Source organism: Anomalospiza imberbis, chromosome 1 (assembly GCF_031753505.1).
Source record: "Anomalospiza imberbis isolate Cuckoo-Finch-1a 21T00152 chromosome 1, ASM3175350v1, whole genome shotgun sequence".
Taxonomy (NCBI): Eukaryota; Metazoa; Chordata; class Aves; order Passeriformes; family Viduidae; genus Anomalospiza; species Anomalospiza imberbis.
In genome coordinates, this window is record NC_089681.1 from 27,456,338 (window position 1) to 28,033,053 (window position 576,716).

Consider the following 576,716-nt stretch of genomic DNA (forward strand, 5'->3'; position numbering starts at 1 on the left):
GAAGATTAACTTAGACACTGCTTTGGTTTTATTTTAGTAATGGTCACACAGACAGCACCCATATTTTGATGACAAAAAGGCATCAGGATCAGTGCTTGACACAAAATATACATAACCTCTGAGTGCAGTTTAGCTGGCCTGAAGTACCTGTGAAATACTCTTTAGTCAAGTGTTTATATGTTCTACTTTAGATGCTTTAAAAACAAAAATCTGTTTAGAAATTGGGACTCATTTGTGCTTAATTAAAACTCATAATCCAAGCTGGTGAAAATGTTACTTAAACTATTTATAATCTTGGTCTACCTTAGTAAAAAAGAGACAATTTACATGACTATAAAGCATGCCATGTAGCCCATGCTTTCTGCATCTCAGTGTTGCTACTTCAATGACTGAATCTTTCAACTTGCAGGACTTCATTGTTTTTAACATAGCTTTCAAAAGCTGAAATTTTTATCTTTCCAAGTCAGGCTCTTCTTTCCAGACTGTCTTGCATTTCCATGGGAAACACAGACCAAATCCAGCTCAGAAATGGTCTGCCCTGCCTTGGAGTGAGGCTTGTCATGGACTCTGTTTCCTTCCCAAGGAACACTTTCAGGAGTTTCAACTGCATGGATTAGGTTTTTTGGGGGGTTTTCTTTATCCATCAGTTTCAAAACTACTGAACTAAGAAAGAAGAAATCCTCAGGGTGGTAGATTGATGTTTTTTGGGTTTTCTTTCCTTGTAAAGGATTGTGGAATCTGCTTTAAAATTGCTGTTTTGCTTTTACAATCTAAGCCATGAGCAGGCAGTGACAATTTCTTTTGGAGAATGCCTTCTGAAATGTTCACTGTCCTTCATCACTTCCTCAAAGCAAGATTGGGGTGCAGGGCTTACTCCTTCCCCTTGGTGGCTTCTACTGGATAGCCCTTACCCTGCACCCCTCCCCTAATGCCTTCCTGTTGGTAAAAGGTTGTGTCCTTCCCTTATTCCCGCCCCTCCTTTTTGCCCCCAGTTATCGTGATTTGTTCCTGTCTCCTTGGGGGAAATAAACCTTCCTGGGACTCAAACAAGCGACCCCTCTCTATTCCTTTGCCTTGGTCCCTTGTACTGTGCTGCTGCTGTGTTCCCCACACCACAGCCGTCTGCTGCAGGGAGCTGTGAGCCCCAGCATGCACCGCCACCCGGGGGGACTCAGCAGAGATCTGGGGGTGGCTGCTCTCGTGACTGCACACCGGGCTCGGGGAGTGAGCTGTCTGGGGAACATCTTCCCTGTGACCGCAGCGCACAGATACACTTCTTCACACTTCTGTCATCTACATTACTGACTTATGTCTCAGTAGCATTACCATGGAGAAGTAGGAGAATCTACTCTGGTTTCTGCCACTTTCAGCATGAGATTTAGTTTGGTGTACTTGTTATGAAACTTTGGATTCTAAACTGAACAAGACCTATCCCATGGCCATCAGAGATTTCCTCACATAGTAAATGTGAATAGTATCATCCTCCTTGCAGAAACACTGATATGAACAAGATCAACAGCCACGAAGAAGTCTATCTTCAGTTCCCTTTGGGTTTCTGTGGGTAAATACCATCCTTCTGAAAGAAATCTTTTATTGTCCCTCTCAATGCTGTTATAAATGGAAGAGATACAGGAGAAAAACTCTCCTAATTAGACTTTACTCCTAGGAATAAAGGTGTTTTTCTGCTGCATAAAGAGTTTAGAAGTTTGGCAGAACACAGACACCCTTGTGTCCCAGCTGGTCCTCAGAGGGGCTGGGTATGGCTGGACTTAAATTTTGATTAGCCAATATACATTGTTCACATATATATGCTCTTGCTTCTTTTCCTAGGAATTTTTCTCTGACAACATTGAATTTTTCAGTGAACAATGAAAAAAACATGGCATCTGTTTTAGACTCTAGCTTTGACAAAGCATGGAAATACTAAGGGAAAATGTCAGTTAGCGTTTTATGCAGTATTCTATTTCTATGTGTTCAGTTCCTGTTCAATTTATGCAATGAAAAGAGAAAGCATGCATAATGAGTCATGTCATGGCAAATCTACAGCTAAAAGTCTGCAGGGGAATATGGGTATGTTAATGTCAGTACCAGTGTCTTAAAACCAGAATCACTCTTCTTAGTAAAACACTGCTTGCATGAAACCTATGTATTTTTTCACAGCTCCTTTGATATCTCCCCTCCTATTTTGTTACTGAGATACTAGTTACCCTATGGAGCATCAAGGTTATGGTTAGGAAATGTCTGTCCTTTGAGAACTGTGTGTGTATGGTATGCAGCAGACTCAGAGTCTGGGTCCTCCTTGGCGTCCACAAGCTTTTCTTTGCATGATGTAGAGCACCAGATTATAAACCTGGTAACTTGGGGAAGTGTACAAGGCAATGCAATATAAGATTTGTGTACAATACTTTTATTTCAGCAATTCTTTTCTCCTTTCCTCTGTCCTCTTCCTTACTGTAGCCAGTTGGCAAAATCAAAATTGGATCTAAAAAAGGAAGACTAGAAAGGTCAATATTAGTAATCCCTTAGCTGTCCCTTTTAGCCTGGTTTCTGAGAAGGATTGCATTTGGTCACTTTGTCTATTTAACTTGGCTCCAAAAACTTCTGGGCTTATCAGTCCAATTCCTCAGTTTTGAGGATACCACAAACATAATGAATTTCCTTGGAGTTTTATGAAAAGATGTCGGTGCAAACAGGAGGGGTGCTATTGATCCCTTTAGTGGCTGGGAACAATGCAGTGTGAATTCCTGCCTGCTCTTAGGCACTAGAGAATCTGTTCTTTAGCTCAGGTTTCTTTGTGACTTGGATTTTTTGGAGTCAGGACAAAGATTAATTGTAAATCATTCTTGAAGAATGAGGAAATACTGCAGTATTGTAACATGTGTGAAAATTAATTTGGTCATAAGAGGCACAAACCCACAGATGTGGGGAAGTTGAACATATTACCCTGGAACCAAATTGCTGTGCTGAGTACACAAGCAGGCTTGGTGCCATGAGGCTGCTTGCTGGAAGCTGGGAAAATCCAGTAGCTCCAGGCAGCATCCTGCCAATCATGGGCATAAAAGCCTGAAATGCCCTTTATGTGTAGTAACTCAAACTCTGCTTGTGCAATATAATTAGCTATTTACTGAGCTCACAATTAGTTTTGTATTTGGGATTATGACATCAAAGCCTAACTGCACTTAAACTAACACGGTGATGTGTCTATTACTTTGTTGTTTCCACTTTTCCTAAGAGAAGTAACTGGAATAAATTTGACCCTACATGGAACAGAAGTTGGGTGTTTGTTGTCATCAGATTGGCTTTCCAGTCTATTAAAAAGTTGCTGGACAAGTTAGGCTTTTAAATAGGTAGTTTAAGTTTAATACTTTAAGTTGAATGCTGTGGTCATGACAATGACTTTCAATTCAGTATTTAAAGAAAAAAACTCCATCCACTGTAGATATTTTTACATTTTGCTAGTGCAACACTCAAATAAAGGGAATAACATACTTTCTATCTCAAAGACTTTATACAGCATTATACTTTAGTTACCAGAACACTGAAGACCAGAGCTATCACAAAAGCTACAGGAAAAGATATATTCACAAAACAGGAGAATAACTTATTTCTTCCATTTTTCCTTATTCCCTTTTTGCAGCAAGTAAATTGCAGACTTTGACATTCTTCCCAACAGAAATTTTTGTTGAAGCTGTTTCTGTTGATGTTTAGACCTTTCTCCAATTTTTTTCCCTGAATTGTCTAATAATATAAATTTGCGGCCTTCAGCTCATTCTAAGAGGGGAAACAAAATTATGGCATTGTTTTGAATTGACTTTCAGAAGCTGTTGAGGGAAAAACACAACATCTGCCAAAATGTGAGATTTATAATTTCAGTCTTTCCTCATCTGCAGTTTATCCTTGTTGCAGTCAGTGGCTGGACTAATTCAGCAAAATTGCTGCAGTAAGTACAGCACTTGGGTCAAAATGTCACCCAAATGTGAAAACATTCAGGACATTGAATTATGGTCTTCAGCTTTATCTCCAGTATAAGTTTTCAAATTTGCTGTCAGAAATGGCATCTCCTTTATGTGTTCATTGCCATGCTTGCTATCTTATACTTGCTGCTTGTTTGTTGTTCCACTTACAGACAGGCCTTGGTATGTGTTCTGATGTCTAAAAATGCATTTCTAAAAGTATTTCCTCTCTGAATTAATCTCCCTTCACTTTCTGGATTGATTCTGTCTTTTTCTTTATTTTCTGATATTTAATTTCTGTTCACCATATATATTTTATTAGACCGACCAAGACGTTTCAAAACCTGCCCTGGTCGCAAGGGAAATCTTCACTAAAATTAAGGGGTTTTAAAGTGTGTTTAATGTGATTCTTTCTTAAGTGACCTCTATCAAAATTCTCTGAGGACACTGAAACTGGACTTAATATCTGAAATGCAAATACACAAAAGAAGTAATGCAGATTTCTTATATGGTGAAATGAGGAATTTTCATTTGGACCACATAAATTATATTCCAAGTTAGGCCACAGTGTCACTCTAAGGAGTTATTCTCAGCCTCTTGTTTGCCAAGGCTTCTAGCACCTGTTCCAAAGCAGTAATTGCCAGACTTCTAAGTCCTGAAGATGACTTGCATTTCTTGTTTTGGATGGCTGATACAAAAATTCATATTTCATTGTTTGAGTCCAGAGTATTTAATGTGCCTTGTAGCAGCTGATATCAGGTTCATAACCTTAACTGGGACCTCGCTGAAGTGCATCCAGCCATTGATCATGTCACAATATTTCTTCTAAAAATATTGATCATGTAACGCAGACATAAGAGTGAGTTTTTGGAAAGGTGTCTCAGCATCATATGGAGATGCCTGAAAAAATTTTAAATTTCCTGTCATAATGATTTCTGCATGGTCAATGGTGCCATTTAGCCATCTTCCACTGAAAGCCACACAAACCAGTACTTCAGGTAGGGGGTGTGAGCAGCAAACCTCGAAGGCAAGGGTATGTCTCAGATCACAGTTCCTTTGTTGTCTGGTCTAGTAGAAGCATCTCCCTTCACCCATGGTTAACAAAACAGTTTTTGATTAAATGCTGAAAGTCTGTCATCAGAGAAATCCTTTAAACATCTAGGTGAGGGTAGAAGAGAAAGTCACTTTTAAGCTGTACTGGGAGCAGAGAAGCCTCTCTTCCTCTCTGGTATCTCTCTTCACCAGTACAAAAGACCACTGATTTATGTATTAGTCTTGCAGCATTTAGCTGTGCTTTAGTCTAAGTGCTCTAGACACTTAATACACAGGTAAAATACAGAGTTACTATTTCTTCAACCTCCCCATGCCTTTCCAGCCCCTTCAGCTGAAATCTGTGTGGGTACTGGTACTTGCATCTTCCTTAGCAGTGACTCTGAGGGCCAGGCAGCATTCACCTGTACCAAGATGGTAGTGAAGCCCTCTGAGAGGGGTTTTCCTCACACCAGTGAAAGGGTCAGGAACCAGCAGCTCGAGGTAAATCACTGCAATCACCGTGGCTGTTCCCATCCCCTGTGCATTTATCATAAGAAATATTTTCCTGTTTGTGCTATATCAGCTGAGGTGCTCTAACAGGCTAACAAATGAAAGGTTAATTCCTTCAGTGGCAGAAGGCTTTTATGCTCCAGACCCAAGCTGGAGTAAGGTGAGTTATATACTGTATGTGGTGAATTATATACTGTATTATGAACTGTGTACTAGCAGTACAAAACAGAGATCAGTGATCTGGCAGAGGAACAGGCAGAAACAAACCTGCAGGTAGCTGCAGAGTGATGTTGATCAGTGAATAGCTGTCTGTGAGATGATCTGAAGCACATGAAAATTGAGAAACTGGGAGATGAGAATGAAAGCAGCATTCATCTTTGCTGAATTTCAATACAGCTTAAGAAATCTTCCTCAAATAAAAAGTACTAATTTGAGTTTGCAAATCAAACTTTAAATTAAAGTAGGACTAAAATGAGGCTTGCTGCAATCCCAGTGGAAGCAATGGCTCCCATTAACATAGCAGGGTTTTATTTCTCTATTGGCTTGAATCATATATAAGATTAAAGGGTCTTGTTTGAACTTTCATTTCACATAAATGTTAATGCCTTTAAGAACAGCCTGCCTACATTTTAACTCCTTGAAGATCCTTTGAGTGTGTTTTTCTTAAGTTTCCCACACATTCTTATTAAATTTATTAAAATGCATCTCTTAGAACATTTTTACATGTAAAAAAGAAAACACTTGTCCCTTTACACTGTATTGATCCAAATGACATTGTTTAAAATTAATCTATTGCTGTAGTCTTTTTAACACCAAAACTGATCCCTTGAAAATTTCCCTTAATGTATTTTTTTGAGATTTTTCAGCTTTTTCTTTCTTACTGTACTTGCATGTAACATCTCTTCTTTACAGTCTCTCATTGTCCGCTGAAAACCCTCAGTAACTGCTGCAGTATTTAGTACTCTGCCACTGCTCTTGCACATCCTCATGCTATCAGTAACTGCAGTCATCTGCTCTTCTGGATAAAAAATGGGAGTTTCCAAGCATCCTGCAAGTGTTCCCAAAACAAGGCAACTGTGCAACAGCATAGGAGTCTCAGGACGAGCTCAAAGTCTGTGATAAAACACATCAATCAATACAACTAGGAAGTGGGAATGAGTTTTTTTTTTCCTCCCATGGCCTCTCTTACTGTATCAGCAGCCTGAGTTGGAATTGGAGGAGCAGATTTATCTGAGTTTTCCTTTGTCCCAGAATTTGGTACCTTTCAGTCCCTTAAGTGTCCATTGCAGGTGCATCACACTGCTTCATTGCTGTAGAGCAGATGGAAGTTTGCTGCTAAGGGAGCTGACACTTCTTCCATACAGGGCACAACCTCTAGCTAAAAAGCTGAATGCACTAGTTTTGCATCATCCACTCCCTGTGTCTGCATACATTTTGGAGAAGAGAGTGAAACAGAAGATTTGGTGTGGTACTGATGGCCCTATACATGCTTGTAGGTCAGTCCTAAGGCATCTTCCCTGAGTATGCCTGACACTGGAGATCTCCCTTTACAGTGGCTCAGCCTGCAGACTGCACCTGCTTTTCTCCAGAAACAATTGCAAAGGCTGGCTCCTAGCTTTTGTTTTAATCTCCATCTCTGTCACCATTGAAGATGTGATGCTGTCCTGTGAAAGGGGCCAGGCTTGACTTTGTATTGCTGGTAACTGATGCCTCCAACAGGAATTATTTTTTTAGGGAGTGGTGGAAGTGGAGAAATGACCTCTCCAAGACACTGGGTGAGATGGCTGGTCTGTTACAACTGCACAATTTTGGCCTTTCTACTTGACAAGAGACAAAGAAGGGAGTCACTCTTCTCTTTCAATGTCTCCTCTTTCAATGTGATATTTAGCAATATCAATTTCTCCTCCTTAATTGTATCACTGGCTACCAATGTATGCTGGCGTGGGCTTTCACATCATCTCACTGCTGTCTGAGATATTGCAGCTAGTTTAAAGCTTAAACAAGTGAAAATTATGTTAAGGGCCTGTCACAACCCAGAAGCAGCAGTGGTGTTCATGGTAAATTCTTGTCAGCTGAACAAAAGACACCAATCTGCATGTCAGGAAACTCTTATGCCTTATTACTGTCTTAATTCTGGCATCTAGCCCACTATTTTTTCTCAGAAGTGTTGGTTTGCCTGTGGCTCAGCTAAGGGCTTCTGCTTGGATTAGTCCAGACACAACTTCCACACCTACTAAAATATATTTTTTGCCTTCAGATTTGTTAAAAGGACTAGTATAATTAATTTGCCATATTTCCCCAAACCCTCTCTTGTTCTTCAGGTTAAGGGGTGGATCACGCAAGGGGTGGTGGTCCAGGCACAAGTGGCACTGACTGCACTCTGAAATGGTTGTAGTACTGAGTTCTCAGCTCACTGACCTTCCCTGAACAAATCTTTTGTTCTGGAGTACCTTGCTTCATATGGAACATCTCCAGTAGTGTCTCCCATTTGGCTCTGTTGACAAGGGAGATTATCCTTTCTGTCTTTGTCTAGGGTAATTGCCACTGCAAGACAAGTAAGAGAGTCATCTTGATTATTGAGGAGTAGACTGCATTATCCTCATTTTGATATGCAGCAACCCACTCCACATATTGGTCTTTTTTTCAGGCAAGATTTCCTCTCACTTATTTTTGCCATGTTAGAAGTCAATTCACTTCCTATTCATTTTGCTTTCAGAAAGGGAGCCATTCTGTGCATCCCTTAAACACTGCACGTAAATCAATATAGACGTACTGGGGGTCAATGTTTTCGGCTTCATTCTTTATACAACTCGACACTGCTATGGATTTGCCTACCTGGGTAGTCCCTTCCCACTCTGTGGTTAACCTATCCCATGCAGAGCAACTGCTCACTATTTCTGTATCTTGCCTTCTCTTTTGGAGGAGCCATCAGTAAACCATAGGTTTTTCATCTGGGAGCTAAATAGGGGAACTGTTTCTGTGGGGGAACTTACACTGAGCCCATCAGGGTCAGTTTAGTACTCCCTGCATTGGAAGGTCTTTTGGTGGACTTTTTTTAACATCAGGGTCATGACAGTGGAGTTTTATCTGCACATACCACTTTCTGAGAGTTTCACATTAGGCCACCACTGGAGTGGGTGGAGTACCTGCTGTCACTGCTTTTAACACCTGAAAGGGGCTGCTTAACACAGTGGGTTGGCATTTAAATATTTTGTCTGCATCCTGTAAAGCTATGCTTACTACAGATAGCCCTGAGGTGAATATAATTTTTTCTACATTTTTGAAGCTTTTGGAATAGAATTCAGTAGGTTGTCTAGGCCTTTTGTGTCCTTACTGCTACATATGAATTGATAACCCATGGATGCCAAAACTCCATTCAATATGCAAGGGGTCTGTGGGATATTTGGGACCTAGAGCTTGGTATATCCCAGTTTCAAAGTCTCTTCATGGACTTGTGTCCAATCTCAAACAGCCTTTTCTTTGTCAGGTCATATAGGGACTAATTCCATGAATTATGGAACAGTCAAGAATGTGTTTTCTCCAAAATAGTAGTAGTTGTATGGCATGTTGCAATTTTTTCTTATTTCCTAGCATCTTGATCTAGCATTCCAATCATTCCTAGCATCTTGATCCAGAGTGCTAATGTCTCAGGGTGAATGCCTATTGTTCGGCCTTTACACCAGATTCCTAAGAATTTTACCTCACAGGAAGGGAGATGAATCTTCTCTGTCAGGATATGGAGTCCCAAACCCTCCAAATGAGCAATTATCTTTGTCTAAGTCTGGTCCACTGCCTCCACCTCTGGACAACCAATTAGCATATCATCAGTATATTGGCAAATCTTGACCTGCTCTCCTGGGTCAATTTGGGCCAGTTCTTGAGCTGGAGCATAAAAGGCAAGGGTGGCTGAATGCCAGTATCCCTGGGGAAGTTGAGTAAAGGTGTACTGCTCTCCTTCCCATGTCAATGCAAATTGTTCTTGACTGATTCTTGCAGTAGGACTATAAAAAAAATACATATTTCATGTTGATAGTTCCCAGAAACAGGGTGATCCTGCTCCTGGATAGCCAAAGTAGACCATATTAGGAGCTGCAGCAGTTAAAGGGTCTGTGTTTGCATTCGGATGCTGGTAGCCAGTGGTCAGCTGCCACTTCCTGTTAGATTTACACCCACTGGCAAGAGGAGTCTGACTAGGGCTAATTATCCCCCTAAGTCACTAAAGACAGGGTTAATCCTTTCCTTTGCTCCGGAGGGTAAGATACAAGGTTTCACATTTGTTATCTTAGAGGGAGGTGAGAATGATGCTGCTTGTAGTAGTTGGACTGCAGCAGGGGCAAGTCCAAACACCCATCTCCTTCCCCTCGAATCAGTCCGTGCCTTCCCCTTTAGTAAATCATGTCCAAAAATAGTCATAGGTATATCCCCTGTTAATTCCTGTGGGGAAATTTTCTCTTGGAATCTCCTGGAAGCCAGCACTTCACCTTGAATGCCCAAATTTGCCATGAATTTCCAAAAAACTTCAATCATTTGAATTTGTTTAGGGTTGGGTTTAATGGCACATCTTGTGGTTTCTTTATTGTGGAGAGTGGACACCTGTCCATGTCAGTGTCACTGAACTCTTACACTTTATTTTTTAGTCATCTTAACTCTGCAAACTAGCCCACTATTTAGTCTCAGAAGTATTGGCTAACCAGGTAGTAACTTTTACAACTAACTTTAATAAGCCCCCAACTCCCACAACAAGCTGCAGGTGTGGAGTAAGTGGTAGAATAAGATTTCTGCATTTGCCAGGATAAAGCAAGAGAGGAGAGAAGTAAAGGAGGAAGATAGAAAGGTAAGAGGAAAAAGAACCAGCTGTTAGATCCTGCATTGAGCCTGATGCTGGGGGTAGTCTGGATCTGGGGTCGACAAGGAGAGAGACAAAAAGAGAGCAGGAGCACAGATCATTTTACCATTTATCTGGTACACACCACTTATGTGAAATAGATTTTCCATGCCATTTGCCCCACACAGTCAGTCCTCTTGAGTCCTTCAGGAGATGATTTGGGGGGCTTGATGGAGGCCCATAGGGCACTGGTCTCAAGCCAGGAAAGGAGATTGGCTCAGAACAGCACTGCCCCACCTTAGCAGGACTCTCTCTTCCAGTCACCACTTCCTGTCACAACAGTAAGAGTGTCTGAGACAAAACATGCTCAAGTGCCTGTGCCTGGTCTTCCACAGGGCCATTGCAGCCTCTGTTACTTGAGAAATGGTAGAATTTGTCATTGAGATGCATCAGTTTGCAACAGCTTTCCTCCATTTTGCAGAAGTATAAAAGCATAACAAGTCAGTAAAGTTTTTACTTTTGCCAGTGCCCTTTACTTTGTATTGTCGAAGTATTTATTTTTATCTAAAAGAAGTCCATGAATTCAAGGTTACAGAGGAATTGCATCATATGTTTCATTTTTGTGTAAATAATTTATTGTCTTGTTTCTATCTGAACTGGTTTTGCATTTCCTTTGTATATCTGGCAAGTGAACTGGGTGGTAAACAACTAATTTTAAGCAAAGGTTGTAGTGTTTAATAAATTCATTTAGTAAATGAATTTTGAATTTTCTACTACTTCTGTTGATACCACAAACCTAATTTTAAAGGTTATCATAATCAAGTTGGGTAATGAAATATACTGTGGTCAGTCAAAAGCCTTTTTATCTCTTTTGGAAAAGCAGTTTTAAGTTTGTTAAAACTTTTGAAATCAGTGTGGAAAAAGAAACCAAGAAAGGAGGAGAAAAACTTCAGACAGTAAGAAAACAAAAGTTATTTAATGCATTATTGACAATAAGTTATGGTTCTAGCAGTGAAATGCTATTCAATGCAAACAGGCACATGGCCTATATAGTGATTATTTTTCTTGGAAAATATTTACCTGTTCTGGTCAATACAATACATTATGTTGTGTTGTGCACTAGTACAATATTTTTTTTTCCCTAACATAATATGAACACTTTTACACTTACAAAAAAAAAAATCATTGCATATTAAATGTGTATCACAAACTTAAATGTAATTATTTTTGATCATATACTTTACACTATTTTCTGTAAAATTTTATTTCTTCATACCAATATTTAGAGTAGTTGTTTTTGCACTAATATAAACCAGAACTAAGATTGGTTGCCTTCACACTTGAATTCATGTTAGAAATGCTTTTCTAGTAATTTCTTTACTGCATTAGGAATTAGAATAGAAGCAGTAAGGACAAGACAGAAAAATAAATTTTATACTGTGAGTAAGACAAAAGAAAACCAATTGAAAAGTCTGATTACTGGGAATAAACCTAATATATTACTCTCTCTTTTCTTCAGTTCTGACAGGAAATAGTTCTTTTTAAATTATGAGTTCATGGACCTTAGTAAATGCAATATAAACTCTTGGGAAAGAGTTGATGGAAAAATATTTGAATATTTAAAAATTTGAGACCTACTTACTCCTGTTTCATCTCTTTCTGAAGGTTTTCAGCATCTCCTATGCTTGTAGCACACTGAATCAGCCAGCAAAGGGGATCAGGATCCCTTGATCTGCCTTGCTGCTTGAGTCACATTGTATGAACTATCCTCATCAATCCCAGTGGCCAAGTGCTAGAGACATGTTTGCTTTTAAGGGCTCTCATTTTTGAAGATGCAAAGAAACAAATGATGTTAGATGAGTATTTTTAAAATATGTAAAATCTTAGGGATAAATAATTGTCAATTCAAACAAATTTTTACTGCAACTATGAAAGCTCTATGTCCATAGATTAGGGATTTATCTTTTTAAAGCCACTGTCAAAACTACAGACATCTAATTAAGCTGAATACTCATTAAGGTAGTCAGATAGCTTTTCTACACCATTGACTCAAGAAACAGATCAGCAAGTATCATACATCAGAGTAAAAATGAAGTCATTCATTCACAGACTCACAGCCTTGTTGGCTGGGAGAGCCTCAGGCAATCACTGGGTCCCATCTGCTGTTCAGAGTGGGACCATCCCCAACACTAGACCAGGTCAGCTGTGTCGATGTCTAGGCATAAATCTCAAAAGCTTACAAGCATGCAGATTTCACAGGATTTTTTTGAAAGCTGCACTATATCCCCATTGAAAAAAAACTTTCTACTGTCCAACCTCAGTCCCACTTAGTCCTACTTACTAGTGTTTGGCCCCTTGTTGTATCATTTACCAGTGCCGAGAACCTGTGGGCTTTGTCCCCTTTGCAACCACCGTTCAAGCAACTGCTGGTTGCTCTTGCAGCTTCTTCTCTTCACCCAGCTCCTGCAGACCCTTCTCATGGTGCTCTTGGCCACTTGGGAGGTCTCTCCTACCTTACCACTTTCTTGGAGCTCTTTAGCTGGGGAGTCACAAAGTAGACCCAAACAAGAGCACAGCAACTTTCCTGGGTGCACTGGCCACAGACTGTAGTCCAGAATGTAATTTGCTTTACATATGAGAAGAATAATAAAATGGAAAAAAATTACCCTTATTTTAAAATGTTGGGAAATAATGGGATATGAGCAGGCTTCAGAAAGTGACCTTGGGGTTAAAGCAAGTCCTTTTGATGAAACTACCATATCTGAGACCAGTATCAGTGATGTAGTGAAGCGAGTACCATGCCAGAGGATGATCAGGAAAGGAGCAGAGAACAACAGAGCACAGCACCATGCCCTTTTGCAAGTTAAAACTAGTTTGTATGGTTTCAGTCCTGTTTCAGAAGGACTTAGTAAAAGCAGAAAAGATAAAACAGTTGCAAAGGTAAAGAAAGACTGACTCTTTACTAGTCATAGATACATTAAGTAATTTAGAATTCATCAGCCTGATGTTCAATCAACTGGGTGAAGGCAAAATGAAGTTTGTAAAATTGTGAATGGCATGGATGAAAGAGGATTTTTCAAGACAATTACTAGTAGATATCACATTAAAAATTGGCAGCAAAAGCAAAAATGAAAGCATTTTTAAGAAAATGAGTAGTTAGTATGGAATTTCTTTCTTACCACTGGATGCTTTGAAGGCTGGAATTCTACCATGAATCAAAACCAAAACCTGGAAAAATAAAGAAAAATCCATTGTGGATTATTGGAAGTCATATCTCTAGCTTGGTAAGTGCTAGTGCTACATATTGCTAGAGGTTGAGAAAGTACCCTGAGAACATATTCACCCCATGCCTGCTGTCCTAAATATCCTTTTATTAAGCATTTTCCACTGGCCAGTATTGGAAGTAGGACACTGGAAGCTAGAATTTGCTTGGTAATCCCCTGCAGCTGCTTGACATGGATGTTTTTCTGTTGTTCTGAAAATCATTATAATATTTTTTTTTTTCCTCCACAGAAAGAGCACTTGTGTCCTGTTAGTGCCAGACCGCTTCCTCAGTCCAGTGGTGTGAATGGAAAGATGTGAGCTGACTTTATTATGAAGTCCAGTGGGAATATAGTAACTGAGAAACAGGCAATTTGGAAGTGAATTTACTACCCTGTCAAACATTTGTCATATCTTAATCCCCCTGACACCTCTCCTACAGGGAAGTAAAATAACAAAAAAGCTCTCTAGCCTTTTTGTTATTTTATGTGTATTGTTCCCAATTAGCAAGTTTCCCCTTCCATCTCTAGATGTCTAGCTTATGAGCTTTATTAAGTTAGAGACAAGGCTTCACAGTAGCTGGTGACAGCTTTTGCTGGGGCTGGAAAAGATTTCTTTGGGGACACTGTTTCTAATACTGAAAAAGAATGTGTTCTTCCTAAGATTAGTACATACTTCAGTTTTTTAGAACTGCTACAGTCCTCTTCAAAACTATGAGAGTGATTTTTTTTTGCTATCAATACAACAGTGAGGTATTTCCCCCCTTGATTTTCAGGGAAACCTAAATAAAAGTAGCAGAGCCAAGTTCAAAAAGCCACTTGAAGACATTTGGTAAACACTGTGCTTTAAATTAACTTCAGTATATGCAACCCTACTCTTAGAGCATAATAAACAAAAGCTGACTCAGTATCTAGAGTGTCCCACTGCTTTTTCCTCTCTGCAGCCAGGATCGGAAGCCATTGAAGTTTTTGAGGAACTTTCTATTTGACGTCAAAGGGCTTTGTATCCAAACTATTTGGGGGATGTTGTTAATCTCTGTAGCAACTCTGATATGGAGTTTGAGCCAGTTTTGCAGTTTCAGTTAGTGTGTGGCAGTGTTCAGGGCTCTTGTATTTCCATAGGCATTGCTGTCTTGCAGGTTTAACCCTTTTGCTATTGTAAGCATTTTAATTTCATGTACTTTGCTTCCAGTGCAGGCAGGAACTACCACGAGCTTCTGCCTTCCCTGGCTGGCCAGACCCATCCAAATGCAGCAGTTGATGTGTCTGGGACAACCTGTGCTGAGCATCATGGCTGAGATGCTGGGCTGCCAAGTCATGGGGTGAAATCCAGGCTGCCATGACTCTAGTGCTGGCATAGAGCATCACATCACATCAATCATCACATCACATCACACCACATCACATCTGACAGTGCTGCTGCATGGAGGTGTCTGTCCAGAGAGAGTGGCATGGCCCTCAATTTGCTTCTGTCCCTCCCCTGACAGGCTGGAGTTACAGCCATCTGTTAGGTCTTCAAGGGTTATTTGTGCAGATGGGTCAGTTCTCCTTGTATTGCTTTTGCTCCCCCATCCACAAGCAGTCCAGGTTATTCCCTCCCCACTGACCATGCCAGCACCTGTGCCTGCTCAGTGCTGCTACCATGCAGGAACACTGATAGAATTTAAAGAAAATAAGAGGTAACAACCTATCCCTAACTACTTCAGGAATAGGTGTTGTGTTTTAAGTGTAATCCCAGGCTCCTAAAACTATCACTTAAAAATAAAAAGAAAAATCTCAATGAAAAGAAAAGCTGAACCTGTCATATAGAAGGTCTGTAGTGTAGTAATAGTACTATATATTATTAGTATAGTATATATTGCTATTGGTACTTAAATATTGTTCATGTCTGCACATTTGACATCACTTTTTAAAGCTTTCCTTTAATACTTTGGATTGGAAGGAAGAAAGAAAATAAATTCCAGCTTTTTATACCTCTCTGGCAAAGGCTATAAATCACTTTTTCTTTGGGGACAAATATGTTATCTCCTATATAATCTCTGACCTTAATAAGGAGATAGAACAACCAAAAGCAATTTCTCCTGATATAAAACTATGCATACATAAACATTTTAGAGAACCTGGTGACTCTTGATAGGAGTATCTGAAGAAAAGCAGAATTCTCAGAGAGACAATGAATTTCTATTACCAGGCACAAGAGAAAACTACTTTGAGTGTTTACAGAGCTAAATTAGTAGGATGTGGAATTAGTATATTTGAAGTGCATTTCCCTACCAGTTATTGATTTCCTAAGAAGAAAAAGTATTTCTGTACCATTCAGATGGCAAATTTGTGGTAGTCCAAACCTTATTTCTGTCTAGGATGCCTCCTTCAAATAAGAAATGGAAGAGGAGAAAGTTTCTAAAACTGGCCATACATTAAAGGATCTGAGGAATGGTAGGTTCATACTCAGTGCAGAGCCCTGAGTTCAATGTGAGCACAAAAACTCAAAGTATGTCAGCTTCACCCTGCTCCTCTGAAATGTGCATTAATAAACTGTGTGGCACAGTGCCAGCAATGACAATGAAGGAAATAATTACTGTATCATTGGTAATGCCTTTTTTTTACCCCATGCAAATGGTAACTTTGAGCTTTGGTATATTTTGTAGTCTAAATCCATATTGCTGTAGTTCATGTTCAAAATACAGAGTTTCAGTAATTCAAGGTATATAATGGACACATGCCTTGATTTTTTTTTTTTTAACATTTTACTCTTATAATTCCTTTTCCTCCTTTGCTTTCTCTATTGGTAGTGAATTCTCAGGTCTGAGGCTTGCATAGGATACCATTTGCTATTCTTTTCTTAACACAATGACTCAATGAGTAAAACAGATTTGCCTCATGATCACAGAATATTCTGAGTTGCAAGAGACCCAGAAGGATCATCAAGTTCATGTCTTAAGTGAATGGCCCATACAAGGATCAAACCCACCACCTTGGTGTTACCAGCACTGTGCTCTGAGTAACTGAGCTAATCATGCCCTGTGAAACCTCTTCAGAAACATCTTCAAATAGGGATTCATTACATTTGATTGATCACTCACTTGTGTCAGTACAATTGAAGCAGGATTCATCTAAATTTAAGCAAGAGGAAAACCTGGCCAACATGGACCATTAAAGACCATGGACCAGGGTACTCGGCAGGATTTCGACTTCAAATCAGGCTTTCTCCCCAGAGCCAGCCCACAGTTTTGCAGTGACACAGACAGAATGAATGTTCTGCTCCAACATGATGGTGTTGGTGGCCTTGTCTTTCACCTCTGCAGACTGCACCGTTCAGGATGGGAAGCAGAGGCTGAGTCCCAGAAGGGATTACAGGAAAGAAGAGAGGATGGTAAGGGGAGGTTTTAGGGGGCAGAACGTTACAGCCATAAAATGGCAGAGCACGGAGATGGGCTGGAGTCACAGAGCTCTGGGGAGGCGGGAGGTCTGTGTGTCTCCCCTCACTCGTATGTGTTACCTTCTCTGTTGAGCAGGGCTGTTCTTCCAGCCCAGTATGCAGGTTGTTCTCCCTGCTGGAGTGAGGACAGGGCTGGAAGCTGCCCTCCTTCCTCTCCCAAAGCATGCACTGCCCCCAGGGTGAGGAGTAGCAGAGGTTGTTCAAGCAGCAGTGACCTTTCTGTCTCCAGGTTTTTGAATGCCTCAGCAGCCACCTACTCCATCTACTTCTTTTGCAATTACAAAGAGTTTTCTGCTCTCAAATTGTCTATTTCATACCTGAGTGGTTCTAATCTTTTTTTACAAGAATAACTTTAATTGCAATGCTTTTCTTCGTTTCATCTACAGTATCATTATGCAGTGCAAAAGATTGGATTCAGCAACCATAAGTGTTAAAAATACTGGAGGTTTGCAGTGGAATTCTGTGAAAATGTGAATATGATATAAGTAAGGGATTATTTGATTTTATTTTCATGAGTTTGGTTAGATTCTTATTTCACTTTTGATGATGTGGACTCCTGGACTCCAGATATTTCATGTTTGTAAGTCAAGGGAGTTTTTTCTCTATAGGATGACACCTAGAAAAAATGCATCTAGAAAAAATAAATACATTTGGTTTTTTAGAATCATAAACATCTGGTAAATTCAGCCTCAAACTTCTGAATAAATAAAAGCAATTATATTAACTGTTTTACATGGCAAGAAATCAAAGATACTGTATTTATAACTACATCAATCTAATCCCAAAAAATTGCTTAATATTCCTTAAAACTGTTCAAGTAAGGCCTCACATGTTAAAGCTGAAGATGATAAAGCAGTGACCATAATTTAAAAATCCAACATATGTTTACATTTCATTATTCATAACAGATAAATTCAGTTTTGCATCATATATCTAACTTATTTTTTCTAGGTAAGTCTTTCATAATATAAGATGATGATGTAAGTTTAAAGGTAACAAATATTTTAAAGCAGTTAGTGGAGAAAGAATGTATTTATTGTACATATTACCCTCCAAAAAATCACAGAATTGATCAAAGCAACAATGAGATGGGAAAAAAGGATGTTATTTTAATTTTTATTTTTTCTTTTGACTGTGGTAACCTCTCTTTTAACAGCTCTCAGCATGAAATTCATGCAAAACATAGTATAGGAAAACATTACACAGATCCTCCAGATGAAGCTCCTGGCTGGTATCTTAGAAAAACCCCCATGTTTTGTCTTTCAAATCTTACGCTACATTGCAGAAATATCCTGTATCTTTTCAAAAGATATTCCCCAGGGTGTTTTAGATGCCAGTCTGTTATGTCTAGAAAGCTCTTGGCTTGCTCTTATGTGGGTTGGCTCTCCAAGAGAATAGTGATTGTGTCAGACACAAAAACTTGTCCTTGGTTTGTGCAATGGTGTGGCTTGCCTTCAGTGTTTACAGACATTGTTACAATATTTTTGATATTTCGTAAAGGCTCACATCATCCAGACCAATGCTGAGCTGTCGCAACAGCCAGAAATATCTGTAATTAGAAACATGATCAGGTATTGAAAATTGAATATACTCTTCTCAATGTGTCAACTTCTTTAATATGAGCAATTCTGTTTGCATGCTTGGCAAGACTGAAAGTGTTCTTTTGGCTAGTACCCACTTTCTTGATATATAGCTTCATCTTAAATCTTGTACTTTAAATCTTTCTGTCATTTGATGTGAATCCAGAATACTTCAGTTCCCATTCTCTACTGCTGTTGTTGCTGTGCTCTGAGATTGATGCTATGTTCCAACAAAACTGTGGGTGTATTTAATTAGAAAATAATGTGACCAAAAATGAGTAAACATAGAGTTTGTAAAAGTGGTTTGGGATCATTGATGATAAAAGTGCTGTGCTGCAAGTCCATATTTGCTGGCCTGGATAAAGACTACTTGCTGATTTCACCACCTGAAAGATACAGCAAAGTTGACTAGAGGTTGTATGGAACAGAATAGATCTCTGGCGATTACCCAAACTGATATGAGACCAGATATTTAAATTTTAAATTTTTCATCACCTTAAATTAAAAAAAGGAATCAGGATACTTAAAATTCCTATCTAGACACAAGTGTAGAACCTCACATTCATCCTACTATTCAGTTTATTCAACAGTTCTTCAGACTAATGTGGCCTTTTCAGTATTCTTTAAACAAAAAAGATGGAAAGTTCATATTTTATTGCTTTAGCTTGAATTCCCATGTTTGAAGAGATTGATAACATAAGGCAAACAATCAGTGCTATACTGAAATTTAGAATGGCCTTTTCCTTTGCCAAAATGCTGATTAAGAGAGTTCTGACCTATATGATTTTTTACAACAGTGACCTTTCACATACACAAAAAAATGGAAGTGCTGATAATTAACCTCAATGAAATGTGACTTAAACAAGGTATCATATTTTTATAAGTTTCTAAGTAAAATATTCTTTTCTTCTTAAATGCGACTGATTCTGTGTGTGGCATAGTAGTTCAAAGGGTTCAGGCTAATGGCTAAACTTAGAGATGCAGTTTTCAGAGATAAAGCAGTTAACTGTCAGTATCTTACTGAGTAGATCCAGCTTTAAGTTTAAAAACAAGTGCTTCAAGACACTTCCAACTAAGCAATTCTATAGTTTTATGATTCTAAGTCCATGAGTTTTGCCTTTTTTGGATCATTAGTCTGTAAATGTAATGACTACAGAAGTGCTCAAATGAAGTCAATATAACTAATTACTTACAGGCCTGGGTGAGCCTGGAGTTTCACCTAGGAGCACAATTTGCAAATCATCGTTTATTACTAAAAAAAAAAAAACCACCTGCATCTGAACCCTATAAAATTTATCTCGGGGCATTAAAATTTGAAAATTACTTTTGTAGTATGGGTCGAACATCCAATATTTATGCTGGCTGATGAAACCACCAGCTGTGAACAATCAAATCCAAATAATAAATACCTGTTTTCTCTATTGTGTTTCTGGGTGAGAAGCAGTTTATTGTACTAGCTTTTGCAGCTGGCCTTTTGTAAGTTTATTTTATATTAAATGCTTGTGGGGAATGAATCAAGCAGTTTGTAGAGCTGGCTCTTGCAGAAAAAAGATACCCACTGAAAAGTATATTATAAAAATATTTGTCAATTTAGAACAGACAATTTTGTGTTTGTTGGATAAAGTAGAAAAAAATTCTAAAATTGACTTGGATATGAACTGATGATTTTGGATGTGTCAAAGTGACAGAAGATATTAGAACCATTAATATTGTGACCATTATCACAATTATGACTGTGCTGAAGTCTGCATTTCAAAAAGGTTCAACATTTGTAGCTAGATATGAATTAATATCCAACATCTGTGAAATAACAGTCTAATCCAGGAAGAAATCTTTTTTTCTGTCTAGTTGAGATGTCAAGTGTAAACAGTTAATTAAGTTTACGCAAAAGCCAAGGTATTTCTTTGTATATTGAAAATAGGAAATTTAAATACTGTCAGGAGGTTCTGTGTGAAATTTATAAAAATTATGGAAAGAATGGCTATCTTTTGGGGTGTTTTCCTTCCATGTTTAATTTTTCTTTTTTATTTCATCTTTCTAGAAGAAGTCCTTTTCCACTTGAAAAACAGACTAAAAAGTTTTATTGCATTAGATGGTGATCCCACAAACAATTTCAATAAAGCAAAATAACTGAGCTAGCAAAGATCAGTGAGAAGCAAGTGTAGCAAGACAGGAATAGGTCAGTGCTTTTGTTATTTTCTGTTTTTTTTTTTTTTTTAATTTTTGTTTAGTGTCAGAGCAAGTTGGAGAACTTCTTCTTGTATCTCCATAGTGAACATATTTTACTGAAATTAAATTCCGATTGTGATGATTTTAGAGTCTCTGCAAAGAGTATTAATTTTTAACTATTTTTGTATGTTTATTACTTGCATCAGATGCTGTTTCTCAGTAAGTCCTAAGAAAATTATTTCATAATAACATGTATATAAAAGTTATTATATATATGTTATTATATATGTATATATATACATATTTCATATATAACATAATCATTAATCCCAGTCATTGCCTATTAAGTTTGTATAGTAGTACCTACAGTTTCTTGTAGCTGAAGAATTGTTTCACCTGAAGCCAGCAGTCCTTTACTCTTTGCGCTTGTAGCTGCTGCCATCCAGTTTTATTGAAGTTGAAAAAGATTTAATTATGGTAAATTGCCTGTCTATATCTGTTGGCCCCTGTACATAGCAATCTGCATAAGTATGACATACTGTGGTGTTGTTTTTGCTTTAAGTTTGTGTTTGCCCACTATTCTCCTCCTAATCTCCTCCCCTCTTGAGTTGCCAATCTCCCCAAGCCCTTCCCTTCTTCCCTCCCAAGTTGTCAATCCTCCCTATCCCTACCCCTTTTTCCAGAGTGTTCCTTGTCTATCTTGTAGTATTCAATACCCCATTTGTTATTTTGTATTATCCCCCTCCCCTGCTCTCCGTGATAGGTTTATAGAATGTTAGTCCTGCCCTAGATCCCTCCCCTGCCATGCCCTCATTGGCTGGTTGCCCTATACCACTCCCCCTATAAAAACCTCTGCAGACGCCCTGGGCTTTGTCTTGGGGTCCCAGGTCGTGGACCTAATAAATCCATCCAGTTCTACCCCAAGTCCCCTGTCATTGTTATCTGTTCCTGCAGCGGAACAAGCGATAACTGGGAATAGCAGAGCTCACGGGGGGAAGGTCGCGCCCCTGCTGTCACTGCCCAGCTCGCCACAACAGCGCACTGCGGCAATGACAGTTTTACATGTGACAGAATGCCTCATACACATCATGTGGATTAACACATTTCCCTTTGTAGAAGGACATCTGCTACCCTCTGGTGCATGGTTTCAAAACCCAGATGGGCCAAAAAAGTTTCAGCTCTGATGCATGTCAGCACAATTCCCACTGCTCCGTACATCATCACTCTCTGTTGTTATAGGTGATTTTTCTAAGGTTTACTCATTTGAATACTACTGCAGTATCAAAAACCAAGTCCAAAAATTCTTCTCCATTTGCCCTCTCACATTTTTTTTTTTATTTCAGAGAGGAGCTGATGATACTGGTTCTACAAATCTAAGGACTTAGAACAACTTTCAGAAGGAGATACATTATTCAAAAAGGAAAATACCTTGATTCTCCTTAATTTAATTCCCTGGAAAAGATCTGAGTTGGGCTAGGTATTTCTGAACATAAAAAAATAGTAAGGGAACATGGATTCACATCTTCCAAGGAAAGTAGCCCTCTGTTCCACTTATTACTGACAGTGAGCTCTGAGCTCATCAAGCAGAATCTACCTTAAACAGATTTAGGAAAGAAAATCTGATTCATATCCAACAACATTTCATGATCATGTTATTAAGGCATGGTGTTTGATCAGTATCTGCTACTGCAAATGCTGATAGCAGAATGTTATTATTTTTGCCTGTAAGTTTTATTTGACTGGTCTTTAATCCAACACTTGATTGTATCCATTTCCAGCCACTGTGACATGTGTTGCATGTCATCTTTCAAATCAGTCTTACTATGCAGTAAAGTTTGAAAGTCAAGCAGCTTCTCTAAACAGTGGCATTAACAACCACTAAAACTTTCTTTAGACAGCCTCTTGACAAACACAAAGCATTAGCACGTTTCACAGATTCAAATAGTCACAAACTGTTAAGTCAGAAAAACACAGCTGCATTCATCTAATCTTACTTGGATGACATGAATTACAGTATGGACAGATATCTGGAATTATTCATACAATGTAAAAATCCATCCAAAGTATTAATTATTGTTGAATTTAGGGAAATTATTATGTTCTGTTATAAAAAAAACCTGCTCCTCAGTTTGGCACTGTATTTTCCAGTCGTGTAACCTGAAATTCTTTCATGTCTCATCCCAATGTAATGAGCCAAGTTTGCTGACAGCAACAGCGCAGGACAATGAACAAGCCTGTTAGACACTTTTTGAACTAAATTGAGCTATTGAACAGGCAAAATTAGCAGAATCTGAACAGTGAAGCCAGGAGAAATGAGTCATCCAGCTTAGAGGTGGGCAAGGTTTTATAAGGATTTGTTTTTTGGTTTCGTTATGCAAGGCCAAATGACACACCTAAATTAAAAGAAGTTATAGATAAAGAAGAAAAAAAAACTTATTTCCAAAAAAAGATACAGGTGGAACAGGAGAAGACTGTGAAAAGGGATAAACCTCTATCATAGGTAGGAGAAGGAAATTCTAGAAATTCTTTGAACAAAAATTTTGCTGCACTGAAAGAAGATGTTTTGTTGGCAGGTGAAGAGGTCTTTTAGGTTTCTTAAGAGGACACCAGTACACGGGTGAAGTAATGTTATATCAACATCATTAACTTTTTGATCCAAACTTGAAAAGTCGTTAAACTTCAAAGATTAGGTACACCAGATTTACTGTCTAAGAAGCATAAAAATAGTTGACACAGAAATAAAACTTAGGAATCAAAATAAAATTTTATCAGGTTCCCTCATTTCCCTAAGTCAAAACCAATATGTTTGTAAATGAATGCATTTTGAAATAACTATTTAATTTTAAATTAGACAAAGATCTATGCTCTCATGATCCACAGAATTCACTGAACTCCAAAATGCAGAATTTATTTCCTTGTTATCCAGTTAAAATACCAATTAAACACTTCACCTTGTTAATCTTTAATCAAGAAAATTAATGCTACTTTTAAACTCTTATTCAGGTCTCATATCATAGCATAACAACAGCAATTCCTCTCATTTATGAGGACTTTGATGTTGAATCCAGCTGTGCTGCTAATGTAACAGCCATGCAGTAGTCCCTGGTTATTTGCATTCTTGTTTATGGAATTTATATGGTAGTAGATGTTGACTGAAATATCTTGCTTAAATTATTAAAATAATTTAGTACATTTTGTCACCTATTTTCGATAAGCACCTAACATTGTCCGTCACTTTTCTTTGTAAGATTTTTTTTTGTTATGTGTATGTCAAGCTTCTATTGCTAATGGATCCTGAGAAGATTTTTGTTTGTTTCTTAGTTTGTCTTGTTTTGTGTTATTTTGTCTTTTATTTTTCTGAGGAGTGAGTGACTCAATCAGAAAACTACTGCCACATGTGCCACAAAGACCTGCAGGATAAATCAAGGTGTCTCTCAAAGACAGACCAGGTATTTGGCTTAGACTAAATATGTGCCTTGAAGTTGCTTGTTTGCGTTTGATGTGAGATGGAGGCACATGGTGACAATCATTTAGGGATTGGCTCTTGAGAATTTGCCAAAGTTTGGTCTCAGTTTTAAGACTTTAAACAGTAAGTTTCCACCTAAGTTGTACCTATACCAGTGTCACACAGTCTTTAATCTTTTAAGTCTCCTCTCGATCTCACTACTCACACCCCGCCACAGGTAGTTCTAGCTCCAAGACCAGGATTTAAAGGACCTGGGAATGGTTTGCATCATCAGAGTAGTAACACAGTAGTGGCTGTAGGAAAAATAGACTAAATAATAATTGGATTTTCTCTAGTAGAAATAATTTACAAATAGAAAAGTTAATGTAAGCTATACTCTACACTAAAGAGCAAATTCAGGCATGTAACCAAGGATATGGTTTTCTTCTACAGCTAGATGTCACAGCTGTAAATTATAATTTTACACTGAAAAAGTGATCTGCAAGATGTGTGGTATATTCTTAATGATCAAGGTTTTGTTACCATGATATTCTGAGCATGTAACTGAGGAAGGATCTGAAATGAGGAGTAATTCCTTTTATCCAGTGAATAAAATGGCAATTAAGCTTTTGGACATAGGAGCCATCTTTCAGGTATACGTTTTGCCTTCATCTGTTAGAAGGAGAATGGTTTTCCTGTGAAAGTACAAAACTGTACCTTTCTGCTGAAAGGTATTTTTATTGAGAGTTGAATTTACTTTGGTAGGATGAAATGAATGTTCTAAAATTTGCTTCTGAGATAATAGTTTCTTTGTTTCTCAGTGGAGCAACAAAGAGGAAACAGTTGGCAGAAAACTGTATCAAGAACAACCTTAATAAGTTGGGTTTGTGAGGGTTTTTTTAACTGTTACTTTTTTAAATGATTTTTAAAAAATGTTACCACTTTACACTAGAGTTCTTCACTCATATCCAGTCTCCTGAAACCTTCATTAAGGATCCTGTGTTTTATGACACACTCTTGCTCTTTTAAATTGAAAATTCATTATTTTCATTTGTTGCTATAAGCTACAAAAAAGTCTGCCAAAAACTTTACCAGCAAAATAATTACTTCTTGTTTTGTGTTATCTAAATAACTGTGTAGAATATTTGCCATTAATTCATGAAACATTCACCGAAGTGCATGAAGCAGGATAGCGAATATGCAATGAAAATATGCCGTGGCATTTTTTCTAGGAGTTTTCTTCTGGTACCATAGATAATCTGGAATCTGGCAAGAGATGTTGCATTTTAATGTAGTTTGCTTCCTCTCATTTATATTTCCATCTCTGAAAAAGCTAGCACTATTCTCATTCCCATGTTATTAATGAACACTGAGGAAAATTTCTATTTATTATCTCTGACTAATGCTATTTTACAGCTTTAAAAGATCCTCTACATCCTGTCAATTTGGTGCATAGGAGAATGGAGTTTCTGTGTTATCAGACTTCACTGCTATCTAGCCAGGCATTCATGGCTGAGAAGTATGTCACATCAATTGATAAAGAAAAGATAATGAAGTGTAATCAGCTTTTGCAATAGATGACAAATCTTCCAATCACTGACAGGGTGTGTGTTTAGTACTGTTATATTTTTCATGAGCTCAGTTTGCAAAAGTTTCATGCAGCCTTTACTTCTAATCCTGCAGTATTCTTGCAGGCCATGTTCAGCCCTCTAGGCATGCACGCTCTCAGCCTTAGCTGACCTCTTCAGAATTTTAACTTCAATTACTCCTTGGTAAAAAAAAAAAACAAACAAAAAAACCAAACAAAAAAAAACCCTTCATATCCACTTTGCAGCACTTCTGTTTGTTTCCTCTTCTTCTGAAACTTGATTTTATCTTTGCCATTTAAGGACTCATTTTGCCAAGAATTGACTTTTTGTTTCAAGAGTGCTCAAATAAGACAGAGCAACATTTGGCTTTATAAAGAAAACAGAACTCTTCATAAGAAAAATAATAGGATTTTTCAGACTGCCTCTAAGAAATTGCAAATTTTCCTCTCCCATAGTTTATCTCTAGTGAACTCCCTTTTATTGATTTAGATAAGATGATTGTATCTGCAGTCCGAACTGTCAGAAAAAGCTGATTCCAGCAGCAATAGGCCAGGAAAGTGTGCCAGGCATGAATTCTATTGCTGTGCAGCTCATCAGTGTGTCCAGTAAGAGCTTTGTCACAAGTATACCAAGTCCCTTAACTTTCCCTAGCTCTTCCCTAACTCTCCCTAGCAATAATAAATGGCAAACGTCCCAATATTACCATAACGCAGTTTGGAATGGCCTATATGCAAGGGAACATACTGGCCCAATCCTGGCTCAGAATCAAGGCCAGACCCTGGCTGAGCATCAGGCCCTGCTCATGTGCCGTGCTGTGCCAGAGACAGATGCCTCAGTCCCAAGGACACAGAGAACATGTGCATTAGCTGGTGCTGTATGGTATCACACAATGGATGGGCGTCGGAATGAATATACTGCACTGTTTTAGGATACGTGACAAGAGTAGGAGACAAGACTTGTAACATTACCTAATTACAAGAACTCTTTTGGCACTCAAATTTTGATAAGGCATTCATTGGGATTCAGCTCTAACTTTAGGTACATTTTCTACTTTATTGCCTTGGATGCAGGAGGATTCTTCATTTGGACAAATATCATTTCATAATGGAGAAAATATCCAGTATATAATTTACGGTGGCAGAAGTAATTTTATTAACTCTTGACTTTAGAAGCCTACAAACCACTGAATAACTTCTCAACTATATTAACTGTAAACACCCAATATGACTCTAAAGCAAAAGGATCATCTTGCATTCTCCTAATTTCCCACATATTTTTACTGAACCTTGCTGTTATATTTTTAAAAGCATTGATAATCTGACTTATTAGCTAGGCATATTGTAATGACTAGTGTCTATTGATCATAAATCAGATTATAGATATTTAATATTTCATAAAAGTTTCACACTTTTAACAAAACCTTGTAGGTTTGTAAATGCCAGTAATTAATGAGGCAACACTGACTTCTCTTTGTCCAGGATTTTGACCCACATATGCCTCATGTCTTTTTTACTCTGTTTATAAGTAAACATAGATTAAATATTTTTGTGAATAAACCAGACTAGAATCTAGGCCTGAGGCATTATGCTACGAGCTTTCAACAAAATATGACTTCTCCAGAAATCTTTAGCTGCTGCTGAGTGAAAGAAGAATACAGAAGTATCAGTTTCTTTTTAAAGAGGTAATCTTGGGGCAAAATGTTTGTCTCACTAGCTTGTATTCCATAAATTTATTTTATGATATTCTGTTATAAATAACACAAGTGTGTGTTTGAACAACAGTTTCAAAAGTTTCAGCAGAAGAATTAAACAACCGATAGATGCTTTTGACACTAATCACTAAAATGAAGTTCTGTTGAAAAGAAAGGCTTATAAGTACTTAAAAGCAAACTTCACTATGATTTTCACAAAGAAAACCCATTCATTCTTTCAGAGATAATTATTTTAGGGTCTCCATCCTACAAGATTTTAATTGTTATGACTCCAACTGAATGCCTCAGTAAATGTAAAATAAAATACTGAAACAAGACTTTTGTCAGTTTCATACAGAAATTTTTTATGTTATTCCTTTCACTCATAAAGTTTCATGAAAACTGTTTAATTACTCAGACAGTATCTCTCTGGTCTTGTGTTGTAGTTCTTCTCATGCCATTCCGTGCAACATGAACAGCTAAGCAGGACTTTCCATGCTTTGTGCCTATGTGAATTACGAATGATTTATGAATTATTAATTAAATCTTACCAAAAGCACCCCTATGCTTCTACTATGCATCTACATCCCTATGCATCCCCATCTTCTACTCTATGGTGCACTTTTCAACTGAGGAGATGACTGAAGAGCAGGTGTATAAAAGGTGAGAAACAGATTGGCCAGTTGTTTCCTTAGAGTTGCTCATGTCATGGGAATGAGTGCGGTTAGGAGAAGCTTTATAAAGAAAGGAATTTATATTTCTAATTTTCATGCTGAGTTCCTCACTCTGGGTTGCACAGTGTCCATGAGGTCGCTGCTGAGGCTGCGCAGACCAGGAGGGGAGCAGAGCTCACCCAGTGTGTGTCTGTGAATTTGAGCTAGTGTCTCCAGAAATGTGCTACTCCTGGTAGGGAAGGTCTCTCTCCCTTTCATTCTTATTCAGAGCCAACAACTGATAAGAGCTTCTACAGATTAAGACTTATCTACAGAAAAGTAGATCTGCACACTCTGGTGTCAACACAACTGAATACTTCACTGTCTGCCAGCCCCTGGGCATGTCTTCAGCTTGGAGGTCTCATAAAATCACAGAATCACAGAATGGTTTGGGTTGGAAAGGAACTTAAAAAAGATCATTTGGTTCCAAACCTGCTGCCATGGGCAGTGACAGCTTTCACTCGACCAGGTTGCTCAAAGCCCCATCCAGCCTGGCCTTAAACACTTTCAGGGATGGGACACCCAAAACTTCTCTGGGCTATCAGTTCCAAGTGCCTCACCACTTGGACTTTCCTGCTATAGAGTAGGCATTTTGATGTATTTCAAGAATTTTATCTGGGCATCACTTTTGTTTTGGTACAAAGAAGAACTTGCTTTGTCCTTGCTAGGTGGAGACTGCTCACATGCATTTATGTGATTTGAGTTGTCCATTTCTTTATTACTTTATGGATCATTAAGATGTGGTGATAAAATTGAAAATAGTAAGAGCTGATTTTTTAAAATGAATTTCAGTTGCCTCAGATTTCTTACTGACCTTTTGTGCTAACCCATTTCTAAAGACTACCCATAGATGTGATAATTTAGAGAAACAAAGCAATAAGCTAAGAACCGTGACAATGTAACTGTATTTAATCTCAATGATGCAGCACTCTCATCTTAAGGGAAAAATGAATCTGTCATTTTACAAGTTCTTCATGTATATTCAGCACTTGAAAACATTTTACAACCTGTTTTTAAAGTATATTTCAAAAGAATGCTTTCACTATCCTTAAAGAGAAAACTGCCTTGGCAAAATGTTCTGGAAACCCCAAGCACTGACATTGTGAAATGATAGATTAAATTATTTCAGTGAAGGCTGGGGACATTACAGTCTTGGGCCTGTTTTATAGTGAATCTATAGTGAAACTATTTTTCATCATTGCCAACTACCAGCCAGTTAGTTGGCCTGAACCAGTTGTGTAATTCTTTAAATTGGACATGGGTTATTCATCAAAATATTAAACCAAAATATTTCCAAAATAACTCAAGATTTTTTGTGGTATTTTTTAAACATATCTATAAGGCTTATTTGATGGCATAGCGATGTGTAAAGCTAGTGCTTTTTGCCCAGTGTGCCTTGAAACACTCAAACCAGAATTGTTCCCTGTAGTTAAGAAACATATTGAGGAAATTTGTAACTGGCAATTGTTTTAATTAAGAGCTCTATATAGAGTTCTAGTTTGCTTTTTAGAAAGAAAATCATTATACTTGGGAACTTTGACAGACAGAAGGTTGCTATTTGAAATACAAGAGATATTAATAAATTCTGTCATATTTACTACCTCATTGAACTTAATTTATTGTTATTTAAAATTTTACTTCAGTGCAGGATTCTGCACTGAATAAGACAATATGAAAAGTGCTATATGAAATGGGCACAGAAATAAACTTCCAAAGGGAGGGATTTTTTAAATGCGCTACATATTCTCCATTTGAAAACATACTGCATGCTAAAGAACAAGAACAAGCACTGGGTTTTGTTTGTCTGTTAAAACATTTCTCAAATTTGGAAACAGAAGTAGTATAGCCTGGCTTATATGGTCCTTCATACACATGCAGAACAAATAGATGCTAACAAAACTGTATGTCATTTGTAGAAAGTATTTGGCAAATACTCAAGTTTGTGTAATATGTACAATCAAGGCCTGTTTATGACTAATGTATACAGAAAAGAAAGTTTGTCAGTGTATTAATAGTTAGACCTGTTGTACTCTATAGTTACTTGTTTTACAATTTCTTGTTAACTGCAGTCAAGTGTGACACACAATTTGCTGAAAATACTGCTGATTCTGGAAGAATATGTCACTCAGCCTAATAAAGCATAAAATAACTTTTTCTTCTATTGTTGTGTACAGAAAAACATTACATAGAAAGATTAGAAAAAAAAAGAAGCACCTAAATTTAAACCCCAAGTAAAAGTAAATTTTCTCTTGTTGTATAGGGAAAAGAATTTAAAAGAAATGTAAGAACCCAAATGTTAACAAATTTACGAACACAGTTATTATAAACTATTGCAAAACTAAAAGGAAAGTTTCAGAGAAAGTTAGAAAAACTTTTGATAATGTGTGAAGTGAAACAGAATAAATACATCTGCCTAAGCACATAATTCCATTAAGCTTAAGTATACATATGAATACATTATTAATTTTAATGAATACATTATTAATTTTTTTTTTTGTGGGAATCGTGGCATGACTTTGTTCCTTCAGAAAATCCAAATCTCCCTCAGCTTTTTCTAATGAGCACAGGAAATGTTCAGTACATTATAGATGCAGATCTTCAAAGTTTAAATTGCACCAAATTATTGAATAAAGGAGGAACCCCTGTGACATTTTCCCAGAGAAATTGCAGCATGTCTGTGAATGCTTGTTAATTCAACAGCTACATTCTCTAATTCAGTTATGCAATACCCCATTAGTTTTCTTCTATCAATTATATCAAAAACCATATAAGTGGTTTCATTTAGTGCAGAACAGAATTTTTTAGCACACACAGTGTGGTGTTGTGCAAAGTAGCAGACAACCCCACAGTATCAGTGAACTTGGCAAACAGAATTAGGCAGTATTTGGTTAAAATTTCAGACAATTTGACACTATCTGTCCATTCCTCTCATCTTCTCTTTCCTAATGGTCCCTGTTTCATTTTGCATTATTGACAACATTCCACAGAAATTAAAGTGTCAACTGCAAGTCCATAAATACAGGAATAAATGCTTTCTACGATTCTTCTGTTCCTATAAACATGTGCCTTGTGAGCATACTTACGGGAACAAAGCTTGTGTTAGTAAATACTTTGTAACATTTGCAAGCATTGTGATAGCACACATTTGTCATCAAAGGGGAAAACTGACATACTCATTTAAAGGAAGAATATTATCTCTATAAATAAGAATGTGTCCTGGTAAATATCCTGGGTCATCTCCAGGATGCACCTATTTGTCTCTCTTGGCTATATGAGAAGTCTGGACAGGTTTTTTTTTTTTTTTTTCTGCTGTGAGTTATATGCTTTGACAAAGTGCTGAAGTTCAGGTCCCTTTTTCATACTAGGGAAGAGGAACAAATTAGCAACTGTGTCAAACCTTAAGGTCCAGTCAGCCCAGGTAATTGCTACTCTGAATGCTATAAAGATTTGCTTAATCTCAAGGAAAGCAGAGGTGAAGTCCCTGGCACTCAGAGTCTTCTGCAAAACCTTTTCTTGATTGCATTAGAATGTGGAACAAAAATGTTCTTTACCCCACAATATTTGTGTTTGTTTACATGATTAATATTCATGAAACTTGAAATGCAGCCTAAAGGGAAGGCCAAGGCACATCTTCTACTGTCTGGATTGTTTGCATAACAAAAAATGCTACAGACAGAGGGCAGTGAGCTGTCATTTCAGAGTTTGGCCAATAGATTCTGTTCAATTCTAATATAATTTCCTAAAAGTTACTTTTAATAGTCTGATCAAAATTGTGGAATTTTCTCTACATTATGTGTGTGCCATGTATGATACAATTTAGCATTGTCACCTCAATATCCTTATGTGAGTACAAAGTTTAAGTGAAGCTGTGTAACTATCCACTCAAAAGTTTCTCCAATAATTCAGTATCTTCCTCAGATATAAATATACTGTGGTCAATAGCTGGCTGAATAATGCAAGAAGTTATTAATGGGTAATTATTCTATGAGAAATGGTCAAATTTACAACAGGCTTTATTCACAATAGATTATTTGACCAGTTTCACTGTTGTGAATCAAATTTACTAGGCCGCCAGGCTATCTCTTGTATGAAATACACAACTCAATGGTATTAAATGAAATTAAGTATTTCTGCAATATTATTCATGGTTCACTGTACCCAAGGAAATACCTTATACTCTGCAAAAGTTTTTATGGTGATATAAAACACTTCAAATACCTTTAAAACGATCAGAGTTTTGTCTTGGGGTTTGTCTGCAGTTAAATACCTTCTTTTCTGCATCACCATTTCTGTGTCATTTCAGTATTTGTATTTTACTATGCCTGCATGTTGGCAGTCAATACACTGGGCTTCATGAATAAATCATTTATTTGCAGACTGCTCTCTGCAGTCTGCAGATTAAATACCTGCAAAATCCAAGGGGCTTATTGGACTTCAGTAGTGTATAGTATATTTCATTATTATTTATTTTTATCTTCTAACATCTTACAGTACGAAAAATACAGTGATGATAAGAAACAGAGATTGCAGCTGATAAAACACATGCATTTTTTTTCAAGGGCAGGTGAGGGACCTGAAAAGTGTCAGGGCTTGCCTGAACTGCAAAAAACCCTGCCCTGTGCCCCCAGAGAGCTCATGGAGAAATCTGAGGAAGGGTGTGGTGAAAGTTGTACACAAAGGCAGAAACCGCATATTTTAAAGAAAATTAAATTGAATCTATCTACCGATGTGGAATGATTCCTTGAACAGCAGCTTAAGTTGAAAGACGAAAGATTACTCTCCAATCTTATTATTACGATTTTAAAGCTAATGAAAGTCATTAATAATCTTTCCCAGATTGAAGGAAAATACATAATACTATGACTGAATAGGTTTTTACCTGGTATCTGTTGGAAAAAAATACATTCAAAACACTAATTGCAAAAAACACCTACGTATCAACCAAGAAGAAAGTTAGTGTTACTCTAAGTTGGAAAGAGTTTACATAAAATAAAAATAAACCTCTGAAAATCCAAGAAACACAAATCTCTGTTCCTTCTTTTTAATTTGATTTCCAGTTTCATAATCATAGTCTTTGTGTAAATGAGAACATTGGCTTAATTTCTGTAATTAACTATATTTTGATTTTCCGTCTTGGACTTTATCACAGAGCAGTCTTTAGTTAGTCCTTATTGGTGCTCTGTTTTACTTAGGAGTTACTATGTTTCCAATGTTAAAAAAAAAATCCCTTTTTTTAGTTTCTGTCTTTGTAAAGGCCAAGGTAGTAAAATTCCTAGATTACTGGTGATTCCTTACTTGTCCTTTACCTTCCATCATTTCCTGAAGCATCAGAACATTGAAAGTATAAAACAGAAAAGTATTATATATGCACTTTTCCCTCTCAACAGCCAAAGAAATGTCTTATCTGTTTATTATGAATATAACACAGACAATTTCTATTTGCAGGATCTTAAAACAGATGCATGGCAATATTTTGGTATTTGATTTTAGGGTTTTTTTGTATGAAATGCCTTTGCTAGCTCACTGCACTTCACAGATTCTGTTGTACTTTACAGGACTGTGGTTCAGCAGAAGTTTTTCAGAGCACTACTGTGAAACCATCACATCTTATAGCCAAATATTTAATACCATTCTTGTGGGCTGTGGGAAAAAATGGGCCAAGAGCTTCCAACCGGTGCCTTGCTGAATTTTCTGACTGTCCTCTGCAATCAAGACTACCTGAGCTTTAACCCCATCTCCTAAAATTGTAGAGCTCATGAATTCAGGCACTCTCCTGAGTGTCAAGGGCCTTGGTCTGTGTCCTCAAGTAGAAGAACAGGTCATCTGTGAAAAATTAGGTGGGAAATTAACCACAGTATGTTTAGAGAAAAAAGCAGTTTTGCTTTTGTGTGTGCTGACTGGGACCCACTTACCCCAGATATCTCTTTTTCTTTCTGCCTCTACGTTACTTTCTTAAAAGCCTGAAATGGAAATTGCAGAGACTGTCAATGACTACTAAAAAGATTAGGCAGAAATATTGTCCTTCCTCCAAATGCTGCTTTATATTTACCATAGTTTTGAAATGCTTTCTTTTGCATCTGCAGGGAAAGTAAAAAAGAAACTACCTCACTATTTTAATAAATTTACCAAGGCTTAGATGGTCTAATTTTGTCTCAAGGCAAAAATAAGCAGATTGAAATGTAGCACCTTATTTATTTCAACGTGTGAAGGAAAGCTTACTCCTGCAGCGGTGATTTTATGGATGTCCACTAATGAGAAAAATAGATGTCAAAATGTAGCTTAATCAAATCGAATTTTTGGCTATTCTCAGAGAAGGTTTTCAGTCCAATTTCAGGAAAGAAGGAAAAAAACCACACTTTTTATTGTAGGAAATTAAAGACCATTGTTATATGGGCTGTTATTTTCTTGTTTTAGACATTTATGTATGTTTAGTTCATTTAACTGAATTACCTCAGTGCTGGTTAAAAATATTTGACAGTGAAATGGAGAAAGAATTAACTAGAGCATAATAGGAAACAAAATCATTATTGCTGCTGTTTTCCCAAAACTCATTGGGATGCAGAAACTACGTCAAATGCATATGGAAGTGGATTTTTACTGTCCCAAAAGGTGTCTTGTGATAATGAAGGTAACAAATGAGAAACAAAGTGGAACAAATGAGTTCTGATCAATCACTGGTGATCAGCACAGATCAATTTATAGTGAAGACTGACTTATTTCTCCTATATCTCCTTCTCAGTGGGATCTACAATAATTCCAGGGAAAATGTTATATAAAAGATGTGGAAGAACGTGAGAGTGAAGCAGATGGATGTGCTTCGTAGGGGGCTCTGCCATTTTAAACTTTTTAATGGGACCATTCAATGAAAGTAAGAAGTATCGCTGTGAGTGGAGTCATACATAGACAGCCACTACACTTCTCTTCTGTAAATCTGGTCCTTCCTCTTACTGTGTAATTTATGAATAAAAAGACAGACTCAGAAACCTCAAAAGACCCCTCCAGGCTGTGGAAATGAGGATGTATGATTTGCTATATGACTTGTAATGAGTGAGCAGCCAGTCAGACACAACAGCTACTCCACAGAACAGAACTTAAGCTTGATATTTCATGCCATTCACTGAAGAAATGTGTCAAATAGTATATTAAAAACTCCCAAAATGAACCAGAAGCCCAGTTATGGATGTTTGATTGAAGAGTGTAAGTTGTAGCTTCATTTGCACCCTCCCTGAAGCATTGCTGAAAATAAGGCTCCATGAGTGTTACTGTGTCACATAATGCCTCTGGATGCAGCTGGACACCTTTTTCTGGCATGTTGATCATGCTTCCAAATAAATGGTTATTTAAACCATGCTCTGAGAGGCTAAAGGGGGTAACTGGGAAAAATAACTTTTTTTCTGATTCATGAAAAACAGGAGGGAGGGAACTCAAAGGATGGTAGAGGCATGAAGGTTTCAGACAATGGCTGTGATTTGCAAGGGAATAAGCAAGGATTCTCCTCTTCACCAGACTGCATTTTTGAAAGCTGTATTTTGGCCTATAGTATCGGACTTCAGTAAATCTTTCATGCTTGCGCTGGCAAGAGAGATGGATCTTGGATTTCCTGTATGTTTTTCAGTTTCTTGCACATTGGGAAATGTAGGCAAACTGAAGAGTATGTGTTGTAGCCTGGATTAACACTTTTCCTTTTAGGGCATTTTCTAGAGAAATTATGATTCTGTGAGTAAAACTAGTTGTAGATGAGTTAAATTACTCATAGATTTGCTGCAGTAGTATCATATTGACTCTTGCCTGGAAGCCATCTGGTCTTCTTAGTAATATCTAGTAAAGCACTTTATGAAAAGGGTAACACACTCAGTATTCACATACAAAGCATGTTTTAAAATTAAACTCTTAGCTCTTTCATGTACAGGTATGTCCTAGGTTGACTGTATGATGCTTTTATCCCCAGTCGTCTGTTCTGTTTATGCTGAATAATAAATTTTGCACCTTTAAGACTTGTTCCAGGAGTGAAGGGGGGGAGAAGAAGTGCAGAGTTTGTTTTCAGAAACTGCACTCACTTCAATCCTCCTCATTCCTGCTCCCGGACTGCGTTGTCTGTGGAGGGACAGACAGCGGGACAGAGCTCTCCTTTGCCTTTTAGTTAGTTTTAGCAAGCTGAGGCAAAGAAGTTCCCTGGACTGTGGCTTTTCATTTTCCTTGGGCCTGCTCAAACCTGCTCTGGACTGAACACCCAGAAGAGCGCCGGCAGCTCGCACCTGTGGCCCAGCGGGGCAGGCCTGGGTCGCGGCATTTCCAGCGCCGGAGGGACTGAGAAGAGACTGAGCGAGCCGAGCCGCAGCCCTGGGGCGGGGGGGATTTTTTCTGTGTTTGTCCCTCTTTTGGAGCGGCAAGAAGTTTCATTGTTTGATATTGTTTAGGTTTTCTTGTTTAATAAATGTTTTTTTCCACTTTGCTCCAAGGCAGTATTTTTTTCCCAAACCGGTTGTGGGGAAGGACCAATTGATTCTGCCTTCTAGAGGAACACCTTTGAGGGTTCTCTGCCAAATTTGCCCTAAACCAGGATGAAATGCATGCAGTCCTGGTAAATTATGGGACAGATTCTCAGGAAATGAATTCTTCTGAATTTTTCTGATGCATACACTATATTGAAAGTGTCATTATAATGCATATAATTTCAACAAAATTATAGCTAATCATAGTGAAGTGATGGGGTTTTTTTGTTCGCTTTCTTCAGTAATTGGAATAATTATCAGAGGCTTCAATTGTCAGCCTTGTGTCTGCTGTGTTTAATATTATCCATGCCATGATCCATGAGTTGTAAGTAAAATTCCTTTACAAATCTGGTGACAACTCTTGCTGAGATAAAAGATAAAGGTAGCAATATTGACACTAAAGGGATCGGTTTTGCTGTCAAAATAATACCACAGAAATGAGAGAAAGACACTTAAATATTATTGTTTTGAATGCAGGACTTGAAAAAGAAGAAGTTATACGATTTTGATGTTTTAAAGACCAAAAGAAGCAAAATTTGGAAAGGTTCAATAAGCATTTGAAATCTATTTTTTTTTAGTAGCTATTTTGCTCTGATTTACTCATGAAGCTTTGTGAATGTTCATGAACCTTACCAGAAAGTGTCTTATGAAGTTTCTTATTAAGTGCAAGATGTGAAAACTGGAAGAGGGATTACTAAGCAGGACCTTAGTTTTGCAAAATTCTTGCATACATATGTAAGCATATGTATACATATTCAGCCTGACATCCTTGATACCAAAGTGACTACTCAGGATAATGGTGTTGACCTTAGAGTTGGGGGCAGGAGAATTGTGTTTTGGGGTTGTGGGCCATTGGTCTGGAGCACAGGGGCATTTCATATAGAATACATATAATTAATATTTATATATTAAGCAGAATAGTGTATAATTTGGAATCTTTACTTGTCTAATCAATGTTCCTAATCTACTTCAAATAAACCAAGCTAGTGCAATATTTCCTGTCAAAACTGATGTTAAGATTTCTATCTTCATATTATGCTGAAGAAAATGGATTTCTTTATGTTAATAGACATAGAACCATTTTCAGAGCATGTGTTATTACACTTTTCCCTAAAAAGTAATAGTAGCTTTCATCGGATCTCAAGTATATCCCAAGATAAGAGAACACAGGTAATGCAATAGTCATTTATTTGTTATCTCTCCTGTAACAATCCTTCTCTTCAAGCCGTGTTAGAGATTTAGCACTGGGAAAAGATAAAAATATAAAAAAGTAGTAGTTTTCAGAATTACGGAGGCAGTGACATATAGTATAAACTCAGAACATAAAAATATGAGAAAAATAGGTGCATTCATGTCCTGTCTAAAGTAACTTCACCTACTTTCCTCTCAGCTTTACTGGCCTAATGATCCATAAATTTTGCTGCTTCTCCTGGTATAGTAGAAATACGAGTACTGCCTTAAAAACTAATTGGAAGTTCTGCTAGGTAAAGTGTGATAAAATCCTATTTTAAATCTCTCAGCCACAGTTAAGACTATGGAGGATTTAGAGGAAGAAGAATTATAATAGAGAGTTTTTTTCCTTTAAAGTGTACTATGCAGGAAGGCTGTATCACTGTGTCTTTTTAAAGTTAAATGTGGGAGTCAGTGTCACTTGAAAAGAGTTCTTTGTGAATCAGGACCTTCATTTCTTGATAAAGCAGACTATTTCATGTCAGGATATGCAAAAACCTAAGCCATAAGCCTTTTGTTTACACACAATGTAAATATTATGATCTGTAGCTTCAACTGATGTAAATCCACACACATCTTGATCCCAGTGATTCCAGGTCAGTCTGTATCTGATGGGAATGGTCTGGTTGCATTCCCTGCTTCTAGGTCTGTATACATGTATTAAAGAACAACAGTAAATTTTTCTGACCTACTGTTTGAATCACAGCTAAAACACCATGAAATTCAAGAGTGTCTATCAACCTGTCATGCTATCCAAGAAGGAAACTAACATTATTTTATTCCTTACGTTTTCAGTGTCACAAGTACCTCTGACATTTTAAATAGACAGGAAGAAGACATCTCTGTGAATGGACATATGCTACTGATCTTTATTTTGTCCCAGAAGAAAAATTAAAATGCTTGAGGTGTTTAGTCTACATAGGAGAAAATAATGGACTGCAGTAACTTCACGTCAATAATTTAAGTTATTGTGTAATAATTGTTAATTCCAATAACTTATATTATTGTGAAGCTTAGCAGGAGCTCACAAAAGATTAGAGAATTGCAGCAGAGAAATTATGTTTCAAAGCATGAACCAGCCACTGGCAGGTGAGACTTCAGGTGGACTGTCTCCATGAGGAGTTTATTCCAGAGACAACTGCCCTGAAGCTTTCTGAGGTTGTCTTGGAACACTGAAGTGTTCACTTAAGGGTGCATCTGTTCCTAAAAATATATGTCTGTGTTGCTGCCTTTGAGGAAGAAGCATCAGTTTGTCACAAGATGTATTTCTGCTAGACCTGAAGATTTTTCACAGTTTAGTTTCTCCACTGGAAAATATTAAAAATCAGAAACATGGACTGTGATGTGTGATTCACCCCAAAATAGCCTTAAAAAAAAATCTCTTCTACAGTGCTAGATTTCAGAGATGCCCAGCACAGACCCTCACAGTAGGACATCAGCTCATTAGCTTTTCCTCTCTCTGCAGGCACAGTTGGATGGCATTTCACCTCCAAAAATCAGGTCCTACACAATTGATGCTCTCTCTTTCTCTGTGAGGTTAGACTTACACTGCAGAATTTCAACTGCATTTGTTTCTACACATCTCCTTCTTCTGTGTCCTTCACAGCTGGAAGAGCATTCTGTTTCACAAATAATTGAAGAGAAGGGGAAATTATGGTAGACCAAAGATTTTAGGTATGCAGGTAAGTCAGCTAGTCTGACTTCCCATCTGCACAAGCCAGGTGTTCTATTCACATTGCACATATGTGTTCCTGGGGGCTGCAGTCCAGACAAAAATAAAATGAGAACATAAAAAGAACTCTGTTACTTCATGCTTTCCTTCTGTGAATTAAAACAAGTAAAACAATACTAGCCAAGAAATGAACAGCCTTTCTGTGAGTAATGACAAATGAGGCATTGATAGAGGCTTCAAGAGATTCTGCCCACTTCAAGGGTCTCTGTTGGGTAGCAGACACCCTGAGGGTGGGAAGGCGATGGTGGAGCAGCAAGAGGGCATCCATCCAGCAGGGTGTAAGTCTGTGACTTCTGGCAGTGGGAGGAGGGCTCCATTTCAGCCTGCAGCTATTTAATCTTAAATATACTCCAGTGCCCTGGCAGCAGAGGAGAAACAAGTCCTGTTGGGGAAGGATCCTAGGTCAGCTATCTCAGGTTTTACAGCTAGGATCAGTGCTACAAAGAGAGAAGTGCAAGTGGAAGAGGTGGCATGAAAAAAGAGTACTGGCATGGATGAAACAGGATAGTCAGCATAGAAATGAGGGCAGAAAAGGGAGGAATAATTGCAACTTCTGTTGAGGAGACCTTTGAATATTGAAAAACTACAGGAAGAAACAAAGTGAGATGGGACATATTTGGATGTGGTGTGGTGGAGGTCAGTAACAGTTTGCCTGGGCAGAGAAGGATGGTATGGGCCTTAAGTAACTATTTCTTATCCTCATGGGGGGCTTTCATACATCTGGAGGGAGGGCATCATAGCATTGAGCAAATCAGGAAACTGATATATTCAAGGTATTCTTTTGTGTCCGTTCTTACAGACAGAGCCCTTTTGTGGGACCACTGCTTCTATCAGTGTGGTTAGGAAAGAGAGAAATAGATAACTTATGAGGAGCAAAAGCTTCAGGGACTATTTAGAGCAGCTGAGTGTTTTCAGATCTGTGGGACTGAATGGGGTATATCTGGAGGTATACTGAAGGAGTTTGCTGAAATGATGGTGAGACTAATCTAAGAAAATTCATGTTGCTATGAGGAGATCCCTGCTGACTGGAAAAAAGCCAGCACTGCATCCTTCTTTGAGATAGGCAAGGAGGAGGTGGAGAATTGCAACATTCTCACTGTAAACTCAATGGAGTCCAGGCTGGATAAATGACAAATTTTCAACTCAGATAGCAGTCTAGTGTTTTCTGCCAAAATGGGATGTTGAGAAACAGGAAAGAGACAGTGAGAGCAATATCGCTAACAGGGGCTTTATCAGCTCTGCCAGTGCCCACAGGTATATTGTATATCTTTTATGTTGATTATAGATTCAGCCAACCAGAGATACACAGCATATAGAAACACCTGTTCCTGGCTGCTTTGGATGAGCTCCATGCAGCTATGGCTATAGTTCATCTGATGTAGTTGTGGATGGAGCAGGATGGTGTACTAGACAACTTTCAGAGGCCCCTCCCTCCAACATTTCTAAGGGTCTGTGACCACCACAATAGAAAGGCAAAAACTGGCAGTGTAATTTTGCATGGACTAGCAGAACAGCTTACACTTATGTTTTCTAAAACCTTCTGCCATGTAGGTTTGGTATCTGACTAAATGTATGGATTCCATTGTCTTTTTTGTATAGAGACAGTATTTTCACCAAGAACATCCATGTCTAATAGCACTTGAAACTATCTTACTGCTAATGCCTTGGAGTCTGTTGGATGAAACTGAAAATGTGGTTTTCTGTAATATAGTAGAAGATAGTGAGTTCTAAGAAATGCCCATTGATACAACCAGCTACACTGGAGAGCATTAGCTAATATTAATTGTAAAATAAGTTGTCTGGCTATGATTGTTCTGTTTGGTTTATGCAGCTTTATACATCTTGAAGACTGTGTTTAAATTTATCTTTCAGACTGAGAAAAATATTTACCTTTTAAATGTTCCTGGGGAACAAAATAACTTTACTTCATTAAAGACCTTATTTGGTTTTATAACAATAGCTCTTTATTCTTGCAGATCTGAATTATGGCTATATCTGTAGCCTACAACAGTAAATTAAGTCAGTCCTTCAGATAATGATGTTGACTACAGAGGAAAACATATAAATTGCTCAAATGCTCCCTTTAAAAAAGCAAACTTTACAATATAATTAGGTCAATAACAACATGTTGATTATACTTATTAGAAAAGAAGTAGCAATAGGCTTTTAAAATTATTTGTTGTAAAGTTCCTGGAGTCATATGTACAGTTAAAGAAGTAGACTTCAGGGAAATGGAAGCATTTCTCTAACTTAGAGAAATTTGTAATTTTGGTATATATCAGTATGTTTAAATAAAATTTTAGGCAACTATTCATAAATCAAATAACTGCTTTTGCAAGATCAAGCATTATGGTTGAATTTTATATGTAATTTTACTCTATTTATTTTATACTTTATTTAATTTAGAAAAAGATGGGTATAATGTTATACAGCACCAAATGATATTGTTATAGGAAAAGAATTTGGAGTAGGGTCAACATTGTGCTTCAAATATACCTTTCCAGGAATGGGCATATTGCCATGCAGCAGCAAATCAACTACTACTTTTGCTATATTCTTTCCTTTCTCAGGTGGGTAATAAGAAATGAAATTTGGATTCTACAAACCTGTGTAGATAACAATTTGGTGGTGGTGGAGGACAAACACATATGATTAACCTTGCCAAGGTCAGAACAATTCCTTCCCTCCACTTTCTCTGGGACTCAGATTCTATCCCCAAAATATCATGAGTTAAAGAAAAGCAACCCCTTTATTTCAGACTGATATAAACATTTTTTATTTTTTTCAAAGCGTATCTGTAGTGTGATTTGGCACTCCACTCAAATCCCTCAAAGACAAAGTAAAATATCAGTGTTATAGTAGAGGTTTATCTTCAATCACTGTCTCTTTCTTCCTGTGAGATCTGTAGGGATAGTGTAAAGCAATAGAAGAACCAATATATCTAAGGGTCTGGCTCGAAGCCAAGACTAAAAATAAGTGCAACAAAATTCTCTCTGAAGCAATGCCATGGATCAAAATGAATTTCTAGAGAAAATGTCTTCCTATTTGAAGGCCAACTGGGTCCTGGGATGCATCAGGCACAGCATTAAGCTAGTCAAGGGAGGGAATTGTACTGCTCTGCTCTGCACTGGGATGGTCTCATCTTGAGTCCTGTGTGCAGTTTTGGGCACCACAATATAAGAAAGATATTAAACTATTAGAGGTTGTCCAAGGAGGACTGTGAGGATGAAAGAACTGGAGGGGAAGCCATATGAGGAGCAGCTGAGGTCACTTGGTCCATTCAGCCTGGAGGAGAGTGAGGGGAGACACCACGGCAGTCTGCAACTTCCTTATGAGGGAAAGAGGAGGGGCAGACACTGATCTCTTCACAATTGTGACCAGTGGCAGATCTCAAGGAAACGTCATGAAGCTGAGTTGGGAAGCTCATGTTGGATATCAGGAAAAGTTTTTTCACCCAGAGGGTGGTTGGGCTGGAAAAGCTCCCCAGGAAAGAGCTTGCAGCATCAAGCCTGGCAGAGTTCAAGAAGTATTTGGAGAATGCTCTCAGGCACATGGTACATTTGATTTTGGGGGTGATTTGATTTTTGGGGTGTCTTGTGCAGGGCCAGGAGTTGGAATTGGTGATCCTGATAGGTTGCTTCCCACTCAGCATATTCTGTGATTCTATAATTCTAGTTGTTTAAAATATATGTCAGGGCCACCAACATGCCAGGCAAATTTGGAAGCATTTTTCTGCACTGCGTTGCATAGTAGAATTCTGATGTTGATGCAAGTGATTTCTAAAATGGCATGAGATATTGGCATGAGATCTGCATACACATTTTGCAGGCTGAAGACTATATTGTAGAACACAGTAGAGTGCAAACTGCCCAAGGTGGCACCACTGTTGTATTTCACCAACTGTGCCAATGCTGCAACATCTCTGCCAACCCAGCCCTTGGCTCTTCTTTCAAAGGAAAGATGAACTCTCAGAAATTATCTGGGTGTATACTGAGACAAAAGAAGATGATGAAAATCAATCAGACTTCACTTCCAAAATGTATCAAACCCCAGTAATCTATTCTTACCCACCACCCACATCCTCTTTTCTTTTGTTTTTTTTTTTGTCTCATTACAGTCATAAATTGCAGCAAAGCTAAATAATTTTCATTCTATGCTGTATTCCTCACACAAAGAAATTTGAGGTTCATGGGTCTTAAGATTCTTTTTTAAGGATATATAATTAATCTGTCTCAGAGCAAATTTGTTCTATGAACAAATATTTAAAAATAAGTAAACTAGTACCTGTACTTCAGCGTGTCCTGTATATTCGCCTATCTGACAGGAATACCTTCCTGTTAAGCCAAAGATTTTAGTAAGAGAGATCCATTATTTTGAAAGAAGCAAAATGCAGTACAAGCAAATACTGTGTTTAGATGAATGTTAGTGTCTTGTGAAGGTCAAGAGGTAGCAATTGTTCAACAAGATAGCTAGTTTTAAAATACAACTAAATACCTATCTATTGCTAGTCACACTTTGGGTTTTATCTTCATCATTATGTAATTTTTCAAAATCTTATACATAGTAGGAGGCTATTACTACATTGAAAAGGTCTGATTGCTTTATACTCTGCTATGACATGGTTTTGCAAGAGAAAGACACTTTCTATAGCTCCTCCTAGCTTAAAATGCTTCACTATTTGCAGCTTCTTAAAGCAACATGAAAATATTCCTAGACATATCTCTCAGCAGGGTGTGGCATTGTCAGAAACTGGCCAATTTCAGGTACATCACTGAATATCTATTATTGTCCACTTTTTACCTATGGTCACCGTAGAACTTTTGCAAAGCCTAACAACTGATCCTCAGTTGTAATGCTCCAGATTCCCCAGCTCCAGATGTTCTAGAGATCCTTAAGAATAGTTTCCTGTGTCAAGGGCAATTCAAAGATCTTGTCACACCTTTACAGGTAGCTTGCTCAGCAGTGATACCTCTGCCTGGGCAAAAGGAGAAGTTGAAGGCACAAGCAGCTTTTCTGGAATCTCCAGGGCTGATCACTCTTAGAGACTAGATGCTAAATAAACAGGCTGTTGGTGAACCTTAGTACAGTGACCTCTATTTGCAGATCCACCTTTGCAGCTATCAGTGAGGATTCAGCATCACCTTGTTTTGAACTCTTTGCTCCACCTGCATAGAGCACACCAGCTGATGTAACACTCTTGGAAAAATTCACTTAAAATGGACTGATAGATAATGAAAGAAAAAAAAACCACTTTCTCTAGCATAAAACCATATTCACACATTTAATTTCATCAGCTAAGGTCTAGGAGTATTTTCCTGTCTTTTCAAGGCTGGTCAAAATCCTGGTAGCCGAGACAACAGTCAGGTATAAATACACAATGAGTCAATCAGTCCCCATCTTTATATTTTTGTGGTTGAAGTTCAAGTTTTTTACTCTGTGAAGGAATAACACTGCAGTAGAAAAGAGGCGCTGAAGTTTCTGTCTGACTGGAAACTCAAGATCAATTGGTTCACTCAGCCACCTGACTGAGAAGCTACTTTATTTATGTTTTAATCTGAGAAGCAACCTTCTTATGGCCTCTAGTGAATGCCTAATAAGTAAAAAAACCAACCCATTCTTGTTCTCCTGGTAATTGAAGCAAGGCCACTGAACTTTAAAGATCTATACTAATGAATAGGAGCAAAGGAGTTTATACTGGTACAATTAATTGATCTACATGTCTGAGGACTGGTTCACAGATGAGCTGTGTAACTCACTAAAAAGCAGTCAGGTAGCTTTTTAGGTACTGAAGCTGCTAAGCTGATTTTGGGTAACAGCAACATTTTGCAGTGTATTCATTTGTCAAAATATTACAATGAAACTTCATTAAAACTTTAAAGAATAAAAGAGCTGCAGGCATCTCTCCCTTGAGAAAACTGTCTCCACTTTCTAGACGTTCTCATGCACAGACTGATAAGAAATAATTCAAGTTTGTGTCACCTACAAGGCAATCCTTAGGAAACAAAGAATATTCTGTATTTTCAGATGCTATTTCAGATGGTGCAGTTGTAAAGTTGCTTAAATTTGATCTAGATCCAAAGAGAAAACCAGTGAACAAACCATCTCTCCCTATTATTTGGCATAACTGGCATAGTCTAACTCTGTTTTCTTACTCCTGAAATCACACAAGCAAACTGAATCTCATTTTCAGTTCTTGGTCTTAGACATATTTTTCTATTTCATGAAAGTTGAAAAATTAAAAGTTAAATATATCACTACTGGCATGATTTTCATTCCTTTTGCTGTGGTGTGAATTTTGTCTATCACTTATGTTTGATTTTTTTCTTTCTCCTTTTTTTTTCCTTTAAATGAATTGGTAAAGGTAATTTTGTAGCTTTTCACACTTTCTTAGGTCTGAAGAACAAGAACACATTTGCATATACAGAGAAAAATGCATGAAAAAGTATCCTGGTTATCAGGATAGATATATATCTTTTGTATAATTTGGATTTACCACAAAATGCTAGGAAAGAAGAAACAGCAGTGAAGTGCCACAGAAGAGCAATTATTACGTTATAAATATACATTCAACATGGTTATAATATTATGTGTGTAACAATAGCATTTTCTTCTCTCATTGTTCAGAAGACAGTATAACAACATTTTTGGTACTGGATAGCATGTGGGTCACAAAGAGATCTGCAAAAGATATGCAGCAAATGCAAATATCAATTCACTGACTTCAGAGACTGTTAAAATATTTCTAGGTTTAATTCAGATGCATATGCTGAAAGAGAAGATAATAGTGCACAAAGCAGCACTTCAATGTATTATTTTGCCTGGAACCATAGCTTTGACTTTATGCTACTTTCTCCTTGGGAAACTCATTTCACCCTTCTTTGTGGAATTAGTACTTAAAAGCTCCTGGAAAGAGCAGCTATTTATTATGCTGACAACAAAAAGAAGAAACACACAGGAAGGGAAGAAGAAAAACCTATTTACGTTGTCCTTGCTTCCTTTTGTTGTTACAAACTGAAGAGACAATGTTTTCAGTTCCATCAATTCACATGTGCATTGTACAGGCTAGGGAATCAAATCTGATATTTTTACTTGCAATCTGTGTTCATACCTATGTATAAAGTAATGACACATTCACAGCTCCAGTGTCTCTTCAAATCCTGTGTCCAGTTCTAAGCCCCTCTATTCAGGAGGCACACTCAGGTGCTAGAGCATGCCCAGGAAAGGCTGATGAAGGGTCTGGTGCACAAGTCCTATGAGGAGCAACTGAAGGAGCTGGGGCTGTTTAGCCTGAGAAAAGAAGGCTGAAGGGAGATCTTATTGCTTTGTACAAGTCCCTGAAAGGAGGGTGTAGCCAGGTGGGGGTTGATCTCTTTTCCCAGCCAATCAGCAAAAGAACAGAAGGACATAATCTTATGGGCAGATACTCCAGGGCAGATTTAGGTTAGGCATTAGGAGGAAATACTTCACAGAAAAGGTGATTAGACATTGGAATGGATTGCCCAGGGTGGTGGTGGAGTCACTGTCCCTGGAGTTTAAGGAAAAACTGGATGTGGCACTCAGTGCCATAGTCTAGTTGACATGGTGGTGTTTGGTCATTGGTTGGGCTCAATGGTCTCAGTGGTCTTTTACAACCTGATTGATTCTGTGACTACATGAGTACAGTGGAATGATCCCTGCCCTAGTCCAGCTGCCACACTATTGCTGTCACAGGCCAGGATGCCCCTGGCTTTCTGGTCGCTTTGCTGGCTCGTGTTCAGCTGCTGTTGACCAGCACTCTCAGGTCCTTTTCCATTAAGGAGCTTTCCAGACACTCTGCCCAGCCTGTGGCACTGCCTGGGGTTGTTGTGACCCGAGTGCAGGACCTGGCACTTGGCCTTACTGAACCTCAAACAACTGGCCTTGGCCCATTTATCCAGCCTGCCCAGATCCCTCTGCAGAACCTTCCTGCTCTCCAGCAGATCAACACTCCCACCCAACTTGGTGTCATCTGCAGAATGCCTGAGGGGGCACTCGATTCCCTCATCCAGATCATTGATAAATATATTAAACAGGAGCTGCCCCAATACTGAGCCCTGGGAAACACCACTTGCAACCTACATGTAATCTATATGTATAAATTCTCAGAAAACCCAGCAATGCTGCTGCTCTCTCTAAATATAATTTTAATAATTTAGTGTTGCAACATTATATCACAGTACAAGCTGGCTTTTACTGGGCAATTAATTCAACTGCTGAGCCAGGTACATAAAACCAGCCTCTGGGTCGAAAGACAGGAACCTCAGCCAATTATGTTCCATACTAAGCTGCAGGCATATCACTGGTCCAGGATCTGGGGGGCATAAAAGATCAGACCAATGACCTGTCTAGACCCAGGAGTTCTGAACTCCCTATAAAAGAAACAATAAAACATGCTGTTTGACCCACTGGTGTTGTGTCACTGTCTCCGACCCCACGCAATCAATTTAGAAATTCTCCTCTGGGATTATCAGGCTTGTTTTACAGATGCTGTCAGATCCTCGAGAGCAGCAGAAGATAGCAATGCAGAAAACCTACCTAGAGGTAAAACGTGACCTCTCAATTTTCAAGTATATGCAATGTTATGTGGAGGACAGAAGAAGAAGGAATATATTTTTCTTTATAGCACTTTTGAGAAGCAGATTTTGCTGTCTGCTTTTTCCAAGTGAAGTCAACACTTTTCCTAGCCAAACAGCTATCATAATGTGGATAAGATTTGTTAAGATATTATATACTGACATGATATTATTCAAATAAATTAGTTGTGTCTTGAGGACTGCATATCAGCAGTAAAAGCAGAATAGTTGCAAATATGACTTCCATTATGACTGAATAAATAATCTTACCACTCCTTCAGTGCTGGGATTTAGGCAATGCTTTTACCACACTGGTCTAAGTGCACAGTGAGGGGTCTCAATGTATTTTTTCCTTCAGCACACCAGAGAAAAAGAGAAGTACTATTGTGCCTGTGCTTTTTGCTATAAATTACATACTTCAAAGACAGCTTCAGACTTTAAATTGAAAACTGGATATGAAGTGGAAAGTATCCTGCACATAGGAAAGTGACTGAGACTGAGAGGAGAAATCCAAATATGTTAGAAAATTATTACACATAACTACTTCTCATTATTTAATACTTCCTTTCAAATTGCTTCACTTTGGTCTAAACAGACTGAAATTTTCAAAGGCATGATATTGAACTTCCACTTGCTATAAGTCTTTGCTTAGATAAAAAAGACTTTTTTATATTGGAAAGAAATAATTTTTCTGCTTTCCCAGTTATAAACTCAACAGATATTTTGGTGATTTCTTTCCAAATAAATTGATGCTCATAAATTCCATTTAATAGTGTGTTTATATTTGGTGTATTCAAAGACTGTCAAATTTACTATAATGGAAAATATGCAAAATCAAGAAGAATTAAAAAGGGTGAGAGAAAATGAGGTTGTGTATTGAAAAATCAAGCTGTTCATAAACAACATTCAGTCCTCAGAAATGCCTTGCAATACCAGAGTAAAAATTAAGGCAATTGTGATGATTGCATCAGATTTTTTTATTGTTTGTTTATTAAATGGAGAAGAGATTGAACTCATTTTAGCAAGTAAACAGGTATCTGAAAGTTTGATTTTTTTCTTTTTTAAGAGTAGCCCATACCTACCTCAGACATGATATTTTTCTAAAGGGAGCTAAAAGAATTAGATGCTGATTTGCTCCAATATGTCAGGAAGAATCAAACTTTTATGGGCTTCTCTAAAAATCTGAGCTTGGAGTTGGAGGTAGAAGATGTGCGTGATTTCCTTCCTTTGAGTGATGCTTTGTTTATGGAAGTATTAGATTTTAGTATACTGAATTACAAATAGCAAGAAAGGACAGGACCTGGGAAGATTCAGGTTTAAAAATTAAGTATATCTCCCTGGATGGTTAGCGAGGTGTTATAATCAAAAGTCATCCAAAAGGTCTCAAATATATTTTTATGTATATTTTTTGAACATTAAAATTTTGTAAACAGTCAATACTGTGGCAAAACTTTCACATTTAAGTATGAAAATACAGCCTTTTGAACACTAAACAGAGGGGATGTATATGTAAAGCATGTAATTGAAATTGCAAATAAAGAATATGAACACAATTAAAAAAATTGCTTGGCTGTTGGCTCTCTGGTGGCATCATCTTTGTAGTAAGCCCAGGAAAACCTGATAACTTAACCTCTGGTCCGTGCTGTTTTGCACTACTAATTACTGAATAGCTGTTGCATCTGATTGAAGTAACTTATTTGAATTAAGCTTGAAGGGAAATAAAAAGCTCTGGCAGATTATTTTCACCTGATGCCAGATCAGAAAAATTCCAAAAGATCTTTTCTGCTCTTCCCTTTCCTGGCCTCTCATTCCTGCTTTCTATGAGTCATCTGTTGTGACTGTGCGCTTAAACTGGGAGCAAGCTGGAAGTCTGACCTTGCAAAAACCCCAAAATATGTCGTGCTTATCCTCTCCTAAAATTAGAAGATTCTTTCCATTAACTCAGTCAGTTAATTTAACACACTCCTCAAGCTCAAATGTGGTGGATGCAAAGCACTGGACAACACTGCTGCTGCCTGGGATAGTCCTCAGCTGGGGAACCTCCTCTCATTTGCAGGTATCAGATTGACCTAGTTTGAGCTTATGAGTTTTATTTTACCCTAAAAAAAACCTCGAGGACTGGGAGTTGACACTAATAGTCCTAGCTGTAAGTCTTATCCCTTCCTGTACTCCTCACTCAGTGATGGTCACCAGATTAAGTGAACTGCCTTAAACAAAAATATCATGTAGCCTCAGTGTTGTGGTTCAACAGGTTTCTCTTAAGAATAATATAAGTTTAAAGACTTCCTTTGGACAAAACCCTTCAGTTGTATTGAATTGGTGACATACAGTCCTCAACTCAACACTAAACAAGACAGAGAAGAAATCTAGCTGGAATTTCTTGGCTTCCCTTCCTTTGCCAGGGCTTCTGAATGCAGGACTTGCCAATGGGCAGATAATTGGGAACAGAGCAAAGGTCTGATAAGTTGCCTTTCCTTTAGTTTAATCACTAAATAAATGCAACAAATGAAATTATTAACACCTTCTTTTAAAACTGCTCAGAAAAGTAACTTTTAGTTCAGAGTAAGTACAGTAATTCCACTTATGATTTAGTGCATTCTTTATACATAAAAATAGGACAAAACACTACAAAACTGAGTGCAAACCTATGCAGTTTCGACCAGAAAACTCTAATTTTCATGCTGATAATAAGAGCTGTATCATATTATTCCTAATCACAGCAGGCCAGAAGCCTCTGGTGTACCCATTCTAATAGCAATATGCAGAACAGCTAGGAATTATCACTAGATTAATTGTAAGTGTAAGAAACTAGACTGCAGTGCTGTGGGCTGGGCAACAGTCTTTTAGCTAAGCCTGAGCATATGAGATACTCTTGTGCCTTTTTGTTTTCCAAAGAAGCAGGAAATGCTGGTGTAGTTTCACCTCCTGAGTTACCAGCAGTGTATTTGTATTTCTCGGAAGCATAGGAAGTTCAATGTAGGCTGAAACACAATAGCATTCTCTTGCTTATGCTGGGAGGGAGTCATTACAGAACAATTTTGCTCAGTAACACTAAAAATATACAGTTGTAACATGTCTATCTTCATGTCTTTTAAGCTTCATGTCTTCATGTCTTTTAAGCTTCAACTTGCCTTTATCAAGTCCTATTATACAGTCTCTGATCATGTTGCACTTCAAGGGTGCAGAGAGAGGTGTTCAAAATCCCCAGGTAAATATTAATGGAATAACCTGTTTTTACATTCCCTTTGAGCTGTCAGTGTTTAGTTTATGCAATTGAGAAAAAAAAGTGTATGCCTTTCTTAAAAGGCGAACTCTTGCTGCTCATATATTCTTGGAGTTTTCATTATCCACAGAATAGCTAATACTTTTCTGAATACTATTCCAGCTCTTGGTTTTATGTTACCTATCTCACAAAGAAACAAAGAACTTTATAATTATAATTCAGTGAAAGTAGTTCAGATACTGCAGTTCTAACCCTCAGTTTTGGACAAGAAGGACTCTGTGAAACTCAGAGCTGAAGAATAGATTTTAAAGAAATGCAAAGCCTCTGCATTTGTATTTTTGCCTTTTTATACTCAAATTATGTAGCTGGATGTGCTTCTAAATCTGTTATATCATTCTCAAAACTGGTCTCCCTAATGCTGTTTTAGCTGATGATGGTCTCAAAAGAAACTTTGCAGTAGATATATGAGTATATAAGCATGAATATACCGTGCAACAAAAGTTTGACAAGGCAATATACAAAACAAGAACACTACTGGTCAGTAATTATCAATGTAGCACTAATAAAAGAATAGGTGGGTCTTTGGAAAAAAAAAAAAAAAAAGACCAGTATCTTACAGAAAACCTTGTACCTTTCTCCTACCTGCTTCTTTTCATGTTCTTCCACATGGATGTCCCTGTGTCAGCCAGAGAAAGACAGAGTATTACTTTGCAACAGAAAGGATGCACAAGATGTCTATATATTAAAAAAGAAACTAATTAGATTTCATACACAAGTTTGTATAAAACCATATTTATCTCCTTTATATTATTTTGCTGCTATTAAAACAGAAAGACAAAGAAATGTGTTTGTAAGGATGCCACAGCCCTCGTGGTTGAATTGCCCCTGGGATTCAGCCCTCCCATCCCTGAAAATGACTGTGTTGGCCAGGGCTGAGTGCTTTTCAGCCAGGTTTGCACCTGGGTTGCAGGGCTGCTTTGGTGTAACTACTGAGCTAACTTTGAACCAGAGGTGAACCTGTAATTCATACGGGGAAAAAATGAAGTCTACAGCACTTTTATGTTCATTTCACAGTTCATGGTGAGAAATTATTCTTATTTTTCAAGTTCCTGCAGTGCTAAACTGAGAAAATGGGCTTTCAGTAGTTTTCTTTTAATTGGAAGCCCAGCAGTAAGACAGCTAGGCTGGGATATATTATGAAATCACCTGCTGCAGCTTGCACTGTGGCAATAATTGAGGCTAGGTGTGACTGAGGTATAGTTCATCTAATGGCAATGATAGGTGCCACAGTCTGGTGTTCTTTCATAAGTGATAAAAGGATAATTTAGCATATGTGTCATCTAATTATTTTTGTTCAGTGGGACTGGGGGTTCAGTTCCTACTTAACTATTATAGGATTTACCAATAACTTTGATTAATTTTTGCTGCCAACTTACTTTTTTGTAAGCTTTGTCCAACCTGGTTTCTAGCTTTCAATGAATTCGCACAAGAAATTCTCTGTTGTATGAGCAGATTTTTGGACACTGTTGTTGACATGAATCTGAATTATGCAGCTACAGATTCTAGTTTGAAAATGTATTCAAAACATTACTTCACCTACCTTGGCCCTTTTTTACTGGCATCTTCCCCCAGTTATCCTATCAAAACATCACAGTTAAAATTGGAAGTCTCATTCAGCAACATAAATATCTATAAATATTGAAATGGTTCCAAAACCATTTTCAAAACTGAAGTTTTGAGACTCTGAGTAAGTCCATAGTAACTGAAACATCCTTCTGGAAGTGGCAGGTATGGTCAGGACTATGTGAGCCTTATTTCTTTGTGGAGAATCTAAAGGAGGGTCTAAGATGGCACTAGACATCTGTGTTTAAGCATCTAAATTGCTTCCTTGGTGTCTCTGTTTTGAGATACTAAGGAAGACTTCCTGAGGACTTGAGTGTGTGGTATTGCCATTGACTCCAGTAGGACTCATGATCTCTCAGTTTTTCTCTAAGCCATGAAGACTACAACCACTGGAAAGTTTGTATATAGATGTCTTGTATATAGGGTTCAATCTCACAGTCCTTGGAGCCTGCCCTCAGCTGCTGTCCTGCCCATACTGCTTTGGTTTAGAAAGCAAAAACATGCTCAGTCTGGATCTGGGCTAAATTGCCATAGACTTAGTAACTCTGTGTGCCCTGGTCACACAACTCATGCCCACCTGTATGCACACAGGAGCTCTCCCCACCTTATACTTGGTATGATTATTTCATGTATCTATTTAGATATGCTTGTTTGGATCCTGTACAAAACCTAGGTTTTCATCCAGTGGCATTTTGGCAACAGGATAGACTGTCACTCTGCCTTTCAACAGCTCTACTGTCCTTCCTAATGCACTTCTATATTGTGTTCCTTGGCAATTGTAGCCACAGGCCCCCAGCTGGGTAATAATTAGCATTGACTCCATGCTTCTCAGAAGGCTGATCAATCACTTTATTATACTATACTTATTAAGAAGCCCATCGCCCTTGCGACAGCCACGATAAAGGTGGACCCAATTGGTCCTTGAATCTAAACACCATCACCATTGGCCAATTAAGAAATCACTCTTTGGTAAACAAATCTCCATAACACATTCCACATGTTCACAACAGGTGCAGCAAGTGAAGATAAGAATTGTTTCTCATTCTTTTCTCTGATCTTCTCATAGCCTTCCCCAGGACAATGCCTGGGAAAGTTGTGCATTGCTCTCTGTGGCCAGAGAGCTGCTGCCACAGGCAATGTCTTGCTGGTTTCCTCTCTCTGGGTCTTCCCTTTGTTCATCTTTCTTCAGTGCTCTTCAGTCACTACCATTTGCTGTTTCTTTCCCTGAAGCAATGTATGGCCTGTCTTCTTGGGATTCATCTGGCAGTGGATCTCAGGAATATTTTTCTTCAGTGGGAACAGCTGGGATCAGTGTTTACCCAATTCCACCCTTCTTGTACCTCTTTATCCAGCAGCTCATTACGTAGCACAGGCAGTTCAGAGATGGAATAGACAGGACCAGCTCCCCTCACCACCTCAGAGACCTTGAGTCTACAACTACAAACTCTCTGATACAGGGCTGCAGAATTTTCTGAGATAGCCCTTTCTTATTCTTTCCAGCTGAAACTGTTCCTCTTTCTGTGAACTAAGTGTTCAATGGCTATGAATGAATGTTCATCCTGAATAGGATGAGGGGAAGCAAGCTGAGCATGACTTCAGCAACCGCAGGACTCTACTTGGATAAAAGGTTCCTGCTTCAATAAGTGATCATGACATATTTTAAATATAGGCAAGAGATTCTTGTGATGGAGAATATAGATAACATGGGTGTTACATGCTGATTCTGGCGCTCTCCTTATGCATCTTCAGCGCTTTATTAGTGTAGACTTTATGTATGTCACTTTACGATAACATGGAATCACAGCATCACAGAATTTCTGCGGTAGGAAGGGACCTCCGGAGATCCTCCTGTCCAGCTGTGTCATGTGCAGCTGAGGCACATCTCCATCAGTAGATGCAGAGAAAGTCTTTGCCCTACTTGGAATTGTGGATAGGCTGAAAAACCTCAGCTGGTAGCACATGTGCTCGTGTAAGCCAACAAGTTCGGTAGGAGTGTTGATCTGCTGGAGGCAAGAAGGCTCTACAGAGAGATTTTTACAGACTGGGTCAATGTTCTGAGGACAATTGCATGAGGTTCAATAAGGCAAAATGCCACAACAACTCCCTGCACTGTTTCAGGGAGGGAGAACAGCACTGGAAAGCTGCTCAGCAGAAAGGGAGCTGGGAGTGCTGGTCAACAGCAGCTGAACATGAGCCAGCATGTACCCAGGTGGCCAAGAAGGCCAATGGCATCCTGGCCTGTGTCAAAAATAGTGGCAGCAGGACTAGGGAAGTGATTGTCCCGCTACACTTGACACTGGTGAGACCACATCTCAAGTGCTATGTCCAGTTCTGGGCCACTCACTTCCAAAAGGACATTGAAGTGCTGGAGCATGGCCAGAGGAGGGCAACAGAGTTGGTGAAGGGTCCTATAAGGAGTAACTGAGGTGACTGGGGTTGTTTAGTCTGAAGAAGAGGAGACTCAGGGTGGCACCTCATTGTTCTCTACAACCAGCTGAAAGGAGGTTGCAATGAGGTAGGGGTTGGTCTGTTCTGCTGTATCAAAAGAGGAAATGGCCTTAAAGTGCACCAGGGGAGGTTCAGATTAGATATTAGGAAAAAAAAATCACTGGAAGAGTGGTCAGGCATTGCAATAAGCTGCCCAGGAAGGTGGTGGGGTCTCATCTCTGAAAGTGTCCAAGAGGCACTTGGATGTGGCACTTGGGGATAGAGGGGTGATTATGATGGTGCTGTATTGACATTGGACAGATGATCTTTCCAACCTTGTTGTTTCTGTGATTCTATAGGCTTCAGTTTTAGATTCATTGGCTCAGATCTTTACTAGTTTATGTGTCTCCCTCATAGTCTCTGTTATTCTGTGTAAATGAGCTTAATCTTTCAGCCAGGTGATTTTGAGATTTTTATGTATTAAAGCATACAGTGTTGCCTAAACTAAAAGAATGTACTAAAATTAATACCTCAGTAATTTTTATGTTTTTTAAACCAAAAATATCTGTAAAAATATGGAAGTAGAAATATTGTTCTTGAGAGGCAACATGCTACAATAGCAGAATCCTTGCTTAATTGTAGTGATTCATGGTAAATAAAGTCTATACTTTTCAATCGCAAATGTGAGCATAACTTTCTCAGCATCCCTGCAAACCAATCCTCAATGGGGTGCATTTATAATTTTATGAATTTCTGTATTTGCTGCTGAATGTTTTTCTAAATTTTCACCTGCATTGCTATGGAGACCACTAAAATCTGATTATCATTGCTGAAGGCACCATCTTAGCTTGAAGAGATTAAATAATTTTGTTTTTGCACAATATTTGCTCCAAAACCTGGTTTACATGGTCAACTTAGAACCACCCTACTGGGGAATTTGCTGGAAAGGAAAATGTGACTTAAGATTTAAACTCCATTACTATGCTGATTATTCACAGCAGTGCAAATTTATACCCAGCTTGATGTGAAATATTTAGTTTAAGAATTTTGCCCATAATGAAACACAAAGATATGATGAACTGTAACATCAGTGTCTTTCAATTTGTAATGATTTTACTAGGCCATGGTCCTATGTAGTCTTCTGAGCTTCTTGCTGTTACCAATAGAGAATAGGAGAAGTCTGTGAGAGCTAAATGACCTCTCCATGTCCTATATCCCTCCTCTGTAGCTAAGAAATGATTCAAACTTCTTCTGTGACTACTTGAGATTTGCTCATGAAAAGCAGTCTCTAAAACCATATTTAAAGAGGAGCTCATAAACTCTCTGAGAGTTTTAGTCCTCTGAGCTCAGTCTTTTGCAACTTCAGCCCTCAAGGCATTAGCCCTAAACATGGAGATGGGATGTGCTCCATTTGCAGGTCCATGGGTTGTGTGTGTGTAGGTGTGCACATAGCCATTCTGTCATGCTCTTCACTCCTGGGAGGAGACCACTTAACTGCTTTTGTCCTCTCTGAAAAAACTCAGTTTAACATATAAGACCACATAACGGTGGGTTAAGATGTTGGGAAGAGTTTGAACTTGTCCCCTGTAAAGACATCTTTGAAAAGTGCTGTCTGAGGAAGCTGCTGGAAATCTGATATCTGTTTGGATTATTCACTCCCTTGATTAACCAGGAGCAGCAGAAGTGTTCTCTTTGTAGCTCTGCACTGAATGGAATTTCACAGAGCTTCTCTTGAACCTCAAGTTTACATCTGATAGAAAATTCAGTAATGTCATTTGTCTACATGGATGCCCATATGCGATTCCCTGGGCATTGATTTCTGTTATTTTTCTTGTTGCTGTTATTAATTTTCTGCTTCCATCACGTTATCTTGTGACATGACTTGAATCATCCAAATCCAGTGTGGAAAAAATTGACCAAAATGAGACCCATAAAGGCTGGTAGCACTCCTGGATTACTGTTTCCCCACCTTGTTAGCTTAACAAAAAAATAACTTGGAACTTACAATTCACTTACAAATGATCCTCATGTAATTTTAGAAGAATCCAAATTTCAAAGGTCACTCATGCTTGAAATCAGTACAATTGATTTTTTTTATAGCTTGCTGTCGAAAAACATATTTATGTTTCTGAGACAGGACGTAATAAAGTTTCTCTCTGAAACAATATTAAATAATAGTGCTCATTGAATAGATTTACAAAACACAATTTCAGACACTGGCACATTGATTGCAGGTAATGCAGCATGTCATCACAAACACAGTAAAACTCCTGACATGTATCACTGAAAGTTGTCTTGTATAGAACTAAGAACTGTTTCGATGCTGATTTGCTCGATATCACATATTACATAAAAATGTGTCCTCTTTTTAATGTAGATTACTGATGGAGACCAGAATATAAAACAGTCTGGTGAAAAAAAAAAAAAAAGGAAAGGAAAAAAAAATCTAGATATTAGGAAGAAGTTCTTTAATGTGAGGGTGGTGAGACAGTGGGACAGGTTTCACAGAGAAGTTGTGGATGTCTCATCCCTGGAAGTGTTCAAGGTCAGCTTGGATGGTCTCATGAAAAGTCTGCCCAGGGCAGGGAGCTTGGAATTAGGTGATCATTAAGGTCGCTTCCAACCAAAACCATTCTGTGGTTCTATGACCTATAGCTTTTCTATCAAAGGAATGATAGAAAAACTATAGAATGATAAAAATAGGATGATAGAATGAAAAAAAAAGGAATGATATTGTAAGTGTATTTACAATTAATGTGACCACTCAAGTAAACAGATATTTATGAAATCCGTCCCTTGCCTTGTGGATTAAACACCAAGGCCAAACCTCTGAAGAAGGGGTAAATGATTAATGTGATTGATTATTTATTGCTAAGTGTCGAATCCTCACTAAGTTTGACCAAAATCACGTACAAATTTTGAAGCTTACCACTTGAAAGAATCATCAAAATCATGGCATGCTGGCAGACATGTGAAAATAATTAAGTATATAGGGGAGGTTTCTTGAAATGTAAATTGAGTACGAGTGCAAAACATCCCCTTTCAATAATTTCCTCAGTCATTCTGACTGAGGTCAGAATGCTCATTCAGATCTCAGCACCAGATTCAAGCTGCAGCTCTGCCATGCTGTAAATCCTCTGCTCCTCCACCATGTTCCACAGTGGTCCTGCTGCAGCAGCAATTTTATCAGGAGCAATATAATTTCTTTTTCTTTAAATAATTTGTTAAATGCTGCTATAACTACTCATAGAATGAACACTGACCACTGTTTCTGCTTAAGAATCCAGTTGGAGTAGACCCTGAAGGTACTCATTTAATGACTGTCAGTAGGGATGAGTTTGATTCTTATTTTACACAACTTTAGTTGTCTCTAGTTCTAATTATCTAAAGCACAAAGCAATGGAAGAATATTTTTTGCACATATGCATAGCTACATACCATAGATATATTCATATATCTGTATATAGTAATACACCACTAGAGTGGTTATGCAAAGTTTTTTCTCCATTTCCTTAGGCTGCTAAGTCATGTAGCCAGGACAGTATCTGAAAGACTTAAATGTAACCTTTAGAAACATTTTTGTTTGGTTAGTGGGATTTATATGGGATGGATGCTCTGCAAACTAGTTTTCTGTTAAAATAGTATGATACTTGTGGATTAATTCTGTTTGTGTAAATGTGGAACAACAATCTTTCTTTGAGGGGTTAATCAGGAAAAAAGTACTTATTATAGCAGCTACAAAACTTCAAGCCATTTTTGTTTCAAATGAGTTACTATTCCACCACCCAAATCCCAGCAACTCTGTATTCCCTGTAGCACTCTGTGTTTTACCTAAGCAGTCTCTCAGAGGATTTTCTTACCAGTTTTCCATAGCTGAATATTGTAAGGGCATGGACAGTTAACACAGGGCTGTAACTGCTGTACACAAGTGCCTTTATTTTCTCTTTCTCTTTCATTCTTGTGGCCAGAACATTTCATTGCTGAGAAATGCTCAGAGCTACTGTACTCACTTGTCAAGTTGTGCTGGTTTTACCTTATATTTCAAAATAGTCTTGCTTCCCAACAATACCAATATAATTTAAAATCATTCTCATAGACTTTGTGGACCAATTTTCTTTAGCTTGCCTGCATAGCAACACCTTGTGAATGGAATAGGGAACTATGAGAGAAAAATGGATTTGGATACTGAGCAGAAAATGATAACTATTTTTTGCATGGTTTTCATAAATTATGTTCATAATGCTTTTGTTACACATGAAACAGAAGCTTCCAAGATTATGAAAATGCATTTCTTAAGTTCAATCAAATATCCCCACTGTGCCTTCCTCTTTCTCACTCCACTGAAGAATTTCCTCTTTCCAGGAAGTTGGTCACATTTCTTGTCAGTCATTTTTTAATACAGTACTGGTGTTTAAATTTCTCAAACTATTAAAATGATAGCAGGTTTAACATTTTATCCATTTTACTGAAGTTTAGTACTTAATATTATGAATGCCTGCTTCTGTTTGGTCTGCTTTGAAAATTTGTGAAGGATGCTTGTACTACAGAGATTTAAATGCCATTTTTCCATGAGAGAAATACATTTTTCCTGGAAAGTGTCTTAGAGTCACATTTTAAGAGAAGAAATTCCAAAACTGAATTAGTGCATAAATCAGAGAAAATATTTATTTACAGACATGTAAAAATTATGTTACAACATTTTAAAGAAAACTGTAATGAACCATCAATCTGCTTTAATGGGCAAACTCTGAATGTTTCAAATCTAAATTGCAGTGGCACCAATTAAAAATAGGACTGCTAACAAGATTATAGTTATCTACATAGTTTAAATACAGTGATTTTTTAGAACTAAAAATGGATCTACAGAGAAAATGAATAGGAACTGCAACAATATGTAATACAAGAGTTTACAAAAGTAAAAATATTTTTCTTGATCCAAACTTTAAAGCTTTTTAGTAAATATTTTCCATTCATGCAGCTGCCCATGTTTGAAACAAATATCTGAAATACACAGAGCATATAGATCTGTGTAGAAAATGAATTGGTTTGATTCAGGACTGTCTGTAAAGGATTTTATGACCATTGACTGTCCAAACTGATTGACACGATCTTTTATGTTTCCTATTCTTCCATATTGCAAGGGATGAGCAATGTTGAAAAATCCCACAATTGACAAAACTTATGGCAAACAAGTAACAGGTGATGGCAAACAACACTGAGCATACTGCATACATGGACAGCAGAGAACTATTAAGCTCTGTCAAAGCTACCAGCATCCTCTGGAGCGATTTTAAGCAAACATGCCATTGAGAAACCTTACTAGTAATAGGCTGCACGGGGTAACAATCTTCTGGCTTGCAAATGAAATAGTGCCTCATGGTGTTACCAGAGGTGACTTTTGTGTTCAAAATATACTCAGGACTTAAACTGTGGTGTCAAACAGTGTCAACATTATGAGTGTGCAATTATTTCTGTGAGTTCATACTGTAAGGGTAATGATTGTAAAGAATGTGTAAAAATCTCAGAGTGCTTTCTGTGAGTGTTAGCTCATTTGGAATGGAGGTGGTGAAGAGACAATATACCTAGATGTTTCTCATATCTAGTTTATTAACATCAATATCAGAACTGATCTTCTTGAATGATTTTCTGCATCTTTTAAGTCAGCCAACAGTTTAAGTGATTTAAATGGTACAAATGCTCCTGGACCTTCTGAGTTTGGAGTTCTTTTTTTTTTTTTTTTTAACTATCAGCCAAAGACAGAAATCCCAAAATGACAATTATTTTTGCATTTTTACAGTTAAAAATGTTCATAACCCATATTAAGAGATAGAAAGTGGAGTATTTCATTCTCTGATTTGACCTAATATTTCACTTACACTGGAGTTATATTTTTTTGCTGCAATTTTCTAGGAGAGTCAGCCCTGATAAATTCTGAAGCTGCAGTTCTTTATGCTCAGGTGTAACTGCTTATACTAGTCTTTCCTTATTTAAGGAGCTGGGTACTACTCAGCACTTATGTAAACCATGTAACTCCACACACAGTAGACAAGCTAAATATAAGGTACACAAACGTAACTGAGAGTGCAATGTCACATAGCTACCTAGTGAAAAAAGTTCTCACTCATTAATAGATAATTAAGTTAAAATGTATGCTTTTCTTCCAAATTTTTTAAAAATATCAGTCCTTCTTTATTGATGGTCCCCATGCCCAAAACCTGACCAGAGACCTTGAGCTCCCACCCACTTACACCCGCACTACTTGAGGTGAACCTGTCATCTCAGAAACTACTTTTTAAAACAGAAATTTAAAGTTATATCTTTTAAAAAGTCTCTCTGGTACCTTTTGTTTTCTCTCGTTTTCAGCCTACAGAGAATGTTTGAAAGGGCAAGGCACGAGTTCAACTTTGTAGTGCTGGATGATCTGAAATAGCAAGTAGCCTGGTCATGGAGCTCAGTGGTTAGGGCTCAATGCTGCAGACTGGGTCTGTGCTCCATTTGACTGTGTAAGACACTTCCTTAATTAATGCCTCTCTCTCTTGGGAGGCTGTAGCTAGTAAATAATTTGTTTACCCTGCAATCTCTTTAAAGTCATGTCTCTTTCTATATGAGTATCACTTGCATAAAAGTGTAAATGAATAAATACATATTCCTTGTTTCATGTCATCTGCAATGCTAAAGAGGTCTGACTTTGGGATGGTGAACAAGTTGGTACTTTTCTAGGGCAAGAAGTCCTTGTGCCCATGATTTTTTTTTACCTTTAATGTCTCAGTCACTCAAGAGAAATAATGCATCCATTCTGTTTGAAAGGAAATGTGATTTATTATGAAATTCTATACTGAGATTCCCCCTACAACATCTGTAGTAATTAATTATTCCAATTTCAGGCTTTCAGGAGGGCCTTAGGAGTTTGTGAGTTGAAAGACTACTGCCAGAAAATAAAAAATAACCCAAAAAGCAATAAGTAGGCTAACTCAGGCTGTCAGATATTGGCAGGCTATGGGTAATTTTCCTGGCTAGACAGGAGGCTGACTGACTTTCCATACGGTAGGAACAAACTGCCTTTCGAGATTTGCAAGAACAGCTGTAACAACTGTCTGATGAATAGCATCACAGAGAGGGCTTATCTGAAAAAGGGGATTTACAGTAGGATGCAATTTACAGTTTGTCAAGGATTGCTCTCTTATTTTGACATTTTCACTTTTTAGAAGCTATTCTATTACCAAATGTAATTATTTCCAATGACAAATAAATTGAATAAAATAATGGGAAATACCATACAATGTATTTCATTGTGGCACTGATGAAAATGGTCTTGTTTGAATTAAGCGGTAAACAAAGAAGTGCAATATCACCTGACTCTAAATATGGTAAAACAGTAAAATGTGCTAATCATAAAAATAGCTTTTAGAAATATACATTTGTATACAGTGTTTTCCACATCTGTTAAATACGTCCTTCATATTATTATGATACAGTACATTGGCCTTTAAGACATCAAAATTAAAAAAATAATACCAATAATTAGCCAGAGAAAACCACATTTACAATCTAAACCATAAAAATCTGACAATTGTACAGCTTAGAACATATAAGAAATGGAGTTTCTAATATCTGAACAATAATGTCCATTTTAATAAGTAAATTGAGTTTCATACAAATTGAATCAAACGTGTTGTCAGCCAGTAAGAAACTGCAGTTCACAATTTTCTGTGAGGAAGTCAGAGTTTCTCTTCTCAGCCTTCAGGGGGTTCACACATGACATTTCATCACTTGATCTGTAGAAACTGAGAAATGAAATGTTTGCTTTAGTATGAAAGCATAGAATTTCATCCAGGAGAACATCAAAAAGAAGCCAAGACAGCTGGGGAAAAGAGCCAAGAGGACTATGACTTGAGTTTTTCACAAATCAAACAGATATAAATGTCTATAATGCTTTCCCACCTTAAACCATTGAAGGTTAAAAGAAGAATAGTGTTCCTGCAGCAGTGGACAATCAGGACTGTGCAACAGTATTTACTCAACTGTACGGCCCAAAATAATAACAGCAAATCAAGCAAGAGCTATTGAAGCTGAAGTATACCTCCCCTCGATAATGCTAATGCAAAAAAACTGCTAAATAATTTCTATTTTAGCAACAGGAAATAGAATAATGTATCTTGGCTGCTTTGCAATGAAATGCTTTATTTGCATAATAGCATTCAATCTAAATAAATTGCATGTATAGTTCTTTGCTTCAGCCCCATCACACTATTTTTATACCTTACTCCATTTCCATTGGCTTTGTGCTTTCAGCAATGCCTATAGTAACCAGATTGATGGATTTTTCCTCAGTTGCTTCCCTTTTACTTTGCCTATTTTGCTAGTGTTTTTGTGTACTTGCCATAGGATATAACAGTATATCCTTTGATTTCTTTTGTTGCTTTATCAGCCACACTGTGAAAATGCAAAAATCCACTGTTAGCCAACACTTTTGAGGTTCATTATTCCAGCAGAGGCTGGAGGCAGTTTGCATCTAAATATCTGAACCTTGCTATGTGACCCATTAATGCTACCAGCTTCAAGTAGGCAGGAGGCAGTTTGCATCTAAATATATGAGTCTTGCTATGTGACCCATTAATGCTACCAGCTTCAAGTAGGCATTGAGTGATGCTGCAGGGGGCATAAGGCACACCAGCTCCACCTACCCACAGAGAAACTGACAACACTTTCCTAATCGCATCTGTTTGGAAAACTGTCAGAAAATGTTAGCAGAAGTACATGGTTTCTTTTTTTAAAGTGAAAATTTCAAGGTTTTTTTCTTAATTTTGACAGGAAAAATGTCTTTCAGCCAATCTTTTCTGCACTCTTTTTTTGTTGGGGTTGGGGAGTGGGGTGGAGTCTGTCTTGTTTTATAACTGAAAAAGGAAAAGCTGATGAAACCTGGTGCACTTCTGAGCAAAGGCTGAAAAGCTTCCAGATGTTCTTTTTAGCTACTTTCCACATCCTTCAATGAAAAAAAACAAAAACAAAAAAAAAGAAAACAAAAAAAAAAAAAAAAAAAAAAAGAAAAGTGCAAAAAAAAAAAAACTGTTAAAATTTCCATTTACTGAAAACCTGGTTTTCCAAGTCACTGCAGGACTGTGCTCCTGACCTTTGAAGAAGTCAGGCATCAGATTTGCCCTGTACTGCAAATAGGGCACCAGGTCTGTGGTTGTTGTCTTCACAGGTAACCAGGATTAGGGAGAAAAGCTCATGTGACAGATCCCAGAATTTTCTTCTTTAAGTTAAATCATCCAGAAACTATTATTCTCTACTTGCACAGAGAAAATCTTCACCTCTTATGTTTTAGGTTTGATCCCTAGAGAGACTAGCTATAATGAAAAAGGCCTTTAAACTCACCCCTTAAGTCTGAGAGAAGCTTAATGGTTTTTAACTAGCTATTCATCTTAGAAGGAGTGAAAAAAAATCCCACTGTACATCCTATTAGCTCCAAAGAGAGTTCCTCTTTTCTGGCCTTAAGAAGCAACAATTATGAAATCAATAAGAGGCACATTTTGAAGTTATTTATCAAAGCTTTTTTCCCTTGCCATAAATCTTTCAAGCCTTTACCTGTTGTGAAACATTAATGTTTCACATTGTGAAACATTAGTGTTGCTAACCATCTGGACCCAAGTCATCAAAGCTGATGGTTGGAAACAGTGATAAAAATTTAGCAACCCCACTAGTCCAAAATATTCCTGTGTTCTTCCTTCAGTACATGGATTTCTTATTTCCCTCTCACTACAAATAATGGTAAAGTTTGAGAGGAAATAGTAAAATCTGAAAGAGCCAAACATTTATTTTCCCTGTAATGACAGGAATCCAGAGCTATGATTAATATAGAATAATTCAATGCTAATTTCATTCTATTTCTTTCTTCTGAATAGTGTGCAGTTTATCATCTGCCTTTATGGTAGTGCTGATGATATTAAAAAACCCTTATGATGACTAGTGGGTTTTTAAAATTTTTTTCATTTCTTTCCCCTTATATATAAAAACATCTCCTGACACAACAAGGATGAACTGAATTACGTTAAAGCCATCAATAAGCCTTTCATTTGATGTAGTTCTAACAGAAAACCACTTTAGAAAGTATGATTTGAACATAATGCATTTTAAAAATTGAATAACTCAACTGGGCATATAGACTGGGCATCCATAGACAATATCAAAGAAACTCTATACACTGTCCTAATTGCCATCATAATCTCTGAAAAAAAAAAAAAAAGATGGAGAGAGTTTATGGAATATTTATTGGTTCATTTTCCACCTGAAATTATTTCTGCTTTTTTCACTATCTGGATGTCTTTTTGAGCATGAGTTATTGGACAGACTCTTCTTAGGCATAAGAGTGCATTTCAGTCTTCCAAAAATGCTATTGCTACCGTTATTATAGTTCCAGTATAATCCTTCTGGCAATTTTTTCCAAATGCAAATTCTACTAGATTAATTTTAACCATATACTATTATCTTGTATATAATATTGGAAAGCCAACATTAAATAGTTTCCTTCTCACAGGGTTTATGGGAAGAGTTTTCTGGACTTTACCATGCTTATCTTCCAGACCTAAATGTACAGGAATAATTCTTACTGTATGAGAGTGTAGATTCTGCATATGTTTTTTGGAGGGAGTTTTAGGAATGTGCTATGACTAAATGATACAAAAGATGTACATGATTAACATCTTACCTTGTTTAAGCAAATGCTTAAAGAAAAGTCTCACAGAATATAGTTGTTACATACTTTACCGTATAATTTACCCCACAATAATTATAAGCAATAAGAGCATCCAAAATACATGAAAGACATTCACCTGACAAAATGCATCTGTTTTTAAAAATTCTTTGCTCTGAATGGCTTTTATGATAACATTAATCCTAGAAACTCTCAGAAAATGCAGCTAAAAAGAGGATGGATAGATGATGGTTCACATATACATATGAACTTGAAACCCAAAGCCTCAAGTATCCTTCCTCTTTCTCTCCTGTCTCTTTTTTCTTGCCAGACAAACCCATTCTCAGGACTGGAATTCTCATTTTAATAACTGTAATGGAGGCATCTGAAGCTACTGCTGACCACTGCTTGGTAAAATTGTACATCTGTCTCTTGCAGGCTCCTCTTGAGTAGGAGACTTGATGCTTGACACCTTTCTAGGTTTCTGCTGGTGCCTGACTATACTTTGACAGAAGGTTATGTGACCGCCATACATCACTTTCTGCAAAACAACAGCAAGCCCCATTAAAATGCAGCAGGTACACTGTCCTTTCACTCCCAACACTGGCCCTCATACTTGTGCTACCTCAAACTGCAATTGTAGCACAACTGCTTTCACTACCTCTGATGCTCACTCCTGTTATCTGTACAACTGAGAATTCTGAATCCAGGTCTGCAGATGCTGCTCTTATGTCCTCGAGGATAGCATACTCTGTTTCATCTCAAATAATTTCTATTGATTATGAAATGCACTTTCTGGACCACCAAAGAGATGAAAAATGGAATCTGTCTGCAGAGTAGGCATTAAAAAAAAAAGGCAAAACAAACACAAAAATATAATCAGAACTTAGTGGGCCACTTTTGATCTAGATATTTACATAAAATGAGAAAAATCGTTATGCAGTACAGAAAGTAGTAATGCAAATTGCCATTCTGTTTATTTGCTATGTTTGACTCAAGATAATATCCTCCTTTTCTCTTAAGCAGGCACTCACACTGAGTGCAAAACACTGTAATTTATATTTGTAAGGTACCATGGGGACATGCACTTTTGTTGGCTTTTACACAACATGATGATGAAGACATCATCAGTGGAAAACCACAAGGAAGAAGCAGAGCTTACCAAGGAACATTCAATTTGTATTAGCTGTCAAATTGACTTCACAGCTGTGTTCATTTGAAGTACACCTTGCACTTTGTCCCTTGATTTAAAGTCTCAAATCTCTAACTCAGTAACAGTCATAAAAGTGGCTTAGTTTAATGCCCTCATATGAAATGTAAATGCTCAGTTCAGTAGGTGCGAGCAGGGGAACCTGAATGTGTATCACACTTTTGCTGTTTTCAGTTGTAACCCTTGTAAAAGATGAAAAACAAAATGATGGCAGTAATGCAAATTTTTTTTGTAATGAACTAGTGATAGAATATTCACTGCATTTAACAAATAAAGGTATTGTACAGTTTGATAAATATTAATAAAGGATAAAAGAACCACTTGCACCTTCTTTAAACCTTACTTCAAATGATGAAAACTAGTCATTATGTTTTGGACTCTGCCAATCATACTTTAATTGCTAAAAACATTACAGAATCGTTTTTCTGTTCAGTGAACAGCTTAATTGCTTTGAAGTGCTAGTATTTATGTGAGTCCATGTGAGAATGATTGGTTTAGTCATCAGTGAAAACAAACTTCTATCTTCTCTATATTAAAATGCTCTGTTTCACTTGTTTGTCCAATAAAAATCTGCAGGAAGAATAAGATAGCCCTATCAGATACTGATTTTTTTCCCCTAGACCATCATATCTTCTTTTTCAGAGTCCAGGCAGAATTGTGGTAAATGCTTTTTGGTGTAGTGGTGGAGAGAGGATCCAATATTTGCAGAGTGCTAGCGAGGGCACACTGCAGTTGAGAAGATGGTCCGGTATGAGACTGAAGGAATGACTTTGGGAATAGAGTCACCATGATCATTTGAGGGCTTGAGTAGGGCCATGAAGGAAAGAAGTGAATCTATACACTTTATTTAGACTGTGTGTTTTTCTCCTGCTAGGCTGCTTTTGCAGCAAAATCTTCCTCTGCAAGGTCCTTTATAGTAGTAGAAAAAGACTTAGCACTAGTAGTATAGTTTCTGGTGACAGTGGGAGGGATCTGAAGCTGGAGGCACTGGGCCTTCTGCAGAGTGTGGGGTGGGCCAGGATCTCCAAGCAGATGTGGAAGAGGTTGGATGGTGGGGAAGTGGTGCTTTAGCAGAACTCACTGCCCTGAAGTCTTTACCAGAATGCACCCACATTGCTACACCATGGTGAAACTGTGTTCCCACCAAAATCTCTTTCCTGTTCTCTTTTGGCTGATAAAGCCAATCCAAATGCAGTAATGCATCACTCCCTGATGCTGTCCACAGAGTTCCCTCAGCCCATACCAGTGTGCCTTGAGGGACACTCAACACCTCCTTGGGATCCAGTGCCAAATAAAGTAGAGGAAAAAAATGTTACACCTTTGTTTATCCCTGCATATGAGTGGATATTCATAGCAAATTCTCAGGGGTATGGCTCTTATTGGAGATCCCTGGGTGTTTTCTGTTTCTTGGGATGCTCCATGGAAAAGCAGGCCCAACTGAGTCCTATCATGAATCACAGTAAGTACTGTACTTTATCATCCTGAATGCTACAGAGGAGATGCTTTTAAGGTACAGGGTGGTGTAAAAAAGCTGTAGACTAAAATTCCTACTGAATTAATCTCTGCTTAATGTGAGGAGTAGGAATTCTCTAGTGTGAGATTAGGTGGTCAAATTAGTATTAATGCTCAAGGCAAAAGTTCCTGTCCTACTAATGCCAAGGGTGCAGTTTTGAGCACACAGTTTAATGCATAAAGAAACTACTAAAACTTGTACCCTGCAGTAATTTAATATGTCTACATTTTAAGAGTGTGCTTTTAAAATAAAAGAAAGTAGGTGCTTAAAAGAAGAATTGCCTCAAAGTAATTCTGCAGAAAGGACCTAATAAACTTTCTCACTATTGCCAAATTAGAGTTTAGATAGGTATCAAAACCCAAAAAGCACTCATTCCAGGCAAAATAATTGTAGGCAATGATGTATTGAGATGAGAAGTGTTCTGTCTAATCAATCTGAGATTTTTCAGATACTTGGAGGCAGAAGTTTTACTCAACAATCAGGTGAAGTGACATTAAAAAAAATAAAATAAATGGGAAGGAGTGAGTACTGGAAGAAGATGTTGGAAGCATATAGCATGAGACAGAGATAGTGGGAAAGCCCAGAATAAACCATAGGAAGCAGTAGTGGAACGAGACAAAAAATGCAAAATGAATATTTAAATGGTGACAGAATAATGAATTAAGACAGTCAATTGAATATACAGGATATAGAGTTAGCTGTTTAAAACTGTCATCTGTGAAAGTCTTGCTATGGCAATGTGATCCAGGTGGAAAGAGCAATAAAAGATGGTCCTATTTCAAACAGTTTTTAATTTGTATTTTCCTGCCTAAAGCTTATTTGAATTCACAGTGCACAGTAGAGTATAATATTTTGGTTTTATGAGGATTCCAAGAGACATTAATTTTAAAATAAAAGTTACAAAGCAAAATGTTGGACTTGGGGTCAAATTATGGTCTGCAAATGGTGCAGAATTGTTGCATCCCGAGTTAGTACAGTTAGGGAATTTAATAAATGTTAGCTAGATCGGTTCTATGTACCCCCATTTCCCCTCATAATGGTTTGCTCCAAGCTGTATCACAGGAGCTCAGTCATGTCAATCTTGTAACCACTCCCCTTCCCCTCGGAAAGCTCTGTATCAATCACCCCATCTCTGTAATCCCATTCATCCCAGAACCCTGTACACACCCCTGTTATGTTCCCATAGGTTGTCGTGTTCCACGTCACTCCCCTGTCCTCTGTCCCCAATAGGCAAGGGGAGCTTCCTCCCCTGTTGGCCTGCCCCCTATTTAACCCCCTGCTCCTGGTACCCCGACACCATTTCTGCCCATGCTGGCTTGGGAACAGCTGCATTATCCACTGCTGCTCCCATGCGGGAATAAAGAGTTCTCAACCACGTGAGCAGGGTGTGCTATCTTCCCTCATCCTTTGTCTCAGCTCAGCGTCTGGCTATGGTGCGGCAGACGCTGCCACGCCCTAGAGCTCTGTACCCACGCGGTGGCCCCGGTCTGGCCCAGAAGCAGCACGCTAGCCAGACACCCCCGCTGCCCGGGACCGGGGGGAAGAAAAGCGCAGCGTCGCACAGAATCTCATAATAGCTGAGAAAGGATTATTATAACCTTGCAAAGAGGGAGCAGAGAAGAATTTAGCCTTTTCATTCTTTATTTATTTGGTCTGGAAAACACTTTGTTAATTTTGAAAGACTACAGAATAGTGTAATTTTAGAAATCAATAGCGACAACAATTTGGAAACTTCAGACACACATAGCAGCATTACAAGCTAGCTAAGTTGGTATTTGATTAACTTCCAAATCTTCATTTTGGCAGACTGAGCTTGTCTTATTCTCAGTGATTGCTTTTTTTTTTTTTTTTATTTTGTTGAAATTGCAGTTAAAGTTCTATCACCTTCTAAATAACTTCCCTTTTCTGAGGTGTGTAAATGCCCACGTATGGATAAATTCAATGTGCCTTTCATATTTTTATATAAATCATGCAGAAAATCTTCTTAGTAACACATTTGTATCTTCTAAAAAATGGAGACCTTTTGGAATAATTGGGTCACTAGCTGTATTGGCTCTGCAATTTGTATTGAAAAAAAACCAAAACATTTACAATTTCTGCCTTTTAGTATGGAAAAATAACAATCTTTTGGCTTTTCAATGTTTGCAACTCTTTACTTGAGTGAAGGATTTCAACAGAAAAATGTTTCCTTTGAGGGTTTTCCATTCAGCATTTTTGATGCTCAAGGTTACTGATAAAGCCTGTGGAAAGAAAGTTTTCTAGGGGAACTAAAGCTATTTATTTTCAAAGACTAACACACCAGGAAAAATGTGTGATGCATGACAATTGCTCAATTTCAGTTAAACCTTAGAATTTGATGATTAAGCCAATAGACTCAAATCCATAACACAGACCCAATGGTTGTCCTGAGTTTTTCCAGAGGATTTTTCTGCACCAATGAATGCCTAGAAGTTACCAGTGTCCCCCTTCCCATCGACCACTTTCCCAACATACCTCATACTGCTTCTTTGGTATCTATACTAGGTTACTGTTCTGATGCTTATTCCCGCTATACACAGATGGGGACGGTTGGTTGTAAGTGACGGATGGACAAAACCCAGTGCAGCAGTTGAACAAGTCACCCAGATTTTCCTGGAGTCAGCCAAAGTACAGGGAAGTAAAAGAAGGGCCGCTCCACCAGAATTAATTAAAATTATATTGGCAAAAATATTCATGGGTGGAAACTACAATCGGTCTTATTTAAAGTGTTGAGTTACTTCAATTAAATTCTGGTGTTTCTTTTTTAGCCATAAGGAACAGCAAACAGCTTGGGATATTTTTTAGAAGTCATCATTGTCCTCACCTGAAAAGGGATCCAGGTTTGCTTTTAAGAGGTTGGTGTTTGGCTGTCCTTGTTTCTGCACTTCACTCAGAGGTTGACTATGCTCATAAATTTTGGGCCAGCAAGACCTGTGGAGCTAATTTGGATCTACTTAGCCTAAATAAAAATAATGAGGCTATTAATACTGAATATTAAGGTCAACTACATTATATCAGAGAAGAGTTAATCTCATTTAGGCAAGTATTTTGTTTACATGTCTAAGAGAATTTTTGGCCTGATCTGTCAGCATTGTTTACCTCTGATTAAATTCACTAATTGGTGTGTGGTTTTGTTTTGCTTTAAGTTGGAAGCAAAGCAGTTGTTTTTAGTAGAACCTGAGCCATTAAAATTAAATATTTGCTGTCTCAAAATTATCAGGCACCATGACTATATTATTAAATGATGACTGAGACTTCAGGCAGGTCAAGAGAGATAGCAGGGTGCAATGAAAAAAGTAAAATAGATTCATTGAAGAATATATTGCCTGTTGTTCCACAGATATTTTTCTTTACTGGAAAGCAGATAATTTTTTATAAGCTTAAATAATTGGGAATGCTCCTTTCTGACATGCCAAAGAAAGGCATTTGTTGGTCTGATCTCTGAAAGAGGTGCTACTTCTACCTGCACATTCAATCTTCTGAGACATATTGCCTACCACATGGGCTCATTGTCAAATCTGAGAACAGAACCCAAAATTCCTGATCCTTCCTCCTTCCTGATACTTTGCTTAAAAATGACATAAACATAAGAGAAAACCCATTATTTTCAAGCTCTTTTTCATCAAATCCATAATATTTTAATTTCTGTAAATCAATTACATTTTTTACATTACAATGTTTTAAAAGTTTTATGATTTTAAGTTTTGAGGATTTTTTAACTGGGAGCTAAATGATATAGAGCAGATTTGGAGGAATAGATCTGAATTCAATAAAATTAGTCTGCATATTTCTTTTACAAGAATGTGATTACAGACAGGAAAATCTAGTAGAAACAGACACAAAATGCATGATAACATTGCCTGCATTTTCTGCAGGTTCCCGTGTGATGTGCACAGGATAGGATTTAAATAATAATTAGAAAAACATTATGTAGTCAGTCATAAACCAGTAACCTAGTTAAAATGCTGAACACCACTTAGGAAATCTTCCTCTGATAAATTGACTGCCAGGAAAAATGGGGAGGAGGGGCAATGGCAAGGTCCTTCCAATGACTCATGTAACAGTGGGTGAACAACAAACACCTCTACTGTGCTACTGCATATATTAAATATAACAAAAGGGCATATCAGGAAGTTTCTTACAATTTTTGGTTTCATGGCATGCTTTTATTACTTTCTCCATTTTTTCAGTCACAGGTTATTAGATTTACTGCAGCTTTGGAAGGTACAAGGAATTAGTATCTGTCGGGTATGGTGCCCCTAATGACTTTCTTAGGTTGCTCAAGTACAAACATCTCACACTGATATTTATCAAGTGAACACTATCTTTTACCTATTCATTTGTCTTAGGAATGAAGAACATCGTGTTCCCCCGACATTGAATGTAAGATTTCAATGAATGGTAAGTGCAATAGAAAAGACAAAATTTTGCATGATCTTAGTGATTTTTAAAGTAAGCTGAATAAAATTTCTGGCACAACATTGCTTCAGCCATTGCCATTAATTATAAGGTTTGTCCTTTATTTTCTAAGTAGTCCTGTACAAGCACATTCAGAAAGCTGTAAGTTGTCAGAATAGCTACTGATCTTTTTGATAAGCCTAATTAGCCAATTTGGCTGATAATAGTCAGTCTTGTCTGTCCTGATGATATGGACTGAAAAAACAGACATCTAAATGGACAGTCACATATTTGATTAATCTTGCTACTTGAAATATGCAAAACTGGGTTTAAACTAGATGAAATTAATCAGACAGATTTTAGTTCTTTTTCTGTAGATTTTATTTTGCTTTCTGCTGAGTATTTTCATAGTTCAATTTCATTCAAAATAAAACAAGGAAAGTTTAAAAGTTTCATACAGATTTGCTAATAAATTAATTTCCCTTTAGCTGCTAATAGGAGGGGTGTGATGCATACAATCAACCCCTTAACCAACCTCTAGTGGTAATTTGGTTCAGACTCTGAAGGAGGTAAAGGCCTGAGTTATAGCCCAGACAGCCAAGAACTCCTCTAGTTGCAGTGTGTTCTCTGAAGACCCACAAGGAGTGGCACAGGAAGCACTGATGTGAATGATGTTGGAACACCCATCATGCAATTAACACATGAAAAGCAGGTAGCTTTTCAAAGTCTCACTTATCAAGGAACAAAGAAAGTTAAGGTAAAGGGAATCTCATACATTCTTTTCCCATTGCATATAATTTGACTACATTCCGGCCACTTTATTCCACAAATCTGACAGCCTAAGTGGGCCTTCTTTGAGCAACCTGGCTGCTGGGTGGTGGTTTCCCCTTGAGCTGTGACGCCTCTTAAGGTTACTTCTTGAAGCAGACAGACCATTTACCAATGGCAGATGTTTGGGAAGTGACTGATACTATACAAAACCTTTTAGTATGGCAACTATGATTTGTGCCTTGGTAACTCTGATTTGTGCCTTGGTGGTTTTGAGTCATTGTTCAAATGATTGTGCTATACAGTACTACAGTGAACCTTGCCACTGAACCTTGGCTAGTTACTCTTCTACAACATCATATCAAAACCACTTTTGCTAATACATTTGACAGTATACCTGCCAGCAATCTAAATCACACATTTGTGACAAGAGGGAAATGTTTTTTTATGAGCTTTGGCCACTGCACTAGTTGGTTCCATTGATTTAAATGGTAATGGCATCAATTCCTACAAGAAATATAGCTATTATTATATCATAATGGTTTTACTTTTGCATAATGAAAATCAGTGCAGCGAGAGGATTATCCTGAGTTTAATGTCTGTGGCAGTTTCTGGTATTAATATTTGAAACATTATTCTCTATCAGATATTAGAAACAAATTTGATAGACTGAAAACATGCAGTGTGGAGGTGGAGAACAGGGCAAGAGAAAGAAATCAAATACGCTTGAGAGGTAAATACAATGGAAATATACTTAATAAAAAGGGAACTATAATTGTTGAAATAACTGCTGTAAATCTACATTGTAACCAGAACAGGGCCTTTTATAGTCTCTGTATCTTTGGTTCTAAAATAATTTAATAAAAATACCTCTTAAGACATCTCATTAAAGTTGACTCATTATTGTGGAACTCCCATCTAATAATGCTTGTCTGGCTTCATTACTTTTAGCACAACTACACCAGCATAAAAATAATACTGTGATTGTGAATATATCCTTCAAATTCCAGCCAAGCACTAACCAGTGTCTGATCTGAGTTATGACACCATAAATCTACTGCATTTGCATCACATACTCTACCAGAAAACAGTTTGCTGTACTGAATGCTCAACTACTGAACCACTACCATGCTATTACTATTATAGTTATTTACTATGAAAGGCTGACAGTTTGATAGGCACTATTACTCTTAGGCAATGTAATACATATATGAGTGCTTTTGTATAATTCATTACAGTTAATTATTTTGTTGGCATTTTATTAACCATTGGCTAAAAGTGTTTTGTGTTTTTTTTCCCCAAATATATAATACTTCAGGCTTTCAGTGAAATAACTTGTAGCTACCTGTTTTATTTATAAGGGAGTTGCAATGACTTGATCAGTGCTTCCTCAATGATTGATTAACACCCTTTGAGACAAATTCAGAGAACCTTTATACCTTAGGTTTTAAGTTTTTTTGTTCTGTTTTGGTGTGCAGTTTTTAGCTTTATATTAACTGTTACTAGGATCTTTTCACAAGGTGGTGAAGACAAAACAATCCTATTCTAGCTGGAGACTCAAGGACAATCTCTTCAAACTTCAGCCCCGAGGCATAAACAACGTGAAAAGAGGAGGACAGGCAAGCAAGCAAGGAGGATGAAACTTCATAATTTGAAGCTGTTAATTGGACAGTTAACTCCTATATGCAAGTGGACTAAAACATATAAAAGTGTGAGATCTTGTGACCAAGCCCTCTTTTGCTTTCATCTTGGAGCCATCTGGGCAGAGCCACTGCTGGCTTTGGTACTGCCAGTGTGTGGTCTTTGAAGTCACTTCAATAAATATCCACTTTATTCCTCTTAACTCCATCTAGCCTCTGTTCCAGCTCCTTAAGGCATCAAGATATATGAAATGTTCTGGTTCTGCACCGGGTTGTCCATGTATTAAATCAGCAGAATTAGGGAACCACCAAGGTTGCTAATTCAGAAATGTTCTTCCTTCAATCTTTCCACCAGTCTGCACAATATTAATGATATTTCTGATAAAAAGGGACTTGTTATAGAGGGTCTGAGGACAAGCTGCTTCTCAAATATTGTAATGTGTTGGACTGTGTTGCAAAGAGCACTTTTCTGTTCTCTCCTTTGCAGACACAGGGGTAAGAAAAGGTTATTTGTTTTCCTTCCCACTACTTACAGTTTAAAGCCATGGCAGACACACAAGACCTGGTTGATATCACTGGAGATTTGTGTTTGGGTAATTTGTGACCTGTTTGTGATTTGTGTGTGAACTTAATTTAGTGAATGTAAAGATCTTTCTTCATGAGAGCCTGTTTTCCATAAAATGGGATGAATGTGTTGTCTTTGTCACAACACTGTTGAGGGACAGTTTAAATTAAAAGGAATGCACTAGGAAGGAACACAGAAATTATAAGTTCACTGCTACTAGAAACTGTTCAGTGTTAGGAACGGAATGAAAGCCTGAATTATGGGTCCTGTAAAATCTGGGATAACCAACTACTTGCTTTTTTACCTAAAAGGAGCAAAGGAAGTAGAACTAAGTTTTCAATCCCTATCACTACCTCTGATAATCAGTTAAGTGATTCAGTTAAGTAAAGTAAGCTCAGGAGCTACATAATAAACCAGTGACTATTGTATATATATAAAACTACAAAGTGTGCATAGTCCTTGTACAGGCAAGAGTGAGAGGCTGTGTGAGAGTACGTGGATGAAAGCTTATGGCATACTTCACTGAGCAAGTAGAAGCCAACTCTTTAACATATTCATACATAGATGGATCATGTTTCTGAGATCACCTTTTAAAGAACTCTTCAGTATAAAAATGCAGCAAAATTCTTTGGGAATTTTTATAAGGAGATCCTTTAAGCCGGAGTGTCTGAAACACTGGAGACATTTACTGAGACACTTTTGTGCAAATAGAACAAAAGAGACTTTCTCAAGAAGTGGTGTTTGATGACTGCAGTAGGTGCCTCAAACGCATCATGTCTCAAATTGGAGTTCAGATGGGCAATCAAGTTATTGCTGCGGAAAACTTTTTCACACTTTAGCTGAGCCATAATGACTGTTTGTGGACATGTCTTTAGTTATAGGAAATTACAATCTAAGGTTGAACAACATCCTATTCTATATGGGGGATGAAGAAGGTGTGCAGATGTTGAGTAAAATGTTGTTTTGTGGGTGCAGCCAGGCAGACAACTGAAGGGTTCTGAAATCCATGCCTGAATTAATTCAGACTACATCTTTCTTTACAGTTGATCTGGGCTGCAAGCAGGCATGAGGACAGCTGCCATCACTCAGTTAATGTGCAGTAACCTGTTCCCTCAAATAGACGGCATGTGAATTTAGAGAACTGATCCGACCAGCTAAACCCACAGCATGCATCCTGCATAGCCACTTCCTTTGCAAGTTATAATTAGATATAAAGAAATATATTTTTGAGTCCTCTGCTGCAAAGATGGAGACCCACATATATGGATTCAGAGGCTCCGTTGTATCAGCACCTGGATTCTGGCAGTGGGTATGACCTTTTTGAATACCCCCTTTATTAACAGCCTTAGGAAAACAGAATTCTGTTCTGCAATCCTGCAGCAGGTTTTAGGAAATGACCTGGCAGAAGATTTAGAGATAAATCTGAAGAACTCACTAAAGGTTAAGATCTAAATTTAAGTAATTTCCCTCTTTCCCTCTGTTAATATTTTTCATACTAGTGGGTTCACAATTAAATTTTTCAGTTGAAATGACTTCAGGGCATTAACTTTGCCCATTTAAATATTTTTCTGTTTCCTCTGCTGGTCTTAATGGTGAAAGAAAATATTTTCTTAATCATTGTCTTAAATTCCTTTAGCTCTATATTTGGAAAACATTATAGATTTCAATTTAAAAAAGCCTTTTGGAGGATTTTTTTAAAAATTCTAAGTCCAATGTTACTATTTTACACAAAATAGTAACGTTTTCTTACGTGTAAAGTTTTTCTTACTGTTGTCACACTTAACATGTTTAATTCTTAACCTTTTTTTTCTCAAAAGATTTGTAACTGCCTCCATTCCAAAATTACATGTTTGGTCTTAGTCCGCTTTCTTTCCTAAAAAAGTTAGCTTTTATAAAAAAGAATAACAACATCTGTTAGGACTTACTATATAACAAGCTTATATATCTACTTTACTTTTCAAAAGACAGTGGGTAATTTCAGATAAGAGGACACAGAATAGGTAGAAGCAGACTGAATTCCCAAGTATTTTGACAGGGATATTCACTATATATTTAGTAGTATTCTTAATATCTTTCCCTTTAGAGAGCTATCAATGATTGATTGAAGTAGGAATTAAATCTTACATGAATTGGCTAGTATATCTACATAAATATATGTCAGCACAAAACAGTCTAAATTATAATATGCATCAAAAACTACCATCTTTATAAGTACGGGACTGCTGACTGTTTGGGTAAAAACTATAGAGGAAATATACATAATTCAATTTATAATTGCCGTTCTGTGGAAAACACCCATACCCTGAGATCTCTTTGAAGCAATCCTTTGCTGAGCAATCTTTTATCCTATCCATTGCAGTCTTGCATTCACTAATCTCCCTAGGCTTTGCAAAAGGAAGACAGCATTATTATCACATTGCAGCAGGCAGGAAAGCTAAGGTGAAGTAGCCTCTTCCAAAACTTGATAGAAATGGCAAGGGAGGATGAAAAGGACAGGGGTTTTACATCAGTGACATTCTTAGTTGTAAGTGTTAAAGTCTATAGTACTGCCAGCTTCTCAGCTAGAGGGTCCCAGCCTTTGGAAAGGTGGAAGGCATGAAGCTGACTGGCTCCACTGCCCTGGCATTGCACCAGGCTGCACCTGACTGAGAGGATGCACAGAAGTCTTCTTCCTTGCTACTATCATGTTGGGATGAAGGGAATGCCACTCATGCCAGGACGCAATACAGAGGACACCACTCTCCACATGCAGTGAGCCACCTCCTCCCAGCACTCATGCACTTAGTGATGACATGCAGAGAAACTGGAGCTGGTTCCCCACCCCGCCTTAGATGTGTGTGTCAGACCTCTGAGCTGTCTTTGGAGCTGTGTCTGCAATGCACTGTGCTTCAACTGATTCCATAACATGAATCTTGGAAAGGCCTTTTAACTTGGAAGCAGCGGTGTACAAATGTGGCTGTGCCAGTTCCAGACTTTCACTGCTAATGAATTCTGCCTGTGCTGCTTGCTTCATAGAGCCTTTCCTACTAAGGCTTTTGATAGATGAAAAAATTATTCTACTTTTTGTGTCATATAGTGTGGATATATGCTAAGTATGTCAAATCCACGGGGTGAAATGACAGCATTGATCAATCAGAGTCTAATGCACTGTATGTTAACATCCCCACTTAGCTGTCTGTAATGGGGAGCCCGGTGCCTAATTAGTGCAAAACCCACCATTCTTGTTTAACTCTGGTCACCCCTGTTGATAAAATCACTTCAGCTGGTCAGGTATTAGCCATAGTGGGAAATTATATTTACAAGTATTTCTTTATTACAAAATTTCAACTCCCTACAAATTCAGAGTGATAGCTTTTTATAGACATGCCTCATTTCTCAAGAGGAGAAGCTGTCTCTTTAAGAAAAAGGGATAATGTTATCTGTTCTCCATTGCATGTAATAAGATAAGGGAATTCAGGTTTTAGTAGCTTCTTCTGGCAATAATGCTATTCAGGATATAGAAGTTTAGGTCTTGGGCTGGCTAACAGGACACAAACCTGAAAAATTACAAGCAGGTTTCAGTTGCTTTTGCAGTAAGCAGTGCAAACCACTGGTTATTCACATGCCCTGTTACTCCAGACTTGGTGATGATTCTGCTTGCTAACTGACTTCAGCTGCTTCACTAAAAGATTTTTACTATACACACATGATTAAATTTTTTTTAAATGCAAGCAAATGAGCAACAAAAGTTCTTTCAGCTCAAAGCAGAATAAGAAAACCAGGAAGGAAGGGAGAGTATTATAGAAGTTAAACCACTTTGACTGTTCCATTCTTATTAGGAATGCATAGAAAGGTATAAATCTGACTTCTCAAATATTTCTTAATGTTGCTCTAGAAGAACTTAGGAGTTTAGCGTCATAATGGTGCTAAATGAAATGCTTTTATTTCATGAAAGGTACAGCCTCAGGCTGAAAACCCAAACATTTCTTAAGGAAAAATCCTTCCATCAAAAAAATCTGTATCTGCCAATACAGCCCGCAGAGTATACACATGGAAGATAGAGACTTGGGACTGTGGAAAGCATGTGTTTAATAATAAATAACTTCACCATATTAGAATCTCATTGAATTTTGAAAAATAGCAGTTAATAAAAAGAAAAAAAATAAAAAATAGCACTCTACACTTTTACATATGCAAAATAATAAATGTAAATCAATTTAAACTACATTTTATTTCCTGTCTAAAATCACCAAATGTAGTAAAATATTTTTTTCTTGTTTCTTCTCAAACATTCCTATGCTTAATTGATATTACAGTGTATGAGGAGTATAGGTCCAGGCACTAGAACATCACAATGCTGCTCTGAGCTTATTTTGTTAATCCAGACTGTTGGTTCTCTGTGGTTACTTGTAGGAACCATATAGACAGACAGGTCTTGATTATTCCTTACCAGCTCATTGCTGCCATCCTCATCAAAATCCTCCTCTATCCCATCAGTCATATCTTCTCCATCCCCATCTGCATCTGGCCCTCCTTCAATTGGCTCTTCCGTAGAGTTATCTGCATTCTCTGATATGCATTCCTCTTGAATCAAATCAGCATTATCTTCCATTTGTTTCTTTTGGGCTTCTGTAAGGAAAACATACTCTATGGAGATTCAGTAACCTTTCCTATTGGTGGCAAAGGAAAGGGGTCTGCAGAGGAAACCTAAGCTTCCATCTCCAGATGTGCTAGATTTGTAATATTCTCTGTGATAATGTCTACCAGGCAAATATGATTGAAAACTTTTCTTTCAAAAACTAGTGCAAAAATAAATCACAATATCAATATGATCATCTACCCCATCTATGCCATGCAGTGGATGAAGATTTGATTTGCCAATTGATCCAGCTTTTTGATTTTCTGTACTTTGCCTTGGAAACCAATTGGCATAGTCACCAGATATTTATTCATGTGCAGCCAATGAGAAGTACATAAATATCTATTCTCTGAGAAGCAGAAGGCTGTTAATTGCCAATAAATGAATAAGAGTTTGTATTAATTTACTATTAATATATCCTAACAGTAATACAGGTAATCAACAAATACTTTTAGACAGGTAAACATGTTTTTGTGAAGTATCTATTACTCCTCGTTGGTATAATGTGCTGAAGTAACTGGAGAATGTCCCCCTCCAATCAACCAAATATTGGCTTCCTATATTTTCTGCAAAGTGGTAAAAAGAAAGACCATTTCCATGCCCGAAGCCTGAAGAATCTGTTCTGGTTGACTTCATGAGGATAGCTGCATTGTTGTGACTAGGTATTGGGAAACTCCTGGATATGCTGAGGAACTTCATCCAAACAGCAGAAATTCAGAGGAAGATTGATGGAAGAATGACAAGAGACAGACTGGCTAGAACAATGTTTGGAGGGATCAGAGTCTTATTTCTATGCATGTCAGGAACTTGGATGAAACACTTTATGTACTCAGAGTGAATCAGGCCAGATAACTGGTTGCGTATAGCTAGAAAAATAATGTCTTTTTAGTCTGAGGATGATTAATGACAGAATTTCTAGAACAAAATATTTCTTCCTTTGTAAGACTGACTGCTCTGTAACACTAGTAGTTCATTACCTATCTTGTTGGACAACCAATGAATTAAGTGTTGCTGTGAAACTCTATACTTTTGGAGCTCTATTATTATTTTACCATAAGTTATTACCAGCTACACATACTATTCAATTCTGATGGCATTTTTCTTTTCCATAGTCTTAAACTAAGATATTTGTGTCACCTTTTGACTTTGCAGATTTATTTTGCCACTTACATTAATCTCTGTAGTCTTCATTAGTCTTTAGTCTCTCATTTTCAACTTCGCTTACTGAAGAAACAGAAAAAATAAGCTTTCCTCCCTCAGTCACCTAATGTCTTCAGAAAGATTCTTAGATTCAAAGAAAACAAAGTCATCTTAGACAGCTGCTCTGACAGTACTGTAGTCCTATATTTGTGACCCTTGACAAATACCCACCGTGGGCGAGACGGCAAACCCGAAGCGCAGGCCAAAGTGTCGCTACCTGGTCATAACATCGGTGGACGGGCCACCGTCACTTAACCCGGAAAAGGTGTGGATCGCGTGATCCACTCGAAAAATAGCAGAAGATTCAGCCCATGGAGCCTTATCTTCTGTTGTTAAGGTGCTCCATACAATGCCATGCTAGTTATAAGAGATTGTGTTACTTGCCTTATGCACGAGGAAAAATGGATTGAATCACCTATGCCTTCTATGTCTGGCCCTACCTCTTCCTGTCTTAAGCCACTTCTGAGATCACTCAGCTCTGACAATGACAACTGAATCAGTTTTGGTTAAGGCTTTTAAAAACAAGGTTTCTGAATTGATAGACAATATATTTAAATGAGAAACCTTCTAAGATACAGCTGTTAAATATTAGGTCAGTTACTTAAGTATTAATGAGAACATAAACTGCGTTCTTCAGAGGAGGCTAAAATACCATCTCAGTACCTATCTCTTTTGGGCTCTTCTGAGAAGCTAAACTCCAGTGCCTAACTTTGAGCCGAATTTAAGCCTAATCTATAATATTACAGGAAGAATATTCTCTAAATTTTTTTTTTTTGCATGTCAGAACGGCTTATTCCCAGCTTCCTGGTTCATATTTTTGCAAACAAAGGAGCTATTTCTACAGTTTTTCTATGTACAGGAAATCCTATTTTCCATATTCTCCCTATTAGAAAGGTTAGGAGTTGATAATACAAAAAGCTAGAACATCAGCTTTTACTGCAAGGAGAGTTTTCTTGCAGCTGTAGAGTAGTAACCAATGTATGCATTGAGCTTGTCCAGCCTGTAATATCACATTCCTCCAGATGTAACAGCTTTTAGGATTAAAAATTAAATATTCTTCAGGAGAGTGAATCAAACTTAGAAAACCAAAAGAGCAAGATGATGGCTTGATTTTTGCTTTATACAAATGAGAAACAGATGCTCTCTCTGATTCCAGTCTTAGTGAGGCCACACCTTCTGGCAGAGGAAAATGAAAAATAACATTGCCAAACCATAGAGAAGTAACAAAATCATTTCATCATCCCCCATCGGACAATCTAAATCAAACAGTTCAGCTACTGATGTAGCTTACACAAATCTTTTTGGATCTGCAGACTAATCACCCAGGCTGCATAACCCTCTTCATCAGCTCAGGAAACTTAAATGGGTTTCCATGCTTACTGGTATCTTTGAGGTGTTTTTCTCCTCACACCCTCCAATGAGGGGCAAAGAATGAGGGATGGGTTCTGCACTGGATGTTTTAAAACATCAATATTTTGAAAACATCTTTAATATCTGAGGATATTCATTGCTTGTCTTCAGAAGCCATAAGACTATGACTCAATATGAATCAATATTTTCCTCTTTGATGTGATTTCTATTTAAATGACATCACTACAGTCCTTTAGCAAAAGTGAAATTTGGACATCAAAGTACAATGATCTGCAGATTGTTTTGCATAGTAATGGATTTTTTATAAAAGCTTTCCAAGGCAGGGATGTATAGTCAGAGTGTTTCAGTGCCCAAATGATTCAGTGGAGTGCCTTGCAATTACATCTTCACCAATTATGCCAACTTTTATCCAAACTACATAAAGTACAAAATAGAATCTAATGAATACATATTGTGCACAGATCTCCTGAAAGAGATAATCACACTCTCTACTAATGGTTTACCTTAGATTTGAAAAAAGCCCTCAACTTTATGAGATAAACTGTAACAGCTGGGGGACTGGTCCTTGTCTGTCAACTTAGAAAATTATTGTAAAGAAAAGGTAGGTTATTTTTCAAGCAATTTTTTTAAGTTACTTGGGAACAGGTGACATCCATATCTAAATTCCTATTTTGTCTGTGCCAAGTTTGTAACCCTCAACTGCTAATTCCCAGTAATGTTTTAGACAGTCTTGCTAGAATTCTCTTATGTGTCCTGATGGGTTTTCGACTTCATATAACTGACTTCTCTCCAGACACCCAGGCAGTTGTGGGTTCTGAGGCAGAATTTCTTTCACACATTTCACACAAAATTCAGAAAAAGTTTTTATCACAGAATGGAGGGGTAAAAAAAAAAAAATTGAGTTTTTCATGAGATAAGGCATCCATTTCCCTGATGACTCTCACAAAATCAACTCACTAATATAAAGCTCCTGTAAAAAGGTATATGTGGTCTATAAGGAAATAGCAAAGAAAATGCCATAGACAGGCATAAGAACTGAGTTTGTTTTTTATATATACCATGGTGAGAATACAACCTTACAATTCTCAGGATGACTTTAAAGTGCTACCAGGTGAGATCATCCATCTAACAAAATGAGCAATGCACTGACTTGATGAAATTATGAAGTAGTATTGGATTTTATCATTCCTAAGGTTTTACTAAAACCAGAACTTTTTAAGCCAGATAAAAGCTAAACTGGAGCTGTCACCAGTTTTATGAAGAGGCCCAAACTTCACTCAATAACTGAAGTTGGAAAGTAACTCTGGGCTCTCCAAGTTCAATCCTTCTTCAAATCAGGGACAAACTCAAATTGTAACCCAGGTCCATGGGTCCTGAGCCCAGTGAGTTTTGAATGTTTCCAAGGATGGAGCCAGTATGGTCTCTCTGGTCAACTCACTATACTGCTTAGTTGCATCTCTTTTCCTTATATCAAACAGAATTTTATTCCTTGCTTCAGCTTGTGACTATTACCTACTGCTTATTGCCCAGCCAATAATTCTTGATATACACTATCTTTTAATACATAATGTGCCTAGCACAAGCATCACCATGGTCAAAAACTTCTAGCTTAATTCTGTTCACTCAGTTTTTTAGTGTTGTTTTTTATCCGGAACAACTAGAGTGATTATTTTTTCCTACTACACAATAAAAAACGATTCTTAAATGATGATGCATGTTCTGTGAAGAATATTAATCTATTCTCCCAGTAGTTTTACCTAAGAGTTGATTTACCTTGCTTCAGGCCTCCATTAAGTACCAAAATTTTAGAAAGCTGCCATTCTCTTTGGTCTGTCTGCTTGACTGGTAACAAGGTTCTAATTTAATTCATTTCACTAAAAATGGCTTTTACCCACCTGCTTCAGCTTTTTGCTGCTTTTCAATCTTTTCCAGTCTCCCTAGCAAGGAGTCAATTTTTGTTTTGATTTGAGTTAATTCTTTCTTGATTGTTTGCAACTCATCTGATTTCACTGTGGAAGAGAGCAAAATGCAAAATATGAAATAAACTATATTTGTGGTAACATTCCCCCCCCAAAGCAAAACATTTTCTTTTCTTTTCTGTCTAGTAGAAATTCTACTCTCTCATTTTTGTCAATATTTCCAGAGATTTACCTTTTAAAATTAACATTGTTAGTTAAAGATGTAGAATCCTAGAAAACCACAGGATTCTAAGCCTTAATAGCAAAAGTCCATGTAAAGTGTGTTGCTCAATAATAGTCATTTCAGGAAAAAAACATCTCAAAAACATCTTCATAAATCCAAGTAACTTTTGCTTAAAGACAGCCTATAGTGAAAGAATAATTCAAATATGATAAACATGTTGCAGTATTGAAATGTTATTTTGCTGGACTCTTTTGTAATAATATTGACAATAATAAAAATATCCCTTACAGTATGTATTTCTCAGAAAGACTGAATGGTAATATAAGTGCTAGGCAGCCAGGAATGCAAGGTTATGTTCCAGTCAAAAACTTATTGCAAGAAGTGTCACGTTTTGTTGCTACAAAAGCTTTTTCAGTTTCAGTTGGCAATTTCTTGTACTTTTCCCAGCTATGGATAATATATAAAAAATATTTCATTTTATGATCACATCCAAGGACATGGAGGCATCAGCTATAACTATTAGCTGAAGTTTCCAAATCTTTATTGCACTGCTTTACTCTTCATTTTTGTTTATTAATGTGCTCCCATTGTCTAACCTAAGAAGGAGTAACTGCTTTGGAGATGTTTTGGCTTCAAAGGAAACAGTGTTGCAGCCCTCATAAATTACCTCATTATTTTGGCATTATCAGAACATGTGTTTTATGCTCAGAAGGTGGCCCAAACAAATACACTTGCCCTGTTTGTGCTAGGATATCATGTGGAAAAGTTCAAGAGGAGAAAATGGCGACTCTGTGCTAGCATGGGAGAATAAAGCCATTTATAAAGGACCAGAGTAGGAAACAGAGCTGTCACTCTTATAACTCTTCTAGGAAGAAATGGACCATCCCCATGAGGGACTGATTGTGGAAGAGCACTGAGCTCTGTTACTTCTCCACCACTGCTGTAGGAGGATGTGCATTGACTTTGGTGTGCGTATCAAGAACATGGATGCACACAACAGGAGGGTCCTTATTGAGCCTGGGAAAAGGGATGCTCTGCTATGAAGAAGAACATGTTCCCTTTCTGTCAAAAGGGTCTTCTGGCTGCATCTTGCTGCATCAGTCCTGTTCATTGATCCTTGGCCATGTCTGTTATCATGGTGTCTCAGGTAATTTGTATTGGACAGTCAGTCTGATGATGAAGTGTGAAGACAAGCTATTGCCTGCTTCAGTGATAGTTAATGAATAGGTGTTTGCTCAAATGAGCCTTATTCCAAACTTGCAGCATATTCACTGAGGTTGAAACCAAAGATTTTTATCTTAGAGTTTGGGTCATGTGCATTATAGTATAACATGTCAGCTAAAGGCAGTAGGTTGCTAAATGTGGTAATGCACTTGTTTAATCGTGCTCATATTGAGAAATTGCATCATCTCACAGTATAGGCTAAAACCTCTGATCTCACATTGAATGAACAAAAGGACTTAAAGAAAAACGCATATTTTTCTATAAAACTATAAAGCTAAAATTTTTCTATAAAACTAACCTTTGTGCTAAACTCTTATATGCTAAACAGTATTTGATGGAATTATTTTGTGTATTTAAAGAATGAGGGTTTAAAATGTTCTTAGAGAAATAATGGGTCATTCTCCAATCCCACAGATCTGAAACAAAATGTTAAGATTCTGATAACTATATATTTAGAAGGTTACTGATACCCCAGGGGCAGTGTCTGGTCCATCTTGGAGTAGCAAGGTAGCTCAGAATCCAGAATGAAATGGTGTGAACTGCTCCAATGGGGAATGCTAAGTGCTGGCAGCAACCCACCATGAAGCCTGTTGGCAACACATTCCGTGCAGTCAAACTGTTGTGTCAGGGATGCTCCCTTGACTGGCAAACTGCAGGCTGGCCAGGCCCGAAAGGTCAGACCCAGAAGTGACACTGCAAGGACCTAATGGTATTTGTCTCCACTCTACTAAGCAAAGCAGAAAGTGTTTGCACTTCTGAGTTTGACAAGGAAACATGCTTATGCCTAGCGCTGCTGCTCAACTCAGGTCTGCTGCACAGGGGCTTCCATGTGGTATCTCTGGAAAAACTACGTCGGGAAGAAGATGGCACCAGAGGTAACAAGACAACAATGAGGATTCAAGGAACAAACCCCAGGGGAAAAGGACAAGGGGGTGCTGGGTAACAGATGACTGAAGATGAGCCAGTGTGTGCCCAGGCAGCCAAGATGGCTAATAGCATCCTGGCCTGTATCAGCCACAGTGTGGCCAGCATGACCAGGGTAGTCACTGTCCCTCTGTACTCAGCACTGGTGAGACACCTTGAGGGCTGTGTCCAGTTCTAAGCACCTCAATTGAAGAAAGACTGAGGTGCTAGAAAGTCTCCAGAGAAGGGCAGTGAAGGCAATGAGGCTGGTGAAAAATCTAGGAGGTAATTAATATGAGAAGAGTTTGAGGGAGTTGAGGTTGTTTGGCCTGGAGAAAAGGAGGCTTGGGGGAGACCTTATCACTCTCTACAACAAAGTGAAAGGAGGCTGTACGTAGGTGGGAGGTGTCCACTTCTCCCAGATAACTGGTGATAGGGCAAGAGGGCATAGCCTCAAGCTGCATCTGGGGAGAGGTTCAGGTTGGATGTTAGAAGTAATTTCTTTATGGAAATGGTTGTTAAACATTGGAAATGACTGCTTAGGGAGTCACCATCCCTGGAGGTGTTCAAGAAATCACTGTCTGACATTATTGCTATGGTCTAGTTGACAAGGTGGTGAGCAGGTAAAGTCTGAACTGGACAATCTGGAGGTCTTTTCCAGTCTAAATTATTCTATGATTCTGTGATCATAGAGTAATTTGCTTCAAATTAACACTAAAAAGGTAACCTGTAATTTGAAAGGTAATTTGTAATTTGAAAAAAAAAAATCTCAACCAGTCTGCACAAGTGCCAAACTTTCACTCTGTTTCCAACATTATGATGGTGTAATTATTTGAATTGCTTATTGTTTTACATTGCAGAGTATTGTACAAGTCTTCAAAATTATTCTCCTAGATAAATTCTACTCTCAATTATACTGTAGTGGGTATTTCTGTAGTAAGCAGCAACTAGCAAAGACAAATTATGAGGGACCCTGATAAAAAATAAGTTGAGCATGAGCCAGATCTTTTCCTCATCACAGTTTAACTACATCAAACAACTGAGCACCACACAGTTGCTCACTTCCCTCCAACACCCAGAAGGATGGGGGGAAGAAAATAAGGAGGGTAAAAGTGAGAAAACTCATTGGTTGAGATAAGAACAGTTTAATAATTGAAATACAATATAATGATGATGATAATGATAATGATAATAACAATAATAATAATAATAATAATGAGAAGGAAAACAACAGAGAAAGAAATAAAGTCCAAGAAATAAAAGCAATGCAAATAAAAACACCAACTGACAGATGCCCTGAAGAAGCCCTGGCCAACCTCCCACTTAATTTATTGTTGAAGATGATACCATGGTCTGGAACATCCCATTGGCCCTCTGGGGTCACCTGTCCCAGGTGTGTCCCCTCCCAGTTCCTTGTGCATCCCCATCCTGCTCATTGGTGGGGTGGGGTGAAACAGAGAAGGACTTGACTCTGTGTAAGCTCAGTAGTAACTGAAAATCCCTGTGTCATCAACGCTGTTTCCAGCACAAATTCACAACACAGACCTACAGTAGCTACTGAAAAGAAAATTGACTCTGCCCCAGCCAAACCCAGCACACCACTCTAGCCAGCACTTGTGAGGCCACATCTGGAGCACTGTGCCCACCTCTGGGCTCCCCAGTATGGCAGGGAATGAAGAAGACAAAGCCAGACTCTTCTCAGTAGACCCCACTGACACACCAAAGACCTTTGGCATAAATTAAAGCACGTTAAATTTCATCTAAACACCAGAATTTTATTTTTTCTTCCCATGGGTGTAGTCAGACACGGTCCTAGGAAATTTGCTTTGCAGGGCATTTGCACCAATGCAGCTCCAGAGGTCCCTTCCAAACTAAATTCTGTGAATCTGTGATAGTACTTGGCAAGAACTTCAGGCTTTTAAAGCAGTGTTACAACAAAGATAAAATGTAAAAATTATAAATTCTGTCCTCTAGGTGTCCTGCTTTGAGTATATAAATTTTCCTTTAAAACATCATGTATTTTTTTAAAATTGATCTCAGCAAGAAATAAAGCTGTTGGTAAACATGATACCAGAACTGCCTGCATCCAAAATATCTGTTCATCTGCTTTTGAGAAATAGAGTAAGAAAATAAAGTAACTTACTCTTTGGGATTTTTTTCCCAATTAACAGATAAAATAAAGGATGGCAGATAACAGAAATGCACATATTGAAAGGGGAATAATTATTAATGAAACTAGTAATGGCTAAATATCTTCAACAACTCTGATGCAAAAATGTAAATAAACTTGGTGATGACATGAAAAGGTGAAATTTGCTGATGACATGAAAGATATCACTTATTCAGAGTAAACTGGAATGGAAGAAAAGGTCAGGTGATTTTAAGGAATGTTACATTAGAAACAAAATTATGAGATTTCACTGAAAAAACACCTACACTAAACAACAGAAGTCCTACTCTTAACACCAAGGCTCATCAGCAGAAGAAGACAGTGACAGAATTATGCTGGGGTTGATAACAGACTACTACTATTTGCAACCATGAGAAGGAAAATGCAGTGCTAGAGTGTGTCAAATGATGTATTGCTAAGGATGGAGAAGTGTTTTGTCTCTGTATGAGGACCTGGTGAGTACAGGTTGAACCACTGATTCTAGCAGGCACATGTGGAGAACAGCTCTGAAGATGGCCATAAAAAATGGAAAGCCTTTAGTGTGGCAGAAGTGTTTTACTTGTTTGCTGAAGACAAAAAAGGTAAAAAGAAATAACACTTTTATCCTAAAACAGTGTTGGAGCAACAACAACAACAACAACAACAACAACAACAAACAAGAAACAAAACTAAGCTGGAAATCACAAGGAACAGAAAAAAAACCAACAAACAAACCCCAACTACTTTTAAGAATGTATGTTAAAGGATTTGATGATGCTGCTACTTGCAAGAGTAAGGAATTTGATTCAGTGACCCTTTTAGCCCTTTGTGGCCTTCCAGAATGCATCATTCATTGAAGCATCTAACACCAAAGGAGACAGTTGCATCAACAGCATTATAAGAGGAATAAAATTACGGTGAATTGCATTTTTAAAAATGCAAGTGGTACTGTTGAATTATAGCTTTTTGTGAAACATATATTTTTCTGTAACTGCAAATTGATTCATCCTCAAAGCGTGATTCAGATTTCTTTGGGAAGAAATGTCATGTATTTTTAACTAAGCCCTTCATGTTTAATATAAAATATTTTATCATATTTTATTACTGTAGATATCACTGAAAAATGGATCAGCTTAGGAAGCTAAATATAAACTCTATGAGTCAAAATTAATTCATTTAAAGACATAATTCAATGCATATTTTAACATGTGAAGTGTCTACTCCTTAATTTCAAGCACACAGAGTATAAAAGATTTGATTAATATTTTCCTCCTGATTTCATATGTATAAAATGAAAGTGCACACTCTGAGCGCTTCAATTTCTACATTGTAATAAAAAGTGAGCTTTTCCCAGTTCTAAATAGCAATGTGAATGTACTACTTCATACCATTAACATGAAGAACTACTATGTGTGATTTGCCTACCAACATGTTTAATTTTGTGAGTTACTTTTGTTAATTTGGAAATGCTGATTTATGTTCTTTAGTCTTTGGAGTTAAAAAGAAAACAAAATATTGATAACCATTCCTGGAAAAATTATGGATTTAGGAAAGAAATAAAATCTTTCTTATGTTTTGGAAGCAGATTTAAAACTTTTAAATTTTGTCACTTTTTGGTCAAACAGGAGTTTACTGTGCTGGCAGGTATTAATTTTGCAGATATGCTTATCAGTGAGCAAGGCATTTTTGATACTATGATTTTTTTAATATCTTTGTGCAACAATAAACATCTGCCTTTGGATTTCTGTTTTTCTGAAGTGAGTCCTTTTGATTCTGGTGATTTCACTTAGGCGTCTCCTGTGTTCTGACCTTTAATATGACAAGTATGGGTTCATTTTCTGGATCCAGTCTGAGTGTTAATCTCATATCTATGAGATTTCTACTTACATCTGAAAGGCCTCTTAAGGAAAGTGATCTCATGAGAGTTTTGCTATATGGGAGTTAAATTTTCCAAGCATAGTCAATACCATTTTGACATTGCTAATTCTAAATTTGCAATTAAGGTGTTTTATAGTCTTATATTTCATTAAACTCAAAATGGCTTCCTTCCCATGAACTACATTTCTCCTTACTGAAGAAATCCTTTATTTACCTAACAATAAATTAATGTTAGAATCGATAGTGCATAAGTTCAAGGGGTTCAGATTAGCAGTGTAGAGTAAGGGGCTACAAAATATTGAATTGCTTTCTCCCACAATTCAGTATAACCAACTTTTCCAAGAAAATGGCAAAGGAAGTTGCAAAATATACCTTCTCTACTTAAAAAAATTGAACTTCTAAGGGAATGGCTCTGCTATTTCTCTGATAAAGGTCTTACAATAAGCTGATTACATTCCTGTTTAAGTCAACAAAATCATGTTTCTACATTTATAATGGGTTGACTAGAATTGGCAAAAAGGGAAGTAATTCTATGGGAAAATTAGCCATGAAAATCTGTGTATTGTGTGTCTGACTCCTCTTAAAGATGTGCTGCATGCAGAAAGTAGATTTTGTGCAATTTATTTTATCACAATAAAAAGAATTGCATTTTTTTTCCAATTGTCATTGCAATGAATTGAGGATAGAAACTAACATAGGTCAAAAAGCCAATGTTTTAAGTGATGCATGTTGCAGCTCTCCTTTCAGTTAAGAGCTGGATCCAAGGATGATCTTGTCCAAATACCTGGACCTCTAAGACTGACACTTTTAGAATACAGATCACACCTAAATACATTGAAGGATACCTCAACTTGGGAACAACACTGTCTGTTTGGGTCTGGATACTCATGATTGTACTTCCATTAAATTATTTATAGTTTCTGCAGTATTTGCCGTATTTTGCAGGCAGTGGTTTGGAAATCTTATAGTGCCTGTGGATACTTGGACTAGGGTTGAATCCTATAATCTATGCTATGCATTATTTAAGTCCTAACACAGTATTACAAAGATTTTTTTGAAATGCAGATGAAATAAAGCAAAATTTTCAGTAATTCTGAGGAAAAAAATATCTGTATATTAAATAAATAGCTGTATATTAATGTAATATTCTCTCCCTCCTTCATTACAATAGAAATTAAGGTTTCTGGGTAAAAGCTTTTTTTGACATCTGTTGGGATACAAAAACTAAGATCCGCAGCTCTCTAGATTAATTTTATAGTTATTCTTGTTCTGAACAATGAGAAAAATATATAAAAAAAACTTATCTGAAAATAAACTCTCTTTTCATGGCAATGTGCATCAAAAAAGCCCATTGTTAATTAATGCATACTTTAGGAAAATTATTAATTTGAATGCACTGATACTGCTAAGTATTCATATAGAAAAGACAACAGAAAATGATGAAAAAATGAGATCTAACTAAAGATTTAGTTCACTGTGAGAAACCCCAAAGATCCAAGGACTGAAAAGGACTGACAAAGTAATTTAAGTTCTAAGTTTCCTAAAGTGAAGATCTTGAGCTGCTTCATGTCTTTTAAAATAATAGAAGAAAACATAATTTATTACTTAAAATATTGAGGAAAGGCTTACTTCAGGGCGAGTATGAAAATGTCTAGGCTCATGTTCATCCTCCAGAGAACAAAGAAAATATTGCTACTCCTAGACATCCTCTTAGGGTCTGAGTGAGCTTCATAATATGACACCTAAATTTGGATGTCTTCCTGTGTGTGAGGCATCAAAGCTCTTGTTACTGGTAATGGACATCCAGCCCATTCATTCCCTGGAGTCTTGGAAGTGATTTATTGTACATGCAACAGAGCCTGTCTGTCTAACATCATCCTTTCCAAGGAATGTTTCGAGATCCTTGCTCCTGAGTGCACAACATTATCTTTAGCTGTGTTTACTACATGTCCATTATTTCAGTCACATGCATTTACATGTTTATTACATGTTTTCCTTCAAGTTCTCTGATATCATCTGGTCATACAATAGGATCAAGAATGGATCCTAATGGGCTCACGAGGTCCATCGTCTTTGTTTGATACTAGCATGTAAGATTTGAATATGTTATTCAAAGAGAGTATATGACTGGGTCCTGTTGATGCCATAATTAACTCCTCTGGCAATACGATGTACTGTTGATGGGTTCACCTATTTCATTGTAAGACAGCATGATGTTTTCCTGGCCAGTCTAGTACTGCAAAAGACTTATTGAAGTTCCTTCATTCTTTCTAATATCTGATCCCTACCTGATCTTTCTCTTCCTCTTCCAGTGACGCTTCCAAGGACAGTATCACTCCACATAAGGGGCAGGGGAAGACGGGTGGGTGCTGAAAGATGCACGAAGAGGAAGATGAAGTTCCCAGGACATACTAGGAAGTGGGGAGCTTGGTGAGCTTGGAGGAGGGAATGCTATTGTTCATCTAGCTCTTCTTTTAACCCTTCTAATTCACTAAAGAAGTGTTAAATAAGCCCAAGCTGCCAATCCTGTTTTGAACTTCCTTTAAAACAAAGACATTTTGCCTCTTTCTACACTCAAAGGAATCTGGTAAAAAACAGTATACATAACACAACCTCCCCTGCCCCCCCTGCCCAGTCCACCCCTACCAGCTTACATACAACCCTGAGGTCTCCACAGAAATCAAGGTGCCTCTGACTGACTATAACAAGATTATTATCTTTTTTTATTACCAGCAGTTCATGAGATCTCATGATGTATGAGCAGTCAGGTTGAGAGGAGATTTTAAAAAGCCTTTTTCTGAGGCCAAGGGAGCAGGTCAAATGTAGTAAGAATTTCCTTCAAAAATGTCATCAATGTGCTCCTTTACTTGCAGGAGAGGCCTGGAAGCTTTTGGTACTCAAACCAGTTTTTCAAGCTAGAGATTTAGGCTAGGAAATGACTGCGATAGGGCTATCTATATAGTGGAAGCTGTTTGCAGAAATTGCTAGGATCATTGTTTCAATAATATTCAACTGATATGAGCAACTCACATTTGGATCCTGAGGAAGAAGCCCCACTTGAAGTGGACCGTGATGCTCCCTTCATGGAGAAAACCCCTTTGCCTCTACGAGTTGTTGTCACAGCCACACGAGGACGTTTGAGTGGAATCACTGCACGGGGCGGTGGGGGGACACGGCCATGGTAATCAAACAACCTAGAAAAGATTAAGTCAGCTGGACTCCATAAAACCCTCTGTGATTTCATGTCATGGGAGCTCTGTCAACTAAATTTGCATGTTATCTGAGAAAATTACCCTTTGAAACTGTAATCACTTTATATCAAGTCAAATTATATTTCAAGGACCTATGCACATTAAATGCCTTATTCAGATCTCAGTCACACACTGGTGCACAGACCAGCTCAGATTTTTTGTGTGTCATTTAAATGAAGGCTGTATTATGGGACTCTCCTATTTGCCGTATGGATAATCTATAACTTGCTTTCCACAGGTCCACATCATTTCATTCTTCACAGACAAGAGCAGTGCATTTTGTTGTGACATTTCAGCTCCTTTATTACATGCATGGCTTAAATTCTAGCTTTTTATCTGCTATTCTTAAAGATGTAAAAGTAAAGTAGAAAAGAGAACTTTCCTGAAGACAACCATCACTATAAAGAAATATTCTGCAGTTTCTGAAATAACAAGAGTCTTTGCATATGGTCTCTTTATTGCAGAATGAATTGGTGTAGAAATACTAAAATATCCAAGCATGCTTAATTAAAAAAAAGAAAATTGTTCAAACCAAAACCACTGTAGCAGGCAGATATTCAGACTTTTACCGCTACAGTCAATAAAAGATACTCTGTGACAAAAATGAACTTTTGTTCCCAAACAGAATAGCCTAATCCTAAAGATACAGTTATCAATAGCAGGTAACTAACCTGTGTAGAGGGGAAATAAAGGTAATAAAAAAGATAATCAAAGCTACATATATATTTAGAACATAAAATATATGGATTCTGGATACAATAGGTCAGGAGAAGAAAGTTCAGAAAACAAAGATTTTCAGTTCAGAGTCTGAAGCAGAGGGATAAGCAACATCCTCAAAAAATATTCTCAAATTTTCTTATAACTAGTAATTATGGAAATTTATAACCACATGTTTTAATTTTCACAGTTGTGAGTACTGTCACCCAGCTGGGCAGATAGATACACATTTGAAAAAAGACACACAAGAAACAGTAATTCACTCACCACAGCATCTAACAGTATGATGAACAGAATGCAGAGTCAAATTTAAATCTTCTAACCTATTTTCTGCTAAGTATATACCTAGTACTTAAATCAAACCGCACTTCTGTCTGTACTGTAATCCTACAGACAGTGTAATCATCTCACTCCTTTTCCATAGCTGCCTACAAAATGTGACACAGAGGTCCTGTCACACTCAATGACTGAAATCCGTGGCCTCAAATATTCCCACAAATGAGCAGCTTCTAGCCATTGTTAGCATAACTGAAGAATTGTGTGTGAAGATGGACACTAAACCAATTTTTACTTTTAATACAAATAATAGTGTTTATTGTCACCCATCATTTATCATATTAAATGATCTGCAGGTTGATCATAAACTCCTTTATGATAAAATGTTTCTGAAGTGCTACAAGCTGTCATGCAAAAGTTCATAATATGACTTTTATTCTGAAGGTGACATTTTTTTAGCTTCCAATAGTTTGTGTTTAGATAATATAGTGAAATGTGAAACTATGCTTCCTTTTCTCAAAATATAAAAAAGAATGTTTATCTAAATTACTGTAATCAATCTATTCCTACTTTTGTTTGTGAAATTATGCAAAGATTTTGGGCTTGGTATTTCATTTTGTTCTGTTCTGTACATTCCAATAATATGCTTTCTTTTAAAAAACAGTGCTTCCATTTATGGTTTTGAAGCACTGTGCCTGTTTTTCTTGCGCCTGTAATGTGAGAAATGATAAAGAGAAATGCTTAGTTCCAAAGAAATTCTTTGCTCCAATAATCACTAGTGTGCACACAACTATGCCTTTTTTTTTCAGTCACCCTTCTAAATTTACAGTTCTGATCTTGCCAATCTGTCTTCATATAGATTTTATTTTAAAGAACTATCCATTCCTGACACCCTTTTTTGCCCCATCACTGCTTTAGTCAAGGGAAGAAAGACATATTCTTCCTTTAAGGACTCAGAAAAGTTAATAACATTAATTGGTTGAAATATTAGAAAAGAAGATTTATGGTTTGGGATAAAACATAGAAATTCAGAAAGTTCAGAAGTTCAAAAATGCGAAAAATCCTGACTATATTTCTTAATTTATATTTCCTATAAGTAGTTTGTACACCAAATTCTCCATGGGATTTTCTCTTCCATGATTACTATATTGAGATTTTCATTTTTCCCTTCCATCAACTTGTATATAAAGACTGTTCGCCTTGTACAGTTTTTATTTTCAGAAGATCAGCATGTCCAGCCTTATGAGGCCAACCTCATATGCAGGTTTTCTACCACAGAAGTTCTGCTGTCTTAATTCTGAAAGACTTCTAAATTTAAAAAAAAATATTATATTGAATAGATCTATGGATACATTACACTGTCAGTGGTTTTTCATAACAACACAGTTATCAAGAGAGACACCAAGAAGCAACTCTTAATGCCCTATAAGGTTTTTAAAAAATTTTTTTGTTGGGTTTTTTTGGGGGGGGTTTTGGTGAAAATTAACCATTACAGTTTATCATTTCTGCTACCCATAAAATACAGAATTGAGGAAAAAGCTAGACATATACCTTTAATATTCGTGTGGCATAGATGAGAAACACTATTCTGTTTAAAAACATACTATTCCATAGATGAAATTCAGAGCTGCAACCTTGGAAAAAAATAAATAAAAGCCTATAGAAATCAACTTTTTACAGGACGTGCTACTCCTACTGCAAAGGCTGGGCTGAGCAGGATTAAACTTCTTTGATAGCTTTTACTTCATATGTTCATAATCTATTTTATATCTCACTATTTCTAGCTTTGTCCAAAGGGGGCATGGTGGTTTATATGAAAAGCTAAAACTAGTGGCTCAAATTGAACCCACATTAGGAGAAAACAAACAGGAAAATATTGTTTCTACATTTTTCCTACCGTGTTCCTAAGCAGAAAGGTATATAGCACATGCTAACTTAACTTCTGGGTGTAAACTGTTCCCCTGCTACTGTCCATTGCTTTACATAGAAGAATTATCAAATTAGAACAGGTTGGTGGAGCAATGCTTTGGTCCACTCTGGCTCACTTGTCCTGTGCCAAACCAAGCTGCTCTAATGCAAAGACACAACACTGCTGGATAACAAGTTGGTTATCTGTGACCATTCTTACTACTCCTGTGTTGTGGGGATTCTGCTATGTCTGAATAAATACACTTTCACAGTGCTGAGCTCGGCTGTGTGTAACTACTCAAGGCAGAATCTTCAATTGCTCATGCATCCAAATTATTTTTGTCCTACAGGAACACACTGTTCAGCTTGCGCTTTTGCTTCTCTCAAAGTTCTTCTGGATTTCTAAACATTTTTGGAACATTCTTGAGGAGACATTGTGTCTTTTCGTACACACGGATGAAAATACAAAGTCAGGAACATCATAGTGAAGAATTTTGCAGCCACTATACATCCCAGTGAAAGTAAGCCTGGAAGAACTCTATTAAACTACCATTAAACTGTTCAGCACAGCAAATACCCCAAAAGCTCTTAGAGAAGGATAAAATCTAAAGATCTGTTTAGTAAGCATACATTTGATGGTGGTGATTTCTCTGCAAGATATTAAAAATAGTCTTCTGATACATGATAGAAATAATGCAATGAATAATCGATAAAATCAGAATTAGCCTGTTTAACCAAACAGTGGGATTATATTATCAACAAACATGAGAAATTATGTAAGAGGTACAAAAATACAGGCACACATACCGATTGTAGAAATCATCTCTGTAGTAATCATAATCAAAGACATAACCACTGTGGAAAAACACAGAAAAACAAGAATGAACTGGTTAATAGGAAAATACATATTGATTAAAACTTCTGTAGTAATATGGGCTTACTCTCAAATTTCTATCCCTTCTTCAACGTCCTTCCACTTCTTTTGTACTGTGTACAATGTACATTATATTTGTCAATGCTGTTGTCAGCTATCACTGTATATTTGGAAATGTGAAGTCTGGGGCATGCAGAACTCTGTAAACAGTTGACAGCACACACAGATAAGATTTAACACAGTGAGACAGCTCTGTAATTAGAGGATCATTATAGTGTAATTCTCAGAGTGATCAAATGAAGTTAGCATTCAAAACTGACACCCTCTTCTTTTCTGGTCTAATATAGCATCATCAGTGGAGTAGGAAGACAGTTACATACATGAAAGAGAGGGAAATGAGTGAGAAGGTGAGCTAAGACAGTTACTTTGATTTAGAGAAACATGAAATGATTGGACTTCTTGCTGGTCCTTCAGTCCACCTAATTATTTTCATCAAAGAGAGAAAAAGTAAAAAGTTAAAAAAATAAATGCTAAATAGGTGTTAAAGGGATGCATTTCCTCTCAGGTCCAGGAAGGAATATACATACCAATCTAAGAAAAGACAGGCACCATCAAGGGAAACGAACAAATGTGAAATTGCACAGGTCCATGAGAAAAGTACTTTTGAGCTGTCAGTAGCAAAGTCAATCCCAGATTCCTGAGCAACTTTCTACTTTTATGGTGAAGAAATAACAAAGAAGTCCTATCTATCTCATACACCCAAACACCACCCCCCTCCCAAACCAACAGACCAATGAGCCAATAAAGGCTCTGCAAGAAAAAGTCACAAGGGATTATTTATACTCTGCCTAGTAACGTGCTCTTTTACTGTTTTGAGAAGTACAATAATGAATAGTAAAAGTAAGAAACATCAAGAAACTATCACAAAAGCAGAAGTTCTAAGTGAAAAAGGAAAAAGGTAGAAAAGACAGAGGCAGATATGACAAAGCACAGAAGAAAACTTTCCATGAAAATAAAGGGACACTATAGAATGATAGTGTGATTTGATGATAGTGTGAATGGTAGCTCTTGAACATTGAGCAAAGTGGGGTTTTAGTGCATACTTTGAAAAATGTGTTAAGAATTCTACCAAAGCAGGTCAGGGCCCAATTTCCATCTCTAGCACACTTCTTTCACATGCAAGTGCCCAATTGCAAATAATAGAATTCTAAGTTGTACTGACTGCCTGCACAATATTTCAGTAGAAGATCATGAGAGCTGCAGATGACCATGGCCTTTTTTGTAATTTCTTCGAGAAAAGAAATCCTAATATGCATTTCATGTGAAACACTGAATTGAACAACCCTGAGAGACTAGAACCCAGCAGCAGGTAAGCTTGTGTGGCAGAGGATGCAAAATGTCTTTAAATAATAGTAGGCTGTGTATAGTGGTCATGTGTCAGTATCTTATTGTAAAACTAGCAATTTTTTTCCTAAACTATATGACAGCTCCTATTTTGTCTTTCACTTCAGTCTGTATGAAACTGAGAAGTAGCAGGTATCAAAGCTATTATTTTATTTACAGTTCTTCACAGCTTCCTAGTGGTTTTATTTAGCTGAATGATTAATAGCTTCAGTAAGCCCATACTTAATATTCAATGTGTGTTTCTAAGTGGAAGATAACAGACAATTTGAAGAAAAAATATTAAATTTAAAAGCCCTGTCACATGAAACCTTTTGCCTGGAGTTGACATTCATTTGATTTGCATAAAGACCGGACAAATTCACTTTTTCAAGGTTGAAGACCATTAAGCTGGTGAAGAATAATTCACTGGCATAAGTTAGAGTAAAGCTGAAGGATGACTATATTTTTCTGTAGTAACTGAGCTCTGGCATGGAGAACAGAATAAGGACTGCTGGCCCCTCAACGGGTATGAAAATTTTATGTTGAATGATGATGTTTCATCTGTAATAACATGTTGAAGAGATTATAGTGTAAAAGCAACCAGTACATCTCTCCATCTACAGCCATAATTGTTCCTATTTCTGCATGTCAAGGGACAGACATAAGACTTGGTGAGTGCTGCAGTATAACACCAAGCAGAAAATTAGCACAGATAATCACTGGCACTGAGATCAAGATGACTACAAGGCTCTTAACCTCTTGAGAGTTATTCCTTAGCAACCCAACAGCCTGTGTAATGGAGGCCACAGGTGATCACTCATACAGTGTTGAATAGCAAATACTCAGCAGGTCAGAAGCAGAGAAAGGTTTAAACAAGCCTGTGAACTGGTGGAGTCAGCAGTTTCCTAATGGCACTGTAAACAAGCAGATTACTTACCCACAAACATGTGCCTATTCAACAATATTAACAGTAGAACTGCCTGCATGATGCTGATATTAATGCAGTAGACAGTAAAAGAGACTACTTTACATGTGTCTCAGAATGAGGCAAAGAAAACTCATCAATAAAATGTGCTTCTACTAAGCAAAAGTCATGGTTCCTTTTCCTAACTTAGTATCACCAAGACAAGCTGTCCCTTTTGTTTTCACTAAACATTATGCATATCTTTAAAACTCTGTATGCCTGAAGAATAAACGTTTCCCCCAGACCATATCTTCAGAGCTATGATGCTCTATGTATTCAAAGTTCCTGTGCATATCAGCAGTTGCACATGTGCCAAGTGGGCAAATACAGTTATCCTTCTGCATCTTTGAAATAAATGTATGGATGTTATTATGTATTTATATACCTGATGTTGAAATCATATTACTACAAAAGTACAATCTTTTTTCCATCCTCTATGCTATGCCCTCAAAAGATGTTTATAAAGTAATGATCACATCCTGTTTTAACTTAGCTCCAAACATCAGTGGTATAACTGACTTCTGTGGGGTTATTCTAACTTTAGGAGAATTAATGCAGAACAGAGCAGAAATACCTTTTTTTATTTTCCTGTCAACAAGACTTTTGTGTTCCATTTAAATCAGACTTAGCTAATATTGCTTTTTCTTTCCACAGGTACCAAGATATTTAAATCATAAATGTTGACAAACAAGGGATAATGTATCTTAATTTAATTGATGGTGCTATTGCCATTTATATTGTCAGTTTCTTCTCTGTTGTGAGGCCTGAATAAAAGTATTAAATATAAAAGCAATATTTGTTCAGTCAAATTCTTTTTGGGAAGCCTATATCAACCTAATGGTTGAAACTGGTATTCTAGTCATTTGTGAAATAATTTCTCATGTCATGGGAAAAGAGTATTAGAAATTGTCCTTCTTGAGAGCAAAAGAGAATCAGTCTAAACTGGTATGATGTTAAAAAGGAAGTTGATGAGGGTAGCTAGAGGATTTAGAGAAGAAGCATCGAGAGATGGAAACTTTCCCCATTAGAAAATTAATCAGATGGAAGTTACTCCCGTAAGCTGTTGAAAAAAATGCCAGAGATTTCAGGCCACTTTTAAGTGGATGGTTACCTACACTCTCAGACATGAATCAAATTGGTGGGCTGAATCCCACCTTTACTTTAAAGAAAATTCAATTTCAGAAAAGCATGAGAATGCTGATAGAAGTGGAGGGACACTGCTGTTTTGCAGTTCAGGCTGTGTGTTCTGCAGAAAAGAGAACATTCTCCAGAACATGCTTTTTTGCTGACAAACTTACTGTCAAAAGACAAATTGTTTCAGTGATTCTTTCAACTAATATATTAGATGCTTGCAGAAAAAAAGAGGGGGTTGGAAGAGGAAAAATAATTGCAGAGAAGTATTTTACATTCATGTCCATAAAGAAGTTATGAGGGCAAATAGGTACAGTTAAAAAGAAAAGCTTAACACCAAAATCCCCAGTCACTTGTCCCAAAATGCCAAACAACTGAACATAATCTACTATTTGTATATTTCAATTGAGGATTGAATTGCATAGTAATTTTGTAACCATAAGCTAATAAAAGCTTTTTTGATTTTTTCCTAATTCTGCATATTTATTCAATTAATAAGAGCAAGATGTATTTTTGCCTGAGTGGGGACAAAATAAGGAGTTAAGTTTCAAAAATGTAATATTTTAAATGGATGGGTATTTTTCTGCAAAACTGAAAAATTTTTTTCTGTTCTAATCTGAAGAGGTGCATTTTGTCCAAGGAGGACATGTATACATAAGAAAGATGACATACAATACTCAATTTTCCATTAAAGTATCTTTCTACAGGCACTAGGCAGAATTTATTTGCAATGTGATCAGGCTGTATTTTTTCTGTCTCTAGATATGTTCCTTCTCTACTTTCATTCTGTCTTCCAAGAGCTCTTATCCCAGTGAAATGCATTTTGGGAAAACTGTTGAACTTATTGTGCAACCTGAATTTTAGGCAAAGTTTGGGCAAATGTTCAAAGTTGCATATACACAATCAGGTAATTAAAACACTAAGACATTTTCCTGTAGAGGATTAGGCAAAGCTTGTGAAAAAGACATTGAACAAGAACAAAGACATTGAGATCAATACTCAGACTCTGGGGATCAGCTGGTTTCAGAGCTGTTTATGGAAGCAAGACAGACAATAGTGATGCAGGCAAAACTGAACCCCAACAATTTTCTGTATGGCTAAGTATTAGTGTTCCTTCAAACTAAAACTACTTACGGTGGCTGCAGGCACAGCCTGTGCTTAACAATGTTATCCTGATGTTCTTTAGAAACAAAAGAGTAGCTTTTAAATATAAATATACCTGTTTAAATCTACTTAATCTCTCCCCAATCTTTCTCCTCCTGTTGCAAAACTATTTTTCTGTCATCTAAAGTAATGTTCAATTATTTATGTTTTCTGTGAGAACATTTCATAGTAATGCAAAAAAAAAATGATTTCAAAGGCTCAACCATTTTCTAAGGTGTCCTTTAACTGTATAGTCTGACTGGGCAGTTCATAATGTCCCTATGGTACTTTTTCTTCCTTAGTACAAGAGAGATGAGTCCTGCCTGTTAAAAATCTGTTTTAAATTCAGTGTGTTCACAGTACTACTGTCAAACCATACACATGTGATTGATTATCCAATTTGCTAATAATATTGTGTACATTGAAGGAGTGTCATTTGACTTGGTGTGACAACTACAGCAGACTCTTGTTGACAGGTGTAGGATTAAGTGATAAGTTTAGTGTTTCCACAGCATTTCACTGAACAGCAGTTTAAATTAAAATCATAGTGGTAGCACTGAAGTTGAAAGACTATTTAAGATTACAAAAACAGAACTCTGAAACTTTATGTGCTTTTCAGAGAAGCTGTCTTAGAAGCACTGAATGAAACAAAAAAGCACGGTTTACGAATAATTAATTAAGTGCAATGTGACAATGTCAGAGTTCATGTTAAAGAAAAAAAATCTAGAAAATTGCATCATGTGCTTTCCTTTCCATTTTTCAAAATGTCAAAAGGCTTAAGTTTAATTTGTGTTCTCATTTACACTAAGTTTATTGATTAAATTACTAGGTAATTTGGATATTTTGGATTGAGCAACTCAAGATTTAAAGCAGCAAAATGGAGATGTGAAGGAGACAGAACTTTCAGTGTCCTGAGTACAGCTTGTGAAGTGAAGCCATAGTGACTGTTTATCCAAGATGATTTGCAAGTGCAGTTACAATAGAAATGAAGATACCAGATTCTGTGAATCTGCAAAAGCATTCTTTTATTCCTGACCTACTGTGTAATAATTTCCATGGCAAGTGCATCTGATAAGGAGATTCTTCTATAACCAAGCACAAAACTGGATTCAATTCCAGTCTGGTCAGAGATAAGTGGAAAGGCCAGCTGTGCATCACACAAACAACAGCTGTGTATTCTCTAGACCAGTGCTAGGTTGACTACTGTTGCACTTAGGTAGAAAAATTGTAAAAGAAAGGCCTCCTAAAATCAGGTCTGCTTCGTTAGATCGGTGGTTGGCCTGTAATGTCTTCCAAGTGCAGCTAGTACTTTGCAAGTTCCCATGTGAAAACAATCCTGGTATGAATAGTTTGTTAACATAACAATCGATTCCTGGGTGAAAAACAACTAGTACATGCATAAACATTAAATCTATCCCATGAGAATCAGTGAAGAAAATATGTAAACAATTTAAGAATGGAGAGATTTGATGTCCAAGTCAAATACCTTTTACTAACCAATACAGTAATTGGACAGAAAGCTATTAACCAATTGAAGTTGCACATGAGGTATAAAATGAGTTTTGTGAATAAAGAATTGGCTTTTCCTGCATGAAGAAAGTGGAGTCTCACTTGATTTATTCTGATAGACTACACTTTCCTTGATTTCAGGCAAATATTCCTAATACTTCAGTGCTTTGGAAGGCCTTGTGTTCATTCACTTTCTGTATACACTGTGAAGAAAACAAGATTTATTTTGTGTAAGGGAACAAAAAGTCACAAACCAAAGGAATTCCTAGAATATTGGTTGAAAGACCTTTTGATTTACAGAAGGATATTCAAGTGTCACCACTCCAAATTACCTCAATGTAAATCTAGAATAAAGCTGTTGAATCAAGGGATCATATTTTTTTGTCTTAAACATGTCTGTATTTTTTCATTATATTTATTCTCATAAGTGAAAGTTTTTTTGTCCCAGATGACTCACCTGAGTGCAGTATGTGGCAAAAGGGTCTGGTCGCTTGTCATGACAGTGGTATTGCAGTTTCCCTATACAATGCTGGACATATGGAAGAGCTGCTGATTTCTTGTCATGCAGGTATGAGGCAAGTATGAATCATCTAGCTGAAAATTTTCTGTACATCTTTTCTAATTTACAAGAAGCAGTGTTTGACACTAAGAGACCTTTTTCCCCTTAGGGAACCCTCATACTGTTTCTTTTTAACATACTTTTCTAATGTCTCATCCAATTCAAGAACTGAGGTTCTGTGCCTGTCTCGTTTGGGTAATGTCTTTTTTGATTAGAATGGGGTCTTTCTCAGGTTTCCTCATTCACTTGTGCTCCTACCTTCCATAGCATGGAAGACTGCAGTTTGGATACTCCTGCTTTATTCGGCCTGGTATATTTTTTATGGTTACCTCCAAATTTGAATGGCATCTAACAACATGGGGTATTAATAATATTCTCTCTCCCTCCGTGATGATTTTTTAGGACCATATTCAATCTAGAGTTTAATCTGGTTACATTTTTGTCTTCAAGTTTTACCTGATTTTCCCATGTCTAAGCTCTTTTAAAATACAAAAGTCACATTTTTTTAAATCACACGTTGTATACTCTGTCAAATATTTTGGTAGCAGAATTGATTGTAAACTGATGTTCCACTCTGGCTGCTATATTTTAAGAAGAAAAGAAAGAAAAGAGCCAACTCACAATAAATTTGGGAAATTCAGTATGTATTTTATGTGATTTCCCTTTACCTTCTCCCTTGCAGTTGCTGAATGATACAGTACTTCTCCTGGAGACTCATTCATACTACTCTTTCAAGCTACCAGGAGCAGTTGCACAATTTGAAATTTTTGACAACTTGCTTGCAGCAGATGGGTAAATTTCATTGGCTGATTGTTATTGTCCATTAAGAACATAATACTAATACTTGAGCAACCTGATCTACTGGAAGTTGCCCCTGTCTGTGGCAGGGGAGATTGGAACTACATGATCTTTAAGGTCCCTACCAAGACAAACCATTCTGTGATTCTATGATTTGCACAAAATAGGGCTTGTGGAACTTTATGCTTCCATTATTGCCATTTTCTGTAATATTCTTCCCTGGATTATGTGATCACATTCCCTGACAGATGAGGGCTCTGCTTCCACTTTTATGCACCATGTCTAGTAAACATTTAAAGAAGGTTTCTTTTCAAGTGGTTTACCACTGTGGGAAATGTACATTAGAATTTAACAATACAAGTACACCTTAGACTAAATTTCATTTTATATAGTCTATAGAATTAAGCTACCAAAACAATTTAGTTCTGAGAATTGCTTCCAGCATCTCTTCCCAAACCACAAGACTGTGAAGGAATGATGACTGTAAAGATCTCTCTCTCTGACTCCTCCTTCCCACTCTGTTACCTTCTTGCTGAACTCCCCTTGCATAAGTTTTGCCTTTTCGCAGCAAAACCACATTACCATTACTCATCCTTATACAATTACATGGCTGGAATTCTACTTTTCTGTGAATGCTTTACCCAGTAAGACAGTTTTAGTTTTATAGCCTATAAAGAGTCATCCAGAACATGAAATACCCCTAATTACTGACACCTAGACAAGGTTGTCTTGAAACCAAATCATACTTGATTCCAGATATAAAGTATAACCATGATTAATTTGTGTATGTGTATACAAGCAAAAAAATTCATTTTGCAAGGAGACAAACCCTTATTCAATAACTCTCAGGGTCCTCCATCTCTGCTAAAGTAATGGCAACACTTTGGCACAATACTGCTATATAAGCCACAATAACGAGCTCCAGTTTCGTTTCAATATCTTCACTGTCTCAGAAGATGTAGCTTCCATTTCCATCCCATATCCATTTGTACATCGAGAAAGGATAGATCTGCAGTATGAATTAGATTATTTGAGAAACTCTCCAGTTTTCCTCCTTTGTATATTGATCTTGATTTCTGTGAAGGAGTTAGCTACTTTCAAATAGTTCAGAACAAACAGTTCATGTGAAAAATGTAGTCTGAAAGTTGGTAATTTTTCATTTTGACTATTTGTTGTTCATAGTTTGTGTGGAAAAATCTCTTTACTTTGTGTCCCTTGATTTAGATGGCAAGACAGAAAGGCCATTTCCAGTAGGTACTTTTGGCAAATAACTGCTTCTGGCAAAAGACGTCTAGAATGCTGATTGAAAAGAAACTCTGTATAAGTCAGCAGTGTTTACTCAGAGCCCACAAAGCCAATTGTATTCACGGCTTCATCACAAGGAACATGACCATCAGGTGAGGGAGGTGATTCTCCCCCTCTATTCTGCTCTCATGAGACTCCATGTGGAGCACTGCATCCAGTTCTGGTGTTCTCAACACAAGAAGGATATGACTTGTTGGAGCAAGTACAGAGAAGAGCCATGAAGATGATCACAGGGCTGGAACACCTTTCTCATGAAGACAGGATGAGAGTTGGGGGCTGCTGCACCTGGAGATGAAAAGACTGGGAAAATCTTGTAGCAGCCTTCCACTACCAAAAGGTGCCTACAAGAAAGATAGGAGAGGGACTTTTGGCAAAGGCGTGCCACCACATGATAGGACAAGAGGGAATGGCTTTCAACTGAAAAAAGGCAGATTAAAATTAGATATTAGGAAGAAATTTGCTGTGAGGATGGTGAGACACTGGAATGGGTTGCCAGAGAAGTTGTGGATGCTTCATCTCTGCAAGTGTTCAAGGCTGGATTGGATTGGGCTTTGAGCAGCCTGGTCTAGTGGGTGGCACTAGTTGTAAACAAATGATATCTAAGGTCCCTTCTAAGCCACAGCTTTCTGTCATCCTACAAAAAGTTATAACTGTTGGTACTTACAACTACTTTCTAATGTCTGTGTGGTTATCAAAATCTTTGATAAAAGTAGCTGGTTACAGGATGGCAGCTGATTCAACTGTCCATCCTTCCTCTTTAGAATAAAGGCTACAGGATTCAATTATGGAGAGCTCAGAATGTCGGTTTCTTTTTGGATTTTTTTTTTAAATACAGGATTAGAGGCAACTGAAAAGAAAAAACAACCCTCTATATTTGCTGAAAATCAGTTTATACCTTTCAAATTAAACTAATGCTTTGGCACTAGCAACAGTAACTACCATAACAATGTCAACTGTCAACTGTGGCTGGTCATGCGTGACAGATTCACTCTGTTATTTTTAATTCACATTTAAGGCTTATTCTCCAACTTCTAATTATGTTCTAATATGTTGTGAAGGATTTAATTTTATTGAATAAAACTGGTCCTTAAATTATTTGAGAACCAAAGCTGAAGACTTCAGAAATTAAAGAAATTGAAGGACAGTAATTAAAGTCTTAGCAATAAAGCTCTTATACTACTATTGATAAGGCAGGGCATGACCTAATTCCCATTTTTTTAAGTTACATCAGCATTGAAGTTGTTATAACCTGTTAAACTTGTGCATACACTTCCTCCTGTGTATGGTTGATGTAGAAGTTGAACTTTGGCTTGAGGAATGGTGAGAATTATAAGAATCTGGCCTGAACCTGAGATTAAAAAAAAAATCCCTGAGCTCAGTGGATATCTACATAGTGCTTTTGAACTGCAGTTCATAAATGAAACTAAGCAAAAATTTCCCCCAAAGAAACTGAAACCAAAACAGCCAAAATCAAGACCTTTGAAATCAACACCAGTTTGGGCCAAACAGAGACTATCGAATATGATAATAAATACCCCTGACCCAGTCATGATTCTTGTCAAGTTATGGTGTGCAAGTCATTATTCCAAGGTAGTCGGAAAGTGGTTTGTAAATAAGGTCAAATCTCAGACCAAGATAAATTTGTAGAAAACAATCTATGATCCAATTAATTTTACTAGTTGAAAGCTTGCCTAATATCAGGATATATTGTGATTTTATTTCAATTAGGTTTATACCACAGTATGTGAATACACAGCTGAATGACCCAGTAAAGCAAGATGTGAGTAGTTGTTCCTTGGTATTGCACAAAAAGCTATTAACAGAGCAACTCTAACGACAATAACTCCTAGCCTGAAGCTCTTTATCCTTTTAAAAATCTTTAACAAACATGAGAGAGACATTGGAAAGTTCCAATTGGCTGTGCAGAAGCAATATTTCTCTCTGATATGCCTCTTTCTTCACTGCCTCCTCTCTTTCTCCTGACTTTACTGTTTAGAAAGTCAGTGAATGCACACACTGGTGTGGAGAAATAACTTCTGAAGCAAGTCCACTGACTGATTGCTATTATCACAGTTGGTTGAACTCCGAAGAAGAAATCTCTTAATCAAGGAGCTGCCAGTTATATTGCAACAGAAGGGTGAGAAGCAGATTGTCAAGTAAAAGTTCACATAGCAGTACTGGCTGTCTTTCTGGCATTTACTCTTTTAATCAAATCTTTCTCTTGTAGCTCAAGTGCAAGTAATGTCGGAACCCAGAATGTCCCTTGGACACTCTTGGATGTTCTGGGCCCAGGTCAAAAGCATCTGAGATCCTGGAATGCAGCCACAGACCCCTGTGGCTTTGAACCTGATCCATGGAACAATTTACCAACTTTGCAGGAAGAACAAGAAATCACAAAAGTTTAGATAATATAGTAGAAGTAGTCACAAAGTGAAAGGAAGAATTTTTGAGTGCTGTACAGGGGGGTTTTAGGCCTTGTACAGAGGGGTCTGATGTTTGTACATGGAGGCCAGAAGTTCTAAGATGGAGGGACTTGGGCGTGCCCTGTCCTCTTTCCTTCTTCTTCCTAACCTCCATGTTCTTGGTGATGTTGGCAGTTACAGATTGGTTTAGAGTAGAAAGTCACTGTTCAATATAGGTGATGGACATTGGGGAAAAACTGTAAACATCTAATACGTAATGTATGATATAAAAGAAGGCATCAGCCCCCTGGGCATCGGAGTGTGCCCTTGCCTGACTGCTGAACGGACCGCAGCAGCTCAGGGAGAAAATATTTTAGATAACATACAATAAACTACCTTGAGACCGGACGGCTGAAGAATGCTGAGTCTTTCTTTGGAGACACAGGTTGGAGGAGAGACTTTTCCACCTTTCCAGCTCACCCCAACCAGGGGTGAGGCCTGACAACACAACAACGTTCCTACAACTGGCCTCCCTGGGAGGGCGGTGGCGAGAAGCCAATTAGCCAGACAACCTCCACCTTTCCGGCTCACCCCAACCAGGGGTGAGTTCCTACTAGTAAGATATTAGGTTAGATGAATCAAATTTCAGTTTCTGGTGAAAAAGATCAGATTTATTTCAAGCATGGAATCAGAGGGATCAGCCATCAGATCCCCTTCAAATATTTGTTTAAGGCCGAGTGTGCTAAGAACTTAATATTAAGAAGAGTTTCATTTGTTATAATTGTACAAAAGTAGTTAGATAAACACAGGCAGAAGAGCAAGGCTGACTGATTTGTACAGCATTATAGGGAATTTGAAAATCAAAATATAAAATTTCAGAATTATATCTTTCAATATCTATCAGGAGGAAAAAAATTAGATAAAACTTCTTTTTAAGGATCTGGAATTTTTTTAAGAATAAATAAAGTGTTTCATATGCAACAGCCATAAGAAAAATGAAAAACTGTCTCAATTTTCAGATGTGTTTTGAGTGGGGAGCTATGTCTCATGATATTTCTGCACGTGACTGCCTCAGTAAGCTTATTCATACTGAATACTCGCAGAAGCTCAGATGGTGGTGGCCAGATGCTATGTTGATACCTCAGAAACAGGAAATAGGAATACTGCTAGCATAGACCTTTTCAAACACTATTTTCTATAAGCTGTAGGTCAGTCAATGCTGTTTGGAGAAAAAAAAAAAAAGCAAATTAGACATAAATTGTCTTGTTCCACAGTGAGAATACATGCCCAACAAATATTGTTCTTCCTTCTCCCTCTATCCTCTATTATAAGACATTGTCTCCCTTTTTTTCCCTTTGAGTTGTCCTTTTCCCTTGACTTTCCTAGTATGTTCCAAGATTTCAGTCCTACACTCCCTGAATATTTCAGCCTCCTGAACTTCATTCAGAAACATTCTCTTGCGAATAGTTTTCCATCCTCTAGAAAACCTCCTGGCTATCTGGTACATAAGTGAGAGTACAAATATTCATTGCTAAGGAATTGTTCACAATTAAAACAACCATAAATTATATGGAAATGTATTGTGTTTCTAGAATTGCTAGGGAAAGGGAAATCTTGGAAGACAGAAATAGTAGACAGTAAAAAAAAAAAAAAAAGAGAAATGGAAATAGAATAACCAGAAGAGAAAAAGAGTACTCTCATGCTCTTGCCTTTCTCAATTATGAAGAACATTGCTACTGCTATTATTAAGGTAAGAGAGGGGAAAAATAATTTATTAAGATGAATGTCTCTTGAGTTTGTTGCAAATGAAAGTTAATTTAGGAATTACAAATTAGGAAAATAACTTTTTTTTACTGAATTCATTAGTCTTTTTAATGTAATATATATATTGCTCTGTGTGTGAAAGTGGAAGTGATGTAGAATGACAAAATCAGGCAAATAGGGAAACCATAAAATTTTTATATTTAGATGGCAGATCAGTAGGAAAAGTACATAATCTAGGATCTTTAACCATTGAGTAATGTCACAAAACCACTGAAAAATTCAGTCAAAGTAATGAACCAAAATTATTATTGCTGTAGCCTTATTATTACTGTAGCTTTGTAACCACTTGTAGGAGAGCTTCAACCAAAAAACCAATATTTTGAATTCACTAAATAGCTGTTTTTTGAGAGTCTTAAAATAATAGTAAGTAGGCAGTTATAGGAAAGCTTAAGCCTTGTGGGATTTGGAAAATTGGAAGAGAAGGATGTCAGTATTACTACCTGAAATTAAATGGTAAAGATAGATTCTCAGTGTCTTCCACAGGTATCCATATGTGCTGTCAAATCCCAAATCCCTGCTGTCTGTGACTATCCTGAAAGTCTCATCCACTAAAGAGCCTTTGCAGAACCCTGACATGTACCTCTTGGCTCCAAGCTAAACCTCACACATAATCAAAGAGTTGGTTGTTTCAAAGGGTATTCTCTGCAAAAGCAGATGATCTGCTACTGCCTGCCTAAATCAGAAAGCCCAAGTGGTCTTAAGCAAGAGAGATTACTGCCTGGGTTCAAACAATTAGTTTAAATAATTGTAGGTGTGTTCACTCCTCCTGTGATTTTCATGAAAACAGCTCCTGAATACCTGGCCTGAATATAAATGAGAGTAGCAAGATTATGTTCTGGTTGGTAATTTTATTAGGGTCATAACAAAAGAGCAAAATGAGTCTGGTGTCTCCTCTATTTGTATTTTTCCTCTGCTGAAGAAAAATAATTTTCTTAGCCCTCTCTCATCAGAAGTTGGGTAGGAACAGTAGGAACAGTGTTTGCTCCTTCCACCCGTGCTGCCTGACAACCAGGATGAGGAAGAAGAGTGATGGAATTTGTTACAGATGATGCTCCATGGCTATATTCTATTTTGTGCCTTACAACCTCTTGGCCATTGAAAAATCAACAACTAACCAAACCCCCACAAGAACTGTGAATTGAAAAACTTGCATATTTTGGAAGTGGACTGAGTATTATCATGACAGACCCTGAAAGGACTAGGCTTTTATTTAATCTCACTTCTGCAGAATGGGATCCCTCAAACCAATGTATAAGAGCAGAATTTCCTATCGATCTGCAAAATGGCCTTGCAGGAAAGAAAATACTATTAAGCAAAAGGAAGAAATGTGAGTAACTATTTCAAGCTATTTGATGTATCTTAGAACTATTCTTCTGCAAGAAAATTAATTAAATTTGCTTTTTGTACTTTAGAAGCATTTCCAAGTTTTTCCAAGAATCTGAGCCCACCAAAATGTCTCTTGCAGAAGTAAATACCTATGTTTGAAAGTTACTGTGGTCAAGGTATTATTTTAAAAAAGCATGAATTTTCAGTATTTTCTACTGTCATATGCTTTCTAGAAAGAGGACCTTGGTGACCAAAGTAGTAGTTTATACTACTACTCTAGTAGTAGAGTAGACCTCTAGTGTTTTCACTAAGAATGTAAAAAAACGCATTAACTGGTGCTAATTTTGCTTATACCTCTTCTTTCTTCCATGACAGGCAACTATTCATCATTCAATAAATATATACAATGCATTAATTTTCACTTATGTTTCCTTCTGGGCTTTCCACCTAAAATTATACTGCTTATAGGAGTATAATTATTTTCACTTTTTTTAATTAAAAAAAAAAGTGAAAAAATCAGAGAATAAATTGAATCTCAGCTGATAACCAGATGTGCATAACACATACATTTTCAAAGACCATCTCAGTGAAGCACTATTGCCTGCTTATCCAGAAATAAGCCCATTCTCTGCAGCTGGCAGTAAATTAATCTGTTTTCAGGAGACTCCAAAAAAATCAGTTGTTTCTCTCTCTCTTCCTGTCTCTTCTGAATTCAGCAATATGGGACATATAATTAAATTATGTCTGACAGAGGAGAGAAATAATTTTACATGTTTGACAAAATTATTACTTGCTATGATGGAATTTTCTGCCTCTGCATGTGTTGAAGTTATATTGACTGCATGTTATTATGGAAGTTACATACAATTATAGTAAGAAACCAAAAATAATTAATTCAAAGAATTTGCTGATCAACACAGTTACAAAATAATTATGGTCTCTATTCACCATATAATACTGTTACGGGCCTTAAAAGATGCTGCATTGGCTGTGTCTTACAAAATGAGATTTTAATTTTAAGGCTCAGACCAATGACCGATTACAATTCTGCATTGAGTATTAGCTGAAATTTATCAGGTGCTAAACTCTTAAATGCAGATAGCTATGATAAATCAGCTGCCAAGAAATATCTGGTGGTTAATAATTGGATAACCAATCTAATTATCTAGAGAGAATGCTGACTGTTTTGTTGAGGTGATAATTATGCATCTTTACTATTAGGAAATTTCCAGTTGTGGAGAGCTGATGTGGATAATTAAAAGATGTTGGTATTTTAAATATTTATTCCTTTTAAAATACAATACATCCTTTGCACAAAGCAGGATGAACTTAATATGAGATGGCACTCAGTTTTTTTTTTTTTGCAGTATCCCTATATTTTTTTATCAAGATTCTCGACTTGCTTTGTTTTTTTAGGTCTGAACCTTTCAAACTTTTCTGCATGAAGTTAATTTGGTACATTTTCAGTGGTGGATATTCACCATAACTCTTGCCTCTGGTATTAAAGTCTTCCAGGCACTCTGAGCATTTGCATGACTTCTTTTTTGTACTAAACCTACATGAACATGAATGCTATATAACACGAAAAGGAAAGAAAGTACAAACACCCCTTGGTCTTGCTTATGTTGAATATGAACACAAACCTCCAAAAGCATGGAAACAACATTTCTGGAGAGGAGTATCCTGTGCCCTTACAGGCTGTCACTCAGCATTCTGCACTAACAAATATCTCAGCCTTTGATAAGGATTTTATCTTCATCACTGAGAGGCAAAGAAAGACAACACAAATATCAAATGCAATTTTGTATTTTAGCCCAAAATCACAATATTGCATTCAGTTACTCTTATCTGAATAGGCTGTATTCTTGATGAATTTTTGCTCCTGAATGCTACCATTAGAGATGGTAGTATTTCATTAAAGATGTTACTATGGCTTCAGTGCCAAATTATGCCCCTGCCTTGCACATGGAGTAAAGGAGAGTGGGTATTTCTTCTTTGCTATGCACTTTGCATAGAAAGAATGATAAATGGAATTGTCCTTACCAAGGGAGTACAGGAGGTGTTCTCTCCCTACATTTGAGACATGAAGGACAACAGCAAGAGCTGGGGTCTGCTTCTCTCTGGCTGCTTTCTGAGCGTGGGGAAAAAAGGCAACATTTTATCAACCACTTTTCCTTTGCGGGATCTCTTATGGGACAATTGCAGCCCTGCACATACACACAGAGCTCAAAAACCTGTGGCAGTCTTGATGTCTTAGGTTGCTACACTTCATGTTCCCTTCCCCTGCCAAAACAATTAGCAATGGAAAAGCACCAAGAAGTCACATGCTTAGGCACAGCAAAATGAAAAAGCTTAATTAGGTCCTGCAGGCAGCATAATGAGAATGTGGAAACAAATCTCTGTTACAGAAGTTAGACGAATGGAAGGCTGGTGTGCAGGATCAAGCCATCTGGAGACAGCCAAAAGTAATTTAGATTGGTGTTTTGACAAACTCTGGCAGCAAGAGCTATTAAGGGCACCCATGTGTTTGTTTAATAGTGGTTGTCAGCATTTCTTCTGCAAACATTACTGTATTTTAAAAGCCTGGTAGTTGCAGCTGTCTGGGCTAAAACTTCAGATACAGATCCTGGCACAAGAACTCATTCTCTGTAAAAAAGAACTCCCCAGTTTTTGTGGGACTAGGAGGAACATTTCTATGTGGTACCAAGGAGGTGGATGTTGGCTTGGGCTCCTCCTTAGAACACGGTGGTCTAACCCTCTGATGACCTCCTTGGGGGTGGAGGAAATACAGAAGTAAAAGGCAAAAGTAGCACATGGAATAATTTTGGGAGGTTTTATCTATTTTCCTTATTATGAACTTGCATAAAAGAATTTGAGTACATTACAGAGAAACTTCTGAAAGGTCTGGAAAAAAGAAAAATATATTTGTGCGGATTAGAATTCCCAAGAAGTATCAATTTTAAGGGCAAAGTCGTATACAATAACTACGTGGACATAATGTGGATTACAGAGTGGCCACCAATTTTCTCATATGGAAACAAATCCAAAGCCAAAACATAATACTTCCTCCTAGGCAAATAAGCTAAAATTGCCAGCATGCTTCTTAAGATCATGATAAGAAATAGGATTTACTATTTTGTGGCAAATAATATAACCGCTAGCAGTGAATTTTTATTTGGTTTCTGGATTTCTGTACTTAGAACTTTGCTTCTCGACCAAAATGGCATGCAAGTTCTTTTTTTAATCTTAAAGTTGATATTTTCAAATAATCACTTCATTATGAGAGTTGAGGCCCCAAAAAGCCAACTTAATAGGATAAGTTACAAATTGTAGTAATGAAAGTTATTAATAGAAGGGACTGAATTTGATCATAGACTTGGACATTTCAAAGCATGCAAAACAAGAGCAATGTACCCTCCACAATGTCTCCAAATATTTTCCAATATTTTTGATTTGGTGGAAAGTAGAAACAACAAGCAAATAATCCAAAATATACTCAAACAAACCAGAGTTATTTTATGCTACAGAAACCAAGACAAATCTCAGTACTGATTAAGCTAATTTGTTGAGTTCTTTTGATCATAAATTACATGCTTTACTTCACACTTCAGAGTTTGAAGTTGACTTCTAGTTCTGCAGTTAGTACAACAATTCGGAAGTTACTGATAATTACATGGTGGAGCTAATCCTTAAAAAGATATTTTGTATGGGACCTTTTGTCTTCAGTTTATATTCTTGATAGTACAAAGTATGGTGTGAACAAAGGAAGATGAGAGTAAAGACACATAAAAAAAGACACTTCTGACGGAAAACAGGGAGACAGAATGTTAGGACACTTTGGAAAGTTTTAAAGAAAGAAGCTGAAAGGAAAACTGTGCATGAAAAGTGAAGTTCAGACTCAGAAGTAAAATACAGATAATTACCACTAATACATATATTAGTCTACATTTTATAGAAGAATGATATTTTTTTAGAATATGACACATTTATAAATAATTATTTAAGTATGATGAGTTATCATTTTAATATATAGAACATATAACTGTTTAAGTGACTGTGACACTATGAAGGCTATGGCTGAAATATGCAAATCAGTGCAGTGATTTATGATCAGGCTAAAATGTGATTTTTGTTCTATTTCATAAATTTGACTTTATTTCTGCTATTGAAGTATCGCAATTTTTTAAAGGGCATTATCAATTACTTTTTCGTGGTATAGACAAGTGGTATAGATGATATTTAGAATGGTTTCTGCATAAAGTCAGTGAAAATAAATTAAAAAACCAGCTACCTTATAATGCAACTTTTAACTCCTATATGTAGTTTAGTGTCAGTTTTGTTTAGTCAATAAAGTCAAAACATACTTAGTTTCTTTTTGAGAAGGAAAATATCCATAGCTGCTAACTTTATTGACCAAAAAGCTGCATTTGGTATGCCTAAGTATAATAAATAACCATAATGTTGAAATAGGATGTTTATGCTCAACATAATCTCATAAATTATACTTTATGGTTGTTAAATATATAAATATCCATGAAAATATACATAGTCTGACTTACCCAACGGATAGGAAAGGCTCCTTTGATTCAAGTCTGCCAAGTAAATAAAAAAAAGTTTTAAATATAGGTATTTATTGTGTTTAAAAACTATTGTGCAATGAATTTAAAACAGTCATTCTCAGTGTCAAGTTTATTTAATGACACAATTTAGCATGAATAGAAGGGCCCGATTCATTTTAGAAGGTACTTTTAGTATTCCGCTTTAGTTTCTTCTTAACTTGGAAAAAATTCAATTTTCCAGTGGAACTTTGATCTAGAGATCAAATATTTACAAAGCAGCACATCTAGGCCCTTTGAGTTTCACAGATTCAGATGACTTGTGTAGATATTTGAATGGAATGTCTAGAGTGAACAAGAAATACTTTGTTCTTTTTGTTCCCTTTTTTGTTTGGTTGGTTTCCAGCATCCTATGCTCATATGACATGATCATTTCATCATTATGAGAACTTCTATCCCATTTGCCAGAACTGGCCTTGTGCTAGATCTGGGTGTCACTGTTTTGGTAGATCCAGAATCATGTTCAGTTATAAACCCAGTGGTTCAAAGTGCTCTCCCACTCCTTGCTGCAGCTGCTGTGGCTGTGAGGAGGTGCAGAATCTGCACACTGGCAGAAGCCTCTTCTACTGGGAGTTTCCATCCAGCCAGGACAGATACAAGAGTCCTCATCTGTGTTATCAGGCAGTGTTCCTGCTCTTGTATCTGCAAATAACTGCCCTTATTTTTTTAGTATGTTCTGACTTCAATGAGTTTAGTGATATCAGCTGCTTGATAGGACCGTTAGTATGTGATTTTAGGATCACTTATAAACATGTTTAAAGCATATTTGCAGATGAGTAATTTTGAGTGGTTATGTGATGTACAAAAATGTTCTGTTGTGATGATTCCCAAGGAGCATAGTGTGTTAGGAAGAGCAGAAAATAAACACCCTGGTCATTAATATCTCTTTGTAGCCTCTTTGTAACCTTCTATTGCAGCAAAGCATATCATATGTGGAAATGACTATTTAACTTATGAATCTGAAGCCAATTTAGGCCCACAATAAAATATTTGAAATATAATTAATTTTGAACAATTACCATCAGTTGTAAACAGAAATACTTTAAATAAATTTTTTAGGGAAGAATTTTCATGAAAGTCCTCTTTGTAAAAAAGCTGAGTACTGTTGCAGTTATTATTCATTCAGCAAAGGTTTTGTGCAAAAACTCACAAACAAATAGACCAGTTTAATTATTACCATCATCTAAAATCCAAAACATTGAAAACACAGTCCCTTTTCTGTTGTCCTAATGACTATAGCTCACCATTCCATTTCTTTCTGGGGTTGAAACCCATGTGGAACTTGAAGAATAGAAGAGGAAGCACTGATGGCTTTGCATATACCTGGAAGCACAATAGAAGCCCAAAGCTGCATGTCCTTGTGGTCGGGGCAGTCCCAAGAAAATCTGAACTTGGCATTCTCTGGGCTCAAGCAGTGATGCCAGAGATCAATAAAGTGACAGGGCCCTTCATGGGGGGGTTCACCCTTCTCCTGCAGGTTCTTTGCACTAGTGTCACATTTTGGTTTCCTCTTTTTCTGCTTAGTGAAATGAATCACTCAGGGGAAGCACTCAGTGTTTGGCTGGAGAGATTAACTATAAGCAAGTTGACCAAACAATGAAAGCTCTAGAACATAAATACTTCATAATACATAAATTTTGTAATCCAGAGAAACCTAGCACTCCCCTGATAGAGGAAATTCTGGTGGATTTTATTTGAAGACAGAGTGTGTGATAGAATGCCCTGCGGACAAAATACTGCATTTAAAAATCTATTTGAAGTCCGTTCTCAAGCTGGAATTCAATTTGATTTAAATAGTGCTGCCCTAGGTTTGACCTCTCTCTATATTTGACTAAATGGTTTTAGATAATTTGCTGAATTACTTTTAATTAGTTCAAGTGTTCCTCATAGTAAAGGATCACAATTATCTATTGGCCTTTTATTTGGTAATTCAGTATATGGCAAATTAATATAAAGGTTTAAAACTGCAACACAATATGAAATAACATCCTATATAATCTTTACTGGTGACAGTTGTCAATAAAAAACACTTCTTACCTTTCTTTTCAACTCAATGTACACTGACTTTTCCAGAGTTTTGAAGAATTCTTGAAAAATTAAATATGATATTGCAAAAAGACTAGTTCTGATGAGTTTTGAGAAAAGCTGTCATATACCTCCAGGAAAAATCTTAAAGCAGATGTCTTCTTTGCAAAAATATATTTTTGTGTCCAAGAAATACTAAGCTAGACAGTAAACAAAGGGAATCATGTTTTAATGATGTAGGAGTGGTAGTGAAGCAGGACAGATTGAGATTTTTTTCTTTCTTTCCTGAAATGGTTTTCCCATCAGAAAAGATCAGTTTGTCAATATGGCAAGGCAATATATCAGTTTGAATGGGAGGGAGGGAGGCTAATCAATAGCAGGACTGGGACATGGCAGACTGAGGTGGTGTTCCTCTGATTCTCAGCTAAGATTTTCTGGGCTAAGATTTTCCTTATCTACATGTGATAGATAAGTTTTGCAGGAGGAAAAAGAATTTTTACACTATGTCAGTTGCTCAATTAAAACCAGTCACTGTAAACTGGTTTCAGTCACTGGTTACAGTTTCAGTCACTGTAAACTGAGCAGGCATAGGCAATTGATTACTACCCGTTGATATGCTACAGTCCTGTTACACTGTGTTTACAACAAGGACCCTACAAATTTCCCATTTAGTGTTATTCCCCTTGCAACCTGTCTTGGAGAGATACTTTACAAGGTCTGATTAACCCAATTGTGCATTTTGTTATTTTCATTGCTGCTAAACTTTCTTATATAAATGGCAATTATCTAAATTCCATCTTTGAAATGGACTGAACATCCAGATGGACAAATTTTCAAGGTTTGCAAACAAACATACAGGGAAATGTGACTAGACTAAGAATGTGTGAATTCCTCTTTGTCTTGTAAACAAATCATGGAATGACAGCAAGATCCCAAAGTAAATTCTACTTTCTTGCACAATTGTTCTATTAAGATTACAGGCAAGATTTTTCTGGATTTGAGGCCTGACCCAAGATACATAAATCTATATAATAACTTGTTAAAGAATCCTCTCCTCTCCTTCCCAAAACTTGTTAAAGAATCCTCTCCTCTCCTTCCCAAAAGTGTGTATAGGAAAAAGTCAATAACATTTCTAACAATATCAATGCAGTACACAAGCAAATGGATTTTAGCCAAGGATTCTCCAAGGTAATTAATTATGAATCAATATATTCTTCCTCTTGGTGATAATATAATTTCATCTTTAAGCACTTGGTAGGAAAAACACATGGTATTTAATGAATTTGTTGGGATTCTTATTCTGACTTGTTGAAAAAACAAAACCATCTGCCCTGAATCAGAGAAAGGGGTCAGGAACAAATATTTTTTCAGATGAGTCATCATTTTAGGTTACAACCTTCATATCAGAATTCCTGAGGAGGATTAGCTGACTGTGTAGCTGACATCACACATTTTCTGTTTGACTATAAAATGCATGAATAGTGACTGCACTTTTCAAGGGGGTTGGGAACATTTTTATTCAAGCCAGCTAGGAAAGTCAGGACAACTATAAAGCATTTTGAACTTCAGCATAGTGTTAATGTGTATTTAGAGTAACTGATGTGGCTGACTTATCTACCTGTCAATATGTCTTTTTTGCATTGTGCAGCTTTAGGAACCAGAGAATTAGTAGGACCAAAGATTAAGCAGAAATACGTGTATGGAAAGAATATTAAGATTTATGGCTTACCCTGTTTATCAATGCATTAAATTTTAAAATGACAAGAACAACCCAAGAGACCTTTCAGAAGAAACTTATGTTTCCATTCATAGTAATCAAACATGGATGCATTTTTCTCTGAATGTTGAGTTTGTGGTTTGAAGTGATTAAAAACTGTCTTCCTTCAGAACTTTTTAAGCACTGTTATATATTGTCATCTAATTTCTTTTTAATGCATTTGCATTGTAAATTTGGCTACTTCCCAATATTTCCATTCAATGCAAGCAAGTCTAATACAAGCATGTCTTAATTTACAGAAGAAATATAATTTCATATAACTTCCACTCTCTATTGTGTCAAAGAACAATTGCTGGTGTAAACTAGGTAATCTTTCCTTTCTGCTTTCTGTGACTTAATTTCAATCCAAGATCATTTTCCTGGACATTGTCAGTAACCACTGTCAAATAGAATAGGGTAAGAAACTCATTTTGTCTTCTGAATCTTCCATAAATATCTTTATAAATGTTGACAAGTTTTATCAAGAAACTCTGTCATATGCTGGAACAAATAAATGGTAGAATGACTGTATAGAAGATCTAATCTATCAGAAGTGTTTCAGAAGCAGAGGGAGTGGAAGACTAATTTACATGTTTATGTCAATTTTTACAATTGTCTCTAACAGCTTTAATAAGTTCCGCTCCCATCTGGTGGTTGACATTGCAATTGATAACTCAGATTAGGAAAACAACAACAACCAACTGTTGTTTTCATGAATATTGCACAATGTCACATACTATTTATTAGTTTTTGCAGTACCTCAAAAAGTTGTATTCAACAGACCTAAGTGCTTCTGTTATTTATTGAATTATAAAGATTCTAGTACAAAATAAAGTGCATCACTTAAGCCATGGGTGGAAACTAACATACCGCGAGCTCAAACTCTCATTTCTCAGTGCAAACGTAGTCCTTTGATGCGGTAACTGACTTGGTGGATAAATGATAAGACAGATGATATGTAAGACTTAGTCTCATTTTTAAAGCTCTTGATATTGCCTGATATGAAAGTCTCATAATCAAGCTGAGAAAATAAAATCTATCCCGAGCATGACCATGAACAAAGAATTTTGCCAATGGGAAAGAGAGCCACATTAAATAATAGGAATGCTCAGTGTTATGATTCATTTAATATTGGTGTACATAAAATATTTTAACAAAAAAGTTACTGCATGTAAAATAGGTACCAAAAAGCTGGTTTTTAATCATTCAGTGAAGAGAGGTAAAATATAATTTTTTTTAATAAGTTGAAGAATTAGTCTGAATTCAGTGTGATGAAATCTAAAAAAGCAAAGCAGAGTGAGAATTTTAGAACAAGAACTATTTTATACATATACAAAATGAAGGACAAATGGCTGGGTGTTGCAAAAAAAGCTTTTCAAAAGAGGAAGAACTGAGTAAGAAGAGACTGCTAGTTATGGGGACATATTAAAACATCTTTCCTCAGAGCTGATTGATAAATGTCCTTTAATCAGCACATGCTTCCTCTCTTCTAGTCTCAGATCATAGTTAATCAAAGTTCACAACTGAAATATTCAAGTGTACTAAAACTAAATTTTACTAATTACTGAAGAATTTATTCAATAAGAAAGCTACTACACTACTAAGCACTCTAGGGATAAACAGATTATCAAACAAGATTATCCCTTTGGCTACCAGCCTCACTCTATGCAGATCTATACATAATCCTTAATAGATGTATAATACATATTTAGTCCCTTATGAAAGTATCACAACACATTACACATTCTGACTGATTAAAAAAGATACTTTTTTATATTATTTTGTGGCTTTTTTGATTCAGATAATTATTTAAGATCGAGAATAACTTAGATCACTTCTTGAAGCACCAGCTTTTCTCCAGGTCCATGAGGAAAAAGTTATACCCAGAAGAAGCTAACTTCCCAAGACATTTGTAGGTGATATGGATCTTACACAGCTTAATTTTTTGTGATAGAGAAAACTGAAATTATAGTTTGTCCCCATAGGACAGCTTGATTTTCTGTCTAGGAATGCTTCTGCTCACCTTTGGGTTTAGTTTGCATTCATGCACTTACTCTGCATTTAATATGCTGCAGGATGGAGGTGCCTTTAGTCTTTTCAGTGTTTTGAAGTGAAAGAAATGGAATTTTGGCCCAGTATATACACATACATACATACACACACACACACACATATATATATATATATATATATATATATATATATATATATACATACATAAAAACATGATTTTTAAACATTTTACATGTCTGGACAACAGAAAATATGTGCAAGGTTTTTTAATTAATTAAATTAAATTTTATTCTATTTTTAAACAATGCTGCAAAAAACACTGACTATTGATACAGTGCATGTTATGTAGCCAGTTCTACTTAACACCTAACTCCAGGAGAGGGTAGTGCCACAGCACTATCTGTAGGAAAAGATTGTGGGGGAACACAGCAGAGGATGCTGTTGATAATACCTGATGTCAACCTGTACTGATGTGTAGCACATGTACCAGATGTACATAGCAGATGACCAAATTTAGCTAGTTTCCTAGCAAAATGTGTATCCTACATAATTTATAAACATGAAAATCTTATCATAAATACAAGTTTCCGGAGCCTCTAGGATTTTTTTACTCCATGGGTAGCTAGGATAGATGACCTTTTCACCATTAGGTAGAAGAATGGAATTAATAATCTGTTTGGGATTATGTTTGAAGTTTGACAGTTGAAAAACTGAATAAAAGGTATCTTAATGTATAGGGAGGAAGTGTTTTAGAGAGACTGCCTCTTCCCTGGGCTAACTTTCACAGCAGCAAGAGGCTAGGATGAGACTTAAACCAGCATATGCAAAAGTTGGTTTTGATATACCAGTAGAAATGTACATTGTCATAGTGGATACTGAATGCATTGCTGTTATAACATAGGATGGAAGTGTTTTGGGGATGTGGTAGGAAAGGGTGACATGGAGAACTCAGGGGAACTAAAGGAAAAAAGGAAGTAGTTTTCAATAATATTCTTAAATGGGTACCCTAAATTTTAGGCAGCTAGAAGAGAGGGAAACCTAAAAGCTCTAAGTAATTTAAAAGCTGTATCCTATCTGATTTTACAGGTTAGGTCTTGCTGCATCTTTCTTTATGAATCCAAAACTTGCAAAGATAACATGAACAGTGACATGGATTCTCACATTTGACTAAATCCTGGTAGCATGTCTGAGAAAAACTAAATTGTAATCTGGAGTGAAATTGATTCAGACTCTACATTTGAAAACCTTCTTAGATAGTAATGAATTCCAGTTTCCTCCCATGCCACCCAAGAGAAGTCTTCTGTTGCCAAAGCTAAAGCTAAACTCTGTTTAATCCATACATCACTGCGTGATGTTTCCAGTCATGAAGAAATTCACACTCAGATTCATAGTGAGATTCTTGCAAGTTTCCCAAACTCAAAACATGCTCAATTTGGTATCTTTGTTAAAGAAAGCAAAGGAAACAAAACCTGAAGAATGAAAATAACTCCATGCTGCTGTCAATTGTTCTTTGCTTTTTCCCATGATTTTTAATAGTTGCTGAATTTTGCAAGAAGCTATGGTCTAAACAAAAGACAGGATTTTGAGAAAAATATAACTTTCTAAGTAGTGTGCCTTAGAGATCTCTTCCTTACAGGTTTAATCATTCTTTACATGAAGTTGATTTCACCTGACCTCCTTCTGCTGTAAAGTAGAGTAAGAACAGTCAGGTCAATATGTACTGATCTAAAACCGTCTAGACTGCCTTCTTCAGGGTGGGTTGAACAAAACAGTGTTGACTGATCTAATGCACACAATCAATACTACTTTGCTGCATGGCTATTTGCAGTCACAAAGAGATGAAGGTTAATGCAGGCATTGCCTTTGAGGATCCCAAGGGTAGAGGCTTAATATCCTTTTTCCTTCAATGACACGACTAACACTTTAAAGCAGTTACAGGAGGGTCACTTCTCTAGCAACGTAAGATTCATGTTTGTCATGCTGTTTCCTAGAATAATCTCACTCATGAAAACTGAAAAGCGCAATATACATTTTAAGCTAATAAGTATTAGAAAATATTCAATTTTTAGGACTCAAATCACATATGATTATGAATATATTTTTTACTTTTCAATAAAATAGCCAATACTTTTGCCAGAAGTTTTGGGAATACTGGCATGTAGTACCAAAAAGGCATGCAATTCGTAACCTATGCTTTAAAAAATAAAATTGCATTTGACATTATGAATCAACAGCACTAAGTATCAGTTCTGGTAGGGTGGATAACATATTTTCAGACAGTATGATCCAAGACTAACAGAATTCACCAAGAAATAAAGCTTCATGGCAATTTTTTTTATAATTCACTGCATAATAATATGTTGCTATCGACCCTTTGTGTTTCACACAGCCTTCCATGCTATTTGTAATTTTACTTAACAATCCATTTTCTTTCAAATTAGGTATACTTTAAATTTCTTCTTCTAATATAATTCATAAGACTTTAAAATATGTTACAGTTTCTCACTTATCCAAACTTCCTTATTTATTCACAGAGTACTAGATTTATAACCCAGCATCATATTTCTGTTGTTCTCTGTAAGCTCTCTGTAAGCCACTTAAATGGTTCCCTTGCACCAGCAGCTCCCAGACCAAATTACAGCCTTCTATATATAATTAGAGGTTTTACATTATGTGAGAACCAATGCCTAATTGCATGTCCACTAAGTGGTTCTCTGAAGCACAGCGTTCTGCATCTCTGATTACTGCAGCAATTAAGGGTTGACTAAATTCCTGAAAATGAAGAATTCCTCTGTTCATTTGCAATGCCAAGACAGGCCCTTCTCTGTTCTCTGTCATAAACCCGAGACTTAATACGACAGTTTCTGAACAGCAGTGTCTGCAGCTCTTGATACTGTTTCCATGCTGCCTTCTTCACTAAAACTCAAAAGTAGAAAAATACCATGTTGTCAGTTTCTGATTTTTTTAATATGTTGAAGCACTAGTCTTTTTAGCCTAAGTGAAATACAGCAGAATACCTACAGAAGACATCACCTTCATATGGAAAACAACATCGAATCCAAAGTGATTATTACTTAAATTAAATGCAAGAATCCATGCAGTAATAAAGGGTAGAAATCTCACATGTAATAAGGGATAGGAATATGCCTCAAGCTGTCAAGATTTAAAGCAAATGCATGACTAAAACTACTATTTCTGTTTGCCTGCAGGCAAATCCATCAATACTCTGGATCTTTTTGGAATTAACTTTTTGATTTATAAGCCAAAGTTTTCTCATTTATATTAGCAGCCAAAATTCTTGGATAAGAAAGGAGTCGTAATTATTTCAATTGGCTAAGAAAGGAGTTGTAATAATTTCAATGTCATCAGAAAATTGTGGATATGTTTTCTGTTCTACTGTGGTATAACAGTGATTAAAAATCATGAAAAAGAAGAGATAAGTTTACAGCTAGATATTTTATATATAGTATATTGTTTCACAGCAGAAGGAAAAAGTAAGAAAGAAAATTAAACACCAGGAAAAAACCCCAACAATAATTAGTGAACAGCCTATTCTCCAAATTTGCTAATCTCTGAGCATGGATGTGATTATGGCATCTGGGCTTTTGTGGAAGAAGACAACATCATTCATGTGATACCATATATAACCTTATGCAAGAGGAAGAGTACTGAGATAGGAAGAGGGATGCAGCTCCTGTGCAGATGTGTATAAGCTGGAGTCACATCCTATTAACAAAGGAACAAAAAACTGAGGAAATACTGTATAAGTCTAAGGGATAACTTGAGGGAAGATTGTTACAAAGATAAGTGCTAGTCTTTACATAGCACCTACTTCTAAATGGATCTGTGTCAAGGCCATCATTTAAAAACTCATGGTGAAGAAAAGCAAACAAACATGAGAAAAATGTAAGATTTATCATATAGTGATGATCTGAGAGGAAAACCTGCCCTACTCCCCTTCTTAAGGGGAGTTAGCAGTGTTTTTAAAATAGTGAATAAGAAGATTAAAAAAAAAAAGTTTTGTTGTCCTAGCTGTTGTTGCAGTTACTTCACAGGTTAGGAATAATATGACTGAATGAAGAAATCAAGATGCCCATTGCATTTTATGTCTTTTGGTCTTTATCTGTTATTTATTTCAAAATAAACAAACGCAAAAGATTTTCCTGGATGTTGCTAAGGACCTGAGATATCTTTCTCTCCCTCACTTCCCCCCTCTCTAAAGCTATGAAGTGCTGCACAATCATAATCGGAATCATGTGAAAGGGCAGACTTAAACCTTTGTCTGCCTTTCCCTGCCCCTCTGAGCATGTGTACTGTTTTAAACGTCTATGGGATCAAAACGATTGCAATTACAGCACCATAATTTAGAAATGAAGACCTGCATGTACTACCTCCCATCAGCAGATTTAAAAAATATATTCCTGTGATATTAGTTATTTGACATGGGGGTCTTTTATTGAAAACAAACAAACAAACAAAAGGTTCAAACTGAATCACTGGGTATGCTGTAGCTTTGTATTTGTACCTTTTAAGATTTTAATGTAATTGAGAATACTATTTAAATTTTCAACACAAGCAAAATTTGTACTGTTCATGTAAGAATTTGAAACTAAATTATATTCTTTCTGTACAGTAATTGCTGTTTCAAATGTGACCACTGGCAACATTCTTTGAAAAAATGAATGTAAATAATATCCTGCTGGACTTAAAACCTCTCTATTTAAACATATCTAGAAATGTGGGGATTTTCTATGAAAGCTAAATGTTTTGTCAGGAGAAGAGCTGCAGAACAACATTTATATTAGGCCCATTCCACTGTACTGAAATAAAATAGCTTTACTCAAAAAGAAGGATAATCAAAAGCATCAGGAGGATACATTTCTGTAGAAAAAGAATCACTTTGATTCATAAGAAATATCACATATAGTCTTAATATGACATAGTCATAGAAAAATTATTTTCCATAGGCATATTTTTTTCATTCAGTGGATAGAATAAAGTAGGAATTTACACAATTTAATGTAAAATAAAGAATCAGAAAATACTTGAACAGGTTTGTTTTCTGTTTTCTCTTGTAGGTCAGTAATATGGATGGACACACAAGTTCATTAAGAAAAAAATATAAAGAAAAACATTGTTGGAAATCTAGGACAGTATTCAATTAAGAAAGATACTTATACCTGCAGTTACTATCATTATATGACAGGTTTAAAAAGACTGATAATACACTATCAGTGGCACACTATTACAGTAATGATGCAAAACCCTGCAGTATTCTAATGGAATAGTAATGTTTGTTTGGCAAAGAACTTGTTGAGTTTATGTCAACGCTTTCAAGTGGGAGGAATGATCTCAAGAGGATTCTTCCTATACTAGAAAACAAAATCAAATTGCTCATCAGTGTCCTTTTCACACTTTTTCCTAAAATGAAGGGTGCTCAGGAGTGCTCAGAAAAGCAACTCAAAATAATGGATGGCTCTGAGGCAAACCAGACCACACCAAACTCTAGAAACGATATTTACAATAAATGTAAGAAGCAGAGGGCAAGTAGAAAATGACTGCAAGCAATTCTTGCAGAATTGGCTTACAGAGAATGACTGCAAGCAATAGCCTCTGCTATAACACTGAAAAACCAAAGGAAATGCAAGATGTGCAATATAATTCAATCAGTTTTGTGACAGAGATTATAAAAGTAAAATGTACTGAGTAAATTGATAAAATATTTGTGTCAAAAAAACCACATTGGCATAAAAAATAACCATACCATGTAAATAAAAGAATATCCCTTTCCAGTATACTAATATTAGACATTTAAATAAAATTAGTTCTAGAGGCCATGGGAGTTATGAAATTGTAAAGTAAAGGCTGTTCAATGTAGGCAATTACTAGCAAGTTAAATCAGGTGTTAAAGACACATTTCAATTGCATTACATGGCAAAGTGATTGGTAATGGGAAACCACTGTGCTATCCAATGGCACTCAGAGAGTGCTGAACTGTACACCTGAAATTTCAGAGAATAGCTGGGAAAAATTTGTTCTGGAGGGAAGCCTTTGCAGGATCACCATGTGCTACAGCTGAGCAGTGCTGTGGGAACTCAACACCAGTGGCTGGTTCTGGTTACAGCCAAGCCAACACAGTGTGAGACTACTTCACTTAGTTTTTCCTGGCTTTCTTAATCTATTAACTAAATCCATTCTGTTAATTTTCTCACTCCAGGATGTGCCTCGGCAGGATGGATCTTAGGCTAGCCAGCTTCATTCCCAGACAACAATAGGAATAGTGGAGGACTGGGGATAATAACTCCTTACTGAGTCTTCAAGATGTGACACTGGGGCCAGCCAATTTTGCTTGTGGCACTCCAAAGAAGCTGGAAGTCTGGCAAGGATGAAAATAATCCATGTAGGGATTATTTTTCTTGGATAAAGCAATCTTGAAAAAGTTTATAGGTCAATTATAACGTTAAATTGTGTAGAGCAAAGAGATTGACTAGATACCCTGGCAGTGCCCAGTAACTTGCCTTTCCATTTTTCTTCCAAATCCTAGTCCCCTGCTTTGCCACATTGTACAAATATCACTTTGACCCTGGAGATTTGTCAAGTAACTAGGTTTCTCAGAAAGCACATTTGGATGTGATATGGGACACTGTACTTCTCAGTTGTACCAGTACCATCAGACTGGTTTTGACTCCTCATTCCCCATGTGATCTCCAGCAGATCCCCACCACCACCTCATGCAGCAGAGCCTGCAGTAATTGTGCTCATTTTATGGCAATAAAATGGCAAACATTATGCCAGCCTGTAGCACACTGTTTTTGTTTTTTCAAAAGATTCAAAAGTAGGTGCCTTTGTCATCCTTCTGAAACCCTCTCAACATTGTTACTACCAGAGGGGTGCCAGATAAGACTTTTAGCCAGCTCCCAAGCTGTCAGCCATAGAGAAAGGACATGCTGCATGTCCTGAGGGAAAGCCAGCCACAGGCAGCATGTGCATGGTGGCTCTGCTCCACCTGTCCTGGGGCTTGGGTCCACTCCTTGAGCAGCTGGGAATGGTTGCACACCATCAACAGCCTCCAGACTCAGCAACTGAAACAAAGAGTTCCAAAATGGAGAAAATGCTTTCAGGCATATATTTAATATGCCATATAACATGACAGTGGATTGAAATGAACAACAAATAATGAAAGCATTTTATGATGAAGAGATGCAGAATAACAGTCCATCAGACTACTTATGGTTGATTCTACTTTGATATGTTGGAGAGTAAACACAGGAAAAAAACAGTAAATGGGCTTTCATATGGTGACACAGAGTTGCTTTAGTGAAATACTGATCAAAACACCACTAAATTAAAAAGACAAAGTGTGATGTTTTATTTTACCAAAACATTGCTCCCAAAGAGTGCTTTAACACATTTGTGTCAGCACCTTTAATCTTCACCTTGTGTTTCAAAGATACTAAGATGTGCTGCTGGTACAATTAATTTTTGCTGGAGGCTAGACCAATACAACAAGATGCAAAACAATTGTAAGATGAAGTTTTTTTAAGTGTGTGATTTTCTGCAGAAGTGTTGTGCTAAAAAGAAAATTCAAAACAATTTTGAATCTTCTGGGGTTTAGGTCCCCCCTCACATACTGAACAGCAATGCAAATTAGGTTGGATGCTGATGGAGTTTATAGCTTTTCTAGAATTTAGCTGATTCCTGAGCACTACTCTAAGTACATTTTCAGATATTCAATGAACATGCTTAAAATTAATAATGCATTTAACAGCTTTCTGAAGCAAAGACTAAATGTTCTCAAAATAGTTTTAAGACCTAAACAAAAAATGGAAGTCCTTTTATTATTTAGTTATGTCTTGCACCTAAAAAAGTTATGTGTCTCACATTTAGGCTTATGCTAAATTTCACACAGGTAAGATTAAATGAGATTATTTTCACACAGATCAAAAAACTAGAAAAGTTAACATAACAAAATGTAGATCCTGAACTGAGCTATTAAAGAGTATTATACCATTACAGGAAAAAATGAACGTAATGACTTGGACACACAAGCAAATTATGAGGATATAACACATCATAAACATCAGTTGCTCTGTATTAGTGACTTAATTAATTTGTGATTTAAGTTTAATTAAATTTAAGTTTTTGATACAAACTTCTTTTCAGAAATGCAAAGTTCTTCGAACACTTTTGAAGACTCAAGTACTTCAAAGTAAATAAAATCCTACAAGTCTGTGCAGCACTCCTGCTTGCTTATCTTAAAATTGTTCTTTATATTGTCTCACATATGAAAAATACCATTTAAAAATCTGTAACAAAGGAAACTGAAAAGTTAATAATTGTTATCCTTAGTACTATGTTGTACACAGTCGCTGTTTTTCTACTGGATGTCTACCTTAAGACAGCTTCTTCTAGAAAACTTTCCTGAACATGCTTATGAAAACTGAAAAGTAAGTGTCAAAGCTTGTTTAAATGACTGTCCTAGTTTCGTCCAGAACAGAGTTATTTTTTTTACAGCAGCCAGGAGTAGTGGTGTGTGCCTGTGGTCCCAGTTACTGGGAGACTGAGCCCACTGGATCGGACTGCTTGGACCCAGGAGTTGTGGGCTGCTGTGTGCTCTGCTGAGTGGGCCTGGCTGCCACCCCAATATTGTTGAATACCATTTTACATCACTGCCAGGGACAGGAGAAAAGGACTTTTACTCTGGTTTCTGGAAAGAAAGGCATTCCTTTTCCAGTTGGAAGAAAGTGTGGTGTGGAAAAGCTTTGGAATTGATCATGGGCTTTCTGTGTAAATAGTTTTTGTCTTATACCTTTTGTTATTAATATTTTTGCTGTTACTGTTACCTTTTTTTTAAATCTCATTCTCTTTCCAGTAAATTGTCCTTGTCTCAAAGTGTAATTTTCACCCCTTTGTGCCTCCAATTCTCAACTCTATCCCTGGGGCAGGAAGGGGGAAGGAAAGGGATGTATGTGAGTGAGCAAGTGGAATCTTGTTTGGGAGAGTCTCAGAGAGTACTAAATTGGGAGTGTCATTGCTAAACCATGACAATGAATTTATAGCACATCTCTTCATTAAGTTTACAGTCTTTTCAAAGAAGGAAATTATATTGCTTCAGCATAATATGCTCCTTATTTTTTAACTAATTTATTAACGTCTTGATCTTGATAAATTGATTTCTAATAATGTGTTTTAGTACATTTCTTAGAATCACAGCTAGTCTCATCTAAAAATTTTCTGGATGTCTCCTTCTTAAAAATAGGTATAATACCTTCCCATACCCACTGTTTCTTTACCTTACAAGACCTCCATAAGTTTTTAGAAAGAATCACTAATAGTCCACACACAGGTTCAGCTAGTCATTTGAACACACTACAGTGAACGTTATCAGATCATTTCCATCAAATTCACTTAGTGAAACACTGGTTAGCCAATTTTTTTATTGCATACCCTCTGGTAAAAATTGATTTTCTTTAATAGCTGGTCAGCTAACTACTTTTGATGAAGTAAAAGAAATCTTTTCTGTATCATCTGCTCTTTTTTCCTCCTAACTAAAAATCGGAGGATGTTACTCTAATGACAATTCTTTTGTTACCTTTTATACTATTATGTGCTTTAACCTTTCTGACTTCCTGTAGGATGACTCTGCTCTTCTTTTCTACTTCCAGTCATGGCATTTTGATTCCACATTTTGTACAATTCTGTTTCAATTTTTAGAATATTAGAGAAAGTTGATGCTGTCATATTATTTCTTTGATTTTTTTCTGCTTCAGGAGAATTTTCTGTTCTACCTTAAGCACACTCAGTGCAAGATTTTCTGCACTTCTTTTGTCCCTCAAATTTCTTTCCAAGAATCTTTCTACTCACCACATCTCTGAGCTCATTTAATTCTGTCCTTTCTGAAATCCCTTATCCTCTTTCTACTTACAGTCCTTCCTTTTAACAGTGACTATTTTGTGACCACTAAATTTTTGACCAATGGCTGTCTTAGTGCAAATCAAATCTAATGTAACCACTTCCCTCTTGTCTGTTTCAGTTTTGTGGGTGGAACTGGGCAGCAGCTAAGCACCCACATAGTCACTGTCTCACTCCCCTACCATTGTTCCCTATCAGGATGAATGAGATCAAAAGTTTAAAAGCCTCACAGATTGAGATATTTGCAGTGTAATAGGGGAAGGGAGAAGGGAAAATAGTCCAAGTGATGCAAAGGCAATTACTTTTCAACTCCCATAAGCAGTCCAGGCAATCCCCAAGCAACAGCTGCTTTGGAATAAAAGCCTTCCCAATTTTTATTTATGCCTATATGAGAGAATATCTCTCTGGCCAGGTTGGGTCATCTGTCTCAGATATATTTCTTCATAACTTCTTGCCCACACCATGCTTATTAATTACAAAGGCAGAATAGGAAAATGAGAAAATCATGAGGCTGTGCAAGCACTGTTCAGCAACAGCCAAAACATTGGTGTGTTTTAGCAACAAATCCAAAACACTTACAGGATCCTATGAAGAAAGTTGGCTCCATCCCAGTCAGACCCAGTTACAGAGTTCTGAAATAAGTAAATATTCTCAGTGTTGCCAAAACTTTATTAGTCACCAGTCTTCTCACATATTAGGTTAAGCGACACTGAGACAATAAAAGTTCCTTGTTATCATACAATCATAGAATGGTTTGGGTTGGAAGGGACCATACCACAGAACAATAGTGTGGGTTGGAAGGAACCTTAAAGGTCATCTAGTTACAACCATTTCACCATGGGCAGGGATGCTATCCACCAAACAAGATTGCTCAGGATCCCATCCAACCTGGCCCTGAATATTTACAATGGGACACCCACAACTACCCTGGCAATCTGTTCCCGTGCCTCACTATCCTCTGAGTGTAGAATTCCTTCCTAATATCTAATCTACATCCCTACTTTTTTGGTTGAAAATTGATCCCCCTTTATCCTATCGCTGCCCATGTAAAAAGGAGTTCTATTTTATAAGCCCCCTGTAAGTCCTTTCTTGTGCTTAGTACTCCAGATCAGGACACTGTACTCCAGGTGGAGTCTTAAAAGGTTAGAGCAGAGGGAAAACTGAGATGAAGGGAGAAATGGAAGGATTCTCTTAGTTGCTCATAAAAGCCTCATGATCTTCTAGAGAAATAGTTTGCACTACGTCCATGAAAGGACACAATCTAAGATATTTTTCCTCTTTAAAATTATTTTAGAACTTTCCACAGGTCTCTCTTATTCCCATCTTTTCTGTAGAACAAGTATCTATGAGAAAGCCTTCAAAAGCTCAGAGGTAGAAATGAATATAAATGCCAAAAATCACAGAACATCTTTCAAAATCTTTTGAAATACTGGAACAGGGTAGACCAAGGTTACCAGGAACACCTACAGAGTTTAGTAGTTTGCAGTTGAGAGTAATGATGAAACAGGGAGTCTCTTCTCCAAAAATTATATTTCTATCACTTCAGCTAAGGACAGCTATATGATAAAACTTCAAATCTCTTCTATGTAGCATGGAGGTGGATACCTAAAATGCTTCTGGTTGTCTTTTTATGAGATGCCACCCTTGAATTTTCATCTGAAGCTTTCAGACCAGACAAGGCATGAAACGGAACTGCTCAAGTGTGTCTGATTTCACTCCTGAGGTGTTTGTCTCAGAGCCAATCTACCTACATTTCAGCTACAGTAGAAATCAGCCCTATTTTCTTCCATGGATCTGGAGCATAAATTCTGTAGTACTTTTATGAGATGTAAGGTTTATTGAGCAGAAATACATGTGGGCATGGTAGCCCTAACAGTCTGTAATGCTTCACTAAACATAATTGATTTTGAAAAAAAAAAAGTGGATGTTTCCTCAAGTTTTTTTTGTCTATGTTTGTTTTTGTCTATGACAAAAGGCACCTGGTAATAGGAGAAAGACACCATCAATGCCCTCCTGAACAGCCAAGGAAGAAATCCAGTTTTTGTCAGAACTTGGTTCTCATCCCTGACAGAAAAATCCATGAGAAACCAATTTTCTTCCTCCAAAATCTTTAGTTATTTCACTGATCATTGCAAATAAAAGTCACAAAAAATGAGGCCATAGCCAAGAACTGAATCATAAGGACTAAAAGTTGAAATAACACTCAATTAAGAAAAAAAAAATTCTGATAATATTACTAGGAGTGGGAGCATTAATAAGTACTTAGATTTCATTATAATTTTGGTAAACATTGAACAGTGCCATTGGTAGATACATTTTAGGTCACCATAATTTTTCTGATAAAAATTGTATTGCGGTAAGATAAAGTGAAATCTCAATTACCTGTAAAGTGCTGAAAGTGGCCGCTTGTTGCCAGGTTTTGGTCTGTATGGTTTTGGTTCTCCTGCCATGTTGATATCTGAAAGCAAACATTTGATATCAATAAGTCAAACATCTGGAAGTTTGCAAAGGCACCTTCAAGTCGCTGAAAATGAGTAACAGGCAGTGAAAATGGACAGCATACCTAAAACACCTGTCTAGTTTTTACCTCTTCTGAACTGATGCCAGAAGCCAATAATGTATTTCTAATACAGAAGATTTGGATGGTAACTTAGATGGTGAAATAAACTATGATCTCAAGTCGAATTCTGTTGAGGAGGACTACAATTGTTCTGAAGATTTCCCTTTAGGATCTAAAGAAATGCACACTGATCTTTATCTGCTACTCTATCATCCACTCAGAAAGTATCTATTTTCCATCCCAAATGCGTCACTCCTTGGAGAATGAGAAAATCTGGGTTTGAAAATGTTTTCTCTTAAGCAGATACTTATTTTTCTCAACAAGATCAGAAATCTTGTGAATGCTTTGAAAGTTCACTTATATTCTACCTGTAAATTTATGCTTGAAATATAAAATTCAACCTTATATAGCTATGTAGCTTCTATAGAGATTATTTTTGTTCTCAAATTTGTCTCTTCATTTGAATCGTACTTGAAGACATACCAGGAGAGAGATGTTTCATTATGATTGCTAGAACAGTTATACGTGGAGAAAGAAGCAGAGACCCTTCTGTGGAGAATACCTTCTAGAGCTTAGGAAGCTGTCTTTATAAAAACAAATCTATATCAAAAAGCCCCTCCATTATGATTAAATGTTGCAAAATTGACTTTACACGGAATCACATGGATAAAGTGAAACTTTTGTTTAGGAAACAAATTTCATGCAGTTTGAGGGATGCTGCAGCTAAATCTCTTCTCAGCTTCAATAATGTAAAAAAAAAGAGTAACAGTCAACAAAATCACCAGAATTATTTCAGTGTAAAATTGCTGTGACAGAACATCATATCCTATTAAATGTGGAATCATGTGGTGGTTGAGACTTGCAAGAAAACACATGTTTTCAGTAAAGTCTATTTTAACCTGAAAAGTCTATTTTAACCTGAAATTGACTGTGGTGGAGGGAGATGTAGAAAGATAGGTGTAGGAGTAGGGATAAACACTGTCCAATGCAGTGGTGCTAAAAGATCAAAAATTTTTATTTATTATTTTTCACCTCAAAAGATGCAGTAAAAGCCTGAGACTTATTGACTGGGTACTTTTATTTCACACAAAATTAATAAAAAACTCCCAATTTGACCTTTTTTAACAATCAGGATTATTGAAAATGCATGTCCCTTAGACTTCCTTTTGATAGAAAATATTTTGCCAATGGAAATTGGCCAAACTTCACATATTTAGAAGAATTTAAAAAAATTTTACACTTGTTTTTGGTATTTTGAGCTCAGTCAACATGTATTTAAAATTATACAAGGACCTGATATAATTTTTTTTTTTATGTAGAACTATATAAAATTCTTAAGTAACATTTTCCTTATATAAAGTACTTTGGTATTAAATCTGACTGCAGTTTCTTCTGTAGGAGCTTTATTACTATTAAATCATAATTTTTCATAAAATAATAATTTTCTTGTTTTATCTACCTCTCTGAAATGCTTTCCTTGCCTTAATTTTAGCAAGTGTTTTATTAAATATATTATTTTTGTCTTCCATTTTTGTTATAAGTTCATGTATGATGCCCTTATTTCAAGATCTATAAATTCTAATATGTTGAATCAACAAAGTAAACACCAAACACTTCTTACAGCCACTGAGGAATTTTGATAGCTCTGTTGCATTTCCATTGATTCCTGGAAAGAGAATTGGAACAAAATTTTTATCCTGTGACCTTTGTGATAATTAGATCTTTTCATACTATTTTTATATGTCAGTTTAAGGTCATTGACTGTGTTGGCTTGCACCATCTCCTACTACAAGCTGGACAGATTTTAAGGAAAAAAAAATGGTAGAATTATATCCTGCTCTTGGGAAATACATGAGGCTGTGGTATCCTCTTCACAATACCATAATTTTCACATATTTTTTGTCTCTCATCTGCTACTGTTTCAGAGTTACATCTTAAATGTTCTTCTCCTTAAAAACTTATTTATAGGTTTGAAAAACTTTTTCATATCCTCCTGGGACATATCAATACTATCTTGATGGCTGTTCTTATAGACCTGCATTTGCAGCTCTACAAGACCCACTTTTAAAAAAGGTGAGTAGTGTAGAAGGCTAAGGGCTGTTAGTTATGTGTTCTCTTTATTTCAATCAAAAATGTCAGAAAGGTGACACTGTAAGAGGTACAGTGGCAAAGCTGTTCAGAATCAGTTAAGATTCCCTCCCATTTAAATAAATCTCTAAACAGTGAACTACTTTATACAGATAGTAATAGCCCAAAATTCTCTTTAGCACAGGAAATAGTTCATACAAAAGCTGTGCACATGGGGCTTTTCTGTTAATATGAAAGTGATTGAATAGCTCTGCAAATCCCTAAGCACTTTGCAGCAAGTTAAGAATGGATGTAGGAAATGCTTTGAAAAGTTAGAAAAGATTTTCACCCCATTATTTTTTCAGCACTATCTCTTCCAGCCTCAATTTTCTAACTAAGATTAGAAGTGAACTTGTCAACATTTCGCAAGATAGATTATTTCTATCCCAACTGGAAATCTTGTGAGATAAGCTGTTCTCTTCCTTCATCCATCATTTGTTTCACAGCAGACATTTACATCTACTAGATCATAAACTCTGTGTCAAATAAATTTGCTGTCAGCAGCACAGAGATTTACCTGTGCTAATGATTCCACCCCAAGGAATGCAGAAACATATCACTCCTTAAATTGTCAAATTAGCTACTACACTTGTACATGAATATGTACCAGACAACTTCCTTCACAAGGGACACCGACATTCACATTTCTTCTGGAGAGGCATGGATTTGATGAATTGGCACCTGATGGATAAAGAAATGGCTTGTGGTCACACTCAAAAATGTATTAAATAGGTAGATTTTCTAGTGAAGACCACTGACAAGTGGCATTCCTTGGAGATCAGTACTGAGACTGGTGCAGTTTATATTTCAGTGCATATTTCTTGGCAACATAGACAGTGGCATTGAGTGCACCCTCAGCAGGTTTGCCAATGACACCAAGCTGTGTGGACACTGGAGGCAAGGGATGCCATCTAGAGAGACCTTATATAGGTATGAGAAGTGAACCTGTGCAAACCTTATGAAGTTCAACAAGGCCAAGTTCAAGATCCTGAACCTGGGTCTGAACGATCCCAAGCACTAACACAGGCTGGGTGAAGAATAGATTGGGAACAGGATAAGGGGGTGAAGATGAGAAGCTTGATGTGACCTGGTAATGTGTGCTTGCAGCCCAGAAAGTTAACTGTAACCTGGGCTTCATCAAAAGCAGTGTGGCCAGTAGGGCAAGGGAGAGGATTCTGCCTGTCTGCTCTGCTCTCAAAGTACTATGTCCAGCTCTGGGGCTCCCAGCATAAGGATGTGGGCCTTTTTAAGCAAGTCTAAGGGAGGACCACCAAGATGATCAGAGGGATGGAGCACCTCCCCTATGAAGGCAGGCTGAGAGAGTTGGGGTTGTTCAGCCTGGAAAAGAGTGGGCTTCAGAGACACCTTGTAGGAGCCTTCTAATTCCTGCAGGGGGCCTACAGGAAAACTGGAGAGGGACTTTTTACAAGGGCCTGTAATGATGGGACAAGGTACAATGGCTTAAAATTGAGAGAAAGTTTAGATTAGACATTAGGAAGAGATTCTTTGCTGTGAAGGTGGTGAAACAGTGCAACAGGTTGCCCAGGGAATATGTGAATGCCTCATCTCTGCAAGTGTTCAAGACCAGGTAGGACGGGGCTCTGAGCAACCTGGTCTGGTGCAAGGTGTCCCTGCCCATGTCAGGGAGGTTTGAACTAGATGGTCTTTAAGGTCCATTCCAACCCAAACCATTCTATGATTCCATGATTGTATAATTGTATAATTCTATGTGGGAATGGAGCAGCTCAGAGACATTATTTTCTCAGCTTGCATACTAGAAATGTTCACTTAGATCTCAATGCCAAGATAAATTCATCACTGAAATTCAAAATACTATGGTAACACTACGAATGTCAAAGTGAATATGCAGAAAACAACACATTGTAATGCAGCATCCTGGTTTTATGTGCTTTCAGAATCAAAAGAAATTATATTCTTTATCAAAAGAAATCCATTTTTAGTTCTATACTTTCCTGTTATCATGGCAGAGCTTAGTCAAAGAATGAAATTTAGATTTCAATCAAGGTTGTGTGTCATCAGACGAATAGATCTGATTTTGAGCATGGTATTTTTATTTGTAATTGTACTGAAAATGCCTGGTGATTAATGACAAAACAAAAAATTAATTTAAAAAAGATCATGATTACCATTTTAGAAGGGCACTCATTGTAATGAGTGGCTACATAAAATTGTCTGAAAAGACAACTCAATATAGCATAATCTACATTTCTCCTATCACCATTTCCTACCATTGACAGCCTACCTCCTCCAGACATAAACATTTCACTTTTGGAGAAGCAGTATCTGCTAGTCCTTCTGCTTTTCTCCCAGATTCCTTGGCAAAGTAATCTGAAAATCTGGTCCTGAAGACAACAGCTGACTTCAAACAGGCTTTGTAAGGGCAAGCAATGATACCTAAAGAGCATTCATACTCTAGAAGTATTTCGGTATTTCTTGGTATCCTTGCCCTTTAGATTCTTTAAAAGATTCTTTAAAAGAAACAAAACCAAAATATTTTTGGTTCACAAAAACAAATGCCATAAACAAGAAGCTTCAACAGGCACTAACTCAATAATTCATGAAAACTGGGATTTTGAGGCTTTCTGCTGCCAATCCAGAGCCCATGTCTCAGGCTACATTTAACCTACAAAATTAAATGGAGCCCTTTCAAGGCACTAGTACTCTTTTATCTGTTGTATTAAATTGTTTATTTCCATGACTTTTAACCACAGTTTACAAGTACTGTAAATGCAATTTCTAGATATAGGTAGAGAATGGACATGACCTAAAGATCACTGCAGGCATTTCGCCCAGTGAAAGAGAACAGATCCATGTACCTATAATTAGTGCCTATAATTTAATATTAAGGATGTGACCTCTGAGTGTGGGCTCCACATCAGAAAGACTGAAAACCAAAACCCGGAGCTGAGAAAACTCCGAGTACCATTAAAGCTCAAGAGATGATTTTCTAAGACATGTTTCCTCAGGTGTTCTTCCACATATTTTTGTAAATGGTTACAGAAATGGAGACATTCCTTGAACAATTCCACACTTATTTGACTTAAATTTTCGATAAAAAACTGTATCATTGTGTATTTCCAGATAGGTTGGAAGTCAACCAACATTTACTGGAAGAGATGGTAATTTAAATTAGGATATAGGAAGGAATTCACACAGTGAATGGACAATCTATATACAGAGTTAGGTATTGATAGCAAGAGATCAGGATGCATTTCCTTCTCTTTCAGATGACAAAAAGTATTTGTGATAGAAGACAAAGACCGAGAAGTAGATGCAATCTAGAGAAAGCCTGTAGCCATATGGTTTATAGCATACACCAGAAAAGCTAAGGCTAATCTATCTTTCTTTTATACTCTTCCATCTACTAGTCTTATAAATTTCCCTGCTGCCTGATAAAGTAATTTTAAAGTCATATGACATTTTTTTATATCATGAGCTTACTTTTCTCTTTATATGTTCCATTGATTATATGTCATCTCCTCCCTTACCCCCATCTCTAGCATGTGAAAAAAGCAGAGAGGAAAGGACAGCTCTCTGTTCTCTTCCATTATGTGCCCAAATTGTGCAGCTGTAAAGATGAAACTTTCCAGAAAATTGAACACAAGCTCAAATTGATTCTCAAGGCTAGTAAAATATTAAATGGAGTTCAGAGTCACACCTTTTCCTTTTCCATAATGGTATTAAAAATTATTGTGGGACTCTCATTATTTGGATTTTCTCTTAGCATTGAAGTAATTGGAAGCCTTTTTTTGTACAAAGATGACAGGTATTGTTAATGCTTCATACAGAAAGAGCTGCTTGTTGAATAGTAGATGAAATTGCTTTGTTCAACCATTTCTTCTTTCATTAAATACTACTAAAATGAAATGAGGCTATAGGATTATATAAACTATCATTCTTAAGACCATTCAGTAGCAAATGTGTCAGGAGTTGTCTTGCAGGAAATTTTTTCTGTTCCCCAGGGAACTGGGTTGGTGTGAGGACAGGCAACAGCTAAAAGAGGAAATCCTGTCCTGTCTGTATGCCCATCACACATCATTCCTTCAGAGCCCTGGAGACAGCAGTCTCTCAGCTCCAGAACGGATGCCAATGTACTTCACAGCTGAGGGGGCATTGGTATGCCTTGGGTTTTGTCTGCTGCACCTCCCATCCCAGTAACACCACAGTCTGGGCCAAAATTCCTGGCCCTACTAGTTGTGCCATCAGCAGTGATCCATGTCCATGCCTAGGGAGAAACATCACTTTTGCCAGGGGAAGAGGAGAATGCTTATTTGTGCCCTTGGACTGACTGTGATTACAGATTTTGTGGCCAAGACCCTAAAGACTGTTTCTCTTCTGGCGCTTGAATCTCTGCAGAGGAATTACTGTGATGTGGCAGGATTCTTTCTGGGGTACTGAGCTGCAAGGAAAGGAACACCACAGAGAATATGGCATGCCTTGTGAAGGAATTCTTATGGGAAGGAGAGCAGCCCTGTTGCTGGCAATCCTGCCCACTCCTCCTCCTCAGCACAGGGCTGCATTTCTCTGCAGGAAGTTCAACACTTGCAGATACAAGAGAATCAGATTCAGCTTCAAAGGGACTATGTGGCTGTGGCCATAGCCACTTATCTGCAGACCAGCTCTGTAAGAGCTGTGGGGGTTTGGGTGTTTACTGTAGAAATACAGCCTGGTTTGTGCCATGGCAGCCATGAAGCTGACTGTCACATGTGTGTTTCACCCCACCAGAGCCAAATTATAGATGCAGGCAAGTACAGTCTTCCTGTAAGATCTTTTTAATTTAATCAGGCTTGCAGCTTCTGTTTCTAACCCAGAGAACAAGATTTCTATGTACCAGGTACTCTTTTAACACGTGGACTAGTAAATTATGCACATGCAGGAAATTAATGTTGCCATGAGGGTAAAAGAAAGCAACAGAAAAGTACATCAGGAACTTTCTTCTCTCTTCAGGAAAAAAGAAACAGTTTTAATGTAAGCTTAGCCAACAAGAAAATGAACCAACAAAAAGAGTTCAAACAAGGAGTCTCATATGATTGCAAACCCTGTTTGCACTTCTACCTTCTCACTGATGCTGTTAATGGGAAACAGAATAGGTCCTTGATTTATAGCTTTTTTTTCCCAGACAGCGAGGAGTGCAAGGATTACCTTTGCTTTCTCTTGATCACAGTAAAGGTGCTGTTTGCTAATTAAAAATAGAGCATCTGTCTTCTTTCAGATCAAGTGTAATCATTACAAGACAGCAGGCAACAAACTCTCTGCTGCTCTTCTCTGATAACAAAAGATAGTTATTACCATGAGATTCAGACAAAGCTTCGTGTTGACTGATGTCTGAGTTTCTCAGCACTGCAATTAGCCCCAAGCAGAAACATTAAACAGTGTAGTGGGGATAGAGTATGAAAGTCCCTCATCTACTTCTTTCAGATTTCAATATGATTTATTCTAGGGAACATGCCCTGAACTTGGTAATTTTCAATTTGTCCTCAGACTACATTTTTTCTCTCTCTCTCTTCTAATACTTGGCTACTTTTTCTGCCCTATGGCCATTCATCTGACTCTCTTACTGATGTTAACTTCATGCTCCTAGCAATAGTTTTTCATGACAATTGAAATCTGTAGTATACAAAAGAGTTCAAAATCCTCATTGCCCCAATCCTTTTGTCTTACTCACTATTTCTCCTGCAGATGGTCAACTTTATTAACTCAAACATGAGGAATTTTTTTTTCCTAAAATAGACATCACAATAACAACACTTTGCAAAAAATTACCAACATTATCTGCACTTGCTAATCATATTTATTGAACATTAAAACAAAATTTGCTCACATGGGAAGTGCATTTTCTCATAATCTTGCAAAGTGAATGTAGCCAAGGCTCTCTGGGTGTCACAGGCAGAGTGGCTTCCAGAGAAATACTTTGCAATGCACATGTCATTCTGCATGTTTCAGCCTGGGACCTTTCTTGGTTTTGGTAGGAGGATGCAGCAACCCCAGAGCCAGGGAGCAGAGGCAGTAGGTGATGGTTTGGGGTAGAAAACGTTGATGGACACCTTCAAAGTGCTGTTAGGTGTGAGGGCACTGTGTCTCGCTGAAAGGCTGGCTGGGTTCGACATTACAGTCATCACTGAGGGGTTGGTATATTTGACACCCTGAACATTGCTGTCAAAACCTTCAAGCTGAGGTCTGATCTTGAAGGTATTCCCACAGGCTAGAGGCTTTCATCCAGGCTCACAACAGATCAGAGACGATCAGAGAGGAATCATGCTGTGGATTTCACTGAATCTTGAACAATGGTGTTCACTGATCAGGGTAGCTGGTGAGGGTGACAGAAATGGACCTCTGCAGCCTCAAATGCACTTTCAACACTTTCCAATAATATTACTCTCCAAAATGTCTGGTTTTACCCTCATTCTCTGACCTGAAATCTTTCCTTTAATCTTCACTGTTCTTGGCTTCTCAGATGATCTAAGATTCAGGCTTTCCTGTTGGTCCCATGTTACTTGAAAAAACACACTGACCCAAACCAATTACTTTCAACTAATTTGAGCTATTCAATTCTCCTTTCCATATACTCTCTTTCTGCTCATGATTCTCATGTTCCAGGTTTTGTGGATATAGAGATCTATAGAGAAGGATCTTTTCAAGCTCCAAGTTTACGTTGGAATTGCACAGTCTTCTAGCCTTTTCTTTGAGATACAATAGTTTTTCCAGTGTCAGCTTTATGAAAACCTGTGCCCCATATTACAGACTCATAGAATTATAGAATAATATATGTTGGAAAGGGAACTTTAAACATCAAATTGTCCAACTCTCCTGCCATGGGAAGGGACATCTTTCACTAGATCGGGTTGCTCAAAATCTTGTCCAAGCTAGCCTTGAACACTTCCAGTAGTGGGACATCCACAGCCTCACTGGGCAACCTGTGCAGTGCTTCACCACTATCACTGAGAAAAAAAAAATTCCTTACATCCAATATATTACATAATACAGTCCTGAAAATTTTTGTCTTTGTAACAGAAACATTGTAAAATCATATGATTGACAGCTACAGAATTAGCTCATACCTTACCATGGAAAAACTATAAATATTACCTTGCTGCTTTTATAGTTTTAGTATTATACAATTTTATATATATATATATATATGTGTGTGTGTATATATATGTATATGTGTATATATATATATATATGTATGTATATATAATAGTTTTAATATTAGAAAATAATATAGCAGTGACATAAAGAAGATAAAGTGGAGATAATTCCATGGAAATTTGGCACATGGAATTAAATTTTACTGTGGAGGTGATATGCCAAATAAGCTATGCCTAATCCAAAATTTCCTGAACAGCAGTGCTTAGGTTCTAACCATCTTCTAACTCTCTTTCATTGGCAGCTTTTGAAGTTGCCCACTGGATTCCACTTGGTGACCAGACAGCAAAAACATAGAAGTCTATTGCAAAAGCAAGGGATTTTAAAATTGCAAATACCAAAAATCTTCAAAATTAATGATATGCACTGTTGTTTTATTTCTATCTTTGTGGCATTCCTGCAAGGAAAATAGAAAACTTGATAGGTATAGAGAAAATGCTATATGTTATCTGATTGATAGTTGATATACTGTAATTTTCTGCCTTCAGCAGCCCCAGATACTTTGGAAGAAGATACAAGAACCACGAACTAGGTAGAAATAAGATTATTTTCCCTCCATTCTCTTATCATCTCAGCATGATTCTCCTCCTAAAATGCTTAGCAGTTTAGGATTACTTTAAGTCCTAAAGCATGATGTTTTATCTTTCTTCCCTTACTGATTTTGTCAGTACCTAACTGTTAGGAACTGGAACTGGAAATCACGACAATTTCAAATAGCCTTGCTGAGTACATAAATGTCCCATTACTCTGTTCTTGCTGATATATCATATTGGTGCATTTTTAATGAAAAAATATTTCTTGACAAAAAGTGAGCTTTGTTTTTGCCTTATAATTCCCCTATTCTTCACTGCCTCAAATCCTCTTTCAAACACTATTTCACTCATCAGTAATAACAAAAATCATAAAAGTAATGTCAGAAACCCTTTCTTGAAATATAAAACATTATCCTTCTCCATGCAATTTATTGGACTTCTGATGTTTACTTTTGTATTTCTACATTTGATTTTGCATGCAAATATACTTTACATGCTGCTTCAGAGGTTCACTCACAAATGGTTTAAGGTACTATGTATTATCAATGACATAAATTTGCATATATAAAGAATCAATAACAGGAAAAATGTAATAGCTTACTAAAAATGCTATAATGAAATAAAATAATTATTTTGAGCCTCATTAAATCAAGTCTAAATATCAAAAGTATTACCAAAAGGTCCACATGACATATTTCAGTCGAATTTCAAAGAAGAAAAGGTATAATTACCATGCACATTAGTACAGTGCTAGTGAAGCTCTCACTGAACATTTGCTACCATTTATGTTAATTAGGTTCTTTTTCTTCTATGCTTCCTAGTAACATTTTCTGCCTAAGCCAGCTTTGCCATGAAACTGTCTATTTTTATAACCCAAAAAGCAAATATGTAATTTGGCTCAGAAATCATAGGAACCAAGAACTACCTGACTCTGAGTTAATTCTTCTCCCCAGAAATCTGTGGGACCATGAGACTTCCAATTTTTTTTCAGAATGTGATTATTTTGAGTCAGCTGCACATAAACACACATCACAAATGTTTGTAAAAAGGCTTTGGAAACTAATCTTTACTGCAGTTGGGATAAGACATACATAAAGCTACACAAGATAGTGAACACCATTTGGACATTCGCTTCCTCGAAGGCATTTTGGACTTATATCAGATTCCTGTAAGGAGTTCAGAATCCTTATTTTTGCTTTGGGTCTCATTGGAAGCTATAGCATTTTTTCTGCAATTTCATCATGAAGTTAAAACAGGCACAACCCTCACCCCAATCAAATTTTCACCCACTTTGCCAACCCCTACCCAAAGTTCTTGCATTTTCCTTTTCCTTTATATATTTGTGTGTGTATACTTGTGTGTGAAAACATTTGCAATAGGAGCATGTATTTTTTCACCTGGAAAATTGTCAAGTTTTGCATTTCACCTTTATCACACAGGTCCTGAAAATTGACGATTACATAGGAACACAAAAGAATATTGAATTCCTGAATCTAGCATTAAATTATTGTATTGAAGTGGGTGCTGAAACCAATTGCTTTAAATAGAAAACAAAACACTCCTTAGTCTTAGAAATACCAAATCTGAAATTCTTATCTAGCATTATTACTAAAGGAAGGTGCCAAGAATCTATCTTAAATCTCAGTACCTGCAGCATTTAGATGGTTAGATTATTTGTTTCTTTTTTTTTTTTTTTCCTACTCTATGCAATAAAAAGTTCTGGTGGCTGTTCAAATGAAACAGCTCTCTAAGATCACCTGGAAACATTAATCTTCTGGACATACTGCATAAACCACTAATCTCATGCTTGTCATTTAAAATGAGGAAGGGAGTACAATGAGAGATGAAAGATGCAGGCGGATTTTTAAAGCTTTAGCATTGCTATTTTGTTTCATTTTAAGAATAAATAAGATTCCTAAATCTTACATTGCAACAAACAGAATGGCCAGAGGAAAACAATGGGCTGAATGATCCCTCTGAATAAAAATGAGTGTGATTCAACATAATGCTTCAGCATACTGTCCACTAATCTCTTGCTTCCTCATGTTCAACTCCTTATCAGACACTGCTGTTAACATAGTGGGGTTTTTTTTTGTTTGTTTTGTTTTTTTTTGTTTTTTTTTTTTTTAGTTTCAAGCAAAGCCAAAGATACAACTAAACCTTTAAAGTATATATGCTAGTCTGATATATATTGACCCAACAACCTGCAACCAGCTGTGCTAACCTGTGCTTTGCTGTAATCTCAACCTTACCATTTTTTCATGTTGCCAGACACAACTTATGAATCTTAAAAGAATTTAGAATTCCATACTTAAAAATATTTTAACCTATTTTCCAAGAAATTAGGTCAGTATGGAAAAGCAGTGCTGATAAAAGAGAGGATACAACTTTGGATGAGAGCTTAAGCTCTTATTGTTAGTGTAAACTTCCCCTATAGTCTTTGATAAAATCAGGTTTAGGTCAGGATTCATACAGTGATCCATAAAGACATAAAATAACATTGGAAAACAATAAATTGTAGTACATTTCTTCCTTCGTTGCTTCATTTTAGGCCATTCACTAGCATACTGAGTCACTAGCATAGAAGCTCCAGGATCAATGGAAAATTAACCCTTTAATGACAATTAAACATTTTTTGATGCAAATTATGCTATTTTGGTTTTTTCCCTCAAAAGCCTTTCCCCCCACACACTTTAGAGAGTTCAAAAGGCTGAGCTAATTAAAAAAAAAAATCATGAATTAGAACACTGAAATGCTTCTTAGCTTCAGCTCATACAAGAGGATTGGGCCAAGATCAAGTATCAGTTACCTACCAGAAACCTAGTGCTCACCTCAAGGTATCCCCAAGTTCTGATGTGTGAGGGATGCAATACAGTTTGGAATCTATTAATGTTTTCTTAGTTTTTCATTTAAGTTGATCTGTAAATAGAGTCTGTTCTAACTCTTGGTCTGTTTGCAGTAAGTAACAGAGAAAGGTCCATATTTGCTTTGCTTACATTCAAATAATTAGTTCAATATTTGACACCTCTCTTAAATTAAAACAGTACCCAAACCTACTTCATTTAAGAGATCACAGGTCCTCAGATCCTGTTCGGATATTGGAAGTCTGTAAATCCCTCATTCCAAGATGTGTAAAAATAACATGCCAACAGAATAATTGCTATCTGGCTGTACTTCTAAATTAAAATTTCTGTGTTTTGTTTCTCTGATACATGCATGGTTTGGGGAGGTGAGTGATACTGCTGAGCTATGAAGGTCTATCCTCAAAGGAAGACAAAACCCATTTGCAGATAACAGTGGCTCAGTTTTAGGTTCAGCAGGTTTTTCAGGATATGCTACCCCCTACTTGCTCACAAGGACAGTCAAGATGGATGGTGCACAGCGCATTTTTGTCTGCTAGGATGCCAACCAAAAGTGAAATGGCATTGCTGCCATGTCAGAACGAGTGAGGGCAGGTGTGGCAGGGATTAGTGCTGTCGCTGACACAGGCTTCAGCTGTCACACAGGGTACAGCCTATTGCAGAGTAGATGGGGAACAGGAGGGTAAGTGAAATAAGAGCATCCCATTAAGAATATAAATATTCCACTCAGGTCTGATAATGTTCATAAACTGGGTACATCCTGCCTTACTTCTGCCTTTCTCCATGCCTCTGGGTGCTTCTCAGGCAGCTCACATACGAGTCTGGGAAAAAATCTCTGGCATGTGTGACAGAGTATCACAGCAGCGTGGATGCAGAAATTATCTAGCCTGGCACAGGCATCCCCTAGGACTCTGAGGACGAAACTGAGGTCTTGATTTTCACAGAGCATTGTAACAAAGTTTTATGGTGTGTGCACGCAATCTTGCATTTCCAAATACCTGAATGTATTTTTCATGCATTATCAAGAGAGTTAACTGCTAGAGCATTTGCATATGGAAAGCCTTCCACTTATGCAGACTACCAGGTTCCAAGTTTCTTCAACTGAGGAAAGGTTCTAGCTATCACAAAGAATTAAATTTTATTTAATTATTTTTAAAATGAAAGAAATAGTAAAAATGAAATCAGGGTACAAAAAGCAGAAGACACTGGGGAAGCTACAATTTTAGAGGTGTAAACATGCTTAATATACTAATATAGCTTAAACATTAATATTTTAAATTTTATATCTGCATTTGGCAAAATTTTGCAGTTTTACAGAATGCAGTCTCTGCAGAATAGTGTGGGAGATTTTATTAATGTTTGCTTTTGCTGGTCTTCTAAAAGTATGAACCTCTATTTTGATATAGGATGATATTGGGAGAGAGGTGAATCACAGATCTTTTGCTCATGTAGTCACTTCTGTAGTTCAGTCACTGACAACACAGCAATGAAAGGAATCTGTTCAAAGGTCAGATCCAATTTTCATTTACATATCTTAGAAAATACACCTCAGCACCAATTTTTAAAGTTTAATATTAGTTAAATATACAATAATTTTTATAAAAATAATAAAATATTTTATTCGACTTTTTTATTAGGTATATATATGTTTGTTTACTCAATAAATTACTTCACTGTTTCATAAAAAAGACCCCCACACATAAAAATTTCAATTTTAAATCCCTGTACTGTCAACAGAGGTAGGAAGTAAAAGATCCACAGTTCTGTCAAACACGCAATGGGGAAGACATAGCCCTGCTAACTAGTGAGTAGCATAGCCTGAAGACTGAGTTTTGGAAAAAATTCTTTCAGTCATTAATCTGGGTATCAATTTATATGACAATATTAAAAAAAAAAAAACAACCCAACATAGCAACAAATAACAAAACAGAACTACAGAACTATTTGTATTAGGAAGAACACAGTTTTATTTACTTTCAAAATTAATCTTTTTCTCCCCTACTTTCTCCTACAGACATACCTGCAAATGTCAGCACCCTTTATTTCCTTTTTTATTCCCAAGAACAGGACTCATTGTATGCAATCACTCCTGAAAAGTTGTCTTTTCTTAGTGAGCTACATAAAAGCTAAGCATTCATGAAGGCAATCCATATTGTGAAGACCAAACATGTTTGACAGACTTCCCTGGAAATAGTTGTATCCATGACTGTCAGAAACAAGGTCATATTGGGCCACGAGATTACATATTTATTATGCCACCTTGAAGCACATGGTGCCTCCTTGTCATGCTTGGGACTCTCGTACCCCACGGCCCCTTTGGCATGCAGGCACTGGAACCACATGGACCTCTGGCAGCCCCATCCAGGAGTCACCCATCCCTTGGGCTCACAGACCTGCCATGGCTGGTGTCTGCTTTATCCAGCAGAAACACGTGTTGGCACAGTGGCAGTGAAGCACTGGGGAAGTGCTGGTGAATCTGCAAAGCCAGGAATATTTCATACAGGTGTCTCCAATGCTAATTGAAATATTGACTTATCGACATTGTCACTGCTCACTGCATGACAGGGTTCAGTGGAAAACCCAGCAAATCAACAACAGCAGCAGCTTCCTTGAACTGACATGGCCATACCTGAGTTACAATCCAAAACCAAGAGATGAAAAAATCAGCTGATTTAAAATATAACACCAGAGCTATCTCTCTACAGCTAGGTTGTAGCTTTGTCAAAACTAAAAATACTTTTAGCAGTGTAATAGTTTCCATTTGCTCCAATGGCTTCACCTGCTGAACAATGAAAGACAAAGACATATTCTTTAATTTTTCAAGTATGCATATTTCTATACTGATTACTCTAAAAGACAAATTGCCAAGCCATTAAAAAATAATCAGGCCCTCAACAAAGCCCCCCCCACCATTCCATCTTTTTCTTTATTCTCTCCTATATCGCTCCACATGAAACTGAAAAAAAAATTTGGCAAAAATTTGTATATTACAAATAAAATTGATTCCTGTGCTCATTGCTGTATGATAACACAGATATAATCGACAACAGTTTGTGAAAGACTCAAGGTGACTTTTATCCCTGGGGTGGGTGTATCTGCAGTGAGCTTGTACTACCATGTGGGGGCTGGATAATCAAATTCTGGGTAGGGAATACAGATGACTAACCAAAAGTGCTGGATTAGTGCAACTTGCAGTCCACAGTTGGAGTGAAAAGGTCATACACAGAGTTGCTCCTGCTGTCCATTTCTGAACCTCATGGTTCAGATTTCTGGGATATGTGAAAGGTGTCATATGGCTTTATTCCCACAAAAATGCATTTGACTCTATTCACATATTTAGTGCTTTTGGATTTAGGTTCTCCCACAGTAATTGAGAAAAAGAGAGCAGCTTTTCTTTCTTTAACTATCTCCAGTGAGATGAAATAGATTATTGCTGCTATTTGAATTTTATTTTTTTTAAAATGATGATTGAACCAAGAATATAGTTTAGGAAAAAAGTCAAATCTGTAAACACTTTGGAAAGAAAATGGCCACTGGGATAAGGGCTTTAATAATTAACATTAAAGAGTTTCTCTTTTTACATAGTTTCTTTAAATTTGCCATATAGTTATAATTTCTTGAAACTGCATTTTGCACTCTTTGCCATTTTAACTAGGACATAAAGTAAGGGTTTGTTAACTTTCTTCTGTGAAAGTACTGAAAAAAAGCCCACTGCAGTTCAGGAATCTTAACCTATGACATACATATAAGTCTTCCTGACATTTTGAAAAAGATAAGAACAAGATATTAAACTGAAGGCCTTGTGAACAGGTGATTAAAAAAGGAAAAGCAGGGAACCACTAGCTTACTCGTTCTTTTCTAATCATGAGCCTGTTGCTGACAGAAGTTATTTTCTTCTTCTTAACACCATTAAATTCCCTCCTGAACATACTTGTATTTCATCTGTAACCTTAGATAATAATTTTTAGCATGGTGACCAAAAGAAAAGGACAGAGTCTTCCCAAATGGCACCCTGAAAGCAAAAAAGAAACCAAATTATAGGTGTGCATTTGAGAAATCACAGATATTAAGACTATAAAAGATGAAGAGAAAATCCATTTGGCATGGGAAGCGTGGGCCGTGGAGCATGTCATTTAGTTATACTAGAAACAGAATTAGTTCAAAAGAAGAGAACTAGTTCTTCATTTATTCCTAATATCTAAAATGCTTCTACCTGTGAAATTGAAATTTAGCTAAGAGAGTTTTGCTGTTCCTTGCTTTATCAAGCTTAGGGATTTATTCTTGTGTTAGTACTTCTGTTCAAAGGAACAGTAATCAACTAAAGGATTCAACTAAAAGAATCAACTTTCTGCCATCTCAGCAGCGAAGTCAAGAAAAAAGAAAAATAGAATAAGTTATCATTTATGCTCTAGAAACTCCATGAAAGTAAACAAGAAGGAGCTGTTAGCAATTACAGATAATGAGAAGTTCCATAGGAACAAAGACAGGAATAAAATATAAATATTTTTCTTACTGAGCTGTACCCAACTGCTCTAGTAAAGGAGCTATGAACAGCCAATGCAAAGTCATGCTGTGATAAATTGCCTCAGAAACACAGATACACAAAAAAGTTTTAATTTGTCAAGTGTTAAAGCATGGATTTTGCAGCTTAGTGATCAGTAATACACTGCATTTGACTCATGTCACTTTTTTCTAAACATCGCCCCTTCACACTCTGACTCTGCACCCAGTCCTGTCAGTCCCACTCACATCATGCTTAGGCTGAGCTCTGGGCATGTTCCTCCTGACTGCATGGGTGCTCCTTGTGCTATGACTTAGCATACTTACCACTTGATCTTCTTTTAGTATCCTGCAAGATAGAGCCACTGACATGAAAAAACAAACATAATTTATGTTCTCACATGAGAAGTGTCAGGGATTATGTATTGCCCTGTAATTTTCTTCCAATAAAAGAATAATTACTTATAGCAATCTTGAACATATTTCTACTGAAGATATTAAGATTTCAAAATGCTTGCATACTTATATTCAAAAATTGCATGTTTTACTTTGTGCATGACAACAATGGTGTTTAAATAGTTATCTAGGCCTTGTTTATATTTTTTTCCAATTTTGCTCTAAAAATGTTTACATGTGAATTACTTTTTTCATGCTTAGCAGCTGCTGTTGTGCATATTTCTCTAGCTATGAGTGCAGCAGTATAATGTTAATCTCTGATTCCTATTCAGTATAAAGAAAACAAAATTCCTGTAGGAAGATAATGTCTCTTGTCTCTCTAAAAGCAGGTTTATCAGGGTGAACACTTTCTTCCACATATTACCAATAAAATCATCAGCAAAGTACGTAAATTTGGATTAATTAAATGCTCTGATGATTTTCGCAGGGAATTATTATTGATATTTTTGAGCATATTGCCCAACAAGTATCTCTTGGTAAAGAAGAAGCCAACAGATTCGGACTGTTGAGATTGTCTGTATAAAAGGCTTTGAACAGTGAGTTCTCTTTTGTAATTATTGCTTACATATTCAGGTGATCCCCATTAACAGCAGCAATTAATGACAGAGTATAAATATCATGTTTGGAGGATCTGATCTGTCATTTGTTGCTATAACATTAAAAACCATAATAGCTAGGTATTCAGGGTAATCCAAAACTAGCTATAGTGATGGGAGAAGTTGTAATGTGGCCAGAGTTCAGTCATTGTATTGAACAAGGCTCTGTTGCTACTGTAGATCAGTTGCATTAGTTCCCAAAAGGTAAAAAAATGAAATATTTTTTTTAATGAAAAATATAAGCTTGTTATGCATATATATTAAAAACATACTGCAAACCTTTAAGAGTCACTTAGTATATTCCTGGTCTAGTACCTTTCTTCAGTACTTCCATTTGCAAAGAACATCATAAAAGTAAATTTCAGTATTTTTTTATTGTTCTGATATGATGTTAAAGCAAGAAATAAAATGTGGTAAGAATTCATCATAGTTGCAAAATAATACTCCTGAGAAAAAGCAGAATCAATCTACTGGATGAAATGTTAACTGGGAATAATTTCTCCCAGCATGGGAAAGTATTCTATTGATAGATTCTGCCCTTAGGAAAACTTGATTTTGTAACGTTATTGTAACTGGAAAGGATGGCAAAAAATTGGCAGTACACCAGCACTCTCTTTTAAAGAAAATAACTTGAAGAAAGACACATCACGGTAAATTTCTTAGTCAAAGCTGTTTATATCTGATTTCAAATGTTTAGCATTTAAAGTAATTAAAAATGTTGCACTTTTATCTCTCAACACAAGTTGTTATTATAAATGAGATATGTGCATTCTGATGACAGAAATAACAATTGTATGGCACAGACAGGAAAAAGCCTTTGCACAGTTTAATTCCCATGCTGGTGTCAAACTCTAAGACTAATGTAATTATGGTGTTATTTCTAAGCAGTTTGGATCTGTTGGTAGGATTAAGGAAGCCAGAGGGACCTTCTGAGGCCATCAACAAAGCATTGACTAAAGGCAGAGCTCACTGGAAAAGGAAAGCTGTGATGTGTGGGATACATGTGAGCCTCTGCCAACTCCCACCTGGGAACTGAGAACAACAATTCCCCCTCTCCCACCTGAGTCATGGAGTGATGCATAGGTCTTACTTTCTCATCCTTCTCCTTCCTCTTATACATTTCTAATACTTCCTAATAGTGTAATGAGGTTCTCAAAGGAGGAATGAAATAGTCTTCTGAACCCAAGCATGCATTGAAATTTCCTTGCCTCTGCTGCTACACCGTCTCTGATTAAATTCACAGCTGACCAAGATCACTCGTCAATAAACACTGGAGAATTGGTAAACAGTTTTCTCCTTACATGGAGGCTCCTTTAGCTCAAATGAACTCCCCATAGAAGCTATCAGCTTGCCCCAGGAAAACTTTTGTTCTCAGAGTTACAGTGGAACTCCAGACAAGGAGAATGTTTGTTCAGAAGGAGAAGCTGAGCATATCTGCTTGGAGATCTGCTAGAGGATTTTTTTTTCCTTCTGTATGGGGTGTGTTTATCACAGGTGGCTATGGGAAAAATTGCATTAGTCTGGAAGCACAGGGCCCACAATAAACACCTTCTATGGGGATTCTGATGATAAATACCGGCAGCACATATCTGCTACAATGGGACTATCTTCTTAAGCCTCAACTAGAAATCAGCTTAGTTCTGATACAGAGGGATTAATACATTCACAGGATTTTGTATCAGCCAGAGTGATGAGAAATGGCACAAACTGGAAAAGAAATCAGCCACAAAACATGGACATATATAGGTATATGCAGCTTCACTTATTTAAAGATGTATAAAACCAAAAGAATATTTCTGATCTTATTTTGAATTAATAAAACCCAGGCATTTTGCTTTTAAAATCATCTAAAAATGCATAAAAATCTTTGTAAATCTGGAAAAATTATTTTTAGTAACCTACTGTGTTTTTTCTCAAACTTCGTTTGCATCTAACCTCTGAGGTGCCAGTTTGTTAAGCAGCCTCAATGCTGACCAATTTAGCACTGCATCCAGGCTAAGAGAATTGGGATTGTTCAGCCTGAATAATAGATGGCTTAGGGGTGATCTAATTGTGGCCTTCCAGTATCTGAAGGGAGCCTGCTAGAAAGCTGGAGAGGGATTTTTTATAAGGGCCTGTAGAGATGGGAAAAAGTATAATGGCTTCAAAATGAGAGTAGGTTTAGATTAGATATTATGAAGAAATTCTTTACTGTGAGGGTTGTGAGGCACTGTAACAAGGTGTCCAGAAAAGTTGTGGATGCCTCATCTCTGCAAGTGCTCAAGGCTAGATAGGATGGAGCTCTGAGCAGCCTGGTCTAGTGGAAGGTGTCCCTGCCCATGGCAGGTGTTTGGAACTAGATGATCTTAAATGTCCCTTCTAACCCAAACCATTCTAAGATTCTGTGATTTCAGGGTGCACCTACAATAAGCTGCAGAGATTTCATGATTAATAATTTTTAAAGGAATTTAAAAATTTTGAACAAACATATTTCTTCCACGTACATGAGCATAAGTGGCATCTGGCTAAGGCCACATTGCATTTAGTTTTCAGTAAAACATGCATCAAGCTAATTACTCTTTCACAGAGTAACATCTAAAGTTTATTAATGTCTTCTAATCTTTGCTTTCCTGACTAGAATGAATCAATGATCAAACTAATCATCTTTGTGACAAATACATTTCTACAGCTGTGGAAATGAAACAGGTGTGACTGGCATGTATTCTTCTTTGTTCTTTTGTCATGGAACTGTCGACTCACTTTTTGGGTAAGGATTTTGCCAGTAGTTATATATTACAAGATAAGGCTTGAATTTGTGTGTCAAAGAAAAATAAAAAAGCTTGATATGTACCAATGTCGTGGTTTGACATGGAAGTGATTTTTTTTTTTTCAGGAAGTTGGGTCAAACCAATCAGTGGTCAAGTTTGGATATTGGCGCCTGAAGTGACCACTGAAGATAGGGATACGCCTCTGAGAACACAGGGGGTTAAAAGCAAGAACTCCCAAGAGCTCACTCTCTTTTTGGTTCCAGTCAAGGTGCTGTGCGGACCTCCCCTGCCCAGCCATGGGGCTGGGTGGGGGAGGGGAAGCCATGCGGCCTGGTCGAGGTGAGCTGAGGGGTAGAAGGACTGGAACCGAGCCAGCTCCTGTGGACAGAAGGGTGGAGAGAAGCGGAGATGTCTTTGTCATCCCCCCCCAGAGGGAAGAGATAGAGAGTCCGGACGGCACCTGTAACTTTGCCGGCGCGGAGGAGAAGGGGGGGGGGAAGGCGCCCAGCCTTGGCCTTGGGAGTCGGCTGCTGGGCAGAGATATCAGCCGTCCAGGGAGTCTGAGCTTTTAACCCTTTCCTGAGAAATGAAGGCTTTGTAAAATATTGCTCCTCCTTGATTTGAAGTAGAAGAGAGACAGTCTGGGATCCGAGATGATAGAAAAAGAAATTCTCGAGTTGGAAGGAGATGATGGAGTGGCTTGTGGCTGGACTTCTCTTGTTAGCCATAGACTGAACCAAATTCTCCTAACAGAAGCTGCACTTAGGGTGGTGCGTTGGTGTGCCAGGAGACCTGTTTCAGTGATCACCAGCAGAGGAGTAAAGAGAAGGTGTGGAGAAGCCCTCTATCTTCAAAGAAGAAGAAGAGGAGAAGAGGACCTCTGTTCTTAGACCCTCAGCCCCAGGGGAAAATGGGGGGGACTGTAGTCCCAAAATGAGAAACTGAACTGTTGTCTCTTTTGGTCCACGGCAAAGCATCCTTAAAGGAGCCCTATGAGCAGTCTGTCCATGCACGGTGGTGAGAGCACTGTGACATGGAAAGGAGAGTGTCACCATGGCAAATTTTCTTCGGGCGATTGCAATGTGTGACATGGAAACACAAGGGTGGCAATTGTGTTTCCTGGGGGGGGGGGTCTGTGGCACAGGAGAGACTCCTGTCTCCCTTGAAAGACTGAGCATTCGAATATCTGAAGGGTGGCAACTTGATCAGGATCCTGGGTGGTGTCTCACTGTTGAGTTTGTTTAGAATTAGGTGGGAGGAGGAGGGGTGTTTTAGAAAGTCTTCATCCAGGATTTAGTGTTTGTAGTTTTTATAGTAGTAGTAGTTTAATAAAGTTCTTTCCTTAGTTACTAAGTTTGGGCCTGCTCTGCTCTGTTCCTGATCACATCTCACAGCAATTATTTTAAAAAGTATATTTTCATGGAGGCACTGGCATCGTGCCAGTGTCAAACCATGACAACCAAACTGAGACAATATTATTGCACCCATAAAAAAGAAAGGTGCCAGAAGGAGTAGCTCATGTGTTGATGAAATAAAGGAATATTTATTAGACACACATTATTTAAAACTATGTATCAGCTTAACATGCCATTAATTTAAGGGCATGACAAATAGCAGGTTGATTGCACATCAGGAAAAAAAAACAGATGAAGTTATGGTCCATAATTAACAAATTCCTTCAGAATACAACTTCCTTAGGCCTTGTAAATATCACAAATATCACCTGAATTACTGACATAGCTTTCAAATTGTTCCACTGGGGAAATTAATTAAATTAATCTCAAATCCTCTCAGGGAGGACATTGATAGTGCTTGAAGTGTGTAATCTTCTTCCAAGGGAAAAAACCGTGATGCTGTTTCTTTTTCCAAGACTGAATTCAGCTTTGTTTTTACAGAGTCAAGAAGGGAACTGTTACTTCTCCAGAATGCAAACTTCTAGCCACAGTAGCACAATGCTTTCAATACAGCATGGAACTGAGCTCCATTTTCTACCTTTTTCTCCATTCTCTCCTTTTCCTTACAAATGCTTGCTTATTGCACGAAACAGATTATGAAACATAAATGAATGCATAAAAGTTCAAATGACATTTAACTATGCAGGGTAGTTTTGAAGAAGTAAGTGACAAATTGTTGCTTTCAAGTGACAAATGGTTGGTGTCTAATATAAATAGAAACAGGTTGTTACAAAGAGAGTAAAATAAAAGCATATTTGAGATAGGTGCCTTAAATCTTACTGGAGGTATAGAAAAGTTGTGAATGATGCAATTGAAAGGGAGGGATCTGAGATTCTGAGTCTTCAATCATCTTTTTCTACCACGAACTTTTATCATTAAGAGTTTATATTCAAACACAGAGGTCACAGCATCAGACAATATTTTGTTTATATAGCCTACAACCGTGTGCCTCTCTACAGACCCTTTCAGTGAGCTTTATTATTTTTGTTGGTGTTATTTTTAGCCAGTTAGCAAGAACATCACAAGAATTTCTCTAGTTTCTATAACTTTCGTTCATCATTGGTCAAATCCTTCAAAAACTGACTCTATCATGACAGCATTAAATGGAAAGATCACTAGTAACATTTTTCTCTCCATCAAAAGGCCATTAAATATTATTTTTTAAAACTTTCACCTTGATTGGATGGTATTAAATCCTTTGAACTTCAGTGCAGACACAAACTATATCATAAACCATTTTTTCTTATCTCATATTTTCTACAGCCCAGAGCATCATGTTAATGCACTGGCATATGAAGTGTTAAAAAACATTAATGTTCTAATATTTCTGAGTAATTTATGACTAGAAAAATTATTAATATAATAGTAAGCAGTGTGAGTGTATTCTAAATGCATTGTAGCTTTCCTTAAAAAAAACCCACTTATGGCAGTGTTTATAAATTGACTGCTTAATTTGCATTTGCTTGAAGCACAGCCAAATATGTCATTGTTAAAAACAGAACCCAACATTTCTTTTTCCTGTACTAAACATATTTTAAACTGGTTCAGCTGGTGGTTTTTCAGAAAGGAGAGACTGAAAATAGATACACAGGTTTTACTGCTGCCTGTCTCATACAAGACATACAAAACTATCTTGCAGTTTCTTTTCTTCTAGAGAGACCAAAGTGGCAGACAGATCTCTGAAGATACAGTTATTGCCCACCAACAATCTATGCCTGTTAAAAAGCGTCAATCTCACATAGAGTCCATTCTTAAGGTCTGACTAAATAATTTTCCAAGGGTTGCATAAAATGGTGTGTCTCATAATATACTAATTCAATAATTCTCTTTTGTAATTAAAGTTGACTGCAAACTATATCAATGCAACTTGTCTTCTGCTGCTGTGCATGACAAGATAGTTACATGGCCTAAATTAAAGGATCCAGGTGTGCTTTTGAGCACAAGACATATTTGTTTTCTTTCCAGTATCCCAAATCCTTGATTGACAGAACTCCAGTGACATCGTCACTTTTATCCATTACTAAACTCTGCACTCCACAGAGGAGGACTTAAGTATGGAGTTGGGTGAGACAATTATGTGCTTAGCTAACCAAGAGTCTATGGAGAAATTACTTCAGAAATGAGTTTAAATTCTGGCTCAATGTGTATTTGTATTTGTATGCACATATATGAACAATAATAAGCTGGAAGATTGTTTACATACAAAGCAGACCTGCACTTAAAAAAGTCACAGGTAGGAAAATGAGATTCCTTGCAAGACTAAAGTACATTTTGAAGGTGCAACATTTATGTTTCTAATAACTCCAAACTTCAATAGCTTTGTGTTTGTATTAATTTTTCTCAGCCAAAAACTACAGGAAATTTTGGTAGAATGAACACTTTAATGGCACTTTCAACAGATGCTCCAACAAAGTAGCTAATGGAACAGCATAAAAAGACATTCAGTTGTAAGACATTCTTTCAAATCAGAGTTAAATCCCAGAAGAAAGGCTCCTAGGGCACGTTATATGGCTGTCTTCTGTGACTGCAGTAAGAAGGACAACATAATTGTCACTCTTTTCTAAGCAATAAAGCCTTGATTCAATGCTATGTCAGTCAATGTGAAGGTTGCCATTGATTTCAGTATTGCATGACCAAAACTTTCATTAAAAATAAAACAAAGAATGCTTGGAGGAGATGCTCAGAGGTAAAAAAATGCTGGTAGAAGTCCAATTGCTGAATGGACTTTTAACAGGAATTAGTTGGAAAATGTTCACTGAACATTCCTCTCTTCTGGTCTCTGATACATGTCCCAAGTTGCACAGGCAGCCATGGCTTTTAATGCATGTCACTTACATGTAACCTGACTATTCACAGAATAGCTTTTTTTTCAGAAAATAAGGACAAAGTATATGTGTGGTTTTTTTCTCCGCCCCAGCCATAGGTCTGCATTTCTATTTATATACCTACAACTTCTTTAGCAAGCAAAAAATTTTATTAGACACTTTACATGCTTCAGGATGCCTATTTGAGCTAATGGGATCTCTGGAGAGTAACTGACCAGTTAGCAAAATATAGATAATTCTGTAGCAGATCTCTTTTGTTTGAATAGGTACAGTACATTCTGTGGAAGCAGGTTTTAAGTTTAAATGCAAACATGTTCTCCAACATAACTAGTAGCACATTTTATGTAGGGCTTTCAAATATTTTGAAACTGAATTATAATAAGCAGTCTTGGTTAATGTAAAAATGTGTATATATATTCAGGAAAAGGTGAAAAAAAATGTAAATGTACATGCACATGTATTTTTAGGAAGAGGAAGAATGAAATCAGATTTCACAGTGACTGCACAAACATTTGCAGTAAAGAAATTCAAGCAGTATTTATAGGCAAGTCCATCCAAATGACCCGGCATTTCATGAGATATTGTCCTTCTAATATTTCTTAATATACGCTGCTTAAAACATATCTAATAAAAAGGAAATTTAAATGGTTTTGTGTTTACTTTCAAAATGTTCCTAGCATTGCTACAGCAATATCAATCTGGACAAAAAAGAGTTTTCAATTAATCACAGAAGGGATTATTCTCACATATAGGACATACATCATAAAACCACATATAGTAATATTTTTAAAACTAGAAATAATTAATTTTCCACTTTTTGGGGGGTTGTTTCATAAGTATAAGCAAAATATGTGTGAATAGCAGCAAAATATTTTCTTTTTGACAGATATTAGAGAGAACACTATGAGGGTCATTTCGAAGAGGAGTGTTAACAGCTTTTGTGTGATAGTCAAGATTTGCTAAAAATTCACTCGAAATATCTCTGAAATATACAATAATTTCTGCAAAGATTCTCAGAAATGTTTATATCTGAGATCATATAAAAAAGACTCCAGTAATTTCATGATTGGTCTCAAACTGTTAGAGAGGGCACTGGTAGCTATAGGTAATCTACTCATTGCCTGCCTCTGGCTACTCACTAATGAACCTAGTTCAGAAAAATGCATCATTTCCTTCTTGTGGAAAATCTATTGGCTGATCACTGTCAAGTGCAATGCAGCATGTGTGGCACATCCCAGACTACTTTTATATATATTGTATATTAATATACATATATACATATACATATATATATATATATATATATATATACACACACACACACACACACACACACACACACACACACACACATATATATATATATATATATATATATATACATACATTACTGGTACTGTAGAAGCATCTTTCTAAAAATCTGATCTCGGAGTACCAAGAACATAAGGACAATGCTAAAAGTTCAACAGATTTTCTGCTCTCACGAAAGTGAGTTGTAGACAAACATTTCTTAATGATTGAAAAAAATTAATTTTAAGAAGTATTGGAGTTAGGAAAAGTGTGTTAAAACTAGACCCATACCAGCATGAGTCCTTCTTTTTAAGGCTTAATCCTTAACAAATATCCTCAATTGAAAATATAAAATAATACTCTATGGAAAGGCTCATCAAATCAAGTATCTGAAATGAAATCATAGCATATATTTCTATTTCTCAGGTCAGGTATCCTATTTTACAAGTGACCAGCACTAAGCCACTGAGATTTTCTTTGGTTTTTAGTTCAGCCACTGAGGGCAAGCAGGATGGTACCTCCCTTACCCTATCACTCTCTATCAAAATCTTTTTTTTTTTTTAATTATAGACTGCATGTTTAAAAAGAACATTTTTCTTTCAAGAAAGATGGTTCAAAGCTAGGTTGGATGGGTCTCTGTGCAACCTGATCTGGTGGAACGCGTCCCTGACTGTGGGAAGGATGGGTCAGAACCAGATGATTTTAAAGGTTCTGTCCAATCCAAATCATTCTGTGATTCCATGAAAATTGAAAGATCATTTTCAAAATAATAAACAAGACTTAACTTTTTTGAGACTTTCTTGCATTAGTTTTCAGCCCTCTGCTGATAGCACATGTTGCCCTTCCGGTACACAATAAAAATATGGCAAAATCAAAGTGTTGTAAATAGCTGTGCTAAACCTTCAGTGAGTCCTAAGTAAATAATATCTGAATGTGAGCAGTAAAACAAGGCTCGAATGTCATCCTTAGATCAAGCTTTATGACAGACCTGGAGGTAAACCATAATAAGCAATAGAATTGTCTTCAGACACTATTAATAAGACAGATACCAGCAATTTGGAGGACAATGGGTGTTGTATTTGAAGAATTACACTGGGATGATTTTGTAAGGCAGTTTCTAACTCACCAGGGTCAAAAGAAGGCTTAAAATACAATATGTATTCCTTATTTCTCTATTTATTGTGAAAAGTAGCCCTTGGCAGACTTTATTTTGCGGGAAATTAAAATAGATTCTAGATTGCTGCTGTCTTCTGGAAAGGGCAATGTGAAGGAAATGCTATCTTATTTACAGGGAAAGAGACAGGGACAGAAAAATCTATAACCATAATCTATGACACAAACTGACAATGCAGCCTACTTTTCAGAATGTTTAACAAACTAAAAATTGAAAAAATTTAAAAGAAGAAATTAGCTGGAACAGAGAAAAATAAAAATTTATGGCCAAAACTATAATTTTTCAAAAATAAAGATGAGACACGTAATGCTTACATAGGAGCTAGAGGCTAAATATTGGTCTTTTGAGCTCACAGTCTTCATTGTAAAGTCATTTTAATGTATCTGAGGTCTCTGTCCCTTTGGGGAAGTGCAAAGAGGAAGGAGGGGGAATGTTTCAAAAGTACCTCCAGAAATGTATCTGGGTTTTACTGTTGAAAAATCTCAAAGATATAACTGCTAAAAAATGATTGACTTTCTGCATCATTTAGGTCTTGGCTGATACTTTACAACCAGTAAATATACCTTTAATAATTGATCAGATTTTGGTTAATATTTTGAGATATTTGAAAGATGTTTATTGAAACTTTATGTTTTTTTTCCTTCTGTGGGTGTCACCAGACACGTACTGTGCTTCGTCTTATGACTGGTAAAAGCTGGAGGTATGTCACTGATATAAGAAGTTGTTTTTTTTCATTTTCATATTTAATTTGTACTAAAACTTTAATTCATTTATTGAAAAAAGGTTGAATCTCTCAGAAAGATTGGGATTTTCATCATGTCAATAGTTTTGATTATGAAAAGCAGCAGAGACACAGGTTTTGTCTGATGATAAGACCTGTACTGGAGGTCAGATGGAGGTTTTCTTTCCTGTGCTGCTCCTACAGAGAAAGTAAATTAAATGCAATATGAAAAAAATGGATCAGCTATGAAAACAGAAAAAAAGATATGTTCTTAAAATCAGGACTTCTACTGCTCAAATACACAGTCGAGAAATTCTTTTGTTTTTAAAAAAAATTCAGAACTTTATACTAAAATAAGCAGCAGCAGATTTTCCCTTAGGAGAACAGATTCTCTATGTTCTGAACTTCTCAAGGATTTTTCCCCTTTTTCTGAGTAGGCAGGTAGGTGGCAATGCTACAGCAGTCTACAGAGTTCTTAATAGAGGAAGGCTGTAGTTCCTTTGAGATTTCCAGAGTTTTGTAGGTTTTAGACATTCTATTACAATAATACTCTTTTCAACTGCATACAAACTCTAGGATTTGAGTAAGTACTTTGCAATCAAGTTGACAGTAATTCTTTAAAAGAGACTTTAGAAAATAGATGAGCAATCTGTATTCAAAATCTAAATGATGGAGAGGACAAATTGCAAATTCCTTTAGTATTTTATGACTGATTACGCTCCGAAAATTTATATCATAAATCAGCCTGCAGCATTATAAATTTAGGTTCTAACAACCAGACTTCTATTTGCTCAAGTTAACAACCAGAATTGTCTTTCAATATAGATTACTTCAGACAATGATTATCTTCCACCTAATGTTTCTTATTTTAATACAGCTCAATTTTTAAAAAAATACCCTTTTTATTGGTTTTCCCAGATGTCTGGTCTTTACTAGAGTGCAGTCTTAAAAATTTTAAAATTTGACTCCTTGTAGAAGACCCACCAACACAGAGTAAGTGCTGTTTTAGTAATAAGAAATTGTATAGCAGCATTTAATTCCAGTCAGTGCAGGCTGGAATTTTATTTGTTCATGAAAACCAGTAGTACACTTATATTTCTGATACCTTCTTAGTTTTCAATGAGCTTTCAAACATAAACATTCAATGGTGTGGCACATTCATTGCTAATTCCCCTAATGCAATTCAAATCACGTAATCCAAATTACATGATTTGTATATGTTCATACTTTTTAATAAGCATCTTTTTATCATCCTTAATAATACATATGCATTTCTATGAGATGTCCCTAACTTTCCAATTTTTCCTTTTTATTGAATTGTTGTATATTGTCCACTATTCTACTAAATTATGCAAAAGAAAGAAACCCCCCCAAACATTTAAACCATAATATTTTAATGAAGTCAAAGCTGTTATTAAGCTTTTTTACTGCCCCAGATTCCTCCTCCGTAATATTGAAGTGGCTGGCTGAATTTCTCCACTTGCATTTCTGCTGTTCTGACTTCTGCTCTCAGACAATTCTTTTAAAGCACTTCTGGATCTGTACCTACACTGGCTATTCCTTTCACTCCCCTTTTCAAGGCAGATTGTAAGCTTTTGATTTGTAAAGGTTTTCTTCACAGTTTCAGCATTTCCTCTACTGAGACAAAAATTCTACTCTTCCTGAGGCAGACTCCTGCCAAGTAGTTGGAAGCATCATGTAAGTTGTGTGTGTTGAGTTTGGTCAGACTACTAATCTCTCAAAAGATGCATTTTGAAACAGTTCTCTTTCAATATTTTTGATTTGTTTGTACTGTCTAGAAGGAGAAAAAAACCATGTCTGCCTTAGAAGTCTATACAAATACTTGAAAAAGTGTCAAAGAAAAACATGCAGCTCATTTAGACAACATGCTTCAATCAGGGACATATGTCTTCAGTTTTACTCCTTAGTAACATAGGAATAATGAGCATGGATAATTTCAAATAAGCCAACCCTCTCAGCTCTCCATGAGCTCCCTTCAAAGCTACAAGAAGAATTATTCTAACCCTGAAGCCCTTGACTTATTGAGTCACAATTGTATTTTTTATTTGTATAAAGATTTTATCCATGTGATGTGGATATTCAAAGATATTTGTATTCCTGCAGATCATGTGTTTCTTCTTGCTCAGCCTTATTACTGATACACTTAATTGTGTTGAACTCTACTTCCTCAAAAGGTATGCAGCAGCAGGAATATCCTGGGGCTATTCCAGGATAGCATTACATGAAGAAAGCTGTCTCAATACCATGCTGAAGAGATATTCCCTTGTTGTCTAGGTCTCTGATGTTTTAAGGAGAGAGGCAGAGTTTTCTTATATGTATCTGGGTCAGTAACTACACTTGTTTTCCCCAATGAGATTTGGTTTTCCAGTCACTTTACCTCCTAGCACACACTATATTAAAGGCTGCTGTTTTCTTTGAGCAGCAACAGCCTCAGTACTGAGGCCTCCTTCCTGCCCTAAGAGGCAAAAAGAAGATGGGAGTAATCATGGGCTGATCAAACTGTAATATAACATGACTCAACAGATGCCAACTCAGTTCTTTAAGCCTGAAAGTGATTATTCTGTCTGTAAGGGGTGACAAAGAAGATAAGAACAGTAAATCCATGATAAAAAGATTTGCAAGTGGGACCTTCTCAATGAAAGAAAATATACTGGACAATGTAATAGACCAAAGAATTCAGATAAGACAAAATATTCCTTCAAACTGGAATTTCACAGAATTTCTCATCTTTATCAGTATACACAAAACTCTTTCTTCAGCAAGACAAGTTTTCTTCAAAAACATACATCAGATAGCAGCTGTGGACACTACATGGTCATCAAGCCATGGCAGAAGTCATTAATGCATTTGGAGCACAATTTCTGGGACATTTGATGTTGCCAGGATTCTTCATATTGGAATGGACAAATTTGGGAATTCAATTTCCAGCACCCTGGAAAGGGACAGTATCTGTGGCTGCATGTATGGTAGCTGTTGACTTTATCAAGGGTTCTCAATATTCAAAAATAACTGATCTTTGCCTCAGCTGCCATTGTGCTCTGACTGTTATTGCTGATGTGTGTGAGAGGCCCCATGATACACTGAAAACAAGAAGCTGAAGAAACCAAGAGATAAGTTCTATTTTTCCCCCTTAATTTCTCCATCCTTGCTTTACCTTTCCAATCCCCAGTTCAGCACTCTGGCAGCACTGGCATCTCTCTGGCAGCACTCTGCCATTTCCTCCCAGGTGCTGCTCCTGTGGTGCACACCTTCCCCAAAACACATCTGCCTGACACACTAGCCACTACTCTCTTTTTCTCCACTTACATTTCTTCTGAGTCAAATTTACGGACCAAAGAAATATTAAGGATCATCTTTTCATGCAGAGCCCTTCACAAGGTTGTGGTGATTTATCCTGTCAAGCTACACAAACCACCAATAAATAAGAATAATGAGAATTTCTTAATAGGTAAGTAAGTTTTTTCCAATATTATTTTCTTCAGGGATAGTAGCCTTCCTTGATTCATGTAATAGCCTTCCTGTGAAGGCTACAAGAAAGATTGTAGTGAAAAATGGAATGTCTGCTGCTCATTTTGTGAGAGGAAGCCTGGAGGTATGGCATCTCCACAAGGTGTGACTGTGGATGGCTACCATGCAGAAAACCCACACCTGCACTCCAGCCTACTGCAATACTTTTCCTGACCATCCTCCCCAGCAGCCCCAAAGTAAGACAGTCTAAGATTCCAAGATTTTATTTCAGAAAAGTTCTACCACCACACATTTTCCAGTGCCCAGTAACAAGACTGTGTTGACTATGATAGTTTCCCCTCACTCAGCCATTGTGCCCATGCAATGAAATGAGAAACCAGCCTGTCACCTAGATAACACCCTGAATCAAGCACCCTGAAGGATCAAGCATATTATCATCTGCTTGTGCAGAGAAATGTAGGCATGGAGGATGTGTATTTGTTTGTAGGTAGATGCACACAATCATACAGAAATAGCCTTAATCTGAATTTTGTTTAATTAGTGAGACAAGTTTTACCATTAGTTGTTATAGTTAATTTTAATCCTCACAAGTTACAATGTTTATGGAATAAATCAAATATGCTAAGTGTTTAATATAAGGGCCACTTTTCTACAATCTAACTCAAACTTACAAGGAAAGAAAAACATTAAGATTAGCTTAGAATTTAGAAGATTTATGTATTACATTGTAGCTGAAAACATGTATAGGAAACCTTCATCCCATTCTTACAGACAGGTAGGTAAACATTTTTTTTCTGCATGTATTCCTCTAGCAACAGTTTTTTACCTGACACAGAAATTGGATATGGAGATTACTTCTATTTTGCATTAGAAAAATGTCATCATGTCTCTATGTTTTCTATCCTCCTCTCTAATTTGACGTGCTTTTGAATTAAATACAGAATGCATTTATACCTTTTTTAAAACATTAAAAAAAGGGGATTAGAAAGCAATGGTTATAATGCTCTGAGGAGTATATGAAATCCAGAAACAGATTTCAGTGAATAGGAAAAAGCCACAAAGTTCACTTTCATTTTATGCCACAAGTTCAAGTGTGGTAATGAGAGGTAGTGACGAGGTACAGATCCCAAGGTTTACCCCACATATATTGGAAGTTATACACTCAACTTCTTTTCTTATGTCTTATTAAGGGGCACCAGAAATGCACAGAAAATGTAGTACCTACTTACTGTTTAATTCAGCTGCTACCATGATCCCTTATACTTCAGAATAAAAATTGCTTAGATGAAATCTATCCTTCAAAAAGCCTTTGAATGATATAAACAGGAGCATTATCAAAATTACTCAATATTTTTTGTATGTTAGGGTTATTTCAGTTACTAATTAGCTAAAGTATTAATGAAGCATCCATGTATACAGTACTGGTACCTATGTATGTATAATATATATGCCTATATATGTAATTTATATCATATGTATAAAATATTGACATATTTTCTAGATTTGAATCTTAAAATTGAAGAGAGCTTTAAAACAGAAAACATTGCAACATCCACCCTCATGATTACAGTATGAATTCTGATCATGTTTCATTGGGGGTTTTTTTTGCCTCTGGACAAATCACAGATTTTTCTTGGGGTCAGCAGGGGTGAAAGCAAGGTTCTCTTCAAAAAAGCATTCTTAGAAGCATCCTGTTCCATTTTAATGAATTACTGTATTCTTGCAACAAAAACCCCTTGAAACTTATCTACCCCGGCAAAAATTTTTTTATTGTACACTATAAACAGGCTTGGACAGGAGAAATTTCAAGAATGCAGCTGGTTATAGAAAGAGCTCCTGGTTTACATAATAATGGTGACAGTAATTAATACATTAAAAAGATTAATCATAATTTGCCTGTATATAAATAATTTTCTTCTATTGCTGCTATGGGAACAAAATTGATGATATTTTATTTTGTTGAATGTGATGCAGATGATTGATTTCTGTTGCGGAGATTTTAGCAGAGATCTATCCTGCTAAACTTTCTGCATTCAGTACATCCATTTCTTTTCAGCAAGACAAACTGAAGGACAGCTACACTGATTAATCTACAAGGACCAGAAACTGAGGTCAGCGATACAGCTGTATATATCCCCCTGAACCCTAACAATGCTCCTATCCAAATGAAGTCCAAACTTACCTGGTTTTGAATTCAGTATTCCTCCCCTCCTGCCCTCTCCCCAAAACCACAGTGTATATAAGGCATTTTTCTTAGAGGAATGTCTTTTTTTCACAGCTTCTGACATGCTCTCTATTCATAACTCAGCCTTTTACTAGATTTTGTTAGAGCAGCAAATACTTCATGACCTGATCCACAGCACATTTTCACTTGCCTTAGTCACCTGTTCCATAAGCTTCCAGAGGAGGCAATATTGATACTGAAATTCCCCCATCTGATGCCGTAGCAATTTAAAAAGTCAAAGAGGTGCTTGACTGGAAAGTCATGCATTTAGAAGCCAGTGAATCTTCAGGGCTGGAGTGTTGTAAATGCACAGCAGAGACACATGCAAGCTTCTCTGCCCCCCTGCTAGCAAACTAGTTAATTCTGAAAGTTGTGACATAGGAAAATAAAATAACTCCCCTTAAAGTTCTGCTATCACTAGCTTCTTAAAGCAAACCACACAAAAAAGTCCACCAGGGAAAACGTGTCAGCCTCATCAAATCAAAGGTTACAGCTAGCCACTTATTAAGCCCTGAATAAAGGATGCTCTTCTGAACTAAACTTATATTTGATCTTTGTTTCTTTGTTGATGCCATCAAGCAATCACTTTCTGAGGGTTTCCATAGTAACAAGGGAGATTTTTTTTTTTTTTTTTTTTTCCATTTTAAAGCTCTTTCCTGCACCTAATAGAGAGAAACAGTGAGATAATTGGCATGGAATACTGTTCCTGTTTTCCTGGTATAATTCAAGCAAAGCAGGGTAAAGTAAAACATGGTTTTCTATGCAACTGGAGATTTATTTTCCATTCTCTGTAAGAATATTAAAAAAACTATAATTTACTTACATCTTTGGTTTCTGCGTTTGCTCTTGTACATAGTCATTGTGAAGAAATTCCACTTTCTAAGAAATAATTGCCTTGATCACAGACAAAAGAAATCGTGCTCCTGCTTTGCAGTGAGACAGTTGCTCACTGACAGAAGGTAACCAGCAATCTCTCAGAGAAAGGCAGGGTAATACCATTCTCCTAAAATCCAGGGGAGCTGCTACTGGCTCTAGCTATTTTCTCTATTACAAGGCTCAGAGACAAAGCATATTTATATTCATACTTTTTTTCAAATGTTTTTGATACTAACTAATAAAAATCCAGAACACAGATAGAATCATGTCATCAGACAAAGTAGGGTAATATGCTATGCAATGGTCTGAAATCAAGATTCCTTGAGAAAGCTCTGACATAACCACAATTGTATAAATGACCTCAAACTAACAAAAACTAACTTTCCATTCAGAGGTCTTAGAATTATGCATATGAGTATATTAAAATATTTTGGGTTACATTTTCAAATTTCAATTACATTTTCAAATTACTATTAAAAGAAAATAAACATATCTTGATCAATTAAATCCTGACTGGATGTTTGAGCTCATGAATAGATTATTCTATAAATACATAATTTATATATTATTCATATATAAAATGAAATTAATTTTTTCACGCCTATGTTTACTTCTGCATAACCTTTCAATGATTTAATCTGGGGAAAGCTATTAAAATAACATTTTGCTGATGGCTCATTTTTATAGCTACTTCACTGTTCTCTAGTCTTTTGAGTCACAAGGTCATGGGGATAAAGTGACAGCATTTTATTATCATCCACATATATGTATATCACCCTTTCAAAGAATCCAAATATATTCCTAAAGGGAACAGAGGAAGGAAGAAGAAATTTTTGTCATATTGAGGAGATAGGAGTTGGTATTTGCCATGCTGGGTAGGTGACAGTCAAGAAGATGCCAGTGGCAATAATGGAGTTGAAAAGAAGTAGAAATTCCAGGTCATTCAGCAATAAGTTTGCCTTTAATAAAACTGCATGAAAATATTTTTCAAGTTTTAAGAAATTCATATGTTGAGCTGCCTGCCATCTTAAACCCAGATACCACAAACACAGAAGCATCAAAGAAAAAAAAAAAAGTAGAATGGCTGAAATGTCTTGAAAACTGGTGATAGTACCCTTGTTTCTGCTTAAAATACATATTTAGACAGCAGGTCTCTAAACTACTCAAATAAATAAAAAAAGAATGGCTTACTTAAAAAACAACATCTGGTGTTCATGGATCATTCATGTTTCAGTCAAAGAGGAGCAATTTGGTAGCATTCATGTAAAACATTGACCTACAGTTACTTTACTAATGAAAAACAAAAGAAATTAAAATAAATGTCTCTCTCAACTTGCCTACCCTAAATTTAAATATTTTCATCATTTTTTCACCTCTCAGATATATCAGATATATTTTTATATCTCCAGTATAACTATGTTTATCTTTGTGCACCATTTAATTCTCCTTTCAGTTGTTCAGTAGTAACAAATCCTCATATTTACACACCTCTAGTTACTGAAGTGAAATCTTTATTTTATATTGCTCTATTAATCTAATTTCCTACTTCTGTCAAAATCTGACCGCATACTTTTTCATTTGCTTTGGATTTGTATCAGCAAAGCTGAGGATAAAGTGTAGCCTGAAGAAAGTAAAAGCAATGGATAGTTTTTTTCAGATTTCTTTAGTATTTCATGTACAGTTGTATCAAAATACCACACTTGAGATAACACCATATCTATTGTTGAGGTCAGCAGAAACGTGGGAGAATGCAAAATGAGTCAAAAGTAAAAGGAAGGAAAAAATTAGGATAATTGCGAAGCATAGCATCAGACAAAATATCTGTACCATAGAGAAAGACCCTGGAGGCCTTATACTCAAATAGCATTGTGTGGTTAATATCCATGGGGGTCAATATTTTTGTACCAATTTATATGAACTGAGGATAATTCCACAGTTGCCCTGCTCTACTTTCCCTCTGAGTAAATTTGCAGCTGAATCAGATCTGTGATCTGACTTAGACTACAGAGATCTGTGGTCTCCCTTTAAATTTATTGCTTCATGTAGCAATCTTTTCTTTTCCTGCTCTCTTCCATCTTCTACCTGAATGCTCTCAACCATATTATTCAGTTCAAATTTTCCTTATTTCATTGATTTGGCAAGATGTCTTCAATTTTTTTTCCTCAGCCCACATTAGATTGTAATTAAAAAGCTCATTTCTTTTCCTTGTCATGAATGTCTATTTTTTTTCTGCCATTTTTTATCCTGTGTTAAACCTAGTCACATATTTCTAACTCTCCATGTCATATTATGTACAGCACCTACAACAACATGCTTATTTCTTCCACTGGTCTTTCATGCATTATTGTATTACAACACGTATTTATATGGAAATATTTTGGCAATGGTACAATATAAAAAATTAAACTAAGTGGAAATTTCATGGTATAGGGATTAATCTATTTTAAATCAAGGATCCCTGAGAGCACAGCCTTTATTGGTTTTTCTTTGTGTTAATTGGAACTCTGATTCTTCAGTGCAGTGAAAGGCATTTGCTAAAAATAATATAAATATAATTTGTCTGGCAAATCATTGTAGGTCTCTTCATGAGAAAATATTGCAAAAAAAACCAGAAATCCACACCTTGAATGTGCTGGCTAGCTTTGAGTGGGCACAGCATCCTCCTGTTTTTCTGTATTACTGTTTTCTGTTAGGAGAGTTTAAAATTCACTTTCACAGTGTTACACCTTGAAAAAAGTCAGAATCTGGCATATGGCTGGTTAAATGTTACCAGTTTAGTGAGGTGGGAAGAAATGAATGAAACACATGAGCAATAAAAAAATCACCTGGTCACATTAAACTTATTGCTTTTCTACAAGGATGCTTCAATCTTACATGATTGAAGCAGTTTAAAATGTTATTAAAAGAGTATGTTGGAATGAATTTTGTCAGTCATTGTTGCTGGTGGTGAAGGAATTGATAATGTCCACATCTGCACATCTCACAACACCGCTTGCCTCTCTCCTCTCCCCACCCTATAGGTCCCAATAATAAGGTCCAAATATTTCCTTTGAATCCTGCAATACATTTCTCAAACTCTCTTTTTTTTAGAAGAAGAAAAGAAACAAAATGCAGATATTTTAAAAATATAACTGCCGACATGAATTTCACATATTACTCATCAATAAACACTTTGCCTGGGTGGTATGCTCAATTTTACTTTTACTGAACAGATCTTAGGCAGAAAAGGAAGGTGGAGGAAGCTTCTCTCCTTTCATTGTCTAATTTAATGCACCCAAAGAGTCTTCTCAGATAGTAATCTTTTATAGCTTCCACTACAGTTCTTTTTATGAGGTCATCTAAGAAAATATTACATCTATGAATATGAATTATTTTTTTCTTTGAATAAAGGATATGTGTAAGCATTAATGTTTAACTTCCTCCAGGTAATAACCCCTCCTTGATAAAATTATTGGTGTATTAAAATCATGTATGTGCACCTTTTACTGATCAATATTTATACAGATATCTGATAATGTTGCTTTATAACATGTTGAAATATTAGATAAATAAAATTTACTTTAGCAAGACATGTCACTTAGCTAATAAGGCAGATTTATGATAAGATAGTCTTTTTATGATGTAATGAGGACAGAGCTTAAAATATTGGCCAAACCAACCATGCCTAACACTGGTAAAATACTGCACAAACAGTGTCAAGTTGGATGAGAAAAAGTAAAGTTTGTACATCTCATGCCTGCAACTGTAAGTTAAAATCAAGGAGTTATAAAAATGTTTTCAGGACACAGCAAAGCTGTCTAGCATTCCAGAAACATATCAGAAATAAAGACCATTGACAGTGTCAAAGAAGGAAAAGGTTTATTAATAGGTTAGCTGTAGATGAAAGGGCCAAATTCCTCTGCCTAAACATCATGTCTAGCATTACTTCGATGTTCTACAGCATCTGAGACATTCACACAGTGGCAGAAAATATGGCACAGCACCTGTGGGAAACCTAAAACCTTCTGGAGCACCCTACTGAAGCCAAGACTGTCTTATGTGGTTCTAGGCAAATATCTAGACAAGTAAACCCTGCCCAAAGTCTTTATTTTCAGATCTCTCTCTGATGACTGCCATTATTCTCTAGAATTTTTATATTTGAGGTCATTGTTTCTAAGTGTTCCCAACTTTAACTCTCAGGTCTTCACCCTGCAAGACAGTGAATTGACTGTAGGAGGAATTATATGGAGAGAGAAAATGATGTGTGACTGAATTTGTAAATATACTCAAAGAGGCCTCTTTTTGTTAGTACATAATCACAGCTGTGTGTACTAAGAAATTGTCTGGATAAAAGAGAAACAATTTATCATAACACTTTAAAATCAGCAATCCTTCTCTTTGCTAAAGACAAAATGCAGTTAAAGTGTTTCATAAGTCTTCCATTATTTCTGTTGCTTTTTACTTTGCTCCAGTGTTTGTATCCAGAAGAATATACAGTTTGCAAGATTTCACGAGGACCTCATGTATTTATCAAATGCTGCATTAGAATAAAATTTGCTACATTCACAGCATTTGCATAATCCAGTAATTTAGGAAAAATAATCAGAAGATTTTTTTTTCTGGAGCTGTTTGATTGTAAGAAAACTTTGGCTGCTTTTTTTCTCTATTATCTTCTGCATTTTTGCTGACCCATTTTACTTTTCTTCAGCACCATCAGACAGTAATGACACTTCACCACAAAAGATTCCTTTTTAGATAGCAGGAGAAAGCTCCTATAATACTGGTCCTACTTTCACCATGGGTATTTTTTTCTTATTCAATGAAGCTTTTTCACTAGAATTTCATTTGTCTCATTGTTATAGTAGCATTTATCTTTAGTCTTTAAGGAATTCACTGTCAAGCTTCCCTCATTAGATTGTGCTCTTTTTATCAGATGTCACTATAAGAATTTAACAATATGATCACAGAGGTATTAAACAAAGGCTGACACCTTCTTTCTCAGGTAGGAGCTCAAACTGGCTGTTTCTCATGGCCCTTGCCCAGTTCCCAGCATGTTCTCATTCCTCCAACAAGAACACTAGAAATACATTTGGATATTTTTCTGTGACTCATAATTTCCCAAGGTTTAATGTGCCACTTCCTACAAATATAACATCGGAATCAACATGTGCTTGTCTAAAAGTAATATTGGCATCTATTATTAAACAGAGGAGTTTCAAAACATGAAAAATGTTTAGAGGAAAAAACCCTAAATCAACCAAGTAGAGTTTATAACTGTCCTTGAACAAAAATTTGATGGAAAAAATCCATGAATAAGCCATTTTCTCTGTCTAGATATTAATAGAGTCATGGACATACACTGTAACAACAGAGATTTAAATCAGTTTTTTTGGAAATCAAGTTTGTTAAAGGTAAGCATAACCTTAAGGATTAATAACCTAAAGGATTTATAACAGATTAGGTATCTCAGAGGAACCTTAATAGGCGATGGATAAGATGACAACTTGTAGTTTTTTCCAAGCATTATTTGTGGTCACATATGCCCAGATTAAATATCAATTGTCATAAGATTCAGCACTGGCCAAGATTTGGTCCATGTTAGTCCTTCAGCCTCCCAAATTTTAACAGATTATTTCAGTCAGGGGAGACTGGTATGTCATGGGGTGCTTAATACCAGCAAATGTGAAGCATGTAATGTCTTGTATCTACTTTTAAGGAATCCTGAAAAATGAACTAGTGCTCTTAATGCTGGAGCAGCTTTTTCAGCTGGGAATGAATGAGATCACCAGTGGTTGAGCCCTGCTCTGTGTAGGAAATGAAAAGATAGAAAATTCCACAGATACTGAAGGGTTTGATTTGCAGCCTTGGAAAACACTTGGATTGATGTAAAAATAAAAGTACAGAGACATTAAGCAGAAAAAAAATAAATTTAAGTTTCTATAGTTGTAAGTAAGAATATGCCTTAAGTAAGTAAGAAACTGTATTGAGAAAGATAGTGAAGTTTTATGGTGTAGTAATAGAGTAATAGAGTTTTATAGTGTTGTATAGAGTAAGCTAAGGGTTTAGATGTTATAATTGAAGCATATATGTGTATGTGTAATAGCAGCCTATTGTTGCTGCAGGCCCCCAGCCAGGGAATAATTAGCATTGACTCCATGATTGCAGAAGGCTGATGAATTGTTTTATTATATCATCTTATAATACATTATACTATATTTATTAAGAAACTCAGTAATCCTTACAGCCAGTCCGATACAGCTTGGACCTAATTGGTCAATCAATCCAAACACCATCCAGTGTCCAATTAAGAAATCACCCTTTGGTAAAAAAAATCTCCACGATACATTCCACATTTGCACAACAGCAGGTGCAACAAGTGTAGATAAGATTTTTTTTTCATTCTTTTCTCTGATCTTCTCACAGCCTTCCCCAGGAAAATGCCTGGAAAGTCTGTGCCTGTTCTCTGTGGCCAGAGAGCTTCTGCCACAGCCCATTGCATAAAAGTATACACAGTGCAGCAGAATCAAGTAAAGGTGATAGGTTTCAAAAACAAAATAAACTTTGTGGAAACTTTCCATTGGATTAGAATGTTATGTATTGTCTTGTAACTACCTTGTGACTACCTTGAGCTATGGCCAACTTCTAGCTCCTCTAAAATCCCACAGCCTTTGAAGCTGATGTTTATCTGAGTAATAAATCATTTTTAGCCTGACAGTAGTCCCATCCCTTCATTAAGGAGTCAATACTCTGTACCTTTTGAGCTATAGACTCTGGTTTGATTACTCAGGCACCTACAGATACACATTATGAACATCGTTCAGAATTACAGTGTGTCCTCAATTATATTTGAGTAACTTCCACAAATTCACAGCAGCTACAATGCGTCTATATGCTGTAAGCCTGAACCTTCACTTTACAATTCAGAATGATGGTTTTGCACCAAGAGTTGCCCCACAGCATTCTCACCAGTTCCAAAGATTGACAGGAGCTCTAGAGCTTGATACTTTCACAGCTTTAACCCACTCCTTATTGTCCACATTATCCTTATATAACCCTTAAGTGAAACTTGGCTAATTCTATCATTTCCTCTATTCCAAAAGCAAGTAATACAGTTATGAATGCCTGATAGTTCTTCCTTTTCTCAAAAAAGTACTGTACACAGTAAGTACAGGTCCCTTTAGACTGGTAACAATAGCATTAAGCTTTCTGTTCTTTCATCTGAGGAATATTTAGCTGTTATTTTAAACCAGGTGCAATAAGATAGTCCTCTCTGAAATGTCTGAAAAAATCAATTAAACTTCAGGCTCAGAGTTAGGTATTCTGTAAGGTAGTTTCTACAGTGGAAAAACATATTCCCTTCTGCTTTGGCAAGTGAAAAAGAAAGTAAATCAATCTCAGGTGAATGGTGTTCTAACTCGTTTCACTTACATTACACATTCCTTAGATACAAGTGTGTTCCTCCCATCTTAGAGTAGTTTCTTTCCTAATCCATTTAAGTTCTTGACAGGTTTGTTCTTGGCCAGTTTCCTTTTGGTTTTGAGCAGTTTTAATGTTTTGTTTTGTTTTTTCTAAGTCCAAGATTTTTTTCATTTTAGCTTTATTTTGTCCACATTATTTTTATTTTTTCCATTTTAACTAGACCTGATAAGTTTCAATTTGTTCTTCTAAACAAAGAAGCTTTGCTTGTTAGTTTGGCTGGGACTTTCATTATCTTGTATTTGATCTTGATGAGGTTTTCACCATCCAGTAACAATACTGAGTTACTTTTACGTTATTTCTAAACCTCTGTTTAGCAATTGAGACAGTCTCAAGCGGTGGTCTGCTTCAAATTTTACAGATTATGGACTAAGCACACCTCCTTTCCATTAAAAAGAGTTAGGTTTGTATTCCAAATTTTTGCCAAATATAAGGGATTCCACACAAAACCATATTGTCTTTAGAATTTACATTATTATAATAAAGAATGCAAATGATGCATAAAGAAGTGATGTTCAATTTTTCTGATCATTAAACTATGTCTTAGAAATTCAATTTATGAGCATAATACTATTAAATATTCCTTATATTTTACCTCACAGTAATTCTTTAAATGATCATAATCTTTAATATTCTACAACAACATGCCAAAGTTAGAGTTCATGGAATTTCCTAAGTAGAGAACAAACATAATCCTATAGTTGGAGTCATATTAATTAAATATCGCATTTTAGAAAAATGTCTATTGGATATAAGAGAAAAAATTTTATCAATTGTTAATTGACAATTAACAATTTTATCAGTTTAATTACGAGCATGCTAATAATTTAAGTAGGTCTTTGAAACAATGCTAATGTGTGTAGAATTAGCATTTCAAAATGTAATACTTTTTATTCACTTGGTAATTTTTTAATTATTGTGAAAAACTATCAGAAAGACACTGTGTTAGAAATTTTTCTTCCTTGTTAAATCTGAAATAAGTCATGGTGTCTCTAACAGGGACCAGTTTCTATCATCTCAGGATACTGAAAATATAGAACAGTAGACAAACACCAGATATGGGGCCAAAGCAGCTGTACTCAATTAAAAAAAATATTAGGCTTTTAACAGACTACCAGACTACCAAGTGCTTAATTGTGTATCAAGTGCTTAATTGTGGATTTATTACAAAACATTCATACATATAATTTCTAAAGAAATAAAGTGCTGAATATTGGTTAGTTTTCATGAAAAATTTAAGAAAGTTCTGACTATCAATCTGTCTTGATTCTGCTTAAATTACAAAATCATTCCACCTTAAAATAAAAAGTTGTTTTTAATGGGAATTACACCCACAGTGTCATATTCTCCAAACAGATGATATCTGCTTCAATTTTTGATTCTAATGCCATGCAATGAAATGCTGCCCAGTTTTCCTTTTCTGCACTGATGAAACACTTCACCATACTAAATTCAATGGGACAAACTTTCAGAACAGAATCCACTCTTGAATAAGCCAAGAATATTTCAAAATTCTCCTCAAATTCATGTCCCTTGATTCTGTTCAAGCACTAAGTACTTGCATACTTCAAACAGGTTTTTCAGGAATAATCATTTGAAGAAACCATTTGCTGTCATCACCATTGCACTATGGCATCCTATTTTAAAGTTTCTATATGCTCATTGAAACAGATTTAACTCACATTCAGAATGCATTTTCAGTTCTTCAGTGCAGTGAATGTTGTCTCCTGTGTCCAAAACAGAACAGGGAGAGCTTGAGAAAGAGCCTCTTGTGAATAAATGAGGCCCTTAAAATGTCAATTTAGGGCTCACAGCAATGCAAACTGATGATGCTTTATGGCACAGCCAATAAACAGTTGCTGCTTCAACCTTTCATTTCAGACTAATGCTTTTTTTACAGCAATCAAGAGAAAGATGAAAATGTTCTGCTTTCTTTTCTTTGTATGACATCTTCTCAGTGTGGGGGACTCAGGACAATTTTAGTCGTAATCAATCACTTCAATCGCTGGCTTGAGAGGGTGAATGAGGCCTTTAAAAGAGATGAGAAGAAGATTGATTTTTGGAGTGATGGAAAAAGCTGTATTGTAGCAATTCACCACCAGACCATGCTAAAGGATGCACTATTGGTACACATAACAAAACATCCTTTGAATTAGAGGGAATTGCGAAATACCAGAATGACTCCAACTCCACAACTACTCAAACATTTTGTTGTGTTTTCTTTTAAGGGTTCACCTGCATGTGTCTGTGTGGGGTGGCAATGTGGGGAAAGGGCTAACAAGGGGTTGTTAAATTAAAATTATTAATGCATCTTATTTAATGTCTTCATTAGATTGGTGAATGATGTGGGAGCAGACACATTTTTCATAGTCTAAATTAGACTGCATGTATTTAGTGGGATTATGTACATTTTGAGCGTGCTGTATTCATTAATTCAGATTTTAGAATATGCCAGATATATGTCAACTTCTTTAAAAATTACAGCTGATTCAAAGACAATTTGAGATAATTCAAAGACAATTGTGGTGTTATATTTTAGTTAAATTGTATGCCCTGTCTCACCCCTTGAAAATGTATGGTTTATTCCCAGCCTGTGATCCTCCCCTGCAGTATCCTGTGTGTGTAATCCCATTGGCCCAATCTGTTCCGCGCCCATTTTGAATCTCCCTGTTCAGTGTGCCTGGGGGATGGTTCGCTCTCTCTTCCCCAGCTCTCCTGGCCGGTGCTCTCTCAGCCCCTCTCTCCCCCTCCCCTTCCCCCGTCACTCCCCTTTCCCCCCCTCTCCCTCAGAAACCATGCTGCCTCCCGGGGGTAGGACCCCCAATAAACCCTTATCTAATGAGCACCCTCAGAAGCCGTGTGGAGTCTCCTTGCCTGCCTGCTGCAACCAGCCAACTCACAGCTTAGGGGAGCTCCCCGGGGACACCCCTGGGGGGTCCCCCCCCGAAACGCGCTACTACAGACAATGAGATAATTGAATCCTATATGGAAACACAATTTTTTCCACTATGCTTATAGCAAGCCAAATTTTTGGGTTTTGTTTTAAGCTCAAATCAAGGCTGGCATAATAAAATGATAGTGCTATATAGCATTAACATTTTTCCCTGTAATGCTTTAAATAGGTTCACCTGTTTTTGGTAAGGGTATTAAACATTTGAAACACATTTTGCATTAAAAAGAAGAAAAAAAGATCTGGCTAATACCTACAATACCTACAAAATTTTACAGAAAAAGAATCATGGTTAGTTGTAGAGGGCATCAGAATATGCCTTTGCATGATAAGGTACTGCCAGATGAAACACATTGTTTAGTTAGGAATGTTTCAAAATCATAAGAAGAGGAAATTGGAAAGATTGCTACTTCTCATCTTGAGGTTTTACTACTAAATATCTCATAATATTTTGAATTAACTGCAAATGCACATAACAACTCTGTTCAATGCTCAAGCCCACAAAACAGAATTGAGTTCTCAATGACCTGAAAACTAATTAAAAAGAGATGTCTGTACAGTAGAGGAGATAAAGAATGCTTGTATTCCCTTGTGGATTTAGCAGGAAAAATGCTTTCTCATCCAGGTAAAGAGTTAAGAAGCTAAGTGAAAATGTGAAGCTAAGGTATACACGATGTTTTATTAAACTGTACTCTAAAATCATAGGCAATGAAAAATTTAGGTACAAGTTTTCTATTCCCTGTTCTATAACACCTTGGAAAGGTAAAACCATTTCTGATACTATGAAAATAGAAGCTTCTGTAGATAGTCTGTTCAGAGAAGATATCAAAACTATTGGGATATCTAGAGTAATTTTTGACAAATCTGTCCCCAGATCACTATCGTTCTTGAAATTTTTGTTCTTGGTTCAGCTATACCAGATGAAATATGCTGATATTTTTAAATGAAGTTTAATTTTACAGATAAGAAAAAAACCCTTTGTGGTTCTGCAGCAAAATAAGAGAGGGATTTAAGAAAGGCAGTGTTACTACTCACCTTTAATCTCTAAACTGAAATTCCTGCTCACATCTTAGCATATGAAAGTTGTAGTGGATTATTTTGAAACTAATATTCATAGGATTCAGTTTAACTGATGCTGCACTGAGCATGTATGTCCTTCCTGCCATTGCTGAAAGAGTAAGGTGCCTTTAGCAGCTTGCTCAAGGCTGGTCATGAGTGTTGTCTATACTGACTGTTGTCTAAACAATAAAGGTGAGAAATGTTCCAAGTCCTTTCAAAAAGTGTTTCCTCCCTCCTGTTGATTGCAACATCAGGGCCAAGGACAAGCCGAAGGTGAGCGCTTTGTCTAGGGTACTTCATTCCTCTCACCCCAATTAGGGTTGATGTGGGGCTGATTGTGGGTCAATTACTAGAACATTAATTACTTCTAATAATAGAGACATCAGCTCCAGTATCAACAAGCCCTTTAATTTTTTTGTCATCTATACTGCATGTTAAGGTTGGCTGAGCTGTCGTGATAGAGCTAGTCCAGAAAACCTCTGGTTGACCTGTGCTACCAAAGTTATTTGTGCCACGTTTACACTTGCCACTAAGGGTTTTGTTGGCAAAAGAAATACATTGTGCTATACATTGACCTGCAGGTATAAAAGCAGGGTGGCACAGGAGTCCATAGCATAATTTGTATTTGGCCTTCATAATCCGAATCAATAACTCCAGGTAGTACAGGAAGTCCCAATTTAGTTGCAGAGGAATGCCCTATTAGCAAAGCATGGATGTCATTACCAAGGGGTCCCCACACTCCAATAGGAGCTAAATGTACTGAGAATGTCATAAGAGTTACTGATTCCCTGGAGGCAAGGTTCGGCCCTGCACTGCCTGTGGTTTTCGGCATTTCAGCTAATTTATAGAAAGGAAAATTACAAATAGAATACCTTAAAATGAGAACCTTTGCTCTGTAGTATGACAGGAACATTAAACTTTGTGGGAAGCTAATTAATATCAGACAAAACATTAATCCACCAGGTTTTTTGCACGTCATAAAAAATGCTATGATTAGTCCACATTTTACATTGAGTCCACATCTCTCATTTAAGGCCACTTACACATTATTGTTTGGAACCAACCCCAACCAGTCCAGATTCAATTTACTTTACCAGTACCATGCAATTTTAAAATCTTTTAAATCCAACATCTGGAATATTCCACTAAGAAAATTAAAGTGATGAGTCCAGATTATTATTTATTGTGGAAGGACACAATAATCATGGCTGAAATATTTTAAAATATGAGGTTTGAAGAGTAAACATCCTGCTGTACTTGGAATCAAATGCTACTAAAAAGAGAAAAAGAGAATATTTTGATTTTATTTGCTGATGACATTGAATTTTGCCCCACTCACATGTGGTAGTTGCTTGACATTTTCACTGTGGTTTTACTGGCTTCATCTGGGTGAAGGACTTGGCAGTGTTAAATTTATAGTTGACCTTGATGATGTTAAAGGTCTTTTTCAAACTAAATTATTTTGTGATTCTATGGTTTTTTGATTAAATGAAAAATAGTGATGCTTTCACATTTTCCCAGGAAGCCAGCAGATTTATTGAACCTGACAAAGATTCACAGGTGCTTGCAAAACGCAAAACAGAAAAACACCAAGATCATATCGAACATATGATGAAATAAACTTGTTCCAACTTTAATGTAAAACACACACTATGAAAATTATAATTGATGTTTTCAACAACTTCCAGTAAATACAAAAATAAAACCATGTGAAAAACTGAGGCAGGTTTAACTGATATTACAGTTAAAGTTATTGCAGAAAGCATTGCACTTTCTCTGAGCTGTACTGTGAAGAAAGTTTTCTCTTCTGAGAGTTTCATGTGGCTTCTGCCAACACTACAGCTGAATATTTTGAACAGCAGTCAAAATACGCCAGATTTTACTAAATGGGAAGAGAAAGTGTTGGAAATCAATACACTGGGTGGAAGCATCCAGTGTAGAAATATAGTCCTGCCAAGAGGATTATTTAGGAAATTTCCTAAGTTATATACCCCCCACTGTAGAACAGTGCCACAAGCCCCTCAAAGTTCTGACAGCAGCAGAATATGTGATGATTGTTATTAAAAAGATTAGGAATTTTAAAGAGTCTAACAGGACACAGATCTGTTCAGTAACCCTCATTCAGGATAATAAATGTTAGTGAAATACTTCTTCAAATGTTAATGGAAGCACTGAAGCATTTCTTCTGAATAATACCAAATTAATAACATTTAAAACACCTGACCTCAGGGAAAGAGAAATAGGATTATGTTTCTTCTAATTTCTCATGCAGAGAACATACAGTGAAGTTCAAGAATGCAGTATTTTTATCACTGAGTTCAATATGAAAAAAAAAATTAGGTGTTGTAAATTAGAAGTTATTATACAGCTTAGTTGCCTGGATTAATGGATGACTGAGTTTCGTGATGTGGGAGGTTCTATGTGATGCAAAAAATAAATCTAGGGAAATAAATCATCAAGATTATTTTAATTTAAATTAACTGAATATTTGGCTCACAATTCTTAACTTTCCAATTCAGTGAACTTGATAACCTAATCTTTCCAATAGAAGTAGGAATTTGATCTCTAAATGGTATCTCTGGCTGAACATATGACTAATCATGCCATTTCACTGCCCAATTTCATCTCTTTTGGTAAGTTTGTCATACTGGAAGTAGTCTTGAAATTTTCAATGGCCTCAATATTTCTAAGGATAACTGAACTAGAATATACTAATGCAGGCCTTCAGGAAAATGATGGAAATTCGTGTCTAACTTTAAATAAAGAAGCTTTTAGGAATTTATTTAGCAATTGCACCTAAAAAGTGATCTACCCTTAAACCTCCATCTAGGATCTGTCCTGAGATACTAGCAAATATGGGCATCATGAGTTAAGCAAATAAAATACTGCAAAAGAAAGCAGAATTAACTTGTCTTAATGATTAATACATTTTTAAAAGTTCAATTCACAATACAGGCATATTTTCTTGCAATCTAAAGTCACAGATAATGAAAATAATGGCTTTAGCTTTCAAAAATAAATCACATGTATTGAAATATCATTATCACAGCCTATTATACACTGAGATTACTCCATTACACCAGAACAAAATTTTCATTGCATTTTAAAGGCTCACCTCACTAGAAGTCTTGGCAGCATTTCATAGCAATCCAATTTAAAAATACAGTAATTTAAAACAAATACATGAATTTGTCTACTAAGGCACCATTAAAAAGCAAAATAATTCCAACAAGCTGAACAGATAAAGTTCATCTCTTCTATTAATTGTTAAGTAATTGAAATAAATGGATAGTTTATTATTTTAAAATTATCCTTTTTTTAATAACAAAGTTACTTGTAACAGACAAGTATCAAAACCAGATGCTGCATAAAAAAAACATGCTTCTTCCAATCTCCAAGCTTCCCTTGCAAACCTAATTCTGCATATCAGTAGACCTAGTCTGTAAAAAACTGGAAGACACAGAGAGCTAGCCTATGCTAAACTATCCTGTGTATAACTGATCTGATTTAGACAAAGAAACCAGAAGAACGTAAGTGGGATAGGCCCATTTATTATAACCTGATCTTTGTGAGTGAATGAACAAATTCCTTTACACAATTGGATGTAAGATTCAAAAGGTAATTCAACATTTATATGAAAATAGAACTGCATTTGAAATGGAGACATGAATTGCAAATTAAAACCCAGTCATGGCCAAGACGATAATGTTCTTCCCTTAAATTTTAAGTTTTGTACAATGACAGATTGCAGACAAGTATAGAGCCTTATCACCAACATATTCATAATTTCCTACCCAAATTAGTGATTAACTGCACTCCAGCGAGCCTCAAAATTTGGAATATGAGAAATCTGTGCTCTGATCATGGTAAAAGCAACCTGAAACAAATCAGCCAAAAGGAAAGTAAGGATGAAAGGTGATTTTCCTTCAGATAATAGGCTGCTGACCGTTGGCATTTTATTTGGACTTGATTTTTAATGTCTTTTTTATGCTGTGGCTCATGGCCAGTTGTACAAAACCACCTAAGTATTTTCAACAATAAGTGTTCTGCAGCAGATTCTTTTCCACAGTATTTGGCCCCTCTTCCCAGAAATAATATATTGTGTTCATTCTTCTGCAAGTTGAGTCTTTTTTTCCACTCTAACACCAAAGAAATATCTTTCTTCTTCACATTAAGGTGTCATTTCTACCCATTACACCAATTCGCCAGAATGGGCAAGATAGATGGTTCCATTTGTGTTCAGTAAGTGAGCTTATTTTTCCCAATTTTTACATGGAACTCTCATTCAAACCTGTACTTTTTTTCTCAGTGATCCAATTTCACTTTTTTCCCTATATAATTTTCAAAATTATCTTTTTTACCCTCTACTTGTTTCTATTATCAAAGTGAAAATTGATACAAAAGCCTATTTTGTCAGTTTGCTCATCATAGAAAATTTGTCTTACATAACTCTAAGTATTAGTCTAGTAACTGTACATTTGATCTTTTTTCTTTTTTTTTCTCTCAGTAATGTTACAGATCTAAATCTTTTAGCATAAATGTCATGTTTTCATCATTATAGTTTTCAATAACGATTTCCTAGTCCATCATATACTTCTAATATTACTGATCACTAGTTGCCTATTGATCCCTTTTTTTGGTAAGAATTTTGGGAAAAATTTTCATGTAGCCATATATGTAAAACTTTAATTCCTGATTTCTCTTGCTGCCCACCTCATCAAAGAACCTCTCCTTTCTTTAAAGGAAATGTCTCTATTTCCCATCGAGCACACTTAAACAGATCAAAATGTGACAAAGCAGTTTGCTTTTGAACCTGCCTAAACTGAGTGTATGGAAAAGAGATCATGGGGTTGCATCAGTGACTTTTAGACGAGCGATGGCACAGACTTAGTAAAAAGATTTATAACACAAAGCAGAGGGGGTGCCCTTGAGTTATGGCACTTTTATCAAAGGAAAAAAAAAAAAAAAAAAAAAAAAAAGAAAAAATATTTAAGTCTCTGGACCTTGTTCAGAGGACCCGGTTAGTCTCACAGCTTTGTCTCCAGTGCCATCTGCTGACAGGAGCTTCCATTGCAACTCCCGAAGAAAAAGGCTCCTCGAGAAGAGAATTCTGTTGTTTTGTGCCTGCAGTAGTTGATGTTACCAGAAATTTATTTTTGAAGTCATTAATTTCACTTACTTTTAAGATGTTCTATCATTTGTGGACATGTGGAGGTTTTCAGCAGAGCTACTTGTCTGTATCGCCATCACACATTACAAATGCAGATGTTTGGAAGATTCTGATTCTTAATGCGTTCAAATGAGGAAAAAGAGGAGCTATGTGAAAATCTTAAAACTACTCCAAACACAGATCAATCAGGTTGCTTAAATTCAAATTAATATGACCAAATTATGCCCTGAAGTTCAAATTTGACATTATAATTGTTTGATCTGCTGGTTTTTAGTTAAGATACTTGTCTCTCTGAAAACCCTTTACACCCAAGAACGATCTTGGTTTTTAATCCCACTGCAGTTAAGTGGTTTATCTTCTTAAGGTGGCACCTCGAAGGGGAAGAGCAAAAAAGGCAAACACTAAACTTTTCAGTATGAAAAAATGGACAACACTTACTGGAAAAAGAAAGTGTCTGGCAAGCATCAGGAAAAAACTAGCAAATATATTACTTTTGTTCAAACTCTAAGGCATCTCACCAGAATTTTAACACTGATCTGATTTTTATGTGTTTATTTGTGAAATTGGAAGTGCCGGTGTAAGAGAAATCAGAGTCCTTATGTGTGTTTCTTCCTTTGACCTTCTTTCCACATTGTTGCACCCCTCCCTCTTTTCCTTTTGCCGTCTACTTGTCACAGAAAAGTGAAGAAACCTTGCCATCTTGTGGTCAATGATTGTTACTAGCCTAACAAAAACACAGACTGCAAATACTATAGTGGTCACCGTGTGGAGAGTTGCAAATTCAGTGAATTAAAGGAAAAAAAAATGCAGAAATTAACAAAATTGTTACATTTAAAGAAAGTGTAATACACTTTTGCCATTTTTTAGAGACTACAAAAATAGAAATAGCTCAGAGGAATAAAGAATGCAATAGGTTGTTTGTTTTTTTTTTTTAATTCAGCTGACATGCTTTTTTAACCAGTGGAGACACAATGAATATTTTCCTTTGATAAATAACTGAAATTTGCTAAGAAATCCTATGATCAAATTCAAAAGCTTTCATCAAATGTTTAACCTTAGATGAGCTACAAAAACCTCTTTATTCTGCTATGGATCAGCAAAATATCTGTTTTTCATTTTGCCTGAAAACCCAAACATGAAATATTTAAAAGTTGCAGCTTCCATGGGGAACACAGAAGACACAGGCAGCAGATTTTGCTTGCACAGGTGCTTCCCACAAGATATAGTCAAGGTGTGGTGGCCACATCCCTGCCTTAAGAGTGGTCCCAAGGAGAGAAAATGTCCAGGTGGTGTACACTTGATCAAAGGGATCCTCTCTCTGCCTTCCCACTTATCACAGTGAACAGATAAAAAGGCCATATCTGTGCAGTGGTGATTTGAGTCTGCTAGAAAAGTTAGTCAAAATCTTATATCTAATTTATGCAAGCAGCCAGTCTTATATTTCCCTGGCCAATACAATAAAGACAGAGACATAAATTCAGAGTCACATGCCTTATACATAGTTCTTTTTTTGCTTGAAGAAGTTCAAGTTTTCTCCACTGCTATGATCTTGTAATTTTTTCCCCAAGGCTTGCAACAAATTTCTGTGGAGTTTTGCATACAAACCCATGCAGTCATTGTCACTGTTCTGTTAAGACAGAGAAAGGTCTCAAAAAAAATTTCCTATCTTTTTGTGCTCTTCAAATGACAAGATCTCATCTAAGCCCCTGGAATACTGAGGTTTATTGGCAGTGATATGTAATTGAGAATTTCTGGATGTTGAAGACTCCTTAAAAACCCATAAAGGGTACCTGAAAATGAACTTAGGAATTTTCTCTTTCATCAAAGACTGTTGTGGAATAGCCCTTGTCAATACAATTAAACACTTTTATACCAACACAAGGTAGCTGCAACCAGAGTACCTATAAAAATGGTCCCTGACTCAAAATTTTTTCAAAATATGCCTTTGTGTTGCTAGATAAGTGATAAGCCTTAACCATCCCAGGATGATTCCAAAAACTTGTTCTCTGGATGATTTAGATCCTGAACTTGGGAATATTCCCTGTTTCAGCTTAATTACTATTAGATATGGCCAAATATTTTTAGCTCCATTTTATAAAAGTGGATTTTGCTCTGAATCCTGAAGGCAAAGACTGAGTTATGAATTATTCTCTTATTCCTTAAAAGCACATTATGCCCATTAATTGTGATGAAGTTTCTGTCTAAAACAACAACGAAAAAATTCTACTTGTTCTCTGTTACCTACTTGAAGAAGAGAGAAAATGACTGAGGAGAATTTCTTGAGGAGAATTCAAGAGAATTGAAATTTTATTGAATTAGGAAAAGAAACATATACATGGCATGGCTCAAAAGGTTCTGGAAAGGTTTTTTATGCTTCCATTATTTCTATTTCTGTTTTTTCTACTTGTATTTCCATTTCTGTTTCTATTTCTATTATTTCTATTTCTATTTCTATTTCTATTTCTATTTCTATTTCTATTATTTCTATTTCTATTTCTATTATTTCTATTTCTATTTCCCTTGCTCTAGTGTTTATCATAGCACTGTAGCTAAAATTAGGACATGAAAGCCTAAACTCGATATGCAACATTTGAGTTCTGCTCAGGTGAGATAGAAAAAAAAAGATTAAAACTCTGTGTTTGCTAGCAATAGAAAAAAGAAGAAAATAAAAAAAGACACAATGTCAGTAAAATGTTAAAATACTTCACAATAAAACCAATATCCATTCTACTCTACCTGGAGGCAATGGTATAAAGGGCAAGACAGCAGATTTATTTCTAGGATATGTACATGATTCATGAAAATTCTCTTATTTAAAAGCACAGTGTTGAAACTGAAGCATAGACAATTTGTTTGCAATCAGGTGAAGCAATCATTATAATTATGCAAGTCATAAGTAAGGATGACAAGGATTATATTTGAATTGAAGGTTTAATTTAATGTCCATCCTAACAATTAGCTTCTCTTAATGAATAATAAGACTTAGGTAAACTGAACCTAGGCAGTAATAGTCAAGCTTCAAAACCTGTCTTAGCTGCTTCATGAGTGACATATCTGAAGAGTTCTTAATTTCTTAGGGAAAAAAAAAAGTGAAGATAGCAACAACCATGAACAGAAATATAAATAGAAGTACATTTGTTTATGACTCCTTTATAGCCATTTTTTGCTGCATATAAAAAGCAGCCTGAGTAGTTCAAACAGTGTCTCCCAGCCATGTCCCTGTGGTCTTGGCTGTTGAAAAAGAACTTTATCATGGGAAGTATTGAACAAGATGATGGCAGGTTCTTGCCAGGCTTCTGCATGCCTGGAACAGAGCAGGGTAGGTGGAGTAGAAAAGAACGCAGTATGGATCTGGACTCCTCCTCTGCCTTACTTCACTGGGTTCCCAGGGACTCCATAGAGCATCAGACATGTACTAATTTTAATTTATTCTGTCCCTAGGGACCTGCTTAGTGTCCATTTATTGTGGAAGCTAAAGGATTTACAGCAGTGTATGCCAGAAGTATGGATCCAAAATGTCTGTTCAAGGCATGTGTTGTAACAGGTTCTTAACCATAGGAAAATATTAGGTCCCCAAGTTTTCATACAAAAAAAATCTAATTGTAGTACAGAAATATTTCCTGACACATTCCATCAGGTTTGCTATTTCAACGATCAGGATCATCGTGAAATAACAAGCAAGCCATGGAACTTGCCTGGACCATGTACAGACTCACAGTCTAGCCCGAAGATGGCTTTTGATTATCTACCTATGCACAATTACTCCTGCCAAGAAATTGAGAAAAATTCTCTATTTCCCCTAGTCTCAACATATTTTAAGAAGTTTTTATTAAAAGACCATTTTCAATAACTAAAAAACTATGCTGCCAAATGAATAACTTATAGTTCTTGAAACAGAATCATTATGTCTGTCTGTTAGGCTAGAAAGAATTTTGTTTGCTGCTAAGAGGGAAAGTGCCCTAAAAGAAATGCATTTAATGAAAGCTCAGAAAATTTTCATGAATATTACATAGGACAAAGTTGCTTGAGCACAAGGAAAGTAAAATCTGAACTCTAATGGGCTAAAAATTGCCATGTTACTGTTAAACATATGTGGAAAAATAATTTACTCCCTGTTTTATAGTATATGCTGCAAAATACTAGCAGTATCTTAAGATGGTTACAATCTTGGAGTAAAGCATGGAATTTGAGCAAAACACTACTAATAGAAACTCTTGATTAAGTCTATGTGCTTTCTGGAGAGTAACCTTAGAATGCAGTTAAGATACTTGATCACCAGGAGGAAGTCACTTGGGTAATATACAGTGAAGAAATCTAAAATACAGTCACCAGAATGAACAACATTCCTCATTCAAGAGTTTCTTCATAACAACCTTAAGTATTTTGCTTTTACATATATCTCTGTACATTTCAGGGTTCTCCTGTACCTAGATTTCCAAAATGCTTGCCCAGTCCCTTGCTGCAATGATGCAGGGTGAACATCTATAGAGCTTAATTTTATGTATGGGAGTGCATAAAGATAGACCAAACACAGACAGCTGCAAGACTCTGTACAAAATAACTAAGTTTGTGGCTAACAGGAGAGTAAAACTGAGTTACTGAGATTCAGCCATGAGGCAGATCTTCATGCTTCCACCCATTCCATTCTCTGTAAACTTTGCCTCAGCGTGGTAACACATAAACAACAAAAAGAGCTGAAAGATTTCAATTCTAGGGCACCATCTTCTGGGTTTTTATGTTGCTAAGGCTTTTCTCAATTAAATGTCCATTTAATGTCCTCTGAAAGAGGTAAAGCTTCAGAACAGAGGGAAAGGATTGTCTGTTCTATAAAGTTTTGAAAGATGAAATCAGAGCATTACATAGATTCATAGCATGGTTTTGGTAGATGACCTTAAAGATCGAGTAGTTCCAACTCCCTTGCCATGGGCAGGGACACCTTCCACTAAACCAGGTTGCTCAAAGCTTCATCCAACCTGGCCTTGAACACTTGCAGGGATAGGAAATTGAACACTCCTCTGGACAACTTATTCCAGTGCCTCATCACCTTCACAGTATAAAATTTCCTCCTAACATCTAATTTAAATCTACCCTCTTTTAATTTAAAGCCATTGCATGTGGGCAGACAGTGTCAAAATTTTAAATTCTGCTGACCTGATGGAAATGAAGTCATGTGTTCTGCCTTTTAGACAATATCCTATATACATTTTGAGTATCATTGTTAAAGAACCTGTGAAAAGAATGCAAAAGATCCTTAGCACAGTTAATGGGTGTCACTGTGGATCACCAAACCTGTCACAATGAGAGCAATGGAGGAAAAGACGGCAAGAAAACTGGAGAGGGTGGTCAGCAATGCATAAAATTAATCCAATAAATAATAGAAAAAAAAAACCTGTACTTTTCCTCCTCTCCCAGCTTTGTAAATATCATAATTATGAGCTTACACATACCGTGGCTGGAATTTGCTACTGAATTCACCCTGTCACATACAAGTGCTCTGGAATGTCAACTTTATTTTTAAAAAGAAGTTGTCTGGCTCATCTAACTGCAGAGGGCTAGCTAATAATACTCAGTTGACTTTTCAGAGAGCCTGAAACAATGGTTCTGATAGGGGCTAATTGCCTCGATCACCACATTCATGGCTCTCTGAACCTGCTGCTCTACAAGTTAATTATTTGTCAGTGTAAGACAAACACAGAATTCAGTGTGGAGAGAGTTCATTCCACTATGGCCAGATGCCAAACATCTGCTTCACAGCTCTGTTTCATCCTGTTATTTTCTCTGTTCCTTTTCTTCCCCCCCCCCTCTAGAATTTTATTTCCTCTTTTACTTTAGACCATTACAACCAAAAAGCATGGTTCAAAAAACAGTTGGGCCAAATACCCATTTTTTAAGCAGAATGTAAGTAGAACCAGAACTTCAGATTTAGCCCTTACACAGCCCAGGAAATAGAGGAGATGCAAGAAAGGGTTTGGCTGAGATGCTGAGACAGGAAAGATCAATATAAATGTCTCCTTTCATGTCACACAGAGTATAAGGAAAGGATACATGACTTATGGGTAAAGTCATCTGTCCTATAATAGTAATATTGTGTTAATGCTTTAAAGTGACAAACTATTCTTATTTGGAATTAAAAAAAGCAAAATCTACTGTGGAATGCATGACGATCTTTGGCTGCTATATTGGATTGCTGAAGACTTAGCTCCGAGGATTACTGTTTCCTACCATGGAATTTCTTATGTGCCCAATACACCTGAAAAATTCTATGCATACCTAGACAATAAATCAAGAGCTTATTTTTAGCCCTGACTTGTAACGATCACAGGCCATATTAAAAGATGTGACTTGAAGAGGTGGTGAAGTACCTGAAGCTAGTCCCTGAAGATTTAACAAAAAATATGTAAATTGCTTCGACCATTGCAATCAAGTTCTTGCTGCAATTGGCTCATGAAAGACTAATTTTCTCCTGACAACTTCAGGACAAAAAGTCCATTTCTGTATGTTGTCCCAGGTTCCCTTTTTAGTTGTAACAGAATCTAACTTGGGAATTAATTTATTACAAATTTTATTATATACAAATCATCCATAAATTCCTTCGCAAATCCAGGCTTTCTTACCCCCGAAGTTCTTCATACAGATACATGAGCAAATGCAGTTGAAGGTTGTATCAGATGGTGGCAGCAAAGCACCTTGCAAGGTTTGGGCTTCAGCATTCCTGCAAGGTGTGTGTGCATCCTGCATTCTCGCTGCTCACCCTGCCTTTTGATTTCAAGTACCACCTATGCTTAGGAGTAAATATTGCACTGCATTTGTTACAGCAAGAGGAAAAATAGAAAGCACATGGTTTATAGCTCGTTTCTCAGACAAAAAAAAACCCCTTGTTGGTATCGGGTGTAACTCATAACAGTAAAATAAAACAGAAGGGGAAAAAGGGTAAATAAAAGCAAACAAAACACACGTAAATAAAAGAGTGGTAAAATAAGATAGTGAGAAATTTCTTAGGTATTTTTGTCTAGGTGTTAGAATAAATTGTAACATAAACTGAGTTAATAAGTATTATTTTCATAACTAACATTTTCTCAGTATCATTGACATAAAAATGATTGCACTGACAAAAGAGGCAGGTCTCTTTCTGTGCACTTGCTAGGGCTCAGCTGCAAGTCAAGAATCAAATATGAATCTTGAACCTGTAGGGCATAGAAGATTTTCATTATTTGTAGATGAGATTTCATAGTTTAAGAGGCTGAAGATGGATGGCCCTATTCAGTACTGTTGCTCTGCATTATGCTACAGCTCCACAACTGTGGGCAAATAATTAACAGCAAGGTCAGATATTGCCTAGGCAAGACTTGAAAATGGATTCAGGAGGAAAGCAAAGCAAAGGAAAAGTAGTATTAAATTATAGTCAAAAATAAATAGAGAAAATAAGAAAAAAAAATTACAAATAAAAGAAAATTAAACAAAAAAGAGGGGGAGGGGGAAGGAAAACAACAGAGAAAGCTATTAGATGGCCTGAAAACTGAATGCAGTTCATAATATATTGCACTAACATGGACTGAACAAGTTTTTAGTGTTTTTTTCCTGTTACTATGCAGATAATTGGTTTACCAGTAGCTGAGATTATTTGAATTTCTATTGGGTATGAGAGTGAAGTTTAGATTTGAACTTCAGAAAAAAGCTCTGTTTCTGCAAACAAATTTCCTGTGACTGCGCACATGTGTTGGCACAAAGTTTTTAGGAGTTCAGGGGGACAGTGTGAGATCCTCACTGCTCATGAAGAAGAAATTGGATGTCTTAGACAGCCTATACTAATTAATTAGGAAAGTGTATATATAACACTGTCTGTTCACCTGCACTCAGTAAATTTCACTACATCAAAAAAGGATCAAAAGGCCTTGTCACCTCCATGGAGTGAACTCATTGAATCCACCAGGGGTTGCCTGTATCCTGCTGTCTCCTAATTTTTCACACCAAGCACACACACTCTCTCCTTCCTGACTCTCATCCTCTGCATTTTAAGGATGCATTGACAATCTCCACATACACTTTTGATGAAGGGTCTGTGCCATCTCCCTTTCAAGACATCTGATGATCTAATAATACCAGTACCCATTTCTAGGATCACCGTTTATCTTGCTTTCCCTTCTCTACCTCATGAATATTTCTGCTGATTAGTTTTTAACATAATATTGTCCCTACCTCTTCCAGCATACTGTATCCCAGGCTCTGACAGGATTTTAGTGGGTTTCTGCAATTCTTTTAGGGTTTGGGTTTTTTAAAGTATTTTCTTCTCCAATGGAAAAAGTCATATAAAGTACCATTACAGACAACTTTTCTGAGACCACTGATATGATGGGAAGTGCGAATTATCTTGGATATGCAGAACTGCACCAGTACATTCCTTGGTCTATGGGCAATGACATCAAACCAGCTATTTACAATAGCCACAAGGTCTAGCCAATTCAAGCCAATTCAAGACAAAAAAAAAATGGTTCCTTGTGGTCTTCTGCTCTGTGTTTCAGACTCTTTTCCAGACGAGCAAGGTTCTTCTGAGTCTGCCTGTGTGGGGTTACTGAGGCATACAAATATGCATAAATGGCATACAAACAGAATGATGCATTCAAAATCACAAAAATTGACTTTGGTTGTCTAGTGATTAAACTCCCCTATATATATGAAAATCTGCTAGAGGTGTTTGAATAGATCCATTCAATTAAATAGAACTAAGTATTATGTCTCTGTAGGTGGCCATTTTAAACTGTCATCATGCAGTTCCCTCCATCAAAAAGGCTGCCTTGAGTTGTGACTCAGACACTGTATTTTCTTTGAGCTCTTAACAGTCTATCCAAAGAAATTTGTTCTTCCATTTAAGCTACTGTGGCTTTGATACCCTCTGCACCATGACTTAAATATCCAACATGTCAAGAGAAAATATCCCCATCCTCTATTTCCCCACTGCTTCTGCACCTGCACAGGTAGCAGCCATGATCCTGCACAGCCACCTCTGATAGGCTATGGCATATGGGGTAGCTGTCACCTAAGCTTAGTATAAGTCAGCTCTGCTGAAAAATCAATAAACTAGTGAAGAAAAAAGCTACTCTGAGCACAAATAGTAAGTTTAAAAGCAGTGGAGTAAAACATGCCAATCTTTCTTTCATCATTATTACGCCTAACTAAAAAAATAGCATTTGAAAATCAAGCAAAAAGCATACTCTTCTACCCTACTGATTTACCAAAGACCTCAAGAAAACCAAGAAATTTTCCAAAATGATAGTAGCAAAGGGCATTTCATGGGATTTTATCAAGAACATGATTTCATACACAAGGTACAATTTTATCATACACAAGGTACAATTTTATCATACACAAGGTACAATTTTATCTAGGATGATATTAAATTCAATCTCAACGAAAATCCATAAACACCAAAGACAATTTGCTTTAAACCTTAGTGTTCCTTATTTTATTATTTTATCTTGTTTTATTTTGTATACATTAATAATTTATTTTGTGCAAGGGATTGCAACTTTTCTTAAATTTTAAATGTAGGATATGTATATATAGTTCATATCATGAAAAAAACAAGATTAAAATAAATTGTAAAGTAGCAATGAAGAAATTATAATGACACTAAAACAACATATGCATCTATTTTTAAATAGAGTTGGCAGATAATAATTCTAAAGTATAGTAAAAAGAAACCAGAATTGGACACTAGTAATGCACTCAGTCAGTACCTGGAACAACTCAGACAGAAAAGAACCAAAGTATTTCAGATAGCTACAGTTAAAACACTCCAGATACCCTGGAGAAATCCCAGAACACAGCCACAACTAATGAAGCCCAATGATGCAATTTTACATGGTTCAAAAAAATGTCACATTTGGGGATCTCTGAAGTCTTGCACCTGGATAATGCAGTGTAACCTATTACCGTATTGACTCTTTCATGTGCCGCAGGGAGGAAGCTTAAAATCTGATAGATACCTAAAAATAGAAATAATCTTGAGTCCTTAATTAGGCCATATAGCTTTAGAAATATTTAGGCTAATTATTGTCTAAAACATCATGCAAAATATACAGGTCTTCATGTCACTTAAAACTGTCAACAGAAATTGGTAAAGATTTACAAGGTAACAATTAAAATCCAAACCAAGAATGGCTTGAGAGTCATTAAATTCTCCACAGTGATAGGCACTGCTGAGAACCTTTGCAGATAGTGACTAATAGGGATGAAAAATATTTGCAAGAATCTAGGGCAAATTCAAGCTGCCCTCAACAGAAAAGAAAACAAGGAAGGAAGAGAACAGCATTCATTTTTTTTTCTCTTTGAAAGCTGTCATGCTCTCAGTAAACATAGCCGCTTTTTTTTTTTTTTTTCTTGGTACTGGATGTTCCATCTTCTTAAATCGTAGCATCATTGTGGAGACAATTCACACACAGAAAACATTTTCCACACAGAAAGAAAAGACTTGTTTTCTATGGGCAAAGACAAGCAACTCAGTGGTGTGGCATAATTATAAGCAGCCTATTTTTGAAGATTTGAAGGAAATGACAGATTATTTTCTTATTTAAGGAGCAGAGTCTGCTATAGGACTGTGACAAATTTCCCACAGCTGCAATAAGGAAAATATGCATCGCTCTGAAGTATTACAGACCAAATGTTGTGAATGATTTCAAGGTCATATATTCTGAGTGATACTTAGCCTTTGACATAGTGTATGCGAATGTACAGAAACTAAGCAAGGGAGTTCTAGGCTGCATTACCGTGGTGACAAATATAAAATATTTCTGTTCTACAAACTTTAAAATTGTTAAAGGAGGTATCAATAAAATTATCATAGCAGTGAGAAACTTATATGGTGCTTTCTGTCAGGAGACTGAAACACTCAGTACTTCTTTCAAACTTTGCTATTAGCTCTTACCAGAAAGATATCATCTCAAGGTCTCCTTATTTTGTTAACAAAGTCTTAACACTAGTTGCTTGAATTTCATAGGGCAAGATTATTTATGTATTTAATTAACTATTTTTTAAGCCCCAGCTTCAGGAGCCCTGTGGTTATAGGCAAGGTAAACTTAAAATGTAATAAGGAAGATTTGACCTTCAGTGGAAATCCTGAAGACTCTGAAACAGAACACATTACTGTGTGTTGTTTTCAGATCAAAGCAGCACCTTATGATTCCCAGAGCTGTATTAGTGATATTTATTCCTTTGAGACTGGAGAATTGGAGGATTTTTCTGCCTACTCCCTGAAACACTACCAAATACAGACTTGGTGGCCATGAGTAGGACATACATGAAACATTATTATCATCAATAAGTGTAAATAATACTCCATGTAATAGCAGCATGCCAAGATTTACATAAAAGAATTTTCTGTTAGCTACAAAATACACTGTTAATTCTATTATACCTTTATAAATCTGAAAAGGTTTCCGTAGAGGCTTTCATGATTTTAAACTTGATTCAATCCTGCACAGGCAAATAATGTGTTCTATGTTCTCATGAAAATAACAAAAAGCACAGGGTGGCACTGGAAATTATTATCCCTACATAGCATGGATATTGCTACCTTGATCTGGTAGATAAGGGTGAAGAAAGGACATTCCTTCCTCTAAAAATGCTCCAAGAAGGACCCTGACCTTTGTTTGAAACAGAAACGACCAGGGTGCAGAAGGACAGAGTTCCTCCTGGAGGAAATGCCTTTGGTAACTCTGAACAAAGTTCCAAATCTTCTGTGAAGGGCAGATTTAAAACCTGTACTTCTTCTTGGTATTTTTGAAGGTAGTTGCATTCCTGTTTCCCCAAATAAGAAACTAAATGCATTAAAGTTTGCAGAATTTTTGAGTGCCAGAGTACTGCAAGGTTATATAAGTGGTTTTTTCTAGGGAAAAAAAAAAAGGAAAGGTAGGGAAAAGCTATCAGTTCCTGATGCAAAGAGTACCCATTAAAATGTGGTAAGATATGAAGTGTTTTATGCTAAACAATTCAGCAGGAGAATGTGTGGGGCAAGAAAGCTTCCTCTAATTAGTGAGTAATTAATTCAGAGTGTAATTTTCTCCCACTGAGAACAATGTACTTGTCTCAGTAGGACTTTTAGGAAAATAGGAAATAATAGGCTCTCATAATTGCAATAGGTAGGTATCCACTTTGGTGCTCAAATGCTTAATTACTTTCTTGCTTTCCTGATGTTAAATCTATTCCTAGGCAGCTCCAAAATTTCTCCATTCTGAAACCATTACTGCAAGTGTCAGTACTCAATAGGCAGTTGTGGCATGAGGAGGTCTGCCTTGCATCATGAAGGAGGCTATCTTTCAAGACAAAATTTGTTTTAATGTGAAGAGAGAAACTTATAAAGGTTTTGTCATTGAGGGAGAGAAAGAATAGCCAGCAGCTGTGGTAGGAATCAATGCTTCTCTACCTGCCTTTTTTTTCAGAGAGTAGAAATGATAGGGAAGGATGACTGTTTGCAACTGGATGGAAAATAAATAGTCTGGGAAATATACATACATATTTTGGACATCTTTGGACAAAAAAATATTTAGATGTTTACTACTGTGAGACAACTGTAGCAACTGGACTCACACACAAACACATTGAAATCATGTTATCAGTAAGACTTAGCCAATTATTCTGCAGTTTTCTAGTGCTATCATAAGTAGGTCCTAGGCTTATCAGTTTGTTTCCTTCCAGAACTTAACATTACCAGGAAGTTCTCACAGGTTTGGAGGGATGTCGGTATGGCTATGAACCATAATATGAAAAAATTTTCCTGTAAAAACTGGTGATAATTTACATTGATCAATGATGGTGAAACTATACATTTGGAGGTAATTTTTTCGCATGATATGATAGAACTACACAAGCTGCCTGTGAGCTGTCCCACCTTGCATCTCAGTTCTCCCCAGGAGTACACCGTAGTGATAGAACTGCAATATTTTCACAGGAACAAAAATTCCATCTGGAATTATTACACATCCATTAAAAATATTTGAGCCTGTATTTAGTAGGGTTATGGAGTGAGCTTCCCACTGCATGGGAGGCTTTGCATATAGCTGCTATACAGCAACTCTCAGAATATTCATATGAAGAAAAAGTATCTCCTTGGAAACACAAGTGTACATATGAACGTGATACTGAGCAAAACAAATTATCTGATACAAAGGGTATGAACAACTGGGAAACTCCAAAAAGGAGTTTTTCTGGTGGGAAAGATCATTGGTTAAATGGTAGCCTAGTTTGATAGCTCTTCTGAAGTAGTCTACAATTTCTCCGGTTGTATCCATATGCGTCACAGAGCTGTTTGAGAAGCACTTAACTGGAATCCTGCTGAGTTGTGGCTTTGAATACCCTAAATGTGAAAGCTCTTTATGAATCACCAAAACACCTTCATGAGAAAGGAGGTCAGGCTGAGGCAACCTAGCAATAGGTTTCGTCAGACTTAGCTGAAATACGTTATTGCACATTTAACAGTCTGTGTTTTATTTCTGCCCTTCTGGTTTAGGTTAAGTGTGAATGCCTCTCTAATAAAGTCAGCAAAGGTCATCTTGAAGCTATTATTGTCACAGGAAAAGTACAAGAAGCAACAATGTGCCTGAACTTGCTAAAGATAAAGTCCGCTTCTGGTGAATCTTGGTATTTGGGCGTATCCAGTATTTCCAAGTATTAATCCATAGGTGTTTTATTTAGATCACTGAGAATTGTTTTTTTCCTTGTTATTGTAGTACTTGTCAGAGTTAAACTAATTTGTAATATATTATTCCATGTAGGTGTCTGACTTGTAACATGTATCATAAATAAAGATCTCTGATAATTATCTCTTAAGGATACTATTGGGAAAGACTGGCCGCTGTAAGGAACAGATATTTTCTGTTGTAAAGTACTCATATTGCACTGAAAGCACTGATCATGTGGAATCTGCACATAAGAAGGTAAATTCTAGGCAATAATATTAATTTTGAGGGGTTCATAGAATCATAGAATACTAAGGTGGAAGGGATCTCAAGGATTATCTGGTCCAAACTGTCTTGGCAAAAGCACAGTCTGGAAAGGAGGGTCCATTATCTTGTGTTAAGAAACACATATTAAAAATTTTTCCAAGTACATTTAATGTTGTATCTTTAAATTTCATATATGAAGACAAAAATTTTTAGCAAGTTAGAACATTATTAATTTGTAGTTACTCAGTAGTCTGGCATCCATTAAGATAACATTGTGTTTTGCAGTGCTATAAGAAAACAACATGGACAAGGACATAAAAATGATGCAAAGTTTAAAAAACTTGGTATACTGAGGAATACTGAAATATCTAATGTCTAGAAAAGAGAGAAAGGAAAGGACATTAAAACATCCAAATATTAAAAAATAAAATTATCAATTGTTATTTAAGTCTGGATAGAATATAAAAAAAGGTAATAATTTTAATGAGCATAAAGAGATTCTTCCATTACATTTTTAGGCTTGTTTTTTTGTTAAATGCTTTTCCTAGGAAGATGATGGAATTCCTTTTATGGGAAGTTTGAGACCTGAACCAGATGTCTGCCAAGAATGAACCAAAAGCACTGAGGCAGACTCAAAGTAGGGAAATGGACCTTCTGAGGGTCTTTTCAGGGCCAAATTCACAAACAGAATAGTTAGGGGAATGCATCTAAACTGGAAGACGTCTCCTTTTTCTGTGGTCTGGAATTCCCTCTGGGACCAACCCGTCCTTAACACATTACTGTTGTGGTCTGCTTCTGCCTTTTTCTTGGGAAAGGTACTAAAAACTTCAGCAATTAGTAGAAAAATTAAGAGTCCTTCATTAAGCCTGCTTCCATCCCAGAAATCTCTCACCTGCTAGAAACTGGACAGGTAGAATCAGACTGTATTGTGAATTTTGTAAAGCAAGGCACCAAATAAGAATATGTGATATTGCTGTAATCAGGCAATGTATAATTTCTTAGCCAAGTTATTTATACAACATTTCATCTTTGAATGCTCTTTCACATTTAATAAATATACCTACTCTGATAATCTTTGAATTTAAAGTGATGTGATGCAGTATATGGAGAAGCACTGTTAACCAGAGGTCATCTTGAAAGTCTCCTCCTTCTGGGGACAAGGAGAATCATTCTCACATTCATACTGAATCGCTTGGAACAGGAGCAGCTGAATGATTGTCTATAACACCAGCATAGGGACTTGGAGTTTTAGACCAATTTTCAGTTTTGGATACTGAAGCTCGTTATTATAAATGGAAGATTGATTTGTGTAAAAGACAGGTTTCTCTTTCTCCAGAGAAAATGCCCATAAGGACTCGGGATAATCAGAAATTTCAAGGATTTCTATTCCAAGTATAAAAATGTTTTATTTTCAGTAATAGCAAAATATGGCAGTGTGTTTATAAAGAAACTACCAGCTCTCAAAGCATGGTACCATGCTTGCATATTCAGTTTTCTTCTAAGGCAAGATTGGAAAAAGGGGACCACAAGGAACACAAGTTAGCCAAAGTACTTTCTGCTGTACTGGAAGGTGCTTTAACAGTACATTGGTGGTCTCTTAAATGTAAGTGCTAAAATTTAATTATTTTCAATAAGCCCAAACTTTGAAGTGACAGGAACTGACAGTTGTTACAGATTCAGCTGCAATTATTGGACTAACTGCTTACTAGAAAAGGTTGACTTCTGTAAAGCAGGAAAGTATAAATTAAAATAAAATACTAATTTGAAAAGAAATTACTTTTTCTACTAAGAACTACAATCTCATAGCCAAATCAGCAAGGAAATAATGGCATCCTCGGTATGCTGAAATGTACAAGAGCTTCAGAAAAAATAATGAAAGGTCATGAGGTCTCTTTCACATACTCGTTAACACAGTCTTATCATCAGGATGTTATTGCCTTGAGCACACAAGAACTGAATTTGACTGGTTTTGACCCTGCAAGTAAATGCAATGGTTATGCTATTACAGTATCCTTCAACTCATTGTGGAGTTCTAAGTGAGCATTATTATTGTTCTTCATGAACAGGCTTTTTTTTTCCTCTGAAATAATTAAGTTGTTTTCAAACACAGGGAGACTGATAAAATTTTCAGTCTCTCTCTTACTGTAATGAATGTTGACATACAGAAGCCAGAAACATAATGATTATTGCTTACTATTTCAGCTGTGTCATCTACTTATAAATATTTGGGTTAATAAAAACACCTGCATGTAAGGTCATGTTCCAAACAAAGACACTTAATCCTATTTGGAAAGCTAGTTTTAATGATTTACTTCTGTGTGAATGAAATACATTGGTTAGAGTCTGTAGTTTTGGATCTGGAGTCAAATAGACTGGAAAGTTACATGAAAACGTTTGTAGGAGTAACTAAAAGACAAAATTCTCAATGCTGCAGTGTTAGCTGCAGTGAAGCCCTATCAACGTCACATTCTTTTGATTAAATTGTTATCTGTGACAGGCCTATAGATGTGTGGTTTTGGGGTTTTGTCACAGTAATTTTATTGTCTTCACTTTCAAACTCTGTTCCATTTTGCCAATTGATTGCTGCTGCTAATGTACATAGCCATGCAGCAAACAGGCATAAAAATATATCTTGAAGGCACTAAGTAACTCAATATTAAATAAAAATTAGTGCTCTGAAAAGCTGAGGTTTCATATATAGATTAATGCAAACCCTCAGCAATTTGGTTTATGGTATGGCTAAAATATATCAATCTGTTGACTGCATTCAAATCCATGTACAGCCTTGCTTGCACATTATGCAAGGCTGTATTTATGAAGTATATAATAGAGTATTATATGATGCACTTATTTTGGTTAACCTTGGATAGATGTATACTAAAAGTAATACAGTTCCAGATTAGAAGACTGCATCAGAGAAATAAATGTTAGCTAATGTTGCACATTTTTTCATAATTACAATGCAAACAGGTTTAAGTATTCATTACATTATAATAGTACACTGCTATAGCTGAGCTCTTTGTTACTCTTCCAAAAGAAAAAAACATTCCTATTTTATAACCAACAATTGTTATTCAGCCATGGTCAAACTGCTGAAATGAAATGCTTTCTTGTCTTTTTTTATTCTTTTTTTTTTGTCCCTTTGAACAAAACATCTATTTGAGATGCACTGACCAATTCAGCAGAGATCATTATAGGCTTAAATAACACACATTTTGTGCAAGCAGTATTAGAAAGTCACAACTTAACTGAAAAGGTTTCAGATCGTGTTCTAAATTCCCAGTTGTTTGTATCAAAATGCTTCTAATGCTCCAGGTTTGCTGTAATTTAAAGATTCGTGTTTCATACATAGAAACACTTCTGTATGCACTTGGAGAGATCTGTTCCATGAAAAAGGTCCCTTCCTACACTGTGTGGTGGCATCACCTAAGCCCTTTTGTAAAATAATCCAAGTATTGAAGATCTGTGTAACTGACCAGGGGTCAAAAAAATATGGGTTATATCCTAGATAAAGAAACCTCAGGACTGAAGCTTCTGCTTGAGTTGAAAGTAACAGGTTTATACAATTTCATTCTTTGGCACTTTTATTGTTTAGGTTTTTTTAATTTCAGTTTAAATTTCATACTCTTTCTATGAGAAGCCATGTAGGAAATCCTATGCAGATCCTCTGCATACAAAAAGGTATTTTAAGGCCAGGGTAAATTTATTTTATTTTCTTTTTGCAGACAGGATGTATTATACATGCATTATTGTCTTCCTGGCCTCCTCACTGAGTTCAAGTCAGCCAAAAAAAGTGTTCTCCTTTTAAATCCAAAGAGTAGTAGTACAAATTCGCTTTTTAAAAATAGGAAGCTATGCCAATTTTTTAATGATCTTTTGTTTAATTAGGAAAATTCATTGCAAAAGCAGATTTGTTTCTTGAATGGAAAAGCAAATAATTGCATTTCTTATTTCATGGGATAGCAGCTCATCTCTCCTTGTTCATCCTTGCACATACTTCCATATCAGAAAATGCATACTGTCTTAGAATAGATTTTATGGTGTAGGCATTCACTAGTTATAATCTTCTATATGTCTTTCAAGTGTCATGTAATACTTGAAAAATAACAATATACTTTATTAAAGACTCTGAACCACAAAAACCTTTAAAGTGTGTCAGGTAAAACTGTATTTGGGACTACAAAAACCAGAAGTGAGTGCTTTTGTAAAAACTCTGAATTGAATATTGCTGACCTTTGTGGTTGAAAGAGAAATGTTGTAAATACACTGCAACATCTTATATTTTCAAAGTAACACATCAGAAAAGCATCAGTATATTAATGAGTGTTTCACAGCTGCAGTATTATTACTGAAGAGCCAAGAAATACATTACAAAGATACATGGTTGAATAAAGATATCTTCTGTAAGGAGACATTTTTCTATGTGAGGATCCAGTTCTCCTATACTTAATATGTACAAATTTTGAGGAAGTTGTGTCAGAAATTAGGGCATATTCAAATTCTGGGTTTTTACTTATAATCTAAATATCTTTTGAAACATGCATGCATGAAAAAAATAGCTAAAAAATATTTCCCCCAAATTTAAAGGCAAATCTGTGTTAGTGGACGGATAACATCTGCTTACTTGATGTAAGTATCTTTTATTTTCCTCTCTCCTGAAAGTTATTTCTTTTTTTTTGCAGGTCAGGATCTAAGACACCAGATGACTTCACCCATATTGAATGACAGCTGTTTACTTTCATTTTTTTTTAATTTAAAATTTAGTACAGCCTTAAATAGATTGAGGAAACAAGGTAAAGTTGTGGTAGTCTGTTATTTTACAGTTGGTTCTTCTGTAGTAGGTTTTAATATTCCTTGTTATAAGTTTGTAACGGTTCAGTCTCTGTACCCCATTTGGCTTCCCTAATGGTTCAGTCAGGACTGAACCACTGATTGTTTACCACAGTTTTCCCTGCCAAAAGGTATGTCAATCCCCATGTCAATCCACCGGTAAACCTCCCTTGTTCCCTTGTCTCACCCCTGTCTGTCAAAGACAGCACACTCCTTTGGTTCTGGAGTGTTCCCTGTCTCTCATCCCTTCCTTGAAGCAGAATTGGATTGTAAGGTTTGCTCCCTCCCCATGCTGGCTTCTATAGGGGAGCCCTTACCCTGCACCCCTCCCCTAATGCCCTGCTATTGGTCAAAGGCTCCTCCTGTGTCCTCCCCGTGTTCCCCCCATCCCTATAAAAGTAGCCCCTTCAGGTTCAGATTTGGTTCACTTGCTCTGCCCCGACTTCAACATTAAATGTTTGGAGATTCAGACAAGTGTCCCTCCCTTATTCCTCTGCCTCGGTTTCCTCGTGCCCTGTGCCTCTGCTGTGCTACCCACGCCGCAGCAATCACCGCCACCCGCAGCAGTCTCAGCAGAGACTCGGAGGTGGCCACGCGCATGTCGGCCCTGCAGCCACAAGCGGGACAGCGACCGGCCAACCTCCATCCCGTGGCCACCAAGAGCCAGGCGCATAAAGTCAAAAATTAATTCTGAAAGTTAGATATAGAAATACTAATATTTTGTTAAATACCCTTTTGGTTTTTTTTCTTGATTACTCACTTGTGCAGCTTCTCAGTGTCCAAACATCTCTGTCACTCTGCTGTCTTCCTCTCCATTCTCACACAAGTGTCTGTGCCCATTGCATCCCATTAGAAAATTGTTCCTTTTCTTTTTCACCTTGTACTGGGTGATCTTACCTCCCTCCAACTGGACCATAAGAGAATTCCGAACAAAGTAATTGGCATTACTTTTAATGACTATAGTTATCTAGTAATAATTACTGCCATATGAAAGAGTTTATAATTTATAACATTTTTAGAAGTACCTCACTTCCTCATCCAGCAGGCAAGTAATATAGTGCAGAGTCACTTGCTACTGAGCTGTGTTAGATAGTTTACAAAAATACCTAAGTGGGAGGCTTCTACTTTCCTGTTCTTAACCTTGTCTCCTTTTCTCCTGCCACATTATCAGGGATGGAAAATAAATGGTCTGTCCTAGGTAATTTAGAGAAATTCACATAACCTGATACCAAGTTGCTTAATATTTTTAACCTTTTTCTGCTTTCACTGTCATTTTATTAAGAATAAAAAAAATTCTAACCTCTCAAAATCATGACTGTAGAAAGGCATGTGTACAAGTGCAGAAGTTTCCAAATCAGAGACAAATGTATAATATTAATAATAATCTATAGCTTTCGTATCCAAAGCATTTATGCTGTGTGCCCTCTTCATTTCTCCATGTGATTAGATTCTCTCATTAGAATGAAAGCCATTTATCATCCTCAATGTACAGATAATGTGATGATTGATGGCTTTGCAACCAGCTGTATAATATGCAAATATGTGACTTTTTAATATTTTACAAAATGCAGTGTGCATGCATGGTTGTTTTAATCTCTTTAACACTCACATTATGAGCATGCTGTGTAACATTATCACAGTAGGGCCACAGGACCCTCTCTTATCAAAGCAGACGTGATTCCAATAACAATCCAACATAAATATTTTTGTTTTTTTTTTTCTACTGGAATTTTTGTAGTACATTTTAGTAGATGTTCTATAAATGTGTCTCCAGCACAGATGCAAAAACACCATCATTACCATGAGTAGGTTCATTAAACATTCCATGTCATTAAGATCCTACATACTTACATTTACTAAAGGCTTGAATAATCCTGCTACCAGATAGGGGAGATGTTATATTTCCTTCTCACCTTGCTTTTGCTGCTGATTTTTATCTCCTATAGCAATGTGAGGAACAGATGTAAGGACTGAATAGAGGCAGTGAAGTGAAGTCTGTTGCCAGTGGGAGGCAGCCACTGCCCCCAGCACAGGGAAGGGCTCTAGATAAAGCTTCACTCTGAAAAGGGGAAGGAACAGGAAGATTGCTTTATGGACCCCAGACCTTAAGAAACTTGCACTTTTCATTTGGATTGGGAACTAGTACGAAAACAGAAAGGTAGAAATGCTGGAGAGGTCTTTTTCACATTTGTCACATCTCTGAGGTCCAGGAGAGGAGCCACAGAGACAAATTATCTAGTCACGAGGAAATGCCTCTTGTGATAGTCAAAAAACATGTGCCATACCCCAGCAGTCCTTCATCTTTGGAACAAGGATTCTGGATATTCATCCTAGTTTTGTCCCATTTTATCTTGCATGGTTCATTCAAGTAATTTCAAGACAAAATTAAGAAACAAATTAGCACCACAGACTAAATGTAATCATGGCTGCTAATGAATTATTCCCTTCCCCTCTTTCATCTCCTATCTTTTTTATTCAAACTCAGCAGCCCTCAAAACACACATTCAAAGCAGTTTTCTTTTATGGAAATAACAAAAATTTTATAATTTTTACTGAGCTTTACTATAGAACTTCCTATGAGATTTCAAGAATCTCTATGTATTTTAAGTATTTTAGACTCTCCTTTTTCTACAAGGAATTCTTCATGACTTCTAGCATTCTGTCAAAGATGGAAATATTAGTCTCTCTTACGAGATGATGAAACCTGCTTTTTATAGACATGGACATTTTGCCTTTGAATGATACTGCAAACTTTACTGTGACATTATTTCTTTTGATTTCTTTTGACATCCATTTCTTTTGATGGATAGAGACTTCCAGTTACAAGAGAATGGGGGAGTGGTGGGACTCCCATGTGACAGAGCACTCTCAAAGGCCTGTTCTCTCACTGCAGCAAGATCTACTTGAAATGATATTTTGACACAAACATATCCCCAAATGTATATGTTGTACAAGAACACCTTGAAATTCATTCTACTCAGTATGAATATGACTTTCAAAGCTGTCAGTTACGTTCTCAAAGAAGAATCTGCCTCACACACCCTGTTGTTCCTGTCAGAGCACAGCCAGGGTAGACAGGAAGATAGAAGTGCTTAAGACCATTTCACCCCTCAAGGCAGTGACTCAGGCACCTTGCTTTCCTATTCAGTGGCAATAGAGCTATATTCAACCAAAGCCTTGAAAAGATTTTGCCAAGATTCCTCCAGATAATGTCTGGCTGGAGCCTTCTCTTAAGGGAGGACTAAGCAGGGATCTGTCTGTCACCAGAGTTTGGGTTGAGATGGCTCTTGTCACCTCTGTCCACTGAGAAATCTTTAGTCCTTTCTTGTGTGCAATAATTGGATAGCTTTGATATTAAAGGATTATTCACTGGCGCTGGATACTTTGTGAAGCTTGTGGTGGATGGTTATCACATCTGTAACTTTACCAGCTGCCCTTCATCCTCAGAGTTTCGTGGAGGGACTGCACGCCTGAGCCTGTGACTTCCCACACTTACCCTGATTCCATATCACTTACCTCTCACCAACACTGTCTTTATCTGCTGCTTTCTGAAGAGGATGAAAAAAGTGAAGAGGGAAGAAAACAGAAATGGAAGAATCTAGTGTTCTCTTATTTTTCCCAGTAAATTGTCAATATTCACCATAAGGACAGTGACAGTGCAGGGCTGTCAGTCTTTCATGGTTTGCAGGGTCCCTTGCTTATGTGTGGTTTTACCTCCAGGTGGACAATGTGTAATATTCAATACTATGTCTTTTTCTTAAAAGGGTAACCTGGCCTTCACAAAAGAAAAAAAAAATAGGAAAGAAAAAAAAGACTAATGAATGGGCAAAATAACTTAGGGTTGAACACTTTAACTAATCATTTACTTTTCTGCAAGATATTCAGCAATTCTGATTTGTCTGTGTTGCAAGGAAACACAAGGAAACTTCCCTTTCACTTTCAAATTTAGCATGTTAAGTTGTACACTGCACTTACAGCCTGAGAATGACATCATGCAAGCCCTCATTCTTCTACAGTGATTCTGTACTAGATATGCCATTCTAAAACCAAGAACAGCAATGTGACGTCTTTATATATTTGCTGTTCCTCTCACTGACCTTGTGTGAGTGGTGATAAATTTGCAATCTTTTGTTTTGCTTAGCCCTACCTAGAAGTGCACTTAGCACTACCTATTTTACTTAACGATACCTATGAGACCTATAATCTTAACAGGTCATCATATATTTTATTTTTATTCTCCTTTTTTCTTACAAAATAAAATGACATATATGCTTATTAAGGAAATAAAACCCAAATCAAAAACAACCCAAAATGAACCCAAACAACAAAAAAACCCAAAACAAACCAACTCACATATGATGAAATAAGAAATGGGAAAAAAAAGAAAACCCAAATGAAACACAAACCAAGAAAACACCAACCCTCTAATATTTTTTGGTTTTTTTATTTTAATTGGAAGATTTATGAATAAACATGCAACTGTACCCTTATAATTTAGAAGGTACAGTATAATGCTTTCATCCTTTGATCAAGACTTAAAAGGTGAAACCATTATTTATTTATTTATTTATTCTATTTTATAATTCAGTGACTGTTGCCCAAGGGAAGGTACATTGAAATAATGCTGATTAGACTGTGACCTACTAAGCAGACTGACTAAGGGTAACAGATAAATGACCATGTACTTTCTCCTTTTTTCAGTATAAAACAGAGATGCAGCTTGTTTTTTTTTTTTGTAAAATACTCTGCATCATAAGGCAAATCAGCACATAAAACCCATTTTCTTATACAGGCCTCACTAGAGATGAAACTGATTTCAAAATGTTTTCCTAGTTAGGTTGTTTCACTTTTATGATATAAAATAATGTACAGCATTTACTCGCATTGCAGCAGCTTTCCATGCACTGAAAAAACAGAATTTCTTCCTTTCTGCAAAAAATATGTTTATAACACACATATACAAAATAGTGCTTTCCTAGAATAAAATTTTTAGAATACTGAGCATTAATTGGCATTACTGTTTTTGAAATGACAGCTCCAAGCTGATTAAAGTAGTTACAATGAGGGTGGCAGCACAATGTCAGGTATGAATTACTGAGATAAGATGAAACTACAGAACCTTCCATGAAGAGAGAAGAATACCAGAGATGGTGAGGAAAGGCTGGACTCCAAACTCACAGACCTGAAGCTCTTTCCTTTGGTTTCTGTACACAGGAGAGAAGACAGTGGTAGCACCAAGGTACAGAGAACAAGGCCAGGAGTTGAAAGAGGTAAACAAGACCAATGGGGGGACAACACTAAAGTTCTACAAATGCCATAACTTATTTGGAAGTCTTACAAAGATCAAAGACTCTCATATAGAAGATGTCTGAAAATTTTAATACAAATATTGATGAAAAAAATTGAACTCAAACCACATCATGACTTAAAGTATTGATTGCAAAGATAAATGCACAGATAACCTTCTTTACAATCCAAATTAATAATAATTAATTAGTTACATACTAACAGATTGTTTGTAATACCATAACCATTTAAAGCCTGATAAGAGAAGGATGAATTTGCCCTCCTAAGTCATGAACCTTACAGAACCCTGTCACCCTCCTGTATAATTTGCACGTTTCATCTTCTTGATCATAAATTAAACAACTACTTTTTTTAAACTAAAAAGAGAAGATAAAACATTCTGTGTTTTATGTGTGTAAAAATGCATTATGTGTTTTAAGTGTTTTATCTGTATTCAATGTGTGTCAATCTTAATAAAATCAGATTTTTATTAAGATAATCTTATTCTGTGAACTTTAGGTCATAAAATTGAAAAAGATTTAGATATTATGGCTCAAAGACCATTTTTTTACTAATATTATCTTGATAAATGTGTCTTTCTTAGTTGCCCTAAGTGGCAATTACAATAAATGCATTTACTTTTGACCATCATTTGAGATCATTCATTAACCTATATTGCCCATTGCCCATTTTAGGCTGAGATTAGATTTTAAATTCAACTATTGTTTTAGCATATGTAACATTTAAATTTCCTTCAGAATTCCTTTATTTAGTAACTATCAACACAAGATTTTTCCTCTGCTTGCGCTTCAGAATACCCAGAGTCTTAATTCAGTATTATTTCTAATTGGCACTAATAACAGAGTCTTAAATTCTCCCAAGATCTTCTGAACAATTTTTATATAAGTAGTCTAGAATGCTGTGACTTTCTTCATTTATCCATTGGTTTATATTGTAAAATATGATGATAAAGAGAACTCAAGCTAACTCAGAAATGTACATAACTTTAGGTTAAAATAAAATTCAGAACTTAAGATATGACATTCTTTCTTTTTAAACAGCTCCCACTCTTTCTCTCCTTCCTAAAGTGGATAAATTCACTTTCAGCCCCAACTGACCTGATGTCATCTATTATTAGTCAAAATATCCACATGGATATAGGGAGAGATCTTCAGGAAGCACATTCAACATCGTGGTGTTTGGGGCTCATTGAACATATATTTCAAATTCTTAGCTGTGTTTTTAAGCATATATTATTCTATTAGATTTGACTCGATTATCTCTATTAGTCTGTCACTCTGCATTAATGATGAGAAACCAGTATAACAATATGAAAACTGGCCTGCAAGGTACCTTGTTCAGATTGGATTAGGCTATCTGTAATCTTAAAATTAGGGACAAGCCAATAATTGAGTAATTCAAATCACTTCTATCTTTAGTTGGGCACAGCCATGATAGTATTTAGCATTATAATAAACCTTCACTATCTGTATACAGAATTTAAACTTTCTGTGAATTTAAAAAGATTTAGTTAATCCATAATTAAATAATGAAAGAGAGATACAAACATAGCTAATTTTTTTAGAAAAACACATCTTACAAAATCTAATGAATAGGTAAGGCTGTGCCTTCCCAGAAATTTAAAATTCTAATTGCAAAGTTATTTGGTCAAGGATGATAAACAGTGGAATTCCTCTCTCTTGTCTCAAAGTTCAAAAATTAGGTAATTGTTGGGTATTTACACTTTGTTAGGTGAAGTATTTCTGTTCTGCATCCTAGAAAGCAGACTACCAATTTGAAATTCTTCAGGTTGTGTCTTATTTCAAATTATAGGATTATACCATCTTTTCATCTATTCATCCTAATACTACCATCTTCCACTCCTAGTGAAAGTCACTGAAGTTCATGGGATTATAATAATGAGTAAGGTTTATTCTTTTAGGGTGAAAATCTCTAAATTATTAGTCCTACAAGTGTTAATTTCTTATTTTATTTTTTACTTCCTATCTTTTTCTGATGCTTTTGATGGTCTTTCAACTTAAAGGTCTTTAAGTAATGTCAGAATGTTTGAAGATAATACTACAGCAAAATCTATAAGAATGTAGATAAAAATTACACCCTGGAAACAAAATAAGAAATAAAGGGTGCTTGTGTTCATGTCACTAGAGTTGTTGGTATGGGCTCTGACAAGTCTGCTTAAGGCTTCTGAAAACCAGCCCAACAATTTCTGTTGTAATGTAACATAAAAACATTTACACTGGTGCCTTGTTCAGTCATGAGGCTTCTGCCAGGACATTGCTCCATGGTGCCCATGCCCATCAGAATATCAGCCCCAGCCTGCAGTGAGTCAGCCGTGCCAGATCAGCAGTTTTGTGCCACCTGCAGGCTTCTGAGAGGACACTCCACTCCATCTGTGTCAAAACTAAGAGTATGAACCTTATGGATTCCTGAGATACATCAATAGTAACCAAGCACCAGTTGAACTTTGTACCACTCTTCACCAGCCTTTGAGCCTAGCAGTTTAGGCAATTTTCCACCCACTTTATACCTCGTTTATGCAGATGTCACTGATTTGGATATATATAAGTATGTTGTGGGAGATCGTGCTTTAAGACTTGTGAATATATCACATCTCCTGTGCATTTTCCTGCATGTTACTATAAAATGTGGCCCACTCATGCACTCATATTTCTCCTAATACTGAACTGCTGTTGAAATCACCTTCCTTCAGTTTAGAAAGGCTGAAAATCATCCGGAGAGAGAACTAACTGTACAGGTCCTATTCTGTAAAAATTGCAAAAGTCCTTAATGCCTTTAATAAAATTCAACAATGTAAATAATATCACTTAATTTAATGGTTGATTTTAAAGTCTAAACTGATTCAAACTAGTATAAAAGTTTTTTAAAATAACCCTTTGCAGCACTACCGCCATCCTGCTTCCATCACTCTCTTGTCATTCTGCATTCTAGACTTACCTTCATCTGCCAGGATCTTACAGAGCTCCCACAAAGAGCCTGACATTTAGCCTTTTCTGCTCAGCTTTTGCCAGTCAACCCTATTCCTTGTCTGAACACTCTGAATGCACTTTGCAAATAGTTGGGTAGTGTCAGGCAGAGTGCAATCGTGAGATTGACTGTTTCCTCCCCTCCAGAAAAGCCTCCAATTGTGCCAAGTGTAACTGTTTGCCTACTTGTCTTTTAGCCCATCTATTACTCCCTTGGTGTGGGGCAGACTGAAAACTGTCAGATAATGACTGAGCCAGGGCATTTTTATCACCCTTGGGAAAACACCTGTCAGCTGTTATGTACATCCCAAAGTTCAGTAAGCAAGACGACAAGGAAGGCAAGAGAATCAAGAGAGGAAAGCTAGTTTGTGGCTGTCAGAAAGCAGGTTGGCCAGAAATCATTGCTAGCTGTGCCAATCAGTGTCTCAGTTGGCAGTTGTTTAGTGTTTGGACTGTTCAGATGCATCTTGCTGGTAGACTCGGATATGTTCAGTGAGTCGAGTGACTTCAATCACATTTTTTGTGCTGTACTGTCATTTGGAGGAGCACCATTTCCAAGAACTGGTGGGTGGGAAATGACAAAGCATTATTGGGCAGTTTGGAAATCCTAACAAGCAGATGGGTATTTTGCTACCTGCATAACTGAACACTCCATCTTTATTAAAAAGAGAAGAAAAGCTTTAAATGGAAACAAATTCCAGGTTAAATTGTAGGAAATAGAAATATGAAAAACTACATATTCAAAGAATTCAGAAAATTAAGATACCATTTTCCTGGCAACACAAAGAAATTTCTCATAATTTAAAGAATGTTTTTATCTCTTTTCCTTAAAATATATATAAAAATCAATGATGGAGAATTGATATTTAGCATTCTGCTAAAGTTTTTATCTAGAATTAAACTTTGAACATGGTCCTAATTCTGCAGAATATTTTCTACATGAGAAAGTTATTTGCTAGCAGTGGCATGCATGAAGAACACACATTGAATAAAACATTTCCAACTCATTACAAGACCATCCAAGGTACTACAGAACCACTTATGCAGAGACAATAGGACAACTGTATTGCTAGGCAATTGTCACCAAAATAATTTTCAGCTGAGGTTGACTACCCACTTAGCTAGGCCACGGGAACAAATAAAAGGATGGCCCTTGCTCAGAGCAGTTCAGGGTTGACTGAGGGCATGCAAAAGGTAGAAGTGACGCAGCCTCTTCCCCAGAATCACCCCACAGATAAGAGACAGAGGGAGAATTATAAGCATGACTTAAACAGGCTTTTAAGTCGCTAAAACTACTTCCCAGAACAGCCACAATCTGGAGTACAACACTTAGCCAGATGTTGGGGAAGCATGGATAATGACCGTAAAAATGGGCTGCTAATAAGCTGAGCATGAGCTTTTCTTGACAAATGAGCTGTTAGGAAGCAGAAAGCTTGCAGCAGGTGAAGTTTTTTGAACTGAAAGTTGAGGTAGCCAAAGTGCTCTCTGTCAGTACAGGATGCTGCCTGGGGAGCTGCAGACAGCACAAATGTCTCTCTTCCTAATGGCCTCTTCAAAACAAAACAAAAAAAAAATCAGATGACTAAACCTTAGGATGGTGAAACAAATATTTGTTTCTGCTCAAAATTTTAGGCTTTCTTATTTTCTACAATACAGAGGATTTCTGGCTCCAGCTATGTTTTGTACAGTGATATGTTTCAGAGTGATTGTCCTCACTTACCATGTAGTGGCTCAGTCCAGAGACTGTTTTTGTTCATGGTAACCAAGGCTCTGGGAGAAAGCTGAAACATGAGCTCTACTCCAATCATGCACCAAATGTTTCCCCATACCTAATGAGGACAGAGGCTGAACAAAAGAAGAGTACTTCAGATGGCTTCAATCATGTGTTGTCAGTAGCAAACTAAATTTTGGCTGGAGTAAATCCCCAAATTTCGGACACAGAAAATACAAGCATTATAGTGCCAACCGCTTTGATTAGTGGTCTATTTCTGTTTTGCCAAATGCTTCTTAGTATAGATGAAACTTTAATATATTTTAAAAAATCCCTTTTCTAAAGTCTGTTAAATTTTGAGCAATGGATAAGAGAGAGTGGCGTACAGAAGTATGTTGTGGAGAGACCTTTTGAAATCTGGGAAGTAATTTTCCTCCTGACTACCAAATAAGTTCTCCTTACAAATGCAGTTAGCAAAACTATAACAATTGGCACTTCCTTAAATATTACATTAAAGATTTAAAAATGGGGTTTATGTTTGGGACTTTACATGTATTAATAGACCCTCTTACTTGTTATCTTACATGTGCCTGCAAGAAGCCTTCTGTACTTGGTTTAGATTAATTTTAATACTTGTGCAGCAGCAATATAAAAACCCCAGCTGTTCACTCGGTAAAAAAAATGCATCCTCCATGCCTAAGGTTATTTTGGGGAAAATAACTTCCTGTGTCTGCCAACAGGGAGCTTGTTATTATGAAAAGTGAGTACATGATTAAATTCTTGGCAGTCTCCTTTGGAGCAACAGCAAACAGAAAGGTTACTTAAGTAGCACTTCTTTGAGGTTTGTTTTCCATGCACATATTTATGTTGTGGTTTATGCGGAGCCAGGCTCTGAAAGAGTTTTGTTTTAGGCATGGATATATCCCTCCTTCCATTTCGAATGCAGATTTTGTAAAAGAGTGAATAAAAGTCATCCCTGGAATCTTCTATTCTGATTCGGTAAGATCCAACTCCAGACAGGAATATAGGACAGAGTGAGTTACAATGCCCTCAACAGAGAAAGAGAAACACAGAAAGGTAATGTCTGTACACTCCCAAATTCTATGTGATGTGTAATAAAAACTTTAAGCTGAAGATAGAGTTTAATGGGCCTCTGAACTGGGGCTGTCAGGCTAACTCCCTGCAGTTGTCTCAACCTGCCTGCACTTTATTTCCATCTGTCTGAGCTCTAACATAATTTTGTATTTTATCTTTCTATTTTTTTACCTTTCTTTTTGACCCTCTTTTGTTTTACTTGTGTTTATTTTTGTACAGCCCAACCACTGTTTTATGCAGTTATATAAGAATGAAATAGTTACTGTGTGTAGAACAAGATACCTAGGATTAATGAAATGAAGCAGTATTGGTTAATGTAGGCTGCACAAGATAGAAGGGGCTTTGAGGAAGCTATGCAGAATATGCAGAAGACTGTAGGCATAGGATTATAAGAGATGGGACTCAACCTCAACAATGGCCAGATAAAGAAATGTACACCCGGAGCTGCACAAATCTGATTTTAGGAGGAACAAAGAGAGCAAAGAAATGGTGTTTAACATATTTGAAAGGTAGTCATGGGATACATTTGTATGTAACATGGAGGTACAACCCAATGAAGAAATAACAAAGGTGTGAAAAAGTTTTATCAAAAATGGTCCACAATGAAAACAAACAAATGATATTATGATACTACAATACTATGATGTTAAGCTCTTGAGATTTCTCTTCAGTTATACTAACAATAAGTTCTTGTCTTCATAAACAAGATGTGTAAGGATTTTTGCTCATAAACAAGGTTGAGCAAACAGTTAGACAATGGGAACCCTAAGTATTTGTAGGTCTCATGCTTTTCAGTCAAACATAATTTCCTTTTATGTGCTTTCTTAAAGAATAACAGCACTTAAGACTGTGTCCTGGCATCAACCAAGTTAAGAAACAACATTCCACCTACCCCTGGCAGGAATGTGGCCATAAATAGGAGAACACTCACAAATTGGTCAGGACAATAAATTTAGTAGGCTTCACTGGGATGACATTAGAAACCAGTCTATCACAAAACCCCAATGTATGTGATGATTGAGACAAACTAGAAAACTTCAAATCAAATACCACCACTCCTACATCTAACAGTGTATAAAGAGCAGTAAATTACACAACACTTCCCATGGGGTCATCCTTTTTACAGAACTGGAGAAAAATTAATAGTATCCTTTCTCTAGAAACCATTTCAGGTGAACAGATTCCACCTGAAGATGACATAAATGTGTATAACCTTTTGTGTGTTCAAATAAACCTATGGAGAATCCCCAAAAGGAGAGAAACTCACAGCCATCATTTCTTTGCTGTCTGAGGGCTCCTAGGAGCTGATACTTTACCATACTCCCCTTGAAATGATACCATATTCACATGCCACAATGCACTATTAAGAAAATTATGAGAAACTTCAGCAAGTAAGGAAAGTGAGATGGATATGACTGAGGAAACTCACATTATAAACTGGTGGGAAGAGATTCAAAACACTGTAGCCTAGACAGCACTGGTGTTTCCTTTCAGACTTATATCCAAACAGAGCTATTAGAAGTGGCTGAAAAGCCTTGAAACTGTTAATATTTTAACATATTCCTGTATTTTATTTTCCCTAATATATCAAATATTTTGGTGCATCTCTCTCTCTCTCTCTCCCTCTCTCTCTCTCTGAAACAGTCAGCATATTTCAGGCTGTAGAACTCACTTTCACCTCCCTCAATCATCAACTTGCACTGTCACAAACTTCCCTATCAGCCCCCATGACTGATTAATGGGAAGGAGCAGATGTCCAAGTCTGTATCTATCATGGAAAACAGCTCTCTCTGTTATTTACATGATAAGCATGACCCTTCCTCCTTCTGGAGAACCCAGTTCTGGAAGGAAAAGTCCGGTACTGACTGAGCCATCTCCCTACAACTGTGTGCACAAACAGCACATACATCCATTGCTGCAGCTGCAAGGAAGTAACTAATTATAGACTGGAGCTACTGCCTGGAACAGCACAGAAAATCTGCCACTGTGAAAAAGGATGATGGGTTCTTGTGGAAAGAAATTGAAGTTTCCCTTTCTTTTCAGAAATATTCTGTATCTTGTATACATATTTACATGTGTTTCAATCTAAATTGAGCAGAAAGTCCCTTGTACATAGTTTCCACAGACCTTTAAACATTCCAAATGTGAAAAAATACTGTAAATTGGTGAGTGATGATAATCAGAAAAAGGGGCAGTAGCAACCACTTACAGGTTGGGGAGAAGAAAGCAAAACCAAGAAAATGGTATGCTGGAAACAAATATGTAGGATTATCTTTCTATAAACTCTAATGGTTAATTTGCAGTGACAATTAACTTGGCAGAAACAGTTTTTGTCATTTGCTTTTCTGGCTATTCAGGACCAAGAGAGCTCAGAACCTTCACCACTGAAGACAAGATATTCATCTAGCTCTCACTGGCATGACATTAATCTAGTTCTAATAGAGATAAGTCCTCTTGTTCAACAATGTCTGGAACATGTCTTTACTTAACAACAGAAATATCTGCAGGGCTTGTTTTTAAGATCTATTAAATGAGTGAAGGCAACTCTTCCTAGTATGAAAACAAGTTAACCAAGTAACTGCTGCACCCTAATAAGATAAATACTCATATCTGAATTTTTCTTCAATCTAAATACAGTTTTGGTTGCAAATATTTTTTTAATTTATTTTAATGGAGATTTTATTTGCCTGCTTTCAGAAAAAGTGCACATGTACAGCTGAATGATTCAAGGACTAGTTTACAGTTTTCTCTGAGACTCATTTAAACTGATTAAGGATCAAAATTGAAGATCCTGTTCTTTGAAACAGTGGATGCAGAGATTTGAAATAGGATCTTCTAGTATTTTTTATAAACCTTTTTGTACTGAACTAGACATGTCCTTGTGATGCTTTCCCACCTTATGATACCTTTAAGCTAGTTAAAACTGTCTTCCTCTTCAGATTCTCTGTTTTGCTAATAACTATTGGCATATAGCTATTAATATAATCCAGTGGTGAAGATGAGGCCTGCTATGTGATTTAAGAGGAAACAGTTTGGCATGTGGAGATAAACCTGTAAGTTCACTAATTAGATACTTTCTCAAATCTGACCCAGTATAGTTAAAGATATTGTGTTACAGAAAACATAGTTCTAAGCTCGTGAATCTTTCTAAAAAAGTTCAAAAAATGCTGATTAGTTTATTTGGTTTTTTCTTCAAATTCAGGAAATTTTGCCCTAATCAGTGTTGAGTGTGTTTAGTGAGGAATTTCAGTTAACTAGAGGAGTTGGATAAGGCAAAGACGCAGCTTTGCTTGCTCTTAAACCCTTGACCAAAACACAGGACATATCAACTTGTGTAGAAGCCCCTTCTGTCAGTACTCTAAGCTTGACCTAGTGTCTTTTGCTGTACTTTCTCAGCATTAGCACTTCTCAGTGCTGGGTCACACTGTTCTGTAGCTCCTGTTGCACATCTCTGTGCAGACAGCTCAGTGCTGTTACAAGAGTAACAGCAGACTCAGTGATGGCAGAATCAAGAAGTTTCCTGGCTGCATCAGGAACAGTGAAATGAGCTGAACAGCAGACCTTCTCATCAGGAAAGGAAAGCATTCATCTAACTCTAATAAAGGGATATCCTGCATGTAAACTATTTAATACAACAGCTTAGCAGGACACCTATGATGTATAAGCTGTTGATGAGGTCTGAAAGCAGTAACTGAGTTTTTAAAGTGACCTTTCCCAATAAATTGACTTGCTGCTCATTTGGCCAGACATTTAATATCTAATTCATTTGGCTTTCAGTCATTTGCTAACGACCTTACCCTTCTTTAGAACTTAAAGTGTAATTCAGAATTAGTCAATAAGCACGATATTGCCTTAGTTTAGAAACATTCTTAAGTAGGTGGTCAGTCATTAATTCATGTGGTTTTCACTGTCATTAATCATGATAAATTAATTCACTTTACAGTTATATGTGATACATAACTTAATTTGTAAGGGTTGCTTGGTAATTTTGCAATTAAAATCAATTAACTTAAAATGTTACCTAGTTTCCAATATCTATTTTTTAGACGTTGTTGCAATATATTTTGCATAATAAAGAGATCAGCAAAATTCTTAGTTAAAAATGCCTTGTAAGCAAAAGCACTTATACTAGAGAATGTTAATCAAATTCTAAGAGCAGCAGCCATGGAAACACTTTAGCAAAGGCAAGTCAATATTCAAGCAAACATAAAAACATTTAAGGAAACTATTCCTTCATGCTCATGCCATGCACCATTAGCATATATTTTTCACCATACAGTTCTCCTATTCTGGGGTGCAGGAAGAAAGTGGGAAAACCATACAACTGAAGATGTAGAACATCATTTATTTGAAAATATTTTAGCTAAGATGAAGGTAAATATGAAGCTTTTGATTAAACTCAGGGGCTACTGAAGTTCTATCTATATCCATTTTTTATCAACCTAACATTTAATACTTAATAAAAATAAATTACAAACACCATTTGAAACATGCTCTAAATTAATATCCTATATACTACTAGGGTCTGGCTGGGTGATTTTTCTTATTTCCTGCCATAAATTTATATTTCATGAGTCTTACCTCTAGTCACCTAGGTTTACAATCTAAGTAATGGAATTTCAAGTAATAGAATTGTAAAAGTAATATATAAGCATAAAGAAATTGCATATGCTAGTTCTGCATTGTATATCTGTGTAAATTGGTTACCTTCATATCTAAACATAAATTTTAAGAAACACAAAGCAAAAATTTGAAAAGGAATTTTAGCACAACTAATTTAATGACAAGGAAAATTTATGATTTCCTCCTTGATTTGTTTTTTGTTTTGTTTTGCTCTTTCTTAAAGTGATGTCAGACTCTGCATCTGGCAACAAAGAAAACATGGCAGATAACATATTCATTGGTGAAATGAGTAAGAAGCCAGGATGAGACAGTCAATAAGACCTGTATTGCTGAATTTCCTGGTTAAAGCTATTGCTATCAGTGCCACAAGAGAACTTTTCTTCTCTTAAGGCTGCAGTTACTCTTCATAAAAAATGTAAAATGGTTGACTCATACATGCCTATACGTGAACGACAGAAGGAAATGCTGTCCATCCTCACCTGTCCAAGGAGTACTAAAAGACTTATGCTGTTTTTACCCTGAGTAGTAAACTTAGTTCAGATCCTCATAAAACCAAATTCCTCCCTACTAACTAAAACTAAACTAACTGAACTAAAAACTAAGGAAATCTCACTTAAAATTACTAATTCACTTTGAGCTACAATTTTTATAGTTCTATACCAATAGTACAGACTATGTGCTAATGAATTTTCAGAAGGTTAATAACAAAGGCAACGTGTTGGGTTAAAAACTAGGGTGGGGAAAGGAGACAGAGCAACTACCCTTGCAGTCCTAAGCATCAAACTCAATTTCTGATAGCTTCCTTTTGTTCATTAAAATACCCCAAACCAAAGCAAAACCAAACAAACCAAAACCAACCAATCCACCCTCACCCAACCCCCCACTACTCCTGAATCCCAAAGCTAGAAATCAGAATAAAAATATTAATAAAAGATTAAACAGGTATAAAGATTGTTCCCATGCAAAGAGATATATATAGTTCCTGACTAGAAAAGCAGGTAAGAAGATGGACTCACCAAAGTCAAATACATGATGAGTATTACAAATACTGTATACAAATACTAAGTAGCAAAATATTTCTGCTCCAAGCCTTTATAATCACAATTTTAGAAAGCTAAATAAACACTGAATCCTCCAAATAAAAGGCACAGGTCTTTAAGAATCTGTCCAGGCTCTCTTTTTCATCCTGTCCTCTCCCAGGATAAGTGTGAAGTTTTTTTGCATTCTTTTCCTCCTTATATCAGCTGACTATTTCTATTTCTGATACCCTACCTCTTCAAGATGATGTCAGTCTATTGCAAGAAATGGAAGTTCAAAACAGGATAGTATTTTAATGGTCTTTGATTCAAATGCTGAACTGTAAAACCAAACCAAGACATATACATAATAAAAGCAAACCAAAAAGGACTTAAAACCTTCCAATGAATGATACAAAATGAAATTAAAACCTTCCCATGGATTTTATGATAGAGAAGATAACAAGGGTTTTTTTTTTTTTTTACCTTTCTGTCATATTAGAAGTTGTGGTGTTTTGAAGTTGTTATTTTATTTCATTTTGGGTTTTTTTCCTATTGACTGAAAAATGTCATTCCTTTTCAAAATTGGAAAAAAACCTTTGCATTTCAAAATCCATAATGGCGACTCATCACTCATTTTCACTCCATAAAGAGGAGCAATTCTGACTGCAGAAAATCTTACAGCCTTGTAATTAGAGTATTCACTTAAAACCTGAGAAAGCCAGATTCAGGTCTCTCCTGTATCAGCCTGATGTGGGACTTAATCCAGGTCAGTGCTGTAAATAGTAGACTGACTCTGGTGCTTTCTAGTGTGAATATCTCTTTCCAAAAATATGTCTTTCCTATTTTAGAGAAAATAGGGTAAGGGGGTGCTAGAAAAGATCCTGTCTAGATCCAGGACGACCATTATGGGGAAGGTTTCATTGCAGTTCTTACAATTCTGCAGAAAAATCTCAAGTGAGTGGTTTACAATTAAAAACAAACAAATGAACAAACAAAAAATCCCAAACCCAAAGCCCAAAACAAACCCCTCCAAATATTTGTTATAGTAACTTGTCAGAGGAAACTCTCTGCAGTGTCTTTTGGGTTAATAACTGTGTGGAGGTATAACCTAAAAACAATAGGATATTTGAACTACAGATTTTGGTATAATGCACACTGAGCATATATATGCTATCTTTTTTTCAAGTGTGTTTCTTGTACAGGCAAAAAACTCTTCTCTGTAAACATGCAATAATATTTAAAAAATTCCTGATTTTCTTAAGCTTTAAATCTATGTTTAAATATCTAGAGAAAAAAAGGTTTTATTTATAAATCTGTTCTACTCCACAAATATGCAAGCAGGCTGTCTACTATAATATTTGGCAATTTCCAAATCAACTGCTATACTGAAAACAGTCAGTATGTACCTTGATTGGCAACTCTTCTTCCTGCTTCCTAACATATAGCTCTTTAGCATCTTTAAATATGAGTCCTGTGGAGTTATAGCTCTCAGTACAGAAAAAATATGTTGATCAGTAGTCAATTTTCATAACAAATTACATATAAAAGTCATAAAGAATGAAAAAAAGTATAAATCTGCTCTATCATAGTAAAGATCTGAATCAAATACAGTCAAATTAAACAGTTGGCAGTATAGGTACATTAAAATATTTTACCCAGAATTACTTTGGCAAATATTTATTTTAACTATTATGGATGATCTAATTACACTTATTTTTGTCTAATCTCTTCAAAATGCCTCTCCAAAGTTGAATTTCTCTATCTTTTTAAATCTCAGGAAACACTCTTACGTGGGCTACTAAAAAATTTCAAGCATCAGAAAAACATGTTTGCAACCTGCCTGACACAATTTTTTCATTATTCAGGAAAAGGAAAAGCCTTGTTTGCTGATAATAATGGGATAAATCCCACTCACTATTCCTAAAATACATCTCCCGAATTAAGGAATAGAGGCAATTATAATTTTTGCTGTAGATTTATAAACTTAATTGTATGTAAATAATAAATATCAACAATAAACCATATTTGTTGTACCTGCTGCAAAGGCAAAAAAAAAATTAATAAGTAAAAATTTACAGTAGGATTAAGAAAAAAAATCCAGTACTGAGTACTTACAATAAAAAAAAAAAAAAACAAAACTGTCCAATCCTATGCTTATTTAATGTGAAACCTTATCATCAAATTAAAAGTTTCATGAGATCCATACTTATTCTGTCAGGTGTCTGCAAGTTCAACTGGGCTACATTTATTCCTAGGAGAGAGCATATGTACTGAGTCTGATGAGTGTGGGATGCATCAGCCCACCTTTACTTGTGTTTTACAGATGGTCCTACAATAAACCCAGATGATTCAGTAATTCTTCCTTTCAGGCAGAATGCACCTTGCAGGCTTTATGTGTAAATCTGAATGTTCCCAGATGAGTTGGACTTTGTGCACTCTTGCTGTCAAATTCTGTCTTGACAATGCTTTGAGCAGGTAGGGAAAACAGCAACAGCAACCTTGACAAGAGCAAATACCACTAAGGCAATAATCTGAAGCAAAGCTAGCCAGTAAAGCGAATAACATCTATCATAAAAAGAGAAACCAAAATAAAATACGACTAGATTAGAGCATCTGGCCTGAACATCATGGTAATGCACTGTGTAACTGGTCAAATTTGACAGCCTAAGTAGATGGTCTTGCTTTAACTTATTTACTTATCTATTTATCTATCTTTAGAAATATTTGAAGCATTGTCTAATTTTTTTTTTCAAGTAACTCCAAATTCATAAAAATAAATTATTATTTTTAAGGTATTCTTGATCAGGGAAGTTGGTCTAAATGATGTCATAACAGTCTTGTGACCCTGTGATTCCATGAAATACTCTGATCAAGATGTGATATTTGAATTCTGCTCTGTAGGAGAGTCACTGTTAACCAGATCAGCTCTCCAACTAGTCTCCTCAGACAGTTTTTGAAACACCCACTTACTAAATATATATACACATCTTGAATTAATCATCCTGTTGCTTCAGTGAACTTTAATATTCTCAGAAGGAGAATGCAGTCACTCTAGAAGGAAATGGTGCTAAAGAAAGCCCTGACGAGGACAAGTCTTCCTCTCTTTGTGAGGAACATGCACAGAGAGCACAGCCCCACTGTGACGTGCTCTTTGTGAACTCTGAACTAGCCAGAACATTTATTTTTGCATAGTAATTTCATTCATAGGTGCTGCATATCATACCTGCAGGTCACAGAGGTGTGCATCACTGTGGACAGATTTAAATCTAATGTGACAAGGTAGAGCACCCTTCGAAGCTTAGTGGGAAATAAATTCTTTCTGGATCTTTGCCTACTTTAGTGTCTAAAACCAGCAGTAACTCTCAAAGCAGCAGAAGTTCAGTATAGAAGCAAGTCTGACAAATGTCCCTATCATCGAAGCACATGTGTTCAGTAGAGAATGAAATCTCAAGGTAATGAATTTTTAAAAATTTTCCTTTTTGCAGACATCAACCTTCTCTTCAACTTTTAAGAAGTTCATCTTCATTCATTCCCTGGTCTTTCATAAGACCTTGAACTGAAGAGAAAGACTATTTAGTGCACTATGAGAGAAACCTTGGGTGCAGTGACAATAGACATTTGCCATATATTTTTGGTAGTACTCTCATTCAGCAATGTTTCTGGACCTTTTATAAAGAATAAAGAAAAAAGACAGGTCCAGCTGTGAAAGCAGTTTTGGAAGAAGTTAACTTTGTTTTAATATGACAAAACATGTTTGGATGAGCCATAGGAACCTCATGAAACCTTAATATCTCTTTGAGACCAAAATATTCCTAGACTTAAAAGTTTTAAGTGTTACCTATCATCATTCAGCTTTATGTCTCCTGTCCTGGATCTTCTCAATTGCCTGAAACTCAGCAAGGAAGGGCAGATAACAACACTATTGAGACGTAGTTATTGCCTGCCAGCTGTTCAGTTATCTTTTCTAAAGAACATCATTCCAAAATTATATCCCCTTAATTTTCATCACAGAATGAGTATTCACTGTTTGATACCATGTTTTCAGAAATATCCTCTGGTTCCTTTAGCAGCTATCTTCCAGTGATCCATGCAATCCCACAGCTTCCTTTAGGATAGCCTTACTTTATTCCAATTCCCATTCCTGAAAGAAACCAAGGTTTGAGATCTGTGAACATTTGCCCCAGATGCATTCACATCTCCTTCTTAGTGCTCAGGTTCCCAATTTGCTCAGTTTTTCTTTGCTCCACTCTTCTCCAAGCATGAGTGCTCATCCACCCTAGCAGACGCACCTCACTCCCCTGTTCTAGCCACACAACTCTCACCTATATTCTTCACCTCCCAGGATGTCTGAGAGGCTGCTTTCCTGCTGACTTCACTCCAACTTTTCCAAGATGCCACTGCAGGAGGGAAAGGACCAATTTTCAGTTATAAACTTCCAGCAGCTCCCTGCATTTTATCTTATTGCTTTCCTTGGAAGCCACGTCTTGTTTCCCACACAAAGCACTGGTTTCAGGAAAGCCTCCAGAGCTCAACAAGACCTCCTCTGCTCCCAGCTTACATGACAAAAAATAGGCCTCTTGACCTAACAGTGCTATTCAACAATAGCATTGTCAGTGCTAACAATGTATATAGTTTCCTATACTACTGAAAATAGTAATTTACTTCAGCATCATGGACTAGATATGATCCAGAAGCCACATGCTGTACAAGTCAGGGTTTAAATTCTGTTCATGGGGAAAGATGCAATCTACAGAAATCTAGCACAATTAAGTGAAATAAGTTTTCTGGAGGGAAACCTAAGGGAAATAAAAGATCTGTTTATATTTTTAGGAGTCAAAGATAGTTATGACTTGAGTTATTTTTCCCTCTTAAAGGAAGGACCATCACTGATTCTGGAGTGGACAGAGAAAAAAAGAGGAAGCGGGATCTTAATACAGCTTTCAAGAATTCTGTCTAGTAGCAGCTCCTGAAACAGAATCAGGAAAAAAAATCTGAAAAAGAAAATAAGCAATCAATTTCCTATGAAGACTGCAGATTTAGCAAAATAAGTTACTGAAATGCACAGTATCGGTGGAGCTGAACATATACACATTTCAGGTCTCTGTTTTTATGACAGTGTGTAAGGAGTAAAGAGATAAAAAAGAGGCAGATCATCCAGCTAAGGCAAAAAAATGTCTGTTCTCTCTGATTCTCAACAAATTGTCTTGTCTATAGCATTCAACATACATTTTCATTGCTCTTTAAAAATAACTTCATGACCTATCCTGTCTGTAAAAGTCCTGGGCAAATACTGCCCTATTCCTGCCGTGCTTCTTTGGGACCCATCTCTCAGTGAGGGGCAGAGGAATGCTTTGAAATTGCTGATTCAGCCCTGGGGGCATAAAGGCAGAAGAACAGTAATAGGTAGCAGTTAATAAAAAAAAACTTAGCTAAGTTAGTTTGTTAAAGCTTGAGTTAATAGTCACAATGGGACCTTTGGCAGGCCTATACTTCTTGTGTCAGAACAAACACAAATGGGTATAAATATTCAACATGTAAGGAATGTTGCAGGGAGAAAGAAAGTATATCCCCCCTGCAAACTTAAAATCTGTAGTTATTTTATGGCATGCACATTTTAAATTTAATGAACAGAATTGAAGGATGATGTACAGTGCACCTAATGGAGCCTAGAAATGCCATAAAAGTAACAGATACCATGGAGAAGGATTTAAAGTTATTCTAGAAGCTAGAGTAAAAAGGAAGGAGAGAAGAAAGGTTTAATTTTTTCAGTCAGGTCAGAGTGCTCCTTCCTTGGTGTATTGGCCTTACTCAGCCAAGGGAGGTCTTGGGAAGAAGGCCATGTTTTAATTCCCCCCTACCCCTTTCCTGCAACCATGAATTCACCTTTGTACTGAAAGTAAAGGAAAAAGACAAACCTTTGGAAATCTCACCTTTCCTCACCTCTACCACTGAATAAGGTTGTTAGCTAAAATTTGTAATCTAATCCATGAACACTTAGATAGACATGGGACATTAATTTATCTTTTCATCCCAAGAGCAAAGGGTGTAGTTTCACACAGACTATGAATAATAAGGAAATGGTAAACAAATATACGAGTCAGTTCTGTAAAGAGGTTGATATAAAATAGTTTCTTATCCACCATTTTTCTCAAGCTACTACTTACATTCTGCATTTTCTCCAGCTTCTCTTATATGCCCCTTTAAAATTTTCATTCCCTATACTTCACTAATGTCTGGATAGTGGTTTATGTGGTTGGATCATTCCAGGCTGACTGCAGTACTTGCTTCCAAGTGTGGCTGCAGCAATAGGCAAACATTTCTATTCAGTTCACAAAAAAGGGATGGGGAAAAAAAGAAAGGGGACAAAAAATGAGTTGCACTCCTCTTCCAGTCCTTAGATATACAGTAGTATGGCTGCTGAGGTTTTACCCTACCAGTCCTAAAACTTCAGACCTTGACAGACAACAAGAAGGACAGAGAGCTCCTAGAGCTCTTTGCTGACTGGCAAAATTGCAGAAGGCCTCTTCATCTATGGAAAAAGAGGAGGGTGTGTTTCCAGCCAGATGTGGGGCTAGGAGAGGTGCAAAGCTGTCTGGAGGGCACATAATGATTGATGTGGGGCTAGGAAGCATATAATTAATTGCTGTTTCTATACTAAGAATGCATAATAAATTGTTTTAAGTCTGGAGGGACACAGATTAATTAATTGGGGTTTAGGGAGAAACTGGTGCTCTTAGTACCACTGGGCAATATTTTATGCAAATATGTGTAATGTTATGCAAATTAAAAATCTACTGGGTTTTTTGTGCCATAAGATATTGCTAGAGATGTGCCTGCATTATAAAACAAATTCCCTCTGTAGCTGCACCCTGACTAGAATTGGGTGAAGAAGGTAAAAAATATATATTTTCAAATATTATACTGTTTTTAAAATTTCATATTAAAAATTCATTTTATTTAGGTGCATACAAAAGCATATCATTTTCCATATATGCTTTTATAAACATTTATTGGGCTACATAAATAACTGTAAAAAATACAGTAGTGAAACTTTTCAGATTATTTTAAGACCTCTCTGTGGCTGAGCTCATATCTGGAAAGATGAGTTACTTGGGAAGAGAAACTGCAGAATGCCCATGAGGGGAACAGCATTTCAGGGTAATGTGAGAGGATGGTAATTTCTCCACCCTGATATAAGAGAAAGAATCATGGCTGCAACTACTGAAATAAGGATCTGAAATATGAGTGCAGTAAAATCTTAATCTTTTCTGAACTGCTGTCAGCCCAGACACAAAGAACCATCAGTGATTAATCATTTGAGGAAGGAATTTGAGAACTGTTAACATATTCTCTGCTAAATTTTGCAACATTTATCTGAAGAGAAAACATTCAGAAATTAGGTGGATGTGTGATCGTCATTTGGCATACAAAGTAGAACATAACTGCTACAGAAGAAGAATGAGATCACTAATCGAAGTTTCAAGAAGCAGTGATTCCAGCAAGAACAGTGCACTTTCTCCAAACAAATTTGATTGTAGCCCTTTGCACCAGTGTTAATTTCATTCTAAGGAAAAAAAAACACTTTAGACATTAGGATGGTATTAAGTTAATAGCATTATTATGTTGTCTGTCTTTTTTTTTCTTAAGGACAAATAACATTATGCCTGTGCTGGTCAGAAAGGTGGGTGCAAATACATCTCTGCTTGTCTGGAATAAAAAAAGTAGGTTGTGATAAAAAAAGAAGTTATGGACCTTATAGGGAAATCTTTTGCTTCTGTAGCACAGAAAGAGAAAAAAATATCATTTCACAGGTTCATTTTATTCTTACAGATTATTACCAGTTTTGTTAATATCTAGATAAATGTAAAGAAGACCTTGCAAGAAATATATCTAAAAACATTCAGTGGTTTAGAATGTTTTTAAGTCCCATTCTCTCTCTCTCTCTTTTATTTAATTGGAAACGAAATTGAAAAAACACTGCTTGTTTGTTGGCTAAATTAAGCCATGCTTGTCATTAGGTGGGTATTGCTCATCTAATTTCCAAAGGTGCTGACAAAACCTGATCATTTGTGTAATTTCTATAGAGTTATTACTAATATCAGACATAAATCTTTAGGGACCTTAATAAAATTAAAAGGCTTTATCTTTTTCTTGCTTTATTGTATTTATTCAAAAGTCTGCAAATCTCTGTCTTTGGAAGTTTCTGCAGCTGGTCCAGAAAAAAAATCCAGTCTGGTTTGTTATAACAGATCACACAATTTCTTGAATTAAGTCTATGCAGAGCTAGAACATATCCTTTATGATAACATCCAAAATTTACTTTAGAAATTTTGACTGAAACTTTTGGTACACTGTTCCTAATGGCTTCACTGTAGAAATTATTCTCTATTTTGAGGTTTGCTTTTTCTCACTTAAGCTTCCAGCCTTCAGATTTTGTTACACCTTTTTCTCCCATGCTGAAGAGCTGATTATCAATGTGTTAGTTTTTATAGCTAGAGGAGTCACATTTTGACTCCTATTTTGGTATTTGTTTTCTATTTTGATATCAATGTCTTGTTTTATTTTGCATTCGTCAGTTAAGGCATCTTTGTGCCATCTACAGAATTTATCAGTGGTTTTTGCTGTCTTTTCAACTGGGTAAAAGTATGATTAAAAAACTTATTCTACCAGGGACCACACAAAAGTCACACACCTGCTGCATGATTACTTCCCATTTACCAGTCTTTTGAGACTAGTTTTTAATCCATTTGGCATGTACCATAACTATGTCATACGACAGTTTCTTAATCGAATTTCCACTTGGAATGAATCAAGTGCCTTGCAGTACTATGTTCCATCAGTTCAGCCTTATTATATGGTGCTAAATTATAAAAGACAATACATGTTTAATTTCTCAAACTCTATTTTCTGTAAAGTCATGCTGACATTAGTAACGTTATCCCCATGTTAATTCTTGATTATTTAAGTCCCACACCAGCAATTTCATTATTTTTTCCTACAGTTTAAGATAATTACAACAGGATTCTTGTCACACAGCTTGGCCATTTTACCATTTAAAATTATTTATATTATGTCCTTTTTCTTTTTCTATTTTTTTTTTTTTTTTTTTTTCCTAGAGAGTGTTTTCACAGGATCCAGCCTTGGCAAATAGGCCAGGATAACAGCAGCCAACAAGACAGGAGAGAGTGTAAAACATGGTTGAGTGGGATGTCTGAACGGTCTGAGATGACATTTTCCAAAATCTGATGTAGGTAAAGAGGAAAACAACCATTTACCAAATTAAATAGTAATTACCAGAATTACCAGAAGACACTTAAAGAAAAAAAAGTCAGCTAAACAGAAATGCAGATGAAACATAGATTTGTGGTGAGCAGGAGAGGAGTGCAGCAGGGCAGCAGGTTGGAGACCCTTCTAGATACTGTTGTATGGCCTCGGGCCTCTGCTTCTCCATAGACACTCCCAGCTGCTTCATCCAGTTTGTGCAATACCAGCATGGGGACATCCCAGGACCCCCACCTCAGGGGGTCTCCATCACCTCCCTGGCTACCACCTGCCCTTTGAGAATGGAGGTGGGGGAAACCTGGGCATGCATCTCCCACAGCAGGGATGTGCTCTGCTGAGATTGATACCAGAGAGGGATTTAAACATTTTGGAATAATTTCACAGAAATTTGCAAGTATCTAGAATTGAGTATGATCTCTTGTTACAGATATGGGTCATGGGTTCAAATTAATTTTGTGATAATAAATCAATAAACCACTTTAATATTGGTTTGTTTTAAACTATACAAACTGAATAATTTCTCCCTGTAAAAATTCTACCCTTCTGAAACTCCTACTCCTGTTCAAGACTTACTGTTGGCAACTCTCCAAATATTAGCAGCTGAGAACCTCCCTGGAGAATAATCCTGCTAGTTCTTCAGAAATTCTGGGATTAATGTTAATTTTTAAGTATTTAAAGATCGTTTATTTTGTAGCCCTATAATGATTTCTGGAATGGATACCATGTCATCATTATTCTGTGATCTGGATGTATCTGTCATCTTCCAAATACAGGAGAAAAAATCTTTACAGATTTACCTATATTGAAACTAAAACAAAAAACATTCCATGTTTCTTCCTAGAAATGCATTGAAACTTTTTCCAAAATCTCTTTGCTCTTTATTCTTAAGGTACTTATAAATCTAATCTAATCCAATTTTTCTATATTTTCTATTTTTAGTTACCTTCATCTTTTTTTGATTATGACTTTTAAGATGTGTTTTTAAGCACACCATACTCTTTTCATGATCATTTATCTTTTTTTTTACAACAATTAAAATATTTTAATCTTTCCTGACCATATTTTTATTTGTCTACCTCAACTTTCTCCAAATAGAGCTTGCTCACATCTACTTTCAAGGTTTATCCAATTGGGCATTATAAGTAGCATCCATATTAAACAAGAGCAGCTTGTGACCATTTTTACCTAAGCAACCAGAGCATATTTGTTCCATAATTGGTTCTTCTTTATCTATCAGTAATGATTTCTTTTGCAACAGGTTTTTCAGTCCGAAAATTACATTTTTTAATAGATAGACATTTGATTTGAGTCCAAGTTAGGCACAAGATGCCCCAGTGAAATATCTATTTTCTGTCTTTTTACACAGATTTGGTACCCTTTCTCATTAACATATCTACTTTATTTAATAAAAATCCAAGTTAAATTTCTAGATTATTGAGGAACACTAGGACATTCTCATGAAGATTCAAGAGCATAATGGCATATAGAGTGAAGGAATCTTTACTGAAGGATAAAGTGGAATTGGGATGTCATGCTATAGAACTTGCTGTAGTTTTTTCTTTCTGTTCTCATTCTGGATATATTAGGATGGGTGCCAAGCAATCATTAGTAAGCACTTTTCATGTCTTTGTATTTCAGAAAATGCTGACTTGATGAAAGGTTAGGTGACTAGCCTTCATTTCTGTAGACATAAAAAAATCATATGCCAAAATGAGTACAATATATGGTAGCCATCAATTCCTTGGGATTTTCATTGTCTCAGCTCATGAATTTTATACCTTCTTATAAATTCTAAGAACAATTTGACATTTTCTGGTAGTATCATAGAGCCAGAAGATGTCTGTGAATACTAATGAACTTTTATTGGAGCAAATATATGGTGTACAGTGATGATGCAGTTCACTGTCAAAGTATCTCACTATAGATATACTGCATACCATCAGAATTTAAAACAGATGGCTTTGAAGTCTACTGGTAATTTTACATAACCACTAAAAATAAAAGATTACATTTCCTGTGAATTACTATCCCTGGATTGCCCTTTCACAGAATTTATGGAGCACATGGAGCAGGACAGGGAGAATGCGTAACCCTTGCAGGATTGATGTCATGCTCCTGAGACTGGGGTTGAATCTGTGAGTGCCTGGGACAGCAGGCCAGACTCTGAAACTATTTCTCTTCCAGGAACTGCAATCAAGGCAGCACACAATTACAGATAGAAAAGACATGAAATTACATGAAATTATAATGTTTCACCTTTCTGTTCTGTGCCATGTTCCAGTTAACTAAATATGAATCAACTGACGCCTTAAGTTTTAGCTTTTATATTTTTCAGATTCTGTACTGCTTTAATGTGTAGTTTTGAACTTCATATTAAGGGATAGTAAGCTCTCTTCACAGAGTAGGCAGACAAAACAATTCCTTCTCTAGCTGGGGACCAAGGACAAATGATCCAAGTTTCAGGCCCAAGAGCATAAACAATGCTGGACTGAATAGAGAAAACAAAAAGGATGGGACTTCATAAACTGAAGCTGTAATTGGATAACTAACTCCAATATGCAAATGGACCAAAACTTATAAAAAGTATGAGACCTCATGACTGGTCATCCCTTTTGTGACCATTTTGGGTTCATCTTGAGTATAGCCCTGGCCAGGCTCTTGTACTGCCCAAGGGGTATACATTAAGGCCTTTTGATAAATACCTACTTTATTCTTTAACTCTGCCTGGTCTCTGTTCTAGGTCAGCCTTTTCAAGCCATCACAATGGTGAGATAAACTTCTGTAGTTCAGCTTTTTATGAAATATTTCTGTCCAGTAGTTTATGCACTTTAGTCATGCTGTTTGAACACAATCAAACAAATCACATTTTTGTTTTTGCAAAATGATAGTACTTGTGACAATGCTACTCCAAGAAAATTGGATTTAATGGGGGTGTTTGTCATGCTTCAATTAAGGAAGTCAAAAATCAACTCCCAATCTTTTTGGTCCCTTGCCAAAACATGCCAAGGATTTCTGTATTAGAGCTTTTGCTAGACCTGGTATGACTATGCAGTTCTGCACCTCCATCCTTACCAGGATGCTGGTCTCTCACTGGGAACTGAAAGTGCACAGAATTACTAAAGCTTCCCATTAGACCCTGAAGGAAGCAGCTCTGAGGAGCAAGGCAAGTAGCAAGGCAACAAAAGCTGTTGGTTAGACAGGCACTTGCTATAAGAAAAAAGGTAAATAGAAACTAGAAATAGAGGAAATTTATTGAAAGGGTCAAAATATGACGGACTCTATGACAATGAACTCATATCAGTGTAAGGAGCAAATAAGTTATTCTTTCTAAGTGTGGTAAATGTTAGTAATAATCAAGAGTTTCAGGATAAAGACCGAAGGTAAAAGAGAAAAAGTGATATAATTGGAACACAGAAGCTTTGCTTCTATTAATTTATTTCTGTTCTATTATTAGTAGATTTTTTTTTTGTTATACACAAAAATTTTGTATAGGACCAAAATATTTTTGGAGTTACATCAGATTGGATTGAAATTGGTACCTCATTTTACACACTAGACCAAAAAAATCCCAACATAACCACTTTTATTACTCACATCAAAAATATTCAGGGTTTTTTTGCCTTTCCTTTCTTGTTTGCCTGTGGATTTAAATACATCAAAACCAAAGTTAAGACAAGGAAACAAATAAAGCAGCCATAAGCGCCAATTAACAGAAAATAAAGACCTCTAAAGTCAGGCTGTAAAAATTCACAACTGCTTTTCCAGATGCTGCAATGCTAGTATGAGCGTTGATTTTATCTCGTTGTAATTTGATCATTTACATTTAAATTTTCTCTAAAAGTTTTCAACAGTCTGGGTAAGTAACAAAATAAACCCTAGAAAGAAAAAAAATCCCTAGAACAACAGCCACCTTCTTACCCACAAAACTAGCCTGTGTTTCACAAGAGTGTTAGCATGGAACTGTTTCCATAAACTCAGTTTTCACACTCTTGAAAACATTATTAGAATTTACCTTTAACTAAGGTCAGAATGGCTGAAGCATCATCACAGTTCATTTTGAGGTATTCATACATGTACATGGATTAAATAGGAAAAGTACAATAAGTTACACTTTTTAGATTTTGCTAATACAATTTTAAAAATAATAATTCTTAAAATAATGTCCTCTTAATATTTGAGATAAAGTAAAAATAGTGGCTTTATTTACCCAAATAAAAAAACCCCAGAACAACCCAACACAATTTTATGAGCTCTGCAACTTTAAGAATTTGCCTAAGACATGGATCTGGTCTTATTTACACAGTTATCAAACATCATTCCTGTAAGTCAAAGAATAACTAGAACTTTTCAAACTTTGGCAATTGGAATTGCTAGGACTGCAGCAAGATCATTTATCAGGAAACATGATTTTCAAAGTTGGACAAAGGCAAATAGTAATTTTCACTCCAGAGATATCAATTAGGAGTGACTCTGTTAATCCAGGATGTAAATTTGTCCTATTTGTCACATGCATTGAAGTATATTAGGAAAAACTAAACAAAACAAAACTCCAGGGAATAATCAAAAAGCCCAAACAGAAAAAGAAGCCAATAAACCTTTTCCTATAATTCTGAATTTCTAAAACTGCATCTGTTTAAAGTACCATCTTAATTGTTCAAATCAATATAGTAATTTGGCCTTATAAGATGAAGGACTTCCAATTAAAAATAAATCTTTCACCTTACCTAAATATTCCTTTCCAAATCTATCTAGTTCTCTAACAAATGATTCTTTTTGCTACATGATGTTTAATTTCTTTTAGCCCAAATGTTTTACTAGTGCAGAAAATTAACATCCTACCTATTATCCTATGTCGGAACCCAGAATGTCCCTTGGACACTCTTGGATGTTCCGGGCCCAGGTCAAAAGCATCTGAGACCCTGGAATGCAGCCGCAGACCCCTGTGGCTTTGAACCTGATCCATGGAACAAGTTACCAGCCTTGCAGGAAGAACAAGAAATCACAAAAGTTTAGATATTATAGTAGAAGTAGTCACAAAGTGAAAGGAAGAATTTTTGAGTGCTATACAGGGGGGTTTTAGGCCTTGTACAGAGGGGTCTGAGTTTTGTACATGGGGGTCAGAAGTTCTAAGATGGAGGGATTTGGGCGTGCCCTGTCCTCTTTCCTTCTTCTTCCTAACCTCCATGTTCTTGGTAGTGTTGGCAGTCACAGATTGGTTTAGAGTAGAAAGTCACTGTTCAATATAGGTGATGGGCATTGGGGAAAAACTATAAACATCTAATACGCAATGTATGATATAAAAAAAGGGCACCAGCCCCCTGGGCGTCGGAGTGTGCCCTTGCCTGACTGCTGAACGGACCGCAGCAGCTCAGGGAGAAATCTTTTAGATAACATACAATAAACTACCTTGAGACCGGATGGCTGAAGACTACTGAGTCTTTTCTTTGGAGATGTGGGTTGGAGGAGAGACTTTTCCACCTTTCCAGCTCACCCCAACCAGGGGTGAGTTCCTACAACCCTATAGCCCAATTTCATAAGGTTTCAAAATACCAGCCTGTAACTTTGCACAGATTTTCAGAGCACTACTGCATTATTTCTTTCATACCTGTTCTACCATCATTTGCAGGAGAACTGCCACCTTTATGGATACCGTCTAGATCAGCTGTTGGAGTAACTATAAGCTGCATTTGCAAAACAAGAACCTTCTGAAATAAAATGTAAATTCACATTCCTGTTACTGATCTTGAGTAAAAAAAAAAAAAAAAGAAAGAGATATTCTTATTGTGGAAAAGAGAAACTGCCAAGAAATTGAATGATTTTGTTAGGAATTAAAGTAGTGTTTGCTTGTTACTGATCTTGAGTAAAAAAAAAAAAAAAGAAAGAGATATTCTTATTGTGGAAAAGAGAAACTGCCAAGAAATTGAATGATTTTGTTAGGAATTAAAGTAGTGTTTGCTTTTCTTTGAATGGTAAGCTTTCATAATGATATAATGTAATAAAAATTCTTAGTGTTAAAAATAAATAGGAAATTTGACAAAATGCATCCAGGGACAATAAAAGAGCTGGTTAATATTATTATGAGGTTGCTCTCTATCACCTTTGAATGGCTGGAGAAATCAGGAGAGCTCCCTGATGACTGGAAAAAGGCAAATGTCACACTCATCTTCAAAGAGAAGAAATAGGCTCTGAGGAGTTACAGGCATAATCAGTGTTATCTCACTCGATTGGAAACATTGAGGTTTGCATGCAGGTGTCTAATCCCAACCTCTGACATCACCAAAAAGTAGCAGCTTGAGTCTGGCAAAACACTACACATTTAAAATAATAAGGGCAGTGTGACTTGACAGAAGTCATGGATAAGAGAGACATTTCTGGGACAAGCTCTTATAAATACCAAATAAATTTGTAAAGTTAACAAAAACCAGGAAAATAGGCTAGGGGGAGACAGCAGTAGAATATTTTAAGATTAAATAATGTGGTAAATGGGCAGAACTCGGAAGAGGTTGAGCAGGGGGAAAAACAAATATAAGAAAAAGCAAATCATGTCCTCAAGCTTTTTGGGAACTCTCTGTGTAGGATCTGTGCAGCTTGGAGCAGGACAGTGAATCTGTTGCTGACCAACATGTATGTAAGGCCTGCTTCTGTGATCAGGACAAACTTTGGTATTGAAGGTGGACAATCCCAACAAAACAAACTGGACCACTACAAGCAAATCAATCTAGGAGCTGTGTCCAGATTCATTAAGGACATGATAATGTGGAGCAGTCAGTGCAATTAGTGAGGCAAACTGTGACCAGCCCAGTGAGTTTTCTGTGATGGGATGAATAACTTAGTGGATGGGGGAAGAGGTAGTTTAAGCACCCTTCATCTTCAGCAAGGTCTTTGACACAATGTCCTACGGCACCCTCACAGCCAAGACTGGAAGTATGGGTTGCATAGGTGACTTGGAAAGTGGTTGGAAAACCTTTTGGACTGTTCACTGCTTTGAGTCAGCCTTGCTTTGAGTAGGTTGTTGGACTAGATGAGGTCTCCCCTAACAAAAATTATGCTACAATTTAACAAAAACTGTGATAGTTTCAAATTAAGGGACAAAATTTACCTCAAGAAAACATCAAAAAGGAGAATTTTTAACTGTCCCTTTAAAATTTAAGATGTTGAATTATCATACAGCTGAGAAGTGAATCACAGCTTGAAATGGCTTCAGATTTTGCTAAGTGCAGGTTTTCCTGTGGTCTAGTGTCTATTTGTTTGTCTACTCTTTGTTTTACACTTGCTCTTTTCAGTAAAATATTGTGTTCCTCACATGAAACACTAACTAAATAGACATAGATTTCATTAATGAGTCAAGAAACCTTACAATTCTAGAACTAGAAGATATTTTACACTTTCCTCTTTATTTCAATGTCTGAAAGTTAATTCCACACTTCAAACACATTACATTCTGTTCCTCTTTTTCATGATTGCGTGAAGCATTAGGAGCAGAATGAAACAAAGCACAGGAGGATTAGAATTTGACATTTAACTTCAAACAGTAGGATAGGTGGGATAGATATCTACAACAAATTACCACAGCAGTCAATTAGATATGTTGTTTTTTTTATGAGGTTTTAACAGTGTATACGAATAAGTGTGCTTTTAATAAAAGTGTTTGGATAACATCAAGTCACTGCACACTTACATTGTGGAGACTAGGTAAACAAGCAACAGAGATGACTAAAAGAAAAATGTATTAAAATACTGAGACTGCCACAAAGGAAAACAGTTGTTCTTTAAGCACATCATTTCACACCTAAAAAAATTTAAAAAGAAATAATAATAATAATAATAATAAATAATAATAATAATAATAATAATAATAATAATAATAATAAATAAATAAAATCTTACTCATGGAAGCAAAGACTTTCAAGCAACTCCTGTCCACCTTTAGTCCTTAGTTGTGGAAATGATTGCACTTCTTTTGGCTCAAGTTAGTGTATATCCCCAGCTTTTAGCTACCTGACTGTTATGATTTAATGGGAGAAAGCCGACGAAACTCACATATCTGAACTTACATGTATATCAAATTAGAAATTCCATGCTGGGTTGGAACGGAGACAGTGTCTTCTTAAACATATATTATCATTTTGTAGGTAATATGATGTATTCTTTAAGGTAAACTAAAACCCAACCTAATAGTTTTTCAGTTGGCCTTTTGAAAATTGTAAGTCTTGCCATGAAAAATTGTCTGATTCAGTTCAGTTTCCATTAATTTTTAGGAGGTACTGAAGTCACTTAAAGGGTTATAACAATCAAGGATATAAATAGTGTTCAGTTCTGAGTAATTAAAATACCTAAAAATTTACTTTTACTTGAAATTTCATAAGCTTTTGGTGGAGGTCATTAATAGCAACATTTCTTCTGGAAAGGGGAGAAGTAGTATAAAATAAGAGCATCTAATTTGTTGAATTTCCTTTTTTATTTTGCCTGTGAATTTTGCTTTGCCAGTATGATGTGCTGAAAACTAACTGAATTATAAATAAGTTATAAACAACTAAGTTTGGGGTTTTTTTTTCCAATATACACGACTTACATAGTTTTTGCTGATGAGGCTGTCTGCTGTCGAAATAATTGTAGAATTAAGTGTGAAACCTGAGAAAGAAACATATTTCCTCCGCTGTATTTTCCTTAGGTGTGAAATGCAAGTAGGCTTAGGACATGAAATCAAACCTGAGACAGCAAATGTGCCCTCAAAACATTTCTTGTCTCAGTTAAGCTAAACAGAAAAAAGAACGCTTTCATTTTAGCTGAGCTTGCTGTTAAGAAGGGAAAGAAACAGGAAGAGTGAGCCTAAAAGTTCATAATGCTAAAGACCAGCTTCCATGAATTTAGACTATGATTAGGAGAAGAATTTTTCATGCTACATCAGTATTCTGGCAGGAAAAATATTTGCTATGCTTTCTCCTCCAAACAGCTGAGTGACATCTTGAGAGGCAAATCTATTTCAAGGCTTTAGCAGTCATAGTCCAAAGACTATGGGCTGGGACTTACTCAGGTTCTGTAGTACACTAAAATAGCATTATTCTGTCCTGTCACTATTCAGTGCTGAATATCTGTTGAAAACCCCCATACCTCAAATTGCAGATTAGAATGATAAAAACTGGCCTGTCAGATTTAGATGAGAAAGCTTCTGATTCTCTGCCCTTTCCATAAAACCCATAGCAGAAGTGAATTTTTCCACATACCTTTTGGACAGAGATCACCAATTAAATGTTTTAACAAAAGAATGAGAAAACAAGTATATATAGCAGGCACACATTAAAAAACAGCTGACAAGACATTAGCAACTCTAATGGCATCAGTATAAGTGTAATAGTGAAATACTGTCAAATGATCAAGAAGAAAATATCTGACTCATTCTTGCTGAGATTATATTTGAAGTGAGAGAAGCCAAATGCATAGAAAATAGTCTATCAAATTAAATCAAGCTAGATGAAGCAAAAAAAGTGAAGCTGTAGACTATAAGACCTCCTAGCATACCAAACCAAAAATTGCACAGCATCCTAAAGATAGTTCTTGGTTTTGTACAGTGCATTCCACATGAGACTTGGAGACAAATATTATGAGAGAACCTATCATAACAATGTTTTTGTCACTGCATAATGTTATGACAGTTCAGAATGTAACATTATAGATTCGCTATACAATTGTAGCGATCCCAGCAGTCACTAATCAAAGGAAGTATATTTAAGAAAAGGTACAGAATTTTGTCTGGCACAAAGGAAAACTCTTTTTTGTAGCTTCTTACAGACCTGCAACAGAAATAAAACAGCATTAAGTTCAAATCCAGAAGGACCTACTGGATATGGTTTGCCAAAAAAAAAACCCAAAACCAACAACAATCTCAAGATATAAACATAATAAATGCTTAGTACAGAGATCTTTGAGGTAATATCATCTAAATGTTTTGAAAAGTTCTTACAAAATACTATGGATATTTCAGACCCATTTTGAAAGAAGACTTAAAGTGTTTATGAAACCCAAGAAGGAAATGATGAAAAAAGTAACATTTTATGCAGATGGACCCTGTGCTATATACAGACATGTGAAACAGCAGAGACGGACCCAGAAAGATCCCATAATAACACCTTGTCTATGATTTTAAAGATGAGCTGGCCATGTAGAAGACTAAATGTATCTTTATATGCATCTTTATAAAGCCTTGAAGGAAAGGTTTTTTCAGTAACATCTGTTGATGGCAAGCAATCAGGTTATCATTTGTATGCTCAGGAGAGGATACTTAACATTTGCATGAGCTGACATCAGGCTGCTCAAAGTACAAAACCTTATTCCAGGAAGAACTTTGCAAACTTTCACTTTATGATAATATAAAGAATTTCACAGAAAGAGACACCAAGCAAGCACTAAGGATAACTTAATCCCCATAACTTCACCTCATAACTAAACTATTTTATTGATATATACTTTTCTGAACATGAAAAATAGATTTAAATTGTAGCTTCACTTGGAATTGACCAGGTCCCACTAAGAGAGAAATAGAAACTTTTGTGAAATATGAGGAACCTCACTCATTCTTATTCCAGGTATTCTCAATTTATGGAAACAGGTCATTCTATTAAAATATGGATTTTTCTTTCATAATGAAGAATTCCGCTTGCTCTTCTGGAACAAGCATACATCAACTGCACAACTGTGCCCTGCCCTGAACTGCTGAGGGGTGATTGTTAAAAATGACCCTTCCTTCCTACCTTTACATGAGTTTCTTTACATGCATGGATAGCACATGGAATGGTTCATGTCAATGTGACAATAGGATGAGGAAATATTGATTACAGAAATGCACAAGAAACAGGACTGTGGAGTGACAACAACATTTAATCATGTTTTTATGTTCAAGAGCATGAAACAACTGGTTTATAATCTGCTGCTATGGCTGCAGGATCTTACTGCAACAATAGAAGGTATAAAGTGTTGGGAGACACCAAAATGTGTAACAGTAAGGGACATAGGAAAATTATCCACTATTAGAAGAAAGATTGTTGTATCCAAGGTCCTCTACAGCAAGACTTGACACTCATGTGTGCTGTTGCACAGGCTTCACCAAGACCACAAGGGCATGGGTAGGAAAAGGTCTCAGCAAAAAAGGCTGAGACGTATGAGATAACTTAGGACAGGATCCCTTTTCCTCCACAGAGTAGGCTGAAACAGGATTACAATGGCTCCCAAATATAGAAACAGGTTGGAATAATGGAATAAAAGAGTCAGTTCTAGTGGGTAAAATTTAGCTCCTCTGAGCTATTGTGTGGAAATATAATAATGATTTTTCAGATGTTCTGTAACAAACTGTGTGTACCTGCGGGCTTGATGATGAAGACATTGACTAAGATGAGATTTAGTGGGAAAGACTTAGTAAAGACAGTGCAAGCCTGGGTTGATATCCCTAGTTTCACTCTAGGTTCCTGTGACACTAGGCATTATGTTCATATTGGCTACAAATGCACTATCTTTTGTGTTTTTGTTTCAGTTTGATTTTGGAAGAAGACCACTTGGTCTTTTTGCTTTATCATTACTTTATGTTTATTTCAACATAAAAAAATACTGGATCAAATAAACTTCCTCAAAACCTGGCCTGGATGTTGATTTTACAAAAAGTAATTGGTATCACTTTTTGAAATAATCAACAAATAATTATATGAGTTCAGCAAACGCAAAAGTCATCCCCACCATAAGCCAAGACTCACAACATCTCACAAGTTTTATAGGTTTATGGATAATTTATTCTACTGATTGAAGTACTTGTTTATTAAACTTTTTTATTCTCAAACTTACATGATAATGATAATTCCTTATATAGCATTTCGCAAGAGTGATTTTGCTTTTGCTTAAACACTATTCATTAAAAAGTGGATTATATTACCAGAAGAATATAATATTCTTTCAAGGCCAACATTCAAGTGTTGAAAACCGTATGCTATAAAGCTTTCATGGCTTATCAGAACTTTGCTTTCTAAATCTCACTTGGTTAGAAAATTACCTGCGTATTGCTGAGTTACTGTTTTCAGATTATTTACTCCATGGTGTAATGCTCCATGGTATAAAAGTACAATATATCAGAATGTGAGCCTGTAGAAGTTATAATGGACCAAAGAATTTTCTATGAAGTGCATTGCCCTCCCAGTAGTGTGAAGTGCAATATACAGTCTCTTAATGCTATATGACTTAAAATACACTTTGAATATATGATTAATCATTATATGTACATAATTCTTCTATTTTTAATATTTCATTCAAATATACATCAAAATATCAAAATATTCCCACTTTTTAGTTATATCAGTACAGTCTATGTGGTTTCTCTAGGATAGTCATTGCCCTTGCCCAGAATGTTTTGACTGACATTAAAACTCAAGTCTTTACAGATTTATAGAAGCAAAATAAGAAACCTTTTCAGTTGCTGCTCCACTATAGTCTTTAAAACGAGATAACATTGCTTTCCTGATAAAACCTGCCATTACATTAGTGGGAGGTAGCTGGGTAAGAGTACCAAGATTGCTCTAATAAATCATGAGTTATGTTTGTACAAATAAAATATTGGTATGCTTCCATGCCACTGACTGAAAACTGATGACTAAGTGGAAACGGAATAACCACTAATTCTGATTCGACTTTCTTATCTTAGCCTACCATTGGCTTAGGTAAAGATTAGTCATCCAGAAAATTTGGGTAAATCTGTCATTTCTTTAAGCCAAAGTGGTTTTTTCACAAATTAGTTCACTAAAACAGCAAAAGTATTTATTCTTTTTAAGACAGAAACTTTCATGACACAATTAATGTTTTCTGTAGCTCAGATTGAGGTGAAAAATTGTTTCAGTCTGGAGAGTCCTTGTTCTACAAATTCACGTGTAAGTCTCTCACTGTTGTTAGACATTACAAACATAAAATAGAAGAGATATGTTTTGAGTAGAGGCAAGGGAAACAAAAGATAAGACAGCTCTATAATCACATCAGTTCAATTTGCAGCAAAGGTATATGTTGAGTCTCTCTAAAACTTCCCTTTATTACCTGCTATTCTCCTTGGATATTTTCTACTGGATAGTTATAATTTAAAAAGCCCCTTCAGGGCTCTTGTGCTTCTCAAAAGGGTGTGTAAAAGAGTATGTCTCCCAGAATAAATATCTACAACCAGCATCTTACCTTAGACTACGTGTCAATACGCACTCACTTGGTATTCAGAGACTGCATCTAATTTAGACCAGAAGGCGACACAGATGAGTAATATTTGCAGCAACAAAACAGGATTCAAGCTACAGAGGAATTAATTTATTAGTTAAAAAGGGCATCAGCTGGAAAACTACAGCATCTCTTGTAGTCTGGGTATGGTAATATTTCCTTTTCTAAGGCTTAAAGAATGAAATTCCATGTGCCTTCTTTGAAAAAGAACAAAAGTACGAGCCTTACACCATTTAATTTCTTTTGATAAGATACCTGTGAGATGGCTTGGCTTATATGCACAAATGAAGAAAAATTCTCAAGTTAAAGAAATTTTCCTGGTATAAAATTGTGCATGAAAACAGATAAAAATTAGGCACAATAATTAAGGTATTACAAAAGAAAAGGCTATGAACTATTACCCAAGAATAATCAAAGAGACGTTATGATTTAGAAGTTGATATGATAGCTGTACCAGAATTTTAGACAGAAGCTGCTATGTATATCCTTATTTTAAAATCTTTATTTATGATTTGGGTGCGGGGATGGAGCACACCCTCAGCAAGTTTGCAGACAACACCAAGTTGGGTGGGAGGCACTACAGAGGGATCTGGACAGACTGGATCAATGGGCTAAGGCCGTTGATGTGGTTCAACAAGATCATGGGTTGGGTCCTGCACTTGGATCACAAGAACCCCATCCAGAGCTACAGAGTGGGGAAAGAATGGCTGGAAATCTGCCTGGAAGAAAAGAACATGGCAGTGCTGGTTAATAGCAGCTGAACATGAGCTGGAGTGCCCAAAGAAGGCCAATGGCATCCTGGCCTGTATGAGAACGTGTGGCCAGCAGGACCAGGGCAGTGACCATCCTGTTGAACTTGGCATCGGTGAGGCTGCACCTTGAATCCTGTGTTCAGGCTTGGGCTTCTCACTATGGGAAAGGTACAGCTCATTTCCTCAGCCCACAGCTGCAATGAGGGACTTGCACCACTCATTTTTGAGCAAGCAGGTGCCTAATCCTTCTCTCACCAGAGAAGGATGAAACCACCCTTGGTAAAATTCACAGACAGACTCACTATTTCTCAGAATACTTCCTATTCATCCTGTCTCTTTGTCCTGTTTGAAAAGGAAATGGATATGCACAAATATTCTGTAACTCACAGGTGTGCTTAAATAGGTGAAAAACTTTTGAGAAGAGTTAATAATGTGGATGTGTTCCTACAACGAAGAACATAACTTGTAGTTTTGTCCTAGAACAACTTCAGTATTTTCTCAACTCCAGCCTGAAGCAATTTACAAAATAATCATTGTGAAGCAGGCTCCTGTGCCCTATACTGACCTGTCTCTGTCCTATGGGCAGGAAAACATGCTATTCCCATGAAGACTTAATATTACTTCAAGAAACTACACTGAACTTCATAATAATAGCAATAAATTTCCCAAGCATATTTTTTTGTCTTCATTTATGATCTCTACCCCACAGCTTTTTCAAGTGTGTTGCACTTTATGTAACAGGAAGCTTGGAAATAATCACACAGCTCATGAAATCCTTTTCCATCAAGTTGAAGTATCCATGGCACCACCATTACATATCACTGACCACTAAACACATCAGTAGGAACTTCAGAGTTGATGGATGAGACCAACCGGCCAATAATAATGACCCACAGAAAGCTGGCAAGTCTGAGGGTAATACCAATGTTTTAGATTTGTACATCTAATTTGAGGAATTTTCTAAACAAAAAGCTTTGTTATATACCTGCTGAACCTAATCTTTTGTGGCTCCACCTCAGAGGAAACATTTAGACAGGTTACTCAGTGAGCTGTGTAGCACTCTAAAAAGCTATAAGAATTTACAGGTTCAATTTTAAATTTCAGATATATACGTGTGAATGGTTTCTGACTCATGGATAAAGCTGCATCATTTTGAGGGGCATTAGTCCATAAAAGGCAGGAGCTAATGTAAACGGTCCAGTTGACTATACCATGAAAGAGCTAATGTACATTATTAACACAACCTAAATGAAGTTATGCTTTCTTTGTGAGGTACTGAATAGTAGAAGGTATAGTTGTATCAGACATATACCGTGGGATAATCTTTTTCAAATATTCCTTTGTTCAAACAGCTTTCCTTATCTGGCTATCATCCAGCCCTCATATTACTAATTTATTTTAATTCAATTTAATAGAAAATTCAGCTATGTTAAACAAGTCTATTTGTACATCTGTAATGGGATTTTCTTGTTCTTTTCCATAACTTGACTGTTGACATAAATTCGTTAGTTCTATTTATTTCAGAATGTAAAGCTCCCAGGAGAGAGAAAAAAGTAATTTTCATCAAGAAGTTTCACAGTAATGAACTATTTGTGCCTAAGATGTTCTGGGTCAAAATCCAAGTAAATTTTCTAAGTCACCTACTCATTAATGTGTGGTAACTGTTAATGTCTACTGCCAATTCAAATAATTCATAGAAACAATTTCTTTAACGAGAAGTACCATTTTTACAAATTCATTATTTTTGTCAAACCATACTGATAGCAACTGCATTTCACATATAAAAAAGATCAGATTAGGAAGAGAAAAAAGAAAATCCCACCTTCCTTATTCTTTATATTCCTTATTATATTAGGAACTGAGGCATGAATATGCCATCAGGAGAATGTGCAGAAAAATCAAAGTATTTTAAGATTAAACAGTTGAAACTTAATATTGAGTAAAAAATGTTGGTTGTTATTAAAATATTCAAACAATTCAAGTTATTATTGGTCACTTAATTTCCTTTGCAACAACTTCACTTCTCTGCTACAGAAAATACAAAAGTACACAGAGTAGTGCAAGGGCATTTCCTTGTACAAAATGCTTGGCATATTACAGATGCCACAAGAAATACTTAAAGAGTCTAACAATAGTAATCATAGTAATAACAGATCTATTGCCTTAAGAAAACACAGTTTAAAAAATCTGGTCAGACCAGTGTGCAAGAAGCTGTAAGTAATGCACTGATGGCAATACATGGCCTATTGCTTAGAGAACACTGCTCCAGGAAACATCTTCTAATAATGCCATCCCACAGACTGACTTTGCTGCCTTGCTTTTGTCACTTGAGTTCTTTTATTTCACTCATCTATATGACTTTTCCTAATGAAGTTTGAAAGCAATCTCCCCTTGAATACAATTGAAGTGATTTAATCTGTTTTTCTCTTGAACCCAAAAGGTAGGAGCTATAAAACTTAAAATTACTGTTCAACAGCTATGATAAAAGAACAATCCATCTAACACAAATGCTTCAGTTTCTACAAACAATCAGACAAATAGATTTCCCCAGCCTGCAACACTGAAAATGAACAAGCCATATCCATTCTTTATGGCTTGTTACAGCAAAACACTAGCTACACTTCACCTTTTCCTGACACAGCCATTACACACTTGGGGTTAGATATGAGCAATACAGCTCAGAGCTGTAGTGAAAGACTTCTGAATCCTACCAAACATCTTGCTGTACTGCACATTACTACTGTATATACATAATGGGTAAGTCTAGTAATGGACTCCAGAGCTTATCATTGACAGCCTACATAGGTAATTAAAAATAGCTTCCAGAGGTAAAAGTTGCATTATATAACAATTAGATTTTACTTAAACATTCATGACAAAGCACTAGAAGAGCAAAATATTACTTTTTTTTCCTTTTATTTGCAATTCAGATGAACAATGTTTACAGTATTATGTGGGAAAAGTGCAATCTTAGTTTTTAATAATGGACTTTGCTAAATAACAGTGTTGCAGTTTGATTTGGTATGATTTCAAGGACAAATAAAAAAATTCTTTTGCTTCTGCATAAAATCTGACACATCATTGGCCTGGGTATCATTCTAGATTCATTACATGAAAGATAACCTCATCTATTAGATGAGCCCTGTTATACTAGACTAAATTTACTAACTGCACTCTACAAAAAAAATAGTCATTTTTTCTTCACAAGAGTAACCATATTCACTACAGTGGAATTTCAAATAAGTAATAAGTTTTCAGAAGTGATCTATTTGATAAATAAGCAGTTAGGTAGGTTAACTAGGCAACATACCATACGTTAAACACTCTGTCAGTTCCAAAATCCTGGAAATATGCTGAGGTGGAACATCAGCAAAACAAACTCACTAGTCCTGCAGGCACCAGCAGCAGATATTTCAAATAGAAAGGAAAGAGAAAGCAGTATTTTAATGGTATTAACAAATCCTTACCTAGTGGCTGCCCTGCGATGATCCTGGCATTCTCTCCTGCCACCGCGGCCCTGGCGTGCCTCTCGCTCATGTACTGTACGAAGGCATAACCTTTGTGCACCGAGCAGCCCACGATCTTCCCATACTTTGCAAAGATTGCTTCAATGTCACCTTTTTTGACAATAGCTGTGTTCAGATTACCAATGAAGACTCTGGAGTTAATGGACTTTGGGTCGTTCTTATTGGTGACATTGCTGGTCTGTGTTTTGCCAGTCATGGTTGGATCACTTGGCTTTAAACCTTAAATAAAGAACAAAGAGAATTATGTTTCTCAGCATACAGTTTCCCTGACTTTGGACAATTCTTTCAGCAATAATTCACTTTTAATTTTTCACTTTGGGTGAATCTCAACTCAGAAGAATCAAACTATCAATAAAATCAACATAGCATATTTTAAAATACTGCTCAAAAGTAAAATTTAAACTTATTATTTTTATAGATGTAAAATATACCAATACATCACTTAATATAATGCTGTGATAGTGGAGTTTTACTGTAATCATGTGTGGATTTCTGCTTAGAAATTCAGTATTGACTTTTTAAGTACTTAGCCATCTAGAAACTGCAAAGCAAGAGAATGAATCATTATCTACTGTCAAAGAAATGAACATTCAAGGCCATGTAGAGAGCAAACTCTTAAAATGAAAAACAACTCTGCTTTTCTTTGGCGTCAGTTAGAGCACATTTCTCACCAGTTAAATATCGCTGTGAGGTGTGCAAGGCAGGTAACATACAATTCTTTACTTCAATCAATATGTTTCTATCAGAACAATTTTCCCTGTAAATTCAGTACAAAAAAAGAAGTGAGAAAAGACAGCAGCTTATGTTCTGAGAATTAAAAAGTAGAAAAGCAAACCACTTTAACTCTAGGAACTCAGATTTTCTTGCTCCTTTGCTCTTTTATCTGAGGTCACAAGTAGAAATGCATGCTGGTAAATCTCTGATGGGAATAACCACATTATTTCTGGGAAAGATTTGGTAAAAGAAGAAAAAAACCCTAACACTCCTAGTGTTCATCTAGCCTCACCCCTCTGAAGTGCATGTGATTTTCATAATTTGTATGCAAATTCCACCTGCCAGCAGGTCTCTTTATTTACATCAATTTACTTAGATGGAAATGAAATAAAAGAAATTGTCCCACATCTGCACTGGGTTTTCTTTAGCTTTAGTAGACCACAGAAATGTTATAAATATGCATAGCTTTAAGCAGAGAAAATTATTTTGTAAGAAAAAGGTCATTTAGGCAGCAGACAAATATAGGCCATATCTTACAGCCAAGACCTGTGTTACTCTTTTTTAACGTGTTCATACTTTTGATTAGATCAGAGTAGCAATTCAGGCAAGAAGAAAATCCAGTTATATACTTTTCACAGTTAAAACTCAGTTCATTCCTCAGAATGACAAGGTATAATAACCTCTATTCTGAACATCTAAATCGGAAGTTTTGTATTTTAAATCAGTAGCTACCATTGTCACTGAACTCCACAGAATACCTGCTGAACAAAACAGCCACAGTTGCAGCCATCAGCACTTTGACTGCCTCCATCCCAGAGGATCCAAACCCCACCTTCCAGACAAGAACATACAACAGAGATATATGGGCAGTCCTCCTAAGTCTCAGCAAAGAGCCTGCTTTATTAAATGAATATATGCAGCAGAGCTTCCAGTCAAATAGCTTTCACTTGATTAACAACTCAGCATGGAAACTTTATGTTACAGCATTTAGAGAAAGCACTGAAGAAAAAAAGAAAAGGGTGTTTTCCTCTAAGTTTATGTATTTTTAAATACATTGTGGAAACATAACATATTGTATACATGCACAAATTTCATCCTGGAAAACCAGGAAAACTGCCTTGAACACAAACTTCTGACCTTTATCATAAGACAAATTCCATACCATATATTTCTAGGTTGCTGTGCAGATTGTGCATGTGTGAAGTCATGTCTGTATATAGCTAACCTGAATATTGGGAACATTCAAAGGAGTATGCTTAGTACTGTAATATTATCAAGGCAAACCATTTACAAAATGTAAATATAATGCATACTAAGATCCATTTTGGCATAAAGTAGACTGCTGATGTTTTCTGAGACCCAGTAATTTTGTGTTACACAGGAGTCAAAATGAAAACAACACAGCGATGTTGGCTTAAAGAGCCCTACGGACCCAAACGGAAGAGGTAACACAGCAGAGTAACAAGGTATGAGTAACAAAGTATAAGAATAACAAGGTTAGTGCAGTTGCTGATGGACAGGGAACAACCAGTATCCCCTGTGCTGCTGAGTTGCACAGCACTTCAAATACCACTCTATTGGGAAAACTTACCATGGAGAGTATAATCTTTGTGAAGTTCCAGGGGGAAAAAGCTATATCCGTTCTTATACAATTCTTAGCATCTTGTTGATACTATGTACATTTAATGAGCCGTTTAGCTGAAGTTATTTTACTAAACACTTCATAGTTTATCACAAGTATGACTGGTTTAGAAAGCAGTAGCCTGGACAGGTACACCCGTCTCTTCCACTAAACTGCTGCATGACTCTTCAGTAAGATGCTTTTAGTGCCTCTGTTTCCACTTTTTAATCTTCAGACCAGCATTTTTTGACTAAGTGCGATGCCTCAATGGTTTTTTATATAACTTCTAACACAACGATGTGACCTCAGTTGGAATGTTTAAGCATGACCTATATACCATTAAAAAAAATCCATGGAGAAAAAATCTACAGAAAATCTATCAGAAGTCAAGACTCCCATGAAAATTATATGCAAATAAACACTTTATTTATTACCACCAGTGTTTTCTACCACATGCATTGCCACCACAATATTTTCTAAACACTACTACACTCAGTATTTCCCCTGTTGTTTAGCCATTTAACATGGGATTTGGTGAACTATTGTTATTTCATAAAAATACTCAGTTTTGCCCAGTTTTTCTATGTACTAATTTAAAAAGACTTTGAATAGGACATTGAATATTTCTCTGTTGCAGTTGTTCTTTGCAATGCAAATTTACAATATTTTTATAACACAAAGAAAAGTAGTTGTCTGGTGAGTTCTCTCATATTCAAATGAGCAGTCAGGAAAACATGCTGCAGAAATTCAGAGGGTGCAAATAATACTAACATGAATGACTGAGATTTGATTGCCTTGCTGGTCACAATACAACTGTGAATATTTAATAAAATTTCAAAGATCTGTGGGATTTTCATTACAATGTGAAAGAATTTATGACAGCTTCTACACCTCACTTTCAATATACATCTGTGAATATTGAATTATACCCGTATTCTCTGAGCTATCAGTAAAATCACAAACATTGTATCTCATACAAATGCAGAAATAAATGAAATAGTGAGAGAAACATATCTGAAATAATCTCATTTCTTTGTAGCCGTTAATAAAGTGTCTTGCTAATTTCCTAATATTGAAGTGATCCTTTCTGGTAATAAATACCTCCTATATGCCAAGTATATCTTTTAAAAAATGGTTTACAAATAACATTTAGCTGTCAGTGCACTTCATATTTATTTATTCAATGCACTTCATTACATACAGCATTGTTCTATGCAGTAGCTGATTTAATTATTCTACCAACAAGTAACTAGTTTGTCTTGGTATAATTAAAAAAAAAAAAAAGTAATAAATTAGGCCATTTCATAGATCCCTAAAATTTTTTCATAAACATTGACATTTCTTAAATATTGACATTTCTATGTCAAACTGGAATGAAAACACATGTTGCTAAAATGAGATTCCTATCATCCAGGACATACAAGTGAAAAGTTTAAACCAGTCAATTTTATGTGCAAAAGAAGGGAGTAGAATTTAAGTCTTGGCTTCCTTCACTTTTCCAGCATTTTCTGACACAGTTTGGCTAAGCACCAGCAGGACAGTGTGTTGCTTTGTAGCTGTGAAGCTCATCATCTTTCCATAAGGTGTCACAGCTGCTTCCTTCTGGGGCTGTGCCTGGCACCAAGTGAAGACAACAATCCCTTTCTAGTTGTGCCATGGCCTAGTGCACGGAAAACACAAAACTTGAGAAAGGGAACAACTTGTCAAACTCTACATTCCAGTAACTCCCAAGCTTTTCTTTTAGGGAGTAGGGTCAAGGCACAATCATAAAAGTCCGGTTGGCCTTCTGCTCCCTGCGCTGCTTTATGCGCTTTTGCAATAGCTCCTCACACAGTAAAATGCAAAAATTGCCTTTGAACTGACAGTGATTTGGTTAAACTGCAACAAAAATGTAAAGATATATAAAAGTTTGAGGACATAAGTTAAAGGGATTTTGAAAGCAGTTAATTGCAGCATTTTCCCAATTGTACAACTGTTTCTTATTTTAAGATACTGAGAGGAGCTCGTGTCCTCTAAATAAAATTTCGACCAAGTACTGAAATATTGTCTCTGGAATTGTCCATATGCATTTTCCTATGCTGAATTAACCAACGAGGCTAAACTTTAACAACTCTGTTATAATTACCAAAATCAGATAAATCTCTACTAGGAAATATTTATATTGATGACTTGAGTTTTTTCTCTTATTTGTTTCTCTCACTTTTATTTTTACCTAAGATTTATACCTAATTTTGCTTTAAAAAAATTGTCTTCATTAAGTTTAGTAATACTTTCAGGAGTTTCTATGTATTTATGTTCTTTCATCTTGGAGCTGTTTCTTTCCTTTCAACAATTGAACTTTTAACTAAACAGAGAAAAGTCTACAGATTTGAATAAACTAAGTATTACTTGCAGTGTCTTTAGGAAAAAATAGGGTCTACTGAGGAAAAAATGAAATAACAAAATTGAAAATCTTTAAGGAATACCAATAGTCTCTGAAAATTAAAAAAAAAAAACTGTGTTGCTTTTATAAAGATTTAATAGCAAACTTTTAGGTATTTATATTTTTTAAAAAGGAAAAAGGAAAAAATAAAATTTACATTCATTTCCCTTCTCCAACCCCATCCCCCCACCAAAAAAAAAATCATTTTGTGATCGTGTTTAGAGCTGGGCCAGTAAGTAATCAACAGTCTGTATTAGATTTGTGTGATAGCAAAACAGTAATTCTCTGGAGAAAAAAATTTAAATATGAAAATTTCCATCACTGACAGGTTACTCTAAGCACCATTAAATTCCAAATCTTAATTTTTTGCTATTTTTTATAAGATGCTTGCACACTGAGATTCATAGTGCACATCTGATTATTGCAAATCCTTCTTAAAAAGATAAAGCCCTTAAGAAACACAGGGGTTGAACACTCATGTTTATTTCCACAATGAAATCCACAGTAATAAGTACAGACTGTGAGAAACGAATTGCTGGGATATTTGCAGGCCAAGCTGAACATTCTGGCAAAAAATCAAACATCACAGTATTGGTCAAAATGCAGCATTATGTGATGTGATCAGTCTCTGGCCCAAAACACCTTGGGTTTTGCTCTTTTCAGCATTTCTAAGCAATCTCTACCCTTCTACTACCCAGCCTCAGTTATAAGCTGAACTTTTGTCAATATCAAGGTTCAATTGTTGCTTTAATAGCTGAAATTTTCTGTGATGTGCTGTGTTTGAGCTTAAAGAATCAATAATAATTAAAATTTATAAAAAGGAAAAAAGATTAGGCCATAATATATTTTCTCTATTTTTCAATTGCCTTTTAGAAACAGTGATAACATTAATATTTTCATAGTGTTGCAGAAAATTTTAAGATATTTAAGCACTTGAAATATCCTTCTGTACATCAAATGTCATACAACATAGATTTATCTTGCATTGGTATTTTATTGGTATTTCATGGAGAAAATTCAATATTCATATTAATTGCTTTAATAAGCAGTCATTATAAGTATTTTATCTCTGTTAAATCACTACTTGACAAAACCCCTATAAAATTTTTCATAACTGTTCGGAACATGACTATTGGATATTTCATGATGGCAGTGAGAAATGAGAAGGAGGGAAGAGAGGACAGAAAGCTATCAGATAAAATGTATTTTGTCTTGGAGAAATTCTTTCTTCTTTATGATTTAGATTCATTTTTATTGAATTACTATATCTAGGTCACAGAAATAAAAAATTTATTCATAAGATGTTTAGTTAAATTTGCATCAAAATATTCTGGGTTTTTGCAGTCATTATTAAAGTCAAAGAATATGCTTCCTCTCTCTCTCTCTGTCTTAAAGAGATCCTGCCTTTTAATTAATTAAATTATTTTTATATGGTTTAGCTTTTTGCTCCCTTTCAATTACTTTAAAGAAGGGGTTGACACATTGTGTCTGTAACATGGGCAACGTTCCCTTCAAGCTGGTGTTTCTGGAGCTGCATAAATGACAATATGCATCAATATGCCACATCTTGTAAAAAATGAAAGACTGAAAGATAAAATGATATATCAGATCTCATTTCATCTTCTGCTGTCACTCTTCTCAAAGAGACAAATACTATCTTTTTGGAAGGTGAATAAAACCTATCTACTTATTAAAAAAATTAAAATAACTAGAGATTAATAGTAATATAGCAACAAAAATAAGCACTTTCAAGGATATATTATTTTACATTAGTTGTTTAAGCTTTTAGAACACTAAGGGGAAGAAGTGCACTCTGTCCCAAGAGTAGCATCACCCGCAAGGAGTGGAAGGAAAAAGGAAAAGGTCTGTACAGGTGGATGGAGCTGCAGTTTTTTATTGTCCTGCACCAACTCATGGTGCTGGAACCTTCTCCCACCCAAATGGGCTGGAGGAAATGGAACCTGTCAGCACAGAAAAATAGGGATTTTCCCTCCTATTCACATGCTCTTTGTTCTCAGGATGTAGAAAATAATCCTGTAAAGAAATACATTTCTCAAATAAAATATTTGATGAGCACTCAGGTATGGGCCTCTTTCCTGCATCATATTTAAACCTCATAAAATACAAGGATTTATTTATACACTGTCAAGATGCAAATCTGAGGCTAGGATAAAACGTAATCATGATAGCACACACCAGTATAATTGTGCAAACAATACAGTGAAATCAGGAGAAAAATAAATAAAAACCACAAGAATTATTTAGAATTTGAAGTGGAGTTTCAAATGGAGTAAAGGTAATGCATTTTTTAACTGTGTAATTTCTTACAGAGATACACACTTCAAGGGAATACTGAAGAGATTTGGACATGGAAGTCACTTAGCAGATTCCATAATGGGACCTTTGCTACTGTCCCGCAGATAATACTTCATGTTTCAAAATGTCTCTAGGAGAGAAAGCACAATTTGGACATTTTTGATACTAATTAGTAAATTAATTAATAATTTAAATTAGTAATTAAAATAATGTGTAACTTTTGTTACTTTTCTTTAACATGTCTTCTTTGGATCTATGTGCCAGACATAGATCTGGCAGGAAATGATAATGGAAAGTTTTCATATTGGGATGCATCACTTTGACGTGCTGTCAGACAGGTTCTTGTATAAGTAAATAAAAAATGTGGGGTATTTTGTTTGTTTTTTTAAGAAAAAGGTTAACTTCTCTTCACTTCCAATATTTTGACCAGATCTATTTGTAGCCAGCTATCTCATGTCTTTTAAGTCATCATTTATCATTTATACAGCAAGCTATTTTAATCTTCTCTAATCACTCATTCCTGCTGAATTTTTTATTTTTAAAGCATTCCTGACTTTCTATGGTGGTCTAAATCTGTTTTCTGTCTTCAGTTTTGAGTGCAGTGGCAGTAAAATCTTCAGGACTGCTGTCTTTCTCTTGACTTGGTGACTTTGTGATACTATGGATCACCTAAAAACATCTTAGCTATATTTGCTGTCCTATGTTATTTCCAGCTAATCTTGTGCTCAGTAGAAATGTTTGGTGTCATTTGGCACCATTCCTCCCTCCGCGTTTGCGCTTTTTCTTCAGCTTCATATCACAGTTAGGATTAAATGAGCCTTGGAAAGTAAGACAGTCTCCTACTATTATTTTTTATATTTCTAACCTTTCTAATAAACTCCACCAATTTTCTCTGCCCTCAAGGGAGTTTACAGTCACAATGTACAACATCTTCTGAAATTTTAATTGATGAATTTTTGTTTTAATGATTTAGAATCTGAAGCTATTATTTAAAACTAGCTGTAATAAGGATACCAATGTCATGGTTAGATGTTTCCCCAACACCACAGTTCTTATTTCAATCCTTCTCTGTTATGTTCTAAGCTGTTTTTGAGACGCATGACATTAAACATAGCAAGGCTGTTATGAATAAATTTTCCAAATTATTCTTAAGGGAAGAAGATTACTTTGGAAAGGTTTTCATGCATTTTTAAAGTAAAATCTGATGTTTATTTCTCATGGAAATGCTATAAACAGCTCATAGGTAGACTAATTTTGTGCTATCGAAGTCTCTGGCAAAACTTTCAGTATCATTATTTTGACTAGCATTTTGCTCCCTTATGGTTCCTCTATTATTTTAAAAGAGTTTGAAATTGGATTTGAGGAATGTCATGTCTAGGCTGTTGAATACCAAACAAAAAGTCAAGAGCTTCCAAATTGTAATCCTAGCTCTGGTACAGACTTGATAAGAGACCTTGTGCAAGTCACTTAATAGCTCCACCTCGTACTCTTTCTTCGGAAACTGGCAATAATACCGACGATATTCCAGCTCAGTGGGTTGTTGCATGAATGAAATTTAAAAATGCAAAACACCAGGAAAATGCTGCAGCTCTAGTAAGTGTAATAGAAAATATACCATTTAATTGAAAACATAAGAGTTTGTTTTGAGGATTAGTGGTATTCTTGTTTTTCTGATTTTTGTATGTTTCTAAGTATTTTCTATTAATGGGTATTTCTTATGTTTTATCCCCCATATTAGTAGATCAAAATAATCATTTGATCTTTCCTAATTGTGAGAGGTATTTAAGAATACTTGAATTTCACAATCAGAGTCAAATTGGAATCCCATTTTCTTTGTATTCACTCCATAATGGCCCTCTGACAACCATGTCTTGGGGATTTATGCCAGATGACCACACTGTGCATCTGACTTACAGGAAGATAAGCTATTATGGACAACAGAGTAATTCTGATATTTGACTCTGCCAGTAACTTTCCCAACATTATGCAGTAAATCACTGACATATTGCGCTTTTGGCTCTTCCATTTCATTCTTTTACCCTGTTTATTCAGCCTGGCTAGATTTTTGTAGTGGTCAGGTGTCAACTACATCTTTAAATAAAAGCACATCTGCAGACAACATCTGGAAGGCTGCCACATCCCTGTACAGCCTTGCTTTTATTCTTTAGCCTGTTCAGCATATCCTGAGTCAGGAACCCAAGGTAATATGATACCATTCACCACAAAATAGCTGAATGCTTTTTTAGTCTATCTACAAAGTCTGTTCTGTCTTTTCACACCCTAAATCTCACATGCATATATCAAAGTTTAAAATTACAAAGGTAGTCCAGAAACAAGAAATCTCTCTCCACTGAGGATATACAACAAGACATCTGGTATTTCTTTCCTTGATAAACTTTAGAGTTCATTGTGTGACATGAATGTGAAAATGTGATTTTGAAATGCAAAATATGAAAATGGGATTTTCCATGTGGGATAATGAGAATTTCCATCATCTATACATATAATATGCAGAAAGAAAAACTCATAGAAAATATGAATACGTATCCAGTTATGATTTTGTTAGAGTTTTAAGTCTTGTATTTAGATGTGATTCAGCTCTTTTTTCCATCACAATCATGCAACCATGTGCAAAGTTCTTATAAACTAGATCCATAGACACTCAGTATTTCATAAAAACAAATTCAAAGCTATCTGTGAAACAATTTTTCTTCTATCATCTGAACATGGTTTTTAATTTCACTTTGGTTTCTGAAACTTACAAGCAAACTAATGTTCTGAAGAAGTTTTTTAAAGATTTAATGGCTTGACATATATAGAATGTTTAAGCCTGCCCCAATGCATGCATTAACACATCTTGCCTACAAATTATTTCAGTAATTTTCCTCTGTTGTGAATATTAAGGACACAATATCCAATTGCAGTACCTTTTTCAGTGTTTTAACAGATAGTTCAATATTTAGGACTTTCTCTGGGACAGTGGAAAGTTTCTTTGGATTGTCTATTGCTGAAAATTAGAATTTGCAGTCTTGGTCTCCTGAGTCTTTGCCTTGGCTTTTTTTAGCAATCATGGTAGCATGGCTGCTTCAGGCTCTTAGCTCTGTATCTCCCTTCCTAGATTACCTTCAAGAACATTTGACATTAACTTTTTAATTAAATTTATGTGAATATTAATGCCAAAACCTTAGTAGGTACTTTTAATTAAAAAAAAATTGTCTGTTTGTTTTTCAGTTACATGCTAAGACATGGAAATTAAATGAAAATTAGTATAACAATATTTTCATTGCTACCGAGAGATCACAAAGCTTGCAGTTCCTACACTGTGCCCCACAGCATATAAAATTTCAGGTAGGTAACTGATGAAATGAGTTAGAAGCAATGTGTTCCAATACTGTGTATCATTGAGAATCCTTGAAATGCTATTTTAACTTTCTAAAATAAATTGTATATGCACACAAAAAGCCTAATCTGCTCCCTCTTCAACTTTTTGCAAAAAGCCATATAAAAATTGTATGAGAAGCTTTTTTTAGTATTTCTAGAGTTTTGTAGTCTCAGCAATAACTTTCTGCTGCAGCAAGTAGATACAAGTAAGATTTTAATTTAGTTTGGCATAATAGCAATTCTTAGTGGAGCTATGATTTTACTCTAGCATACATCTGATGCCCAAACACAATGATCATAGTCCCTACTCAGCTAATTTTATTTATTTTATACTCTTTTAGAGACTTGTTTAAGCAAACACCATAGAATAGGAATATGCCAAAGATGGTCCCCTAAAAAGCTTACCCAAATATCAATCAGCCAGATTAAGGTGGACTTTTTCATGTAAACTGTACAAACTCAGCTTTTGGTGTAGCTTTTCTAGTAAAATATTGAGCAAACTGTGATTTTCCAGGACAGTGTCTAATTATTTTATTTCAGCAGGTAACTCAGCTTCTGGGATCCAAATCTGTGTACATTTAAAGGTTCTATAATTTAGTGCTGGCTTCATATTCCTGGGCTAGGTTAATACTTGGCGAAGAGCTCAGAAAATAAATCAATTTCTATTTGGATATAAGTGGAAGTGTCACACTCTTTTCTTGTACTGAATTCTTGTATTATAAATGTCACCACCATACCTCTGTAACACCTGTCTCATATATTCTCTGCTTCTCCCCATGCTTCAGTCCATTTACTCTATTTCTTACTTGAGTCCACTTTATTTTTTCCATGCCACCCCATCCTTCCTGCTCATTTTCTTCCTCCTTGAACCTGAAGGAGGAACACTGGTATGTAGGTTGTCACACAGCTTTTATATCTGATTTTTTCTCTCTTAATGTGGTTCATAAAAAAGAATCTCAGGTCTTTCAGCTGCATAGCATTCTTAAAGATTACAAATGAATTATTCTAGTAACACTGAGCATGCAGGACATTGGTTTTATCCTTTGTTTTCACATTGTATGTACATATGGGAAGGACCATAAACAGGGAAAATATTTTCACTAAATTTTCAAATTACAAAGTGGATTAGGATTTATTTTTAAGGCAAAAAATGCAAGCCTGGAAGGAAAATTCTTAGAAACCTCAGTAGCAATCATAAAAATCCAAAATGTTTAACATAAATATAATTAATTTTATCTCTCCTGTATCACATGAGATTGGAAAAATTTGAGTATAAAGAAACATACCTATGAATCTTATATTTAAATAATTTATATTATTGATTATACTTGATCTCCAGCATCATGCTGTACAGCTGTAAAATATCTGATAGGAGTGCAGTAAAAGCTGGTTAGAGAAAATAACTTAGAATTAATAATTTATCTCTCAAATATTCTACCCGGTAAAGATTTTTCTATAGCTCATGCTGTCACAATACCTAGTCTCTGGTCTAATGGATTATATTATTAGAAGGATTCATTATAAAAGTAACTCTGCTTAAAACTACAGTATAGCTTTCATTGATTTAATTGGGACAGAAATAGGTATCAATTGAAATAAGATGTGTTTTGCTTATGTTTTTATAGTATCCCCTTGAAGTGAATCTGAACAGGTGCACATTCATTTTTGATATTCAACAGCTTACAATAAGTTAGGATTTTTTCTTGTAAATATAGATCAGTTGTGAACACCTATTTTGTAGTACTTGCATTTCAAAATTAAATATTTTAAATATTCTTTAATTGTATCTTGTTTACACAGATTTATTTTATCTAGTATGTTCAATGTTGTAATTTGCAATTTGTAATTGACTCTTAGTGTGTTTCTGCCACCAAATTTGCTCAGGGAGCTCGCAAATAAACACTCATACAGACTCACACCAATGAAACTTGTCTACTCAGAGCTGAAATATAAAAAGACCAAAGCAGCAGGCAAAGCTAATTATGAGTGTGCATGAAATCCATGGAAGAATGTTGCTTGTGTTTATTCACTTGGCTTAAGTGATCAGCTTTGGCAACTCAAATTGATTATTTTCAGTCTGTATTATCTTATCATCACACCTAATTAAAAGACATGTGATGCTGCATGCACTTAACCTGGTCTTGTCAACAAATATTAATTATTTTAGAACTAAAATATACCCAGCAGGGAATACACTTGTCTTTTAACATACAAGTCTCAGTTCCACAATCACTTTACATACAACAGTCCTGGATTTTCAATAGTATTTTTAGTTATTTAATGTGACTATTCATTCTTATAGTCAATTCGGAAAAAAAAAAAAAAAAGTAAAACAACAACAAAAAGATTCTTACTAAACAGCAGCTTATTGCTTTTCAAAAGTGGATAACTCCTTTGATAGCAACACAACATCATTTCATAGATATCTCATTTGTGCAACTGATGAGAACTGCCAAATAAGGAAGAGTGAGCTGGAGTAGAGTAACATAAATGTCATCATCTTTGTGTCATTTAAAACAGACTTTTCTTATTTTTTACCCATGCTTGCCAATTTATGTAAGAATTGCTTCTAGAATTATCTGAATTATCTGTGTGTTTACAGCAAAAAGGTATTGATTCAATGCTTTTTGCTATTCTACTATTATATTCTTCATTGTAGAAAGGAGCTAGAATCCTTAAGAGAAAGATGTTTGAGGAAATGATTGCTAGTCCCTTATTTCTTTCACTTGAATCAGTATGTGACTTTCACCCTTATCTTTGATATTTATATAAGGAAACTAAGTGCTATCATCTTCTATAAAAGAAAAAGTACCTTCACAATGGAAAAGTTTGTCATGATTAGGAGAAAGATCTAGATGAAATTTTGCCACAGAAGAATTTCTCTCTCAAAAGTGATTTCCTTAGATGTTTCTGGTAGTTTTTATTGAGCTATTTCTTTTCTGTCAACTCCTCTAAAGTGTATAATAAAAAAGAGTGTAAGGAAATGCATTTAAGAAAGAGTGGAAAATTGCAGTAATCTCTGGTTTTTATATATCGGTAATCTGCAGATAGCAATTTACTATTTGGTGCATTTTTCTCTTTTCCGAATATTTGGAAAGTCCTTGAAACAAGCCATCCATTCTGAAAGACTAAAGTTCTTTCAGAAACTGAGATCTTTGTCCAAGATGAATTAGAAGTTCTGTGTGCACACATCTTTGGAACAGCAACAAAATATGTAGATCTGCACTATTTGTTTCTTTCCTCCTGAAGCAGTATACTAGAGATCTGTGAAATACTTGACTAATTTCGAAGGTAAGGTGTTGCATAGCGGTTTGGGGTTTAGGTTAGAGATTCTGATCTGTTACCTAGCACAGTAAGGTGTAGACTGTAGCATCTAAGGACAGTAATGATATCTGACAGAATAAAAACCTTGTTCTCCTGCTGTTTGTTGCTGTATGATCTATAAATCCTGAGTCAGGTAACTTACATATTTGGACTGTTTGACATGAGTATGAAGGGGTACATTAGTCTACATGAAATTATGAGTAATACAAGCAGTCTTCTTGCAAAAGCAAATATTTGAAACTTGGCATGAGTAACATTTGCTTTGCAAAGCATAAATAATCAGACAGGTTTCTTCAGAGTTCTCTGTCTACCAAGACAATCCCTTCAAGGAGTTCCTTAGAAAAATGTGAAAATACCTAACATAACGTTGTTAATCTAGTAAAAATTTTGATGGTGGAATTTGTTATGAAATATAGAGTTAACTTCTTCATAAAGTATCAGTGACAAAAGTATGCCATATATGTAATAAAAGTCTTCTCCTGGTTCATGATGTTTCTGCTACCATAAATACTTTCACAGCTTTTGCCTTCATCCTACAATTCAGTAAGTAAAGAGTGAAGAAAGATATCCACAGAGGCATAATTTTCTGTAACCAAAGCTTTGTCCAAAAACAGAAAAGCATATTTCCATGCCATCTATCTAAACACCTATTTAGCTAACTTTTCAAAAAGATTTTGAGACTCTTTTTTTCTATCTCTGTGCTAGAAATTCACTAAATGTTTAAGGCGAATATCAGAAAAAATCTGCTGGGAATGTGAAAATATCAACACTCTCTCTGGCAACTTAGCTATAAGGATTACTAAGAAACTGCTACAAGCTCAGTTAATGATACCGATACACATTTCTCTCTTTATGTTTATGAAGTATGTACAATTTACAGGGTATACTATAAAATGTTGAAAGCCAAAGTGTTGTTTTAAATTTTTTTCCAGCTAGTAACATCTAAACAATCTTTAGACAATGACAATTTGCAAATAGAGGCATATTTTTAACTAATCTGAAATTACAGAATCATTAAATGACACAAAAGATGCTGTAGAATGCCTGTTCCACCTCTTAACAGAATGTGCTTGAGGAAAAAGCTGTGGAGAGTAGATTGCTGATTAAATTTAAAAAGGAAAATTTTCAGATCAATTTAAACCAAAAATACTTTCCTACTCTAAAGCTATAGCAACAACCAGAAGGATGTTTGGATACTGTTTTGTATAAAAGCTAGAAGACACAATAAGACAGGAAGACAGATATTTTAAAACATAAGTATATAGTAGAATTCAGCGCGATTTTGGAAGTGCCCATTTAAAGTGCTTTGAATTTTATTCTCTCTCCATTTTTCATGCTGAAAGAACATGATAAATTTGACATAAAATTAAGTGAATCTACTTGAAAATTTTTGCAGTTTTTCAATGATTATTCCTCATGTGCCAAACGGCATCTCCTCACAAACATTAACAAATTTGCTTTCACAATCTCTCCTGGTGGGATGGATGTTTTCTATCTCAGCATAATAACAAATTACCAAATTTCTTGTCTCAAAATACCTTTATAAACACATGGATTCAGCCTTAAGTCCCAATCAACTACTCATATATGCATGTAATTCCTTTTTAAATATAGTCAAAGTGGTTGACAGAAAAACTTTAATGAGAATAGAGGGCACCAATGACAGTGTTCCATTATATCTTCCCACAAACCCTCTCTTAAGATTATTTTGTTTTACTCGATTGTAGCATCTGCTAATGTTGTCATCAAGATTTTTTATTATTTAATCTCAAAGAACAACAATGTTCACAATGATAGGGTAATTTTAAAAGGATGCACACAATTTTACCTATACTTGGATGAATCTTATTCCATTCTTCCATTTCTGGCCTTGTTTCTGCACATTTCAACAACAGCAAAAAAAAAAAAAAAAAAAAAAAAAAAAAAAAGAGTCTGTTGAATCTTCCCTGACATTTATATAGTTTGTGGTCACACAGTGTGTGCTGAGGGTATTCCCAGATGCTGTGGGTTATATAGCATTTCAAAATAAATTCTGCAGGCACCATACCAATTGGAGGCTTACAGACAGCTGATTGTGAAAAGCCATTAGAAAGTCCGAGTCCATGCAGCAGTAATTTCTGACTGAAATAGTGCAGTGAATCGTATCCACTGCTTATTTCATTTTGGCTTTTTTCTCTTTTTAACAGCACTCAGTATAGCAAAACCCCTTTCTGTCCCTATCACAAACTTTCATGACAGACAAGAGGGAAAAAACCTAAAATGTAAAAAACATATCTACATGACTTTCCTCTTTATCCAGCTTCTCCTGAATTCCAAGTGAATTATTTTCCTGCCAATGTTTCCACTAATGTTTTTACAAAATTCTTGTGATTGCATGAGGCTGATATCACCAAATACTTCATTTAGCAGAAATAAGAAAGACAAAATCCTGAAAATGAGTCCACTACAGATTACACCTACAGTGCAGAAGAAAGCTCTAGCAAAATTGCTGCATTGTGTCTCACCTCTGACATTTTGAGCTCTCATTCCCTCTTTTTTTTTTTTTTTTTTTTTTTCTCAAGTGGAGCAGGAAATCTTTGTAAGTCCAAAACTACAGTGTTGCCCATGGGTACCAAGAGGAAAAACATTGCTTTTTATTTATGATTGGGCAGTCTTCCTATGCCCAAAGCTTGTACTGATTTCTGTGAGTGCTTAGGATGCTGCCTGGCAAGTATGAAAGAAACACAGACAGACATAATATATTTTAAAAAAATTGATTTAGCAGGATTTCTGGAAGTGACATAATATTAAAATTTTCATCTCCTGTGTCTGTTCCCCCATTGGAATCAGGCAGAATTTCTTTATCTACAGATGTTTTCCCCCTCAGACTGCCACCCTCAGACCCAAGCAAATGAGACCGTTAAGAAGCACTGCAAGGGAATTTGCTGCAGCCCAGCAATGCATCTTACTAAATTATAGAAATATGTCATTGTGTCATCCATGAAACTGTGAAGGCAGTCTGAGACTCAGTAGAACTCATCAAGAACTTCTCTGGTTTCTTTTGTATAAGGCCACCAGAAAAAGCTCTGGACTTAATGCAAGCAGCTGCAAAATCATGATATACTGAATCCAAGTTTTGAATCACCAGGGGTCTAATTTTGAATGTAAACAGGGTGCCTAATGTAGGAAAATCAAAATGGCTAAAAGTACTGTGGAAAAACAAGCTGAGTTTTTTTTGGGGAAAAAAAATTGGATGGAGCAATTTTATTCCAAAGTGTGTGGAAACAAGAAATGACTCTCACAATGAGTTTCTTGGGTGCTATTTCCCTAGCCAAGAAAAATTTATTTTAATAGACTCAAACTCTTCACTTTACATTTATGGTGAGAAATCGCACTCACTCATGAATGTTTATTATGCACAAACAAAATCCTAAATTAGAAAGGTAGTAAGGAAACACTGCTTCATTTACATGAAGAGCATTGTATGCATGTGTGGTTAAGTGAATCAAGTTTTATAAGTCACTGCTTCTATGATTTTTATCTTCCTTGCTGGAGACAGCAATGGAAATAAGAGTCTTCAGAATGAGTGCAGACACTAAGATAAGAAGTATATACCAATCCAGAAATCTTTCTCCCCTCTTCCAGTTCCAATGTGATGCAAGAATCATAAAATTACAGAATCACAGAATATCTCTAGTTGGAAGGTACCAAGAAGGATTATTGAGTCCAACTCCTGGCCCTGCAGAGGAGCATCCCCCCAGAGTAACACCATGGTTTATATTGTGGCCCCCAAAACTGGCCCCAGTCCTCAAGATGCAGAGGAGAGAGCAAAGGTGCAGAGCAGAGTGGGACAATCCCCTCCCTTGCCCAGCTGGTGATGCTGTGCCTAATGCCCCCAGGACAGGGCTGGCCCTCCTGACTGCCATGGCACTGCTGACTCACATTCAACTTGGCATGGACCAGAACCCCCAGGACCCTTTCCCCTGCACTGCTTTCCAGCATCTCATCCCCACTCTGTCTTGTAGGTCCTGGGTTTCCCCATCCCAGGTGCAGAATGTGGCACTTTTCCCTTGTTTAACTTCATGTGGCTGGTGATTGCCCAGTCCTCTGATTTACTGAGGTCTCTGCAGGGCCTCCCTGCCTTTGAGGGAGTCAACAGCCCCTCCCAGTTTTGTATCTGTAAACTTGCTCAGTGTCTCGTCCAGTCCTGCATTCAGGTCATTTATGAAGATCTTAAAGAGAATCCTGTGGAACCCCCCAGTGACAAGTCCCCAGTCTGATGTCACCCCATTCCCTGTAACCCTTTGTGCCTGACCTGTGAACCAGTTCCTCGCCCATCACAGGATCGGTTCATCCAGCTGTGAGCTGGATACTTTATCCAGAAGAATTCCATGAGACAGCATTGAAAGCTTTACTGAAATCCAAAAAGTTCAATTGGCTTCCCTTGAGAAACCAGGTGGGTTACCTTGTCATAAAAGGAAAAAAGGTTTGACAAGCAGGATTGTCCTCTCATGAAGCTGTGCTGGCTGTAATAAATAGCTGCATTGACTTTCAGGTGTATTTCAATATCTCCCAGAATAATCTTCTCCATAACTTTACCAGGCACTGAAGGGAGACTGCCAAGCCTGTAATATCTGGGTCTTCCTTCTTGCTCGTCTTGAAAACTTTTTGCCAGCTTACAGTCAGCTGGCACCTCTCCAGATTCCCAAGACCACACAAAATAATCAAGATGGGTTTTGCACTGACATCAGCCAGCTCTTTAAGGATTCTTGGATGAATGCCATGAGGACCCATTGATGGAGCAGCAGATTTCACACAATTTCAGGATTGACTGAGAGATGATCATTTTTGCAGTCCTGGTCCTCCAGCTCAGGTCACTGAGACACCCTTGGTCCATCATTCATGTTGAAGACAGAGGCAAAAAATGAGATAAACACCTCTGCCTTGTCTCTGTCCCCGTTTATGAGGTGACCATCCTCACCCTGTACTGGGCAGATATTATTTTTACACTGCCTTTTGACAATAGAATAAGATTATATAATTTATGGTACTTAGGCCAAATTTCTGTCTGAACATAATCTCCATTTATCTTCTTATTTAAAATACAGTAAAATTGAGGCTTATCCTAGTTTGCTGGTGAGTTGATAGACTTTTGTGTTGAAGTGTTTTTCCTCTTTGTCTAGGTCAAACACAATGACATCACTTTTTTTTGAATGTACGAAACTCTGGATAATATTATGTACCTTGAAAAATCTAGTCCTGAAGTACTTCAAATTTTGCCAGAAAATCAGCATATGATTCTGTTCTCTATTATTTCTGCAACTCTGTTTGTTTAGGAGAACAGCATAATATCTCCCCCAGCAATATGGCATAAGAATTCACCTAATATAGTGGTCCTTGCCAAGAAAACTCATGAAGAATTCTGTATGAAAAACATGTTTAAAATGCAGAAGAACTACTTTTTGAACAAATGAGAAAAATATATTGATTACTGATAATTAAATGAAGGCTGTCATCTATCCTGGGCAGTGAATGAAGAGTGATCCTGTGGAAAAATCGCTATATGTAATAGTTTAATCCAAACGCTGCCTGACGAGATGTTGCATCCCAGGTTTGGGTTCACATTATGGGTTTTTCCTTTGTTAGTTTTCCAGTTCTCTGTACCCTCGTGCATCCCCCGAGGTTTCCCCTACTCCTGTGGTTTCCGTGCCCGTGTCCCCGTTCTCGCGGTCCCACTCACCCCAGAGTCTCGTGCCTGCCCCTGCAGTGTTCCCATTGGTCGCTGTAGTACACGTCATCACCACGATGTCTGTACCCATTGGGCAGGAGGGCTCCCTGTCCACCCTGTCCCTTCCCTATTTGATCCCACTCCTCGGCATGCTCGAGGCCATTTGTGCGAAGCTGGGAGCGGCTGCAGCCTTTCCATCGCAGCTCTCGCAGCCAATAAAGCATCCAGCCGCCACGCGGATGGATTTGGACGAATTCCCTGCCTCTTTGTTTCTTCCCTTGCACCGACGGCATAGCGCGGCCAACAGCCCACCCCGGAGCGCGACAGCAAAAGCGCCCGGAAACTGCGGCGAGCCCTGGCCCCGACGAAAAGCTGAGACGCCCAAGCCGGGCATTCGGGAGCTGACCGGGGCAGACAAAAGTAAAGAGCAGCCGCGGAGACACAGCCCAAAAGAGGGTAAATTAGAAATCAAGAGTATAGTGAAAAGTTGTCATTTCCCTGATCTTGACCTTAAATTGTAACAAAAAAACCCAACCCTCTCAAAAAACCCAAAACAAAAACACAAGTAAACTTTTATTAGTAAACACACAGTAATAAAAAAAATCAATCCATGCCCCTGTGCCCTGTACCCTCTCAAAAAAAAAATCCAAAACCTTTTTGTCACCCACATGAATAAGTGTAAATCCAAGTATCCAACAAGTATAAATTCATCACACATGCCAGGAGAACATTTTGTGCCCTGGTCTTCTCCTGTGGTAGATCACTGAAGGCATATTTACTTCAAATATCATTGAAGCACGCATAGTAATTCCTTATGAAATAGTTGTGTTCTCAGAACTTCTCAGTGATGACTGTAATTAACAATTTGTTCTAGGTGTTTTCTATAGTCGTATATGGTTTGTAACTATAAAGATTTTTGTCAGCATAAAAAGATGTTTTGAATTTTTTCCTAAGACTGAAGTTGGGCAGATTTTCTTAAAAGTGATCATGTTTAAATCTTTACCAAGATACCACCATCTCTGGCACCCAACGATGAGTAACATGAACATGTCTGCAGACCCTGAGATTGGCTCAGTTGATTAGAGCATGGTACTAAGCCCAAGGTCATGGCTTTGGTCTTCATTTCTGGGTTGGACTTGATGATCCTTTCGGATTCCTTCCAACTCAAATACATGGATACTGATGAATATTTGCTGCATATCCTCTCTGAAAGAAGATTCTGTACTTCTGAAATCAATTTTTTTTTCTTTTTTATATTAATGGTTTTGGATAGACTGGCTTTTTTAACAGGATTTAAAAGCTATGAAAACTGAAAGAATCCAAGTTTTCTGAGTGGTTTGCTAAAAGGAATTTATTTCAATATGGAAGGGTCTTTAAATATTTTGGAATCTCTTGCATGTGCCCCCCCTCAAAGTTTGAAACTTTATAATTTGTAATTTAAATGTTGTTTGGTTTTGTGGTAGGACTTTGTTTCTTTATCTATTTATTTGTTTTCTCCATAATATGTAGGACTTAGAACATATTAAGGTGAAAAAAATTAAAAAGAATAAACAATATTTTCACATAGTAATATTGTAATTGAAATAAAAAGGAAAAAAATCTTTAAGAAAATATTATTACAATCTATATGAATTTTGTATTTCTCAGCCACAGGAGACATAGAAAGATCTAGAGTAATTAAATCTTTGATGTCTTGACCTGTGTATGCTAATAAGGGACAAAATGAACCTGACTTGTTTGAAAAAGCTATCTGATGTACTTTGAAGTGTCCCTGGTAATGAATATAAGCTGAGTAAATTTAGAGTTTATAATAGATGTCAAAAAAACTCTACAAATTTTATAGTAATTTCACAGGAGACAGAAGAGCTGCACTGTGGTTAGTTGCAGATTTGGGGAACCAACTCACAAAGTGAAAGAATTTATTTTAATCTTTACTCATCTGCCTAAATCTCCCTGAGATGCTTTTCAGAAGTTCAGTCTATAACTTCTTCTATCCTTCTCTTCCACCTCTTGTTCCACAAAGGAATAATGGAGCATCTGTCCAGCATTTAAAAACAGTGTTCATGAGATATTTTTAGTTAATAATTTTATTTTTAGTTTATATCTCTGGAAAATTAGTCAGATCTGGATGGCTACTCTTCAGAGATTGTATTTCAGCGTATTGGGAAGAAGAATGTATTCATTAAATGTCAGTGTATTTGGGAGAAGGATATGTTCAGGAAAGTATCAGACAAATTTTTGTATATAGGTTGAAGTTTTACAATCACCTGATTATAGATCTCAAATAAATGCCATCAAATCTTGATAGTACTCAAAATTAATTTCTCCTGAAAAAAGTAACATCGATTTTTTCTAGACTCCAGCTTATTTTTCTAGACTCACATCATTGAATGAGTAGAAAAATACAGAAATAATAAAAAGCTGCTCAAAAACCTCATATACTTCTAGAGCTTATTCTTCTAAAATGGCCAACAAAATCAAAGAACAATCAAAGATTACTCTGCAATATGCCTTCTACATATATGGCCTTCATAAATTATCAGACAGCTTCTGACATAAATAAATTCAAAATACTGAATAAAGCTGAATTAAGAGGACACTCCAGGCTGAAATGAGTGATTACATTTAAATGTGTATAGCAGAATGAAATATCCCTTGTTGATCTGCATCTCTTTGAAAAGGAAAGTGAAAAAAATTAAATATTCCACCTTCATAATTAATATTATTTATAAATTTACCCTGCAAGCAAGGGAAAGTGGAAATTAGGAAATAATAAAGTGCATACACTCTCTAAAGGATTTATAAGAATTCGTTAGAGCTACTAATCTGTAATTGGAAGAAATTCCAGGTCTTAATGCAGTTTCACCTCTGAAGTTAGGCTAGATTTGTTTACACATACCTTGATGATGAAAACAAGCCTGTGTAGGTATTCCCCAAAATTACAGAAGACATAACAGAAAGAACCTTGCATTTCATCTGTCCTAATTTTATACTCCAAAAAGGAAAAAATTAAATTCTTCTCTCTCAGTCTCATTGTTTATGTCAGAAAACTAGAAATAATTTTGTTTTTAGAGTGTCAAAAAATGAAATAGGGACAAGGACATATTTTTATGGTAATTACTATAGTGCCTGCAAATCTGTAGAAGAGCTATCAGAATGCTTTTATAAAAAATGAGTGAAGCAAAAGCTACAAAATCATAGCTGTGCCATTACAAAAAAAAAAAAAAAATCATCTAGACCTCCCAGTAGTGCCTGCTCTGGAGCAATGGGTGCCTGCTTCATTCTGTAGTCACTGGGAACCAACAGTGGGACAATGACTGAAACCAGATGATGTGATATTTTTGATGCCTCCATTTCTTTGAGCAACAGGGTGTGGGTTATGGCCCTCTTCCAAGAGATCCAGTTTATATTCTCTCCTCAGTCTGTGGACCAGAATAGTTGCACAGTGCCCTAATCACCGCTCTTGGGTGATGGTCATGTTACCCTGCCCTGCTTTAAACACAGACACAGGTTAAGTGTTGCAAATGGATATTGCAAGTACCAAATTATACCTGCAAGTAGCCAGGGGTAATAAAAACTTCTATGGGCTACCACTAAATCCAGGGCATCCATAGATGAATCTGTCTTTGTTAGAAAAAGTAGGAGATCAGTTCTGCTAAGTTCAGCTGAGTTGAATGAAAGCTCGCTGCACCAGTGATCCCTGCAATTTCAGTGGGACCATGGAGTATGGCAGTACTTAAAGTGAAAGCAGTGAGATCTAGCTAAATCACTAAAGTCTAAGAATTATGGCTGTGTAGTGGAGCATAAAAGGAAGGTGAAATATTTTTTTTATTAAAACATACAAGTTCCCATGTTGCTATGTGGAGGTATGGTAACAGAAAATACAGAATAGCCAAAACATAATGACAATTAATCCAGTCGTTCTTTCATAAAAAAGCATTAGTACAATTTCCTTTTTCAAAACTGAATGAAAACCAGCAGTCTTTTTGTAATCACTGTCCACAAGAAAGCGTTCATAAATATGTGTATGAGTGTGCACTGGTCTGAGGATCTGTGTTGGTACTCTGCTCAAATATTGCTCAGGGAACTTGAAGATACCATCAAACACAATATGATGTGACTGCAGTAGCCAGTTGAAAAAGCAAAGTCTGTTACAAACAGCAAACTTGAAGTTACATTCACAGACTGCAATAAAAATTTTGACAGCTCTGTATCATACATAAACATGGAGAACTAAGGAAAAACAGTACTTTTGACATGGATAATTTTAGAGATAAAGATAGAGATGGAATCATCACAATGGCATCTATAAATATAAAAATAAAAACTTGAAAGCCATAGCAATATGTGATTTTTTGCAAATGGGATACCTAGTCAGGACATGTAGTTTAGACATGAATCTGAAAAGAACTGGCAAATTGGTACAACGTTCTGTTCTGTGCTGCTTTTATTAGAAGAAGCCTTCTGTTGCTTACTTTTAAACAGGCATTCAAATCACATTGAATCATAATCATACAACTCGTAGGGCTTAGTATCCTGGATAATGTGTTTTAACTCATATTGCATAAGCTGCTCAAGTTTGTGGTTCCTGGGTCTTGCAACAAATGGAGAGAATTAGCTCACATATTAGAGCAGAAAGCCAATGTGTTTCAGCAGAAGAAAGACTAACTTGTTTCAGCTATGTCTACCTGAAAATATATAAATATGTTGACACTATAATGGAAATAATTTAAAATATCATCTCAATATCAAAGATCTGGCTAATATACTGAATTAGCATATTTTAAATTTCTCATAGTGTCAATTAAACAGTTATTGGATTACTACATTAAACTAAAATATGGCTATATATAATCTGAGACAGTTTATCAATTATCATCTGCTACATAGTAAGATGATATCACATAGAAGGGCATTTCAGTCCCAAAGTTTAGCATTGCACTGGCAACAGTTTCTGGTTTTGGATTTTATTTTTCTGTAAGCAATAATGAGTATAAGCAAGTTGGCACAGCCACACAAAAAAACATGAGACATATTGTGGTCTGTACAAGTGTCTTATGTTTATTTTCTAGCTGGCCAAATTTTCAATTACCAGTGGACAATATATTTCATATATTATTCCTGTTTTCTGATTTGTTCTGTGCATCACATTCTAATGCTTATTTGTAAGTCCTACTCAAAACAACACTTTGCTTTCAGCTTTTGGTTCAAAAACCTAATTCTCAGAAAACCCCATCCACTCTTTACTATACTATACTGTACTGTACTGTACTATACTATACTATACCTTCATTATTTTCCTACTGTTAAAATACTTAAATAAAATTTATACTTCAAATGCTAGAGCTATTGGTGCAGCTTGCTGCACTGCTCTCCAACCTACGTTTCAGATATCATCTTAAAATGAAAATGTTCTTGAAAAATCAGCATCCAAAAATTTGTATGACTTACAAAATTGCAATAAATTAAGTATCCCCAAAAAATGCACATAATAATTTTTCATCACTCTGACGCTTCCCCTAACACCATATAGTTCATCTTTCCATGCTTCAGCAATCCCGAATATGTGCACAATCAAACCAAGGAGCCCATGGGCCATGGCTACAGGCAGTCCTCTCACAGAGATCTATTTCTGCTTCTTAATTATGTCGTCATTAGAATATAACCAGTAGCATATCTTCCAGAGGATTAACCATTCATTAAGGCAGACAGATCAGACTGTGTTCCATTGAAAGTAATGAAGTGGAAACATCCACATTAGTTCTAAAGCCCTTGAGACCATTCCTGTGATATCCTCTGTAGTCCACAAAGCACTGTCAGGCACCTTCTATTGCAATTGTGCAAGTGAAACAATTATCCATACAGTTTATGTTTCTGTAGTTTTCTGGGTCAGAAGGAAAATCTCAGCATCTCATCTAGTGTCTTTATACTGCCCAGCCCTAACTTTAACTCTCAAGTCTTGGTTTTGAGTTTTTTTTTATAGCAACATGGGATTTTTGTTAACTATCTTTAATTAATTCACAGTCAAGGGAAAATCATGAAGTAGGAAGATGGCCAGACTTCAAATTAATAAAAGGTTTCTGCTGTAAAAAGAAATAATGTACTCTTCATATACATGATAGAAACAGAAAAAATGCTAAATTGAACTACAGAAAGTAGCAAAATATGTAAAGTAAATACAGTGTAAATGTACACTAAAACCCCTGAATATACATGTCTTATGAAGTTATGAGAACTCTATTTCTGGACCTCTTTAAAATTGGACATATATCAATATCATTCTTGACAGATATATTTAAATCTTGTTTTAGAGCAGGGAACAGATTATATAGTCCTAAAATGCCTTCTGGATCTGTTTTTCATACTTCAGTGATTATTTGCTATGTCAGGGAAAGATCAGAAAACACCATTAAAGTTCAGCAAGCCAAAATACTAATTTCTGTACAAGTCCTATTTTGAGAGATTAATCCTTCCTTGGAGAATTTAGGATCTCATTTCAGATAAGACACAAGGAGATGTTATAGCAATCAAATGAATGGTGGATGGCAGAACAGTGACAGACCATAACTTTAGAGTTTATTTTCAAAGAGCAATTTTTGCTTTCAATCACATAAAATATCTTAAAAGAGATTGTTTCATGAAATAGACAGGCATTGTTCTACCAACCATGCGCATCTGAGTGATGGCTACTCTGGAAGCAGCATCTATTTGAACAAATAGACATGTTAGCTTGTGGTGAACCAGAAGGGGACAATTCCCATTGCTGTAATATCACAACAGTCAGAAATGTGCCTGCTCTTCACACACATCTGCACCTTGCATATCTCATTGGTCTACCTAAGCTCCTTACCAAGTCCTGAGGGCAGCTTGGATCACAAGCTCAATTTTAATGTTCTGAATTGCTCTCTGAAGGGGACTCTCCCTCTCCATAGAATCCTGAAACTCTTTAGGTTGGAAAACACCTTTAAGATGATTATCAAGTCCAGCCAATATCATAAAACCTAAGTGTTATCAAATGGATTGACTAAAAGATTGACAATAGGACTTTCAACATTTGTTAAAGTTCAACATCTAGACTATAGTTTCATCCTGTGTTATAATTAAAATCAAGTGAACTTTGCCTTTTGTTAAAAAGTATATTTTTACCTATTAAAGGCTGTCCTTTGAAAAGTTGAAGTTATGTAAGACTTGCCACTGTGACTCACAAAGCTTGCGTAGAAAGAATTCTGCAGCAAGTACTGCATAAAAGGAGCCCAGTTTCAGAAAGTTTTGTCAAAACATTTTCCACTACCTAAATATCCACATAAAAACATATAATATGAGAGTAGTCTGATTATTTTGCTAAGCATTGAATTTTGTTTTCGAGAAGTTAAATCTAATAATTTTATCTGATTGGAAAAACCTTTTACCACAGATGTTCCTAAATCAAGATTAAAAAGAGCCTTTTGCAAGTTTATAGACTGTGATTTCCAACAATTTGGTATGACTAACCTTTTCCTCCTTCAATATCTTCACTTTCCTGACTCTAAAGATACAAATAATGTTAGCTGTCTTTTCCCAGCTGATTTAACCTTTCCTGCTGAAATTATCTTTGGATAGGAACCCACTTTATTGTGAAATCTCCACTTTTTAAAGTTCCAGTTCTTTTAATCATCTTTATGGTTGCACTGGTAGAATGGGCAATAATTCAGTTAGCCATGAAGCAAAACAGAACAGTCCTTCATGCTTCTAAAAACACCCACAATAAAACATTTTGATGATACAACCCATAATATAACAACCTTTAATTTCCCAAAATAGGTTAGTCCCCTGAGATGACAGTAACAAGAATTTCTTGTGACAAGATCCAATTCTTCTCTCATACTGTCTAACAACAAGCCTTTGCATTAAATTTTTCTTAATATAAAAAGCCTGAAAACTTTCCTGAGAAACAGAGTGGTTTGCATAATATGCAGATTATTTCAGTTGCTTGATTGCTGTTATAAATGCCAGAGAAGATAAACAAGCACCCCTTGCAAATGAAGCACTGCATACAAATATTGTTTTTATTGGAATGACACTTGGTGACCTATTCTGGGACCTTAAATTGATGATATTTTCCTAAACAGGCATGGTTTCTAATATTAAGTTAATGACTACAAAAAGGAAAAACCTCCACAATTCTTATTTAAAAAATACATACATAAGAAACCTCATTAAAAACTTGGGATGGAGAATTTAAAATGCTTGAATAGACAGAGATTATTACAAAGCCAGAAGAATAACATTTCATGAATAAATCAAAAGGTATTAAGATTAAACAAACATACAAAGTTTGAAAATCAAAGGAGGTCAATGAATGAAAGCAACAAATTAATTCAATTTTCATTTAAGCACTTGACATTAAACTTGCTGCTGTAAAAATAAACTCAATTTCAAGGTGTTTGATGCAGGAAAGCATGTTGCAAGGAGGTCAGAATTTGTCTCAAAGCTTCCTGATTGCTGAGGTAAGGCAAGCTATACATTTGTCCTGAGTGTTATAAGTGTGTTGGATTAAAGTCATACTATATTAAAATCACACCTAATTTCAAATCAAAGAAATCAAGTTGAACATCGAACACAGCAGGGAAATGATGGGTTTATTTGCAAGTGGACAAGCTGCAGTATATGACATGTACTATATTCTCTTTAGACACTAATGTGGGTACTCCACCTTATTTGAACTTGACTGGAGGTTTACTTCTGATAAATGATATAAAGAAAGATCTGAAAGCATATCAGCCCTGGGAAACAAGAGAAGGCTGTTTATATGCATTGATTAGTGCCACTGTATTGAGACAAAGAGCCTGAGTCACAGATCTAAAATGGCTGGATGTGCATTCCATTAGTAAGGTCCCTATGAAAACTTTTTAATATTTTCCACTGCCACTGAAGAATTATGTGATAGAGGACCAGGAGCCACAGCTCCTCACAGTAAATGTGATTTTTCCTGCACACGTAATTCTCCAAAACAAAAAGACAATAGGTTTATGTGTCTATGTAACAAATCTTAATAATTACACAATCACAGACCTGGCAAGTATTTGTTTCCAGTGCTTGTCCATACAAACTTCCTTATGGACAATCCACATTTAAATCTTAAAGATGAAAGACAAGTGGAAGATGGCATCTGATCTTGAAATCTTTGCAAAGAAATTACTTAAGCGCTTATAAAATACTTTAATTAAAACTTGATAAGGAATTTCATTGGTATTAATATCAATTCCATTGGTATTTTGAAGAATGGTTAAAAACACAGAAAAACTGCTTTGGAAATACAATTTACCTTAATCTTCACTGCTTTTTGTGCTAAGTAAATTATATCTCTGATATTTTAATTGCTAAAGGAGCTAATAAGGAGGATTAAATTTTCTGCCATTCTTGTAGCAGAGATGCCACCTACTAGAACACGTCTGGTCAGTGACAAAAGGATACTTCTCGCTCTCGATGCTGGTTTAAATCTTCTCTGCCTACTCAAACTAAGCAGTAGTCTTTAGGGAAACATACACGAAAAGATTTGGGTGGTAGAGAGAAAGCATGAGAAGAGACTGTTTACCTCTTATCTAACTATGTACCTACAGGAATACAGGAATCTTTTTTTTTTTTTTTTTTTTAATTTCTGATTTTATAAGCAAATATTTCATTATGGAATGGAATTTATGTAGGAAAAAATCATCAGGGTATAAGGTAAAGAGAAAAGCCTTATTAATTTCAAAAACAAAACATCTAATATGTGGCTGAGCCTTCAGGTAGGATTGTGTTCCTTGGTGAAGCCTACCCTGCTCACAGCACTCTGGGAGGTATAAAGGAAAATGCTCCTGCATTCTGGCAGCACTGGAACACTCACATCCAGATGTCTGAGCTTTTAACTTGGTACATACTAATGAAAAGTCATGCATGGTTAGTTCCAGTTAAATAATATATTTTTCTACTGAGAACTGTTTTTTTTTTTCCTATTCCCCAGAGTTAATCTAAAACAATAGTTTTTTTTCTTCAAAACAGACACTGAATTTCCAAAGGTATTTTCTGCATAGGGAACTTTTAATCTCTATTTTACTGACAGGGTAGCTTTTGAAAGGAGGCAGGGTGACAGACAAGCACATACTGAATTTGCAGTAGCAAAACCTTAGTTGATCTTCTGTTGCTCACAACACTGTACCCTAGCCTTTCAGAGGATTTTTTTCTACAGAGTAAAAATGAAACTTTTCTAGGTGTAGTTATTTTAAACCTTTTCAAAACACATGTTTTTGAAGAAACACAGCCTTTTATGAATTGTGTTGTCATATTGCATCAGGCATTTAATAATTCTTATTGAAAATCCTTGCTTGAGGCCTTGGAACTGATTATATTATTTGTTCTACTCCTAGATATACAGTATTTGAGCTATTGTGTCAGAAGCACTGGAAAATTAGTTACCTGTTTATTTCATGGCCTGCTGAAAATCACCAGACATTAGAACTCTCATGAGATCATGGGGCCCTCTCAATTACCATTACTGATCAAACTTACCAATGTTTTGTTAAGTCAAATATGCACATATTTTAAACTACTTCCTATTTTTAATCAAGATTACTTCCTATTTATATTGGGGGTTTTAATTCATAGAGCTTCTTTTTGTATTCATTCTGTGATGTATGGTTGAATTTTACATTTTGAGTAAAAAAAAAATTATGCATTTTTATTTGCATGAGATGCTACAGCTGTACAGTAATTCTGTGCTTCTTCTTAGTGTTTGAGAGAGTATCAAATCCAGCAGATACCGTTCAGCATCATGGAAGAGAAGCAGAACTTAAAAGCATAACAAAGTCCTCTCTGGGACTGTGAGTTGGGTGGCTTGAAACGCTGACAAGATGCCATCTGTGTTTCAGTGAGGGTTAGCTACTCAGGATTGTGATTTACAGTCAGAGCTTTATACACTAACAAGCCAAGTTTGATTGTAATTCTTTGGAAAGCAATCATCGCTCTACCCTGCAATTATACACAATGAGTGTTGAATTTGAAGCAAAGAAAAGGAACATGAAATAACTTTCAGACTTGGAAAAACAGGCTATTGAACACAAATCAGAGGTGAGATGATTGGTGAGATCTGTGATTCAGTGTAATATTGGTGGTATAAAATAAAAAGATCTAAAAAATGTCAATTTCAAGAGTTACTGGGAAAAAAAAAGGAATATGTCAAGAACATAACTTATGTCAAATAGTAGAAAAGCATCATATAAAGGAAAAAAATTAAAAGCCCATGAACAATGGATTTTGCAACAGAATTGTGAACTGTAGAAAAATTTTGACTTTCCTTCATGGTTTTTTTTTTTTTTTGCTAAAAGCTGAGTGCTGAAGCAACACTTTCACTTGTGCCCACTCACAAGAGGTGTGCTCTTGCTTTTACTTTCAACTTGACCTGAAACTGTAAAAAGCAAGGTTTACAAACTAGATAAAGTTCCATCAATATCTTTGAGCCAAGTGTAATTTTGTTGAGAAAGGAGGAAGACTACAAATGTCTAAGAGCAGGGTTACAGCAAGAAATGAGTCTTATTTAAAATGAAGACACAAGGGGATGCTTTTAAAAGGTGAGAGGTAACAAAAAGATTAATTATTTAATTACCAAATGATTCATCTGTTTTAAGCATGTTTAAGAAACAGATATCAGTATCTTAAAATTGTTAATAATTTCTATTCCTTTGTTACAAGCAGATTATTAGCTGATGTTACACCACACAGAAACTGGAAACCATACGTGTAACTCCTGGAGGTGGTATGGAATCATGAAAGGATTAGTAAAATATGTTTATCAATTCCCTTTGAAACTCTGGAAGCAAACAGTACAGTCAAAATTGTGTTTGAAGGATTTAGGGAAAGAGTGGAACATTTAGCTTAGAGAGTGAAAATATTTCCCTGAAGTGATCTCTTGTTCTCAGTCCCAAAGTAGGACTGTTGGGCATTTAACAATGATTACACCTTGAGTCTTACAGCTCCCTTTTCAACCCTTTCCTATTCTGTATCTTGCACCAAGCCTGGTTCTCACCCTCATCTTTTCATTCTGTATTTTTCTGCCTCAGGGACAGACCTTGCTGCCACTGGACTGAGAAAGAAAAGAGTATGACTATGCAGCACGACAGAAAAGAACGGTGCGAGACATGGAGTCTGGTTTGCTACACCCACTGGTAGCAGAGTAGGTGGGACAGGGGAGAATCTGCCTCCCAGATTTGCAACCTCCTCCATATTTCCTGCCTCTGAAAGGGAAAAACTGCCTCTGATGGCTTTGCTTCAGGCAAGCCAGATAGCTTGGCCAGAGTGGCTGCTTTTTGCAGAGTGCTATTCAAAGCAGCTCCCTGCTCCTCATAGGTCTGGAACGCCCCACACCTTCGCTCCTTCCAGCCCCACACCTTCGCTCCTTCCAGCCCCACACCTTCGCTCCTTCCAGCACCACACGGCTCCCTTCCCTCCCCCAACTCTTCTGTCTTCACACCATTGTGGCTCACTCTCCTATTCAGTGCACCTATAGTTTTGCTGCTTTTTGTCATACAGGAGGGTTAAAGAACTTGCCATTTGCAGGCCACATCTGCTCTCTAGCCCCCTTCTCCAGCAACAAATGCAGCTTTTGCCTCGGTCCCCAGTTATCTATAATCTTCTCCTTGCCTGATTAGCTTCTATTTTTCCAATTTGATGCTTTTCTTGAGTACCCACTCCATCACTCCCTGCTTCTATAAAAGCCTGTGGAGAAAGAAATACTTCTGCATTTATGTTTTAATTTCTTTTTACCTCCAATTTATTTTCTCTTGCTAGCTCAACATTCTCCTTTTCACACTCTTCACCCGAAAATACACATTATTATTTATGTGTTTATTCACTACCCCTGAGCTTTTTGGGTTAGCTTTAATTTAAAAATAAATAATTGGAAAAAATATTTACTCTGAAAGAGTAGAGTTTCCCATAACCACTGCATATAGAGATATACACACACATCAAGAGGAAAAAATATTCCAGTGTCATCTGAGATAACTATATCAGATCATCAGTGTCCCTTATCTTGGAATAACTACCTATCCAGTTCTGCTGATATCTCCAGGGATAGGACAGAGATTTTGCAACATTTGTGTCCTACGGATGCATAGTATTAACTAGAATTTAAATGTGGCAACTGTAATAAAGGCTGATTTTGAAATGCAAAGCAAAAGAAATCAGCTAATTTTACATATCTGTCAGCTAACAAATTTTTGAAGTCCAAATCTTTGCTCAATTGCTAAGTCCTTTTTTTTAATAGAATGAACACATCGGAACTAGAAAGCTATTTTTATCTCCTTGCATTCATTGGTATGAATATGAGATTTTTCTTACCATATGAAGGATATTGGCTTTTTTCACAATCTTTCTGGTAGCTGACAAGATGGTATCTCAGCAACTCTGATCCCTATAGAGGCTCTGAGGTGTCTGAGATGCATTGTTCATCTTCAGCAGGCTTTACTATGCATTCGTCTCTCTATTTAATATTATTATTTGCAAGAAGCATATGGGATATTCCAGAAATACCAACACACTTCAAATGTCACAGTACAAGCACATAAAAAAATAGGACGTTTATCTACTCTTTCATAAACAGGGATGAAACCCCCTTTTTTTATTAATGTTTTCTCTACTAATTTATTGCATGGCCACAGCAGCTCTGACTCTGAACTACAGACTAGGCTCCTATCAATTTCTACACATTTGGCAGAAGATCTAGGAAGCATCAGTGAGCCATGAAACATTCCTCAGTACTCTAGACAGTCCTGTCAGGGGACTTATGTCAGAGAGGTATTACCCTTGTCACTAGACTGGACATAGAAATGTCTTCCAAAATGGCCAGATGTTGATGTACACACTCAAAAAAAAAAAAAAAAAAAAAAAAAAAAAAAAAAAAAAAAAAAAGCATGGATAAGAATAAAAAAATCAATAGAAGATAACTCCAATTTTCCCAGCAGACAGAAAAACTCTGAGGAAAAATGCCTTTCTTTGAGCATAAGAATAATGGTGATATCATGGTGTTCCAGTTAATTCACTTGATTTGCTTAGAGAAATCACAGAGAAGCTGCTGAGAGGAGACAACTGTGAACTTGTTGCAAAGGAGGAGTATTTTGCCTGTTAACATCTTAGTCTCCCTTGAGAACAGCTGTATAGTGGAGCTTCACCTGGGTAACCAGACCAGGTGGGTAGACACAGACATTATATCCTATTTCCATAAAAATATGACAAAAATCTGATTTGTATTTAATTGTAGAGCATGGATTATGAGGTTTTTGGAGCTGCCATGCAAAAATATTAGCCTCTTGCAAAGGTATTTTCCAAAGTAAAAAAGCTTTCCTGAATTACTGCAACTGAAAACTATTACTAATGAAGTTTTATATATACATGTGTAATGTATATAATACATATATATGATGCATATACATTTGGTTATACATTTGTATATACACACTAAAATGCCATAACTTTCAAAGATTTTGCAACTGGTGTTTGCCAGATACCTTGACAGTTAGTTTCTCTTCTGTATAAAACATATTTTCTATAGACTGGTACAATTTCAGATATAGATATGTTACCTTTACTGTTTTGATCAAATTATTTAATTATTCTCAAATTCCATGAAAGACCACACTGCCCAGCAGCTACGAACACATTATTATTTTTAAGCCTAGGAAGTACAAATTGTAGCATGGAAATATGTCTTTGGTACATGTAATTTATAAATGTGGACGATTTAAATTTCCATTCCAAGATACTTGGGTTTGTTTGGCCCAGAACAGAAAAGATAGACTCAAAGTAGAGATGCATAAATGTATGAATAAACTGTGAATTTAATTTGAAAATAAGAATTTTAAAAATTATTTTTAAAAGCTTTATTTTCAAAGAGAGTTTTTCATAATCTCTTTAGACCAAAGACAATCCATGTTCATTTTCCAATTAAGGGTACAGAGTTGAGTGCACTGCATATAATTTTTCTTTAATTCATTCAGAACAATGCTTACACATGCAGTCAGCAGAATAAATTCCTTTTCCAGTGTAGGAAAGGGAGAAAATATTACAGATCTGTATCTCTGAAGTATAAAGCAATTAATCAGAATGTGTATTAGAAAAATAGATAATCTTGCCATTTTGGATATATAAACTGAAAGTGTTGACTCTTATAAAGTCTGAAATACTTTGGATGTATTATCCAAAGATTTTTATCCAAAAGAAATAAGAAGGGTAAATTCTGCCTGGAGTTCTGCATTAAGACTAAATCACAGAGTTAGAGGAGCTATGACTTAAAGCTCTCTTACGGGAAGAGGTGATGTAGGTTAAGAACTCTCAAATACCAGCTATAACTCTACTAGAAATTATCAATTGGCATTTTATTCCATGTATCTATTTTTGTACTGTGTTTATCTTAAAGCCATCAGTTAGATCCCAAACAGGCTTAAGTTTACATTGTAAACATCCCATTGTTATTGGCTTGGAAAAAGGCAGTTGAAGTGCAGTAATCAATGTCTGAAATAGACCCTTGCTACAAATAATATAATGTCTATATTTTACAAATATGTTTGTATCAATATTTTGAGATTAATAAAAGCGTGCAGATTTTTCCAAAAAGAAAGCTGTATTTATGTCTTTGCTCTGGGAATATATTTGTAGAAATGGAACTCTGCTTTTTTGTGAGCTTCAGAAATAAAATACGCATAAAATGAAATGCACCTACACAGGCAATATTCTGCATTCTCGCACAGAGATATTTTGTAAGTGAATCCATTTTCTGCATGTCACCTTTGAAGAGGACAGCAATTTCTTTTTTTTGTGTGAAGGAAAGAATAAAGCATGTAAAAATTTTCCCAGCCAGATTCTACCATTGTACTTTGCATCATTAATTGGATGCTAGTGGAAAGAAGTAACCATTCAAACTCCCTGCCTGAAGATGTTAGAAAGATATTAGCATTTAAAATCTAATTATGGTCTCAGGGCAATCCTCAGTCCTGTTTCAGAACCTTATGCCAATGGAGATTGGATGGGAGAAATACTGACCATCAATCAGATAAGATAAAAAAAAATCTCCATTCAAAGGAGTCTTCAGACATTAAATGAATTTGCTGATGATTAAATATAAAGTCTCTAACAACAATTTCCTAATATATTGCACAATGGAAATCCACTAGACTGGAAGTTGGCAACAGAAAATTCCCAGCTTTGACCTGCTTATCTTTGTGCAAGTTCAAGTGAAGGCATGGCTGGTATCCATAGTTCAGTATGTTGGCTTCTTCTGTATGGATCAGTAAATCACAGAGGTAAAACCATTTAATGCATAATGTATACTTTAAGTGGTTCCACATAGGGTCATTAAATCCCCCCAAAATGACAGAATGGGCACTGTGATTATTGTATAAAGATAAAATTAAAGCTAAGGTGGTACAGACCTCACTTCTGCGAACCACCACATTTAGAACTGCAGCAATTGAAACTGTTAAGGTGAGCATCCAGGGCATAGGATCCCACCCAGCACAGACATATCCACAGCAATGCTATGAAAACTGTACCCCAAATGCTCCCAGTCCTTCACAGAAGAACTCACATTACTGCAGCTAAGAGCACACCCTGCCCTTGGGATTTAGAGGACAGAATAATTTTAAATGCAATGTAAGCTCCCTAGCTTTTGTCCAGGTTTTCTCCATGTGACTGGCAACCAGACTAGATAATCTTTAACTTCTGATTTGAGTTTCTGTATATTAGTGTTTTCTTACAGAACCTTTGCAATGAAATCAAACAAATAGTGTCTCCTCTTCACTTTTTCTTTTTTTAAAAAATACTTTCTGTTTCTTTCCAGCTCTCTCCTTTTCCTTCCATCACTGATGTAGATGAAGAGGGAACAAACAGTTCTAATTCCCAACATCAAAGGTCAGACTAAAATGTGCTTCCAGACGAATTCACCCTAATTCTTAGTAATTTAAAATAATTCCAGTTTAGTTAAATTACAAACGATTTCTTCCTTTTTATAATGCATTAAACAAAATGTCACTGCACAGTAGTATCTCTCTCTCTCTCTCTCTCTCTCTCTCACACACACACAGAGACCCACACAAATATCACTGGCTATAAACAGTGTACAATAGAGATGCAATAAATATAAATATAGATTATTTTTGATGATACCTTTTCTTTTTCTAAAAGAGTGGTCTGCTGACAGACTGACTTACTAAGAGATTTTATTTGAAATCATAAATAACTTCTATCCACTGATCTAAATTAAATTAATATTGTAGAGATAGTGCTACAAGTAAATGTATAATGAGGAATAGTGCGGGTTGAACTAAAGCAAGTTTGAAATATTCATCATATAAGGGAATCATCATTCTATTTTACATTCTAAGAGTAATTGACACTGTAATACAAATGTCCTTCAGAGTTGTGCTGAGAAAAATAATCTTTGAAACAGTTATAAACCATCTGTGTTACCACTCAGAAATTACATGATATGCAGAAAGTGTATTCTGTTATGCATGTACCACCAGTTAATTTCAGCTGTTTATATTCATTCCTTTCACAAGACCCCGAAACACTCACAAAACCAGACCTGTATGATTCCTAAGATCTGAGACAGCATGAAAGGCTAGATACCATTACCGTACTATACCATTACCCACTGGTGAATTCAGAAATGCCTCACTAGTCCTGACCTCAGAAGTTTTCCATATTGTCAGCTCTTTCCAACGCTATTCAGCATACTGTGGAACAAAGATACTGCAAATGCAAACTGTCTTTTGAGATCATGAAGAGAGAAGTTTAGATCAACAAAAAGAACATACATATTAATTTAATTTTTGAAGAGATATATGTGGGCACTTTAGATAGACCTCTGAGGCTGAAGCCTCCCTCTTCTGCAGGTTACACAGATGACTGACATTTTTTCTTACATCTGTCTTTTATCTCTGGCATCATCAGGCCCTGATCCTTCAACCTAATTGGTTTTCCCAATTCCTGATTAGCCACAGGGATGAGAAATTCTCCATGTGCAGAGTAGAGCTATAGGAGCAGCCTCGATGCCGGTGGGCACTCAGCACAGAGAGTGAAGAAGAACAAGGCTCCAAACTGTAATCCTTTGAGAGCACCCTCCTCAGGGCTTGTTTATTATCCACAAAGTAACAGCAACTCAACTGCAAAACACATGGCAATGGTCCCCAGAGGCTCTCCAAGGTCCTGTCACACTGGACAGAAGATCACACTCTCCCCTTGGATTGCAATTTTGATTTTCCCTCTTGCTCCAGCAGCTATATGGCCAGCCAGAATGGCTTAAATGCTTTACTGGCTGTGTTTACTTCTCACTACAATGTTTACATCTAAACTAAACAGACAGAAATTGAAATTCAGTGGAATTTTTGATTGTGAAAAAAAAAAATTCTCAGCCCCAAATCTTCATGGCAAACAATGGCCATAAAATTAGGGCTTTTTTCCTACAGCTAAAAGACAGTAGAATAGAAATACTAAGAGTTTTCCCAAAACAATAACCAAAACCATTTTCAATCTAGGTATTCTGTGTGTCGGCTGATTTATTAGGGTACTTTTCTCAACCCCTAGCAATATTTATCTGATTGGGCTACTGCCAAAAAATGAAACAATTTGGAATTCAGAGCTCAGAACCACCTGTTTTTCTATCTGTTACTATACAGCCCTCTATTATTACCATGGCGAAAGAAATAACAAAAAATTTTAAAGCCTGTCAGCCTCAGAGTACTTTTCCCCTCCACTCTAGTTTGTATTTTTTTAAAAGCAGTAACAAATTGAGGACCACCTTTTGGATCTGGTCCAGAGTCAAATAACTTAGAAAATAGGATCTAAAATGCATATATGAGTTTTGATACAAAGCTGCAGTAGAAAAATCCCATCCTGCATTCTAAAAGCATTCTCTCTTTGGCTTAAAAGGCTATTGCTCATAGTAGCAGAGAAATAGTCTTGAGAAAGCTTTTTTTTACTTATGACTTCTCTAGAGTAAGCAGAAAAATTACCACACAACCAATTTTGGTGCTGCGGGGCCCCTATGGTAGCCCATCAGAAGGCACTGGGAGCACACAGGAAAGTGAGTGCTTAGCTGGAGAGACAGAGCTGGTGGTGCTTATTTCTACACCAGCCTTGCTGTAATGCAGAATTCACACGAATCTGGCACCATGAGGCAAGCCCACGCTGAGGGGGGTGTGCAAGGCAAGTATAACAGTGAAAAAACAGTCAAACATGCATCCAGATTATAGACAAGCCTCAAGGGCAGCATACTAAACCATACAATCATGTAACTTGCAGGCTGCAGAAATACCTTGCAGAGTAATGATTATTTCTTGCGAGCATAAAAGTACAGGTAAATCAAGGACTTTTTATTAGCCCAGTTACAGTGACTTCTAATCTAATTATTACAGTTTATTCTTCATAATGACAGAACTGAAGCTGATATTTACAGTTATCCATTTTTCTGGTGTTTAACTCTGGCTTTCTGTGTGTTGGTATGGTGACTCATCATCTCCTAAATTACTTTATGACTCAAAGTGTGGTGGCTGTCTGTGAAGTTTTGCCTTTGGTGCATGTGCAGAACTGCCCCCGCCTGTGTAGCTAAGTCACTCACCTCCAGCGGATCAGGAGCAGAGCTATCAAATCAGCTGGAGGACCAGTGGAACTAATAATCTAACTAACACTACCAGCCTAAAATCCAGATCAGAGCTTTTAATTAATTACATTACAGCACTCCTGAAATGAAGCTTAACCACCTGGCTATATAGCCACCATTACTGTGCAGGAAGTATCCAAGTTCATGAGTCATTGTAGGGATTATTAAATACCAAGAATGTTTTTTAGCTGATATACCAGCAAACACTTTATCATCATAGTAGAGTTACTAAGTGCATAGACATGACCAAAAATTAAGATTGTGGTCCTAGTCAAGGTTCACTATTTTCTCTGCTTTTCTTTAGTGGAATAAAACATTTGTATTGTGTTTTTTGCAGCAATGAGTCAACAATGTCCTAAAGTATGAGTCAGGAATATGGAAGATTCTTTTAAGGTTTTGGCATCTTACTACTTTTGATTTGCTCTGCACCACCTTGTCTTTACTTTTATGGACACTCTCAATTTCATTGCTCCTCAAAGGTACTACAATACTGGGAAGGAGTACCCCTATAGAATCACACAATACTTTAGATTAGAAGGGACCTTGAAAGAACACCTAGTCCAACCATCCCTGCCACACACAGGGTCATTAACCACTATATCAGGTTTCTCAAAGCCCCATCCCACCTGGTGTTGAACTATTCCAGTGATGTGTCATTCACAACTTCTCTGGGCATCCTGTTCCAGTGTCTCGCCACACACAGAGTAAAAAATGCCTTCTGTATGTTCAATCTAATCCATATTATGGCTTCGAGGCTGCTTTTTCCCACGACACTCTCAGAACACAGAACTGGCCCTAAATACATCATCATCTCCCTCCATATTGCAGAAACTAAACAGTGGATATAGTCTTGCAAGCACCTATTTGTGTGCTTTTATCTGGTAACATGGTACACAGCAATGAAAGTTCTGATTGGAATAATGATGTATACATTTATTCTCATGCAATAGTCATGTCTAGCAGCAGACAGCTAAGAGAAAGAACAGAAGGATAGGCTGTTTTGACTGTGGAGGTGGAAATCTCTGCCAGGTAGAAAAAACATAAAGCATTTCTCTAAACATTTCTCTAAACATGCTTTTAAAGCATTTCTCTAGTTGGAAAGGTCAGGCTAATGCTGAGACAGCTTGCCTTGCAGGGAACAACCCCTTATTTGTGTAACTGGTAATGGAGAAGAGTAACTATATTCAGTCTGCAGGAAAACCCTTATCAAATAGGTCAGAGATTTCATATTGCAGAAGTTAGACCATTGTCTATAATGGGAGTAGTTTCATTAATAAACAGGAGCTTGATGTTCAGAGAAATGCTGTCAGACTTGCCCTTTAGAACATTGATCCAGTACTGGTAAACAACAGAAAGAGGACAGAAAGCTTGCTGCAAGTACAAGCCATGGATATAATGCCATTGAATTGCAGTGAAAACAAAATAACAGCAATAAAACAAGCTTGATGAACCCATATTGCCAAATATTTTTTTTCAGTAATACAGCACCTGCAAACAATATGCATTGCTGCTCATAAGGAAAAACTCATTTTGATAATCTAAATATTTGCCTGCTAGTCCCAACTGATTTGTCAGTAACAGTGCTAATGTGCTAGGAATGGTAATGTAATGATTTTGAACACAGCTTTATACTTCCTTTGATATTCCAAGTGTCTCAGTTGCTCTCCCCGAACAAAAAATCACATAATTACTTCGGCAAAGAGGCTTGTCATAATCTAATCTAATAATAATAATAATCTAATGTTTAGTATGGACCTCTTCTTTCTTTAGAATGTGAACTCTGAAATGCTAAACTCAATATGGAACAACCAACAAATGCAGAGATTTTCAATAAAACTGGTCTTATTCTGATAAAATCATAGCCTGCTAGTGGTCCTCTTAGGTAGATAAATATGAATGTGGAGGCTGAACGGTGCATAACATTCCTACAGAGTTTTTCATTTGTGTTGGTTACGGCCAGTTCTCTATTCAAATTATTTGGTTTCTTATATGAAATCAACAAACATCTACTGCCCAATTTCTCAGCACCAGTTTTCAGTTGCTTCGCTACTTTCTTCTTTCGAGCTATTTACCTCCCACAAACTACTGAGCCTCAGGAGACCAAAATGTGAGACAGCAAGTGAACTTTCCTTTTATAAAGAAAAGGATTCACATAACAGATAAAATTCCAGAAAACAAAAAGCTTGAGATAAGATTCATTTCTTTATAACACTGAATTTTGCCCATGATTCAGCAGTTAGCAATAAGATAAAACCAGACACAAACCAGCACAGCTTCATGGAACACATGGGATATGGTAAAGCAGGACTGAGAAGCCCAAACTGATAGCGAACATCCCAAAATAGCAAAGATTACATTGTGTTCAAAAAAAAAAAAAAAAGAAAAAAAAAGAAAAAATTTATCAACAAATCCTGCACAGGCAGATGTTTTTGCCAGCTTTATCTCATGTTTGAAGAATTGCTGGATAGGGCTATATTAAAATTACAGTTTGCCAAGGCTCACATTCATACCTTGAAGGTGAGGGACACTGCACAGCTCTCATTCCTCTAGTTTAGCTCCTTCATTACCTTCCTTTCCTCCTTGGTTCAAACCATCCCTGCTTTGTGCTGCCTGCAGGCTGCACCCAGTGATGAGGTACAGGAGGACATGAGGTGCAGCACAGCAGGGCAGCTGACATGGACTAAGGATTCCTGATTTTTTGTGTCTGTGCTTGAGACTTAGGTGTTGTGGGGGAAAAATCCTCAAAAAGAAATGCTGTCTTTGAGAAGTAGGAACTTGCAAGTCAAGTTCAAGGATGTCTTTCCCAAACTCTGAAGCAGAGTGCTCCATAGAGAAAGCTATTCCTCTAAAGAAAAGAGATGGCACTCATATCTGCCTCTGAAGGATGACAAAATGGCATTGAAATATAGCACCACTGGAGACAAGAAAACCTCTGCTGATTTCTTCTGAGGGCAGAAGAAGCACACAAATTGTTGAGCTGTTTGAAAAGAGAAGAGGTGTGTCCTGCACAGTCATCTTTCATTTCTCTACCCACCCATTCCTTAGCTACCTCAGAGATTAATAGTAAATTTAGAAGCAAACTTGCTTGGTTCAATCTAGTTCTCCTGGAAGAGACAGAAAAATAGTCACTGTGAAAAGAGGGATATAGAAGAGAAAAGTGAAGCAGCATCAGTTTACTTAAAACTAAGGTGACTGCAATAAGAGAGGGAGCAACAGCAATCAAAAATTGCTGAGATCCCTGAAAAATAGAAGAGATTTCAGCCATGACAATTATTATGTGGTTTGGGTTGACTTTTTTTGCTCTGCTGGTTAAATGTTTACTCCCTCCCTCCTTTTAGTCTACACTCCCTGCTGCATACACAACCTTTGCTGCTGCTGTGCAGCAGGGAGCCAGACAAGCTAAACAGGTTACTGTGACCCAGTTGGTGCTCCTTTTACATATGAAAACAAATCCCATACTCATCTAGTGCATTCAGATCAAAAGTCTCTTGTGCAAATTGACTGTTACTTTGTGAAGTAGTTTGCACAGGCAGCCTCATTTTAGGTCATCGGCACTGCCAGAGTATGCTCCCCAAACTCCAGAGGCAAAAAGAATATAAAAATATATTAAAAAATTGAAAGTGATGGTGTGAATCAAACATAGATAGTCTGTTCATAAGGGAGGAAACAGTTACATGAATCACACAAAAAATCACTTAATGATGAAATAAAAGAATTTTCCTTAAACCAGATAAGTGAGATTGAGATTAAAAGCATTTTAGAAATAATTAAAATATGACTTTGATCCTCAGTGGTACTCAGATATTCATCTTCCATTAGCAGTCTAAATTACTATGTGGCAGCTTTATTAGAAAAACAACACAGATCACAAATTGCCAAACATATATATCTGAATACCTTTTAGAATTAGCTTTCATGCTTGAGTGAACTAAGTAGTAGTTGATTTTTTGAGAAATATAAATATACATGAGAACTAATGATTCTTTAAAATCCCACTAATCAATAAAATACAAGCAGCACTCTAAATGTCACCAGTTGCAGCTTGCATCTTCTTTGTGTAGAAGAATCAATGCCCGTAAGCAGAATAATCAGAGAGTGCAGAAATATCTGTGTAATTACCAAAAAAAAAAAAAAAGGCAGCTAAAAATAAATAATTTACTTCATCCCAAGGGTCTAATTCTAACAAGAGTAATACACAGGAGTAATTTTACTTTATTCTGAATAGAGACAATGAATAACTTTACTAGAGCAAATATTCCCAGGCAAGTGTTTCAAGGATTAATTCTCAAATCTATAAAGACACCATTTTAAAAGCTCAGGTAGAGTTGTTTTCTACATTTATATAATTTACATTTGAATACAATTACATAAAAATAAGCAATTTACCATTAAAGCTATGCTGGGAAATGGAAATAATTGCTAGGGTTTTTTTTTTCCTCCATCAGTTATCCAAAAAAGCAATTTGAAATTGAGTAAAAAGAGAGATATAATCTCAACTGTAGGTGTTGTGAAAACTGTTCAGTGAAAATTAAAATACTAGTTTGTGCTGCAGCCATAAATTACTAAACTAATTATCTAGTAGCAGGCATAACCGAATCATTCAAAGGGGTAATTAGCAATCAGACATAATGAGTACTGCTACTATTTCTTGTCATACTGTATTTAGCTTCTGTGCAGCCTAGAGGAACTGAATTATCTCCTACCCTTCTCGGAGGGCATTACTGCTATATTGAATGCATCAGCCCATATTATTACTCCCAATAGTTTAATTATTCACTGGACTGCACAATTCTGGTTTCTCCTGTCAAAGTTTTGCCTGATCTCCTGGGTCCTTTTAAACAGGCATCATCTTCAAAGTTTCTTCCTTGGGCTTAGTATACATGTAAACTGCAACGTAATCAAATTACATGGCTCTTTTATAATCTTTATTGTATTGCTTTCCCTGAACATATGCTGCATCTTATAGATCATGTTTTCTATAGTTATTGGATTTCATACACAGTTTAAAACACGAGAAAAACATGACATTTTTCATAAAAACTACATATCCAGAGACTATTGAGGGAAGTTAGACTGATGACTTTTAAGATAAGAAGGTGCAAACCCACATATTCTGTTGACCTAAGGTACATTTGGAGGCCCTTCATTTTTTTTCCTAGTGAGTTCAACACCCACATTTCACAACAAGTAATAAAAACTTCAAAAAACAAGTAAGTGTTGCTCTTATCTTGAAAAAATATAGCACAGACAATCAATATTCCTCACTTAATACATTCTGTTTGGGATCTGTTTTAACTTTGTCTTTGAATGTGAAAGTTTATTTTCAGACAGAGAATCACAGAATTATAGAATGTGCTGAGCTGGAGGGGACCCATCAGGATCACCAAGTCCAAATCCTGGCTGTGCACAGGAAACCCCAAGAATCACACCACGGTGTTGTAGAGTGTTGTCTAAACACTTGAACTCTGTCAGGCTTGGTGCTGTGAACACTTCCCTGGGGAGCCTGTTCCAGTGCTCAACCACCCTCTGGCTGAAAAACTTTCTCCTAATATCCAACTTAAACCTCCCCTGACTCAGCTTCAAGCCAGTTCCTTGAGCCCTGTCACTGATCAAGAGAGTGAAGAGATCAGTACTTCTCCTCCACTTCCCCTTGTGAGGATGTTGAAGACCACAATGAGGTCTCCCCTCAATCGCTTCTCTTAGCTGAACAAACAAAGTGATCTCATGTCATATTGTCACAAGCTTCACATTATTGTTGGCCTTTAATTTTGCTCAGTTTTTATACACGCACATATGCAAAAATATATCACAGAATATATCAGTCAGATTCTGCCAACATCCTTGCCTTTTTGCAGCACAAGTCGAGGACCATCTGGAGGTGCTGAACACTTATGAAAACTGGTGGAAGCAGAATTCTGTAGTGAAGGAAGTGTTACTCTGATATGAATATTCCAAAGCTTCAAATATTATAATTTAACGTATTATGTTAATATCAGATATAATGCTAAATAATATTGATAAATAATAAGTGACTAATTATCAATGATAAAGTTTTTTGTCATCATCTGAAGCTACAGGCAAAATTTTATGACACCCTGCAACAATTATCAAGGGTTCTACCTGGTTTTAAAGTTTTTATGGAGTGACCAAGTCCTTACTTGTAGGGATCTGGTCTAATACCAAGCTGCCAATGTTGAATTCCTTACTATGAGTTGAAAAGATGGCAGCATGCAGAAATCATTGGTACTATTTTCCAGAAGGTATTTCCACAAAAAATATAGTATAACTCCACTAAATATAGTATATCTCACTTATCAGCATGAGTAGACCCTGCTTCCTTACACAACATTTCTTTTGCTTTGTTTTGAAACTTGTTTGCTGCTGTGGTGGAAGGAAATGGAGAATTGCAAGGCAGGGTTAATGACCAGTCTGCCTGCAGATGGGCTCTTCATCACATCAGATGTTGCTTTCTTAATTTTGTGCTTCTGCAAAGGCCAGTATTTGGCAAATAATAATTTTGTCCACATTCATACAAACAGATTAACAAAATTTAGTGCCAAATTAGCATTCCTGGCTGAGCAAACACTGATTGCAACACTAGGGCTGCTTCCTTTAAAAAACAGACCAGGGATTTTATGAGTTGCATCTATTTTTCAATCAGTATTTATGTGGCAGTAGTATTCCGCTCTGAATAAAGTCTTCACTTGAACCGAATCTTAGTTCCTTCCATTTATTTCCAGAACATGTTACTTTTATTTAAAAAGAATCCCTCCCTTGAGAAACTGTTCAGCATGGAACATTTACATATGCATATTAGCTGGTAAGTTGAAAAGAGTTTTTTGTATTTTCTTTTTGGTCGAGAACTCCTGCAAATACATTGTGTTCAAACTAAAGACCTCTGGAGTTTTGACAGCAGCTTCCTTGCACTGTAACTATGGGTTACATGGCTTTTGACTGTAAATTTACATTGTTTTATTTGAATAGCATCTAAGATGTTAAGATACCCCAGTCCTGAAAACAGAATATGAAGATGCATAGATAGAGTTCAAAATAAACCAAATTATTAGTTTTGTTTATGAAACAAACACTGTTGTAGGTTGGGTTGGTTTAGTCAGGGATTTTATTAATGTTAGTTAGACAAGTTCCTTGTACCCCTATCTTTCCCTCACAGTGGTTTGATCCAGGTTGTTCCCACACAGATCCACAGTCATCTGGCAATCTTCTCACTCCTCTCAGGGTTTCTCCTTACATGGTTCTGTCAATCAGGGGTTGTCACTCCCTGTTTGGGTGTCAACCTTATCACCAGTCCCCACTTCTTCATGAAAGTTCTGTGTCAATCACCCTACCTTTGCATTTCTATTTGTCCCAGAACGCTGTACCCACCTCTGTTAAATCACCATTGATTGTAAAACCCTACTTTGGTTTAATCCCATAGGGTGAGGCAGATTTCCACCCTGTCCGCCCACCCCCTATTTAATCTGATGCAATCTATTGTTTGGGGCCATTTTGCCTCACACCGATCTGAGAGCGATTCTCTCAGACCACGCATGGGGGAATAAAAGTTCTCAGTTTCGCAGGCAAAGTGTCCTTCTCTTGTCCCTTCGCTTCCTCTCCACGTTGAGCCACCAAAGCTGCTAACCCATGCCAGGATACTCCACAACCCTGGAGGGCCCGTAAATGGAGTGGCTACAGCCTCACAAAGAAGTGCTAGCCGGCGCTTTAGCTGCTTGAGGTCATAACGAGCAGAAACACCGCAAAACACATTGCAATTCAGAAAATCCATAGTTTTGACTAGATTGGTATTAGTCATAAGAAGAAGGAACTTTGAATTCACATAATTTTCCTTCAATCAATTTTAAAAAAATGTGTTTTTCAGCAGGTTGCTGAAATTTCTCTTTAGCAAGACATTGCAATAAATAAACCAGCTTTAGAATTGCAAACTAATATTTTTTTATTTGGAATAATTATGAGTTCCATATTGCCATACGCATCTTTAAGGAACATTATGAATTTAACCTCACTTATATACTTTTGTTGTGTTTCCCAAGCATCCACATTTTGCTTGCTGTTTAAAAAATACAGCAGTAAGTAGAATTAGCAAATTATTAAGTTAAGGCTGATGCACAGAAGAAGTTTTAAATATATCACAGTTGAAATTTGTGATTATATCTTACTAGTTCTCCTCATGGGACAGTTTTTGGAATTTTTGCAACCATAAAAGCTAAGCCTTTATTCTCACCACAATTTCACTTTATGTAATTCTTCTGTGGAATAATTTATCATTCTTATTTGAAGTCAAACAGTCACTGTAAAAAATAATATTCTTTCAAGAAATGTGAAGCTCTCTATTTTCTATTTTATTCATCTGCTCACTTCATCCTGCCTTCTCTTTTTGTTATCAGAAGAGGAATTAGGGCATTTTTATTCAAAATGCACATCACACAGATGGGTTAAAGCTTTTACACTTTGATCTTATAAAAACCTCTGCAACTTCTTGATCAAAGAACTCCTTCCTAAGATCTGAGTTGTGCACCCGTGGGCTGTTTCACTGAAATTGGCGAGAATAGGACTCTTTCCAGGAGCATATCTTGCAAGGCTGGCCTTGAACAAATGGAGGTAGGGTACTGATGTTCACTAACTGCGTTCATATTTCCCCTTTCCTGGCAGTGGTTTCCTCATTATCAAGCTTTCCATATCTCAAACAACTGATGTTTTTACTATGCAATATCGACATGTTTTTACATTCTGCAAGTATGAAGATTTAATCAATCTTTATCTCAATTTATTCTCCACATTTGCAATTAAAATTAGTTTCATTTCAGTTAAGTGATAGTAGATTTCATACCTGACAGGTGCGTCACAACATATTTCTAATCAATAAATATTTTTTCCTACTTTTACTTATTTATTTACAAAAGTCAGATGCATTAAGAAACATTACTTGCAATATAATTCTGGACAAATAGTATCCTGAAAAAAGTTTAAAGATATCATAATTATACTTTACAAAATGTGTATACACAAAAATATGTAAAAGTTAAGATTTTTTAAAATGATCTTAACTACTTTAGCCAAAGCAAGTTAAATAAAGAAATAATCTAGAATGTGAAAATGCATGAGTTTCTCTTCTGGATCTACCTTTGTGATTTCAACAGTGCTGTTAGGCTTGACCTACGCCTCTGCATCCATTCTGGTCCTGCTGGCAAGATACCCTCCCTTAATTGTTCTTTTGCCTGTGGTGTCTCTTAATCCTGGAAATCATCAAATTGCTATGGTTTATTGCACTCTAGATACATCTTTGTGTAAAGCAAGCTGGGAGGGCATAAATGGAAGTAAATGTTTCTTCTTAAAAATTGTTCCTAAGTGTGAACTTCATTTTATACACTATTATTTCAAATGCAGCCATAACCTTTATTCAAATAACAAATGGAACTTAGAGATTCATTAAAGCTGAACAAGACAAATGCTTCTTCTTTTCCTTTTCCACAATGCCAGCACAGCAGTTGTTGGTTCTAACCAATGCTGTGCCGTGGATTCAGGCTAAATTTCATGTTAAAGCCACAGGATCTCTTTCCAGATCCTGTGCCACCACAATAATAGAAAAAAATCATTGTGCTAAAACCATCTGTCTCCATTTCCATGGTTATTGTCTAATAAGTCTTTAAATTTTGTTCCAACCACTGACCACACAGGTCAGTTGGTAACCATTTTCTCATGCCTTTCCGGGCATTTAACTGTGTTTTACATAAATATGTAAAACTCAGGTGGTAAGGTGCTCAGCCTTTCATTGAGAACAAATTGATCTTGGGTGTTTCAACACACGAGAGGTTTGGGTACATGAAACCTGCAATTACATTGCTCTAAAAGCAACATACAAAAACTTATAGGAGCAATCTTGGAAGTGTAATTCCTTCTAAGTTAAGTTTCCACTGGACACTTTTGTGGGGAAAAAAACAGAAGGCATAATTTGTGTCCTTTGGAATGCAACTAGTCCTGTCCTTTATTTCTGAGAGCAGGAAGCTCAGTGGAAGAAAACCATACTCCGAAGCAGATGGAAATGTTCTGGAGACCTTGTGCTATCCTATACTGGGTCTTGAAACCATATATTACATACACAGGAATGGTTTTATAGAACAGAAGTAAGATAAAAGAACCATAAATTATTTTTTTTAATTTAAATAACTGACATAAGATATATGTTGTTTTGGAAAAGTAATTTGACTACTTTGGTGGCAGATTTTAAGATGCATTTTCAAAACTTCTGTAGAAATCTTTTTCTAAATGTCATCAGGTTTTATTCTTTATTTAAATCTACAGGTCGCACCTAATGTATCTTCCAGCAAAGAAAGATAATGAAAAGAACAACAGAAGGTACTTTAAGAAGCAAACTTTTAAAAAGCATCTGTATTCCTAAAGTCCTCCCATGGACTAAACTTAGCCATATGATTGCAACTGAATGCAGTATTGCTCTCATGTTTTAAATATGTGGTTCTACTGACAAATACTGAAGGCAGAAATTATAACCACAGATATGCTTCAGCAGCTGGAGTCCAGTACATGTTTAAAGGTAGAATTTGCCTTTAGGAAGTGAAATAAAGGACAGTTTAATAACATTCAAGAGGGATACCCACCTAAATATTACACCAAGAGTGCACAGTAGCAAAACTGTATCTAACAAATTTGAATCCAGATTTTTAAAGTGAAATATTTTTAGTGTAAATATATATTGCATACTATGTAAAATCCAACAAAAGCTTGTTTCCAGTTGTTTAGATAAAGCTGATAAATTTTCTTTCCTATTTTGGAACTAAAGAATAGTTTTGCTATTCTGCAATGCGTATATTTTGAGCTAGTTAAGACAGATTATGGATGAACTTTTCAGCTGTGAATCAGAGTAGTTTTTGAATCTGCAGTTAGCCATTTTTCTTTGTGTTATTTTTACTCTGTAAAAGTATAAACAGCATGAAATATAATTCTTTTTTCCACAGTAATTTTTTTTGGAAAAAGTTCTCCCTAAGAGGTATAAAACTTCCATACCATCAAGTTTTTATGCTGTCAGCATCAGAATACTATGCTTATTATGCAAAAACTCTGAAGTTTCTATCTTTGCATCCCTTCAAGCCCTGTAAGTGTATTCTTTTCTAGGCTCCTTTTAAAATCTTAATAGTTTGAAATCTATTATATTTAGAAATGAAGAGTCACATTCCATAAGTAACCCTATTTCATTTCAAATGCTGCATAAACAAAAATACATATCTGCTATTTATATTCAATTTGCAGAAAGAAACAGAAAAACTCACATGAAGAGTCTAGTTACTGTCATTTTATGATTTTATGACACTGCATTTGCTCTAGAACACAGCTAAATCCAACTCCAGATACAACTATTATTATTATCTAAAACATCATGATGGCAGCATGGTGTCAAAGATTGACATCTACTTTCTCAAGTTCAACGTTTGACTGCACTTTCATTTGGCTGAACGAAAATATTGTAATGCATCCAATGTCTCATAATAACATGCAAGTACATCAGATACTGCAGGAAAGTGCACTTCATTCAACTGTTGTCTTTCAGCACCATTCCCGACTTTAGAATACTTCAAATAAAACATATTTGTGTAACTTTTCCATTTCAAAATGGATGATCACAATAAAAAAAAAAAACAAAAAAAAACAAAACACACAAATTCTTTAATCTCTTAGCTCTGATTATAGTCTTAGTCACAGCACTCTTCAGGTTATAAAAAGTAAATATTCCGTTCATATATATTTGTAATAAATACAGAGCGAACAGAGAAATTAAGTTAGTAAGGCTTCTAAATATAAATAGTGTATCCTTACTAATTAAAAACCTCAAATTCCCACTGTGCTAGTAGAAATATTATAGGGAAAACAATATGGTAAAACTAGAAAAAGTAAGGGATTTTTTTGTTGTTTGGAGCTTTTTCTCACTTATTCCATAAAAGAGAAGGCAAAATTACAGTTAAAGTCTTAGCACATAAAAAAGCACATGTCTCTAAAGGGAGAACTGTTCTCTCTTAACTTTGCTAGAAGTTTTCACTTACAAATGGGACCCAAAATATAAAGGTTTCTGTGCTAGGGAGTTCTGATTCCTTTTTCAAAGAACTAGACAAAATCAGAACAATATTCACAGAAAGAGCATTGAATAGCTTTGAGCTACTGACATGTACATCAATTTAGCAGTTCTTGCTGTAGCCACGCATTTCAGTGACTGCCAGCCTCCGTGAGATCTTGTCTTCCCTGGATAGGTTTAGCAAAAACGTGTCAGAATTTTGCTGCAACAACATCACCATTATACAGCTTCTTACCATAGCTTTGCCTTCTTTTTATACTGAGAGCATTCCAGAGAGGATCAAAGCTTGCACAAGTAAGCTATTTTCAGGGAAACCAGTTCGGCATAAATCAAGGAAGCAGTCTCCAAGACAGTAAGGCTTGCTGGCAGAGATAGCAGTCTTGTATCTAATATAACATGTCTAGCATGGGCAAACATCATGGTGTGAAAGCTTCTGGTGACAAGTGTTATAATAGCTGTCTGCAGCACTGACTGCTGACAGAAAAAAAAAACAATACAAAAAGAAGAAAAATCCAAATACTTTCCAAACTAAATAATCAAAGATGAACAGAGAGTAATTATGATTTTATTAATGGAGTTAGATTATCCTAAGAACACCAGACAACATCTCTCTTGGAAAGCTATATGTCTAGCTCAATTCTGATAAGAGGAAAAATGTTCAGTTTTTGTCCCCAAAGGAAAAAAACATTTGTATACAATTTGACCTACTGGAAGTTTTGAAAATTATGGATTGTCTACTTGTCCTTGACCATAACTTCAGAATCCTGTCTCCAGTGGACACTTCAAAGCTCATTATAATAACTCTTAGAGTAATTTTAGAAGAGAATATCTAAAGACTTGCTATTATTAGAACATGAGTTTAATTTTGCAGAACGTTCAAGTATTGGATACATTAACCGGAAACATTAATCTGAAAGAGATGCTACATTAAAAAGCCCAGATCATTGCCCCTGGCAGTACTAGAATTAAAAAAATCTTTATTAAAAAAATTATGTACCAATGTAATTTTGGTTTGTAAGAACTGAGAAATTAGTGAAAACTTCATATATATATGAACTTTAATTACAAAACTGGGAACTGATATGCATAAAACATATACAGACTTGCAGGACTTTTTTCTGAAGAAAAAATCATCTGCACTCCATCCCCACATACACAAACAAACAAACTTATGTATGTATGAACTTAATACTGCAGCCCTCTACAAGCTTTCAGTTTGGGTGATTTTTATTTTTAATTTTAACTTTTATTTACTTTTAATAACTAACTCTAAAATTTGTGGGAAATTTCAAAGGAATAAATAACATAACTAGGGCTGAGAATCTACTGAAAAATTCACCTCAAAATTGCTACTTTAATTTTCCATCTCTGAAAAAATTACTTCAGTTTAATTGAAATAAATGAAAAGATAGAAATTAGAGTAATGTCTATAAAAATGAATGCACTAACCACAATTGTCAGAAGTTTGTTACTCAATAATATTCAAATCACAGAACATTAGATATGCACAGTTTATTATAAACATATTACATTTGAAATATTGATATCTTTCTCCTTTCATGAACCGTTAACAATCACAAATTTTTTACTGAAAATCTAACTGGATTTTTAGGTCTCATGGCTGGAAGGAAATATTAGAAAGTTGAAACTTCAGAAAAAGTAGCAGTTGAAAGTTTTACAGTTTGAAAATACGTAGTATTTTGAGTGCTGAAATCAGGCAAAGTTGCAGTTTTCACTCACAGTGATTGATTTTTCTAGTCCTATATTCAATAAAGCACACACATCATTCATTAATGTGGCGGGCATTCAAGGTCTGAATCCTGTCTTGTATGACCTACAGGGATCTTTTTACTCCTTGATCTGTTTTATTCATAGCTTTACACAAAATATAGATGGTTCACCTCTCCTCATCTAAAATTTCCAGCCATATGCTAAAACCAGCAGATAACATTAGGGCACTAGATAATATTCCATTTAAAATCTGTTGCTGTCTCTAACTACTGGGAGAGTTAATCAGTTACTTTGAAAGGAAGAACCCACCAAGTTATATTTCTGATGAGGGCTTCATGTGACCTCTGTTTCTCACAGATTTTCCTCCAAGGCAACACTAGCAGAATGGCAATGGTTACTGCGTAAAGAACTTCAGTGACCAGAATTCCAGGGGATTGCTTATAGCTGAACCACAAGTATACCTACATTTTCAAGCCCTGAGTCAGCTAATTAGAACACAGGTTGGTTAAGAAACACCATATGTCAACTACAAAGTACAGTTTTGAAGAGTACTCATTATTACTAAAATTGTTGATACTAAGTATTAGTATTAGTATTTGTTAGTATTAGTATTAGTATTAGTATTAGTATTAGTATTAGTATTGAATTAATGCAATAGAAAAGCATGTAGATCAGTATCACAGTGCAGAAACTACCACAAGCTTTGAAGGAGTCAACCTGTTTACAAAGGAGTCAACCCTGAAATCACTTGTCACAGGCAGCACTAAAGGCACACATGGATTTCTCCACTCAGAGTATGCACAATATTTTGAGAAGTCCATAATGTGCATTTTGAGAAGGGTAAACTGTCACTCATTTAATACTTACAGAATCAAAAGGTAAGCAGGGAAATGTAAATATTACAGGATAAGTTTCAAGTTTGTTACCTTTTAACTGTTCTGTCAATGATCATTACTCCCAGGTTACTTAAGGAATTGAAATAGCTGCAATCTTTCAGAGGAAATTCAGTGAGTTAAATTTACCATTAAATAATAGACCAAGAACGAACATATTGTTCGTTGCATTATTTCACCTGACTCTCTTGCTCCCTTTTATATAAAAGCTGCTCCCCTACCCCAGCAGAATAAATACCAAATTGTCAGAACTGTAAAAATTCAGTCTCCCATCCTCAGTCCACACACGTATTGGTTTACACAGCTAGTAATTAATTTGGAGTGCAAATGCCTATTTGTAATTGATACAGTAGCTTGCTCTTCTAGAAAATTTGTGCAACCATGATACATACTGTCAGCTACTCACATGAGCCAGCCATGTGCCACTGAGTATTGCAGAAAAGTTGTTACAATTATTGGGGGATTAATATCAACCACAATTCCTAATGCCTGTGTGTAGATAAACTTACCCCCTGTTTTTTCTCCTCTTCCCAGCTCTGGATAACCTCAGCCACTACTTAATATTAAGCATAGAATATCAGAGTAATATTTGTTACTTGCATATATTAATATTTATTTCTTAACTTAACCATTTTTAATCATTACACAGACAGATTTTTTTTTTTTAGGGATTAATTAGAGATTGAGAAGGACAAGCTGAGTAAAGCACACTAATGATGATCCACAGAGCATTATTTTGGCATTATGCCCTAAATCTCTTTGCTGAAAGAGATAAAAACAATGAAGTAATGGTCTGAAAGCTTTACTCCCTTGAGAACAGAACAAAAGCCTCAGCTGAGACAGAAATGAATATTCAATAAAGCAAGAACCAAAATCTTAACTGCCGAAACTAATTATTAGGAAGTTTTTGCTATAGTTTATGACAGTTGGAGCCCATTATAGAAACATTAAAATACTCAATATTAATAAACTAAGCAATATTTTTTCCAAATTATAACGTTAGAAATTAGATTCTGATAATTTCATGACCTCTTCATGTCAGAAATAATATGACGTAAAACGTATAAAGACCAGAACAGGACCCACTGAAAATGAAATAAATCTGTAAACATAAAAAGACACAGATGAATACCTGTGTTCTCCTTAAATTAGGGTTTGAAAAGAAATTCTGAAAAAGTGTAGAAGTGTCAAGTATTTAAAAGTTTCAATGGGTTTGTGTTAGGGTTTTAATTTTAGAAAAAAGAAAATTTCTTATAATTTTAAAAAATTATGAAAGTATAAAATAGCTGTAAGAATGTTTCAGTATTGAAAGTACTTATTCAGTACTGGATAAGTTGCATAGAATAGGATTTCTGGATGCATTTTTGAATTTTGTATTAAAAGTTTATTTCAAGTGCATGTTTTACTTAATCAGAAATTTAGGGTATTTTTATATTTATTAATTTCAAGGCATGTGAAACAGTTTAGTAACACAATTCATTGGGCTGAATGGAACCAAGTTTCCAGAAGTGTAGTCTTAGAAACCCATTAATTTCAAACTATCCAAAGTTTTCTAAATCCCTGATAAAACACTACACATTGAATCATATTTGCACAGCTCCTTATGTAAGTAAATAAAAGCAAAACAAGAAATATCTGTGGAATCATGCTCATCAAACAACTAAGTGGCAAACTCATATAAAAACAATACTTTGAAGTTATTAACAATCTGTAATTGTCTTGATTTATGAAATCAGGGGCCATGTCCAAGTTCAATGAGCATCAGAAGGGCTGGGGTAAAAATTCAAACAATTGTCTCTTCCCCAGACATTCCCTTACTTCACAAGGGAAAAAAAAAGAAAACAGTACTTACAAACAAAATATTTTCCAGTGAACTTTAGCAGTTTTTAATAACACTTTGAAGAACTTATTGCTAATTTCTAATAACTCCATTTCATGAAACACTGTGTATAAATGATAGGTGAGGCTGTTCCTCAAGCTCTCCACCTTTCTGTATTCCTTGACATCATGTCAATGAACATTATTTTCAAGTCTGATAAACTATTGCAGTGGTATTAATGTCCCTGTTGTACTTTAAATATTCCAAAACTCTTTACAATAATGGCCTGCTATATTGCTGGCCCTTGTTCATGCATATGTGTTTCATCCTTTCACAGATCATGAAACAGAAAGAGTTTAAACACTGGGCTGAATCATTCTTGTTTGGACTTACAATACTTTTCCCCATCCCCAGTCCCTGAGCTGCAGGCTCAGATTTTGATCACCTGCTTGGAAGAGCACAGAGCACTTTGAAAGAAGAGTTTATCAGGTCATGATGGAGATAAATTTACTTTCCTTTAATTTACCAAAACTGAGTGGATACACTAAACATGCCAACCAAACAAAGCAAACTCTAGCCAACCAAGGAATTTCCATAGGGAGATTACTTTCTAATTATCAATAGCCTTTTAATCTAAGTAACTGAAATATTCTCAGAAATAATGTATTTCATTATCATAATTATGGCTTGTAGAAAAAACATTCAGTGACAGCACTGAGTTGATACTTGAAAAAAATTTATTACCATCTAGGCAATCAGCAACTAAACAAAGAAAATAAACACTGAAACCTGAAACAGAATTACCTAGGTGCATGATTTCCCAGATTTCTAATATGAGTCATAAACACCAAGAATTTACATTACAGGCACTCATATTTTTGAGAGCTGGTTGCTCCCACAACTCGTCAGGAGTACTTGCCACTTCATACTTTGCATCAGCTCATGCAGGAAAGGAAGTGTCAGGTTCCAAAGACCAACTAAGTAATGGAATTCTGCTCAAAACAGAGCAAATGCATGCTAAGTTATAAGTCTACTCTTTTTTTTAAGTATTATAATTTGAGAAGGAAGAAAAATAACTGTCAAGAAGTTAGTCCAGTATCTCAAGAATATTGAGAATGTTCCAATTACTGTTGTATCTGATATATGAACACATTATCCTCTGCTGCTGTGTCCCTGATCTGAAATACCCTATATGCTAACCCTCTTTAAAACTTAGCTGCTCATTAACTGATGCCATTTTTCACTTATTCAAGTCAACCTAAGATGCTACACTACAGCTGAAGCACAGCTGACCTTCAGACCTCCTCTTCAAATGCTAAACTCAACCACCACACTGTTCATAATCGCAGCAGATGGTTATAGGCTTAATATGCACATATGAACTTAATAAGGTCTGTTCTCTGCTCCAAAGGAAATGGAAATGGAAATGTATCAAGGTCATTTGCTCTCCAGTGTAAGCAGGTGTGGGGGGGTGAAGGCAGCAGCACTGGAGGGGACAAGGATGAGAGAAAAGCTGGAGGCAGAATAAGAAAAGACGTCCTTGCCATGGTGGCCCAGTCCTCCTGTAGTGCTGATTCTGCATTGGTAGCTATTGGAAACTGAGACATGCTTCTGATTCCAGTCTCTAATTTATTTTTTTAAAGCTACTCCACTTCTATGATAACTAGTTTCTTAATTTCATCATAATAATGTAATAATTGATAGTGATTCATAGTGTGGCAGATAATTGGTGTAGTTTAACCCCAGAAAGCAAGTAAGTATGACACAGATGCTCACTCACTGACCTCCTGCTGCAGTGATATGGGGAGGAGAATCAGGGAAAAAGGAAAGGCTCATGTGTTGAGATAAGAGCTGTTTAATAATTCAAACAAAGTAGAACATACTAATAATACTATTAATATTAATGATAATTGTGATTATCATGATAATGATAATAATAATAATAATTATAATAATAATAGTGATAGTAGTGATAGTAATGAATAAGAGACATGACTGATGCCAAGACAATCCCCATAGAATGATTGGCCCTTCCCGGACAACTCCTAGCAGTACATTTACTGAACATTCTATGGTATGGAATTCTTTGGTTAGTTCAGCTCAGCTGTCCTGGCCGTGCTCCCTCCCAGCTTCTTGTGCCCCTGTTCACTGGCAGAACATAGGAAACTGAAATGTCCTAGATTTAGAGTAAACACTTCTCAGCAAAACCTAAAACATCAGTGTGTTATCAACATAATTCTCATCCTAAATTCAAAATACAGCATTGTACCAGCTACTAAGAAGAAAATTAACTCTCTCCCAGCTAAAACCAGGATAATTGTTATCATAAGAACTGTCTCCATTCTACTAATAAATGCAAAGTCCTTTTAATTTAGCACATGTAATGCAGCAGCTGTCTCAAACAACTTTAAAACAAAATTAAATTTAAAATTAAATTTTAAATTAAATTAAATTGAAAAAAAAATTTAAAATTCATGCTACCTTTCCTCAAGTAATTTTTATTTCTCACCTAACGCTTTCTAAATATGTTTTTTATTGTTTCCTTTGTACATTAACTTTACCAGCTGATAAAGATACTGCAATATGAAGCAGCAGTTATATTAATGAATACAAATCACTCTCTACACTGGATAATGATCATAATACTGAATATTGCAGTATGTCTCATCATTATAACAAATAATTAAATACCCATTTAGTCAGTGTAAATGTTGCTTGATTTCAGACTTATGTCAAGAGAACCCCAGTTTATGCTTACTAGCATTTGGCAAATCTGAGAAATCAGAAGACAAGTTTGAAGCAGGTGGTTGTCTTAAATATCCTTAAAACACTTGTGTAAACGAAGACCTGTACAGCTGTGAAGTACAACAGCATAAGCTCAAGAAGCAGAGTCATGGAAGAGGGTATTAGTCATGTTGATTAAATTAATGGTATATGAAGTTTGGTAATCATCTTTCCAAGATTAGCTAATTAGCTACTTCCAGGCAAGATGTGAATTTCTGTATCACAGTTTTATGGATAAAACCCCCTTTTTAGATAAGTATATTCCTAATCCTTCAGAATCACCAAATTCCTGGAAGGATGAAAGTTTTTTTTTCTCTCTTGCTCTCGCTCTCTCTCTCTCATGCCTTTCCTTCCTTCCTTCCTTCCTTCCTTCCTTCCTTCCTTCCTTCCTTCCTTCCTTCCCTTCCCTTCCCTTCCCTTCCCTTCCCTTCCCTTCCCTTCCCTTCCCTTCCCTTCCCTTCCCTTCCCTTCCCTTCCCTTCCCTTCCCTTCCCTTCCCTTCCCTTCCCTTCCCTTCCCTTCCCTTCCCTTCCCTTCCCTTCCCTTCCCTTCCCTTCCCTTCCCTTCCCTTCCCTTCCCTTCCCTTCCCTTCCCTTCCCTTCCCTTCCCTTCCCTTCCCTTCCCTTCCCTTCCCTTCCCTTCCCTTCCCTTCCCTTCCCTTCCCTTCCCTTCCCTTCCCTTCCCTTCCCTTCCCTTCCCTTCCCTTCCCTTCCCTTCCCTTCCCTTCCCTCCCTCTCCCCCTCCCTCCCTCCCTCCCTCCCTCCCTCCCTCTCCCCCTTTCCCCCTTTCTCCCTTTCCCTTTCTCTTTCTTTTTCTAACTACAATTTGTAACACTTGAAATCTGTTTAATAAAAAAAATGCAGAAAAATTGTGTTAAATTTCAATGCAAACATCCTGTTAAAATAGTAAGTACAAAGGCAGGGAGGGAGAAAATTCTCACACAAACATCCAGCATGATAGAAGAAGTCTTAATACATAGGAAGAAAACAGGTTTTAAACCCCAGTAGGAGAGCAAATAAAAGCAACCAAAGAACTTTTGCCCACAGAAGAAAAATATAAATCAAAAGAACTGCATGTAGTTCCATACAAGCCTGTTCAAAACCTTGAAGCTGAAGAATAATTTTGTTTCTCTTCAGGTAAAGGGAAAAAAAATGGACAGATTCTCTCCTACACTGAAATTTGCAATGCAAAACATAGGCAACCAGAAACAAAAGAGGAAATAGGGAAGGAATAGCTTTGGAAGTTAAGTCAGATGAAACACAAGAATGGGCAAAATAACACCACTGTTTGCTCCTCTTTGGTCATTGACAGAGTCTGCCTCGTAACTCCACCTTTGATGGTGAACCAGGTTAACATATCTGATCCAAAGAATAAACATTTTCAAATCATAGAATCATTAAAGGTGTAAAAGACCTCCAGATCATTAAGTCAACATTTTAGTTCGGACTCAGCTACTCATCTAACTGGGATGGAAATAAAACTCTATACCAAAACCCTTTCATATTTCTAGTACCTTCGTAAAAATTAAAAGCTTGATGGCTTCATTAAACATTAAATTTAAATGACCCATCAGCCTAAATCAAGTTGGAGTGTTTCTGGTATTCTATTTTATGACTTTTTTTTTTTTTTCTGAAAATGCTTTTCTCTTATTCTAGTTATAATTTCTTGGATCAATATTTTGGTTTAGTGGCAAGTTTTTGTTAGTGGGAGTGGGCTGCCAAGGAGACTTCTGTGAGAGGGCACCAGATGCTTTCCCCACATTGGACAGACTCTGGAGCAGCTACTACCTCACAGTCTGAATACCATGTCAAACAGCAACATACGAGCTCATAAAGGAGCTTTGGTGATCTCCACATTAGTATTTACCAGATTACTGAAGAACCTAGAACAAAGTTGTCTGGAAATAGTTACATTAGAGAATGAAGGGAAGGATGGAAACACATGTTTTAGCTAGCTGATAAATTTGGGATTGGCTATTCCATGTCCTAGAGTAGAAATCTCCCAACAGGAAAGTGAGGGAAGAATTAGACTCTTATGCTCACTGGACTTGAAGCAGAAAATGCTTTGAGTAAAAAAAAAAAAAAAAACAAAACCAACCCACACAGATTTTTACTTTTTGTATTCCTGAAGAGGTGAACTCTAGATGAGCTGCCTACAAAGCTGGAATTCTGGCACTGCTTATATATTGGAAAAAATGTATCTGGGGGATGGAGGGGGTGGAAATCAGTGCTGGATGACTTGGACGGATGGGACCTGGGTTTATGAGACCATGAAATAGCAACAAAGATATTACTAGTGAGGTTTTACAGTGCTTAAGGTAAGATATACTGGGAGAATCACAGTACTGCCTCCCCAAATGTGCTTTCTTATCTCTTCCCTTGTGAAAGTCGTGATACTCATGTGATTGCATACAAGGATTTGAGAAGATAATTCAAGATTTCACCCTTTGGGGATTAGAGGTTTTGATCACATCTTTCTGAAACACCTCATTGCTTGGTGCTTCAAAGCTGCTGTCTGTAAAGGAAAAGCTAAGAAAAGTCTGAGACCAGTCAAAAGCACAGGACTATAGCAGCTCCTGCTTTGGTGAATTTGTGCTGATGGATAACCATACCTCACAGCCTGCATTTCACGCAGACCAAGGCATGGAAAAATTCTTTGTCGCTACTTTTTTTGTCATACAAAGTAAGTTTAAATGACTTAACCAGTCTGGACCTAGGTACCATAATTTGGCGTCTGGGTGAAAATTGGTCATCATTAGTGACACTGTGTGCTGGGTATTTTAAAATAGATCTATGATATAAGCAAGGTAAGATTTCTCCACAGTGTTGTCACTAATAGCTGTGACTCAGTGATATTTTTTAAACTCCTCAAGTGATATAGCTCCAATCCATTTAGAGACTTCATTTTTCATGAAGTCTAGCATCTTAGCACTTCAACAGGCCATAAAATATCTTTATGAAGTTTGGCAACAGTGTTATGCACAAACTGAAAGCTAGAGAGTTTCACTTTGTCAGATTCAGTGATGTGTCAGATTTATGGATAGAAGGGAAAAAAGGACAGCTGCTAGCTTCCTCTCCATATAATACTGTTTATTAAAAATTATAAACATGTGCATAAAGTCTCCTCAATAATCAGCTTGCGCTGTCCTCTGACTCAGAGGAAAATAAAATCTGTGTATATGCACTTCTCATACCCACAAGATTATCTTGATTCACTTCGTATCTTCTTGCTCCTTTGTCATACATGACAAAAGCTGGTAATTTAGGCAGGATATACCTTTATGAGTTCTACCCTCTCCCAATCTACTTGGTTTATTCCATTGTCATCTTTAAAACCTTTAAATAAGCATCTTTGTCCTATAACTTAGCACAGTCAGGAGATAGAGAAGACATTAAATACATACAAAAAATAACCTAATCTGAAGCACATGAGGTCTCACCTTGCTCCTATATTGCAAGGTCCAAATAAAATTGCTTTACTGATTTATACCAATGGTTTTTCTGTTCTGGTAGCCAAGAATAGCTAATAGCAGATATTTCTGAAAAAAATTAATGTCCATCATTATATCGGGCTACTCATATTTCCATTTAATTGATTCATTTCAGAAAATACACTAGTTAGACATAATTTTAATGTGTTCAAATGTGTGCTATGTCTTTAATCTGAAACGCTTATTGATCAGACCCCTATATCGTAAAGAAAAAATTCTGTTTAGAAGAAGTTTTTATAGAAATGAAAATTATGGGTCTCATTTTCTGTCCCTCACTTCCAAACAAAATGTCAGAGAATGGTTGAATGAGGAAGGGACCTTTGGAGGTCATCTTGTCCAAGACCCTAATATCAGCGAAATAGGAGGATTTTTTTCTTCCCTATATGAGTTTTCTTTCTCCTTTATATCTTTTCCCTATATATTTTCTTCCTCATCTCTCTTCCCTCCTCTGAAGAGAGAAAACACTCAAAAAATAATAACATTTCTTACCCTGTCTTAGATTAAGTGAAATACTTTCTCTAATAAATACCATGATGTCATGGTATTTTAAGATCAAGGACCTCTCTTGTTCCTCCACTTGTGCAGGCATTATTCATATTTATTATGACTGTTCCAGTAACCTCCATGCTGACTATGAATTACTAGTGGAAATGTAATATTTGTCGAAGAATGCCTTTCTAAAGCTTTTGATTATTTCAGCTTAATAGAATTCATCTTCCAAGTATAGAGAGCTTATTTAGGATCAATAAAATGAAGATAAAAATGTAAGAACAGGATTTGATATTAATTTCTGTCCTCCTGCTCTAGCTGGCTAATCCTAGAAATGGGAAATAAACAAAAATGCCTAAGGCCTAAGTTATACTCAGTCTGTGAAATTAAGCCATTTGTTAATACTATTTTATTGCATTGGTTTCTCTTTACTGCAGAGCAATGCTGAGAGTAGTCAAGTTTTTGTAGTCCTTTAGATAAATAAATATAGAACATATATAATTAAATTGTTGCATGGATAAGACTACACAATTTTATGAAAATATTTTAAGATCAGACTTTTATTCCACAGTAATTTGTTTTTTAGTTTAAGAGCAGAAGGTAGAAGTGCAAAAGGCCTGTGAAAAATAATTAATTCCTTACATCCATGATCCAGACATTACACAGAAGGCATGCAAGACAGATTTATGCTGAAATTTATCCTCTTTCTCATCACAGTCAGACATCTGACTGTTCACTTTTTAATAAGTTTTTTTTTTTTTTTTTTTTTTTTTCCCAAAAAGGCTTGGACCCATGAATTAGGAAACAATTTCCTAGAAATACTTTCTAGTAATAGATTTTCTAAATTATGTCTGATGAAGAGGAAGATGTTTCTTTTTAAATATAAAGCACTAAATTATCAGGAAATTAGTCATTTCAATGAGATAATATATTTTCTTTATTCTAGCTGAATAGTTTGCTAATTTGCTTTTCCATTAAGGGTCTGTGACAACATACAAATTTTCTTTTAAGTTATAGGAAACTATATATTTCCACCTTCTGATATTAGAGATTATACCAATAAAAAAGAGTAGATTTTTTATTTGAAAATTTGCCACAGACAAATGTTGCTCTACCAGTGATTTTAAGTTCTTACTGTTTGCAGGTTTCCCTCTTCTGTAATTTACATACAACCTTATTAGGCTGGTCTGGTTTAATAGACTTTAACATTTTCAAGGTTGCTTTTCCCTCATTAATGAGTTCAGCAAGGTCCAGTCAAAGACCTAAGAGAAGTCAATAAGGACATTTATATGTTTCTCATAATTTTTCATGGAAAATGTAGGATTTTTTGAATTATTCTAAGGAAATAAAAATGCACAAATAACGACAGGTATTCAGAATTGCTTTATTAGCATACTTGGAAAGCAAATCTTTAATTCAAATGTTCACCACTGTCTATTCATTTGGAGGAAGAAATTATGGCATTGACCTTAGTAAGTTATGCAATATGTTAAGACTCTTGAGCCAGCAAGCAGAACAGCAGACATAGCTGCTTGTTCTTCAGCCTATATTGTATTTTATGATAATCATCATGATTATTGGTTTTGCAGTGCATTATAGTTCTAAGAAAATACTTTGAGAACTGATTACAGAGGTAAAATCTTCCTAAAATATCTATTCTTAAAATACACATTCACATAGAAGATAGCTTGGTTTTAAAGGTACTAAAGTCTAGAGGACAAAAACCTGAACATCAGAAAAAGCAATCATTTCTAGTTGAACAGGATCCCATGATCTAAAAATGTGCAAACATGAGTTGTCACAAGCACAAATATAGAAATCAATAGAGGCTACCAGTCAATACACATCAAAATATCAGCCACAGTTTACTTCCTGACCCAGTTTGAAAGGTAAACATATCAAAGCATGGATGATGTCCTTCACAAGGATATCTGAACAAGAACTGCATTTTCAGCTGTGTAGAAATAGCGCCATGCCCTGGCCTAACTTCTCTCCACCTGCTCTGAAGTACTGCTTTGGCGCCACAGACACTGATTCTGGCAGGCAGCAAGCCTGAGGATCCCCTCCCTGGGAAAAAGGCTCTGCTCTCATGCTGGCTGTGCTGTCTTGCACCACACTATGACATTTGTGCTACTGACATCCACACAACAGTATGAGCAATTCTTTACTGTCCACAGCCTCCTAGATGCTCACTGCCTAAAAATCTGTGACTAATAGATGAGTAATTAAATTCTGTTTTCCTAATGATTATGTGTTCAGGTTATGGCTTGATTGATCGTGGTAGGATAGCCTGGGAGGGTTCATCCAAAAAAATGGCCACCAGTATAGCATTGGTAAAAATGTCATTAACCAGCAATATCTTATACGAATGTCTGTGGATGATATCTAATTTCATCTATCCTCTGTGGTTCCCAAAGCATGCAGGATTTATGGAACAACACTCATGTCGCACTTGATGAATTACTTCAGAAAAAAAACAGAAAGGTATAGTGTGTGACATTTTCCAGAATAACTGAAAATACCACTATTATAAAAAACACCAACTCTATTATTCCGGTGTATTTTCTTATTTAATTGGAATGTCCCACTTAAAAACTACATCCCAGCTTCTCTAGATGAGCCTAAAGATTTACTTCATTGAAACAATGAGCAGTCTGGGGAAAGAAATTTTTTGTCCAGAGCATCATGTTTCTGGAAGTTCGTGTTGTGACACAGGGAAAATTTGTTCATAGAGAACCAAAAAGGTCTGTTTCTATATAAGGAAGACCCTATAATAAAGATCAGGTATGATCTCATGGAGAAGCACTTGTTCTGCTGAAAAGCAATGCCTTCAGGCCTAGAGGTTTTTTCTGTAGCTGCAGCACTTCAGTCAGCTTTTATAGAAGACAGAGCATCTCCAATTCCCTTGTCAGAGAGCTCTCAGAAGTCATGAAGTCCAAGTGGCTTCCAGGGAGCAGAAAGAGATTTCTGCTAACAAATTCAGCTCAATGCATGTATGGTTGTTATAAAAGCGCAACAAGAACCTTACAGAGGCAGAAAAGCCTCAGGTACAAGTGACAGTATTCCCCAGTTATCATTTTACCTCCAAAAGTTGTTTGAATGAGTTGCTCTGAGATACCCAGCTGTAAGGCACATCTGGGATCATTTCTCAGCACCAAATTGATAGCTTTATCAATACTCACTATTACTATTTGTGGAGAGTTCTCTAAAAAACTCCCTGTGGGTAGAGAAGAAAAAAGATGGTCATAGAATCAGAACCAGGTTGTGTATGTAGACTTTTATATTTTGAATTGAAGAAAACCTGTGATTAATTTTTAAAGCTTATATATGCACAACTGAAATATACAAAGAAAGTTAGTCACACTGAACAAAGTGGAACATCTTCAATGCTGAAAGTTCTGAGAAAGTCACTGTACCAGTCAAAGGACTATTAATTTTAACAGCATACAAATTGATAGTCCAAGGTTATCTGACCTAAAATGAGAAATAGATATAGGTAGCTTTAAAACCAAGAAGGAAAATTATGACATATTGGAAGAAATACTCTACAGCTACAAGACCTTGGACTGTCACCTCATTAGATTTCAAAGTGTCAGAGGCAGCCAGGATCAATACCTGAGTGACAGACCAACATGGAAAATTATTTGGATGTTTCAAAAGTGTGCTGGAGCTTCAACAAGAGGTATAGAGTCTTCAGATTCTATTTTAAAACAACAGATTCTAAAGCAGAACATACCATAATTTAAAAAATTATTCGCATATTTAGCCCTCCTTAATAAGTGACTGCACCATTTTCTTCCATTCCAAAGTACACTAGCATAAATAGCTGTCTTTAGATAGATTGCAAATGCTATTTTATACTTAAACCTCAAGCACTAACAGAATTCAGATATAATGCTTCAATAAGACTGAAATGAGTTAATACCTCTGATGTGGGAAGGTTTAGATTTCCAATAGAAGTAACTTCTGTTTAAAAGTTTCCCAAAACCAATCAGTATTTTAAAAAATCACATAATCAAATATTCCTAAATTAAAGATAATAATATAAAAAAATTGCTTAAAGTCTTGTTTTAATTTCCAGAAGCTTGAACTTACAAGCCCTATGGGCTGCCCTAGACAGCCCATAGAGATAGAAAATATGCTATTTCTTCCACTTTTTAAATTTTGACATCTAAATACAGGACAACAAAGGAAAAACAGATTACTAATTAGGAACTTTCAGTCTTAAACAACAGCTTATGCTAAAGCAGGTGCAACTGCCACATAATAGGGGCCCTTTTGCTTGACTACGGCAGCTTAGGATTCACAAAGCTTTATCAAAAATCATAATGCAGCAAATTTATTGTTTGCCTTGAACCAATTAAAATTATGGGCTTAAATCCATAAATTTAAGACGAAGAAGTGTATCTTACCATCAATACATATGTAGGTTATTGCACACAAAATTTAAGATGCGAGCTGATACCCTTTTCCTGAAATGAATAAATTTTAGATTAATAAGTTTTGAGATAAAGACAGCTCTTATCTAGGGTACACAGTTTTCAATCCTGAGTTAAAACTTCATAAAATCTGTTAAAATTCATTCTGCAAAATGATGAAGAATGGCCATTACCTTGCAAGGACCTTGTAATGTTCTCCTACTTGTCTCCAGAAGCAATTGTGAAATGCAAGGGTCACAAGAGGCCACAAGTATTTGAATTTCTACATAAACCCAAGCAGTAGCCTTCAGTGTTGATTTCACTGTCTATATCCAAGACTACAGGAGCAGGTATATGGTAATCAAAGAAATATATAGGAGAAAGCTACAAGGAATTGGACATTTTTCATCTTTACTTGTGTATGACACTTATTCTTCTTAGTTTTAGCTTGATAATGAATAACATATGCCGTGCCTTTTTTTCTTGTACCGCATTGATCTGTTAAACCTCCATTGCATTACACACATTTGCATACTCACATCTACCATAAAATTTTTTTGATATATCTGCCATCCTAAAAGCATCAAAGCTGCCACTGGCTTGAACACAATTCATTAATTTCATTGTTCTACCAAACAGTAAGGAAGCAAATCAGATGCTTTGAGGTAACATAGCAATGCCACTTAACATGACAGTACTGCAGTTTCTTATGAACAACATGATATAGTGTAATACAAGTAGACAGAAAACACAAATTATAAAAACCCAATTACTTGCTGATAAAAATATGTAAATATTCTCTTCATGCTGACTGTCCATAGAACTGCGTTATAGCTAACAGCAAGATGAAGCTTAGGTCTCAGATATTTGACATATGAGAAAATGTCTTAAATTCTTCTGATCTGAGCTCCATAATGATTCCCTTAAGGTTGCAGGCTTTATACCTGACAGATCATTGTTTTATAGTTTAATATATTTTCTTTCAACAAAGCAGTGCATAAACAAGTGCTTTAGCAATTAAATAAATGTTGCAGGGGCATGTAATGGTACCCATACCTCATTTCTATGAGCTTGGTTATCTATATAATAGAGTTAATTGCTCCCACAGTGAGGGACAGCATGGACTTCTGCCAGCCCTATTTAAAGGAACCTTTTACTCTGTATGAGCAGCATGAAAAACAAACAAATTCACTGTGTAGCTACAGAAGCTCTTGGAAGTGCTCTGGCCCCTAGAAAGGGTGAAATAACAGTGGTGGCACATCTGGCCCTCACAACAGGTGGAGAGAGTAATTAAGTTTATGAAAGGCAGAGCCCTCAGTAAAATCTATGGGGTTTGTGACAAATTCATTGGACTAAGAAGCCCTCTTAAGCTCCTGCAGATATTTTTCTCTTCTTCTGTGAAGTGGAAACTAGCTGTAAACAGGAACAACTCCAAAAAACAGTACACATGGATAAGGGAAGTTTAATCTGGAATCCTGAATAAATCAAAACTCCTTGAGCATCAAACACTGATTTTAGCAGCTTTATTATATGGCTAAGAGAGTTATAAAAGCAGTAAGGAAATATACTTGAAAATTCTGGAAATTCTTCCATTTTGGTATTTCTAAGGTGTCAAACAGCAAAAGTTATTTTTATAATAAACTAGGGAAAAAAAAATTAAATAATCTAAGGTAAATTTCAAGCAAAAAAGGAACTGAGACCAGTATCAGGTACCCATGTTCTACAGCATCAAGCAAGGGGAACCCTCTGTAGATTTATGTGGGGATTTTTGAGGAATTTCATCAGGTTGATAAAGAAAATGAGGGGGGTGTTGGTATGTAAGTGAAGAGGTTTACTTGAAACAGAAACACAAGAATTTTCTATTGTTCCAGTGAAAAGAAATATAATTATTTCCAAGATATGAAATCCTTTTAACTATATACTTCAGGAAATTGGGAAAATTAACATTTAAACTCAATTACAGCATACTGGAGTACAAGTTCTTAGATTTAAATGCTTCAGTAGCAGAAGATAAAACTGTAGGAAAAAAAAAAAGAGAAGTGCCTAAATAAATGAATGGTGATATTAAACTGCTTCAGTAGAAGTCATTAGTGAACAGGCAGTTATCAAGGAATCTAAGTTTAGCTTATATAGTTATAGTTTATATTAGATGGTATGGAGCTAGCAATATAAAGCATCAGTGATTTCTTGAATTTCAGTAAGAAAACAGCAATAGTTTATGCAACAGCAAATTCCTCTTCTGCCTTACTCTGGGAAGTGTAACAGTGAATTTTGCTTCTCAGAAAACTTCTTCTGAAATTGCAATTCACTAACTACCACTTAACAGTGAGAAAGCAGCTCCAGGCTTCCAGTCAAATAGAAACTAGGCTGCTGAACATAAATTAAAAGGTACAAATAATATTTAAATGTCTGTTTATATGTGAATATATGCATTTCTTTATGCAAATATATACACATGCATACATTTCAGAGAGCATGTTAATATGCTGTTCCCTAATCTGGGTATATAATCAAAGAAACAATTTGAGGCTGACATTTTCTCTTCTGAGCTTGTAATATGTGAATAAGCCTGTTGATTCAAATGACTGTGGCCTAAGAGTTTCAGAGAAGGCTGGAGGGCTGCACTGGTGCAATAGTGTGATGCTTACATAAAACATTTTTTCATTATACCAATCGACTTTTATTACTGAAGAAAATCAGTTCAGCTGCAAAAAGCATTTAGTGTGTCAGCAAAATAATTTTCTGTTCAGCCTTTAAGTTTTTCAAAGAAAGGGCAGTCAACTTGTTTCTTGCCAACAAATCAAAATGAAAAGCCATAACAATTTTGTGGCAGTTTCAAAGGCAAATTGCCATAAAAGATTTTAAGCAAAGTTCCTGAAATCTGTTTTTGTGTTGTTAAAACAGGATGATATAATTTGGGAAGCATGAGCTTAGCAAACAGCAATATTCTTGTAGACTATAGAACACTGAGGACTCCAAAAGCATTAGTATATAAAGTCTACCAGTAACTTTTACATAAAATTCTAAAGGTTGTTACATGACAGCAAAATAATTTTTTTTTTGATCTCTAATTCCAGTAACAATATGCCATCAAGAATAAAAAGTAACCTCTTTTAAATAGTAGCAGTCTAAAACTTTTAGGAAGGAGAACAGTAGAGAGAAGGTTTGTGAACCTCATCATTAGCGTCATTCGCTATGCACTAGAGAAAGGCATAGCAGTGCTTTGCAAACTGCTGAGAAGCAGCATAGGCAGCACACATGCTGTCAAAGCGCAACTCAGCACAGGATCAGTCCATAATGTGCACTAAGGGATGGTACAGAGCAGCGCAGTGATGATAGGTGAGGTAGAATCTCTGGGGAGCCAGCCCTTCTTGTACAGTGATACTCACAAGCAGAGCAGCACAGCAGCCTCAGGAACATCCACAGCCAAATTAAAGGATGTTTTCTATTGGCAGAATTCATCTATAGAGCTTGGGCATGGTGGTGTGCTGAGGAAAAAAACACTCCCTAACCTGGGAGGTCTATCAACTGATGCTGGTCAAACCTGCACTCCACTGCAGAAAGTTCACTTTCTGATGATTTTCAAATTGGCTATATTTGAGCTTTCCCCTTTTGAGGACAGAGAACTACTGCAACAATGGCTGATGCAATTCCTCAATACAGAAAAAAGAAATTTTCAGGCAGGATGACTCTGTATACAACACTGAGAGAACAGTCTTTACTGCATCCAGTTTTTACACTTCAAAAATGGGAAAAATTAAATAGAGGAGCATTGACTTGCCATGCATAAGGACTTGCTTTTGACCTGACAAAAATCCAGTTGATATAAATATGGCACACAGTACCACATAGAAAAGTGCTGTGTGAAACTAGAAAATAGAATTTTTCTTATGTCTAAGAAACAGCTGTGAAAGTAATGAGTAGGAGTTGGATTCCCAGCTGAATAATTGATAAACATTTAATCAATGATGGTTAAAGGTTATGGAAAACTCTCAGTTGCTAGATGTATTGTTTCCCATAAATTGATCTAGGATGCCTTTTAATCAGAGCTTACTCAGGTGTATAGAGGGATGACTGGGGAAGTAATTCTGTGAGCTGTTATATAGGGCTGTACCAGAAACATTAATAGTCCCTCTGACATTCAGGTCCATGAATTTCTGGAATAGATCTTAAAATGTGAGAGTGGATCATGCTCAATTTTCTTTTCCATAGAGAAAGGTTGTCCTGGCCATGAAATCCACATAGTTTTGCTGCACTAGGAGCAGGGTTTATAATCCTCGCAGGGGAGGTAATGTTGGTAACAAGAATTGAAAGCACTGCATGGGATGAGATATAGCTGAAGAGACAATGCTCAGAAGAATGCAGGCTGACAGAAAGGAGCCAAGAGGAAAAACAGGATTTGATGAGGCTGATGTGGCACAAGGGAAACGTAAGCAGCCAGGAAAGCCTTGTGCACCAAATGAAATGAATGTCACCAAGCTAGCCTAGGTGCATAGCTCTCAGCATGCTGTATGGGGCTCAAAAAATAAAATTAAAAGGATGGGTGAATAGGAAAAGCAGCCTTTGCTTAAGTAGAATACTTTTAAAAGTAAAATGATATGCAGAAAAATAATAAGAGAAAAGCAAAGCTGCCTGGTTTTAGGCAATTCACATGGTCCACAATACAAATGAGCAAATTTCTGTCTCTGGACCACTGTAGTTATTCTCCAAGGCAGTAAAAGATTCAGTATCACTTGTGTGTTTCTCCAAAGAGACAGTCTGTGCACAGGCAGGGATTTGAATAATTTACAGTAGAATGTCATTAATCCTACCACTCCAGGACCCTATCAAAGTACAGATTAATGAAAGGTCATATAATTTCAATGTGCTACTACTAGCACAAGCAATCACTCTGCCACTGAACTATTATATTTCCTTACTGAGCATGAACATTTTAATGAAAATAACAACTTTGTGTGGCTGTACAAGAAAACAAGCGTTTTACCAGAGATCACAGCAACTTAACTTTTGGGCTAAACTAATTTCAATTAATTAGATCTGGAATATTTATGTTCCACTATATGAAAGTTAAGAAACAGAGGTAAATAAATAGAAAAATAAATTAGTCTGACAGCATTGTTCTCGATTATATCCTGCCTTTTAAGGATTCTCTGTTCCGCAGACTAAAGAATCAAAATATGGCCTGCATTTCTCTAAAGATAGTGGTAACACGTTAATCTGAGAGAATCTTTTCCCTTCACTCCAGCTGTCTTGCATGGCAGAGATTTCCTAGCATCAGGGCAGCAGAGGGGAGTTTCTAGCACAGCACCAGCACGTGTGCCTGAGCTGAGGTTGCTGTCAGTTCACGGGAGTCAGCGCCTGTTCCACAACACCAACTTGTCGCAGCAAGTGACGCATTGGCCAGAGCCTGCAGGCTCTGCTGCCTGCCAGGAGACAACGTGATTTTAATAGGCTTCATTAATGCTAACGACTCCACCTGTAAAAGCACTGTAAATTCAACTGAGTGCACAACGGTGCTCTCGGACTGAAGTCTATATAAGACTATATATAGCAATATTCAATCAGCAAAATGGTTGCTGATGGCTAAAATGTTTACTCAGTCACTGGAAGAGCAGAAATTGAGATTCAGTGAACTGACTCCATACAGTACATATAGTTTCTGAACTGACCCTTTATATGTACACTAGCTTCCCAGATGAAAGAAGATAATCAGCATTTAAAAGAGTTTGCTTTGCTGTGCCGAGCTAATATTAACTGGACTGCAGACATACAGTGAAAATAGCCTCAGGGAAACAACTACCCTTTCATTTCAGCTCTGTCCATGAGGTAACACTAATATGATACTACATAGAAGCGAGTGAAGGAGACAAGGTTCAGACATCATACTTTTTTGCAGCATCCAAATAATGCTGGCCTGCTAGTAGGATAAGGCAGTATTCCTCTTTACATGACCAGAATGAATAATATTAATTTTGCTGGAACTTCATCTCTACTAGATGTTTAAAACTAAAGCTCATTTCAGTGACATCACCACAAATTTGAAGCAAAACATTAAGAATTGTATCTGAAGAGGTATGTAAGATTCTAGAAAATAATGATGATTAATGACAAGAAGACAGGGTTAACTAAAAAGGCAAACTTTAAAGCTTGTAAAACCAAAAATGTTCTGTTAACTCAGAAGTGGATTAGAGTGTTCAAAGTGCTTCAGGACTCGACACCATGTAAAGGCTGATTTATACTCCAGGCATCATAATGCCTACCTACTTCAGAATGACAAATAGCACCGTGCTGAGATCTCAATGGCAGCCCCAGAGCACTAACAGCAAATGTCTTCCATCTTAATAGCTGAGCCTCTGCAATTCTCCTCACTTAAAATTCTGAGCATTTAACTCTTCTCGTTGCATCTAAATCCAGATACAAAAAACTTCAAATCAAACTATTTACCTCAAGTGAAATCTACTCTGAATAATTCATAAGCAGCAAGGAGTCAGAAAGCAAACAAGTTGAAGAGTGTGTTAATGAAGTCTAGAGTTTAAAATATAATGGTATACAAGCTATTATAGATCTTTTCTAACCTTATAAGAAAGAATATTGGTCTCTGTAACAATGAAAAATCCAAATGAACAGGGAAAGATACACAGTTCAGGTGTCTTGTTTCAGTGACTGATGCTGTTAACAGAATCACACAGATTACTGCAGAGAAAGAGCTGCTGTTTGAAGCAATTCCTGATGAAGGAGCTGAAGTGTTCAGATTGATTTGTATTCATCCCACCCCTATGAAGAAGTATTGATCCTTAAAATAGCTATAAGAAGCTGCAATTCAATTAAAATGAAGTATGAAAGTCAAGAAAATGCACAGAAATGCAGGACATGCTATGATGACACTTACCTAACAAGATTTTTTGACTTTTTAAGACCAGGCAAAAAAACCCACTTATTATGTCATTTCACTGTGAGGATCAAGGTTTTGTATTTTCCTGTTTCAGCAAATCCTCTTTATAAGAGATGCTACTAAAATGCATGGATGATTTGTCTGGGATATCGGTGACAAGCCAGCACTGTCATCAAATAGAATCTGCCTTCTAAGCTGGTTGCTGACTTATTTTGAATGGAGGTAATCTTAACCTCTTATCCACAAATGTGAATAGGGGACAGAGAGAAAGGTTCTGAACTAAAAAAGTCAGCAACAGCTTTACCTGTCACAAATTCAGGGAAAGTGGTGACTTCAGCCAAGTTTTTCTGCATTGCTGGTAAATAATGAGCGCATTCTTCTGTGCTACTGATTAGCAACATAGGTGCACAGACAGTCTGATTACTTTGAACTAATGGGAGTAATTAATTCAAGGGGGTTTTTTGTGTTGGATCAGATCATATACTTCAGATAGTATTTGCAGCAATTTTCTTTTTTTACACAATGGAAAAATAGCATTCTTTCATAAACTTGGCTGCTGAATAAAAGTACATTTCTACCTCAATAATGAGAGTATAAATCTTACTTTTGGAGAATAGTACACTTGTGATAAAAGTCTCTCAGAAGCAGGCATTTTCCAAAGTAATACTAGTGAAGGTGTAGATCTATAGTACTGTATACTACAAAGGTAAACTGGAGAAGAATTTTTTGAGTTTTTAAGTACTTATTATCTGAGTCTGACTCAACTGTAATAAAGCAAAGTAGTTAACACTTTTGTATACATTTAGAGAATTAATGTATGCAAACTTGTTGCTGATTAGTATATTTTGAAGATGAAGTACATGCAGTAGTCTGCTTAATTATGGAGAAAGAGGATGGATTTCTGCATAAGACATCTCAGTCTTGGGACATGCAAATTAGGTTTTCAGATCAAAGACTTTCAAAAGGCAAGCCATTTAGTTTTTTTTTAAGCCTTGTTTCCCCACTGTTGTATATATTTCTTGGAATCCTGAAAGGATAAGGAACCTTTCCATACATCTGTTAATAGAGACAACAGATACATATAAGCAAAATTTAAATAGCAGTCATTGTAAATAATGCTGTTCAGTGACAAATATTTTAAATGCAAAAAGACTAGTAAATGATTCAGGATCAGATACAAAATCACAATCATTTTACACAGCAGTTCTTTCTAGCATCAAGGTGATCTTTTGTGATAAATCTTACTAGAGCTATCTATGGATTAATATATTTATTTTTGAATGAACTTTTAGCCCCTACTTTTGAGACATTTGGGTAAAATTATCATTACAGACATAATATTGAAATGTGCCTCTTCTCCCTCTGCTTAGATAGTAGAAATTAGCTGGCAGTACTAGGGGCAAGGGAAAAGAGGGATATCCTTTCTCAGGACTCCAGTACAGAAAACATAGTTGAAATGGTCTTGACTGAGGAATAACCACATCATGGGGATTCACTGAAAATACATCCATCCCCCGCCTATCAAAATCTTCAAGTCTCATGTCTTTATATGCAATGTAGACAAATCATACATTGAAAGAGTAAGGTCCAAAAAGCCCCTCATTTATTTACAGAAAAGGCTTAATCTATGTTGTTGTAGGTCAAGAAAAATGAAAATCAGTGCTGATGGCAAGAAGTTTCATTTAAGCATGTGGTCTGTGCTTTGAAGTCTATGAAACAGAGAACTAAATGCAATTCTATGAGGTAGAAATAAGTTGGATGGCTGAGGAAGGACTGCTTCTCAAGTTTGTTTAGTCTGCTATCCTGAAAGAGTCATCATCTCCACCCTCCATGATTAACTCATGAGGTAAAGGGATTCCTAGTGGCAACCAAACCCAATGCAGAAAATGGTCTGAGTAACAAGAAGAGTATAGAGGATGAATGACATCATCCCTGGACTTTGTATGGGAGAATAGGGAGGGGAAAAACTGACTGACTTCTGGTAATTCTGACTTCTAACTGGACACGCTTACCTCTTGTCCAACACACACAACTTTTCTCCTTTTAAATAAAAATGCAGTCCCTCAAATTATCCCGCCTGCATTGGCGATTTCTGTCTCGTATCATAGGCTGGCAAAGGGATGCACTTGTGAACCTACCTTGCATTCTACGAGGACATGCTCACTAATGAACCCCTTATAGTCGAGTTCAGAGAATGGTCTCCTTGCTGCTACTTGGTACTTCCTGTCTGATTTGTGACATGGAAATTCTCTCATGTACTGGGCTGAACTCTTGCAAAGGAGACTCCTGCCAAGTCTGGCCAGAGGGGCAAACATAACTCACCAAGCAGCTGTGCTTTAAGGGCCAAGTGCCCCAAGTTATCTAAAAAGAGGGTGTTTGAAACTCTGCTTAACTACATAAAATGTCTTCAGAGAACAATCAGAGCAAGCCTAGGTGAACAAAAGCAGAGAAATGGTGCCATTCACTCTCCATTCTTAACTCTTTTTCTTCTGGGAAACTGCAGCATTAAAAAAATATGAAACAAAAAAAAAAAAAGGAAAAAGATTTCGCCTATCATGATCTGTGTTTATCTTGCAGTTTTGCTTTTGAAATAACCCATGCTAAAGAAAGTTTCAAAACTTTTCTTAGCCGTGTTTTATCAAAGTAGGAGACTTTTCTCATGATAGGTAAATAATCTTTCTGATTGTTAGGTTTTGTAGTATACTGGTTTTTTTCATACTTCTATTTCTGGAAATAACAGCATTAAAGATTACATGGTGGTCATATCTCACATTCACTGGTAATGCCCTAAGTTATCATTGAAGCACATTTCAAGATTTGGCTTCAGCATCCCCAGTCCACGTTATTAAACATATGAACAATATGGGCAAGAAACAACTTAAGAAAATTTTGATTAAGCAACCGTCATAAAAGAACTGATAGTTTCTGTGCAATAGGTACAAAATCCACTCTCTCACTGAATTATGGCATACCTTTCACAGCAGCAGCATAAGTAACAATCACCCTTTTGTGAATATCTTGTTTACCAGCCTGTTTTGCCTGGAATCAGTGTGAATAAGCCAAGAAGATAGTTTTCCCAACTTTACACCCTTTGTTTATGGAAACTTGTTCTCAAACTGCTCTTCCACATGGTGACACTTTTGTAACTGCAGCCACACTTTAAGCAAACTACAGAAGGCATCTGCTGTGCTTCACAGGAATGTGCAAGGAGCAGTATGGCAGGATAACAGTAGTTTTATGCCAAGTCACTGGCACAGACTGTTTTAATGGCTAGAAAAATCAAGAAAGCATGCAAAAATCCTATTCTAGGTTCAATAAGGCAAAGCAAACATCACTACCTGAAAGGATTAGAATACCAAATGAAATTACCTTAGAAACAAAGACCGCTTTCAAGCGGATAACAGTATAATCCCTTTATGAAAGTGCTTCTACACAAAGTACTGTCTCCTGAAACATTCCTTCTTCTCCTCCCCCCAAAGCTTCGCATGAGTGACTCATGTGCTGTAAAACCCTTCAGGGTGGAAAACTTCCATCTATACATATAGGTAAGTAATTCAAAGCAAGAGATGTTAATTTATTTGCTCTGATTTCCTGCAAATTTCTGGGGATTTAAAATAGAGCAAGGCCTGAACTCCCACTCTCTTGCTCTCAGGGCTGCCATTGTGAAACAAATTCCTGTAGTGACTGATATATATACCTCTGCATTCAAGTTTGATATTGCTCTTACTAAAATTTATTTCTAGAGTTTCTAAAAATTATTTCATCTTTTATTGATCCACAGTAAAACATAAGGTTTAAATATTATGGTTGGTGCATATTTAATGTTTTAGAAGATTTAAACCCATATATATATATATATATATATATATATATATATACACATAAAAGTTAAGTCTCATCAGCTGTAATTTTAGAAGATCCAAATATTTTTTTTTCCAATCATGTATTGGGAAAACATAGATTCACTGGGAAACCACTGATTTTGTGATGCAAACTGGTGATTCTATGAACTGGTAATTATTCTAATATAAATCTTTACATTCATTTTACTTTCTTTGATTTTATTATTCACTAAGGACTCAAATAAATTATGGATGATTCATGCAATAACTCTTAAACTCACTGAAAAATCTGAGCTTACAGGTGTTACCAATTATATCATTTTCAGGGTGATCTGCCTCATTAATGCATTCTACTTGTTCATCTCTATGCATGATGTTTGGGATTTGGCAAATGAAAAGCTTTCAATATGATAAATTGTGATAATAGTGGAAATAGTGTTTTCAGAAGGTGTTGTGAACATTCCTACTTTTTCAAAGTTTACCTAATACATGTTTTCCATAACAGCTTTATAGGTAATTTGTGTAAAGAAAAATTAAATAATTTTTGTTTATGCATTATTCAATGTTATTGAAAATTAGAATCTACCATATCAGGCTCAAAAGAAAGAATTCAAGAATTCAAGAATTGGAAAGTCTACATTTCATTCCTGCTGCTTAGTTATACTTTGGATCAGGACAAAAAAAATCCCATTGGTTCTTCAGTCCGTTGACTATAAATTCTTTAAAGTTTTTTTTTTTTTTAAATCCCTTGTAGTCATTTACCTTTTATATTCCAGGTGTACCCTTAGGTACTTCTTAGTCCTTGGTAGTCTCTTCAATCAACCTCAGTGACATGGAAATGTAGAAGTTTCCTACTTGGTGATTAGTAGCCATCATTTTTGGAGAAAATAGGGTTCAGTGGATGTGGAGAAGTTAGACAGACAAGAAATACAAGAATTCCCATTCATTTTTCTGCAGAATACATTATGTTTCCCAATTAAAATATGAGTATTGTAATCACAATTTTAGTGTTATGGTTGTGTAAAGAATACTTGTATATCCATTTTTATTTTTGCCATCTTGTGTTTGCTCGTTCATTGATCTTTCCAGTCTTTTATATCATAATTCAAATTATGAGTTAAAAAGGTTGTGTCTAGAACTACCAATACTGTTGATTCAATAACCTCTATTGAATTCTTTAAATCACTATCTGGGACTTCTTTCTTAATTCTAAAGTTCAAATAATTTATTTAGTTTTAATATTAAATGTTAAGTGACATTTATTATTGTATTACATATTATACAAAGAAACTCCTAAGTTTAATAGTTTAAAAAAAAAACCTGCTAGTTTAAGTAAATATCATCTTTCTCTCTTGTCTACAAATGATGTACATATTTTGTAAGCACGTCTTTGCATTGCAAATGGTTTCAGAGCTTCCTTTCTCTTTTCAAACACAGTGAATTTGCAACTGCATATTATCCAATGAGGCCATTTATAATGCTAGTCAGAATTTTTTGCCTAGCAAATATCAACACTTATTAAAACCCCATCCATGACATTTTATTGGAAAGAGGGAACATTTTCATGGCTATTATATGCCATCAGTTTCCCTGGCTTCAGAAATACTTGAAGAATGCTTCAGCATTGGTCTTGGTTGTTCTTTTTGGTGTGAGTTTTCTTTTTTTTTTTTTTTTTTTACTTCCTATTCCTCTTCTCATAGGTTTTATTTTTGATTGTTTGAAAGTAGCTGTTCTCAGACTTGTTGCCTAAATACATTGCAGATTTTTCTATGCCTCCAGCAAGAACACCAGCAAGTTAAGATGATAACACACGCTCCCCCTTCTGCCATAAGGAAGCTCACAGACAATCAATGACCAGCCATTGTTTGCAGTTAGACCATATCTGCTTTTCTGGAGAGGAAAGTTGGGGATGCAAATAACATTTGCAGAGCAAGATTTCACTTTCAGGAGAAAGATAAGAGAACAGTGGCTGAAAACTGTAAAACCAACATTGGAGGAAAAGAGAAGCCAGCAGATGTCTAGAAATTATAGTTCTGATTTGGGTTATTTACAGTATTCCAGGAAATAATTGAATCCTTGTTCACCTAAGCATAGAGGCTGACTGATGTGCACACTGAAGGTAAAAGGTATTTGTCTGAAGACCAAAATCCCAGCTACTTTTTATTTCACCAGTGCTGCAGCCATGAATTTTGGGTTCTTTTAGGCAGATCCCATACTCTAAGAGGGCACAGCTTGACCTCAGGAGACTTATTATAAAAGAGAGAAATAAACTTGTCAAAAAAGGCATGTTAATATACTGCTTGGAGTTCCAAAGACGAAAATGTCAAAGAATTTGTTTCAGTGGCTTATTTCTTTTTCAATATAGGCTAGAGAAATTAAAGCCTTTTCCTTCTGAATCAGTGGGAAACTACCCACCAAATGCAACAGTATTAGAATTTTTTCCAATAGTTTTTCTCCATTAATATATAAAAAGATGCATAGCACTGAAACATGCCTCACATCTAATGTGACAGGAAAAATTGCACACAAAAGAATAATTTACAAGCCTTAGGAAGCTTATAAGATATCCCTCCAATTTAAAACTCTGTACCTATAGAAGATTCTTAATTTAAAGTATGGATCTATGAAAATTTCTCTTTTATATAACTTAAAAATCCCCTTAGCCCTTTGTGACTGCCAGGTCCTAATAATTGAGGTACAGCAAGCAAGACTGCTTGATCACAAAGTTCTCCATGTGACCCATTCTACGTGTTTTGTGCAGCTTGAGAAAAGCATTTACCTATATAACTGTTAAGTCTTCCAGACAGCAATTAATTAGTTTATCCCTAAAATCAAAACAATGAAGGAGGTTATGGCTAAGTAGCGCTCCTAGTTACTACCTGGTCAATTCCTTAAACCTGTCCTATCACTCCTATCCTTCTACCCTCTGCATATCCATGAGGCAACTGCCACAGAAATAACAGGTATTGAAAAAAAATTATATACCTCTACACACATATGTGCATCTTTCCAAGCGGCTGACAGAGCACTCTTCCCTATGCAGACTTTCCCAAACAAAACTTTCCTCCTTCTAGCTGGGAATGTGGGAAGGAACGGAGTGACAGGATACAGTGCAGGGAAGTAAACCAGCATGGAGAATTTTGCAATGTAATGAGCTATATCACACCAAGAAAGGCTAAAAGTATGAGAATAAAACCATCAACATTTGCTACCCAAAGCACAAAATAAGGTGCATTTCTTTCTCACAATTCCTTACTGTATGAGCCCACATGAAGCTGGCCTCATTCCATTCTGGCCATGTAGCTCCCAGAGTTGCTTTTCAGCCCTCTTATTCAGGCTGCACATAAAAAAAAAAAAAAAAACAAAAAAAAAAAAACCAACACAACCAAAGCAAAGAAAAAACCAACCCAACCCCAAAACTCAAAAAAAAAAAAAAAAAACCCCAAAACCCCCCAAACCCCCTAAAAACCAACAAAAAGCCTCACAAAAAAAACACCAGAAAAAAAACAAATCAAACAAAAAAAACCCAACAACACCAAAACCAACAAAAAAGAAACCCACAAGATTTTTTTGTTATTTATTATGTGTCGTCTTAAAGCAAAACCCAAAACCCCTTGAATTCTTCAGAATACTGGTGTACTACTGGGATTACTGTAAAAATTATATTCCAGTAAACATTTCTGCCTCTTTAAAGAAGACAATTATCTTCCTCTAAACACTTCTGCCTCTTCTAGAGGCTAGAACTAATAAATGGAGATAATTATAACCTCACATGTCTCTATGTATTTTATATTTTCCCCTAATAAAGTCATTATTAATATCAGAGCAGACCAACATTTAATGCTGGATAATTTAAGGTAGATTTAAGTTCAAGAAGCTATATACCAGCTGATGGAAAAAGATAGGTACTTACAAGTGAAGATGATTTATGCTGTTTGTGCAGTACAAGTGTAATTTTTGACATGAACCACCTAACTTGATCTGTATAATATAACATATATGTAGCAATTAACAAGGAATTTTATGAACAGGGTGCTGGAATCCAGTCACCAAGTATGAATGAAATTGGAAAAGGCTGCCTGTGACATTGATACCTAGATTTTGATGTCTTTTGCATTGGTTAAAATGACATACACCCAAGAACAAACCTAACTAACAATTAGAGATACAAAAAGTATTAAGGAATTATAGCACCCTAGGGTTTAAAATATTCCAACACAGGTTTATCCTATAACCTAAACATTAATCATGTATCCTGAGCTCAATTTTGTGAAGACTAGCCAAAAAAAAAAAAAATTAAAAGAAAAATCAATTCACTTAATGAAAATTACATCCACTTTTTAAAAATCAGTTTGACTTTTTAAATATCAGAAAGCCATTTGAGTGAACCAAAATTAAGAGTTTTTATAATGTTATGAGACTGAAAGATACAGTAAAATAAAAAAGCTCATAATTTTTACCCTTTCACCAGCTGGAGTTACTGCTGTTCAATTTTCAAGAAAGAGATTCACGATACTGTGTTCTTTCACTTATACACACATATGTATATAAATGGGAAAATTTAGAAACCAATCCTTTGTTTCATGTCACTCAACTGCCCTCAAAATGTTGCTTTGGTTCTTTTGTCTTTTTCTTTGGAAAGAAAACCAAGCACTAAGACCACTATTTTATGTAACCCTTTAAAAAATACCTGTGCAGTGAAGTTCTTTACTAAACATTATAATTTCAGTGTATTTATTCAACATATTTCTGATTCAATTTAATTATGAGCTGTATTATTTGCTTTATGCGCATATACACGTTGTTACTCATGAAAGTACAGCCCAGCATCTCTTTCCTTACTATTCCATCTTTTCTGAATATCTGAGCTATTTTCATTAATCTCAATTTTTTCTCTGTGATGCACACCACAGGAAAATACATCAACAAATGAAAGGGAACTCTGATAATCTACAGTTATCAAAATTGAAATACCTGGCCTATTTTTGAGACAGGTAAAGTGTTTGATCCTCTCTGTAGCCCTATATTCAGCAAGAGGCTGAATCTGTATGTACTTAGCATAATGATTTGTGTTATTCAAGTGTTTCAAAAAGATGAAATAGTTTTTTCTAAGAATGAGTTTGATTCAGCAGCAGAATGATACATGTTAATATTCAACAAGAACATGGCTAGGTGGAATTGATTAAAATACATTGCCAACTCTACTTTAGATAAATCTTTTTAGAATAGATTTTATATTATAAAAGCAACTATATAATATTAAAAATGTCTTCAGAAATTCCACCTAAAGTAGTATAGGTCAAGTGCTTTTGCCCTAGTTACACATAAAAAAATATTTTTAAGTAGCTAAATACTGGAAATGCCTACATAGTATATTTTATATGTATCTAGACCATTGATGTTGAAGTAGGCATAGTGTTCTGGGAAAATATCAGTGTTGTCCAACAGGATTTAAGTTCTGGCCTTGATTCCCAAGCTAATTGCAACTCTTAAAACTTTCCATTTCTAGTGGAGTAAGTGATGATATTCTACATCTGATAAAAAGAATGCAATGTATGTATATGCATGTTTGTGCACACGTGTATATGTGTGGCAGCACATAAAATCTTCAGGCTATGTACTTTTAATTGGAATTTAGCTGGCATTTGATGAAAAAATAGATTCTTTAGGTAAAAGCCTTTTTTCAACTACAACATGTTATTATTTTGTGGTCATTTGAAAGCAGTGGTGTACCCAGTTCCAACACTGTATTGGCCTATGATACACTGTGTTTTAAAACAGCTTTTAAAAAAATATTGCTGCTAGAGAAAAATAATCAAGCCTATATAAAAAAAATATTAAGGTATATTGCATTGTGATTTAAATTATTACTTAACTTTGGGAATTTAAATCCACCCTATAAAATATACCCCTTAAGATGATGAAGACACCTAAGAAGTTAATCCTTGAGCACATGATGGTCCTGTGTCCCACTTTAGCAGCTGGCTAGAAAGGAAGCAGCTGAACTCCAAAGACAACTCCACTCAGAGCACCCTACAGACATGGGAGGGTACAGCTCTGAGCCTATGGACCCAGCTGACAGTGCCTACTACAGAGAGCATCCAGCACCATTCACACTGAGCTACCAGAAATACAGCAGAAAGTCAGAGAAACTCAGCATTACTGTGCTGCCCCAGAGGAGGGACCCACCAGAAATGCTTATTTCACAAACGCTGAGATTTCAGGCATTGGAATTTGCACATTTTAGACATTGGAATATGCTGCTCAGGGAAGTTGGGGATTCATCCTTGGGAACATTCAAAAGACATGAAAGTGGCACCTAGGGATATGGCTCAGTGGAGAGCACAGCAGTGTTGGGTTAACTGGTGGACTTGATGAAAACAGAGGCTTTTTCCAACTTAAATTATTCAAGGATTCTATGATTGCAGAAAGGTCAACCTCTTGGAAAGGAGTGGTGCATCTTGTACAAGTTCAGCTCAAAGCTTAATGTGAAAATCTTGTAAGTTCTGTTGTAATTACATAAAGCTATCTGAAGAGATTTGAAATTATAATAAGTCAAATGAGTGCTAAGTTGAAAATTGAGATATCTGTATTTCCTTGAACTAAGAGTCATAAAAGTATTTTAAGGTAAAATGGGACACTGATGTTATCATATTTTTCAGTTTAGCATAAGACTAGCTTATTGTGCTGACTCTAGATTTTGTATCCTTAAAGAATTTATGAATCAGAGCAGAGGGCTAGGCACAAAACCTTTAGTTAATTATGAATAAATTGTTATAAGATAATTGAATTTCTCTATCCTTCTGTTTGAAGTTCTTCTATTAGAATTTTACTCCAATTGATTGAATAATGTATCACTGAGGAAGGAAAAAACGAATTTGTAAGAACTGGAGAGAGGACCAGGGATTTCCTCTAGGCAACAACTTAATAGAACAGAATATAAGAGTCTTTACCTGGTAATATTTAAGACAGAGCTTTATTAAAACAAATTTCATTTTCTCAATGACAACATGCAGAACTGAATTTTTCCCAAATGAATGACACAGGTGCTTCTGTGGAAATAACTAATTGGAACACAATTATTAATGGTGCTACTGAAAGTCATGCAGAAACTGTCACTTCAAGTTTGTAAACTGCCAATCTACATCAAGTCTTTTAAAAATTGCAATAAAAAGATGAAGACTTTTTATAATTTAGATTTTTGAATCATCAGTGATCAGACCCTTGAAGAACATGGCTGCAGTAGCAGTCCATTAATAAAAGCAAGCTGTAGGAAGTAGTTTTTTTCCACAGAGAAAAACATGTTCATCACATGAACAGATTTTGCTCCGTTGTCTAGTTGTGAAAAACCCCTAAAATAATCCTTTGGGTTTTATTCTGGGGGAAAAAAAGTCTTAAGAATAATTTTTTTTATTTATTACCATCTCCCGAGGTGTCAGAGACATTTACCATACATGTAAATTTTACTAGTGAAAAATGTTTTGTCAGCTTCATGTAAACTATTCCTGTGAGTTACCTCTGTGTGCATTCTGTTAGTTGTTGCTTGTTTTGTTTTTTTTTTTCAGATTGAATTAAAGCTTTTTAAATTAGACAGTTATAGTAAGTGCTTCATCCCCAAAGGTTTAAATTTCGCTAATCTATGTGAAATAGCAGGTAGTGTATTTAGGGTAAGTAAAGATAATCATTCAAGGACAAATATAGTGCCCAAAAGTACAGATTCTTTCTTCAAGCTACCATGGTACAGTAAGATTAGACCTTCCATATAACTGTAGGATTAGGGTAGTTTTTGCTGTGTGTCCAGACAGTTTGTGTTTTCAAATACTAGTACAGATCCATGTTTGTGATTTGGAACTTGAACTAAGGAGAAAGGAGGAGAAGGAAAAATTCCTTTCCCCTGTCAGTCACTGGTTTATTATGACATCTTTTGCAAAAAGCCTTGGGGCAAATCAACTTCCTGTGTTCCTTGACTCCCCAAATCCAGACCAGGACTGTCCACACCTCAACTTTTGAACACTAAAGCACCTTCTCCTCAGTTAAAATATTGGCAAAGCTGTTGTGTGGGAAGTCAGACCAAGTATTACATACACTGAACAGTCATTTTTCCATCAAGTGTATCAAGTTTTTTTCATCTCCCCTTTAATCTATTCTTCACTAAAGAAAAAAAAAAGTATAGAATCAAATTCTACTTTTCTACTTTTAAAATATGAAAGTTTCATAGAAAAGTATTGCAAGATTGCAAGCGATTAGTAAACTGATATTGGTTTTTAGCTACAGTTTTGAAGATCTTCCTAAACCCCTGTTAATAAAACCACAGCAAGACTAGAGGCAAGACCACAGCATTTTTCCCCTAAATGAAAACTTTTTCATTATTACTGAATTGCTTTACTAGTCACACTCCTGAATATATTCTGAATACATAGTTATCTTGTGTAACAAAAAGTTACCCAACTGAAATCAATACAGGCCAGGAGCAGCAAAATGTACACTTTTAGAAGCTCCAAAGCTAAAAGGTTCCTAGGTATGAGGTCCAAGTAAAAAAAAATTATACCAGTTTTGGTAAGGCTACTTAATTATCTGTTAACATAATCTATAAGAGGCTCTTTATGCACAAGAAGTACATAAGCACAAACTTGAAACAAGTTAAAGCTGTTTGCATCAGTAAAGCAGCATTTAAATACCATCATGAGTCCAACAAAAGCAGAAAGAGACCAAGGCGTTGACAAAAATATTCATGAGAATGATAAATGTCAACAGAGAACAAATATTAATAATGTGAGGGTTTGGCACATCAGGAAGTCTAAAAGCAAATCTTTAGCCATGATACTATAACAAATCCTGCATCAGCTGGGGACCTGTTCAGATATGGAGCTTCAATGGAGCTGTCAGTCCTGAGACTGCAATGTTTTACCGCTGCCCTGATCTGTACATGGTCAGTAGGCCAGTTCTCCCAACATTTCTGCTCAGATGCTTCTGTGCCTTCCAAAATGCACCATTTCCCCTTGTTTTAAGGGGTTTTTTTCCACTCACAAGTGAGTGTGGAAGTGTGAGTGGAAATGTTTTCACTCACAGGAATACTTTCAGGAAGCCACAGTGGGCATTTGAAAGTGGGCATTTTTTTCCTGCCATGATCACCTTGAGAAGTTTCTCAAGTTCCCTTAAAATCCTGTTTTCCTAGGCATGTGTTTCCTCAGAAACAGCATTATTACAGAGCACAGCTGAATATAGACATTCAGAAACAAGCAGCCTGCTCTTTCATTCAGACATTGCAGATGATGCTCCTCAGTCTTACAGTAATACCATCTATATTATGCAAATAAGTATTGTATGGAAAATAATCTTAACAGTATATGCTTATGTCCTCAGCATGACTAATTTATCAAAAAATGTAACTTCTCATATTAATTAAATATGCAAGACCATCTGAAATATGACAGAACTCAATGGAAAAACTCAAATGGGTCTTGGCTGCCCTTAAAATCAAGTAAATCTTGTAGGATGCAACATTTGCTTGTAAGGAAAAAAGAAAATGTTAAATGGAAATTTGTTTAACATTTGAATTTTATAATGTCTTCTTATAAACCACTTCTGGAGATTATTGGTAAGTAACAGGAAAGAAGAGGAAAGTTTCTAGGGCTATCTCACCTCAGACAAGCACTGATTTGTTTTCTGAAGATTATGTACAGCTCCTTTTGTTTGAAAGAAAATCAAATACATTAACAGAGTTTTAAAACCTTGGTCTTAGTTTCATGTTTCCACATTCATGTGTGTCCAATAGCCCAAAACTTCATTTTTAAATCACCACAAAATATACAATAAAAGACGGGGTTGTTACTGATATTTCTAAGCACTACTGATAAACAGAACCTTTATTGACTATTTTATAGTCAATAGTTATTTGTGTATTTGCTAGGGGAAAACAATTAAAAAAGTGAGAGGGACTAAGTAGTAAAATAGTGTTAAAGGCTACTATTATGAACTGCTGAAGTTTCTGTTGCTAATTAAAGTGCAGAAGAGATAGGATGACGTGTAAGTAAGTATTCCCAAGGTGACAGTGAAATCACCTAAACACCAGGTTATTTTATTTCTTTAAAAATAACCTCTTGGTTCTACTTGTTCTGAGACAAGGACTGAGGGATGGGCAAGCAGGGACTATCTAAGAGTCTTTTTGCAAGTCACAATATGTGCTCTACTGACATTGCTTCTTTTACCACCTCAGTTTTAGAGAGACTTCTCTATTTTAAACTACTGACTTTAGTCAGTTATGTCTTTAACTCCAGTAATAGTTCATATTTAATAAGAATTCCTGCAAAGTTCTTATGTCTGTAGTCAGGCCTGTTCAGCTCTCCCTCTTGTTACTAGTGTTCTGATCTTCCTCCTAATACATGATTTTTCCCCAAAAGCCCTGCAACTAATAAGACAAACCTCTACATTCCACTGAAAAAAGGGATTGGAGAAGTCATTCAAAACTTGCTTTTATTTTAAGAGCTTGAAGTTTTCAAGTACCAACTATCATCACTTTTCTAAAATTTTATTTTGAAAAGGAACTGTGGACACCAGTACATCAGTATTGTCAATATTGCCTCCAGATTAAGGCAAAGGTCCACAACCCTACACACCACTGGGCTTTATTTCCCAGGCAGAATGCTCAGCTCTGTAAGGTACATTTTCTTGGCCCAGTTGAGTTGGAGGTTAGCACTGCAGAACTGCAAGTATTGTATAAGAGCCTTAACTATTATTATCTTTAATGATGCTGCCACCATATGCCACAAGATACTAATTGATAATAACACCAGTAGCAGAAAGATTAAGATTTCAGACTAATGATCTTAAAATAGATTCCTCTTATAATTCTTGCTAAGAAGGGTTACAGATTGAATTTACATAACTCTTCAATTGTCTAGATATTTTGTAATCTTTCTAGAGAGCATTTTTTTCTATTGTCTTGCTTAGCTCTCATTTGAAACAACTTGACTGCAGCTTCATTCCTACTTGAGAAAGTCATCACACCAGCATTAGAGTACCTCAGAATTATGCAAAAGGGAAAAAGTATCCTTATCCTCACCAGAGAAGACCAAGGATATTTAATTACACTCAAGTAATAAATTTGGGGGAGGAACTGTTGTGGGGAGTTTTGGTTAATTTTGTTTGTAAGTTTTGTTTAATCTAGGAATGAACAGTGATTTACTTTCTCCTGAAAACCCCAAAGCTATCTGTCTACAAAACTAGAAATTATTTGTTGTCCCCTATAAATCATAAAAATTCTATAAAAAGAATTTGGCTGATATTAGGTGAAATCACTCTGAAGGTCAAACACAATTTTCAAAAACAATTCTTCCTTTTCTAGAAACTAAATTAAATAAAAATTTCACAATATTTTCAAAACCTTATGAACAAAATATAATCCAAATGAATCTTTAGAAAGCCTTGAATCCAGGCCTCTGAAACTGAAATTCTCTAAACTCTGTCTATCCAAATTTAACTGCTTACATGATTAAGGGGAGAGTTGTATAAATTCTGTGGCTTTAAATATCTATTCCTCAACTCTTTAAAATAAATCCACATTGTATGGATATTAAATAGCTGCTTAGGACTCCTATTCACTGGTAAAAAATGCCTGAACACCTGACTTCCGAGAACATACAGGATTACTTTGTAGTCTGAAATTATAAGGCAATAAACACGACTAGTAAATGTTCACAGAGCAGACTCACTTAAGCTAAGATCACAGATAAGACATCCTGCCCATAACAGTAGATATTAAAATATCTCAGGTGATGTATAACCTTGCTGTTGTATCATCTATTTAATATTTGTTCTGTTTATAATTGTGCACAACTTTTTAAAATATAAACAATTTTGTTATGTTGCTGATTTAGTGAAATTATTAGAAACTATTTTTCAACACCAACACATTGTGTTGGTCTTTTCAATTTTTATTTGACGTTGCTAGCATTGATTTGAAAATGTCTGATTTCTATTTAATATATAGTGAAGTTGCATGTTCTTTTCACTTTGTGTGCTTTAATGTTATTTATCAGAAATTTAGAAGCAATTTAATGATAAGAAAAATATATTCCCTCCTGTTTTCTCCACCACTTACTAAATTTCAGATGACTGTCTCATAAAAGTTAGGTTTTCAAAGTTTTGTGAGAGTTACCTGAAGAGGGTCAAGTTCAGGATGGGACCATGACCATGGGGCAGGATCTCCACAAACACACGTAGGAAGGACAGCTGGTGAGCAGTGTCTGCTCTTGCAGCCAGGGCTAGAACTGTGCTGCACCCCAGGACCCAGAGAGGTCCCCCACGCTGAGCTGCCTGTGTCCCCATTAGCTAATGCCAAGTTACTTCAGCTCTCCTGCCGTTCCCCCACGACAGTGACAGGCACATAAGCACATCCTGAACACAAGAGGAGGGAGAACAGATGGATACAAACAGGGGAGAGCACGAAACTCTGGGACCATATTGGCTGGAGTCACAACACATCACCAGCTTAACTGTTGGCACCATCCCTGCAGGCATCCGAGCACAGGGGAGGGAAGGAGGGATTTGAAGGCATTCATAAAGCAGCCCAAAAGACACCTACAAAAATCTCTTCTCAAGCATAAGGGATGGTGCACAGCAAAGGAGGGCTTGCTGAAATATGTAGTGGGATGCTGACATCAGGAGACACCTGGGAGCAAGAGTGATGCATTTGACACCAATTGGGAAATAAACAGGGAGGAGTGACATTATGAAGGGCCTTGAAATTTAGCAATTTAACATCTGATGCAGCACAGAGAAAGTGATATTGTCAAAATGACTGGCTAGCAAAATGTTGTTTGAAGCGACAGTGTTTATGCATATCAACATGGAAATGACAACTGGGTAACACTGTTAAGACGGAAAGTTTTGATTTTTTCTTCTGTATTCAAATTAATTTCAAACCCCCCTGGATTTTTAATAAAACAGAAGCATTGAAATATAAACAAAAATAAGGTCATCTAATGAAAGAAAGAATTGGCATAATTTAACCAGTTGCATTTCACTGCATAATACCACTATTAATTCTAGCAGCATTACTGGTGGAACAGGCTGAAATTGCTATTTCCAACAGAAAGAATATTTTGGAAGACAACCAAACTTATGATGGATGTAGGCAGGCACAAATCCATTTAAGTCAGTGGTGCAGCACTTGTGTCTGTCAGCTGTAATAGTCTCCCTTGGTATTTCATGAAGTTTATGACAAACAAATTACAATATGGGAAGAAAGCAAAACCTGCTATGTACCATACTGAGATACAGATATGGCACAAGGGTTACTTATGAAAACACGCCTGTTCCACTTCGTACAACTTCAGTCAGAAAAGAGCTCACAGAAAAAGCTATACTGAGATAATACAGGCATAAAATACAAAGGTTCTGAAAAAAATAAATGCTAAAGAACACTTTAAAAAATTGATTATTTCACGCTATACTTAAAGTGCCACTCATAGCACTCATTTTAACCCTCAATTATCTCAGACTACGTATTTGCAATTCTGATACCTACAAGAAAGGTTAGATTAGTCTCTCAAAGACTATTAGATAATAATTAGGTGGCTCTAAAAATTATATTTTTCCTCATTAGTATCTAAAATAGTCTTAAGGTTTTTTTCCATCTACTTTCAGTAACTTACCTTCTATTTAATGTATCTAATTGCTAAATAAGAAAAAATTATTCTTTCCTTATATGAAAGATTTCTGTATATTGAGTAAGCTGTTCTGAAACATCATGTAATACAAAGAAGCTAAATTACTTAACCACTTTTCCTTGAATAAGGTTCCACCTGAACACAGGAGAAAAAAAACCTAATTGTCATAACGTTTTTTAGTTTTCTATAGAGTATAATTACCAGTAAGATCAGCTTGGCTTCCCAAACACTTTCATAGATGACCTCAACTTCTCATTTTCAGATCTTTTCCCAGATAGATACATTCAACATTGACAGGTTGTTTTTCTTCTTGATTTTTCAGAAGTCAAAGTAAGCAAAGTTTAATTTTAGAGGGCAAAAAGATTCCTAATGGAAATATAGTTTGCACCTCCAATGAATTTTCCCTATCACGCCACAGAAGATGGCAATTTTTATCCCTCTGGAAGATTTTAAGCCTATTTGCTATAGCATAACACTAAAAAATGTATGTAAGCCTCATGAGATACACAGTGTCATCTTTTGTTGATAAGTAATCTGGGATTCAAAATGGTTTATGATCTCTTTCTTGACTAAAGGGGAGGAGTCATAGCTCTATAGAATGAGTCAGGAACTGCCTCCTGTAGAAAGTAGTCACAAAATTTCCTTTGAAAAACCAAAGAGCTCCAATCTCACATTAAAAGTCTTTCTATGCCTATTCCAACAAAGAGGCTTTGGTTTCCACAGTGCTGACAAAGAAAAAAACCCAAGCCAGTAAATTATTTTATTTTTTTTTTTCACACTGAACTATTTGCTACACAGAAACTACAACTTTGTGATCAATATTGATAGAAAAAGATAGAAAAGAGGAAGACAACAAAAAAATGGCCATAACAGTAATGCACTACTGAATGTGTTCAAAGAAATACTCATAATGTTGGAATGTTATACTTTAGGAGGCTAAAAATCTGAATGACTTTATACAATTTTTCGCTGAAGAATAACTTTTTATTGAAGATATTAGTTTAAGGTGCCTGAACATCACAGAGAATCCCAATCAGCTGAGAAGCTCAATTCCCATTGCAAGGGACAGTTTACTTACCCTTGCTCAATACATATTAAGGTTTCATTCATTCTCAAACCCCAGCTCTTGCTATAAAATCTTCTATGATGCATATATTTTTAAATAAATACATAAATAAATACATCAAAATTTAATATTAGTTAAATTTAGTAACATGAATGAGGACAAAGCTCATATAGTATCAACTAAAGTAAAATATTTAATACACCATATTTATGCTAATATCCAGCTTTTAGGACTTAATGACTGTCAGGTAGCTTAATATATTTCAGCTCTGGTACAGCATCATAGGGACTGTAAAACATCAGTAGAGCTAAAGAGACAGATAACCTATTTACTGCTTTCTAACACTCCCATAGGCATGGAGGTCGATGTACAAACATATTCAGTTCCACAGATCTGTTGGATTAAGTGATCAGGCAAAATTCTGAAGCAAGCAGAAGTACTGCTACAATTAGAAACAAACAAATGTTAAAATTTGAGACCAAGAGAAATTCGAAGCCCCTGGCAGATGTAATTGCAGTAAGAATTTATAAGCTTTGGATGCACCTTACTGATATACGTTGTATTTAATTATAATCACAGTAAGTGTACTTTCAAAGTGCTCTTAATATAGTGTTATTTCAGTATTGAAGCATGCTTTTGCAAGAGAATAGCTAACATTTTAGTCCAGTATAGAGCATAATTTTGATACCTAGTTTTCATGTTAATACAGCAGATACTGGCAAGAAAGTGGTATAAATTATTATTATTTCAAATCATTATTTTCAGTGGTTTAGCACAATTCAAAAACCTCTTCTCTGATATTTAACACAAATAAAAATTATTATCTGGAAGTTAATTAAATAAAAATTTGGTTGTGAAAACAGCTAGAACAAAACATCACCACACTACCTTTTAAAATAAATACAAAATTATATTGTGAGAGCATGCATTGGAAAACTGGTGTAGAAAGTAGTGTCATAAGTCTGGAAATAGCAGAGCACATATTAACCATAGACTCTAATCACCCCACTCTGCCTTGTGATTGAGACAGGGCATGCCTTTAGTTGTCCCTCAAAAGCAGCATTCCCAAGGGAATGAATGTATCAGGCACTCAATATTTGTGCTTCATATTACCCAATGCATGCAAGGAAATGGATCCCTACCTTGTTTCAAACAAACTTTTCCACAACCGCATCCAGCTTTTTTTTCCACATTATTTTGCTCTGGAAGGCTCCTTAGATAATGAGCCTCTCAATTAAAAAGGACTAAGACAAATCTGACCTCTGAAGTTTTAGCAGAAGTCTGAGTCTTTCCACTCTAAGAAGTAACACACTTCTAAGAAGTTAGGACACTTCAGCACCATAAATGCCTCCAGACCAAGTTTCTGTTTCAGTATCCTGACAACCATGTGGAACTGGGGAAAAAATAGATACCTAAGGATCAAAGCTCTTCTAGCATACCTTTGCCTTCTTGTGGAAGAGATCATATGAAAGCCTTCCAGCAGATTTTCTCTCCCTGATCATTCAGCCTCTTGTTGCCCTCCAGGAGGGCATAAAATTTTTTTACAGTGGAACTCTTAATTTCTCTCAATGTGATGTAAAAATCCCCCAGGACATACCTCTGGTAGCAGATACATTTTCATGTTCTGTGGCATGAATTCTACCTGTTGTCAGCAGCTGCTAAACTGGCAGGACCCAGTTAGGAATGACAGCTTAGATGTTCTTACGCTCTGAATCTGTGACTATTAAAACTGAGCTCAACCCAGGTTTTTAGTTCCCCAGTAGGCTGATGCATTCAAAATAATTATTATACTGACCATGATTTGTACAAGCAAGTTCTTTAAATATGGAAGGCTGGAGATTTTATAGTAAGCAATGCACAATGATTATTTTAGGGGAGTGAACACAGCATAGGAGACCACTGTAAATACAGTAAAAAACCACACATTTTTTGATCATATAAGCCTAAATAATTAAATGTTGTCAAACTATTCTGAGCTTTGATAGAACCTGTATAGGAAACATATGTATGCATACAAAGATTTGTTATATGTGTTACAATAGTGCCCTTTCTCCCTAAATCCCTTCTCTTCCCAAACTGGTTCTAGCAGATCCCTGGGGGGAAAAATCCCAACCAAACCAACAAACCATTAACCAAAAAAAAACCCTATTTGTGTTTTTATATTTCTGCTGTTCTCTTCACCTTGAAAAAAAACAAAAGTCTTCCTCCAGTTAAGGGAACTTCCGAGCCATATGACCAGTTCTGTGGCATCTGGGCACCTCAGCCCGTCTGTTCATGCATATGGGTGTAGTACAGTGACAGCTTTGCTGCGCATTAGTCAAGCATCATGTAGCACATTTCTTGACAGAGGCAAAAGCGGTTTATGATTTGAAGCAAATAATTTTATCCCAGGGGCTTCTAAGAGCCAGGCAAAAGGCCAGGGCTTAGGTCAACAGCTTGGGAGTTTGGCAAATATTTCCTATCAACATTCCTTTGCAAGGATCTGTTCACCTGATTGAGTTGAAGAATGTGACCTTTTGTTATGAGAGAGAAGGCACTTAGAGACAACAAATATGTGGCCATGAGCATGGGTTATTCAAGGACAGAATCACAGAGTTTCTGAGGCTGGAAGTGACCTCTTAAGATTGTCATGTCCACACCACCCTCTGCTCATTCAGGGACAACTATAGCTGCCAGGTTCATGTCCAAATGGTTTATGTGTATCTCCAAGGATGGAGACTCCACAAAGCTTCTGGGCAACCTACCTGGGTAGTCCATCACTTGCCACTCAAGTTCCTGTGGGAACAGAGCTATCAGGAAAAGGAGACTTTACCTCAGTGTAAGCTCATGTCTACAAACTGACACAGGCAGCAGGTCAAGCAGCCGTTATGAAGTCAGCAAGCCACAAAACTCCCACCAGCTAAAGGTAAGGGTGGTGCCATGCAGTAACATAGACATTTTACCTGCCCTGAAATTGTGCATACAAAGCATGGTGCAGTGACCCCCAAGCTATCATTAAGCACTAAGCCCCAGGACTGCACCACCCTGCTGTTGTCCTGCAGGGAAAACATGCACACAAATTCAACACAGCTAGATAATGCTCTTTAAAGCTGCCCATAGAGAGCATTGCTTTAGTACCACAGAAATGATACCTTAAAGCATCAGTATTCATGACTTTGATTTTTCTGGACATTTTAAAGGGTAGCAAATTTAAAAAAATTAAGCACCTTAGAGATTGACTGATAAAGGCCAAACTTTCTGTAATAGATTCCACAGTGTATTAGAAGACTGTATAATTAATACAAGAGAGAAAAAAATAACCACAGAAAAAGAGATTCCAGCACACAGACAAGCAACTCAGATTTTGCAGTAAGAAACTCCATACCTATTCAGCTGCCTATTCACTGACAGGAATATTTTATATTCCACTACAATTATCCATCAAGTACAGGAATAATAAAAATATTTTACAAATACTTTGTTCTTCTAAGTCAAGCATTTCTTAGAGAAATAAAAAATCCTGCTTGTTGCACTCTAAAGGTCATGCCAGCTATAAAGTCTAATAAAAAATTTCCAGATGGCAGCAGCCAATTTCCAATAAGATTTAATTTGGTTAATTGACTGTCTTATTTACTAATTTATAGCAGTATGCAGTTCATTTAAATTAACCTCATTTGCTGTCATGATTTAAGCAAGGTTAAACAACCTGGGATTTATTTTTTAAAATTGTATGTAGAAATGACAGAGTCTACTATAAAATGACGTACTAATATAGACATGAGAGGCCTGGGTCTGGGGTTTTTTTTTGTTTGTTTGTTTGGGTTTTTTGTTTTTTTTTTTTTGGTTTGGTTTCTTTTTTAGAGAAAGAAAATATAAGAAATATTGGCTACATCAAATTAATGCAAGAACTATTTAAACACAGAACATTCTTGTTATAATTACATTAATCCTTAAAAAAAACTCCAAGCAACAAACCTCTGGGTGAAAAGGGAAAACAAATGAACCAACTAATGGGAATAAGGGACTGACCTCAGCTAAGAGAGCTTGTACAGAAAAAAAAATCTCTAACGGACATGATCATCAGTACTTCAACTGTAGCATCAAGTCCTCCCACCCCAATTCTGCAAAAGGTTAATCTACAAAATCAGCTTTAAAAACCTAATTTTTCTACCATTTTTCCAGACACAGTGGAAGGATAAAAGAAATTTATTTTTCAACCTAAACCCTGGTGACAATTACCTAGTTCTCAAAGGAAGTAAAAGAAAAAGGAAGTACTAGGTTGCAATAAGATATTTGTGGACTTGCTTATCAGATTCATCTGAGACAGTGCTTTGTTTAATCCTCAATTACCTTAGTAACCAAAATAAGTTCCCCTTGGAGAAAGAAGATGGCCTCTGAAGGTATATAAAACTTTTGGATTCCTACATACTCTTTTGATTGAACATTTGAACAGTCTGAAAACTAAAATTTCGTTCTGAGGAAGGAAGGAATTGCAGGCCTTAGTGAGATGCCTTGTCTTCTTTTCTTGGAAAAGTGAGAGTGGCAGCCTGAGAAGCCTGCAGAGATGGGGCTGGATGCATGTCAGCTCCTGCACCCCAGGAACTGTCCCACTCACACTTGTGGTGCTGATCAAAAGTTGTGGAGCACATGGGAGAGAAGTGGCTGGAGTATTTTCTAATTCTTGAATGGCACAAAGTCAGAAGAATAAACTTTTGTGTGTACTCACCATGTATTCATCGGTGCTCAGTGACAATGTCCGTGCTTGCAAGGTATTTTAATTTCAGAAAAGATTTGGGGGTTTAGTTTAGTTTTGCCACTGGATTTTAGGTTTCTCCTTTGCCTTTTCCAATTCTCCTGAGGAGGAAGTATTTTTTTGGTTCTAGTAGTGAAACCTACGAGTATGAAACAACATAAATGGCAGAATTTGAAGCTTGAAGAAAAAAACTCTACAAACTGCAAACCCTTTGCTTTTAAGTCCCTGACAATGACAACTCTCAGAAATATCTATTTTATAAAATACCACATTCTCCTATCTATCACATAAAACTCCATTAAAAAAATCTCATACACCTATAAACAGCACAGCTGGCTTCATTTTTAATGAAGCTTGATATATCTCCACACTAGGGGGCTGTTTTCAGACATAAGGGTTTTTGTGAAATGTTGGCAAGAAACACAAATAAACAGTGAAAATGTTGTGCAAGATGACTTATTGGAAGGTCAAGGATTGTGGTGACCATGCTCTCCTCACTACAGTTCTCAAGTTTTCCTGATATTCATCACAATTTCTACCCTTAAAAGGCAATCTTCCCCAAAAATCAAATCTAAAATCCCCTCAATATGTATATAAAGAAGACTGTGCATCAATGTAAAGCAGGAGAGACTATGTTCACATAGCCCCTGTAAAATCGGAGGACTATAAGTGTAGATATGACAAGATTGCTAAACTCATTTGTACCTGACACTGCAGAGATACCTGGTGCTCACAAACAGCAGAGCTGGTTTTGATGTTGAATGTCCTTTGCCTTCACCACCTGATAAGTTTGTTAAATGCATTGACAATTTCAAAAAGTAATTATTTACTTATTCTGTGCAGTGGGAAATCTTCCAGAGATTTCATAGAATCCTGAGCTAGGATGTCTTACTTAGAAGTGTTTTTAATGGGCAATTAGCAAAGCAATTTCCTGCACAGAATTTCGTAGAATATTTTTCTTCCAATTTCTTCTTGTTCTCAACTAATGTCCTATTACTGAGAAATAAGAAGTTCTAATTTCCAAACCACCACTTAGAAATGCTTCTGCAGTATGTTAATTCACAACTGGAGAGGAAACAGTGGCTTCTGCCAAAGAGGGCTACTTTGAATTCATCCTGTCTGAAGTGAACATTCCCCAGCTTTTGAATGAAACTTGACAATATAGTGAAAACAGCAAGGAAATATATTAAGAAAAAGTAGCACTTTTAGAGTAAATGTCATGCAGCTCTGCCTAAAACACATGCTCAGTACCATCTGTTGTGTACAACCTGTGCGTCTCAGCTGCTCTCTGAGCACATTACTGTTCCTTGGGGCATCACTGGGTGTTTTCTCACTCAGAAAATGTTGGATGTAGAATTGGCTTGGTGGTATATTGAGATAATTCAGGGTCTAACACATTCATCTGATGAACTTGAAAATAATATCTGCTTTGGAAACAAAAGAAAATTGATTCAGCACTCCACTAGATATATTTTCCACATATAGGTAGTTTTCGCTAGGCTCAGATTTCAGCCTGTGAGAAACTGGCACAGTAAGGCAGACAGGGCAGTGATTTTCTGCTCTCATTTTGCTTCCATTATTGCCAATAACAAGAGAGTAGGAGAAGCACAGCACTTCAGCAGATGATATAACTGAAGCTGTCTTTAGGAAAATAGTGCAGTAAGGAAAAGAGTATCTCTTGACTGGTAAGCTGCATTCTTAAATGACCCCACTAGTTCAACTATATGCTCTAAAATAGTAGTTCAAAATATATGCTCTAAAATATGTATTCTCAGGCAAAGTGATGCAGGATTAAGAATTGCTTTTTTTGTAAAAGATCCCCCTCTATTTCCTCCTTTTTTATACTTATCAGTCTTTTAAAATTTTAGGTTGGAAATTTTTCTCTTTACTTAAAACTGAACAAATACACAGATTTCAGTATTTCAGCTTCCATTTCCTTGAATTCCAGTGGTAATTTTCCTGCTAAGAAATACAAGCTAAAACTGTCAGAATGTATTTGGAAAATACAGTGACTTCAATTTTGAATAAGTAATCAGAAAGGGTGTTTAAAGTTGATGGTAATGACATGTATATATGTAGTGCTTACTATTATTAAGAAATTGTGGATGGGTATCCACTTGGACACCTCAAAATGGAACATCCTCAACTGTTTTAGCAGTACTCTGTCATATTTTCTTCACTGTTTTCTAATCTATACATATAAAACCTACAATATGTTATTTTGCCTCTATATGTATGGATTTTTTCCTACTATTCGCAGTGGTAAATTTTCCCATTTTTAATGTTTATTCTATTTCTGTCATTCATAATTGTTTTTTATATTTTGGATCAGTATGAGCTACAATCATCATATTACTTAAATATTTATTGTTTAATATGGAGAAACACATCTATAAAAATTAAAAACTGTGCCAATAAGCAATTAGTTTTAACGAAAATACTCCAAAGTCTTCTCATATTGTTAACAATAATTTCTCTGTTGGCTTGCTTAGTTTTCATCTATTCTATTTCTATGTGCACAGTCTCTTCCTACTGTCAGTATCTTCTTCACCTCATTTGTTTTCACATCCTATCTCACCTGTGCTCAGGTTAGGACCTCCACAGGTCCTAACTTCTTGACTAATGTTCCTGCTTCCATTCAGTCATAACACCTTACTTTTCTTTTAAATCAAGGTATGGAATTATAGGTTATCCCCAAGTATCTACCATTTGCTTATATCCTGTACTTCATTTTCTACATTCATAAAAATTCTGTGAGTGGAACACTTAACACAAAGTATTTATATTCAACATCTACTGGTGTCTCAGAAAAGTTTGCCAATAACAATGACTCCATGAACTGTCTTTAGGCTTCTTCTCTCAGTATCTTTTTTTTTCTTTTCTTCTTTTAATTTATTTTATTTTTACCTGTGTCAAATCATAAAGTTGAGGGAAACTGTCCCATAGAGTAATACCTGTAAGTGAATTATTTGCCTACTGTATTTCTGTGTAACTAAGGAAAACAGCAAAAAATTCTAACTTCACTTGTATCACAAATTCACACCTTAAGCCAAGAGTCAAATTAAACATTGGAGTTTTTTGTCTTTATCTCTAACTCCAACATTAGCTACTTGTGATCATTTTAACTTAAGTATATTACACAGATAGATCCATAAAAAGTGTTATTGAATGTCCTGCAACCCCCTTGAGAGGGTTTGATCTGATCAGGTGGGGTAAAGGATTTATTACACCTCTTCAGTGCAAGCACTACTTGATTTTTTTAAGAACAATTAAATCTGGAATTGTTTTTATTTGCTGTCTTAACTAAGACTCCTTATTTATTTTTACAGTACAAACATTTGGCATTATCTTGATCATAAACTTCCCTTTCAAATCTTTAGTATACTAGTCAAAATCTGACAGACCTTCCCACTACAAGGATTTATCTCCACTACACAGAATAGTGACTTCAGGTCTATTTTTGGTATGTTGTCATTTATTTGGCATTCTGAACCACCAGTCCTGTCTGTCCATTAAGTTATGTTAATATTGTCCTGACCCCCTATATGATTGTCATGACTCATGATGACAAAAGGTTCATGAAAAGTCTTGTAGTTCATTTAATTCTAAGACAAGTTTTGCCTGTTTCCACATTTCTGCTACATTTGGTCTTCTGCAACTTAATGCAAAGCATATAAAATCTGATAGTAATTTTACACTGACTTTCATTATTTTAGGATTCAATGTCAGTCTTTCTCATCATTATAAAATAATTATGCATAGACAAGGAGGCAAAACAATGCTGGGGATTAAATTACAATCTGGATCTTCTTTTTTGCATCTTCAGAATGAGAATATGCTAAATGCTCTGAATATATAACTTGACTGAAATACATATGTTATATGTAAGTGGGAATGCAACTTTCAAATGTCAATGCACATCCAGGATGTTTATTTCTACATAAACAGAACCAGAACATATGGCCAACCAATAATAGTATATCAGCACACATATTTTACTCTTGAGACCACACCATGCAGAGAATGTGCATATGATTTATGCTCCTTCTAGATATTGATTCTTGTCCTTATTCAGTTGTCTAGGTACAAAAAGAATGGGGTGCTTCTCAGAGAAACAGTAATGTTCTTGATTTGAATGTCAAACTACTAAGCCTTGAAATATGTACATTCTAATGTGATTGTGCTCAAAATAGGTAAAAAGTTATGTGCTAATAAAAAAGTTTGCTCTTTTCCACAGCTCCTCTAATTTGACTTCCATCCCTTAAGCTACTTAAGAATAGAGTTATGCCTTTCTAAACGTCTTAGAAAAGAGAAAAAATATGAGTACTGCACATCACCAGCACAGCTTTTTCAGTTAAAGGCAAAAGTCCAAGAGCAATAAGAGCATTATTCCCATCCTCTGAAAGACAAAGTTTTATTAGTTAAAAAAATCTTTTTTATTAGTAAACTTTGTCTGAAACATTTGAAATATTTAGTTATGGAAGAAGTTAGAGAAAAAAAAACCAATCCACCCCCACAACTGATCATTCTAGAAAAATAATTGTTCAGTCACATTCAAAATTAGGCTAGTAGTCCTAAAAATGAGTAATTAGGTGCACAAAAGATGGTAATGAGCAGAAAATTATGTAGATGCAATTAAAGTCCTAAGAATGTGAAAGAAAGTAAAATAATATTTCATAATTTTCAGATTCTATTGGAAAGAAAAAATATTTTGCAAGCAGTCATAGAAATTGCTACATTTTCAGTAGACTACTTAAAATATAAAACTCATTCTTATGGTATTTTATTTATAAGTCTCCCAAAAAAAATAAAGAAGAATGGACTCCTAGTTTTTATGGCAATGTGTGGGAAAAGCAAAAATGTTATAAAGACTGTTTAGTTTCTGTATCTGAAAATTCCTTTTCCAACACTTATTTGTGCCTGTCAGAAATGAGCTCTCTTGGATGGCAGTTCAATGGATTACCAGTCCATCTGGTTGGAAACCCTGAAGAGGAGCTACATTTTTGCAGATAAAACAGGCAGGACTGCAGTGAAGTTAATAGATGCAGGCAAAATGACATCATGAACTTTCATTTTAAAAGAATGGGCTATGACATTAAGATATAGAAAGTAGAACACATGTTCTACTTCTGTGTGTACACACACAGAAGGGGAAAAAAAGACTAAATGCTATTTAAATTCTATTTGAGGATGTCTAGTACAACTTGCATATAAATTAGAATACAAAGAAAGCAATTGTCATAGCATTTTAAGAGAGTATATCTTTGAAATAATAATATGGCCATAAGCAGCAACCCATACACTACTACCTGGTTGTTTCTATTACCCTATTGAAAGGTGAGTGCTAATATATCCAGAATAATGTATATTTTTATTTTCATCTGTTTAGTGATACAGAATTACTGACTAGGTTTTGGTGTTATATAGCATGTTGTTGTCAGTTTCACTGCATATTGTCTCCAGAAGAAAAAAATTGTGGAAGTGCAATATAGGCATATCAAATAACATTTTTAACATTCTGTAAATCATCTTTCATTGTTACACTTACAAAATTTGAGTCTGTGTATGTGCCTTCCTGATAGGACTCACAATTCTATGTTCTGAGACAGAAATTTTCTTTCTCTGTGTGTATTACTGTAACACTTCCATCTAAAATCATAAGAAATAGAGCAAGAGAGAGGACACAGGGATTGTTTTAGATTTTTCAGAGGAATATTATGTAATATATATGTTATGCACATAATTTTTCTGTAGGGATAAATGTTGTGTTTTACAGTTCCTACTAACTTCAACCAAAATATCAGGATCATAGCACTATACAGGGTTGAGATCACACAGTCATCCAGAACTGAGAGAAATTTTTTCAGCTAAATGATTTAAATTTCTAAGATTTTAGCAGCATAGCAGCAGGAAGTTTGAAATTTTCAGAGTTGAAATTTCAATACTTCCTTTTTCCTGGTTTTTATCTTTGCTTCATAAAGCACTAAATGCAAGTAGTACTAAAATCAGTATGTAGTTATTTGTGCATGCACAAGGTATTTTCCTACAGCACAGTTTCAATGAAGTACAAATGCGCCTCATCTGGAGTCTGCCAAACTCCTAAGGTAAAAAAATGTTCCCAAATAGTGCAGCACTGCCACAAGACTAAACTTTTATGAAGTCTTCTGATAGAATATTTTTCTTAAAATATGTAGCATAGAGATCTGACAATTACTGGAATATTTTTCTTTCAGTGTGAATGGATTAATGTTTGAAGTTTATGGTTAAAATTTATGGCTGAGCCATAAGCAAAATATATGTTGCAAACTCATATCAAGTGATCAATCCAAACATTCTTTATATACCCATTCAAAAAAATCATGAGTTTGGAAGGGTAATTTTTTACTTTATTTTAAAAAACACGGGTTCTGGAATTTTATTATAATTGAAGGAATGTTACAGCAGATTCTTGTGATTTACTAAAACTCATATATTTCACCTTTCAGTCTTTAACTGTGCTCTGTAATCTGATGAGGTCTTCAAAATCAATGTTCAGAAACAGAATAATTATTGCTACTGCTTATTTAACTACACACATTTGAGGTGCAGAATCAAATATTTATGCTCCTTAAAGCCTGTTAAAATAGAGTTATTGGTACAGAAATTAAAATTGCATTTCTATTTTTGGTCTCTTCTATAGTTATAATAGAAACCTGCAAAATCTTCATATCATTGCTATTTACTTGCAAACTGAATCTGGGTTCAACAAGCTGAATGCTTGAAGAGATGTTAGACTTAGAAAACAATTACTTGTACTCATCAACTCCTGTAGAGGTTTTCTAAAACCTAGGTGCATAGATTTACATCAGGCCTTCATGGGGTGGAACTGTGCCCATTAATAAGAACGTATTTTAAAAATGCAATGAGCTTTGGAACTGTGTCTCTGTTCCTTGGAAGGAAGGTCTTAGCCTTAGGAATTAAATTCTGTATTTTGGTATTAAAAAATCATTTTCAATGTTGTCGTCAAAAATAAGGAAAAGTCTCCAGTGCCTTTTTTTGTCCTTAACACCCTTGTGGAGATGTAAAAGCTGGAGAGAAATTTCACTTCAAGGAAACTGAGACTAAGATAATTAAACCAAATTGGGGTTTTTCCCCATTTTAGATGATAGTGAATATTAGTGAATGAATCAAGATTTCAGATTTGTAGCAATATAGACTGGTATCTAGTAAGTTTAAAGCAGATATGCTTTCCATTTAATGGGTCCTAAATTAGAAATGAGACCCTGAGAGCTTACATTCACCTAGCTATCACGTTATTATATTGTTGTGGTATGATTCAGAGACCTGATGACTGCTGAGGTACTATTCTGCTTTCAGCACTATTCAATTCTCTCCTATAATCTTTCAAGCTTCAGAATTTGTTTCCACTACTTATCTTAGAGATTCCTATTATGGTATTACTTAAATAAGGAAATTGCCTAAAATAACAAGTCCTATTTTGTTATATAGCATTGGATTTTTCCAGAAAGAAAAAAAGAATAAAGTTGTATGAGTGCAAAAAAATCTATTACCATTTGCCACACAGAGATATATTTGGTTTTTTTCCAGGATATTTTTTTTCTTTTCCAAAAGTTATTGATAAAAAATAAATACTACGGAATTACCAGGACTGGGCTTGATGAGCTGAATACACAAAAATTAGAAAACACAGTTGGAATGTCTACACCTAGAACTTAAATCAGTCAATAACATTAAATCCATCAATGCCAAATAAATTATTTTCTCCTTATTCTGTAACACATGGCTCCCTTTTTTTTTTTCTGTGCAAACATCCTTTAATGAAGAATATTTGAACCAAAGGGATTTTCTGGGTGGTAGAATACTGTATGCTCTGCTGTCACCAGCAGCCACTGATCCTTTCTGTAACATGTTCAGACTCCTCATAACTCATTTGAGGAAATTAATCCAAAACCTGATGACAATAATTTCCAGAAAATTCTTTCCAATGCTTATCTGAAATGATTATATTTTTATATGTGCCAGCACTGCTGTTAATGATCTTTTCAATTCCTTAATGTATATGCAGAGAACAGGATCAGATTGCGCTTAGGTTAAAATGCCCAAGATAATTCTGCTGTATATTTGCACTGTTTTGAATACCAACACTATAAACTTGAGTTTCAGGAACTGTCAACACTACAGTATTACCAATTCTTTATCTACATCAAAAATAATGTCCTAATAGATGTTAGCATAATGTTTTATATTTTTCATGTTTTGATAGTTGTAGTAAAATCAGATGCTGATAAGGTTAACTTCTGGTCTTCACTGTGGAATCCTTGGGGACAGGCTAACATCCTGTAAGGCTACATTCTGAACACAAAGGAAGGCAGAAGATACTTGGATTAAGCTTATGACCTGCAATAAAATAATGATCACAGACCTTTTAAAACAGGTGTTCTAAAAGAACATAGGAAAAAAAAAAAGAAAAAGGGATAAAACAAATTAAAGACAATAGAATAAAATATTTGGAGGTTTCGCTACAGAGATTTATCCAAATTCTTTTAATCCAGTGCTAAAGGACATCCAGCTTTTCCTGAGTTCCCCACATTTTTATAGTACATCCTATTTTTTTTTCAGCAAATGAATCCCTCTAACATAATTATTTTTTCTCACTTACAGTTCTAATAATTCCATTGTAAAGAAGTTCAGAGAACTACAGCAATTCCTTTTTCTAAGAAACTAAAGTAGATTCTTCAAAATGCCTCCATTTCACTCCATTGGAGTTTGGCACTACAGAGTTTCAAACCCAGCAGTTAGTTATTTTACCAATTTCCTATACTGTGACCATGACCCACCATACAAAACTCCCAATTTTACTTGATAGAATGTGCATACCTACAAATTATTATGCTTTTAGCTTTGGAAATTAAGAGCAATTCTATCAAATGTTTACTTTTTCAGTCTCCACCAGCAGTGTTGATTTATAAATCCCTACTCTGTTGTCCCACTTCTCCTACTGGGATTTTCCTTACTGTTTTTCAGGTTCACGACCAGAAGAAGAAATTCAAAGTCTTAGCCCCTTGATACAGGTAAGGATGGCAAGATTAATTTTACATGCTAGAGTGTGCACATTCCTCCAGTACTCACAATTAAAAAAAACATTAAAAACCCCCAAGAACTATCATGTTGAGACATGAAAGCTCACCCACTGACCTTATGCAGATCTATTCAAAGTCATATATGCATCTGACTGGGGAAATTGGGGATGTCTTTGTAATCATCTCCCTAGACTTGAGTATGAACAGTACTCTTTTCACAGTAACATCCAAGACAATAATATTGCTTATGTGGGTGAATAACTTGGAATATTTGAATAATCCCTTTAACTTCCCTCTGAAACTTCTAATGAGGCAACAGCTACTTTCATGTACCATCACAGGCTTTTTTTTTCAACAATACAGACACAATTAAAAAAACTCAGACTTTTTAAAAAAAGTCTTACAGAAGAGGAAATCCTAGTCATTCAATAAAGGAAAGTGTTTCTGAATTCTTTAATAGGTACTAGGTCTACCCACTCTTTTTTAAATGTCAAATTTATTTCCTGTTCCTTTAAATAAAAATGCTCACTTTTTCACTATTATTTTGAATATATTTTTCTACTTCTTTTTACACAAAGTTTTTCTATGTATTCCATTGACATGTTCCCATAAATTTGTTTGCACAGTTCTGCAATGCATGGCCAAAGTAGGTCACTAGCAGGTAATGAAACTAAGAATTTCCTCTTCTCTTCACAGGTAAATGTATCCATTATGCACTGTTCTGAGTAATGTATCATGTGCTCATCAAAAAAACCTGAGAACTGTCAATTTGATGAAGTATAACTCACATCTCATTAATGTTGAGCACAGAAGCAATATTCTGCATCAAAAATGACTGCTAAAATATTTGCAATTACCAGCTGTTCAGAATCCATTTTATATAGATAAAAAACATGTCAAATTTAATTTATTACATGCGTTCTTCTGTCATATTTCTTTTTCTTGCAATGTACTGAAAAGTTATCAAAACCCTCTCAGTCTTATCCCAGACTGCTATCATATAGACAAAAGGGAATTGCATAAATGATATGTTTCCAGGTATAATAGCTATGTAGACATAACCTTCAGAAAGCTTCTTCACTTTAAAAGTTGTATGAACTATTTTATCTTAAAGCATTTGTCTTTCCTGGAAGGATGGTCAAAATTGTGCTTGTTCTTTTTGGGTACTGCTGCCAGAGGTAAAATGAATAAATAAAATATATATTAATTGCTAGCTTTTCTGATAAAAAATATTCAAGATTACAGATTTCAAGTAAGGAGAAGACATTAAACACACACTTGTTTGAGAATGTGAGGCAATATAGGGCATGCTTAGATCTTCACTGATGTAGAGAGAACTTGTTTAGTATTGAACAGGTCACAGAGGAAGTGGGAGTCTGAAGCATTCTTAAGGCAAAAACTATTAATTAAAAAAAAAACCCAATTATTTAATATTTGGACAATGAGTATTTTTTTTAATATGTGGAAGACTTCTAGGGGTCTGGAAATGACTTAAGTTGCACGTCAGAGGCCAAGTGTCAGAAGACAGCAATAAATTTATAACAGAAAATGATTTTTGGGGAAGGTAAATGGAGCTGATTATTCCTATTTATTCTGTGCTTATGAAGCTGCAGCTGGAGTACTGTGCCCAAGCTGCAGTTCTCCAGTACAATCTAGAGCAATCAAAATGGAACAAGCCCGGTGGAGAGCTACAAGGATGGTTTGAGACTAAGAACCTGAATTTTTTCAGCCTGAAAAGATGTCTGTAATTTTGTGTCTCTGAAACAGATCCTGTTAAGGATCCCCAGACCCCCTTCACCTGTGCATCTAAAGGCATCTATGCCACAGTGGTATAGCTGAGATGACACTGCATCTGTAAAGGATGAATATTATTGAAACACACATTTCCAAAATCAGATGATTTTGGAAATGTGTGTTTCAATAATATTAAGCAACCTGCCTTGGAAAGCAAAATCTAACATGGCTTTTTCTTCTTTTTTTTTTTTTTTTTTTTTTTTTTTTAAGGGGTGGTGTGGGTCAATTTCATTTGAACTGAGACTGAATTAACAAAAATTCTAAATCAAAACCTATTTTTTCCAGTCAATTCACATGAAAGGTCTTTTATTATTTTGCCCTTTCTGACAAATGGGAATACAAAGAAAAAAAAAACCTACTGCTCAAGAAACTGCAAGGCTGTTAATAAATCTCTTTTATTTGTTAGTATATGCCGCTGTGCTCACTCTGAAGCCCCCTGGCTTCGCCTGCCCGGCAGAGGCACGGTCAGCAGTGAGGGACACTCCCCTGTCTCTCATGGCAGATTCGGGGAGCGGCTAAGACAGAGCGCTTCGCTGTCTGCCTTGTATGGAGGAGAGGCGGCATCCGAGAGGTAATGAGGGAGTCGACTCATGACCGGGGGAAAAGTCTCAGGTTTATTGTAAGCTCTGGGGAGCTCTGAATTCCATGTCCTTGCAGCCGAAAGTGAGTCACGTGGCTTTCGTAACCACCTTAAGTACCAGGGCGGAGACAAGGGGGAAGGACGCCCACTACCCAGTGGGGGAGTTCGGGGGAGTGGAAAGCAGAGGGACAGACAGAAAAACAAACCAATGGGAGAAGGTTAAGGGAGGGACCCCTGGCCTTTGTCCACTCACTCGATGCCCAAGGTGGAAAAATTTGGGAGGGTGGGATTAGGAGCTGTGTGATGGACAAGGCACCAGGAAGGGGTGGCATTGGTGGGTGGGCGGGAGAGCTCAGGGTGGAACCATTGGGAGAAAATGGTGGGTGAAGGGGCAAACCATCACAGAACTATTGCAAAGATATAAAAACACAGTACAACAAGTATACTTGGCTATTATTTCCAAAATCCATTTTCTTTTCCTTTTCCATCAATAAGGTTTTTTGTTCCAGACTGAGAGCTCACAAGAGGAGAAAACATGAGCTTTCATGACTACCCAGTAGAGATATTTAGTTTTTCCAGGTTTCCAAGTAAAGGTTGAAACACATTTATTGATCAAATTTATAGGGGATCCTCTAGCTATTCTCAACAGAGCCTTCTTTGTTACTGATTCCTAGCAGAAAGGTTATAGCTTTTTTTTTTATTTCATAATACAAGTCATGCATAAAACAGGATTCCCCACCCTTCTGTCATTTTAAAGCAATTCTGGTGGCATTGAAACGTTCAGTCCATGGCTAGTTATTTTTTTAAATACTAGGAAGAAGACTGGAGCAACTAAACCAAATATCAGCTCAGTAGCTCTCCAGCTAATTTGATAGCGGTCTGCTTGAAATTAAAAAAAAAAAAAAAAGAATGAGCTCACTTATTTTTAAAATGTCTCCACTTGACTATAAGCTAGACTTCAAAAAAAGTTTAGCATTTTCTCTTTGTTTTAGGCCCCATTGCAGTGTAAAGCTGGTGTATGTCTACAAATATCTCAGTACTATCACTTGTGACTTTAGACCCTCTCCTGTGGTTCAGCATTCATGTTTCACCATGAGGATTTCTCTTTCTGTAGCTAGACAAAATGTCATAATAAGATGTTTCTTTACCACTCTACAACTGACTTTGTCCCTCTTTGAGTTTTGATTATCATTATTTTTTTTTATTATTAACAGTGGTTCTATGTTTTTAATGTGAGGAAAACTTTTTGACCTAGAAAGGTCAATTTAAATATTTAAACATTAAATTTAAATATTTAAAAAAAAAACAAATCCCCACACCCCAAAAGAAAACAAACCCCAAAATTTGCAATAATATCCTTCCTTTTTGTCAATAAACCATAAAAAATATGTTGTGTGGTCATAGCAAGTATTCAGTAAATAAAAGAAAATATGTTGTTCTATGAGGTGTTTGAATGTCACTCAATTCAGCTATTTTGTTGGTCATTACATTATGTCTCCTTAGTCACATAGCATTGTTGGTGTCTTCACTGGATGATTAAAAATTTTTAAATATGAAGAATGACAAATGATGAACTATAGATAGTAAATATGCTTGTTCCCTCTAATGAAGGTGTTCGCATGTGCATGAAGTTACTGATTCAAACAGACCTTCCCAAGAAGCATCTGCAAGGCAAGTCACACTCACATGGATTCTCATAACTACAGAGCACACTGGTGGGTATTGATTTAGCTAGCATTTTCAATTGTAGCACATGCTTACAAACACTGTGCTAGCAATATCTCATACAATATCAGATTGAAGGATGTTTTCTTTCACTCGGATGTATCTACAAAATTACCTTCCTGTTATTTTCATTCTTGTAAGAAAACATACCTTGGCACAGTTTACCTTGAATGAAAAAATAAAAAGTTAAATATTCTTTTATCTGCTCCTGGTAATGGATTGTCTTGTCTTTTTTTTTTTAAGTAGTTAAAAAAATCTGCAGTATTCCATATACCATAATTTATTTCCTAATCATAATGAATTATTGCCCCATTTACCAGTTCCTTAATCAACAGCTACACCTAGCAGTCAGGGCAGATGTGGTTCATCAGCCATATTAATTTCTGATTGTTTATTTTTTTCTGGATGGAATGTGTATGCTTACAGCATACTGTAAGCTCCTTTTATTTGGTCTCCTTCCCTGCATTGTATCTGGGTTTTCTTCTCCTGAAATTCAAGGATATGAGCTCAGTACAAATATGGGTCCAACAGCCAATGCAAACTAGATGCCCACAAAATAGCATTTATGTGTTCAAAAATCACCACATAGACAGATAGCTGTGTAATGAAAGAATGAAGATTCTTTAAGAAAATGTCCACAGTCTTGACATTCTTTTATTTTAGATGCCAATCAGTTGCTTTATATGTCAGGACGTGCTTTTCTCTCTCTTTTTCTCCATGTGCTTCTAAACATAACCCCTCTGCATCACATTTCAATTAGATCATCCAGAAGTATGGAGTGTGTTCTTATCCTCTGGACCACCCTTCCAGAAAGATAAATGTGGTGGGTCACCATTATATCATTTAATTAGATGGATAGGCAGTTTTTTAATGAAGTAAAACTTGTTTAGAATTTGACAGGTTTTATTGTTCTCTGCACAGGTATTCCTCACATGAAAGATTATCTAACTCTTAATACCTCAGGCCTGATGGAATAAATATACTAGAAAAAAAATACATTATTTCGATTCAAGATGTCTGGTTTAATTGGTTTTGTTGCAGCTAGATTTCTGCTTATGTAAAATGTACTTTACAGCCCCCACTACCCTGCCCCCTCTTTATGACTAATAAACACAATATGCTAAAATTCTTCCATTCCTTAATATACTCTGCATATTGAAAATAACATTGAGAAAAATAGAGCCTCCAGGAGAAGATTATTCAAGGTCTCCAAATCAGAAAATCACACTGCATTTTCAGTAGCTGTCAGTCTTTAAAGTGAAAATAAGCAAGAAAACTAAGCTACAAGAAAAATCCTGGGTCATGGAGACTCTTAGTAAATATTTTATATAAGTTGTTACTGTCTAGACAGAAATTTGATGTAAGGGTTGCATACCATTAGCCAAAATAATAATCAATATGACAATTTTGGCACAGAAACATAAAGTTGACTGCAACAATATCAATAACAGCATGAATCATCATGTCCTACTATGCTAATTATTCTTCTAACTTTAACCATTAGTACCTGTATAAAATATAAAGTAAGAAAATATCCTTTACAGCTGTCATAAGCAGCTAAGTGCCAATAACTAATTATCAACTTTTCCTGAAAGTAGTAGATGTTTTATTAATGCCTTGCATTGGAAGATTACATGAGTAGATAAAAAGTCATTCTCTTTCTAAAAACTCTTTTCAAAAATTTAAATAGGATAAGGTCTTAATAATGAGCTTCCATATATTTATATGCTTTAAGCAGCTTACACGAGGAGGTTGCTATATATTTGAGCTCAGTGTTTGCTATCCATTTCAGCTTACTGTGTTCTTCAGTTCATTGTCAGCTTCAGATATCTCAATACAAGTAGAAACTTTTCAAACAGCCTTTTCCAGATGCCCCAAAAACACCACCAGTAGGGTGGAGGTACATGCAGACAGAAGAGTAATTTATAGCAATATATGTTCCTCTCTCTATAGTTAATATAAAATGTTATAGGAAAAAAAATACTTTGGAAATTCTATGTAATAGAAAACTTGTACTGGTGATGTATAATGTATTCACTTAGCTGCTGAAAGAGGTCTAATAATCTTAGAATTTTTTTTACTTTGAATATGTTACCATTCAAAAGTTGAAAAAATTTTGCCTATGTTTTTTCCAGGAATTTAGCCTAAACTCAGTGTATGCAAGAAAAAAATATTTTCTGCACTAACATAAGTATAATCACAAATGTTTAAAATGTAATAATTTACTTAGATTAAAAAAATATAATTATGGTTTCAGGCAGTTCTGATACTCTGAAGTAAACTTTTTCCCACAGACTTTATTTTCTTTTTTTTTCCCAATTAATTTAAATTAACCATTAACAGTTACCTGTTTTCCTCTATTTAAATAGCACTATGTTTGCTCTATAACTATTCATGCTTTCCTTTCCAGAGACCTACCATGTTGTACAAGTGGCTGAACTGAAAAAGAACAAAAAGTCTGCTCTAAGGATCAGATGATTAAATATTTGGAGAAATGTAGGTATGCAGCACTGCAGCAAAAAAAATACCTAGCAGTTATACTGACCCAGAAACTGCATATTGGCCCAAAAATAGTAAAATGCTATTGTTTCAAAATGAATCAATGGCACTCTGGCAGGTTTAAAGAAATGTTTTATAAGGAACAGGGAACGTTCTCCTAGACATTGATGAAGCTTCATCCAGGAGTTGGGTCTTGGACAAATCTAAGATCAAAGAGAAATTGGAAGGATCTAAGAGGTTAATAATAACCACAGGTGTGTGAAACTATTAGAAAATTAAAAAACATGATCTGAGAAGAAAAACTGAAGAAACTGGAAAAGTCCACTCTGAAGAAGATTAAGTGGTGATAGGAAAGCAGTCTTCCAGCCTGTAAAACTTTATTATCACTTGAAAATACTGATCAGTTCTCCATCATGTCCCTTAAGAATAGCTCAAGAAAATTTCTAATTTGCAAAAGTATAAGATATTTGGAGAGGCCTTCTGTCCATAAAGAAAATGAAATGCTGCATCAAAATAACACTTCTCATTTTTTACTCTATATATAAATCTGTCCTTGGTTACAAAGGCACACTTGATTTAACTTTTTAAGTAAGGGAAATTAAAAAAATAAGTATTTAAAAAAATAAGCCATGCAAAATTTGTGGATGAGGACATGCTTCTGGACCCTGGAAAATACATAGGATCCACAACTAACAGAATGCTGAACATTTACATGATGAAATACGTGAGCAATAGTATTGTTAGCAGAATTTTTTATCAAAATTACTGTAATTGAGACAGCCTGACAAAAAGTGTATCTACAAAAAGGCATACTACTAAGTAGTTAATTTAATATATTAGAATGGAATAAATTTCTATATCTTTATCTCTATAAATATCTAATATCTATATCTATAACTTTGTTCCAAATCACCAAAAAAATCTGTATGTCTTATTTGTTATGAAAAGATCCCCAAACAAATCTGTTAGTTATTGCAATAAGAATATACACAAAAAATTCTAATGGACAGTATATATTGTTAAATTTGTATCTATAGTTAAACTCAGAGGTGTCCAACAAATTCTTGAAGCTCTTGAAGTAAATAAAATCCTAATACTATAAAGACATTATCTTTCAAGTACTTATTTGCAAAGAGTAACCTTTTTCCACACCTGAAATTATCTTACTCTAAATTGATTGTTGTTGACATATGTAATTAATACTTAAAAAAGGAGAAACCTGGAGCTAGGGCAGGCAGCCATTATTTGAAGTGTAATGTCTGCCAGATTAATGTTGCTGTAATGAATGTTCATTGTGTACTTAAACTGCATGACAACTAGAATAAGAGCCCTTGAAAAGCTGGTTCAGTGGAAAAAAAAATTATTTATTTCTAATAAAAATCAGACTGAAGAGGCTAAAACCCACTAGTTTTAGTTCACAACTAAGGCCTGTATATCTACATGTCTCTTTTTACAACACATTCTTCCCTTTTTGTTTACATTGAGCTGTACCAGGTCATGACCTATGTCTACTAAAGTTGATATTAAGCCCCTTAAGATTTGAACTCCTCAATAATTTAAATTTTGCAATTTGGTTTTTTAGCAATTTGGTTTTTTAGCTGTTCATTAGTAGCTCTAACTGGACAGTTATGATTAAGCAACTGCATCATTAATGTTGCATGCTTGGCTAATCTTTTGTTTCAAGGAGAAGTGAAGACAATCCCAAGATGAATTGGTTGTCTGGACAAGAGCCACCAGGAGTGAGGTCAGCAGAACTGAGCAGAAACTGGGGCAAAGATAATTCCAGCAGTAGGAGGTTGGGACTCATTGCCCATCCACTCAAAACAGACCCCAGACTCAAATGAAGGGAAGAAAACTGCACAGCCACACTAATTAGAATGTGGAGCAGGAGATACAATTAGCAAATGGGGGTTGAATAGTAATTAATTAAAAAGTTACGTAAGCTGTAAGTAATGAAAGCTGATGCTTTTTTTTTGTTATAATGTATAAATGGTGTGAGGTTGTGATGATCAGGGAGCCAGTCTTCTGTGGGTTACCACTGAGCTTCCTATTTCATGCAAAGTAGAATAAAAAATAGAAATACCTCACCTTGGTGTGTGAATTGGCCCTGTGCACTGTTTAGGACAACAAAATCAGTGAAAGGGCTTTTTTTACTGAACAGGATTTAGACTCACACTCCTAGTACACTCTTGCTGGCTGCATAGAAAATTACTGTGTGCTTCATTATCTGATTTTTGCTTATTTTCAAATACTACCTCTTATTTCCAAGGCTTTTTTTTTCCTTGGCATGGAATTCTGAGAAGCTCAAAGAAGATTCTTTAAACAAACAACTAGTTCATTCCTACCTCTTCCTTTCTTTTGTGCTTCAAAATAATAATAGCAGTCATCATTATTAATAGGAATAATCATCATCATCGAAATAACTAACAAAGAAATAATTTTAAAGAGAAATGGGCTTCTCTTTAAAACTCTGTACATGCAATAGAACTGCCAGCTACCAAGAGGAAAAGTAAAAATTCCTTCATACTTTTAAAGGAGGAAAGAAAACTAATGAAAGGGATGAACATGTTGTATCAATGTTTGATAAATACTTTTGACTATAGGCATCAAACACAATTACAAAAATAATTGGTTTAATGAAAATTGCTTCAGATCCTTAGTACAATACAAATAATAAATAAAAGTGGCATCTACTGCTAGTATCTACCCCCTCTGCCCATGGGCACTGGGGTTTTGTTCAAGCTCAAGCCTGCAAATGAAGAGCTGTCTTAAGTTGTAGGTGTCCCTGAGCTCAGACCTGCCTCCTGCTGTCCTGCTATATGGGTTTCCTGGGTAAACTGTGCACCTACATTGTTAAGTTGTCTTTTCTTGCTTCCTGAGGGTTTCCTTGGGCTCACCTTGGACTTGACTTGCCACCCCGTCTTGTCTGGGGCAGTCTATGGATCCTGTCTCTCACCATTCTGCCCAGGTGCATCCTGAGGGAGGGCACTGCCCTGCCCATGCCACACCTACTCTTAATTCCCAGCTCATTCTGCCTCATGGATCACCTGGCCTCTTGGAGCTCCCTGGCACACACGCTATAGGTAACTTTCAAAAACTGTAAAGATCAGATTAATATTGCTTGCTATCACCTTGCACTCATGTTTGTATTTCATCACAAATACTGCTGTGTACCTCAGCTGCTTGTAAAATCCACAGAACGATGTGGCTTCACAAGAGAGCAAATTTTCAGATGTGAGTAGAATGGAAGTAAGATGGAATAGCTGCTGCATGATGGTTGTGGTGCAGGAACTCCAAGCAGTTACTCACTGAACTATTTCAGTATCTAGAAGCACAGCTCATAGCTGGTTTATCACAACATGGACTTAGAGATCCAACCACAGAGTTTTTGTGGTTGGAAGGGACCTCTTGATATCATCCAGTACACCCCTCTGCTCACACAGTGTCAGCAGATGATTTGCCCAGGTCCATGTCCAGATGGCTTTTGAATTTCTCCAAGGAAACTCCATAACCCCTCTGGACAAACCGTGACTATGTTTAAACACCTTCACAGCAAAAATTTTTTTTCTTGCGTTCAGATGGAATCCCTCATTTCTCAGCTTGTGCCCACTGCTCTTGTCTTGTCTCTTAGAAGAGTCTGGTATGACTGGAGCATGCCCCCTGTCATACAGGTAGTAGGAATGGGAGGATTTCTTTGAAAGAATCCCAGACAGAAGTGCCTGCAGCATGACAGGTGTGCATTTTCATAAGCAGAGATTAACAAAGGAACATTTTTTAACTTTACACTAATTGTTACTATGTTCCTGCTTGCACAAAACAAACCAACCCCCAAAAAACCCAAACCATCCCACCCAAAACAAATCAAATCAAACCAAACCAAAAAAAACCTAAACCAAACCCCAAACTCCCCAAACCCTAACATACTCTCAAGAAGCTCACGTTAGTTGGACTCCACAGAAACCAACAAGCTTTTCAAGAGCCATTGAGTATAACACATAGAAAAAAAGTTCTCTGACAAGTAAAAAAGATCAGATATGGCGTATTTATACTTTTGAATATCCTTATCAATGCTGGAACTTGATTTATCAAACTGTCTGTGAGTCAACACTAAAATACAATAACCAATAGAAATATTTCTCTAAGCTACTTACCTACTGTGAAACTAAAATTCTCCAAATGATACCTATTAAAGTGGAAACATTAATTATATCAGCCTCCCTTACTCACACTGTTTTTTCCTCACCATTTAAGACTGTGGTAATTTGTCATGTAACACTGATCTGATAGAGTATCTTTGATGCGACTGCAAGCTCCATGCTGTTTCTTCTTAATAGACCTCAGAAGCATCTCCATGGGTATTCAGCTGAGCTTTCTCAGCATAAAGGAGGAGAGGGTTTTAACAGCCAAAAATCAGTTTTTCTCTGCAGCATCATATTTTTAGCACAGCTCAATGCATGTTAACAGGGCTAAAGTTAATGCTGTTTAAGCAGCATCAGTGGTGTGCTGTGGAATCCTCTGAGCAGCAGCTGCTGAGTAGCCCTCAAGTTGGACTGGAACAGCCTCAGGACCACCTGTACACAGGCACTAATTCTGCTGACCCTGCATTGCTTGTTAAGCAGATTGAAGAAGGGAATGAGATTTTTCTTTTTCATTTTCTTTCCAGTGTCTTGCCTCTCACCTGGCAAGTATGGAATGGCATTAAATGCTGATCACTAAAACCTTTTAGAATCTATGAACAGTTTTCATTTTTCTCATTCCACATGTACAGAAACCAACATTTATGTTCATGACATTATGATAGGTGTCTTTCTGGAAAATAGCTGTTGAGCCATAGCAATAAAATGATGAAATGTTCATCTACATCCCAGTTACTAGTTTGAATTTTTTGAAGCTCCCCTTGTCTCTAGGTTTGCTTCATTCAGAGCTGGAACCTGAGTTTACTACAAGTAGAGTTATTAAATTCTTCTTTTAGACCCAGTGGTTTTTGGACAGCCTTGTGATAATATGTAGTCTCTTACTGTGTTGTGAAATCTCTTGGTGTTGGCAGTAAATGATGCTTCATATGCACTGTATAGTTGGGAGAACAAACGATTGCCACACATAATTTTTACTCTTTTTGTCTATAGTTAGGGTTTGCAAGAGGATTATAATGACCCTGCATTGACTATTGTATTATAAGCCCTCAAATTACTGCAAGACCTGGCTATGCAAGTCACACAAATACTAACAAACAAATCTTGCATTCTTCCAATTTTCTGATTCTATTAGTAGTTATTCTTAAGTTTCCACATTATTTCTTTTTCTCTGCCAGACTTCAATGCCATCATGTTTCTGTGTTCTCTGTGTTTTATCGACAAAATTTTTAGTAGATTACTGTGTGAAAAATCAACACATATTTTGCTTTTTTTCTAGAGATGCTTCATTTTCTGTTTCTTCAAAGATATGATTTTAAGAATATCTTCCTCTTCTTCTAGTTATTGGATAATGAATATTTTGATATGAAAAGAAACCAGGTAAAAAACCAGTGTAATGGTAGTATTTACTGAATTGCTTTTGCTCCGTGTTCCACATTCAGTTATATTTATTTGAATTAAAGTTCAATATTTATGAAATTATTATGCCTGTTCATTTTAAAGAAGGAGTAGATGAAGAAATCAAGCCACTAGAGGTTATCGCTGGAAGCAACGTGACTTCATTTTTGTTGCTGTAGGTAAATAAAAATGGCCAAACATTTTTATTCTAAGAGCTGCTGAATTCAGTCTAATAAGTTTCTCATATGAAATTTGATTTCAAATAATAAAATAACCCTTAGATTTGTTAAATTAAAAAATTAACCATATATAGGAGTTATCTATCCTGGTTATGTATTTTAATAGGAATACTATAAAAAATAAATTATTTTCATGCAAATACAAAGTCTGAATTAACTTACTGGTTTCAGCAGAAAAATAGTCCAGGAAAAGTCAGACTCATCAAAAAAATTTCATTACTCAACTTAAGAAATTTCAAAATTATTAATTCTATTGATATATTCTGATTTCAGAATATTAGGCAAAATACTAGTGAGTGGTAATTAGAAGGCAGAGCTTCTTTCAAGCACTAGATTGAGGCATGCTTTCTTCCAAGTTTGTTATTTTTTGGAATAGTGATTAACATAGGAATCAATATTTTAGTAGCAATCCATTATTACTAAATAATATATGGATGAGCTTGCAGGCTGCTTTAGAAAAAAATAGAAATCATATATCTGTGTAAGATACATAGGCTGGTATATTTGTTGAGAATAAATGTTATATATATATATTTTATTGCAAAAGTTAGAATATTCCTTATTTCAAAGTCTCACTTGTGCCAAATTATTTTTTGTAAAGATTTTAGGAAAAAAAATGTTCTTCTATTTTCCCCCACTTTTCCTCTCCACTGACTTCTTTTAGAGTTCTGGTTTTGTTTATTCTCCTTTGAGTTTAAGTGTGAGTTTGATTGCCAGGCAAAACTTATCATCTCTCTTGCCTGCAAGATACAATAGGAGTCTTGAGCACTGCTGCTCTGCTCTCATATGAAACAGCTGTGGGTATCATAGCAGAGCAGTTTCTCAGATAATAAAGACATACTCCTGAGTACTGGACTCTTCAGTCTATACTGGGAAAAGGGCTAAAAACATGTGTTAAGCTTGGACAGATCCCTGTTAATCTGCTGTGTTTTTCTGATCGTCTTTCAAAAATAATTGCAAAAAGTACATTGAACACCTGGTGAAACTGTCAGAGGCCACAGGAAGACATGAATTCAGGACCAGATTGGATGGGGCTCTGAGCAACCTGGTCTAGTGGGAGCTGTCCCTGTCCGTAGCAGGGAGGTTGGAAGTAGATGATCTTCAAGGTCCTCTTCCAACCCAAACTATTCTATGATTCTTTGAGTCTATGATGAATTCTGCATTAAAAGGTATGTAGCTGTAGCTGTTCTTTCTTGTATTAACATCAAATACCTCATTAAAACCTGAGAAAAATTGTTTTTTACACCAAGCCCTTTGCTTTATAAAGCAAATTCAATAAGCCCAAATAACATGAATCTGCATCAAGTATGCTGAACAATTAACTAAGGAACACAGTCTCTCAGAAAACTTATACATTTAACATCAAGTTTTTAAGTTAAAAAATATGAATTTTGTATTTTGAATATTTTCTGAAATTTTATTCAAGATAGACACTCAATACCACTTTAAAAGAGCAAATTACAGACAAATAATTTTGGGCTTGTCAAAACAAAACACTGTGAGAGCTTAAGCTCAGTGTTTAAATTTTTGAGACAGATACCACCCTCCACAGTCAATTACAGACAGTTTCAACTGTGATGTACAATGTTCGTTATTAAGAATGTTGACATTTGCTTGATTTTATTTCTGTGACAGAGAAATCCCTAGAGGTTGTTGTTGTGAGCAAAAGGCTTCTTATCCTGACTGTTAAAGGCTACATTTGGTAAACAACTGTGTGGAAGAAAAAGGAAAAATATTCTTTGCATTATCATTTGGGAAGCCGATAAAGCCTTCTTTCTCGTAAGTTTTTGGAGGATGAGATAGCATACCAGCTTCCCCCAAATTACTTTCATAATTTTGTACCAACTTTATCCTATATCATGATTTAAACTAGTTCAGTTCAATGGGGTTAATTTATTTCTCCAAGTAACAGAAGCTCCACCATTTTGTGCTGAAAGTGAGACACAGCAGGAGATGCTTAAACACTTGAATTTGTCCCTGATTAGCTATCTTGGAAACTAATTAAGTAATCAATAAACAGAACAAGTACAAGTCAATGGCATCTCTGATAAGCATGCATGATCTTAAATGTAAAGCAACATAGTTGTCAGCAATTACAAGGAAAGCTATACCATCCTAAGGTTCATTAAGATACCCTTGTACAGCTATTAAATGTCCATCTATTAATAGATTTTGTACAATATGTGAGATGGGGGGGGGGGTGTCTTTAGCTTCACTGGTATATAGAGTAAGTTCCACTTAATCAATAAGAAATACCAGATGTACTTGCATGTTTACACAGGTACCCACACACACACACACACACATGCACATATATATATTTATGAAGCAACCTTTTTTCATACAAATAGTTGAGAATCCATGTTAAACTAATGTCAGTACCTCTCAAGGCATGGACTTGAAATATTTAATGTGTTGCTATGGAAGCATTATATCTCTTTCCATTGCAAAAATGATATGCCTGAACATGAAACAGAATCTGACTGATTTCAATCTTTGAATAAGTCCTGACAAATGAGCTTGATTATGAGATTTTAAATTATCTGGTTATCTAAAAACACATACAGTTCCTATTTTCAGCTAAGCAAAAATGCAGAATTTATCACAGCACTTAATCTTATCAAGGCTGTTATATGTAATTACAGGGCAAAACAAGGAAAAAGCAATCCTGTCCTAATTGCAGCCCTATTACTAAAAAGGCAGTGATCTTGCTATACTTTGCCATTTCTCCTGCAGGATCCCACAGTGCTTTCATGAGACACTGTAGCTGCTGCTTCTTGAGCTCTGGGATTGCTGATTACAGTATCGTCTTGCACATACACATTATCTTTTCCACTGACATCCACCTTATTACTTGATAAGACTTAGGTTCTGTTTCAACATGACTGTCTTTAAAAAGAGTTAAGGATGCTCTAATCACTTCCCTTTGCAATTAAGGTATTTGTGAAAGGATTCAACATTATTTTAAATCTTCTCCAGCTTCAGTGTTGGCAGAAGACCAATCAAGTAATTTAAGCTTCCTTCCCCTTTATAAATAAAAAATGCAATTTGTATATCTGCAGCTTAGAGCTGATTAGGTTTTGCACATGACTAAAACTATGCAAGTACTCCACTGTTCAATGGAAGAGAGTCTGATTTTGTTTAAACGTGTTTCACAGCATACAAGAAATGTGCATTGAGACAGAGGACTAATTAACACAAGAAACCTAGAGTGTCATTTTCCTGAATGATTAGCTTTTAAAATTCTGGTCTGGATCTTATTTGTAATACTTTCCTGTATTTTATACAGAAGTCAAATTGCCATCACACTGATTAAAACCAGCACACTTCCTTAACAGAGTTAATAAATTATCAGGGTGACAATTCAGCAAGGTAGATAAGCATGTGATGGATTTAACAACATGTTCCAGGTTAGCCGCAAGTCTAATAACCAGGAGAGCAGGTAAAAAACAGGCCTTGATGTTTGAAATAGAAAAGGCAATTGTCAGTAAGCAGAATGTAATTTTCCGCACTGGAATTTGGCCAGCCCAATGGGTGCTTGACAGTGCAACGCTTTCAAAAACTCTCTTCTGCTGTTTAATGATTACAAACAGTTAGAAAGTTGAGCTTCTGTCTTCCGTAAGTCCATATGAATGCTCATAAATTTTCCTGAAAATTTCAAATTTCCCATATGTCCTTGAATGGAATAATATTTGCTAATTCAAAATTCAAGTGATGTGAATGGAATAACCCTGGTGGAAATTTAGAATAAAACTCAAAGATTTATGATAGCTGTATCACATGCCAAGATCTTACAATCTCACATGAGCTCTCAGAAAAGCTTGCAAATAAAAGCAACTACTCACATGGGCAGATAAATTTGCTTAATTTTGCCTGATGACATTTGTAAAGCTGTTCACCTGTGTAAATGATTGACTGACCAAGATTTCATACATGGCAAGATAACATGGTATATTGGCAGGTACTGAAAAAAAAAATAGAAAAGGATAGTGTAAATTATGAAAATTATTGCAAAACCAAGACTTGGTTTTGACATTCTGACTATTTTGACATTGAATTCCCATCTGTTCCCACCTTGGTGAACTGATTATTTTGCTTTTGACATTTAAACCCAGTACTCATGGTTGGCTTTTACATACGAAAAAAAACCCAAATACAAAACCAAAACCAAAATTAAAAAAAAAAAAAAGCACAAAAAAACAACACAAATAACCTACCAAATTTATAAAATTTTATTCCTCAAATTCTTTTGAATTTTATAAAAATCTGATTTTCTATATGGCTGTAACACCAGAATTAATTTGTCCACGAATGGGGAAGAGGTTCCTTAAAAATAAATTGTTTTGCTACCATCCTGGTAAACCCTAATACACAGATCCTGATTCCATAATCTGCAATGACTTAAATTAGGTACAAAAGACTTTAACTACAATAGAAAGTGAAGAGAGGCAGGACATGGACTCAAGCACCATCCTATGTTTGCCTGTGCTGCATGATCATTCATACACTTCCTGACATGGCAAATTGACACTTTCCCAGCAATGCCAAACACAGTATGGGATACAACATATTGAAGGAACTATTCAGTGTGGATAAACCTGTTTGAACACAAAGCTTAGACCTGTCCTGGGAGAAAAAGTAGCCCTAAAGAAGCAAAGCAATCTGTGCTGAGCACCTCTCGGGCTAGAGAGAGCTTTCCAGAAGTAAAATGGGAGAGTTTGGTTCCCAGCAGGAAGGCAACTGAATGCCAGGATGTTCACACACCCCAATGGCATAGGAAGTGAGAACAAGCATATTGTTTCATTCTGAACAATATTAAGGTGCAAAATGTTGATGGTTTTGGATCTCCTTTCAGGGCTGTAACTCTCTTTCAGGTAAAGAACTGCTCTTCCCCCCCTCTAAAGACTGAATCTTACAGAGCAACATCACTTGTAGCCATCCAGGAAGGAAAGGCCAGGATTACATTTTCTTTGCAACTGGGGAGAGACTGCAAGTCACGTCTATATTTTCATGGGAATGCCTCAGTAATAATCTATAGGTTGTTACAGAAGTGGAAAAGTGATGGTAAAGATTTCTTTGCCATTATGGATTCACTCTCCATGCTGTAATTCAAGATTTCTTGTGTCAGGAACAACAACAAAGGAGAAAAATTGTAAAATGCTGGTTAGGACTTTCACCTGCAGTAGGAAAAACAATAGCTGTAAATTATAATCCAAATCCAAGCTCCGTGTAAAACAGTCCTTAAACCAATAATTAATATTTCCCCTCCTGCACGTGCCTAGAGCACTGAGATAGAAAGTGTCACGGTCACAGGGAAAGATATTCCTTCTATATTTGGTTTTCTGCTTTTTGAACTGTAAGCACATTTTAGCATGTGTATTCACCATACAATCTGATATTAATTTTAATTATTTTCAGCATTAAAGGCCCATGACACTATTAGCTGACCATTAAAAGTCATCTATAGCTCATTATCAGTGATTAATCACCTGCTGTCTTATAATTAATGTTTATTAGGGGAACAGCAGTTTAATAGCTGTTCCATATTTTCTGTGCTAATCAAGGAAACTTAAAAGGCAGTTATAATGGACTCTTAAAAATTTCAAATGGCATTTTTTGATATTGACTTTTATGTCTGAGGAAGCAAACTGTCACTGAGAAGTAAATTTCCCAGTTAAAAGTGTAGAAAGTGTAAAAGTGTAGAAAGGAACAACTTTAGAGGCTTATTTTTCTGTAGTAGGCACTGAACTCTTAATGGACTATTTTCTTTTGTAAAGACTGCCTTAAATTTACCGACATTTCCAGATATTAGTCTGGCCATGCCAGGATCATCTTGCCACATTTGGCTAATAGGCCTGTAACCATCTTTCACTTTTGCTACAGTGCAGTATCTCCAACTTGCAAAACTTAATGAAAATATCTCATGTTTGATACCAGGAGGAAAGCAAATAAGAAGTTTAAGTCTTAACCTAATTGATCTCCACAGAAATTTCTTCTCAATCCTTATTAAAACATACAAGAAACTAACTCAAGTCATATGTACTATAATTAAATTTTTCACCTGTTGATCAAGTCCATACCTACTTGTCCTCACATTGAGATGAAAATATCTATCCCCCAAAGTACACCCAACTTCCTGCTGGTCACAAGAGGAAACAAGTGCCATCCCTTGCAGGTGTCAGCTGTAGCACTGTGGGAGCAGTTAGGTTTGTTTTTTTTCGTCCATCTCTTCTGTGAGTATTTCCTGAAACTCAGTGTTTTGATGATCCAGTATCCAAATTCCCATCAGAAATTATTCTGTGCCATTTTAAATGTACTTGTTGTACCGTCTAGACAGTATATAAGGTTTTGTTTCCTTTTTTTTCTTTTGTTTCTTTAGAGTTTACATATAGCCTTCTAATTATACAGAGCACTTCTCTCCCTTCACAGCCTCCGCTTTGTTTGGCTGAATGAAACAATGCCTTTCACACTCACTGGGTATCATAGTTTCTGTGTCTCTATAATCAGTTTTGCAGCCCTTCTCTGCCCTTATTCCCATTTGAAATAATATTTCCTAAGCAAAACTATTTTCTTTAAGAGGAGGCTTTGCTGGTCTGTGTAGTTATACCCTCACTCTGTTGAAAACATATCTGATAATTTCTGGTTATATACTTGTCTTTTCCATAGCTGCAAAATATTCATGTCTGATATCTGATATTATTTCTGGGATTGCCCCAAGGTCCCTCTCTTGCTCAGTAATCTATTACCTACTTTATGATTAGAGATTATATTAAGGAACCATTCATTCCTTTTTACACAATGATACTTCGGGCCGTTTCTATTACTCCAGTCTTCTATGTCATTCATTTCATTCATGATGTATTCCTTTGAGTTAAAATGATAAAGGACAGCATTATGCTATTAGCAATCTCTATCAGATCTCAGCTTTTGTACAAGGGTTGTGGACTGGAACATTAATTAAAGCTGATTCTGGAGAATTCCCTGTGGGCCACTCCCTGGCACAGCAGTTTCCCTTCCTGCTTTCTCTTACCACTGTTCTGTTAGTTTTACCTTGGAAGTCCTAGTCCCCTTCTTCTCTCACTAATCTTTCACTTTTCACGTTATACTGCTAACTTTGAACAAGCAACATTAAGCAAGCGCCTAAATTACTTAACATATAATCAACTTTATACAGGTGCAGTATGCACTCTTTGAAAGGAAGTCTCACATTTGAACCAGAGCCCAAATTGCTGCATAATGACAGAATTTCCATTGTTTCAGCAGTTCTGTGGATTAGTCTGGGGGAATTTGTGTTGCAGATTCCCCTAACCATCACGTGCATCATCTTAGCTGCCAAAAGTATACTCAACTACAGTCTGCTCTAATGGATTTTTTTTCAGTTAAAAGCTCTTTAAGTTAAAGCATTCACTGAGAGAATTCTTTTAGGTCAAAGAAAGGAGGAACGGTATTTCTTAACAAATATTAGCTGCTGATTAGTTATTACATGCATTTCAACAGATACACAGTTTAGGTAGCAATAGTATCACCTTGCACACAAAAAAAAACCCCTACTTGTGTCTTACAAATACACGCAGAAATAAAATTGAACACTTTTGGTCTGGATAGACAGTTTTGAAATCAGCAAGTAAGAATGAAATTCTAATGAATTTGTAAAGAATCTATAAAACTGCTCTTCTACTTTAAATATGAAGTCCTAAATTAATCTGATGAAGTGAATAATCTGAGACTTATGATTTCTGCTAATATGTACATAGAGAACTGTATGGAAGTTTGCCTGGAATATGGTCTAGAGGTTAAATTAGCGATACCCCTTAATGCAATACCATACATCTAATAATAGTCTTCATATCAGTGTGAAGGTCTGTCTCTTTCTACACACCTTGTTAGTAGGATTATTGTCTCTGGTCACCACCCTCATGGTCTCCCTTCCTTTCAATAGTTATCTGCAAGGTGAGAAGATAAATGAAGGTCTTTTCTGAATCAGAGAAGTGATTTCAGCTAGCATAGCACAAGAACATAGCATGTCAAGCACTTTTGGGGCTTCCCTGGCTGCTATCAAATGCAGTTTTAACCTTTCACAGGAAGGAGGCAAACTTAAAGCCCTGTTCTCCCACAAAGCAAAGAAACCTAAAAATAAAAGCTGAAAAAGTCTTGCAGATTTATTGTGATGCTTTTCATAATTTTTCCCCCGTTTTCTCTTTGCTTGCACAGAAAATGGTCAGCTGAATTCAGAAACCTTTCTAGGTATCTTAAGTCTTGAATTAGGAATAAAACTGGGAGACATCTGAGATTTCCAAGTTTTGCCCACTGATGTTTTTCTTTGAAGAAACCTCAAGGCAGGCTGAGAGAGGTCAAGTGATTGATGAAGGGTTTTTTGCTGTGAAATGCTAAACGTTGGTTTCTTTCTTCAAAAATGGTTTTTGCTTCTAAAGGGAGGTTTAATAACAGAAGTAATTAAAAACTGAGCAGATCTATCCATTTATATGAAGCTATAAACATACAAAAAAGCCAGCATTGCATTGTTTTGCCTGTGGTACTTATTGTGTTTGAATTTCATTTACCTCTAGATAAAAAGGAATTATTAGCCCCAGTAGAAAGGAGATTCTGATTAATCTCGAGCATAAAGGGAGGTCTAGGGGGTTAATAGAGAAAATGCTCTTACTTGGGAGCTAATGCTGCTCCCAAGACAGTGTTAACTTTATGAGTTAACCCCATGGGGGTTAACTTTATGAGTTAACCCCATGAAAGCTCTGTGCTGACAAACAGCCAGAAAGTTTAAGGGAAACTATGGCCCTCTTCCCTTTAATTAGAAAAAGAATTTGAATTTATCTTCCTAGGTGTATTTATGAAGCCAATAAGATACACTATTATGGCTTCTAATGTTATAAAAGCATGGATTAATGTCATAATACAAGGTGCATTTGATGGCAGCTTAATGGCAGGGAGGATGAGAGAACAATGCATTAGACAGCACAATAACAAGAAAAATAGTTAGTATTTACATAATCCTTTAGCTCTTCATAGTCATCTGTGATTACTAGTCAAGTCATAATTGTAAGAGTTTTGAGGAGGAATAAATAAAATTCATGACTTCCACTGCAAAAAATAGAGAAATGGAGGCAGAGGGATATTATGACCTCTGACTTTTATCAACACAAGTCTCATGCTACCTGAGTATCCCTCTTAGGATCCCTGTGCATATCTAAGAATAATTTTCTTTACTAATTTCGATACTAAAATAATGGTTAATGTATTTTGCCTGGCTGTCATACTAAAAGCAATGTCAAGATGAGGAACAGAATAAATTCTGTTGCTGTGTTCTGCTGCTCCTGAGGGCCAGTGAGCTGCCTGCAATTCACACAGTTCTGTTACTAACCTGAGGAGATTCTAGGAGTAAAAAGCCAGAGTTAGCTAAAATTTTCCTTGAGGATTTCTCCTTCTCTAATGCAACCTTTTTGTCCACTTTGAACAGCTCTTGAAAATGGTTATAATTAAGTTAGTGTCTACACCTTTTAAAAGTGATATTTTCAGAACTATTTTCATTTCATAACAGAATTACAAACAATTCCCAGTACTTCAAATAACCTGGTGGTAATTCTCCATGGTAAAATATGACTCTCTTTGTTCATAGAAGAGAACTCCTACTTCAGGAATGAAATTTCCAAAATAAGGCCATCAGGGTCATTTAAAAAAATTAAAAATCCATCACTTGTTGAAAAAGGCAGATTTTCTTTATTCATGTAATTACATTCAGGACCAACTCTGTGTTGAATAAAAAGCCAACAATGAAATTTCTACGCCTCTCATTAATCTTTGTATCAATCCATCCTTTATTTTGAATTGGGTTGAACACATTCTCTATTACAAATTCACATATTTTGCAGAATAGAAAGAATTCATATATGTAGAATTAATTTTTCATCCTCAACATGTAACTGCTAGTCATATTTTGTCACATCACACAGGTTTCTGCTATTTCTTTTCCGGACAACAAAAAACTTTAACACTAAAATACAACAAACATAAACTATCACAAATTTAGTAGCCACATTTATTCTGCCATATAAATTAGTTTGTTTGTTTTAAAGGATTTTGAGGATTTTTTTCATTTTTGTATATTTGTGACCTATGAAAATCAATGTTTACAATGCTAGGCAGGAAACTGGTGTCACCTAAACAGCTGCAACATACTGGAAAGAGAAGTTACTGCATAAATCTATAAATGTTGGTTAACATGGTGTCACTATTCCAGTCGGGGAATTTATCAGAAAGTGATTGCTTATATTTTTTACAAATATTTCTGGAAATTTCTATTTTATGTTTATAAATTTAAACTTTTTAAAATGTATATTATGTTTAAATTCTTTTTCTCTGGTGTAGGTTTTAAAAAAATTAAGAACAAGAGAGGGAAAGAATGGGATTGGTTGTTAATGGTAGTAATAAAAACAGCCTGTTAAATTCAATAATAAAAGTTATTTCAAAGCAAAATACCTAATCAGAATGAATTATCAAATAGAAAACCTTGGTCATTTTTTTACAGCACCAAGAGGCACTGTAGTATTCAAAGCAAAAGCGGTTATATAACAGTTGGTAGCCCTCGTACATCCATAGGTGAAATCCTGCTTTTCCATGTCCATGTTGTCCTAGAAATTTATGAATTTTTTAACTGACATGAGAAAGTATGTCTGCTGTATTTGCATAATTGGGCACCAAAATCCCATATATTATCTCATTCATATTTGTTTAATGAAATAATCTTTTGGAAATTTATGACTCAATATGCAAAATGATCCATTCAATATGTAAAATGATCCATTCAAATAATAACATTAAAAAGGAATCTGTAAAAAGACTTGCTCAGGTTTCTGTGAGTTGCCCTTGAGATTCATCCTCTTGTACTTAATAAATCTGCCACAGGGTGTGTGCGTAAGTCCCGTACCCAGCCTGAAGCCACGTTACCTAAGATTCACTGGGCCTGCACAGCATGAGAAATGATAATTGTTACTAAAGATAAGGCTAATGAGCAATGATTCAGTCGGGGGAACAAAGCAGCTCTGCTGCTGCAAATGTTGCCCTTTGGGTATGATTTAGAGGTTTGCCAGAGCAGTGGAAATAGGAAGAGTCCAGAAATTTTTTACCACTTTGCCACTTCAAACATCAGCTCCCATTTCAGGGGAACCTTGCTTTCAGTTCTGGTTTCCAGCACCAATGCCTGGAACCTGGGAAATAGGATGAGCTGAGGAAGCCCCTCAGATCAGGCACACTGCTGTTGCTCAGTGAAAAACCCAAACATGTCTGTTTGCACCCCAGTGTTTTATGGTAGACACAGGCATAAATATTGATTGGTGATACTCAGAGCTGCTACTCCACTTGCCCTGTGGCTAATGTCAGCCCCTCTCCCTTTCATCCAGTGAAAATTAAAGTAGTTTCATGAAATATAACTGCTTCCATAGGGAGAAAGGAAAAGTATATCCACAATGAAGATATTTTATTAATGCAAAATTTTGTTACTATATTAAATTGCACTTATTGACTGCAATTTTGCCTTTAAATTAAAAAAAAAAAAAAGTATAAGGGTTTTTGGTGCAATTCAGTTGCTTTTTTTTTTCTTGTACATGTGTATTCATCATGCTGGATCATGCTTTATCCTTCATACTGACTAGACCAAAAATATGTGGCATAGTTGAGACCTAAGTAAGACTTAGTAAGTCATTTCAACCTTTAACATGAGGGCTGAAGCATTGATCTGGGTGAGATGGCCCAGAACTCCGACTGTTTTCAAGGTATCTGGAATGGAAAATGAGAGTCTGAAATAAGCAGCTCTGAAACATTCACGTAATTCTTCTGCATTTCATGTGAAATTAAACTTCCCAATGAATTGTTTCGGGTCTATTGTAAATTTCCTAAAAGCAGAAATTTCCTGACAAAATTTTTTATAACCATCACTACATTCTCCCATTTTTTTTTTAACTCACAAGAAGCTTTTAATGGGTCATTCATAAAAATCTATCACTGTAAATAAGAAATGTTGCACACATATTTTCCTCACATAGAATTCAGAGGTCACTTAACATTAGATTTGAACTCTCACTTATATTTGAAATGCTATGTTGAACTTGAAGAATTATTTGCTGTTTGCTTTCTTTAATCCAAATGAAGTCCACAAACATTATCTGTTTTACATTCAATTAAAAGGTTAAAAATCAAGTCACTAGATCTCTATTAAATTGATGAATATATCTTTCAGATGTGGAGATTTCTTAATTCAGGACAATCTTAATTCCTTTTTTATCTGTGTCGTTGAAATCTTGAATTTCACATTCTGAGACAAGCAGCACTTTATATAAATCTCCATAGATAAAGGGTAGGATTCAGCTCAAGAATGAAGACACTTAAATTAGGTGCATACATACAGGTTCTTGTTTATGTCCTGTGTGTCTAAGTACCCATTAAACATAGACAGCAAAGCCTACACATATACTCACATCAACGTACAGCAGACATACATTTTGTCAATGACTGACCACCATTAGGTATAACGATGGTTTAGACAAATGCTTTTTATATGGACAACTTCTAGAAGAATTATTTGGTTACACATAGGTATATATTACCATCAAAGACATCCTGGAGCATCCCTCTGGTATACTGGTCCAGTTCCAGAAAGGTGCAGCTCCCTCATAGCTCCAAACCTGCTGGCAGCATGTTGCCTACGTTCAGGGAAATACATTAAAACCTATATGCAGACATTATGACTTGAGCATTTTAATCTATGCAGTGAAACTCTCCTTTCTTTAGGCTAAATTTCTACTCCTTGAATTGCTCTCCATATGCTGCTTTCCTGCAGATTTCTTCACTGAAATATTTCTCTGCTTTAATAGGCTGGTTAAGTACTGAAGGCTGACATAAAACATATGAAATATATAGCCGCTAATAATTTTCTCAACTAGACCAGTGGTGAAATAAGGTTCTTGCCCTCAGCCTGAAAATGTGATTATAAAAAAGCACTAACCTTCTGATGTCCATCAGACTTACACATTTGTTTCCCTTTGGTGTTTTCACCTCTTCAATTATGCCTGGGGACAGAGGGAGCTACTATACTCTTCTGTATTCTTACACTGTGTTGTTTTTTTTCTTTTTGACCTAAGTCCTCTGGGTCATTTGAGATAAACCCATGACATTAGCACAACTGACCACATGGGACTACATCCAGGCCTTTTGAAGAGTTACAAGTAGTTGGAAAACACAGTGTACTTCCTTGGAAGATGAGTGAGTTTCAGTTTTGGACATATTTTTCTGTGTAGGGTTGTATTTAGAGTAGTGTGTGGGGTTTTTTGTGTTTATTTTAATTTATTATTTTCTATTTTTCTTGTTGTCTTACATATTAATATGGCTTATAATGGTTTGTGTATTTAATAGGAGAGTTATTGGTTTTAACATTTTTGCTGTAATATCATGAAAATTTATTTCTACTGCCTGAAACAAGGTAGAGAGTTCTATGGGTCTGAAACTCCCAGTGGCTGTGTGTAGTGTTGCAATTCAAAATTCCATTTAGAGGACAGAAAAACACAGAAAATTGGAGTCCTCTTTACTAGTTCCTAAGTATCTCTTAAGCATTTGTTTCCTAATTTGAGCAGTATATTCATTTTCTTCTTCTTTATCTTTTATTATCAATGGGGGGCTTTTTCACAAAATTGCCAAGGTCAGTATTACAGCAATAATAAGAAATGAGTTTTACTGCTTCTAACACGATTTACTTCCTTCTGTACTGCAGAGAATATGACATTACATAGAAAAGAAAAAAATCTCATTCAAACAGGCATTTTCTGCCTTAATGCTTGACTTTGTGTGAATAAGTAACCTTTTACATTGTGAAAAATTTTGTGGCAAATTATCTCTCTAAATAGAGTTTATACATACTACATGACATGCTACAAAAGCAAAAGCGAATAAGAGGCAGCGAGAGATTGCAACCTTTCTTGTAAAGATTTATCAGTAAGGGAAAAAATTATATATTTGTTATAGCTGTTCATTATCACTGCTGTATTACCAGTGGAGAGTGTTGCAATGCATTAAATATTAAAGTCTGGAGATTTTATTTCTATTAATTTAAGATACTGTTGAATTTCTTTCTAAATGTTAACCTTGCCTTCTGTATCTGGAACATATTATCATATTACTTGAAAGATCAGCAGGCTTTTTTTTTTTTTTTTTTTTTTTTTTGCCAGTCTGAGTGTCCAATGCTTAGGGTGAGGGTTTTTCAGCACACCTCCTTTCGAGTCACAGAATCCAGGCTAACATATAATGCACTTGTGGGACACTACCTCAAGATAATATCAACAACAAACGCCTAACATGATTATAAAGAAAACTAGAATTTCACAATTCAAAATGAAACTGTAGGGTAGTAGGGTTTTGAGAGCAGCTCTCCTTACAGGCAGCCTGGCTCTTCAAAGTCTGTTGACTCCCCACATCAGAACAATTTCTTAAACTGAGGTAAAACACAAAAAAACCCCAAGGCAGATGTACAGTCAGACTACAGTTATCCAAGCACCCACAGATGAAATCAGATACATACCAGGACATAAAGGGCAACTTTATGTCCTGGTATGTCAATCAAATGGATTGAACACAAGTGGGAATTACAAATGTAATCAGATAGTTTTAAGCATTTACCGACCAGTTTCACTTTTGTCTAACTATTTTCAAAAATTAAGTCATTGAACACCTGTAATTTAAATAAGAGTGTAACTGAATATAGGAATCTGTACTCAGAGCAGTCTTCAAACCTTGAGTGCTGCTTCCCAGTTACACAAGACGTGTCATTAGCTCTGGTTTCAACATGAAAACCATAAATGCCTGCAACTTTCACATACCCCACATACATGTAGCCAAAAAGCACACTTCCCCTGGCTCCCAGAAAATCCATCAAAAGCAAATTGAGTTTTAAAAGACAGAGGAATGAAATTCCTCAAAAACAAACAAACAAAAACCCGATAGCAATATGGGCATAATAATTATTTTTCCCAAGCACCAATAACCAGTGTCCTGAGATAGGATGAGGTAAGTATTAATCCCCTGCCAGTACTGGGCCAATATTTAGGCCACCTTTCCTGTGAAAGTTTGGATAAGAAGGTCTTTTGATGTCCTTCCAGCTTGAGCTATGCTATGCTATTTCATTTAATTCTATTTTATTCTATTATGTAATTGTAGTTCAATAATTTTTGTCAGGAGTTATTTAATAAAATGCAATATCTGTACTTTTTCTCAGCTGCAGTTCCTGAATTCAGAGTGCCTACCAAAAATTCTGAATGAGGCCTAGGAGAGAAATTAATAGTAAGACAAATCCTTCTATCTTGGCATCTGTCCCAGTAAGAAGGCCCATGAAACAGGGAGCATTTCTCTTGGATGATTTCTCTCATGCCTTTCTATGAGACACCTAACCAGGGGAAGCTGTGAAACCTGCAGCTCTCCATCATTAACATCCAGTGTCCTGTGCTGGCTAGAGTCTGCTGCTCTTAATGACCTCTTTGGCTACATTCAGCCCTGTTTAACTCTTCCCAACCACTGCTTAGGGAACATTTATTCAGCACATTACAGTTTTGTGCAACAGAGCTCACCTCAATCACTTAGCCCATGTCTGCTTGGTAAGCTGTGCACCTTCAGCACTTGGCTGAATTGCAAATGTCCTGCTCCCAGAGCTGACAGGCTCTGCAATGGCTCAGTGCAGGTAGCCCAGTGTGCATTTTCCTTTTGACATACAGGTGTACCAGAGGATGCCCATACAGAGCCAAGCCTCACAGTGCCCTGAGCTGTTCTCACATTTCATACTGAGACCCAACCTTAGGGATTTAGAAAACAATGACCATCAGGATCCATTTTATGTCCTTTCCTTTGTTTTACTACCATTCATTTCCTCCAAGAATAGGACAGAACTATGACTTACTCTTGGATAGCAATGCCTCATATCTTATGCTAACTCTCTTAGCAAAATATTTCTGAAAGTTATGGCAGCAGAGCCTGGAGCCTGAGGAATTGGAACCATAAACCACCAATAATAAAAAATGACGTGATTGCTGTTTCTAAAATATAAGGACAGAAACTTAAGTGTCCTAAACCTTAGAAAGTTATTTCAGGTATTATTCCTTTTATATTTTACAGCATCAGTTAAATGGCAAGAAAATATTTCCAGAAAAGGTGGGTATTTTTCCCTGCAGAGTGCATTTCAACATCCAAGAAATCTCAAATAGTTTCAAGTTTTGAATTCCTGTTCATTAAATCCAATATTTTTCAACCATAACCCTAATGAAAGCTCAGATTATAATGGTGGCTATAGTATGCTGTGATGCTGGGAACATAATTATAAAAGGATAAGTACACTCCCTCTCTAGGTCTGAAATTTAATAAATGAATTCAACAAAAGCATATTTATTTCCATGGTAGATGTTTTCCTTTCCCTACCTTAAATTCTAGAAATTAAATATTAAATAATTGGTTGATCGAAATACTGATCTTATCCTATATAACAATAAAAAATATTAATTGCTACCAAACTAAGTCAAGTATTTTTTAAAGTCTTGTTTCCTCATAAACAGTTTTCCAATAAATTTACTTCTCAACACAAGATCACACTAGAGAAGGAAAAGAGTGACAAAATAAAGTTGACTTTTCTCTGGTTTTAGCTAGCTGTCAAATGATAATATTATCTCTCTACAGAGGGCAGGAAGCAGCTTCCACTAGTGCTCTAAGTGAGAGTAAACATTTTATACTTTGGCCATTGCCAACACAATGTAGAAGAATAGAGTAACACATAGAAGTAATAAAGATTTCTTCTTAAATGACTTCTTAATCTCATGCATAGAAATATTAAGTCATAAAGATTGAAAACCTGCACTAATATAAAAGTATGGGCTGTGTTTATATAATTTTTCAGCCGAACATATTTATTAATATGTCTAACTTCTAAAAAGCTACTAGACTGCTCTTGAAAATTAAGCACAAAACCAATCCTATTGATCTGTGAAATGTGTTCAAAGTCCAGTACCTGAATATAGTTTTAGGCATAAAACTCTTGCAAAATATAAGGTTTTTTTTGTATATTTGGAATCAAGCTTTCTCACAGATTCATAGCTCTGTGAATGTAGTATAATTTAATGTAACTCTATGCAAATTCACAGGAACTATTAGTTGTCTTTCAGGTAAGCATTCTTACTCCAATCCCTTATTACATACTTATTAATTAGATTCTCTTGGAGTAAATGGCCTTCATTGCTGTGTTATTTTGAAATTTTGAAATTGTATTGCTATGTATTATCACTACTTCTATGAAAATTATCAATAAACAAATACTTGTTAATTGGTGACCACTCATATTTTTAAAATAATATTGTAAAAATGTTATAATGGTGAAGATGTATTGCCTAACTGTGCTAAATTTCTTTACACAAAAATAATTAGAGAGTCTGATACATGTTCAGTAGATATAAGTCACTTTGATGGTATTCAACCATTGCAAATAAGTCTGTGCTATTAATTAAAACTTAATGACCTGAATCTATCTGTTATTGACAAAATGTGGTTTATAATTGCACAGGAATTTAAGTAGAATGGCTAAAATAATGCTAAAAGGGCAAAACCTAAAGACTTTGATTACTCCTAGAATGAATGAAAATTTCATAACTGAGTTTGTCCTTTTGATTAATAACAAACCTGGTAAGTTTTCTCTTTGCTTCCTAAAGTTGATCACTTTAGATATTTTTGTAAATCAATCCACTACAAATATTCTACGGAGTTTTTGTCTATACATTGCAGGTACAATGGAAAGTGCTTTATAAGTCAGTGATGAAATGGTCACAAGGTCATAAATTTAATCTTGATTAGTTTATCAATCTAGCATATGAAGTCTTTCAGGTCTAGTCTTAGTGTTTGGAACTTAATTCTTTTACATATTAATGATATTGTTTCTATTAGGGAAAACCAGGAGTCAGTGCCCTTGAAAACAGCTATTTGCCTGTACTATAGGTGTTAGTACAAAGCTTAGGTCAACCTTTTCTTCTGAGACAAAATTGTTTCCACGGGCTCCCGTATTCCCACCGTGCAGGACTTTCAGGATCTATCCCTAGGACATGTGAGGAGCCAAAGTGAGATGGCACTCAGGGCTCCTCCTATGGCCTTCAACACACCTCAGTTCTGTAAAAAGGTATTGTCATACCCCTCTTCCAGGTGCTCTTCTCTCACAGCAGAGACAGGGCAGCTGCGGGTAAGGTTTTCTCACAGCAGGGCAGGGCTGGGCAGGGCTGCAGCTTCCCAGGGAGGCTCTGCCTGCTCCATCCCCTGAGGCTTCCAAGCCGCAACCTGGAACAGCCCTGAGCAGCCTAAACCAAGCTCTGAAAAACAGTTTGGATTAAGTGATTAACTGAGCTCTTTTCTTGGTCTCTAGAAATAGAGACCAAATGGGTGCAAATTGGTTCCATTTTCTCCCACCATGGTTTGTTTAGAGGTTTTAGCTTTTTTTTTTTTTTGTTTATTCATTGCAATTGTTATTTGTCTTAAAAAGAAGGCATCATAATACTCCCCCAACCTTCCTGTATTTTTTCCCTCTATTTGTCCCTGAAAAACATTTTATCTTAAATGAAAACCATTGAAAAAATAGAAAAATTTCACCCAATAAATACATTATAATTATGAGAAAATAGTTGTGAGTTCTGAGTGTTTTTGCTGCTGTAAGCTATGAAAACAGAGATATTGAACATCTTGATTTTATTCTGGTTTTGTATGCAATTAAATTAATAATAGCTGATTTTAATAAAAAACCCTCAAAACTAAATAAAAGGGGGGGTAGCTGCAAATGTAACTATCAAGATCAAATTTTGTTATAAACAGAATAATTTTAATTTTAATTTGTACATGCAAAGGGATAGATATACTGATATACAGATATATGATGCTGGTCATAAGAAAATGACAAATACAAAGATCTTTTAAAACCTACGTTTCAGGAAAGTAGATTTAATAGAACTAGGAGCAACATCTAGATTAACTTTTAACAAGACTGTCAGTACTAAAGGAATAAATACTGATTAATTAATTGCAAAGGTTTTACCACTTTCAACCAGGTTTTCCTGTGCAAATTGCAGTCCTGGTGTTAGTACTTGGCCTGCAGTGACTTCTGCTGCAGTTACAGCTGGACATTGGACCTCTTCTTCCTGGTACAGACCTTTCGTTCAGAGTTAACCCAAACTGTTTGTTTGGAGATACTTGAGATTTACGTGCATGGCGCTATGACTGGTGAAATCATTCTTGCTTGTGGTGCATGCCTTTTAAAATATTTCTAGTGTAAGTAATGTGGCAATATTAAACAGTATTTTAGGGCTAGATTCCTGTTACAGCCCCACTCTTGAGGGAAAACTGGTTGACAGGGGTAAGTGATTCCAGGTGGCTCTTGACTTATTTCCTCACCTTCTACACTTCTAGGTTTCACAAATATTGAGCAGAGATTAGCCTGATTCATTACTGATTTTGATTCAGAATAAAATCAATACAACTCCTCAGGTCCTACAGAACACAAAAAAACAAGAAAGTTTGTAAAAAATTCCAGAAAGGCCAAAACTGATCTTGTAAATTTTGGCACAAGAAACAATGAAAACAAGAAAACTTCTAACTGTAACTAGAGCAGTGATCAAAAGACACCTATTAGAAGATAAACTTTTTATGCAGTCAACAGAAAAAGTTGTAATTTTTTTTATTTTTTTATTTTTATTATCCTATAAAATAAAGGGTTTTTTTTCCATTTGCTTCAAGAATGAAATTAAGAAGATGATGAAAAACACAGTCACATTAAAACTGTTCCTTCACCTTTATTAGAAACATAAAATTCTCTCATTGTTCATTGCTCTAAGAAGTCAATAGAAAATTCTATTAGTTAGTGCTTTATGACAACACAATTATTATATAATAATTTTATGAGAAGACAATGCATATGTAAGGGTATATGGGAAAAATACTATTAATATGTTAATAACTAGGCATCTTCACTAAAATTATACACAGAGGGAGTAAAAAATAAAGCTCCTTTAAATATCAAGTGATTTTATTTCTAATGTCAGCCTTTTCCAGTTATCCAGGTAGAAGGTATTCCCTCAAGACATTCAACAAATTCAAAAGTATCTGTACAATAGCACCACCTTATACCTGCCAGTTTTATTCCTATAATGCTTTGTTATAACCCATACAGTGTAAGTAATACCTTGTTAAGTAAATATAAAATGTAAAAGAACATTTTCCATTGTATAATCTCGTCAGTCATATTTAACATTGAAAAGGTACTCAACTGCTGATTAAACCTTATAAAGAAATTGATCCCTAGTTTTGAGCTCCTTTCCTTAAAACATATTAGAAATTTGAAACAGAGAGATGGTGGAGCATTCCTAATACTTTAGGAGTATTAAACATTTCCAAGTCATTAAATGAAAGTGATGAATCAATACATGTTCTGCCATTGCTCATTAACACATCACTGAGATTTATCCTATGTTGTATGACCTAGAATAGAAATATCCTTCATAAATAATTAATTGAAAGACATATGATATTGGATTGCTAATCTGCAAGTAACAGTTATTCTCAGCAAAATATTTTTTAATTAGGTCAGAAATGAAAACTGAACCTGCTGGCCAAAGTGACCTAATTTTCCCTGTAACCACTATGGAGTTACTTTCTTTTTTTGGCATGTAGTTTCAATTAATTGTTTTAATGACACAGTTAATTTTGCTTCTATCTGCATACATATTCATATGCTGAAAAAATGAAATGCTGGAACAGAAAAGAGGCTACTTAATTTCTCTGTAGGTCTGGATATTTGAAATCACTTCTACAGCAGGTAGCTACAGGAACTTTTAGCACAGAACAACGGTTATCCTTGGGTCTTTAAAAAAAATTCAGCATTTATTAAGTCTTTTAAATTAAAAATCCAGATTGCTGACAGGAAGCTCAAAATGTGCAAAAATCTAGGCAAGGTGTTCAGCTTAGTGATGCTAATTTTGTCGCTCCCAGAAGCTCAAAGGAAAAAATTACCACTAATTGGCATCGTCTGCTAGCTGGAAGGTGGGTTCCAAACACCTTTACACTGTTTTAAAGATTTGATGTTATTTTTATACCAAGCATTTAACTGACTTCAACTACTTGTAAAAATTCCATTGGGAGAAATCTCTGCTACAGAAGAGAAATATTTAAAGTATTTATGACATTTCCCAGTTAATTCTGCAGTTCAAATGTGAGATGAAATTTGGCATTAACACCAGGCAGAAATCTAGTCAGAGCACACTGCAAACAAGAAACAACCAAAGGTCTTCCATAAATATGTGGAGTCCTTTTAAAATAGTTTAAACTATGGCCATGGAACAGATCAAAAACTAATCTTGGGACACTCATCATAATTCAGTCAGAGTTCACTTTACTAGAACTCTGGTCTACATCTCAGAAAGTTGGCAAGGCTCAGAGACCACTGCTCCATTACAGGAAACCATAGCAGGCTTCAAAAACTTTGGTTTGGGTATACAATCACTGAGTGTCTGGATGATTATATATGTTTATTTCCACGTCACCAAGAAAAGAAAAATTGTGTTCTGCAGTTACCAATTTAAGATTGGACAGAATGCGTGAGAGGGGGAAGAATTTATCAAATTTCAAAGTCAGAGATGCCCTGTATAATGAAATCAAAATGTTCTGAAATGTGAGACTTACTGTACTGAAATAATTCTGCTTTGGTTCTGACAAACAATTACGTTTGTTAATTATCATTCTGTTCCTTCTGATTATTCCTGCCCATTTCCAAGCTCATTTTTACTCCCCTCCTACATGATCCATTGTGATTTTCCTTCTTGGCCCTCACAGACAGCAGAAAAGGAGTCCTAAGGCAGCACAAGTAATTTGTTGTTGAGCTTGAGTGGGTGAGTTGTTTTCATACTCTACCTGGGTAAAGTGTCTGTCTAAGAACCACAGGAAAACAGCATCTGACATCATCAAACAATTGCTTCATGAATTACCGATCACTTCTTGAAAGATGGCATGATACTTCCATCCAAAAATATGCTCTAGAATATTTATTAAGTTCTATAATTCATGAAGCTTTCAGAACTGATAGTTCTCTTCTTCCAGAGAAACATGAGGGGAATTTATTTAACATTGACAAGTTTTTTCTGTTCATATGGTCATTTCTTTATCACTTCAATGAGTCACTCTTCACCTCACCAGTAGCTTTGCAAATTCTTTATCTAATATTTTGTTAAAAGGGTCTCACTTGGCAAAACAGATTTTTCATCCTCCTGCAGTGTGAGATGATTTCTTCTGTGTGGACATAAAGAATACATCTGTTAAGGTTCACAAGCAATAGGAAGGTTTTGGGGCCAAAGGCCTGTGGACTCTTTCAGATTAAATACCATTTAGATCCATCATTGTGCATTAACAACCTCAGGATAAGCTTCAGGGTTTTCTCCAGTTCTACACCTTCAGTATGAAAGCCTTGTGATTTGCCTTTATAATGGGCCAAATGAGATTAAATGTATCAGTATGTCCAGAAGCCTGCTGTCTTTGAGCAGGTGTGACCTGAGCTTCATCCTCACATGGAGAAATAAAATCTGTCTTACTGCCCAGTGGGTGCAAGAAGAATCCAAGTGCAGCCTCTATTTGGAGAGGGTCACTACAGATCTTGCTGTGGAGAGAGAGATCTGTAGTACCCTTTTTGAGGTGAGTCAATATCTGGCACTTGTCCTGTGTGATCAGCTCCAAGGGGGAAAGACACCTGCAACTCACCTGCAGTTGCAGTCATATTGATACCAAAGATTTTAAAAGATAAGATAATAATAATGAATTTATAGTATTTCTGAGCTATTCAAAAATTCAGTGAACTCTCTCTCTCCCGGTATTTCTGCAGGCATTCCATACCCTTATTCTTTATACAATAGGCATCCCACATGATAAAAAAAAGCAAATTCAGATGAATTAAACATTGCAACAGAAAGAATTTGGAAGCTACTACTATTCAAAAATTCTGCCCTTCCATAAAAGGTTAAAAATCTCAGTTACTAATATGATAAATGGGAATTAGTTCTGATCCAGCTCCTGTTTGAAGGCATTTAACATGACTTCATGTTATTTTAGCATATGTTCAGGCATTGAGATGTATTAAATTCACACATATTTTCCCTTCATCTTAATTTACCTCTTCAAAAATCACATCAGTGTCGCTTTCATTTTCAGAGTTTTAGATAGTTGTGCTTGTGAGGTAGGAAAGATATGCTATTTTTGCGTACATATTAAAGCTAGGAATGATACAAGTTGATATGAAGAAGACAGAATGTAACTATTTAAAGATGCTTGTAGGAAGTGTTGTCACTTTTGTATTCTTTCACTGTCACAGCCACAACAATTCTACTATATAACAAGCTTTCAGAAAGGTTGCTTTACTATAAACTCATATAACCTTAATTTTCTTAATGTGGATGACCATAATATATATGCTGATTTTGCTAAAAATGTTGATTTACTTGACTTTTGGCAAGGACATTGATTTCTACAAAGGTTTTCATTGTATAATGATGGTTTTATCATCATAAGCAAGTGAATTTCAATTAAATACTTGCCACAGGTGGGAACAGGCATCATTACAATCCCTGCTAAAACTGCAATGGTTTAACTTACTGGGAGAAGACATTTCTGCAAAAGAACTTTCTCAACAATGTGCAATCAAGCACTCAGGGACATGTTCTTGTGCCTGTGTGTTGATGCCTTCTAGAAAAGGGCTTGAGACTGATTCAGCTACAAACAAACTGACACACAAGATCTTGGCATGATCTTCACAAAGATTTCCTGGGCAGAAGCACAACTGCCTGGGGTAGCATTTCCATAGCATCACACACATTATGCTTTCCACTACATGGTTCTTCCTTCTCTTCTTACCAACAGAAATGGACCAGCAGGTGCAGTTAAATAATAACAATGATCTTCTATGGTTGTAGATGGCCTGGGTCTCTAACAACAGAGCTCAAAACATGTTAGTATAATCTGCTTTAAGTACTTTGATAATTTTAATATCTTTGATGAAGTCAGTGAAATACTCATAATCTGTGTGGTGTTTCATTTATACTATATACACAGCTGAATAGAATCCTTCTTTGTAGTATCTTAGTAGCACAGTAGTAGAGATACGGAATTTTTTATCACTAAACTTATCTGCTACTGCCTTATAGAGTAAAGCAATATATATAAAAAACCAAAACTGAGACAGAAAACAAAGCATAGTGCAGTGCTTGATCAATGACATTTATCAAAACTCATTAAGCAACAAGGTAGGCATATAATTGTATTTTCGCACACAGATCGTCAGATGCAAGCAAGAAAAAGGCTCACTGTGAAAACCAGTTACTGAAAACCAGTTGGAAGTCTTTAATCCCACCACCACAAAGTAGACCTGAGTTTGCAGTCCCAACAAAGAATGTGACAAGGGCACATCTTTACACTTTTACCCTGTAAAGATCCAGGAGTGAATGGAGATGATGGATAGAAAATAGCATGTGATGGTGGGTGGTTGTGGTAGAGTGAAAGACTGGATCAAAATAAATACACGACTGGAGTGATAATTCAGGATGCCTCAGTTACCTTAATTTTCAGGTGTTACATAATTTCTGGATCCTTTAGTTGTAGCCTTAGGGTTCTTTTGGCACAGTTCAGAGGCAGTGCAATAATAAGAATTTACAAAAAACAATTACCATACAGCACTGCTGAAAGAAGATCCCTTTTTTGTACTCAGCAAGGATATTCATGCTAAATCAGTGACAGCACTGGAAACAGTTAGTCTCCAGCTGGTCCTGTCCTTCAGGGAATGAAGGCATACTTAAAGTTCTTTGCTATTTTATAAATAAGGCAAAGTAGATACACATGAATGATATAATTAATTTTGATATCTTAAGGAAAAAAATATATTCTATGGTTTTTAAACATTCTGCTCAAGTTCCCTGTCAGTGTTTCCTTCAGCCTAGCCTATGTAGTTCCTCTCCCACTGTAGCTCCTAAACTCCTGTTCCCTCTTCTGACTCCTGTCTGCCTTTTCCTGCTCATACCTTTACTTCTTTCTCTTATCCCACACAACCCTATATTCATCCTCTTAACATAACTGCCTCTATTCCTCCCCTGCTGGTATTCAATCTCTTGTATCTTCATTGGGAATGTTTATTTCATTTCTATCTATTTTCTCCCCCTCCATTTTTTCCTTTATCACAGTTCCTCTTGCTCCTGTTCTGTCCAGCCATTTCCTTTCTCCTCTTTCTCCCCTTCATCCCTCCTACATGGCAGGAGGATGCAATACAGGGGGCAGAGCAGAGAGGCAGGGGCTGGGGGAATGGTGGGGAGGATAGTGGGGAGAATTGTATTTGTATTCTTAAGCTTTCTTGAGGAAGAGTTTATTTTAATCAAAATTTTAACTAAATATCTGAGGGATATATTCAGTGTAAAGTATTAGAGTCACCATGGTTTATATTTGGCAGTGCTATCAGCAATTGAAAACAGAGACACATGATTGAAAGCTTCTGGCAACCTGACTCATTGGCATCAAAACTCTGCCACCTAATAAAACATGCTGTTTATTTAACAGTTTCTGTTAAATTAAATAACTTGCCTTTAATCGAGGCAGATATATTTATATCTATTTTAAATAGCCCTCCAAATGTTTCTTTTAATTCTTTCACATAAGTCATAGTATAAGGAGGCAATGCTGCTGCATTTTCATGAGTATAACAAATCTCTTACAGGGTGGCCTAAGTTGAATCTACCATGGAAGAGAAAAAGGCAAGGAGGAATTGGTATAACCAGAAATCAAGCCACATTTAATATGTGATGTTTTAGAAAGTACTTAGGAACTCCACAGTGTATGGAGAATGACAATGACAAGGACGAGGATAGTAGATTTATTTGTACAAATATTAAAATATAGGCTTTAACTTAGTCCGATTATACTGTTATTTATCATATTTAATTTTTTTTATACTCTCCATGTAGAAGGAATGGTGATATCAATTAAATAAGTGGAGACAAACAGAAGTAAAACTAAAATTAGACCCCCAAAAATGTAAATAAACAGCACAGAAGAAGAAAGATGATCTTTGGGACAGTTCCCTGGTTCTGATATAGGAAATATCCCACCATGAAAAGTTAACAATGTTTAAGGATTTTAAAATTAGAGGGGAAAAATACCTAATGTGATAATTGAAATTTCAGTGATGGCTGAAAAATGCACGTTTTTGTACAGCAATACTTTCGTATTGTATACTTGAATTAAAAAAAAGGTAAGATTTGGCGGGAACAGCATTACAGTTGACATGTATTGAGAACACCATCTACATTTTACCAAACTTTTTTCTGATTTCAAATGCATTGTAACTACCTTTCCCACTGTTGTGAAAAAGTTAATGATTCACAGAAACATAACGAGTATGAAGGAAGAATAAAAGAAAAAAAGGTTTATTATACAACCTTGCAATAAACTTCCAAATATTTGTAGGGGTTTTTTCTTAGGTGCATAACATGGGACAATATTAAATGCTTTTTCTTTACACTCTCATCAATGTTTGTGTAACTGTGAAGGTTTCAGACACTGAATCCTACTGAAAATAAGTTTAATAGCTCACTGCATAGCTTCTTTTTACTAGCATGATTTTCACCTAAAATTTATGAGTTTTTCACTACATAAAGATTCTCATGTTTATTGTTCTTTAAATAAAGATTACAAATCAAATTAAATGCTGGAAATTGAAAAGGACGATAAACGAGAGCAATCATTTTCCAAAACGTGTTTTTAGTAAATTTTCATCCACTGACCAAAAAGACACAATGTTTGGTATTGAATTACCCAATAATTTGAGGGTGAAAACCACAAGGCTGTGGGTCAACGTATGTTTCAAATTGTTTCATTACAGTGCAATATATCTTCTATTTTTCTTCCTCTTTCCTACCAAGACAACCAACACAAGCCTTATGGAAGATCACATCAGTCTTTTACTGATTACTCTTTACTTCCCTCTGCATCCAAGCAGAAAGCATTAGGCTAAGAGCAACATAAGCCCAGCACCAGCCACGAGTCCCAAACTAAGCAAAGCCCCTATGACCTGCCATGTGCTCTGCCCACTTTTCTAGGAGAAATTACAGTGTTTCCTTTGTAAGTCTGCATATAGGCCAAAGAAGAGGCATTACTGCTGTTGATACACAGAGGAGACTGATTTAGTCTGCTCCATTACATGATAAACCCTTGACTCCTGCACTATAGGACAGACTAGATTTATTTGAAGTGCAAAATGGCCCTACATGAGCTTTTCAGGAAGACACAGCAGAGAATCTCTATCCAGATGAGACTAATAATTAGAGGTAATATGTCTAATACATTAGAGAAAATGTTCTTAAGTACATTACAAAGAATAAAGTTATTCTCCATTTTTAAGTAAGGCATTACCAGGAAAATGAAAGCAACTTGCCACAGTCGTTTTATGCTCATTTTAAATCTTTCTTGCAATTATCCTGCTAATACTTCCATTGCTTATAAGTGATTTTCTAAGAAAAAAAAATCCAGCCTTTTCTCTTTCAAAAGGAATTATTTATCATGCTAGAGATGCATTGAATATAGATCTATGCTGATAATGAACATAGCAGTGCTGCTGCAAGCTTTCTGTCAAGCATACCTAACATCAGCAATTATTTCTACAGATGGGCTAATTCAGTGATGCTGAGGTGCTATTTCTTTATATTTTATCCCCATCCTATTCCTGTATTGTTCCAAAAGTAGTTCTCTGCCAAAGACATTAAGCTAATTAAAATAATAAAACCCCATTCAGCTGAACCAAAGACAGTACTGAAAATTCTCAAGAGCAAAAGCAAATGAGCTCACTTAAAGATGTTCTGCATTACTTATCATTTTCCTTGTGCATTTTCACTTGGAATGTCATAGTCTCCCATGGAGTTGACTGAAACTTGTGATTTACAGTGTATTTCACTATGTTCACTCAGATTGACAAATACAGTCTTTTTTAACACTCCAGATTTTTTTCTCTACCATACTAAACAAAATATTAAGAAAAAAAAAGTAAAAAAAAAAAAAAAAAAGGAAGGTATTTCCTCACAATATATGGTCAATCACTTGATTAAAATCAAGCGTCCTTTAACTGAGATCCTTATAGCTGAATGAAACCTTAAATGTAGCTTAATTTGACGGCACCACTAGATACTAAGTGACATGCATCTGTATCACAGGCACCCTACACAGTTTACTCTTCTGAGAAACTCATCCAACAGTCAAGAGTTGACTGCAGATTAGGCCAAATCTATCCTCTGTGGGCTGTTTCCCAAACTGCAGATGTGCTGGGAGACACTTGTAACCTACAGACATTTTGTAGATGTGCTGGGAGACACTTGTAACCTACAGACATTTTGTAAATAAATTGGAAACTTAAGTATTTTTAGCATATGTTAGAGTTTAAATAACACATTTGTTGAAAATGTGTAAAGGAAAATAAAATCAGAATAAACTTGTAGCCAAATTTAATTTCAAGGAAATTTTTCTGCTTGAAGAAAATGAAACAAAGCTCTATTCTAGATGGCTTCAGACATGAAACAATTTCCATTTTTGTAAATTAGCATCATAAATAATTTTTTTCCAGACAGCTGCCTGGAGGAAAAGGACCTGAGAATGCTGGTCAACAGCAGCTGAACATAAGGCAGTATGTGCCCAGGTGGCCAAGAAGGTCAATGGCATCCTGGCATTTATCAGCAATGGTGTGGCCAGCAGGACCAGGGAAGGGATTGTCCCCTGTATTGGGCACTGGTGAGTCCACACCTTGTGTATTTTGTCCAGTTCCAGACCCCTCACTACAAAAAGATATTGAGTTGCTGGGGGGTGTCCAGAGAAGGGTAATGAAGCTGACAAGTTTCCCTTTAGCAGCTTAGCTGAAATAATTGACACCCAGTCAGTCTGCAAGCAGACAATAATCTTCTTCCACCCAACCCATGGTTTATATACTGAGCCTGATGCTTTATGGTATGAAATATACCTTTGGCCATCTTAGGTCATCTGGTTGTGCCCCCTTCCAGCTTTGGGTACTCTTCCTCACTAAGAGAGCATGAGACACGGGAAAGTCCTTGACTTAGCGTAAGTGCTCCTCAGCAACAACCAAAACATCAGTGTATTATCAACATTATTCTCAACTTAAATCCAAAATACAGCACTGTACAGGTTACTAAGAAAAAAATTAACTCTATCCCAGCCTATAGCAGGATACCTTTCATGGATCTGCTGGCATGGGTTTTGTTTGTTTGTTTTTTTCCTGTAGCAACTTCCAAAAATGTAGCAGATAAACCCAACAGCAAGAAAAAAATGTAATCACCAGTATTATTTTTAATATATGACATGCAGATTTTTATATCAGTGGCTTATTAACTCCTTGCAAGTGGATTTAGAGTGTGTTTCTACAGGAGGTGACATAGGTAATAGTAAATATTCTGCCAGCAATTTTCCATGCCTGAAAAGGAGTGGACTAGTGTTTGGTTAATTCCAGCTCCCAGGGAAGCTGTGGATATGGACTGCATATGAAGTACAAATTTTTTCAGAGCCAATGAAAAAGCTGTTTTTTAACTGGACTAAATTAGGTCTTTCATGGGAGAGCAACAAACCAGAGCAAATTGCTCAACAGTACCCTCTTAAAATGTCAAAAGTATTTTGTCAAGCATAATCATTATTTATATCATACAGACTTCCTGCATCTGCTTTTACTCTTATCATGGCCCAATCCAGAATTATTCACAGAGAGCATCACCTACAAAGAAATAAAGATAAATCGTGCAGTTCACCAAAGAGAACATCATGCCATCAGGAACATATTTTGCAGAGCTCATGGTTTTATGTGTTTCAGATTTCTTGCTGTATGTTAAAAATTGAAGTCTGGAGAGCTGCTGAATCTTTTCTGTGGAGATAGAAAATTCTGTTTTATCTAAGACAGTGCAATAGTCAGGAGAAATCATTATTACAAATCCATGCAGTCGTCTATTTTTTCAGATATTCACTCTATTTCTACATCTGCTTTCATTTTACATGAGGACCCTTTCACATTTCAAAGAAGATTAAATGTTGGAGGAGAGAGGAGAAAGTGCTTTTCTTTTCCTGATTGTCTATTTAAGTCTGATTTTTTACTTGTGTGAATCAACATAATTATATTGATTTCAACAGAACTTCAATAACTACCCTGTTTGAAAACATAAACCTTTTTGAAAACAAAAAAATTCCAATAAGCCCCATTATCTAGGAGATTTGAATGCTTTAATTTTATGTTTACTGTACAATTTTTCCATGTGGATATAACACCTTGATTTTTGATTACTTCATCTGTCCATCATGTTTTCATATCTCTTGATCTTCCATGTTGCTGAGAAATGTAGTGTATGTTGCAGTAAATGCGTGACAAAATGCTCCAAAATCCTTGATCACAATCAGCTCCTCAGTTGTCTAATTAGCATTCTATTTCCACCCAGGCTGGGCAGTGCAATGGAGGTGGCAGGAGGAGGCCTTAGTCGAGGGCTCATTAGTCCCCATTTCCTCATTCGTCCCCAGATGTAATGCTGGCAATCAGTCCTGTGTACAACTGTGCTGTACTCAGGCCTTCCTTATGGTGCTCCTGTCAGGCATAATTAATCAGTTCTTTTATTGATTGCATTTAGTATATTGGCTTTCAGACCAGGAAAAATGCAGTGAATAAACATCTCTCCTGAATTTTGCCCTGCACCAGGACTTCATCACCTGATCCAACACAAAGACAATTCCCACTGCATTACAAGGGTAAGAAATTCTAGATGCTGAGCATATCATGCTTCCAGAGCTGTCAGGCTATTCTCCCACCCCCTCCTTGTGACTGCAGGGCCATACATGCCCTACTCAGAGAGAGCTCCTTGTCCTGTGTCAAACTCTACAAATGGAAATAGTAACAGGACTGATATCCAAACTTACCGCTAATTGCCTTCTGAAGAAAGGGGACCACTTACAAGAACTTACTTCATCCTGATTCAAGATTTGTTTTAAAAGCAACTCTTGGATAGTAAAATATTAAAAAGATAGATCTGAGTTTTCTTCTGGTCTTAAAGATAACTACTTTTGTATTCTGAAAATCATGTTTACACATCATGTCCTACAATTTGGTGTGCTTCAAAAAGTACTCCATACTGCTGAGGTTTTCTGCCTGCAGTCATCTTCATCTGATATCTAGTTTTTACAAGTAATCTTACTGTTGACACATTTACCTATGTTTTCCAAAGGCATAAATTTCAGGCCATAAGTCTGACAATACTACAAAATTTCTTAACTGCCTCTGCCTTCTATAACTGCTTCACAGTATTCCCTTTTACTGAGAACTGGGGGGCAGGGAGGGGAGTGTTGTGGTTGATGTTGGGTTTGTTTTGAGGTGTTGTTGGGCACTGCAGTGGAAGTGCAGAATTTAAAAGGGAAATGACTTATCATGCTGGATCTGTTGCCTGTGGTGCAAGACAAGGCAAAAGGAATGAGAGGACAAGGAGAAAACGTTTTACTTACAGCTCAGTTCTTAAGGCATAATGGTTTAATTGGATGAAAATGAGAGAAGATGAAGGGGATATAGTGACAGAATGGTCAAAGGATGCCACGAAGAAGAAGAAAAAGCAGAATCACACATCTCAGCCTGGTAGTAAATACCATGTCTAAACACTTAAGATATTTTATTCTTTTTCTTTTTGGTCTGTCATAGATTGCTTGCTCAAACAGATAGTTGGAGTATGATTTAAGAAAGGGAAAAAGAATTTAAAAATCACATAACATCTCTGCCTTTAACTAATTACAGGCATGCCTCAACTGCAATCTTAACTGATAAATATAATCTCATAAATCCTTGCTCATGAATGTGATGCTACACTGACTGGTTGAAAATTGTACATGTTTTAAAGCACCAGCCAAACCAAAATTTTTAAAACCACAGTGGATGGAGCTGGTGATCAGCCTTAACTCTGCTCATAGTGCCTCATGCCACGCGCCCTTGTGGCACACATATTCTCACTTCATACCAAAATCGGTATCCTCTGGCTTTCTGGTAGCCACCTTAGGGATGAAGGGTATGGCACAGTACCTTGGTATGCACCCAAACTCTACTTTCCTCATTTTCAGGTTTCTGTTTTCATAAACTGCATATTCAGAAATATACAATGTAATGCTACTGCCTTCTGTAGGAGGACACAAATTGTTTCAGCCTCTCAACCCAGATTCCCAATGCTGCTGCTCATGTTTGTGGAATACAGCAGGAGAAGACACAGCTGTTCCCAGTGCTTCCATGAGTCAATGCCACCAATGAGATGTGAAAGGCCAAGTACATATGGTGGCTGAAACTCCTGGGTCCTTTCCAGTGCTGCCTCACTTGACCCTGGGAGAATCGTGACATGAGGGACAATTTCTGCTAGCTCTATTAGAGAACTGCTCCAAGACAGATGTAAAAAGAACAAGGCAGGCAAAGAGGCTCTCAGGCAAAATGGAATATGTTCCCTACCCCACTGCATGTGAAGAACGGATATGCAGACATTATGGATATATGGATATACAGACAGAAATGATGTCCCCAGTTATCATAATTTGTCACTGAACAGTACTCAAAGAAAAAGCTTTTTTTCCTTTTAAGTTCCTGAATTAAAAAATAAGCTAACTTTTACCTTGTTTAAAAGATTTAAATAAAATGCTGTTATATAGAATTCTATATTATAGAATGTTATATGGGGACTTACAGGTAGCACTCAAATTTTTCATTTGATTAGTCACCCAATATTATAACAGGAGAATGACAACAAGATACTACAGAATCCATCATAGGTCAGGATATGAACCTCTAAGGCAACAGCTTTTGTTTTTAAAAGACTGTCCTTTTGTTCAGATGTAAAAATTTCCACAGACAAAAATAAGAAATTATTTCTTATTGGCTAGAATCCCTAATACACAGGTCCACCAAAGTCTAACTATACACTATAATTAAACTGTCAAAGTTTTTCTATCAAATAATTAAAAAATGTAACAAACCCAGCATTAATAAACTGGGTGTATAGTGTCTCTTCCTGGACAATTTGACTGTGGAGGCTTTGAACCATGTTTCCAATTTCTCATACTCAATGAACTGGGTTTGCTTCTCATTCAGTCATCAGATGAATTAATATTAATAGTCAGTGCAGATGATAAACTACTTACACATATATGTTATTATGACTCTACAGCTATTGTGAGTCATTACAATAATCTGACAACACTTCTGACCTGCTCCATGTCCATTAGCATTAAGGGTTCAATACCAATTAGATTTATCAGTAGATCCAGTGTTTTTCTCACTTTACCATATCACCGTATTATGTTAACTGAAAATATGTGAGCAGTCTGAGTCAAAAAATTATAACCACTATTGCAAAGATTAAAACAGAAATTATGGAAATTTGATCACAAAGTCAATGTTTTGGGAGCAGATTTCAATTTCAAAAGTAGTTATTATCATTTTTCTATAATACATCTCGCAGAGCCTCACTGCTTTTCATGAACTGAAAGGTCTAAGAGGAAGCAATGACACTGGAAAAAACAATTTAAAAACCCCAAAACAAAATAAAAACTTAAAAAACCCAAAAATAAGTCCCATTTTTAAGTCCACAGATTACAAACTGTGTTTTATTGACTGAAAAAATTAAGATGGTCATTTCATCTACAAGCAAGTTCTGATGGACATGTTTCCACTGTACCTGCTGTTTTTCTGGAATTAATAGCATTAACCACCACAGGAAGGCAACTAGTGACAGGACAAGAGGATATAGTCTTAAGCTGCACCAGGGGAGGCTTAGGTTGACCATTGGGAAGATTTTTTTCACAGAAAAGGTGGTTAGACATGGGAGTGGGCTGCCCAGGGAGGTGGTGGAGTCACCGTCCCTGGAGGTGTTTAAGGAAAGGATGGATGTGGCACTCAGTGCCATGGTCTAGTTGACATTGTGGTGTTCAGTCATAGGTTGGACTCAGTGATCTCAGAGGTCTTTTTCAACCGGATTGATTGTGTGAAGGAGTGGAACCACAGATCTGCTTTTGGGAACAACCTCATGCCCTGGATCTCCTGCTAAGTGAGCACATTCAGCCTGGGTGGTGACTGCTGCAGTATCAGCTCCTGAGAGGACTTGAGTGGCAGATCTTGCTGGCTGGTTTGCATTTAAACAGCCTGTTCTGCCAGCACCCTGCCTCTGCTGCTGGCTGCTTAGGCTCACAGGTGCCTTCCCGGGGCTGCTTTCACTAGAACAGGATTTTGCTGCTGTAGTGCAACCCTGTTCACAACATTACCACATCAGTGACACACAGAGTGCAAGAGTCTGGGTCGCTGGTGTGAGTCTGCTTTTATTCCAGCCCTGAGTGATGATTTAAGCTTCTAGGCCACACAGTGTTATCTGAGCTTCTATGGGACACTGAACTGTTACAATTTCTATTGTTACCCACTACAAATTCTCAAAGCAGAACATATAATAAAATTTCAGCAAACACAGAACTCTGCTTCTGTCCTTGAACTACTTGATTGATGCACTGTACCTACAATGCCAAAAGTAAACATATATTGGAATCATATCACAAATTACGAATAAGTAATCACAGAAATGTCTATCCATGAAGATGAAAAACAGCTCATCATCTCTGATTTGTATAACTAAAAAGCTAAAATTAGTATAGAAAAATTCTCTGTTTTAAACTCTGCACTTCTTTGCCCAAATCAATAAAATATTAGGATTTATATTGACTCCACAAAGAGGCTTTGCAGTATCTTACAGTGCTCAGGGGTTTAATAAAGCTAATTCTGCAGATTATCTGGAGGATTCTAATTAATTAATTAATTTAATAATGCTAGATGACTTTTAGAGAGAGCACACACTCTGGTTAATGTCTTAGCATGAAGTTGCCAATCTTCAAGAAATCCTACTGAAAGCAGTTCTTAGGAAAAGAGTAGCATTGATAATGATACCTTTTTTTGCCAGCTTGAACTGATCTGAAATTCAAGATCCGCCCATCTCCTGACTTTAGCCTATGTGAGTGTAAAAGAGCCATCTTACCTCTTGACTTGTTTCTGCTACCTCCATTAAAATTTAGGTATTCCTGAAATCTTAACAGGATCAAAGAAAGTAAATTCTCCAGCATTGTCCTGGAAGTCAAACATGTGCTGACACCAATGCTGTCACACAAACTGATTTTGAACCAAAGCAGCCGCTAAGCTCAGCTTCGTGTCATACTAGAGAAAACTTCCCACTTAACCAGTCTTCTACCATAATCAGTCCTGCTGCAGAAAAGATGACGACACCAATCTTTTTAAGCCTCCTGAGATCAAAACATTATGAAATACTTTAGGCAGTATTTCATGTTTTCCCTAACATACTCGTGATATCAAAATGTTCACACATACAAATATGCATTATTATAACTGATTAAGCTACAATGGTACAAACAAATTGGTGAGAAAGATCTCAAGCAGAGTTCTGAAGATCCATTATATATTTTTAATATAGCTAGATGTAAGATGTAATTTCATAATTTTTAAGACAGCTACCTATGTAGGAGTTAAGAAAACATTATCTTTTTATTTTCTGATGAATTCTGAAATATATGTCAAATGGTTTGAAAATATGAAAATATAGTATGCTAATCAGTAATATTACACTAATATAATATTAATTAATGCATTTGGGAGATACACATATATACATATATATATTTTCCTTGCACAGGATTTCTAGTATTATTGCTTGCATTTTAATATAAATGTTATAATAGATTGCATTATACTTACCCAACAAGATTAATTTATGAAACCATATTGTGGTTGATGATGGCAGCTGAACCCCTCAATGGAATTAATTAAAGGATAATCTCCATTGCTTTGCAGAATACAAACCAATAAATGGCTGCTGAGATTAATAACTGAAGTGGAGCTAAAGAGTTTAAGGAATTTCAAACCCCACTTATTACACACTCTACAAAGCAGGAGAGAATATAACTGTACAGCAAACCAGAACATCAAAAAATGCAAAAACAAAACCAAAAAAGAAGCCCACAAAAGGAAAATGACATTTCCTTCCCTTGTGAATATTTCAAAATGATGCTTCATTGTTCAACAGTTTTGTGTCATAGAGATGAACTTGGCTAAAATGGAAAAGAATTAAGCTAAAAATATGTGCCAGGTCTTTTGGTTGTTTGTCTAAAACAAGGAGTACACAGGGAAAACATTTCAAGCAAATTAGGTCAGGACACTGCTGACCAAAATATAAGTAGATTTTATAAAGATAATTTATTTGTGAAAGTTTAAATTTTAATATTCAAATATTTACTATTTGCCAAACAGAAATTGGAAAATTACAGAGCTTGCAAGGCTTTTGTGAAATGTTTTCTTTAGAGTAGAAACTGTGGTATCCTTTGGATGAAATTGCTTCTGTATCTTCACATAGTACCTTTAGCTGATAGAAATGAGATTCATGTGATGTTCAGGTCTCCTTCTGGCTTTGGTAGGAACAAATGGGGTACAGGTGTGTGTGTTGCAGTAGAAAGGATGTTGTGCTTTGAAACTTTGTCAAAGTTGCAATTTTTCGACGCCATTTTCAAAGAGTTATATAAACACTCTTAGGCAACAACCATTTTATTCTGATTTTTATTAAGTGAATTGAAAAGTGTCTTTAAAAACCAAAGCCTGCTACTTTGTCTCATTCCTTTTTCATCAAATAATATCCTTAGCTTTGATTTCTTCCTGAATATAAGTAACTCTAATAAACACTTTCTATAAGCATTTTAATCTTTCTTTTCATTTTATTGCTCCACAAAAATGAATGGCAAATTCAGAAATTTCTGTTTTAAAATGGGATTTCACTCTTTCTTCCATGTCTATAGAAAGTTAATTAAGATTGACATTAAAAAGGTATGAAATGTGGGTTAAACTCACCCTACTCACTGTGTACCTTTAAATATGATGAGGGCTCAGCTCACTAGATAGAAGATATTGTCACCTGAAGTCCAAGAAGCTTGTTTCATAATAAAAAATGTATTTAAAAGAAAGGAATAATAATAGAAAAAGTATATGCATCACTCTCTGGTCTGTTAACACCTGCTCTGGTCTCATATCTGCCTGAGAAACCTGCCTCAAGAGCAGCTCTCTCTCTGCCAGGATGTGTGGTCATCTCATCATTCTTTCTGAGCTTTACACTTTGGAGTGGACTAGGTGAAAAAGAAGTCTGGAATGGAAGAAGCAAAGTACAAAGAACCTCACTTCTGTTAGCAAGGTTTCAAAGGTAATATAGTCATCCTAATCGGCTGAGTCAGAATTATAATCAATAATGTGATGTTCTTAGATATATTTGTAATAATGAACTGAAAAGGTAATTTGTTGCATTCCCTTGAATATTGCTTTCTCATCATGAACTTGAGAAGTAAATTTTCTTCAGCCTCTTTTTTTTATTCCTGATTACACATTGAAACTTCTACTGCATTAGTGCAAATTATGCTTAGAGCTTCAGAGAAATGTTCTTGTTCATTTTCCTTTAGATTTCCTTAAATCCCTATAAAATCCTAATCTGATTTTATAAGCCATTTTTTGTATGAAAGACTACCATAATGCAAATAATTTGACAAACAGGATCACAGGACTAAACGAGGAAACAAAAAGATGAAAATTATGTTGCAATTATCAAACTGTTCAAAATGCCCCATAAAGGTTGATTTTTGGGAAGATTTAGGGTTTTTTTTTCCTGAAATTAAGTTTTAAAATTTATAAAATCCTATATTAAATCAATATTTTTACAACAGTACCTTGCCAGTCAGAAGGATTATGCTATTTTGACACCAAGAGTTGAATCTGGTGGGAGAGTGGGAGTTTCCACCTCTGAGCATAGCAGAGGCATCTTTTCTATCTTACCAAAAGAGGTATTTCTCCTTCTAGACCTCATAATTCTCACACAGATTTCAATGTATCCACTAAAATTGACACCGTCTCATATGAAATGTTTGAGTTTCACCCCGTGATAAAATAAGAGCTTGCAAAGCATTTTTAGACAGCTCAGTTGAAGTATATCAGTATATGTGAATATGTTGGTTTGCAGCATGACTTTTTCCTGTCCCAATACTCAGACTGGGTTGTGCACTGTTTCTGAGCCGGGTGGGATTTATGCTAGTTTTAGCATTTGCTAGACAAGGAAATTATCTTAGCTTAACTGAAATAAAAACTTGAGAAAGCCTTGTTTTCTCTGAAGAGCTATTGAGTATGCCTGAGAAAGGCTTTGAAACGAAGGTAGAGACCCAAGTATTTAAAATAAGACTTGATGAACTAGAACTTTCTGATTCAAATTTGGCTTTGTCTTCTGGTGAACACAGCAGGAAAATGGCTCTGTAAATAGGCTGCACAGAGATAACCTGCAAGTAAGATAGTGAGATGGGAGAAATAAATCTCTTCCACAGCAGGGACCTGTGCAAACAGAAGCAGGAGGAGCCCCCAGGGTAGCACACACTGCTCTGGACTGCCCCAGCCCAGTGTATTACATCTGCCAAGGATCTGCCATCTACCTGGCTGCCACTGAAGAGCACAGACTGATTTCTTCACACTTTTCTGTTGCTTAAAAACAAGGTTTCCCTCAATTTCTGTGCATTCTTATGCCCCAAATCAAAATCATAGTGATCGTTCTGGGAATGGTGATGCAGAACTTCCTCTTTCTTGATTATTTGGGCTTATAGCTTCTTTTTGACCTATTACTCTTCTCTGTCTCAAGCAATTTTATAGTTTGGCACCTGTAGTTCTGTTAATTGTCTTTAGCAAACAAGATTCCTGGTCCCACCTCTGAGTGCTGAACTGGAATCTGGTGACTCCCTAAAGCTAAAACATTTTCCTATAGTTACCTTTTACTGAGAAGCACCTTTCCTGGGAGAATGAGACATTTCTCAGAAAAACTTTAATAGTGCTGTCCATCAAATCAGATCAAATAATAAGAAAATTGTAGGGAAAAAGTTTCAATACTTTCATGTATTATTTATGTTTGGTGTTTTTATTTCATAATAGTTACATAAATATGTAGGGCAAATTTCTTAATTCTGATAAACTCTAAAAACCCATGTAGTTCAAAATGCTTATATATTCCATGCAAAATTCTCTTTAGTGGACAATAAGAAAATAATAAAAACATGGTTTACAGTTTTACAGGACCTTTCATCCAAGAGTCTCCAAAGGGCTGCAGAGATATGTGCATAGCAGCATTTTCATCTTAGAGCTAAGGAAATCAAAGGCTAGGAAGATTAAAGCCCAAACCTTTAAATATGCCTTTGGAATTAACTGGAGCCTTTGAAAACTTTTCAGGGTCTACATCTATGTGACTTATCCAAGGATGCCCCTTTCACGTAGATTGAAAATAAAATATAGATGTATTTAATTCCTTTTTCATTATTTCAAGGCCACCAAAAACGAATTACACATATAGAACAAGAGTAGCTAAATCACTTCATGCATTTCATAGAAGAGATCTTACACCATTAAATATATACAGTGTAAAGTACATTCTTGTTTTTCATTGTACTTGGAGAGCCCTCTAAACATGCAAGAATTGCCATCACAGGTCCTGATCATGTGTCTGTGTGCAGATGAGTCTGTAGCTGCACATGCATTCAGCCCCAGGGTTTTATTTGCATAGGGGAAGGGTGTCAGATGATGAAGATTTTAACCATTAAAACCTAGGAAACTAACTTTCCTACCTAGAGACCAGAAAAAGGGCTGCTTATTTAGAAGGCAGAGTCCTGAAAGGACTGTCTGAAGGTGGATGATATGAATATATCCCTCAAAAGATCCACATCCTGAACCAATCCAGATGTTTAGATGCTTCATTTAAGTTCCATGCTGACACAGGGAATTGTATCAGGAAAAATGGAAGGAAAGCAGAGGAATTGGGTTTGAGACTCAGAAGTTTACAGATATTTAGAAGTCTATAATTCATAACATGCTGATGTGATTTATGTCAGTGACACTAAGTGGGATCCCACTTCTGTTGAAAACCATCACTATTTTTAATAGTCTAAGATCAAATTTTAAAGGCATTTTTATATTTTATTTAACATTCTGGTATTAAATATTCTGCTAATCAATTCAAATGCTTATCAGATTAATAAAATTTATATTCAACATCTATAGTCCTCTTTGTAATTTTTGTATGGATTTTAGATACATATAAGCAAAAGAGAATTTTACCCTATAGGATTAAGCAAAAATATTTCTATTCTTAAATGTCTGCATTTGTTTCAGCTTTTTTTTGTTTTAATTTCTGAAATTCTAACATTTCTCATCTTAATGCTTTGAAGAAAATATTGACCTAGAAGAGTACAGCATACTTTAAAATTACGGGTATGAAGAAAATTGGAATGCAAAAGGAACCTCCTAGGTGAGATTATTCACCAGAAAACACAGAAAAACGAAATAGAACATAGTTTTTGAAAGAGGAAGAGCCCTGGAGCAGGTGAGATTTGCATACTAATTAGAGACAAAGTTTATTCAGGCTCACAGGCCAATCTATCTTCCATCACTAGGCAGCATCTGTTTTAGATGATTCAACTCCTTTTAGGTTGGATGCTGGTGTTATAAAAGCTGAAATATTTTTCAGCTTTCATTATAAATTTTTGCATTCGGAGGTTTACAATTCAGTGAGAAATACTTTTTTCATGATTAAGGTAATTCTGAAGTTATTTTTTAACAAAATAAATAATTTCACCATTTTTCAGTTGTGTTAAAAACCAATTTGTCTAATAGATGTGATGTGAAAAACAGTTAAAAATTAATCACTGACAAAACAATATATAGACTATGAAATATTAATAAAAGCAAAAATATACGGAATGGAAGAGATAGCAGAAAACTGAAATAAGTTTTAATATTTAACTGCCTTTCAATTACCACACCCATTATTCACCATCTCCTATACAATGCCTCACTCCTCCTCTATAATATTGATGTCGTTTTGCCTATATGAGCAAATTTCATAAGCACACTTAGAATATTTACCAATATCAATAGTCATATTATTATACAGAAAAAATCTCAGGACCATTTCCACAAAAGCTCTAAATGTAAACCCCCTGCAGTGCAATACTTCCCAATTTGACACACCTGTCATGTGCATTTGCAAATTCCTTGTCCTCTTTATTATTCTTTTTACTATGCCCCATGTTTTTTCCAGCCTTGTACTTGATGTACATATTAGCCCCCATAGCAATTTTAATATTTAAAAATATGCATTATTTTTGAACAATCTGCATGTCTGGATACTATCCTGATTTGTTTGCAATGAAAATATTAAGATGAAAATATGAGTTCAAACATTTCAAAGTGAGTATGTACAAAACCTGAGGTACCTAATTGCTTGTGAACTCAATTCAAACCTTGTGTGCAGTCTCACAGGAAGAAAATGTGTCAAAAAATCGAAAACAATGAAAGAAGTTACGGTGTAAGTTACTTTAATTCATCATCTTAATTCCATTAAAATGAAATACGATGTACAGGAATATTCTACTGCTGTCATAGATTCTTTTTCCAGACCACAGCTTAGTCACTTATGAAAAAATAGTGGCAGTTTTTTCTTAGTCATAAAATACTTGTACTGTGAAAATTACCTTTCATCAGTAACATACACATATAAAAGATTTACCTGAAATAGTTTTCTGACCAGTCCTCCAATTTTAAACAAACATGAGGCCTAGGGCTTTCATGATGGCTCTTTTCCTAGATGGACTTTAGGTTTCTGGCTGATTTTTTTTCCCCAATGACATTTGAAGGCTATGGTCTTCATTCTCCATTTCCATCTGTTCAGTCAAAGACAAATGACAGCTCTAATTTGAGCATATTTGGTAAATTTATTTGACTTCTGCCTACTTTCTCAGAGATGATTCACTCTTTTGCACCCAGCCTTAGCAGACATGACCTTCTTACCTCCTGAAGAGAAGGAAAATCACTTCCCCTTACCTCTTAAAAAGGGGATTATGGCAGAACTACTCTGATCTGCTATTCAGTTAAAGCATTTGTTGCCTTTACTGGACTTGTATTCTGACCCAGAAAAGCAATAGTAACAATAGATTTGGTTGTGCCATTCAATCTGTCACCATACCTTGCCTTCATCAAGATGACTTTATGGCCAAAAAATCCACTGTGCAGTCTGTCTCACTCCCTCTTGAAGAGCCATTTAATCAAATGCAGGTTATTCCATACATCAGTCAAATCTCTATGTAAAAGTAAAGGACATTTCACTCTAGTAAGGCTTGACACTCATCTTTCTCAACTGCTGAAATGCAATGCTGTATTACTGCACCAGTTCTTAGAAGATCATAAGAATGCTGTGCTTCAGAAAACACAGATGTGAGTAAGACAATGCAAATCTTTATAGCTGTAAAGAGAATGGCAATTAGCTCAGTACAGCTAATGTGAAAAATGTTCCTTCTTTACAAAGCCATGTATTTCGAGACAGCTGTAGCAATTCATCTTGAGACATGATGCCATTCCCAGAATTCTACTCTGTAAGAGTTATGGCCATTCTTCTTTACTTTAGTTTGGCATAAGAAAAATGAATTTGGCCAGTGGATATCTTGCTACATATACTGATCCTGGTATAAGTCTGTCTAGGAAAGAAGCAGCTTTGGGCAAGACAATCATTGCAATGCAGCCAGAACCATAGTCTCTCAGATGACAAAAAGCTTTCCTTTAACTAACCCAGAATGAGGATTTACTCTTTCTCTCTCTGTGTCATGTCTAACACTTGTCTCTACAAGGCTTATTTTACAGCTGTGAATAAATGTTCACCTACATCCACCAGCCAAGCTCCCGAGCACTGCGGCTGCTTCACAGCATGCCAACAGCGGAAAGCAGGATGCAGGGGTGATGAGCACAGCATGGAGAGATCCCGCAGTGATGCTGAGCTGGTGCAGTGGGGGACACAATTTCCCTCTCTCACAAGTAGTACAAAGAATGGCCAGGGGAAATAGGACAGGACCCAGCTTTCCTGGCACTTTCCGAATGTGGTAATAACTCCTTGGCTACTGGCAGCAAAAGGAATTTTTAACAGCCCTCTGGCACAGAGAAACACTTCAAGGAGTGTGAAGATAACCATACGCCCTTTTACACAAAAGTCACACACAACTGTTGTGAATGAATGCCAGGTATGAAGCAAATGTTTTCTTATGACTATAAGTATTACATTTCTTCCTCAGTTTTCAAAGTGATCTCTGTATATTCTCCATTTTAAGGGTAATTTCCAGTCACTGTATAATCTTCATTAGATAACCATAAAAAAACTATTTCCCCTACAATGAATCCAAATATGACATTAATGAATGAAGTTCCATTACTTCAAATGGAACAAAAAACCCTATAACTATACTCCAAGTTTTAAATACAAATAACAACAAAATGCATGTCCTTTATGTAAATAAATATGTATTTATTTATTTATTTCATAACATGGTAATGCTGTTCAAAGGTATAACAGAATTAGACATTACCATGAATGCTAATGACGTGGTCCACGTCATCGCTACGGTGCCTGGCCCCATTGGGCAGGAGGGCCCCTGCTCTCCTCACCACATCCCCGATATAATCCCGTGCCTCAGAGTGCTTGTGGCCATTTTCCTCACGCGCCAGCTGGGAGCGGGTCGCGGTGCCTCAACGCAGCTCCTCGCGGCAATAAAGGATTGTCAGCCTTCCACGCGTGGGGAATACGGACATTCCTTCACTCTTTACTGGTGTCTCTCGCTCGCAGTGGCGAGAATCCAATGGCACCCCCGCCCGGACTGCGGCACGGAGCCGAGTCCAGAAACATGCAGTGATCCCGGGTCCCGGAGAGAGGTGGTACCGCTCTAGGTGCCGGAGCTGCCCGGAGACCGGGAAAACACAGCAAGACGCCGCGAAAGAGGCTGCCTATAATATTTCACAAACCTGAAAATGTATTGTATTATTCATTACCTCAATTTAATTACAGAATTATGAAAGTAAATCAGAAGAGACCTCAAAAAGACTATGCCTTAACATGTGATGTCAGATCCTGAAATTAGTCTCATTATGTAATTAATGAGCTTTGCAAACGGAAGAATAGACACAATTTTCCTTATATTACTAACAATATTTTTTCCTCAAAAATATGACAAAAACCACCATAAGACAACTTTATATTTTAAGTATGGAAATCCACATTAACTACTTGTGCACAAACAACAGCCAGCCATGATTCATGACTCCTTTTTATGCAGGATGAATTACCTTGCTTCAGCTTTCTCACCCAATGGTTTTAACTGCTGTATGATCTAATTAATTTATTCTGTACAATAATAGATCTAGTTATTAAATACAGCTTATAGAAATGTATAAAAAATGAGGTGTCACAGGTAGAAAACAAATTAAAGGAAGTATTTGTTATTAACCAGAGGAAATAGTAAAACAATTCAAGAGATGGCAAAAGTCAGGTTACTTACCTTAAATATATACAGTCCTCCAAAAAAGGAAAAAAGGCATACATAATGCAGTCTGCATTTTTTCAGTTGGCTGAAAATCATTACTTAGCTAAATGGATATTTTTCATGAGCATTGGGCTGACTGATATTAGAGAGGAATTACCTTGATAAAATATTAAGTACAAATTTTCAAATGCATGATGTCAGGAACTGAGAAAGTACAATAATACTGACAAAATAATACAAACACGACTGGTTTTATAAGGTAACATATTTTAACTTCCACTTGAGTTATTTCCTGATTTTTTTAGAGATGATGAGCACAGTCAGCATCAAGTCAAGTCAATAGCATCACAGATTTTTATTATTACAATTTCTGAAAGTCCTACTCTTCACCTATAGCAGAAAATTTACTTTGCAGTTCATTCCACACCCAGCACTGCAATGCACAGCATTTGCACCACCTAATAAACCCAGGACTGCAATAGTATGGATGGGTAACCACAAGACACACCAAATTAAGTTTAAGAAACTGTTTCTGAGCAGTCTACTCTATTTATTGTTTGTATTTCAACAGCAAAGAGAGATAGTGGTGTCTACTAGTAGTTCTGTAGTTTCCTAATATAGCCTTACAAACTATTTAAACCATGATACTAAGTAGTTTATGCTACTTTGATAAATCTAAAAAATCTATATCAAATCAACGTAGAAAGAAAATTTCTGAAAATTTCTTACTTGCTCTAAATTTCATTGAGAATCCCTAATTCACAACGGATATCCTAATCATTCATGCAAATTACTAGTTATAATCATCAGTGCAATTTAAGCAATGAACTTCTTGTATAAATGACACAAAATGAAATGGAAAACTCAATCCTGAGCTTATAAATGTCAAGTGCAATTTTGTTCCATGTCAGACACAACTACAGATTCTGTGCATGTAAAGAATTTGCCACAAACATAATCCACTTTTGTGTTGGTGTAAAATCCAGTGATGTTCAGCACTATTAAATAAATACATTAAAAGACACAGTTATATTAAATTTAGTTTCCACAGTGGGCCAGATCTAGCATGGGAGTAAATCAATAGAACTCCATAGGAGCTAAGCTATTTCTAAAAATTTGCTCTGGGTCTGGCTCTTGAAATAATTTTTTTAAATGATTAAGTAAAGTATTGCACATATAAGACATTGATTTTTGTCATTGATTTTGTGCTGGCATTTGAGCCAAGCCTCAAAAAGCTTGAACATTTTATGTATTTACAGCTGTCTGCAGCAAGGAATAATTCATTCATTCCAAATGAAACATGCTCCTGAAGCCTATAAAAACAGCATTTTTCTAGACTAGATTTACAAACAGATTTTTCAAATAAAAAGTTAGAAAATGTGCTTTAAATCATTGAAACAAAAGCTGAAGTCTGTTTCTTGATTTTTTTTCTGTCTTGTCAAACAGATAAGATAGATATTGATTATATTTGCCTCCCAAGAGAGCTGTTCCATCAGCAGAAAGTGAATATCAATGATGAACCATCATCTCATAACAAAATATTTCCAGTGACAAAAAGAAGCCTGTGGTTTAGTATTTTTGGTTAAATATGGATATAGGAAAATTTTGGTTGCTTGTCATTGTGTTTTTTCCTAATTAGACCAATCCAACCACCCTTACAAGGGAGAGCAGTCTCCCTTTTGGCTGATCTGAGGCAACTTCAGACACAGGCCCAGCATGAGCAGAACCTACCTTTGATTCATTTCCAAGCCTCTCTTTTGTCACATTCTACCAACAAAAAGCTCTTAGCTGTACATAAGAGAATATCATCCTTACAGAGACCACTACCTATTTATTTAAACCACTCAGCTCCCCCAAGTCTCAACCAGTTAATGGGTTATTCCAGAAGAAAAAGCTTCTTTTCCCTCTCTTTCAGAACACATGTTCACCAATGTAAAAGTAGGCAATATTGCTAACTGCAAGTGCTTTGCCAAAAATGAAACACAGAGTGGAGAAATCAGTTATTCCACATGTTCCACCCCTTTATTTTCTCTTCCTACCAGTTTGAGTGACCTTTGGCTGAGCAAAACATCCAGAATAGATTTAACAGGTTTACTAATATTGGAGGTTACCTTTTCAACATATCTGTAGACAACCTTGTGGCAGTGGTTGAAAGCACAGATATTAAAATATTTGCTTTTAAATCTTAGAATGATGGTTAACAACCTATGAATCACAAGCAAGAAATTTTGATGATGGAGGGTTTTACTGGAGGTTTATTCCCATTTCAGGCATGGGCAAAAAAGGAAATAAAAAATAAAAAAAAAAAAAAAAAAAAAAAAAAAAAACACCATGGCAAAGAAAGGCACAGTTCAAAAGCATTAGAACAACCTGGAGGGTCAATAGATGCAGACTAAGTTGCAAATCCAGCTATGTCCCCAGTGAAAACTAAGAGTATTTAGTAAACACAGAATGGGGTTTGTATTCAAGGTTTAGATTGACAGAAAACTCTAGCAAACCATCTTTAAAGGCACTGTTTACAGAAACTCTCATGATAAAATCAGTGAATCCAAATCTTGGATCCTCTGCTAGGTGTCTCGTCATTGGTGAGGCAACTAAGGAGTAGTCACTGGAAGCACATGACAAGGACCTCTTGTGCATCTTTTCATAAACATTTAAAAGAACAACAGGGAATGTTTATACCACTCTACTGTCACCCATAAGTTTTATTAAACCCCTACTAACATTATTATTCTGTAGCCTGACTGTACACCATTTATTTTTGAATCATCACACAGAGGCAGATCTTTTCAGTGCAACATTTTGATATTAAAAGCTCAAAGATTTTCAAAGACTGACTAAAAGCCACATTCTGGCAACAAATATGCCTTTTTCTAGCATTGAAGAGAGTTCAGGATAAGCTGTCTTTTAAGACATTTAAGGATCCTGCCAATATGAGAGTATTAGCAGTACCTACCAGCAGCTATCTTAATCCTCTACCTAATGGTACTTGCCAGGACCCTGAAAAATTACTACCAGAATGTCCTGTACTTTAGAATTCCTGGCTAAAAATTCTTTTTAGCAGCCATTAGCACAAATCAAAACAGCTGCTAATCTGCGGAATCACAAGAGTGAGAAGAAAGTTGACAGATCCCTCTGATTCAGTTCTCCAAGGTCTTGGGTCCTTCACTAAGGGCAGCTTCCTCAGGCCTTAGAAATGCATTCAAATGAAGCTGAATAAAACCTGGTGTGAAAATATTAATCCATTATGTTTTCCTATTCACGTTCACAAAGCTTCTGCGCTGTAGTTATTCAAATTCAAATTTTTTCCTTTGTATTACTGTTTTCAGAGATATTACAGTATCATCTCAAAGATCCATATTTATCAGTCTTGAATGAGCTGCCAGCAGTGTAGGCACTCCCTAATAAAGTATAAGGAAGCTGTCTCATTCCCATTTCCTGCTGCACAGGTCCTCTTTTATAATTGCAGTTTCATTATGATACCTTACATCAATAAGAGTGTCTGTACTTCCAACTAGCCAAACAAATAGAATAACTAGAACAAAGAGGCAGAAACACTCTGGGGTATAATACCCACACCAAAAGGTCAAAAGCAAACAAGATCTTCCTACTTTATCATCTTATACTCCATCCATGAGGTGATAGCTGAGGCTCAGGTACTTAAACATACATATACAAGGGGTAAAATCTGGAAATATATGTTAATTATCCACCTGCCCCCTTTCTTTCATACTGAAAAGCTGACTTTCAGAGATATTTACTTCAGTACCATATACTAGCTATAGCTCATTATACATACCAATGAAAAAAAATATTGGTTCTAAAACACAAAATTGAAAAAGAAATGTTACAATAATGATTTTTTAACCTATGGATATTTTTCTCTTTATCAACAAAGAAAGAGCCCATATTTTTTTCTCAAAAGATCTGATCCTAGAGTTAAAATTGTGTCTCATATGGCATGATCCTTTAACCCCTCTCAGACATGAGGTCTCCAAAGCATACTTCCCAGAACAAATCACAATTCTTGATCCAAAGCAAGTCAGAAAAATTGTGTTTTGACAGCTGAACATCTGATGACTGTATTACTTAAACCCTTCTGTTATTTAACCCTTCTCAAGACTTAATAACATGCTCTATTTTATCTTTAATAATCAGTCTAAAAATTGGGTTATTGAATGATACCACATTTATCCTTTACATTTAAGACCTCAGCAGGGCTAATTAATGCCAAAATTTCTAGGATTCATTAATAAACTCTCTTTGTCAATGCAGTTTTTGCTAAGTAGGGAATACCTTAGTCTATTTAAAATGTCTGCTTGACTATAATCAATACAGTATTCAAGGCACAAGACAGATTTTTCTGCAGTAGTAACATGAAAGGCTAAAAAATATGCAAGCTTGTGTCCACCACCTTCCATCAGAAACAACTGACTTTCTAACTGTTGTGTCACTATGAATAATGCATTCTTATAAATCCTCTCAAAATGCAAAGGAGAGGCTCTAGAGCTAAATAGATTTCACTGAAAAGATAGTTTCCAGTTCATAATTTCTGTGCTTGGGTTTCATGTGCATAGCATTTTCTCCTACCATCTGCATATGCCACACACATGCATTACTTTAACGTTTTCAAAGCTCCATTAGTTATTCTGAAATAAGACTGAAATGACCTTCCGAGTATAGAACTAATCATCCTGTTTTGCAGAATTTACCACTGAAAGGGAGTAAATCCTATCGCATTTGCTGTGAAAAAGTTATGAGGGTACAACCAGGTAAATAATTCTCCACTGATTTAGTGGAGACATCCTACCAGCTTATATCAGCTGCAAATATTGGTTATCATGCCCAGAAATGTTCAGGTCACAGGTTTTTCTAAAATTTTATCTCACCTTCAAATAACCATTAGACTTTGGTAGACTCCTTGCCTTTTATTTTTTGCTTATGGAATTATTTGTATTTTATTTAGGTGTTCAAAAAACATGTGGATGAGGTACTTGGTGATATGGTTTAATAGTGAACACAGTAGTGTTGGGTTAACAGCTAGACTTGAAAATCTTAAAGATCTTTTCCAACCTGAACAATTATATAATTATAAAAGGTCAGTGAAAAATTTTCAGATATGTTAGTAGCTATGTAGAGGGACAGAAGGGGGTTTGCATGTGAAACTGAAATCTTAAAGAGAGAAAAAAAGGAGAGTAGAAGGGAATTTTAGTGAAGGTCTAGGCATCAAATGTTTCTGTTGGGAATATATATCCTGCCACTAGATACTATGTTGCTTTCACTGCCCATTACCTTTGCAGTTTCTACAAGGGTTTTTTTCTGTCTCACACCATTCTTCTACATATTTTCTGGAGGCAAGACTCCTGAATGTGTTCCATAAGATGTGACTATACTCTCATCAGCAGTCAAAGGTTGAAGTCCATGAGTAAAATTGACTAGATTATTTAATTTAACTCAAAGAAGGTTAAATGTATTGAACATATGTAGAAGAAATAAGTCATAATAAATGGGCAATTTACATCAACAGGAAAATTACTTCCATATTATCAGCTTTCTCTGAAGAAAATATGATAAGCCTTATCCGCACTTCAATGTTTGGGGTGTTTTTTTTTTTAATTTTGCGCTTTAAAACAAGCATGAAAGTAAGTAATGCTGGTGCTTATTTCCAAAGTGCAATCAGTATCACATTCATCTCTAATGATTGTGGGAAAGATAATGATAGAAAAGGCCCCACCAGATGAATTAATTAATATAGGTTTAATAAGAGATACAGGTGTTGTCAGTCTCCTCTTTTCTAACAAACGTCCTTTGTTCCAGTTCAATGCAATAGGATATTCTTTCTTTATGCTGTAACTTCTCACTGAAGAAATTATGCCCACAGCCCAAAAGGCTGATCATCTGAAAAGGGAGCACTTGTTTAAACAGAAGGTTTTACAGAAGACTGCACAAAGAAGAGAAGTTTCAGGTCTTTGAGACCACACTAGCCCAGCACCGAGTTTGATGTAATTAAACATACCCAGAGACTTCTGAAAGTCATATAAACTCTAAAAGATACTAGAGATATTGAAGCTGGAGGAGGCAGAGGGATTGCATATGTCAACAGTGTTGATGTGTTCCCCCCACCAAAAAAAAAAAAAAAAAAGGGGCTGAGATAAAGACTTTGGGGAAAAATGTTGCCTGAATGGAGGCTAGAAACTGAATGAAAAAGTTCTCTCCCATTTCATGCCTTCTGTTGTGTACAAGAATACTTCTCATCATTAATTTTTCTTAATAAATAACAAAATATTTTTTTAATTCAATTAAGATTATTATCTAAAATAAAACAGAACCAATTAATCCCCAAATATACAAATTAATTTTTTGTATTTTTTTTTTAATTGCTGGTTTGGATTATGACCCTTTTTATCACACTAGATGCACAATAACACCCCAATCCATAATACTCTAATTTATAAGCAGTTTTAATAGTAAAATGGGGACAATGCCTTGTGCTGGGATTTGGCAAAGCACAAGTGGGTAAATTAATAAAAAAATTAGATGATGGAAAGATACCTCTAAGTGTTTATTGAAAAGAAATTTAGAGAATTTTGCCTTAATTTATGTTGCAATAAGTTGGTTTTCTTAACTGCACCCCCTAAACATGATAACATTTTGGCTACACTTCTCATATAATTATGGATGCCAAAAATGGCAATTGTAGATATCCTTCTATAGCAGCCAGTTGAACTGAGACTCTCAAAACATTACTAGCTCATTGTTTGACTTTAGTAATTGGTTGGGAATCTGACTACAGAAATCTGATTTTCAAGATATTAATCTTTATCTTATCTGGTACTGTAGCATTTTTCAATATAATACTGCAGAATAAATTAAGAAGGGTATTTTTCACCAGGATGAAACACTTGCATTTCAACTCCACAGTAATTTCAAGTCCCCAAAATATCTATTATTCTGAGACAAACAAGTACATTGTAGGATCTGCCTTAATTTACTTAAGTCATTTAATTGTGTGATCAATTAAGTATAAACTTACAGACCTTGAAAATATGTGTATTTTGGAGGTCAACAGGTCCTTACCTGCACAACCAAGGAGGATCTTAACCAAAGCCAAAAGCCATATCACCCCCTACTACACCACAGACCTTGCAAGATTTGTATCTGGTAGGTTGAGACTAAATATGCAAATGAAACTATGTACTTAAGCCACACTAGCTCAAGCAATATTTTTCCATTAATTTATGTCAACTAACATTGTTTTCACTGAAAGAATTTTTTTTTTTTTAGTCTGGCTTGTGAAACAACTACTTTCATTTTTAATGATTCAATTGTAGTCTAATATGTGGGATTTGTTAGAAAAAAAACAACAAAACTTTATCTGTCTTAAGCAGAAATTTGTATCTTATCTGACACCATATATAATAAAAGATGATGCCATGTAATACACAGGATTTCATATATAAATATATATTAAAAAATGTAGTATATGAAGGAATTACTTCAGCAGCTTCTCATAGATCCTCTTTAACTCTTGGAACGTAACGACCTCCATGAAACTCAGCTAATTTAAAAATCAAAATTAGCTGCAGGTCTTTTTAAATTTTTGCCTACAAAATGGAGTTTCCTAAAGACTTCACCATGATAAGTTCACTGTTAGTTAACTTGTCTTTGATGTCTCTTTCTACTCCACCTGCTCTGAAACATGCTCTGATTATTCTGTTAATAAAGGGCCTATTTTTTTCATTTTCTCCTTCTTTTTAGGTTGAGATTTGTTAAAAGGTGTTGAAGAAGATTCAAAATAATACAAGAACAATTATATGATACCTCAAGTATAGATCAAGAACAATGATATCATACCTCAGGAAGTTTTATATACCATATTATGAGACTGAGACAAAAAATGTTAATAGAAAGAATATTTTAAAAAGCATAAGGATCTTTTCACTGATTATATTTTCAATATATGGCTGGTGCTAGGATCTGACTGAATAAGTTCATGGCGTAATGCATGTAAATACTTTAGATGATTTCACATTGAAAAGAATTTAAATATTTACATTGTGTGTATTGTTTTGAAAAAATTAATTGTTATTAATGAATACATACTCTAGTGCAGAATCTTGAACACTAATAGTGGGTTGAATTCTACATATAAATCATGTGGATTTGAGGTTGAAGCTCATCCTCTATGGTTTTAATAAGATGTTAATCTCACTTCCATTGCTGGAGTCCTCTGCACTTTGGCTACACAAATCAATAAAGTTTTCCTTTCCTATCATTACTTAAATGGTAAGCATTTGTAAGGTCTTAAAAATCTTGGATGAAATTTACCTAATATAACTAGTGCTTATAGTAACGTTACTGTTCTAAATGAAATATGTGAACATATATGGGAAGCTGAATGTCACAAAAACCAGAGGACTTCTTTCCAGAGCTTCTGCTGGGATACAGATACGACCAAACTTGAGTGGTGTGTTTTGTTCATTAAAGCATGCTTCTAATTAAAATCTTATTCTGATACTTCCTCATATTTGGTTAAAATAGAAAATATGGTTCAAATTTATAGCTTCAATAAGAAGTTACAAGGCAATTCTCCAAAAGCAATTTTCAAAAATAGTTATATTTTTATGCTATCATTATTGCATATTTCATAATGAAACTTCATATATATTTGTCTAGACATGTAATTTCCCTCAATAGAATAAATATAGACTGTACACATACACATTCAAAAAACACTACATTGGAAAAAGATAAGGAAGCTGGCAAAGTCAAGGAATGCAAAGTTAGGAAATGCCAGAATTTAGGAACTTATAAGCTCCTATCATTTGAAATTATTTCAGGAATTTTATATGAGCTGCAATATTGATCTAATAATGTATTCCTACTTCACCTTTTTGCAAGTATACTGCAATTTTTTGTTTTCATTATAAAAAATGTGTTCCTGCTTTAAGCATATTTTCTACAGTATATATTAAGGTTTTGTTTTTCTACAGAATATAAAGTTGCTGTTAGTTGATATTATCATTAATAGATTGGTATGACAATGTGATCCGTCCTGATATCTGTCTTAATTGCACAAGGCATCAATTCCTACATCAACTTATTAATATTAATAAACTATAAAATTAACTACAAACATTTCAGTCTAATTTATTATTGCATTATTATTCTAGTATTCTATGTATTCTAATACCAACTAGCTTCTTCTGAAAATAACTTTTTCTTATTCTTTACTACCAGCAGAAACAATTTTCAATTTTAGTGTACCAGACTAAATGGTACACTAAAATGTACTATTTTAATGTTTCAATTTAAAATTTTTTCAATTTTAGTGTACCAGAGAAACTATATATCAACTAAGTTCATAGGAAAAACAGTATTGAACTTTTTATATTAAATCAAATTTTTCTAGTGTCATCAAGCCCCCTGATTCAACAGGTACCAGAGTGTCTACTCTATTGCACTAATACCCTGTTCCACATTTAAGAAACAAATCCTGCTGTATCCCTACTGCATTGAAAACAGAAGACTGATCGTGCTTCCAAGGAATTCAATAACAAAGTTGTCATAGACTTAACTGAAAGACCAGGAGTATCCATGCATATAGCTACACAGGAGCACCTTCTACATATCATGGCATGTGCTGTACTACTCAAAACACACTGGAAAAAAGGAAAGATACTTTTGTGAGAAAATATTGTGCACAATATCTCATCTTTAAGAAATTACGTCCTCAGATAAAAAACTCTTTCATGTCACAACCCAAGTGGACTAATATTCAAAGTGTTGCTCAAATGCCAGTGACAGCAATACCTGACTCCCAGCTTGTCTAAGCTGCTACAAGTCACACATAGAAAGCTACTCATTATATGTTCAAAGAGTACCTGGTATGCCTTGTCCTTAGTATATTTACTTAGAGTAACTTTTGTATGTGAAATATCTTCTTGATGATGATGCGAACCTTCATTCAGCCTTGTTTTTACCGCAATTATCTTTTCCAGGCCAAGCAGAGATTGCCAACATATGCACTCATTACTGTAGATGCATAGATGACTGTCTAAGCCATCATGTACAATAATCTACATTCCACACACAATAAAACTTTCACAAAAGTGCTGAACTCGAGCCTTTAACTCTGTATTTACTATAGATGGCCAAATTCTCTTGGCTTTCAAGATTTTCACTATTTCCTGAGTTTCCAAAAGTTGACAGAACTGCTTGTTGCTCTGTGTAAGCAGCAGTTGAGAGGCAAGTATCATAATTCAGAAATCTTTCTTTGTATTTCAGTGGTGAAGTCTAATGTCAGGAGAATAAAGCAATTTATTTCAAAACATACATGTTATATGAAGCAACCAATATCAATAAATACATTATTATCACTTTCCAGAGGTCACAAAGTATTTACTTTGAAAGAGACAGTTTATAAAATATGTAAGTAGCATTACCCTTTCAGGAAAGGATCAAGTCTTTTGAAATTTTCATTAGGAAATTCCTAGAACCAAAGGTCCCAACTCTATTACTGTACTTCTATAAAGATACTTTACTGATGCACTGAAAGGCTGTAAAACATAATAGTAAAGAGCTGGTCATAAAAGAAATTGATGATTATGGATTATACAACAGTTACCTTTTGAAGTGAAATGGTAATTGCAATATGAAATTATTTTGCTGCACACTGAAGAAGATAAGTGTTGCAAAGTAAACTACAAAGTTAAAATATCTAATATTTGTGGCAGAGATGATATAATGGTAGGACTGAGAATAGGCAAAAGATTTGAGTCTGTGAGAAAGACATCATCAGTTCACCTGTGTTTTGCAAAACATTTGCTTCAGATCTGTTTGCGCAGCTACTTCTTCTTGCTTGTGTGGGCATTCTTACTGAGCTCACCAGCACCAATGTTTTCAGAATATCTACTCAAATGAGTAAGAAAGTCAGGGTTCTCTCTTTTGCAAATAACTCTAAATTCTGAAGCATGGGATACATTGCATCATATTTCAACAGCAGTCAAGGACAAGTTCCAAATTGCATAACTTCTCTTGTACTATTAGTGAAGTTACCTAAAGTTAAGGTAGGCTTCCCTTAACTGACCTTAAATAACACTTAAGGCAGAAAAACATGGCCTAGAGCTCCAAGAGGTATGCAGATTGCTCATACCAGTGCTACCTGCCTTTAAACAAATAAGCTGCACCTCACACTGTAGCTTTCTGAAGGCCCAAGAAAGTCTTCTACGAACTCTTCCACTTTAAAAAATCCCAGGAAACAAAAGTGTTGAAAGTAGATCCCTGGTTCTAGGGAGATGGACGTGGTTTCTGCCCGTCGCGGTGCATGGAGTGCCTCTTTATCCTGTGGGACAGTCACAGCTCTCAGTACAGTTCTCTGGGGGATCTGGTTATCTCACCAAGTTGTTCCAAAGGGCTCCCACTTTTCATAGAGACTACCCAGAGACCAGAAATACCAAGTTCAGAGGCTCTGAGTACCCCATTGACATGAGAAATTTGCTATTCAAACATGTGACTGACGTAAATTGAGCACAAATAATCAAATTCTAAACACATAAAAACAATACATCAGGCAGACATCAATAGCAACAAAATTTAATGTTTCCTGTCAAGTAATGAGGCAATAGTCAGTTGCATCAATTTGTAGTGCATCTTTTAAGAAAATTTAAAATCAAGTTCTCCTAAATGTTAATAAAATTTAACATATGCTTAAACATAAAATCCCTGAAACAAGCAATTCTTTTCTTGCAGGTTTATGTCATTGTTATTTATTCATGTACTAAATAGCATGTTTGCATTTGACCTATATTATTTAGATTTTTTTCTAAATGTCTTTTTAGGATATAAAATTTATTTCAGCCTTTTGGACCTGATTGTTCTGCTCTGAACCTGTTCCACCAGCATCTGTAATAAATACTACTCCATCTAGAAGATTTTGAAATCTAACACCTTTTTCCACTCAATTTCTTTATTTGATTATAGTATCTAAAAAGGACTTGGGAATTCTTAGTAATTTATATTTAAAGTCTTCAAATTTACAACTGGGTCTTGTTTTGCATTGACTCAGTAGCTAACCTTTGCCTTTTTTGTATCAGAAAGATTGGTATAGGGGAGCCACTGGACCAATTTAAGCTCTAGATTTAGGAAATACTTTCTTAGGAAGACCAGTTACTGAACACACCCTTTCTATTAACGCTCCCAAAGCCACCTTGTGAGATGTAAGAGATTCCTGGTGGGAACAGCTGAGAGGAAGCAAGTACCTGTAAGGACTGAAAAGAGGCTTAGCCAAAGTGTCCTTTTAGTCCTACACCTTCACAGTGGTCTACATTCCAGCTAGGAAGAAAGACACAGCACTGGGACCAAGCCAAGAGCCAGATCAGCACTGAGTCATGGGGTCCCTGCATCTTTTCTGACAGTCACACTGCACAGGAAAATATCTGATAGCATTCTTTACTCTGATAAGAGTATTTGAACTACAAAGCTGAATAATACACTTCAAAATTCAAACTAAATTAAAGAATAGGAATATTTTTTAATTTATACTCTCTCTAAGAGGATAAGGAGTAAGAAGGACCCCTGGAAGTAAAGCTTTAAAGGAAGGGCAGGTAAAAAAGAAGTAAATAAAGACCAATAGCAAGTCTGGTTTTGCATCCAGATGAATAAAATTGAAACACGGAGTCATGTGCAAACTGATTTAAAGGGTTCAAGCTGGGTATAAAAGCAACAAAAAATCTAAGCTTTGTCTTGCTCCTGAACTATTAAACTATTTCATTCTTTCACAGTAAAAGATGTAAGACTACTAGGAGGAAAATAATCCTACTTCAGGAACCACTTACATGAATTGTGGCATGTTATATTTTGTGAGAAGAGGAGTATATTTTCTTGTTTGCAACGCTTTAATTGTTGTGGTTTCATTCTTTAAGTAAAAAAAAAAAAAAAAGACATTTGTGAAATAGCTGTAGTGGTGCTGAAAGCTAAAGCAGACGGGGAGAGAAGCCTGAGCTACAGGGGAAGGTAAGGAAGACTGGGGATTGGAAACATCCCCATTGTCTGGAGCCAATGAATCACTGGGAATTTTTTATCCATTTTTATTTCTGCCCCTTCTTCTCTTTCTATTCCTCTCCCCTCTTCCATCCCTCGCCTATTGCTTCCTTTATATTCATCCTACTGACCTGTGTTGATGTCAGGTGAAAGGTCCAAGAAGTCTGAAATTAAAAAACAAATTACAAATAAAAGATGAAAAAGATCAAGAAATTCAAATGAGCACACCCAACATTTGAAAATGTGCTTTCCTCTGTCAATGCAGATCAGTGTAACACAGGTCTCTATAGCTGGGTCGACTTTGATCTTAAAACATCTGAGAATGTAAAGTAGCCAGTCCTATTCTGATTATGATGAGTATTTACAACATTCATTAATATTTGTGACCAAGTATCATGAATTTCTGAACCAATTTTTAAATTTCTGAGGTGAAATGTCATACTATATATGACATCAACTGGTACAACAAATTAAAAATAAATAAATGTGGCATCCCTGAAATAATTTCCTTAAACTGAACTGCAATTATTTTTCTTGTAATCTTGCCTTTCACAAGCCTGTCTCTAAGTGTGTGATCCTTAGTCAGTGTGCCTTGACTACCTACTCACCCAGAGCAGTGGGCAGAGAGAGACCAGAGACACTGAATTTGTGTTTGGCTAGTATGCCCTACTCTCACTGAGAAATTCAATTGGGCCTATCTGTGTTCTGACAATCTATGGTCATGAGACCTTTATATTCCTGTGACAACACTGTGCTCCTAACTCAGAGCAGAGAGGCAAGAGTGAAAAAGGAAATGTTATGGTGCATAAATGAAAGCAGGAAAAGAGGCGAAAACTTCATGAAGTCAGCAAAGAGTTTTAGCCTTGTAAATCTGTAAATCTGTTTTATGTGAACACTGCTCAGACAATGCATTTTTGAGGGACAGTACATAAACCTAGGTTTGAAATATAAATAGAATGTGAAGAACAAAGACCAAGAGGTGGTGAAGTGTGTAACATGACATGGTAGCTGCAAGTAAAAGTTTATAGTCTCCAGAGAATATTACTGCGCTTATTTGAAGCAGTTATTTCAAAGTGCTGAGAACTCCAACTTTTTAATTTCCCTTCTCAATTCTGACAAGTCCGTAAGATTTCTGAGTCTGTGCAAACCATTATATTATAGCTGTTAGAGCTTACAGCTGCAGCTTACTTTATCATGGTAGTAATACTGTGGTATTTGGGCAATTAACTCTCACTACACTGAGTTTTGTGCTTACTCCTATAATACCAAATGGTTCATTTCTAATTTGGATTCAGCTTTAGTTTGGTTTCATAGTATGCTGTCAGTGAAAAACATGGCCTGTGTGAGCAGTTTAATGGTGTCTGCACAAGCACCCAGCTAGTGCCAGGCCAAGAAGACGACAAAATCCATGGTGGAAACGTACACTACTTTCATATATTTCAGTACCTGTAGAAAATCTTACAGAAAGCCCAAACATATATTGAATGAAGTAGCTGAATTCACAATTTGTGGAAAAGATATTGATATCACAACATATTGTGTAGTGTCACAAATCGGCCGTTGCTTGGCATCCTGCTACACACAACGACTTGGGACAGATCTGAAGCAAGGCACTGAAGTAAACTGCATAGAAGAGCTGATTTTACAGACATTAACAGTCTTATAAAATTCCAGTCTTCCTTAAAAAATTACCTGAGACAGGGAAAACTAAAATCTATCTGATATTCAAAAGTACAGGTTTTACTGGAGTATTTAAAAACAAGCATGTACATGAAGCTACCAGCAGGATGCTATCAGTAGCAAAATATTTCCCCTACATTGCCTGGATGACCTCAGCTCACAACCTAAAAAAGACTTTTATAGTTTTGAGATCCAACTTCAGAGACATCTTCAGAGACATATAATTCAGATCTTCGGCTGTTGATGTACTATTTATATTTTAAATATATCTTGCAATGATTCATATATACAGTACAATTAGCTGATTCCATTGCCACCCACATAATTGTTCTGTTTCAAAAATTTTTAAAGGTTTTCAAATGAGGTCCATGATTGTACCCAACAGCTTAAGTCCCTGAGTTTTAGAAGAAGACTCTGTGAGGAGAACCCATTGAAGGATCAATTGTTGTTGGATCACATTATAAAAAGACAGAAAACTGGGTGAAGTGGTGTGGAAAAGATGTGAAATCTTGGTTCCATCAGACATCCCTAGGAATTTTGTCATAGCCTGGAATTGATTAAAAGTATTTAGAAACAAATTTGTATGCCTGTGAAAAGAATTTCTGGAGAAGTTGAAAATAAATTCAAATAAAAACTTTAATGCCATGAAGATTCTAGAGCCCAAAAAAAAACTTTTAACCAAAAATTTCATTGCAAAATTAGGATTTGAAGAAGTGAAGGACTGGGGCCCATGTGATTCGTCTCCTTTAACTTCATCCATCAAAAAGTTAGGAATCTGTTTTAAATGGGCCATCTTGGTTCTCTCTCATCAGCTCAAAGAGAGAGATGTTTTAGGAAGGTTGTTCATCTCAGCTGTCCATAGATGCCTCTGTTGGGATGTAATCTGTAATTCTCTGCAGGAAGAGAATATTTATCTCCGTTGACTACAAAGCCTTGAGCTACTGTGTTAGACTTCAATGACTAACTTTTAGATGGCTAAAATGATGACTAGCTTAGTTCTAAAAACCTATTTTTTAAACAGCAAGGTTAAGTGAGATGAATAGAGCCTTTTGTGTGAACCACTTCATCAAAAATCCACAGGAAAAATGGTTTGATATGAAATTTTGATCAGCATACGTTTCACTGATTTTAAGAGCACCAGGGCTTAATTCTGCACCTTTCTATTTCTACAGCACCTACTGGAACAGGGCACATGCTGAAAAATGGCAATCCAGCATGCTTTTCTCATAAAATAATAAACAATAAAAATAGCATCAATGTCCTGATAAACTACTCCTGTAAAGCAAAAGTGGCATAAATGCAGTTTCTCTTTTCATTATTCATAACGTACATTAATTGTCTACAACTTACAAATGCCCAAGTAGAAGATGGTAACCTCTCAAGAGCCAATCTTGTAACTGTATCATTTAAAGAACTCCATTTAACTGGCAGTTGTATAGGCAGGAGTGAAACTTAATTGCATGCTTCTTTTTCAGTTTGGGAAAAAGAAAACAAAGTGGATGTGAATTTATGTAGTAAAGAGCACATTAGAAAACTGACCTACTGTGCAAGACCTCAAGTGCTGGGTTTTATCCTATGAAATCAGTGGCAAATACAAGATGAGAAATGGTAGTGTGTGTGTGTGTGTGTATGTGTGTGTGTGTGTGTGTTCTACTTAGAAAAGAGTAGCATTAATCCGTTTTAAAGGTACCCAAAGAGGAAGTTTTGTTTTAATTATACCTTCAGGGGCCTGTTTCATAGACAGTGCATGACAGTTTGCACAGCACATTTTTAAATCTTATATTACTTCTATTCTAATATTTATTGTGTGAAGGATCATTTGATAAAATATTGTAACTAGATAGAATGAATTTTGTTTTATAAACAGTAACTTGCATTACAGATGAAGTTCAGAAGCATGTTACTGCACTTAATAACAGCACAGTGTTTCATTGTAAAAGTCAGTGAGTTATTACTGTAACTCCCTGTGCCCACAAAAAGAGTTGTTAGCATGCAGTAAGCCTAGAGTGCAGGCCTGGTGTGCAAAAATTCACAAGGGTATCTTCGTTACTTTAATTTGTATTGTTCTAAAAAAGAACATGGATAGCGTAAACATTTTAGTGCTTTTGCACTCCATTATAAGACAAAACAGAAAGGAAAAGTAGCATTGTCAACACCATGCAAATATAATTCTTTGACACAGAAACTCCAATTCTTCAGTCAATCTAAAAATACTGAATGCAAGGTATACATGTGCAGTGCCTCCTACAAATTGTAAAGTTACCCTGATTTAACAAGATGTGTCATATCTCTTTGACGATAGGTCCTGTTCACCTTCTACGCAAAAGTCTGAGCAGAAAGAGACACCTTTTTCCTGAATGAACTGTACTGATGTGATGTTTTCCTACAGAACAAATTTAGCCTCATTTCAGTCAGATTAAAAATCTCATTAATACTTGATTTGTGCTAGATATCCCTTTTTGTTGACTCTGAACACCACAAAGCACACGACTGACTGAAGAGAGGACCTTGAAGAAGGCAACCAATGTGACTGAACAGGCTGAAAAAAGGCTGGTAGTATGGGGCACAGTAGGAAGAGAGGGACCTGATTTTCACCAGGTTATTCAATAATCACCAAGGCCCAAGAGTTATCATTGTGTTCTTTATGGTCTCTTGTTCTTCAAATAATAATAATAATGGCCTGTACTGCCTTTTATAAGCTACTGCCTGTCCAAAGGACTACAAGCTGTTCTCAGAGGACCATAAAATTAACTATAGAAAGCGTGAGCCATTTCTAGAGCTCCACCTTGACTTGGTTGCTCAGAGACTGCACATCAGTAGAGGTAATAATCACTGGCATCAGGAGAAGGCTACCTGGGAGGGACCACTGGTGTAAACCAAGTTTAATCAGACCTTTGGGTATTTTAGAAGACTTGTGAGTGTGCAAAGAAAAAATAAAAAGTCTGGGGAGTGTCATTGATATTCCACCATATTTATACCCACTGTTGGTCATCAGTCATAAGAAATCCACCTCTGCTTCTTCAAACCTCTGCCAGTCAAGTCAAGCAGAAAGTATTCTGCTTACTATCATAACTGCATCAGAGAAAAAAAAAAAAACCCAAAACAGATAAACAAAAAAAAAAAAAAAATCCTGCTCCTGAAACAGAAATGCAACTGCATAATGGTTGAGCCCCAACACCCTGGAAGGCCAGCCAGGATGTAAGGAGTCAGGAGACACACAGTGATGTACCAGAGAGGCAACTTATTAACTCTTAGCTTTTGTCAAGAGGCAGCAGATAACATATGTCTTTATAAATCCAAAACCAAGGAAGTTAAACTCTTAGCTATTAAACAAAAGTATTGGTTAAGCCCTGAAGGATAATCAGTGTAAGATTTTTGTTAATTCTCTATCACATTAGAACACCTTTATAAAACTCTCTCTCTCTATGTGATCCTCTCTATTCATCTACATATCTATATTTTTATTCCAGAATACAACAGTGATAAAAACATGTTATTTTATTCACACTAAGCAACCTGAAATTAACTTAGTAATTTGAAGGTCTACTTGATTATTTTTTTAAATTGTTGGCAGATGATTCTTTGAGATGAAAAATCACACTTCATTGTGCAAAAATAAAATTTCTCAGAAAATACTCCCAAAGTCGCAGTATAAATGCTTTTGAAAGATTAAGTGCATTATAGAGATTAGAGAGTCATTTTGAAATAGGAAAAAAAACAGGGGGAAAAAGGTATAATTTATCCTAATGTGGGTATGTGCAAAACAATAATCTTCCTGTAATTGTTTAAAGATCAATAAAATAAGATTGGTACCTTCACACAGGCCAAAATGTTGCATTTTAATCCTTATACCACTTACAAGCAGCATTTTCTTTTCTTCTGTCAGTCTGGATCTGAGTTTAAGGGAGTTACCCACAGTATAGCTATGTAGACAGTGTCACAGATTACATAATTTTTCATTAGGAAATACTCAGCTTTAGCCTTCTGTTAAGATATTCTGCAAGTACTTAAAACATACAGGATTTGGCTTCAGAATTTGACAGCATACCACGTCCTCTAAGACCAAGAGAAGTTAAAACGTTCATCTGAGGGCATACCTATCAGTGTTTGTAATCCCACCATTTAAACACTATTAAGCTTTTTTATCTTTTTATCTTTTAAAAGCCAAAATGCAGGGAAGGAAGAAAATAGGAAAAATTACACTATAAAAGAGAAACAAACTACCATAGAATAATGCTTTAGAAGACTAGAGAGCTAAGATATAAGCAACCTGCAAAGACTCTAATAAGGTAAAAATTTTAAAGAACACTGTAGTCAACTTTCACATTTATTCCTGATAAAAGATTTTGATACAGCATTGCCTCAAACCTGTTTACATTCCCTTCTCCGATATGAATACAAAATACTAAGACAATATGTAGAAAACTCTTGAGAGTTTAAAAACCAGAGTGTTGCAGAAGAAATTTCCAAGGAATCTTTCCTGTTGCACTACAATCAAAGAAATGCAGGCTGGCTAGGCAGAGTGAAGGAAAGTCCACATGGCACAAACCCCGTTTCAGCTGAAAACAGAACAGACCAGTGTAGGCAAAAGAGGATTCAAATGCAGCTTCCCTGTTTCTGCTGCAGCACGACTTTGGGCAGAGCCAGTCTCAACATCCCCTCCCAGCACCAGCCACACTTTTGGGAACCTCTTCCAGTTAAGCCCAGAAATCATGAGGGAAAAGGAGCTGCTATTGCTTTCTAAAAATATACTATACTCTGAAGAGCAAAGACATGGAGAAGGAGCCTTACTGTTTAAGGTCAGCAATGGCACAAAAAAAAAAAAAAAGGAGAATAACCTGTCTGAAAATAAATTTAGGACAGAAATTCAGTTCCTAAAAGCATGAAAAGTTAGGCTCTGCCCCTCCTTCAAGAGGTGCAGTGAAAGTGATACCCCAGGTAAATTTAAACCAGAGTTTTTTGAATCTGAACAAAATAAGATCAGCCTAGTATCACAGCAATCAGACTTCATGACTCCACTGGCCACTCTAGTTCTATCTCCCAAGTTGAAAAATGTAAGAAGATAGTCTTCTTTTACCAGTTCAGGCCACTACAGCAGCTAAAACCACATATTCATGAGTCAGCACACAACGCTATACAGTTTTTCATTTCTGTTCACCTGTTCTTTTTCATTTGCAAGCAAACACTGATAATAATAGTTAGTTATGGAAGAAGAAAAGAAAAATTGCTTTCCAAAAATTTCAGTTTACAACCCTTTATAAAGGTATCTTAAATCCCTATACTGTCCTGAATTCCAAAACAGATGTAAAGAAAAATAGAAGATGTCATTTCAGTCTAGACACCCATTACTTTCAGGAGCTAGGGCAGTATGACTATATCCCATACTATATAAGGAATATAATGATATCATCACTTGTAGAAACAAAGCTGCAATTTGTAGGCAAAATTTTTATTCATCTCAAAAGCACAAAAGGACAATTGTCTTTGACACTAACTATGGCTTTCTAAAACATTAGTCATGGCACAACTAGAGAAACACCAAGCCGAAACAAATTCCACCAACCCACATCCAACTCTGCCCACATACTGCATAGAGGTAGAAGGATTCTCTTTCAAAATTGGCTCCTTTATTCCTATTTTAAGGTCCCAAGGCTGTTTGATATATATGAACTCCTACAACCTCAGAATACTGCAAATGAAATGCATGTATATTAATTACCATACTACTCAGACAACAAGTGCTTTGTCGATGAAATCTGGCACTAAATAGAAAGTTTTAGGAATGCACTTTCTCAGACTTTGAGATAAGACTAGGTGAGCAGGATTAGCTCTTCACTCAGCAACTATCTGTAAAAAATTACTCACACAACACACCTGCAGTATTAAAAGATAGGACAAAAGGATCATTCTGGAAACTGCTAGCCTAGTTACTTTATTTCAGTGTTTTAGCAGTATCAAAATATTTTGCTTACTGGGTGTTGCACCTAATTTAAAGAAAACACTTCGTTTAAATATAAGGAGGGATGGAAATAAATAGAGAGGTGGAGAATAAAGTTTCAGTCTCTCTTGTTTTTAATGCCTTGCTTTTAAATTAAATCATGAAAAAGTAAGCAGGCTGAGTCTTCTTAAAATGTGGCATAATGACCCAACAGATAGTAAGTATTTTAGAAAAGTCATCATAATCTATCATGGAAATATCTCAGCTGGTTTTTAGACACATGAATTCTTGACCCTGTTATGCTGCCAAAAGTATTTACCATGTTAAAGCAGAATTCATGCATAAATATGTGCAAAATATTTTTATTACAGTAAAACTGGAAAAAGCCAGTGCAAATACATCATAGTTATGTTTCTACAAAGAAAAACGAATTTATTTATTTTTCAACATTACTAATTGCATGATATAAACACTTCTTACACTTTCTACTTTAAAGGAAGCTGTTACATTGCAAGAATTTAAACATAAGCACAAGAAGCCTTAAATTTCCAAATGCATTTGTAATTCTCTGAATTATATTTGCTTACATGACAGTGATAAAAGAAATATATCCCCTGTAACTTACTTAAGTTTCCACATCTGAATACACTACGTATCTTTATAGTCAGTTATAGGTCCTTAAATGTTCTTTGTAAAAAATACAGTAAGCAATCCCATCATAATAAAGTAAACAACAGAGAACAGCACAGAACATTCAGCACTTGAACTTTAGCATAATATCACACCATATTTCTCTCTAGAGGTAAATAAATAAATAAATAAATAAACAAACCCCAAAACAACCCACCCTGTCATCTGGAAAAATCTTTCCAAATTGTGTTTTACAGCACCAATATCCTGTCTGTACATCAGGGGCAGCCTCTGTTAAGCATTTAAGTGCTCTCAGTGAAAAGTAACAGTTTCTCCTCCAATCCTGAACTCTCAGTAACCATCACGGAAAGTAACAATTTCCCATTCCCTGTCAGCCAGTGGTACTACTAATCATCAAACAAAAACGAAACACCTTCAAGCAAATATCAGCTTCTGATTAATCTCCATCCCAATGAATTAGAGTCATAAGAGGCAACCTGCTGCCTTGTTTACGCCTTTTTAATATGAGAAGCAGAAGTTGGATATAAGGGTTTTCTGCCCTTAGGGCTACAAAATATGCCTCGTGTGGCAGCAAGCCAGCTCTCCAAGGGAACCTCCTTTGCTGTTTCACAGCTATTTTCCAATGGATAAATTTAAACAGATACAAAAACACACGAGTCACCACAATACATGGCCAGAGCTATTGTTTTTGTCTGAAGTCCTGTGAGCATCTGTACTGTAATGAGGATCTCAAGGTTCCATCCAGTTTCAGTTTGGGCTTTACTTTTGACTGTTTTGTTTATTTAGGTTTTTTTAAAATGCAACGAGGAGAGGAGAGGTGTCTGAATTTTTTTTTCCCCCAGCTGCCTTCCCCTCTATACAGCACAGCACATAAAACACCTCTCTTCAGCTTTAACTGACCTAGGCTCAATTAGTGCAACATTTTGCACACATCCAAGCAATCACAAGGCAGAGATATTTAGTCCAGTCCTCATGTGTATTGCACAGACACGTTTAGAAAGGGGTGAAAGGAGATTTCTTAAAAAAAAAAAAAAATCTCACAATGAAATTTACACAGTGTGGAAACGCCTACAAGGAGATGAAGTACCTGCACTGGGGAGATGTTCAGTTGTTCACTTCATCTTCCGTTGACAAGGAAACCAAACCGCACTTCATTCTCCAGGAAAACCTTCCACTGCCATCATTTGAAAATGTATTTATTTGTATATATGTATATATCTATCATCATCATCATCATCATGATAACAATAACCATAATAAAACACTGCTGGCAAAAGAATAAAAAGTGAAGGTGCAAAATATGCAAAAGTAAGGATCACCTCTTTAGCTTTCTGTTTTGCTTTGTTATCTTTAGGGAGGAAAAAAAAGTATTTAAAAATGATGACTGCAACATGCTGCAAGAAAAGTTTCACATTATAAACAGGCATCAAAAACTGAAGAAGAGGAAAACCAAAAAACCCTGCTGGTTGCACTGTTAAAAAAAAAAAAAAAAAAAAAAAAAAAAGAAAAAGAAAAAGAAACAGTAACAAAAACAATACAATTAACATCTTGCTGTGTGGCTTCCACCAGAATTGCAAGATTACAAACTCTGTGTAAACACTGCTGTAAAATGCATTTGCAATTCCCATCTCTTTAAGGAAAAAAAAGAAAAAAAGCCCTTAAAAAAACACCCAAAAATAAAAATAAAACAACACCAGAAAAAAATCCTCTGCAAAAAGAGTTAGAAACACGCCTTTTCTCTTATCTTTAAAAAATAAGCATCATATTTCACATCGCTTTTCCGTGCCACAACAAAACCAGTTGCATATATAGATATATAGCTACTAAATGTATATCAGTTGTTGCTGGACTGGTGTTATTAATATTATCATTTTTCATTCCCAGTGACTCCCGGCCCCAGCAGCACCTTTTGCTCACAGTTTAGTAACCATCGCATGCTAGGAAAAAAACTTGTCATCAGCAAAAGATCAAATCCATTTAAACAATAATCAAAGAGGAAGAAAAAAAAAGAAGAAAAAAAAGAAAACAAAAAAAAACCAAAAGGAAGAAAAAAAAACAGGACAAAAAAGGAGGACAAGAATGTCAGCAGAAAGGTACTCACCGAGCGGGAGTAAAAGGGAGGAATAAAAATGAGAGTTACTATAAAATACAGTATGGCGGTGGAAGAAGGAATGAGGCGCTTTTTTTTTCTCTCCTCTCTAGTCTCTGCCTCCGGCAACCGCCACGTGATCCGGAGCCGGGCGGACTCGCAGCCGGGAGGGCGCAGCGGCGGCGCCGGGCGCGGACCCAGCCCGAGCCCAGCCCGCTCCGCTCCGCGCCCGCCGCAGCCGCCCGGCTTCGCCGCCTCCCAGCGCTGCGCTCCGCACCGCGGCGCCGCTGCCCTCGGCAGGTGCCGCTCGCCCCCGCGCTCAGACACGCTCCGCTCCGCTCCGCTCCGCTCACTCACTGCCGCCGAGCGCGGGCACGCAGCCGGCCGCGCGGGCGGGGTGCGGAGGCGGGCGCGTCCTGCGCGGCAGCGCAACTTGCTCGCCGGCGCTGCGCGAAGTTGTCGCCTGACACCGCCCGCCCGCCTGTTGCCCTCCGGCCGCGGCGCCGCCGGCACCGCCGCTGCAGTGCCGCTCGCCCCCGGGAATGGGGCCGGCGGCGGGCGGAGCGGAGCGCCGGGGTTTGCCCGGGTGAGGGGTGAGGTGCCTCCGGCGGCGGCCCCGGTGCAGCACCGGGTTCCAGGCGTGTGCCCCCGGTTTACCTCTCCCGCCGATCCGGCGGGGGATGGGGGACTGCTCACGGGGGTAGCGCGTGTGCGCGCACGGCAGGGGTAGCCCGCCGCCCGGCTCGCCGTCTGCACGGGATGATTCCTCCGTGTGTGCGGGGGTGCCCTTCCCGCAGCTTCGGCTCAGCGTGGGTGCGCGGAGTATCCCGGCAGGCAGACAAGGCAGGCAGGGGCATCCCCTGTTGTCACGCCGGTTCCAGGGCACCGCTGCTGCCGGTGCAGCGTGGGGGGCGGGGGGGTTCCCCTGTGCCACTCCTGCTCCGGTATGTGCACAGCTCGGGGTGTCTTCCTGCCGAGCGCCGCGGTTGCAGTCACTTTGCGCCCAGTCATGTCTGAGCAGCGCTGCTCCGGCTTCCTCCGGAGAGCGGTTCACATGTGCAGCGGGGGGGAGGACAGGTACCACAGGTCCCATCCATTACTGCTTCTGTTTCCGGGCCTCTGCCCAGCTGCACGGCTTATCCCTCCTCCTCCTGTCCTTCCAGCGGCAGGGCTGATGCTTCCCATCACAAAGTTACTGGCCGAGGTGGGAATTAAGTGTTTTCGGAGGGGACCAGTCACCGCTGGTTCCGCTCCCGAGAGCAGCCCGCAGGCGCAGGTAACGTGGAGCAGGGCAGTGTGCTCCAGCCAGGCTGACCCCGGGTGTGCAGCCTCCCTCGGCTGCACCACAGCCCGCAGCTGCCCGCAGTGGTGGAACTGTTTAGGGTCGAGCCCGTCCGGACTCAGGTGCGGCCCTGAAGCAGCTCCGTGGCTGGCCGGATGGCAGCTCTTTCTCTCCCTTTTCCTTTAACAGACAAAAAATACACTGCAGGAGACTGTGTGCTACTGTAGCTGAGAGTTCCCTCAAGACGCTTGCTTTCCCTTTTTAGCTCTCCTCCCATGTCTCCTTATTAACAAACGCAGCAGTGGCAGGGAGCGGCGGCTGGGGCTGAGAGCAGCTTTGCTCCGGCTCCAGCCGAAGCAAAACCTGCTCAGTATTGCCAGGCCACAACCCACCACCTCGGCTGTGTCCTCACTTCACTGGCTCCCAAAATGTTCACAGCTAACAATCACACACAAACTTACTTATTTACTGCTTCAGCAGTAGAAGGAAGAGCCATAAGAGATAAATTAAGAGAGGAATAGAAGCGCACATCTGTGAACCAGGCACCGTGATGGAGCAGTCCAGCCAGTATTTTCCAATAGTACCCTACTTCCTCCTCCCTCCTTCTTCTTCACGCACTTTTTTTTTTTTTTTTTCCCCCAGAACCTGTCTCTTTTCATGCAGGTCAGGAGGCAGGAGATACAGTCAGGTTATTAGTCTACAAAAATTACTCTGACCAGTTAGAGGATGCCCTGCTATATAAAAGACTGGTGAGGGCACCAGCCTGCCTTATTCGCATCCTCACACAAAGGTTTTTCCCTTGCCCTGACCATTTCTTTCTTTCTTTCCTGTCCTGTATCTCTTCCCCAGTGTTTCCAGAAAATGAAAAGAAATGCTTCCTTTCTTCTTTGCTCTCAACTTCTTTTATGAAGTATAAAAAGAATACTGGCCAAAGTTTAAAAATATATATAACCAGCTATGGTTTCTTGCTTGCTTTATATTTTGGCACTGGGCTTGTTTTGGCATCTCATAATTTTCTTCCCCTGCTATGTTTGGCTCCCAGGAGCAGAGCTATACATCTGAGAAGTTTTAAAACAAACAAAAAAGCAAACTAAAGGAAGTCCTTAAAGATAAAAAAAAAATTCAAGGAATTGAACTTCTAGTGTGAAAACTAACCAACTTAACTGTACGAAGTTGCATATACACATATATCATATACACATATATATACACATATATACATATATATATACATATATATATACATATATATATACACAAATATATATATATCATATTGTCATGATAGTATCACAAACTGTCCTGTCTTGAGGTTTCAGGTGTGGGAGGTGCATTTCCTTGGATGGTGCACTTCAATTTTTCATAGCTCTAGGTACTGCATGTATAAATACAGTTGAATGACTATGGCTTTTTTTTAATGCTATTTAACATTTAACATCAAAACATAATTGCGAAATCAAGGCATAAATAACAATCCTAGTTTGTAGTTGCTTTTCAGTTTCCATTACTGTTTATGTACTTTTGAGCATATATGTCTTCCTGAAATAACAACAACAAAAGTTAAAGGATAGTGTTTTAATCCAGAGTTGTACAACAGAGCTGACTTGTAAATTGTTTGTTGACACATATAGAGGATCAGAAGATGTACATTTCAGACAATGTATTTTATGTATTATTTGTTCAATAGATTCCAAGAACTAGGAATAGGGTAAGCTTGCAGAAAAGTGTGTTCCTCTTCTCAATGTGTATGTATTGACTGGTTATTCTGTAAGTGAATTAAAAAGTCATTATTATACACTTGGCAAATATAAATACTGAAAGGGCTTAGGGGCAGCTTCCAGACCAGGTCTAGAAGAGTGCTGAGGGGATGAGAAAATGTAAATAAATCACTTTCTCCTATAGCTGGCATTGTAAATGTTGTGAAAATTATCTGGTTCATTAGAACTTAACCTTAGTTTTATCCATGGAATCACAAAGTATGCTTCTGTCACTTTCCCCCTTACAATCCATTAAGATTGCACTAGAAAAAATCCATGAAGAAAGCACTAGAGGGTAAGAGGTGCAAGAGGTTTGGCAGGAGTGTATGTTTGGAATAGGTAACAAGCAAGAAAGAACTTGGAATAATGCTGTTTTCACATAATCCCAGGAAGTGTTTATTCATTGGTGTCTAGTTTCTACTTTCTGGCCACTCCTGCTGGAAATTTCCTCCAAGAGCAGTTGAACACATGATGCTAGACTGAAATGAGAGAAAGTTCATTGCATTGCTTGGTTATGAACAATGCTCAACAAAGCATACATTAAAAGAATGCAGTTCAAAAAGAAGGAAAAGTAGGAACATTTAGATAATTTTGAGGTCCATCCAATGCACGCAAATAAGGTGTCTGCTGGCATTTTTTTACACTTTTTCCTCTGCAGAACAGCAACTGAGTCCCACTGCAACATGATTAAGACTTATCCTCAAAAGAATTCTGGGCAGAAAGTGAATGAACCAGCACTTCTACACTTCTGCTTGGCTACCAGCATAGAGTTGCTTCCTAAGGTGCCCAAAATATTGTACTACACAGACAGTGCTCTGTGACTTATACTGGGTTTGCTAGTCTTTAGTCATGCTATGCAATCCCAATATTTCATATTCCTTTCCTGTACCTTTTCAGTACCACTCCCTTCCCACCTCCCCAAAGGAGCAGAAATAAATATATTCTGAGATTACCTAATTGCCTATAATCTCTTTTTCTTGATTGCATTAAACTTGTGAGCCCTCAGCATAGTGCTGCTGCTGTATATACACATTGCTTGAACAATTTTCTTCCCTTTCTACTGGACCTGGTATTGGAGAAACACGCACTTGTTTTTGGTTTTTTTTTTTTTTTTTTTTTTTTTTTTTTTTTTTTTTTTTAATATATCACTTTCAGTACACTTACACTTTCCTAAAATAAAGAAGCTTCTCTTTGCAGGTAGTAAGCAAATAGTTGGAGTCCAGCACTAAGGTACTGACTTTGCAAAGATCCATTACTATGACTCAGCAGCCTGAAACCTTGAGCTCAAGTTGCAAGCAGGTGCAAAGAGCTATTGGTATCTCCTATTGCACTGTCAGAAGTCAGCTAAAACAATACCAGATGCAAAAATAGCAACAGTAATAATAAAAATAATGATTAAATGATTAGTGGTCCTTTTCTGAAGATACAACTACCTGAGCTTGATCTAATGGCTAATTTGTATGTAATCCCTTTGAGACCATTCAGTATAATTATAGGTTTATAAAGTTGTGGTGGGTGTTTTTGTTTATTTGTACTTGTTGTTTATGTCTACCATGAAAGTGGTAAAGGGAAAATTAGACCAGCAATAACTGCTAAATGAAAGAATTACTTGAAGTTAGCCAACTATTACATTTTTATACCATTAAAGAAAGAAAACTGTATTTCTCAAACACTAGAGACTTAACTATCATCATTTAAATCCATTTATATGTTGGCTTTATTCTGATTAAATTGCTATACCTTAGACAACATCACGTTGAATTCTTCACATTTTAAAGTACACTCCAGTTCATGTGATAAATATGAGTTGTTACTTTAGAAAGAAGTTTCATTCATCTGTTTATCTCTGCATGCTATCAGTTTTCTTGCTTTTTTTGCTATAGATGAATTTCTAATTTTAACAAAAATCTGTACTTGTTCTCCTTCTGCCTCTCTTACAGTTCTTTTAAGACACTGTATTTATCTATACAGTGAAGGTAACTCAATTCTTCTTTTCATCTGAAATTTCCAAGTGTCTGAGCAGAATGAGGGTTAAAAAGTTCAGTAATAAATGACAGAAAGAATAATAGCAAGGCAGCTCTGTTTAAAGGAGAGCAGATAAAGTACCTGAATGATACAGCCACTATGTAGGGAAATGGAATGAAAAATAGGGAAAACTTTCAAGGAGCCCTTTTTACCTGCTTTTGTCAAATGAGAGAGCTTTTCGAGAGGGAGGAGTTTTTCGCTACTGAATGCTTTGTTCTGTGTAAAGTTCAGTCTTTCAGCCCATGTATACTGTGCTTTTTGAAACAATCCTGACCTGGGGACAGAGCAAAGAACAAGATTTGTGCCCTTAAGCTACTATTTCCACATGCTGTTTTATATACGTAAATGAAAAGTGATGTCTGCGTTAAAAAGCAGAGAATCTCATGTACTCCAAACATCTTTCCTAATTTCAAGATAGTTCCCTTTTGCTCTTTTAATGTGTTATTTTCCTGAAAGGGTTAATTAAAGAGTAAAACTTATAATAAGTGTGTTATTTTTGAGTTTTGCAATAAGACTGGGAACACTGCGAGATAAGGCAGCTTATGACCAAATCAACTGGTTTGCACCATCTGTTCTTGTTCATTCATTGTCTATATGACAATCTTTCAATCTTTCCATTGAAAGAGAATTCAAAACATACTTTTGGTGGGGAGGGAGGCTTGTGGTTTTGTTTTTGGTTTATTTTTTTTTTTAGCATGTGGGTATTTGTTTGTTTGTTTGTTTGTTTGTATGAATTGTGTTGTATCAGCCAGAATTAAATAACAGCGGATGGCTGGCACTTATGGTTGAACATGACGGCACTGAAAGCTGAGAGCACGTTTATAAGGTTAACCAGACCAACACTGGAAAATGTGCCCTTGCCTGAACAACTAGTGACTCAAGAAGAATAGAGTATGTAGTACAGAAGATAGAAAAGTGAGAGAAAAGAATGTCACAAATTTCTGTCACTTTGAGAAATGGAGTTGGGAGACATTTTTAAAAATTAATCTAAGCTGAGAAACATGCCTTTGGTAGAAGCAATGGGAGAGAGGAGCTTTGTCTTCTGTGAATCAGATCTCATGTGTTCAAACTGGGCACATAAAATGAACAAACAGATATCAATACTTTAAAATTTAGTTTAAGTGATTCAGCAACCATAATATACTTTTGTGTGTATACCCAAAAGTATATTGGTGTTTACCAATACACTTCTGGGTATACGCCCAAAGCATTCATCTCCCTAAACTTAACAAGAATCCCTGGCCTTCGGCTTTCTTGCCTTCAGCTGCTTCAGTTTTCAGAGATGTGAATGAGACATGAGCTACACACAATGTCCTTCTTTACTACAGGGCGTTGTTTTGCATTCTGTGTACTATTTGTGTGTGTGCATAAGGCAAGGATAAGTATATGACTATACAATAATTGTTCACTAAGAGGTGAAATAAGGTTGCATACACAATTTTAATTCAGGATTTTCCTGAAGAAAAGAAATTGTGGTTGGCATTCAAATGTTCATAAACAATTTTTTGCATGCAGGAAATACACATATATGCATATGTGCATATAGGTACACCTCCATCACATATCCTATTTGGTTTTTTGACCCTGCATTCTAGTTATGAACAAGAGCTAATTTTAGCTAGTTAACAATATCTGACATGATTGCAGTCCATAGCAGTATGGCTGGAGGCTAGAGGATTTTTATGTATGTTGTTTTATTCATGTGTTGTCCTGGAGAGGATTGGAAACATTATGTAAGAGTGTTAAGCATTCAGTGTCAGGCTTTAGGCAAAATACAGGTAAAAAAAAAAAAGCCCTTCAAAATAAAATTATATACATTTTTTAATGGAAAGACAATTTGTAATAGAGCGTGTCTGACTTTAACCTCTGCAATCCCATCTGCCCTTCATAAATGTAGACAATTTCCAGACTAGGGAAGACTTGCTCTATAATTACATCAGGTAACTCGAGGCCAGTCATTTTGAAAAAAATACATTGGAACTCTGAATAGCATTTATTTCTTTATCATCTCTTATTTTTATCTTTACACCAGTTCTTTTTCACAATCACAATTTGTTTTCTTTATCTCCTACTTGTCAAGTTTTATATTCTAGGACAGCATCCCATTGCTCTCCTTTGAGGTAAATGACCTTGTGAGACCATCTAGACCACCTCTTTTTCCACCTTTCTTAGGGCAGCTGCACTAAGATTCTTGGGGGTTTGTGTCTGGCTCTTTCAAATAGCTAAATCTCTGCACTGCTGCAGCTCTCTGAGCACCTTGCATCTTGTAAATTACTCAGGCAGCACACTCCCTTCCCTCTAGCAAACAGGGAGAAAGTCTGGAAAACTGTTCTTGGGAATGATCCTCCTTCTGGTTTACATCGCAAATGACTTCCATCACAGGATAACGCCCAAAGGCGCAATCCAGCCTGAAATACAGTCATCCTGAAACATAAAAATGCAATTGCTCTTAACAGAAATTATATAACTAGAATCATTTACAATTCTAAAGCTAAATGTCATTGAATTATATGTTTCCAAATTTTAAGTTTTTTAAAATCTTTTTTTTGGCAGCTGCCAATAACTCTCAGTTATTGTGTTGGATGCGAATTGAGTATTTTAAAAGTAAATGGAGACAAGATGCACAAAGTCACCGAAATAAATCCTATTATTTTCTTTGAGACTGAAGCAGCAGTTTGAGCATAAATAAATCTTGGAAAAAATCAAGATTCTTCAAATCTGATAGCTCCTTTGGATGGGTAATTGCTGTAAAGACTATCAATTCAAAGATATCACTGCAAAGATACTCAATTCAATCTATATTCTGCTTGCCAGCTATTGCCCAAACACCATCTCTCCCAAAAGAATGAAGTCTGCAAATTTTCAGCGTATATTCCAGTTAATTTTTTTTTTTAATAGAAAACAAATCACAAATTGTCCATGAAAACACTGTTTATGTAAGAACCTGGTATAGTCTGATCTTCAGAAACTCCAAGCGATCACAAAATTTTGTTATAAGTTCACAACTCTTCTGACAGTCAAGCCCATGCTGTTCAAGAGCATTAACAATTTAGGTATCAAGAAAACTTCTGCTTTTCTGTGAAAATACACCTTTCTCTGAAAGAGGGAAAAGTTTGTCCTCACTTTATAGTGGGAAAATTTGCTATTGTAGCAACATTCAAAGAAATAAGGACTTCATTAATGATTGTATTTGAGCATGCTTACTTTGACATATGCAGTGTTTCCATGCCAGACAACAAAATTTCTTATGCAAACTATAGCACAACTGTTAAAAAAGCCATCCTAGAGTAGCTCACACTTGCCTTAAAACTCCACTTTTCCCCACTAACCCAGTAACTTTAGTATCTGCTCTTTTTTTCCCACTGGTTAAAGCATTTTCCAAGTTTCACAAGTCAAATGAAAACATTGTGAATTGTATAAGCTTAAAGCAAACTCCAGAAATATGCTAAGTAAAATACTTAATCACACCAAAGAAGTAATAACAAAATAAGAGAATCAAGTATTCAAGTGAATGATGCTTCTAGTAAATTTTGAAGACCATACTCTCCTAATCTAATTGGGAAATGCCTTGCAACTTAAATGGAAAATTTTTGATAATTTTCATTTCTTTTAGAAAGAACACGAAACAGAACATGATTACAAAGGGAGTAACATCACAAGTTATTTCCAGAGGAGATACCATTTTTCACTCATTTAAGAAAAATTACTCCTTCTGTGACTTTTGCAACTCTTAATATGGAATATTTTTTCTCAGTAGCAGCCTTGCTCAGGGAATGGCTATCAGAAAACTTTGGATTTTGTCATTAGAAGAATTTTTTCTTCATTTCTGAAAGGTACACATGAGAAATACAGCTACAAGCACCAAGGTGACTTTGGATAAAACAATTATTGATAAATATATTTTTAGAGATTTTTAAGAGGAGCAACTATCAATTTCTCAAGATAGAATTATAGGTATATTTACAGGAATGCTAGCTCTTAGCTGACACCTAGAAAGTAGCAGTGCAATTGGTAGGAATGATCATTTAGCACTGCCAGGATGGGCTTTGAATCAGCATCAAGAAGATGATAATTAGGTGATATTAGTATTATCAAGAGAAGGTAAAAGTAAATAACTAACCCAGTAATGCTTTTAAACTTTCTCAAACTTGCCTAATATTTTTCCCTTCTGTATTTCACAACATGACTGCAAGTTGGAATGAAGTGCATTTCTATTCATATATTCCTCTCATCTACAGCCTATCTTACTTAACCGTTCAAAAAGGAAGTATATACTCTGGGTTATAGTGATGCTGATAGAGAGTTGCATTACAGCTCAGAAAGAATAATATAAACCCAGGAGAAACCAGTGGGTTTTGGTGATCATTTTTATGATTGAGTATGAGAGGGAGGAGAGAAGGAAGAAATAATGAATAAATGAACCAGTCTGCCAAAGTTAATATTACTGATAATATAAACAATCTGCTGAAAATACTAATTGTCAATGGTTCCTAGAATTTTTATTTTTTATTCTAACTATTAGAATATAACTATTCATAGACATAACTTGGGATAATAAAGAAGTAAATCTCTGCCCAGTAAATGTGATGTTCATTTATCACAAAAAAATAATATTTTCACCCTCTGTCTAAATGTAATTATCTACATGTAAGAAACATAGTCTGTGATTGATATCTGATATTAAAATATTTCAATAATAAAAATCCTAAATCAATATGAAAAGCAGTTTAGCTTTTAATATAAGCAGCACACACATTTTTACATGTCCATTTTCTTTTTATAATGTACATGCACATAATACACACAGAGAAGCAAAACATACTATTCAAATAATTTAAGGCTGTAGGAAACCACAGTTCTTAAATATAACAGGAGTCTGTATACTGCAAGTATTCATTTAAGTGATCTTTTTACAAGTAGAGTATTGATTTGAAGTTAACGCTTTTGTGAGTAAACATTACTTATATTATTAAAAATTTGCAGGAAAGGTTTTCAACTCAGTGGAGATCCTTCTTGGCTCCCTACTGCAGCAAGCTTTGTGAGGAATTCTTACAATGTGGATTGTCATTAGCCTTTTAAAGCTGAAAACACTCCTGTAGCTTCCTCAATATGTAAGATCCCTGCTTTAAAAAAAAAGTTTGACGTTTCAGGAGGAAATAGTAATGGGTAGATGGATGAAGAAATTGCTAAAGGCTTTATAATGGTACATTTAGCTTATTTTTCTCTTTTTAATTCAGTTTTGTTTCTTTGAGTGTGAGACTGGGATTTACACAATTAGGCTACCAGGCATTCATTCCCCTCTGACTGCAGCCTAGACAGGGTAACCCACCCTATCCTTATGGATATTTATCTCTGCATCCCCATCTTTCTCCTGCTAGAGGTTCCTCATCTTCAGCGGATATGCAGTTGACCTGATGTCGTAAAAATTATTCAATTTTATTTTTTAATGTTTATGCAGGTAAGGATCACTGAATCTGATTTAGGCATGGCATTATGCTGGGAAAGCTGAAGTCATGGTATCAACTGGAAAGGTTTAGTGGTGACAAGTCTTGCAAATGGCAGATTTCTCATTGCGTAGCTAGATAAGAATTTAAGTTCACATTGTTTTAAAAAAAAAAAAAGATCCCAAACCATAATGGTAGTTATTGTTTCAAGAAATTTTAATGAAATTTGGAGCAGGTTGAGGAAGAGGTTTGAATTTGGATAATAAGCCAGCAAATAACCTGCAGAGTGGTTTAGAAGATAAGTAAAGTGTATTTTATTCACATCTCTTTGAACATTTTTGAGAGAGAGAGAGGAAATATGTCACGTAATAGAGGTTAGGGAGAAGCTGCAGGAGATATAGGTGAAATCTGTAAGAATTGGAGGAAAAAGGATAGAGAATTAAAGCCAACAGGAAATCATGAATGCAAATATGGAAGAAGCACTTGAGGAAGTAAAAAGAGTAAGAAAAATTAGTGTTGGATTTGATATTGCTTGAAGTAGGAGAAGAGAAATATTTTAGGTCAGGCCACAGGCATTTCTAGTAAAGAGAGTATGGAAAGGAATTTTTGAATTCAAAATTGCAGAAATGTAAAAAGAGTTAATAATCACAGAAACTAGTTGTAAGTTTTAAGATAAGCAGGGATGTGCTGGATATTGACCTGATAATAAAAATGAAGTGAGCCTTACAGAAGTAATATTCCTCTTGAAAATTTCCCAGAGATTGCCTCTTGGCATTTTTGGAAAGTAAGAATAGAAAGTTGTGGGTTGTGAAGTATTCATCTGTGTCTGCTGAGATTTTGTACAGTCTTAGAGCATGCATAGTGCTTAGCAGACATGGTCAGGAGACAGGACAGTTGGCTACAGGATAGGAGTAAGGAGCACAAGTTAGCGCAGCAATGTCTGTGTTGTGTAGCAATGTCATTGAATTGGCAAATGGAAGAGTAAAAGAAATTTCATTTTATTTGATTTATGAATTGGTAACTCCTTACCATGGCAGCTGAATCCCTTAAAATATTTAGATTTGCTTTTGTAATCTGTTCAAAGACTAAAGCTCTCTATTGTCTCCCCTTTTCCAAAGAGAAGGAACAATCATAAAGTAAGTCTCAGGAGTATCTCTAATTCCCAGAGTCTGAGCCTGCATAAATGAGAGTAAAAAGCTTTCTTCAGTTTCATAGAATCTCCTCTGAATCAGCTGGCTGAATACAAAGTAAGCATGCATGGAGAAAGGAACACTCTTTACTGTCTTTTCAGCAAGGCTTGGGTTCTGGCTCACACAGTTGACTTCACAAGTAATTTTAGCTATTTATGCATAGATGAATACATCTTTATAGAGAAACAGAATTTTTGCAGTGCATGTGTTTGCAGTGCATGTTTGTATGTGTGAACAAATTTAGTAACTTCTATTTGTTATATTTGTCTATTGTAAGTAGTGCTGTTTAAATCTTCATGGCACAGAGAAGCATGCAACATATATCCGTAACCTCTCTGCATTGTAAGAAATGTTAGAGGGACTGGAAGGGTATTAGATCATTAGAACAGGATGAAGAACACAGCATGGAGCTGATGTTCAGGTTCTTCTCTCTCTTTCCACATAACAAATTTCCTTACTCAAAAGAGACATAATCTCTTCTGTATGAGACATACACTTTAGTTGCAACAAATGCATGCAAGACATCTTCAGTGTCTTCTACTTAGACTAGCACAGATTTGTCACAATGGAGATACTTTCCTATTTGGGTTTTTCCTAAGTGGGGTGGAACCACATGTGGTAATATTCACTAACAGAAAACAGTGGATGTATAGGCCAGGAAAATGTTTACTTCCTCGGGGATAATCAAGGGACCTTGGGACTAGTAGCTTTTGTATTTGTAAATAGAACTCTTCAATGTCTACATGTAAGATCTGTAGATAATATGGTTATTTTTCTCATGGATAGGAACACAGTGTTTTCTAATTTTGAAGTATTGAAATTACTTCTGCTATACACTCTTTATCTATAAGTGGATCCTCTGAAACAGGTAATAATACAATAATACAAAATACCCTAATGCTCCTTGCTTTGTCATGAGCACAGTCTAGGGACTTTCAAGGATTATAGAAAATATAGCCTCTAGTTAAGATTGTGCATAGATAAATAAACTATGCACAGAACTTGAAGACACTAAATATGTACAGAAACTATCAATATTATGCCCTAAAGCATTTTCTGCACTGACAGTGCACTAGTTTCTCTTTATGGGAAATTGTGTTAGAGTGAGCTGGAGACAAAAGGAGTTTAAGAGAAGCCAGGGCAAATCTCATGTCTTTCCTCCAGAAAGAGGATGTGACAAAAAAGCAGCATTCTACTGTGTATTCCCTTTCCTTGAAAAGCAGAGGAAAGAAAAGGTTATGAACTCTTGGCTGCCTGAGAAACCCCACCATGACACTTTGTTTTGGCAAGAAAAGGTAAAACTGCATGTGCAATAGTCAGCATCTTTAAAGACAAATGTCCTTGGAATTCTTATCTTGTTAATGGGAAAGCACACCCTGGTAAGCCTTGTATGTCTGCAAAGGTGTATAAAGACCAGGCTTGCAATTCTAACTGAAATCTTGCTGGGCTTTTTTTTTTTTTTTTTGGTCAGTTTGTTTTTTGTAGACCTGTGTAACTCATCAATTGTGTATAGAACTACAGAAAAGTTTTTCTTTACTTTTGATCAGTGGTAAGGGTGCTGTCTGCCTTTAGGAGCCTTGCCTGCATGTACTAATGTTACAGGCTTGCTTTTATGTGAACTTGTTCAGCTGAGCCAACAAAATGACAGTTTCTACAGAAGGGAAGAGAGGAAGGTGTAATATCTGACTCCTCACACAACCAAAGGTGCTGTCAAAGCTGGAAATTTAATCTTTGATATTATTGTTGAAACTCAGATCTCTAGGGTCAGGATTTATGCTTCATGAAAGTCAAGTTATGTAATGATTTGAAAGCTTCATGGTCAAAACCAAAAACTTCAGACTTCATCTGAGCACAGCTTTTAATAATGTTAATATTTTTTATAAATACACATTAACATAGATAGAGTATGGTTACTGACTGAATGGGTGTGTTTTCTTGATGATAAGATCTGGTAAGTCAGTTAAATACATTAGACTGGTATATAAAACTTTTGAATGATGTTATTCATGAGGCAACTGCCTAGTCTCTATGTGCAGAATATGCTTGTAACAAGAAGGCATGATCAAAGACAGCTTAGATATGTATAGATCAATGTTTAAATTCCCAACTATAGTGAACAGTCTCTTAGAAACCGAGCACTGTTGAGGAAAACAAAAGGGTTCAAGATTATGTACAATTAAGTTTCTAAAAGTTTTAATGAAAGATGGGGATTTTTATTCTTTATTCTTTGAATTTTATTAGGAGTTTTAATACACATTTTTTCTTCTTTTTGGAAAAGAAGAAACAGCTTGTGCTCTTTGATTGTCAAACTTTTTAAGATGGAATGTCAAAATTGGGTAGTTTCCCTAAATGTGTTTATCAGGTCTTTACAGACGCTTTTTTCAGGCAGCTTGTAGTGTGAAAATAAAGCTGGATGTTTGAAAGTGTCATTAAACCTCTGCTTCTTGTGGGATGGTTTCAGATAGCTGGAAATTTGTTGCTGGAATTCTGTTGTGATGTCCTAAATCATTGATGAATGACACATGGACTCAAACAGCTGAAAATGAATGTTTTGAAAAACAAAATTTCATAAAGACATTAGACCATGCAAATGAATAATTTGAATTGTTTTTCAGTACATTTACTTTTATGAAACTTTACAACTATTGATCAAGTCTTAAATCCATGAAATAAAGATTTCTTTTCTTTATATTTATTCCATACAGTCACTTGCTTCTTCATACCAGCCTTTTAATCCCCCTTATTTTAGCTGTCTGTATGAGATAGTGACTAATCCATAAAACCGACCCATGAGTATAAACTTTGTCTTTGGTTTTATCATAGAATCATAGAATGATTTGGGTTTGAAGAGGTCTTAAAGGTCATCTACTTCCAAACCTCCTTCCATGGACACAGGCACCTACCGCTAGACCAGGTTGCTCAAAGCCCCATCCAACCTGGCCTTGGACACTTCCAGGGAGGAGGCATCCACAATTTCTCTGGACAATCTGTTCCAGGGCCTTACCACCTTCACAGTAAAGATTTTTTTCCTAATAATTTTTTCCTAATATCTAATCTAAAACTTTCTTTCAGTTTTAACACATTCCCCCTTGTCCTTCAAGGACATCATTTTTTTATTCAAGAGAGGTAATTATTAGGACAGAAGGAGATGAACCATGAGGTTTCCATTGTGTGGAAAACATTTCCTTTGTTTTTCCCATTCCTTTTTTTAAGATGTGGGGCTGATGTGTCTCATCAAAGCTACACCCATATATTTTAAAATTTTATATATTAAGATTCCTACATGTGCTTGAATAGGATTTTAGGATTTAGTTCATGCAGTGTTATTTCTTTAATACCTCATTTCACTCTACTACTAAAGATCTGAATCACAATAGAGTAAATCTAACTTGAGTGAGGAAGGTTTATTGCATCACCTCATTATCTTACCATAACGGTACCTCTTGTTTGTTAATGTAAGTTAATGGTAACATTAATGGTATGTTAATGTCTATAAAATCACACAGATGGTGATCAGAAACAGTTAAGGTTTTTGTCTTTAGCTGTTGGAATCAGATTTAGGTTCTTTGTAACTACTGTGATAGATTGTCTGGTTCATCAATACTCAAAAGTGAAAGAGAATAGATTAAAACAGAACAAGTTGCTGGAACATTAAAAAAAAGAACTTGGAGAGCATTCTTTAGAAGTAGGATCTTTTTTGAGCTGGAAGTTAAAACACAAGTCCTCACATTGCTGAAGGCAAGACAGGATTTAATACAGCCTTCTTAAGTATTTTCCTAGAACAAAGTATCTTTAAATAGCTGCCATTAAAAATCACTATTTCACATATTATTTCTGTATGAAACAGTTCTTAACATAAAGTGATTTAGAAAAACAATATTTTTCAAATGCTGTGGCTTAGAAGAGGCTGGAAAGAACATGTTTCAGAGGAATGAGTTCTGAATTTTTGAAAGAAAATTATAGATGAGATGATGATGATGATAATTATAGCAGATTATTTAAAAAAGAGAAACAAATTTACACGGTGCTCTTGATGACGTGAATTTGACAATGTTTCCATAAAGTCAATGATACATCTAGAAAGGAAAGACCTATCATAAAAATATGCAATTAACATGGAAATTCTTTTGGACAGGAATAACTTATGGAATAATACTTGAAAAACTTTTTCTCTTTTACACCCACTCATTCTGTTGGGAAAAAGTCCATACTTTTTACTTTTCAGCTAGCCAGACCCTGCCAAATCCCTGTAGAAGTGTGGCAATGTTCATGCTTTTCTGAAAGAGACTTGATTGCCTTATTCCTGACAGATCTTGAAAAATTCCCACATTGACTTCTAAATGTAAATAGATTCCAACAGTTAAAACTGGGAGAGAAAATAAGATTTAAAAAGGTAGTTTTAAAGCAAATACAGCAGAAAAAAAATTATTCATATGATAGGTTCCATATAAAGATTTAATCCCTGACTTTTGTATTTTACTCCATGTTGAATCCTGACCATAACTGATCATACTGCAGTAATGCATCTAGGGAATAAGGTTTGTGATGAACACTCATTTTGAAGGGACAAGGTGAAACTGTTTTGAATTATTGAGAAGAGAAGAATGATCAAATACAGTTTTTCTAAGGAAATCATATCATTTTTGTTCTACTTTCAGAGTCAGAGTCTCATTTTACTTCATCATGAATACTTTGCATTTATAAAGTTCCTACCACTACAGTACATGAAGCCATGAAAATAGCAAGTGAATTAAAACTGTGAAAGACTCAGGCAAATCAAAGAGTTTTAGTTACATGATTCATACACCCAAACTCAGGAGATTATCTGTCAGGGAATTACATTATACAGCTACTGAATTATTATGGAATTTCTCTTTATTTCTGAACATCACCTGTGTGTCCTGGGGATGTTTGAAGCCATAGAGGATTAGATAAAGACATCAGGTGACTTTACACTCGCTATAGACACTGTCCTAGTCTGCTAGGTTTTAGAAGTCTCTGTCTTCTGCCTTCCCCAGCTCTGTGGCACAAGTCCTCTCACAATCCTCTCCTCCAAAAACTCACTGCTCAGTGCCCCACCCCAACACAATTTTGCCAGCTGCACCTCTGCCCTTCGCAGCGTCAGACACAGCCAAGACACTTATGGCCTAATTCCTCTCCATGGGATGAATGGAGGAGGAGGTTCAGTGGTTTGTGTGGAGAATAGGAAATAATTCTGGTTTTGTGCTTCAGTTTTGACCAGGAGGTGAATGTTCTGCTGACAGGCTAGCACTGAAGAAAGATAAAAAGATTTCCATGTTCAGTCATGCAAAGCCCACACCATTCAGAGGAATATGATACAATATGAAGATATTTTACTATTGGGTATCAGCATCTTGAAAGAGTCAAACAAAAAAATCTAGAACTGCTAACAATAAAAATGCTTATGAACCCCTCTAGTTCTTCATTTGACCTTGAAAACAAGCTGTGTGGGAATGTTTATAGCATTGATTCCCAAGACAAAATTATCTCAGGGTCTGGCTACAGTTTCACCTTGCTCATTGTAGAATAAGTACTCAGTGACCTCTGAACAGCAACTTCTTCCGTGCAGCTACAAGTCAGTGCAATATTGTTATTTCTTATTTATTCAGTTTCATAAATAGAATACAGAATGTAGGAAAATAGGGAATTTAAATTAAATTTTAAAAATTGAATATATCTTGACCTCCCTAACACTATTATTTTTAAGCAATCTTTCCAATAACTCTTAAATTCATTTGGTTAAAAAAATCGAGTCAGAGTGAGTACTTGCATAAAAATTTTAGAACAAAGTTGAACCTTTAGTGCAAGGATGCATTTTATACAAACGGCAATTGCAAATGCAAAATAAACACTGAGATTAATTTCACATTTTAAAAATCCATGTTGAACAGGTATTGGTACATAATCAGAAAATATGAGAGAAAAAAGCTGAAAATTAATTTCAACATGCCTAATGAAGCAGAGAGGCTTAGAAGAAATCTCCCCCAACTCACTCACAAAGAACAAAGAAAACAATTGTTCTTTCCAGGTATGTCAGCTGGTTTTCGTAAACTTGTTAATTATCTTGTTTTACAAATGCAAGGATTAACAGTTGTATTTTTCTAAAGTTCTGACAGATTTCATTATATTTGGTGAGATCCTCGTCTGTGTATAAAGCTGCAATAATCTCTCCATATATATTCCTTCCTCACATTCCTTATAAATTTATTTATTTTTTGTGGTTTCCAATTTGAACTCTGGGAAGGGAGTTAACAGTGTGACTGAAAGAGCATCCTTACTTGGTGCAGTTCTTACCATAGGATTTGTAGTTTATTTATTGCAGGTAGAGAGGGGAACAGAGGGAGATGCTGGAATACTACAATAAGCTCCTGTCCTGAAAAACAAAATTTAACTTGACGCATTATATTAAAACTAAATTCAAAATTATTTGTTTAGGGAAAGTTGTTCTCAGAAATCTCTTGCCTACATTCAGCAGGACTCCAATGGCAGAATACTTTTCTGTTATCATTAATTTCATATTTCTTTGACTGGGACACTCAGGCTTCCCCACCAGAAACATATTTCCCTGTATACAGAAAGAACTTAATAATGAATGGAAAAGTAAGAAATTCTTGAATCTAGACATTTCAGAGCATTTGATCAGGGTCTTTTAAAGACAGCAGGAATAGACATCACCATGTTTCAGTTCAGTTGAGTTCATTGTAATCAAACAGGGAGATGCAAGTCGTCATTCTTAAAATCAGGTTCTGCTAAAACACTAAAGTACAAAGACAGATCATTCTGGCCAAAATATTCATATTTAGGAGGTAACTTGTATTTTTATATATATATATATATATATATATACATATACATATGCATAATATATATAATATTTACATTTTTTTCTTCAAGCCTACTTTAATGAATTACTAATTTCATTGATATCATAAAAACACTTCAGACAAAGTGTAGACCAAAATGCATTTCTTTCTGTGATTTTCTGTAGGAGCCTTTGCTACTTTTTTTTAGGTGAGTGTTGCATTTTGGTAAAAACCTTGTAAAAGAAAGGTCTTATAAAATCATGGCTTAGGTCTGTTACTTTGGCTAACTGCAAAGTGTTACTTTGGCTAAGAATTATAAGAATGAAAATCAGTTTGCATAACAACCTAGTCTTATAAGAAAAATAGGTTGCACCTGTAAAAACAGGAAATCTATCACATGAAAATCAGTAAACAAAATATGTGAACTATCCAAAAAAAGAGGTTTAATAAACATGTACACAAGCCATTTACCAACAAGTAAACTGAGTTTCAGTGTATTATTAACCAATTAGATTTAACACAGTAACTTCTAATGTTCCTATAAAAATATAAGCTATGCAATAAAATTTCAGCTTTTCTGCATAAAGAAACTAAAGTTCCATCTATTTATATTGCAACAGGTGAGTTGCATGGTGATATTGACAAATATAAAAACAATATTATTCTGGAGAAAATTCCTCAAATCACAACTCTTTATACCAGTCATGGTTGTGTGGGCAAAAAATGATGACAACAATAACAAGTTGTGTACAGAGTTCTGAATTACCTTTGATAAAAAATAAACCTAGGGCATCAAAGCATTAAATGTTTATTCCAGTATTTTCAGGTTGAAAATACAACTTCACAAAACCTTTGATGCCATGATTTTCACATTTCACTCATCAGACATAATTATTTTTTCTTCTTTTCAGTTACAGTTCGCTATTCTGAAATTTTTTTGTTACCCTTAATTCCTACAGTTGGCTTTAAGTATAAAAATGTTTGAATGGCCATGCTGCAACAGATCAAAAGCCTATCTAGTGTTGTATTATTTCTGAAAGTTGTCAAAAGGAAGTGTAAAGGTGAGAGTATCAGAACATAAGACGTGGACAAGAATATATGATACTTTCACTGATGGTGCCCTTCTAACCTCCAAGTACTTTCATCTCAAGAACTACCAGAATTAAATACACTTTTTGTCTGTTTATTTGCCCTCATACATGATAAATTCAGGCCTTGCTTTGAGCTTATATAAAGTTTAACATCCTTTCATAAAGCATTTCATATCAGCTACTTTTTGCACATAGAACCACATCCTGATGTTTGTTTTGAATTTACTTAGCATTCTAATAGTGTCATCTAGTCCCCCTTGTAAAAGAGTCTTCAGATACCAGAAGGTGCTTGGGATTTTTGGCAAGAATTGCCTCAAAATGTTACATTTCAAATGAAACTGGTGTTGACTGGGGTGCCAATAAGTACCATGGAAGTTTGCAGTTTATTTCAACCTACATGTCACAAATGCATTTTCACATTTTCCCTACTTATAGGGAGAGGTTTGGTAGTTGTTATTTTGGCTACAGGAACTACCTGACAACATCCCAAGAATTCCATGAGTAGTTGAGTTTATTCTGGCATTTTTACCTGTAAATTTATTCTTCCTCCTCCCTTCATACAAAGCTGTGTGTGTACATTGTAGTGCTCCACTGGTGAAGTCTCTAGGTGTTTTCTTGCCTCATTTGCCAGACTTATATCTATCATTCTAGTGCTTTGTTCCTCTTACCTGTTTTATCTTTTTATAAGGCCTGGAAGACACTTATTTAGTTTAGTCCATAGCATTTCTGGCTCTGCTCATATCTGGACCAGAATAGAGTAATTTTTAATATAAGACTCAGAGTGTATTTCAAAATTGGTAATGTCATCATAATAAGTCTTTGAACACATCTCTCTTAATTTACTAAAATTTAGCAGTGTGTGTGAAGTCCTTTGATTTGTTCTGAACCTACTACTTAACTTGGAAGGCAAATCTGTTGTAAATTATTTTTTCCTCTATGTCATTGGTAAGCATTGGTGAAAAGAAATTGTCTTTGAAGGATGGGAAAAGTTATATTAATTTTCTTATTTGGTTATCTTTTGTTGTAGGAATAAAAATTAAATTGTTGGTTTTATAATACACGATTACTTGTTAACTATATGGCAAGGCTAAAGCCTAAAGCTTGAGATAAGAGCTTTTGTGTATTATGTACAAATCAAAAGGAAACAATCTAATCAAATGAAACAAGACCAAGGAAATAAGGCTCTTGCAAAAGACTGGAAGCAAAACAAGCCTTATTTCCTCCAAAGCCAGCTTCTAGGTTATGTGGAAGTTATTCTTTCCTTCTTTTAAATATGAAACCTGAGGGTTACTTATATGTGAATCAAAATCCAAGAACCAAAGCTAACCTTTTTATTTTAACTTGGGGATATTTTCAAAATTTCTGTCAAGGAGATTACTTCAGAATATCTGAATGGATTTATTTAGCTTCTTGGTTTTGGTAAGCCACATTGCTCTGATCTGCTGCAGTAGAAAGGCAACATACAGGCAGACCACTGGTACAGCTCCTAAGAACACCCCAGGAGATTTTCCTTTTTTCTCCAGTCTGCTGGGAAATACTGACTCATTCAGGGCAAGCCATTTCTCTGGGTATCTCAAGTTTCTCCACCTATAAGATAGGGCTAGTTATATCAGAGGTAGCAGATCTGTTTAAGAAAAATACTAAAGTTACCAGAAATACACAGAGTCAGAGTACTCAAACTACTCAGAAACCTTGCTAGAAACCAGCTGAGTGAGTTAACAAAAATTATACATAATAACAAAATAACACACTACTTGACTGAATTCTAAAATAAGGAAGACACAGGATGCTAACATTTACTACAGAAGTGCAATTTTCAATTTGACAAAAAATTTAACTATATGTACTGTGCTTTGTTTTCCTGTTTGGGACCACTCACCTGCTCGTCCCTTGATTTTTGCTTCAGCATGAAACAAAAATATCCAATTTTTTAGAACCTGAGTAGAACAAAGCATTCAGGGCTTTGAGGATCCCTAGGACACTTCATAGTCAACTCTCTCTTTCCAGGCCCATCATAAAGAATACCATGACATCAAGATTTCACAAAGTGCTTCTTCTTTCAAAAAGTCCATAACTAAAAATGGGAAATATTTTTAATGTATCAGTGAAAGATCTGTACTTAATTTTACAAAATATTTCTTTCTTTAATATGATACTTTTTATAATTGACACATTGTCTTTGAACAAACCTTTTGAAATCCAGAGGAAAAGAAAAAAGAGAAATCTCCTAACAACAATAAGCTCTTCCTGAGACAATGGAATATTTATCCATATTTTCTGCAAAATATCTAAAGATTCAAGGCTTCTTAATTGAGCAAGTTAAGGAGAGACACTATCAACATTTAGATATATAAACCATCTCTTTTCTACAAAGCAGAGAGTTCACCTGTGGCTAAATTAATCACATAATTAGCAAATTTTTTTGTGTTAATTAAAATTCATATGGTCTGTGATAGGAGAAAGTGAGATTTTCATGGTAATATGTTGTGCTGGTTTTTAAAAACTCAGCAGGGAGACCGAGTCCCCTTAAAGCTCTGCATTCTTGACAGCAAAGGGAAAAATACTATGAGAGGTGTTAAATTGAGTCACAATTTACTGAAGACAGTGCAATAAACACAACCATAACAGTAAAAAGATTGTACAAAAGAAGGAATGGTTTTACCAACAAAGACCTGGTGTCACCTGGCCCACCCCGGAACAGCTGAAGAAGCAAAAGAGGCTGTTGCCAAAGCCCTGGGCTGGACTGCAACTGCAGCGGGGTCCCCAGGAGGCTTTCTTCCTGCTGTGGCAGTGGTGGTGGCAGTGCTGGCAGGCTGTGTCTCCCCAAGCTGTTCCAGGCAGTGGATACTTCTCCTGAGAGCTGGTCAAGAGAAGAGAGTCCCTCCGTTTCCACCCATGGTTTTCAGAGGGGACAAAACTACTCCCTTCCACAACTTGGGTAAGAAAAAAGTTCTACTTCTGGCACCTTGGTTTTTCCTGCAAAAAAACTGTTTGCTTGAAGCTCACAATGGTGTGAATGGTGTAGAATAAACAGCACTAAAACTCCACCTTTTATTCCTATATTTAAGATATATCTCTTTGTATGGATAACTAGACAACAGTAAAATTGTCAATGTGTATAAATGCAAAAATATAACAATACTTTAATTTTTAAGATTCAACAATGAATGACCAATGACCGATGTTTTAATTCTTTATTGCCTATGTGTAGTCTCAGACATTTGAAACTTCCCTCTCAGTTGAATGGCAGTAATGACTTCATGTGACTTCAGGTGATGGAAACAAAGTTAACAGGAAACAAAGTTAACAGGAAACAAAGGGAAACTAGTCATATGTTGTGCATTTATAACATGAATGTCAATTCATATTTGCTATACACAATGGAGGTATTTGCACTTAATGTTTAGCAATCTGATGCTAATCAAATTTTGACTATTTTGATTAATCACTGAAAGTTAATATATTTTATAAAAATTGTGAAGGCAAATGTTGTTCTTTACTGTGTTTACCCAAAGATTTTCTTAATCATCAGACTTGGTCCCAAGTTCTCAGGCATCAAAATTTTCATCAGCCCTACCTGGACTCAGTTCCTCCTCTGTAGACACCTGTTAATACTTAAATTGGGATAGGTAACACAAAAAAGTAAGAAAAAACCAATATTTTGCTGTTCAGTTTGAGGTTGGTTAAGATTAGAAGCTGTGGTAAGTTCACAATTTCTCAAAAGTCAGTGATTTTTTTTTTTTTTTTTAATATATCTGTGGCTTAGTATTTATGCTCCCCAAGAGACTATTGGTAGAGTTTGGAGGAAAGCCTAGATAATAAGGTAGATGGATTCATCTAACTTTTGAGGTGTGTATGCTGAGGTTAAGTTCTTAAGAGCCGAAGTGGAAATAGGCATCATTTGTCAGACTTATTTTGAAGGTCATTCAAAAATTTTATCAATGGTGCATAACGCTTTAATGACTCTTCAGTCAGATTTTTATTAATTACAGAAGGAGTCTATGCTGACTGGCTCAGAAAGGAATATCCTTATATTATCAAGGGAATTCCTGTTAGTCTGAGAAATTAGAAAAACAAGATTTTCCTGGGATGTCAGGACTTAGATATTATTCCTTTGCTTATTTATTACTGTTGCTCTCAATGTGTGACCACGACCATAAGTAAACTGGACTGGCTTAAGTGTGGTTCTAAAATTTTTCTCTGCTATCATAGAAAAATTATTTCATTGTCTTTTTCAATGTTTTTTTCCACTTGTGTGGAAAAAAACTGTCTTTCTTGCCCTCCTGATGATCAATGGTGCAGTTCTTGCATCACAGACGATGTAACTCATTTCTGTTTCACTCTGAAACTGATGATGATTATAAAATACAGTCAGTATAGCTGCAGTAAATATGTTTTACAATTGTGATATTGCCTTTGTAGATGTCCAACAACATTATTTTTCTTTGTTATCTGACACTGAAGAGCCCATAAATTTACATTATATTAATTTGTCATTGTAATTAAAAATTGATATTCTTGCTATTTGAAGTGAGAACATTCTAAGAAAAAATTCGGGAAACAACCATAGGCTTTTATTGATTTATCACCCTTCTTTGATGGAGTTCACTTCCACCCTTCAAAAACTTCCTGTGAAATGCTATCAATTGATTTGTAATGATTACTCAGAACTGCTACTACCTTGTAAATATTAAGCAACACAATAAATGAACTTAAGTCCTGAAGAAAAGTAGAAAACACCTGCTGCTGTCACATAGAAAAATATCCTTATGATTCCAGCTTCACTGATAACATTTAATAGTAAGGAAAGAAGCATAGATTAAATCATGCAAGTAGAAAATCAAAGGAACAGAAGTCTGTGAGAAATCATGATCCTCCCAGGAAATTATTAGATATTTATAAGAACATTTTATTTTGTGTAAGAAATACTTTCCATGCTGATAAAAATAAATAACTGAACATGTTCAAAGAATTTTTAAATTAAGCTATGAGATAAAAAGCAGTTTAACAGTTCAAAGATTCCTAATTGATAATACTTACTTCTAGAACAATAACATCTCCATACTGACTAATAGCTATTATCAACAGATATGGCAAATCTACTGCTGACGAAGTGCAGACACTGTATGAAAATCATGCCAGTGTAGGAGTTCCATCTGCATAAAACAGAATAGGATTTCTGGTGTTTAATTCATGCAGTATTATTTCTTTCATAATTCATTTCGATCCCTTCAAATGCTACTGCACTGAAACTAATAAATAAGTAGTTAAAAAGAAAAAGGCAAAAAACCCAGGACAAAATGATAATTCATATCAAATTGTTAATCATTGAAGTCCTTCTTACTTGGGCTTTTAGTTTCGTGTTATGTATGTTTAATATTTATCAGGTACAGAGGCCCATACTTGTTGGTTAAGAATACCATATTATCTCTAAGTTTAGCAGCATGACCCTTAAAACCTGCTGTCATGGTTTGACACTGGCACAATGTCAGCGCCCCCATGAAAATACACCTTCCCCAAATGAGTGCTGTCAGATGCAATCAGGAACAGAGCAGAGCAGGCTCAAGCTTAGAAATAAAGGGAAAAAAACTGTATTAACCTACCACTATAATAAAAGACACACACAGTATCCAGAATGAAAACCTTCCCAAAACATTCCTCCTCCCCTCACCCAATTTCCAACAAAACACATTGAGACGAAACCAGGATTCCCCATCAATTTACCACTACTCAGATAATGAATACTCAGTCCATCAGGGGAGAGAGGAGTCTCTCTTGCACCATAGACCCCCCAGGAAACACATTTGTGACCTCTAGTTGTGACCTCCCATGTTTCCATGTCACACATGGCACCGCCCAGAGAAAACCTGCCAGTGTGACATCCTCCTTCCATGTACAGTGCTCTCACCACTGTGCATGGATCGAGACTACTCATAGGGTTCCTCCTTTAAGGATGCTCTGCCAAGGACAACAGTTTCTCATTTTGAGACCACAGTCCCCCCCATTTTCTCCTCCCCTGGGGCTGAGGTCTCGAGAACAGAGATCTTCTTCTTCCCCGAAGACAGAGGGCACCACCACAGTCTCCTCATCCTTCTCTGTTCACTCCACTCTTGTCACTCCTACTGGCATCACTGCAGCAGGTCACTCTCTTGGCTCCAACCATTGCATCCCCCTAAAAATGCAGTCTCTGTTGCAGGACAAATCGGTTCAGTCTATGGCTATACTAGAAAAGTCCAGCCAAAAGCCACTCTATCATCTCCTCCCACCTAGGATTCTTTCCCCATCTTCTTCTGACATCTCAGGTCCCAGGCTGTCTCTCTTCTCTTTCAGATCAAGGAGGATTAATGTTTCACCAAGCTTTCATTGCCCAAGAAGGGGTTAAATATCTCAGACTCCCAGGATGGCTGAAATCTTGGCTCCCAGAACTCCAACTCCCATGGCCAGCACCATCCCCTCCCCTGCTTCACTTTCTCCTCTGCCGGAGTACTGCTGGCACAGTCTCTGTCTCTTTCACTCTCTCTCCCTCTCGGGGGGGTGGAACAAAGACATCTCAGTTTCTCTCCACTCTTCCATCCTCAGGGCCCACCTGGTTCCAGTCCCTTCACCCCCTGGCCTACCTCTCCCAGGCCGCAAGGTTTCCCTTCCCCCACCCAGCCCATGGCTGGGTGGGGTAGGTCTGCACTCTTCACTGACCAGAACAGAAGAGACAGTTCCACTGAGAGTTCTCTGCTTTTAACCCCCTGTGTTCTCAGAGGCGTGTCCAATGCCTTCAGTGGTCACTCCAAGCATTAATATCCAAATCTGACCACTGATTGGTTTGACCACAACTTCCTGAGAAAACTCAATTCCTTGTCAAACGAGGGCACCTGCCTTTTTATCTTATTTGGAGAAAAAAAAATGTCACCAAGCCTACAGAAAAACCAAAACACAAGAAAAGAGAAAGACAACCTTTGGAAAACATTTTGTAAACCCTTTATCTTCAAATTAAGCGCATGAAACTTAAGACTAAAATCTTAAGTATTTTGTCTGCTTGGAAGATAATGTTTTTCATTTTGGACAGAACATGTTGGTTTACAAAAAGTGAAGAAATTGTGAAATGGGTTATCTTGCAATGGTTTGCAAGCATACATTATAAAGTATAAAAAAAAAAGAAAAATAAAAAGAACCTAAAAACTGGATTTCTGGCATTTTTAAAGTAAAAATTTAGTTTTACCCATAACATAAAGAATTGGAAAATGGAAAAAAAGTGAGTTTATGTAATGCTATAATGTTATAATAAAATGAAAAGAGCCACATAGAAAAATTATCACCTTGAACCATACTTCAAATTCTTTATATTTTTCATCTTTTTGTTTGTTTTTCTTACTGAGACTTTGCACTGAATTTACAAGAGTGATGTTTTATTTAAAATTTTCAGCCTTGAAAAATAAAAACCATTTCTGCTATGCTTGCATGAGACTCTGCTAAACATAAGAGAAGTATTTGCTAAAGAAAAAGAAGCCCATAACACCCTCAAACTAAAAGTTGGAAAGTTATTAGAATTGAATATCAGTCAGGAGGTATTTCTTAAAAACTGTATTTTTGAGGAACAATATTATCAGTTCATATTCGGAGGAATCATTCTGTCAAATGCTACAGGAGGAGATAAATTGCTGAGAAAGGTCTCTGAACACACAAATGGACTGAGAATTTATACATCATAGTAAAATGGGATGTATAGCTTTTAGAAGAGCATGAGGATTTTCTATTTATCTAACGTCTCAAGAATCTTTGAAATTCTGGAACATACTATTTTCTTTCAAATTACTATTTAAATTTCAAGTCTGGCATAGTGATCTGCACACACATTCAGAAATAAATAAGAGAAAACAAAACAGAAAGATAAAACAGGGCATGGTGCTTGGGTTTTCTTATTTTTTCATTATGTTCTTTGAATTTGGGATAAGGCTGAAATATTGCATTTCTTACATTACTTATAACTACAGAGACTCCTATGTGAGAATTCTAGATGTGATTTTTCCAAGACTAAAATTTTGGACTGAAATGGGAACCTTGTGGCTGTACCTCCTCTATTAGTGCACGTCCAATTAGACTGTTATATGTTACCTACTTTGTGACGCAGTCTTAAACAACTTCAATACTTTATTCAAAGGCATAGGCAGATTGTCATCCTGTTGTTTTCCTCCTCTGCTCTGATGGGACTTAACCTCTTTGGGCTTGTTGTTGCTATTCTGGGAAGCCTGTCTGAAGGCATATGCTGTGCCTACTGCTCTGTGCTGCTGCTGCTTACAATCCTGCAGCTCAGAGCAGTTCCAGAAACTGTAGAGCATTTCTACACTGTGCATTACTAGGTCTGTCTTTGCTACAGAAACACCTGTGGGATGCTGTGGTATGTAAGAAAGGATAGACATGGCGAGTACTTCAGCCAATCACACTAAGCAGAAGAGTGAAATGTTGCAGGTAAATTTTTTCTTTCTCCAAGAAGAGGTTAAAGACAAGAGATAAGTTTTTTGTTGTTGTTTCATTAATATTCTGATTCACCTCTGGCAAACAAAATACCTAAATTTTACAACTTGATTTTTCAACTCTTAGGTTCCTAGATGACATTGTAAATTTCCAAATGCAAAAAGCCCTCATAATACAAGTAAATAATTACATTAAATTTTGGTCTGAATTTATGACATGTGTTGCTCCTTTAGCTAATTGATATTTTAGTATAATCTCTAGTTACCCTACCCTATTTACTAGATTTTTTTCACATCCTAGTAAGAGTTTCCTAAGACTTTGACACTCCCTGTACATTTCAATATGCATATTGTTGTTTCTTTAGCTCATACTGTCCAATCAATTCTAAGACTCAGATATCCTTCAATATATTAGTATTTTTTATTTTAACTGAGATATGAAAATATTATATTAAATAACGATTCAACCTTGATTTTTCAGAAGATACCATAAGGTATCTTATATACCTGGTTTAGGCAGCAACTATTCCTTTTGATTTCTTTTTATTTATCTCAAATAAATATTTGTCACCTATTCCCTTTTGTTCTTACAGACATTTAGGCATACTCTTAAATACTAAGATTCTGCTTTCAAGAAAGACAGGTTTAATGACAAACTTAAAACAGTGTTGATAAAGTATACTGTAGAACAAAGATGGGCAGAAATGGATTGTTGACTATACACGCTTTTATCTGTAATGGATCATTAAAAAGCACTACATATTTCTTTTCCTTTTAGAAATTGAGAAAATTCTGCATCAAACACTGCAGTGCTCTGAAAGTTGGTAACATTAAATATTTTGAGATTTAAACATCTAGAAAGGCAGATAATAGAGAATCTGATAGGTTTCTCTAAATATCAGTTTTTCATTCTTTCTTATTTGTAGAGGGTTTTTTTTATATCTGTAATGATATGCCTGTTTGAAAATACATTTTGCATTTCAACCTCAAAGTACGACATATCTTAATTATGAGCCAAGTGTCTGGAGACACTTTGACTGTATTATTGGAATTAAAACTCCCAGTTAGAGAGTATTTCTAATTGTATAACTGGTTCAGAATTGAGGGTCTGTTTGTTTGGAGTGCTTTTACATCCCTCCATTTAGGAGTCAATGCCTTTTCAGTTTTGGCATGAAATGTATGATGCAGCAGCAACAGATCTGATCTATTTGGCACTGTTAGGCTGAGATCTGGTTGTTTTTCTGCCTCAAACACTCCTGCAGTTGCCTTTCACTTCCTCAAAATTTTCTGCTGCATTTTTGTACTAAGTGCTGTTATCTTTTGTCCTGGTCTAATGTTCTCTGCAGTGCTGTTTTGGTCTCTGGGGTGCTAGATATTAGAGCAGAAAACAGCAATGGAATCTCAAGGACTATTCTGCCATCTTGAGCTTTTTAGAGTTCAATATCATTCTTCCCATATGTGCACTATAACTGTTTTTCAAGCTGGTTATGGCAGTCCAAAGTAACCTGCAGATGCCCAAGTAAACATCAGGTTACATGAAAAAAAAAATTCATTCTGCTCCTTCTTGCCTAAATATAGAAGACTGATACAAAAACCCTGGCTGTATTGTCTGGAGTTTTAGGTAGTCTGTGAATGAATGAATAAATTTTGATTTTTCACTTATTGATCTGTGGAGGTTTACTGCCCACATTGCTCTCAGTTCAATTCATTTAGGATTAGTTTTAAGTCATGTTTTCTTTACTCAATTTGTAAAAGAGTACAGTGTTGCGTGCCAGGTTTGGGTTCAGATTAGGGGTTCTAATATATGTTAGTTAGGCGGTTCGGTGTACCACTGCATACCCCCAGGTTCTCCCCGCAGTGGTCCGCTCCGAGTCAACTCTGGGAACCACTCCCCCTGTCCACTCCTGAGAGTTCTGTGCCTGTTACCCCACCCCTGCATTCCCATTCATCCCAGAACCCAGCATACACCCGTCGTGTTCCCATCTGTTACCGTGTTCCACTTCACTCCCCCGTTGTCTGTCCCCACTGGGCGAAGGGGGCTTCCGCCCCCATCGGCCCGCCCCCTATAAAACTCCACCTGCCCCTTTGTTCGGGGCCACTCTCGCCCATGCTGGCTTGGGAACAGCTGCATTATCCACCGCTGCAGCCATGTGGGAATAAAGAGTTCTCAGCCACATGAGCAGGGTGCGCCATTCTCTCACCCTTTGTCTCACCTCAGCGTCTGGCTACGGTGTGGTAGACCCACGCGGAGGCACAGCCCTAGAGCTCCGTACCCACGTGGCAGCCCCGGTCCAGCTGAGAAGCAGTGCGCTAGCTGGACACCCCTGCTGCCCAGGACCAAGGGGAAGAAAAGCGAAACGCCGCGGTACACGATCTAAACCACTTTTTAAAATCCAAATCTAAATGGTATTGATATTGTCACAGAGTTTCGGGGTTTTTTTTTATAATTATGCTGTTCTATGTCCAATCCTTTTTATTTCTTGGGAATAAAAGCTGTTAATCAAAAATATTTCAGTGAAAAAGAGTAAATCTCAGTGATATTAACTCCATTAGAATTACAAGATTTATCTAATCTTGCATTACATTTGCATTACATTTCCTTTGAAAATACGAAGATGTTTGAAAATAAATTTAGTCTGAAGATGTACCCAAAATGTGTAATCTATATAATATATTTACAATTAAATTGCTACAGATTAAACAACGTGGTAGACTAGTTTTAGCTAATTTTGACTTCTTATTTTATGTAGAACAAAAGAATACACAGGGTAGATGCCATTTAATTGCATTAGCTGGCTTTCAACTCACTATTTTGGACACTAGTCTGAATTAGTAGACAATTTGGGAAGATATGAATTACCCTCAGATTAAAGTCTTTAGCCATTTTTCTCAACCAGAGTGGTAGCCAAAGTACCAATGTCTTCTACACAGATTATCTTCCAGTTGGATTATTTTGAGGTTGAAGAATTAGAAGAGTTACAAAATAATTTACTCTTGTTATTTCTGTAGAACAGCACAAGCAATTTTAAACAACAATAAACAAATTTAAAGATATAATTCCTAAAAGAGAACAGTCCAAAATGTAATTGTGGTAATATCTTTAAAATGCCTCTGCCGGGATGACAATTCTATCTTGTAAAATTATTTTCAGTTTCAAGCACAGATTTTTTACATGCATGAATATAGAGATTTTTTACAAATCTTCAAGTATCTGAGTTTTTATATGTAGAAAATATATGTAATCCATGTTTTTAAAAAGGGTATGTTCAAGACTCTCACACATCTCAATCCATAAACTATTTTGTCTAAGACTGGAACATATCTTTCACACAGAAAGCTGATACTTTTTCAAAATAATGCAGCAACCATATAGCAGAAGATTACTTTTGTCCCAGAATTCTTATTTAGAGTACAAAAAAAAATACACAGCTCTAGTCATAAAACATTTTTGAATTATTTACCCTTCACAAGAACAGGATCTGTGATGTCATCATAGATGAGTGTTCTAGTTGATGTTTTCAAGAAGCTGCTAATGAAAGATGTGCTACAGATTATCAGTTTTGAAGACAGGAAAGGATAAGCACCTCTATAAGTTTCATTCCATATTGCATACAGAGTAATGTATTTTATATATTGAACTGATAGTTCAATATATAAACTGATAGTTCAATTTTAAGCCTCTAGTTTATTTTTTTGGAACTATATTTGAATTTTCTAAAAAATAAAACAAGATATAATAATAACAATTCTGATTAGTAGGTCTCATTGATTCCTACTCTAAAATGATGGTTTGCTGGGATATTAGTTTATGTTAAGTGTGAAATGTAGCATAATTCCAGACTATAATAAATGTTTTTCTACTCTAAAAGGGTAAGTTTTCTGATGTTGAAACTCATAATCTACAAAGTTGGGTCAGAAGAATGTTACTGAAAAAGAGAAAGTGAATACATTTTATTAGACACCACTCATACCTTGTAAAGCATATAATTCTGCTTTTGTAGAAGGCAAAAAACTTCTTTTTAAAGCTATCTGTTAAGAGACAAAGTGGTCATTAAAAACCTAACAAATATAACAAATGAGAAAATATCTGGGAGTATAAGTTAAAAGTGTTCAGGAAAACCCATCTAGGGTCAGGATCCTTTACTAGGGACATGGATATAGACATGAGAAGTTCTAACAATTTTAAAGCTATTAACACTGATATAGCCAAAAGTTAACAATGGTTCAGAGCAGTCTTAAGAGGTCAAAATAAACTCTGGGAAAGAATAGCAGATACAGGAGTAACCAAGAAGTTCAGGGTGGAACAAGTGCTAACTTGTTTAAATATTTATAACATAAAAGTCAAGGATTACCAGAGGTGAAAACTATTGAAATACCTGTCAGCAAGTCTGATGAGCTCTCTCAAACCATAAGTACTATTTATCATCATCAAATAGCTAGCTAGTAAGTTGTCTGTGGCTCAGTGCAATAACAAAAAACTCTCCTTCTACCACTACTTAATGAAAAATACAGATCTGGAAGATGTAATCAACTTTATAACAGTTACCAGCAACCACAGAATGCAAAAAAGTAGAAAAGGACGCAGTAGGTACAGAATTAAAGGAATATAACTAAATTGTCTGTAAACTATATTTTTATGACCAATAGGTAAATAAAATATTCAATATATTTTTAAAATTGAAATTATGGATGTGATTGTGTAGTGCATTTAGTGGAAATTTTTGTAGTATTTTTACTGAAAAAAGAAACACTGCTAAAAATAAAATGTTTTCTAAATTAGGTTTGGAAACATTAAATAGATTTAAAAATGCTTAGAAATTGGTAAATTATTTTATGGAGATTAAGCATGACACATAATTTTAGCATTGCCTGAATTATTCTTATAATTTATTGATGATTTGTGTAAAAACATAAAATTTCTGTTTACAGTATTTTCAGGTCATATTTAAATGTGGGTTTTGTGAGCATAAATAGTATTGGGAACTTTACCTTTATACTGGATACCTGAGCCTTTTTTTATTCTTCACACTAGCAAGGGACAGTTTCATGGGCACAAGGCTTAATGTAGTCCTGGAAGACACCTTTGAAATTGAAGCTTATGTCCAATGCACAGTATATTTGCTTGTTGCCAATGCAGGCAGCCATGCTTACACTCCTGCACCATTTTCTAATTATATTCCCACAGAGATTAAAATAAAAATATTCTGCTATAATCAGATTTGAAAACCGTGAGTGATGCAGGCCCAGTGCACAGCAGCAATTTAACTCAAAGGTAAATAACATACATGTTGAGCTGTAAATAAGGCACTGCATTATTTGCCACACATTCCAAATAACATAACAGTAACCAAATTGTGACTCAGGAAATCACAGCTTGATTTTTATTCTTCAGAAAGAAAGGAAGTCCTAAAGGTTTTGTTTCCATGCTGGTTTAATTGTGACAGCTACAGCCTGTGATATGAGAATTACTCTCTGCATTTGCAGGCTATGGCAGGAAAGGAGAACCTACCTAGTAGCATCAGTATTCAACAACTAAAGAAGCAGACTATGAAATATCACCTTTCCGTCAGTGAATTTCCATTTACCTGACAGAGTGATTTGAGAGGAGAAAACATCATTCTACAATGAAAAGAATTACACTTGTTAGAGTATAAGCCTTGTAATAAAAGAGAATTGAACATATACAACCACTGCTGCAGTTCCTATGTTCAGTCTAGCCTGTTTCATTGATTTAGCTGCATAAATTTTAAGCATTGGAAATCAAAATACCTGGTATGTCATACCTTCTCTTGAGAGCTAGGAATTCAAGTCCTAATAGCTCTTTTCCATTCATGCTAGTTTTGATTTCATAGTAATTTTTTATGCCACTAGTTTAACAAAAAGGGTCATTTCTCCATCTCACTTCTTTATTTATCATGCCTCTCTTACCCCAGGATTGTAAAAATATGTTTCTGCACAAATTTTATGAATAAGTGCTAATTGTTCAAATTCAATACATATGCTAAAATTTCAGAGCCTTCGAGGAGATGAGGTTTTATATTTTTATTTCACTTTAATTTGTGAATCTGTGTGTCTGAGTAATGTTAAATTTATCTATGAGTTACTAGTTACCAGTTTTCAGATCTTTGGAAGGCTATAAAAGACTAAAAAAGGCTAAAAAACTGCTACTGAAGTACAGTTCTTAATGTGTTTATATAGAATTGTCTTGAAATTTATACCCTATAAACATGCATAACCATTTCAATTTAACAATTGCTTTAATCAGTATTTCAGAATGACAACTTGGAATTATCCTATTAACTTTGTTATTGCAGCATTTATAGCCTTTGCAATTGATAGCCGTTTGGATGTTATCACTGTATAACTTAATTTGAAGAAAAGAGTGAAAGGAGATAAATGCACAGCTTCAGTTTGTGGTGCAAGAATGTCCTTTTATATCTTACAAATGTCAATATTTGTAGGTCATTACTTAATAATGCTGCTAGTTGAAAAATACTGTATGGTCTACTTGTGTAGAGCATATTACTATACCACCATTATCCATAAAATAATGATTTTTTTTTCTCTTATTACAATTTTAAGTCTTTATTTTTCAACTAAATAAAACTGTTCTATATATCCAGAAGAAGAGCCAGAAAGATATTTTCCTATTATGTCCTCCTGACGACCTTTATACAGCTATCTCACCAGTCTCACTTGGATATAAAAGCACAGTGTCACAAGGAAAGGAGAATATATTGGACTTGTGATACAGCTTATCAAAACGTTAGATAAGAATGTAAAGAGATGACAACTTCTAGACAGATCCCTTAAGTAAATACATTTCATAGCATCTTTAAGTGCTGCTTTTCAGTGGCTTTTGCCTGAGAAAAGGAATAGTACTGTAGTTTAAGAATCTGTACACATGGTTGCACTTTGAAAATCCAGCCAAAAGAGAAAATCCCTTTTCAGCTAAAGCGAAATCTAGTTGAACTGCTGCAGACAATTAACTTTTAAGACTTATATCTTTTTCCTCTGCTACCTGTCCCACTGGTCTTCCCTTTCATGTGATATATTTAACAAGCATGTTTATAATTAATATGTGATTTCTTAAAAAACAGTATTTTTGTCCTATGTCTTTAGTCCCACTCACACATTAAACAAAAGATAGTAAAGAACCACCGGGGCAATGAAGACCAAGCTATTTCCAATACAGAAAGGAAAAAAGTGATTTCATAGTCAGAGTGGTCTTACTCCCCTGTTACTCTGCTTTCACGACTGCAATACGTGAGCTGATGTTAACTCAGATGTGCTTTAGTTCAGTTCCATCATGCATGTAGACCTCAGCTTACATAACTTGACATTTGGAACTTAAGTTGCCTATTCTCCATTAATTTGGTTCTTTTTTTCAACTCCATGATGATTCTATGTAACCACATCATTGACCATTTTTTCATATTAATGCTATTTTTGATCTTTTGCCAGGGGTTCATCAAGTTCCCACCTTTCATTTCCTTTCTTTACGTAGAGTCTGTACCTTGCAATTCCTTTTGCTTTCTTTCCTGTTAGCCTGTCTGCGTCCAAAGAATATGTCACTGGAATTACTGCAGCACTCATGAAAAATTACTGACTTGATAAACTTTCTTGAGAATTGAAACTATTGTTATTAAAATATATCAATGGACAAATTATTTTCTTTTTACATTGTAAATCTGTATGAGTCACTCCAGTTTTTGTGTTACTGCTCTGCTATTTTGTAAATGAAAGCAGAGCCTTCTTTTCTATAAACTAAGATGAATGTGAACATGGAGAAAGTAAATATTAGGTTGTCTAGAAGAACAATCATGTGTTGGCTGTGTCAACATATAACATGCCAACCTGTGTTATGTTTGGCTTCAAATCCCAGAAGATGACCTCAATTATTTGGTATGAAGCTTGTCCATAGAATTTTCAAAGCAGATCTCATGAAAGCAATCTTCTCGTCAGATCATTAAATTTTTTAATAAACAAATTACCAAATAGGAAATCCCTATAATTATACTCTCCACAAAAGAGAGACTCAGTAAAATTCTGTCTCTTAATTGAATCACTAAAGAGTGAACATCATAGCAGGAATAGACAAAAAATTTCTGAACTTTAAAAAATATGAAGAAAAGGGAGCTCTTTTAAGGTAACATATTCAAGAATTAGGATCACAAATCACATTGCCAGACTAACGCATTCCCTGGCTGAGCACTGGATGGAAAAAGATTGTGTAAAGTGTCGCCAATTGAATTGTATCTGTATCTCTCAAAAAAGGGACTTCAAAATTTGTAGTGACAGTTACAGTTAGATAATCTTATTTGTTTCATTTAAAATAAGTAATGATCTGTGTGAGCAACGTGAAGAATCTCTAGTCTTTCTGCATCAAGTAAGAGAAGCCATTATCATTAAAATTCTGACAATTTGGGAATGAAGGCAAGAGGAAGATTATAATATTTATGACTTCCTTTGTGACAGATATGACTTTGTTTTGTACAGCAATACATCTCGAGGTATAAGTGAAGAATATGGCACATGTAGTAAGGGCACCAACATGTTCTGATCGAAAATTTGTATAAGCAGTCTCAGCGTAAAAAAAAAAAAAAAGGAAGATATAAAAGGTGAATTAATGTATTACCAGCCTGGCAAATGCTGTACTTATCAGATTTTGGAAATATCTCAATTACTGGCCTTATAGAGAGGCTGGTCTTAAATTTGCTTCTTGTTTTCCATTTTAGTGTACTAAAAATGTGAAAAACCTCTTCTTAATTTTGAATCATTCGAGTTTTTTTCCACATCCTTCTGAAATAAAGTATTGATAATACCCATGCACAAATCCCCTGACTATAGACAGTATCTCAAAAACACTTTTAAAGAAAGTTCTATTATTTAAACAAATAATAATGATTGAAGGTTTCCAGTTGGATTTTTTCTAGCTCTTGCTCTGACCTTAAAGGATGTAAACTAATAATTTAGAACAATGCAGAATGATTAAATGACTGAAACACCCGGGGATTCAACTCTGCACTGTCTGCACACTATACAAATTAAGAGTGGTACATACTTAGGTAGGTATGTCCTATATAGTCCAGAAAAAGAGCTGTGAGCTTCTATGACCTTCTAGGAAACTCTTACATTTAACTACCTTATTATAACTAACATTTAACTACTTTATTATAACTAATGAAGATGAAGCACTGAATACAAGTAATATACATATTATTTCATTTTCCGTGATAACTTAAAAAAAACAAGTAAGTCTAATGTGTAAGAAGACTTATGAATACAGTTTCTATATCAAGAATCTAAAATGATGTAGGTATTCTTTCGTTTTGAAATCCATTTCCCCATAGTCAGTAGCAGAACATGACAGATACAGCATTAATATAAATAAAAATAAGAGGTGGCTCCTAGGTATCCTAGTTACAGAGAAAGATGGTGAACTTTTTAGTCTGTGTGTGTGAATTAAGCTTGACCAGTGGCTACACAACTGCTATCTGGATGAACCAGCTTCTGGGGTTGGTTTGTCTCTGTTTTCCAGTGGTTTTCAGATGGGGGAGGGAATGTTAAACCTCAGGAGCTTTCCTTGCCACATTACTGTTATTATGCTTCTAGTAAATTGCTATTTCAACTCATAATCTCTTATTTATTGTCTGAAAGGGACAGGGAAAAGGTAGTGACTTATTTGGAGTTTAATTTCCCTACTGGTGTTAAAATTAGCACACTGGGTTAGTGAGAGTTATTTCTTTGCGATATATTTTGGCTGTGGCTGATAAACCTTTACCTCTCACCAGCTGAACAACTTTGCTAGAGCCCTTTTGCAGCCAGTGGAGATGCAGTTATTCACCTGTTTATTTCAGATATATCTTTTAACCTGAACTGAACTGCACTTTAGATGTAGGCTGTAAACCATAAATCCTAATTTGGATGTAATACTGAAATACTTCAGGTACAACCCTTTTGTTTGGGGTTTTTTTCTGAAACACAATGAAATATGACTAATGATTACCAAATATGGTCTATGATTTGGTTTTTAGAGTGCTTTCTTTTGCATCAAAACAAAACTTTAAATTATAATCCATTTACCAAGACAATTGATCAGATTGACAATAGTGGGTTTTACCCTCATAAGCAGGGGAAAAATATTACTCTTACCCTTTTAATCAGTCTTTTTGGTTTCATCTCTCTTACAGTGTTCAATTATCTGCTGCTAACATATTCTTTTTTTGTTCATGTCCTGCAAAGAAAATCACATGTCATTTCCAGTTTATGTGGAGGGGATAAAACCCAGCTCTGTTCATTTCCATCCTGAGTGACTGTCCTATATGATCTTTAAAATAGGGCTTTCTTGTGAAAAGTAAGAATTGACTTCATATATTCTCAAAGAGATGAAAATTTGATTTCAAGTTGCCCATATTCTTGGTTTATGGAAGGATTTCGAAACATTAATTTATTACATAAAAGTACATCTTCTCTCCCAATCTACTTTCTTTCCTCCTAATTTATCTCCTTTCCTCTCCTCTTTCTTATTCTCCGAATGAAAACTACTTAAAGAAATGTCACTAATTTGGGTCAAATCCGGTTTTGAGATGAAAAAGACAGTACTTCGTAAACTTATTTACTTGTTTTTTTTTTGTGGTTTTCTTGACAGCTTGAAAGTGATAGCATAATTTGCCTTCTTATTTATACATAAGTAAGGATTGAAACAATTAACAATTCCATTTTTAATTTGATGACATGTAATTTTGCCTCTAATTCTTGACAGTGTAAATTTATTCAGGCAGATAACCACACTAAAGTGCCTATATTCATTCTAATACCGAAACTATAATTTTCAAAGATAGCTTGGATTATCTCTGCTGGGCACTCCTTTGTTCTGTGTAAAACAAACCATTTCTCTCAAACCTACAGGACACTGAAGAAATAAAACTGTTGAATGTCTCAAACCAAAATAAAATTATTGTATCTCTTGCAAAGAGTGGCTAAATAGAATATAAAGTCGTTTTTTTTTAATAGTCATTAATAGTATATTTATTTTTGCATTGAATAAATTGCTGAAACGTATGCTATTAGCATGATTTTCAGCAATTGAGCTGGTGTGAATTGTTAGTAAATCAGGCCTGTAATCTTCAAACATACTCCCTAGGCCCTGAATCTAAAACCATCTGGACAGTGTGACAGTGTTCTATTTATTACATACAACTGCTTGGATACTGCCAATGCATAAACAGTAATTAAGCACACAAGCCAACCATGCATGCCAGATTTGCTAGAACTATCCTTTGAGTATCTTAGAGTTTCCATGCCAGTGAGCTTAGTGAGGCATTGGCTGGTGATTAAACATTAATGATTTATGGTGCAAGCAGGGTTCATTTGCTGCTTACTGAAATATGTTTGACAGCAATTTTGTGATTTTTAGAAACAATGCTTTCAAAGATATGTTTCTTCACTCATTTTCTATACTGTTTTCAATGCAAATGTGATATAATATCTCAGAGAATAATTGCTGTTTGTGTGGTTCACTTGCTGTTCTTTACTTTGAGAAAATGAGTTAAATGTAGTAGGAACTGGCAACTGTAATAAAATGCTTTTTCCTCAGTTTGAGGGACCTTTCAGATAATAAATTTCAAAGTATAACATTGCAGATTCTTAAATTAATACTGAACTCTGCATCTTAATATAACTGTGAATCTTAATATTAAATTGTGCAGTTTAATATTGAACAATGTATCTCTACAGATGGAATTTTCCACTGCTTCTTTGCTCATTGCAGTTTCAGGTGACTTTCCTAAGATCTTAATTGGGGATCCAACAAACATCTCACAGGGACAAAAAAAATTATATATTGGGAGTCTGTAGAGGGATCATGGGAAAAACTGACACATGCCAGGGACCAAATTTTCAACTGAGAAGGACAAAATACTCTACTGCAAGTGGGAGATAATGAAAAACCATCATTAAAGAGCTCTCTTTATTCATTATCAAAGACTGTTTTCTAGTGTATCGTATTTACATGCACAGCAGAATTCTGGTGGTGTCATCCATAAGCTTGTCGTAGTAATGTTTTTCTGGAAATTATATGTGACTTGAAACTTGTATTGTAGATTCATAGTTTATACCAGTAGGTAACTGTTAATGTATGTCATTGTCAGAATTTCCCCCTTCACCACATCAATCCTAATTTACTAGTATTTCAAGCTCTCCTAGTGAGCTAGAAAAGTTAACTTCAAATTTGCACACCTAATGGAATGAGAGGTATGATTCACTGCCATCAAAGAGATCTTGGACATTAAATAAATCCCAAAATCTTCCACTGGACTGAAAATCTCTGATTTTGTAGACAATCATTTAATGTACGTTTTGGTAACTTCTGTGGCTGTATTAATTAAGTTTAGTATCCGTTCCTGATGTATTACTCTCATACTTCAAAATTATCAATATAGAGAAGTAAGTGCTATGAAAATACAAAATACAGAGATTTGTACAATTTTTACCTTTTACTAATACCCTACAGTCTGGGTCTAGGGATGGCAACTTTCCATTTGGATTGCCTCCCAGTTTCATTATCTGTGCAGAAAGATTACAAGAAAAAGTGAATTCATAAAAGAAGGCATTATGGCAGTTTTTTACAATGTAAGCAGGTTAAGATATTTAAGAAATAAGCCCTACAATGGACCAAACCTGTCAAATAAAGAATAGACTGTGCTGGCTTTCTTAGACTTAAGGTCCCAGATGCAAACTGTTGAAAGATTCCTGATACAGCTCAGCGACACATAGCTCAGAAATTGGAAACAATACAACAATGCTAGTGTCATGCCCTAAATAATTATCTCTGCTGAGAGACACAGGTAAATTAACATGGAAACATAATCAAATTAATGTCATTAATACCACTTCCAGGATGCAAGCAAATATTTTCTTTCAGTGCTGCACTTTGCCATAGGAGTACACAAACACTTTCAGGATTATCTAAGGTAAATTTTATGTGAAACTCTGCACCCATACTAGCAATGAAGGGCTAACCTACTGCCCCAGAGTAGGAGGTAAAAAAGAGATCTTTCTACATCCTTAGTAATTCTGACAATGCCACTACTTTACCTGTGGATTTCCATACTGAAAAATGTCTTCTTTTTACTGAAATCACCGCCACAGGTGGAACCTAAAAAAGTTGCCCTAGACTTTTTTCTTGTAGTTAAATTGCTTAATGTAAAGTAGTTATTTGAAGAATAAAGGATAATCTCTGTAAACACACAGCAACAGAAATTCTGTCTCCCTCAGGGTTTTCTGACAATTTAATTTCAGGTCTTGGGAGGAACTTAACTTTAAAGGCAGGATATAAACTGCTTGCTGCAGTTTTTATGCTGGTGAATTCAGGTGAATTCCAAGTCTTATATACTGACACCGCACCAGAGGGCTATGACTGAAGAGCTAGTCTATGAAGCTCACATTCCACTACAAAAATGTTGTGGGGAATTCTCAGCTTATTTTGCCCTGTAGATTTGCAGATAGCCTCTGGCTACCTACCCATTAGCTGCTAGCCATAGACACAGCCTTGGGTGACTGGGATCTGTCTGGGATTTACTTTGCCTTCTGTTTAAACTAATTTGAAGTATTGTCCTTCTCTGTTTATTCTATTTAAAAATAATATTAAACACTGAAAAATTTTCTTTCAGTTTTTCTATGGTTAATATATTTAAAGAAAAATATCTGCACAGAGCACAGAGGTGCAGGATCACTAAGCAAATGGAATTCAATTATGCTGATCTCTATTTAACATGGTTCTTTCCTTTCTGCCTACCTCATCCTCTGCTGGCAGACTGTTCGGTAAATATTTTCTCTGCAGGTCCACGAGTCATCCGTGTAGTAAGTCACAGCCAGAGACACAGGGATAATTGGGAAGTGGGTCACTGCGTGAGTCTTCTCCCTCAGAATCAGGGTTAAAAATTTCACCCAGAGCACAAGTCTAGTTGTTCTGTTCTGTTACCATGTGTTTACACTGCTGAGCTGCCTTATCCAAATTTGGAGGTTGATTAGTGCCTCTTTGCACAGTGTATTTAGCTAACTGACACACTAATGTTCTCGGACAGACTGTTTATTTCTTAACATAGAAGCCTCAATGTTTGTACAAATAACATATCTGTAGATTGAGTCTCCTCTGGAGATCAGCTGGCTTAACATCCTGATGAAAGTGGTAGAATTACTGATTAACATAAGAGTTATTTCAGGTGGCTCAGGACCCTGTCTTGAAACCCTCTGATCCTAGAATGATAGTATTGTTTGGGTTGAAAAATACTTTTAAGATAATTGAGTCCAACAGTGATCTTTACACTATCAAGTCCACTACTACTAAACCATGTCCCTAAGTGCCATATCCCCACATCTTACACAGATGGTGACTCAGCCACTTCCCTGGGCAACCTGACCAATGCTTGACCACCCTTTCAATGAAGAAATTGTTCCTAATATTGAATCCAAACATCCCCAATGCAGTTTTAGGCTGTTAACGATTGTCCCGTCACTTGTACCTGGGAGAAAAGAGATCAACCCCCACTTGGCTACAATCTCATTTCAGTAGTTGTATAGAGTGCCTCCTTTAATTCAGGCTAAACAACCCCAGCTCCCTCAGCCATTCCTCACTAGACTTGTGCTCCAGACCCTTCACCAGCTTTGTTTCCCTTCTTTGAACTCAACATGAGACCTTACCTGTGCTGTGTACAGGAGGAAAATTACTATTCCAGTTCTGCCAACCACACTATTTTTGATGCAAATTGTTGGCCTTCTTGGCCACCTGAGTACATGCTGGCTCATGTTCAGTCATTAAATGACCAGGACTCCCAAGTCTTTTTCTGTCGTGCAGTTTTCCTGTCACTTGTGCCCCATGGCTGCATGGCCTTGCTGTAACCGAAGTGCATGCCAAGATGGAGCAACCATATACTCTGAGAGACTTGTTCCATGCTTTAGTGATTTTCATTATACAGGATTTGTTAATCTAATCTAGTTGGAATATCCCTTGCTCCAACTTGTGCCCACTGTCATTTCTATGTGCATCTCTGAAGAACTTGAGTCCTATCTTTTTTATCCATGAAATAGCCGAAGAAAGCAATTAGACTCCATTCCTTCTTCCTTTTCCTCTTCATGTTGCACTACCTATTTTCACTCCCTTTCAGCCTTGCTTTGTTACATACACATTAATTTATAATTAATAAACAAGATATATACAATTTTTACAAGCTAAAGTACTAACAGCTGCTCCCCTGCATGAAAGATGGCTGACAGTCTCTTCCCTCTAGTCTAAAGAATTATTGCTGCTTTTTGTTCAGTACACAGTTGTATTAGAGTCACTGATGTCTGGTAGGAAACCACCTGGTGTCTCTGGCCTCTGGTCTCTGTGATACATTATTCTCAATGTCTCCCCTCCTATAGTCCCTCTAATGTAGGGTCTCTTGAGAATGCTCACATTAGCAGCCATAGTTCTTAACCTCACCAAGGTACAGAGTTTTTACTCACTGCATCATTTCACTGGATTATGTGTCTCTTTCAGACACAACCTTTGCAAAGTCTTTCTGTGAAGGCCTTTATCACAAATTTCTCTAGCAAGGGTGGTTCATCATCCTAATGTAATCTGCTTTCTTGTGATTCAGTACAGTCTGAGGCTAATATAGGTATATTCCAACTCTTTTATGATATTTTGGTCCAACTCCTCTACTTTATTTTTGTGCCACAGCATAAATCATCTCAGGCTTAATGTAAAAATTCAAACATTTGGCTGGTCTGGGCAAGCATCTTCAGTTTTAATATCCTCTTTCCTGTGTGATCATCAACAGAAACAATAAAACTTCCTGTAACTATTATAACTCCCCCTTTTCCCCTCTTTTGAAAGCACCGTGGTTTTTTTTTTTTAAGCTTCAGTTGATCAATAATCTTGACTACTCCAAAGTTGAACCAATATATTTACCCTTCCTAGAGCAACCTTAAGAAATTCAATGCTTGATGAGATGAGAGGAAAATAAACTACAAAATAAAGGTTTCTTTATTTATATTATCCTAATTTTACACTGAGTTCCACAGTTGAGAGAAAATTAATGGATATGTATGTTTTGGACTGCATACTAACGTACCCTATTTCCAAAGGCATTCTGACCTTTCACTTCAAATAAAAAATTATATATAAATAAAAGAATACATTTATTTTTTAATGGCAATATAAGTAAGAAATGTTTTCTTCTGTACAGGAACTGTATACTTTATTGCAAAAATTAAGTGATATTGTGTGTGTAGTTGAGCTTTTAAATGGTAGAACAGTCAGGCAATAGTTTTTCAAGATAGAGGCTTTGCAAGACCTTCAGGAAATATTTGTTCAGTCATTACCTCATTAGAACAGAAAGATTAACATCTCTGAAGAGTTTTATTTCATAACACCAGAAAAGGATTGAGAAAGAGCTTCAAAACTTTGTAAAAGAACCAGACAAGTACTTGTTGAACACTGTAGGAGACAGGGGAAGTGGAAAATGGCTGTGACACTTGTATTATGACATGCTGCTGTTATGATACCTGAGGAACAAGGCCAAAGAGAACTGGAAGAGCAGCAGCAACCAAGGGAAGGTCACTAGTACAGATAAAATCTCTAGGATTAGATGGGTGATTGAGCTGACTGCTGATATTTTCTTCATATCCCTTCAGAACCTTACCATCTGGAATCAAGCCTCCTATGTCTGGTCTTAAAATATAGTCAGCTAAATGTTGATAGTGCCTTTAAAAATAAAATGTTATTTTCTTTAGTCTATTACTAATATAAAAAATACAGATTTGAAATGAAATTCAGAATATCCAGCATACACCAAAAAGCTGCAGTGAGTGCTACACTGTGCTCAGGCTTTTGAGTATTTGAAGGGGAATTTGAAATATGTGTTTCTCATAGTTTACATATTTATTTCATGGAACATAGAAGCTGGAATTGGCTGACCTTGGATATATAAGTTTCAAAGATGGAAAAATGATTATATAATTCAGAATTTTTATCTATTATCTATATTCTCACAAATACTGTTGTAAACATAATGGTAACAATATAAAAACTTAAGCAAAGAGCTCTAGACCAGAAATGACTGTGATTGTGGGTCTGAGAAGTGCTAAGAACTCAGGAAGCTTCTGAATTGGGCATGGAAAATCACTCATAAGAACAGAGCAATTAAAAGATTGATGTGATGTGATGCAGTACAAGTGGTCATTTTAATATATCTTTCTCTAGAAGAGATTGATTGTGAATGGTTGAAGCTTAACCTTCTTATTCATCCAATTCTTTAACTGGTTTTCCTTTTTCTTTTCTATTTATTTCTGTTCAACTTTTTTCTCTCTTGTTAATTTCTTTATTTGTCAATATTTTCAATTATTTTCTGTATAAAAAGCATGAAATATGAAGAGCTCCTCCATTTCTTTTAATGTAATCTTTTTGCCAAGTGACAGCCTGATAGATTAGACTCTGCATGGTTTTGTAGAAGGCGTACTCAGAAAGGACCTTATTCTTCCATTCTTTCTCAAGGTTAATGTAACCTTTTTGACATGCAGAAGTTCATTCATATCAGTGAAGAGGTTAATGGAATTTTGCTTAGTTGCATAAAGAGCTTTTTCTTCTGATTCTATTTTAAAAACATTTGAAAAAAATATCATTAGACCAAATAAAATCAGCATAAGGGAAAGCACGCACACATACACAAAGAAAAAATAGTAGAAACCTCTCTTAAAAATAGACAGCTCCAAAATCTACAAATTCTCTAAGTAAAGATCATCAATTATCTTTACTTGGCAAATGTAAGGCAATAACAGTAAAATGCATATGAGCACCAACTGTGATGTGAAATTTAAGGCTCTAAAACTTCATTAAAATCAGACTGGTAATGATGTACCATATGCACTGGGCTGTGTTTGCCCGAGGATCTCCAACCTGTGGCTCATTTCTTCTGTCACAGCACCTCTTTATAAGAATGACTCAGAGTGCTTTGTTGAAGTGCTTAGGGTCTGACAAGCAGGGTAGGTGTTTCACAAATAATCATTTGCTTCATTATACCCTGGTGGATTATAGACATTTTCTGTTTATGGGAGAATCTTAGGCTTTCATTTCTAAAGTGACATGAAACAAGGCTGTTAACAAGTATTCTGACAATTTATGCTTTCTAAATAGGAAACTGATCTTTTTTTTTTTTTTTAGCAAGTAAAGGGATTTTTAATAGCCTTTTACAGAAATAACTGATAATGAATTTGGATAGTACATTTCAGAGAGATTACAGAAATACCAGCTAAGATAGATGGTAGACATCATAGGTGAAGGGTTGCATATTTCATTACCAGATCTTGAGCAATTTAGTCCCCATGTGCTTATTTTATTATTCTGGTAGTTTAGTCTCTTATTTGTAGCTCACCTTTATAAATTATTCAGAACCTTTTCCTTTTTTAATGCTTTAATATATAAGCCCCCCTTAATGCTACAGCTTGATATGGCTATATGTGGCAAGTAAAATAAGTGCTTTTAGACAAACCTTCTTCTTATTATGATTAAAGATGAAAGAAAGCCCATGCCAAAGCAACATTAAGCTAAATTCTTTATATGTTAAACAAAATGAAAACCTGTTGGTATCTGAGAGATATTAATTATGCTGAAATCCACTTAATACCTGGTCATACCCTAGATATTAAAAATTAAACATCTGAGCACAGGTGGAAGCACTTTTAAACACTGACATGTAACAGAGGTGTCTGAGTTCTCACAAGAGACTGTCTGGTGGGGATATGTAAATTGTCTTCAGAATGTCTGGAAGTCATGGACACTCAGAAATGGAGAGAAACAAAAGCAGTAACAATTCCTGGCTTGACTCGTTGGTTCATTTGCTTTCAACATAAGCAACCTGCTGACCATGCTATTTCTCCACAGTAGGAAAACCTGTGTTTAATCCCATTTTCTGAACAAGGAAGGGCCTTAGCCACTTAGAGATAGGCATGTGAAGAGTGCATTCTACCAGCCTTGTAGCACAGTAAGGGGAAAATAATGTGACCTTAACAGCTGACACACTGAGGGAAGAATAGAGCCATATTGGAGTTAGCTCCCTCTGCAATGTTTTTCCTTTCCTTTTACATATAACAAAATAATTAATGAATAAATTTTATTTTTGCAGAATTTTCCATGTTTCAAGTACTTTGACTATTATAAAAAGAATCTAAACATACTTTCCACAAGCTGTTTTTATTTTCAGGCCCTCTCTAGTACCATTACAACACATGCAATCTAAACTTTTACTGAAAATTAAATTTCAGATCAGGTTTTGAAGCTCTGGTGGTCACTTGGTATTAAAGGGACATCACAGGTGAATAATTGCTCAATGTGCACTGTGGTGTTACTGGTGTTTTACCTTGTGCTTTAAACTGAATAACCACTGGTAAAAACATGCTGCAGAATGATAGTAAAAGAATCACTGGACTATGCATTTTCCAGTTCTGACTTTTCAACCTTCTAGAAAAATCTTTACCAAAAGGTTATTATTGAAAGTAAATATATTTTTTTTCAGTCTGATATATTATAATGAAACTTTTGAATAGCTTCATGCTTTGTTATACCTTTCTGCATCAATTTATAGTTTAAAGAAAATGTTGAAGGGGCACATAGCATTCATATGTTATGAAGAAGTGCACACAAACACAAAAGGTGAAATGACTTTTGCATTTGACTCTACTGGTTAGTTAAAAGTGAACAAGCTGGTAAAAGAAAAATGAGCAATGAGTATTTATATTTAATCTACATTCGCAATACCTTTAAAAAATAACAAAAATAAAAAATTCCATTTATGAAAATCAAATTCTGTTCAGGGCCTATACCTGTTATTGCTGCCATGGTAGCTAGCATTATGCAGTTGTCTATAAACCCAGCCAGCTGGAAATCTGGAGATGAGATTGAGGATCCTCTGTTCTCACTACAGTTAGGTTGGATACTGAGGGACTACATTACAGTATTTGCTATGTAAACACAGAATTACCCCAAATGGCATTCAGTTAAAACAGGGAGAGGAGCTATTCCCAATAGCTGAAGCTATATGATGAAAAAGAATAAACATCATACTATTATAGATAGTTAATAGTATAGTGAAAATGTAGAAGTGCACTCATGATTGAAGTCTTGAATCTATGTCCGGAATATCCAAAACATTTGTTTAAATGGCTGATAAATTAATCACTATCCTAATTCAGTTTTAGATCCTTTGATTGGAAAAATGTTAAATATGGTAAAGTTCCAGCTCCTCTACCAATTACAATCTGAGCTCTTGCTATAGGAAAAAAAACAATGCAGAGGTAAATGAACTATGGATTAATATTTGCATAGCATAAAATTAAGTGTTCATGTAGTTGACTTAAGCAAGACCATCATCCTCACTGCTGCCACTTGAGATCCCTGTATTAAGCAAATGTAAATTTGTAAATATTTATTTTCAATATGCAACAATGTTTATAGGCCAGTTTTATATATCCTTTAGAAAGCAGAGTAGGTGCCATCCATTTCCCAGAATAGTGAAGGCTGAAAAAGAGAATATTCATGATTTGTTTTAAAGTTTCATTCTTCTTTTTTTTTTTCAGCACTGTGTCTTTTTTACTCTTGTGTGCTCTTTCTATGAAATGTGGTGTTTCATATTAAGTAATATAAAATCAAGAATAAAGTTTCTCTTTTTATTTGGCAGTCTAATCTGACTACAGCTTTCTTTGCACTGTTCATTCTTCCTAAAATAAACAAATAAAAAACTAAAAATCCCAGACTTTTATACTTTTTACCTCCTGTGTTGATTCCACAATCCTAATAAGCATTTGACACTGAGTTCTGTTGGATGCACAATGTCATAATTGTTGGACCTGAATTTGGTCCAGAGTAATGAATATTTTGTTTTCAGGACTCCATGACTAACAACATGAGTAAATGCAAGTCAGCATCATATGGAGCTGCACCTCTGGAAACATTAGTGAAAATCTTATATAACATATTATTTCCATCATAAAAAAACAAACAAAAAACAAACCTGTGAGATAGGTAAAATAAGCTTGAATGAAAAAAAAATATGTATATAAATTCATTTATTTGATCTTCATTTCTTTGATGACTTTAGTGGGATTGCTCATTTATATCAAAACATATTCCTAAAAATGTTATTTTTGTAAGGACTTAATAACGTTGCTCAACTGATAATAGACAACACCTTGACATAACTTCTATTTGTATTCAAGGACCTAGCAATATACATTTTTACTACATACAGGACATCTAAAAAGAAAAATTACTGGAGACATCTTATGGCAGGGCTTCTACTCCTTATTCTATAGCCATCATTTAACAAGTGAATAGGAAGTACTCATTAAGTCTTCAATTAATTGATTTTTTAGCTTTCAAACTGGAGATCCATTTCTGAGCAACTACAGACTATAAAAGTATTGATCCCATGACTAAAACAATTCTGCTTGAAGCAAACAATCTTGAAATAGAATCATTATTTTTTTTTCCTCTGACAATAATATATGATCACAGGAAGGAATACATTAACTTGTAAATCTGCTGTAACCAGATATTTCAGTATTTGTCATGCATTTCAAATTTGAAGCAATTTAATGACTGGCTGGGTAATCAAAGGACATCACTTTGGGGCTGCTAAACATGCTATGAAACATTTAGTATTATGAATAAAAAAATCTAAGTTAACTCTTGATAGATATATCACTAAATGCCCTGCAAGTATTTAAATAGTAAATAGTTATAATTCAATAAATAGATCAATATGCAATTGATGTGGAAGCTGATCCATCTGGGTTACTACATAGCAGCATCTTTCTTTGGAGAAACCCTGCCTAGAAAATAAAAGTGTGGTTTTCAACTCATTTCATAAATCATTTCTACAATGAACACTAGAGATTATCTCAAATTGGAAAATTCACTTCCAGATCTGGCACTGCATCTTACCAGTTTTCAAAAACTCTTTTTTTTTCCTTCATACTATAAATAGAAGAGGAAGCTCTATGCAAAATAAAGTTTTTATTAAAGGACAAAGTATTCAGCTGCACAGTTTGATCTTTTTTTGTGCATTCTCAAATATAAAATCAAGAACTGCTATCCCTGTGAACTAGTGTCACTTCAGAATGTAGTACAAATCACTGATGCTTCTCTATTGACTCATGTGACATATTTTTATGTCTTGAGGGCAGCACAAATCAGAGCTTCTTTTCTCTAGGATTGACTTACACTGTATGTCAACAATCCAGAATAAAATATAACTTGATGAGCTCTGGGAAAATATATTTACCTAGTAAATATAACTTCGTAATCAGATCATCAGTATTATCTACTTTAAAGTGAGCCCTCAAAGAATATCTGTCCCCAAAAACTCAGATGTAAAGAGGAACTAATAGATTCAATTTCACCTCTTGTAGATAATAGGTCATCCAGTTTCACACAGTTATACCTGCAGGATCTAATAACTTTCCTAGGGTGAAATTTCCTTGCTCAGTCTCTTTCTCAGTCTGAATGGAACGTGCCATGGTAGAGGGGATCCTCTGTTCCCCAGTACTGTGTTTTTGCAAATGTTAATTATTTTCATTTTTTTCCTCTCAATACTAAAATAGAAAATAAGATTGTAAAATTCTGGCTTATTTCTAGCTAGATTTTTAAAATATTTTTCTCAAGACACTACTTTTATATTATGTATTTTCTATTCTAGACAAAAAAAAAAAAATAAAAAAAAGGAATGAAACCCCATCAGCTTACTTTCTCAACTGTCCTTACTCAGGATAGTCAATTTATGTGTCATTGTTTAGGATTCAGTAGGTAGGCTAGGCTCTTTCAACCTTATTGTGGTATGGTAGGTATCATCTTCAACCCCTGAAATATTCTATTTTTTTCACAGACTCTATGATGTCAATACCTGTTACATAATGTAAATATCAAGACTGGATGTTCTCTCATTAACAATTCTGACACCAAAAATGGGGAAAAAAATTATCTTCTAATTCTACATAATCTATTGTGCCTCATTCCATCCACTCTTATCACAGAACCAGGTTGGAAGTTGATAGCCAATTATTTATTTTATATGATTTTCAAATGAAATGAAAAAGACATTAAATGAAATTGTGTCTTGAAGCCACTTTAGCAGTTTATCTTTATCTATTGCTCTACCTATCATGAAATCTTTCCTATCATGCCAGCCATGATGACATAAATATGCAGTTCTTGCATGTATCAAAGGTTGAATGAGTCATTGATAGCTTTGGAATGGCATTAGCACAGCAAGGAATGTGACAGCTGTCTTCACCCAGGCAAAGGTCAGCTCAGCTTTGCTACATCTTTGAATGACGTCAACACCATACATAACTAAACTAAAAATCATCACGATGATATTTTTTTCCAGACATTCCTTGTTCTTCCCAGCTTCTTGCAACAGTTTAACACAATAAATGCAAGGAGACATAGAAAATCAATTTCTTAGGAAAACCCTGAATGTTAATTCTTGATGAATAAACTCCAAAAAGATAAATTCTTACAGTTGGCATTGTTTTTTGCTCATTTTGGCATCAATACAGCACAGAACTTCCTGATTACTCCTTCTCTCTGAAGCAGATTTGAGCTCACATACCACTCCTCTCAGGATCCACTACACACTTTATGGGAAAATATAAGTGCATCCAACTTGCTACATCATATTGCAAGAAATCTGCAACCATTTTATAGAAGAACCCAGATTTTTATTGTACTACCTTCCTACCTTACATTTTCCCATTAATTTCTCCAAAAATTCAATTCTCCCAAAATTATGACAGTACTTAGAGAAGTAGAAGATCCACAGGAAAAAATTAAAAAATAATAAAAAAACCTCCTTAGTTTTCATGGTTTAGATTTTTTTTTAAACATGCAAATGGAAACAACTTTTGTAAACAAGCTTTAATTTTTCAGTCCTAGCTGAATGACACATTTTTGTTAAAAGGTCCATTATTTATTTGTGTTCAGGATGTGTCTGAATGGGACTAAAATGTACTTCATAGTAATGATAACATTTATTTGGCTGATCATTTCCATCTGGATAGATACTAGAGATAATACAGAGAATAAAAGCATCATGGACAATTAAAATTGTTCATTTATGATTAAAACAGAATTCATCATATACCATTTCATCTTTTGGATGTATTCCTGCATTGGCTTTCATTGCACTTTATTATCTAAACATTTTACAGTAAACCAGTTAAACAGACCACATAAACACCCACAAGCAAGATTAATAATATCTCCCCTACTCTTCCTGTCTTGTCTTTCAAGGAGAATCTAAATAAAAAGAACCCTAGATATTCTTCACTGCTGCTTTTACTGTCTCACAGAAAGAACTCAGTCAGAGAGGGTGGACAAGTAGTTGACGATTAACTTGCTGCATTCTCAGATGTCTGTGTTCTCTGAAGAGCAGTATTATACTCTGAAGTATTTTTTAATGGAAATAGATGTCTTGATGTCAAACCTTACTACCTCCCATTGCCAGCTCCAGCCTCCTGCCTCCTGTGCACTCCTTACATTACAGACTATTGCTCCGAGTGCAATAAATGTGGGTCTGGGGACACCAGAAATGTATTTCCCGAGCTTGTAAGATTTTCTCCTATGGTTCAGCTGTAACAGTTGATGCATAGGTAAAGGGTTTAGTAAGCTTCTGATTCCAAACCCATCAGTTTCATATTATGTTTGTTAAATTCATGTGATTTGTCAAAAAAAGAAGTAACACTGCTGAATGAACACGCAGGTATGGGCTTTCATATGGGCATTAATAAATATTTCCTGGTGAAGGAGATATCATTAATGAACTAACTGGATTATGCAACAAGACTAGAAGTCAAACTAAAACTCAGAATATAATTTCTGTATAACTCCTGGTTTAATTAATTTCATTTTATATGGTTCTGTGCATTACTTATATTTTAAGCAGCTCTAAGTAGTCATAATATATATAATTTTGATCTAATTTATATTTACTCCCCTAGGCTGATTTAATTTATTTCCTTTTTAAAAATAGACTTTTCAGATTATGCCCTAAGTTAAAATCTAAGATTGAACTCCACATAGCACTACAGAAAACTGGTTCAATGTTTTCCCTCATTAAAGAGGAGAGTACCAGTTTTAGAGAGGAAGTAGCACTTTGGAGAGCTCTTACATGTCAGAGTTACTGGGTTAATTGCCACCATAGCATGTCAGAGCCATGTGAAGGAAGAGACAGGTGAAGGAAGGAGCTGCAAACTGGAGATAAGAATGAGCCCAATTCCACAATAATCTCTTATTTGGCAAAAGTTAGTTTGCCCTAAGATACAACAGCTCATGCTAACCCCAGTACTTTTTGTTATCTTGGCAATAAATGTACTGTATATTCAATGGGAACATGATATTACTACTGAAGATACTTAGTCAGATGTGTGGGTATGTGAGAAATCTACAATGCTAGACCCCCATAGACAAGATGAGGATTTAAAACCACCTATTCCTTCATATTTAAAAGAATTTATTAATTTCAGCTGAAATAAGAGAAAAGGATAAGTAAGTCCTCTGGGAAAATGATAGTTGATCTCTTTTCTTTTCCATGAATGTAAAATAATAACAAACCTATCCTTCATGAATCTTCGCAATTTTTTCTCTGGTCTTTCTGTTCTAATTTTACTCCTTTTGTCTTTCCTTGGCAGCAGCAGTCAGACTTTTGATCCTTATCCAAGGGAAGGTAAAATTTGTCCATCTGGTTAAGAAGTCTTAGGCCAGCCTTAATGAAAATTGCATGTCCTATTAGAATTCAACATCAAAACATTAAGAAGTCTTAGGCCAGCCTTAATGAAAATTGCATGTCCTATTAGAATTCAACATCAAAACACTATGCCTACTATGTTGTCATATGCTGCTATTGCATTTTTACTTCTGAGCCTAAGGAAATATTTTCTTGAAATCCCATTAAAAAAGTGCAAACGAAATTGGCACAGAATCTGATCATACTGTTAGTGGCCAAGCGCAACTTGCTTTTATATCATTGATTTGTACCATAATTTTGTTTTATAACAGATAATAGCTTGCTGAGTTTTACTGAAGCAAGTACTAAGATTAAAAGGAGGATAGAAGAGCATTCATGCTTACAGTAGTCTAGGTAAAATTTGAGGACTATCCATCTTGTTTTTAGATGTACAGTGATAATCAGCTAACATCAAACACAGATGCTGAAACAAAGAATTATGCATTGACATATCTGAAATATTTTGCCTCCATAGTGCAAACAGTGAATAGAAATATAGAGTGAAAGCATGTGAGCTCATATACACACAAAATACACTTTATTGTGAACCGTTTTGCCCAGGCTTCTCTAAAGCAGACTTAGTCAGTTTATAAAGGGCACACTGACACATACTGTGCTCCCCCATTTCAGGGTTTAAGTTCCCTTTATAATGAAGTCATATCGCACTCTCCTCTTTTTATTCAGAAATCATGGCTAAAAGTTGCTGCAGGCATAAGATTTAACAGGCTGGTCATAATGACTGACAAGTTCCAGCTGGGACCCAGAAAAAGGTAATGAAACACTAACTTGATAAGCCTTCAGTAATTAAATAACTTTCCTTTGTTGAGATTAGAGTGGCTGAGGTGGTTAGTGCTTTGGAATTGAAAAAAAAGACAGGTAATGTAAAATAGAATGGTATTATGTTTTTTATTACAAGACAGATAATGCAATAAATAGATGCATATGAATCTGTTATTTGGTCACTAGCAACCAAATGCAAATTTTGAACTTTAAAGGAAAAGGAACATATATTTCTATCAAGGGTAATTTTCACTGAAATTAGTTCTTTCAGACTTAGGCCTAGATGTCTTCCTTAGTAAATATAACACCATATTTACTTCTGAGATTTTTTTAATGAAAAGACATTTCTTATATTTACAGTCTTTTGCAAACAGAAGAGCTTTTATCTCTTATAAATCTGATGGCTGCTTTTATACTCTTCATCCAGATTTTTCTGAAGGAAGTTAATAGAGGTCATCTAGATAAATGATTACCCCGCAGAATTGGAGGACCTTTTGATCAGTAAATAAAGCTGCAGAAGAATGATATTATGGTTAATTCTAGCTGGATTGTGGAACTGTTTTATCAGGAAACAACATCCTGTGTGACTCGGGCTTGAACTACAGTTTTCCTATAAACTTCCCATAGAAACAATGCATAGATGAACTACTCCAGGAGCCCATCATGGCATATAATTGCTGTAATAAAGATAAAAATTACACAACATGTAATATATTTCTAGCATTTTGTTCTATTAATTATGGTAGTAACTAAAACCTAAAACCCCATTTTACTAAACCATGTAAAAACTGATGGTTGAAGAATGTACCTGTATTATTCTGACTAATCTTGAAGGAAGGTATGGGCATTAGAAAAAGATTAAAAAATAATGGTGTGCTGTGTGAAAAATAATATAGTTGTCTTTCCATGCAACTAATTTCCAGATTTTAACAATGTCTCATAAAACCCCTTTCTTAATTATCACATTGCTGTATTTTTCTAGTTATTTTGCTTCAAGTGACATTTTTTCTTTATGAGACTAAACATAGGCTATTTAACTGTAAAAAACATTCACTGAATAGCTGGTATGTCCTAGTGAATATCAAAGAGTTATCATCTCCATAAAGTTTTCCAATGGTGTTTTCCATCTGTATTCACTTATGAGGTTTCAAGGCCTGAGTTTCATGCATGCTTCATCAGCACTTAAATGGTCCCCTTCTGGATCTTTTAGGCTAATACCATCTTATCTCTTGCTATATTGTCTTTTTGACATTTAGTAGCTGTGCTTGCATTTGAGATTGAGTACACAGTCGTTTCAGGTACTAATCTACCACCTGAATTATTTTAGACTATCAACACTTTGATGGTGAGACTCTTTGTATTCTACATTTGCACAGTGTTATGACAATTACATAGAAAAGAAGAAAGTTAATGGAGTTGACAGTGGAGTAAATCAGGACAGCACAAACCTTTCACAAACTTTCAAAAACATTTTGGCTAACGTAGATGGAAGAACTTCTTAATTGTGTTAAAGGTTGTGGAATTAGAAACTTAAACTGGAAAAAAAATACAAGCATAAGAAAGGAAGCAAGGTAACTGAGGTTATTGGAATATCAATAAGGGAAAAAATTAGGGAAACAGAAAATTTAAAGACAAATTTCATTGAGAAATATTGATCCTATTGCAACTTTATCATCCTGGATAAAATATTAGTATCTACAATTAACTAAGATTAAAAGAAAAAATATCCACAAAATTTTAAAAAATTGTTCTTTAAAATCAAAGCAAAATAGAAAACAAAAAAGCGAATTAGATATTAATTTTCCTTAGTTTTCTTCGGAACCAGTTATTTACAGTCATAATTTTGAAATATAGTAAAGAGAAAAGCTTTTTATTGTACAAAAACTCAGGCTTTTAATCACCAAAATTTGCACAATTTCAAGAAACAGAGACTGTAGAATTCACAGTTCAGTTTTGATGCTGATCTGGCAATGGGCACGGGATGACTTCAGTAATGTTCTCCTGCCTACGGACAACCTGAAACTAGCAAACAATGAAGAAGAGATGACCATGGTGAAAAAGGCCAAATGAATGTTCAGGGTCTCACATGCAACTTCACTGAAAACTTGGACTGTAAAACGAAATGAAAATATATGTTATCAAGATGAACAAAATTTTGTGAAACATGTAAACTGTGGTTGTGATACTTCTCATTCCCTAGAACTTTGTAATGCAAAAAAAAAAATAGTTACACAAAAAAATATTTGTCTCTTTTTAGGAATACTAAAATTGGATGGTCTTGATTGGAACATGGATAAAACAAAGTTATGGTTCTTGAGAAAGTGATTATTAGGAAAGAGATTGCTGTGTGTGGACAAATACACAGATTATTTAGAAAAAGGTGTGTTATTCAAAGTAGTTATGTTCCCTGTTTCTCCATTTGAGAAATGACTTCTACACTTGTGGAAGCTTTGTCTTCTACAAGTACAGTTTTACTGCCATTCCAGAGCAGAGATTTAGTTAAAGGTATAGGAGAACATGCAGTACTGCAAAATATATACATCCCATAGAGTGCTCTGTAGGTATTGTGGTTTAGGAATGGTGTTCATTTACTTGCTTTGAAATACAGACTAAAAAATGTGCTAAAAGATATTTTAAAGGCTGAATGTGGCATAATAAAAGGCATCTAAAATAGGTACCAAAGTTCAATTTATTCTAGCAGTGTGGACACATAAATAAGCTAATTAAAATTTTCTGTATAATTACCTTCTATGTGAAAAAAATCTAGAAATTTTAACATAGAATAACAGAAAATTTTATTTTTGTCATTCATTTTAATAATGATTATGTTTCTGTTTCTGTATTCCAATTATTCAATGTTTGAAGTTTGTAATTGATGGACATTAGAAAAGTTCAATAAATCTATGAAATTCTGTAAGATTGTATAATTTTCTTAAAATTAAGTTATATACACTGTATTCGGTATTTTTTTTTTCAGAATAAATAGCATGTATGTTTCTGGCAACAAGAAATTATTTCTGTTAAATGTACATCTTTAATAAAACACTCAGTTTCTTAATTCTATATCTTCTAAATTATTCCTGTGGTTTCTGAAAGGAAAACTCACGTAACTTCTAGTGTGATTCTTGAACAGGCTCTTTAAATATCTTCTATTTATATTAAATTTACAGGCAATAAATATATTGAAAAATACTATGGAGATATTTTTGTTAGATCTGCCTACAAGAAATATTTTGAAAACCAGTGCCTTTAAAAAACTAACTTTCAACAGCCCATAAAGATTATTAAACTGCAAAAAGCTAAATTGGTGTACAGAAAAAGCTACTTCTTTCTTGACTTACTAAATGGCATTTTGTCCCTCTGGTGTGCTAACATTTTATCAAATTAACTTCCATTTTCCAAAATTCTGCAACTGATGTCCTAAAATACATCTGGAAAATCATTCTACTACTGATTTCTTTTTCTTTAGACAAATTTGCCATAGCACTAAATTAAACATAATAGACTTTCTAGCACAACTGCTGTTTGTTTCTTCATATAAATAGAAGACTGGCCAGCTTGGGGCTAGTCTGCATAGAGATGATATGAAACATTAATGTGAAGCAGTAGAAGGAATGATGATACAGTCTGTAAGGTAGTTAGGTTAACGCTATCACTTCCAACCATGAATGCTTTTAGTTTGAGAGAGTTATGTAAGAACAATGTATCTTAATTATTCTCTATTTTTAGCAGAGGGAGGTATAAAGCAAGGTTTAACTTAATTTCCAAGAACATTCTGTTCGATTTAATTTCTATGCATAGTGAAATCCTAAATTCCTTAAGAAAACCAAGGCAGGTCTATTTTGTCACATTTGAAATTTTCTATTTGGAAAAGCAGCCTCCACTGGCAAAGAGATTAAAATTCTATCCTTTGCAGCTGGTTTATAGCTGGAATATAAATGTGTTGCTTATGCACTTCTCTTGCAGTCCACTTAAGAGTAATGTAAAACCTCCCATCATATCTCTTTTATTAGGACAGCCTGAGAGAATTGGGAAAGTTTAGCCTGGAAAAGAGAAGGCTCTGGGGAAAATTTCAGTATTTAAAGGGACCTAAAAGAAAACTGGAGAGGGAATTTTTAGATGGACATAGAGTAAAAACACAAGGAAGAATGGTTTCAAACTGAAAGAGGGTAGGTTTAAATATAAGGGTAATATTTACTCTCACCACCTTCATTCAGAGGGTTGTGAGAAACTGAACAGGTTGGCCAAAGATGTGGATGTCCCATCTCTGGAAGTGTTCAAGGTCATAGTGGATGGGGCTTTGAGCAAGCTGCTTTAGTGGAAAGTGTCCATGCACAAGGAAGAGGTTTGGAACTAGGTGATCTCTAAGGTCCTTTCTAACTATGATTCTAAGCGTGACCTGTGTTTAAAATGATTCACAGAGAAAACTGATTCAGGATCCTCTACGAAATCATTTTTCCAATAAACTTGAACTCAAAATTAAACAAAGAACTAACTGTAAATGTAGTATCATTAAAAAGTATATTTGTTGTAAAATGCAGGCGAACCCAATGGGAAGAATGATGATGTCTAACTCCAGTTTAGAAGGCTGAATGATTTCTTTATTATAACTATGCTACAATACATTAATATACTATATAAAGGAGGATACTAAAAACGACATGCTACTTTCTCTAACTACCATATCTAACTAATAACTCGTGACCCTGTTTGCCAGAGTCCAGACACAGGTGGATCCGATCGGCCATCAGACTCAAACAATCCTCACCAGAATCTAATCAAGCAATCACCCCAGGTAAACAATTCTCCAAGAACATTCCACATGAGAAAAACAAGGAGCAGAAATAGAAATTGTTTTCTCTTTCTTTCTCTCTGTGCACCTTTATGAAAAACCCTGAGAGAGAGAGAAATGTGCTTGCCACATACATATGCTTTTATCTCCTCAATAAATTGATTTGTCTGTTTCAGGTTTCCTATAGTTAAAATGGGATGTGAAATGTAGCAGATTAAGACTTTATTGAATTTGGAAAACTGACAATGACCTATTGCTCTGTGATTTAGAAAAAACTGTCTGTCTGGCAATTACTTTCTAATAAAGTCTTGTTTTTTCTAGTAAATTGAAAAGAAACATAGAATTTTTTAAAAAGTGTATGAGCATGACAACTGAAGTTGAAATATGACTATATGCACATAATAAGGTAGAAAGAGACATAAAAGTAGCACATAAAATAAAAGGAGGAATTTATTATTAAAGTGTCAGAATGTGCTGTCTATTGTCATCAATTTCTATGCAAATGCTTGCAAAGAAACAAGAATGAGTAAGGTATTTTAGGACCAACCTTACATTTACTGGGTTTCATAAAAAAAAAAAAAAAAAAAAAAAAAAAAAAAAAAAAAAAAAAAGTATTAATTTTAAGTGAATACTAGATCAGACTCTGGAAAAATGCCAGTAAAGGATCTGGCATGACCAGTCAGAGAAAGGTTATTGAGATGAAGGGGAATCTAAAGCTTCTAAGAAAACTGGTTATGAGGGTTTATATCTTACAGATTCCAGTACTTGTAGTCTGGCTCATTTTGCATCTGAACGTCTTCCTAGAGAGAATTACCAAAGCTGTCCTAGCATTTGTAATATCACATAAACCCTTCACAGATATAAGAATGACAGGGGAGGGAGACTGTTCTCAGCAGTCCTTTGAGGAAGTGGTAGGCAGGGTTCATGAGTAGAGTGATGTGAACAAACCAGAACACAAAATCAACAAAACAGGGCTCAAACAGAGTCACCTCGAGCACTGGTGTGTAAGAAAGAAAGTGCCAGTAGGCACATTATGAAAAAATCATCAAGACAATTTCAGGAAAACAAGCATGTTGGGGATCCTGTCTGAAGTGCCTGTACACAAGTTGTCACAGGAAAAAGGGAGATTTCTTTCACCCTTAGTGTCAGGAGATTTCTTTGACCCTTATTGTTTGATTTGTCTGTCAGCATCTTAGGAAAGCCAAAACCCTCATGCCCAACAAGTCTGTCTACATCCCTTTATGGAGACCCTTCACTGGATCAGAGGGCAGTTCCACTGACTTATTTAGGGAAATACACCAACAGAATAAGGGACACCCCTCAGGGGTATGCCCACTTTTTGACCCCTTGATGGGTCTTCCACTTTGAGTACAGACCTGACTGATGGCAACTTCCAAAGCCCCTGGAGTACTCACACTAACAGTTTACAGAATAACACTATGTTAATATAAAATTATGATAGGTTAAGGTTCAAGGATTGCCAGTGATAGTATCTGACTGCAAAAACATATTCAAACCAATACACAGAAAAGCTCTAATCCCCAATAAAAGTATTCAGCACACACAGAGTAAGGTTCTTACCCAACAGGCATGTCTATGGGGACAAGACAGGTTCAGCCCATTAACTGACCCCAGCACTTATGATGGAGTCTTCCCTAACTTTTCACCAGACTCTGCTTATCTTTAAATTATTTCTTTATGTTGAGGTGGAGCTTGAGTGATTCTTGTCATACCTTTGTAACTGATTGGTGTGTCCCACTTCACTCTTAAATATAGTCAATAAAATATAAAGTGCACAGCCAGTGAGGGGTGGTCATACCTTGGAGGCAGGTACCTTTTGGATGGACATGTGATTAAATATTACAGTTACGCTATAATGAGCCAAGCTCATCTGAGAAGAGCAACTGCAGCACAGTGCTTAGCTCAGCAGCAGGGTATCTTCTCCTATGTCCCTTGGATGACTGGTGCATCCAGTTTGCTGGCTGCAAACTAGACAACATCGAGTTCCTCTACTTGCAGAGATTTTAACAGAGCCTGGCCATGACTTTTCCACTGTCCTCTGCTCTCCATTCCATCCCTCTTATCAGGTGCTTTAGGTTGCAGATTGTGTATATCAGGAATCATGATGGAATAGGTTTTGCACATGCCAACCACACTTCATCCAGGGAGCAGCAGCTGCACTTTGTCCTATAATTTCTATACTGTTATAACTCTAATAGGATGTGAATATAACTTCTCAGTTCCTTCGAATTTCACCCCCAGTCTTCCTTCCACACATGTGCATACAGTGTGAAGAATAAGCACAAAGAATTAGAGATCTGTGGGCATTTCTGGGACTATGATCTTGTTGGGATCACAGAGACATGGTGGGATGGCTTGCACCCCAGCTTGGAGTGCTGCAATGTCAGCATGCAAGTATATCAGTGGCAAAAGGAAGATTAGGGCAAATGTAGTTCTGTGAGTGAATGGTGCAGTAACCCTGCTGACAGAGGACATTGAAACAGGGGAGGTACTGAAAGCCTTCATTACTTCTGTCTTTACTAGTAAGACCAGCCTTCAGAAGAATTTCATGGATGCAGAGGCCAGGGAGAAAACCTGGAACAAAGACATACTGTTGTAAGAGAATCAGTTCAAAGAATATTTAAGCAAACTTGTCATACTTAAGTCCATAAGGCCTCATGGGATGCACCCAAGTGCTGAGGGAGCTGACTGATTTACCAAAAGCTTTGTAAATCAGAGATAAAGCCAAGCTTTTCTTCATCACTGAAATATAAGGAATTTTCTTAAAACTCCAAAACAGGGCTTGAAGAAATTTGAACAAAATTGGTCTGCAGAATGAAATTGTACAGAAGATAGAAGAGAAGGGAGATTGAAAGTAGGTAAGAGGTAGTTACCTAGATGTGCATACATATAAAGTAACACATGCAATAAAGAAGGATTAGTGTATGCCAGTTAATGAAAGCAAAGGAAGTAAGAAAAAATATCTATACATACTTAGAAGAAAAAGAGCATTGTGAAGAGGCAGAAACTCTCATAAAATGCAGAAGGGAAGGATTAAAAAAAAATCAAAAGACTGAACTTTTAAATCGTTTTTTTCTCTTTAAAAATGATGAAAGAGTATAATATAAGAAATAACAATATGAAAGCATATTATGCAAGAAGCAGTAACAGTGATTAATGATAATAGCTGGAGAGACTGAGACCAAAGAGTAAACAGGGTATCTGCCCACATGCTGTTTGAACAGTGAATAATTCATAGAGAACAATCAGGATCCCACTGCTGTGAAAATTATTTTAGGATCCACCTTTTGCAGCAGGAAATTGCCCTAGTAGCTAATCTTTAAAATTATGTTTTCAGTTCTCTTGGACAGAAGGAATGTCAGAAACAGTGTAAAAGAAATACAGTGTGTGGTAAATTACAGGACCAGTAGGACTGGGAGATGTAAATTACCCTGTTCCTCATGCCTTTCAGATCGAGTACTCTGAAAACTAAGCCAGGTTTGTTAAATGCCAGCTCTTAACTAGTCAGATGTTGAAGTTTTGAAGTTTCCTTAACTTGTGACGTCCAATTAGTGTGACAACACAGTTCTGAAACATTTGTGCAAAGAACATTTACTACTGAGAAATCTTCAGCAACTAAAACTTCAACTTTTCTGCTATAATTGATCTATGAAAACAGTTCTCTATAGCAGATACAAAGAATGTGGAACTGAAGCTAAATCTATGTGACAAGTTTCTGTGGCATAGTTCTTTTGAAGACTGGCATAAGAATATTTTATTGACATGTTTCAAAAAGTCTATGTGCCGCTTTTCTTGTACAAGCAGACGTATATGTATGAATGCATTCATATTTATGCATGCACACTGCTTCTGTTTTCACACTAGCACAACCCATAAAGTTTTACCAGCAAAGTTGTGCAACTATAGATCTTCTTTGACTAGTACATCCCTGTAAAGCATAGAAGAGTTTTCCTTACAGGAGAACACAGAGTAATAGTTTGACGATTATGAAAATCTCTAAATAAAACAATTCCACTCTGATGTTTAGCAAGATAATTAAGGAAAGAGAACAAACCCAAGGTCGAGTCTATTAATTTCACTATATCTTATTAGAGAAGCATTATTCTTTTGGTTTAATCTTTCCTTTCTGGTAGCCTTTTTATAGGGGACCCTTTATTTCAAAATCTAAACCATAAGGAAAGGAAAGATACATGCATCTAGATATAAGTTTCTCTTGGAAAAAATGTGAAATGTTTCTTTTCAATTCACTGTACCTATTTATAAGTGAATAAAACCAATAACTATGAAATGTTTCAATAGCACAGGGGATGATTAACATTTAATCTGATCTCATTTTAAATCATTCATATAGATTAGTTTATATGAGATTCATTCACCTGTCCTTATGCTAGTCATTTTAAAAATAACTTGCTGCTTGTCAGTCTGCTAAATAATGAATTCTCATCAGTTCTATGTTCCCTTGAGAGTTATTTTGAAATGCAATCTGTTATGTGAAATACATGCTCCTGATTAAAAAGAAAAAAGACATGAGAATATGAGCTCTAAAATCATGGTGTCAGTTTTTAGAATCAAGCCTCGGAAAAAATTTTCTGCTGCCAGTGAGCAGACATCTGGCCTCAGTTTCTTGTGATCCTGCCCAATCCCTTTCCCTCTTCCCCTTCCCCCTCCCAACACTCATCCTGCCCCTTGTCAGGTAGCTGCCAACAGCTGACTCTATATTTCTTCTCTGTTTGGTGCCCTCTTTCCCCACATCATTTAGCCCTTGCTACATGCAGACCTGAACATATTTGGTTTTGGAACAAAGTTTTATATCTTGAAGAAGCTCTAGGTTTTACAAACCCAGGAGTGTGCTGCTTCAGAAGACAAACTGTCCTGAGTTTGTCAGTGTCCTCACTAATCCTGGTTTTCTTTGACAACAGACTCATTGAGACTTTTTATCAGCTAATTGCTTATGGCCTGAAATAAAAAGAATTTATGTGTGTCCTAGGGTGACTTTATGATGCTTGTATCCCCAATCATCTGTTCTGTTTATGCTGGATATTATATTCTGTGCCTTCAAGACTACTCTGAGAGTGAAGGTGGAGAGAAGAAGAAGCACGAAATTTGTTATCAGCCTCACACAGCCCTCCACAGTCTGCTGGAACTCCACTGTGGTGTCTGGACATGGACAGGGCAGAACACCATGCTCCTATGCTTTCTAGTTAGTTTAGCTAGCTGAGGCGGTCCAGGTGTTCCCTGGACTGGTTGTCTTTCTCTTTTCTTGGATCGATTTGAACCTGCTCCGGACTGGGACCCGAGGAAACGCCGAGAGCTCACACTCTGTGGCCCACCGGGGCCTACTCTGGGCAGCAGCAGCCTTTCCCAGCACCGGAGAGACTGATAACGGAGCAACCAGCCACAGGAGAGACTTTCTGAATTTGTCATCTCTTCAGAGCGGTGAATGAGTTTTGTCATCTAGTATTATTCATTTTGTCTGCTGGGGAGTGCTTTGCCTGTTTAAATAAGCAGGTTTAAATAAACAGGTTTTTTTCCACTTCTCTCCGAGGAAATTTTCCCAAACCGGTTGGGGGAAGGGGCTGTGTAGGTTGGCTTTCTGGGGGGGGCCCCTTTTGGAGGTTTTCTTTCAAATTTGCCCTAATCCAGGATAATGTGTTATCTAAAGTAGAGAAGGACACAATCAGTCCCATGCCAACAGTTTGGCCATTACCAGTGAACATGAGAGAGTTCTGCTCATTTTTAAGATTTAACCTGTATTGGCTGTTGGTTGAAATTATATAAGCAGTGAAGGACTGCTTGATATAGTAGAAGGACTGCTGAAATAGTAAAGAGGCTTCTGAACACATCAAACATTGCTGCGTTCTCAAAGCAGCAAAAAACTAAGTCAGAGTTTAGTGGTTTGTATTTCACCATGACTATTTTTAGAAACAGGAAAGAACACATAAAACAGCCATGTCTATATTAGACATTGTCAGGCTCAAATTTAGGTCAGGTGTCAGTAAATTTGCTTCTTGTTCAAAGAAAATAAAGAAAAATTTCAATGTCCCAGGTCTTCAAAATTTTGAAATCCTCATTTAGTCCTAAGAGAGCAATAGATCCTTCTAATTAAAACTGTAATAGATTTAGGATGCTGAAGTAGTAAACATTTCATTTTCATATAATAATCCAGAATCACAGATGCTTCAGCCAGAAAGTTTACCTGCTGGTTTTTAGTAAACCTTTACTTTTAGTAATTTAACTAATTTTTGGTTTTGTTTGGGTCAGTCCTAGCCTTCTCTTTTTTCATTGTTTACTTCACTCCATATTTCAATCTACCAAGTCAGAGTTTTTGTGCTAATCACACAGGCTGCTGCTGACCTTATGTAATATGCATTTATTGAAGGCAACACAGGTATGCTAAAGGTCAGATCCTGTGTGCAGAAGACAGTGCACATGCACTCATTCATAGCATCAACTTAGATGTATTAACATAATTGCAAACAACTGGGATGTAAATTCTGCTCTGAGCATTCAGTGTAACCTTCCTTACCCACTCTGATTTCCCAAGCCTGCGCAGTCTGGGTTTCACATTAGCTTAAGCTGAGACTACTGTGATAATTAGTTATCTTCCCGTCCTTATAGTTTCAACTCTAATTATGTGGTCCTAAATCTCTTCTGTATGTAACCTGAGTGGTTTATTTTACTTCTTTGTGAAGCTTATCATGAGCAAGGAGGAAATTAATCCAGCAACAAAACAAGCGAGCATCTTGTGTTCTGATGTTGACACAAGTAAGAAAGAAGACATTTAGGAAGGGAGCATGGCAGATTCATATTCTGAGCTCATAATGCACCAATACATATATTTTTTCTTTATTACACTATATAAATATTAACTCAATATAACCAGGATGACATTTATGCAAATGCATTTCATATCATCATTCCACATTCTCAGTGATTAGATTTGTTTCTTCATCCATTTAATGTCTTGTATTTTCTGCATCCAAATAGTAATCATCCTAATTTTATTGCATATTTTACCTGTGTGGTGTGCATACCCAGAGAGCAGGCACTTTGGTAGACACTGAAATAGAGTAACATTGGAACACTTGCTTTCTTTAGGTATATCTTATGTAATTTTTTCTGAGTTGTTTCGAAAATCCTGACATCTTCAAAAGTAAGGGAAGCAGAGAAGTATTCTTACATGATTGAAAGACCTGAATACGTGCCCTTGATACAGATGCTGACAAGTTTCTATTAAAGTTAGCTCTTGTGCTTTTGTAAATTTTTTACTTCACTCATCTTCACACCTTCATGATGAAGGATTTTCCTCCCATCTTTAACAAGGCTTCCTTTCCTTTAATTGCCCAGCAGGTACACCAAGACACAATACAAAAAAGGCCCCTAGAAAAAATAAATGCATTCTGAAGTAGGCATCATGAGAGCAGTCAAGGCTGAAGACAAATTTCTGCTGCACTTTTTGTTTTTCATGCCAAATTCTAGGCAACAGGAAATTTTGGCCTACCGGCATGTTCAGATCCAATGAGAAAGTCATCTTTCAGTCAGCATAAAGAACTGACAAACTTAGAAATACAAAGACAGAGATGCAACATGTTAAGAGACAGAAAAAATTTTATTACAAAAACTTACAATGCTGCCAACATCAATATCTGAGTAGCTTATCTTCCTGCTATACACACAATAGTCAAAACTAGGTTTAGAAAGTTTTTAGCTTGTATTAATAAAACATTCCTTAGATTATGAATCTTGTGTTTTATAAATGTTGCTTTCATGTAAATTTTCACAGGAGAGTTACATAACATGTTTTTTACTTTACAGTAGCCAGCACTAAAAAATGTCAAGACAAGGAAATAAGTGATAAACTTATTTGACATCTTGGAATCAATGTTTCATAAAATGTTTTTACAGACAGAAAAAAAAAAGTTTCTTTAGAGAATTTAAGCCTTGTGGGTAGGATTTTTTGTTTTTTTTTTTTTTTTTGTTTGTTTGTTTGTTTGATTGGTTTTCTTTCTTCTTTCTTCTTTCTTTTTCTTTTTCTTTTTCTTTTTCTTTTTCTTCTTTTTCTTTTTCTTTTTCTTTTTCTTTTTCTTTTTCTTTTTCTTTATTTATTTTTTCCCTTAGGGTTATGTTTCTGGGTGTTAATTTTTTTTAAATTAGTTTTTATCTTTATATTTATTCTGCATTCAGCAGTTATCATAACTTGAAACATCACAGACAACAATGATTAAGAACCCAAGTTCTTAATTTCTCAATGTTTTGATGACTTAAATGGAGAAGATGTGTGGATGCAATCACAACATATGTAAACCAGATTCAGTCCATGTCTGAAATATTATTTGAATAAAACTTCCTATGAATACATCTTAATAAAAAAAAAAAGGTTGTTCCAATTTTGAAATAAAAAGTAGAAATAGAAAAAAAAAGTTGCTAAATTATTTAATAATTTATAACATTTATTTCAGTATTAAGAAAGGTCACTTTGACATAAAAGATAAAGAGCACACTTGGAACAAACTTTACTTCCTTCACAGAAACATCTACTACTGGCTTTATGTTATGGATCATTGCTTGAACATGGGCTACTGGCCACAATAAAACTTATCTGGATTAAACTTCTCATCAAATCAAGATAACTATTTTTGTATTTTAGATGAAAAATTTATTTCAGTTTTCCCAATACACAGTAGAAGGAGTCCACATGGTTATCCTTACTAAAAAGAGAGCCAAAATGGATTTAAAGTTATATCTGCCTCTCTCAAGTAAAATTGTATGAACAAGCAGCTAAAAAGACAATGTTCAGACCTGTTTTATTATCTGAAAAAGAAATCTAATACAATTGTTGATGCATTCTCACAATACAGCAAGGAATGGCTAATAATAGTGAAGATATGCAATGAACAGAGAGCAAACACACAGGTTCAGGCATCAGAGTAGGCACATGGCATCATCCTAAAACTATAAACAGCTTCTACTTCTGAGCTCACTGATGTTTGTCCAACAGTTATAACAACAAGGCCTAGAAATATTTTGCTTCTTAACACTGCCAAAAGGGAAATAAGAATAATAAGATTCTAAACTCATCAATATATCTGAAAAATGAAACCCTGGTATCTGAAAACAAAATCTTAGTTCAGAATCTGCCAGTCAATCAATCAATATATTCAGAAAATTATCAGTATAAAATAAAACAAGAATAACATTACAATTAACAGATAGGTTCTGTTACCAGACCCATCACATTCCACCACCCTCTGCTCTCACTAGATAGGGGTCCTTTTGAAATACACTCCATCCTTAAATTCAATGAGACTGCTATGTAAAATGATTTAAGATGGGTTGATGAAAATTGAATAGACATTAAAGAATGTTATCAATAATGGATTATCACAAAGCCAGAGCACACACCACCAAATAAATAAAGTATATTTAAATTTTAATTTTAACCACGAGCCTTGCACTGTAAGTAGAAGAAAGTTGTGATGAAGAAGCCATTAGCTGAACACATTGGATTTTTGGAAAACAAAGTTGAGAAGAGTGGCCAATACCAACGGGGGCCGTGTGGTCCTTCAGAAGGACCTTGACAGATTGGAGAGATGGGCAGAAAAAAACAACCAAAATTCAATAAGGGTGAGTGCAGGTCCTACAGCTAGGAAGAATAACCCCATGGACCAGTACAGGCTGGAGGTAACCTGCTGGAAAGCAGCCCTGTGGAGAAGATCTGGGGGTCCTGGTGGACAAAAGGCTGTCCACCATCCAGCAGTATGTCCTTGTGGCCAAGATGGCCAATAGTATCCTGGGATCCATTAGGAAAAGCATTGCCAACACGTTGAGGGAGGTGATCTTGCCCTTTTACTCAGCTCTACTGAGGCCACATCTGGAGTGCTGTGTCCAGTTCTGGGCTCCTCAGTACAAGAGAGACATGGAACTCCTGGAGCAGGTCTAGTGGAGGTCTACAAAGATGATGAGGGGACTGCAGCATTTCTCTTATGAGGAAAGGCCTAGGGAACTTGTCCTATTCCACCTCAATAAAAGATGTCTGAGAGGGAGCTCATCAATATCTTTCAGTATCTGAAGGGAGGGTGTCAAGAGGATGGATCCAGGATCTTCTAAGCAGTGCCAGCAATAGGGCAATGGGCAGAAACTGGAACACAGGAAGTTTCACCTGAATATGACAAAGAACATCTTTACTGTACAGGTGACCACATATTGGAACAGATTGCCCAGAGAGGTTGTGGAGACTCCTTCACTGCAGATATTCAAGAACCTTCGGGATGTGATCCTGTGCCATGTGCTCTGGGATGACCCTGCTTGAGCAGGGAGGTTGGACCAGATGACCCACTGTGGTCCCTTTCAACCTGACTCATTCTGCCATTCTGTGATTCTGTATTTTCCATTGCCTGAGACTGACATCAGAAAAAAGTTACAGATTGATAAACTGAAACTTTGCTAGTTTTATGTTTTACAGGGAGCGGGTAGATAGAAACATGTTAATTCAAGCACTTAAGAAAAGCACATTCTTGAGTGTTTTTCTACTCTTCTTGTGGCCACCAAAGGAATCTGTGTAACCCATACTGTCCTAAAAACTTTCCTGTTATATATACATAACAGAGAAACAAAAGGTAAACATTACCTTCATTTGAGAAACCATAATCAAGAATTCCTCAAATGTACAGTTAGACTGTGAAAGAAATACAGCTGAAGTCTGCTAGTGCTAACTTCTCACATTTTTCTTACTCAATTTAATTCAAATGTTCACATCAACCATCCCCTAAAAGCCAAATATGCGGAATAAACCACTTGTTCACATCAGTCAATACAAAGCGAAACTGGGATTTTCTGAACACAACCAATTTCACACAGAATTACATAAGAGAATTACACAGAACTCTTCATGAACTCTCTCTGACTTGAGGGATCATGAAGATCACAATGCCAGGAAAATGGTTTAGCATCTAAATCCAAGACTTCCCTAAACTGACCTCTGTATTTATGATGTTGCACCCAGAAATGAAAACATTTTATAATTCATATTTACCTACTTTACACTCTGTAGAAGAGTGAACAAGTGGGTAGAAATGCTGATAAAGGAGAGCTTGAGAACCTTTCCTGCCACTGTTGGAGAAGCTGGAAGATCGGCTGATGGGTGAAGGAACAGAATTAGAATTAATCCCAGACCAGTATCTCAGCGCCTCTCTAATAAATCATAAGTTTTGAAGGATTCTGCTAGACCCAAAATCTGTAAGACAAATTCTGCTCTGTTTCCCCATCAGTCTTTTCTTCCAGACATTATTTCACAACATTTACAGTGACCTCAATTCATATGTCTTGAACTCAGCTCGCTCTCCCCCAACTTTCCCCTCTTTTCCTGTGTTTTCCTGTCTTCACCAGAACTGCTGGTAATGCAATTATGAGGTGAACTAATCAGGGACCTGTACTGGAAACTTGATCGAAAATCTCACAAGACATTCTCTTAACATTTCTTTGGAGCCACTAGCTCATGCAAAAAAAAAAATTTGCCCACTCCAGCATTTTAAACTGTGACACATCTTGCTCAAGGATTTTTTTTTTTTCATCCATTTTGCAAATAATGCAGAAATTATTAAATGCAAAATGTCTGTAGCTGTGGCAGAGGAAAGAGAAGTGACTCAATTCAGATTGCATAGGCTGCCTCCTCAGCTTTTCTCTGACCTGGGACAGGAGATGGTGAAATGGAACAGCTGTTCCCTCAGGTAGGAAAATCACAGGAGTGAGTTAGTCAGTTGAGAGGCAAGTTCACTTAAATACCTAACTGTGCTTTTTGAAATGTATGCTATTCCTTTGCTATAAAAGTAACTTTTTTTCCCTGACCACTGACCAAAACTAGTCTTGTAAGATGGAATGCTCCTTACAATAGCTGGGAAGAAAAAGATACAGTATTTTGTATGAGTTGTTATAATCTGAAAATTAGACATTCTGATGTTGTCTGATAGTTCTACCTTCCTTTAACATGAGTGGCTTCTATGCTGATCCTACCATTCCTCTTCTTTTAGTGGCAGCATGACCTTTCTGCTGAGGAGCCTGGCTTCCCATGCACGAGTTTCTGTGACCTTTATGGGAGCCTGGGTAGAATGGCTTAGAGACACAATCAGCAGACATTCCTCTTATATTTCACTACATAACAAAACATTTTTGTGGAACACTTCTGGGCATTTGAAACAATAAATATAGTCTAGCAATAAGTAAAACTAAAGGTTATTTCAGCATGGAAAAATCTGAATGACTTAAGACCAACAATAAAGTAACAAAGATTATATGCAACTAATCAATGGAGGGTCCAAACACATACTCTTTTCTTATTCAGTACCAAGGTTATTTGAATTTTCTCCATTAATATTAACCACACAATATTCCATCTTCCTCACCTATTACCAAGACTTGACAAGGAATTCCTTTTACTTTGAAATATACTAGTATAAATTCTGCTTGAGTCTTGCTTTTCTAGTAGGTTTTACTGGCAAGCTCTAAAAATCTTTTTTCTTTTTTCTCCAGAGATGAGTGGAACAAAAGGAAAGGATTTATCTCTTTCTTCTCTAGCTGAGAAACTTTTGGTTTTATTTATTGATCATTGCAAGTAAGCTGTTACCTAAAAACAATACCAAAAAAATGTCGCAGTGGTAGAGCACTGTCAATGATTATTTTTTAATGTAAAATAAACTCAAAAATTCAAATGGATAGAGGACAGAAAACTTGGTGAAAATACTTCAGTGTTACCTATGTAAGCCAAGAGAGGATGGAAAAGGGTATTGGAGAAAGTTAGAATAACTCACTGAAGACATGCACTCTGACTGTTAGATATTTGGTCAAAATGACATATTCCGTCATATAGCTGCCAAGTTGTTTAAACTAAAATTGTGCCTGTAGCCCTATAATAATAAATACAATGCAGTACCTAAGACTTTTTAACTTTAAATGTGTTCTAAATATGGGCATTTTTCAGAACATTAGTGGTGTTGGAAGAAGCAAATTCAATTTTAGGCACTTGTAGGTATATTTAGAACAGATATGTTTCTTTATTTCTCTGAAAGAATTCTAGTTTAAACACTCTAGTGACCTACTTATAGTGATGTATGTGTACAGAAATATATTACTCATTTATAAAATACTTCTAAGAAGAGTATTTTTTTGAAAATTAAAGAAGCTGGTAATAAAAATTTTAAACTTCCAAGTTTCGTAAAACAATTCATGAAAGGTCTCAATTTCAATTTCTCTTGCTCATGAACATCTTTCAAAATATAACAAAATCAACAACATTTCAGTAATCTAAATAGTAGCTAAATTAATTGTTCAGCTTAAGTTCAAATGAACAAGTAGTTTAATAAAAGTGGAAAAACTCTTAAACCCACATCACATTAGAATATGAAAAGGCATTAGTGAATCACATAATAAAGACACATATAAACCAGGTAGGATGTTCAAAAGCAGGCTGCATGTAGGCTTTGTTGTGCTTATGCTGAAGCCAGTAATAAAACTCCCACTGAATAAACAGAGAACAGATCTAAGCCTATACTGAGCACTTTCAAGATCACACCACTAACCATACACTAAACTGTCAGATGATGAAAGGGAGCTTCAGATAGCAAATAACAACCTTCTTCCTTTATTCCCTGAGAACCTAGTAAGGTCAGAGATTACTTAAAGTATATACAATACATAAAGCACCCATGTTCCATATTATTAATAGCAGATTACCTGTATATTGTTAGAAACAATGGCCTACAGGGTAATTGTAAAAATATTTTTCACACTGAAGTTAAGCAATATGGGTAGAATGAACATCAACATTTGACGTATCCACAACCTCCCTGGGCAACCTGTTCCAGTGTCTCACCAACCTCATAGTAAAGAATTTCTTCTTAACATCTAATACAAATTTTCCCTTTTTCAGTTTGTTCCCAGTACTTCTTGTCCTATCACTACAGTTCCTGATGAGAAGGCCCTCTCTGACCTCTGTTTAGGGCATCTTCAGATACTGGAAGGTTTATATGAGGCCTCCATGCAACTTTCTCATCTCCAGATTAAACAGCCCCACCTTTCTCAGCCTGATCTCATCATCAGAAGTTACATTTTCTTGTGCTAACTGGTACCTTGGAAAGATGTAAGGACAGATCTACTGGTGGGTGCTGGATGCATATCAGCAAGCAAGAAAGCAAGACTGTGAGTTTGAAGGACCTACATATTGCATCACCAGCCTGGAACCTTGACCAGCTGGGAAAGGAGTCTGACCAAACCTTCATGAAGTCCAGCAGAGGGAAGTACAAAGTTCTGAAATTAGACAGGAACAACACCATGCTCCAGTATATGCTGGTAGCCAGCTGGAAAGCAGCTGTGGGATGTCAAGCTGAACATAAGCCAGCAATGAGCCCTGTCAGAAAAGAAAGTCATCAGCATCCCTGGCTTCATTAAGCACAAGACTGCCAGCAGATTCTTGTCCTCTGCTCAGCTCTGGGTAGGCACATCTGGAGCACTGTGTCCAGTTCTGGAATCCCAAGTACAAAATACTGGAGGGAATCTAGGAAGTGCCACCAACATTATTAATGGCTTGGAACATTTCTCCGAAGAGGATAGGTTGAGGTATGTGGGAATGCTTAGCCTGAAGAAAAGAAGGGTCTGTAGGGGTCTTATCAATATAGATAAAAATTGATGGGAAGGTATGAAAAGAACCTATAGTTTTAGGTTCTTTTCCTTGCTGTCCATTGACAGGACAAGAGGCAATGGGGAAACTGAAACAGGAAATGTCATTTAAATATAAGAGTTTTCTTTTTCCTGTGAGGTTGTTTCAACACTGGCATGCGTTGCCCATAGAAGCTGTGCAGTTCTCCGTTCATGCAGATATTTGAAACCAGCTGGACTTGATACAATATAACCTGCTGTAGCTGACCCTACTTTGAGCAGTTCACTGGACTAGATTGTCTCCAAAACTGCCATCCAACCTCTGTGGTATTAGAATACAGTGGAAGAACATTTGATAAGAACTTAAAAATATGTAGTCTAATCTTCTGGTTAGAAAGTACACCTGAAAATTCATTAATGTGATTACTCTTGTGTCAAAAACACCAGTAGAATGTCCAACTTCCCAGGAGTATTAATTCTGACTGTGGTTTCTGAATCAGATCCTGAAGGATTAGACATATAAAGGAACTTAAGCGTAAGGAGGTATTTTAAGGATTAGAAATATTCAAAGATAAGAAAAATAGATATCTACAAATAAAAAGATGGAACTATTTTTTTAAAGGTAGTCCAATCAATTTAATTATGAAGCAATTTTAAACCTGGAGAGCTAATTTACAGAACATGTAATTAGCATACGTAAGTAATTGCTATGAGATACTATCTAATTCTGAGATTAATGGGATTAATAAGAATAAGAAACATTAATATGCACAGCTAGCATAGAGGATAGAGTACAATAATAATGTGTCCCTTGTGCTAAGTCAAAATTAAGAAAGAAAATCAATCAGGTTCCAGTAAAATACATTATAATTTCTATACCAGAAGTCTCATGTAATGATACTGTTTTTCCTATTGCAGAAGAGCCTGAAACTGACCTTTCAGTCAGTTCCCTGGAATTTTTGTCAGAATAATCACAGGGCTCAAAAAAGTCACCTAGTAGTAGTCTACTGTAAAGAAGGAATCTTCATCAGTTTCTCAAGGCATTTGTATCAGATCACCTTAATCCTCCTTGGATACTTATTTGGATCCATACATCAAAGATTTAAATATGTGATACCCTAATGTGGAAAATTGCCTACAGTTTTGGCACTCTTTGATGCATTTTAATGTCATCACTGTAAAATTAATAGATAAAAGTTATTCCAATATAATAAATAAATTGTATATCAGTCTACATTATTGGGTAGTTTGCCATTCAAAATAAGGATAGCATATTAACCATCTCTGAGACAGTAACTTTTTCTGTAACTTCAATTTAATAATATATCAAAAGAAATTTTTTCATCCCAAATAGTCAATGCACTGAAAATTATGAATTAATTAATTAATTCTGAAAAAGTATCACGTAACATGCACTTGAACTAGTCTATGTGGGTTGACAGAAATTGTGGTATATAAACATCTATATAGGAATAAGAAGCTTCCCAGACAAACTCCTGTATACTCTGCTCTATCCTCTGACCCTGCCTTGGCAGAGGATTGGACTAGATGGTCTCCAGGGGTCCCTTACAACCCTAATTATTCTGTAATTCTGTGATTCTGTGACAAGAATTGCATTTAAGATGATAGAAAATATTACACATAAAGAAAGATGCTACTTATTGCTTTAGCATGAAAGGGCTGAGCATTTTTTCAAAGAATAAATAACAGAGGGAAGAAAGACAAGAGTGGAAACTGAAGAAGACAGAGAAAAGATAATGGTCTACAGAATAATGTTCATAGGACACTATACCAGTAAACATATATTTTTAAAATCTACAACTAATAGGGTTGCAAACTGCGCAGAAAGAATGAGGTAATTTTAAATACCAGACCTGTTATTAAATTCCAGACCTGACCTTCCAGAATATATTTTCTGATCAATTTGGTAGTGTTGTAGGTAGAGGACAAAATAAATATTCCAACTACACATTTAGTGCAAATTAAATATATTCACTTATAGAGGTTTGCCAAGTTATTTAGCCTTCTAAATGTATTTTCAGTCAACAGAAACTTCAACCTCTCTTTTTATTTAAGAAATTTATCAAAAGACTCACCTAAAGCTCTCAGAAAACAGAAGTATTTTCTTACACCTCTTTTACAATATACTCAACAATTTTTATTCTGGCTTAGAATCATACCATAAATTACAATTGCTGATCATGATCTACCTCTGGATAAAAAAGACTTGTCAAGCTAAGATGTGCACCAGTTTTTGTAGACCTTGAAATAAAGTGGAGTGATTTCACTACTATTTTCAGTTACTTCCGAGTCTTTGGTGGAAACAGCCAAGGGTGATTAACATGCTTGAACTTTCAAGCCAATGAGCATGATCAGACATGCTGGATATATGACAAAACCAATCAGAGATATTTTTTCCTGTGATAGGCCACAAACTGAATAGCAAAATATCCTTAATTCATAGAAGACCATGTCTCTGTACCAAACAGAATTTATCATGTTCTCCACAATCAGGAAATCAATAAGAAGAGTACAATCCAGAGGCAAAAAAGAGAGCATGAGCTAAGAGGTTCTTCTGAAGGACCCACTGTGACTGTAAAAAACAAGAAGAGAAACAAAAGAAACCCAAAAGCTCTAAAAAATTAAAAAGAAATAAATGAGCAGTGAAATGCAAGCAAAGAAACAAAAAATAGAACTCTAAACCCACTCCCCCAAAAACAGCTGAAAAAATGTGATCTTTTTGGCCCTCTAACCTATCCCAGACTCCTCAACTGAGAGGAGCAGAACTGCCAGCAAAATAGTTTTCACTTCATGTGAGTTCAATTAAAATCAGATAAGAGCTGTCAGACTGGCAAGCAAAGTGGTGGGCACAGCTATATAAGCTTTCATGTTTCCAAGTTGCTTAATTGCAGTTTAGACATTCATTAGTAAATCAAGCCCCTCTACAATGGAAAACCTGTTCAGGTCATGTAGTTTAAATCAAATCAGGATTCAAGTGGTTTTACTGATTTATTAATGAGGTGTAATTAATTGAGAATCAGCAAATGATATATTCAGGATCAATATTAGCAATAGGACATCTAAACCACAATATTCTAAGTGTTAATATGAGTCAAAGTGCTTTCTAAATACCTCATATAATCCTGATAAATATTAATCAGTCTTTTGATCCCCAGCACAGTAACACATGCACATGTACTCCAGAAGGTATGGGTGATGCAGGCCCCTGGGCCTGCAGGACATCCTATTTGTGCCTCCTCCTCGGGGAGGTGTGAGTGCATTGGCTGCTTCCATATTCTCAGAAGGGAGATACCCTAAACCAATATGGTGCAAGTCACCAGGTGCCCCCTTGGTGACTGTGGGTGACATGAAGGCTGTTACTGGGGGCACAGGCAGAGCCTCTTGTGTCATGGGGCCACATCTGAAGAGTGACACCAGTGCCACTGTTGCCCTGCTCCCTTCTTTACTTATCACTCTTTTTCATTTGTATATCTGCTTAGATGACCTTTTTTCTTCTAATTTTCCAGCTGCTGTTTAAATGGACTGATGGCTGTATTCCTATTTACCAAGATCACTTTAGGAATCACCCATTTAGATGATTTGGGTGTCCCAGTCATACACACTCTTACAGGCCTGTTTGTGTCTTGCTGGCTGCTGAGATTCTGAAAGCTTTGTCAAGGCTGGGCCAACCAAGTACTAGTAACACAGAAAGTTATTAGCCATCAAAACATACCATGAAGATCAAAAGTGGCGATGGGACAGAGCTGTTATGCATCTCTAATTTCTATGCTTCTGTCATATTTGCACAAATAAATTTCATGTCTGCAGTTACAGAATAGAAATGGTGAATCTTGTTACCAAAATATAGCGTCTGTTTTTTTTCTCTCTTGCTGTGGTTCAGGGATCCTGAACAAGAATCAATAGTGATGGTTGACCTTAATATTCTGAAAGAAAGTGAACAGCGAGATTAAGGTTTTTTTGATGAACTGTTTTCTGTCATTTTATAAATATTTTAACAGTTTTGAGGGAGAATTGCAATACCATTTTTTGAACAGAAAAGAGTATGACTGCTCATATTCAGAAAATATTTACAGCTATACTGAAATCCCAACAGTGAAGAGAAGACTACAAAATACAAAGTCACAACTTTGAAAATGCAGAATAAATGATGCAGTTATGATGCCACTACAGAGAAAGAAAAAGTAGGAAAAGTTTAGTTATTATCAAGTTAAACTGACAATTTCTTCCCTTTGTATAAAATCTAGTGGAGAATCAGTAAACACATCGATGCTCTGCACTTTGTTAGCAGCTGTATATATTTGCTCTGCTTCTGCAAATTCCTAAACCACCAAAATTAAAGGTAGCTTGATGCATGTGAAGACCTGTGTAAAGGAAAAAAATCCATTAAAAGCAAATCATTATTTTTCAGGATGGTTTGGTTTTAATGACAAAAGCAATTTTTGCTTCACTGCTCAGAATGTCTAAGTTCTTGCCCTCTTAGCTCAGAAACCATTGGACTTTGAAAGTAACAATGGAAGAATATGTCAGTCTAAACAAACCTAGTGACACTGTTGATTCACTTCTTGCTTGATAAACTGAATAATCACAATTCATATGTGCATGAGAATAGAAAATACCTATACCTTTTAGTATATGCATGGTTAAGCAAAGTAGCCTTATAAATTTAAACTGCAGTTACGTGTGCATAGTAAGTAAACAACCTAATAAATTTTACAATTCAAAGACTCAAATGAATAAAGAGTTGCTACTGGATAAGTCTGCATTTACTCTGTTTTATAGTGTGAAACATGCTGTATTTTCCTCTAGATGTAAGAATTTTCCCCCTATTTCATATACATTTAATTAATTTAATCTGTATTCCCATAAAACAAATAAACAATCAAACAGAAAACTCACCTTATAGGTGCAGAAGTCATATTCTTAAAAAAAAATATTGAAACATTTAATTGTAAAAGTTGTATCTAGATTTTTTTGCCATTATATTTGAAATCATGTTTGCAGTTCCCTTATGTCTTATGAACTTGTGGAAGTTCACTCTAATGTTTTTCCTCACAAAATCTAAAATGATATTGATATATTTATGAATTTTAAACCTACTCAAGGTATTCAAACCATTGTATATATTTTGTACACATCATTTCTTTTGTTCATCTGGTAAATGTCAGAGCAAATTGCAGAGAAACTTGGTAGATGGATCCATATATCCAACCTATGGAATTTTTAACAGCAGAAATTTCATTGATTACTGATGATTGCCAAGTGCCTGTCCTGTATTTCTGCCAAGCAATCAGAGAAACATAGGAAAGCATCCACAGTTCTGTTCTATTAACTCTTAGATAATGGCAGGGGTGTGTGGGGAGCCTCCATGTCACCCATCTAATGAATGCAGCAAGCATTGGAGGAAGTTAAATGCTGTAACTCTTCTTTCTGTTTTACATAAAATTCACATCTCTTAGCATCTATTGGACTTGCTTCTAATTTTCCAGGTATCTGCTTGTGGTCAATGCAGTTCTGTAGCTCCAGAGTGTATGCCTACCTGCAGATAAGGACCAAAATCCCAGGGCCCGTGGCAAAGCAACACTAAGGGAAATATTTGAGCATGGCCTATATGTAGAAGATAATAACAGTCCCAGATTAATTGACTGGAGCTAAACTGGCTAGAAGCCATACAAGAACAGACATAAAAGAATTATAAAGAATGCAGTTTAACATCAGCTTGAAAAATTTTTAAAACTCAAAGATCAAAGTGGAAGAGACTCATGAGAAAAAGCAGTCTGAGTGTGGGTTGTCGGTGTGGTTCAGGAAAGGATCAAGATCATGTATGACTAGTTTGTTGAAATCCTTTGAAATTATTGCCACCACAGTAGACAAGGTGACACAGTAGGAGCTCTCATTCAGGGCTTCTCAGTAAAAGCTCTGCAACCCCTTCAGGGAAGTCTTGCTAAACAAGGTATTTGTTTTAAAATTGTAGACAGAGGAGAAGTTGAACACTAGGAAAAAAAAATGCTTGTAGCTATTGTGTTAGTAACTCATTCTGTGTTTTGTCCTGAGATTTACCAGACACTTTTTGCTGCCAGCGATTAAGCCCATGGTCTGAACTGGCTGCATCCCAAGTGGACAATGAGCAGCCTGGCAGCACACTACATCGAGCATCAAAGGCACCAGGGAACAAAGTACTGCTTGCCCTTTTACCATCTGGAGGGTGACTTACTGCAGATTCACCTCTGCAGACTGAAGAGAAGTTGTTCTAGAGGGGACACATCACTCTGCACTGCGTATAAAGGGCAGGGTGAAGGTAGCACGAGTTGTTGGGCAGCCTTTGGAAGGAGACTAGAGCCGTTCCCGACCAGACACAGCCCACTCCAGAGGGTGCCAGCCCACCCATGGCAGGACACAGCTGAACCTTTTTGCCTAGCAGGAAGTTCCTCTGGATCAACTTATTTAAGAAAGAACGGTAAAACACTGAGAGAAAAGGATCAGGGACATGAGAACATATGAGGTTCTTCGTGGCAGAGCTGGCCATTCCTACAGAGGGGCTGTAAACCATGGAGAACTTGCACCAGAGAGGAGGAAACAATCATTAAGGAAGAAGCAGAAGCAAAGCAAGGAGAAAGGAACATCAGGAGACAGTTCTATACCCTGACCTCAACCCCCTGACCCACATATCACCTCACCAAAGAGAAAGCATAATCTGCAGCAACAACCAGGTGAGAGAGGCCTGCAGTGAAGGTGAGCTGGGGAAAGGGGGAAGAAAGATATTTCTTTAAGGGCTAAATGTTTGTCTTCTTAGTTTCCAATACCTAAATCTAAATTTAAATGGAAATTGAAATTAAATTTAAATTTAAATTTAATTAAATTCCCCAGAGCTGAGTCTGCTTTGCTTGTGATAGTAATTAATGCATGATTCCCTGGCTTTTATTTTGCCCCATGGGTTTTCTCACTCTTCCTGCTCTTCTCTGTGCTGCTTGTGGTGGAGAAGCAGTGGCAACAGCCCCATTGATTGCCAGACAGGGCAACGCACCAGTCACTCAGCCTCAGATAAGTAAAACTTTGGTTATCTAGTCACCTAAGCCGCTTCCATAAGAGCAGCTACTCATTGAGAGAGATCCATCTCATTTAAGACAATGATCAGGGAAATGCCTACACATTTTAAGAAGGTTCTAATTTATAGTTCTTTCCTTTCCAAGACAGTGGCTTGATACAACATGATTATTTGTTTAATAATCTGCTGCCCAGTAATGAGAACTATCCTCTTGAACCAGGGAGACCAGTCCCTCAAAATTTTATATATTTATTTTAATACATAATAAATCAAGCCTAGCCCTGAAATGTGTCCAAGCTTGTGGCAGTCTGGAGTAAGCAGAAAAACAAACCTAGAAGTGCATGTTAAAATTAAATTAAATGCATTGGTAAAATCTTCTTACCAAAGTATGCAGGGATTTGTAGATTATCCTCTTCAATGGACATGAATCCCATTTTAGATACCTGCATACTTTATACATGAGGACAAAGAACTCCACCTCACAGCAAGAGTGCATGTTCTTGCTTATGGAAATTGAGGCATAAGGGGTTATTTTAAGAAATGGAACTCTGAAATTCTGTGCTTCATTGTCAGTGTCTTCAAGTAAGCCACTGTCTAAACTTGCATTATATTTGACATAATCAATGGAGTCTCTAGAGAAAATCAGCTGAACAATGGACGCACATCTAGTGAGGGTGAAGTGAATGGTTTTCCATACTCTTTGTTGTATTGACCAGATACATTGATTATAAAGGGAGATTAAGCTTGATTCAGGTGTCCAAACATAGGTAGCGCATGCATTTAATCTATCCTGAGATGTTCACTTCTCCACAGAGGTGGTAGACACGGTATTTTTGGGACTCACACCCATGCCTATGCTCTTAAAGAGTAACAGTAACAAGTGACAGGAAGCTATTATACTATACCAAATTACAGTAGATGCATACATTTGGGGGTCTTAACTGAACTTTTGACTGACACAGAAAGAAAGGATTTTATCTTACTGGATCCTATGTTACACACTATGGCTAAATCAAATGGATGTGGGGGGAAAGGCTGCATAATCATGCAATCTGTAGAGATGTAATGTGCCAGCTGAGTGATTTGGGAGGTGAATTTCCAATTGAGTCTGTCCTGGTAAATCTGCGTTAAGTCATAATTATATATTCAGAAATATGGAGTCATTTGCTTTCAAAAATTTGGCCGTTATCTTTTAGATTATTTAAGAATTTCTTTATTGTTCAGCTATTTTTAATTTAACTGTAATTTTAACTTTGAATTTCTGCAATGAAAAGTAAGAAGCAGGTATATAGCATATTAAGCAAAGGCTGAAAATATTTGTACTGCATTTTGAGGGAGAGCTGAAAGGGAGATAACAACTGAATATTCCATCCATATTTGAAAAGCTATTGTGCTGTGCATACAGTTTCCAAGATAGTAACCAGATAAATATGCAAGAAAAGCTGTTTGCACTTGTGATATGAAGCAGTGTTACTATAGATCCCAACCTGAGAACATCTGAAGAGCAGCCCCAGGGGAATGCTGCAGGCAGCTAGCTGATGCGAGACTGTCAAAATTCAAGGACTTTCAGGACATTTTCTTAAATGAAAAAGAGACTCAAAATTGCAAATTTACTTCTTTGAAGCACTTCCGTTTCATCTGTGGTGATTACTAAGATGTTTTGCTTTGCCTAAAGATTTCTCTGAACTTAAAATAGCACAGACTAAATTCTTCATCTCCTGTTTAGACTTGGAAGTTCTTAGATGTCCTTACAGTAAACAGACAACTATTTGGAAGGATATGAAGAAAATAAATCCTTTTTCATATATTAGTTTTAAAGGCTATACTGGTTTAAAATTTAAAATAATTACTACTTTTTCTGGTGGTAATTTGTCTAGAAAGAGTGGAATAAATTGTTATTGGAATATTTTCCACTATATTTTTGAGTCACTGTAAGTAGGTCTTTTAAAACAGCTTAGATTGCTCACTGTGCAACAAGGAAAACAAAATTCATAGCAGAGACAAGTGTGAATCTGGGTCATGTTTGTTCAGCTATGCCTCTCATGTCTGAAGTCAAAACCCTATTTCCATATTGAATATGAAGAAGGTAGTTGTTATCTTGAGACTGTTTTTCACTTAGTCTTTAACAAAGACTGAATGGTCAGATTAATTCTCACTACTAAAATTCCATCACATGATTTACACTAGCAGGCACTTGCTGCAAAGTTATATCAGAGATCTGGCCAGGATGCAAAGACACAACCCCGAAGATTAAACTACGCAGCTCAAGAAATATGGAATCCCTGTTTGCATAGTATTTTTGGTCCTTAGAATAACTTTCTTTTGGACAGGCTTTGTAGAATATCTGGTAAGTCTCTCTACCTCCTCTGCTTGTTAGAATCTTTTTCCCTCTTGATCTCTCCTTGTCAACTGTCAGAACATGAGCTCTTAGCTGATTCTTTTCCCTTGTTTTACCTGCTAATAGACATTTTTTTTACTTACCTCAATAGCAGTCATCTTTACCAAAGAAATAAGGGGAAAAGAGTATTTCCTGGTTTCATACAGTTATAAGTTCAGTAGCAGACAGATCAGTGGAAACAAGATAGAAGACCTCAGCTCATCTCAATAAATATTATTTCTTTTGAAATTATTTGTTATATTAGTTCAGGAACTTTTTCTATTTCTTTTCACCATTTTACTTTCTTAAAGATTTCTGATTCTTTTTCTTATATCTTGATTGAACTTTGAATAAGTTTACTAAATTCATTCAAAATGTTCAGGATTCAGGCAGGAAACATTATCCTGTAATTATGTGAGCAATCTTGTATTAATCCATATTTTACCACTTTTAAGCATATGCACTTACCCAGACATAAAATATTCAATATTCTGATAAGCTGGTACTTGTTGTAAAAAATATAATAAATTTAACATCTTGTCCTAGATTTTAAGAAATGGGCTTTTTGTGTATTCAACTTTGCATATACAAATAATTGAGCTAAATTTCTGCATGCATAATTCATAACAGGTGCAAATACTCTTTGGGTGATTAGATAAGAGCTAATATTTGTGCTCACAATCACTTTAGGCACATGAATTCAGGTCAGTGATTTGTGAGCACAAGATTACTCAAACTGCAAAAGCAGGTCGACAAATATAAATCAGACCTTGATTTTGCTGACTGATAGAGGGTAGATTTGTTACTGGAAGGTGCTGGAAACTTGTAAGAAATTTTAAGAATTCATTATTTGTCTTTTAATCATAAGAGCAGAGTGATCAGCACTTTGCAGAACTATGACATCTCCAAAACACCCTTTATGAGTGAAGAGACTCACCTTCAGGCTACAATTCAGAAAGTATGTGTTTAATTTAAAGCACAAGTGAAGTGACAATGGATGTGTTTATGTGCTTTAAATTAACTACATATTTAACTAATGTAGTAAATAATGAAAAATTTTAAGAGGTTTGTAAAGGTACAACAACTAATATCAAAAAGGTACAGGACTTTCAGGAGAAGTAAAAGAAATTTACCATCACTTGCTAGAGAGCATTAAAGCTTTGCATGGATGTCTAATTCAAATGTAAAATGGTATTGGGTAACTGTATTTTAATCCCCTTTTAGCTAGTGAAGAAAGGTCATTTTACTTCTGCTTGATGGAAGTCACAGAAGGTTTTAATATGCTTTAATTTTGTTTTATCTTTTCTGAGTAAAAGCAATAGGATATATTTAGGATGAAATGGCCATTTGTAAGTAAATGGCAGTTCATTGACTGCAAAATATCTCTTATGAAACCTCTCAGGCTCTGTCTGACAGAAGGCTCAGCTGAACACACCAGCCCTATCATGCAGAGGTGCTGAACTGAGGGCTGAATGTTCTAGGATTTACAGTACAAACTGAAGATCAGCTCCCAAGCTCTGCAAAAATGAGAAGCGGGAACCTTGGTTGAAGTCAGCATTTGTCAGAGTTTTATAAACCCTGCTGCAGAGCTCCAACTGGGCTGCACTCCAAGAGCATTTATTTGCTCTTGGACAACCAAAAAAAAAAAATTAAACTCTCCCTTTAACTTGTTCTATTCCTCACAGAATTATTTTAAAGGACCTTCTAGAGAAGGGCTATTTGCTCAGAAAAGCAAAAGCTGGAGACTGGTAGCAATAAAATAATTTTTGAGTTTGTTTGTCTGTTTCTTTTCTGGACTGAGTTCTATAAATCTCAGTTATATCTACAACAGCCAATTATATATCATTATATATGCATAAAAATATATAAACTCCATTATATAGACACATTAGTTGTATCTATATTAGAGGGAGATTAATACAAGGACTCATAACATAGGAGAAATTTTAAGTCTGATCAGCATAGCATTAATTTCTATTCACCAACTTGCCACAGAATATGAAAAGAAAATTCCTTAATGAATAATAACCTTTATTATGTACAGTATACCATAAAACCAAACTGGGATAAAAGATGTGGATCAAGATCTTAATTGAAATGAATTTAAAATATTGTATATGATTATTTTGGAAGGATGTTTAATTAGAAGACAGTGGTAATGTCCCTCACAGTAATGCTGTGTTCTCACACATGAACTCAGTGTCTTCTAGAGAATGCAAATGAAGGTTCCACCAAGTGGGAGAGGACTGACGTCTGTGCTCTGACCCTACACAGATGTCAGGCACTCAGTGTGCTCCTTTGAACCAGAGCACAGACTTTGCAGAACTGTAAGACTGTATTCCTTTTTAATAGGAACCTGGTCAGAGATGCCCAATGTTAGAATGTGATTGGGCAATATAATTGAGTATACATTCATGCTACTAGGCTGGATTCTTCATAATTATAAGCATATAACAGTTTGTCTGGTACTGTTAACTTTTTTTTCTTTTTTTTCTTTTTTCTTTTTTTTTGGTGTTATTCTCAGGCATAAGTCTAAGAAAGCAAGGAATCTACTACTGATGCAAATAAAAAAGTAAAATTCATTTTATCAAATTGCACAGAGATCCATCCTGAACTTCAGTGATTATGAAAGAACGTAGATTCCTCCTAGGAGGCAGAGAAAGAAGAAAAGCTCTGAACCACGTACCATGAGGTTGTACTGACACGTGCCTCTCCCCAGTAAACCTCAGAAAATCTGGGCTTCTGTCCAAAGTTGAAGGCACCACAGAACCTCTTTAAAATATATAATAGATGGAAACTAAACCCTTCATTTTTAATATAGTCCAGTTAGAAAGTCTCAGTGTTACATTATTGTGTTCAAAATACTAAACTACATTTTTTCTTAAATGGATACCTGTGGAGATCCTTGGTTCTAATTAACCTTTTTTCATCTACTTATATATCACGACCAGCTGCAAGAAACCCTTTTGCAGTGAAACTGGAGCCATTTTCTTTCTAAAACAGCTATTTGTGAAGCAGCTTTTAATTGTGTCTAAAAACTGTATATTTGAAGATGTTCTGTATTGGGAACACTGATGATTACAGATGAGATATCCTGTCTCAAAGAAATGAACTGGACTGCTTTACTAAATTTAAATTATGCTTTGCAAACTGCATAAAATAGAAAGAATCAGTGTGATTTTTGTCTAGCTTTATAAGGCAAAGGGTTCCTATGAGTTCTGTATGAGTGGCTTGACTTCATCAAGATGAAGATTAAAATGTAATCTCCCCTCACAATATCCTTTTAGGGCATTCTTACACAGCTTGAGTTGAACAAAACAAAATTTAATTCCTTAATTCAGCTGCTGAGGAGCTCGCCACAATAGAGGAAAATTCTCATCTGATGCATACAGGGAAGACTTGCCATGCACAAGCCACACAAAAATTTAAAGACAGAGGAAGGTCAAAAGAAAGAAAACTGAAGTCAACACTTTGGTAATCCTGGTATAGTAAGCATTCACTACTTTCAAAAATTAATTAGGGAATTCATGGAACTTTTGTGTTTAAGTCCTCTGCAATGCAGTGGAGAGATCATGTCCATGAAGAAAGAAAACTTCCCTCAAACTACAGAATCATAGAATGTGATTAATGAAATATATGTAGGTTACAAAAATTAACTTGATGTGTCTTAATAATGAAATAGACAATGATGAATCCATGATTACTGCTGAAGTTTTTTTTAATGGTCTTTTGTCATTCTGAACTTTATTTTGGCTCATTGTAGTCGTTTAACCTATATATTATTGCTACGCCTAGCAGGGAAATGTAACATAGTGATTCATCTATAAAGACTACAGTAATTAGGGAAAAAAAAAACAACATTCCTAATGGACATTGACAGATAATACAAACTACAGAGGAAAAGATGCTTGATCCAAACCATCATCATCGAAGAATATACTTTTTATTATATTATAGTATTTATTGTGTGCCTATGCAAATCTTCCTGAAAGAAAACTCAATGAAATGAGTTTTCATTTTCCCTTGAAAATATGTTTTCCCTTCAGATTTTTACTTCTGTTGTATCTGGACTTTCTAATGACGAAAAAATGATTGATTGATACCAAAACATGAATTTCATCTTAGGGTAATTTCTAGTATGCCTTAGGTACATCTAGAATTCTTGGTTGTGTGTATAATGGGAACACAGTTCAGAGGAGTTGGAAGGTTGGAAGGATCATCTTTTAGTCTCTGTTTCAGAATGTTTGAACCACCATATACTTTAACTTCTCAAACAACTGTCAATTTTTTTTTTTTTCTTCTTTCAGAATGGCAAAGGCTTGGCTTTTGAAGCTGCTGACCTGACACTTTACAAGTATGAGTTCCTCTATTTGCTTTTTTTTCTGTGAGCTGCCTGAATAATTTGGCACCAGTCACTTCAGGTTTTTATGCCTTGGTCTCCCTACTTTTTTTTTAATGGATTTGATATTGACCTATTTTTATATAAAGTCCTATTTCTTTTTGCTGCATTCAGCAATTGATTTTCTATTATCACCAAAGCAGTAAGAAAATCTATGGATGAAGTTAAACACATATTTTTTTCCTTACTTGTGTTGCCTTCTGGTGAATTCAGTGGTAAAGCACCAACTGACAAATAAGTGCAGAACATTTTGGCCAGCATGTGGTGTGTCAGATGCTGAAATGTGATGCTATGTGGCAGTATTTTATCACTAAACAGCATTGTCACACAGCATACACAGTTGCCTGAATTAAAGTGGGCCCAGAGAGCCTAAGCTAACAAGAGCAATATATTTCACTTGGTTTTTACAGCTCATCAGAAAGGCAAATAATTTTAATAATTATTATTTCTGTTGTTTCTTTTAGATGAAACATTGCATTTTCATTTGTTCATTCAGCTTTGATTTTATTGAAGACACTGGAAATTTTATCACAACCTTGATGGATTTTTAATTAATCTTAAAATCACTTACATGTTAGAAATTAAATCTTGTTTCAACAGGTCTTAATTTTATGACTAAAAGAAGTCTGTAAAAGGAAGCCTATAATGCCAATATAGTTATTCCATGTGTACGATCTCCTGATAACATCATTGAAGTGTCTAAAACAAGTAAAAATTAATACCCACTGTTTTCTGTCAAGGTGAGATATCTCAATAGAACATCCTTTAGGGTTTAATCACCTTGTCTTGTCATCGCTGTCCCTGTCTGCAGCAGTAAGACTTACAACAGTAGAATTTGGTATCACAGCCATGTTATTTATTTTCTGAGTCTCATATAAGTACGTGATCCTTTTGTTTACATAGCTGTTTTCAGAAATGAAGATGTTATTTTATTTGTGCATATGGAGTAGCCTTGGAATTCAATCTGATGACCCTTCACAAAAGCCTGGAGAGGGCTCCTGCCTGCACTCTCCTCTGTAAGCATGTCAGAGTGTGAATTAAATGTTCCAATTTTTTAATAGTTGTAAAAGGCTGAATGGAAGTAGACTTTGTACTGGTTTTATGACTAATGTGGGAAACTAGCCAAAGAGAGTTCTGAAAGGTTAGAATGACTTTGATAGTGTTGGTGCCTAATCATTGCAGAGAATATTAATGTGACAGACAGGTGCTTTGTAAAGCCCTATTTTAAATGAGGTACTGACTTACCAGACGGAAAAGATATTTCAGAGTCTGAGTCTAAATAATTTCACTGTTTATAATTCCTTGCCATTGGTTTCCAAAGAAAATGATTACTTTCCATGGTAATATTTTGCATGCAGCAACTTTATTGCTATTTTACAGTATATGTTACCAGTGCACATAAGCATTAGACTATCATTGAACTAATTTTGATTTAATTTGACATGTCAGGAGCCTTGACTCCACATGTGTTGCTCCATAATAATTTAAACAGTGTCAGTAGAATCGAAAAGCCAATTTTATACCTGCACTAAAACCTTGACTATGAAACAACTCAGACATTGACAAAATTATTTCATTCTGGTTTTAGTGACAAATTAAAACTGACAAAGAGGAAAGAAAATTAACAAACTTTGAAAGGGAAGCATGTACAGTCTAATGGATTAATCTCTAAATTCACCTGCCATCTTTCTGTTTCTCTAATAACCCTCAAAAAAAGAACTAATGAAGTACAATGAACACAGAAGATTTCTGCAGGTCTCAAGCACAATGGCATATTTAAAAATCTACCAGTTTTCCCAATATTAGCTCATTTGAAATGTATAGTTTCAAGTATTTACTTCATGTGATATACAGTCTACAAAGACTCATAGCGGTCTCAGGTTTCACAGAGTTAATTATTTGAAGAATTATGGATCTTATTAAACAAAGTCATTGATCTCTATCACAAGCTATAGGTTTCATTTGCTAATGTGAGAAAAAATAATTTGTTTAGATATCATTGATAATGGTTTTAGATTTGGCATGGTGTGGCTGTAAATACAATGACTTTCAATATTAGCATTTACATTCTTATCAATAAAATTGTGTGGCTTACAATTTCATTGTACCTCCCACTTTTTTCAGGCAGTTTCCAATTCCAGACCAAATTCTTGTCTCAGTGGTCAGAGACTCACATTTTGCTCTAACATGTTTGTCTTGCTTGCTCCTTTAATTTATAGAAAGCATTCCATACTCTAGTAAAACACTTGGTTTTGACTACCTATTCATTTTGGTATTCTGCTCCTCTGTTTGTCTTTTATCTCAGTCTTCTACTTTAATCATACTCTAGTGGTTCCTACTTTGGAGACAATTATGTTTACTTCAGAATACTTTACATAAAGATTTATCTTTTTTTTTTTTTCTTGAGAAAATGAGCAGTGATTAGCAAAATGAATTCCAGGGTTCCTCATTTTCTAATTTGCATCTGTAAGGGGAGTGTATCATTCCATCAAAATTCCAGTTCTCTAGACTCAAAAGCAGCATCATGAAGTAGTGCTTGGCTGTACAGTGCTTATGGACTCTATGTTTTTTTCCTGACATTCTCTTAATATTGCTTTTTAAAAATTGCTTAATTACCTTCTGCAAAATTACCTTGTGCAAAATATGGCACACCTCTTGATAGACAACTAATGTAGATTACAGTTGTATGATTGCTTTTTTGAAAAGGTTCAGGAAAAAAAAATTTCAGGAGCAATGAAGGTGTAACAGAGGATAAACTCTAAAACAGAAAGGGAAACCTAGCGTAAAGTAAGACACTGTGACTTGTCCAACAATTTTCAACTGTCTGATAGCTGTTGAAGGCTGCCAAAGTTTCACAAAATGAACAGTGCAGATTTGCACATAGCTCAGTCAAATGATAATTTTGCACATAGACATAAGTTTGTTTGTCAGGATGTAACTTTACAGTTACACTTGAATATCACAGCATTACTCCACAGTGGAACTTCAGCAAGTTTATTGCCATCAGTGTATTATATTTTAATATTATTGGTATCCCTGAGGTAAGATAACTTGAACTTTTCCCTATTTTCTGGTTGGCTAATTTTCTTTTTAATTTTAAGTAGTTTATTCATTTATTAAAATACCAACCCTCATATCATTTTATAATTCTAAAGGCAGTTACTAGGTTGGTTTTGTTTTGTGATCTTTTTTCATTTGTTTTTTGTTTGTTCATTTGGTTAGTTGGTCTGGTTTTTTTACTTTGGGTTTTTCTTGACTTTTTTTGTTTGTTTTTGGGTGTTGTTTGTTTTTGTTTATTTTAGGTTTTTTAAATTTTATTTTAATCCTTGATTAACCCAAGATTTTTATACCAATTTCATTGTCTGGTAATGGTAACAACTGATGGTTTTTCATGTAGAATGACAGTACTCTGCTTTATAGCAAGCTGCACGTTTTAATTACATATCAGTCTGGCAATGCAAGACATGAAAAACAAAAATAAATCACACTGCAGCTTAGGCAAGACATTGTCATTTTGATAACAAATATACATTTGTTATCATGGCACTGGAAATAAAGAAGGAATAATTAAATCAAGAGTAATGAGCAGTCAAGGTTATCTGAGTTTGTTAGTACCCAAGGGATGTGTAGCTGAATCAGAAGGAATAGAAGCACAGTAGGTTCAAAGTTTCTGGTACTCTGTGTTGAGCATGGTCCTGTGAGAAGGTCTGCTGATATCCCAGACTTGATGTTCCCTTTGCTGGTTCAGGCAGCATATTAGCAATAAGCTTAACAAACATGGACAGTTCCAGATTTCTTTCAGAAAGCTGCTCCTGGAGGATAAAAATAAATTGTCTATTAGCCTCACTATATACATTCTTTGTCCAGAAAATAAGACTGCCATGTTCTGCTTGGCCTAGAAATTTCAAAACTTTTGCATCTCATCTAGATTCTCCTCCTCAGATTTGGAGCCTTGTCTAAGTTTGAAAGACAGGTGTCTGCTAAGAAAGGCAGGAGTCTCTCTTGAAATGGAAAATGTAAACCCCTGCCCTCTGAATTGCTATAATTTTGAAATTAAGAGGCTCTCAGGCAAAGATATGGGAGTAGGAATAACAGTTCTTAGGAAAAATAAAAATAAAATAAAAATGCACTAATGCAAAACAACACTGACAGAGTCAGAATATTGTTAGCGTCAGGATCCACACACAATCAGAATTGATTGTATATGAAGGTGTTTTATTGAAGCGTGCGGAAGCCCGGGGGTGAGACCCCAGATCTGGGCTTCAACGATACACCCGAATCGGTAGCTTATAACCCCTTCTACTCCTCCCCACCCCACACTGATTATTAACTTGTATTGTTCTATTCTAGTTCCCATTTCTACACAGGTGCTGTTTCGCTTGACTTACTGAAGACTATACTTGATTTACTGAAGACCATGCTTGATTTCGTTAAGACAATTACTGTTTACAGGGCTATCATTCACTCCCAAGGTCTGGCTGTCCTGCAGGTCCAGGCCTGTTCCTTCTACCTGCCTGCTCTGGCCACCACCAACCCCCGATACAGTTTAGAAATCATTCCTATGATTTCAGTTCTAAGCTACTAAATTTAACCCTTACTCTATCAATATGACCTGACACCCTGTTGGTCAGGGTGTTGACAGCAGTCTAATTAAATGGTGGCTGCAGTCCTCCTGCAGTGCCAGGTGTGGTTCTGTTGAAGCAGTGATCCTGTAGAAGGGTGTAGTTTTCCTCTGAAGGTCCAGTGATGGTGTAGATGGGCCTGATCTTCCTCTGGGAATCCAGATTGGTTGTGGAAGAGATAAGGAAAACTGCCCAATTAACAGAAGATAACTTGCCCATCTGTAACAGATGGTGATAGAATACACACCTCCAGCCACATCTTGCAGTTGCAACCTGAGACAATCTTGCAACACAGGAGTCCAATTGTAGGATTTGTGTAGGAATTTAGGTTCTTTCCAGACATGTTGTAGATGTATTTTACATGCATTATTTAGACTTTTTTACCTGCTTTAACAGCAAAAGTGCCTATTTTTCTTCATTTTATGAGGAAAAAATTTTGTTCCTGATAAACTTTTACACCAAAACTAAGCATTGCAATAATAAGGGAGGCCTTAACCATATCTTCTTTGACTCATTGTTCCTAATGTTCTTTTCAGGCATGCAAAGCTTGAATGACTAAACCAGGCATTTAAGGTTATAAAAATAATGGTTCATTTTATAAGAAAAATAAGACTAATTTTCTTGTGCTTTCTTACGTATTACCAATGTCCCTTCTGTCTTTCAATACCCTTCTCACATTATAGATACAATTTTTGACTATGTTTTTCAAAGTATCTGGATCTCCTTTGAAAAATAGTTGCATTTAATTTTCTATAATATTGTTTATATATATTTTAATGACCATTATGACAAAAGTTATTCCTGCTTATCCAGCATAAGGCGATCTCTACCACCTTATTATGAAAACTAACCCGAAAGCCAGCTTCATGATTAAAGCTGTCCAAAATCTGTCATACCCCAGGGAATAGTGTGTCCCCCATAGACACCCTACTTAATTCCATCTTTTCTTTCAGTTTTCTAATTCATCTGTTCCTTTTTTTTCCCCTAATTATACCATCATCCCCATTAAATTGATATTGACATCAGGGTCAAGTCTTGCCCTGTACTGCTCCTGGGCAATTAGAAAATGGAAAGCAAGTAAGGAGATGAATGATAGACATTGGAGTAGGTTAGGTGACCTGTGCTCTACAACAAGGTTTTGTAACCTGGTCTCATGACAAATGAAGAAACAGTAAAAAAATAACATAAAAAATCAACCCAAATGTAGCGGAAGTTCTGTCCATATAAGCATTACAAGAGTTTCCTAGTGAGGGTGATTAAGGAAAGTGTTTTGGGAAGAATACAGAAAAATCAACATCTTCTGTTGTCCTCTCTCATCTTCCAAGGCCAGAGGTATAACATGCACATGCCAGCAGCCTGTATTCAAGAAAGGAAGAAGTGATTTATTATTTCCTATTGAAAGGAATCTAAATATTAATAAATATTAAATTATTTTCAGGTCTTTGGAAAACAGAAGACACTTCTAACAACATAATTTGATTTCTTGAATAATATGGATCATAAAATGTCACCAAATTACTCCTGTCATGCCTTTTAAAAGTTTTGATCTTGATTTCAACTACAAATCCAATACACGTTCCATTGATCCTCATGTGTGTATATATGTACGAGTGACTAATTCCTTATATATTAGAATTGCCCATTTCCATTTTATGTCCTTGTTTAGAAAAATATCACAGTAATACATGCACCTAATTTTATTCTTTTCTTGCAAAGTCCAGAACTCAATTTTAGTATTCACCATGGACTTTTGACTCGTAATTTTTCATCTTCTTTATATTTCTCTCTCCAAACCCACTTTCCAGGATTTTATTATTTTAAAATCTTTGCTTATCATCTTGTGCTTCAGATTCCTTGCCCTATCTTCTATCTCCTGATCTTTGCTGCCTATTGGTTTTCCAAGCTTATAAACTTTTTTCCCGGCTTTCTTAGTAGAAACACTGTGACCATAGCTAGGTGAGATGGGTTGTTCTTTCAGTTTTTAATGGAACAGTAGCTTGTAGCAGCTATTGAAGGCAAAATTTGTTCAGGTTTGAAATTCTAAACTGAAGAAAGCTCAGAATGTTTGGAAACATACAGGTCAAACTTGTTCATCCTTCTCCTGAGCAAAAAGTGTGACATTTTAAACAGATGGATTTATTTACTGGATCTTACAGTTCTGGAACCTGCAAGGAAGTAATTTTTGAATTAAAGGAAGTACCATTGCTTTGAAATCACCCAGTGAAAATTGATCCAAAATAACTATATTAAAGAAGTGGGCAGCTTCATTAACAACTGAAGGCACTGGTGAAACACATCTTCCTTTCTTAATAGTAGAGAGGAATTTGGGCATTTCTGTGGAAGTGCACAGACTGAAGTAAATTTCCAGAATCCTTGCAGAATGACACTGGAGTGATCAGAATTGGGGGTTTAGTTTTTGTTTACCTTCTGGCTCAGATCCATACCCTGAATGCTATCCTTTTTCAAAAGACAAGACTCTCTTAATAGAGCACTCTACCTACTTTAAAACCTAGGGCAGACTATGTCTGTGACTCAGAGGTACAGGAACAGAAGAGAATAATGGGAGGGAGCACTGAGCATCTTTCTTTATAATTTCTTTTTTCTGCACCTTCAGTAGAAATCAGTTCATCCTTAATTCTATGTATACCAATAATTTTTTCACTAAACTGATGTTTACCTTGGTTGTGAACAGATACTAAAAATAATAAAAAGCTACAGGTGAGTCAGACAGAACAGTGGTATGACATTGTCTCTAAGTTAAAAAAAGTTATCTGCAGCATTGTTGTATTATAAAATAAGGTCATTGTTAAAAAAAAAAAACAAAACCCTCCACGTAATGGAGTTTTATTCTGGAAATATCTGATATTTTTGTGAATAAGAAGGTTGGCAGAACAGTATTTCCAGTTCATGAACAACTCCTGTTCAGCCAGCTGCTTGTTGTGGATCTTATTCTGAGGCTGCTCAGCCTCAGCCACTGCTGTGGTTTGACCCCGGCCAACAGCCAAGCCCCATGCAGCCACCTGTTCACTTCCCTGCCAGTGGGATCAAGGGGTAAAAGCTAGAGAGGTAAAAGTGAGAAGTGTAAGGGCTGAAAAACTCGTGGGTTGAGATAAAGACAATTTAATAGGGAAAGCAAAAGCCACACACACAAAGAAAGCAACACAAGGACTTACACTCCTATTCATAGGCAGGCAGCTGTTCAGTCATCTCCAGGAGAGCAGACCTCCATCCAGTGTTACTTCAGAAGACAAATTTCATCACTCCCAACATCCTCCTTCCAGCTTCTTCTCCTCACTTTTATATCCTGAGCATGATGTCGTACGGTCTGGAATATCCTTTTTGTCATTTTGAGACACCAATCCCGGCTGTGTCTCCTCCTGACTTCCCAAGCACTCAGTTTCCTCACCAGGATGGCAGTATGAAAAGAAGAAAAGTCCTTGGTTCTCTGTAAGCCCTACTCAGGAACAACAAGAACACCTCTATAAAGCTTAATAAAAATATTTGTTTAATGTTCAGATAGGTACTAATGGGTATTACAAACAAAATATATTAAGCTCTAGGTACCTCCTTAAGCAATTTTGAAAATCCTTCTAGTAGTGGATGAATCTTTAGATGATTAAATAAAGGTGTAACTAGGGTTTTGTGAAAGAGTTAGGCTTTAGGGAAAGGGTTATTTTTGGTGTTGTTTGAGATTTTATCATTAATCTTATTCTTTTATTAAAAATAAATTACATTAGGAATGAGGTTTTCTTTTTATAAACTTATTGTACATTAGCTATGTCTGATGAACAAATGTAGAAAGATAGATATTTATTGATTTAGATTTTCACAATTTTATCAACTACAAATTATTGATAATGCAACTTCATTAGTTAATTAAATAGTTGACTAAGTCAGTGTGACGCATAATATATTTTTATCATTCAAAGTGGCTGGTAGAGACCAGCCCCTGCTATTTCTAAAAATAAGAAAATGCATTTTACAACAGAATGTGAAAAACATAGGCAAAAGCTGATTTTTGAAATTACAATCTCCTATATAAATGTTTTGGAAGCACTTTATAATATTAAGTGCTTTGTAATTTTTTTCCTTCCTTAACTCTGATACTGCTGCTTTTTTTAAAAGTCACATCACTGGGCTGCCCAAGTCTCCTTTGACTTTATGGCTTTTTATGGCTATCTGTTCCAATTGTTTTGTTACCTTTTTTAACAATATTGCAAGAAATGTGAGAACTGACAAGTCACTTTTTCTAGGACAGAGGTCCTCAAATGTCTAGATAGTGTCTAACAATCACTGTGTCTTTGTCAGTGAACACATAGGAAGGAAATATTTGAGGCAGAGCTTCAGATTGAGTTCATATATGTTCAAAGCAGAAGTCTTTAAAGGAATAATGGACAATCTTAATGGAGTTTAAGGCCTCATCATTTTTAACAGTGCTCTGCAGTTTTCCAGACACCTGAATTACACTTTTCATCTGTGATGTACTAAATTCTCATAGTAAGGTAGAAGTTAACATAAGAACTTCGGAAAGACATTTCATTTCACTTTATGTCAAGGTATTTCTGTCCTGAAAGAATCCATTTTTCTTTTCCTTTTCATTTTCAAAATACATTTTACTCTTTCTCAAAAGTATCTGAGATAGACTTTAGTGGGTATTACCAGGCTAGTATCGGTAATAGTTAAAACTTCTACCTGTAAAATGGGTACTTTATCAATTATACTTTATTTGAAAAACAATCAATGTCTCTACTAAAAAGAACCATTATTCTTATTATTATTACTATTAAAAACAAAACAGAAATCAAGACATATTTGAAAAGGCTTAGGGTTTATATTTTTCCTCAGGTTATCTTAATTAATTTAAATGGCTTTGAATTTATCCCAGGAATTAGATAGAAAGTAAAGGGAAGTGACATTTTAAGCCATAGTGTCCAATTTATATTTTTCACTCAGCAATACTCCTGTTTGCTATAAACACTGAAAATGTCAAATGAGCCCTAGATCCTTTTGCTTACCAGGTCATTGCCTACTGTGATACTGATTTATTACTTTAGAGTGTAACAGAGTTTAGACATTACTTATATGCATAGAAAAAGCCTCAGTTTTTTACTAACACACAGGTTGAGTTACAAGAGTGTCCCATCAAGCCTTGCACTGCCTGTATTTTCACAAGATGTGAGAGTTTTATAGAAATAAAAAAAAAGAAAAAAAAAAAGAAAAAAAGCAAAAGTACAGTTCCAGGAAGTTAAGAACTCCAGAGAATATATTTTTGTGATTTTTATTTTGTCCAGTCTGATCTCCATCCTAAGAAATCCCCTAACAAGTGCTTTTCATAGCAGTGAAATGCATAAACTATCAAGGGTCCATTAGAGATAGGAGTTTATCTGGAAAGGAGAGGGTACTAGGCAAAGGGGTGGTTCCAATACAGATGAATGATGCTATATTATGTTCTTTTTATCTTCTGGCATTCTCACATGGGAGAGAATTCTGATGAAAGCAAGAGCATGATTTATCTGTATTTCCTTTTTTTTTTTCTGACAGATTTAAGTATGTAGAATATAGTCATAGAATTATAGACTATCCTGAGTTGGAAGGGACCCATAACAAACATCAAGTCCAATTCCTAAAATGTACATTTTGAAATCATTAGATTTACAAATGGATGAACTTTTTAGTCATGACTAAGGGTTTCCATGTGGTACTAAGATTTACAAGACTATTTGAGTACTAATGATTTTTATATGCACATGATTTTATAAGTATCTCAATAGAAAGGCCTAATAAAACTCTAGTAGAAAACTGAGTCACTGTCCTACATTTTTAAGATATATATAAAACAGCAAACCTCCATTGCTCTATTTAGGAAGCAAGAAATTATTCATCCTAATAATAAATGATCCTCAAATCAAAAGTTCTTCAGAGTTTCATTTTTAAAAAACATATATGTACCTATCTCATCTGCATTAATTTTGCCTATATCTCTTTTTTTGCCATATGTCTTTCAGACCTACAGAATACCAGGAAGACTGAGGAGTCTCAAATCTACCTCATACATAAATTATGAAGTACAGAGATTATACTAATGAAGACTTCTATGGCTCTTTCAGGCTCTTTTCTACAATTGGATGGTCTCCTTTAAGTAAGAGAAATAGAGTTCTGCTAAATCCCTCTGAACATTTGGATATTTCATCTTGAAGAAGTGAAAAAAAAAATCTATAACGTGGCCCACTGCAGAAATGCAATGCAAAAGCACAGGTGCTGAATCACATGAGAAGCATCTGCTGGACCAGCTGTTGCCACCATTGCAGTGCAAGTGGGTGCCCAGGAGTATTTTCTCCTGCAGTTTTGTTTGTTCATTTGGGAAGAATGATAGGTGATGGACTGCCAAGCTGAGATGTGATTATTGTATTAAAGAGTGATTTAGTTGACCTCAAGTGTACCATCTTGTTAGTGACTCCCATGACTGGACTTCTGCCAAGACATATTTGCTGGGGAGTGGACAGATTTATTGAGTGTGACAAGAGGGAAAATAATGTCTCTGTTATAATGGAGAATCGGCATGATCTGTTAACCAAGATAGTATAGCAGAGATGAGTAAATATTCATGATAGCCAAAACTCAGTAACAATGACTAACTTTTGTGTTAGAATGCCAGCTCACTGAGTGAAAAATGCACCTAACCTGGACTTTATTTTGACTAAGAAGCATGAAATGAAAAAGAAGCTGATTTCTCTGAACTGTTAGACATCTGCATGTCTTGAAATGCAGTTACATAGGTGCCTAACTAGCACTTCAGGAAATAAAGCACTTAGCATTTTATTTCTATTCCTAGGAAGTTGTGAGAGAAGAGCATGACTGAGATGCTTGGGTTACATGAGAATGTCCAAGAGCATCAAGTTCCTCACAGTGGGATTCAGGGAGTTATCACAGCATTAAGAGATTATGCAGGAAATAGGCTACAGACTAATAATCAGCCCGAACTTTTTATAAACTTTTACCAAGAGTTTATCAACTGGAGAGAGAAAGCCTCAGGTGTTGCAATCTTTATATTGCAGTGTATTATCTTTAGGTATTTTCTATTGCTTTGGGAAAGCCAGCTATTCTGGTATATTACAGAATACATACCTCAAAACAGTATCTTTTCATTGTACAATCCAAATGCTGCAAAGAAATTTTAAAATAGGGTAGGACTTTGTACTCCACATCATTTTGCAGGAGCAGAGTTTCATGTTTAAACACCACTTAAAGACCTTTTCTCAGTTTCTACTAAGTCAGGTTTACAGGTGTAATGATGAAACCAACTCCATGGGTTTATGTAAAATTTTGCACAGGCTCTTACCACTGAGTCCTCTATTATTTAGATTGAATTTTCCATTAGTATCAATATATTCATGAATAACAGAGGACCATGGCTTATGTTCTTGTAGGTATATTTTGCAAAGAGCTAGTGAGGTCATGGAATTAATTTTGCAACAGCTTATTCAAACAACTGATGAGGCCAATAGTTTACCTCTTCTCATTAGTGTTGGATATAAACCTTTGCCCCTAACAGTGAAAGACAAATGTTTAATTTAAGAAGATACCTAGTTCCCTTATTAATGGATTTCCAGTATGCATTTGTAATGCTCTGTTTAGTGTTATGAGGTTTTTTGCAGATGCATTCTCTACACTTGGCTGTTAGAAGTTTTAATATCTTTAATAAAATGTTCTATAAACATCATTACTAAAATGCAAGCCTGATAGCAAACTGCTAGGGAACTGTTTGCACTATCAAGGTCACAGTCTAAACAATTTATAACAGCTGTAAATATTTAATATGAGTTGGATACTCAAGGATGTTCATACATTTATTTCAACTTTTTTTTGTTTTATGTAGTGCCCAGTGCAATTTATTTCTTAGTGATGATTACATTAAGTCTATTAGAATACATAGAAAAAAGAAAATTTTCCCTATCTGCCAGTATATAACCTGAAAGTTGTAGAATTGTGTGTATTGTATGCCATGGCATGCAAAAAACATATTAGAACAACAAAAGATTCTTTTTCCCTTGCATGTGCTTTCTAGAATGGGAACAAAGACTGCAGGTGTATTTTGACAAATGTCAGCAAGATAAGACTCCTAACAAATACTAGGAGATGAAAACTCAGCTTTCTGGAAGGTAGCAGGAGTTTTGTCATTGGCTTAATCAGAGCTAGAAGTTGCCTTGGGGAAGATATGTTTTGAGGCAATTGCCATGTTTTCACATTGTTAACTTTATGCTAATAATATTTAAAGCATAGCTATTCTGTTTGGATAACAATGGTGAAACTAGAAGCTATCCTCGTTTTGTTTTCTGTTTCCTCATACTCATTGGTTAAAAGGGTTACATTGATATTGTGATCAAATGTCACTCATGCATACATCAAACTTTCATTCATTATACATAGTCTCCATGGCATGTCTGACCTTCAGCCTAACAAATAATATTTGATTATTATCTATTCATTATCTATTCAATGCCTATTGAAAGGATTTTTTACACTTGTTTATTACCTTTTTACTTGGTTATTGTTAACTGCCAATAATATCCTGCAGTTAAACAATTTATGTCATATAAACCACCTTGCAATGCTTTACAAATGGATATTGAACTACTATAATGCAGGTTTTTCCAAGCTAGTCTTGAAGATGTGAATTGTCAATCAAAACCCAAAACTATCCTTATTTATGTAGCTATTTCTTTGACCTCAGCGGAAATAATTTTTTTATCCTGCATTAAATACTATTTCATCTTTCTGTAGGCAGATGTACTGTAAATAAAATGAGGTAATATCAAACTAATTTATTGTGAAGGGCGAGTAATTCTTCCATATCCAGTGTCCTTATTGCATTGTTTCAATAGTCAGGAACTAGAATTGGAGTTATCGTGGTAGTGCTGTTTTCATTAGTTCTTTCCTTCAGAGAATTCAAAATAAATGCCAGCATTTTTTCCTGAGGTATTCTGTATTGTATATATTTTTTATCAAGCATACTGTTCTAATTTCTTTTCTTCTGAATGACACTTAGGCTAATGTTAATTTTAATTTGCTTGGAAAAGCACTAGACACAGCCCCAGCAGTTATAATTTTTAAAACAATATTTCATTTTTTTATCAGGTTTATATTTATTCCAATACTATAATCTGCAAGGAGTGCTCAGTATCTTACTCTCAATGTACAGGACAGGAGAATTCAACATCTAGTTTTAGTGGAATAAGCTGTTCAGGGAGGTGGCGGATCATCATTTCCAGAAGTGTTCGAGAGATATCTGGATGTGGCACATGGGGATATGGTTTAGGGGTGATTATGGTTGTTCTAGGTTGTCAGTTGGTACAGGTCATCTTGAAGGTCTCTTCCAACCTTGATGATTCTGGAAAGGACTTCTGTAGGTCACCTGCTTCAACCTCTCTGCTCAAGCTTTACCACTTAGAGCTGCTTTCCCAGGACTGTGTCTAGATGGTTTTTGAATATTTCTAAGAGAGAAAACTTATTCTGGTCACCACCCTCATAATGAAAGTGTTTCCTGATGTTCAGAGGGAACCTCCTTGTTTTAGTATGTGTCCATTGCCTCTGGGTCTGTCACTGAGCAGCAGTGAAAAGAGCCTGACTGCATCCTCTTTACATTGTCCTTCAGGTATTTATATATAGTGATGACATCCATCATGCTATTTCACTTCTCCAGCCTGAGCAGTCACAGTTCTCTCACAGCCTTTCTTCACAGTATAGGAGCTCCAGTCCATTCACCATCCTTACGGCCCTTCACTGGACTGTCTCTGCAGGACGATGTCTCTCTTGCAAGGAGGATTGCAGAATGTGACACAATACTCCAGGTGTGACCTCACCAGTTCAGAATAGAGGGGCAGGCTCTCTTGCAGCCCAGGACACCATTTTCTATCTGTAAGAGAACATTGCTGGCTCATGGTGAACTTGGTGTCCTCCAGGACCACCACGTCATATTCTGTCAAGCTTCTTTGCAGCTGAGCTGTTGATTGAAGCCCACAGTGGTTTATCCAAAATTTTAAAAGCCTTTTAAACTATCTTTATGCTCTAAGGAGTAGTTACCAATTCTGATATGTTGTCCTATTTGAAAGAACTAAAAATACCACAGTGGAAGCAAAAATTGTGAAACATAAATTTAATTACATTTAAGAGGAATATTTTATTTTCAAGAACTTCAATGAAGAAACTGTGCCTAATTGAGAAGGTTAATACAGAACTTAGGAATTCCCTTTAAACTGTCCTTTCTATCAACTGTAAACATTTACATTAAACTCTGGACTTTCCCTCTTATATTTTACTCTCCAGAACACTGTCACTCAAATGCAAGATCAGTGGATTTGGTCTGTCCCTTATTTCTTCATAAATCCCTCCAGATTTTAGAGAAGGGCCATGCATGCAATATGTAGAAAAGAAAATGAGATAACAATAGCTATACTTTAGTTAGATAAATAAATTTTCCACCTCACTAAAATTCAGGCTGAAGATCACTTTTCTCATTCTTCATTTCTTTTTTTTAACTGTTCCTTGCTTGTGAGTCTGTGTTGCACTGGAGAACTTTTACAAGTTTTCAGAAGTGCTATACAATATGCAGCTGCCTCATCAAAGGCATCTATTACCATTTCAAATGCCTCACTGTAATCAGTCCTTTTAGATAGATCTGGCAGATTAACAGATTTTTCAGTGGTTCTATACCCTTCTTAACTGGTGATGTAAAGCAGGTGAAATACCCTTGGACTCCTGAAATTGTTTTAAATGTTTACCTGCATCCCACTCCAAATGCTTTCTAGTTTTTCAGGGAGTATTTTAGATTGTTCTAATGACAAGACCCCTAACTATTTTTTTCCTTATGCAGTAAATTCTAGACAGCATACTAAAAATTAAGTTATATTTTTACATAAGCACATGTAGTATGGCCATGGAGGTTGAAGAATTATAGCTAGATTTTTTATTGCCAATTATTGATCCTGCATGCATAATTGATAATACTGCATCACACAAATTATGAAGAAATTTGATTTATTGTTGGCATGATTGCTCATTATATAGCAGTCTTAATTGGTTTTCTTCTAAATTAAAAATAAAAAAAGTGTGTGCATATATAAATACATGTCTTTTTCCTTTTAAAAAAACATATTCATATAAAGGATACAAAAATTTTTTACTTGCACTAATTATCTAAGCTTTCATATCAACATTAGTTGATAATAAGACTAGTCTGCTGCACAGTGATGTAATGAGACTCAATTAATTAATTCTAATACAAAGGTCTGATTTGACTAGAAGAAAACTATTAATTCACCTGGATTTCATTTCCAGACAAGACCATCAATTTATAGGAAGGAGTCCAGTCTTTAGTCAAAACTGCTAATCTGGAGCTTGGAAATCTTTTAAATGAGAGAACAGCTTTGCAAATGTCTGTGAACTGTTCATCCAGAGTGTTGTGCTGCCATTCAGATGGATCCTGACAGGCTAGAGAAATGGGCAGAGCGTAAAATTCTGAAATTCAACCAATCCAAATTCAGGGTCCTGCACCTGTGGAAGAATAACCCCAAGCATCAGCACAAGCTGGGGCTTGATCTGCTGGGAAGCACCTCTGAGAACTCTTTTCTTCACAGGAGCATAGTTTTGACAAAAGCAGCTAAAGATGCAGGTGTTTATATTCCTCCTCTCCCCTTTTCAGTAAGACCAGTCAATATCATTTTATATGGTTCACTTGTGGCAGCCGGGGCTGTAGGGAGCCTGATGTCTCATGCACAAACAATCTTTGTTTGTGTCCTGGCATGAGTGCTTAACTATAACCTGACCTGCCACCTTCCATTTCCTTCTGACAATATTTGAAAGAAAATGGGAAGTTAAATGCCTTCTGCAAACTCCTATTTGCATGAATCAGATGAGGCTGGAAAAATACATCATTTTGAGGTTCTCAAACTGAATGGTCACATTCTTTTTCAGCAGAGAGACTGAGAGTGAGGGAAGACCCTAAGAAAGCTGAAGAACCCTGGTGCTAAGGTGCCACCTCAATTCTGCAGTAGTTGAGCAGAGATTTCTGGAGTCCTTCACTTGGATGGAAAGTTTTAAATTTTGCTCTGATCCCTGTATAACTATGTAAGTTGCATTTTGTTACTTCTGTATGTTTGTAAATAGAGCAGATGGACTGTTGCACTATGGACACACAGGCTTGGTGCTCTATTTTTTGAAAAAAATTGGTTCATAAGATGAAATTTAGAAGGATATTGACAAATAAATAAGGAAGAAGTAAAAAACTCAAGCAAAGGCCTATAACATTTTTAATGTAATTTTTGTTCTCTAAGGTATAAACAAAGAACACAACCATAGCAAAATGATGTAATATTATGAGATGTCATGATTAAGGGCAATAGAAAAAAAATTTTATTTTACCTTATAATTAAAGAATCTTCCCACTGCTGTTACTAATTTTTCATTCTCACATCTAAGTTACAGGGTACAAATGTCTGAATTCATGTTTCTTTTTTCTAGCAGCTCTTAAAATTGTTTTTAATCAAAAAAAAAGTAAAATTCTTTCAAACTGCAGGTGTGATTCATAGTGTTACTGAAAACAATCTCTGAATCTATTATTGTGAGTAATTAGATCAGATTTTATGAAAAAGACTTTCAATCACATTTAATTAAACACTCAAGAGACCTCAGATATCTTTTATATATCTTTTTAAAAGTAAGGTCTACATTTCAAAGTTGGTCAATAGGTCAGCATTTTTAATTTTTATAAATGTAGCTGTATGCAATTTTTCCAATCTAAATCAACTAATCTGAACAGAAAACATTTAGGAACATCTTCATTTACCTTTAATTTAAATAAGAATGGAGTTTTTTGGAAACACTGATCCCAGCTACAGATACTGAGCACATCACAATCTGACTTTCTGAATATCTTTTAATATCCTCATTTCCTTGGTTTGCAATTTAAGTTGAATGTCATTGAATACATTCTTTAAATGAATTCCCACAATCATTGTGTGTGAGTCTATCTGATGATTTATCCAGGTTTCTGTGGAGATTTTATACTATTTTTTTAACTCAGTCATGGTTCCTTTGGTTCAGTTATGTAAAAATAGTGATCAAGACTCTGACATTGGAGAATCTAAAAAAAAACCCTGAGAACAAATATGTTTTGGAAACTGCCACTAAATTTAATTGATATCTGATCCATTAATATCTGATGCTTCAAGAAAACATTAACAGCTGGCTTCAATTTAATGCAGTTTCTTAAATTAGTATTTGGTGAAAAACATTAAAAACCCGTGAAAATGAGATATAAGTTTAAAGGTCTTGACAATTTTCTAAATGCTGTCAAAAGGAAAAAAACAAAACAAAACAAAACAACAAAAAACCCCTTTGTAACAATATTAAATTGCTGTTTTTTTGCTTGTTGTTTTTTTCCTGAATATTTGCCTAATACTTGCAGAATTTTCAATTGGATGATGATGAATGAAGTCATCTTAGGCTGTTATTTTGGTGCTGTTGGAAGCCAGGAAAGATTTCCTGGCTCTCCTTGAGATTTCTGTGTCATTTTTTTCATTTTTTTTTATGATCCACTGTTAACAAAGAAACTCACCCCATGGAAACCCACATATTTGGCCTGAAAAAAACTTTGACTTTATTGAAAAAGTAAACAAATTATTTGCTTCTGCAGTGTTATGGTTATTAATACTATTCCTTTAGAAGAAACAAGCTTGCTACTGAAAAGCAAGATAACTCTTATGGAAGTTTCTGAGATGATCACAATTGCCAAGTAAAAAATATAATTTTATTTTGCAGATTTATGAGATGTCAGAATGCATAGCCTGAATATTATTGGTAAATGCTGGTGTAGAGAAGAAATAAAAATTCCTTAAAATAATTATTTCAAATAGATTCATTATGGAGAATTTATCTGAGCTTTTTAAGACTGACTAAACCAGACAAAAATCTGCACTGGTAGCATAAAATGTTAGGTGGCTTGACCAGGGATATTTCATTTGGTAAACTGTAGTATTTGAGCACATTTTGACTTTCGGTGAGCACACTTTGGCTTTTAAATAGTGTTTTCATCATTCCATAATAATAATAATTTAGACTATCTATGGTTCATTGCATTCTGTTAAAAGACATAAGAAATATAGTTCATGACATTACCACAGGCATTACATAATAGTGGATATTTTTGGCAAAAAAATTACTACTTTTTATAAATAATAGATGACCTCCAGGGAGTCTGTGAGTAGTCAATATCTATCACGAACATCACAACGGTTATGTGAGTTTTCGTAGTTCCACTGACCAGAGTAAATTATCTTGACATTCCGTGCAGTTCATCTACCACTCAAAGCTTTTATTTAGTTACAGAAAACATTGCTGTATTTCATTCTAACAAATAGCATTTCATGAGAATAATATATTAACCTATGAAATGATCAGGAGAGCATGGTCTACTGGGGATACCATGGTTATCTTTCTTATGTTGAATGGTGCTGTGCTGTAGTGTATTTGACAGCCCAAAGAGGACCAGTGCTCCAACAACCAGTATTTTAGATCTCTGAAGACCTAGCACTGAAAACATTCACTTAAATACCACTGATAAAATGTCTTAATAAATTAACAGTGTAATCTCAAATTATGCTGTAATCTGATGCCTTGGATTTGGTTTGCTTGGTTTCTTTTGAGTACAAAACACAATAGAGATGCAATTCAAAATATGAAGTGTATAAATACATCTTTATGGATAAAATCCTTCCACCTTTCAATTTGTATCCAAAAAATCAGTGTGACAAGAAATGCTAAAAAATATTGATATATTTTCTCAACTTCAAAACTGCAGCTAAATACTCCATGTCATTATCTCTGAAGCAGAAGAAAGTCCTGGTTTAGACAAAGCAGATTTTCTGATAATATTAACCCAAATGCTACAATATAAGATGAGCTTCTCTTTCACTAAAAAGCTCTGTCACTAAATTTGCAACCTAAAACCTTTAGGTTTTAGACTTAGCAGGAAACAGCATGGCCTTCTGAGGAGTCAAAATATAACTTATAACTTATTGTATTTCAGAGGCATTGCTTCCATTTGCCTAGCCACATTCATACTGTACTTTCAATAAAGACTTGTTGATATTGTAGAGGAAGGCTTTTCAGTCTGCTTAATAAGCTCTTAAACAAATACAGAAAATTTTGGCTTTTTTCAACCTCTGGATGTTCAGTCTCTGACACGAGGAATACAGGGCATGGTGGTGACTAGCAGGTCTCCGTGCACTTTAAGTGTGAGGTAGTACAATAGATCACCTGCTTTCAATCATTCTATTTAGCAACTTTTAATTAGATCCTTTGCAGCTACATGTCCTTTGACCTGAGCTAATTGATCATTCATTGTGGTTTTAATAAGTTCCATAGTAATAACACTTGGCACTAATATAACTCTTTAGATTTTCAGAGTTAAACATTAAGTAATTAACTCAAAGAAAGCCCTCTGGGAGTTAAGAACAGTAAGTAAATATTTTATTCACTTTATAAAACAGGAATTTGGGAAACATTAAGTGATTTGACCAAGAGTAAGTGAGAAAAGGCTCCTTGAACAGACTCCAGGAGAAGGTGATAAAGTGGGCTGAAAGTCAACACTTGCATTTTACTGAAAATTTTGATAATTTTATTTCCAGATTTGAACTAAACCATTTGTTTCTTTCTGAAAGTAAAATAAAATACAAAAAATATATGCGGGGGCTACCTGTCATGGCCACGAGCGGAGGGAATGCGCTGGCTAGCACTGCTCATATAGGGCCGGGTGACCACCATGAAAGTGGGCACTCCAGGGGAATTGTTGTGTTTTGGGTTGGTTTAGTCAGGGGTTTTATTAATGTTAGTTAGGTATGTTCCTTGTACACCCCTACTTTTCCCTCACAGTGGTTTGCTCAAAGTTGTTTCCCCTGAGATTTCCTGCCACTCGGATCCACAGTTACCTGTCAATCTTCTCACTTCTCCTGGTTTTCTCCTTATTTGGTTCCATAAATCAAGGTTTGTTCACTCCCTGTCAGCTGTCAATCCTGTATCAATCACCCCACCTTAGCCTTTCTATTTGTCCCAGGATGCTGTACCCACCTCTGTTATGTCACCATTGGTTGTTAAACCCTATCTCGTTTGTCCCCATTGGGCAAGGCAGGTTTCCACCCCTGTCCGCCCACCCCCTATTTAATCTGCTGTAACCCTTTGTTCTCCGGTATGGCATTTTGCACTGCATCGCTCTGAGAGCATTTTATTCCTACCACGCATGGGGGAATAAAAAACTCTTCGGGCTTGCAAACCAAGTGTCCTTCTCTCGTCCCTTCATCTCCTTCTCAGCGTGTGAAGCTACCAAAGCTGCGTTACCCATGCTGCAGCGATCAGCATTACCAGGGAGGCAGACGCCAGACCCCTGGAGTGCCCAGACTCACGTGTCAGCCACCTGGCCTCACATGGGCAGTGCTAGCCGGTGCATTTTGACTGCTTGAGGTCGTGGCAGGTAGCCGACACAGGGAATGGTTACGGTTTCCCTGGTAGTGCTGAGTGCTGCAGCATGGGTCACGTAGCTTAGACAGCCGAAACACGCTGGGAGGAGATGAAGAAATGAAGGAACGAACAGTCGTTTGCGTGCCCAAAGAATCTTTATTCCCCCAGATGGGGCAGGAACAAAGGTATTCTCGGGGTGGGGGCAGGGATGAGTGTGAGTCAAATGAAGGGTTACAACAACTTAAATATGGAGTGGGTGGACAGGGGTGTAAACCCACTGTCTTGTGGGTGGACAGGGGTGTAAACCTGTCTTGTCCAATAGAGGCAAACTATGAGGGGATTACATAAATCATAACAACCAATGACAGCATGACAGGGGTGGGTACAAAATCAGGGAACAAATGGATAATCCAAACTGGGGTGATTGTCACCAAAACTTCTGGAAGAAACTGGGGGTGGTTACAGGATTGACAACCAGAGGGGTGTTAACAACTTTGAATGGCAGAACCAAATAAGGAAAGAGCAGGGAGGAGTGAGGAGATGGACAGTTAACTGGGGAGCCAAGTGGCGGGAACTTCTAGGGTAAACATCTTGGACTGAACCAACTGTGAGGGAAGGAAATGGGGGCATACAAGGAACATATTCTAAGTTAACATAAAATAACTGCCTAAATCTAACTTTATGAACTTGAAAACACACCACAACACTTATATAAAAATATGTTAACTTAAAATGTATGTTTTAAAATAAGTTTTAAATTAATTATATTAATTTAATTTTAATTTTTAAATTTTTTTTTTCTTTTTAGCATGTTATAAAGTCAGCTCTCTTAAAATTCTATTCTTCATCTGCACATCTGTATCTTTAAAGTCGTCTGTCAAAGTTGCAATAGACAATAGTAAAACAATAACATAACTTTCTGATTTATTAAAAAGTAAGAAAGGAAGATACTGCAGAAGGAAATATTATGTTTCCATGGGGACACTTACTTGAAAATAATTCCAAAAGTGATTCCAAAAGTTACAGAAAAGCACCTTTTTTTCCCATTTAATTAAAATATAACTTTAACAGTCAAAATACAATTCTACAGTACCTTGATGTCAGTCAGAAAAGTGAGCACTTAAATTCAGGGACAGTAAGTAATCTGACAAGCAATCTGAAGATACTGTTACTCTAAAAACTATTCTTGACAGATTTTGGGGTTGGGTTTTTTCCTTATGTGGTTTTGTTTTCTTTGTTTGGGTTTTTTGGTTGTTGTTTATAGGGTTTTTGTTTGTTTGCTTTTATATTTTTGATTAACATATATTTGCTGAGCACAGTTCAGAGATTACAGACTCCGTTTATTGAATAGTCATTGCTTAAACTAAGGTTGAATTTTGTTTGTTGGTGCTTATCCTTAATTAGTCTTTCATTTAAACTTCTGTTTCCCATTTGTCCTGGCCCCACTGCAGCTTTTTCTCTCTATATGAATTTCAGTGTTGGAAGTTTTCCAGTTTATAACTGGAGGCTGTAACAAGAGTTGGATGGTGGAAAAAAAATGTGAGAGCAGGGAAAGAGATAATAGCTGAAATTAAATTCTGACAATATGGGCTAAAGATCCTGTGTGGCTTGTCCTGGGGAGAGCAGTGAGGCAAAAAAAAAAAAATCAATGTTTATTGCTAATTAGCAATTAAAATCTTACCCTTTTATAGCTTATTAAAACATCATATAGAAATAATGGCTATTGAACTCCCAATGAAAATTGCACAGTACTTAAAGCAACAAAGATTTTTGTTAGGAAACAATGAAGTCTATCAATATTCCTTGCTCTGTTATGGATTACTTAATGAAAGCTCTGACCTCTACCTAGGTATGCCACTCCAAAACTGAACCTAGCAGCATTTCAGATGACAAAATTGACCTTGCGAAGTGGTATCTGACATCAGTGGAAGAGGCTGGCATCTTGTATTAGTGGTTTTGTAGAATCTACTCTGACAGAAAAAAAACATGGCAAAGAGACTATTTAAGTTGCCTGGGACTGACAGCAGCTGAGATGGTGGAGATGATGTAATAAAAATAGAGGGAATGAGATCCATTGGTTTCAAAGTATATGGAAAAAAATTATGATGGTACCATTTTTAGTATTCCTATACTGTATTCCTGAGGCATTTTAAGGGCTAGAGGGAGTCTTTGAAAAGTTCTGAGCAAATCCAACAACTAAGCTGGTTATGCATATTTCCCACTCCTCTCTCTTTAGGTTTACCCAGTTCAGATTATTTCTTAAACCAATGCTCTTCCTATCAAAAATGTTGTATACCCACAGCTGTAAGAGATTTAAAGGAAGAAGAACAATAGTATATGAATTGTCACCTTCCATTTATGTTGAAGTTTACTAATGCTTGGGAATGAACAGGTTTTGAGAAGCAAAGCAAGTCAAATTATTTTTTAATTTTTGCTTGGAACAAAAAGTAGCAGTTTCCAATATAGGCATGTAAAGAATAAAATTCACAAGCCTAACAAAACATCTGTATACAAATTACTTCTTTGGGTGAGTTCTAGTTTCTAACTTTTCTCTTTCAAATATTGTGATTATTTGGCCCATGATTTTGACATTTGCAAAACTATTATTTTATTTACATTTTATAAAACATTCTCCTAAAATCCTTTATTACTGGAAAATAAAAGAGAAATCCCAGCAGAAATCTAATAAGCTTTGTTTCCTTTGCTTAGTGTCCAATGTATGATTTCTAAGTACACATCATTTGTTATTATATTTATCTTAGTGTTTGACTCCAGGCATCCTCTAAGTTAAGGAAGAAAAATTTGTTGGCATTTTAGCCTGCAGCTTTGTAAGATGCTGCAAGTAGCATCAAAGACAAATCACCTAGAAGTGCAAGGATCAGTTGATGGGAAAGGAATAGCCTATCTTCCAAATTATCACAGAGCCCTTCATTAGGCATGCTGTGAGAGGACTGACAGGCTGTGATGGATCAGCAGACTCTGCCATGCCGAGCTGCGCGGGAAATGCAGTCAGCACTGTGTTAGTGCTGGCAGGGGGAACAGCACACCACCGAGCACTTCGCAGACTGCAACAGCACCTCCCACTCAAATGTGCTTACTGCCATTTTGCCAGAGTTTTCCAGCATTTTGAGTGGAAATGTTTACATGAAGTGACACAGCAGAGATGCGCTCAGGAAGTGAAGCCTTTCAGAATGTAAACCAGCAGTAAAAACAGCTAAGAGGCTCTATAATCAATATTGTAATGTCCATTTCTGAAGCCTTCTGTCATTTTTCCAGGACCCACAGCATAGTACCACGTGCCCAGGAGGATGTTCTTTAGCCAGATCTGTGTTTGGATATAGTTCATGACATGACATAGAAAAAGTTGTGCTGACATATTTAGCTTGCTGACAAAGCGCCAGAGAAGAAATAAGAGTGATAGGTGTGGATCAGCTTGTAGCACTTGAAGAAGAATTTAGGAAGAGGTTAAAAGGAGAAGAGAAAAAAGGAAGAGGTTAAAAGTGTCCTCCACATCTGCAAAACTCCTGGGCTGCAAACTGTCTATAACTGTCCATAGCTATTAGCTGTGATATAGAATAGCTATTTTTATGACCTACTGCTGCATTTGTGCTTAGGATGTGTGGAAAGAAGAGGGACTTTAGCTCCAGCAGCAGACAGTTGCCTTGATAGAGCAAAAGTCACCAGGATAGACACAACCATGTAAAGTTGTCAGTGTTGATGCTTCTTCGCAGTTATTATTAACACCAGTAGCTTAATCCTAAAGGAACAGTGTACAGTTCTGGGAGTTTAGTTGTCAAGAATAGAGAAACAGTAACTTGATCATGGACTGTAATTTTTATAGTAATTTTTTCTAACAATCTATAAAGAAAAGGCATGAAAATATCATATTTAAACCTGAAGTTAGTAAACTAAAATAACAAAAATGAATTAGTGGAAGAACTTTCCTAGAAATTAACTTAATTTTCTGCCATTGAAAAAATATTTTGAAACAGATACAGAGGTTATGTACTCTTTAAAGAATTTGTTGGAGTGATACCTTGACTTACATTAGTAATCCAACTAAAAATCTTAAGTATCCAATTTTCCTTAAAAGTTTGTAGAATCTGTTGAATTTTCTACTAGTGTGGCCTCTTGTATATGTATGAAGCTATATATTGAGGGAAAAAGAGAGGGAAAAAACCATATCTCTTTCCTAAGATAGATGTATGAGAATGTATGAAATAATAATAGAAAATATCAGTATTTCATCACACAAATAAGATTTTTTCAAATATATTAAAGATGCACAATATGAGAAAATGATAATAATATACCCATAAATTCATATATTAAACCAATATACTAATTTTTTTCATAAAGATTGAGTAAATTGTTTTCTATGTAATAAAGAATTTTATTTTCCCCCCAGTGTTATTCACATTCATGACTACAGGTAAGAAAACATGCATTTGTTTATGATGAGTTGCATCCAAACATATTATCAAAAATAGAAACTTGTATTTGATAATAATCTGTGACTCATACATAAAAATAAATGAAATTTATTGAACATACTCCCTGCCCGTAATGTGATGAAAATATGCCTGTCTTGTTAATATGGGGACAATGCCGAACATTTCAGAGATTACAGTAAGAATTCAATTTATTTGTGAAACCTCAGATACACTTGGTTTAATATACTAAAAATAAAAACATAATTAGACATTGTTCCAAGAATGGTGTAGAATTTTTAAATTCACAGCCTGGAGAAATCCATTCATTATTGGGTGGAGCAACATAACTGAAGAAATAGAAACCTACTGGTATATCTCCAAGAAGCTTCATAAAATGCCAGTATTCATTCTGAAGATAAAAAATTTGTAAATACATAGATCAATTTAAGGTAACTGAATGCTTTGCTTTTTGCTTTATTTTCAACTCTTTCATTAAACCTGAGGATGTGACTGTCGCCGTTGAGGCAGGATGGGAACGAAACAACTCCAGTTCAGAAGGTGAAGAAAAGAATTATTTATTTCAAATACATCGCTCCTTTTATAGAGCACATTGTGAGGACCAATTTCATTGGTCTTAAAGTAAAAACATCTCACACCATTGGTACCCTATGAATAGCACATGGTGGCAGAAAATATCTATAAATAATACGAATAGCAAGAGGGATAATAAATTGTGTACATTACTTTCAGACTCTTTCCCAGGCTTAGCCTGGTAGAAAGTCCTTTTCTCTCCGACTGAACTGAGAATATCCACATGTGACACCTTGGGATAGACTTTCATGATAGACAGCATAAGTTTACATGGTAAATCAGAGAGTACACAGAAGGATGACTACATGCAGGTATATACTATTGTCTAAATATTTCAAAATAGCAACCCAATCTCATAATTCTGATTTACATATATGTTCTGTTTAACTTCAGAAAAAATTTTGAGGGGATATGTTTATACTTTGCAGCAGATTACCCAGTCAGCTTTTGCAATATCTTTATTTCCATTGCACAGTCCTAAATAACTACATTTTGCTTTTTTTTTTTTTTTTTTTTTTTTTAATTTAACACTAGAATCAATACACTTTTCACATTTCCATTCTCATGGAAAATGAAATAGGTAAAAATGGAAGTAGACTACAATAGTTTACCTTCCTATTTAATCTCTTTTCATACCATTTTCAGACTTCTGCTGGTGAAAAAAATTGTGTTTTGAAGGAAGCATTCAGGTCTGATAATTCCCAACATTTACACATACATAATAACACACACATAGATAAACATATGCATATATGAAAATACAGATATTGTTCCTTTTGCTAGGAGATTTTTAGTGCCATATTTATTGCACAATGTGATGCTGGATTTAGTGTGGGTTGAGGAGAACATTAAGCCGATTCTGAAATTTTTGATAGCCAAGCCAAGAAAGTAAGAATTTTTAACAGAATGGTGTAATTAATAGAAATCAACTTTATTATAGGACTAATTTTTTTTTTTCAGGTCCTGAAAGAACACTCTAAAAAGTGTCAGGAGATTTACTTTAAAATTTTGCTGTGCCCTTAGATAATTATGTCATAACCTTGATAATGTATTTTGTGATTTTTGTATAGTGTAATCTTACAAAACACTAAAATGCTTTATTATGAATAAATTACAACATATTATTCTCTCAGTTCATGTCCAACACGATAGAAAAGAGGAGCACAAACACTGGGTAAGAGAAAGATCATTATGAAAAATTACACAATTGATCACCAGGGTTTTTTTGTCCAAGATGGATGATATGCTAAAAGTGAATCAATAGTTTAAATAATAAAATCTGAATTATATGTTTAAAAATCTTTGTTTCACTAGTTTGCCATGAGTAATGCAAGTAATCTCTTGCTGAAATATGTATCTCTGTCTTGAATATGGTCCTTTAAATTAACAATATTGCATCTGGTGTTAAAAGGAAACTGCCAGTTGGACAATCTTTCAGAGACAAAGTAAAACCCTATCTCCAAGCTGAAATTAATTGTCCTCTAGTGAGTCTGTATTTTCATGTCTGAGGCAGTTGTTTAAAATGTGATTCAAAATACAATTGAAGAGGTTTTCCTTCTGAAAAGTATAGATTTATATTTCTGTATTGGTGAAAAAAAAGCCAAACAAATGTATCTTGTTCCCAGGGAAAAGCATGCATCAAATTTATTGAGAAAGAATGATCAGAAAATGATAGTCTCCTAATCAATCAAAGGGTTGCAAGCTAAAGCTTTCTTAATATCTGTTTCAATCCAACTCTTTTCTTCCTCAGCCACCTTCTGTTTTATTCAAGGTTTTATAACAGGATACTCTTTGAAAATTTATTCTAGTAAAGATTTTGGCAGAACAAGTGACAGGAGTCTACGTAAAAAGATGAATGTCCAGCATCAGGTGCAAAACTGTTGTATTGCCTGCACAGCTGCAACTGTCCACCAACAGAGTTAAGTGATTTAGAGAAAGGAGGGATGGTTTTCAGTAAAGGAAGCAGTCATCATCCATCATAAAATCTGAAAGCTAGGGTGGAATCCAGAGCTTTCTGATTAACATTTAGTTAGACGCTGGGTTTTTTTTATTTCATAAGGATATAGGAGTGGCTTTTAAAGGCTGTGGCACACAGCTTGTTTCCCAGAACTGGAAAAGCCTGGAGACTGTAAACAAGCCTCCTCTTCTGTTAAAATAGTCTCCAAGCTCAGAAATGTCCAAAAGAGAATAATTGGCTATGATTGATGTTCTGATTGTCCCCACCTGGCAGTCAAGACTCTGCATCCACTGCTGGAACCAGCAGCCTTTTCTGTAAAGAGTAGAGAGAGGCAAAACCTTAGGCAGTTGTGGGTTAGGGAGAGGGGCAGCCTGCCAGAAAAATATTCTTCTTCCTGTGCCCAGAATATTACAGTGCCTCTTTCAATTAATTATGAAAAAGCAGAATCACCAGTGTACCTCTGCCTATCCTGCTGTGTAATCCTGCCATAATCCCAGTTTTTACCAGTGCTACATGGGCAATGAAAAACAGCAGCAGACAGCTTTGTTTTTGAAATACTTTCTTCCATTTAACTGCAGCTTACCCTTCTCCAGCATCACTGCCAGGTGAATGTTCCCTGAGATATTGATACATGTCATATTCATATACTTCCTGATACAGTGGTAAATTTTCACTTACACTCTAGTCTTCCTGATTATGCATTTGTCTTCTAAGGAAATTTGCCACAGGTAAAATATCTTCTCTCCAACAAGCTCATTTCTGTCTGTCTCCCTACTGACCTTTCTTATTGATGGGCAATGTTGGCTCCTTACTTTTGGCACAATTTAAAAATAGTAGTAATTCAGGCAGTGGGATAGAACTTTCATATATTCACATATAGATTGAATGTATGAAATATGCCAGTGTGAATGTATAAGTGGTATTGGAGTAAATCCATTCCTTCCCTGTAATTTTTCTATTAAATCTCCCTGTAATTTTTCTATTAAATCTTTACTTACAACCTATTGCAACAAAAATGCATATTGAGGTATCAAACAAAAGCCTGTACTGAAGTTATAAGCAATATCTAGTACGCCTTATTAAGAAGAGGTAATCTTAAGGTCATCAAGGTATCACATAGGCACTGGCAAAAATTGCAGGAGAATTCACAAAACTGTCATATTATGTGGTGCTTCTCTCATTTTCCTATTGATTAGTCTAGACTTTCCTCTCAGCAAAGGTCTTCAGTTTCTGTTCATGTTAGATTGATGGGTCTAGTAGAACTAGATTCTTCTTCCTCATAAGTATCTATAAGGATGCACTACTACAGTCCTAGACATTAATCCCACTTCTCTTTTTTCTTGCTTCATTGGTTCTAAGGATTTCAGACATGATTTTTGAGGCTAATAGTTACTGCCTGTTAGCGTGGGAAAACCATTAGATTGTTGCTTTCTTAATTAAACATCTTTTTCCACCTCTTAAATATATAGATATATTTAATGTAATATAATATATTCAACATTAAAGGGGCAAACAGTCACTTGTGGGACAGTTGCGCAACCAGAGCACAGAAATGATTGTATAAGTAGAGAAAGAGTGTGTAAAATAACAATCAAAAAATGGAAAACAAGCAGGAAAAGTGCCCAAATAAACCCAAGTAATCCATAGGACAAGACATTGGTTTGCAGAAAGAGAACAGAGACTTGTTCTGTTTCTGAACAAGTCTCTGTTCCTGAAACAATATGAATTATATGAGGAAAAGTTGAGATAATTTTCGCCCTGAAAAGGGAGATGAAAGAAAAGATGAGAAAGAAAAGAATCAAAAGGATTTTAACTTCCTTCATGAAAGACCTCCCAAACTGAAGCACCTTCACCTTGGCTAAGAACATCAAAGACTAAAGGGATCATCATACACGACATCACTCCACAGTGCTCTTATGCATTGCAATATAGTATCATGCTGCACTCACAGGTAATGTAGAATAAGATTGTTAAACAATAATTATGGGAATATTCAGCAACAGGGACTGATAATGAGCAAGAGCTATCCATTCACAAAGTGTACTGTTAGTGAATATAAGTCTGGAAAAGTGGCAGAAATTTTTTGAACACTCATCATAGTAGCTGCTAATTTCCTGTGTATTCCTACATATAAACCCTCTTGCAAGTCTTTTAAAACATGTGAGAGCTGTTCACCAGTATTAGACTTTTAAGAGAACTGTTTTATCTTTACTTTTTCTAGTTAGATGAGTGTAGAGCAACTGACATTTTGACCAACAGAAGGAAATGAATGAGAAGACTTTCAGAGCTCAGAGTATGAATGGTTTTCTGTAGGAAGCTAGGAGCTAGTGCTAAAATCATATCCCTTGCAAACCAGCCAGGGTAGGGGACCTAGCACACACAGAAGAAAATTCAAATTACACTGTTTTTCACTCTGCTCCTGATTAGCTATGTGGCTTGATTTAATAACTTTACTTTTTATTAATTGCAAAACAGGCCTATTTCATATGTAAGACACAATTTTGCTTAGTCTTAAGAGAGACATTTTTTAGTTAAAAAATAGATTTAGATCTGAGATATGCCTTCAGATCATCACATGTAGCAGCTCACCAGTGCCTGTTTCTGCAAGAATCTGCAAATGCTTTACAAGTAGTAATAATGTTGTACCATAATAATTGATTAATCCAAAACCTGAAATACTGTCTTGTAAAACATGGTGCTTGCATAACAATGCATATCTTTTCTGCAGAAAATGAATGGATATTTCCTTATCCATTCCTCAGGAATTGTGAAATCTGGTGGGTTAGCTGGTTGGATCAACATTGTATTGTCAGTCTGCTGAAGTTATGGAGATATTTGTTAATGATTGTGATAAAACCAGTATCTGGTTTTATCACAATCATTAACAAATATAAAAAAACCAGTGATAAAACCAGTATCTGGTTTTATCAGTTGAGTTAAATAAGATTACTGTCGATGAGCATTGTTATAAGATCATAGAATAAAAAAGGTTTCCTGCTTATAAAATTCCGTCAAATGTGTTCCCTTGCAACCTTTTTTCCCCCCTCTCTTAGAATTCTCCTTTTTTACTGTAAGTCTGTAATACCTTTCTAAGGCTGTTAGCGCTTGGGAAAGTATTACAGAACTCATTTTGGGACAAAGAAAAAAGCTAGCTACATCTTAGATCATTAGATCAGATTTAATTCTGAAATAATGTTTCCCAAGTAACGTTTTAGGCCTCATCTGAGAATACTTTGCCATCACACTTCATATGACCCAGAAAAAAAAATCTTAGTGAATAAATGTAGTGGTTGAATCAGCAGGTGAAGCTGGAAATCTTATCCTGATGGAAGAGTACAGTATCATACAAGAGATATAAAACTCTTTGTAGTTGTGAATGAAGAGAAAAACCTGTGCACAGTTCTGTATGTATGTTTGGAAGGCTTAAAATTTTTGAAAATGGAATAGCAAATGATGAGAATTTCCATATAAAAATTTACTTAGGTTTAAATCTCTTTATTTTGCAACTGGTAGATGATCTTTGACCAGGTAAAAAAATTGGTTTTCATAAAGTTCACTTGCCATATGGTAAACTCACCATTTCCAAACACTGCTTGAGACCTTGCAATCTTGAGATTTTTCTCAAGTCTGGTAATTAACTTATGGAAGAGAACAGCAGGCAGACCAGCAGACCACCCGATGTGGCACTGGTAGTGAGCAAGTTATTTATACTTTTTCCAGTGAAAATTATTTCATTAGCAACTTTTATCAAAAAAAGAGATTACTATTCTTTTTGAAGGAAATTAAATGTTATGTACGTGCTTCCTTTGTACTCAGATGCTTTACATTTATCTAATATTGTAAAATATTGCAACTGATTACACTGAGATTGCTTGCAGTCAGTGTTCTTAATAGGTATTATGAATGCCATAATATTAACAGCATGGGTAGCAACAGCAGTTCTAATATTCAAGCTTCAGAACACATACAGGTTTGCTACATACAAGAAGCAGTAGTAGTATCAAAATTTAGCAGTAGTAGTATCAAAATTCAGTAGTAGTACCAAAATTCACACATTGTTTGTGTGTTTAATTTGGATGTCAGGATTGTTTCTCTCCATTGGCTGTGTAGGTTATATGGTACATGTACTGGTTCATACAATGCTCTGAATCACTTTTGTCTTGAATTTACTTTATTAATTGTGCATTTCACAGCCTCCTCACATCACCTCTGTGAAATAAAAAAGAACATAATTTTCTCCTTTTTTTACATACAGGCAGCTGGAGAACTGATTACTTGACTAGAAATATGTCAAACCAATTTACAGATTGCAGTGGCTTGAATAGGCTTCCAGTCATCCCAAAGAGTTTAAATATTTAGAATTCTACTTATTGCCTGTATCAGATCTAGAAATCAAAGCCAGATATGTTGAGCCAAGCATTTTCCTGACATGGCAGTTACTAAGTGAAATTTACGAAAACCAATATGAAATTTTACTTGAGTAAAAGTTATATTTATATATTCATGCTATAATTGTGGACTGTAGTTTCTATATGAAGAATCTGTATTTGTGACAGGGAAAGACTCTTTTAAAAGGCAAATGCTCTATGTACACTTGTTTTTTAAATGATCACACAGTGGAGGAGTATCCTTTTTATTTTACCTTGTTTAAATGTGCAGATGAAGCCCTATATCTTTGGCACCCAATGAGAAAAGTGAATAGGACGGTCATCTAAGCAATAACACTTCTAAAAGACCCTTATGTGTGAAAATATGATAATAGCTAAGATTCATTACAACAGACTTGCTACTTGTGGCCTGGTTTTGCCGCTACATTTAATGATGGGATGACCTTATCAATTCTAATGACTCTACGGTGGCTAAGGACTGTATTTTACCATCATTTAATATAAGCTATTAATAAAGTACATCTTTCATCTGCTTTAAAAGTAGGCCATGAAGCAAAGTGAATTCCGGGTAATAAACAGAATCAACATATCAGGTAGGTATGTGCAATACTTTTCATCTGCATGAGTTTGTTGGTTTTTTCCAATGATTTATTCCAGTTACATTACCTACTACTGCAATTGCAGAATACTAGTGTTGTAGGTATTAAAGCTAAAGACTTGGCAGTGCTAGTCTAACTTAGAATTATCTTATAGGTTTTTTTCAACCTAAATGACTATGATTTTATATAGACTACCAACAACTGGCTTTGTACAAAACTAGATTTTTTTATAACAACGTTCATTGTGAAATAAGGCACATTGACCTATACAGAGGCTTAATTTGTCCTACCTTCCATTTATGGATAGAGAGGAGACAAAAGTTACCACATAAGCTGAGCACACCTTGTTGTATGCCAGGTTGGTTCAGTAAGGGATTTTAATAAATGTTAGTTAGGTTGGTTCTCTGTACCCCTATTTCCCCCTCACAATGGTCTGCTCCAAGCTGTCTACCATAGGAGCTCTTACATGTCCATCTTATAGCCACCCCCTGTTTATTCCTGAAAGTTCTGTCTCAGTCACCCCATCCTTGTAATCCTATTTGTCCCAGAACACTGTACCCACCTCTGTAATGCTCCCGTAGGTTGTCGTGATCCAAGTCACTCCCCTGTCGTCTCTCCCCATTGGGCGAGGAGGCTTCTGCCCCTGTCTGCCTGCCCCCTATTTAACCCATTGCTTCCTTTGTTCGAATAGTCATTTTGTCCACGCACGTGACCTGGGAACGCTGCTCCGACCACCGCAGCGGCCACGCGGGAAATAAACAGTTCTCAGCCACGCGGGACAAGGTGTGCCTTCTCTCGTCCCTTCGCTTCCTCTCAGCATGCGGCTACAAAAGCTGCATTACCCACCCCGGAGCGCTCAGCCCTAGAGCCTCCGAGCACACGGCAGCCTCGGTCTCACCAGAAGGCAGTGCCTAGCCTGGAGCCCCAGCTGCCCGAGACCGGGGCAGAATAAAACAAAAGCTGCAAGACCAGGCTTCCCTAAAAGTTCGTACTGTTACACTTTTATTTTTTCAATCAGAATGGAAAAGCAATCCAATTTTCTTACTGGTAAGGGTTTTAAACAAATGTAGGAACAGTCTCTGTTCTGTGCTTTCTAGTATGTTCAGCTAGGTTTAGGTTCAGATGTGACTATCACATATCTGAATTTAGGTTCGGATGTTCTTATGTGATCCATTTCTTACTACTGAAGAGTACACAAGTGAGTAGGTCTTAGGTTCTATACTCCACATTTCATATTTTCTTTGTCATTTTTTTGTATGTTACTTTAATACTCACTTGGTACTTTTTTTGGTTTTGAGGTGTATATATATGTATATCAGCTTTATAAAGAAGGGCACGTGAATTTTAACACAGTGGTAGGTAGGTATACCATTATTTACCTGTGCAAATAATGTGAGCTTGGTGATGATTTCACAGAGCCACAGAACAATCAAGGTTGGAAGAGACCTTCATGATCAACTTGTCCAACTGTCAACCTAGCACCACCATAATCACCATATGACTTTATCACCTCAACCACATCCCCAGGTGCCAAATGCAGATGCCACTTGAACATTTCCAAAGACAGATACTCCACCACGTCCCTGGGCAACTTATTCCAATGCTTGACCGCTTTTTCAGTGGAAAAAAAAATTCTAGTATCAAATCTGGAGATCTTTTTGTGCACCTTAGGGTCATTTCCTTTCATCTTTTCACTCTAGACATGGAAGAAGACCCTGATGCCCACCTCACTACAGCCTCCTCTCAGGTGGTCATAGAGAGCAATGAGGTCCCCCCTGAGTCTCCTCTTCTGCAGACTAAACAACCCCAGCTACCTTAGCCACTTCTTATAAAATTTGCTTCAGACACTTTACCAGCTTTATTGCCCTTCTCTGGACATGCTCCAGCACCTCAATGTCTTTCTTGAAGTGAGGGTCTCAAACCTGAACAGGGAATTTGAGGTATGGCCTCACCAGTGCCAAGTACAGCGGGACAATCAGCTCTCTAGTCCCACTGGCTACATTATTCTTGAGGTCAGTAGTGTACTATAGGCTAGAGTTAAGTTATAAAACATACAAAAAATAACAACAATTCAGAATTTCTTTTGAAAGGAAAGTCTTTACCTGATTCATGGCTTCCATGTGCATTATCCATTACAGACACCGTAAATTCCCTGCATGAGCTTCACTTTCATATGTTTATTAGTTGTCTGTGTTACAGTTGTGCTTGAAGTTTCAGATGCAATTGCAAGCCAAATTATTTCAGGTAAATAGAATCAAGTGCCCTGAAGATTAAAACCTCTGGTATGAAATGTTTCTGACATGCTGATTAATAAAAGGTGCTCATCCCACCCAGCACTTATTCTGATTCTTGATTAAGTTTCATGCTGATCTTCATGGTGGGGTGGTTTCACCATGGTCTGCATGGTACACCTGGAAAAGCAGACAGCAGGACAGGAATGTGTGTTACCATGTGTGTGAGTGGAACACCAAGCTACCTGAGAGGGCTTTTCATCTCATTCTGATAAAGCTAAAGAGGAAAATAACTGTATTAAAAATTATCCAAGGAGTTACAGAGATTTTTGAAACAGAGGAATCAGCAAAACCAATCAAAACACATGGATTCATAACAGATATCAGAAGACGAACGGGAACTGTGATCCTGCCAGATGTAGGCTGCTCCTGGGCTTGTCAGCATGGACACATTACAGACATCCCCAGCTGCTGCCACATCTCACCCACACCCACCATAAGCATACTCCAGCACCTCCACCCTGGGGATGTGAGCTCATCTCCTGGGGCTATTACTCATCCCTGGAAGGGCAGCCAGGGCACTCAGGTCTCCTAGAGCAGCAAGGAGGGATTCCCACATGCCCAGAAGAGGTGGGCCTGCAACCCCTGTCATGGACTGTGGTTGTGGAGAAGCACCTGCTTAGGATTAATAATAATAGGGGGTGTAGCAAACATAGAATACAAGGTTGAAAAGGTGTTACAAGCTGCCCCAGAAGGTGAGGGTAACCTGTTGCTTAGAACTGAAATACTTTCAAAAAAATGTTAAAATGGTAATATAAAGAGCAGTTCTTTAAGGAAAGCTTTCAGGTGCACAAATAAGCTATGTGCACACTCATGATTGAATTTCTATAATTTTTATAAAAGATTAATTAATTAGTATAGCTAGCAGGTACATCCAATAGGAGAACAGTTGCCTTGGTAACCCCCCACCTTGGGCCTGCCTCTTGCAGACTCTCCAGGGGCTTTTAACCCTTTATTTTTTATGTCTCACAAGTGCTGATACAAAACATGTTGTCCTTGTTAGAAACTCTTTTCTTGAAAACAAGACTAAACAGAATACCATGAAGGTGGCATAAATGTGTGAGGAAGGTTAATCTAAAGTAATACAGCAATATAAAAGCATAAAGTAATACTGAAGAAAACGTATGAGAAAAATGAAGGAAAGGGTAAAAGTAGAAAGATGTCACCACCTGTGCACCTTGCAACCAGCCATGGTTGTTGCAGTTTCAATGTATATTTGTTGAAGTGGTGGCCAACAGGCTGGATCTGTCAGGTAGTGAGAGAAGTCCACAAAAGACCAAGGTTACATGAATTTTATTAGCTCAGGTTCAGGTGAAACACATAGGTACCCCTCCTGGAGCAGGGAATTGCACACTGATGTAATGCTGATGGATCACTTTGGGAGTCCATGACACCTCCCAATATACTACAGCTGCCTCTACTGTCAATGTCCTGTTATTTCTCCAGAGGGGAGTTTTCAAAGCTGAACCATTTGTGTAAGGACTTCGGCATGATAAAAAACATTGTCCTGCCTTACAGGATCTGTCTCTTATCAGCCTCTTCCCTTATCTTGTACAACACTAGCTTGTAGCCTGAGGTGGTGGTCCTCAGCTTGCCCTGTGATTGAGACATTAGCATTCCAGTCTCTCAGACTTGTGGATACATTCTTCTCCCCAACCTTGTTTGCTTCTCTTTAGCTCTGGGATAATCGGACAATAGCATCACCTTTATCTTATCTCAAGTTCCATCAAGACCAAATTACAGTTAGTAGGAATATTTGGGGAGGGGTGGGCTTTAATGGTCCCAGATGAGCAGCTGCTTCTTTGCACCATTTGCTACAGTGGACAAAAGTTCTCTGCTGATCTGATGTTTAAGCCATTATGAAATGATTTTCAGTTTGTCACAAAAGAACCTCAGGGATCATCCAATCCAACCTTTCTTGACAAAAGCAGATTCTAGACAAGATAGCCCAGCACACTATCCAGATGGATCTTAAAAAGTGTCCACTGATGTGGAATTGATCACTTCTCTGAGGAGATGATTTGAATGGCTGATTGTTCTCTTGTTAAAATTTTACTTTGTGTTCAATAGAAATCTTCCCAAGAGTAACTTGTACTGATCAACCCTCATCTCTTCCATGTGACTCTTTGTAAAAGGAATTTCCACTTCCTTTGTAGCTATGCCTTAAATAATGGAACGTGGTGGTATTTATTTATGTGTATAACATTTTGCAACTGTCTGATAATGTGGTATATCTCCTGCATTGCTGATATTTATCCTAAATTTATAGTTCATTGATGATTGGTTAATTATATGTTGACAATAAATCAGTGCATTACTTTGATCCTTGGATCCATGTTGATTGGACTTCTTTCCCAGCCACAATGTTCAAGCTATATGACTGAAGACTATCCTGCATGAATCATATTAGCTGTGGAACTATCCCAGATGCATTGCAGATATTTCTAGTTGGAGGGTCTCTAAATATATTGCTATTAAAATAAAAAAAAAAAAAAATTAAACAAATGAAATATTTTCAATTTATGATTACCTACATTTATACGAAATATGGCATATAGAGACACAAGTGTGTAGTTATGTATTATTTACCTAAGAGGACATTGGTAATTTGATTTGTTTTTCAGACAGAAGAAATATCCCCTACTCAGACTGTATAGACTTATTTGTCACATAAGCAGATGCACTTCCTCTCAGTAAGGTTGGTATTTTGAAGATAATTTAAGAATTATTGATGCAGAAGTCCAATTCAGACTAACAGACTGTTCCAACATATATTCACTGTGCTAAAGGACTGATTTAATAAATACATACAATGGGAAATTCAAGGCATATGGCCAAATTCGTGCATCTCATAGTTCAGCCCTTGAAATCTGCAGAGGATTCAGCCTAATGAAGACTGGCAGTGTCACATTGCCATGCTGCTCTTCCCCACACTCTCATCATTGTTGTTTTTAACATTTCTCTGACATACTAACACTTGTTCACTTGCCAGAATGTTCTTTTGAACTTTAAGAGATCATGAAGCTGACATCCTGAAGAGCTTAGTTTCTCTCCAGCTTTTCATTACTACAGAAGAGCCAATGATATAATGGAGAGAGGGGCAGAGCAAAAACTGTCATATTTTCATTCCTCCATTAAAACCGCCTTATTTACAATACTCTACTAATGTAATTTAGCTTGGAACATGATCAAAATTAAACTGCGTGTTTTGAATTAAAATTTTGGTTTTGGTCATGTTCCAAACAGAACTACACTAACAGGGTGCTGTAATACTGCAGTGAATTTTAAATGATGCACTAAAATATAATGGCCTTTTCCTTTGCTCTGCTCTGAGCTGTGCTCCTCTCCCCCGCTACAACATCCTAGATTCTCCCAAACTCAAGGTCACATTCTGAATGAGAATGAGATTTCAAAAGAGTTGATTGGTGGTAAAAACATTGTTAGCAAGACTATTGATAAAATAAACAATGACCAATATCATTTGATTGTTTGAAATATTGAATTCTAAAGGTGTAATCAAAAATGAATTGATAAGAAAGTCTTACAACTTCTGATTATGAGAAATTATGGAAATTTACTGATACTTTTTCTCATCTCATTGGGCAAAAATAATTTAGAATAATGGTTTTAAATATTCAGCTTTCTGAAGATTAGTAAAATTTATACTTATTCATTGAAAGGATATTCCTGAATATAATTACATCCACATCACCATTAGAAAAGAAACTGAAATTTTTTTTATCTCACTTTAGTGTGAAACAATGCCTGTCTTTTAAAAATTATTACCACACTGATATACTTAACTTCTGAATTTAGCTTTACTTCTGAATTTAATGAAATTGCAAACGGATTTACAGAAAATCTCCATACTGGTGTCAAGATATGAAAATATTGTAATATGCAGTCACTGGACTAAGGTAAAATTTATTATAGCATTTACAAAATATTAAATGTTTCATACGCAATGAATTTACAAATCTAGATGGAGTTTTAAAATGTACAGGGTATGATGTCATTTCACTTAGTGATTTATAATATCTAAGTTATAGAAAACAAAACAGAACAAAATTCTTCACTGGTATTTTTTATTAGTAAATCAGACTTTGCATTTATGAAAACTGTATCCTTTCCTATCTTTTCTCTTCCTTTCTCCTCCAGCATCTCATGGTAGAAGTTCAAGAAGAATTTATCTGAATGTAAAGCAGTGGAAATGGGCAAGAGGTTTGTTATAGCTCACCTATCTTAAAATCCTGCAAAAGCTGACATTTCTCAGTTTCAAGTGGTTTTTAGAGTTGCAAGTTAACTTTATGAAATGCATTGGAAAGTTAGATAAAAAGTTTTAGTGGAAAGTCAAATTTCTTTTGTAGCCATTCAATAGTATTATAATAGTGACAATTCAGGGGTAGTTTCTAAAAGAAGTTGTTATGGTCAAAAGCAAATAGCACAGCCGTTACAGTAAAAAAAATCTAATTATTTGGTTTTGCACATAATCTAAGCCTCCATCTCTTAACTTGATGTAAAATGAAACATATGAGAAACCCTTCCATAGGTTGATGTAAAGAAAAAGAATAACTTAGTAAAAACCCACAAACCCAAGCAATTAAAAAAAAAAAAAAAGAAGTTAAAATTTAGCTGTGTCTTTCCTCCATCACTGAAAGTCATTTTAAACAAATAATGTATTAGGGATTGAATTGTCACGTTAATTTTTTTTTCATCAGTAAGGACTTGTTTGTTACAATAAATATGGTATAGAGAATAAAAATAAGACAATGACATTAAAAATGTATATTGTAGTCTACTGTTCTAGTACATTTTTAACATGTAGTAGTTGAGTGTTTATTTCCTTTTCATACTTGTTTTGTGGTGAAACCAGAAGCTGTATATACCTCCAATAAAAAAAAAAAAAAAGTAAGCAAAATAAACCCTAAATTACAGAGAACAATTCAACCAAAACAAAAACCCCCAAACCAATACATTTTTTACTCTCTGCATACTCTGCAGAGAACAAACTGCAATCTGGTCATAAAAGATGCAGCAGAACAGAGTGACTTCAACAGCTAAAAAGAATTGCTTTAAATGAGATAAATTATTTTGATTTTAAGAACTCTGTTGGAAGCTAAAACAATAGACTCAGTAGCTCAGTAGCAAAAATAATTAAAATGAGTGTCATTTACAGAGACTTTTTATTCAGAGATGAAGGTTATTTTCCTCTCTCCCAGTTCAGCTGCACCACTGTGGCGGAAGAGCTGGCGCTGGTGTCCACGGCAGTTGCCAGGCTGTGCCCACTGCTATGGATGGTGGGAAACAGCCACTACGAGCTCCAACAGCTGCTGTAGCAGACCCTGCTGTTTATTACTTGGAAATATTGCAGTGCTACCCAAGTAGATGGGCATTCCTATCCAGAACCAAGGCAAACGCTGTGGCCTTAAAAAATCTGTCTTCTAAAATCAGTTGTATTTCCAAGAAGAATTGTATTTTCAACTCAGATGTCTGTCCCATCTGCACATAGCTGACTATGTTCAATTAGCAACTTTGAGTTTGGCCGTCAGTCTTGTTTTTATTCTTTAGGTAAGTGAATTCTCTTGATGATTTCCATGTCTGGACTGAAATACATGGGTGGATATTTTTTTTTTTTCACAGTTTGATTTTTCAGTACAAACAAGGGGAGTTATTTCACTGTTGAATTACTGCAATTTTTGCCAGTCTCTCATTATGGACAGAAGTGAATAGTAGTGACTTATTAACAATTTGCCTGGATATGAGGGAGGTACCTTTGTTTAAGTAGAAAACAGAAAAAATAAGGGTAAGAAAGAAAACATATGTATTTTAAAGCCCATGGTTAATCTCAGCTTGAGCTTCACTTTAGCTGTCCAAACACTGGAGTACTGGAGTTTCTGGAGTTTATTTCATTTATTTTTTATTTCAAGTTAAAGGAGAGGACCTCTAGGCACTTCCAAAAGATACATACATACATAACATATATACACACAGACTATATATATATATATATAAATATATATATATATATATATATATATATATATATATATATACCTGGAATGGAATGATTCAATGATTCATCCTCTGGAATTACCTTTTTTCTCCTTGTCAATAAATAAATAATAAACTACAAACTTAAACCAACTTTTGGACAGCCAGATGGTGAGATAAATTCCATGCTCTGAGAAAGAATATTAGCAGATATGCACTACTATATGAATAGCCACTCTAGCTTTAACTTGTTTTCTGTCAAGACTGCTAGATTGCTTTATATTTCCTTTGTGGTAGCTTAAACAGTTTTTAATAAAATGGGTAAGAAACATAAATAAACTAATACTTTTTTTTTCTTTTCATAGTACATGTAGCACTTTCAGTTTGGAATACAGGTTGTCATCTATTATTCCTTCCTAAAATAAATTATTTAACTATCCCTTGATTTTGAAACATGAAAATTTGACTCTAGGAGGTGGGATGTAGTAAACATACCAGCATTGAAGAGGAAATCAGGGTAAGAAAAATTTATCAACAAATGTGAATACAGTGACTCCAAACTGTTCACTGCAATAACGACATCCCTACTTTGCATGATAAACCTTAAGAAGTTGTCTTGTTTATGCAACTAAAAATTCAATGCTCCCTGAATGCAGAAAATATAACTCAGTGACAAGGGATTCCCTTTCTCTAGCCTCTCTGAACATTTATTTTAAGTAAATTGGATACCTAAAAAGACTATTGTGACTAAAAGCTTGATTAAAAATTGTATAAACAAGCAAATTAAACATAAGAATAATTTTAGTACTAAAACTTGTATGCTAAAGTGGAGAGATGTATGGAGTGACCTTGGTCCCAGACCAAATTGTGTGGGCTGACTTACAGTCCTCCTGTTTAGGTCTGGTTACCTTTTTAGAGAAGTGGTTGAATTCAAAACATAAAAATTTTACTGGGGCCTTCTTTGTGACCTCCACATAAAACTTAAGTGGTTTAGATATATTTTCCTCTGCTCAAATGATTTGAAGCAATGTTAACTCCACCTTAAAGTTTTTATAGTGTGAAAGCATAGTGCCTGCAGTGTGCTCTGTGGAGTGTCAGGAAAACAGGTGGAGCATTGGGCTGTATAAACTCTTCTGTGTGAGCTGGAGGGAGGCAAACCTGACTCAGACTTGTGCTCTTTGGGATTGCTCTTTGGGATTGATTCATGCTGAAAATCTCCCAAGCCTTCATGTTTCATCACTGAGTGCAAGCTGGAGTGGTCTAAAACAGAGTTAATAATTCTGCAGTATGAACACTCAAAAGTGCTCGTTAATAATTGCCTTTTTGTCTTCAACTAAGCATACTTAGTGCAATTCTCCTAAAAGTTAAAAAAACAAACAACCATTTTCCATTGAAATTTCAGATTTTTTTTCCATTTAGTGCTTTTTTACTCTAAAATGTCTGCTACACCACAAATACTTCTTGTGACACCACAGTCCAGGAAATGATCATCAGGCTTCAGCTAGTTCAACTTCTGTTCCTCCAAGGAAAGACAAGGCACAGAGCCATTCATGGTGTTTCCATCTTATTCTGTTCTCAGCCTGAATGTCAATTTCAGCAACTAACTCTGAGATTCTTATATCCAGTAGGACCTATATGATGGCACTATAAACCATTTCTCCAGCTTTTTTTACTCCCAAAATTCTATGTGCCAGCAGTTGGAAATTGATGCACCTCCAGTCAGAAAACAAAATCTAGTGAAGAATCAGCTACTCCTCCCCAAATGAATATGGAAGGATTTTCTTCAAAATACAGACACATAAATTGAACCCATACATGTACATGTAGTGTGTTTGGTATTTAATGTCTCACTACAACCACTGTTTTAGCAACTGAATTGGCATCCTGGTCAAAAGAGTTAGTTGATTCTAGAGCCTGCTTTGGACCAGCCAGATGAAGCACAATTTGATTGTCTGAATATGTATGCAATACCAATCAATATCCAGGACATCTTCATGGAGCTGGCAGGTAGGCCACACATCTGTGTATAAAACCTACACCTCAGACCATAAATGATCCCAGCATGTCTCACACAACATTAGGTGTTTATTTTTAGGTAATAGGTTCAAGTCTTATTTCAGAATAAGCTTTAGCTTTTTCTTTCTACTGAGTTATGTCAGCCTCCAGCTTCCATCACCTGCAGACTGTAGTTAAGGACAACACCAAGTCTACAAGCTACAGTGGGGGTTCAGATGTGTAGCATACAAGGCTGACATGTTACCCAGGCATCAAAATTTAACGGTCCTAATAAATGACTCAAGGAATGTTTGACACTAGAATCACTGGGTAATATACTGGCAAGATTGAAGATGCAAATATCTTCTGATAAATTATTTGTCCTAGTAAATCAGAATTAGTAAAAATATTAAATGTAATGCTGCTCTGCCAGACAGGTTAAGACTGCTGGTTAAGACTGCTGACATAATACCATTCCAATGCAAAGAAGTTTTTATCTACTTTTGTATTTAATAAGACACAAATGTGCCAGAGTTTCCACCAAATTCTGATAGATTATTCTATGAAAAGTATCTAAATGTAATTTCAAATATTGTATTCAGAAAAATCATCACAAATACTTTAAACTGTTTACTTATCCATTAGGCAACTGGATTTCTCTCTCCATAAAAAGAGAATCAAACACCAGTCTGCAATCGCATTTTTGAATACTTCAGATCAGGAAAGAACAGTGGAATGACGATTCTGTACATTATGACTACAGTCAGACTAATATAATCAAAACATACTGCTTCAAAGATCAAAATATTCTTCAGTGCAGAAGACAAGATGAGAACATGTAAGTGGGACATTTGTCAAAGATAAATCATTCTGACTGTCTGTGACAGGGTTTATTTGATACAGATATCAATTATATGAGTTGTATATCACACTCACTAAAACATTAAAATAATATGTAGCTATCAGATTTCATTAACTCCTACAAGATTTTGGATTAGTGTGCAGAGATCAGTCTTCAAGGCATATGCTCTGGGCACAAGCTAGAGAATTAGAATGAGCACAGGTTGGCCTTAAATTATTATTCTGATCTTTTATAATTTTGGGTTGTTTGAAAGCAGTGAGTTAGACATCCAAAAATTATAATTCACTAAGACTCATAGCATCTCTCTGTGTTTTCCTGGTCCCTGGGCAGCTCCGGCACCTAGAGCAGCACTGCCTCTCTCTGGGACTCGGGATCGCCGCATGTTTCTGGACTCAGCTCTGTGTCGATGTCCGGGTGGGGGTACCAGCAGAGTCTCACCACTACGAGCAAGAGACACCAGTAAAGAGTAAAGGAACGTCCATATTCCCCACACGTGGAAGGCTGAAAGTCCTTTATTGCCGTGAGGAGCTGCACTGAGGCACTGCGACCCGCTTCCAGCTGGCGCATGAGGAAAACGGCCGCGAAAACACCGAGGCACAGGATTATATCAGGGCCGGTGTGAGGAGAGCAGGAGCCCTCCTGCCCAATGGGGGCAGGCGCCGTGGCGATGACGTGGACCATGGCGCCCAATGGGGACACGACTGGGGCAGACCCCGGGCTCTGGGGCGGACGGGGTTGGGAGATAGGCGTGACGGGCACCGAACCCTCCGGGCAGGACGGGGAGTGGTCACAGGAGTGGCAGCGGAAGCTCCAACAGTCAGGGACCCGGAGCGAACAGCCGTGGGGCGGGGGGGAAGAGAAAACACAGGGGGTGTGCAGGGGTACACAGATCACAGCTAGCTAACAGATCAGAACCCCTAACCTATACCCCAAACCACAATGCAACAACTAAGAAAGTCTTGGTAATGAAATTAAATGGGAGAAAATATTTTTTCTTTTTTTTTTTAATCAATGATGCTAGTGTTCATATAGAATCAAGTTCTAGCAACACTTTATATTTCATATTTTGTTTATTTTTAAACCATATTTTCCCTAGAAATATTTTTTTAAAAGGGAAATAAGGAGGACCCAGGTAATTACATGTCTCAGTGCCTGGAAAGATCACAGAGCAGCCCCTCCCAGAAACTGTGCTAAGGCACATGGAAAATAATTAGTTGATTGGTGACAGTCAACATGGCTTCACTTCACCACGGTAAATAAGGCCTGACAGGTTTGGAGTTACTGCAGTGGTGCACAAGGGGAGGGCAATTACCATCATCTACTTGGACTTGTGCAAAGCATTTGACATTGTCCACATGACATCCTTTTCTCTAACCTGGATGGATGGACCAATTGTTGGATCAAAAATTGGCTGGATGTTTTCACTCAATGGATCAATGGACAAGTGGAGACCAGTGATGAGGTCCTTAGGGGTCAGTTTCGGGACCAGCATTTTTTAACATCTTTGCTGGCAACATAGACAGTGTCCATGAGTGCACCCTCAGCAAGTTTTCCAATGACACCAAGCTCTGCAGTGCACTGGAGAGAAGGGGTGCCATCCAGAGGGACCTTGACAGGCCTGAGAGCTGGGCATGTGTGAATCTCATACAGTTCAACAAGGCCAACTGCATGGTCCTGTACATGGACCAGGGCAGTCACAGGGACAAACACCCTCTGGGCAGAGAATGGATCAAGACTAGCCCTGGGGAAAAAGACTTCAGGGTATTTGTGGATGAAAACTCAACATGGCTTGGCTATGTGTGCTTGAAACCCAGAAGGCCAATCACATCTTGAGCTGTATCAGAAGCATGACCAGCGGGTCAAAGGACATGATTCTCTCCATCTTGCTCTTGTGAGACCCCACCTGGAGTCCTGTGTCCAGCTCTGGGATCCTGTGGTGGGTTGACACTGCCTGAATGCCAGACACCCACCAAAGCCACTCTATAACTCTGCTTTGCAACTAGATAGGAGAGAGAAAATATGAAAGGTTCACAAGTTGAGACAAGGACAGGGAGATATCATTCACCAAATACCAGTACCAGCAAAAAAGACCTGACTCAGGGATCTGAACTGATATTGCAAACAAAATCAGAGCAGGATAATGAGAAGTAAACCCAAATCTTAAAAACAATTTTTCCTCCCATATCTGCCTCCTTTCCATCTGTACCTTCTCCTGCTCAGTAGTGCAGGGAAATGCAGAATGTGGGCTATGCTCACTTCATCACATGTTGTCACTACTCAAGGAGAGGAGTCCTTCCCCTGCTCCAGTTTGGGGTCTCTCCCATGGAAGAAAATTCACAAACTTCAGCATGAGTCCGTCCCATGGGCAACAGTTCTCTACAAACTACTGCAATGTGTGTCACTCTTCCACAGGGCACAGTCCTTCACGCACAGCCTGCTCCAATGTGAGTCAAGAAACAAGTTTTCTGGTAGACCAGGAAACATACTCCAACATGGGTTCCCCTCTCCATGGGTCTGCAGGTCCCTGGCAGGACCCTGCTCCATCATGGGTTTCCCATGGGTTCACAGGGAATTCACGGGGCATTTACCTGGTCCGGTGTGGGTGTCCTGCATGGGCTGGAGGTGGATCTCTGCATACTCATGGTCCTCCATGGGCTACAGGGGCACAGCTGCTTCACCATGATTTGCACCATGGGCTGCAGGGAAATTTCTGCCCTGGCACCTGGAGCACCTCCTCCCCCTCCTGCTCTACTGGCCTTGGTGTCTGCAGAGTTTTTTCTCTCACATATTTTCACTCTGCTCTTCCCTGGCCACAATTATACCTGCCCAAAAAGATTTTTTTTTTCCTTCTTAAATAAGTAATCACAGGGTCACTACTATGATTCCTGATGGGCCCTGCCTTGACCAGTGATGGGTCCATCCTGGAGCCAGCTGGCATTGGCTTTCTTGGACATGGGGAAGCTTCTGGCAGCTTCTCACAGAAGCCACCTCTGTAGCCCACCTGCTACCAAAACCAGGCTCCTAACACAAGAAAGACCTGAGGGCTGGATCACTTATGGAAACAGGCTGAGAGAACTGGGGCTGTTCCACCTGGAGAAGACAAAGTTTCAAGGCAAACTATTTTTTGTCTTTCAGTTCCTAAACAGGAATGACAAGGAAGATGGGCACAGACTTTTTACAAGGATGTGCAGTGGCAGTACAAGGGACACTGGCTTTAAACTGAAAGAGAATAGATTTAGATTAGACGTTAAGAAGAAATTCTTTACTGTGAGGCTGGTGAGACACTGGAACAATTTGCTCAGAAAGGCTGGGGACTCCCCATCCTTGGAAGTGTTCAAGATTAGACTGGATTGGGCTCTGAGTAACTTGGTTTAGTGTAGGGTGTCCCTGCCCATGACAAGGGAGCTGGAACTGGATGATCATGAAGGTCCCTTTCAACGCAAACTATTCTATGATTTTAGGATTACTTAAACACACAAATAACTCAGCAATTAGGACACAAGGCAGAAATGTGGCACAGGCCATTTTGTATTCTGCTGTTCAAGCATTCAGAATAAGAAGTATGGGATGATTAGCTTTTGTCAGCCCTGGCTAAATTTACCAAGAAAGAATAATGTAAAGAATTAAATATTAAGAAAGGAATATAAAACTTACTGTTTAATTCCCTAAGCTGAATAATGAAAGGTTAAAGATTTTTTTTTCTTTTTTTTTGCTTGGAAATTAGAGCAGAGAACTGTGAAAAAACTTGTGATCTACATAAGTGGTGTGGGGAATATTTTTTTTTTTTCAGTATGCAAATTCTTTCACATGTATACAAATGATGTTACAGCTGAAAGTCTGAGGTCAATCAAAAGGGACTTCAGACCCCTGAGAACAGTACTATAAAATTTGGGCGCATAGGTAATTGAAGAGGTTGTCTTCAATCCTCACAGAAATGGGGGGAAGAAGCAGGTGAGACTATTATACCATTATCTGACAACCGGACGGGTGTCTGTGCCAAAACTTTGGATTTCTAAACCACAGAAGAGCCTTCAAGAGACAAAAACATGTTGGGGTCTGATGGGATCCCTCTGACCTGATGAGGAAAATGAGTCTGTGGGATCTAGGTTGGTTGGAGTATTGGGCAATGATTAATGGGATGAAATTTAAAAAGTCAAAATGCTGGGTCCTGCACGTGGCACAGAGTAATGCCCAGTACAAGTACAAATTGGGAGGAGAGTGGCTGGAGAACAGCCCTACAAAAAGAGATATGGGAGTATAGTCTGAGAGCAGGCAAATGCCATCCCGGCATGCATCAAACTCAGCATCCCCAGCCAATCAGAAGAGATCATCCTGCTGTATTCAGTGTTGGTACAGCCTCACCTTGAGTGCTCTGTGAAGTTTTGGGCCCCACAGTTTCAGAAGGATGTGAGGTTCCTTGAACATGTCCAGAGGAGGTCAGCAAAGCAGGTGAAAGGGCTGGAAGGAATGTCCTATAAGGAGCAGCTAAGGACTGTGTATTTATCTAGTTATGAGAAAAGAAGGCTGGGGGATGACCTTATTGCTTCCTGAGGAGGGTGTGTGAGTGAGAACTGCTGTTCTTTTCTCTCTGTTATCCAGAGAAGTGTGGAAATGGTTCAAAACTTCACCAGGGGAGACTTAATCTGGACATTAGGAAGCATTTTTTTACTGAGATTGACTGAGGTGGTCAAACACCGGAACAAGCTTCCTACAGAGGTGAACAATGTTCCAAGCCTGTCAGTCTTTAAAAGGCATTTGGGATATACCTTTGATAACATGCTTTGATTTTAGTGAACCCTGAATTGGTCAGGCAGTTGGACTAAATCATCATTGCAGGTTTCTTCCAAGTGAAATATTCTATTCTATTCTATTCTATTCTATTCTATTCTATTCTATGTCATTCTATGAAATAATTCACTAACAGAATTAAAGAAAAATATAACCCATTTGGATACAGTTCTTAATAAAACTGTGAAGCTCTTTGCCAAAAGATCTTTTTGAAACCAGCAATAGAAATTGATTCAAAGTAGTTTTAAACTTATTCAATTTAGAGGATGTATTGATCACTAAAAAGTATGGTTGTCTGAGAGCAATTTTCAGGTCAAAAAACTTGGCTAGTGAACAGAGGGTATACCAAGAGAAGTCTTAAACTTCACTAGGCCTTGTTTTTATGCTTGTCAAAAAAAAAGGGTACAACATTAGGTCATACAAAGAATACTGAGCTAAACAGAGCTTTGGTTTGATTTGTTTTGGAACTTCAAATTCTTTTCACTAAAATATAGGATTTTATGTTCCCAGTCTATTTCTTGAATTTGAGTCCACAATGTAGATTACTGAAGCACTCCTGAAATTATTCATCCTTAGAATGACTGATAGGTAAATATGCAATATACATGGCCTTCATATATGGAACGACATCTTGTATAGTCCTCTATCTTTTCTTTTCCTCTTCCCTCTCCCAATTGTCCTTACCTTTCCTTTCCTTGGATATCTTTAATATTTGTCAAAGAGAAAGCAAGATAGATTATTTCAAGTCTTCTCCTCGTGTAACACAAGATTTTCTCAAAAGTGCTGCTGTCCAAGTGCTGCAGGGAGACAAGGATTTTAATGAGCCATTAGAACATGCAGGATTAATAAGATATTTATCAAATGTGCATCATATTTATCAAATGTGCATCACCTACAGACAATGAATAATATATTGGGAAAGACTGCCAAGAATAATAAAAACTAAGTGAACAAATGGAGATGAAGATTATGGCAAATTATCTTGAAAATTACAAAAGAGTAGAGGTACTTGGTTCCTGGCCATATCTTAAAATAAGGAGTTGTTTCCTGGGCAACTTCAACAATGAAGTTAATTTGCTTGAAAAAAAAATAATAAACAATGTCATCACCAGCCCTTGAATCTGATTCCCTAATTTGATTATATCAAAAACCCATATTAACAACTCAGGTGGATTTAATGTCTTTAATGACCCTGATTCTAAAGTTCGTTGAGAAATAGGATCTTCCACTGACATTGGTATTTGTTGTGATACAAGAACATCAGTCAGAACTGGGATGTCTACCAGTAATTGAAAAGAAAATTGCATTTTTAGAAATAAGTAACAGTTTATGGAACATAACCAGACCCTTAAATTTATTCCTATCATTGTATCAAAATTATAGATAATAATAATTATATTGCTTACTCCTTGATGTGTTGAAAATCTGGAGAGAAATACGAAGGTCTTGATTTTTCCAGCAAAGGTCATTTATCTTCTAATAAAACATTCCCTGCTACTGGAAACTTGTAAAAGTTGACATCAGTAACATCAGCATGAATTTACACAAGAATCCCAGGGTTCAGCTTCTAGTCAAAGTTCAGTGACTTCATGAAGTGACTAACACAGATTAAGGACATTTCACTTTAGAATTTTACATTTCAAAAAAGACTGCCTTGATTTTTAAAGAGATAGTTTCATTTTTATTATAAAATCATTTTTAAAGACTCGAAGAAGTCTTAAAAGTCATGGCAGTTGAAATGGAAGTGACTTAAACCTCAACAGAAAAATAGGAGCTACTTCCCCATCCCTTGCTATCTTTGTTGAATACAAAGTACTGACCTGTATATTAAGTGCTTTTGCACATCATCTGACATAGTTTTGTTGTCACTCAACTTTCCTTATGTCCATGTATTTAACATTTTCCATTATCTAAGAATATACCAATGTGGCACAATACAGAGTGGATAAATAAGCTGTTTCTAAATCATTCATCTTGTGTACCATAAACTGTCTAAACATATTAGCCTGTGCAACCCATATTTAATATAGGGTTTTGTTTTTTTTTCAAAACTTCAGAATAAGTGAATAAATACAGGGGTTTATTAACTTTTATATTATGTGGTCAATTAGGTTGTATGAAGTCAATATTATCTATCACATATCAATAATTCAAGTACTACTAAATAAGTGAGACAGTGAGATTTGAATATGTGGCCTAAGAAGCAAAATAGAACTAGATTTCAAAATTTAGTATTTTATTTTTGTTGTCCAAAAGACTTGGAAAAGACTTGGAAAAAATCTGCCTTTTTTTACTAGATTCTAAATGCAGGTGAAAGAGTTAAATTCATATGAAACAGGCAGCCAATGTCTGCTAGATTTGCAAATCTAGCTTTGCATAAACAACAGATTTAGATATGCAAGATCAAATTTCAATAGACCTTGTATTTTGGGGGTGTCACCCACCAGAAATCAGTCATGCAAGCTTTTCTGATGACAAAGTATTAAATACTTGGTTTAAAATTCACGTCATTAGATGTATATACTGCAATCACACATTTCCTGTTCATGAAAATACATATAATTAAAGAAAGAAAAAATGTATGTCAGCTGCCAGATGTGCTATTTGCTTACACAGTGCATACCATAGAGGGTGAGAGTTTGTCTTTTTACTAACTCTCATTTTTAAGAGTTTTGAAAGCAGTTGTCTCCATAATGATCATCATCTTGAAGCTGCAGGAATACACATTTTCTATCCCCTAGTGGCTTAGTTTAAGTGCTATACAAAATCATCTTTGCCACTACTTTGCAAGGCAGTTGCATAGGAGATTGGCCATGAAGAATTGCAGATGGCATAGTCCCTTCACCAAGGAGAAAGGCACTGCAGACGAACAGCCACAAGGGAAGGGTAGTGTGTGTAGCAGCACCAGGCACAGAGTATTTGCCTGTGTTGTCAGAAAAAAAGTGAACTCGTTTTACTAGAAAGGGAGATCAGATTGTGAAATATAACTGTGACCTTTTAAAATGAGATCACTCACTGGTCAGAAATGCAAAGACTTCATGCCCTCCTGACTTTGTTTTGACAGTGAACGTATCTCATAAGCCTTCAGTCTGGGAATCCAGGCTGCTTCATTCTCCTAAATTTCAACCCTTTTCCAAACTTGGTGGTATTTTCACCACATCTATCTTACCTTCCCAACTCTGTGCTTCTAGTTTTCATATTA

The 576,716-nt window shown here is 36.1% G+C and overlaps 1 protein-coding gene and 3 long non-coding RNA genes across 12 annotated transcripts; all 4 read right to left on the bottom strand.

Annotated features, from left to right (window-relative positions):
- Positions 1-43,529: 43,529 nt before the first annotated feature.
- LOC137476580 (uncharacterized) lies at positions 43,530-47,166 on the bottom strand. Its single transcript, XR_011000460.1, has 2 exons — positions 46,768-47,166; positions 43,530-43,649 (listed from the first exon to the last, which is right to left on the bottom strand). It is a non-coding gene; the product is annotated as an uncharacterized lncRNA (long non-coding RNA).
- Positions 47,167-61,841: 14,675 nt separating this feature from the next.
- RALYL (RALY RNA binding protein like) lies at positions 61,842-436,755 on the bottom strand. Of its 9 annotated transcripts, XM_068185855.1 has the most exons (11): positions 436,522-436,737; positions 435,508-435,594; positions 249,977-250,255; positions 135,888-135,963; positions 117,743-117,775; positions 98,773-98,820; positions 94,844-95,007; positions 94,102-94,182; positions 85,413-85,526; positions 80,758-80,936; positions 61,842-63,307 (listed from the first exon to the last, which is right to left on the bottom strand). In XM_068185855.1, the coding sequence occupies exons 3-11, from the start codon at positions 250,230-250,232 to the stop codon at positions 63,290-63,292; spliced, it is 969 nt and encodes a 322-aa protein (XP_068041956.1). In that variant the 5' UTR covers positions 250,233-250,255; positions 435,508-435,594; positions 436,522-436,737; the 3' UTR covers positions 61,842-63,289. The 9 variants fall into 9 exon arrangements, with proteins under 9 accessions (XP_068041956.1, XP_068041948.1, XP_068041961.1 ...); XM_068185847.1 differs by lacking the exon at positions 435,508-435,594 and having other exon boundaries at positions 436,522-436,735; XM_068185860.1 differs by lacking the exons at positions 435,508-435,594; positions 436,522-436,737 and adding an exon at positions 322,122-322,142.
- On the bottom strand, positions 225,386-226,283 carry LOC137471511 (uncharacterized). Its single transcript, XR_010997666.1, has 3 exons — positions 226,216-226,283; positions 225,626-225,743; positions 225,386-225,496 (listed from the first exon to the last, which is right to left on the bottom strand). It is a non-coding gene; the product is annotated as an uncharacterized lncRNA (long non-coding RNA).
- Positions 396,688-397,135, bottom strand: LOC137476662 (uncharacterized). The gene is made up of 2 exons (XR_011000539.1): positions 397,016-397,135; positions 396,688-396,975 (listed from the first exon to the last, which is right to left on the bottom strand). It is a non-coding gene; the product is annotated as an uncharacterized lncRNA (long non-coding RNA).
- Positions 436,756-576,716: the final 139,961 nt, after the last annotated feature.

Coding starts and splice junctions, on each gene's coding strand:
- RALYL (XM_068185855.1), bottom strand. CDS start 250,232: ATGACTGGCAAAACACAGACCAGCAATGTCACCAATAAGAACGACCCA. Junction 135,964..249,976: donor CATCGCAGGGCAGCCACTAG/GTAAGGATTTGT, acceptor GTTTGCTTTCAG/ATATCAACATGGCAGGAGAA. Junction 117,776..135,887: donor CCACTTTCAGCACTTTACAG/GTAATTGAGATT, acceptor TTTACTTGGCAG/ACTTGAATCAAAGGAGCCTT.